The 498,190-nt window shown below is 39.9% G+C and overlaps 5 protein-coding genes and 1 non-coding gene across 43 annotated transcripts; 2 read left to right on the top strand and 4 right to left on the bottom strand.

The window, feature by feature from the left end:
* Positions 1-3,818: 3,818 nt before the first annotated feature.
* On the bottom strand, positions 3,819-7,984 carry DLX1 (distal-less homeobox 1). Of its 2 annotated transcripts, XM_009443764.3 has the most exons (3): positions 7,501-7,984; positions 6,638-6,837; positions 3,819-5,490 (listed from the first exon to the last, which is right to left on the bottom strand). In XM_009443764.3, the coding sequence occupies exons 1-3, from the start codon at positions 7,811-7,813 to the stop codon at positions 5,236-5,238; spliced, it is 768 nt and encodes a 255-aa protein (XP_009442039.1). In that variant the 5' UTR covers positions 7,814-7,984; the 3' UTR covers positions 3,819-5,235. The 2 variants fall into 2 exon arrangements, with proteins under 2 accessions (XP_009442039.1, XP_063646659.1); XM_063790589.1 differs by lacking the exon at positions 6,638-6,837 and having other exon boundaries at positions 5,304-5,490; positions 7,501-7,904.
* A 3,074-nt stretch (positions 7,985-11,058) lies between these two features.
* Positions 11,059-93,729, bottom strand: METAP1D (methionyl aminopeptidase type 1D, mitochondrial). Of its 12 annotated transcripts, none has more exons than XM_063790581.1 (11): positions 93,275-93,341; positions 73,309-73,415; positions 31,844-32,001; positions 29,640-29,789; positions 27,757-27,905; positions 27,202-27,244; positions 22,393-22,556; positions 15,597-15,694; positions 14,231-14,278; positions 13,287-13,365; positions 11,059-13,165 (listed from the first exon to the last, which is right to left on the bottom strand). In XM_063790581.1, the coding sequence occupies exons 5-11, from the start codon at positions 27,897-27,899 to the stop codon at positions 13,087-13,089; spliced, it is 654 nt and encodes a 217-aa protein (XP_063646651.1). In that variant the 5' UTR covers positions 27,900-27,905; positions 29,640-29,789; positions 31,844-32,001; positions 73,309-73,415; positions 93,275-93,341; the 3' UTR covers positions 11,059-13,086. The 12 variants fall into 12 exon arrangements, with proteins under 12 accessions (XP_063646651.1, XP_024210719.1, XP_063646654.1 ...); XM_024354951.3 differs by lacking the exon at positions 73,309-73,415 and adding an exon at positions 41,097-41,209 and having other exon boundaries at positions 93,275-93,335; XM_063790584.1 differs by having other exon boundaries at positions 29,554-29,789; positions 93,275-93,329.
* Positions 93,479-316,660, top strand: SLC25A12 (solute carrier family 25 member 12). Of its 5 annotated transcripts, none has more exons than XM_009443763.4 (18): positions 93,479-93,605; positions 208,515-208,568; positions 233,023-233,165; positions 243,946-244,061; positions 255,355-255,494; positions 262,618-262,764; positions 265,006-265,144; positions 265,815-265,908; positions 274,423-274,507; positions 285,931-286,012; positions 287,631-287,789; positions 290,861-290,913; positions 291,454-291,534; positions 307,258-307,398; positions 309,433-309,571; positions 313,091-313,249; positions 313,377-313,467; positions 315,558-316,660. In XM_009443763.4, the coding sequence occupies exons 1-18, from the start codon at positions 93,588-93,590 to the stop codon at positions 315,757-315,759; spliced, it is 2,043 nt and encodes a 680-aa protein (XP_009442038.1). In that variant the 5' UTR covers positions 93,479-93,587; the 3' UTR covers positions 315,760-316,660. The 5 variants fall into 5 exon arrangements, with proteins under 5 accessions (XP_009442038.1, XP_009442036.3, XP_003949966.3 ...); XM_009443761.5 differs by lacking the exon at positions 93,479-93,605 and adding an exon at positions 206,994-207,570 and having other exon boundaries at positions 285,934-286,012; XM_003949917.6 differs by lacking the exon at positions 93,479-93,605 and adding an exon at positions 206,994-207,570.
* HAT1 (histone acetyltransferase 1) lies at positions 109,620-179,713 on the bottom strand. 4 transcript variants are annotated; one of them, XM_001146318.6, is made up of 11 exons: positions 179,052-179,713; positions 175,917-176,021; positions 154,755-154,830; positions 148,523-148,643; positions 136,023-136,202; positions 135,632-135,753; positions 135,027-135,131; positions 134,592-134,698; positions 116,921-117,072; positions 113,861-113,977; positions 109,620-110,060 (listed from the first exon to the last, which is right to left on the bottom strand). In XM_001146318.6, the coding sequence occupies exons 1-11, from the start codon at positions 179,140-179,142 to the stop codon at positions 109,893-109,895; spliced, it is 1,344 nt and encodes a 447-aa protein (XP_001146318.3). In that variant the 5' UTR covers positions 179,143-179,713; the 3' UTR covers positions 109,620-109,892. The 4 variants fall into 4 exon arrangements, with proteins under 4 accessions (XP_001146318.3, XP_063646658.1, XP_009442035.1 ...); XM_063790588.1 differs by lacking the exon at positions 179,052-179,713 and adding an exon at positions 176,632-178,911; XM_009443760.5 differs by lacking the exon at positions 179,052-179,713 and adding an exon at positions 178,442-178,638.
* LOC112208462 (U6 spliceosomal RNA) lies at positions 243,225-243,329 on the top strand. The gene has a single exon (XR_002942944.1). It is a non-coding gene; the product is annotated as a U6 spliceosomal RNA (small nuclear RNA).
* Positions 316,661-352,557: 35,897 nt separating the features above from the next.
* On the bottom strand, positions 352,558-413,517 carry DYNC1I2 (dynein cytoplasmic 1 intermediate chain 2). Of its 19 annotated transcripts, none has more exons than XM_001144709.7 (18): positions 413,266-413,483; positions 410,629-410,745; positions 407,997-408,114; positions 394,329-394,346; positions 393,516-393,606; positions 388,099-388,158; positions 385,511-385,626; positions 375,297-375,392; positions 374,925-375,087; positions 374,718-374,817; positions 374,095-374,220; positions 373,044-373,190; positions 372,590-372,703; positions 372,158-372,291; positions 371,155-371,299; positions 356,825-356,965; positions 355,084-355,209; positions 352,558-353,193 (listed from the first exon to the last, which is right to left on the bottom strand). In XM_001144709.7, the coding sequence occupies exons 2-18, from the start codon at positions 410,734-410,736 to the stop codon at positions 353,080-353,082; spliced, it is 1,917 nt and encodes a 638-aa protein (XP_001144709.1). In that variant the 5' UTR covers positions 410,737-410,745; positions 413,266-413,483; the 3' UTR covers positions 352,558-353,079. The 19 variants fall into 19 exon arrangements, with proteins under 19 accessions (XP_001144709.1, XP_001144854.1, XP_009442022.1 ...); XM_001144854.6 differs by lacking the exon at positions 413,266-413,483 and adding an exon at positions 413,020-413,167; XM_009443747.4 differs by lacking the exon at positions 413,266-413,483 and adding an exon at positions 413,020-413,167 and having other exon boundaries at positions 352,558-353,190.
* Positions 413,518-498,190: the final 84,673 nt, after the last annotated feature.

Raw genomic sequence — 498,190 nt, 5'->3', positions numbered from 1 at the left:
GTTTTGTATTTTTCTATTTTTCCTTTTTTTCCCGTTTTTCTTTTTTGATTTTTCTTTCCCGTTATTCTCCCAGCCAAAAGCTACCTTCGACCCTTTTGATTTGATGTAGCAAAGAGTGTGTGTCCAGATTATCTGAAATTGACACTGAAGAAGGTAAGGGTGGAAACCGGTTTCATTTTTCAGAGGGTTGGAAGGCTGCGCTGCGCCCGCCGCCGTGGCTCCCGCTCCGGGAGTAGGAGGGTGGGGGAGTGATTATGTATGCACCAGCTAATTCTTCCATCAAAACTTCTTGTCAGCGATGTCAGGATTATTTTTTTCCTTTTTATAAAAACACTTGATGTTTCAGGAAGTGTTAATCCTCGAAGATTGGGGGATGAGGGAGGGGGTAGGAAAGCGGTGGGTGGGGGTGACATGTTTCTTGAGCCTGGGGAAGGCACTTTTTACAGCCGTTTGTCTGTCTACGCTGGAGCTAGGGGTTTGTTGTGGAGCTGGGGACCGGAGGAGGATTTCTTTGAGGCATGGGAGGGAAGGACCCTCGCCCTCTGTACTGCATTTGATGGAGGTTCCTATGGCCATGTGGGATGAAGAGCAGAAAAGTTTGCTTTAGCCTATAATTTCAAGGGTGTTTAATCCAGGCGGTGGGATGACAAAAACCAGGTAATTCTGAAATCAGTTTATAAAAGATACAGAAAGGAAGAGATGGATACCAGGATAAAGATTTAAAGCCAGGAAGCCTGGGTTGCTTCTTTGCTCCCAATTTTTCTTGATCTAGTATCTCGGTTTCCACATCCAGCGCACAGACCTACCTTTCCTGGGGTGACAGAAATTGACAATTTCTTCAAGGTGAAAGATTCAGTTAGTTTCTACATCAGATGACTCTCTATGAATAAATTCACACTTCTGTGCATATAGGTGGGGGGAATCTTAAAACTTCTTGTGGCTCTAAAAACTCGTACAGAATCAAGAAGGCTGAAGAGCTATTATATCTAACCCAGCCCAGGTGCAGATTTCCAGAAGAAAGAAATAAAAATAAAACATAATGATCAGAGAGGAAAAGCTGTGAACTATAAACGTTTCCAGTTTTATATTTTTAAATAGTGCCTCGATTTAAGATCTGAGTTCTCCCACAATTAGATTACCACTCACAAGGCTACCCAGCCCCTCCAGGCTCCTGAAAGCCAAGACCAGTGAGGAGGGGGCTGGGGACTTTGCTTCTGTCCCTACCCCTACCCCTTTTTAGAGCTAGTGTGGATGAGAGAAGATATTAAAGGGATATCTGTTGTTTGGCAATTTTGCTAAGTCTGTCTTCATTACTTTGCTGCTGTGCATTTGCTAATTTGGAGGCCTGGCCATTGACAAGCTTGCTCCATACACCTGCAAGCAATTTGCCGGCTCCGGTACCAGAGAATTGCAGAGATGGCAGCTCGCACCTATTTGATTTTTTTTTTTTCCTTTTCTCAATGCACAGCAAATTTGGCTTTCAGTGCGTTATCTCTTTTGTTAATGCAAAAAGATTCCCTGGGCGAAAAAATTGCTCATAATTACCAGAGAGATGGGGAAACTGCATTAGAATAAATAAACCTGAAATTACTGTAATTATGTTGTGTTTGATGGGCCCGGCTTGTAATCAAGAAGAGAATACAGTGAAATGATGCTGACCCTCTTGGGTTTGCAGCTGTACGCGCACTTTGGGGTCTTTTTTTGCAGAAAAGAGTCATTTTGATAATCATTAAGCTGTGTGTAACCTATTTCAGAAGTGTTTTAAAATGAGGTTCACATTTTTTGAACAAGGGGAAAAAATCCCAAAATTGCATTTTGCCATTACAGACTCATACATAAGGAAAGGTTGTGTTTTCTAAGTGACAATTGTTAAGACATAATATTCGAAATCAGTATTTAATCATTATAATGAGGTATTGTTTAAATATAACCACCTTTAGATTATTCATAGTTTAATTAATATACTCATTATGAAAATCTTTGAATCAGATATTTGATGAACTACTTGTCAGTAACAAGGCAGCATTAATTAGGCCTATATTGAGATTAACATTTTTTAAAAGTACAACCGCTTATAATTATAATAAAGCCTAACTAAAGACCGTTTTCGTTGAGCTAAAACTAATAATTTCTCTATTTGAACTGTTAGCAAGAGATTATTAAATTAGTATAAGCTAATATCTCAAAGTATTACAATCCGCTTGACCAAACAGATTTTGCCTGTAGCTTGAGGCATTGGGCCCTAGCTGCCGTCTGGGGGACCTGAGTCAGATGCCGGACAGAAATCTTCACACTAGCAAAGTCACATCTCCTAGGGGAAATTGAACCTAGGAAGACCCCCCACCCCGCGCAGGAGCTGGGAAATTCATTCTTTCCTCAGCTTTGAGGCCCATCTGACTGCCTACATCCTGGTTTCTGAGGTCTGATCTCTCCCATCAGCGCTGGTTCTTCTAGGTGCTGCGGAGAAGTCCCAATCTCAGGCCTGGAAGGGGCTTGGAGGTCCCCGGCATCATTCCCCCACCCCCGACTACTTTCCCTGCTTCCATCACACCGCCTCCCCCCACCCCCAGCAGCCCCACCACTTCCTCCTCCCCTTCCCAAAGGGCGTCGGAAGAGCCTGGCGCATCTGATCTTTCACCAGCACCAATTGAAAAATGGGTGCTTGTCACAACACAGATCACTGCCTTCCGGGCTCTGCTCCCCACCGCGCGCCTGAAAAGACCCCCCAAAGGTGGAGGGCCAGCTCCCGCAGGCAGCAGCGCTGGAAGGCGAGTGCGGGAGAAGTAGGAATAGCGCTTGGCAGCCTGTCTGGGCCCGCAGCTCTCCGGGACTGCCTCGGCTCGGCTGCGGGATCTGGGGTTGGGGTTGGGGCTGGGCTGGGACGCAGGGCCACGAGAAGGGAACCAATCTGGTTCTAGTCCCTTGAAGCCCGTGTTCCTCTGGAGGGAACTAATCTGAGCAAGCGCTTCACTAGAGGTGCTCCCATAAGGGCCTGGCCTTGGGACTTTCGGACTAGGATGAGGGGGGAGTGGAGTGCTTGACTTTGGTCAGATTTTGGGGTTCCAAAGAGTCAGCCACCCTTTCCTTAGCACCTCTATTTCTGTGAGGTGCAGAGAAAGGCCCCGGATCATTAGGCAGGAACCTGCCTTTCTCACTGTGGAGCTCCCAGGGTGGCTGCCTGGGACTGTGCCCTGTCCCCTGGAGCGCACTGATTGATAGAGGGGCAGTCTGACAGACGTGTCTTTCCGGGCCCCTGCTTGGCGTCTGGCTGCGTCTTTTCCGCGACGGAATCCAGCGCCTCCGGGCATGCAAAAGCAGGGAAGCCTTATCCGGAGGAAGGCTAGAGGCAAAGCAGTGTCTCTGCTTTCAGGCCTCTCAGCCTCCCAACCTCCCGGCCTCCCAAGAGCTGGCTGGGTGTGGGAAAAACTGAAATCGTCCTGGCCGGCTGACTTTGAACTCTGACTTCATCTCCTCTCAGCCGGTCTTCAACATCCTTTTGGTTCCTGAGCGTCAGCCCTGCCCTGATGCACCTGTTCCTGAGCCCCCTTCCTGGGGAACCCTCGCCAGGCATTCTCTCCTTACCCTTCCAATTCAGGTAGGAATCAGACACCTTGGGGGTCAATGGAGCAAGGCAGGAAGAAAAAGCCCAGTGGGGCACCTCACAGGCCTCTGACGATACCCTGGTGTTTCTGGGGTACAGGGTCTCCATTCTATCACCGATAAGTTGATAAGTCGCTGACCCTGTATGAACTGTCTCCAGAGGCGGGAACCTGGCCTGGCCCCCTGGCACAGCCTCACACAGCACAAGAGAGCAGTTCTTTCAAGAAATCATAATTTTACTGTCTCAAAGAAACTTTATAACTTATTTACAAAGTTTTTTTCCCAAGATACAAAGCAATAAGTTAACATTCTCAATATAAAACTAAACTTTGACATAGAGAACACAAAACACAGTTGATTTCAATTGATCACATTTTCCAAATTTCACAAGAAAAATGTCAAGATTCTCATTTCACAAAGCATGGGGTTTTACAGCCACACACAACAGAACGCAAAAAGGCTAAGCTTGTGCAACATGTTTACAGAACAACAATAATAACAATAATAATAATAACAATAATATGTACAGTCATTAGATCCTGCACTGGAGATTGTGCGTTCAGGGTGGTGACTGGCATTATTCTGTGGTCGAGCCTCTAGGGATTGTTGTAAAGCTGATTTTGTCTTATTTTAAAGCCCACTGGAATTAGAGTGCTTGTTCTCGCCTGTTTTCTCTCTACTCCCCATTTGCCCTCGCTCCCTCTTTCTACCCAAGGAGGAAATCAGCATTTTCCTTCTTGTCCAGGCGAAGCAACAGAGTTCCTCCCGAAATGAGAAAATCATGTTGGCTTCATTTATCGTTCTTTTCTTTTAAAAATTATTTATTAAATAATGTCGGACATGTAAAAAATGCAAATCATTCGGCTCCAAACTCTCCATACCAGAGAAGTACAAAAGTTACTGTATAAATTAAAAATCACCACGTCCTCCTTATTCGTTTCTCCCCGTGCGCTTAAAGTAAACAGTGCGTTTGAACAGTGCGTTCCTTGCGCCCAGCAGAACCTTGAATTGGCAAACAGCCTCAGGCGAAGTCCATTTCTCAATAAATAAAACCCCCTCCCTCCAATGCCCCCAGATTCCCACACCAGCTACACAGATGGTCAGGCAGAGTGTCCCAGGATCCGGAGATGGTCAGCCGGGCAGGACCCGGGCCGCTCAGACCTTGTGGCTTTTTGCTGAGGCCGCAGAATGAGGACAGCGGACGGATGAGGACCTGGACTTTACCAGCGCACAGACAGAGCAAAAGGAGACAGGAGACTGACAGGACAGAAAAGAGCTTTTGCTTTTTCTACATTTTGTTTTTGTTTTGTTTTTTCCTGATAGTCCCACAAAGCTGAAGGTCGGCGGGTCGGGTGGAGCGGGTTTATCTTGCTGCTTGGGCTGTCTCAGGTGGCAGTGGCTTCCCTCCGAGGCCACTCTCTGCTGCCACTGCTCGGCCCAGGCCAGGGTTCAGGCTAGAGCGCGGATGCCGGGAAGTTGCTGGGCCGGACCTCGCGGGGCTCCGAGGAGATGGAGGGCGTCCCGCCTCCACTGTTCCTTCTTCCCTCTGGGTCCTTCTTTTCCGGACGGGATGGATGGACCTGGAGGCGAGAGGGACCTGGGCCGGGGAGACAAGAAGGAGACGGGCGGGCAACCTCACATAAGTTGGGGTTGCTGCATAGCTTCTTGGTGCGCTGAAGGGTACCACGATGTGTAGCTGGGGATATAGGAGCCCGCGTTTCCGCCTGAGCCCTTCCCGGATGAAGAGTTAGGGTTCCAGCCGGGCGGCACGGGTGGGGAGCCAGCAGACAGGGCCCGACCGTTGGCCAACGCACTACCCTCCAGAGCCGCCCCACCCTGCTTCATCAGCTTCTTGAACTTGGATCGCTTGTTTTGGAACCAGATCTTGACCTGCAAGAGCGGACAACAACGTGACTCAGGCTGGGACCACTGAGCCTACCTAGGTCACAGGGAGGAAAAAAGGGACCGCAGAACAGCAGAGATAGGACCTGCCAACCCTGCGCCAGCTGGCAGCTCCCTGCCAGAGAAGCAGAGACATGCCTCCTTCCTCCCTTCCCCCATAAGAGCCAAAGGCTCGAAGGCCGAACCGCCCGCCGCCGTCAGCCCACGGGGGCAGCTCTCAGAGAGCCAGGGAAGAGTTGTGATGAGGGGAGAACCGGGATCCAGGCCTTAGCCTGCCAGGGGCTCAGTCCGACCGTGGCTACCGCCTGCGGAAGATACAGCGCCTGCATAACACCGAGCCAGCAATTCCAATATCAACATCAATAAAAAGAATCGAAAACCTAGGAAGGAGTGGAGGAAATTTATTTGCAACGCGACCCAACTTCTATGCGCCATCTTTTCTGCCCTTGAGTTGGGACGGACTAAGGAGGCCTCAAGGTTTTGCTGAACTTTTCTTTGGATTCAAAACCATTCTTGCCCTAGGGTCTGTTTGCTTTCTCCAGCTCTGCTCCAAATCCCGGACCGGACGTCGGAAACCCGCGCCCGCCGCCGTCAGGAACGCTCACGGGCTCCCCGGAGTCTTACAGAAAGCCGGGAAGGAAGGTCCCGTTTCTTCTCTAAGGTCTAGGACTTGAGAGGTGAGAGGGCGGAGGAAAGGCTCTCCCCCCACCCCCAACCGGTGAGAAGGAGGAGGAGGAGGGAGGCTGAGGCGCGGACCCAGGCCCCGAGTGATTAGTCACACAATTTAAAGGCAAAGGAGGGATTAAGCCCGGAGTCTATTGTTCCAGTTGTTTAGGCACGTGTGACCTCAGAGTTCCCAAACAAAACGTCTGGGGAAATCCTTCCTGCGCCCTAATCAGATTGTCCAGGGACAGAGGGCCGGGCGGCAGGCAGCTCGGGATACCGAGAGCAGTGACAGAGCTAGGGCAGAGGGAATGAGGGAGGAAGGAGACACGCTGAGAGCCAGGGGTGGACACAAACACATACACACAGTGACACCCCGACCCTGAGTCCCAGCGAGCAACAAATGAAGACCCGGGCGCAGGCCGGCCGCGGAAAGCCTGCGTGGCGGAACGGAGCGGCAGCGGCGAGGTACCTGAGTCTGTGTGAGTCCCAAAGAGGCCGCGAGCTCCGCCCTCTCCGGCAGAGCTAGGTACTGAGTTTGCTGGAACCTCCGGTTCAAAGCCTGCAACTGCAAACTGGAATAAATCGTCCTGGGTTTACGGATCTTTTTTCCCTTGCCATTGAAGCGCACTTCACCGCCTTCCACCACCGTGCTCTTCTCCGAGTCCGCCCCTGGAGGGACAGCAGAAGTAGGGCCCGTTGTTAATACGAGGGGCCGCCTTTAGTGCGAGCAGCCGAGAGCGAGTGGCTACCGAAGGGTGGCGGAGGCAGCACCAGGGAGAGAACGTTCAAGAAACTCTGAAAGCCAGGGAAGGGTCCCCCAAAATCCGAGGGCCTGTCCCGGGCCGCTGCAGGAGGGATAGAGCCGTTCCCAGGAGCGCAGCTCCTGCCTTTGCAGGAAAAGTTTGCTATTTTTGCAGGCGGTAGTTGAGGTTTAATTACCCTTAATTGCATACATTGTTTATAGCGCTACGCAATAAATAATTACCGAGACTAATACGTGCACATGTGGGTTTCTGTTTTCCAGCGGGGCATTGTGTGCTCTGCACACCGAGCCGCCCAGAGGCCCAGCCAGTGCCAGGAGACGCTCTGGGATTTATCCTTTGCTGGATAGTTGCAAATTGAGGGAATTTTTTAAAAAATTTATTTGCTGTGACAAGGATCTATAGATTGGTATTCGAAACCTCCACTGCTCCCGCGCCCTCCCCACCCCCACCCCACCTCGCTCTCCTCTCTTCTCTTTCTCTCTCTCTCCCTCTCCTCTTCTCCCCCGCTCCTTCTTTCCCTCTCTCCCTTGTACCTCCTCCTCTCCCTCTCCCTGGCAAGCGCACGTACCTGGGTCCTCCAGGCGGCTCTGGGCGAGGCTGGCGCTGCCCGGGTAGGACTGCACCGAACTGATGTAGGGGCTGGATGCGTGGCTGCTGACCGAGTTGACGTAGGGGTAGCCCAGCGGTCGGGAGAAGGACGAGGCTGAGCTGTAGGCGCCGTCGGGCTGCGAATGGCCCGCCGAGTGTAAACAGTGCATGGAGTAGTGCCCGTGGGACATGGGAGAAGGAGACATTTGCTGGTTGGGCGGCCCAAACTCCATAAACACCGCCTTGCCCGACACGGGGCTGTTGAGACTTTCTGGCATGGTGGTCATGGTCATCTCTTCTCGCGGGGTCTGGGTATGGGACTTTCTCTCCTCTGCTTCCCTTTTGGGGGTCTCTATGTTTCTCAGGACAGGAAGGAACCCAATTTAAGCGGAACAGGGGTTTTCACTTTCCATTCATAAGAAAATGGAGTTTGTCTCTTTGAAAAGTCTAAGCATGATGCTGCTGAGCTCCCCAAACTCGGTTCAAAGCTTTGACTCAGCCAAGGTCATAAATATTCATGAGCTGGCGGAGCTGATTGGTCCGCTGTCTTGCATAATCACTGGGGATTGGTCCGAGGCGCTCGGGCTCCGCTGGACTAGAGCGGGCGAGGCGGCCCGGCCTCGGGAGAGACGCATCCACACTTCCCGGCCGGGGCTCCTCTGCAACAGAGCGCGCCGGGCAGGAAGCACAATGGGCTGCGGCGTCTGCGCCGGGGCCCCTGCGGCCCGCGGTTCATCGGCCTCCCGCCTCCCTCGCGCGCTTTCCTCCCCAGGAACCAACCAGCGGCTCCGCGCCGCCGCCCCCTTACCACTGTCCCCACCCTTCAGCGGTCCCTAACACCAGACACCGGGGACCGCTTCTCGTCGCTGCCACTCAGTTCGGCGCAGAGCTAGGGCGGCTCAGGAGGAGCCTGACCTCTGCCTCTGGAGCGCGGAGTCGCGCACTGGGGGCGCCCGAGGCGGCCAACAGACAGAGGTTCTCCTAAGAGCCTTGTGCCTAGCGCAGCGCCCATCCGGCCGCGCCTCCCCGGTACGCTCTGCCACATCCCTGGAGTCGGGGCTTAGGGGCCCTCCCCGCGAACTCACTCACTCGGCCGCTGCGCCAACGCCGCTGTCGCTCCCTGGGGCCCGCTCGCATTGCTCCAGGCCCAGCTGGCCACTCCAGCTCGAGGCTGCACGGGTCTGATTAAAGCAGTGCGCGTGGAGAGCCAGGAACCCGCGCTTCTCCTCCCAGGAAAGGCGGCTGCACCGCCCCCTCCCCCAACACACACATCCTCTTTCCCTCCCAGCCTTCCTCCTCCTCCCCCTCCCTTCTCCACTCCCCATGCGCGGAGAGCCCCGGGCTCACTCGCCCCGAGAGCGCGGCTCAGCGTGGAGCCCAGGAGGCCTAGGGGCTCAGATCTGCTGGAGCCACCGACGCCAGGTGGTCATTTTCCGGCCTCCTGAGGTCTAGCGAGACTTCCAGAGTTTAGGAGTCCCTGGGGGACACCGAAACCCGCAGCAACCCCAGGCCTGTGGTAGGCTCCCTTATCTATGTGTAGACGTCTCTCGTTGCCACCCAGGATCTTCCTCACCTCCAGTGGCCAAAGCGCGCGCCACCAGGCCTAGGGGGCAGGGCTAGTGGAGGCAAGATCTGCCGCTGCTCCTTCTGTCTTCTGGGGTGCTAGGTACAAAAAAGTGCACAAGAGCCCCCACCCCATCGCCACTACTACCAATACAGCCAGCCCCTCGCGGTGTGGCGTACACCACCCTGGCTGTAAGTGGATGTTGGTTCCCCATCCCGCCAGCCCCACGGTGAATCCCAAATTACTTTGTTAGGTAATTAGAAAGTGTTGATAATTATTTCTTTCATCATTTAGCGGTGTGACGGGAACGGGGAAATGATCTTGTGAAAGTTCACACGTGCAGATGTATTAGTTACTGATTCATTTGATTAAATGGTAGTCTCAAGTGCTCAGATCCGCAGCTGAAGGCGCCCCATTAGCATAACACTGATGTTTAATTTTCATACGCATAATTAGCCATATATTTAACACTAATAGCAACATGCAGCCTTTCAGCGTTAAACAGCCCGGGATTTGATCTGGCCTGAGCTGAACCTTCATCGCTGCACCTTCCCCTGTCTGGAGTGTGCAATGATCACAGGACAAACCTCTGTAATCAAGCACATTTTGGCAGAGGGAACACCAATAAAAATGAACATTCAAAACAAATTACATCGGTGCTGTCGTTACAGATATTAGTAGAGGGGGTTTCTCTTTTTTTTAACTTCTGTACCAGCTGCTGCTGCCCGCAGAATTCCTCTCCTTTGGTTTAAGGGCACAATGCTGGGGGCAGAAATATTTCAGGCAGCGTGGCTGGAGCAAAAAGAAAAGCAAAAGAAAAAAAAACCCAATACGCCAAACCAATAACGGGTTTGCCAACGTTTAAAAGATTTTTTTTTCTTAATCACCGAACCACACGGTGAGGCTTTGTAGCAACAGCCAGCTAATGATTCCGCCACCAGGCAACTCCGGGAGCCGCTCGGCTCGTCCTGATTTCTGTGTCGCACTTGTGGTTTTAATTGCTCCTTCCTAGTGCCTGTTTTAGGGTATGGAGTGCCATGCCGTGTGCCCAGCACAGTCGCTCGGATACTGCCGGGCCCCAGGTCTCTCGCGCGTGCCCTGAGGGCCTTGCCCAAGTAAGTGATCGCCGCGGCGGGCGCGGGGTCGGGGTTGGGACCGGGGAAAGCGGAATTGGTAATTCCCGGAGCTCAGGGCAAGGCGTGAGGAAACCCGACGGCCGGGCCGCCTAGGGACAGTGTATTCCAGAGACTTGCAAGGTGGGGGAAGGGGAGAGACGGCCGCACATCGCGACAGTCTCTTGGGTGCTCTGTGTCCACAGCTGGAAAAGGATCAAAGACTTTTGCGGCAGCACAGGGAACCTGGTTGCCTTCTTGGAACAAAAGTCCGGCATGAGCCCCTCGGGATACTGTTTCAGAGCCTTGTTTAATTTAGAAGCGGGTTGTGTGTGAGCAAGAGATGGCTACACTCCGGAATTATTTCTTAGCTCAGAAAGGTCTAGGGAGGAGCACTGAGCGCGGGCCCTCTGATGCCGAGCCGCTGGCGGTAGCTGGTTTCTCAATGTGGGATCTTAGCTGCACTCAGTGAACTTGGAGTGGATCCCTCCCACCCCCTACTGCTAAGGTGACACCTGTTCTGAATGCCGGTTTGCTTAAATTGTTGCCTGCCCTCACTCTGAGAGAAAACAAAACTCTCCCATTTGTCCTGAGGGTCCGGGATTCCTCATGGAACCTACTGGAGTCACCTCAGGACCAGGAGGTCCTGGTGGTGTTAGCCACAGCCACTCTTGGCTGGAATCCCAGTGGCTCTGGGTGAGGTTTTCGGCCAGTTCAGCTGGAAGAGGGACAGGAAGGCGTGGACGAGGTATTTTTAAATCTACTTCCTAATCTCAACTTCAAAGCATGTTAAAGGGAGTTCTTTAGGGAGCTGCTGAGTGTTGGTACACACATACACACACATATATATACACCCACACACTTTAGGTTAGTCCCTTTAATAAATGGAATTATAAACTTGTCCCATAAATACCTCCACCTCAAAATAATTGCTGCACAAGCAGCGTGTTACCTCAGTGGTTAGTAAAGTCCTGTGGTCCTAATAAAACTATCCTTGGGGAACCTCGGAGTGAACTGATTTGCGGATAAGATACAATGCTAATGGTTGCAATCTGATTGCCTTAGGAGAAAACTGAAGTCATTCTCCAGCAAACATCTCCCAAGGCCAGCTGAACCCTCTTGATCTTTAGGGAATTCAGATCTTTGGGGGGGTGGGGGGCAGTAGCATCAGGCTGTGGGCCTCTGCTTGGCCAACTTCCGACCACACAAAAAGTTTTTCTATGGACCTTGTAAATCATCAACCCCTCCTTGGTCTTTTCCAGTTCTCAGACTCACTAGAATCAGAAACACCTCTATCCAAAAATCTACAACCCTGGACACAAAGAAGCCGAGCTGGAGGGGTTGGGGGACGACGAGAGAACCCTGTGTTAGGTAAAAGCTGGAACTCATCACTTTTCTGAGCCGCCTGGTCCTCAGTTTCCCGTATTATGAATGTTACAAAGATGAGCTGGCTCTTAGTCCTGGCCGAGGACACCACCTGTCCTGGCAACTACAGGTGCCATTTCCTTGCCGCTTCCGAAAGCCCAAGTTATCTTTAAGGGATGTCAGCTTTGCAAAACCCGCTTCAGTAGAAACAAGAGTTAGCACAACCATTAACTGCTTGAACACCCTCGTTGGACTTGTTCCTAAAATCATAACCGAAGGCAGACGGCTTCCTTCGTGGACTGCCAGAGGCCCGGCCTCTCCCTGCCCTTGAGCTCAGGTGCGGAACAGGTACCGGAGAGCAAGCGCAAGGGAAAGGAGGGTGCTCCGGGCAGGAATGGCCCTTGGCAGACAGAGCGTGGGCCCTTGGATTCCTGCTCCTGAAGCGGGATGGAACTGCCGGCCGAACTGGAGCTCAACTCGCAAGCTTCAGTCCCGGCCAAGTAGGCCCTTGCCCTCAAATGCGCCCGTATCTCCTCTCTCTGGGACCCTCTCGGTTTCCAGAACAGCTGACCTTTGCGGCTCCTGCAGCGTGCAAGCGCGGGTCCGGATGCGAGGAGGGCCAGTCTGGGGAGGGGTCATTTTAGAGACTAGACCGCCCACTAATCAGCCACTGTTCACACCTGGGCGAGTGGGGCCCAAGCTCGAATTCCTAGTGCAGCAAACGGTCTAGCGTGCGTGCGTGCGTGCGTGTGGGGTGGGTGGGGGCAGGGCCTCAAACTTCACCTCTGGACTGGCCTTGGAGGGCTGGATGTGGGCGGGGGAGGAAGAGCCGCAGGGGTCCAGGAAAGTCGCGTTTCTGGATTGACAGAAACCTGAAGAATGGCCAGGCCCAGAGTCCACTGCCAAGGACATGTTTGTAATCAATGCCTCTGTTCGCGGGCTAATCTTTCATCGCAAAGCCGCGATGGAGGGGAAAGATACGGAAGGGCTGGGGTTGGGGGCTGGCTTCTGCGAGCATCCTTGGGGCCGGCCAATATGGAATACACAAAAGGGAGAAACGGATTTAAAAAAATCCCAGTCAACAGGTTCGGGTTTTTCGGCAGACGTGCAAAGCTCAGATACAAAGATCACTGTAACTGTCAGAGAGGTAAGGACCTCTGACACAATGGATTTAAGAGGTTTTTTACTCCAACAGTCAGGGCAAGGGAAAGAGAAAACCGTGCTTCTCTTGGAATCTCTTCCAACCAGGGGGTTTCCTCCAGTCCCCTCCAGATGCGTTGACCGCGCTGGGAAACCGAGTCCAGGGCCAGGATTTGTTTTTCCAAAGCCGCGCGACCCCAGCAGGGCTTCAGATCCGAGTTCCCAGTTGCTCTTCAGTCTCCCCCGCGTTCTTCCAAACGCTATCAGGAGCCACGCAGGTTACCGCACGACTGGTCATTTCCCTGTTTCTTCTAAAAGTTCTCCAGCCAAATTTCAGCAATTTATTTAAAAAGGCACCTGGTCACCGCGACCTTCGGGCGGCTCCTCAGGCCTCATGGGGTAGTTTGGTCAGGATCTGCGCGCCCCTCGACGTGATGAGAACCGTGTGCTCGAACTGGGCCGACCTGTAACACAGCACCCAGCCGTCAGAACGCGCACGCAAGCTCCGGCCGGGCCACAAGCGCGCCGTCGGACCAATCTTCCTTTCCCATACAATTTAAAAGCAACAGAGCAGAAAGCAAACACCTTTGATTGTCTAGGGAGACCACAGTCCATGCATCCTCCAGGACTTTAAATTCAGGGGATCCCTCCGTGATGATTGGCTCTGTAAGAGGAAAAATATTTACTGCAGTGACCTCATCAGATTCTTGTTAAACATTGTTTCCGGCTGATTATTAAAAAAGAGAAGTTTCTCCTCCCTCCCCTCAAGTGCTTCCCCCACAGGCTCATGTTGTCATCTTGCAAGGGTTGATAATTGATGTTGCTTACATAGTATACTACAAACTAAACAGTAGGAAGAGGAAACACTACGCCATTCAAAATGTATGAAGTTGCCTAGTTCGTAATTTTTTAGAGAAAGAAGGGTATTTTAATCAAGCTTTAATTAGGACCCCGTGGATAATAACCACCCAAACACCAGTCCCTCTTATAAATACCAATTTTTTAAAAAATATTTAAATTTTAAAAACATGCTCGAGATGTTCATTCATCAGCAAATAACAATTTTCTTATTTCACTCTAATTGCTTCTCCATTAAGTCCCACAGTCAGAAACAGGATGCCTTTACGGCCCTAGGTGACTGGAATTTGGTGGTGATACCAATCACAGGATCAGCCAGGAACGGGCCACCAGAGAGCACATGCCACTTGCTGACAGGGAGCAAGGGACATAATCGTGTCTAGTTACTGGGTGTTAATGAAAAAACAAAACAAAACAAAAAACCCAACACCACATTATGCTGGTAACAGAATTAGAGGTTGGATGGCTGCCTTCTCCTAAATGTGTCGGTAAGTATCTGATTTAGGAAGATGGGGCTTGAGGATATTATTTAATCAGATTTCCAGTGCATCCGAATTATTTCATTACACTGATTGGCTTTATTGGTCCTTCACCGGACTGCCGGGCCTAGGCCAGTGGCAAAAGCTTCCACCAGGAGCTACGCAATCACTTGGAAGAGGAGCTCAATTTACCTATAGTGAATGCCATGCCCTCCTCCATGGGTAGATCATTGTCATTTGCTGCAAAACAAAAAACATGGGGGGTGAGAATAGGAAATGGGGAGGACAGAAAAAAAATAGATTACAGGGGTCAGGCCCCTTTAAAAAACTTGGTTGTTTTATTTCTCTTCTTTTAGAGAAGGAAGGTGGAGATTTCTGGAGTCCTGGATAGTGACCAGGAGTTAAACACGGGGCTACTGGGCCGGAGTCTTTGCATTATCTGTGCTCTGGGTCAAGACTCCCCCGGAAGAGTTTTCCAAGGCCTGGCAGGGGCAGCCTGGTTGTTTCAGACACGTCAGGCTTCCTCTCCCCCTCTCCCTGTCCCCCAGGCTACTAGGGCTCCCAGCCTACTACTGGGTCCTGGGCCTTGCCCACACCCCTCACTCAAAGAAGTCCTGGGGAAGGATGCAAAGGAGGGCAGCCTCCTTTGGTGCAGGTTGTGGGGAGCAGGGGCCTGACTTCAAATAGCTTCATTTCAGACACTGGCACCAGGTAGGGCACAAGGCTGACAAGCCGTTTCTGCACTCTCACCTGAACCTCTTGAGCTGCCTAGGTGGGGGCTCTTTGGTCCAAAGAGGGTTTGGACCTGCTGGGTGTCCAGCGATCCTCGAGGGCATGGGTCCGAAAGAGTAGTCCTTCTATGGACCAATCAAGTCCATAGGGGCACAGGTCAAGGCCCCAGGACCAACTTTCCTTTGGTCCCTGTCCAGGTGTGGACCTGCCTTGAGGGTGCTCCACTGAGCTGCCTCCTACCTCAACCCAAATCCTCCCACCCCTCTGGGCCCACCCCTGTCTTCTCACTATAGGGTGCACACCCAGGCAGTGAAAAACAAGAGATTCTGGGGAAGGAAGACAAGGGTGGGCATAATCTAGAAATCACTAAAGAGTACATGCTGCTAAATACATCAGCTGTCAACGCTGGGTAAGATGTAATGAAGTTTAACCACAACAGTCAGCAGCTAGAAAAGGGGGTAGAAAAAGCAAAACAGAAAACAGTCATATGTGCATGCTGCTGGGACACTGATGCAGTGGCGTTTTGTTTTCAGTAACTTTTTCTACACAAATATCCCTTGTGCCTTCCAGCCATGCACCCTTCAGGAGAAGACAGAGAGCAAAATAAACCTTATTTTGGGATTGAAACAGCTGGGCTCTAATCCAGTAACACAGTAATGTCCCGGTTAAAATTAAGCAGACCCCCCTCCCCTGCCCCCTGCACATAAACACACACACAAACACAAGGTTGATAATGCAGATTCAAAGTCAGAGGAAGAGCTTCAGGGTCAAAGCTGCCACATCTTGATCTCTGATCAAGAAACAGCCTCCAAATGAACTTTCTTACCATGATGCCAAATTTCTGGATGTCCATGAAAGTAAGATCCTATTCCATGTCCCACAAAATGTGGACAGACTTGAAAACCATTCTGATGAGTTATGTGGCTTTAAAAGTGACCAAAAAATATTTAATTAAATTAGATAAGTTTTTTGGGCATACTAAGATAAAACAAAGTCACTTTAAAATATTCTCTGAAAAAGAAAAAGTCAGTAATATTTAGAGTCAGATAATAACATTCATGTGTTTTCATTACGCTGTAATAATTTTAATTTTTGCTGTTGCCTGCAACCACTGTCTTTGGATATATGAAGAAAGAAGGTACATATCTATCTAACACAGTCGTTTGAGTCATTTACCTTTGTACAGCATTCAGACAAAGCCACTTTAAGACAACAAATAAGTGTGTATACACACATAGTGATTGCCATACATAACCGGGATATATGTGCATATAATGCAGGTCATAAAAACCTGCCTGGCTTTTTTGAGGTTTCACAAAAAGACTATAAATTACTCCTGATTGGGGAACCAAATATAAAACAAATTACAATATAGAAGTATGACTTTCTACTTCTATGGTTCCCTTTTTCTGCTCTATTTCAAAGTGTTATACATTTTAACAACAGGCACACTCACACGAAAAGCTCAATCTACTTTGTCAATATTCTTGAAATACTCCAAAACCGTGAGATCATTTGAGAGTTCCATTCAAGACCTGCACCATTGACAAAATTCATAAAGAATGCTTTTTAATCACTAGGATGCTTAAATAAGCTAGTATTGTGATTCCCAATTCTTAGTGCTTCATTAGTTACTTCATTACACGTATGTGGAGAAGTACATTGCATGCGCAAATGTTTTACATTCCATCTGAAACCAAGCACACAGACTCCAATTCTAAAATCTTCATCTACAAGATTGAAAAGTAGTCCTTGAAATCAGCTAACATGTTTATTTTGGGGAGCATCAGACAAACAAGAACACATATACTATTAAGAATTTATATTTTCATGTGGACAAAGGGCAAAATGCCCCTAACCCTAACACTAGATTGGGATTTACAGGACTACTATTTCAATTATTAACAGAACTAAGTTTCTAGATCTCAAACTAGAGTCTCTAACAGACTCTAAGTTTAGTTTAACATGAACCCACAGGCTTTCAGCCAGCATCTTTATGGCCATTCATGTTTATATGTTTTTCTAAATAATTTTAACCATCCCCAGACTTGTAAGACAGCTTCACTTAGACCTGGATGTCACTATAACCAGCAGATGGGCAGCCTCTTATTCAGATTTAATTTTGATGTAACTGTTAGTGCAGAAATAGGTAAGCTATACATATGTTGAGGACAGGAACGGTAAGTCAAGGTTTTTATCTCTTACGTTGTACTTTATGGTTATTTCTGTGGATCTTTGGTGGGCAAGTATTTCTATTTGGTGTTTCCCAAGGTGTTTTTGTTTGTGCCACACAGTTTCTGAATAAACACTGAGGATGAAGAGTGAAAACAGGGTGGAAGAAAGATAATTAAATAGGACATAATAATCTAGATTTTTTTTTTACAGGAACAGTTTCTCCCTAAACCTATAAATTATGTTAGTTCAATCCCAACAAACCTCAATGATTCTAAGAACACTCAATATAAACTATTCTATTTTCTCTTCTAAAAAAAAAATCTAGGTTTTTTTTTTTTTTTAAAGGATCCGGCTGATTGGCAGGCATCACGGCTACATCTTAAATGTGTGTTACAATGGCAATCTTCATTTTAATTTCCGATGAGAGGAGAGGAAGAAAGCCCACTCTGAAAAAACACTTAGGGTCCCTCCCCCCATCATACCTCTCGTTCCTCTGCATAAAAGAAGCTGTGCAATTACTAGGTGGCTAAAGATATCTAAGAGCATTCTCCTACAACAATTTACTCCGTGGGTCCTGCTGCAACTTCTGGCTCCAGGAGTATCATAGAATCTGTGTGTCATGGATGCAAAGGTTAGAGGATTTCACAGCCAGGTGGAAAGAGGAAAAGAACAGGCCAAATTTCCCCCAGTTCCCTGCTTGAGCACATCTTAATGCCTGACTCTCAGGAGCTGAGTATACACTCCTGTTTGCTTTGCAGAGTATTTTCCTTCTGGATTGGTAGGTGGTTTTTAGCACTTACTGGAACTAAGTCAGATAGAATCTCATTAATATTCCTAATTACTGTTTAAAAGCATTCCCTTTCTATTATTTTGGAATAAATGGGGAGCACAAGATTATTTACCTGATTGTAGGGTTTAAATCCAAATTCACAGAGACAATCCAAGTGACCAGTAGTAGCAAATTTCACTCCTCTAATATGAAAGAAAGTACTGGTAACCCTAACTGTGGCATGGGGAGTTGGAGTGTGTCTGCACCTCTTGACTGGCATGCTGGGGAAAATGGAAACAGCAGGGCAGGCAGAAGTACCCAAGTACTCCCAAACACCAGTCACCACAGGCCATAACCCTTTTCTGTGCACAAGAGTTTTCTTGCCCTGGACATTTCACGGATATAATCTGTCTTTGCTCTGCTGAAACCTACTGAAAAGAATTCTCCTGGTAGTAGATCTTCTGATTTTCTCTAACTAAAAATCCTTTAAGACAGTGTGACATCTGCCCATGAACCCAAGCACACTTGTGATTTGAGGCCTTTTATATGGAATATTTGGAGAGGGAGAGGAGGATACATAAAGGTTGTTTATGAACTTACTTTCCTATTATACCGTCTTATTACAATTCATGTTGTAGTTACAGTTTATACATGAAAAAGATACCTCTTTTAAGGAATTTCATCTTGTGACCATTTTCTTCAGTTTAATTCCTTTTCATGAGGCAGTTATACTCAATTTAAATGTCATCTAGGTAAATTAAATTTCTTAATACTTTTCAACTAGTTTTTTGACTAAAAATACATTCCCCAAGAGGGCAGAGGAGTACTGTGTTTACGTACATGCTGTTATAAAGAAATAAAAATGCACATAAAAATAGATTTATTGCCAATTTTACATTAATCCTATAAACAGCACTAATCTCCAAATAGTCACATCTCTAATAAATGATCTCAAATGGCACGTTATTTCATAAGTTATGAAATTTTTCTTTACTCTTTCTAGATATTTATTTTAGGCAGTAGTTATGAATGAAGGAATGCACAAATCCAGGGATTCCTTCTAATGAAAAGGAATGTTTAAGTACAATTAGTAATATTTTTGAAAGCCAACAACTGTTTTCCAAAAAAGTAGTAGATTTTTTTTGTTTCAAACCAGATCACAAATTACTGTATTTTTCTTACAATAGTGCTGAACTTTTATTTGAGGTTTTCTGTTTCTGGAAAGCAGACATGATGGATTGAAATAAAAGATAATTTATTGCAATGCTTACTTTCATGTGCAGAGAGAAGCAGTATAATTGTAATTTACAGTAGCTGTCAAGAAAAATCCATCACAGATGACATTAAAATGACTTATTTTGCCTGAGCCACTTATTGTTTAAATGTGCATAATCTAATAGAAAGAGATTATTTTTTAAAAATCTGCTTTATATTGTTCCAAATTAATATCAAAACATATAGTTATGAATTAAACATTAAAAACCATTTATTGATACTTTCATCATGACATTTACAAGTTTAAATTATTTTTGATTGAACTGTCACATATTCATGATGCATGAATCTACACATTCACAATATACTCATATGTACAGATTGTATAATCTAGAGATAATTATAAAAACACAGATTTAGAAATATTTTAAAGCAAATGGAGGTACAGTGAGTCTAGTAACACTATGACCTAAAGATTACTAGACATTCCTCACAAAAGCAAAAGGGCCCAGAGAGAACTCTTTCCATTAAAACATTTTAGCTGATACTTCCTCAAAGACATTATCTTCTTTAGGTTTCAGAGGAGAATTCCAAAATTTCCTGTAGAGATCTCAAGGTTTTTGATAACATAATACTAATACAAGTTGCTTGTTCTTTTCCTAGTGTATCAGTAGAGAGAGGCTATGCAAAAGATGGTGAATATCTTAAAATAAACAAGACCGAGTTGAAAGATGTTTGTAAACCTTTGGTCTGTAATGATTTCAAGTACTTTGGCTTAAAGGTAAATATGGTTTGTTTACTTATTCCCCTAAGATTTTGCCAGAATAAGAAAAGGCAAGATAATAGGTGTCCAGAAACACTGCTTTAACACATCAGAACAAATATTTGTTAGAATCGGGGCCAGTTTCCTTTCTAGTGGCAGACATAAACCATCTAAATAATGAAATATATTAGGGTACAAGCAAAAAGTTCATTGTCTGTTATTTTCCACATAGTTTTTTTAAGTGCAGTTGTTGGGACTGACTGATCTGGTTTTCAAAAAAGCTTGTACATGCAAATTCATACTCTGTGAAAACTGACCTTTGTATCCAGATAGCTAAAATCCAATGTCACTTTCAATTCTACTCTTCTTCTTCTTCTTTTTTTTTTTAATGTAGCTAGAATTAATGTAGTGAATATGTAATGAAATGCATTATCCTGCATGGAGATTTATCAGATTTTCCAACTGAATGCTATGCTTTGCTAGTACTAGCTGGAGTTCACCTGCATGTTGGTGTGGCGTGTGGCTCTTTTTTGTAAAGAGTTAAGTCGTACACAAAAAAAGGGAACAAAGGTCAGCACCCAGCCGCCACTTGAATGTGAGATTTTTCTTTTTATTCCCCTTGATGTATACTAGGCTCTGTGTTATTAGTCTTAATGATGGAAAATTGTAGTGTTGATACAAATCTTTTTTTCAAAGTAGTAGGCGGGAGCTCCATTTGTTAGTAAGTTTTTTTTGTGACTAAAAGCCATGGACAGTACATTTATGTAGCAGTAAAAGGCCTAGATGCTCTTTCCATAGCAGAGCTAATTATTCCTACTGTGACCTTACTGATCTAGCCTGTTCCTAGTACATCTCATCTGCACGCCTGTTCCTCTGTGTAGATGGTGTCAGAGAATATGAAAAACCCTATAATGAAACCATTTTCATGATGGAGAAAGGCTACTGGAGTTGCACTTGCTACAAAGAGGCTCAATTATATGAGTAATTGTGATAATTTTCTACATTCATAGCCTTCAATGGGGGAAAAAGAATGAGAGCCACAAAGGAAAATTACTTTAACAAGAAAGTACAGAGAGTAAAAATGGAAGAAGAGACAAAAAGGGGAAAAAATAACCAGAAAAAAAGTTTAAAAAATAGATCTGGAGGGAGGAATAGCGAGACAGGGAGAACAACAGAAATGCTCAAAAGCCCATGTGCAGCTGTGTTGCACAATTAAATTGAATTTTTTTTTCTGCAGTTGATGAATGTGACTACTGCAAATGTGCCTCTGTAGTTAGCTATCATTTGTTGTTCCGTGACAGGAAAAGGATAATTACCTCTCAGAGAGAATCAAAGGCTGACATGCCCTTTAGACACAGCCATGAATGCAGAGCTCGATAGAATGCTTGAATAAGAATCTAGTGTTCTCTGCCCCCTTCTACTGAAGAATAAATTTTGTTAAAATGCAAGAGCACCACCAGTAAATTTGTTGAACCCTAGGTGTTCAAAAATATGAGGTGCATCTATCGACTCATCCCATTTGCAAAAATAAAACTGCATTTTGAATTCATTTCTATTATATTCATGGACAGTAAGATAGTGAGATATGCATTAAATTTCTTTTCCCAGTAGGGGTCTGATTCAACATTTCCTATGAAAGAACAGAGAGACACTATCCTTTTTTCCCAGGCTAGTTAGCCTATAATTTAAAACTGTCAAAAACACAATTTTGTTCAAAGTCTTCAATAAAAGCTTCTCAGATATAACCCAAAGAGATTTTACTAAAGTTTGATTCAGACACTGTTACAATATTTTTAAAGCCATAAATACATTTAACTGATATTTTACTGGCTTTTTTCTTAAAGTATTTGAAGGCTTACGAAGAAAAAAAGGCAGCATCTTTTCAAGGTGACTAAGCCTTCCATCCTTTAGACAAATGGGAAGTATTCAATGGTTCATATTAATGAGAACAGTACTTTAAAGGGTACTGATGTGATCATCTTTAACAGAATGCATTACTTTAAAATGAAAACATATATTCGGCATGTCTACTTCAAAACAGTTATGGGGGAAAAAAGACCTAAAAGTAGGTAACAGATTATAAAGAAAAGTCTTAAATTCAGAAAACACACATACACATACATTCAAAAAGTAAGGATAGATACTCTGTGAAAAATAAACAACGGTTTACAGAAAAAATGAACCAGACAAAAAAAGAACAGAAGATCACCGTTTCAGGCTATTTGTTAATCTACCAATTTGAAAGGTAAGGCTTGCTTGAACTAACACTTTATTATCTTCATATCACAGAAATACATTTCACTTCATTCCTTTATAAAATTTAGTTTTTCTCCTGTCTTATTAAAAACCCCAGGGTTGAGATGCTCATCGCCTTCTTAGGTACTCCCTTCCATATTTGGTGTGATTTTGAATAAAGGGAAACTATAGACCAGTATGTCAAGCTAAAACAAAAGCAGCCATGTAAATATTGCTTGCTCCTTCTATAAGTTTCTTTGCTGACCCTGGTATAATTCATTTTTATAAAATCTTTTTTTTTTTTTCAACTCAGGAAACAATATTGCAGCCTGGCAGTTCACATACTGATATCAGACTGAAATGATGGTTCTGAATCATAAAACATGTCATCAACTTTATACCAAGCCACCAATAACCTTTGTACCATTTGCCAACCCTCCCTTTACTTGTCAATGTAAGGCTTACCTGATTGTGTTTCCAATTACAGAGAAGGGAGCCCCTGCTCTGCAAGCTGCAATTGCTTCATCTCTACACCTCCTGGCAACCTCCACTAACTTTTTACCACATTCGTCCACATTGCCCACCAAAAATGTTTCAGAGGTGTCTCCATGGTAGCCATTGTAATAGACCTAAACATAAGCAGAAATTTAAAAATATGTCCTTGTTTAAAAATCTACTTTCCTAAAGTATACATTGTATTCATTTATGTATTTAGTAGACTCATGTGTTTTACCCTTCCAGAATTATTCATTTGCCTATCAAAAAAAGAAGAAATAGATATATTGAAACCTTGCAGAAATTTAAAAGATGAAGCCATGCAATGATATTGCAAAATTTAAAAACAACTATGTTAACTAGTATGGTTATTTCAGCATTATGATGAACAATACTACTGTAATATTTTGATTCCTCACTTTATTTCTGAGAAGACAAAATTATATAAGCAAAAATTAGTAGCCAAAGACCTTGATCTACAATTACCACAATAGGTTTAGAGAACCAAGAAGTATTTAACATAGTGAAAAGTTTCTTCAATGTCATGAAGACTTACTTGATTTTGTATTTACCAGTTCTACATTTGAAGTGATATATAATGACAAGAAGAAGTAAGATAGACATGTCTGTATTCTAACAAACAAATAGGAGAATTCAGTTCTAAGAATTGAAGTGGTTCCATATAGGAATGAAATGTGTTACAGAAAAATCCTATGTCTAGAAGTGAAATCTTAATCAAATGTTCCAGACAGCCGAACGTTAATAGAAAGCACTATATATGGATATCTAAAGAATTAGAATATAATAAAACAAGCTTAAAAGCACAATTACAGAAAGTATAATTTTATCAGTCTTCAGTGATTCAGAAGCCAAGTAGGATCTTGAAAGATACCAGATTCATTATAAATCAATGATAACCAAGCACTATAGTAAATATAAAAGGCAGAGGCAACTGTTTGGATACTGATCCTTTGATGTAGCATGGAATTTGCTACTTTGCATAAATTTGTCCTATCTAATTATTTTTCACATTTCTCTTGCTCATAAGGTAGAATGTAGAAACTGTTATAAAAAAGATGTTTATATGAGCTTTCAGTCTGTTGTGATACTGAATTAATGTCTTAAATCTGTATAGTACTCTGCATTTCTTAAAAAATGCTCTCATATTCTGTGAAGAAAGCAAGAAAGGTCTTTATTAGATCTTCAGTTCATAATTCAGGAAACTGAGGCACAGATAAGTAACTTGTTTAAGGTTGGTGGCAGAATATAGAGGTAGATTCAGGTTAATATGATGGATTATTGGCTTCTAATCGAGTGTTTTCTCTACTATATCAAATTATCTTAATTACCTTGCAACAGAATAGTGTTTTATACATTTACTCCCACTTACAGTCCTTTGCAATCCAGGAAAGTATGAGTTTTTATTTTATACACTTGGCAGTATTTCATTTTGCTTCATAGGTTTTACAATTTTGAAATAGTTTGAATGTTAATAATGAAACTATTAAAAGTCTTCAGGAAACTTAGAAAAGGAATAGAGTATTCTCTTTGGACACATTGGAAACAGTAGGGAAGACTATGCTGATTTCGTTCAAAAATTCAAATTTTTATATTCTTATATTTCATTCAAAATACAAGAATACTATTTCAAAATACAAAATACCATTTCATTCAAAATACAAGAATATAAAATTTGCTAATATAGGTGTAGTCAAGAAAATGTATAAATGAATGTTTATATAACTGCTTTTTAAGTAAAAATGTACTATTTTAAAAAATCTTTATTCATCTTTTCATATTACTTTTTCCTAGCTTTGAAAATGATTACTTGAGGCTGGGTGCAGTAGCTCACGCCTGCAATCCTTTGGGAGGCTGGGATGAGAGGATTGCGTGAGACCAGGAGTTTAAAACCAGCTTGGGAAACATAGTGAAACCCCATCTCTACAAAATTAAAAAATTAACCAGGTGTGGTGGCACACGCCTGTAGTTCTAGCTACTTGGGAGGCTAAGGTAGAAGGATCGCTTGAGCCCAGGAGTTCAAGGTTACAGTAAGCCATGATGGCACCACTGCACTGCATCCTGAGTGACAGAGCAAGACCCTATCTCTGAAAAAGAAAAAAAAGAAAAGGAAACAAACAAAAAGAAAAAGAAAGGAAGGGAGGAAGGGAGGGAGGGAGGGAGGAATGAAGGAAGGAAGGAAGGAAGGAAGGAAGGAAGGAAGGAGGGAGGGAAGGAATATCAAAATGACTATTTGAGACTGGTGCAGTGGCTCACACCCATAATTCCAGCACTTTGGGAGGTGGAGGTGGGCGGATCACTTGAGGTCAGGAGTTCAAGACCAGCCTGGCCAACATGGTAAACCCAGCCTCTACTTAAAATACAAAAATTAGCTGGGCGTGGTGGCGTGTGCCTGTAGTCTCAGTTACTGGGGAGGCTGAGGCAGGAGAATCACTTGAACCCTTAAGGCGGAGTTTGCAGTGAGCTGAGATCCTGCCATTGTGCTCCAGCCTGGGCAACAGAGGGAAACTCTGTCTAAAAAAAAAAAAGACTACTTAAAAGATTCACTATATACAGAAATACAATACTTTTGAAAGTCTGTGGCAGTCATCTACAATTTCTATTTATACCCATAAACTAGTCTTGTCTTGTACTTCATTTATTTATTTATTTATTTATTTATTTATTTTTTGAGACAGAGTCTCGCTCTGTCACCCAGGCTGGAGTGCAGGGGCGCGATCTCAGCTCACTGCAACCTCTGCCTCCCAGGTTCAAGCAATTCTCCCTGCCTCAGCCTCCTAAGTAGCTGGGATTAGAGGCTCCTGCCCCCACACAGGGCTAATTTTTATATTTTTAGTATTTTTAGTAGAGATGGGGTTTCACCATGTTGGCCAGGCTGGTCTTGAACTCCTGACCTCAGGTGATCCGCCCGCCTTGGCCTCCCATAGTGCTGGGATTTCAGGCATGAGCCACTGCGCCTGGCCCTTGTACTTCATTTAACAAATATTTATTGAGCAACTACTATGGACATCGCATTGTCTTTAAGAAAAACATTTTTCAGTTTTAAAGGGGGGAAGGAAATCTAATTTCTTGTGATGTATACTAGATGTCAATAATTCTAAGATGCAATGAGTATTTTCTGATAGAAACATAGGATCTGATAATGGAGTCCTTCACTTAATAAAATATTTTATAAGAAATATAATTTGTTAAGATATGGACCTATATGTTTCCTAGATTCCTTCACATTTCTAGACACTTGGAAATATTTCACTTTGCTTTATAAGTTTTACAATTGTGAAGTAATTCGAATGTTAAATACAAAACTGTTTATTAAGTATTCAGGAAACTTAGAAAAGGAATAGAGTATTTTCTTTGGACACACTGGAAACAGTAGGGAAGAGTAGTTGATTTCATTCGAAACATTAAAATGGTAACATTTCATGATAGGGTGACTAGATGAGATAATAGATGTAAAACCGTAAAATCAGGTACAATCCAAAATAAAAGTGTCTCATGAAAAGAACTCTATTTTAGGTATACTTCATAAAATACCTCCTTCCACATGATTCTGAGTTGGAAAGATACCAACAGGATGTATGTGGTGCAAGTGTTCAAGCATTTTAAGTAGGACAAAATGATACAGGAAATAGCATCAGCAATAAAAGAATTGTTGGCTATCTCCTCATATGATTGATATGAAGAAGAAAGGTTTAGTTAACTTAAACAACTAAAAATCAGACTGAATTCCACCATTGGATTCCTATTTTTATCTCATTCCCACTCCTACTTAAGTTTCATGGTCTAGATACTATTCTTAAAAACACTTCCTTATTAATAGAAATTGTATTCCCTGAATATTGTCATTTCAACTAGTTCTCCTAAGATGTTTAAATTTTGTTTATTTATTTAAAATGTATTTGTTAATCATTAGATGTACAGAATTTATTTATAATCTATGTAATCCAAAGGTATCATTACAAAATTCTTTAATAAACAGAAATGTAAAAGCACATATAATCCAAGTCTGAGAATGGTAAAAGGCTAAGAAAATGAGAAAAAGCTACATCTTGTACAATTTGAAGTCCCTATGATAAATTACTTAGGCTTGTTACTTAAAAGAAAGGCTATTAACCATTTGGTGAAAACTTAAGTTCAGACATAAAAACCACTCTGCTTACTTTGAGCACAAGGCTCTCTATACCAGAAATGGAACTCAACGTTACCTTCAGGGATTTTAATAAATCTAGGGAACACTGCTAGCAAAAGAGTTGCTGTCCAAATAGACTGACATACACAGGCCAATGTAGCCCCTAATGACAGAGTAAGATAATGACAGGCCCCACTCAAAATCAGCAGGAAGAGGAAGATCAATCTTGGCAGAGTGAAGGAAAAATGCTGGCTTTCTTCATGTTAGCTCATCTCATACATATCTAGCTTCAGCAGCTGCCCAGTGCTGTGGTGCTCTGCGTTAACTACACAGTGGATCAATAACAATTACACCTTCTCAAAAACATGACACATAGCAGGATTGGGTTGACATTTCACTTAGGCCAACATTGATCTCAGTGCATCTGATTGCAGCCCTAAATTCAAGTCAGGCCTGGGTTTACTTGGAATAAACACAGAGTTAAAGACAAAAAAGGAAACCAGCTGCTTGCGTCTGGGTCTAGAAGTAAACAGCACTTCCACTGGTGCAGTTCACATTTTCAATCCACTCTTCCTGTTGCTACCAGCAATCCTGAAGTTGATCAAAGACAATTTTTTATATGATTTACTCACTGTGACATCAATGTTGATAATATCTCCATCCTGAAGAGGTCGACTAAAACGTAAACAGAAAAAAAAAATGGTGATGGACAGATCTCAATAAAAGGAAAATAAAAATAAATACTTAATGACGACTGTCACAAACCCAATGGGATGCAGTGATAATTTGGAGTGAAGGAGGACTACACAGGATAACTAAATCTAATCTTTATTTCAAAAGATGCACTTAATTTGTTACCTTAATTTTGCCAAGAACCAAAACAAGAGTTGATAAGAAAAATTTGCCACATTTGAATTTTACCACTTATATGATTAAAATCTAAGAAGTAAAAGACATACGTAATGCACAACCCCCATTTAGATTATGCACTGCTTTAACAAACATTAAATGGTGGTGTTGTATCCATTTAGAAGTAAAATACTTCAAAATTTCTGTTTTATCATAATCAATTTCAGAAGTTTACTGGTGGGTTTCAATTGAATGATAGTGTCTTTCAACATATGTTACAGATCTTAGCTTCATGTTTTAGTTTCCAAAGGAACAATATGTTATTAAGAACTGAATACCTGTCAGGAATACCATGACAGAGCACGTTGTTTACAGAGGTACAAACAGATTTTGGAAAACCTCCATAGCCTAGAGGTGAGGGATAGGCATTATGACTGATGATTTCCCGATGAACAAGAGCATCTATCTCTTCAGTTGTCATGTCAACCTAAAATGTTAAATAAAGAAATTGTGCAGCAACAATTGAAGACATTTCTTGTATTTATCAACTATGCTATAGCAACAGTACTTCCATGTGAGACTGTATAAATTTACTATGATAAACTTATGGTACAACATTTGAATTAATTATGATTAGTGTTAGAATCCTCAACTGTGCCTTGTGGACAATCATTTGGGCATATGATGGTGTTATGGACCATTAGGAAATAGAAATGTTAAACCCTACGATCCTCTAAATCATTTGTGAGTCATTAAATGACATAACTCCCTTCTGGCCTGAGGATTTCAAAATTATGTTCTTCGGCAATTCCTTACTCTTTCTCAATGATTGGTGCCCTGGGCTACCCAGCGCATGTGAATAAATGCTCAAAAGGTTCATCAGTTGAACCTTGAAAAGCTTGAAAAGTAGGTCAACTCGCATCTTTTTATCTCAGTAAAACATTACAGGGGTTTTGCAGCAATGGCATAGAGATTATGGTTGATATTTAAAAGACTGAGTCTAATATAGTTTGTAGAGATTTGATTTTAAGTAATCTTCATTTCTTTCATGTCTAAATAAATGTATTTTTAAAAATATTTTTTCCTTACTAAAGGTATTCCAAACTAAATTGCTCCCAAACTAAAAGAAAACTGAAATTGAGTTTTATAAGTATATGAAGACTATTTCCATAAACTCCATAAACATAAATAAAATTCTAAAACAAAAATAAAATCTTTTATTAAAAATTAACCATTTCTTCAATAATTTTCTTCATTTTGTATATATACATTATGTTTAGCCGTGTTGTAAGTTTATTACACAGAAGATACTGTGAGTGATTTTATCTTTGAGTCTCACTTCCTAAATTCTGCCCACCTTTTGGCAGAAAATAGGCTCATATTTTTCTTTTATAATCCTTATACAGAAGGGTGCTTCAGATTATTATGAAAGAACTAAATGAAAGAACTAAATCTTTTTTTTTTTTTGAGATGGAGTCTCACTCTGTTGCCCAGACTGGAGTACAGTAGCATGATCTTGGCTCACTGCAACCTCCACCTCCTGGGTTCAAGTGATTCTCCTGCCTCAGCCTCCCAAGTAGCTGGGACTACAGGTGCCCGCCACCACGCCCGGCTAATTTTTATATTTTTAGTAGAGGTGGGGTTTCACCATGTTGGCCAGGCTGGTCTCGAACTCCTGACCTCAAATGATCCACAGCCGTGAGTCACTGCGCCTGGCCTAAAAGAACTAAATCTTGTAGTAGGAAGTTGTATGTAATTACACTGCTATATTACCTACAGCTTTGTGTATGTGATCTGATCTTTCTTTGCAGGGCAAATACAAGAAAATAGGAGACAAAGGACAAGGTAGAGCAAATCTTCAAGCACACAGAAATAATGTGGGGAGTAAAAGCTGAAACTACAGGCAGGAGTAGGGGGGCAAAAATCAAAGCTGTCTGCCATTGATCAACTTGGATAGGTTGACTGAGACCAAAGTATCTCTAGAATTCTGCTAGTTAAAATTGAATTTGGATTTTAAATTACTTCTTGAATAAACACATAAAATAATAAAATTCCTTTTCCCCATCCCAAGGCTTTACTTAATTTTTAAAAACAATTTAAAAAAAATAAATTTTTAAAACAAATTAGATGTCAACCTAAAAGAAGAGTTAAGGAGAAGGAAAAAAAGAGGAGTGTTTGTTGCCCCTTATGTAAGTCGTTCTGAGGCTTGGTGAGACGCCACCTTTAAACTCTTCCCAGCCAAGAGGAGGACGTGGCGGGCCAGCTGACAAGCCTGATGAAGCCCTTGAATCTGATCTTCATTCTTAACTTCTATGCTGTCTCCCCAGTCTGGTACAATGCCTGTCGTCACATAGTCTGGCTTCTTTATGTGCTTGAGGAAAAAGGATTGAAAACGAAGATCAGAACCCAGCGCACGACAATGGGATCATTTTTTCAGACACAGCCTCCTGCTTCATGGAGCTCTGCCCTTCCTGCCGGAGCACCGACCTCCGAAGCCAGCACAACAGACCCTCCAGGCTGCCCCCAGTTCCTTCCCCTGCCCTTTTGAACTTAACATTGCCTGTTAGTGCTGCCTCTGGATGGTCTGTTAACCTTACCATGCTTTGAGTCAAACTGGACTGAAGTAGACTTCTGGTCAAAACAAACAGTAGTTTTCTCTTTTTCCTCCTCCCAACCCAGTTAGAAGCATATTCACCATTGATGAAAAATAGCACCAAGCTTCCAATTCACCAAATGGTTAATTAAGAGCACTTTCATCTTCTTAACACAAAAATATAATTTATGCAAAAGATAGCTCCCAACACCCTCTCAAAATGAATATATGTAAAAAGGCTGACTGTCAAGTTCCCTAAAGCCTATTACATATACACTTTTCTTACATTTTGCAACCATACTTACACTGAGACACTAGAATAAAATGAAACAAGTTTTATTCTTCAAGCACATAAAAATTACCTAGAACATTTCCATTATTTGTCAAGAGTAAACAAAAAGCCACCCCAAAACTCAAGACGTGCAACCCTGATCACTTTTGCAGACCATTCTCCACCATGGGCAGTATTCAGGAAATAAATACCATCTTACACACAAAGCTTCTTTCAGTCCCAAGGTTTTGCACAGCTCTTTACAAACTATTTATAGTTTATAATGCATTACAAACTATAAGCATTATTGGACAGTCCACAGTTAGGCTCCACAGCAGTTTGGGACAGGAAGCTGAGGGAGATAACACTCTTCAATTGAAACATTGCAGCAGCTCTGGAAGGGCTGAGGTTAGGGCTCTCTTCTTTGTGAAGCCTGTCCTGCAGGAGTTACGGGTCTTCACTTGCTCCCCTGTTCAGATGGGTTTTCTGATACAGGTAACACTACTGCCTGGTTTGCCACAGCTGAGCTCCAGAGGAACATCTACTCTCCCACAGCTACACCACAAATGCCCACAAATGCTCACCAGGTCTCCCCCAAAGAGCCTGTGTTCTTGTCTCCACTCTGCTCTGTGATCTGGCAAGGTTATAACTTGCAGGCAGAAGGGCTGTTGGGCTGTCATGCTGAAATTGACTGAAATGGCTAAAACAATACAATTCACCTCACCAGAGATTTCTTTTTCTTTTCTTCTAAGGAAAAAAGTGTCAATTTTGTGACTAATACCAAATTCTCACTCTCACTGTGATGGCCAGGCCAGGGGATACATCCTGGCGGCCCTTCTGTGTCACTGGCCTTTGCCATAAAAGTGGGCCACTCACCTTCAGAAGTATAACATACTAAACATGGGCTCGCTGTAAATAAAGTTCATAGAAGGGAGAAAGCAGATGATTTTTGTGACCAATCTATATTTCTTTAGCTACTCTCCTTCTTCCTAAAGGGCTCACTCGCACACTCCCTTTATATTGCATTTTGAAAAATGGATAGATTGCCTTTCCACAGAATTGCAATCTCTGAAAAAAAAAAGCCAAGACTGCTCTGAGACATATTTTATTTAATTTAGTCTAAAAGACAATTCAAAGACACCAGCATCAATAACAAGGAAAATGTAAGAACAGGCTTAAAAAAATCTAGTATGTTAGTTTTAAGTAATCTCTTTTGAATCATCACAATTTTATAGTCAATTTTTTTCTCTAAAACAGTTAGAAAACTACATACGTATAGTTTTATCTTCATGTTAGAAATTTAATATAGAAAATTTCATGTTAAAAATTTTAATTCTAAATACTCTAAGCAATTGAAAGCTTAGAGCTTTGTTTTAAAAAATTAATGCTATAGAACTGCAGGATATTAAAACTTCTCAAATCACAGTTTTAGATCACAAACCTAGTTTGAAAATTAAAACCCAAATGGCTCAGAAATCAAAGGTGCAAAAATATTTGATCACTTCTGCAGTCAACTTTTATCTTGGCTGGAAAAAGCAGGAGATAATAGGCAATACAGTACCTTAGGAACCGGATGAGCTGAAGAAACTGCAGCCGGCAAAACTATACTGTGTGAAATATCTCTTTGTCTCCGAAAAAAGAAATTTCTTCTTTGTTGACTGCTTGACTGCTTGTGTAAGTAGATATGATTGAGTGGTGAAGAGAAAATTCTATGAGAACCTATGAGCAGAAACAGACATATTTTAAGTAAAAAACCAACCTAACACAGTCCTCCACTTTAAGATGTTGTGGTGTTGTCTATTAAATCATTATTCTAATACCTTATTGACTGAAAAAGGAAAAGCCCCAAATAGAAATGAAAACAGTGGTATTCTGAGTTCTAGTACAATAGTAACACAGCGTATTTATTAGCTAATACTATGTTTACATAAATGCGTGACAATGGAAAACTCTACTCTAACGGGAAACAAACATATAGAAACATCTGCTAAGCACCAGGTCTGTAAAAAGAACAATTTCTGCTGTAATACCTTATGTGGCAATGTCCAAGACGACCCTAGATTCAGGGCACTGTTTTGATGGCTTTATACTCTGTAAAGCCGTTTTCCTTTCAAGAATCACGGACAAATTGCCAGCTGCACTTTTTGCCCTCCATAGGATTACTACTCTGTGTTAAGTTCACGTGCAGTGAGGCATTATACTGAAATTCATTGTGATGAATGTTCAAGTCAGATAAAGACTAAATAGCAAAAATGTAAGTATAACACTGAAAGAAAATGAATATAGGGTTCGAAGTACTCACAACAGGAATTTAGAAATGTCTATCAAAATTTTAAATGCACATATCCTTTGACTCAGCAGTTCATCTCCTAGGACTTTATCCTGCAGACACTATGCACTGATGGATGAATGAAGATGTACCCTCATGGCAGCATTATTTGTGATAGAAAAAAAGTGGGAAACAACTCAAATGTTTCCAAATAGGAAATACCAGTAGGGGACTGATTAAATATATTATGGTATACTTACAGAAAATTCTGGAGCTATTAAAAAGGATAGGCTAAATCATCATCTCTATGTGTTGATATGGAAAGAGGTCACAATACACTGTTAGGAAAAAAGTGAATGCTTAACAAATACATATAAAAAGCCCATTAATGTAAAAGGAGCTTATACATTTATATAAGCTTGCACGTGCTCATAAAATTTCTGGAAATTGATATTTGTAAACAGTGGCTCTTTCTGTGGCATGTGGTTGGGGCTAGAGGTAGAGAGGAAGACTTTTTCTTTTTTTTTTTTTGAGACAGGGTCTTGCTCTGTCGCCCAGGCTAAGGCACAGTGGTGCGATCATGGTTCACTGCAGCCTTGGATTCCCAGGCTCAAGGAATCCTCCCACTTCAGCCTCTTGAGTAGCTGGAACCACAGGCACGTGCTACCATGCCTGGCTAATTTTTGTATTTTTTGTAGAGATGGGGTCCTGCTGTGTGGCCCAGGCTGGTTTTAAGCTCCTGGGCTCAAGCGATCCTCCCACCTCAGCCTCCCAAAGTGTTGAGGTTACAGGCATGAGCTACTGCATCCAGCCAGGAAGACATTTTGATTCATTTTATTTTATTACTTTCATATTTAGAACAATCTTTTTTTTGTTTTTTGTTTTTTTGTTTTTTTGTTTTTTTGTTTTTTGAGACGGAGTCTCACTCTGTCGCCCAGGCTGGAGTACAGTGGCGCGATCTTGGCTCACTGCAACCTCCGCCTCCCAGGTCCAAGCAATTCTCCTGCCTCAGCCTCCAGAGTAGCTGGGACTGCAGGCGCGCACCACCAGGCCCGGCTAATTTTTTTGTATTTTTAGTAGAGACGGGGTTTCACCATGTTGGCCATGCTGGTCTTAATCTCCTGACCTCGTGATCTGCCCGCCTCGGCCTCCCAAAGTGCTGGGATTACGGGCGTAGCCACCGCACCTGGCCAGAACAATAGTTTTAGAAGTCCCCAACAGGTCACAACTACATGGCAGGGGTCAGAAAACTACAGCTCAAGGGCCAAATCTGGACTGCTGACTGTTTTTATACAGCACAAAACCTAAAAATGGTTTTTACATTTATAAATGGTTGAAAAAAACTTTTTAACCCAATATTTTGTAATACATGAAATTCAAATCTTGGTGCCCATACATAAAAGGTTCACTGGACCATAGCTACCCTCATTTGCTTACAAATGTCTATGGAGGATTTTGAGCTACAGTGGTAGCTGAGTAGTTGTGAACACATGTTCCACAGAGCCTAAAAAACATACTCTTTGGCCCTCTACAGGAGACATTTGCTGAATCCTGGTCTAGAGCAGTAGTCCTTAAAATGAGGTTCACAGACCAGCAGTATAATGTCACATAGAAAAAAGATGCAAGGCTGAGTGCGGTGGCTCACGTCTGTAATCCCACACCTTGTCTCTACTAAAAATACAAAAATTAGCCGGGCATGGTGGCGCGCGCCTGTAATCCCAGCTACTCGGGAGGCTAAGGCAGGAGAACTACTCGAACCCGGGAGGCAGAGGGTGCAGTGAGCCAAGATCGCGCCACTGCACTCCAGCCTGGGTGACAGAGCAAGACTCCCTCTCAGAAAAAAAAAAAAAAAGAAAGAAAGAAAGAAAGAAAAAGAAAAAAGATGCAAATTCTTGGGCCCCGTATCGATCTACAAACATAGAAACTGGTGATGGAGGCGGGCAATCTGTGCCTTAACCAGCCCTCAGGTAATCCTGACGCACACGAAGCTTGAGAACTGGCCTAGAGTAACATTTCAGCTGTGAAACATAATGAAAACGTGAATTGCAGGTAAGTACTGGCTTCAAAACTCTGGATCTCTAATTGACTTGGGGAAAGGCACTGATGCAAACAAACCGCAATGATCAGTGATTCAGGGTGATAGGTTTCACTCAATTATGTCCCTCCTTAAAGTGGACTGCAATATTGTTGAATCTAACTTATAGAGGTGTTTTTGGTACTATTTTAAACAATTTCAAGCACTAGACAAAATGTCAGTAATATCATTTCTTTAAAAAGAAGTTACAAAACTCGGGTACAGTGGCACATACATGTAGTTCCAGCTACTTTGGAGGGCAGCTGATGTGGGATTGCTTAAACCCAGGAGTCTGAGACCAGCTTGGGCAACAAAGCAAGACTCCTGTCTCTCTAAAAAAAAAAAAGTTGCTTGATAGAGGCAGGTATGTATTCTGTAAAGCTTTTAAAGTATAATATTTCCCTAATGACAATATCACCAACCCTAGTATTGTCAACTGATATATGAGGGACAGGGTAGTGTCCTAGGAAAAGCAGACAGTTGGAAGGCAGAAGCCTGGACTTTTGTTTCAGCTCTACCACTTATTAGCTGTGTGGCCCTGCACAAGTTTCTTCATTTCAGTCTCAGGTGAGAATTGAAATAAGAAATGTGAAAGCATCTTGCATTTAGAAGAGACCCAATAAATAATAGTTCTTTCAAGAATACATAAAAACCTGTAATCCCAGCGCTTTGGGAGGTCGAGGTGGGAGGATCGTGAGATCCCACCTCTACAAAAAATAAAAGAATTAGCCAGAAGTGGTGGCTTGGGCCATCAGCTACTGTAGTCCAGCTACTCAGGAGTTCAGCTACTCAGGAGTCAGTCCAGCTTCTCAGGAGTCCAGCTACTCAGGAGGCTGAGGCAGGAGAATCACTTGAGCCCTGGAGCTATGATCACTGAGTTATGCACTGAGCTATGATCACACCACTGCACTCCAGCCTGGGCAACAGAGTAAGATCCTGTCTCAAAAAAAAAAAAGACTGCACAAAAAATAAAATGGGAAAGAAAACATGACTTCCAGTATAGTTTCTAATACTGAACACTTATTATGTCTCAATTACTGTACTAGGCACTTTACATATGTTAGCTCATTAATCTTCACAGAAACTGTATGAATTGTGAATTGTTATTACTCCATGTCACAGTTGAAGATACTGAGGCACACAAAGGAACATGCAGTAAGTGCCAAAGCTGAGAGGGAAAGCAGGCTAAGTTGCCTCTACAAAATGTATTACTTTTCTCAGAGGCATGAGAAAAAACAGGAGCTAAAACAGAGGGAAATACCCAGAAAATTGAAAAGGCATCACAAAACTATTGTTACTACTACTATTATTTTTCCAAAAGTGGTGATGGGTTGGCCTAATCCACCCACTACCTTAAGCCAAGCTGCCTTCGCTGACCAAACACATGCTTTGGGGAGGTGGCTGCCAGAACTATTAATTGGACAGTCTGTGGCTATGAAATGGAAAATTTGGAAAGACACAGGTGGACTCAATCTATGATTCCACCTCCCTAATTGCATTGCTAGGCAGGACCACATACAAGACACAAACTCACAAGTGTTTCTCTTCTGAGGAAAGTATTATAATTACTATTAATAATGCTAATGCTAATATAAATAGTAATAATAACAGTGGTTAAAATTTAATGGACACTTAGATTAAGCTCAGTGCTAGGTGCTCTACATACATTACCTCTTACCAGCTCTGTCATTAGGCAGGTAGCTGTTAACATCACTGCTTTATAGATGAGGAACTAAGGCTCACAAGTCTGGTAACCAATGACCAGGCCCCAAGCTTAATCCTGTAAGTCCAAATCCAGGGCTGTGTCTGCCATTCCAGTTGCCTCTCAGCAGTGTGCAGGGGCTCTATGAGTTCTATTCGCTAGTGTGTTTTGTTACATAATGTATTCTTTCAGGGACTAGATTTCAAGGTCAGTTTTTTTTATCATGAAAAATGTAAATATCATGTAACTAGTTAGCATTTAGAATGAAGACACTTTTCATGAAAATTCTTAGAAATGATCCAGTTGGGAGGCACTATGGTAGTGACAACAGCATGAGCTTGGAGGTCAAACAGGTGTGAGTTACCAAAACTTCTGAGACTCATTTTCTTCACTATTAAATGGGAGTAGTAGTGCTCTCCCTACCACGAGCTGATGTGAGCATTTGCCGAGATAACATAAATAGGTAAACCATCTTTTAAAAAATAGGTGCTCCATAAATGCTCCCTTCTTTTCCTTTTCCTTCTCCATTCTTCAACATGTTTACCTGTGGGGTCTCTAAATGCCTTCATTCATTCAACAACTACTTAATGAACTCATTGCATGTGCCATGCTCTGGATTAGAGAATTCAGTGGTGAATGAGGTGACAAGGTCCCTACTCCCAGGGAGCTTACATCCTTGTAGTGGGAGGCAGACATAGGCAAATCAACAAATGCATTTGATTACATCAGACAGTGCTATGCATGATGAAAAAAGAACCAAAGTGGCACAGCATTGGACAGAAAGTTCTACCCCTGGTCCTGCTAAGAGCTATGTGATCTTGAGCAATAACAATAACAGTGGATGCTGACTGACCAAGAGCTTACTGGTGCCAAGCTCGGTGCTGAGTACTTCAAAGACATTACCCTGTGAGATGCAGAAGCTCAGTAAAATGAGAGTTGGGCTTCACAATCTCTGAGGTCCCTTCAGCTCTGAAATGTGTGCCTTCATTCAGCACCATCTGATTGTCATGCTACATCCCAGGAAATGGGAAGATGTAGCCTCTGATCAATTTTAGGACTCATGAAGATTTTTTTCAATGTGGTTGATTACACAAAAGATCATCTTTATCAGTGTTATCAAGTTCAAGTACACAGTCATTATAGGGGGAATCTTTTCTATGTACTTAAACTTGAATAATGAAGTCATCAGGCCTCCACTAGATATCTGGATGAGGCTTTTGAGACATTCACTTTTAGGATGAACAGTGTTGCCAAGGTACCTGTCCTGCCAAATGACAGCCTCACTGCCGAAAAGATGCAGACACACCCACACATGACTGGATGGTAAAATTCGAAACGTCAGGAACACAGCCTGAACATATCCAATCTGTTGACAATTATGGTTCTACACTGTATTCAGCAATTTCACTTTCATAAGACACTTTTGTATTTGAAACGAATTCTTTTCTTTCAATCTGATAAAAGACACCCTTACAAATGTTGTCACAAGGCAACAGGATAATAAGGTGCCATACTGTGTTTATTCCACTAACTACTCATTACAAATGATTCCATCTTTTTATTAGAAATAAAATCTGGTGTTTTCACAGGTGAAATGAAGAAATGGGCATAAGTCATGGTACCTTTAGAAGATAATGGTCCTCCAACTAGCCTGGCAAAGAAAGAGGGGCGGGCCCTCAATTTTGTTTATCACAATATAAATAAGTAGTAAATTTTCTAAATGCAGAGTGAGCAAAATTAAAATCCCCAGTCTCCATTATATTCAGGGTCACAGAAAGGATACCCGAACTACAGTAACTAATGTAGATCAATGTAGAAATGGTCTCTTGAATTTCCTATATAATTCATTTCTTGACAAAAGCACTGCTGATACCTTATAACTACATCTAATTTCCAAATTGCTACCACCAATGTTACAACAAATTTGATGCATGATGACCATCTTCAGAGACAGAAATGGTCCCTCCGTCTCCCACACACTATCATTCATTCAGGATTCACTGCACACCGTGTTTTGGTAAAGCTATTTGGGGAAACAAGACTCAGGTGTGTACTAATTACTACAAGGGGCAAGTGGACTAATCTGATGTTTTTAGAGACACCAGTGGGAAATCACCAGAAACCTCAGGGGAGTAGGAGAGCCCAGAACAGTGAGGAGTTGCTTTGTACTAATTTGATCTTGCAAGAGATGATCGTAGTATTGTTACTGTTGATGACCTAACAGCAACTCTATATAGGGTTTTCTTAGGGAGTAAATCTACATGTTATTTGTTATGAATACTAGAATAGTTACTGTTATCAAAGGTAATGATAAGAATTATTTTTAGTGTTACAAAAATTCTATCAGCACCTAGTCTGAGTTGAACGCTGAAAATTATAGGCAACTGCTTCCTGCACTCCATGGAAGAGCACACTGTGCAGTCTGAACATCTCTTGAAATTGCTCTATGTCCTCTGGATCCTGCAGCACATTTTTTCATATTTAAAATTTGTATTTGGAATGTAAATCTAGGTTATGGTTTTAAATATTTTCATATTCAGTAATAACATCCATTTCTAAAAGCTGTATTTTTTTTTCCTTTATAGGTTAAATCTGAAGGTAGGATTATAGAATTCAAGTATGATGGAGGGAGGAATGCATTTTTTAAATTTATTTATTTATTTATTTTGAGACAGAGTCTTCTTGCTCTGTCACCAGGCTAGAGTGCAGTGGCACGATCTCGGCTCACTGCAACCTCTGCCTCCCGGGTTCAAGTCATTTTCCTGCCTCAGCCTCCCGAGTAGCTGGGATTACAGGCGCCCACCACCACGTCCAGCTAATTTTTGTATTTTTAATAGAGACGGGTTTCACCATGTTGGCCAGGATGGTCTCGATCTCCTGACCTCGTGATCCGCCCACCTCGGCCTCCCAAAGTGCTGGGATTACAGGTATGAGCCACCATGCCTGGCCAGAAGGAATGCATTTTAAATAACGAATGTTGCTGCACGCAACATGCCCTATATTTATTGGCCTCTTACTCGGGGTCCATTTTAATTGTTATCTGCTCATGCATTCTATACCACATAATGAAATGCTTCCATTTCACCCACGGAGCCCTGGGTTTTCATGTGCACCTTTACTAATGACCCTTAATTAAGCTGATTTTATCCCTGAAAATGTGAGTTTTCTTTTGGTCAATAAGTATTTTTAAGGGAGAGGTCTGAATGAACTTTCAAAGAGACATTTAAAATGCTTATTATTTTAAGCAGTTGTAAAACTGAACAAAGTACATTTGTACTCAAGTTTGGACTACCAACACATGTATTTTTCATTGTATGTTTCCAGGGAAGCACTTTCACCCTGCAGTGTGCCATCAATCCTCAGTTACGTTACACTGCAGAGGTATCAAATATCTGGGTAGAAAACAACACAATAATGTAGCTTGGCACTACTTTACATTAGCTAACAATGTCAACCAGAGATAATATGTGATTTAAAAGACACCCTGTAAAATGTCTTACTGAATATATTTTTTCATAATGATCAGTAAATGCCAAAGTCTAGTAACAAAACTATTATTTATAGCATGTTAACATCTAATTGATTTTACAAATGGAGGCAATTATTTTGGATGAAGAGAGGAATGCCTGCCAGATTTAAATGATTTATGATTACCAAGAGAGAAAAACAACAATGTTTTGCTAATTCATTTTCAAATATGGTTCTTACATTCATTGATGATTTTAATTTTAAACCAAATGATTTGCTTAATAATATATTAACTTTAACAAGAAAAAAAACCCAACTTACTTTGTGACAGCAATCTGATACATTTTTAACTGTTTAAAAATGTTGCCTCCTACAGTAAGCTCAGAAGGGACTATAGCATAGGAATATATTTTCGGGGTGCTGATTTAGACCCACAGAAAGATCACACTTCATGAACTCCAACCAATTACTCAGAGTAGGAGCACAGGCTCTTACAGCGCTGTGTGCTTCAAGTCCATGAGAACACTGCAAATGCATCCATGCCTTATATTTCTTGACCTAAAACACTGATTGCTTGACATGTTTCATAACTTGTACAAATGTTGCTAAAAAAAATTAAATAGTCTGCATCACTTGATATAACTCTTTTATTGATTTTTATAATCTAGTACTAAGGTGTACGTTTCAAAATAAATGAGAAAGATTGAAGGTTTCTTCCCATCTCAAGGCAACTATAAAGCAGAAGAGAAGCTCACATTTCACAAGAAATAACCTATGCATTTGCTGAGGGAAAAAAAACCACATGCACTACTAGGGAATGCCCCAGGCTGAAGCAGATACTGATTGGGCAAAGCTAAAGGACAAGAGCCCTTGAAACTAAACAAAAGCAAATTCATCTGTTGACAGATGTTGATTACATCAAAGCAACAAGGAACTCCCCCAATTCCCAATTTTTTAAAACAATTAATACAGCTCTATAATCTACACAATAAGGACAAAGTTAAGTTTTTTAACCGATCATAATAAACATTAGTAAACTTGTTTTAAAAGAGTTTCAGTTCAGTTACAGACTATTCTAGTGTGTTTTTAGCTATGGGCTTCTCCAAACAGTGGTTTATTCATTCCCATGGACATGCCTGGGAAGCCAAGCTGGCCATACCATCAGCCCCTTCCTTCCAGGGGTTAACTGCTCTGGCTGCCAAATAAAATACAGAGCGAGCCATGTAATTATGGAGACAGTCAAAGGGCAGGCTCTATTTTGAAATCTATTTGCACAGACAAGGTCTTCCAATTGAACTTACAGGAAACAAGCTGGTAAAGAGCCTCCTTTTCCCCAGATGCTTTCCACACTTTTTCTCCAATGCAGGAAATCATGGATATGGACACCATACACCACTGCTTCCTGGATTTCAAGCTAAGATGCCATTACAGAGAGAAAAGTGGATCTGTTTCACCAACCTTTAAAAAACATTTTTTTGGCCTAATTAACAGCATTTGGCAACAGCCTCTGGATGATAACGCCACAGTGTTTATTAAACAACATTTCTAAAGAGGATGCAGGCCCAGTTGGTATACAGGTGTTGGAAAACAGCTCATTTTCTTTAATGCTGAAAATAAAGCACATAGTTGAATCTAAAATATGTGGGCATAATACTTGTCTGAAACAAATATTCTACTTCACATCCAACCGTGTTGTCCTTGAAGTTATTTTTACTTAAGACCACTAAAACAGTAACAAAGATCCCACAGAAATAAAAAGGAAATGTGTGCAATATTTTAAATGACAAAAAAGTCATAACTCACTTTTATGCTGAAACATAAAAGTTTATCCTAGTTGTTTACTGCTCTAAGTTTGCAATTTTTATGAGGATGCATCATTCTCATATTAAGGTAGGACTGGGTCACTACTACTAATAAAATTCACCTCAAATGAAGTTGAGATGGATACTGGTCTGTAGATGTCAGAATTCATCTACAGCCTGGGAGTCTTGGTTCTAGAAAAGATGAACTGGAAAGTCAGTCACAGAGCGCTTCTGGGGAGAGGAAGGGCAGCAGCCTGAGGGTACCCTCTTCCAATAATAACAACATTTAAGAGTGGTGCCCAGGTCACTGCAAAACATGACCTTCCCCAAGGCCTAATCAGGAAGTTGGCGCTATACTATATACCTCCTCCTTTAAATAAAATTATCAATAGCAACTGATAGAGTATAACATCAATGACAAGTTCAGAAATGGTTTACGAAAACACTTCATTTTGCTTCTTTACAAAAGCTAAATCTGTTAATATGTGATTATTCACTAATGTACACCACCAGCACACAGGCATCTGTATTTAAAACAAGAAGCATTCCCCTCTTTTTGGGAAACTAAAACACCTCAACCTACTCTAGAAACACAGATCTATAAACATTCCTACTTAATAATATAGGCTCCTGCTTGTGAGTCTAGGAAAAAAAATTCCTTTAGGCTAGCCGAATTATAGCTGGGGGAAGGGTGCCAAAGATTATAGTCAGAACTCAAGTATAAAACTAAAAGCTGATCATTTGGTGGATAAGTAGAAGTTACATAGAAATGTTTAATTTGTACAATAGGGCTATTGCATGGAATTTCTCCATTTGAGACAAAAAAAGTTTACTTCAAAATTTAAATTAAATTCATCTTTATAAAGTATTGAGTCACAATGAAATGGTATATACTTGGCAAATCCCATTGTCTCTCAGCTAAAGTTTAGAGAAAAGCAGCTTTTTAGCACTTCAACAATACATATACTCAGGCAACTTCTTGGACAAAGAAATATTGTATCCTTACAGAGGAAATAAAGAAGCTGTTTATTAGGGCCGTGGTTAAAATGTAATAATTCATTCTAGTTGAGCCCTGTGAAAAATGTCATCAAAATATCATTTTCTTTGTCAGATTTTCTGGATGCCGTAATATCATTTAAACACAGAATAAAAGACAAGCTCTGATCAGAGTAGAAGCACAACACTAAAATGAACCAAAACCAAATGCTCTGTCAAAGTTATAGGAAAGATTTTCACACAGTCCTGCTACCCAGGGAATGCACACTTGTAGGTTAGCACAGAACATCTGGCAAATTTCAACCTTCCAAAGTCTCTCAAAAGAAACATTCCTGTTACCTCACACACTTTGGTTAAAGAAGAGGAAAATAGAATGATTTTATATTAAAGCACACAAATCAGAACCAGAAAGAGCAATTTCATAGGAATCACACATGGAACTGAATTTTAGAGAAAGTCTATATAAAAACATCATGAGTTTTTTAAAAAAAAAACTGATATAGTAACAAAATCCTTCTTTAATTCTTAAAAAAACCTCCAGACTATTCATAAATACTACTGTCATATACTACTTAAAATATTAGTTATTTTGTATTAAAATACCCAATAACAGAAGATATGAGGGCTTATAATCTATGATCAAAAGCACAGCTTTAATATATTTTTAAATTATATTAAAGCATTTGAAAAGAGCATGATTTTAGTCTTCATATTACAATAGTGTCAACTGAATTCTAGATACAGCATGCCCTAGGTATATTGTTGGATGTCTTTCTTTCCTTTTTTCTTTTCAATGGGCCATTGAAAGTTATTGCCACACAAGCAAACCATTGGGATGAAATAGCTCAGAGCTTTGACCAAAATTGTAGTATCAATATCAAAAACAAATAAGACAAAAAACAAAAAGCCCTACATCTTAAACTTCCTGAGAAGATTTTCACTGTACATCTCTAAGTGAAAGGCATGGGATAGAAAGAAAACATTTGAATATCAATCTTATCGTGGTATTTTGACAACTGTAGGAGTTTTGTCTCTGCCCTGTAACCAGTCAATAGGAGTGGTAAATCGGTAGGTAGATAGGTCAATAATTACTACCTAAAATGAGAAAGCTAATGCTTCAGGAAAACAATATATTTCCAAGCTTCTGCAGTTGAGTACACAGATTCAAGACAACAGAAGCCAAGATCACTCATCAAGGAGTTATTTTCAACCAGAAAAATAAAGAGAAAATATACAGTAACCTCTTTAGTAAAAGCAAAAGCTCCAAATTTTCTGAAGGCAGCTTTTTGGACTGGTATAGTTATGTTGCCCAAATAATTTTACACTCAATTCTCCTAGGTATACCTGGTTGGCCATATGAATACTCACTTGACAGTTTTTGGTATTAATTCAAAAAGTACAAAGTGTTAAAATGGCACAGGCTTAAAAGGGGAGCTCCATAGATGCCTGCTTACAATTTGGCCCATATATATGTGTGTGTGTATGTATATGTATATAAGTAAACATAAATATAAATATGTATATAAGTAAATATATGTATATAAGTAAACATAAATATAAATAAACATTTATTTAAATATATATACTTATATATTTAAGGATATGAATGTTCAACTATCTGTTACTTTTTGTACTAAAGATTAAAAATTAAGCCAGGCTGACGCCTATAAACCCAGCACTTTGGGAGACTGAGGCCTGTGAATCGCTTGAGTCCAGGAATTTGAGACCAGCCTGGGAAACATGGTGAAACCTTGTTTCTACAAAAAATACAAACATTAGCCGGGCATGGTGGCACACACCTGTAGTCCCAGCTACTTGGGAGGTTGGGGTGGGAAGACTGTTTGAGCCCAGGAGGCAGAGGTTGCAGTGAGCCGAGATTGTGCTGCTGCACTTCAGCCTAGGCAACAGAGCGAAACCCTGCCTTAAAAAAGTTAAAATAAAATAAAAATTTAAAAACGTTAAAAATTAAAACCACCCCAACCACCAAAAAAACATGTACTCTTTATCTGTATATAGCAGGCTGCTTGCTTCTCATATCTGAAAACACATTACTTGAAAACCTTAGCCAACACCAAGATTATTCACACAGTAAAATGACAAATTCATCATCTCATATTTAAAGTTTTTAATATTGCCACAATACCAAAATATTTGATGTGTAAAACATTTGAAACATATTTATTGTCTGAGGGGATGGGACACTTTTTGAAGTATGCTTCTACTGGAGTGTTACAAAGAAACCTCAACTCTTCAATGCCTAATAAGGTATAGTCAATTTGGGGGTAAAAAAGAAGGAAACAGTGTGAAATTTAAAATTTTATATTTTGCTTGTGAATGCACCATGAGAATTTCCTCCAAAAGATATGCCTTCCTATTTATATTCACTTGAGCTCTTGTTTAAATTGGTTTTCCTTCTCTGAGTACTATTGGTTTACTTAAACAAGTTAGTTAAATTCTTTAAGCCTTAGTTTCTTCATTTGTTAATGTGGATAATAATACCTTCCTCACAGGGTTGCTATGATAATTGTATGACATGATATATCGAAAGTGGCATAAGGTAAGCACTCAATAAATGGTAATTACTATCATTGGTTACCTGACTGTGGGAGGAGGTCACTCTAAAATGGACTAATCAGTAGGTAGAAACCAGCCTGAATTTTAAAATGTGCCTTGGATAATCCACAAAGCAAGTAATTCACAAAGTAATCATGAGATCCTAGGTTGGGTCCCAGAGCTGCTACTTAAAAGTGACACTATCCAAAGCACTGGGCCTCTCCTCACTCCATCACAGGGCCAACCTGAACCCCAAATGAGACTGCAGATGTAGAAACACTTTACAAACTGGACAGCATTTCATGATTGTAGTGTATGAGAGAAGGCTCACACTCAGTAGGATGAATTACGGACAGCCTAATTTTGATGTTTTCCTGAGAGTTCCTGCTGGGCCCTTGCTAGTATGCTGATGGTTAATGGTGAGGTCTAAGGAAAATTCCTTCCTACATCCATAAAAGGCCCTGGCTTTTTTCAAGAATCATATCTTTCTAAACATATAAGAATACTTCTTAAATTTGTGCAAAGGGTGGGATGGGAGAAATTATGTTATAGGAAGATTCTACTTTGCATTGAAGACATTCCCTGTAAAGTGTACTATCACAAACAATTTTAAGAGTTAGATCAGAATGCTGCTATTTTGGCTGAGCGCAGTGGCTCACGCCTATAATCTGAGCACTTTGGGAGGCCAAAGTGTGTGGATCCCTTGAGCTCAGGAGTTCAAGGCCAGCCGGGGGCAACATGGTGATACCGCATCTCTATGAAAAACACAAAAATTAGCCAGGCCTGGTGGCATGCTCCTGTAGTCCCAGCTACTCAGAAGACTGAGGTGGGAGGATGACTTGAGCCCAGGAGGCTGAGGCTGTAGTGAGCGGAGACTGCACCACTGCATTCCAGCCTGGGCAACAAAGTGAGACCCTGTCTCAAAAAAAAAAAAGAATTCAGCCTTTTTTATTCTGTTACTAAATACCATTCAGTCAATGCTGTGCTTAGCCATAAACTTTAATGTTGCCCTTGGTAACCTCAGTTTGTAAGAATTTAAACCTATTTGTCTTGGTGCACAATCTGTTTAGCAGAAATATTTCAGAGCTCAACAAACCTTATTGTTTAAATGTATCAAGAAGTCTTCTTTGCATAAAAATTCCTGTTTATTAAACAGTGATACAGGAAGAACTTATTTACATTTCAAGCACTACCAACATACATCACTTATGACAAAAAAGGCAAGCACTCCATAAGAAACGCTCAATCACTGTCAATCACAAACACTAAAATATACATAAACCAAAGCATGCCGTGTGAACTGTATTAAATTCAGTTAAACACAGAATTACCAACAGAACAAACAAAAAAACAAATAATTACCAGTGACTCACAGACCTATTTACACAATACACAAAATAACTTGGAAAGGTGTAACCATGGAAACCTGATAGCCTAAATTCAGTACCTTTAAATTTTGCATTTATTTAATCACTGTGCAAATGATGTCCTTACAAAATTTAAATATTTTTAAAGCTGTCAAAGCTTATCTTTGTTATTAGATCATTGATTGAAATAGTTTCAGCTATAAATTAGTTATCTTTAAAATTATTCGGAGACCGTTTAATGAAACTATGATAAAAATGTCAAACAATTTTTTCTAATTTTGTCAGAAAACTATTATTTCACAACCACTGATTAACTGAAAAACTCAACTATTTACAGTAAGTCCCATAATAGTCAAGTAATATTAACAGACACTTTCACATAAAGACTTTTCTTAAATTAATACTGTTGCATGCAACCACCTCCACTTCCTCTAATTAACTACTAAAGCAGAAATGCTACTAGTTGTTTTGGTTTAAAAGTTGTTTTTACTGACAATTACCATTTGAAGAGTTTAATATTTAATGCTATAGTTAGTCCTAATATCTTATATTTTATTTCATAATCTAAATGACTAAAACATTATTTTGTAGTTCACTGCCTCCCACAGTTAAGCTGTAATGTTCAGTGTGTATTTCATTATGTAGATGAGCAATGGATGTTGTCTGACATGATTTAAATGGGTCAACAGTATTTTCCTAGTCACATTAATCATCCAGACAGCTAAAATGAAAAAAAAAGTCCTTGAAAACTAAAACTAGAGAATCTATTCACACAAATGACACTTTCCATCAGTGGATTATCTAGGATGTGGTTAAGGAGAAGGAAGAGTTACAGACTTTGAACATATGTTTCATCATTTATTCAGAAACCACTTCAAGACCCTAGCTCTATTTTCAGAATCAAAGTAAACACCCACAGAAAGAGATTTCTGAGATACCAAAGTGTAATTTAAAAAAAAAAAAAAAGCATTACATGGCAATCTTTGAAACTTTTTTGATTCCAGAAAAAAAAAATAAAATTTGGGAAGCCCAGATCTAAATGAGGCTGAGCCCCAAGAGTAGGGTCAGGCTTATCGTATGTATAAAAATACACAGCAGCATAGGTGCACCAAAATCACACAAATCACCACTAAAGAATTCCGTCATATATATATATATATACACACACACACACACACACATATATAATATACATACACATATATACATATATACACACATATACATATATACACATATATATACATATATACACATATATATACATATATATACATATATATGTATATATATGTGTATATATATATGAATGATCCTTTTTTTTTTTTTTTTCCTGAGACGGAGTTTCACTCTTGTTGCCCAGGCTGGAGTGCAATGGCACAATCTCGGCTCACCGCAACCTCCACCTCCCAGGCTCAAGTGATTCTCCTGCCTCAGCCTACCGAGTAGCTGGGATTAGAGGCATGCGCCACCATGCCCGGCTAATTTTATATTTTTTAGTAGAGACGGGGTTTCTCCATGTTGGTCAGGCTGGTCTCGAACTCCCAACCTCAAGTGATCTGCCCGCCTCGGCCTCTCAAAGTGCTGGGATTACAGGGGTAAGCCACCGCGCCCGGCTTATATAGGATCCTTTTTAGTGGTTTTGGAGCATTCCCTTATACGAAGGGATCACATAGTACCTTATTTAAACAATGATGAGCATTTTGGTAGGTCCTTTTTGTTTTGGTTTGATTTTTTTGCTTTATATAATGTGCTTTTTACAAGTACAGTTGCACAAGTGATGACTTCTTTTTAGTTTAAATGTGTAAAAGTAGTATTTGTGGGTTAAGAAATATGCAAACTTTAACATTTGCAAAACTGTTCACAAACACTGCAACTTGTCTTCCTAATGATGCCTATTTCCAATACCTTTACCAACAGTTTAATGTTAAAATCTGTTAGTCTGATAAATGAAAAACGGTATCTCACTTTTACTTATTTTTCTTCAGATACTCCTGAGGTTAAAGATATTTTCCTTTGTTTATTTCTGTATCCTCTTTTGTGAAGTCTCCTATTAGGTCTCTTGGGTTGTTTTTCACCTGATTTTTTTTTTTTTTTTGAGATAAAGTCTCGTTCTGTCACCCAGGCTGGAGTGCAGTGGCACGACCTCCACCATCCAGGTTCAAGAATTCTCCTGCCTCAGCTTCCCAAGTAACTGGGATTACAGGCATGTGCCACCACGACCAGCTAATTTTGTATTTTAAGTAGAAATGGGGTTTCGCCATGTTGGCCAGGCTGGTCTCGAACTCCTGACTTCAAGTGATCCACCCTCCTTGGCTTCCCAAATTGCTGGGATTATAGGCGTGAGCCACCACGCCCAGCCTCTTCACCTGACTTATTTTATTTTTATTTTTTAGACAGAGTCTCGCTCTATCACCAAGCTGGAGTGCAGTGGCACGATCTCGGCTCACTGCCTCCTCTGCCTCCCAGGTTCAAGCGATTTTCCTGCCTCAGCCTCCTAAGTAGCTGGGATTACAGGTGCATGCCACCACGCCCAGCTAGGTTTTTTGTTTGTTTTGGTTTTTTTTTTTTTTTTTTTTTTTTTGTATTTTTAAGAGAGACAGGGTTTCACCATGTTTGCCAGGATGGTCTTGATCTCATGACCTCGTGATCCACCTGCCTCGGCCTCCCAAAGTGCTGAGATTACAGGCATGAGCCACCGTGCCCAGCCCACCTGACTTATTTTTAAGAGTATTCTGTGAATTACAAATATTAAATGTGTGTACTACATTGTTTCAACTATCTTTTCAGCTTGCTTTTTGTATTTCCACCATATTTAAAGTGTTTTTGGCCACAAAATTGGGTTTACATTGAATTTATGGATTAATCTAAGGACAATATGACTATAATTTTTTGGGGGGACAGGGTCTTGCTCTGTCACCCAGACGAAGTGCAGTGGTGCAATCATAGCCCACTGCAGTTTTAACTTCCTGGGCTCAAGCAATCCTCCTGCCTCAGCCTCCCAAGTAGCTGGGACTACAGGCACATGCCACCATGCCCAATATTTTTTTTTATTTTGTAGAGACAGGGTCTCACTATGTTGCCCAGGCTAGTCTCAAACTCCTGGATTCAAGTGATCCTCCTGCCTTGGTCTCCCACAGTGCTGGAATTACAGGCGTGAGCCACCATGTCCAGTTGACTCTAAAATATTTAACGTCTTCTTTAAGATAAGAAATGCCTTCACATTTCCTACAGTGTTCTTAAATGTCCATCACTGGAGATCTAATGTTTTCTCCATACAGGCCTTGTACATTTCTTGTTATTTGTCTATCCTTGGGTTTTTTTAACTCCTTGGTTGCTACAATAAATGAAATTTTTATAATGGAATATAATGCTATTAAATATAAATACAATAATTTTTGTAAAACATTAAACGTACTTTTCTTTAAAAAACTTAAGTTTTAAAAATTGAAGTATAATAGTCGAATGTCATATTTTTATGTTCTTTCATGTATCAAAAATCAAACATACATGCAGACTCACACACTTTCTCCATTGGAGGTTAGTGAGTCGTGACCAAGTGGGGTTGACTTTGCTTTCCATCACTGCCAACTCACCCCTCTCTTACCTTTCCTCTCCCCAAATATTATCCTCCTTCCTTCCAAATATGGAGTGCCTGACTGGATAAACTAACAGGTGTTGGAAGTGCAAACCAAGTGAAGTTCCAATAAAAGAATACTATTTTTTTGGTAAGGATCTGATATTTAAAATATTTCTCATAGCTGGGTGCCTATAATCCCAGCTACTTGGGAGGCTGAGATGGGAAGATTGCTTGAGCTCAGGAGTTTGAGACCAGCCTGGGGAACAAAGTGAGATCCTGTCTCTTAAAAAATATATATATATATGTAAATATATGTACATACACACGTATATATGTACACATATACACATATATGTATACACATGTACACATATACACATATATGTATACACATGTACACACATACATATATATGCATACACATGTACACACATACACATATATGTATACGTATGTACACATATACACGTACACATATGTATACACATATACACATATATGTATACACATGTACGCATATATGTATACACATGTACGCATATATGTATACACATGTACGCATATGTGTATACACATGCACGCATATATGTATACACATGCACGCATATATGTATACACATGCACGCATATATGTATACACATGCACGCATATATGTATACATATGCACGCATATATGTATACATATGTACACACACATATGTATATATGTACACACACGTATATATGTACATACACACATACACACATAGATGTATATATGTACATATACACATACACATATATGTATATATGTACATATATACACATACACACATATATGTATATATGTACATATAAACACATACACACATATATGTATATATGTACATATATACACATACACACATATATGTATATATGTACATATATACACATACACACATATATGTATATATGTACATATATACACATACACACATATATGTCTATATGTACATATATACACATACACACATATATGTATATGTCTATATGTACATATATACACATACACATATATGTATATATGTACATATATACACATACACATATGTATATATGTACATATATACACATATATGTATATATACATATATTTTTTAAAATGAAAAAATATATATTTCTGGCCAGGCACAGTGGCTTATGCCTGTAATCCCAGCACTTTGGAAGGCCGAGGCAGGTAGATCACTTGTGGGCAGGAGTTCAAGAGAAGCCTGGCTAACATGGTGAAACCCTATCTCTACTAAAAATACAAAAATTAGCTCGGCATAGTGGTGGGCACCTGTAATCCCAGCTACTGGGGAGGCTGAGGCAGGAGAATTGCTTGAATGTGAGAGGCGGAGGTTGCAGTGAGTTGACATGGCATCACTGCACTCCAGCCTGGGAAACAGAGTAAGACTCCATCTTAAAAAAAAAAAAAACTATATATATATATATTAGGTCATTTCTTTTGGGGGATGAAATATATATACATATATAAAATAATTAGAGTTAGGAAATTAAAACGTTTTTATATTCTTATTCTGTATTTACTTATTTAAAGCTTAGTTTTGTTTGGTTTTGAATTATGTATCTGGCTTGAGTTGGGGGCAACCAGTCTTCAGTGTTAGGGGTCCTGTCTCTAACAAAACAATATAGATCTACATGATCTTTTTTAGTTGTTTCATGAATTCCTTTATGGACAGGTCACACAACACCTTATTTAACCAATGATGAGCATTTAAGTGGATTCTTTCTTTTTTTTTTTTTTGATACAGAGTCTTGCTCTGTCACCCAGGCTGGAGTGCAGTGGCACGATATCGGCTCACTGAAACCTCCGCCTCCTGGATTCAAGCGATTCTTATGCCTCAGCCTCCCACGTAGCTGGGACTACAGGTGCACACCACCACGCCCAGCTAATTTTTGTATTTTTAGTAGAGACAGGGATTCACCACATTGGCCAGGCTGGTCTTGAACTCCTGACCTCATGGTCCACCCACCTCGGCCTCCCCAAGTGCTGCGATTACAGGAATGAGCCACCGCATCCAGCCTTAAGTGGGTTTTTTGTTTGTTTGTTTTTGCTTTATATAATATGCTTTTGGGGGGCCTCAGACTCCTTCAGTTCTTGTATACTGTGGCTATCAGGTACAAGAGGGCCTGAATGGGCCAGGTGTGGTGGCTCACGCCTGTAATCTCAGCACTTTGGGAGGCCGAGGCGGGCGGATCACAAGGTCAAGAGATTGAGATCATCCTGGCCATCATGGTGAAACTAAAAATACACAAGTTAGCCGGGCGTCTCTACTAAAAATACACAAGTTAGCCGGGCGTGGTGGTGTGCGCCTGTAATCCCAGCTACTCAGGAGGCTGAGGCAGGAAAATTGCTTGAACCCGGGAGGCAGAGGCTGCAGTGAGCCGAGGTTGTGCCACTGCACTCTAACCTGGGAGAGAGAGCGAGACTCCATCTCAAAAAAAAAAAAAAAAAGAGGGCCTGAATGTATCAAAGCAAATAGCACAATCAATTACGATATTTCCCCTAGTCTTGTAACCGTAAAAGAGATCAAAAACTTTGAACAAAAATAAACTTAAAACAAATCTGCCACTCTGCTGAACAAGGACTCTGTATATCTCTAGTTCCTAAAACGCTGTGTATTTAGTTTGATCTCCCCCTGGGAGTAGCAGTATGTCTTAAAATTTTCGAAGAGAGTGTGGGGATCCTCTCATTATTGCTCCCTTGGGGCAAATGCTCTCCTGATGTAGTTTCCTCCACATGTTTCAGAATACTACTTCCGACTCCACCTACTAGTCTGGAAGAAAATCACTATGCCATATAGTTGACAGAAAAAAACAGACTTTTTAATATTTTTAAATATAGGTAAAAGTAGAGAAAGGGGTAAAATGAAATCCTTAAAGTTAAGCTATAATCCTGGTTTAACTGAAATCCTTAAAACTTTTCTCACTAATAAAAAGTTTTCGGCCGGGCGCAGTGGCTCACACCTGTAATCCCAGCACTTTGGGAGGCTGAGGTGGGTGGATCACGAGGTCAGGAGTTCGAGACCAGCCTGGCCAACATGGTGAAACCCCGTCTCTACTGAAAATACAAAAATTAGCCGGGCGTGATGGCGGGCGCCTGTAATCCCAGCTACTCAGGAGGCTGAGGCAGAAGAATCGCTTGAACCCGGCAGGCAGTTGCACTCCAGCCTGGGCGACAGGGCGAGACTCCGTCTCAAAACAAAATAAAACAAAAAAAAGTTTTGGCTGGGTGCAGTGGCTCACGCCTGTAATCCCAGCACTCTGAGAGGCCAAGGTGGGCAGATCACGAGGTCAGGAGTTCGAGACCAGCCTGGCCAACATGGCGAAATCCCGCCTCTACTAAAAATACAAAAATTAGCTGGGACTAATTACTGGTGGTGGGTGCCTGTAATCCCAGCTACTCAGGAGGCTGAGGCAGGAGAATTGCTTTAGAACCCGGGAGGCGGAGGTTGCAGTGAGCTGAGATGGAGCCCCTGCACTCCAGCCTGGGCGATAGAGCGAGAGTTCATCTCAAAAAAAAAAAAAAAAATAGTTTTAAAGGTATTTGCTCCATCACCCCCACCCCACAAAAAACTCACCATCAACAATAATACCAAAACGCATCTTTCCTGACGACTTCTAAGAAGTGATGTGTAGGAAATGAAAGGGTTATTTTAATTCTGGGACTGTTCTTTTGTGAAAATACAAAGAAAGCCGTTATGAACAGCCCCAGGGACTAGTGCTTCTTGATGTTGGAAACTGTACAATTGTACACACATTTTTAATTTGGAGTTCACAGCCACAGTGTTTCCTGGGAGTAACCCTGAGGCCTGGAGTTGTAGCTGCTCATTACCCTATACAAGTCAAACTCCTGAAGTGCACTAGAGCACAAGAGTATGGGTCTGGACACTTAATTATTTCTGAGCACAGTATGACATAAGGTGCTAGCTGGGATCTAAAAGTTTTTGAGACTTGGCCATTGTGATGATGTACAGAGAGGCAGGAGGTCTTCTCAGGAGTTAAACATGAAGAGGGTTGGAGAAACAATGCAGAGCAAAGAAAGTCCCATTCCCACTTTTGTGTTATGAAACCTTAGGTGGCAAGTAGATTTTTGCAGAATGGTATGGGAACCCTCCTTAGGTAGGCATCTCAGGGATAATATATAAAATAGGAAGGCTATAAATCCTGTAAAGGAGGTAGTAGTGGACTAAAATGGACAGAATTTATACTTATAACTAATGTTTCATCACTGCCAAATCCACCCTGCTCCCAACTCCATTGGCGTGACTAGATGATGCTGACTTTAATGAGTAATCTGAAACACTGGCAATATTTGGCTTTGGTGATGGCTAACTTCAGACCTCATAAATATTATGTAACCCTAGTCTTTTTGCCTCTGGCCAACCAGACTGACTGCATAAATGGCAAACTGACATTGAGAATTTATGAGCTCTGCTGCATTAGTAATGCACATTTCCTTTTGAATTATTCTAGCCTGTAGCCTGAAGCAGATTATAATTATCATTCCTTTTGCCGCACAAGTCTGAAGATCTACAAGTGGTTCAGGTAGCTACATGAATATATTTCAATGTTTTAGGGGGGTGGGTAAATAAAAACCCATATGTAACAAATGAAAAACAGATGCATTTATATAATGCTACAATTTAAAAAATATCCTAGCTAATTAAAATTTGGTCTCGGTCACAGTAAATCCATAGAAAATGTTTCTCTATCTTACTGAGATGTTTTTCTCTTTACCGTCAAAAAATTGGTGATGGTATTGTTCAGTTTACTTGGAGCAGAGTGTTCAGGTAGTCAATGATCTAAGCTATGGATAGTTAGCTCTACACTAAGATAAATACGTGGTCTTAGCTGTTTGGAATGCATTTTCCGACATAAACAATGTGGCTAAGTTCTCAGCTAGCCCAGTAGCTCATAAGACAAATAAAATGCTACACAATTGCAATGAAAACAAAAAACTAGGAAACAATACAGCTGTAAGCATATATTTTGGCCACATTATAGGTTTTTTGCACTGGCCTGGGAATGTTGCTGCAATTTACAACATGGTTTCTAAAGGATAACATATTCCACATTTTTGGACAATTAAGGAAATTGAAATGTCCACTTTACTGCTTCCTACCACATATTCTCGGCCATTTCCACTCAAACCCTAAGTGGCAGAAGATGAAGGCTGAGTACCCCCAGGAAAATCTAGAGAGGAGAAGAGAGGGCCAAGTCCTGTCCCTTCCTGTAATAGCTGTACCAGCCCCAGAGCCAGGATTCTCATGCTGCTTCAGCTTCTTTCAACTTCTACAGCAAGTGAAAGGAAGTAAGTCTCTGTCTTGAAGTTCAAGCAACCCTGCTTTCCTAACTGTTAGCACCAGAAACAACATGTCAAGCTCAAATACAGCCACCCGGAGACAAAACATGGTGGCTCTGGAGGACTAATGTCACTAACCAGAACTCACCAACGGGGTAGGAGGTCTAGATATTAAGTGTTCAGAACCCAGATGGAACCAGTGAAGCTCAACTGTTGAGCTTCAGCTCTGGCTCTATGATTTACTAGCTTACAATCTTCAGCAAGTTACTTAACCATCTAATGCCTCAGTTTCTTCATCTGTTAAAAAATGGGGAAATAAACTGTTGTAAAGATTAAATGAGTTTACATGTCTTAAGAGTTCATTAGCACAGCGCCTGGCATGTAGCAATTGATAAATTGAGCTATCACTCATAGGTTTAATATCACAACAAGTGAAAAAGGTACAAAAATGCTCTCTCCTTTTTTAAAGCTCTACTATTTTTCCTTCTGGTCTCTAGCGTAGCAGTTGTTAGGTAGGAAGACGTAATTTAGCAAGTAGATATCGATGACCAGAAAGAGTCTCTGTACCTCTGAAATATTCACACACACACACACACACCCCCCAAGTAAAACCTAGACTTTTTTTTTTTTCTTGAGATGGAGTTTCCCTCTTGTTGCCCAGGCTGGAGTGCAACGGCGCGATTTTGGCTTACAGCAACCTCCGCCTCCCGGGTTCAAGCGATTCTCCTGTCTCAGCCTCCCAAGCAGCTGGGATTACAGGTATGCACCACCATGCCCAGCTAATGTTTTTGTATTTTTAGTAGAGACAGGGTTTCTCCATGTTGGTCAGGCTGGTCTTGAACTCCCGACCTCAAGTGATCCGCCCACCTTGGCCTCCCAAAGTGCTGGAATTACAGGCGTGAGCCACCGCCCCCAGCCATAAAACCTAGACTTTAACATTACAAGTACATGTAAGTAAGAGACAACAGTAAACTTATCTATGTTGTTTTACTAATAATATTTTAAAATAAAGCATTTAAAAGTCTGACAATGCCAAGTACAGGTTGAAGATGTGGGAAAACAAGATCTCTCGAATACTGCTGGAGAGTCAACTGGTACAACCACCTTGGAAAACTGCCTGTCAATTATGAAGTCACTAATTCAATCCTAGGTATACACATAAAAGAAATGCATACAGAAGTGCATCCAAAAGACATACTCAGACTGTTTGTAATAGAAAAAGGTGGAAACAAGCCGGGTGCGGTGGCTCACGCCTGTAATCTCGGCACTTTGGGAGGCCGAGACAGGCGGATCACGAGGTCAGCAGATCGAGACCATCCTGGCTAACACTGTGAAACCCCGTCTCTACTAAAAATACAAAAAATTAGCCGGGCGTGGTGGCAGGCGCCTGTAGTCCCTGCTACTTGGGAGGTTGAGGCAGGAGAATGGCGTGAACCCGGAAGGCGGAGCTTGCATTGAGCCAAGATCACGCCACTGCACTTCAGCCTGGGCGACAAAAAAGAAAAGAAAAAGGTGGAAACAACCCAGATGTCCATCAACTACAGAATAAATTACAGTAAATTCTTTTTTTTTTTTTTTTTTTTCTTGAGACAGAGTCTCGCTCTGTCGCCCAGGCTGGAGTGCAATGGCGCGATCTCGGCTCTCTGCAAGCTCTGCCTCCCGGGTTCACGCCATTCTCCTACCTCAGCCTCCCAAGTAGCTGGGACTACAGGCGCCCGCCACCACGCCCAGCTAACTTTTTGTATTTTTAGTAGAGATGGGGTTTCACCGTGTTCGCCAGGATGGTCTTGATCTCCTGACCTAGTGATCCGCCCACCTCGGCCTCCCAAAGTGCTCGCATTACAGGCATGAACCATCGTGCCCAGCCATAAATTCTTAAAACAGAAGACTATACAGCAACAAAAATGAATTCACTACAGATACAATATAAATGGATCCTTAAAATATAAAAATCAGTCCCAGTGTGGTCTCTCACACCTGTAATCTTAGCACTTTGGGAGACAGAGGTGGGAGGATTGCTTGAGCCCAAGCATTCGAGATCAGCCTGGGCAACATAGGAAGACTCTGTCTCTAAAAAAAATTAAAAATTAGCCAGGCATGATGGCATGCATCTGTGGTCCCAGCTACTTGGGAGGTGGAGGTGGGAGGATCACTTGAGCCTGGGAGGTTGAGGCTGCAGTGAGCTGTGATCATGCCACTGCATTCCAGCCTGGGTGACAAAGAAGACCCTGTCTCAAAACAAACAAACAAACAAACAAAATCACACTGTTTAGGAATCTATACACAAGTGGTAAAACTATAAAGGTAAGCAAGAAAGTGAATACTACTAAAGTCAGGATAGTGGCTACCCAGGGGATGAAAGAGATTTGGACTGGGAAGAAGCATGCAGAGGTTTTCTGAGGTGCTGGTGATATTCTGATTTTTCTTAAAACACAGTACAGTAGGCCGGGGGCGGTGGCTCACACCTGTAATCCCAGCACTTTGGGAGGCGGAGGCGGTAGGATCACGAGGTCAGGAGATGGAGACCATCCTGGCTAATACGGTGAAACCCCATCTCTACTAAAAATACAAAAAGTTAGCCGGGCGTGGTGGCCGGCGCCTGCAGTCCCAGCTACTCGGGAGGCTGAGGCAGGAGAATGGCGTGAACCCGGGAGGCGGAGCTTGCAGTGAGCTGAGATAGGGCCACTGCATTCCAGCCTGGGTGACAGGGCGAGACTCCGTCTCAAAACAAACAAACTAACAAACAAACAAAAAAAACACAGTACAGTAGTTACATAGGTATTTGCTTTATAATCATTCATTAAATTGTATATTTCTTTTACACGTTTCTCTGTACATATTTCACAATAAAATGCTGGGAGGTAGGAAGGAAGAAATGAAGCCAGAATTAGAAAATAAAACAAAAAAAAAAAAAAAGAAAAAAATTCTAACAATCAGGGTTTCTCTATATTTTGAAGGAATAAATTTAAAATCTTTATTGATGTGTTAAATTCAAGCAATTTCTTCCAATCAAGAAAAATAAGAAATCAGAAATAATTCACAATTCTTACTATACAGGGAAAACATTAATAGCACAGTTGTCTACACGACATTTAATTTACTAGGCCATGAGAAATTTATATTTGCAAATTTTTTAAAATGAAGTCTTATAATTACTCTATTACTACAAACTAATTGATAAAACCCTTGTTGGATACATAATTATATTCTTATTCCAGAGCTTTTTAATTGATATAATCTATGTAGACAGCCATACTGCTTGTTGAAGCAGAAAAAGCTACTAAATTTTCTAAGCAGAAAACCTGGATCCTTTCAGGAACTTCATAATAATAGAACAGTTGATATATTTGTGGCAATTTACAAAGTAACATCATACATATTATTAAGTTTGGCACAACAACCTGGACCAGGTGGTAAACTGGGAAAATACCCTTGTACCTATTTTATAGGCAACCCCCTAACCAGAAATAACACACACACACACACAAACTGAGACTTATGGAGGTTAATGAATTTGTCCACGATCACAAATTTACAAGTGGTAAATCTGGGATTTACCTAAGCCTATTTTAAAAACTTTTTATTATAGAAAATTTCAAAAACACAAAAGTAGATTAGTGTAACAAATCCCCATGTATCTATCATTCAGCTTCAACAATGGCCAATAGATGGCCAATCTTGTTTCATCTATAACCATCATCCCTTCCCACTGGATAATTTTGAAGCCTATTCAGATATCATATAATTTCATCTGTAAATATTTCCATGTGTATATCCAAAAGATGAGGACTTTTTTTTTTTTTTTTTTTTTTTGAGATGAAGTCTTGCTCTGTTGCCCAGACTGGAGTACAATGGCACGATCTCCGCTCGCCGCAACCTCCGCCTCCTGGGTTCAAGTGATTTTCCCACCTCAGCCTCCCGAGTAGCCGGGATTACAGGCACGCACCACCACTGCCAGCTAATGTTTTGTATTTTTAGTAGAGACAGGGTTTCACCATGTTGGCCAGGCTGGTCCCAAATCCCTGACCTCGTGATCCCCCCACCTCGGCCTCCCAAAGTGCTGGAGGCCGTGAGCCACCATACCCGGCCTGTGATGAGAACTCTTTTTAATGGTTTAATAATATAATATTATACCTTTAGAAATTAACAATAGTTCCTTAGTACCATCAAATATTTCATCAGCCTTTAGATATTCTCCTTTTGTCATATATTCTTTTTTAAATTAAACAAATGGGCTGGGCTCGGTGGCTCACACCTGTAATCCCTGCACTTTGGGAGGCCGAGGCAGGCACATCACTTGAGGTCAGGAATTCGAAACCAGCCTGGCCAACATAGTGAAACCTTGCCTCTCTAAAAATGCAAAAAAATTAGCCCGGGCGTGGTGGCAGGCACCTGTAATCCGAGTTACTTGGGAAGCTGAGGCAGGAGAATTGCTTGAACTCGGGAGGCGGAGGTTGCAGTGAGCCAAGATCGCACCACTGCACTCTGGCCTGGATGACAGAGTGAGATTCCGTCTCAAAAAAAAAAAAAAAAAAAAAAAAAAATTAAACAAATGTATTATTAAAATAGGAGCCAAATAAGGTCTATTGTACTTGATTGCTATGTCTATTATGCCAGTTTTAATGAATTCCTCTCTTTTTTCTTTCTCGTAAATTATTTGTTAAGGAGATGAATTTGTCCCTAGCACTTCTCACATTCTGTAATTTACCAGTTGTATCTTGGTGGTGTCAATTAATATGTTTCTCTGTCCTTTGTATTTCCTGTAGACATATTAAATCTAGGGATTTGTTCTGATTCGTTTGATTTTTTTATTTTTATTTATTTATTTATTTATTTAGAGATGGAGTCTTGCTCTGTCGCCCAGGCTGGAGTGCAGTGGTGTGATCTCAGCTCGCTGCAAGCTCCACCTCCCGGGTTCACGCCATTCTCCTGCCTCAGCCTCCCGAGTAGCTGGGACTACAGACGCCCGCCATCAGGCTCGGCTAATTTTTATTTTTAGTAGAGATGGGGTTTCACCGTGTTATCCAGGATGGTCTCGATCGCCTGACCTCGTGATCCACCTGCCTCGGCCTCCCAACGTGTTGGGATTACAGGCGTGAGCCACCACGCCCGGCCTCAAGTTCGATTTTTTTGGCAAGAATATTTAATGGACAGTGGTGTGCTCTGATAGCTGTGGCTCTTTTTGTGATGTTAGCAACCATTGATGACCAGTAGATAGATTCATTATTTCACGAGGAGTTTGCCAAATGGTGATATTCTCTCAGTCCTTCTTAATTTGTTGGCAGAAATACTCCTAAAAAGAGAAACTTTCTTTCATCAAATATTTGGTCATCCTGAGGTTCAGTTCCATACAGGATATCAAGTTAAGGGCTTGATTCTTTCCTTCTACTTAACCAGTTTTCAAGAGTGAGTTAAAAAATCTAGGGCTTTCAACAACAAATTCAGTGTTCCTAATCAGAGATTACATAAAGTATCTATCTAGAAGATGATCTATTTCTATCTAAATGATTTCTACAGGGAAGGTTGAGTCAAGTGAAACATAATTTCACTTTGAAATAAGAATACTAATCAGAATCCAGTAAAACAGAAACATTTTACTGATTTTATCATAAAGTAAAACTATTAATCTCTCAGACTTAATAAATCACGTATCTTTTCTATTCTTTTCTTCTCACACTTTTATTTCGGGAGTGGGATGAGGCTGGGAGATTAGAGGTAACAAGATAAGACTGCAATTTAAAGGGGGAAAAACTCAACTCCAAATGGGTTTTTCTTTAAGAAAGAAACCCAAAACCGAAAGAAAACAGGTAAAATTAGCTATTGAAATTATGGCTATGTGAATCAACCCTTGCTCCCTACATCTGGCAGCATTTAGCTCCCCGAGGGCATGCTTGGTGCCCTAGGGCACCGTTACACATGTCTGACCAGCCGGGCAACAACAAAGGACGCAGAAACTATGAATAGAGGCAGCAGGTAACCATCAGGCCGACCAAATGGCTGAGGCACTTTGACAAAACACACAATGAAGCAACTGGTTATTCCCATGGCTGAAAAGTCAACGACGTAGGGCTTTATTTTGGGATTCGAATTCCACAACACTCCTCTTTAAGTCACTGGGTTACTTCCTTGTTTAAATCAGGTCCTCAAATCCTCCCTTTTCTTTCAGACACTCAGTGAAAAGCATCAGAGATGAGCTGTATAAAGCTACTTTGTATTCTTGCCAAAAACCCATCTGAGAATTCAACTAGACTGTTTTCTGGACTCTACTCCAAGTCTGTGCAGGAAGTGAAGGTGCCAAATTATTCTGGAAACACTTTGGTATTATGCTCAAAAAGAGAGAGAAAGCATATGTGAATGACTTCCTCCATCTTATTATATAATATCCATTTTACAACTGAGATAAGTCTAGTGCTATAGTTTTAAATATGGCTCCCCTCTAACTAAACATTTTATTATTATAAAGGACAGGCTTTGCCCACCTTTCCTACAACCTAAAGCCCTCTTTTGGAGCCCCTGGTAGGGGAGTGTCTCCCTTCTCTCCCACCAAGATCCCTACCCTCTGCTCTTCCTCTGGGGTCTTCACCAAGACTACTGAAAACATACCCAACTCATTCCTTCTAAAGCAATCTTGGCAAAACACAGAGTGATAACTCCTATTAAACTAAGCCTTTATGAGGATACTCCATTAACCCAAAGAAAATTCTAATACGTAGTTGGACATTTTATGTTCCAAGAAGGCTGTAGGGGACATATTTTAGGGCCAGTGGACCTTTCCAATTATTTCAAATTATATCATTTGTTAATAATAACCTGTTTTATAAAAATATGACACTCTGGGGGAAAATACTATAAATGTCTTTAGTCTCCCAATAAAATATTTCTGAATTATGAATTTTTAAAAATGATGAGTACTTGAGAAAATTTTCCTAAATTATCATTTCCTAAATTATCATTATCATACCTAAAGTCTTTACTTCTGAAAAGTAATTTCTTAAAACTACACAGCAGGATGACATTTTTAATGTATGAGACATACATACATGTGAGTGAGCTTAACTGTAGAATTAAGACATTCTTTAACAACTTGTTCACATACAACTAAATATTTAGAGAAGCTAAATATATTTCCAATTTTAAGTACAGAAGAAAGTTAAATGAAAGACTTTCTTAAGAAACAGTATATTTCCTGCTAATTGATGTCGCTCCATGGTCTCCAATTTAAGACAAAAGCAGAAAGGTAATTGCTGGCTGCATTCCTATTGCTCATGACTTTATTACAAAACCAGAAGCAAATCAAGGATTTGAATTTAGAAAGATGCTTTCCAGTCGTAAAGGCTGAAGATAGGGTTCATGGGGTAAGAATGCAGAGATTTTGTTTAGAATATCCCTCTATAACATGGTAGCAATGTTGTGTTACACACCCTTGGACCTCGACCCTTACTTCATGCCTACTTTAGTTCATTTCCACCTCTGCAATACATTTTTTAAAAAATGTAGGCTTAGGCCAGGTGCGGTGGCTCACGCCTGTAATCCCAGTATTTTGGGAGGCCGAGGTGGGCAGATCACCTGAGATCGGGAGTTCGAGACCAGCCTGACCAACATAAAGAAACCCCGTCTCTAATAAAAATACAAAAAAATTAGCCAGGCATGGTGGCACATGCCTGTAATCCCAGCTACTCAGGAGTCTGAGGCAGGAGAATTGCTTGAAGCCGGGAGGTGGAGGTTGTGGTGAGCCGAGATCACACCATTGCACTCCAGCCTGGGCAACAAGAGTGAAACTCTGCCTCAAAAAAAAAAATAAATAAATAAATAAATAAAATAAAATAAAATGTAGGCTTAAAGGCCGGGTGCAGCGGCTCATGTCTGTAATCCCAGCACCTTGGGAGGCCCAGGCGGGTGGATCACTTGAAGTCAGGAGTTTGAGACCAGCCTGGCCAACATAGTGAAACCCCATCTCTACTAAAAATACAAAAATTAGCTGGATATGGTGGCGCATGCCTGTAAATCCCAGCTACTAGGGAAGCTGAGGCATTAGAATCGCTTGAACCTGGGAGATGGAGGTTGCAGTGAGCTGAGATGGTGCCACTGCACTCTAGCCTGGGCAACAGAGTGAGACTTTGTCTCAAAAAATAAAGAAGTAAGTAAGTAGAAATAAAAATAAAATGTAGACTTAAAAATGAGCCTACATTAGGGATCATGAGTTTGAGGCGGTTATTTTTGTGGGCTATAGTTTTTTCATTCACCTGCTTTTCTGGAAAATATTGGCTCACCACAGATGCTCATGTTATGGTAACTCTAAGACCAGAAAACAATCCCTATCTCTGTTTCGTTGTAATATTGACAGTTTGTCTTAGTCAGGCTTTTGTCTATATACTATTTTGTAAATGGGCAAGAACTAAAATGTGCTGGGGATTTTAGTTATATCTTTTCACAAAAGTATATTTTAAAAGCAAATAAATAAGTACTTCTTCTTTGAGACAAGGTTTGGCTCTATCCCTTATGCTGGAGTGCAGTGGTGTGATCTCAGCTTACTGCAAACTCAGCCTCCTGGGTTCAAGCAATTCTCCCACCTCAGCCTTCAAAGTAGCTGGGACCACAGGCGTGCACTACCACAGGCACATGCCACTAGGCCTGGCTAATTTTTCTATTTTTAGTAGAGACAGGTTTTCACCTAGTTGCTCAGGCTGGTCTCAAACTCCAGAGATAAGCAATCCTCCTGCCTCAGCCTCCCAAAGCGCTGGGATTACAGGCGTAAACCACCATGCCCAGCTAATAAGTACATTTATAACTACTGGCAATAGTAAGCCATACTTTGAAAGGTGACACATTCTCTCTAGAGTCTCAGTATCTTTGGGTTTGTTATGGTTTGACCATGCATGTCTACTGAATTCTTATTCTTCTATTTTCCTACTTTGTTCAGTCTGTGCTATATTTTAGAAGACTAAAAATGGTGTGTAAAGATGCTTTAACAATAAATACATAATTAAAGTAACATACTAATCATGGCAAGTTTATGAGAAAATCAAGAATCAAGTTAGAATACATTTTTAATGTCCTTATATTACAGGGAATTCATAGGTATAACAGACATTAAAAACAAGCACTCTCCTTCCTTTTTTATTCCTAAGAAACTAATTTTCCATCACAGCTTCACATTTTTGCATGTCTAAATTTGTTATATAGTTCGTGGCAAACCTTATTTTTCTTTATAAGTCTTCCTTTCAGAGATGACCAAGATATTATTGGTAAATGAAAAACAAGTTGCAGATTATATACACAGCATGTTACCACTAAGAAAACACACACACACACACACACACACACACACACACACAGAAGTCTGCTCATGTGTAGGAAAAAAAGTCTAGGTGAGAATAATTACTAAGTTTTCCTGCTTCAAACTCTTCAATGTTTATCCACTGCTTTTTGAACATAGTTTCAACTTCCCATTATGGCCTTGAGGGCCTGCATGGTCTGACCCCACCTCCCTCTGGCCTCCTGGCACTCCACCCTCCTGTCACTCACTGCCGCCAGCCACAGGGGCCCCCTTTCTGCTCCTCAGAGACACTAAGCCCTTTCTGGGCTCTGCATTTGCTCTTTCACCAAGTTCTCACATCACTGGCCCATTCATGGCCTTTGAGCCTCAGCTCAAATGTCACTTCATCAGCAGGCCTTCTGGGACCTCTCTCTCTAAAGTGGTCCCCCCTAGTTACTGGCACCCTCTTAGCTTTGTTTATTTCCCTAAACGCACGTTTCTCATTTTGAAGTTATCATGTTTGTTTGTCTAATTGCGTCTATTGTTTCCCCATCAGAATGACAACTCCGTGAGGTCTGAAACCCCAGCCCCCACTAGTCCCAGGGGACCTGGCACATTTAATCCCTCACCAAATCAAGAGACTTGCAGCTGAGGGATCTGGCCCTCCCTTTCTTTAGGTCTCTTCAGTCTGGTGAAATCCTTGTCACTTTGCACCTGAATTTTCTTCTTTCAGAGTTTAACTTTTATAGTTTAGACTTTACTTTCTTACCAAAAGAACTTGTCACATGAGCAGACACAACAGAAGGTAGAGAGTAAATTCCACTGCTACCTGGAAAGTGGCGGATAAGAAAACTTCATGCAAACTTTAGCACAAACGACAACTGAAGACGAATTAAAAATGAAGAAAAAGATTTTCAGAAATTATAATGTTAAGTCAGAAGGGAATATGACATACACACGTGTACACGTACAAAATCATAAATACATATACACACTCATATCCTTACACACACAAATACAGTCATGCATCACTTAACAACAGGGATACATTCTGAGAAATGCATCATTAGGTGATCTGTGATTGTGAGAACATCCTAGAGGGTACTTACACAAACCTAGATGGTATAACCTACTACATCCCTATGCTATATGGGATAGCCTATTGCTCCTAGCCTACAAACCTGTATAGCATGTCAGTGTACTGAATATGGTCAGCAACTGGAACACAATGGTAAGTATTTGTGTATCTAAACATGGAAAAGGTACTGTAAAAACAGCATTATATTCTTATGGGACCTGCCATCATATATGCAGTCCATTGTTGACCAAAATGTCATTGTAGGGCATGTAACTGTGGGTATGTGATTTACCTATAAGCACAAGATGACACCTGATGCCTAACTCTAGACACAGAGGCATATGGTTTTGTGTGTTAGGTTGGGAGTTTTCTAGTATTTATCATCTACCCTAGTGTCTGGCATACAGCCGACAATCAGTGGGTTTGCTGAATAAAGGAATGATTCCATTCATTCTCAGTTCCTGGAGTAATCTTGGCATATCCAACCTCATTCTTCCAGGCCCTCTTCTTCTAGACCCCTTTATGTTGCCCTGAAGGAGGGTACTGGGGTATGGGGAATTGACTTAGTTAATGCTCTAAGTCATAATTGTCTGCTCCTGACCCAGAAACCTTATGTTTGCTGTCAGGACAAAATAAGTAAATATAGATAATAAAAATTTATCCCCTTCCCTCTGGATAGGATGTTGGTACAGAATTGGTGACTGTGTCTTATTTGTACTTGCACCTGGTCAACTTACCTGCAACTGTGATTTCACTCTAGAGCCCTCAACTTTCTGTTCTGTCATCCATTCATCTTAACATGTCTCAGAAATAGAAATAAATTTGGGGGACACTAGGACAAATTTTAAAGATTACTATATTGTGTAAATTAAACTAAGATATGAGAGCAAGAAAGCCTTTCTGGTTTCTACAGCAAACAGAATGTCTAGGTAGGCGCTATGGGCTCACTGTGAAATCTGTGAAAGCTCTAGAAGTCTAACTTAGAAAAGAAAAAAACTCCATGATGAAGGGGAGAGATTCATGAGCTACTCACTAAGTTAAAATATGGGGCTCTCCCTAAGGAAATAAAGGATCTCAGCCATGACCATCAATGGTGCTAACATGACAAAAAGTGAGACAACCAAACTTGTGCCTCCTGAAAGATGTACAAGACGCTATCTGTGATGTATTCCTGCCGGAAAACTGAACTTGAATCTGATCATACTTCAGGAGGGAAGTGATGGAACCACCAATTTGCAGGAAACAGGAGGGGAAAAAAAGGTAAATGACATCATGGGGACCCAAAAAGCGAAATCTAGACTGAGAAAATCTATAGAACAAATGACCTGGTTTCATCAACAAATAAATCACAAGGGGAAAAACAGAGAGAGAAGGAACCTATAGAATAAACGATTAGAGACATATCAGCCAAATGCAACATGGGAGTATGTTTGGTTCCTAATTCTAACAAAACAACTGAAACAAACAAACAAAAAGATAATCAAGGAAATCTAGACACTGACATATTTGATACTAAGAAATCACTCTCAAATTTGGTAAGGTTTAACCATCATATATCTTTAAAAGAGTACTTATATTTTAATATTTTAGAGATGCCTACTAAAATATTTACTAGATGTAATGATATATCTAACAATTGCTTCTACATATCACCTTGGAGGAGGGATGCAGGAAAGGGTGAATGTCAAAGTGAATCAAGATTATTGAAGTTGTGAAGACAGGCACGCTGAGTCCAGGAGTTTGAGGATGCACTGAGCTGACTGTGTCACTGCACTCCAGCCTGGGCAACAAAGCGACCCAGACTCTTAAAAAAAAATCTGATGGATGTTGGGTGATGCTTCTATCTCTTACATGGAGACTCATACCATTATTCTCTCTAATGCATATTTAAAATTTTCCATAACATGGTGCATACCTGTAATCCCAGCACTTTGGAAGCCCTGGGAGGCTGAGGTGGGCAGAACGCTTGAACCTAGGAGTTCAAAACCAGCCTGGGCAACATGGCGATACCCCATCTCTACAAAAAAATACAAAAATTATCCAGGTATGGTGGCACTTGCCTGTAGTCCCCACTACTCGGGAGGCTGAGGTGGGTGGATTGATTGAGCCCTGGAGGTTAAGGCTGCAGTGAGCCTTGATCGTGCCACTGCACTAAAGCCTGGGCCACAGAGTGAGATCTTGTCTCAAAATAATAATAATAATAATAATTTTTTTCCATAACAAAAAGCTAAAAAAATTCTCAGTTAATATAATACCCATCAAAACACATCTACACCATATCTCCTGTGGTCCAATAATTGCATCAGTATCACACTAGGTGCTTATTAAAATGTAGATTTCTGGGCTCTGCCCTAGAACAATTGATTGAGAAAACCCAGTTTGAAACCCAGGAATCTCTGTTTTAATAAACTAAATTATGTTTACACACACCAAGGTTTCTTAACCAATGATTCCTACATACACAAAAGTTTGAGAACCACGGGCTAGCCATTTTGTGTCAGGCTTTATTCTCACTTTCCAAATGAGAAAATCAAAGTTTGGAGATAAATTAACCGGCCAGAGTTCACTATGAGACCCTGAAGGAATTGAGATCACTGAGCCTCTCAAATCTTGATTTTCTAGTTTACTGCTCAAGCATCAACTGAGCAATATGGCCTAATTAAAAAATATATTATCATTAGCTTTTAAAAGTTTGGCTCAAATTCTACCAGAACCAACTTATCCTTTTGACCCTTCAAGATTAAAACACAAACACACACACACACACACACACACACACACACACACACAATCTATATGTCTTTAAAAAGGAGGCTTTATCAGGATGTAAGAAATAGCTTGGCATTCTGATAAAGTGGAGGTGTTCATGGCCAAATCCTGGGGATTTGGCTGAAAACCAAAAGCCCATTTTCATTCCATAGGGTCTTAGTATAAGGTATATAGCAGGGGGTTACCTGCTTGCCATTGGTGAAGATTACATGTAGGAAGTCATGTCTTTTTTCATGATTAGGGTTCTGGAGGCCAATTTTTATCTGCCTGGAGAGGTCATTGGTTGGGCTTTGTGGTTTGGGTTTCTCAGAATTATTCTTGTTTGTAAAGACCCCCTGGGCCTCCATGCTTGGTAATGGTCTTTCAGCAGGTAACTAGAGAAAGTATGAGGTGGGTACATTTTTCTGTTTATCTAAATGGCTGCTTTCACACCCTTCCCCTTTTTGGTATTAATCCAAGTGGTCTGATTTTGAATTAAGGAGGGGATTTAAAATGGAGGTACACAGATCCTTAAATGAGCAAAAACCAGTACCTTCATTTTTTCCCAACATTTTATGGAACACAACATTTTATGTCAAACACACAAAAAAGCTGAAAGAATTTTACAATGAGGCCAGGCACAGTGGCTCATGCCTGTAATCCCAGCACTTTGGGAGGCCAAGGTGAGCGGATCACGCGGTCAGGAGATCGAGACTATCCTGGCTAACACAGTGAAACCCCATCTCTACTAAAAATACAAAATCAAAAATTAGCCGGGCATGGTGGCGGGCGCCTGTAGTCCCAGCTACTTGGGAGGCTTAGGTGGGGGAATGGCGTGAACCCAGGAGGCAGAGCTTGCAGTGAGCCGAGATCACACCACTGCACTCCAGCCTGGGTGACAGAGCAAGACTCTGTCTCAAAAAAAAAAAAAAAAAAGAATTTTACAGTGAACACTCACACTACCTAGATTCGACAATTAACATTTTACTATACTTACTCTTTACCACATTTCTAAACGTTTCACTATCCATTCACCCATCTTTTTTGGGGGGTGCATTTCAAAGTAAGTTTTAAAGATCAAGATCAGTATTCACTCTCCTATCATACTTCAACATGCTAGATTTTAATATATGTTTATAAGTTCCTTTGTTGGTGTCTTGAGGTAAAATTTACATACCATGATATGCACGAATCTTAAGGTACCATTCGATGAGTCCTGACGAATGCATGTACTGGTGTAACCAACATCTATCAAGATACAAACTATTATCAACCTTCCAGGAGGTTCTCTCCTCCCTTCCAAGCAAATCTTTGCCCTCACCCAGTACTTATAAAAATATGTGGCCTGATGCTTCCACATCATCTGGTGAGGTCAGGGATTGAAATCACTGTAACAATCCTCAAGTGGGGTAACTTAGGCCAGGAAGAAATTATTTTTTTTAGATCACATTAACATGATATGAAAACGAAAGTTCAGTCACTGAACAGTTTAAATGCTTTTCCCACTTGACTGTGTCCCAATTTTTCATTTTAAAATTTCCAAATTAAACTGAAATCAAATTTGTGACTTTAGACTGTTTCCAAGCAAACAAACAATTTTTTTTTGAGATGGAGTTTTGCTTTTGTTGCCCAGGCAGGAGTACAGTGGCATGATCTCGGCTCACTGCAACCTCCGCCTCCTGGGTTCAAGCGATTCTCCTGCCTCAGCCTCCTGAGTAGCTGGAATTACAGGCATGTGCCACCACGCCCAGCTAATTTTTTGTATTTTTAGTAGAGACGAGGTTTCTCCATGTTGGTCAGGCTGATCTCGAACTCCCGACCTCAGGTGATCAGCCCGCCTCGGCCTCCCAAAGTGCTGGGATTACAGACATTAAGCCACCGCACCCGGCCGCAAACAAACAATTGTTTGTAACTTTTTGTCAAGACAAACCTATAGGAATAGCTAGTATGGAGAAAAAGAACCATAAATACATTTAAAAAGAGACAAAAACAATTCATATAGAAAATGCAATTAAGTTTAATTGCATTGACTGCTAATACTCACCTTACCATCTTAAAAACAAGTATTTGAAATAAATTCTAATAAAAGGAAAAGCCACGAGTATGTTACATAGCTAAACAGCACATATTTGCTTAATATTTACATTTTTATTATGATTCCAAATCTAATACAACCCAGATTGCAAAAATTAACAATTCCACTTTTTTTACTTATGCAAGCAAAGGCAGTAAGATTACTAAAAATATTCTTAGGATATCTGAAAACTATCAATAAACAGCATCTTTTTTCTTATTTGTTTAATAACTGCTGTCATTCTTTTTGTACGCAGCAATCACAAGATGTCAAACAAATTCTGCCTTGTCTGTGAGTACTGATAGATGTCTCTGCTTGTTTTTATTAAAAACAAAAAAATTTCCCTCCATTAGTTACCAACACTGGAGAAGTCAGGGCACTGCTGGGATGTTCACCAGCCTCTGGGCAAGCAGAGATGCAGCTCAAGAAAACCACAGAGCAAATGTGAATGCCGGAAGACATTTTTCTTTAACTCCCTTGGGGATCCGGCGACTCAACGTCTTAGATTCCCTTAAAGGGAAAAGCAGGAGTCTGCATGGGGGCAGGGTGGGATCATGTTTATCAGTCACAACAGTTCATCTGGGCCTGGATCCAGGTAGTCTGCATGTCTAAATTTGATGAAATATAGGCGCCACCAGGTAACAGTAGTGGTCAGGGAGCTTGCCAGAAACCTGTAACTCAAAACTAAAAAATGAAATTAAAAGACTACTTTAGCTAGGCAATTTCTTTCTTCAGGATGCAAACTGCAAACTACAAAGTTGAAAGAACAGACAATTCTTTGTTTTAAAGTTTCTTCTTCCTAATGTTAACACAACATCTGGGCCAGAAAAATATACACAAACATTTTCATACTTGCAGTTCAATACTGAACCAGCAGAACTTGCTCTCCTCTTCCTCCTTTCCCCTCTCCTCATTCTGCATGGGAGTTTGGCCTATGGCAGGGAGCCAAGGCCAGGGAGGTCTTGGGTGTATCCGGAGGGCGGGTACTCGGGGCAGTGGTGGCTAAGCAGACGCCTGACCCTGTCCTGTCAATAAACCTTAACCCCGACCTGCCAAGCCCCTGAGCCGCTCTTCTCTGTCTAGCCTTTTCTCTAATTGCTCTAAAAATGACTCTTCATTTAAAAGTACCTTTGTGTAAACACCCCACAGGAACTGACAGTCTTCAGAATCACCACACAGTTCTAGTTTTTCAGAAATGCAAGAAAAGTCTTTTACTGTTTGGTAGGACTTTGAAAATCAGTTTCAACTGCTGTGCAAAACAAAGCTCATCACTCGTTTCGCTTACTCTGCAGGTGACATTAATTTTGACTTTTAAGACTCTTTACAATGAAACATTAGACCTTTTGATTAAGTAAGTTATTTGAGAGTAAAGATGGAGAAGTGATTTTCCCTGCAGAAACAGACTGCTTCTCTTACTTAGTTCTAAGCACCCCAGAGAGGTTAAGCTCAAATCTCCAGCTTCCTCATTCCATACCAGGAGTCCTGTGCTTCCTCATATAATTCTATCCCCATATATCCTAAAAGGACCAATATCTTTTTACCTAAACATGAAAATGCAAACAAAAAATTAAAACGAAGAAGTGAGGAGATAATAGAAGAGGTTTTAGAGTATAGGATTTTTTTAAACAATAAAATTAACTCTGCCTTGTAGACAAGTACAAAACAATTTTTTTCTGGTTTGTGGCTTTTTTAAATAGTAGTAAAAAAAATTATATAAACACAATTTACTTTTGACTCCTTGGAAGCAATTCCCTGAGCCACTAAATTATTTCATTCCTATTGACATAATGGGAAAGCCATTTACTGTCAACTTTATAACAGGAAACCAGACCTGAATTTTGCAAATCCCAAGTTCTCTTCTGATTCGATGTAGGTTAAATCCTGCCTTTTAAAGTATGGCTTATTTAAATAGCTCAAATTTTTAAAAATTACTCTCTCTAGTAATTTATTACTAAACACTGACAAATAAAAGAAAGCTCCCCTAAATGTTCTATTTTCTCCATAATACTTATCACCTTCTAAAATACTTTGCTTTACTTATTTTATTTGCTTATTGCCTACCAATGCAAACTCCTGTAGGGTAGGGGGTTTTGTCTGTGTTGATGTACTCCCAATGACTAGAACAGTGTCTGGCATATAGTAAGCCCTCAATAGTTTTAGAACTAGTGAATAAAAATTGGACACATTGTGCAAACACTCTTAAATGAAATAAAGGTATTTATCTTATTTCTACTTATCTACCTTACTCTACATTTCATTATAAGCTCTTATTGTGGGCACGAAAGAAGACGGCCCCTGCTTTTTTTGTTGTTGTTTTTAATCAACTACCCGAAAGCTTTACCTGCCCTCCCCAATACCAGTTAAATTGCAGGGAGGAAAAGCCTTGATATTTCAGAGTTGAAGTAGATTTTAAAAACCACTTAAAACTGAGGTTAGGCCGGGCGCGGTGGCTCACGCCTGTAATCCCAGCACTTTGGGAGGCTGAGGCAGGTGGATCACGAGGTCAGTAAATCAAGACCATCCTGGCCAACATGGTGACACCCCATCTCTACTAAAAATATAAAAATTAGCCGGGCATGGTGGCGTGCGCCTGTAGTCCCAGCTACCTGGGAGGCTGAGGCAGGCAAATTGCTTGAACCCGGGAGGTTGCGACGAGCCAAGATTGCGCCACTGCACTCCAGCCTGGAGACAGAGCAAGACTCTTGTCTAAAAAAAAGAAACAAACATACCTGAGATTGGAGCCCTAGAATGCCGGGAGGAATTTGTTGAACATGCAGATTCCCATGTCTCACCTATACCTACTGACTCAAATCCATATGTTCAAGTAACTTATAGTCTAGAAGAGAAAAAATGATGAACTAATTAAGTGATGGTTACAATATAGCACTAGAGGTATGATCAGGAAGCCACTGGAACCAAGAGGTGGCTCGTCTAAATCAAATGGTACTTGAGATGAATTTTAAAGAATGAGCAGAAATGTATTGCTAGATGAAGATTAGTGGCATGCACAATTCACAGAGAGTAGGTTTTATAAAGTTTATAGGTGCTAAGGTTTGACGGAAGAGGCCACTGCACCTGGCTTCTTGGAGATTATATACATATATATATAGTCTCTAGGCCCCTTCCTCCTTGGAAATATATAATATGTATATATTTTATATATATACAATAGACAGAGGGGTCTCTCTATGTTGCCCAGGCTGGTTTTGAACTCCTGAGTTCAAACAATCCTCCCGCCTTCACCTCCCAAAGTACTGGAATTACAGGCATGAGCCACCATGCCCAGCCCCATGAAAGTTTTTAAAAATAGTATTCTATTCTTGTTTTGCGGTTGGAAAATTTTTCTTGAGTATATTATTAATAGTTTTCTAGAAAATTTCTTCTCTGTGTAGTCTCTGAATTCTTTTTCTTTCTTTCTAACCTAGGCTGGAGTACAATGCAGTGGCACCTCAAGTGATCCTCCTATCTCACACTCTTTCATAGATAGGACTACAGACATCCATCACCACACCCAGCTAATTTTTAAATATTCTGTAGAGATGGGTTCTCACTGTGTTGCCCAAGCCGGTCTTGAACTCCTCGTCTCAAGTGATCCTCCCACCTCAGCCTCCCAGAGTGCTGGGATTACAGGTATGAGCCACTGCGCCTGGCTTCTTTCTTTTGTTTGTTTGGTATTTGTCTTTTATATTAGAGGCGTTCTCAGATATCTGGAAATCCATGGTTGTCTGCTTCTATGTAAGAGTGGGGTATTTAAAACCCTCAGTGGACTCATGAAAGACAAGGAAAGACTGAGGAACTGTCAGAAGATTATAGAAGACTAAGAAGACTTTACAACTAAATTACATTGTGGAATACCGAATTGGATCCTGGAAAACAAAAAGAATTTTAGTGGAGAAATTGGTGAAATTTACCTACATTCTGGAAGATAAATAGGAGGGCAGAAAGGTAATAGCCCGCAGCAGGTGGCGGTGGGGTGAGCAGGGGATGGGGGGTGTCCTAGCATCCAAGTATGCAGTTGTTCACTTAATCTCCCTCATCACTCATCATAGTACCCCACCCTTAACCGGGATACTATGTTGCTAGCCTTCTCCAGTCAGAGACCTCTCTGTTTTATTCTCTCTTGAGAGTGTTTTACTCTCTCCTAAGAATAATTCTGCCAAAATGGTAGAGGGGTAGTCATTACATTTTGTAAAGTATGAGATCTGGAGGTTAGCAGTTCTTCGTTTTAGTTCCACTTCACTCTTGTATCAAGAGATACCTGGTGCCACCAGTTGACTCCTGGGAATTCTTGCTTTCTCTACCACCTGAACAGGATTATGTTTTCTTGGTTCTGCTGCCATTTACTTCCTATTATCTGCTTTTCAGCTTGAAGTCTTTTTTTGCTTGTTTCCTGTTGTCTCCTCTCCTGTTCTCTAATCTTATAGGGTCATGCCCTAATCTACAAGAGAGGCAGCAAGGGTAGATGTGTATTTGAACTTTGGACTTCTGAAATGAATTTTGTTGCATCTTAGCCAGAAATATTGCCCTTATATGTGTCATATTTTGTTTCATTTTACTTCAGTTTTGCAATTTCCTTTTTTTTTTTTTTTTTTTGAGACGGAGTCTCACTCTGTCGCCCAGGCTGGAGTGCAGTGGTGCGATCTCAGCTCACTACAACCTCCTCCTCCCAGGTTCAAGCGATTCTGCTGCCTCAGCCTCCCGAGTAGCTGGGATTACAGGTGCCTGCCACCACACTCGGCTAATTTTTGTATTTTTAGTAGAGACGGGGTTTCACCATGTTGGTCAGGTTGGTCTCAAACTCCTGATATTGTGATTCACCCACCTCAGCCTCCCAAAGCGTTGGGATTACAGGTGTGAGCCACCGCGCCCAGCCCAGTTTTAAAATTTCTTTGTGGGACTAACCCTTATCTAATTTTCAATCCTTTTCCTTTACCTAGTGACAATTACCCAATTTCTCAAACAGTTCACTGGGTCTTATCACCTCTGATATGATGACAGCTTGAAGGGCCTCAAGTTTTTCTGCAAGTCCATTTTTTTTTCTCTATTAAATTCTGGGCAAGACAACACTGTTAATCTTTGAAGACTATCCATGAATCACATTTTTGTCCATATTCCTAATTTTTCCTTTAACTTTTTTTTGCCCTCATACTTCATGTCTGGTAATTTTGTGAGTCAGAAATCCACCACTTACCACTCATGGGATGAAAAAAGCACAGTCCTTACCCTGAGGGAACTTACAGTTTAATACAGGTGAACGTGAGCCACCTTTTATATATATGTATGTATGAAAGGTTTTATATATATACACATATATACATATATACACATATACACATATATACATATATACCTATATATACACACATATATACATATATACACATATATATACACAAATATATGTCTGTCTTGTTCCATGAAAGGTTTTATATATGTGTATATATATAAAATGTGTGTGTGTGTGTGTGTGTGTATATAAAACCTTTCATGGAACAAGACAGACTCTTGGAGATTTAAAATATGGCAACAGAAATGAAAACCTCAATTGAAGGGATAGAGAAGAAACTTGAGGAACTCCTCTAGAAAAGAAAGGAAACAGACCAAGTCCAGAGGGGATCTGGGAATTAAAGAACCACACAAATGAACGTGATTTTAAAATGTGATATACGTTACAAAGAAGAAGCATAGACCACAATGACAGAATATATCTGAGGCCCCTCCTTTGGGTAGAGAGGTCAGGAAATCCCTCTCTTAAAGTGACAATGAGATGAAGACCTCAAGAACAAGCAGGAATTAGCCAGATGAAGAGCTGGGGGAAGATGGTTCAAGCATGAGGAATAGCATATGCAAAGATCCCAAGGAGGAAAGGGCCTAGAGAATTACAGCACCTGAGGGGCAGGCCAGTGGACAGGAGTGGAAGGACTGGAGACCAGAGTGAAGGGATGAGGCCAGAGAGCCTTGGAGGTCAGGAACTTACAGTGACTACAATGAGAAGCCAAGAAAAGATTTTAAGGGGGAGTGAAATGATCCAATCTACTTTTAAAATTTATTTTATTTTCATATTTTTCTTTCTTTCTTTCTTTTTTGGGGGGGTGGGGGCAAGGTCTGGCTCTATCGCCCAGGCTGCAGTACAGTGGCGCCATCCTGGCTCACTGCAACCTCCACCTCCCTAGCTCAAGCAATCCTCCCACCTCAGCCTCCCAAGTAGCTGGGATTACAGGTGCACACCACCACGTCCAGCTAATTTTTGTATTTTTTTTTTGTAGAGACAGGGTTTTGCCATGTTGCCCAGGCTGGTCTCGAACTTCTAGGCTGAAGCCATCCACCTGCCTTGGCCTTCCAAAGTAGTGGGATTACAAGCATTAGTCATCATGCCTGGACTATTTATATATATATACACACATATATATATATATATTTTTTTTTTTTGAGACAGGGTCTCACTCTGTCACCCAGGCTGGAGTGCAGTGGCATGATCTCAGCTCACTGCAACCTTGGACTCCTGGGTTCAAGCAATTCTCCTGCCTCAGCCTCTTAAGTAGCTGGGATTACAGGCACATGTGACCGTGCCCAGCTAATTTTTTTTTTCTTTCTTTTTTTTTTTTTTTTTGATAGAGACGGAGTTTCACTATATTAGCCAGGCCGATCTCGAACTCCTGACCTCAAGTGATCTGCCCGCCTCAGCCTCCCAAAGTGTTAAGATTACAGGCATAAGCCACCATGCCCGGCTCTCTATTTTTATAGTTTTAAGACACAGAGTCCCACTCTGTTGCCCAGGCTGGAGTGCAGTGGCACAATCATAGCTCACTGCAGCCTTAAACTCCTGGGCTAAAGCAATCCTCTGCCTCAGCCTCCTGAGTAGCTACATGCACATGCCACCATACCCAGCTAATTTTTAAATGTTTTATAAAGATGGGGGTCTCACTATGTTGCCCAGGCTGGTCTTGAACTCCTGGCCTTAAGCAATCCTCCCACCTTGGCTTTCCAAAGTGCTGGGATTACAAGTGTGAGCCACCATGTCTGGCCACAATGTACTTTTTCAAAGGTCACTTGACTGCAGTGTGGAGAATAAACTGGAGGAAGTATAATAGTTTAATAGGCAGTATTTTAATGACCATACAACAGCCCATCTCAACTTATGAATAAATCATAATTTACTTAATCATTTCTCTATTTTATTGGACATTTAGACTATTTCCAGTTCTTTGCTAATATTAATATAAGCGACACTGTAATAAACATTCTTGAACCTAAATCTTTGGCAGCATCTCTAATTATTTTCTTTCTTTTTTTTGAGACAGAGTCTCACTGTTGCCCAGGCTCGAGTGCAGTGGTGCAATCCCAGCTCACTGCAACCTCCACCTCCTGGGTTCAAGTGATTCTCCTGCTTCAGCCTCCCAAGTAGCTGGGATTACAGGTGGGCGCCACCATGCCTGGCTAATTTTTGTACTTTTAGCAGAGACGAGGTTTTGCCATTTTTGGCCAGGCTGGTCTCAAATTCCTGACCTCTGGGATTACAGGCGTGAGCCACCACGCCCGACTTAATTATTTTCTAAATATAGATTTCTAGAAGTGGAATTAAGTAAATAAGTTAAAGGGTATGAAATTTTGTGGCTATTTTATAAAAATTGTTTTTAAAAGATAAAGATTTTGATCATTAAATATAAAAAATCGACTTTGCAAAATGGATATCTTTTCACCTATCCAGTCAAATTATATCAGCGGAAATGTGCTTTAAAAAGATGAAAAACTAGGCCAGCGCAGTGGCTCACGCCTGTAATCCCAGCACTTAGGGAGGCTGAGGTGGGCGGATTACAAGGTCAGGAGTTCGAGACCATCCTGGCTAACATGGTTAAACCACATCTCTACTAAAACTAAAAAAAAATAGCCGGGTGTGGTGGCGGGCGCCTGTAGTCCCAGCTACTCGGGAGGCTGAGGCAGGAGAATTTCTTGAACCCGGGAGATGGAGGTTGCAGTGAGCCGAGATTGCACCACTGCACTCCAGCCTGGGCAACAGGGCCAGACTCTGTTTCAAAAAAAGAAAAAAAGATGAAAAACTATCTGGATGTAAAAATTACCACATTGTAAAAAATAAGTGGCAAGATAGTCATCAAAACCAATACTGTCCAACTTCTTGGTCAGAACAGGCCACATTTTAAACAACCAACATGTCAGAAGCAGGCTATGCCTCTGAATCAAATGACTACACCTTTGGGACAACCTAAAATAATCCCAATGTAATGTAATATGCTAAGTATATATCTCTTTGTGTTTTTATAATAATAAATTTCTGACCAGGCACGGTGGCTCATGCCTGTAATCCCAGCACTTTGGGAGGCTGAAGCAGGCAAATCACCTGAGGTCAAGAGTTCAAGACCAGCCTGGCCAACATAGTGAAACCCTGTCTCTATTAAAAATACAAAAATTAGCCAGGCATGGTGGCAGGTGCCTGTAATCCCAGCTACTTGGGAAGGCTGAGGCAGGAGAATCGCTTGCACCCAGGAGGTGGAGGTTGCAGTGATCCTGCTACTGCACTCCAGCCTGGGTGACAGAGTGAGATTCCCTCTCAAAAAAAAAAGTAGTCCAGATGCAGTGGCTTACGCCTGTAATCCCAGCACTTTCAGAGGCCAAGGCAGGCAGATCACTTGAGGTCAGGAGTTCCAGATCAGCCTGGCCAATATGGTGAAACCCCGTCTCTCCTAAAAAATACAAAAAATTAGCTGGGCATGGTGGTGCGCACCTGCAGTCCCAGCTACTCGGGAAGCTGAGCCAGGAGAATCGCTTGAACCCAGGAGGCGGAGGTTGCCCTGAGCCGAGATCACGCCACTGCACTCCAGCCTGGGTGACAGACCAAGACTCTGTCTCAAAAAAAAAAAAAAAGAAAAAAAAAGTAATAATGTTTCTTTGTTATAAATATATTTACAAATTGGAAAAAATGCTTCATCAGACTGTGTCTCCCAATGCTGTGCATGGTCACGTTCTGCCAGGCAAAGCTGTCATTTTGCTCTCTCTATTCTCTCACATGTGGCCTCTTTCACACGCAAATTTCCCTCCTTTGTTCCTCATTTCAGTGACCAGCATCTGCATACCCAAGCCCCTTTATGTCCTTGCCTACTTCTTCTCCCTGCCATCCTGTCTTTGTATACAGGCCTCACCACCCTAATATTCTGACATATTTATTTTCTCTCCCACGGATGTGATCCCCCTCTCTCCCACACTACTTCGCTCTCACTTTCATCTTCCCTCAGACTCCTGAGACCTGTCACCTTTCCTCTCCCTTCTCTAATAACTCCTGCCCCTGGTCCTAGTTCAGGGAAGAACTGTTAAGTCAAGAAATCTGCCAAAGTGGCTGAGGGGACAACTGGGGCAGATGCGTAGATGCTGGGCATGAGGACACCAGGTGGCCAGGCTGGGTTTCCCAGGCCTCTGAGGCAGGAGGGGGTGGACCTGAACTAAAAGATGGGGCCAACGAAGCCGGGGACAGAGGCCAAGTCCTGCTGCTCGACAGCCGGAGCGCGCACACAAGCCACCCGGAAATGCTCTGTGGCCTGGATGGGCTCTGAGAGTTGCCAGTTGGACATACTGACCTAGACAAGCAATTAGCTGTGTTCAAGGTCTGCTGCACAGATCATATACTCTTGTAAACTAGGCTAAATTCCCTGTTAAGAGTTACTGATTTTTCTTCCCCTAAATTCTCCAGATTTACAGTCACAATAAGAATTGGAAAACAAATCAGACAAGGGTACTGAACATTTGACACATACCGAACATGAGACTTAATGTTCTTTTATGTACTTTTGGAAACAAACCAGGTATTCAGTGAACACTGGGAGATCTAGTAGGTATGTTTAATGAGAATTTGTACCGGGAAGGAATTTGAGATCAAGGTCAGGAATGATTAATATGCATGCAGGAAGTCATCAACATTTAAGCATAAGCAGTATGAATCTCATTAAATCTTCAATAGCTTCCTATTGCCTGAAGGAACTGGTGGCATTCTAATGATTAAAGCAGTAACATTAAGGTAGAAAAAAACATTAGAAAATTAATCTGACCCTCATGAAACAAGCTACCCCAAAATACTAAGCCACAAAAACTGGCTTTGCAAGACTCTCTTCTGCAGCTGTGATTTTTCTTTAAAGTGCAGCATCTCCTTCCGTTAAGTTAGAAGGCTTTGGTAAAAGTGACCAGTGACAGAGGTGTTCAAGGGCTCTCTTTTTAAAATCTAGGTAATTGATAATCTCCCCCACGCTTCACCCCATGGTGAAGCCATCACGCTGCTATCTAGCTGTTTGTCCCGTCTCCCACTCACTGGCCCCAGAACAGCCTTCTCCTGCTGTGTCCCTCACTCGCTTTTCTGATTGCAATGCCCCTGCGCTCGGGCGATGTCCTGAACAGCTGCTATGCACAGAGCATAAAGTAGGGGAGAGAGGACAGAAGACGACAGAGAGGAGTTGTCCTTTGAAATATCAATTCTTAAAGAGGTTGGTATTCAGGAGCATCAGCTAGTTTGAGGAGAATAAGGCCAGGGAGCTCTTTTCTCTCCTGACCTATTTCTATTTGATCTTAATCATAATCTTACTGACAGAGACAGGGTGTGTGGGACCCCACGTCCAGAATGATCACAATGCTGACTCAAAGGAAAAACAAGGTTGTGATAATATAGACTCTAAATGTGAAAGATAAAAGGGATGGCAAAAGTTAACTTTCATAAAGGAATATTTCAGTACTTAATAAACATTGTCTTGTGGATGTGGTAATTTTACCACGTCCTTACCAGTTTCTTTGCTTCCCTCTGCATCTAAACATAGCCTATTTCAAAATCAAAACAAAATATATGTCCGCAGAAAAACACATACACAAATATTCATAGTAGCATTATTCATAAGAACTAAAAAGTAGAAATGACCCAAATGTCCACAAACTGGTGAATGGATAAACAAAATGTGATATATCCATACATTGGCATATTATACAGCAATAAACTGACACATGCCACAATAGGGATGAACCATGAAAACATCATGCTAAATGAAAGAAGCCAGTGACAAAAGACTGCATGTTGTATGATTCCATTATATGAAATGTCCAGGAGAGGCAAATCTATAGAAACAGAAAGATTAGGCTGGGCGCGATGGCTCACGCCTGTAATCCCAGCACTTTGGGAGGCCAAGGCTGGAGGATCACGAGGTCAGGAGATCGAGACCAGCCTGGCTAACACAGTGAAACCCCGTCTCTACTAAAAATACAAAAAATTAGCTGGGCGTGGTGGCGGGCGCCTGTAGTCCCAGCTACTCTGGAGGCTGAGGCAGGAGAATGGCATGAACCTGGGATGCGGAGCTTGCAGTGAGCCGAGATCGCGCCACTGCACTCCAGCCTGGGCGACAGAGTGAGACTCCATCGCCAAAAAAAAAAAAAGAAACAGAAAGATTAGTGGTTGCTTAAGGATGAGGGGATGGGCAGATTGGGGAGTGACTGCTAATGGGTAAGAGGTTTCTCTTTGGGGTGATAAAAATGTAAAACTGATTGTGGTGATGCTTGCACAACTCTTTGAATATACTAAAAAATCACTGAATTATACACCTTAAATAGGTGAACTGTATGGACTGTGAATTATATCTCAAAAAAGCTGTTAAGATTGAACAGACAGGCTGGGCGCGGTGGCTCACGCCTGTAATCCCAGCACTATGGGAGACTGAGGCAGGCAGATCACTTGAGGTCAGGAGTTTAAGAGACCAGCCTGGCCAACATGGTGAAACCCCACCTCTACTAAAAATACAAGTTAGCCAGGTGTGGTGGCATGTACCTGTAATCCCAGCCACTCGTGAGGCTGAGGCAGGACAATCGCTTGAACCTGGGAGGCGGAGGTTGCAGTGAGCGGAGATCGAGATCATGTCACTGCACTCCAGCCTGGGTGAAAGATCAGAAACTTCATCTCAAAAAAAAAAAAAAAACATTGGGCAGGTGAATCACTTGAGGCCAGGAGTTCAAGACCAGCCTGGCCAACATGGCGAAACCCTGTCTCTTACTAAAAATACAAAAACTAGCCAGGCGAGGTGACACACGCCTACAATCTCAGCCACTCAGGGGGCTGAGGCAGGAGAATCACTTGAACCCGGAGGCACAGGTTGTAGTGAGCTGAGATTGCACCACTGTCCTCTAGCTTGCGTGACAGAGTGAGATTCTGTTAAAAAAAAAAAAAGAGGAAAGAAGGAAAGAATGAAAAAAGTTGTTAAAAAAAAAAAAAGGGCTGGGTGCAGTGGCTCACATCTATAGTCCTAGTACTCTGGGAGGCCAAGGTGGGCTGATCGATCACTTGAGCTCAAGAGTTCAAAGCCAGCCTGGGCAACATGGTGAAACCCCATCTCTACAAAAAAATGCAAAAAATTAGCCAGGTGTGGTGGTGTGCACCTGTAGTCCCAGCTACTTGGGGGGCTGAGGTGGAAGGATCGCTTGGGCCTGGGAGGTCAAGGCTGCAGTGAGTTGAGATTGCGCCACTGCACTCTAGCCTGGGTGACAAAGTGAGACCCTGTCTCAAAAAAAAAAAAAAAAAAAAAAAAGAAGGGACAAAAAACCCCTCCACAATTCTCTACAACCACCACCAACTGTCACTTTTCACAAGCTCCTTCTACTGCTAAATTTTGCTCCAAGCCGCCATCATCCCTAGTGGCCAAATTCACTGATACTTAGTCATCCTGCAATTTCATCTTAGAGACTCTTTTCCCTACTAAGTTCTCTGTTCCTGCCAACTCCTCCTTTTCTGCTTTGATGCCCCTTCCCTTCCTCGGGTCTCCTTTCCAGCAAACCACCAGGTCATGATGATTTCTCCTCTGTACCATTTCCTTGGCATCCATCTCTCCCTTTCCATCCCGCAGTCATTACCCTAGTTCAGGTCCTTCTGTTTCTGCCATTATCTTCTAACTGACTGCAATGGCTTTCCCTCTCCAATACATTCAGAACACACAAGCAGCAGATTAAAATGGAGACACCATCTCACTTTCTTGTTAATCCTCTCTTACCCTACAGTCTTCCACTCTAACATTAAGGTATAGTAAGAGTTTCTTAAATTCCATATATTAGAAATGCTACTTCTGTCAATAGCTCTTCTATCTTGAATCTTGCAATCCTGCCTCACAATTTCAATGCTCCATGACGTTTCATATACTTTCAGAAAATTAAAGAAGTAGATACACAATTAAAAATAAACCCATATAAAAAAATTAACCCATATAATGACCCGAAACAAAAATTCATTGGTCACTTTTGGAGGATAAACCTGTTACGGTAGTCTCCTCTTAGATAAGAGTTTCAGTTATCCAAGGTCAATCAAGGTCTAAAAATATTAAATAGAAAATTCCAGGCCGGGCGCGGTGGCTCACGCCTGTAATCCCAGCACTTTGGGAGGCCGAGGTGGGCGGACCACGAGGTCAGGAAATCGAAGACCATCCTGGCTAACACGGTGAAACCCCGTCGCTACTAAAAAATACAAAAAACATTAGCCTGGTGCGGTGGTGGGCGCCTGTAGTCCCAGCTACTCGGGAGGCTGAGGCAGGAGAATGGCGGGAACCCGGGAGGTGGAGTTTGCAGTGAGCAGAGATCGCGCCACTGCACTCCAGCCTGAGAGACACGGCGAGACTCTGTCTCAAAAAAAAAAAAGAAAGAAAATTCCAGAAGTAAACAACTCACAAACACACTGTTCTGCACAGCGTGATGAAATCTCACACTGGCCCACTCCATTCTGCTCAGGACATGAATCCTCCCTTTTGTCAGCAGGTCCACACCCTGCACACTAGCAACCCATTAGTCATCCACATCCTCTGCTTCTGACATCATGTCATGGCTTAGTGATCCAGGATCACCTGAAGCAGATGATTCTCCTTCAGACATGTAGTCTAAAACTACATCACAATGCTTTCTCATTCACCTCACTTCATCACGTAAGCATTTTATCATCTCACATCATCATAAAAAAAAGGGGGTGAGCCCAGTGCAAAAAGATATTTTGAGAGAAAGGCCACATTCACCTAACTTTTATTACAGTATATTGTTAAAATTGTTCTATTTTTAGTGATTGTTGTTAATTTCATACTCTGCCTAATTTATAAATTAAACCTTACCACAGAAATGTGTGTATAGGAAAAAGCATAGTACAGCACCGTGCAGGGTTCAGTACCATCTGTGGCTTCAGACATCCACTGGGGGTCTGGGAACATACCCCCATTGGATAAGCAGGGGACTATGGTATTTTAAAAACTGATAAATAAAGAGAACAAACCATTTAACTTTCCTTGCTGGGACAGGGCCTGTCAGGGTAATGAAATACTTGATGAGAAAGTTTCTCTTTGTAGATGTTTTCTAGCTGATAAATAAAGAAGGAGTAATTAAAATATTGTCATTTGTAAACTCCTAATGAGCCAGGTCATGATTGCCAATGGCCACTAATGTCTCCAATGTCTCCAGGCCACAATGTCTCCAGCAACACCACTATGAAGTACTTGTACCAAAAAATGTCTAACTTAAGTCAGGCCTTGGATCTAACTACCATTTTATAGAGGAACATCTTCAAGAAGCCCTGTGGAATATAATACAATCAGCAAAATCCACAAAATGCAAAGCTCCACAGAACCAATAGGCTAACCAGTTGCTTCAACAAATAATTTTCAAAAAAAAAAAAAAGGGAAAGTAAACTTGTAGATTAAAAAAAATAATAATATCCGGCTAGGCGCGGTGGCTCATGCCTGTAATCCCAGCACTTTGGGAGGCCGAGGTGGATCACTTGAGATCAGGAGTTGGAGACCAGCCTGGCCAACATGGTGAAACCCCGTCTCTACTAAAAATACAAAAATTAGCCGGGTGTCGTGGCATGCGCCTGTAATCTCAGCTACACAGGAGGCTGAGGCAGGAGAACTGCTTGAACCCAGGAGAAGAAGGTTGCAGTGAGCTGAGAATGCGCCACTGCACTCCATCCTGGGCAACAGAGACTCTGTCTCAAAAAAAAAACAAAATTAATATCCTTTTCCATCCATTCCAGCATAACTGGTACTAGAATTCCCACCTGTCTTAACCAATTAGACAAAATATGTGAAGCAACTATATCTTGGCACTGGATATTAGGCAATGCAGGACCATGAACCTTAAAAGAAAACAATACAACACATGAGCCCACACTGGCCTCAGCCACCCCCTAGAACTAACAGCAAAACACAAATAGATCCATCCTAACAGAGAATAAAAACCAAGCCTGAAAGAATCAAACAGATTTAACATATTGCCTGGCAGTTGTTTAAAACATATGTTAAAGAAAAACAACATAATCTCCACCAAGATATTATCTGTCATGCCACTTATAAAATTAAATATTACATGATTAGCCAGACATGGTGGTGTGCGCCTGTAGTCCCAGCTACTTGGAAGGCTGAGGCAGGAGGATTGCTTGAGCCCAGGAGTTTGAGGTTGCAGTGAGCTATGATTGTACCACTGCACTCCAGCCTGGGTGACAGAACAAGGCCCTTCTCTTAAAAAAAAAAAAAAAAAAAAAAAAAAAAATTACATAATATGGGAAGCAGCAGGAAAATGTAATGTACAATAAAAAAAAAAAAAGCAGTCAACGAAACAGAAACAGACTCTGAGGAGACCCAATAATAAAATTAACAGACTTTTAAAAAGCTGTTATAAATATGTATGTTCAAGTACTTAAAGGAAAAGATGAACATAATGAGTGAACAGGTGGGAAATCTCAACAAGAAATGGAAATTATAATGCAAATTCTAGAACTGATATGTACAACGTAAGAAGAAAAAAATGGCTCCCTATCTTTTAGAGATACACGGTACAAAATCTACAGATGAAATAATATATCTGGAATGTGCTTCAAAATAATCCACCTGTGGGGAGGCAAAGTAACTGGGAGTATAGATGTAACAATAGTGGCCATAGGTTGATGACTATTGTAACTAGATGATGGCTACGTGGGAGTTCATTGTACTATTCTCTCTACTTTTGCATTATGTTTAACTGTCTCCATGTTCAAAAGCTAAAAAAGAAAATTCAGTCTCCTTAAGAACAAGCTATTTCAGCTTAAAACTAGATGTTGTTCAAATGAAGTTCTGCATACACATAATACTTCTCCCATCTTTGCCAAGTTCCCTAAGACATATAGCATCCACACTGATTTTTATGGATTTCTAATGCTTGAGGAAAGCGGGTATTTCATAGAAACTATAAATATTGGCCAGGCGCAGTGGCTCACACCTGTAATCCCAGCACTTTGGGAGGCCAAGGCAGGCAGATCACGAGGTCAGGAGATCGAGACCAGCCTGGCTAACACGGTGAAACCCCATCTCTACTAAAAATACAAAAAATTAGCTGGGCGTGGTGGCAGGTGCCTGTAGTCCCAGCTACTTGGGAGGCTGAGGCAGGAGAATGGCATGAACCTGGGAGGCAGAGCTTACAGTGAGCCGAGATCCCGCCACTGCACTCCAGCCTGGGTGACAGAGCGAGACTTCGTCTCAAAAAAAAAAAAAACAAACACTATGAATATCTGCTTTTATGTCATACTCTCTCTGTGTGTATACATGTTATACACACTTAGACACATGTATACACATATACAGAAATATTGATATTTTATTTACAAAATGTGAGTAGCTTATATTGTTTTATAACTTGCTTTTCCATAATAATGTATTTTGTGGACATCATTCCATACCAACAAATGCAGGTCAATATATTTTTTTTTAATGACTGCAAAGCATTCAGCACTGAGGGTCTATATGCCCTGTAGTATACATTGAAATTTCATAATTTCAATGGGAGACAGAACTATTTGTAGTACAGAAAGCTGTTTCACATCAACCAATGAGTAGATAAATAAAATGTGTTATACATGGTAGCTTATGCCTGTAATCCCAGCACTTTGGGAGGCCGAGGTGGGTGGATCATTTGAGGTCAGGAGTTTGAGATCAGCCTGGCCAACATGGTGAAATCCCGCCTCTAAAAAAAAATACAAAAATTAGCCGGGCATGGTGGCGGGTGCCTGTAGTCCCAGCTATTCAGGAGGCTAAGGCAGAAGAATTGCTTGAACCCGGGAGGCGGAGGTTGCAGTGAGCCGAGACTGCACCACTGCACTCCAGCCTGGGTGACAGAGAGACTCTCAAAAAAAAAAAAAAAAGATATATATATATATATATTACAGACACCATGGAATACTACTCAGACATAAAAAGGAACAAAATAATGTCTTTTGTAGCAACTTGGATGGAACTGGAGGCCATTATTCTAAGTGAAGTAACTCAGGAAAAGAAAACCAAATACTGTATGTTCTCACTTATAAGTGGGAGCTAAGCTATGAGGACGCAAAAACATACAGAGCAATATAATGAACTCTAGGGATGCGGGGGTGAAGGATAAAAGAAAACATACTGGGTACAATGTACACTGCTTGGGTGATGGGTGCACTAAAATCTCAGAATTCACTTCTAAAGTATTCATCCATGTAACGAAAAACTACCTGTACCCCAAAAACTACTGAAATAAAACATAAAATAAATAAATAAGAAAGAAAACTGTTTCACAGCCTGGGCAGCATGATGATAACCTGTCTTTATGAAAAAAACAAAAAATTAGCTGGGTGTGGTGGTGTGCGCCTAGCCACTCAGGAGGTTGAGGTGGGAGGACTAATCGAGCCCAGGAAGTTGAGGCTGTAGTGAGCTGTGATTGTGCCACTGCACTCCAGCCTTCGTGACAGAGACCCTGAAAAAAGAAAAAAAAAAGGAAGGAAGAAAGGAAGCAAGCTAGCTGTTTCAAATAGAGGAAAACACATACAAGTATGTATGGATTTAGGAGCACTTAGGACTTTAGAGCCATGGTTTCATAAGTATTTCTTAATCTGTGTAGTAACATGCCATATTATAATAGAATTGGAATGTATTTGTTAAAAGATGTCATACGGCAAAACTCCATTTCCATTCTCTGGATGTCAACAGGAATGTAGTCTAAGTAATAGGAAGCTAAACTTAGGAATGTTAGCATTTTCCAAATCACCCATGAATTGCATCCCAAAAGTTTAATTATAAGTTGGTTTGGCGGCTGGGCGTGGTGGCTCATGCTTATAATCCCAGCACTTTGGGAGGCCGAGGCAGGTGCGTCACCAGAGGTCAGGAGTTCGAGACCAGCCTGGCCAACATGGCGAAACCCCCGTCTCTACTAAAAATACAAAAATTAGCCGGGCATGGCGGCGGATGCTTGTAATTCCCACTACTCAAGAGGCTGAGGCAGGAGAATCACTTGAATTTGGGTGGCAGAGGTTGCAGTGGGCCAAGATCACACCACTGCATTCCAGCCTGGGCAACAGAGCAAGACTCCGTCTCGATTTAAAAAAAAAGAAAAGTTGGTTTGGCAAAACTGAGCAGACATTTTCCTGCAGAAGCTATACAAGATAGCAAGGATCTCAGGGCAGTTGGCAAAAGTTTAAAGTACTTAACTCATGATGTATAACAGCCCCTCCCCTGCCTGGCTATTACATTTTTGAAAAACCGCTAAGGTAACAAAATTCTCAGTGGAGGAGTCTAGGGCCTTACAGTCACAAGTGAACAAAAGTACTTCTAAGTTTTTTTTATATTTGTTAAAAATAAGTAAATGGCCAGGTGCAGTGGTTCACGCCTGTAATCCCAGCACTGTGGGAGGCTGAGGCAGGCGGATCACTTGAAGTCAGAAGTTCAAGAGAGACCAGCCTGGCCAACATGGCAAAACCCCGTGTCTACTTAAAAATACAAAAATTAGCCAGGCGTGGTGGTGGGCACCTGTGGTCCCAGCTACTCGGGAGGCTGAGGCAGGAGAATCACTTCAACCCGGGAGGCAGAGGTTGCAGTGAGCCAAGATCGCACCACTGCACTTCACCCTGTGCTACAGGGCGAGACTCTGTCTCAAAAAAAAAAGAAAGAAAATATGCCCTCTTACTTGCTGTATTAGTCTGTTCTCACACTGCTATGAAGAAATTCCTGAGACTGGGTAATTTATAAAGAAAAGGGGTTTAATTGACTCACAGTTCCGCATGGCTCGGGAGGCCTCAGGAAATGTATAATCATGGCAGAAGGCACCTCTTCACAGGGTGGCAGGAGAGAGAATGAGTGCAAGCAGGAGAAAATGCCAGACGCTTATAAAACTATCAGATCTCCTGAGACTCACTCATTATCACAAGAACAGAATGGGGGAAACTATCCCCATGATCCAATTACCTCTACCTGGTCCTGCCCTTGACACATGTGGATTATTACAATTCAAGCTGAGATTTCCTTGTTCCTCTTCATATTCACTGGGATCTTGCTTCGTGGCCCAAGCTAGACCTGGGATTCCAGTGAAGCGAGGGCTGGGAGTGAGACTGAGATAGGAGAGAGTTCCTGGGGCCCCAGGGTACGGATTCTGTACTCTGAGGAAGGGATTTCCTGCCAGCACTAATACTTGGGAGTATTTTAGTCCCTTAAAGGCCCTTGTTACCTTCTCTCTTGGTTCCAAGAGGCTGATCTGTCTTTTCCTCTTTCCAATGTCACTACTCATAGTTTCTACCCAACCCTCCTTAGACCATGATGGAAGAGAACAAATCTTAACAGCCTCTCAATTCAGTATACTTTTAATGAGCTTAACTTTGAGCCAGATACTGTGCTTATAAAGACAGAAAGATACATAAGACAAAGCTTCTGTTCAACAAGAATTAATAATCTAGTAAGGAGCAGAAATGGTGAGAGGAGCTAGGTAACTACTGTATACAGGGTATACTGTGACCAAAGCCACAATGAGTTGAGGCGTCACAAGAGAAACCTCATGCCTTTTTTAAAAGGTTAAAAAAAAGTCTTCCTATATTTCAAGAAGAAATGATGCTCATAAATGCTGATAATAAATCCTGGTACACGAAGACTTGTAATGGATTGCTTTACATAAATCTAGATGGGTGAAAGGGAGGAAGAGGGTGGAGAGAGGAGTCTTCGTGAATTTACCCTTCATTTTCAATACTTGGGGGTGGGGAGCAGGAAAACCTCTCTGCAATTTAAAACTAGCTATGGATAGTCCAAAAAGGGGCCCTTTCTCCATCATTAAAATAGCTTCCTGATGACACATTTTTCTTCTCTCCTCTAATCAGAGGATCCACTTCTTGGTTGTTGCAACACTTTGGGATACAGTGGGATGGATTATAGGAACCAATAACTTGGCCTGACTTCCATATAATATATTTTCTCCAGACTGTCTAAACCACCATTTGTCAAAATAATAAGTGATCAAAAAGAAAGAAAAGATTAATGCTATTTCTGTTATCTGCAAAGAGATGTTATATATACAGTTGGTGCAAATTAATCACTGTTTTTGTCATTGATTCTAAAACTGCAATTACTTTTGTACCAACCTAATACATATATACACACATATAAAAATACGTTTATACATGCATAGGTGTATATATATATATACATACATACACCTATGTATGTTTTCAGGTTGGTTTTTTTTGGCTCCTCCTCTACATTGACTATCTCCTCAGCTCCTTCTCACCATTACCTGAACCACACAAAAATGAAGTCTAAAAGCCATGATTTCTTGTGAAAAGAGGAAACAGAAAAGTAATTAGTAAAGAAAGTTTGGACTGGAACCCAGATCTTTTTTTTTTTTTTTCAGCTCACTACAACCTCCGCCTCCTGGGTTCAAGCGATCCTCCCACCTCCACCTCCCAAGTAGCTGGGATTACCAGCATGTGCCACCACACCTGGCTAATTTTTGTATTTTTAGTAGAGACAGGTTTCACCATGTTGGCCAGGCTGGTCTTGAACTCCTGGCCTCAAGTGATCTGCCCGCCTTGGCCTCCCAAAGTGCTGGGTAATATTACAGGCATTAGCCACCTTGCCAGGCCTGGCACCCAGATCTTGAGAGATGTAAATTGGCTGTCTTTTCACAAGGCTACACTCTCATGCTGATGTCCATTCCTTCATGCAACCAGTCCAAAATGCTCGCTACATCACCTTCCCCATACACATCTCTCCCCTCAAATCTTCCTGTGGCTCCTTTCTCATCTCCACTAACACTGAAATACTGAAGTCTATTCGATTACCAATCTTCTTCCTCTCTAAAAATATCTTCCTCTTCACTTCTTATTTTTTATTATTTTTATTTATTTATTTTTTCTGAGACGGAGTCTCGCTCTGTCGCCCAGGCTAGAGTGTAGTGGTATGATCTCAGCTCACTGCAACCTCCACCTCCTGGGTTAAAGCGATTTTCCTACCTCAGTCTCCCGAGTAGCTGGGATTACAGGCATGCGCCACCACGCCCAGCTAATTGTGTATATTAGTAGAGACGGGGTTTCACCATGTTGGCCAGGCTGGTCTTGAACTTCTGACCTCAAGTGAGCCACCCGCCTCGGCCTCCCAAAGTGCTGGGTTTACAGGTGTGAGCCACCATGCCCAGGCTCTCTTCACTTTTTGCACACACTCATCCTGCACTGTCTCTGCTGAACTTTACACACTGACTTCTATGGAGTGACCACGTCATGCAGTACAGAGAAATGAGTCTTAAAAAAAAAATAGAGTCATGTTCAAATGAGCAATCTGCCTCTTACCATTTATGCGACCTTAGTCATGTTACTTAACCTCTCTAGCCTTACTTTTCCCTTCTGCAAAGAGAAAATAATTCCTAACTCACTGGGTTTTTGTTTTTGTTTTTGAGGCAGGGTCTGGCTCTATTGCCAAGTCTGGAGTTCAGTGGTACGATCACGGCTCACTGCAGCCTCTTGACCTCCCAGGCTCAAGCGATCCTACCACCTCAACCTCCAGAATAGCTGAGACTACAGGCATGTGCCACCACGCCCGACTAATTTTTAAAATTTTTTGTAGAGACGGGGTCTCATTCATTGAGTTTTAAAAGGAAGCAAGCATATGTAAGGCGCTTAACACAGTATCGTGTACTTAAAAGGCACTTAATAAACAGTAGCTGTTACTATGAAAATAATATTTACCTCACAAAACTGTTCCTACATGCCTGACGCTTAAGTAGCTCCTCAAAATATGATAGTTTTCCTCTTCCCCCGTCCTTGGAAAAACTTTCTAGTTCTTTCCAACAAAGATTCAGCACCTAGTTCAAATCCAACAAAGATTTCCCCAATTCTGCTGCAAAGGCATTTGTATATTTACTAAAATCTCAACACTCACGCAGGATAAAACCTACTTAGAACTACCCAGACATCCTTTCTTATCTTCTTAACTTTAAGTCACTGGAAGAAAACCATCACATTTTGCAAGTCCCCAAAAAGCACGCCTGCATAAAAGCTCTAGGGAAGGGAACCGGGTGTCCAGATGCATTTCAGAATTACCATAGGTTTCCTCGCTCGGCATACAGAATAAATGTTGGTTACACTAATGATACAACCGAAGTTGGGGAAAAAAACTTCAGACAATGGCCCGCAAATCTCAAGGAGTAATTGCGAAAAGATGCCACGTGGTGACGTGTTCTAGGCGGGTGATCAGTGAACAAATTTGTACGTGTGATCCTGTGGTGTGTGAATGTGTCATCGTGTGTGCCTGCGTGTGTTCGTAAACACTGAAAGTACAGTCGTGTGCGCCGAGAAGTCTGAGCGCGGGTGTGCATCCCTTGGGACCCGGGTGCGTACCTAGTGAGCAACCGTGTGAACCCTCACGGGGCTCTCCTCCACGGGCTTACCTCTGCGGACGAGCAGGTGGACCCCACTGGGCGCCGCCATGTTGGCGTCGGTCACGTGGCCGCGAGCACTCGCTCGCCGCCCCGCCCGCTGGAGCCGGCCAGTCGCAGCCCTGCCGAAGCCCTGAGGCGTCGAGGCCGCCCGAGGGGAGCGCGCGTGCGCGCGCGGGGCTGACTGCGGGAGCCCTGGCTGGGAAGCGGCTAGGGCACCCGGGCAAGCAGCAGAACCCGCGGCCGGCTGAGTCCTCTCCAGCCGCGAGAGGCGGGCTCCAGCCGCGGCTCGCGCGCTCGCTCTGAGCCCCCGCGCCCAGGTGGGATGGAAGAAGCCTGTCAGGTAAGCGTGGCATCCAATATTTATAGCATCAACATTTTGGTGCATGGAAACGTGAAGTTGGGCGGAAAAAATAAAGCACAATCTAGTGTTCAACATAGCACTTTGTATCGTCTGCCACTCTGTTGCAAATTATTCCCCTGGATTCAGTTGAAAGGTAAAATTTGGTTCAAAGTCACCAGCTTCCCTTTTGCTGTCCCAGAATCTACATTACTCAGCAGAGACTCCAGACAACACAGGATCTCTGTGTCGCTGCAAAATCTATTCTAGGTACCCCAGTGGGTATGTTCAGGAGACTTCTCTTTCTCCAAGGACGCCTTCTGCTTGGCAGTATTAACTGGAGTCTTAATCCTAAATTTGGAGTTTAAGTATAAAAGGATGACGCCTGCCAATTGCATTGCCAAGAGAAGAAGCCTACAGAAGGCCAATTGTGAATCAGATGAGGGAGCTGATGTATGCCTACTGATGACGGTGCCCATTTTTACCAAATTCACTGTCTCTCTTACCTGTGTTCTGGGGTAGATGCCATCCTGTCATGGACCAGGTGTTATTCATCTTAGTAGCCTCCGTGCCCGGCACAGAACCCGATACCCGAGGAATGTCAGGTGAAGCAATTGAACACTGCATGAAACCAGTCAAACTGAGAATGTAACCGTTTCCAGACTTTAAATGCAGTGAAGATTGATTAGGATTCTCAGTGAATGTGTGTGATGTCTTCTAATTAATTTTTAAGCACTACACACTCAGTGAATAATCTAGACAATTCAGAACAATTCAGAAATAAGGAACAAGTGCAAGCCCCTTCCTCGCCCTCTGTACATACCATAGTCCCACTCCCCAGTTAACCACCGTGTGCTCAATTGAGATCTTTGCCTTTTACACACAGGCAAATGTAAGTATTTTAAATAGAATCATATGACTTGCTTTTTCCATTCCAGTCATCATAGGCATCAAATCTTAGAACACTTAGTTCAGACTTATTCTTTTTAATGACTATATAATCTTGATATTTTTACTTTTAAAGAGAGTGAATGTTGGCATTTCATTAGAGGACACATGCTATAATTCTGGAAAACCTGGTTTTGGATGCTTTTGGGTCACCTTGAAAGATAGAGAGAAGTAATGCTTTCCATCAGGGTAAATAAGATGCACAAGAGTGAGAATAAAATGTACTCCTACCTTTTGCAAACTCATTTCAATTCCAGGGAGAGCATTTTTGAATGTGGCAAATCTGTCCTCTGTGTAACTGAGGCCAGCAAGCTGAGTGCAGCAAAGGAGCCTGAGAGTTAGCTGGCCACAGAGTCTTAAGAAGTGTACAGAAAAAAGAAATCTAGACGTCCCTATTCCTTAAGGCATCAAGCCTAGTTTCAAACCCATCTGAAATAGAACACATGTTCATGTGACTTAACTCAGCCAACCCTTGGAAAATAAATGAATGCTTTATTCCCCTACAACTAAAAGGAAAAGGAAACACTATGAGGACCCAGGTGGCACCAGCAGTAGTGGAATCCAGTGAGGAAATCCTCAATAAGTTCGGCATGGAATGTAGATATCTGGGATGAGCTAGAAATGAAGCAAATATGAACTTGCACAGGTGATAGCTCATCCACTGACCCTGGATCTGGCTTCTCTCATACACATCCTTCTCACCGCAGAAGGGTTAAAAGCTGCCAGCACATGTCCGCCAAAACCATCAATTTATGGGATATAGGCTGGGTGTGGTGGCTCATGCCTGTAATCCCAGCACTTTGGGAGGCGAACGCAGGCAGATCACTTGAGGTCAGGAATTCGAGACCAGCTTGGGCAACATGGTGAAACCTGTCTCTACTAAAAATACAAAAATTAGCCAGGCATGGTGGCGCACGCCTGCAATCCCAGCTACTCAGAGGCTAAGGCAGGAGAATCACTTGAACCTGGGAGGCAAGAGTTTACAGTGAGCCGAGATCCTGCCACTGCACTCCAGCCTGTGCCACAGAGGAAGATTCTCTCAAAAAAAAAAAAAAAAAAGGGATATATACATAGTGACCAACAAGATAAAGGGCTAGATGACTGATATCTAGGATCCCTTGCAATTTTAACATTCTGTGATCTTGAGCATTAGAGTGCTTTTATTTAGATGAGTAACCGCTACTGAGTCACTTCTCTACTCCATTTCTGTCCGTGCTCCTATCTGTGAAATGAAGGTTAATTATATTATGGCACTTCACTGATTTGAATTCTTACCATTAGTCAGATTTTGTACTTAGGATTCTTGAATAAAAAATTGAATAATTCGGCCGGGTGCAGTGGCTCACACCTGTAATTCCAACACTTTGGGAAGCCAAGGCAGGAGGATTGCTTGAGCCCAGGAGTTGGAGACCCGGCTGGGCAACACAGTGAGACCCCGTGTCTACAAAAAATTTACAAACTAGCTAGATGTGGTGGCACATGCATATAGTCCCAGCTACTTGGGAGGCTGAGGCAGGAGGAGCGCTTGAGCCCAGGAGTTTGAGGCTGCAGTGAGCTGTGATTGTGCCACTGCACTGTAGCCTGGGCAACAGAGCAAGACTCTGTCTCAAAAAAAAAAAGTTGAATAACTTTTCAAAACCAGGGTTCAAGAAATAAAGGATAACTTAATACCTTCAGTTTATGTCCAAAAATTCATTCTTGAATGTTAAAATATTTTGATTGTGATTATTATTTTATAGGTCTTTACCTTGATTTTCAAAAGATCATGTCTTATTCACATCTTTTAAAATCTTTTTATTTATAAAAGATATAAATCAAATAAATTCCGATATGCATATTTTTGAAAAACCCAGTTTTCCTTCCTCCTTCTTGAACTTAATATTATAGACTTATACCATGAGTGTGTCTAAATTTGTATATAGTTTGTAATAAAAGTTAAATTATGCAGGTTCTGTAATGTATGTATTGAATTTTTAATTGAATATTTGCATTTTTAAATGCTCTAAGGGATTATGTGACATGAAGTAAATAATTTTTTAAAAATGTTTCTCTTATAGTAAATAACATCATCTTGTAATTTGTCTCACAAGTTTAGATTTTTATATGTATATATTAGGATTACTATAAGATATTTGAAAACACAGGCTGGGTGTGGTGGCTTATGCCTGTAATCCCAGCATTTTGAGAGGCCGAGGTGGGCAGATCACCTGAGGTCAGGAGTTCAAGATCAGCCTGGCCAACATGGCAAAACCCCATCTCTACTAAAAGATGCAAAAATTAGCCGGGTATGGGGCGGGCATTTGTAATCCTAGCTATTCGGGAGACTGAGGCAAGGAGAATAGCTTAAACCCTGGAGGCGGAGGTTGCAGTGGGCCGGGATGGTGTCACTGCAGTCCATCCTGGGCGACAGAGTGAGACTCTGTCAAAAGAAAGAAAGAGAGAGAGAGAGAGAGAGGGAGGGAGGGAGGAAGGAAGGAAGGAAGGAAGCAAGGAAGGAAGGAAAGAAAGAAGGAAGGAAGGGAAGGAAAGAAGGAAGGAAAGAAAGAAGGAAGGAAGGAAGGAAAGAAAAGAAAGAGCACAAACCATGAAATAGGGGCCAAGGTGCTTACATATCTCTAATAAAAAGCTGTTTTATATGAATACGTTGTAAGATTAACTGATATAATGTGGCTGCTGGGGGAAACTGGTACCCTGGGACCACACAGCTTCAGCGCAGTTGTCATCTAGACCCAGGGGCCTCATTCTCCCTTCCTGACCCTGCCTCTTTGTTTTGCCATCTGAATCCGTAAAGTTAGCCTTTTGATGTGATTTCACGATCATTTCTTAGCAACTCTGTGGTTGGAGAAGAATCTCCGATCTTGGCCTCTAGTTTCTCTAATTTTAATATGTTGGTATGCTACTTGTTTACATATTTTAAGTCAAATGAACATTCTTTTCAGGAACTAGGAGTCCTGCATAAACATAAGCTGCATGTACAACAAAGATCTGTCTTAGTAGCTGATTGGGCCCCTCTAAAGTTAGGGTCTATGTTTGAATGATTATAGGTTCAGGCAGACAGTTTCTAGGGCACTCTCAACTAACTTGCTGGCAGAATGTCATGTTTCCTATACCAATCATTTGAGACAATCATGAATATGTTACTGAGTAATCTAAGGGTACTGTTAGAGAAAATGTGTAAATATTCCATGTTTTGCGAGGAAAAGTAATGCCATATGTGAGACAGTTGTGGAAAATCAAGTGGATTTCTCTTTGCTGTTTGTGCCCTGTTCCTTGATCTTTAGCAGTGCCAAGAGGGAGCCAGGACAAGAGGAGGAGGATGTTAGTTGCATGTGATCCTCCTGCCACTCTCATTTTTTATTAGTCTAATGACATTTTCCCAGTCATATAATTCCTATGCAAATAATACTTTAAGCCCCACCCCTTCCTAATGGGATTGCCCTACCTGAGCCTCTCCCATACTGAAATTCTGAGGATTTCAGGGATCTAGAGCCATTTATAGGCATAATCCAAATGGGCTCAGCAAATAGCATGCTGCAACCTCCTGAGCAGTCTGTCAAGGGAAGGGGAGTAGAATGGGACCAGACAGGGCTAACTTAACTGTAGGGTAAGACCAAAACATTGCCCCAAGGAAGTTGTTGATATCAGGCCCAGTCTGGCTAGCATTCGTTTCAAGTTTGTCCAACGCTTTGGCTTAAAAGATGTTATAGGAGATGTAAAAACAGCAGTAACATTCCAACATAGTAACATATCCATTGTTGGAGCAGTAGCCCATCTAGAATCGTGGCAGGAGCTGAGGGAGCGAGGGAAGGGAAGGGACGGCTATAGGGAAGAGCATGGAGATGGTCCCAGACCCTTCTCACTGGTGCATTAAAGCTTTCTGATAATACTGCCTGCTTCGGTCAGAGTTGGCTTGGGAACTGTGCAGGCTTGAGGGACAAGGCTTCCCTGACCTTGGGACTGACTTGAGTCAGTCTTGGGACTGACTCTGAGTGTTGGGTTAAAGCAGAAGTGTGCAATTGCCTCATGGAATCTAAATCAAAGTGTGAACCATTAGAGGCTGCCATCCATTCCCAAACTGCCAATGCCTGGAAAGGTAGTTCCTGCTTATACACTTCTAGAGAATGAAGATTCCATTCAGAATAGGGGGAAAAGGCAACAAATTCCCAAGCGAATCTAGCAATCAACCAATCAATAAATATGTAAGTGCTACTCTAAGCTCCAAGGAGATATGATACTGTCTTTATTCTCAAGAAACAAATTGGAAACGAACTGTGCAGGCTTGAGGGACAAGGCTTCCCTGACCTTGAATTAGTCTCAGCTTTCCAATTTGTTCTTAAGAAACAAATTGGAAGAGACTAACATGCTCACAAGATTGTCCATAAAACAAGACCAAATTGTACCCTCTTGACTATAAGCCCCATGGAGCAATGCCAGGGGTCACAGATTGTAGCCATCCCTGGCTGCCAGGAACTGAGGAAAATGGTGAACTCTAATTATCTAAGTTCCCAGGAAATTATACCTATTTAATCTCCTTCCTTCAAATATGTGCTCTTTGAAAAACATTCCAAAAAAAAAAAAAAGAGAGAGAGAGAAACGTGTAATATAGAAAATAGAAGTCCCTCACATTCAGGTAATTACTGTTAACAAATTGATGTATATTCATTCATCTGGACTTTTTTTCTATGCCTATACTCATTTGCTGGCCTTTTTTTTTATTTTTTGAGACAGGGTCTCATCTGTCACCCACACTGGAGTGTGGTGGCACGATCATGGCTTACTGCAGTCTCAACCTCCTGGGGTCAAGTGATCCTCCTGCCTCAGCCTTCTGAGTAGCTGGAACTACAGGCACACACCACCACACATGGCTAATTTTTCTATATTTTGTAGAGACTGGGTCTCACTATGTTGCCTAGGCTAGTCTCAAACTCCTGGGCTCAAGTGATGCTGCCACCTTAGCCTTCCAAAGTGCTGGGATTACAGGCGTGAGCCACTGTGCCCGGCACTATTTGCTGGACTTTCAAAGGGAAGATACCCATTTTTATCACGACCAGTCACACAGGTATATAGAATAAAAGACAGCAGACTAGGCAAGTCACACGCAAAAGCATAGGAACGCACAATATTATTCATGTCTTTATTGCAGTCTACTGTGCATTCTCTCTCTTCCTTTTGCCTTCACTCTGCATCTGTTTCTCTTCTTTCTTTTATTTTTCTCTCTCTTGTAAAATTACTTATTTTCTTGTGGCTTTTTTCCCTTTCCCTCATGAAGTGATGATATTGGTTATCTTCCCATATTTTTCCATCTTTGTTTACTCTTTTGCTATATTTATGGTTCTATGTTTGCTGTTACGTTCTTAGTGGTTTTGGTTTAAAATATTTGGTCCTGTAGGACTGTGTGAGGCCAGTGCCTATGGAAAGCAGTTTGATCATTAATATCAGGGGTTGAAAATGTTTGTAATTTTGCCACTTCCTGCATATAAGTATGAAATAGTGTTCCTTAGTCAGTTAGCAGTTACACAAAAGAGACTGCAATAAGAATCTCTGAAGTGGAGATCATGAAATAAGAAGGGATTTAATAATAGAAAGAGAAAACTAGCTGTATGTCCCTTTCTCCCCTCCCACTCTCCACCTCCACTCCCCAAACTGGCTGAGAAACTAAGCAGTAGTGCATTTTTTAACTTCTTCTGCTTGCCTCTCACTGAACACATTCTATATTCAAGACTGAAACTGTTGAAACAAACAAGAGGGCAGATGCTGCCACGACCTCTCTTCCCATTGAACTGAGCTCCTCTGTGCTCACCCCATCCACTTTAACCCAGAGAATAACCTGTGTGGAGTGCATTCTCCTCATCTGAAGCACACACAAACATCACTGCATTTTCTTTTGCTTGATAAAGGATAAAGGAAGAAAGCAGCAGCTGCTCTAGGAGCAGACAGCAAACAGGCCTCTCTGTGGTAGCACCACGGCCTTCACAAAAGGGGATTCAGAGAGCCGGGCAAACACACACATCCAGCCCAAGACTTCCGCACAGATTCACCTGCCAAAATTATTAATTAAACATGTAACGAGCTGTCCAGGTGAACTGAGAGTCTAAAGCACATTTTCCAACTAGTCTTTTATTAAGATGGAGGAGCGAGAATATGGTTGAAGAACTAGAAATGGCTTCAAGATCACCTAATACAACTCTAACCCTACCCCTTCTAATTTTAAGATAAAGACAGTGAGACCCAGGGAGGTTATAGAAGATTTATTCCATTTCAAGCCTGTATATATTTTAACACTGGAGGTTTTTAAAAACTTTTTTTTTACATTAGTACAGCACTCCTTGCAGCGTCTTACACACAAGAGCTCAGCAGATATTCATAAATGATGATATTATACTTTTATTGCATTATATTTCTCCACTGGGTTAATGGGAAGCCCAAAAAATTATGAAGTATGTTTTTCAGAGCTTTGGTTGTACATCCAGTGTCTACTGACTCGTAAAACCAGTGTATCAAAGATGGAGACAATTTGCTTTGATAACAAATTTTTTCCAGATTGGTCTTTTACCAGGTAAGTACATGGTATATTATGATTCCTTTGATAATCAGTTTCCTAAGAAAAGAATTGAGTATTGCTTTTTTTTTTTTTCCCAAAGAAAGCTCTTCAGTATCTTTTGGTGAATTCTGCCTGGTCGAAGTCAGGCAGAGCACGATTTCATTGTTTAAGGGTGCCACTTGGTTGCTTTAGGTAAACATTTATTTAAAAAATTTCCTGGATTTACAGTTTTATTTTATTTGACAGTAATATGGAGCTTCAGTGGCAGAACAATATACCTGTAGTAATATTAAACAGATTTTTATATCAAAGACATATATAGTGAAAAAATAACCATACAATTATAAAAAGGTTTACAATGAAAAGCAATAGGTCGGGTGCAGTGGCTTATGCCTGTAATCCCAGCACTTTGGGAGGCTGAGGCGGGCAGATCACCTGAGGTCAGGAGTTCAAGACCAGCCTGGCCAACATGGCAAAATCCTATCTCTACTGAAAATACAAAAATTAGCCAGGCATGGTGGCATGCGCTTGTAGTCCCAGCTACTCAGGAGGCTGAGGCAGGAGAACCGCTTGTACCCAAGAAGGCGGAGGTTGTAGTGAGCTGAGATTGTGCCACTGTACTCCAGCCTGGGTGACAGAGCAAGACTCCGTGTCAAAAACAAACAAACAAACAAAACAATTCAGCATCAGAGCTTTGAAGATATTGTTCCATTATCTTTCAACATGCAGTATGGCTGATAAACTCTAATGCGGAATCCCCCTTCCTCTCCCAGGTTGTCTGTGTTTTCCCCTGTGAAAGCATTCAGGATCTTAATTTTATGCTGTGGATTCTGAACTTAATAATTTGGCCTGTGAGTCGATCTTTTTAGGTAAGTGGTAGCGGTACAGTGGTTGAGAATCTAAGTGAGTCATATTGCATGGGCCAAATTTCCAGCTCTGCCTCTTACTAGCTGTGTGACCTTGGTGAAGATAACCTTCCTAGGCCTCACTTGAGGATACCAAGTACCTCAGAGGGTTGTTAATGAGAATTGAGATAACTCATGCAAGTGCTTAGCCAACAATAGAAAGTGCTCAGTAAATGTTAGTAACGCTGCTCAAACTTCAGGGAGCTCTTATAGTCTGAAGATTCATTTCTTCAACTTTGAGGCATTATCCTCTTCCTTTGGTTATGTTCTGTTTGCTCTTCCTCTCCGAAACGAAAATTATTGGTTATTGAATTTCCCACACTGATCCTCTGTTTTATCTTCTTTTCTCATATTTTCTGTCTCTCTTTTTGATGTTCTCGGAAATTCCCTCAACTTTATAGCTCAGTCTTTCTGCCGCTTGAGTTAGAGCAATCATTTTTAATTTCTCAGAGCTCTTTCCTACTCGCTGATTTTTTCCTTTTTCATACTGTTCTTTCATATATGATATGTCTTTTCTTACCCAGTTTTTATTTTAAACACTTAAAAAGATAGAGCAGGTCGGGCAGAATGGCTGACACCTGTAATTCCAGTACTTTGGGAGGCCGAGGCAGGCTGATCGCTTGAGCCCAGGAGTTCGAGACTAGCCTAGGCAACATGGCGAAACTCCATTTATACCTCTGCCACCCCCAAAAATATATGTATATATAAAATTAGCTGGGCATTGTAGTGTGCACCTATGGTCCCAGGTATTTGGGAGGCTGAGGTGGGAGGATTGTTTGAGCCCAGGAGGTGGAGGTTGCAGTGAGCCAAGATTGCACCTCTGCAATCCAGCCTGGGTGACAGACCAGGACCTTGCCAGTCAATCAATCAATGAGTCATACAGGCTGAAAGAACCATACTGAGAACACCTGTATTTAATTCCACTTATATTCAACACTTTTACAAACTTTGTCACATTTGCTTTATACACACACACACACACACACACACACGCCCCAATACACAAACATATTTTTCTGGACCATTTGAATGTAAGCTACAAATGTCATGACTCTTTGCTCCTAAATGCTAAGGCATGTGACTCTCAGGAATAAAGACATTGTCCTACATAATGACAGTACCATTATCACGACTATGAAAATTAACAAAATTCCTTACCAATTGTGTCCATATTCAAATTTTCCTTCGTTGGCCAGGCACTGTGGCTCACGCCTGTAATCCCAGCACTTTGGGAGGCCAAGGCAGGTGGATCACGAAGTCAGGAGATCGAGACCATCCTGGCTAACATGGTGAAACCCCGTCTCTACTAAAAATACAAAAAATTAGCCGGGCATGGTGGCGGGCACCTGTAGTCCCAGCTACTCGGGAGGCTGAGGCAGGAGAATGGCGTGAACCTAGGAGGCGGAGCTTGCAGTGAGCCGAGATCGTGCAACTGTACTCCAGCCTGGGCGACAGAGCAAGACTCCGTCTCAAAAAAAAAAAAAAAAAAATTTCCTTCTGTCTCAAATATTTGCAAAATCTACCAAAATGTACAATGTCCATACCTTTTCACTCAGCGATTCAATCACTACTTATCCTACATACACACTCCCAAATATACAAAATGGTGTATACAAAAGGCTATTTGCTGCAGCATTGCTTGTAGTAGAAGATAGGAAACAACCTAAATGTCCTTTAATACAGTATTGGGTCAAACATTGACATCGAGCTATGGAATATTATACAGTTGTTTAGAATTAAGGTGTTGAGAACTGAAATAACATGTACTGGTAGAGATATGCATTAACTGGAAAAGATACTCAGAGTACTGCATGTAGTATATCAATATTTGTGTTTGTAATAGAAATGGACATTTGTAGACTGATAAATCTGGGGGATAAAAGAGAAACTGGTAAAAGTAATTGTAAAGAAGTGAATTGGGTGGCGGTGTGGGAGGGCAGTTTATTCCTCATCAAATACTTTCATAGATTTTAAATTTTTAATTTTTACTTAGAAAGCCCATGACTGCATTGATTTTTTTTTTACTAAGTATATGTTACATAATTTTAAAAAAATAGTGCTTAAAGTAGATGGATATTCAATCCCATAGAACAATGATTCTCAATGAAGGATGATTTTGCTCCCCACAGGACATATCTAGAGACATATTTGGTTGTCACAACTAGTGGTGGGGGTGGCACTACTGGCATCTTAGTGGGTAGAAGCCAGGGATGCTGTTAAACATCCCACAATACATAGGTCGGCCCCACACAAGAAAAAATTATCTGGCCCAAAATGTCAGTAGGACTGAAGCTGAGACACCCGGAAATACAGTGATTCTTAAGGATGCAAAGGTTTGAGAAGAGCTAAGCAAGACTAAAGGAATAAACAGAAAGGTGCATATGCCTAACCATTCAAATCATTGTGCATTTAAGATAAGGCCAGGCACAGTGGCTCACGCCTGTAATCCCATTTTGGGAGGCCGAGGTGGGTGGATCGCTTGAGCTCAGGAGTTTGAGACCAGCCTGGGCAACATGGTGAAACCCTGTCTCTACCAACAACAACAAAAATATATAAAAATTAGCCAGGTCTGGTGGCACTTGCCTGTGGTCCCAGCTACTTGGAGGGGCTGAGGATGCAATGAGCCGAGATCATGCCACTGCACTCCAGCCTGGATGACAGCGTGAGACCCTGTCTCTAACAACAAAAAAAAAGGTAATTCAAATTTCTAGCCATGAAAGAGATGGTTGGATAAGTCCAATATGCTCCTGTTTGCATAGAGTTTATTCAAATTGGGACATTATAAAGTTCCCACAACCTTAGTTTATGGTGATAATTTTAACTGTTGTAAAGGTAGTAGAGTCACTGTAAGAGTGAGGTTAGACTAATGTCCATGACTTCTAGGACTTTCATCTATTGGTATACTTGTATATGTATGCATAGCACATATACAATAGGCATTGCAGCATTGTTTGTAAAGGAAAATATTGGAAACAACATAAATATGTTACTGGTAATGTATGATGTATCCACACAATGGAATACCATGCTGCCATTAAACAAGATAGCTCAAATAATCCCCAAAAGTAAAAAAGCAGTTAGAAAACGTGGTAGGTCATCACATATACATATGGTATATAAAAAATATATATACATACATGCTCCCTTTTGCATGTTATCTCTGAAAGATACATAAGATATTGATAACTGGTTGTTTCTGGAGGAATGCAGTGAGGAAATTTTCACTGCATGCCCTGTTGCTTTTTATTTCCATGTGCATACTTCCTATTGAAATATCACATATACGTAAACACAGCTCTGCCCAACTCAGTGAGTAAACTAAATGCACTGTATAATTCCACACCTCACAAAACAAGAATGAAATATTTATAATAGAAATGTAAAGGCATATGGGAACACAGAAAAGTTGAAGATTAAATGTTGAGAGGAAGAGTAACTTCAGGCTATATTTCAAGAGGCATTGATAATTTCAGTCATTGCTATCAAACAGACTCTTAAGGTTTTTTGTGTTTTTTTACTTTTTTCTTATTTTTAGAGATGGGGGTCTCTCTACGTTGCTTAGGCTAGTCTTGAACTCCTGGGCTCAAGCTATCCTCCTGCCTCAGCCTCATAAGTAGCTGGGACTACAGGCATGTGACACCAAGTCCAGCTTTTTTTTTTTCTTTTTTTTTTTTAGAGGACAGGGTCTGGCTTTGTCACCCAGGCTGGAGTACGGTGGTGTGAACATAGCTAACTGCAACCTTGAACTCCTAAACTCAAGCGATCCTCCCGCCTCAGCCTCCCAAGTAGCCTGGCTTGCACCACCACAGGTGTGCACTACCAAGCCTAATTTTTCTTTTCGTTTTGTTTTGAGATGGAGTCTCACACTGTTCCCTGGGCTGGAGTGCACTGGTGCAATCTCGGCTCACTGCAACCTCTGCCTCCCAGGTTCAAGCGATTCTCCTCCCTCAGCTTCCCAAGTAGTTGGGATTATAGGCGCCTGCCACCATGCCCAGCTAATTGTTTTTATTTTTAGTAGAGACGGGGTTTTGCTATGTTGGCCACCAAGCCTAATTTTTAAATTTTTTGTAGACGGGGGCTTGCCATGTTGCCCAGGCTGGTCTTGAACTACTGGCCTCAAGCAGTCCCCCACCTTGGCCTCCTAAAGTGTTGGGATTACAGGCATTAGCCACCGTGCATGGCCAAACATACTTTTCCTAATACTTGCTCCTCTAAAAGTCCCTCTTAGAACAGCCTAGTGGGCTGGCATGCTTACTTGGCTGGCCTACTTGATGGAAGATGAGATGGAGTAGAAGTCAGGAGCCTAGTGTATATTCCTGGCTTTGCCAGTTACTTGTAGTGTGGCCTCTGGATTTACTGTCCATTTATAAATTGACAGTGTAGACTGCAAAACATACATTTTTTTAAAAAACAGGTAATTCATATCAAGGAAAAGATTTTACACACGCACACACAATTCAACCTTCCCAGTAAAATAAATGTAAATAAGATATTTTATCTACGGAAACAACATCCCACGTCATTGAAATTCTGTTAAAATTGGTATATACATTCACATCGGGTAGTATTTTAACGATTCTGCAAAATATGGCATGTTTATGTAATAGAGCCATAGACATATTCTTATCCTTTAACTCAGTTAACTACATTTCCCAGGAAATGATTTCACAGATACAAATATATACATGCACAAAGATATACTACTATGTTCCAAGTATATACACAGAGATATACAAATGCAAAAATAATTTTATTTGGAAGTATTATGAGTACTTTATTAAATCAGTATTTAATAGTTAAACTGGCTTTTAAATTCTAAGAAAAAGAACTTAAGAATTTAAGGAATTAAATCAGTTGACCTCTCAGGTGTATGATTCTAATCTTGTTATCAAATATGGCCTTAGTAGCTTTGCTGCCAGCTCTTCTCTAGTAGGTAAAGATGGCAGTCAATCGGAAGGTCTGATAGATTTTCAGCCTAGACAAGGCTCTGGTACAACAAACTGGGCCCCAGTAATTTGGAGACAATCAGGGACACAGTCCTTTTTCCCTCCCTTCTCACACAAACTATGTCACGTATAAACTATGAATATCCTTGTGTGACTTAGAAAAGTGTTTTATTTTAGACATATACCACATCTACACCCACAACTGAGTATAAAAGTATAAGGGTAAGGAGAAAGGATATGAAAATGACAAACACAGAACCTAGAACAGGGAGGGAGTGAGCCTAGAGATCATTCTAGTACAACCTCAGTTTTACAGATGAAAAACCTGATGCTCAGAAGGAAATATATGTAGAGAAAACGCAATTTATAGAGGACAGGGAAAAAGTAAGAGGCCGGGCACAGTGGCTCAACGCCTGTAATCCCAGCACTTTGGGAGGCCGAGGGCAGATCATTTGAGGTCAGAAGTTCAAGACCAGCCTGGCCAACATGGTGAAACTCTGTCTCTACTAAAAATACAAAAATTAGCTGGGCATGGTGGCTCAGGGCTGTAATCCCAGCTACTTGGGAGGCTGAGGCAGGAGAATTACTTGAACTCGGGAGGCAGAGGTTGCAGTGAGCTGCATTCCAACCTAGGCAGCAGAGACTTCGTCTCAAAACAAACAAACAATAGGAAAATCAGCATCACATTTTCTTTCTGGTTTTTATTAAAAAAAAAAATCTTGAAAGATAATTGGTTTAGATGGTATTGATGCTTTCTTCAGAGCTCATCTTTAAGTATCAGCTGTGAACTGTCAATAAAAAAATTAAAAATTAGCCGATTTAGATGAAAGACAAATTGCTTTCATATCATTTCAGAAAGGATTTTAACTGAACTAGTTCATTTTATCTGTAGCAAATTATGTACACAGATACAATCTCTCAGAAGTCAACAAGTTTTATCTATATACAGGCTTCTAAGATGAGATGGTTTGAAACTTTTATAGCTCCCTCATTTTAAGGGAACAGTAGTGCTGTTGGTATGCTGCTGGCCACAGCTATTTTGTGTCCAGAGGCTACCAGTTACTTTACTTCTCTGACAGATTTTACGGATGGAAATTGATCAAAGGACAAGATAATGCCTGTCCAACTTGGGATTCTGCCCCAAGCATCCATCAAATCAGATTTTTAAAAGTAAATTTCAACTTACATCCTGTTTTTGTTATATAATACCTTGTTTACTAGCATACATTATAAACATCTCAAACTTTGAATGATTCTGTTTCCAGCAATCTATTTATACTCTACTTCATTAAAAACAAGACTATATTAAGCAGTTTGTCATTATTTTTTCTTGCTGTATTTCAATACCTTGGTAACCTTACAGCAAATCCGAACAGATGGGCGTCTCACTTTACACAAGATATATTTTAATAATGGTGTGTAAATTGTATTTTATACACTGATTTCTATCTTCTATTTTTATTTATAGAATGTTTATGCTAACTTCTAAGTTATCTTCAAATAATATTTGATGCCAAAATTTTGGCTTTTAGGCTGTATCTAGTTTGATTTCCCTCTTACCTGCCTTCCCAAACAGTTAATAGAGTTAATAGGATTTTATTTAAAACAAAATAAAACCTATACTAAGAACATTTCCTATTATGAAAAATCAATAAGAACTTAAACTACAAGGAAAAAAACAAACAACCCCATTAAAAAGAGACGTGAACAGACACTTTTCAAAGAAGACATACGTGTAGCCAATAAGCATATGAGTAAAAGCCCAATACCACTGATCATTAGAGAAATGTAAATCAAAACCACAATGAGGTACCATCTTACACCAGTCAGAATGGCTGTTATTAAAGTCAAAAAATAACAGATGCCGGCAAGGTAGTGGAGAAAAGGGAACACTTATAAACCGTTGGTGGAAGTATAAATTAGTCCAACCACTGTGGAAAGCAGTGTGGCAATTCCTCAAAGAGCTAAAAACAGAACTACCATTTGACCCAGCAATTCCATTACTAGGTATATACTCAGAGGAATATCATCATTCTACCATAAAGACACACGCATGCGAACATTCACTGCAGCACTATTCACAACAGCAAAGACATGGAATCAACCTAAATGTCCATCAGTGACAGATTGGATAAAGAAAATGTGGTATATACACACCACAGAATACTATGCAGTCATAAAAAAGAACAAGATCATGTATTTTGCCAGGACATGGATGGAGCTGGAAGCCATTGTCCTTAGCAAACTAACACAGGCACAGAAAACCAAATACTGTATGTTCTTACTTAACAAGTGGGAGTAAATGATGAGAACACATGGACACAAAGAAGGGAACAACAGGTACTGGGGCCTACTTGAAGGTGGAGGTTGGGAGAATAGCAGAAAAATTAACTATTGGATACTAGGCCTAGTACCTGGGTGTTGAAATAATCTGTACAAGAAACCCCCAAGACACTAGTTTACCTATGTAACAAACCTCCACATGTACCCCTGAATCTAAAAGTTAAAAAAGAAAGAAAAATCATATTGAAAAAATAAAATTACCAGGATAACCTTAAAGAAATGTTTTAAAGGTGTCAGATGTAAGATCTTAGAAGCAAAGTGTGGAAGGAATGATAAGTATTTAAGAATGAGGTTTATCGTAAGTATTTAAGAATCATATCATCACACATTAACATATCACAACTAAGCATTTATTATACTGTTTAAGAAGGGAAGCAATTGCAGTAGTATTTCAGAAGCTATATCTTTCTTTAAATGCAATATATGCTCATAAACTCTAAACAGTATTTTAAAATATACAATCTCTCCAAAAGAAAATATTCAACTAAAGATAGATAACTTTTAGTATAAGCAAAATGTCACAAGATTTTAAAATTAAAGTCATCAGATTTTTCACAGCACATTGTACAGAAAATTTGCAAGCTTCCTGTACAGAGCAGTATAATCTTTACTCTTGAGCAAGTCGTTCAATAACACGCCGGTAATCTTCCACTAGTTCTTGAAAACTCTCTTCCAGCTGTTCATGTTGCATGCTTATTTCTATTTGGTTCATCTGGTTTGTCAGTTCTTCTGGTCTGAGACATTTTCTCATCTTAGCAAGATCTCTCTGCTTTTTCTAAGTGATAAACAATTATTTGTTAGACGAAGAAAGCAAATATATTTCCTTATAGTCTTACAATTTTAAGTCTCCAATGTTAAAAATAAGAATAGTATGAATACGCCCAAACTTGTCCCACAATGTTTTTTTTTTTGTTTTGTTTTGTTTTTTAAGGAAGCTTAAACATAATGTTAACCATGAATTGCAAACCCTCTAAAAAGAGTTAACAAGAAGACCTGGTATTTGTGTCAAATGATGGTAAATATAGACATGTGACTAGCAGCCCCCTCCAAAACTTTAAAGAACTCTGGGCAGTATAGACACTCAAATATTTGCTTAATAGATAGAAGACATCAGCTGAAGAAAGACAACTGAGATTAAGTGCTATTATTCTTCATTTTACTATTCAGTCATTAATTAATTACATTTTAAATTCCACCCAGTGAAGTACTTACGGGCCACACGCTAATTTTAACATAAACTGTTAGAAATGTTTCAGAAAGACAAATGGAAAACTGCTATACTTTAAAAATATATTAACTAGCATTTGAGTCTTTATTAAGTTCCAGACATACATTATCATACTAAACCCTCCTGGTTTGACTTAGGATACCGCTATGCTGAGGAGTTTGCAACAGGTAGCTGATAACAACTTTTATGCAGGACACTGTGTCAGAGATGTTTAGGATGGGACTGGAGGACTGGGCAGCTACTGCAGTAGTTCAAGCCAGAGTTGATGAAAGCCTAGATCAAGTCAGCAGCAGCAAAGATGGAGAGGACAGGGCAGATTTAGGGGAGAAAATACTGGGTGATATGATGAAGAATAACTCCAAGATTCCTGGTTGGGTGGCATTATTGCAAATATGAAGCTTTCATGTTTCGGATATACTGTTCTAGAACTCCTGGGCCCAAGTGATCCACCCACCTTGGCCTCCCAAACTGCTGGGATTACAGCCATGAGCCACCACACCCGGCCCAGTTCTGGCCTTTTAGACTGGTGAACTGGCTGGACAGGTAAAGGTACTTAATAATAATATAAAAAAGAATTATCATTCTTTAAGAGTAGAAAATACTTGCATTTATGAACTACAGAGGTTCCCATTATTTGGCATTAGCTGTGTGACTACTATTTGTACTCAGAATTTCTATCTTTCATTTGTTATATTTTATATAAAAGTCACATTAATATCTAAAATATATAATTCAATAAATTATTTTACTTTAGTAAAATCTTAATACTCTTAAATGTTGCCATCTATACTGCTCTGTGCCCAAATTTCATCATTAAGACATTTTCTAGCTAACAAATATTACTTAAAGATCAAAACCTTTGGAAAGTACCATTTTTACCCATTTTCTGATGTTTCTGAATTGATAACATCAAATAATAAAACGCAACTTTGGATAACTTTTGAGGAGACCATTATAATTTATTAAAAACCTGCTATATGCAGATGATGGTCTGTAAAATAGAAAAACTATTAAACTGCAATGAAATGACACTATGAGGAACTATTCATACATCTGTTAAAATGATTTAGTCATAGGCAAATAATCATTTTATATTCAGAATGTGAACAGAATTACAATGACAAATTAGGAAATACAGTTGCACTGCAAAGTAAAAAGATGCTATGAAGGAAAAGTTGGGATTCAGCAAGTAGTGTCAGCCAATGAACCATCAGCATTCAAGACTGGCTCTATAAAGCAGAATCCATGGCAAATAAAACTTAAATTTTCTTTAAATTTACAAAGGAAAACCAAAACTACGTGTACCTGATACAGTTAGTTAATTTACTTTCTCAAATTGTAATGCAGAATCAACTTGGTCATTTATGTTCCCAGCTATTGTGATGTATAACCCTATAGGTATAGTATATATAAATGTAGCAACAACATTTCATCATTGAGCAACTGTACTCAATAATTATATGTTGGATAAATTAAATATTCTGCCAATCATCCCACTACTCAGCTGCAACTAGATGACAAATTTTCTTCTTTTTTGAGATGGAATTTTGCTCTTGTCACCCAGGCTGGAGTACAATGGCGCAATCTTGGCTCACTGCAACCTCTGCCTCCCAGGTTCAAGCAATTCTCCTGCCTCAGCCTCCGGAGAAGCTGGGATTACAGGCACCTCCCACCATGCCTGGCTAATTTGTGTATTTTTAGTAGACACAGGGTTTCACCATGTTGGCCAGGCTGGTCTCGAACTCCTGACCTCAGATGATCTGCCCGCCTCAGCCTCCCAAATTGCTGGGATTATAGACGTGAACCACCGCACCTGGCCTTTTTTTTTTTTATTTTTATTTTTTTTTTGAGATGGAGTCTTGCTCCATTGCCCAGCCTGGATTGCAGTGGTATGATCTCAGCTCACTGCAACCTCTGCCTCCCGAGTTCAAGTGATGCCCTTGCCTCAGCCTCCCAAGTAGCTGGGATTACAGGTACCCACCACCACACCCAACTAATTTTTTATTTTTAGTAGAGGCGAGGTTTTGCCATGTTGGCCAGGCTGGTCTTGAACTCCTGAGCTCTGGTGACCTGCCCACCTCGGCCTCCCAAAGTGCTGGGATTACAGGCATGAGCCACCACGCCTTGCCTAGATAGCAAATTTTCATTCACATAAGGTGACATAAACAATATCCATCCTGACAATGTCCAAATGATAAGGCCAATTTGATCTAGGAGGGAAAATACGGAAGATGACGATGAAGTGGGAAAAAAGGGCAAGAAGAATGTTTAAAAATATAATAGTACTAACATGGTTTCGGCTATGGTAAAGTACAAAGATTATATTAATAAATAGCAATAAAGGCTATTTTTAGGAAGAAGAAAGCAAAAGCAAAGAGAATATATATGTCTAACTTTGCTTTTATCTGGGAAGAGAGAAAAAAGAGAATATATATATAACAACTGAGAAGACAAGAAACTTGGGAAAAACAACATAATTTGTTAGGGAAGAGACTAGGCATTCAGACTTTTTAAAGATGCATACAAATGAAAGAAAAGCTAACCATGGTAGACTATCCTTGGGATAAGTTTGTTTGTTTGTTTGTTCTGAGACACAGTTTCATTCTGTCACCCAGGCTGAAGTGCAGTGGCACAATCTCAGCTCACTGCAACCTCCACCTCTTGGGTTCAAGTGATTCTCGTGCCTCAGCCTCTCAAACAGCTGGGATTACAGGCACGTGTTATCATGCCCAGCTAATTTTTGTATTTTTAGTAGAGATGGGGTTTCGCCATGTTGGCCAGGGTGGTCTTGAACTCCTGACCTCAAGTGATCCACCTACCTCGGCCTCCCACAGTGCTGGGATTACAGGCGTGAGCCACTGCACCCAGGTTTTTGTTCTTTTCTTTTCTCTTCTTTTCTTTTCAGATGGAGTTTTGCTCTTGTCACCCAGGCTGGAGTGCAATGGTGCAATCTTGGCTCACAGCAACCTCCACCTCCTGGATTCAAGCGATTCTCCTGCTTCAGCCTCCCAAGTCACTGGGATTACAGGCGCCCACCACCAAGCCTAGCTAATGTTTGTATTTTTAGTAGAGACAGGGTTTCACCACGTTGGCCAGGCTGGTCTTGAACTTCTGACCTGAGGTGATCCACCCGCCTTGGCCTCCCTGAGTGCTGGGATTACAGGTGTGGGCCACCATGCCCGGCCATGAGTGAGAATTTTTATAAATTACTGGAAGAATATTTCTACTTTTGTAAAAGTTAATTTTACAAAATGACTTGGACTCTCTCATATACTGATATTTGGTAGCTTTTCTTCTGTTTTAAACAGTGAAAAGAATACAGTGTTTAAGATTCTTGAAAGTCCTACCTTATATGGGCTAATTAGTCTTCTTTTAATATCCAGTCTATAGCTTCTGTATTGTTCGGCATCACTCATGTCAGTTACCAGTAGTCGAAGAATTTCATAAACCCTTCTAGCGTGTTGCTAGAATGAAACAAAAGAAAATGCGAACATTTTCAAAGTAAAAATAATGACACTTTCCCAAAAGAACACAGGATATATTTAATATCTGCCATGAGCAAGGAATTGTGCTAGAAACCAAAGGAAAGGCAATAAAAGTAGTTGCCCTCAAGCAGTCTAGTGGGTAATACAAATGATTATGGTATGGATAATTTAATGTGGCACGATCACAGTTCACTGCAGCCTCAACCTCCTAGACTCAAGCCATCCTCCCACCTCAGCCTCCTGAGCAGCTGGGACCATAGGCATATGCACCACACCCGGCTATTTTTTTTTTTTTTTTTGTAGAAATGGGGTCTCACTTTGTTGCCCAGGCTGGTCTTCAACTCCCAGCTTCAAGCAATCCTCCTGCCTCAACCTCCCAAAGTATTAGAATTACTGGCGTAAGCCACTGCCCCAGCCTTCATGACAGATTTTAAATAGGAATGTAAGCAATATGCACAAATTTTGAGTTTTAAATAAGTCACTCTTTCAGCTACAAAGAAATGGTAGCAAAAAGAAGTGCAGAGAGACCAATCAAGAAGCTGAGTTATTACATCAGATAAAAAACAATGAGGGCATGAACTGAAACAGCACAAGTAAGAAGACCAAGGGGACAAGGACTCTAGAAACATATGAGAGGAAAAACTGACTTAAAGAAGGATGTGAAAATGTGAGTTTTCACAGCCTAGGAGAGATTTAGGAGGCAGCAGAAAATAGAAAATCTGAAGAAAATTCTAGTCTAAGGGCAAGGATTTAAGCAATGTCAGTATATAGGTAAGAGTTAAAACCATAAGGCTGGTTAAGGTCACCTGAGGAAAGCATATACAGTGATAAAAGGAGAAAGGTCAGAAACCTGCTAGTACAGTGACAGTTAAAAAGCAGACAGGGCTGGACATGGTGGCTCATGCCTGTAGTTCCAGCACTTTGGGAGGCCAAGGTGGGCAGATCGCTTGAGCCTAGCAGTTTGAGAACAGCCTGTAGGAACCCTGTCTCTACAAAAATTAGCCAGGTGTGGTGGCGTACCCCTGCAGTCCCAGCTACTTGGGAGGCTGAGGTGGGAGAGTCATTTGAGCCCAGGAGGTTGAGGCTGCAGTGAGCCGTGATTACACCACTGTACTCCACCTCAGGTGACAGAGCAAGAGACCCTGTCTCAAAAAAAAAAAAAAGGAAAAGGAAAAAAAAAGACAAATGGTATCAAGGAAATATCAGAAGAATCAGGAAGTTTTTGGTAGCACTGAAGCCAAAGGAGAACCACAGTTTTTCTGTTGATGTTGTTTCACTTATGTATTTATTTGGGCAGGGAGTTGGGGTATGGATAGGTTGGGAAGGTAATATTTTCTGACTTCCTGGAAGGGAACCTGAGTTGAACCTGAAAAAATGAGTACTATCTGGCCAGGCAATTAGGAAAAGGGAGTATTTCAGGTAAAGAGAACAGAATATGTAAAGGAATACAGAAGGAAGAAGGATGTGGCAGAGTTGGGAAATGGCTAGAAGATGAGTAAAGCCAGAGCATGTGGCAAAGTAGCCAGAGCATGTGGCAAAGTACTAACAGGCTGAAGCTAGCAAGGTAGGCAGGGTCCAGATTATCATGGGCTCTTTGTGCTCTAGGTAGGGAGTTTGAATTCCTTTTTTAAGAAAGCACCATTAAAAAAAAAAAAAATATATATATATATATATATATATTCATATATTCATATGCCTGTTCTTTTAAAAGCTGAGCTATTAAACAAATTTCTTTTCTTTCTTTTTTTTTTTTTTTAAGATGCAGTCTCTCTCTGTTGCCCAGGCTGGAGTGTAGTGGCATGATCTCGGCTCACTGCAACCTCCGCCTCCCAGGTTTAAGCGATTCTTCTGCCTCAGCCTCCTGAGTAGCTGGGATTACAGGCACGCGCCACCACGCCCAGCTAATTTTTGTATTTGTAGTAGAGACATGGTTTCACCATATTGGACAGGCTGGTCTCGAACTCCTGACCTCGTGATCCACCCACCTCGGCCTCCCAAAGTGCTGGGATTACAGGCGTGAGCCACCTCGCCCGGCCTACACAAATTTCTTTTTTTTTTGAGATGGAGTCTCGCTCGGTCGCCCAGGCTGGAGTGCAGTGGCACCATCTCAGCTCACTGCAACCTCCGCCTCCCCAGGTTCAAGCAATTCTCCTGCCTCAGCCTACCGAGTAGCTAGAACTACAGGCGCATGCCACCATGACCAGCTTTTTTGTATTTTTAGTAGAGGTGGGGTTTCACCATGTTAGCCAGGATGGTGTCAATGTCCTGACCTCATGATCTGTCCGCCTCGGCCTCCCAAAGTGCTGGGATTACAGGCGTGAGCCACCACTCCCAGCCCATCTCACATACTTTCATAATCCAAATCCTACTCATTCTTCAAGGTTTACATCAAATGCCATCCTTTCTATGAAATAACCACTGATTTCCTTGCTTACATAAATGTAATAAACTTTCTTCTCTGAACTTCCATATTTATTTTTTCTGTACCTATCTTAAGACATTTACCACTTTAAAATTTAAATAGATATATAAAAGTATATAAAATGAAATACGTGTTTTACTTCAACCGTTCTTCCCACCAATAATGTCTCCAGGGGTACAACTACTTTAAAGAGTAAAAATAAGATCCTATTATCCATCTTTCCTCTGCTTGTTATGCTTAATATAGCAATAACACCTATTATCTTCCCATTTTATTAATGAGGAAACTGAGGCACGAGGTAAATTAAATTGCCATAAATCACAGAGCAAGTGTTGGAGCTAGATTTGAACTCAGGCAATTTGGCTTCAAAGCTGTACTGTTAACCATTGCTGGTTCCCACACATGTATTCTTAATGTCTTTATAATATTTTAGTTAAGGTATACACTTCAAAAATTTGTTTGTAATTTAAATCTGTTTTCCTCCTACAGAATAAAAATACCTTATTTATTTTGAACTTCTGTTGTGCCTCTATCGCCATATCTTCATTGAATCCTTGCATTAATTTTTCCCGGGAAAAACAGGGCAAATCTTGACAAAGCTTCACAAGCACAAAGTCTCGTAATTTCACATAGCTTTTGGATGGATCTTCCGCTAAATAAATAAAGCAGAATAATATTAACATTTCCCTGATACTCAATATAATTTCTTCATCATTTGCAATCTCAACATATATGCTAGGCTAGGAAGGCAAATTTAAAAAAATTACACATACAAAATTAATTACACATAAAAAAATACAAAATTAATTTTTAATGTGTAATTTAAAAAATTACACATACAAAAGTTACAACATGAAAGGATTATTCCTTATAAATAAAACTATTATCTTTGTCAAAATAATAAATCCAATCCTTTTGCAAAGACATTTGTATTAATATTTGTGAATCAAAAGCTACCCATTTCAAATTTAAACTTCTTTTTTTGTTTGAGACAGAGTCTCACTCTGTCACTCAAGCTGGAGTGTAGTGGCATGATCATGGCTCACCACAGCCTCAACCTCCCAGGATCAGGTGATCCTCCTATTTCAGCCTCCCTAGTAGCTAGGACTACAGGCTCCCGCCACCATACTCGGCTAATTTTTGTATTTTTTGTAGAGACAGGGTTTCACCATGTTGCCCAGGCTGGTCTCGAATTCCTGGGCTCAAGTGATCAACTCGCCTCAGCCTCCCTAAGTGCTAGGATTACAAGCATAAGTGACTGCGCCCAGCCTCAGATTTAAACTTTTTAACTGGCAGGGTATCACATGCATCTTAGTTTTGATTCCAATTACAGTAGCTGTGTAAATGAGAGATTCAAATTTGGATGAACAGGTCAGGCACAGTGGCACACGCCTGTAATCTCAGCACTTTGGGAGACCTGAGGCAGGCAGATCACTTGAGGCCAGGAGTTAGAGACCAGCCTGGCCAACATGACAAAGTCATATCTCTACTAAAAATACAAAAATTAGGTTGGGCGCAGTGGCTAATGTCCGTAATCTCAGCACTTTGGGAGGCCAAGGCAGGCAGGTCACCTGAGGTCAGGAGTTCGAGAACAGCCTGATCAACATGGTGAAACCCTGTGTCTACTAAAAATACAAAAATTAGCCGAGCATGGTGGTGCATGCCTGTAATCTCAGCTACTTAGGAAATTGAGGCAGGAGAATTGCTTGAACCTGGGAGGCGGAGGCTGCAGTGAGCTGAGATCGCACCACTGTACTCCAGCCTGGGCGACAGAGCGAGACTCCTTCTCTAAACAAACAAACAACAAATTAGCCAGGTGTGGTCATGCACATTCCTCCCAGCTACTCAGGAGGCTGAAGCATGAGAATCACTTGACACTTGGAGGCTGAGGTTGTAGTGAGTGAGCCAAGATTGCGCTATTACACTCCAGCCTGGGTGACAGAGACTGTCTCAAAAACAAAAAAAGAAAAAATTCATAAAGAAAGACAAAGGACCCAGAATAGCCAAAACAATATTGAAAAAGAGCAGGCCAGGCACAGTGGCTCACATCTGTAATCCCAGCACTTTGGGAGGCCAAGGCAGGTGGATCACGAGGTCAGGAGTTCGAGACAAGCCTGGCCAACATGGTGAAACCCCGTCTCTACTAAAAATACAAAAATCAGCTGGGCATGGTGGTGGGTGCCTGTAATCCCAGCTACTTGGGAGGCTGAGGCAGAAGAATCACTTGAACCCAGGTGGCAGAGGCTGCAGTGAGCCAAGACTGTGTCACTGCACTCCAGCCTAGGCAACAGAGCAACTCCATCTGGGAAAAAATAAAAAAAGAACAAAACTTGAAGGACTCAACACGTTCTGATTTCAAAACTTACTTCAAACCTATGATAATCAACACCATGTGACACTAGCATAAGGACAGACATACACATGAATGGAACTGAACTGACAGTCCAGAAATAAAACCATAGATTTAGGTCAGTTAATCTTGGAGAAGGTTGCAAAGACAATTCAATGAGGGAAAGAAGAGTCTTTTCAACAAATGGTGATGGGACAACTGGATCTCTATCATCAAAAGAATAAAGTGGGATCCCCTTTCCTCACACCATACATAAAAATTAACCAAAATTGATCACAGTCCCAAATTTAAGAGGTAAAACTATAAAACTCTTAGAAGAAACCACAGGAGTAAATCTTCATGACCTTTGGTTAGACAATGGTTTCTTAGATAATGAGACCAAAGCATAAGCAACAAAAGAAAAAACAAATAAACTAGGTGACAAAAATTTTAAAACTCTTGTGTTTCAAATGATACCAGTAAAAAAATGAAAAAAATAACATACAGAATGGGAGACTATTTGCAAATCATGTATCTAATAAAGCACCTGTATCCAGATTCATATACATTGGTGTACAAACTCTTATAATTTGGTAAAAAAAAAAAAAAAAAAGACCCAACTAAAAAATGGGCAAAGGATCTAAATTGACATTTATCAATAAGATATATACAAGTGGATAATAAACACATGAAAAGATGCACAGTCTCCCTAGCCACAGGAAATGTGAACCAAAACCACAATGATATACCACTTCATACCTACAAGGATGGCTAGAATTAAAAACACAGTAACAAGTATTGATGAAGACGTGGAGAAACTGAAACCCTGATACACTGGTAATGGAAATGTAAAATGGTGTAGCCATTTTGGAAAATAGTCTGGTGATTCCTCAAAAAGTTAAACATAGTTACCAGATTTCCCATAATTTCCAGTCTTAGGTATATGCCCAAGAGATATGAAAACACAGGTCCACATAAAAATTTGTACATGACTGTTCCTAGTAGCATTATTTATTCATAAGAGCCAAAATGTGGGAATAATCTAAAATGTTCAACTGACCAATGAATAAAATGATATAACCACACAATGGAATATTATTTGGCAATAGGAAGAAATGAAGTACTGTTACATGCTATAAGAATGCACCTTGAAAACATGCTATGTGAAAGAAACTAGTCATATATTGCATGATTCCAATGTCCAGAATAGGCAAATTTATAAAGACAGAAAGTAGATTAGTGGTTGCCTAGGGATAGGAGTTGAGGGGAGGAAAGGAGTGCTAACAGGGACTTCTTTTGGGGGTTTCTTTTATGGGGGAACAGAATATTCCAAAATTAGATTATTCACTAGGGCCGCTAGCACTTTGGGAGGCAGAGGTGGACAGATCTCTTGAGACTAGAAGTTCGAGGCCAGCCTGGCCAACATGGCAAAACACCGTCTCTACTAAAAATACAAAAATTAGCCAGGTGTGGTGGCACATTCCTGTGATCCCAGCTACTCAGGAGTCTGAGGCATGAGAGTTACTTGAACTCAGGAGGCAGAGGTTGCAGTGAGCTGCAATCACACACTGCACTCCAGCCTGGGTGACAGACTGAGACTGTCTCAGACCAACAAAAAGATTATGGTGATGGTTGTGCTGTAAATATCATCTTAAAACTGTCTACTTTAAGTGAATGAATTATATGATGTGTTAATTATATACCAATAAAGCTATTTTTTTAAAAAGCCTGAGACAGGGTAATGTCTCATGATTCCAAGAAACACATTCATTCATTCAACTGATTTGTACTAAATACCTTTTTTATGCTTCTATGCCACAGTTAATTATACACATCATATGCATGTAGTTATTAAGTGCTATTTGACTATGACTTTAAAATAGGAAGAATTGAAATCAAGTCACTGCATCAATTTGGGATGAAATTATGATCTATTAAGAATGGTGAAATCAACAGTAAAACAAAATAAGTAAAATACAGACCTACACAGAAAATAAACCTAAGACTGTTATGTAATTTGTCACCCTATCCCATTCTTCAGTCTTTTCTCACTTTAATTTACCTGCATCATCCAGTTATACAAGCCACCCAGAAACCTGGAGGACATTTATTTCTTCTATCTGCTTCCGCCAGTATTTTTGTCAACTAATAACCTTTTTTTAACTCATTCTCCTTACCTATTCTCCCCTGTGTTATAAAATATAAACTGAACTCTGACACCACCCTATATTAAAATTGTTCAAGCATATAAGAGAGGAAAGGAAGGAACAGAAAAAATACTTGAAAAAATAATGGTCAAAAACATCCCAAATTTGATGAAAAACACTGGTCAACACATCTAGGAAGCTCAAACTTCAACTAGGAAAAACATAAAGAGACCTACACCCAAACATGTCATAATCAAACTGTCAAAAGTGAAAGAAACAGAAAATCTTTAAAGCAGCAAGAGAAAAATGACTCATTAGAAACCAAGGAGGTCAGAAGTCAGTGGGATGACATATTCAAAGTACCAACAGGAGAACAAAACACCTATCAACCAAGAATTCTGTATCCAGCAAAACTATCCTTCAAAATAAAGGTGAAATAAAGATATTCGCAGAAAACCAAAGACTGAGGAAATCTGGTGCTAGCTGACCTGCCCAAAAGAAGTATTAAAGAACTCCTTCAGGCTAAAAGAACATAGTACCACTTAAATCTACATGAAGAAATTAAGAATACTCATAAAAATATATATAATAGTTAGTATATATAAAAGTTAGATTATTTTTTCTCTTTTCTTCTTTCAACTAATTTAAAAGACAATTACAGGCCGGGCGCGGTGGCTCACGCCTGTAATCCCAGCACTTTGGGAGGCAGAGGCGGGCGGATCATGAGGTCAGGAGATCGAGACCATCCTGGCTAACACAGTGAAACCTCGCCTCTACTAAAAATACAAAAAATTAGCCGGGCGTGGTGGCGGGCGCCTGTAGTCCCAGCTACTCAGGAGGCTGAGGCAGGAGAATGGCGTGAACCCGGAAGGCAGAGCTTGCAGTGAGCCAAGGTCGCGCCACTGCACTCCAGCCTGGGCAACAGAGTGAAACTCCGTCTCAAAAAAAAAAGGACAATTACATAAAGCAATAATTATAAACCAGTGTTTGGCTTATAGTAATACATAAGGATGTGGCCAGGAACAGTGGGTCATGCCTGTAATCCCAGCATTTTCAGAGGCCAAAGCAGGCAGACTGCTTGAGCTCAGGAGTATGGGACCAAAATGTACAAAAATTTAGCCAGGTGCGGTGGCATGCACCTTTAGTCCCAGCTACTTGGGAGGCTAAGGCAGGAGAATCGCTTGAACTTGGGAGGCGGAGGTTGCAGTAAGCCCAGGTCACACCTTTGCACTCCAGCCTGGGCAACAGGAGTAAAACCCTGCCTCCAAAAAAAAAAAAGAAAGAAAAAAAATGTAATCCTATTGAGTAGCTAGGACTACAGGTGTGTGCCACCACACTCTGCTAATTCTTTTTTTTTTTTTGGTAAAGAGATAGGGTCTTGCTATGTTGCGTAGACTGGTCTGAAACTCCTGGCCTCAAGTGATCCTCCCTCCTTGGCCTCCCAAAGTACTGGGATTATAGGCATTAGTCACTGAGCCCAGCCTAAGAAAATAACTTAAAAAAAAATTTAAAAACCACAAAGGAATTGAAATGGTTCAATAGAAAATATTATTTAACACAAAAGAAGGCAGTAAAAAAGAAACAAAATAACAAAAAGGGTTAGGTGTGGTGGCTCACACCTGTAATCCCAGCACCTTGAGAGGCCAAGGCGGGAGGATCACTTGAGCTCAAGAGTTCAAGACCAGCCTAGGCAACATAGCAGGACCTCGTCTCCACTAAAAATAAAACAAATCAGCCAAAGTGTGGTGGCATACGACTGTAGTCCTAGCTACTTGGCAGGCTGAGAGGGGAGGACAGCTTGGGCCCAGGAGTTTGAGGCTGCAGTGAGCCATGATCATGCCACTGGACTTCAGACTCTGACAGAGCGAGACCCTGTCCCCCCTCCCCACCAAAAGAAATGAGACATACAGAAAACAAACAGCAAAATGGCGGGCGTAATTCCAAGCATAGTAATAATTACATTAAATGCATGTATATTAAAATATTCTAATCAAAAGACAAAGAGTGTCAGACCGAATTTTAAAAGATCCAACTATATGCTGTCCACAAGAGAAACATTTTAGATTCAAGATGGATAGGTTCAAAGTCAAATGATGAAAAAAGAAGGCTGGGTACTGTGGCTCATGCCTTTAATCACAGCACTTTGGGAGGCCAAGGCAGGCACATCACCTGAGGTCAGGAGTTTGAGACCAGCCTGACCAACATGGTGAAAACCCATCTCTACTAAAAATACAAAAATTAACCAGGTGTGGTGGTAGGCACCTGTAATTCCAGCTACCTGGGAGGCCAAGGGAGGAGAACTGGTTGAACCCGGGAGGCAGAAGTTGCAGTGAGCCAAGATTGTGCCACTGCACTCCAGTCTGAGTGACAGAGTGAGACTTCGTCTCAAAAAAAAAAAAGAAAAAGAAAAAAGATATACCAAGCAAACAGTATGCAAGCTAGAGTGGCTATATTAATATCAGGCAAAATAGAGTGTAAGGCCAGGTGCAGTGGCTCATGCCTGTAATTCCAACACTTTGGGAGGCCAAGGCAGGTAGATCGCTTGAGCTCCGGAGTTTGAGACCAGCCTGGGCAATATGGCAAAACCCTGTCTCTATTTTTTTTTTTTTTTTTAAAGAGTTTAAGACAAAAAAGTTTATTCATCAGGAAGATATTACAATTATAAACAAATGCACAACTAACAACTGAGTCCCAAAATACATGAAGAAAATACTGACAGAATTAAAGGGAGAAATAGACAATACAATAAAAAGTCTGAAATTTCAATACTACACTCTCAATAATCGATAGAACAATTAGACAGAAAATTGGCAAAGATATAGAAGGCCTGAACGGCACTATCAATCAACTTGGCCCAACTGATATTTACAGAACATTGTACTCAATAACAGCAAAATACATGTTCTTTACAAGTGTACAAGGAACAGTCATCCAGGAAAGACTTAATGTTAAGCCAGGGATCAATAAACTATGATGGCCCATGGGCCAATCTTGCCTGTGGCCTGTTTTTGTATGGTATGTGAACTAAGAATGGTTTCTAAAGGGTTGTTTAAAACAACCAAAACAACAACAAAAACCAAGTATGCAACAGAGACTGTGTGTAGCTTGCAAAGCATAAAATACAACCTATTCTTAAAAAAAAAAAAAAAAAAAAGTTTGCTGACCTCTAAGCTTGAACAGGAAACAAAACTCAATAAATGAAAAAGGGCTGGGCATGATGGCTCACACCTGTGATCTTAGCACTTTGGGAGGCCAAGATGGGGGCATTGCTTGAGCCCAGGAGTTCCAGACCAGCCTGGGCAACATGGCAAAACCTCGTTTCTACAAAAAAAGTAAAAATTAGCTGGGTGTGGTGGCATGCACCTGTAGGCCCAACGACTTGGGAGGCTGACGCAGGAGGATCACTTGAGGCCAGGAGGTTGAGGCTGCAGTGAGCCATGATTGTGGTACTGCACTCCAGTGTGGGCGACAGAGCAAGACTCTGTCTCAAAAGATAGCTACGTAGGTAGATAAATAGACAAACAGAATAAATGAAAAAGGTTCACTGGAAGGTCATGCAAAAATTAAATATAAAATCACATAAATAAATGAAAAAGGACCAAAGTCATACAAAATATGTTTGTTTGTTTGTTTGTTTTTTGAGACGGAGTCTTGCTCTGTCGCCTAGGCTGGAGTGCAGTGGCGCAATCTTGGTTCACCGCAAACTCTGCCTCCCAGGTTCATGCCATCCTCTTGCCTCAGCCTCCCAAGTAGCTAGGACTACAGGCACTCACCACCACGCCTGGCTAATTTTTTGTACTTTTAGTAGAGATGGGGTTTCACCATGTTAGCCAGGATGGTCTCGATCTCCTGACCTCATGATCCGCCTGCCTCAGCCTCCCAAAGTGCTGGAATTACAGGCGTGAGCCACCGCTCCCGGCTTTTTTTTTTTTTTTTGAGATGGAGTTCCGCAGTTGTTGCCCAGGCTGGAGCGCAATAGTGCCATCTCGGCTCACCGCAACCTCTGCCTCCCAGGTTCAAGCGATTCTCCTGCCTCAGCCTCTCAAGTAGCTGGGATTACAGGCACGTGCCACCACACCCGGCTAATTTTGTATTTTTTGTAGAGATGGGGTTTCTCCAAGTTGATCAGGCTGGTCTCGAACTCCTGACCTCAGATGATCTGCCAGCCTCCGCCTCTCAAAGTGTTGGGATTACAGGTGTGAGCCACCACGCCGGCCCTAAAATATGTTCTTTAACAACAGTGGAATTAAATTCAAACTTTACAAAAGGAAACATGGGAATCCACATTATTTAGAAATTGAACAACAAGCTTTTAAATAATCCATGGATCAAAAAAGAAATCACAAGGAAAATTAAAACATATTTTGAACTGAATGAAAATGAAAGCACAATTTCTAAAAGCTTATGTGATGCAGCTATATCAATGCTTATATTTATATATAAATGTATATTATGTGTAAATATTTAGGTATTTAAATGTCTATATTAGAAAAGAAAGGCCAGGCATGGTGGCTCACACCTGTCATCTCACCACTTTGGGAGGTCAAAGTGGTCCAATCATTTGAGGCCAGGAGTTCAAGACGAGCCTGGCCAACAAAGCGAAGCCCTGTCTCTACCAAAAATACAAAAATGAGCTGGGTGCAGTGGCCCCTGCCTACAGTCCCAGCTGCTCAGGAGGCTGAGGCCTGAGAATTGCTTGAGCCTGGGAGGTGGAGGTTCTACCACTGCACTCCAGCCTGGGTGACAGAGCGAGACTCTGTCTAAAAGAAGAAAAGAAAAAAGACATCAAATCAATATAACCTAAGATTCAATCTTAACTAGATAAGGAAGGGCAAATTAAACCCAAAGTAATACGAAGCAATAATAATAATAGAGTAGAAATCAATGAAAAAGAAAACAAAAATAGACAAGTTCACATAAACACAAAGTTGGTTCTTTGAAATGATCGATGAATTGACAAACTTTTAGTTAGAATGACTGAAAAAAAAGAGAGAAAACAACATTTACCAAAATCAGGCATGAAAGAAGGGATATTCCTACCAACTTTACAAAAATTAGAAGAATTAAAAGGGAATATGCCATGAACTTTATGCCAACAAATGAGACAACTTAGATGAAACAGACAGCTTCTAGAAAAAAATTACCAAAATGACTCAAAAAGTAAATGACTATGTGAACTGACTATAACAGAGACATTTAATTACCAACTAAAAATCTTCCCACAAAGACAAGTCTACAACCAGATGGCTTTACTGGTAAATTCCATGAAACAACCTGAAGAAGACATAATGACGATCCTTCACAAACTATTCTAGAAAATAGAGGAAACAGGCCAGGCACAGTGGCTCACACCTGTAATCCCAGCACTTTGGAAGGCTGAGGCGGGCGGATCACCTGAGGTCAGGAGTTCGAGACCAGCCTGGCCAACATGGTGAAACCCCATCTCTACTAAAAATATAAAAATTAGCCATGAGTGGTGGCGCAGGCCTGTAGTCCCAGCTACTTGGGTGGCTGAGGCAGGAGAATCGCTTGAACCTGGGAGGCAGAGGTTGCAGTGAGCCAAGGTGGTACCACTGCACTCCTGCCTGGGCAACAGAGTGAGACTCCATCTCCATTAAAAAAAAAGAAAAGAAAAGAAAATAGAGGAAACACTTTCCAACTCATTCTATGAGGCCAGAGTTACACTGACACTAAGGATCTAAGACAAAAACTACAAATCAATATCCCTCATGAATGTAGATACAAATGTCCTCAACAAATATTAGCAAACCAAATCTGGCAATATATAAAATGAATTACATACCAGAACTAAATGGGATTTATATCAGAAATGCAAAGTTGGTTTAACATCCCAAAAAAATCAATTAATGTAATATACCATGTTAACAAAATAAATGAGAAAAATTCAATACATGCAGAACAAAGCGTTTGACAAAATCCAACATCAATTCATGATAAAAACGCTCAATAATCAACTATCTAGAAATAGAAGGGAACTGCCTCAATTTCATAATTAACACATATGAAAGCTATAGCTAACATCATCCACAATGGTGAAAGACCAAATGCTTTCCCTCTAAAACTGGGAGCAAGGCACAGATGTCTGCTTTCACCATTTCCAGTCACCATTATATTGGAGTTCTCAGCTAAGCAATTGGGTAAGAAAAAGAAAGAAAATGCATCTGACTGCAAAGGAAGAAGTAAAAATGTCTTTATTTACAGACAATGTGATCCTGTATGTGGAAAATTCTAACCAAAAAACTACTGCAACTAATAAACAAGTTCAGCAAGGGTACAGGATAGAAGATCAATATATAAAACCCAACTGTATTTCTACATACTAAAACAATCAATGATCCAAAAACAAAATTAAGAAATTAAGAAAATAATCCCATTTCCAACAGCATCAAAAATATTTACAAATGAAGTTAACAAAAGTAGTGCAAAACTTGTACACTGAAAATAACATTGTTGAGAAAAGTTTTAAAAGATCTAACTAAATGGAGATATTTCTTTTTTTTTTTTTCTTTTTCTTTTTTTTTGAGACAGGGTCTCACTCACCCAGGCTGCAGTGCAGTGTACGATCTTGGCTCACTGCAGCCTCAACCTCCTGGGCTCCAGTGATCCTCCCACCTCAGCCTCCTGAGTAGCTGGGCCCACAGGTGCTTGCCACCATACCTGGCTAAATTTTGTATTTTTGTAGAGATGGGGTTTCATCACATTGCCTAGGCTGCTCTCGAACTCCTGGGCTCAAGCGATCCACCTGCTGCGGCCTCCCAAAGTGCTGGGATTACAGGTGCAAGCCACCAAGCCTGGCCCAAGACATTTCATATTAATGGATTAGAGCAGTGATCCCCAACCTTTTTGGTACCAGAAGTGCCAAAAATCTCTAGCACCAGGGATTTTGTGGGAGGCAATTTTTCCCTGGGGATGAGGGGAACAGACAAGGGATGGTTTCCAGATGAAACTGTTCTACCTCAGATCAGTCATCAGGCGTTAGTTAGATTCGACCTATATCCTTCACATGTGCAGTTCACAATAGGGTTTGTGCTCCTATGAGAATCTAATGCCACCACTGATCCGACAGGAGGTAGAGCTCAGGCAGTAATGCTTGTTCACCCATCATTTACCTCCTGCTGTGTGACCCAGTCCTAATAGGCTCTGGACCAGTACCAGTCCGTAGCCCGGGATTTTGAGACCCCTGGATTAGAGGATTCTGAATTGTTAAGATGGGAATTTTCTTCAAATTAATGACAGATTCAATGTAATCCCTCAATCCCTATCAAGACCCAAGAGACTTTTTTTTTTTTTGCAGAAATTGGTGAGCTTATGCTAAAATTTTTATGGAAATACAAGGGACATTATAAACAAAATAATTTTGAAAAAGAACAAAATTGGAGGACTTTCACTTCTGATTTCAAGACTCATATGTGGTTGAGGTGCTGCTTTGCCAGAGCCTCTGTGCCTAAAGGAAGGAGAAAGGGAGGCCACAAAGGCTAAGCAAGGCAGTACAATATTCCCCAAGCAGATCAATGCACAGCTCCAAGTTGAAAAGCAGAAGGCCAGAGAAGACACAAGAAGAGAGTGGAGAATGGAGGCTGCAAGTGACCCCAAAAAAGAAGAAATCTCTAGCATCAGGCAAGAGATTGCCTGAGAATGAAGATGACTGACTGCCAACAAAAGTACAAAGGCACAGAACAGCTCATTGACATGAAGAACCCCAATTGGATGCCATAGATAACCAGAAAGGTCACACAACTGAATCTGGGCAGGCCAAAGGAGATTTCAAGAAAAGAAGACATTGAGAAGAGAAAGCAAAAGAGCATTACATGAAATTGCATTTAGCTGGGGAGACAGAGCAGGTGATTATCTGGAAATAGCAGGAGAAAGCCAAGAGGAAGAAAGAGAGGAAAGCAAAAGATGATTCATGTTTGTCAGGAAAGTGAATGCAGTCACTCTCCCTGAAGAAGCAAGCATGGACTATATAGGAGCAGATACCAGGAACTGGGCCATGCTGCCAAAACCTCTGCTGTGCCTTGCCCACTCTGTGCTGTCGCCACTGCAGCAGCCCTTTACAGCTAGGAGACCCCACAGCTTGCTGCCTGTGGGGGTTGGGGAAGGGCACCTGCTATAACTTTGTGTGTGCCAGGCCAGGTGCAGCTGCTCACACCTGTGATCCCTTGCTTTGGGAGGCCAAGGCAGGAGGACAGCTGGAGCCCTGGAGTTCAAGACCAGCCTGGGCAACATAGTGAGACCCCATCTCTACAGAAAATACTTTAAAAATTAGCCAAGTATGGTGGCATGTGCCTGTAGTTCCAGCTACTTGGGAGGCTGAGGCAGGAGTTTTGCTTAACCCCAGGAGTTCAAGGCACAATAAGCTATCACTCCACTGCACTCCAGCCTGGGTGACAGAGCAACACCCTGTCTCAAACACTACCCCTACCTCACCAAAAAAACAAAAAAAAAACAAAAGAAAAACCCTGGAAAGATGCAGATAGCATTTCATATGTAACCGTTTAAATGTTTTCTTAAAAACTATCTTTAAGAGTTCAGGATCCTGGTCGGGGGCCTGGGAGGAGTGCCTTAGAAAGTAGGGTTTTGTCAGGTACATTACACAGTAGGGGGTGGTTGTGCCAGGGGTTGAGCACTGATGAGTTTGCAACATGCAGCCCCTATGTGTGTTGCTTGGGTGCTCACTCAGAAAGGGGCTGCCCTTTGGGACCCTGTACTCCTGTGTCCTTGAGGGTCATGGCCCAAGCCCAGCCAGTCCACTCTGAAGCCTCCATCTCTACCCTTCTTTGTCCCATTCCCACCTGCCTGGCCAGGGCTAGGACCCATTTTTAACCCTACACCATCGAGCGTTTCAAGAAACTTCTGTTTACCTTGCAGCACACAGGCAAAATATGTTCCACAAATTCAACTCGTATATTTGACAGGCTAAACTTGACATTATCGTTTTAAAAATAAATAAATAAATAAAAAATATAAAGCTATATCAACCTAATCATGACGGCTTGGTAGTGGCATAAGGGTAGAAGTATAGATCATTAGAGAGCCCGGTAATAAACCTTCACATTTATGGTCAACTGATTTTCAAGAAAAGTACCAAGGCAATTCAATGAGTAAAGACACTCCGTTCAACAAATGGTGCCAGGACAGCTGGATATCCACATCTAAGAAGATGAACGAGATACTTACCTCACATCATACACAACAATTTATTCAAAATGGACCAAGGACCTCAATGGACGTCGGGTGTAGGGATGGAAACTGACTACAAATGGACATGAAGGATCTTTTCAGTGATGGAAATGTTCTAAAACAGGCAGGTTTACTAAAAACCACTGAAATGTCCACTTAAAATGGGTGAATTTTATGGTCTGGAAATTATACCTCAATAAAGTTGTTTTAATTAAAAACTCTACTAGAGACAAACGCTTAAGCAAGTATCTCTTGTAAAACATTTTTTTGTTTGTTTGTTTTTGAGACGGAGTCTCGCTCTGTCGCCCGGGCTGGAGTACAGTGGCGCGATCTTGGCTCACTCAAGCTCCACCTCTGGGTTTATGCCATTCTCCTGCCTCAGCGTCCCAAGTAGCTGGGACTACAGGGCGCCCACCATCACGCCTGGCTAATTTTTTTATTTTTAGTAGAGACAGGGTTTCACCATGTTAGCCAAGACGGTCTCGATCTTCTGACCTTGTGATCTGCCCGCCTCGGCCTCCCAAAGTGCTGGGATTACAGGCGTGAGCCATGGCACCCGGCCACATTTTTTAAAGTACTAATAGATGAGGTACAAGCTTATCCAATGTCAGTTTTTCCAAGTCTATTTCTTTCTAAATTGGTTGAGAAAAACAACTGCATTGCAGCCAGGGGTGGTGGCTCACGCCTGTAATCCCAGCACTTGGGGAGGCCGAGGCCGGAGGGTCACAAGGTTAGGAGTTCGAGACCAGCCTGGCCAATATGGTGAAACCCCGTCTCTACTAAAAATACAAAAATTAGCCGGGCATGGTGGCAGGCACCTGTAGTCCCAGCTACTTGGGAGGCTGAGGCAGGAGAATTGCTTGAACCCGGGAGGCGGAGGTTGCAGTGAACCAAGATCGCGCCACTGCACTCCAGCCTGGGGTACAGAGGGAGACTCCGTCTCAAAAAAAAAAGAAACTGCATTGCTAATACTGATTTAAACTAACATTTAGTGTATGTGTGTATGGCTGTGTGTGTGTATGTGTGTGTGAATCTGTGTGTTTTTTTGAGACAGAGTCTCACTCTGTCACCAGGGTGGGGTGCAGTGGCAGGATCTCGGCTCACAGGTTCAAGTGATTCTCCTGCCTCAGCCTCCCGAGTAGCTGGGACTACAAGTGCATGCCACCACGCCTGGCTAATTTTTTGTATTTTTAGTAGAGACAGGGTTTCACCATGCTAGCCAGGATGGTCTCGATCTCTTGACCTCGTGATCCGCCTGCCTCGACCTCCCAAAGTGTGTGTGTATTTTTTAAGACAGGGTCTCGCTCTGTCCTCCTAGCTGGAGTGCAATAGCGCAATCACAGCTCACTGCAGCCTTGACCTCCTGGGCTCTAACGATCCTCTCATCTCAGTCCCCCAAGTAGCTGGCTGGGACCATAGGTGTGTGCCACCATATCCAGCTAATTAAAAAAAAATTTTTTATAGAGACGGGAATCTCCCTATGTTGCCCAGGCTGGTCTTGAACCCCTGAGCTCAAGCAACCCTCCAGCTCAGCCTCCCAAACTTCTGGGATTACAGGCATGAGCCACTGTAACCAGCTGAGTGAAATTTTAAGTAACTTCTATACCCTCAGAAAAGTTTAGGAAATAGGTATCATAGGAAAATGAGTTACAGTTGAGAAAAACTACTCAGGCCACATTTTTACCTGAAATTTTCACATAAGTCAAAAAACATGCAAAAAATTTCCAGTTTTAAATAAGCCATTACGACTGATAATACTTTGTTTGCAGCTTAATATAAGGAACCAAGTCACCACTCAATCTTTAAGCCCTTTGAAAGTGTCAGTCTGAAATGAACTTAAAATGACACCCAATAATGTATGACATCCTTCAATTCCTTTGTTTCTATGCTACAAAGATAAGCAACATATTTAAGCAACATATTTTCTTGAATTTAAATCTACAATGATATGCAGGATCAAAAACTGAGTTTTTTCTAAATGTAATACATCATCTAGCAATTGTTTTTTTAAAGCTTCTCATATTAACATACATATTAGTGATAAAAAAATCATATTCTAAAGAAGGGAAATGAGATAACAGCACAATCACCTAAGTATAAACAATTCACATAATATTCTAAAAAGCTATATGGCACATCCCAGAACAATAAAGTACATTTAAAGGACAAATATAATTAGCTCTTAATGTACTACTGATAGATAATAATACTGATATGTATTCCAGCCCAGAATCGATTTCTATTGCCAAATGCAACTCCTTTCAGAAGTCCAGAGGAAACAGATCATTGATTCTATTTATAAAGTTATACAACTGAGATGTATTCAAATGCTGTACATCTTAAGAGAATAGTATCTTCAAAAGGCAGATGGTATACAAGGAATTGTCTGCCAGTATTTTACCTTAAAATTGAGTGCAAAAAAATGAAAATGGGTGGCAATTATACCACAAACACCCATCCATTGGAAGTAAGATATAACTTAGGCCATCTACAGGAAGTTTCAATTATTATTAGATCTGGCTATCTGTCAAGTAAGCAAAAGGCCATCTCAATATAAAGAATATTCTGGATTGCAAATGGAGATCCAGAGCCTGCAAAAGAACCACAAAGCTAAAAAAGCACACACAATAATGGAGAAACAGGCAACAAATGACAGGAGAGTAGAAAAATCTGCAGTTTTGTTTTTTAAGGACTGGGTATGGAAATCTAGGAGAAATAAATACCTTAATGAGAACAGCTGATAAGGCATTTTTAGTATTTTTAAATGCTGAGAAATGTTAATGCTGAAAATAAAGGCCAATACCCAGTTGTCAAATTCAGAAGTCCTTTAGCATGTTTAGTCTTTTCTTTTTAGAGACTTCAGTTTCTAATGAATAACACCAATGAATAAAGGCTACCATTATTGATGACTCTTCACTGAGATTTAAGAAATAAAATTCTTTATCTGCTAATTGGTGCTAAGTATCAAGGACTTTATTGGTTGGAGTAGACAGAAGAAAGTGGTTAAGAGGCTTCAGAGAAACAACCCCTGCTGGCACATTACCCACTAGAGTAGACAAAGACTACTTATGTGAACTCCACATTAAAATCACCAAAAATGTCCCTTCATGTAGCAGCAAGTCTAAGCTCTATAAGTTAATAGAAGCTAAACAATTTTCTGCTTAACTAAAAGAAGTGACATAGTCTGTATTATGTTTCTACAATTTTATAAGTCACTAAGCTAGTGAAGTTGTCGCTTAAACAATTTATAACTTTTGTTATAAATGAAGTTTAGTAACTACTACTTTATCTCCTGAGTTTCCAACCCATTTAACAGTAGCAGGAAAGTCAGATGAAAAGATAATTCACCTCTATAAATGTGGAACTCCCTTTTAAAGACAACATGCTTTCCCTCCAGTTTATTATTCTACAGATCAATTCACTGTTCTGAAGCAACTTCAATTTTATTTACCTTGGATTACTAGTCTATATAAAGAAGGATGAAACAATCTGCTTACTAGCCTATTTATGTGGTTGCCAGTCTTACAACCATTTTTTTTTTTGGTGGGGGTGGGTGGGTGGGAGGTGGTGTCTTTAAACAAAATTCCCAAATAGCATTTTTTAACATGTTAATATTTTAGTGCATGTTAAATAGTATAGTTTGTAACAAAGATGTATCCAAATTCAAACTTGTAAGATTAATAAATTTTAATACCAATTTGCATGTAACTATCTGGTAAAGTATTTTTCAATAAAAGAAAAAGGTAACTTTCAGTTTCATCAGCAATTTTATTAACAACAAATTTGAAAGTTAGAAAATAACATAAATATTCCTTGGGCCACTTTGTTTTTTGGTGGATCACACTTTAACATATTATCATCTGAAACTCCATCTAATAATGCCTTCTCCTTTTGAAGAGTCAAGTCAAGTAAGTCGTCTTTCCTTCTCCTAAGCATTCTATTCATACTACTACTTCTATGGCTAATCCATACTGAAAGACATTTCCAAAACAAATAGGCCTACATTTCACCTTATCTACTACTGTTGTGAAGGCATGCATTTTAGGAATACAAAACACACACTTTAGGAAATGTGTATTCTATTCAAGAAGTATTTACCCTTGACTTTTTTTTCTCAGTAAAGTTTATAATATTCTGCCCCTACATGTAAATTAAAGCGCAGGCTGCCTCTAAATAATGCAACTGTTTGCCAAATAAAGTGAACAAATAAGTTATACCATACTTTCAACGTATTTACGCCTGACCAAGACTTCCCCATATATATTCAGCTCATTATCTTCAATTTGTTCCATTATGCACTTCACAGTTAGGGATGTAATCCAATCCCCACAAAGGCTTATGCTCTAAAACATAAACTTAAGCCATCTTTAGATGGCTTAAACACCCTAGGAAAATGTTGCTGTTTAAAATAGTTATTTCTGACAAAAATAAAATCAATCAGTAAGAAGACATTTTTAGAAAGGCTCTTTCAGTAACAAATCAAATTTTACATACCTGTAATATCAAGAACTGTAGGAAATTCAGTGTAGTATCTATGAACTGTTTCAAGAAGTTGAGCACCATGGCCTTGACCTTGAAATGGAGTCAAAATCAGCATCTGACTACAGTAAAGAAATTATTTTAAAATTAAAATATCATAACATGACCAGTTTAAAACCTGCAGATCACTATAGTATTACAAACACTTTAAAGTTTGTGTGATCTTTTTTTCAATCCACCTTTGAGATACCCAAAAATTATCAAGATACTCAAAATTAGTTTAATCTTCTACACTGTTTCAAAGGAACAATGAAATAAATCAGTACATAGCCCATGAATAATAGTGATTTTTTTTTTAAACAAATCAACACTATTATAACAAGTATTGGAAACTTCAGCAGTTCCTTCTTCTGAAATAAAAGACAAGGCACGTGTTATACTGCCAATTACCTTACACGTGGCCGGGTTTTGTCTGGGTACACATAGTAATTATAGACTGTCATGTAGCCTACGGTCGCAAAGAGCGTAGCTCCATCCTTATTATACTTCTCAAATCTGCAGATAAAACAGAAAGCCAAGCAGGTCAATTACAGTCGCGCTCCCATGCAGTGTCCATTTTCTTTTCCATTCTCTGACTGAATTTTCAGTGTCAGCAAGCTACTCTGTGAGGGCCCAATGGGTACACCTGCTATGTTCTGAATGTACAATTCACTTAATTGGTGTGCAGCAACTTGGATAAATCAGACCTCTTTACATCACTTCAGTGCACTTGCCTATTATAAAGATGAATAGGTGGCAAGTAAAAGAAAACACAGGCAAAGCTCATTTTACTGTTTAAGCCTACATTCAGGGCCCTAACGGACAACAGCATTTAATTCAGCTCTATTCTCAAGGTCTCCCAAAGCATAATGAAGGAAAACTCAAGCCTCATAAACAATAGTTTTTCTTTCCTGGGAAAAATATCATTATACTGTCCCAATAATTGGGCTGCCACAATTAAAATGCTGGCTTTGTGGAGGTAATAAGGTCTACTGTTGCTTTAGAACTGTACTTACACTAGAAAGTAGTGCCATCTTTCATCATCCACGTCAATAAAGCTAGCAGTTTCAATAAACCACATCAAAAAGGTCTGAAGCCTTTCATGATATTCTCGAAAGCCTCTACATGTCATGTCAGCCTAGGGAAAAAGCCAGGAAAAGTCAGGTGAAACTCATCACAAAGGTAAGTGAAAGTCCGCAGAACACAAAATTATCCTGTGGGAAAATGTTTAGAAGTCTCAGATTAAGATGTGAACACAGATACAGACATACACACAAAATAGATCTTTGTTTATAATGCTGATTAAAACTTGTTTACTGCAGTTAGAATAAATCACTGACAACAAAACTACATACAGGTTTCAGGCAAATAGAACTTTACTCAATAAATATTTAGATTTATCTTTACCTTATATATCTGAAAGGTAAAGTTTTCTCCTCCTGTTGGACTGAGAACTGAGTAGGTATGAAGTAAGGTTCCGAATGGCTTGAAATCAACTTCCTTTTCCAGTAAAGAAAGGAAATCATTCGTGTTTGTGCAAAATCCAGGTGGAATGATTTGTCTAATTTTGCCCTCAACATCATCTGCCTAAAGAATAAAGGATATAAAAATTAATAACAAATTCAACTTTAAGTTGAATATGGTTTATTTCTTTAAAACTGACAAAACCAACACAAATTACAAAACTTTGGTTGAAAACTAAAGAAGTAAACACACAGTGAATTGGAAAAGGATGAGCTTCCTGTGCACAAACTGCATCACACAAAACTGAGATGAGCATAATATAAAAGTAAATAAGAGAAGGCAGGTAACCTGATACCAAGTACAATAATAAGAGCAATGCTATGGACATTTCCATTATGCAGAAACAGCTGACTATACCCCTTCATGACAGTCTGAACTGGCCAAGGCAAAAGGTTGCTTATTATTTTATATGTGTCAAAGAAATCATATTATCCAAGACATGAAAAGATCACCAGCAGTGGTGAGATGAGACTAGAGTCTGACCAAATGAATAGCAATCTCACAACTAGATGGGTCACAATTCCCTCATATGCCAAACTCAAACTAAGATGGTAACTTAAAAATATACCTATTTAGGAAATAACATAAATTATATGAATGGATATATCGTTCTTTTATCCTTAGAATGTGACACAATTCTTACAGACCTGGATTTGTGACAGTAAAAAAGAGACAAGACTGGACAACAAAACTAAACTCGGAGATTAAAATTACCCTTGTTAAACAACCTCTATCAATGTTATCAGCTGAGCAGACTTCATAATCCTTTTCAAAATCCCAAAAGACCACTTGATTGAATACATTTACTACTTCTCTTTAACCATGAATATCTGATGAAGTCTTACAATAAAGTATTGCTGCTTCTCACCAGGCAATAAAACTTAATGAATTGGTCTCAACTTAACAAAACCTTATCCCTCAATACAGTCCCTAAAAGCCTGACATTACATTCAACAAAATGAGCTTGTATTCTATTCAAACTTTTTCCTGAACAATGAGGCCAGGTTTTTACTTAATGGAGTTTGCCGTGAGTTCAGCTGTAATGTTTGTATTGTATCTATTTCCACAAGGACTGACACAAGAACACTTTGTGTTAACTTACTAAGCAGCTCTTTCATACCGTTTACATGCATGATGGGTATTAGTTCTAAACCAAGACCCTTGCTACTTAGCATTCAAAACAGGGAAATTAAGATGCTTAGGACAAAATACACTACAAAAGGCTAATACAACATGCTACTAATTCCTATCCTTTCAACCATCTTTTAACTAAGTAGAAGCAATGCACCTGCAGATGAATAGCACTTTATTATGATTCAGTTACATTTCAGGATAGAGAACCAGTGATGACGTTTATCACAAACAAGTTTTATTTTCAATGCTCTGGTACCACCAACATTTATATATAATTTGTTTATAGGTATAAAAAAGACCTATTATTGAAAATATAGCTCTTCAGCATTTTGCCCAACAGTTTATTTCTAATATGTACATCAGTCCTTGCAACTCATTCACACTCTAGATCAAATAAACTGCATTTCATAGGACAGTTTTTGCTTATTTTTAAAGTACTATTTGATAAATATTTTTCCTTGAAATTGCTAACGTGAAGAGGCCATCGTAAGCATATTTTATAGAATCAGTACAATTTCAACAGCTATCAAGGAAACTGTCATAATGAGGGATAGCTGTAATAGATGTGTTGTGTAGCAATTAAAATCCAAAGTAGTGATGAGTAAAACAGTATAGTATGTTAGTTAAGGTTTTTAAAAAGTCAAGAAAAACTACTTTTAAAAAGGGATTTATAATCTATCAGTTTAAAAATCACTTTAAGACTTTCATAGCATGTATAATTTTAACTTTTAAAAACTTTCCTTATGTCCTGTCTTCTCAAGAAGGCATTGCAAATCACTTTACATATCTTGTATCAAATCTACTTCAAAGACTTCTCAGAAACTCTAAGTTTCAAGTAGCACTTTTGGTGGCGGGCAGAGCAACCGGAAGGTTTGAGCCCAACAAAGTTGAAAAAAGGCTTTCAGCCTTCAAATGATGTCTATTTCCTGTAATAAATATCTTCAAATAAAATATTTTGCTTTGTGTAAGTTTACACATTAAGAATTTTTACAGGGGCAAAGGGCAATTTTAAAGCAAGGAATCTTTATATAATTATATAAATATATATTTATAAATAGTTATGTATATAAATATGTATCTGATATACTTACATAAAATATACAACTTAAAACCAAATAGTTCTTCAACCTAGAATTTACAACTTGGCTTCACTAAAGGGAAAATGTCTGCATTTCTCTATTAAATGGATTCTGCTTTAAGAAAAAAAAAAATTCTGACTACCATGTCTTAGAGATCTGTACTCTTTTCTCAAATATATAATTTAGTTCAATTTAAAATATTCATCTTTCAGATTGGATTACTGATCAGATAATAAAAATCAGCACAAGAGCAAACCTCATTTAATCATTGTTAATTGAATAGAGTTAAAAATGAACAGAAACTTCTTAATTCCAATGTTTGTGGCTAAAAGTTTAGAATCTATTTCTGAAGATCACTGAAAAATTCCCTGTATTCCAGAGCATTATTCTAAACTTCAACTAAAATTATACAGAAATATAGAAAGGGTAAGAAATTCAGCTGACTAGACACACCAGGGAACTAGAATTTCAAAAAAATTTTTTAAAAAGACACCAGGCTGGGCATGGTGGCTCACGCCTATAATCCCAGCACTTTGGGAGGCCAAAATACGCACATCACCTGAAGTCAGGAGTTTGAGACCAGCCTGGCCAACATGGTGAAACCCTGTCTCTAATAAAAATACAAAAGTAGCTGGGCGTGGTGGCGTGCACCTGTAATCCCAGCTACTTGGGAGGCTGAGGCAGGAGAATCACTTGAACTTGGGAGGCGGAGGTTGCAGTGAGCCAAGACTGCGCCACTGCACTCCAGCCTGGGTGACAGGGTGAGACTCTGTCTCAAAAAAACAAACCAGAATACAACCTGATATATTTAATTAACAAAGACATCTCTTACAAATGGTTTCCTAACGCTTGGTAATTTATTTTTAAAAAGGAAAGTGCAAAAGTATTCTAGTTAGATATTCTGGTAGGTGGGTCATTATGAAATATTTTTAGATTGTATACTATTTAACTATGGTCATTTCAAGTTCCAGTGTTCTGTACTTTATTACACATGAACATGTTCATATGGAGCAATTTTTGCATTTCCTCATTATTGAATAAAGCGATATGCCTGATAATTAATCTTTTAATGTTTATATTTGTATTTATACACATTTGAAAACCCAATAACCTCTCTAACGTCTTATCTTAAGCAGCACCATTTGTCTAAATTTGTCTAGTTATTTTTGAGATTGCAATTAAAGGCACGTTAAGTAGGTGGTAACATGTTGTTCTTTACTTGGCTAAAGTGGTACATAGACTTAACTATAATTCTAAGACTACCTAAAATATGCTAAAAAAAAAAAAACAAGCAAAAGAAATTCTGTATCTACTTAATGTTCTCAATCTCATGTTCTCTGATAATATTTAAGCTTTAACTACAGAATGTATTGTTGAGAAATTAAAAATGTGAACTTTTTCACTAATGGAAAAACAAAGGTCATATTATGTTTATTTACACTGCATTAGTATTTTGCTACTTGAACTAAACAAGATAAACTTGTCAATATATACTTTTAAAGCTCTTTATGATATTTCATAAAAAGTATTACTTATCAAGAACACCATCACAATTTGAAATTTTACTAGTCTACCAAAGATTTTTTCGAAATTTCTGGATGTAGGATTTTCCTAGAAAGAGGCTAAACACTCCATAAAATTTTTAAAATCTGCTCTCATATCCTCTCAAATTCAATCCAATTAGTGGGACACTAGGATAAAATAACTGAAATTCACAGTTAATACAAACTTTATCCATCTATTTCAACTTCCTGTACCAAACTTTTCCCAGAAATGCTAGCAATTAGCAAGACAACAATCTTAGTTACGCACTACTTCACTAAAAGGCAATGAAATTACCCCCAAGAAAAGGCAGGAGGTTTTTGTTTTTAAGACAAGAGTCTTGCTCTGTCACCTAGGCTGGAATGCAGTAGTGTAACCATAGCTTACTGCAGCCTTGACCTCCTGGGCTCAAGAGATCCTTCTGTCTCGGCCTTCCAAGTAGCTGGGACTACAGGAGAATGCCATCATGCCTAGCTTTTGTTTTCGTTTTTTGAGACGGAGTCTTGCTCTGTCACCCAAGCTGGAGTACAGTGGCGCGAACTCGGCTCCCTGCAACCTCCAATTCCCGAGTTCAAGTGATTCTCCTGCCTCGCCCTCCTGAGTAGCTAGGACCACAAGCATGCACCACAACACCTGGCTAATTTTTGCACTTTTGGTAGAGATGAGGTTTCACCATGTTGGCCAGGCTAGTCTCAAACTCCTGACCTCAAGTGACCTGTCCACCTCGGCCTCCCAAAGCGCTGGGATTACAGGTTTGAGCCACCATGTTCAGCATTTTTTTTTTTTAAATAGGCAGGGTCTTATTATGTTACCAAGGCTGGTCTCAAATTCCTGGCCTCAAATGATCCTCCTGAGTCAGCCTACAGAGTAGCTGGCATTACAAGCACAGAGCAGGAGGTGTTAATAAAAGCAAAGGTCAAGGACAACCAGATGAAAAAATCATCAGTGTCTGAATAATCAAGTTTATTGTATTGTAAAATTCAGAATTATGTTTCCTTTAAAGATGATGGCTAGTAGAGATTTTATAGGCATCTTAATTGTGACTGAAGAATTTTAGGTGCAACTAGAGCATTCAGCTTGGAAAAGTAAAAGAATGGATGATTAAAAATTAATGTAATGACATAATCCTAATAAGAAATAACTTCTAAGCAGATGTTATGGCTGCTGACCATCTATGCAGTATGATCTGCAAAGCCCTAATATATAGACTCAAACCTAACATCCAAAATAAAATTTTTTTATTTTTTCCACTTAAACCTATTTCTTCTATAGTTTTCCCAGTTAACAGTACCATAATTGAACTTGGGCAATGGGGTTCTCCTTGTTTTTTTTCTTCATCTGTCACATCTAATTCAACAGCAGACCTCCAAAATGTTCCTTACTCTGACAACTAAGTCCAGTGTCACCTCTAACGCTGCAATGTTCCGGTCTCCTTTCACTTTTGCCCTATACAGTGTGTTCTCTGCACAGCAGCCAGAATCATATTTTAAAAATATAAATCACATTGTTTATGACCTCCACCTACTTAAGAATGCCTCTAAAGAATGCCAACTACTCTTATTTCTTGCAAACACCTATCACAGAACAGAAGATCCTATATGATGATCTAGCTTTGCATCCCCTTCAACCATCTCCTACCCCTCTCTCCATCACCACAATGATTTAACCCTGGTAATCTTTCTGGACTACAAAAATGCCAAAAATGCTGTATTTTTAGAGCCTTTGTATCTTAGTAAGCTTTACCCTCAGATTATAACATGGCTGGTTCCTCCTTTATTATTCAGAAATGAGCAAAATGTATCTTCATAATACTGCCTGAATTTAATTTGTGTATTTACTATTTTGTTTACTGACTGTTCCTCTTGGCTAGAATGTAAGCTCCATGACTTTGTCTGCCACTGTATCGCTGGCATCAAGAACACAGAAGGCACTATGGAATGAACACTCACTGCAAACTGAGATAGAAGAAGCAAGCCCATGACCCATGTATCCCCTACCCAATCGTTTTTATAAGGGGAAAAAAGTCTTTGTATGAATACGCAATATAAATGATCTTTGACCACAAAGCAAATAAGTAACTCTACAAAAAGACATTATAAAAGATTGATTCCTTATTCCTAACACAGTATTTCTAAATGGAAAAACCTAATTTTCAAGAATGGAACAATTAGATGTCAATGCAAATACACAGCTATTTTCACTGCATGAAGTATTTAAAAGATTTATCTATAACTAAATCAATAGTTCCTTTGGAAGAAATCAATTCAGTGCTATCAGCTGCAACTGTAAAAAACAAAAACCCTCCAACAGTGGGTTTACACACAAGGAAAAACATCACCTGCATTTTTAACAAGAATATCTAGCTGGGCTTGGGTCTGGAGAATTTAGCAATCTACATATTTGATTATGAAAAAACTCTATTTTAATAAATGTGTTAAATGCTAGTTCATCTAAGATTACATCTTTTCAAACATCAAACCACTACAGTATTACTCAGAATCACTTTTGTATCTGCACAATTTCAAAAGTTATCCTGGGACACAAACTATATAAAATAAAACAAATATTAAATGTAGTTACATATTATTTATCTGGCAAGCTCAGTCATCTCAAACATGGCTGGGAAGTGGGGAAAAACACACACAAAAAAACAAATAGTACTCAAAATATTTCTAATACTAAAGTTGAATAATGAATATGAAACTCCTTCAGATCTTTTTCATGCTATGCACAATTCATATTATATGAAACTATTTCAGATCTTTTTCATGCTACGCACAATTAGTTTTATAGATGGGGCACAGGGTTGGCAAAAGAGGTAAAGTCAGAAGTTAATGTCAGTTTAAAGTCCTGAAAAAGTTGGTTGCATTGTTAATGTTTTAGGAACTGCTACTTCTGCAAAAGAAAGTTATGACATACAGTATGAAGTAATCAGATTCCATCAAGCTTACCAATATGGTATTTTTAACCATAAGGGGTTTGCTAGTGTGAAGCTCCTTACAATGATAGCAGTAAACTGGGAGCACATGGCATAAAACACAGGAGAAGGCTGGGTACGGTGGCTTGTGCCTGTAATCCCAGCATTTTGGAAGGCCAAGGTGGGAAGATTGCTTGAGGCCAGGAGTTTGAGGCCAGTCTGGGCACTATAGCAAGACCCCGTCTCTACAAAAAAATTAAAAATTAAAAAAAAATTTTTTTTTAATGAGGGGGAAGAACACATGGTCAAAAGGAGAAAGATACCTATGTAACAAACGTGCAAGTTCTGCACATGTATCCCAGAACTTAAAATTTAAAAAAAAAATAACGGGAGAGAGAGAAAAAAAGCAGTAAGCCCAAGAGCCTGGATCCTCTTAGAACAGGTCATAAATATTCCTAACATCTTTTAATCAGGATATTATTATATATTATGCATAATAACACTAAATAATCATCTCCTAGTACAATACTGATTATTTACTAGTTGTATGACTTTAGGCAAAACCTTTAAATATAACAAATCCCTCAAAATTTAAATAATAAAAAAGGGCCAAGTAAGTCAGTTCCAGTAATGAGAGGAGGTTTTAACCAAAAATATAGATGGGGCATAGGGGTGGCAAAAGAGGTAAAGTCAACAGTTAAAATCAGTTTAAAGCCCTGAAAAAATTGGTTTCATTGTTAATTCTTTAGGAACTGCTACTTCTGCAGAGGAAAGTTATGACATACAGTATGAAGTAATATATTTCATTTTCCATACTTGTGTCTAGCACAGTATTACCAATAGTATATCAGATATAATTTACTAAAACTTGCTGGATTAATAAGTGCAAAGAAAAGAGATTGTGCTATAAGAATTAACTTTTAATTTTATAAATATGATTTAGTGACACAATGGGATTTAATCTTTAAAAAAATCAGTAATGCTTGGTGAAGTTTCAATGCCCTTAAATGAGGAATGCTCAGAAACAGAACAAGCCTAAAATATAATTTTCTTAAGGCCCTCAAAGATTCATGTCCATCCCACATGCAAAATACATTCATTCTATCCAAACATTTCTAAAAGTCTCAACCATTACCATATCAACTCAAGCCCAAAATCTCATCTAGATATAGTCAGTTCAAAAGTCACACATCTCATCATCTAAATCAGCTATAGGTAAGACTGTGGGTATGATACATCCTAGGGCAAAATTCCTCTCCATCTATGAACCTGTGAAATTAGAAAACACAGTATCACTTCCAAAAGACAATGGTAGGACAGGCATAGGACAACAGTTATAGAATCTCTCATTCCAGAAAAGAAAATGGAAGGAAGAAAGGAGCCACTGCCACCAAGCAATTTCAAAATTCAGCATGGCAAACTCCATTAGGTTTCAAGGCCTAAGAATAACTGTGGCCTGCAGCTCCACCCTCTGGACCCAAAGCTTTGCCCTCAGAGTCATTCTTCCATTTTCTTTAAAGGTAGCACATGTTGGCAGCTGAGCAGTTTTATTAGCCTGTTTCCTGCCTGTGAAATTTGGAGAGTTCATACGGCCTTCCTTCATTCTGTCCTGTCAATCCAAGCTGCACTATAAAGTTTTAATTCTCAAAACCCTTGAGTCACCTGTGTACGTCATGAGGGTTCATACCATTAGACAAGAGCGTCCTCCACAAATGTTCCCCAGATCTACATTCCTAGCTTTTTGCTGAGACAACTGAGGAGATCCATGAGTCACGTGCCTAATCCCTTCAGCACTAGCAAAAGGTTATCCTGTCACACTCACGGCTTTCTCTCCAGAACACACTTTCCACCTTCCTGACAATGAATATCCTAACTAGTGTCTTCTACAATCTGGATAGGTTAAGAATTTCCCAAATCATCAAGTCCTGTATCGTTTTGTTTTTGTTTAACAGTTCTTCCCTCAATTTATCTCTTTCATCACTTTACTATAAGCAGCCAGAAATCAGGCCACACCTCCAATACTTTGCATAAAAACCTCCTCAGCTAAACATCCAAGTTCATTGCTTACAGTAAGTTCTCCTTTCCACAGAACTGCAGGACATAACTCAGCTAGGCTTTCTGCCACTATAGAACAAGGATATCCTTTTCTCCAGTTGCCAAATACATGTTCCTCATTTTGTTCTAAGCTCTCACCAACCAGAGGCACTTCTTTTGTTTGTTTGTTTGTTTTTTGGAGACAAGGTCTGGCTCTGTCACTCAGGCTGGAGTGCAGTGGCACAATCTTGGCTCACTGCAACCTTCACCTCCCGTGCTTAAGCCAGTCTCCCACCTCAGGCTCCAGAGTAGCTGGAACTACAGGCACACACCACCACACCCAGCGTGTGTGTGTCAGCGTGTGTGTGTGTGTGCATGCGTGCGTGTAGAGATGGGTTTTCGCCATACTGCCCAGGCTGGCTTGAACTCCTGAGCCCAAGTGATCTACCTACCTTGGCCTCCCAAAGTGCTAGGATTACAAATGTGAGCCACTAAGCCTGGCCTTTTTTTTTTTTTAAAGACAGGGTCTCGCTGTCACCCAGGCTGGAGTGCAGTGGCATGATCATACTTACCTTACTGTAGCCTCAACCTCCTGGCCTCAAATGATCCTCCTGCCTCATTCTCCTCAGTAGCAGAGGCACTTTTTTTTTTTTTTTTTTTGAGACAGAGTCTCGCTCTGTTGCCCAGGCTGGAGTGCAGTGGCGTGATAACGGCTCACCGCAACCTCCGCCTACCGGGTTCAGGTGATTCTCCTGCCTCAGCCTCCCGAGTAGCTGGGATTACAGGCATGTGCCACCATGCCCGGCTAATTTTTGTATTTTTAGTAGAGACGGGGTTTCACTATGTTGGCCAGGCTGGTCTCAAACTCCTGACCTCGTGATCCACCCGCCTTGGCCTCCCAAAGTGCTGGGATTATAGGCATGAGCCAACGCATCCAGCTCATGTTCGTGTTTCTACCAAAACTAAGTGTGTGTGTGTGTGTGTGTGTGTGTGTGTGTATATATATATATATATTCTCTAAGATGATACAGGTGTTCTCTCCTACACTCCTAGCTTCATTCTGAGCCCTAACCAACAGTCCATTATTTCCTTTATTTATTTATTTATTTTTGAGATGGAGTTTTGCTCTTGTTGCCCCGGCTGGAGTGCAATGAATGGCGCGATCTTGGCTCACTGCAACCTCTGCCTCCCAGGTTCAAGTGATTCTCCTGCCTCATCCCCCCAAGTTGCTGGGATTACATGTGCCTGCCACCACGCCCGGCTAATTTTTGTATTTTTAGTAGAGATGGGTTTCACCATGTTGGCCAGGCTAGTCTCAAACTCCTGACCTCAGGTGATCCTCCCGCCTCGGCCTTCTAAATTGCTGGGATTACAGGCATGAGCCACTGCGCCCAGCCCATATTTCCTTTAACATCCATATTTCTACCAACAGTCCATTCAAGGTAATCTATGCTTTTTCTATCATGCACCTTCAAAACTCTTCCAGCCTCTACCTATTTCCAAAGACACTTCTACATTTTTAGTTATTGGTTATAGCAGCATCCCACTTCCTGGTATGAAAACCTGTATTCGTTTCCTGTGGCTGCTATAATAAATTACCACAAACTTGGTGGCTTAAAACAATATTTATTCTCTTACGGTCTGGAGGTGTTCTGAAATCAGTATCACTGGGCTGTAACCAAGGTAATACACTCCCTCTGGAAGCTCTAGGAGGGAATCTGTTCCTTTCTTCTTCCAGCTTCTAGTGAGTAAGCATTCTTTGGCTTGTGGCCATATCACATCTGCCTCTGTGGTCACACTGCCTTCTCCTTTTCTGTCATCAAGTTTCCTTCTGTCTCCCTCTCATTAGGATACATGTCATTACATTTAGGTCCACCCAAATATTCCAGGATAATATCAAGATATTTAATTATATCAGCAAAGTGCTTTTTGCAATATGAGGCACCATTCACAGGTTCCAGATATTAGGACATGGATATCTTTTGGGGGGAACCATTATTCAGTCTACCACAGATGCATACTCATCTCTCTCTCTTTTTTTGAGATGGAGTCTTGCTTTGTCACCCAGGCTGGAGTGCAATGGCGCAATCTTGGCTCACTGCAACCTCCACCTCCTGGGTTCAAGCAATTCTCCTGCCTTAGCCTCCCGAGTAGCTGGGATTACAGGCATGCACCACTGCGCCCAGCTAATTTTTGTATTTTTAGTAGAGACGGGGTTTCGCCATGTTGGTGATCCGCCCACCTCAGCCTCCCAAAGTGATAGGATTACAGGCATGAGCCACCGTGCCCGGCCTCATCTCTCTCTTTACCTTTATCCCCTTTTGATACACTCACTTTAAATAGTTTTATAATGTGATCGGCTTGATCATCCATGTATTCCATCCATAAAGGAATATATTAGCAAAATTTGTGGGATTAGAAATGCAGCAAGAGAAACTTCAATAGATTCTACACTAGGTAAAAGTGGAAAATTTAGCTATTTCCCTCCATCTTCTTTGACTTATAGGACATAACCACAATAAAAAACAAAAGTTGGCAAAAAAATAAAACTCTGATCACAAAGGCAAAAGATTTTTATGAAGAAGGTCCATGCAGGAAACAGAACAGGATCATGATCACAGGATTAACTGTAATGACAGGGAGGCAAATGCCTCCATAACTAAAGACTGAGTATATGATTTTATTTAATTAATTAATTTTTTTTTGAGACACAGTTTCACTCTGTCACCCAGGCTGCAGTGCAGTGGCACGATCTCAACTCACTGCAACCTCTGCCTCCCGGGTTCAAGCAATTCTCATGCCTCAGCCTCCCAAGTAGCTGGGATTACAGGTGCGTACCACCACGCCCAGCTAATTTTTGTATTTTTAGTAGAGACGGGGTTTCACCATGTTGGCCAGACTGGTCTTGAACTCCTGACCTCAGGTGATCCGCCCACCTTGGCCTCCCAAAGTGCTGGGACTATAGGCGTTAGCCACCACACCCAGCCTGAGAATGTGATTTTAAAACTACCATATAACAGATTCTCTCTTCCCTCAAACCTTAATTTTTTTTTTTTTTTTTTTTTTTTTAGAGACAGGGTCTTGTTCTGTTGCCTGGGCTGGAGTGCAGTGGTGCCATCATGGCTCACTGGCAGCCTCAAGCTCCTGGGCTCAGGTAATCCTCCCACCTCAGCCTCCCAAGTAGCTGAGGGTCTCACTATGTTGTCCAGGCTGGTTTCCAACTCCTGGGCTTGAGATCCTCCCACTTCAGCCTCCAAAAGCACTGTGATTATAGGCACAAGCCACTGCACCCAGCCCAAACCTTTAATTTTTATTTGTTTATTGTTTGTTTGTTTTGTTTTTGAGACAGGGTCTAGCTCTGTCATCCAGGCTGTAGTACAGTGGCATGATCTCAGCTGACTGTAGCCTCTGCCTCCTGGGCTCAAGCCATCCTCCGACCTCAGCCTCCTGAGTAGCTGGACATGCCACCACGCCCCACTAATTTTTGTGGTTTTTTTGAGAAATGGGCTCTCACTATGTTGGCCAGGCTGGTCTCGAACTCCTGAGATCAAAAGATCTGCCCCCCCTTGGTCCCCCAAACTGCTGGGGTTACAGGTGTGAGCCACCGCACCTGGCCTAAAACCTATTTTAAAATAAATTAAATTGGAAAACAGTTTAAAAAGTATTTCTGTTCTTACCTCTACACAGTCAAAGTTCTCATCAACTTTAGATGCATATTCAACACGGAACATTGTTGACAGGCTACCAGCAATATAGTATAACAGGATCTTTAGACCCTTGTAACCAAAAGCAGTTTCACTGAAATGGAAAAAATAGCAATAATGGAATGAATTTTTGCAGTCATTAAAAAGTATTAACCCTACATATAAACAAGTTTAACTTCATGGGTAGTTTCAAGATTTTAAACTATACTTAAAAAAAAAAATCTACAATAAAATGTGCTTCAGTTTTCATCTATAAAATAGAATAACTCAGGAATGTTGCCTAAGTCAGGAATGTTGTTTGGGTTAAATAAGTTAATACTTGTAAACTACTTATAAAACTGGCACATTGTATAAGTACTCACTAAATGTCAGACATTTAATACTATTGCTACTGTTGCTGCTGCTGCTACCATTACCAGTATTAGAAGGCATTTCAAATGAGAGAAATAGTGTTAAATTAGGACCTGGCTAGGCAAGCAGCTACCAAGCCTTGGACCAGTCCCTCCAACTTACTGCTTACTGAATCACCAAAATCCAGAGCTGCAGCGATAGCACCTGCCTTACTACATGTAAACTGCTCTATGAACTCAAAAGGCAGATATGGAACTGCTGCTAATTCTTCCACCCCTGCTCCCTGCTATCACATTTATGCCTTAATATTCCTTTTTCCAGCTTAAAAGAGTCTTCTAAAAAGTGAACTCTAAATTATCCAAAATAGGTAAATCTATAGAGACAGAAAGTAAATTAGTGACTGCCTAAGACTAGGGGTCAGGGTAAAGGAAAGTGACAATGCATTTTAGGGTTTTTGATGGAAGTAATGACAATGTTCCAAAATTGACTGTGTTTGCACAACTCTGAATACATTAAAAACCACTGAATTGTACACTTTAAATAAATGAATTGCACAGTATATATCTCAATAAAGCTGTATTCTGATTTTTTTAGAAAGTGAATTGTGAAAGAAAAGTGTTTGAAAGAAGCAGTGTCATTTCCAAATTTCTGTCTAGGCTACGAAAATATGGAGCACTGTCCATTCCAGCAACTCTGAAAGTTATGTGAAGAAGAAAGGAGTGGCAATGATACTAGGATCAAGACCAATTATCATGCTTGGGTCATACAGTTCAGGGATATCACTATTATGTTACTGTCCCCTACCCACCTTAGAAGAGTGGTATACAAGCACCCCACTTTCAGTGATATTATGCAAAACAGTGTGCAAAATGCCATTAAGAAGCACTAACTGGTCTGGGCACGGTGGCTCCAACCAGTAATCCCAGCACTTTGGGAGGCTGAGGCGGGGGGGATCACTGGAGGTCAGGAGTTCAAGACCTGCCTGCCAACATAGTGAAACCACGTTTCTACTAAAACTACAAAAAAAAAAAAAAAAATAGGCGGGTGTGGTGGTGGGTGCCTGTAATCCCAGCTACTCAAGAGGCTGAGGCAGGAGAATAGATTGAACCCAGGAGGTGGAGACTGCAGTGAGCTGAGATTGCGCCACTGCACTTCAGCCTGGGCAACAGAGCAAGACTCCGTCTCAAAAAATTAAAAAGAAGCACTATCTGTAAAACTAGATCTTATCTACTAAGATATTACACAGATTTTTTAAAGTAGTAAAAAGTAGAGAATAAAACAATGTCTCTTTAGAGATAGAACTCCAAAGAGAAAATATTCTTATTTTTATAATAAAGTAAAACCTATCTAAAATATGAAAGGCTGAAATTTTGGCATTAATCTATGTATAATAAGATACAATTATTAATATGTGGAAGCACATAAAATGCCTAATCTGATACATCAATAATGAAAAATTCACAGGAAATTCGTTGCAGGAAGAGACATTTGTTGACTTAAAAACACAATAAGGGCCTGGTGCAGTGGCTCACGCCTGTAATCCCAGCACTTCGGGATGCCGAGGTGGGTGGATCATCTGAGGTTAGGAGTTCGACACCAGCCTGGCCAACACGGCAAAACCCCCATCTCTACTAAAAATAACAAAAATTAGCTGGGCATGGTGGCAGGCGCCTGTAACCCCAGCGACTCGGGAGGCTGAGGCAGGAGCATCACTTGAACCCAGGAGGCGCAGCTTGCAGTGAGCCGAGATCGCACCATTCATTGCACTCCAGCCTGGGCAACGAGAGCGAAACTACGTCTCAAAACAAAACAAAACAAAACACACATTAAGGCCGGGCACAGTGGCTAACGCCTGTAATGCCAGCACTTTGGGAGGCTGAGGCAGGTGGATCACCTGAGGTCAGGAGTTCAAGACCAGCCTGGCCAACAGGGTGAAACCCCGTCTCTACTAAAAATACAAAAATTAGCTGGGTGGGATAGCAAGTGTCTATAGTCCCACCTACTCGAGAAGCTGAGGCAGGAGAATCGCTTGAACCTGAGAGGCGGAGGCTGCAGTGAGCCAAGATTGTACCACTGCATTCCAGCCTGGGGAACAGAGTGAGACTCCATCTCAAAAAACAAGCAAACAACAAAAAAAGCCACACATTAAATATTGCTGGGTGCAGTGGCTCACGCCTGTAATTCTAGGACTTTGGGAGGCTGAGGCAGGCAGACTGTCTAAGCTCCAGAGTTCGGGACCAGCCTGGCCAACATGCCAAAACCCCACCTCTACTAAAATTACAAAAAAAAAAAATTAGCTGGGTGTGGTGGCACACACCTGTAGTCCCAGCTACTCGGGAGGCTGAGGCATGAGAATCGCTTGTACTGGGAGGCGGCAGAGGATGCAATGAGCCAAGAAGATCATGCCACTGCATTCCAGCCTGGGCAACAGAGCAAGACTCCGTCTCAAAAAACAAACAAACAAAAAAACCCAAAACCCCCACACATTAAAGAAATATGTCAATGATGTTAAAATAATGCATGGGGGGAAAAGACATGAAGGGAAATATTTAAATGTCCACTATGTCTAAATATCCTTTCCTACTACAACAAACCAGGGGTTTCATGGGAGACTGACTGACTCCAGAACTAACAGGGAAAGTACCAGATGAATCTGGAAACATCTTATTGTGTGAGAAAGTAAAGTATCACCAAAATTATAAGGACATATCAGAAAGACTCAAAAGTGTCTGAAAGGGTGGCCACTTGCCAAATCTGGGATAATTTGAGCATCAAAATTAGTAGCAGTAACAGATTGTACATAACCCACTGAATTGTAAAAGACTCCTTAGCCAGGTGCGGTGGTTCACGCCTGTAATCCCAGCACTTGGAGGATCACTTGAGCCCAGGAGTTCAAGACCAGCCTGGTCAACATAGGAAGACCCCCATCTCTTAAAAAAAAAATTTTTTTTTTTTTTGAGACAGAGTCTCACTCTGTTGCCCAGGCTGGAGTGCAGTGGCACAATCTCAGCTCACTGCAACCTCTGCCTCCCAGGTTCAGGCAATTCTCCTGCCTCAGCTTCCCAAGTAGCTGGGACTACAGGCGCACGCCACCAAGCCTGGCTAATTTTGTATTTTAGTAGAGACGTGGTTTCACCATGTTGCCCAGGCTGGTCGCAAACTCCTGGCTCAGGCAAACCTCTCGCCTCGGCCTCCCAAAGTTTTGGGATTACAGGTCTAAACCACTGCACCCGGCCAAAAAATTTTTTAAAATTAGCTGGGTACGGTGGTACACGCCTATAGTCCCAGCTCCTCAGGAGGCTGAGGTGGGAAGATCTGCTTGAGCCTGGGAATTCAAGGCTGCAGTGAGCTGTGATCGCACCACTGCACTTCAGCCTGGGTGACAGAGCAAGACCCTGTCTCAAAAAACAAAAACAAAAAAAAGCATCCCTGAGTTTGATATAAATAAAGAAATAAATAAGAAGAAGAAGAAGAGCTCTTTCTTATAGTAGCATGCCCAACTAATAAATGAAAAAGGTACGAAAGAGTTACAAAATCACCATTTTACAATCATCATAGTAAAATACTGATTCAAGCAAGAATCATTAATGGATGCTTCTGGGTGAAAGCTTGAGGAAAACAGGATATTTTCGGTCTCACAGTATCTCCCTACAAACTACTTATAAATTACAAAGGAAAAAACACTAACTTTATAGTGGAAAAACCTAGCAGCCACCTCTAAACCAAGTGACCCAAGTTAACTTAACCAACAAGGGACAAACTGACATCACGGACTTCCTGATGTGATACACTGAGGACACAATACCATTTCTGTAATGGCACAGCAAAAATATGCATTATCTGAGTTTAATCACAAATAAACCAATCAAATTAATCCAATATAACAGTTCTACAAAATTAGCCTATACCCTACAAAAATGTCTGTTAGGAAAAAACAAATGCTGAGGATCTGTTTCAGATTAAAGAAGAATGAAGAGATATGACAACGAAATACAATATGATTCTGTATTGGATCCAGGATTGGAGAAAATTGCTATAAAGGAATTACTAGAAATCAACTGACAAAATCTGAAACATGAGCTGTATATCAGAAGATAGTACTGTATCAGGCCAGGCATGGTAGCTCACGCCTGCAATCCCAGCACTTCGGGAGGCCAAGGTGGGTGATCACTTGAGGTCAGGAGATTGAGACCAACCTGACCAAGATGGTGAAACCCCGTCTCTACTAAAAATACAAAAATTAGCTGGGTGTGGTGGCGGGCACCTGTAATCTCAGCTAGTTGGGAGGCTGAGGCAGAAGAATCATCTGAACCCAGGAAGTGGAGGTTGCAGTGAGTTGAGACAGCACCACTGCATTCCAGCCTGGGCAACAACGCGAGACTCTGTATCAATGTTAAATTTCCTGAATTTTTACAACTCTTCCATGGTTATTAATCTTATTTTTAGGAAATACATAGTGAAGAGAAATGAGGTGTAAAGGATCAGGATAGATCTGCAACCTACTCTCAAATGGTTCAACAACAACAAGGAGAGAGAATGATTAAAGCAAATGTAGCTAAATGGCAACTGGTGAATCCAAGTAAAAAAATATACAGAGATCACTGTACTATTCTTGCAACTTTCTGCAAATGTGCAATGTTTTCAAAATCAAAAGTTTTTTTAAAAAAAGTAACTATTTCAATGATGTAATCAAAGTATAGGAAATTAAAGAACAGTGCTAAATATACTGGGACATATCTTTATTTTGTTTTTGTTTTTTTGAGACAGTCTCGCTCTGTCGCACAGGCTGGAGTGCAGTGGCATGATCTCGGCTCACTGCAACCTCTGCCTCCCAGGTTGAAGTGATTCTCCTGCCTCAGCCTCCCGAGTAGCCAGGACTACAGGCGTGTGCCACTACACCTGGCTAATTTTAGTATTTTTAATAGAGACGGGGTTTCACCATATTAGCCAGGCCGGTCTGGAACTCCTGACCTCAGGCAATCTGCCTGCCTCAGCCTCCCAAAGTGTTGGGATTACAGGCATGAGCCACTGCGCCTGGCCTGGGACATATATTTAAAGTTCCTTCTAAAAAATAAACTTCAGGGCAGGTACAGTGGTTCATGCCTGTAGTCCCAGCTCTTTGGGAGGCGCAGGTGGGAGGATCACTTGAGGCCAGGAGTTCAAGACCAGCCTGGGCAACATAGGGAGACCCAATCTCTACAAAAAATTAAAAAAAAAAGCCAGGCATGATGGTGTGTGCCTGTAGTCCCAGCTACTCAGAGGCTCAGGTGGGAGGACTGCTTATGCCCAGGAGGTTCAGGCTGCAGTGAGCTTTGATCACACTACTGCACTCCAGCCTGGGTGACACAGCAAGACCCTATCTCAAAAATAAATAAATAAATAATAAATAAATAAACTTCTCTCAACTGCTTATTTAATCATAGAATAACAACTTAAGCTTTCTATTAAGCTTTAGGGGAATACATGCTACTAGAAGTAATTTAGCAAAATGGTAGCAGAAAAAAGTAGTAGTTATGATTATGGGCTCTGGAGTCAGATTGCCTAAAATCTACACTCCAGCCATTTGTATGTTCATGAACAATTATCCAATTCTATCAATGCACAAAGCAGCAAATAATAATACCATCATTAATACTGTTGTGACAATTAAATAATGCATTTACAGCACTAAATGGTAGGTATTAAAATGACTGGTGTCTCAATGTAAAAAAACACCATTATAACATATATTTTAAGATAAACCACATTAAAAATAAGAACAAAGAAAATAAAATTTGATTTCTAAATCTAAAAGAAAAAGAATGAAAATTTTTTTTCCATACTAATTTGACAAACATTTTACTAAGTTACTTACTCATCCCCAAAGAGTTGATGGGTATACTCAGGAAAGAAAGTTCTAATGTCATTTTCAAGATCTTCAGGAAAACGAACTGTTTCAAGGGACAAAAAAATAGAGATATTAAAGATAACTAAAGATATTGAAGGTGACAGGTAGTCCTATTTCATGAGTTTCAGTATAACTAGGACACAGCCAACATTTTTCTTACTGAAAGTGTCATTTCACCATTATATGATTTATTTACACTGTAATCTCAAGAGACTAGTGAACAAAGAAAATTAAAATATTACTTTGAGTGCTTCAGCGTCAAAACCCTACTTATTCTAAGAATCAGAAGGCTAAGTATGACAGACACACCTCATTTAGTTTTTATTTTTCCATGTTTATGCACAATGCAATGAGTAAAGGAAAAACAAAAAGACACTTTGAGGTAAGAAGTTACAGCAAATGAAAACAGAATGCTGTAAGAAACATTCTGATAATAACAATAACCTGAGTTTGATGAAGTCATTCTTTTTGACTGCTAGATGACATTTATGTTGTTCTCATGTTTGTTTTTTGCTATTAAAAATAACACTGCAATGACATCCTTATATACATCCTGCTGTACTTTTATAAGTATACACAGGGGAAATTCCTGGCAGCAGAAAACTAGGGGGAGAGTACTGAAATATTTGTATAAATATTGCTAAAGTGGCCAGGTGCAGTGGCTCATGCCTGTAATCCCAGCACTTTCGGAGGCCAAGGCAGGGGGATCATCTGAGGTCAGGAGTTCGCGCCCAGCCTGGCTGACATGGTGAAACCATCTCTACTAAAAATTCAAAAATTAGTCTGGGCACAGTGGCTCATGCCTGTAATCCCAACACTTTGGGAGGCTGAGGTGGGCAGATTACCTGAGGTCAGGAGTTCAAGACCAGCCTGGCCAACATGGTGAAACCCCATCTCTACTAAAAATACAAAAATTAGCTGGGCATGGTGGCACACAACCTGTAATCCCAGCTACTTGAGAGGCTGAGGCAGGAGAACTGCTTGAGCCCAGGAGGCGGAGGTTGCAGTGAGCCGAGATCGTGCCACTGCACTGCAGCCTGGCCAAGAGAGCGAGACTCTCTCTCAAAAAAATAAATAAATAAATAAATAATTGGCTAGCCATGGTGGCGCATGCCTGTAGTCCCAGCTACTTAGAGGGCTGAGGCAGGAGAATCGCTTAAATCCAGGAGGTAGAGGTTGCAGTGAGCCAAGATCATGCCACTGCACTCCAGCCTGGGCAACAAAGACTGTCTCAAAAAAAAAAAAAATTATAGCTAGCTAGCTAGCTAGCTAAAGTGCCCTATAAAAATACTGTAACAGTTTATACACCCACAAGCAGTTTATATACCCATAGCTTGTAAACTCCTTTGCTCCCTACATCCTTGAGAACACTCTGCTGTACTCAAGGATACTCTGTACCCTCGACTTCAATTTCTATCAATCTAAGATGGAATGGGTATCCTTTTATTATTTTTATTTGTATTTGTTGTGAGTACTGAAATACTAGATAGTTCCCAGATAAAATTTATCTTAGGAAGAAAATTTTATTCATTAAAAAATTCTTAAGCAATTGAAGAATGAAAAGAAAAATTGGAGGGCTGGGTGCGGTGGCTCACACCTGTAATCCCAGCACTTTGGGAGGCTGAGGCAGGCAGATCACTTGAAGTCAGGAGTTCAAGACCAGCCTAACCAATATGGTGAAATGCCGTCTCTACTAAAATAGAAAAATTAGCCAGGCATGGTGGTAGGTCCCTATAATCCCAACTACTCTGGAGGCTGAGGCATGAGAATCGCTTGAACCTGGGAGGAGGAGGTTGCATTGAGCTGAGTTTGTGCCACTGCACTCCAGCCTGGGTGACCGAGCGAGACTCCGTCTCAGGGGGAAAAAAGAAGATAAACTGTAGATGAAAAATTTCTAACACTGTCCTCACAGACCAGGTCATTCCCTGCATGCCAAAGTATCACCAGCAGATTACTAATTTACAGAAGAAAAGGTATATTTTCACTGTAGAGATCTGGTAGTCACCTCCTTTCCAAATGATCTAACTTAGCATCATTCATTGTAGGACAGAACAACATTATGTGCCTCCTGATTCAATGCAATATGAAGTACAGTCATCCCTCAGTATACTCAAGAGACTGGCTCTAGGACCCCTGACTGTACCAAAATCCATGATACTCAAGTCCTGTAGTTCTGTCTGGTGTCCCAAACACTGTACTTTCTATCTGCATTTGGTAGCAAAAAAAGTCCATGTGTAAGTGGACCCACACAGTGTAAGTCGTGTTGTTCAAGGACCAACTGTATGCTGCATCACCCATGAAGTTTTCTCACCAAAAATTTTTATCTTAAATCTAATCAAGCTTTTTACCTTCCAATTCACAGGAAATATAGAGGATAGAGGAGGAAGTTAAACTAATATCAAAAGGAAATACACAAATCCAGAATGTACATTTATCTGTGCAATGACTTTACTCTCCCAAATAAATCAATGTCATGTAGGGGAAAAGTTGCATGTGGATGGAAAGGGACTGCTCTGTATTAAAAGAGATTATTTAAGAAACATTACAACCAAATGCAGTACACAATCCCTTACTGGATCCTTGTTTAAGTATTTTTTTTTTTTTTTTTTTTGAGACAGGGTTTCATTGTCACCCAGGCTGGAATACAGTGGCACAATCACAGCTCACAGCAACCTTGAAATCCTGGGCTCAAAAGATCTTCCCGCCTCAGCCTTTAAAGTAGCTGAGACTACAAGCGCAAATCACCATGAACAACTAATTTTTTAAATTTTTTGTACAGATGGGGGTCTTACTTTGTTGCCCAGGCTCGTATCCAATTTCTGGGCTCAAGCCATCCTCCACTTCAGCCTCCCAAAGTGCTGGAATTACAGGCATGAGCCACCATGCCTGGACTAATTTTTTTTAAAGCTATTAAAGTGTTTTGATGGCAACTAGGGAAACCAGAAATTACACAGTATTGAAAAAATTACCATTAATTTTCTTAAGTGTGCTAACACTATTATGGATATATACATATATATATATATATATGAATGTCCATATATTAGGAGATATACTATAGGGAAGTGTCATGATGTTTAGATACCTACTGTCAAATAATTCAGCAAAAATACACACATACTAAAGCAAATATGGCAAAATGTTAACTGTTGAATCTAGGTGTTAAATATACATGAGTATTGTTTTATTCTCTCAATTGTTCTGTGTTTAAAATTTTTCATAACAAAAATTTAAAGAAAAAAAAGAGGCTTAGGCAAATGCAGCCAAATGTTAAGATTTGACAAAGCAGAGTGATGGGATCAGAGATATTGCTTAGTTTCTTTTTTTTTTTTTTTTTTTTGAGACAGAGTCTCTCTCTGTCGCCCAGGCTGGAGTGCAATTGCATGATCTCAGCTCACTGCAACCTCTGCCTCCCGGGTTCAAGTGATTCTCCTGCCTCAGCCTCCCAAGTAGCTGGGATTACAGGCACCCGCCACCCAAAAATTAGCGCCCAGCTAATTTTTGTATTTTTAGTAGAGATGGGCTTTCACCATGTTGGCCAGGCTGGTTTCAAACTCCTGACCTCAGGTGATCCGCCCGCCTCAGCCTCCCAAAGTGTTGGGATTATAGGCAAAGCCACCGTGCCCAGCCAGCACTGTATTTTTTGTATGCCTGCAATAGTTAAAAGAAAAAAAAAAAAAGTCAAATATGTCCAGACTCACTAACCTAAAAATTCACAACTACTACATCTCTCATGTTTGAAAATGTTTGGAAAATCAAGAAATTGTGAAAAATTAATTTTCGAACTAATATGTATATTATATGACATTTTGGTAGTGATGGGTAAAAAGACATAGAGAAAAGAACAAGTAATGAGTAAGAAAAGTTGTCTTAAGCCTAGTTATGATAATAATTTCTAAAATTCAGATTGGCCTTCTGATGCCCCTGTCATCCAAATTAGTGAGGTTTTAATATTTTCCCATAAAATTTGGTCCACAGAAAATAGGAACTAAAAGTTGGTATTTAGCGGATCTAAGGTTCAACTAGTGTGACATATATATGTCACATATATATATGTTACTTGAGAACATGTACAAAATGTGAACTTTCTCCAGGATATCAGAAACATTAAATATTTTCAAGTCTTTATAAGGCAGGTATGGCAGTACAGCAAACAAGCAACCCAAATGTCACAGGTGAATGATTAAATAAATTACAGTAAATACATGAAATGGCTTACATAATTATTAAACATGTTATCATGACAAACATAGGAAAATGTTCACAATGCAGAGTTAAGTGAACAGAACATGATACGGTAACCTCGATTTTATAAAAGGGAAACAATAGAAATGAATACATAATAAAAAAATACTAGAAGAAAACACTCCAAATTATAATACAGAGGTAGGTATTTTGAGTGATGAATTATGGATAATTTTTATTTCATATACTTTTATCTACTTTCCAAATTTTCTGCAAAATATGTATTACCGCAATACTCAGAAAAAATATACAGTATAAAAAACTGAAACAATTCAAAATAAGCACTAAAAACCTATGTTGCAGCTGGGCACAGTGGCTCATGCCTGTAATCCCAGCACTTTGGGAGGCCAAGGCAGGTGGATCACCTGAGGTCAGGAGTTCGAGACCAGCCTGGCCAACATGGTGAAGCCCCGTCTCTATTAAAATTACAAAACTTAGCTGGGTGTGGTGGTGTGCACCTGTAATCCCAGCTACTCCAAAGGCTGAACTAGGAGAATTGCTTGAACCCAGGAGGCAGAGGTTGCAGTGAGCCAAGATCGAGCCACTGCACTCCAGCCTGGGTGACAGAGCAAGACTCCATCTCAAAAAACAAAAACAAAAAAAATCTATGTCACTCACACTTTTGTAGAAAAATGGAAGCTCAGGGCCTGGAATACTAAATGGCACCCTATTGCTCTATAGGAGGGGCCCCCAAACACCATGTATCGGTTTGTGGCCTGTTAGGAACCAGGCTGCACAGCAGGAGATGAGTAGTGGGTAAGCTAGAAAAGCTTCATCTGTATTTACAGTTGTCCCCCACTGCTTGCACTACTGCCTGAGTGCCGCCTCCTGTCAGATCAGTGGTGGCATTAGACTCTCATAGGAGCAAAAACCCTACTGAGAACTGCTCGTGCAAGGGATCTAGGTTGACCACTCCTTATGAGAATCTAATGCCTGATGATCTGAGGTGGAGCTGAGGCAGTGATACTAGCACTGGGGAGCGGATGCAAATACAGATTAACATTAGCAGAGAGGTTTGACTGCAAAGAGACCATAATAAATCAATTGCTTGCAGACTCATATCAAAACCCTATCAGCCCAGCCTGGCCAACAAAGAGAAACCCCGTCACTACTAAAAATACAAAACTTAGCCAGCTGTGGTGGCGCACACCTGTAATCACAGCTACTCCAGAGGCTGAGGCAGGAGAATCACTTGAACCCAGGAGGTGGAGGTTGCAGTGAGCCGAGATCCCGCCACTGCACTCCAGCCTGGACAACAGAGCAAGACTCTGTCTCAAAAAAAACAAAACAACAACAAAAAAAACACCAACCCTATCAGTGAGTAGTGAGTGGCAAGTGACAACTAAGCTGCATCTGGTGGCAGGCTTTATAATGGCAAGTAAGTTCATGTAGTTCCACTGTACAGCTACATCTAGTGGCAGGCTTTAAGTCAGAATCCAACATTTATTTTAGTCCCCATGTTGCCAACCCATTATTTTATTTGCGACTTCCATCTGTGCCTCTTTCTCACACTGTACACTTGTCTCAGTCACAGTTTTGGTAAGTCTTTTTGCTAACCCTAGTCAAAATGAGTGAAAAACAAATATCACTGAAGAGCTTCTTTGAAAAAGGGGAAAGACCCAATGATGAGACAGCAGAAGACTCTAAGACTGCCCACAAAAAGAAAGCTGCATTTAAAATACCAAGAGTCCTACTTAAATTATGGGTTCGCTGCAACAGGTGATTCATATTCTCCAAGCCCTCTTTGTATAGTACATGGTGACCAGCTATCCAACAAAGCCACAAAACCTTCAAAACTGCTTAGTTACATCGAGACCAAGCACCCTGCATTAAAAGACAAGCCTTTGGAGTTTTCAAAAGAAAAAAACATGAACATGAAGAACAGAAGCAATTTATTGAAGGCCACCACTTCATCAAATGTGTCTGCACTGAGAGCTCCATTCTTAATGGCTAACCACATTGCTAAAACTAAGAAGCCCTTTACTACTGGTGAAGAGTTAATCCTGCCTGCTGCTAAGGACATTTGTCGTGAACTTTTAGGAGAGGCTCGAATTCAAAAGGTGGTGCATATTCCTCCTTAGGCTCATACCATAACTAGAAGAACTAATGAAAAAGCAGGAGATATTGAGGCACAATTGTTAGAGAGGGTTGAGTCACCATGGTGCACAATCCAGGTTGACGAGTCTACCAAGGTTGACAACAAGGCAACAACGCTTGTTTTTGTGCAATATATTTTTCAGGAGGATGTGCATGAGGATACGTTATGTGTACTTTTCTTGCCAACCAATACCACACTGCAGAACTATTCAAGTCTTTGAATGATTACATATCAGGGAAACTGAATTGGTCATTTTGTGTTGGTATATGCATGGACGAAGTGGCTGCCATGACTGGACAGCTTTCTGGTTTCATTATTCAGGTCAAAGAGGTCACCTTAGCCAGACGCAGTGGTTCATGCCTGTGATCCCAGCACTTTTGGAGGCTGAGGTGGGAGGATCGCTGAGTCCAGGAGTTTGAGACTAGCCTGAGCAATACAGTGATACCCTTTCTCTACAAATAATAAAAAATTAGCTGGGTGTGGTGGCATGTGCCTGTAGTCCCAGGCAGAACTGCTTGAGCTCAGGAAGTTGAGGCTACAATGAGCCATGACTGCGCCACAGCAGTCAGCTTGTGCAATAAAGTGAGACCCCGTCTTAAAAAAAAAAAAAAAAGAAAAGAAAAAGAAGTTGCTTCCAAATGTGAGTCTACGCACTATTTCATCCATTGAGTAATGCTGGCTAGCTAAAAAATGTCACCTGAACTTGACATTTTGCAGGACGTAATTAAAATTATCAACCACATTAAAGTATATGCCCTTACCTCACACCTGTTCACATTGCTCCGTGAGGAGATGGACACAGAGCACACATATCTTCTCTTATACACAGAAGTGAGACAGCTTTCTAAAAGTAGATCACTGGCTAAAGTTTTTGAGTTACAACAGCTGCTCCAGAGATTTCTTTTAGAAAAACAGTCACCACGGGCAGCACATTTCAGTGACACAGAATGGGTCACAAAACTTGCTTATTTTTGTGACATATTCAACCTGTTTAACAAACTTGATCTATCACTTCAAGGGAGAACAACAATTGTGTTCAAGTTGGCAGATAAAGTGGCTGCATTCAAAGCCAAAGCAGAAGTATTAGGGTGACGAGCGAACACTGGGTTTGTTGACATGTTTCAAACATTAGCAGAGATTTTGAAAGGCCCTGGCTCACAGGGTCCTCTTACTTCCAGCTGGTGCACGATCACCTATCTCAGCTTTCAAAAGAGTTTGAGCATTAATTCCCAACCACAAAAGAACCCTGAACTGGGAAGGAATGGATCCGTGACCCATTTTTGAATAAGTCAGGTGAATCGACTTTGTCCGTGCTGGAATAGGGTCAACTGCTTAAGACAGCAAATGAAGGTGGCCTTAAAAGTGTGTTTGAAGCCGGGCCTGGTGGCTCACATCTATAATCCCAGCACTTTGGGAGGCCAAGGCAGGCGAATTGCTTGAGTCCAGGGGTTCAAGACCAGCCTGAGCAACATGGCGAAACCCTGTCTCTACTAAAATTACAAAAATTAGTGGGGTTTGGTGGTATGCACCCATAGTCCCAGCTACTTGGGAGGCTGAGGCACGAGAATCACTTGAATCCAGGAAGTGGAGGTTGCAGTGAGCTGAGACTGCACCACTGCACTGTAGTGTGGACAATAGAGCAAGACCCTGTCTCAAAAAAAAAAAATATGCTTCAGACAACTTCAAATCTCCTTATGTTCTGGATTAAAATCAAGGCAGAACATCCTGAGATTGCCAGAAAAGTACTGAAAAGCCTGCTTCCATTCTCAACATCTTATCCTTGTGAGGCAGGGTTTTCTGCAATGACAGCAACCAAAACGAGATTACAGAGTAGACTGGACATAAGCAATACACTTCAGGTGTCACTGTATCCATCACCCCCAGATGGAACTGTCTAGTTGCAGGAAAACAAGCTCAGGGTTTCCACTGATTCCACAGTGAGGTGTATAATAATTTCATTATAATTACAATGTAAATAGAAAAAGTGTACAATGAATGTAATGCGCTTGAATCATCCCAAAACCATTCCCCGCAAACCTCCCTCCCTGGTCTGAAGAAGAATTGTCTTCCACTAAACTGGTCCCTGGTGCCAAAAAAGTTGGGGACTGCTGCTACATAGAACATAGGGCCTGCAATGATTCTTCCTTTTGAATATATTTACTGTTGCTTCTTTCTTTCTTTTGTAGAGACAGAGTCTTGCTATGTTGCCCAGACTGGTTTTGAACTCCTCTAGCCTTAAGCAATCCTCCTACCTTGGCCTCCCAAAGTGCTGGGATTATAAGTGTGAGCCACCATGTCTGCCCTGCCCTATTGTTTCTACTCTTACAGTTCCTTTAGAGAGAGAGAGAGAGAGAGAGAGAGAGAGAGAGAGAGAGAATCAGTAGACAGACAGATAGATAGATGGGGTCTTGCTCTGTTGCCCAGGCTGCAGTGCAGTGTACAATCCCAGCTAACTGCAGCCTTGATCTCCTGTGCTCAAGCCTCCCAAGTAGCTAAGACTATAAGTGTGTGCCACACACTTGGCTAATTGTTTAATTTTTTTTAAGAGACAAGGTCTCGCTATGTTGCTTAGGCTGGCCTCAAACTCCTGGCTTCAAGTGATCCTCCTCCCTCAGCCACCCTTTTTCCTACAGCTCAGTTACTATAATTAACCATCATGCTACTTCTATTTCAGAGTTACTAATGACTTTATTGTACAATTAGTGCTGTTCTGCTTTTCTTCACTCTCCTTGAACTCCATGACAGTAGATGTTATTAAACTCTTTTTCTACCCAAAATATTATTCTTCCTTTCTCACTTATATATTATACCTCCTTGTTTTTCTGACTTAACCTGGTTCCTTTTGCTGCCACTCCCTTAGATATAGGCATTTTCCAAGACTTGGTCCTTGGTCTGCCCTTCTTTCACAGTGTGTTCCTTTAAGAGCTCATCTTTTTTCCTGGCTTCAACTATCACCAGCAACAGTACCACCAGAGCCAGCTCTCCCCTCCAATCTTTGTGTCCCTGTCAGTGGCACCACCTTTTATAGGCACGAACCACCATGTATGGCAATAAGTTCATATACTTCCTAGTTCTTAGAATCACTTCAGTAGTTTTGGAGAGGCAAGATGCATGAAAGAAGATATAGTCTACATGTCTTATTAACCAAAAGTAAAATTAAGAAATCACCAAGGCACATTATTTTAATCAATTTTTAAAGCTTGTTTAATAAATACATAAGAGTTCAAGACCAGCTTGGGCAACACGGCAAAACCCCATCTCTACAAAAAATACAAAAATTCACTGGACGTGGTGGCACACATCTGTAGTCCTAGCTACTCGGGAGGCTGAGGTGGAAGGATCACTTGAGCCTGGGAGGCAGAGGTTGCAATGAGCCGAGATCACACGACTGCACTCCAGCCTGGGCAACAGAGCCAGACCCTATCTCAAATAAATAAATAAATACTTAAGTATTTAACACATTTAATATATATAATCTATCAACAGGTGCTCATAATGCAGACATAAATGGATTCTGGCCCCCACGGGGTATAGTATCTAATTGTATTCTGGACTACATCTAAGTTTATTCATAATCCTGTGTTCTTTAAATAACTGAAATCTTAGCATACTGCCTGATACATCTTTTCCTACCCATGCTAAATTGAAAAACAAGCTTAATTATATAATTTTAAAACACAAGAGTGGCCCCAGTGTGCTGGCAACATTCCCATCAGCACAAACAATCTGCAAAATGAGGTATCTCAACATTAAATATTCCCTAGAGATGCCATAATTAATCCCATCACACTCTTTATTCCCATTAACAGCAGTCCAATTCTTAAAAATTCCCTTATCACTGGGATTCTCATCCCTATACAGTAGTATAAAAATACTCATCTAATTTCCCACTCCTTCCCAACTCATTGTGACCACTGTGAAACTTAGAGGTCAGTTACCACCAAAATTCTCCATATCCCCAACCTCTTTATCAAATGCTCTCCTATCTTGCGCTAACAGTTCTTTGGCACACATGGCTCTCCCCTAAGGATGCTCCTGTCTTACAGACCTCTCAGGTAGTGGTTGTTTTCTCTATCTTCATACTGCTAGAACAAGGTATCCTCCTTGCTCCTCATTGCTGGTTTCAGACTAATGTCTCTCTCCCCACACACTAAGAATAAACCACTTTAAAGCTCATGCTCCACCTCTCTCCCTCATTCTTTGAATAATTTAGCTCCAGGCTCACTGTTGCACTTTCCAACACTACATCTGACTTAAATCTTGGTAACTTCAAAATTAATGAAAATGAATCTTCCAATCCAGCCTTGGAGTTCCTTGATTCCTCCCCAAGAATTTTGTCTTTACTGTACCTTAGCCACTTATTCCCATGATGTGCCCTAGCCTTTATTTATCATTATTGACAATTATACCTCCTTAATCTCTATTTCAAACATTGTACCATCTTACCATCACCACTTATCTTCCTACCTCACTCCCTATACCCCCAATTCTTTTTTGTTTTGTTTTGTTTTGTTTTTTGTTTTTTGTTTTTTGAGACAGGGTCTGGCTCTGTCACCCAGGCTGGAGTGTTGTGGCACAACCAATCACAGCTCACTGCAACCTCAACCTCCCAGGCTCAGGTGATCCTCCTGCCTCAGCCTCCTGAGTAGCTGGGACCACAAGCACGCACCTCCACACCCAGCTAATATTTTATTTTTTGTAGAAATGGGGTCTCCCTATGTTGCCCAAGCTGGTCTCAAACTCCTGGGTTAAAGTGATCATCCTGCCTGGGCCTCCCAAAGTGCTGGGATTACAAGCATGAACCACCACACCCAACCATACCCCAATTCTAACAATTCTTCAGCCTCCACCAAGACTTAAAATGAATTTTGTCTTTCTTTTTTTTTTTTTTTTTTTTGAGATGGAGTTTTGCTCTTGTTGCCCAGGCTGGAGTGCAATGGCACAATCTCAGCTCACAGCAACCTTGGCCTCCAAGGTTCAAACGATTCTCTTGCCTCAGTCTCCCAAGTAGCTGAGATTATAGGCATGTGCCACCATGCCCAGCTAATTTTTGTATTTTTAGTAGAGACGGGGTTTCACCATGTTGGCCAGGCTGGTCTCGAACTCCTGACCTCGGATGATCCACCCGCCTCTGCCTCCCAAAGTGCTGGGATTACAGGTATGAGCCACCGTGCTTGGCCACAATGAATTGATTTGAACATAATTTCACTGTCCCTCTTCTACTTCATATCCTCGTTTTCCTCCCTTTCCAGTGCAGAATTCCATGGTCCATCAATGTTATTACTCCATCCTAAACATCCTCAACCCCTTGGCCTTAATTTTTTTCATAGCAGCCTCGTAAAAAGAAAACCACTCTAGGCCGGGCGCGGTGGCTCACGCCTGTAATCCCAGCACTTTGGGAGGCCGAGGCGGATGGATCACTTGAGGTCAGGAGTTTGAGACCAGCCTGGCCAACATGGCGAAACCCCGCCTCTACTAAAAATACAAAAATTAACCGGGCGTGGTGGTGGGCGCCTGTAATCCCAACTACTTGGGAGGCTGAGGCAGGAGAATCACTTGAACTCCAGAGGCGGAGGTTGCAGTGAGCTGAGATCGCGCCATTGCACTCCAGCCCGGATGACAAGACCAAAATTCTGCCTCAAAAAAAAAAAAAAAAAAAAAAACCCACTCTAGTTAAATTTAACTATATGTCTATTCTTTGTGGCACACTTTCATCTGGACGTGGCTGACCTCACTTTACATTCATGAGAACTAACTTGAAGTGGGCCCTTAGTGCTACCTGACAATCGTAACAGTTCTCAAGTCTACTCACTCCTCCCACTCACCTAGATGACTATTTCCTCAAATCTCCAATGCCTTCTTCTATAAGCACATTCTCCACAGATGACCTTGCTTCCTATCTCACTTAGGAAACAGAAGCATTCAGAAAAGAAACTGCACAAAATGCTTCCTCTACACCTTCTAACTTACTGCAGCAATTCCTGTATACCCTCCTTCATCTTGTTATGGTAGAAATTCTCCATGCTCCTATCTAAGGCTAATCCTTCCACTGATTAATAAAATACTTACCCCTCTTACATTGTCAAGGATATTACTCAACAAATACTCCCCTTCTCTGATACTTCCAGAAATACTCCTGTATTATTTCCCCCTTCTCTGATAGATGATTAGCATCAGCATATAAACATGCTGTTATTTCTTACAGGTTTAAAACATTCTCATTTCTATATTAATATCTAACAAAGTAGACTTAAATATGAGGCAAGATGGGTTAAAGAGGGGACAGAGATAAAGATGGAACATTTTATAATGAGTAAGGTCAATTCACCAAGAAGACATAGGAAGTCTAAATCTGTATGTACCCAATATCAGAGCTGCAAATACATCAAGCAAAAATTAATGACTGAAGACACAGACAATCCACAATTCCAGCTGGAGATTTTGACAGTTCTCTCAATTGTCCTAATTGCTAGAAAGTCAGTAAAAATATAAAAGACTTTAATACTATTAAGTCAATTTACACTTACAGAACACTACATAAAACTGCAGACTATAAATTATTTTTCAGTGCACCTAGGACACTGACCAAACAGATCCTACATGATAAGCTATAAAACAAGGCTCAATGAATTTAAAAGGACTGAAATAAGACTATATTGTCTGACCTTGACAGAACTAATTCAGAGATCAGTGACAATAAGACAGCTAGAAAAGTCCCAAATATTTGGAAATTAAGTAACACTCTTCTATATAACTCATGGGTCAAAAAAGAAGTCGCAAGGGAAATTTAAAAATATTTTGAATTGAGCAATAAAAATAGAACATAACAGAATTGGTAGGATGCAACTATGTCAATATTTAGAGGTAAATTTTTTTTTCTTTTTATTTTTTGAGACGGAGTCTTGCTCCATCACCCAGGCTGGAGTGCAGTGATGCGATCTTGGCTCACTGCAACTAGAGGTAAATTTATAACATTAATGCTAGTATTAGAAAAGGAAAGTTTAAAGTTAATTCTATACACATCTACTTTAAAAAGAAAGATCTTAAAAAAAGCAAATTAGACCAGGTAAGGTGGCTCATGCCTGCAATCCTAACACTTTGGGAGGCCAAGGCAGGAGGATCACTTGAGCCCAGGAGTTCGAGACCACCCTGAGCAACATAGTGAGACTCCATCTCTACAAAAAAAATACAAAAGTTAGCTAAGTGTGGTGGTGTACACCTGTAGTCCCAGCTACTCAGGAGGCTGAGGTGAGAGGGTCACTTGAGCCAAGAGGTTGAGGCTACAGTGAGCCATGATCACACCACTGCACTCCAGCCTGGGCAACAGAGCAAGACCCTGTCTCAAAAGAAGGAAAAAAAAATTAACCCAAAGTAAGAAGAATGAAAGAATTTATAAATATTAAGAAAACAGATAAATAACAGACAAAGGCAATGCTGAAAAGATCAGTAAGATTGGTAAACGTGTAGGGAGACATTAAAAGACAAAGAGAAAAAGAATTACCAATACCCCCAAGAACGGATTATAGATTCTAGAGTCACTTATTTTATTTTTTGAGACAGCGTCTGGCTCTGTCACCCAGACTGGAGTGCAGTGAGATGATCCCAGCTCACTGTAACCTCCACCTCTCCGGCTCAAGTGATCCTCCCACCTCAGCCTCCCAAGTAGCTAGGACTATGGGTGCATGCCACCATGCTTGGCTAATTTTTAAATTTTATTTTATTGTCGAGATCTCATTATATTGCCCAGGCTGGCCTTGAACTCTTGGGCTCAAGCGATCCTTCTGCCTTAGCCTCCCAAAGATCTGGGATTACATGTCTGAGCCACTGCACCTGGCTCTACAGTCATTTAAATGGTAACAGGGGAATACTTAAGCAACTTTCTGCCAAGAAAGTTAGATAAAATAGAGAAATACTTTAAAAGACAAAAATCACCAAAACTGACACAAGAAGAAACAGAAGATCAGAACAGTATTAAATCTATTTATTAGATGTATAGTTAAAAACCTTCCAACAAAGACAACTCAAGGCACATAAAACTTCACTGGTGAATGCTACTGAACATTTAAAGGAATAATGCAGTCTTATACAAATTCTTCCAGAAGATAGAGAAGAAACAGTTCCCAACTCATTTTATGAGGCCAGGAAACCTTGATACCAAAATCAAGCAAAGACGTATGAAAAAAGAAACCATTACCTGTCATGAACAAAGAGTCTTAACAAAACATTGCCAAGTCAAATCTAGCAAAGCAGAAAAAGGATAATATACTGGCATGCAAGGCTAATTTAACACTTAAAACCTCATCAATGTAATTCACCACATTATCAGAATTAAAGGAGAAAAATCTTATGATTATCTTGATAAAGAAAAAGCGTTAGAATGTAACACTTTCATAATAAAAACTCTCACCAAACTAGGAATAGAAGGAAACTTCCTCAACCTGATAAAGGGCACATATGAAAAACCTACAGCTAACATCATAGTGAATGGTGAAAGGCTCAAAATTTTCCTTCTTCAATTGGGAATAAGGCAAGGATGTCTACTCTATCACTTCCATTTGACATTGTAATAGAGGTTCTGGCCAGTGCAGTAAGGCAAGAAAATGAAACACAAGTGGCTCTCCATATATGCAGGTTCCACATCCACTGATTCAACCAATTACAGATCAACATGAGATTGGCTGAATCCTCAAATACAGAATCTGCAGATACAAAGAGCTGACTGTACTATATGGCTATTTTTCCCCCCCGAGACACAGTCTTGCTTTGTCGCCCAGGCTGGAGTGCAGTGGCACAATCTCGGCTCACTGCAACCTCCACCTCCTGGGCTCAAGCAATTCTCCTGCCTCAGCCTCCCAAGTAGTTGGGATTACAGGTGTGTGCCATCACACCCAGCTAATTTTTGTATTTTTAGTAGAGACGGAATTTCACCATGTTAACCAGGCTTGTCTTCTCGAACTCTTGCCTCAGCCTCCCAAAGTGCTGGTATTACAGGCGTGAGCCACCGTGCCGGGCTATATGGCTATCTATCTATCAAGACAGGGTCTCACTCTGTCACTCACACTGGAGTGCAGTGGCATAATCACAGCTCACTGCAGCCTAGAACTCTCGGGCTCAGGCAGATTCTCCCACCTCAGCCTCCTGAGTAGCTGGAACTACAGATGCACACCATCATGCCTGGCTAATTCTTGTATTTTTTGTAGAGATGGGGTTCTGCCATGTTGCTCAGGCTGTTCTCAAACTCCTGGGCTCAAGCAATCTGCCTGCCTCAACCTCCCAAAGTGCTAGATTACAGATGTGAGCCACCATGCCCAGCCACACTATGGCATTTTGTATAATGGACCGGATCATCGGCAGATTTTGGTATTCACGGGGGATCGTGGAACCAAATCCCTGAAGATACCAATGGACAACTGTATAAGGCAAAGAAAAACTGTGACTTTCTTCATTAACAGGTAATGTTTGTGTGCAGGAAATCTGAAATAATCTACATCTAAAAAAAAAAATCCTATAGCTGGGTGTGGTGGCTTATGCCTGCAACCCTAGCACTTTGGGAAGCTGAGGCCAAGAGGATTGCTTGAGCCCAGGAGTTCAAGACCAGCATGGGCAATATAGTGAGACCCTGTCCCTAGAAAAAAAAAAAAATTTTGCCAAGCATGGTGGCACGCACCTATAGTCCCAGCTACTCAGGAGGCTGAGGTGGGAGGTTCGCTTGAGCCTGGGAAGTCAAGGCTATAGTGAGCCACAATCACGCCACTGTACTCCAGCCTTGGCAATGGAGTGAGACACTCTCTCGGAAAAAGCCCAGAATACAAAAAACTACAATAATAAGTGAATTTAGCAAGGTTGCAGAATACAAAACAATTACACAAACTGTGCCATTGTGTGTCCATGCATATGCACATGCACACACATAAAACAAGCAATTGGAAGAGAAAATGTTTAAAGTATATCATTTTTAGGTCAGGCACAGTGGCTCACATCTGTAATAGCACTTTGGGAGGCCTAGGTGGGCAGATCACTCGAACCCAGAAGTTCAAGACCAGTCTGGGTAACATGGCGAAACCCTGTCTCTACAAAAAATACAAAAATTAGCCAGGCATGGTGGTGTATGCGGAGTCCCAGCTACTCGGGAAGCTGTGGTAAGAGGATCACTTGAGCTCGGAGGCAGAGGTTGCAGTGAGTGGAGATCACGCTACTGCACTCCATCCTCGGTGACAAAGTGAAAACATGTCACACATACAAAAATAAATAAATAAAAAAGTATACCATTTTTAAGAGCATCAAAAATCAAAAGATGTAGATTTACTCAGATAAATTTAACAAAATACATGCAAGACTGAAAACCTGAAACATTTCTAGAATACAGAAATACATCATGTTCATATACTGGAAGGCTCAATGTTATTAAGATAGCAATTCTCCCCACATTCAATTTTAGATTCAATGTAATCTTAAGATTAGTCAGAACTTTTTAAATAGAAATTAACCACCTGATTCCAAAATGTATACAGAAATAAGGTCAAGAATAATCGAAACAATCTTTAAAAAATAAAGATGTGGGACTCACACTACCAGGAATCACTAGAAAGTTACACTAATCCAGACAGTACGATATTGACAGAAAAACAGACAATGAATGAGAAAAGTCCAGATGTAGATCCACACGTGTAAGTTCAATATATTTTTGTTAAAAACGCACCAAGGCATTCACACAAATTATACTGAAACAAGTGGATATCCACATGGAACAACAAACCTTAATCCCTTTCCTCATATTGGACATGAAAAATAACATGAGATGGATCATGGACATAATTTTAATAAGCTAAAACTAAAAACCTTCCAGAAGAAAACATTAGGAGAGCTTCATGATCTCCTTGGGGTAGACAAAGATATTAGGCATGAACCAGAAAACACTAATAGAAATTTTTAAAATTAATAAACTGGACATGATTAAAACTAAAAACTTCTAGTTATACAAAAAAAGTTTAGAATATGAACAGGCAAGCCACAAACTGAGAGAAAAATGTGCACAAAACATGTAATCTGCATAAAGGACTCATCCAGAATATGTAGGTAAATAACACCTACAACTAATAACAAAAAGACAAATAACCTAATTTTAAAATGGGCAAAAGATGTGAATACATGAGTCCAAAAGGAGATAGTCAATAACGACATTAAAAAAACAATCCTTAATAGCATTAGTTATCAGGGAAAGGAAAATTAAAACCTATTTAATCTTTACAACCACTATAAAATACTATTAACAAAGAAATACTACTATAAACCCAGTAGAATGCCTAAAACTTTAAAAACTGACAACATAAAATGTTGGTGAGGATATGGAATAACGAAAATTCTAATACACTGTTGATGTGAGTATAAAAGTACTTTGGAAGTCTGGCAAGTATCCCATAAAGTTAAACATACAAATACCCTATTGACCCAGCAAATCCACAGCTAGGAATTTATCCAAAATAAAATCATATGTCCACAAAAAAACTCATACAATAACAGCCAAAAACTAGAAACAACTCAAATATCTATTAACTGGCGAATAATGATGTATCCAACAACAGAACAGTATTCAGCAATAAAAAGGAATGAACTGCCGGGCACGGTGGCTCACGCCTGTAATCCCAGCACTTTGGGAGGCCAAGGCAGGCGATCATGAAGCCAGGAGTTTGAGACCAGCCTGGCCAACATAGTGAAACCCCGTCTCTCCTAAAAATAAAAAAAGAATTAGCCAGGCGTGGTGGCAGGCGCCTGTAATCCCAGCTACTCCAGAGGCTGAGGCAGGAGAATCACTTGAACCCAGAAGGTGGAGATCGCATTGAGCCGCAATCATGCCACTGCACTCCAGCCCAAGCAACAGCGTGAGACTCTGTCTCAAACAACAACAACAAAAAAAATGGGGAATGAACTACTGGTACAGACAACATATGATGTACCTCATAAAAATTATGCTTAATGAAACAAGCCAGTCACAAAGCCAGTATATATGGTATAATTCCATTTATATAAAGTGCTAGAACACAGAAAGCTAATTTTGGTCAAAGAAATGAGACTGTAGTCACCTTGCAGGTGGCAGGGACTGAACAGTAAGGAACAAAGTTCTATCTACTAAGCCTGCTCTCATTAATGCTAGAGCAATACTAACAGCAATGTGTTCACCTAGCACCTAGATCTTGGCGTTAGCACCCGAATCTTGGCTTTAAAATATCATTTCCTGTGGCTGGGGGTGGTGGCTCATGCCTGTAATCCTAGCACTTTGGGAGGCCAAGGTGGGCAGATCACCTGAGGTCAGGAGTTCGAGACCAGTCTGGCCAACATGATGAAACCGTCTCTACTAAAAATACAAAAATCAGCTGGGTGTAGTGACAGGTGCCTGTAATCCCAGCTACTTGGGAGGCTGAGGCACCAGAATCACTTAAACCCAGGAGGCAGAGGTTTCAGTGAGCCAAGACCGCGTCATTGCACCCCAGCCTGGGTGACAAGAGTGAGACTCCATCTCAAAATAAAAAACCATTTCCTGGCTGGGTGCAGTGGCTCATGCCTGTAATTCCAGCACTTTGGGAGACCGAGGCAGGTGGATCACTTGGTCAGTTTGAGACAGACTGACCAACATGGCGAAACCCCATCTCTACTAAAAACACAAAAAAATTACCCAGGGCTGGTGGCACATGCCTGTAATCCCAGCTACTACGGAGGCTGAGGCACAAGAATTACTTGAATCTGGGAGGCAGAGGTTGCAGTGAACCAAGATCGCACCACTGCACTCTAACCTGGGCGACTGAGTGAGACTCTGTCTCTAAAATAAAATAAAATAACATTTCCTACTAAAAGAAACCAGGGATCCTTGGAGAAATGGCTGATTCCAAGGCTGGGGCAGAGACAACAGATGACAGGATGTTCCAAGGTAATCAAACTATCAAAGAATGAAGTAATTGAAAAATGAGGGGACATGTAAAAAAAATACACAGATCTCAGCAACCACATCCAGTCACTCCACTCAGCCCTTACCAAGTATTTTCTGCATGTCAAGGATTTAAACACTTTACTGATATTTAACTCCATATTTAATCTTTGTAACCACTGTGAAGTACTATTAACAATGAGGAAACTCAGGCATGGAAAGTAATGCAACCAGGAATCATGAGCATGTATTATTTTTCACTTGTTCTAAGTGTAAAATTTTAGCAAATTCAGAGCTGTGCCACAATCTAACTTTCAAACATTTCCATAATTCCCAAAAGAAATGTCAGGCCCATTTGTAGTTACTCTGTGCTCCACTGTGCAACCACTACTTTCTGTCTCTATGGATGTGTCTTTTCTGAACATTTCATACAAATGGAATTACACAATATATGGTGTTTTTGTTTAGTTTCTTTCACTTAGCACAATCTTTTTAAGGTTTACTGCAATAGGTATCAGAATTTCATTCCTTCTTATTGTCAAATAGTATTCCGCAGTATAGCTATACTATACTTTATTCATTTACCAGCTGATATATATCTGGGTTTCTTACATTTTTTTGGCTATTGTGAATAACGCAGCTATGAACATTCATGTACAAGTTTTTGCGTGAACATACATTTTCATTTCTCTTGAGTAGACAGATACCTGGCAGTATAACTCCTGGGTCATATAATTCATTTATGTTTAACTTCTTAAGAAACTGTCAAACCAGGAGGGGCGCTGTGGCTCACAGTTATAATCCCAACACTTTGGGAGGCCAAGCCAGGGGACTGCTTGAAGACAAGAGTTCAAGATGAGCCTGGACACATAGACACGTAGGGTCCATCTCTATGAAAAAATTTTTATAAGCCAGGCGTAGTGGCTCATGCCTGTAATCCCAGCACTTTGGGAGGCCAAGGTGGGCAGATCACCAGAGGTTGGGAGTTCAAGACCAGCCTGACCAACAGGGAAAAATCGTCTCTACTAAAAATACAAAAAATTAGCCGGGCGTGGTGGCGCATGCCTGTAATCCCAGCTACACGGGAGGCTGAGGCAGGAGAATCACTAGAACCCAGGAGGCGGAGGTTGCAGTGAGCCAGGATCACGCCATTGCACTCCAGCCTGGGCAACAAGAGTGAAACTCCGTCTCAAAAAAAAAATTTTTTTTATAAAAATTAGCCAGGCTTGGGTGGTGCACACCTGTGGTCTCCTAGCTACCTGGCAGGCTGAGGCAGAAGGACTGCCTGAGCCCAGGGGTTGGAGGCAGCAGTGAGCTATGACCATGCCGTGGCACTACAGCCTGGGTGATAGAGTGAGACCTTCCTTGTCTCTTTAAAAAAGAGAGAAAGAAAAAAAAGGGGTGAGGGGAGGAAATGAAAGAAGAGAAGGAAGGAAAGAAAATAAAAAAGACAGAAAAGAAAAGAAAATTGCCAAACTGTTTTCCAAAATAGTTATATCCCTTTACATTCCCACCAGCAATATACAAGTGTTTTTTTCCACATCCTCACCAATATTTGCTATTGTTTATTATTCTTACAGGCAAAAAAGTAAAAAATATTTTTAAGAGGCTGAAACTATATATACTTATTACTTTTTGCCCCACCATCTTTCCTTTTTATATAAAATACTGTCACCTTTCAAACATCTACACCTTGCATGACATAAATCAAAACTGAATAAAATCTGAATATGTTCAATAAATGCAGAAAACCATACATTTGCATAAATAACTGCTCTTACATAAAATTTTACTTCAAATTTAAAATGAAAGATTATATATACACACACAGTATGTACATAACATCACTTAGAAATGGCATACATACCTAATTTTAGTTCAATTGCTGTGTTGGTGTTACATTTGTACTCTGCCAGTTTCTTCTCCACTGCACTCTTATATTCTACCAAAAATTTCTCCATAGCACCAAATCCTAAGAGAAAAGGTTTTTAAAAGGTTTAGTTTGGAAGTGACTTAAATTGTCAAACCTGCAATAGGGTTATTATAAGTGGAATAGGGGTATGATTTAAAACATGCTGATAGATCATAAAAGCACAAGTCATTCTCCGCATACTCTTAAATAAATGTATTAAGAATGCCAGCTGGGCACGGTGGCTCACGCCTGTAATCCCAGCACTCTGGGAGGCTGAGGTGGGTGGATCACGAGGTCAGGAGTTCGAGGTCAGCCTCGCCAAGATGGTGAAACCCGTCTCTACTAAAAATACAAAAATTAGCTGGGCACGGTGGCGGGCGCCTGTAATCCCAGCTACTTGGGAGGCTGAGGCAGGAGAATCTCTTGAACCCAGGAGGCAGAGGGTGCAGTGAGCCGAGATCACGCCACTGCCCTCTAGCCTGGGCGACAGAGCAAGACTCCATCTCAAAAAAAAAAACAAAAAAAAACGAATGCCTCATTACAAAACAGAAAAAGAAATCACTTTTGAGATACAGGCTTATAAACTAGGCATACTTAATATAAATGAATAAACCTGAAAATTAACATGATAGATTACTAACATTTCTGAACATGTACTAATACAAATTACCTGCTAGGATTTATACCTAAGTCGTCTTTTTCATTATAAGATGTAAAAAGCAAAATGAGAATGTCCTCTGACAATTATGACAGAATTTCATTTTAAGTATTGGAAAAAGTCTACCAGAGTGCTTCAGATAAGGAAATGATAATGCATGGAACGTCTCAAGAAGAATACACAAATATCTGGTAACCATAGTTACCATGGGTAAGAAAGAAGGAAGAGGAACAGGGGCACAAAGAGAACATCTTTCCACTGTATTAAATATTTAAAAATCATGTATGCCTAAAGTCATAAACTGTGAGCTACTGGCACAATAGTTTTACTACATAGTGGCTACTCAATAATATATATAATAAATAACATTGGAAGATATCACTATCAAGAGAAACTTTCAAGATAACAAATCTCCTGACAAAATGGACATATGATTAGTAAAAATGGGCTGGGCGCGGTGGCTCACGCCTGTAATTTCAGCACTTTGGGAGGCCGAGGCAGGGGGATCGCGAGGTCGAGACGGATATCATCCTGGCCAAATTGGTGAAACCCCATCTCCACTAAAAATACAAAAATTAGCTGGACGTGGTGGCGCGTGACTGTAGTCCTAGCTACTCCGGAGGCCGAGGCAGAATTGCTTGAATCCAGAAGGCAAAGGTTGCCGAGATCGCGCCACTGCACTCCAGCCTGGTGACAGAGCGAGACTCAGTCTCCAAAAAATAAAAAAAATCAGTAAAAATTCAGACAGAAAAAAGCCGTAAGCAAAAAATAAAAAGGGGTACAATGATGTGCTATGAACTTCAAAAAGGGGTTAAAACACACACACAGAAAATGGGAAAGACTTGAAGCAGTACAGATTAATAGTCTGGAGTGAGAATTCCTGGATTCTGACAATTTCACACACTTACTGAGCTAGTAAGCTCAGGGAACTAGAGCACATTACTTAACCCCTCTGACCCTAATCTACAGAACTGAGATTACAGAATTTACTTCGAGGAATGTAAGCAACAAAATTTAACCTGTGAAATCATATATTAGCTCAATCTGCACAATTCTATAAGTAGGTATTACATCACCCCCATTTTATATTCAAAAGTTCAGGCTTAGAAAGAGGTTTAGTTGAAGGGCATCCAACTACTAAATGATGGGCCCAAAATTCGAATTTAGATGTAATTCTTAGAGTGCGTCCTCCCTCTTCTGTGGTACTTCAAGATCCTACAATCTCCATCTGGTAGAAAAGTCCTTCTTTAAACATCTGTAGAGCTCACACAACAGCTTGTCTATCCCACATATTCATAAAAATTGAATGGTTAATGTAGAGAGACTATGAGGAATGCCCTGTAAAGAGATGATAAAAGCAACAGAGGCCAGCGAAGTGGCTCAATCCTGTCATTCCAACACTTTGGGAAGCTGAGGAGAGAGGATGGCTTGAGGCCAAGAGTTCCAGACCAGCCTGAGGCAATACAGCCAGACTCTGTCTCTCAAAGGTTTAAAAAAATTGTTTTTTTTTAGCCGAATGTTGTGGCGCATGCCTGTAGTCCTAGCTACTCGGGAGGCTGAGGCAAGAGGATCGCTTGAGCCTAGGAGGAGTTGGAGGCTGCCCGGAACTATGATCGCTGCACTCCAGCCTGGGCGACAGAGAGACCCTGTCTAAGGAAAAAGAAACTGTCCATAACTTCAAAAGACAAGTAATCGAAAAAAATAATCACACCAAAACAGCCTTAATACACGTACAAAGTAATAGCAATTATACATTATTAAATGTTGTAACTTGAAGGGTCTCTAGAATGTACACAAGAGAATTGTATTATAGTAGTCCAACCCTAAAAGAGAAGGGAGGAGTTCAGGAACAAAGTCTTTCTCAAAGGGCATCTAAATACGATCCTCGGAATACTAAAGTGTGACAGATTAACGAGACGACTACGAAGTCAGTCGAGATCCAAGTGGGAGCGCCAGAGCAGGGCAAGGCAGCAATGCGCTAGCTCAGAAGTTGACTGTAGTGGAAGGTAGACGGAGACCTGGAAGAGGAGGAGGATCTGAGCATTAAAATCAGCTGGCGGGAACAGGACCAGATGTACAAGAGCTGAAGCAAGCAGCAGTGGACAAAAGGAATGGGAAGAGAAACAGGCCCCAAGGCATGTGGCATTTTACAAGCCCAAATCATGACGCTTTTCCCTGGCGTCTTCGGCCCTCGGTAGGGGCCGGGTTGCTGGCAGAAGGCGCAGAACCCCAAGCAGTTGGGGGCGGGGGCGCGGACCGCCGCCAACAAGGAGCTGCTGAGCTGAGAGTTCCGCACTTCCGGTCCCAAGCAGGCCTTCTGGAACCCAGGCTACAGCCCGAAAGTTCTAGGCGGGCATTGTCACCACCGTCTCGGTGTTCTATCCCCGATCTGGCCGCCTCCTCCCCTTGGTAAACTTTTCCCGGTAACTTACCCGCCATTTCCGAGCTACGAGCACCCGCGGCTGAGGAAGGACGAATCAACCCGCGCGCTCCCGGGCCGGAAGTGACCGCACAGTCTGACATATTTTCCCCGCCCACTCCCAGCGTGACGTTAGCCAATTAAAGGAGGCGTGTCCAGGCGCCCGGCGGCGGAAGCGCCTCAAGAGGCGGGGCTAACGCCGAGAAGTCTGCGCGGGCCGTTGCCTAGCCACTGCGAATGCCGTCAGCCGCTTTGCAGGCCTGAAGTGGAGGGGGCCGCAAACGGACCTTCGCGGTTGAGATGCTCTCTGGCCCTAGGAAAGTTTCTCTGGGGTTGATTTGATCGATACAGACACTTTACGCCTGTTTTCCATACCCGTCCCTGAGATGTTTTGGAGACTGGCTGAAAATCTTTCCTCTTGGCCTGGACAGTGCATCCAAACACCTGAGCCCTGTGGGCAATTTTACCATTTTACCTAGGTAAAATGTAGAGGTTGAGTTTCAGTTGCGGGAGAAGTTTTCACTTGTTTTCCTCATTTGTTTCTCATTTTGCTGTAAAGTTTAACATCTTTTTTCCTTTCTCCCCTGTTTTTAACGTATACAGTATGATATTTAGGTACTCTGCTTTCACTCTTCAGGTTACTAAGAACCATTTAGCGCGCAAAAATCGTTACCTAGGCCGGGCGCGGTGGCTCACGCCTATAATCCCAGCACTTCGGGAGGCCGAGGCGGGTAGATTGCCTGAGCTCAGGAGTTCGAGACCAGCGTAGCCAACATAGTGAAACCCCGTCTCTACTAAAAATACAAAAATTAGCCAGGCATGGTGGCAGGCGCCTGTAATCCCAGCTACTCGGGAGGCTGAGGCAGGAGAATCGCTTGAACCCTGGAGGCGAAAGTTGCAGTGAGCCGAGATTGCGCCACTACACTCCAGCCTGGGCAACAGAGTGAGACTCCGTCTCAAAAAAAAAAAAAAAAATTGTTACCTAATAAATACCTCAAGTAGCCTGATGTAGTCTTGCATGCCACATGTCCTAGTGGTTTGAATTACATCACAAGGTGCTACCTGATTTTAGCCATAGGCCTTGTTAGTATTTAGTAGCTGTAGGAACTGCTTTCCCCAGAGGATAAACCACTATTTAGGTATCCACAAATATTCCCACAATGTTGGCTATACACCAGAATTCCTTATCTCAACAAATATTTGTTAACAAGTTTTACAGTGATGCACGCTAAAGCTTAAATGGACCCTTGGGATGATGGTCTAGAACTAACACACCCTCTCATTTTAGAGATGAGGAAACCAAAGCCCAGAAAAGATAAACTGCCCAAGTTCATTCTCAGTATGCAACCTATGCAGAGTGCAGTTCATCAGATACTCAGCCCAGTATTTATTTGCTCAACTATATAGAGATGGCTTTCCTGAAGATAAAGATCAGAAAAGGTACTGAGAATGCCCAGATCCTTTTTCTTTCTTTCTTTCTTTTTTTTTTTTAGACGGAGTTTCACTCTTGTTGCCCAGGCTGGAGTGCAATGGCACAATCTCAGCTCACCACAACCTCCGCCTCCCGGGTTCAAGCGATTCTCCTGCCTCAGCCTCCTGAGTCGCTGGGATTACAGGCATGCGCCACCACACCCAGCAATTTTGTATTTTTGTAGAGACGGGGTTTCTCCATGTTGGTTAGGCTGATCTCGAACTCCCGACCTCAGATGATCTGCCCATCTCGGCCTACAAAAGTGCTGGGATTACAGGCGTGATCCCAAGAAAAAGGTTTCAAGATCCTTTTTCTGGAAACCTAATGATACACAAGAAATTACAGTCATAGGCCGGGCGTGGTGGCTCACGCCTGTAATCCCAGCACTTTGGGATGCCGAGGCGGGCGGATCACGAGATCAGGAGATCCAGACCATCCTGGCTAACATGGTGAAACCCCGTCTCTACTAAAAATACAAAAAAAGTAGCCGGGCGTGGTAGCGGGTGCCTGCAGTCCCAGCTACTCAGGAGGCTGAGGCAGGAGAATGGCGTGAACCTGGGAGGCGGAGCTTGCAGTGAGCCGAGATCCCGCCACTGCACTCCAGCCTGGGCAAGAGCGAGACCCCGTCTCAAAAAAAAAAAAAAAGAAATTACAGTCATAATGTTAAGACAGAAAACTGAAATCAATGGGACTAATGACATTATGGATCAAAAAAGGAAAACAATCTTTTTCTTTAATAATCATTTTTGGCCAGGCACGGTGGCTCACACCTGTAATCCCAGCACTTTGGGAGGCCAAGGCAGGCAGATCACCTGAGGTCAGGAGTTTGAGACCAGCCTGGCCAACATGGTAAAACCCTGTCTCTACTAAAAAGTACAATAAATTAACCAGGCGTGGTGACATGAGCCTGTAATCTCAACTACTTGGGAGGCTGAGGCAGTAGAATCGCTTGAACCCAGGAGGCGGAGGTTGCAGTGAGCTGAGATAGTGCCACTGCACTCCTGCCTGCTCAAGAGAGCTAGACTCCATCTCAAAAAAAAAAAAACTTTTCTTTTCAAAATGGCAAGACTTATCATTTCTTTCCAAAATCACCTTATCTATGGATCAATTGCTGACCAGCAATTATGATCTTTATAAGTAAGAAATCAAAAAGAATTACGTTTTAACTGTGGTATATCACAGATTATTAGTCCTGTGATATTATGGTTAGTTGTAGGAAAAAAATATGATGAAACTTACTGATATATTGTATGACTAGCATTTAATGTGATCTGCTTGCAGAATTGAGGTTTTATATTGTCCTCGTCTTAGATGTTCACTTTTTTTTTTTTTTTTTTTTTTGAGACAGGGTCTCACTCTCACCCAGGCTGGATTGCAATGATGCAATCATAGCTCACTACAGCCTCCAGCCTCCAACTGCTGGGCTCAAAAGATCCTCCTGCCTCTCAGCCTCCCAAATAGCCAGGACTACAAATGTGTGCCATTGTGCACAGCTAATTTTTTTGTTTTTTGTAGAAATGGAGTCTCAGTATGTTGCCCAGGCTGGTCCCAAACTCCTGGCCTCAAGCAATCCTCTCAGCTTGGCCTCCCAGAATGCTGGGATAATAGGCGTGAGCCACCATGTCCATCCTCACATTTTTTTTTTAATGTTACAGAATAGATGTTTTGGTACAGTTTACCTAAAAGATAAAAGAATGACTTATTTTGGAAAGGTAATGTTAAAATTACCCAAAAGGAAAAAAATTCTCTTTTTTTTTGTAGGGATTTCTTTCCTTTTTTAACGTATATTTTACTTTGTTCCAAAGAGAATTTAAGAAAGCAACTATTACAATCATGGAATAAAATTTCTATGAAAGGAATATGCTATCCTCATATATATATGGAAGAGACAACATATCTTGTGGGAAGTTTACTGCCCTACTAGTCCCAGTTCTACTACTTCATGCTTGTTCAACCTTGTTGCATCTATTAAGTGGAGATAATAGTACTGCCCAGTCCACACTGGGTTGTTGTAAAAACTAAACGGAATAATATTTGTGAACGAGCTTTGTAAACTCTAAAACTCTATGCAGGTATGAAGTGGTATTACTATGATAACATTTATTCTAGTAAGGGAGATTTGGAAAAGGCATTTTCTTCAGAGAAAAGGGCCATATTACACTATTAGGTATGAACTGGCAACCATGTGTTGGTACAGGCTCAAGTTCATATGGACTGATAAACTTCACTATCTTGCTTTGAAACCTCCAGAATGGATTAAAATTTGGCACAAAAAAATATGGTCATCGGGCCGGGCGCAGTGGCTCACGCCTGTAATCCCAGCACTTTGGGAGGCTGAGGCAGGCAGATCACGAGGTTAGGAGATCGAGAGCATCCTGGCTAACACGGTGAAACCCCGTCTCTACTAAAAACACAAAAAATTAGCCGGGCATGGTGGCAGGCGCCTGTAGTCCCAGCTACTCGGGAGGCTGAGGCAGGAGAATGGCATGCACCCAGGAGGCGGAGCTTGCAGTGAGCCGAGATCATGCCACTGTACTCCAGCCTGGGAGACAGACTCCGTCTCAAAAAATATATATATATATATGGTCATCAGAAAATTGATGCAGGAAATCTAAGACCTAAAAGAAAAATGCATATATGTTATGTGTCTTCATTTCAAAATGCATACCTTTACACAGACAAATAACAGTAGTTAGTTAGCTCATTTTTTTAGCTCATAGTGCTAATGAGCATAAAGTTATGAGTCTCAGTTCCCAGAGCAATTATCCAGAAACCATTATCCAGCTAGATGACTTCCAAATGGGATACAAGAAAGAAAATAGGCTGGGCGCGGTGGCTCACATCTGTGATCCCAGCACTTTGGGAGGCCGAGGCAGGCGAATCACATGAAGTCAGGAGTTCGAGACCAGCCTGGCCAACATGGTGAAACTCCATCTCTACTGAAAATACAAAAATTAACCAGGTGTGGTAGCATACACCTGTAATTCCAGCTACTCAGGAGGCTGAGGCAGGAGAATTGCTTGAACCTGGGAGACGGAGGTTGCAGTGAGCCGAGATCCCGCCATTGCACTCCAGCCTGGGCGACAGAGCGAGTCTGTCTCAAGAAAAAAAAAAAGGAAAGAAAGAAAATAAAAATGGACCAGCTCATGTTGAAAACTACTGTAAGAGGACCCCTATCCTAAATACACAAAAATTACCAACAGTCTTTATTTTCTAACTCTAATGTACTACCCATACGTGTATAAATTAGTAACTTTTGAGGGGCAATTTAGAAATTTTAACACATTTTTACAAATGTAACAAAATTTTCAATTTGTGTATCCTTTGAGGCAACAACAGTTCCACTTTTAAGCATTTGTACTGCAAAACTATTTCACAGAAATGCAAAGATACACTAAAACAAAGATGTTCAATGCTGTATTATTTTCACTGGCAAGTTGAAAATAGCCTAAACTTCTAGCACAAGGGGCTGGCTAATATGTTCTATCTCCTATACAATAGGCTAAAAAATAAATTACAAAAAATATAATGTTATTTCGTTTATATAAAAATATATTTTGATATAAACAGAAAACATCTGAAAGCATACCTCACAAACTTAACTATAGTTGCCTTTAGGGGGAATTTAGAGATGGGGATTAACGAGGTTTTTTGTTTTTGTTTTTGTTTTGGAGACAGAGTCTGCCCAGGCTGGAGTGTAGTGGCATGATCTCGGCTCACTGCAATCTCCACCTCCTAGGTTCAAGCAATTCTCCTGCCTTAGCCTCCCGAGTAGCTGGGGCTACAGTGAGCATCCGCCACCACACCCAGCTAATTTTTGTAATTTTAGTAGAGAATGAGGTTTCACCATGTTGGCCAGGCTGTTCTCGAACTTCTGACCTCAAGTGATCTGCCTCCTTGGCCTCCCAAAGTGCTGGGATTATAGGCGTGAGCCACCGCGCCCAGCCTAATGAGTTTTTTTTTATTCTTTAATACCATTTGTCTCTTTCAATGATGATGTATTGGTTTCTTTCACAGTTAGAAACTTATCCATCTGGCTGCGCGTGGTGGCTCACACCTGTAATCCCAGCACTTTGGGAGGCCAAGGTGGGCAGATCACCTGAGGTCCGGAGTTGGAGACCAGCTTGACCAACATGGAGAAATCCCATCTCAAAGAAAAATACAGAATTAGCTGGGGGTGGTGGTGCATGCCTGTAATCCCAGCTACTCGGGAGGCTGAGGCAGGAGAATCACTTGAACCCGGGAGGCAGAGGCAGGAGAATCACTTGAACCCGGGAGGCAGAGGTTGCGGTGAGCCAAGATCGTGCCATTGCACTCCAGCCTGGGTAACTAGAGCAAAATTCCGTCTCAAAAAAAAAAAAAAAAAAAGAGAAACTTATCCATCTTTTTGGAGGTTTTTAGACATGGTTGCTAACTCCCTATCCTCTTCTCTACATTCGACGTATTATGGTACACAGACTCTAAGGGAAGCAATTTAATCAAAACTAGGAACAATTAGTTGAAAACTAATATTTTCCATTTTGCATTTTGTCATTATTTACAAGCAAAGATTGGCCAAAATAACAAGCACTATAATTATTTATACCTGTTTTCAAAATGACTGTCCAGTGATGCCTGCTTTACTTTTGGAAACTAATTTATTAGAATGGCATTAATTATGTATTTGTCTACTTTGGGTAGGTAATACAATAATAACTGTGATATTATACATTCTATCATTAAAATGCTATTTTAAGTATTATTTCTTTTTTTTTTTTTTTTTTGAGACGCAGTCTCACTCTGTCGCCTCTGTCCCAAAGTGCTGGGATTACAGGTGTGAGCCACCGCACCAGGCCATTGTCTTTCTTTTAATGTAAAAAAACACATAACATATAACTTACCATGTTAACTATTTTTAAGTTTATAGTTCAGTAATATTAAGAATATATTCACCTTGTTGTGAAATCTGTCATTTTAATAGGTTGGTTTTCAGTCAACTCCTTTGTAACCTATTTACCTATATCACTATGTACAGCAGGAGTTTTAACTTCCCATGATGTGGACACACAAAGTAACAAGGTTTATACCAACTATATAATGATGCTAGTTCAGTGTTAGTTCATAAACCTTAAAAGAATAAAAATAAAGTTTAGTTTTATGGTAGTGTTTTCTCTAATTCTTTTTACAAACTGGAGTTTTGAGGGACTATATGAAGTCAACAAGCTAAATCAACCACTGTGCAAGTTAGTGAAAATTAAAGAGATTTTTTTCAAAAATTTTCTAGGGGGATCCAGACTTTAAGGTTAACTTCATTAATCGCATAAACACAGGGCCAGTCCCTTTGCCAGTCAGTTGAATGAATTAAGAGGAAGAAAGAGTCATACTGACTGGCATCACATGACACAAAGAGAACCTGCTTTATCAGGTAAGAAGGGTGAGTCAGTAGGGGTAGGATGCATTTAAAGAATAAAATATTTGCTTTTTAAAATCTTTTCAAAATTAAATTTTGTTTTATATGAGGAAGTCAGTGTTAGTATAGATGGGATTTTATTTTTTAATATAGTTTAAGAGAAACTAAGGCAGTTGAATAATACAGAATCAGGAATTTTAGAGCCAAGTGGCTTTAGAAATCAGATAATCTCGTCATTATGATACATTTTTATTTGGCACACATATGTGTAACAACTTTTGGTCATATCTCCTTAAAAATGTATGCTTTTTACTACTGTTAATTCACATATTAAATATTACTATTAATGTTTTATTTTTTAGACAAAAAAGATCATAAATACTCACTTTTAATACTTTTTTTTTTTTTTTTTGAGATGGAGTCTCACTTTGTTGCCCAGGCTGGAGTGTAGAGGCATGATCTTAGCACACTGCAACCTCTGCCTCCCAGGTCCAAGGGATGGGCCCACCTCAGCCTCCCGCCTCCTGAGTAGCTGGGATTATAGGCGCATACTACCACGCCCGGCTTTTTTTCAGGTGTGTGAGACAGAGTCTTGATCTGTTGCCCAGGCTGGAGTGCACTGGCACGATCTTGGCTCACTGCAACCTCCACTCCTGGGCTCAAGCAATTCTCCTGCCTCCCGAGTAGCTGGGACTATAGGCACGTACCTATAGGCCCGGCACCATGCCCAGATAATTGTTTGTACTTTTAGTAGAGATGGGGTTTCACTATGTTGGCCAGGCTGGTCTTGAACTCCTGATCTCAAGTGATCAGCCCAGCTCAGCCTCCCAAAATGCTAGGATTACAAGCATGAACCACCGTGCCCGGCCCCAGCTAATTTTTTTATTTTTAGTAGAGATGGGATTTCACCATGTTGGCCAGGCTGGTCTCAGACTTCTGACCGCAAGTGATCCGCCTGCCTCGGCCTCCCAAAGTGCTGGGATTACAGGCATAAGCCACTGTGCTCAGCTGCATTTTTAATACTTTCTGTCCCAGTAGATCACTTGTGCACCCGTGAAGGTCCCTGACTTAATTTCACACTCTTGCTTATCAGTAAGAAACTGATAAGCTGATATTATGGCCCAAGTCTCTCAAATGGTTCTGTTTTTCTACTTTTTTTCTTCCCCTTTCATGTTGTAGAAAGGGCCAATATGCTGCCTTTACTTTGCAGAGAAAGTCACTGTGTCTGACATATGGTTGATACCTATTAAATGTTTGTTAAATGACTGCGTAGTAATACCAAGAACATAATTTTCCTCCCAAATAACTAAGCTTTCACTGTTGTTTAAGTATTTCACGGCTCTTGGGATTGAAAACTGCTAAGTTTCTTTGCTTTAAAAAACATCCTTAAGCATGTGATTAGAATCAGGGACTAAAAAGTGTCTCATCCACGTTTAACCCATTACTACCAACACATGTGTAACACAGGCCTTGCCCTCTGAATGTCACCAGGGAATAGCTGTGGCGGAGGGTGAGTAAGGAACACAATTTCCAAGAGGTGATCTTTTGCCACAGTAAATTGTATCCCTGGTACAATAGCTCTAAAGAGACAATTTTCTGGGACATGGGAGTATTCTTGGAGACAAGCCCACCAGTAGCTCTGGATTTCCCTAGACAATTTTAACTCAGATTAGGTTCCAGCTTTCTTACTAAGCTCTGAGAAAGCCTGGCTATTCCCCATCAGGAGCTTACCCTCCTTCTCTCTACCCTTCAATCAATTAAGCACCCGAACATTCAAACACTAAATGTAAACTGTCATCTTCCCAGATCCAGAGACCTGTTCGGAATACATTTATGGAATCAAGGAGAGGTATTGGGCAATTGATACAGTGAATATAATATCCTTCCTCCTCTTCTCCTTGGGTTTCCCACAACAAACAGGAACATGCTGCTGTACCATGCAGCAGTCCCACATTTCACCCTGAGTAAGACTTTTTTTTTTTTTTTTTTTTTTTGAGACGGAGTCTTGCCCTCTCACTTCTCTCCAGCAGGCTTCATTGAGGCTTGCTGTTTTGAGGGCCTGCTATGTTCATTCACCAAGGTAGGCCTGCTTATCACAGAAGGACTGCCTCAACTTTCTGATCTGTCCTTCTGGGGATAATGGTGAATCATTACCTTCTCTACTTTTAAGCTTATTTGCTCCTTATTGATAACTTCTCTGTTAGGCTCAGGGTCAGGTTCCAGCCCATGCTGAGGTCCGGAGGGAGCAGGTGGATTGAAACCACCTTTGCAAAATTATGACTGGGACAGTGAAAGAGGTTTAACTTAACTGACTCCATTTTGCTTTTAACCTCCAAGCTGTCCTTGTTCATTCCTGGGCGTAGGCTGAACTAACTTTGGGAGAAACTTTATAGTTTAATCAAAGACAGTAACAGCCCTTTCCCAAAGCAGACCTCCTCCTTGCCTGGGGACTAGATTGCCTTAGTAGGACTAACATTAGCCACAAGATTAGAAATTATGGTTTAGGAGTCATGCAGCTGGAGGCTACAAGATTCTGACCCTCCGTAAACTGCTTTTAAGATCAGTGCTTGAGATATTTTGCAAACCCTGCACTTGATGGATCAGCTGGCCCCACCCAGATCAATAAACTGGCCCATCTGATTTTGTGGCCCCCACCCAGTAACTGACTGAGCGCAACAAGACAGCTCTGACTCCCTATGATTTCATCTCTGATCAATTAGCACTCCTGGCTCACTGGCTTCCCCCCACCCACCAAGGTATCCTTAAAAACTCTGCTCCCGGAATGCTCAGGGAGACTGATTTGAGTAATAATAAAACTCCTGGCCGGGCGCGGTGGCTCACGCCTGTAATCCCAGTACTTTGGAAGGACGAGGCGGGCGGATCACGAGGTGAGGAGATTGAGACCATCCTGGTTAACACGGTGAAACCCCATCTCTACTAAAAACACAAAAAATTAGCTGGGCATGGTGGCGGGTGCCTGTAGTCCCAGCTACTCAGGAGGCTGAGGCAGGAGAATGGTGTGAACCCGAGAGGTGGAGCTTGCAGTGAGCTGAGATTGCGCCACTGCACTCCAGCCTAGGCGACAGAGCGAGACTCCATCTCAAAATAATAACAATAATAATAGTAATAATAATAAAACTCCTGTCTTCCACACAACCGGCCCTGCGTGAATTACTCTTTCTCAATTGCAATTCCCCTGTCTTGATGAATTGGCTCTGTCTAGGCAGCGGGCAAGGTGAACCCCTTGGTCGGTTACAGGATGAGTGGCAAATAGGTGGAAGAACACTCGGGGGGCTGTAGGCAGGTGAAATACGGCTTTATTCAGCAGCTCTCTTACACTGTCTGCTCTGTCTGGGCTGCTTGAGCCTGTGGCTCCCATGCACAGTGGCGCCAGCCGCCTCTCCCTTGCTTTCAGGGTCAGCAGCTTAACTTTTTCTCTCTCTGAGCACAAGCAAGTCTAGCTGTGTCCTGGATCCCTCCTGTCCATCTGTAAGATGGACAGCTTTGGCTCGCTCTCTTTCTCTGGGTGCGAGCATGCCTGAACGGTGTCAGTAGGGCATTTATACCTTTTACAGACAATGTGGTGTAGAACCAAGTGATGGCCTTCCTATGTTATGGCTACATGGCTGTGATAACAGGTGGAGTTATACGCCTGCGCTCTAAACTCTCTGAGTCACTCTGGATGGTTACCTTGGCCCCTCCTTGACCAAAGCACAGCCATTTCCTTATACTCTACAAGGCTGGATCTATGTTATCTTCATCCCTGAGTTCTCACTTGAAGTGAGAGCAATTCTTTTAACTAACATTTACTAAAGACTTTTATTCAGATTAATTGTTGTATTGAATACATTATTTAAGTTTGCCCATATCTTCTCTTCTTAGGCCCCCTCTCAGGTTTCTTTATCCCCTTCCTTCCCTGCCTGATCCTTAAGGACAATCCCTATATAAATGGAATGATCTATTTACCCCGAGATACTGGGTTATATTCTCATTAACTGAATCTTATCTAAAAATCTGAATGTAACTTTTTAAAAAACATGTAATATTCTGAATACTTGGAGAAATGAAAATTTTCATTTAAAAAAGTAATAAAATTTCAAAAGGTTTCTAAAATCTTTTAAAATATTAACAGATAATTATAACTTTTTTTTTTTTTGAGACTGAGTCTCGCTCTATTGCCCAGGCTGGAGTGTGATGGCATGATCTTGGCTCACTGCAACCTCTGCCTCCCAGGTTCAAGTGATTCTTGTGCCTCAGCCTCCTGAGTAGCTGGGATTACAGGTGCCCGCCAACATACCCAGCTAATTTTTGTGTTTTTAGTAGAGACGGGGTTTCACCGTGTTGGCCAGGCTGGTCTCGAACTCCTGACCTCAAATGATCTGCCCGCCTCAGCCTCCCAAAGTGCTGGGATTACAAGGGTGAGCCACTGCGCCCAGCCTATAACATTTTGTTTTATGCCAGCTTTGTTAAGAAAGGATCGCAAGAAAGATCAGAAATAATTTTTTTTCTTTTTTTTTTTGAGACAGAGTCTTGCTCTGTCGCCCAGGCTGGAGTGCAGTGGTGCCATCTCAGCTCACTGCAACCTCCACCTCCCGGGTTCAAGCAATTCTCCTTCCTCAGCCTTCCGAGTAGCGAGGATTACAGGCGCCTGCCACCACGCCCAGCTAATTTTTGTATTTTTAGTAGAGATGGGGTTTCACCATCTTGGCCAGGCTGGTCTCGAACTCCTGACCTCGTGATCCACCTGCCTCAACCTCCCAAAGTGCTGGGATTACAGGTGTGAGCCACTGTGCCCGGCCAAGAAATTTTCTTTTTCAAAAATGTGTGGCTGCAAACCTACATTGTCCTTGGATGTGTAGAAGTCCTGCTGAGCTAAATTGTATGTTTCTTTCATTTGGTAAAGATTTTTGCTATTTTTTCCTTTGCATGTGGACTTTGAAGTTATTTTATTCTCATATTTTGAAGTTCATATTGTACTTTTGAGTAAATATAGGACTGCAGCAGGGAGATGACAAATGTCCAATTCATTCAAATAGTATCAGTATGACTTAATTTCCTTAGGTTTTGCTTTGCTTTTTGTTAAATGAAATAGATTATATGTTTAAATACCAAATTACAATTTTATTTACTACTATAAGGTTTAATTATATATGAGTACATATCTAACCACAAATGAAAATTGTGTTGTATATTTAGTATATTACAACACATCCATTTACTCAAGGTAGAAAGATAATTATCTAAATCATGTGACAGATAAGAACAATAGCTGTGATTTGAAAGGGTCATTCTTTGATAAACCTCATTGTTTTTATGCTGTTTAGTTCATATGTATTTTTCATTGGGGTCATACAAGGTTGAGATTTTTTTAAAAAATGATAACCATGAACACTTAATCTTTTTTTGTGCCAGTCTTGAGGTTAAGGCACTCCTACATATGAGATCAGTGTACCACAAGTAGTTCCAGGAGATTCTTACCTTGCTCCAGTGCCCTAAAATGTTTCAGTGTGGGAGGAAGACTTCATAAATTAGAGTCCTCATACAAATATTACCAATGATGTTATAGAAATTGGAGTGAGATAGAATGGGTTAGGATAGATGATTTCACATCAGGTGGGCCAAAGGAATCTTCACTGGAAGGCTCAAAGACATGTTCTCTGAAATATCTGCAATATTAACAATTATATGTATGGACTCCCTGCAAACCGGAATGATTGCAGATAATGGGAAAAGTCAAGCAAAATACTCAATTTTTAATGGAAAAGGGAGGAACTGAGGGATCATGCTCTGTTTAGTCTGCTTCTTTGCAAGACTATAGTGTTAATCTTTGAAAAACAATAACCAGCCCCCACAAGAAAACCCCTGCAATTTATAGATCCACAGAAGGTAGCCAAGTATCCATCATCTAACATAGGTTTGTGAAAAGCAATCATGCTAAATAAACCTATTTTACATCTTAAAGAAATAAATAACACAAAGAAGTATTATAGTACGTTTGATTAGATATGTGATCATTGCTGACCCTATGCAAAATTGTGATTTAGGGAAAATTCAAGTATCTGCTCCAGACTTTAATATATTCAGATTATTTATACAATTGTGCTTATCACATACATACAATTTCAAGTTCTGATTCATTCACTTAACTTATGTAATAAACTATTTTCTACTCATACTTTTATGCGACCAGATTACTAAGGAATCTGAACTTGCTGGAGATTCAAAAATAAAATGTTTTCTTTTTCTCAAGTCACTGCTTCCTCAGTACTGTGTTGAATATCCTTTCCCCCCAGGCAGATTCCATAGTTTTCTGGTCTTCTTCTTTTTTTTTTTTTTTTTTGAGATGGAGTCTCACTCTGTCACCCAGGCTGAAATGCAGTGGCACGATCTCAGCTCACTGTAACCTCCACCTCCCACATTCAAGTGATTCTCCTGCCTCGGCCTTCGGAATAGCTGGGACTACAGGCACGCACCACTACACCTGGCTGACTTTTGTATTTTTAGTAGAGGTGGGGGTTTCACCATGTTGGCCAGGCTGGTCTCGAACTCCTGACCTCAGATTATCCACTGGCCTCGGCCTCCCAAAGTGCTGGGATTACAGGTATGAGCCACCGTGCCCGACCAGCCTTCTGGTCTTTTAAGTTATTCAAAGTCTAGCATGGACTACTTTAAAACTTCAGAATTTTAAACTTGGACTAGTTTTAAAACTTCCCCATTGCTGGCCAGATTTGTAGCCATAGGGACCTGAAATGTGTAATAGATCCTGGTCAATTTTTTATGCATTCTCCCTCTCTAAGCTCCTTAAGATTGGGTTGGGGGCAGGTCGGGGGTGGTGTCTGGTTCTAGGATATTTCTTCGTTTTTGTTTTGTTTTTTTTTTCAAGGCTAACTCCTCCAGGTTAGGGGTTAGAAGTAGGAATAGAGAAGAAATGAATCTTGCTACTTAACTATATTCACTTTTGGTCATCTCTACTTCTCCAGCTGACATTGATCATCGATGTTCTTACTGCCTCTTAGATAGCATGCATTCTTAATTACTTCAATGAGCCTACAGGGGCCTCCACATTATACCAATTTCCTGACAAGGAAACTCTGGCTCCTTGCTGCTGTGGTCTCCTGTCAGTAGGCCTTGTTTTTGGGTGGAATACTGTAAAGGCAATTCAAGCCCCAGTGTCTTACAGGTGTCACTTGCCTGTAAGAAATTCACATACCATCTCTTGTGTGGCAATCAGTGTTGCTAACACAGTGACCACACATAGTCCCACACCTATCATATCATCAGAGGATGAAGAAATTTGAAATGTTAGCCAATGCCAATGCGCTTCGTATGAGGCACAGGTGGAATAAGGATCAAGAATAATGTAAAATGAAGCTGCTATTGAACTCTACTTCTGTGGGTGATTATGAGGCCTAAGTTGATAATCATAACTTCCTTTTTCCACCCCTCATTCTGTGTCCCCTCATTTCTGTAAGCACCTTGACTATGTTTTATTCTTTAGTACAGTGTCCCAAACCCTAATTTCCAAATGGTCTGAGTGCACTATGGTCTTACTTCTGTTGGATTGGCTGTCTCTACTGAGTTGCCTCAGTTGGGATTCAGACGTAGTCATCCTTGCCTCATTGTATAGTAACAACCCAGTTTCTCCTTGATATTGGGGATTAATGACCACTTGGCTGTGGTGACCCTTTTCTGCCTCTAGTTTTGCAGCTGAAGAAGCCCAAAATCTCCAGGAGGCAGTTTCAGTTTCCAATTCATCTGACCCATGATGGTGTTTCTTGGTGGAAGCATTTCTTCCTTGGACACTAGGGCCTCAAAATCTGTGAGCCCAAGGTTGTGGGGAAAAGAGGCAAAAATTTCTCCAGTGGAGGCCAGGCGTGGTGGCTCATGCCTGTAATCCCAGCACTTTCAGAGGCTGAGGCTGGTGGATCATGAGGTCAGGAGTTGAAGACCAGCCTGACCAATATGGTGAAATGCCGTTTCTACTAAAAATACAAAAATTAGCTGGGCATGGTGGCATGCACTTGTACTCCCAGCTACTCGGGAGGCTGAGGAAGGAAAATCTCTTGAACCCGGGAGGCGGAGGTTGCAGTGAGCCAAGATCACACCACTACATTCCAGCCTGGGAGACAGAGCAAGACTCCATCTCAAAAAAAAATTTCTCCAGTGGATTATTTCCTGAGATAATGAGAGGGGCTGTTTTCATCTCCTCCTGTTTTTTTTTTTTTGTTGTTGTTGTTATTGTGTTTTTTTGTTTTTTTGGTTTTTTTTTTCTCTTTTTATCTCCAATGTTCTGATATTTCAAAATGTGCCTTGGTATGGAGCCTTTCTTATTCATTGTTTTGGGTACACAGAGAACACTTTGAATACTCATCTTTTGGATATGAAAAGTTCTCTTGCGTTGTTTATTTGATAATTTCTTTTCTATCATGCTAAATTTCTATTTCCCCCAGACTTCTTAGAATTCAATTATTGGGCCCCCTGGGTTAGTTCTTTGTATTTAAATCCTTTCCCTCTCTTTCTTGGTGTATTGCTCTACTTTCTGAGTGATTTTTCACAATGTTTTCATTATTATTCTTTTTATAACTTTATTACCATTTATTAGTTTTATAACCTTGGGAAAGCTGCTTAATCTCCCAGTCTCAGTTTCCTGACCTTTGAAATGGAGATAATGACATGAAATTACCCTACTTCAGAGTTGTTTGAGGATAGATTCATAGAAAGTGATTATAATAGTGCCTGAAACAAAGTAAGTACTCAGTAAATATTAGCTTATATTGGTTATTCATCAGTATCTTGTTAATTTGGTTAGCTTAAGTGATATTTGGGCCATTTACAAGATGATTTATGACATACAGAACTGATGACCATATCCTGGACATTGGTGACTTTACCACTTCAAGCCTTTTTTGGAAGAAGACCTAACAGCTGGCTTTCAGAATCGTGCCTCTCTATCTCACCATCCCCTTCAAATACAACAATTTTTATTCCTTCTCCAGTTTTGCCTGTCTCTGTATATGTTTTTACATGTCCATGTTTTCATCTTAATATCTTGTAATAAATCTTTATTTATTTATTTATTTATTTTGAGGTGGAGTTTTGCTCTTGTTGCCCAGGTTGGAGTGCAATGGCATGATCTCAGCTCACTGCAACCTCCGCCTCCTGGGTTCAAGCGATTCTCCTGCCTCAGCCTCCCAAGTAGCTGGGATTACAGGCATGCACCACCACACCGAGCTAATTATTTTTGTTATTTTTAGTAGAGACAGGTTTTCGCCATGTTGGCCAGGCTGGTCTCGAACTCCTGACCTCAGGTGATTCACCCACCTTGGCATCCAAAAGTGCTGGGATTACAGGAGTGAGCCACCGCGCTCGGCCAAGAAATCTTTATTCTTTTTTTTTTTTTTTTTGAGACAGAGTCTCACTCTGTTGCCCAGGCTGGAGTGCAGTGGCGTGATAGATCTCGGCTCACTGCAAGCTCCGCCTCCTGGGTTCACGCCATTCTCCTGCCTCAGCCTCCCGCGTAGCTGGGACTACGGGCGCCCGCCACCACGCCCAGCTAATTTTTTGTATTTTTTAGTAGAGATGGGGTTTCACTGTGTTAGCCAGGATGGTCTCGATCTCCTGACCTCGTGATCCACCCGCCTCGGCCTCCCAAAGTGCTGGGATTACAGGCGTGAGCCACCGCGCCCGGCGAAATCTTTATTCTTAAAAAGGGAAGTGATGGGGGGAATATGATTCATGAAGATGATCTATCCCAGAATTTTGTGTTTATTTTGTTCTCAAACATTTTTATTAACCACTGCTTTGTACCTTACCCTGCACTAATTGCTAGGGATACACAGATTTTTGTTTTATCTTTTTCTTCAATTCCTACATTGAGCATCTACCATGCTCTAGAATCTACGTGAGTTCACATTGTATTGCAATATTTTTAAACTGTAAGTTTGGCCCACTAAAGGGTCATGCATGATATCAATTTAGTGTGTTGAAACCAAAATTAGAATAAAGAAATAGAATACAGTGTGGAATAGTAAATACCAGAGTGTGTTGCATGTAGTAAGGTTCAGTACTGCTCTGTGAAATTTTTATTTTGGTATGTACTGGAGTTGTAAAAAAAAAATGTGTTTTTTTAATATATAGGTGTGGGTTAGTAAAGTAGTTTGAAAGCCACCAGTGGAAATGATAATAAGCAAAGAGGTAATTATAACAGTGTAATTAGGCCGGGTGCGGTGGCTCACGCCTGTAATCCCAGCACTTTGGGAGGCTGAGGCGGGTGGATCACCTGAGGTCAGGAGTGTAAGACCAGCCTGACCAACATGGAGAAACCCTCTCTCTGCTAAAAATACAAAATTACCTGGGTGTGGTGGCGCATGCCTGTAATCTCAGCTACTTGGGAGGCTGAGGCAGGAGAATCACTTGAACCTGGGAGGCAGAGGTTGCGGTGAGCCAAGATGGTGCCATTGCACTCCAGCCTAGGCGACAAAAGTGAAACTCTGTCTCAAACAACAACAACAACAGAAGTGTGATAAATACTATGCATAGGATAGAGTTAGTGCCCAAAGGGAGGCTACCCTAAATGGGAAAACGGGCTAGGGATTGTTTTCTGGAGGAGGAGCTTCTTTTTTTTTTTTTTTTTTTTTTTGAGACGGAGTCTTGCTCTTTCGCCCAGGCTAATTTTTGTATATTTTTTTAGAGACGGGGTTTCACCGTGTTAGCCAGGATGGTCTCAATCTCCTGACCTCATGATCCGCCTGCCTCGGCCTCCCAAAGTGCTGGGATTACAGGAGTGAGCCACTGTGCCCGGCCAAGTTTGGATTTTATATTGAAGTCAGTAGAGAGCCAGTGAAGGATGGGCAAGTAACAAAATTCAATTTCTGTTTTAGATCAAACACTTGGTAGCACTGTGGAGAATGGATTTGAGGGTAGTGACAGGAGGCAGAAAGTAGAGAAGTGGAAACTGAGAGAGGAATTAGAAGGCACAATAAAGGCTATTATAATCAAAAGAAGAGCTTTTTTGGTTTGTTTATTTTTTTGAGAGAGTCTTGCTCTGTCACCCAGGTTGGAGTACAGTGGCATGATCTTGGCTCACTGAAACCTCCGCCTCCCGGGTTCAAGTGATTCTCCTGCCTCAGCCTCCCAAGTAGCTGGGATTACAGGCGCCTGCCACCATACCCAGCTAATTTTTTGTATTTTTAGTAGAGACGGGCTTTCACCATGTTGCCCAGGCTGGTTTCGAATCCTGAGCTCAGGCAATCCACCTGCCTTGGCCTCCCAAAGTGCTAGGATTACATGTGTGAGCCACCATGCCCGGCCAAGAGAAGAGATTTAAAAAGCACTGAAGGGAATGGAAAATGCAGGACTGGGTGGCTATTTGAATGTGAGGAACAAGGGAGAGTCTGGTACCTAGCTTTCTGACTCAAGCAACAGGGGCAACAGTAATGGCCTTCACTTAGGAAAGATAAGGGGACTAATTGGCTATCGGTAGAGAAACTGGCTAGGAATGATCAATAAACCATTTAATTAATACCCACATGACTAACAGCAGGCATTGAGATAAGTGTTAGGACTGAGGGTATGGATGAAGAAAGAAGGATACAATAATAAGACCTATTCTGGAAGGAATGCAGAAAAATGCTGAATTAAAGCAGAGGTGAGTTATTGTTTCCATGAAACCTTTTGTTTACCATCCAGCTTAAATTGATTTTTTCTTTGTCTAAACCTCTCTTGCATAAATTTACCACACAATTAAGAATCCTCATATGTGCATTGTTACTTAATCGTTTTAGATGATTATGTTCCCTTCATATTTCCTGCTTACAGATATCAATAATAAGAAGGCACATATAGTATCTTGGAGATAGAGTAGAACTTCATAGCCATATAGAATTCCATATGATGAAGCATCCCACTCTCCCTGCAATGTTCTCTAGCATGTTTAAGTAAAGAAGGATTTGTCTCATCTACTGGGCAGTTGCTTCTCTGTGATCCATGCTCCTCATTACCATTCTGTTAAGTCTTGGCTTATACTCACTTAGCTGCTGTTATCCATGTAGAACCCTGAGCCTACTGTCTTTGATGAGATGATGTTGCTGCTATTGCCACATGGATCTCAGTGAGGGGGTTAGCACTTCACCGAGGAAGGTTATACTTCCTATTACTGTGATTTTTCTTCCATGCCATCAACACAACACTTGTTCGCAGATAGTGTTTTATTGAAGGGTTGGGGATGATTAGAGGAATTATAACTGTTGACTCCCTATTTTATTTCCTATCCTCACCCCAAACCATCCAGGCAAGTCCATCCACTCAGGGTGACAGAAGAGCAGAGTCAGGAGAGTGAGCAACAGCAACTGTTTCTTCTTCTTTTCAAGCAGTGATAGCGAGGCATAGTACAGGCAAGACTTTGTAGATCAGTTACTCCATGATTTATTGTCTATACTGGCTTGACTAGAGTCAAGAATTCCACAATTCTACCCACTTTCTCTCCTCAACTTGTCTCTTTTCACAAGATCTGTCTCTCCTTAAGGTCCAGCTATTTCATACTGTTTCTCCAAAACTTTCTAACTTAAACTTCCCAGTTATCCTTCTGACTCGTACAATTTGATACTGATCAATATTACATTACTTCTCTAATGTAATTATTCAGGAGAAGTTTCTTCCTGGGCATATCCCAATTCCTAGCTTACTTGTCTGGTCGTCTGTAGACTTCTCTTCCTAAGTGAGTACAAACCTGTCCTCCCCTTTTTGGAAATCTCCTACTCAAAAGAGTTGGTGTCATCCTATGATTAATTCTCCTTCCCCCAACAGGGCAATCCAAGGACACAATGACCAATTGCAGGATCTTCCTCACCTAAGTCTGAGTTTCTCAGTCTAGAATTACATCCTGGGTGCACTTCAGCAGAGGAGTTCCAAGTTAGGCTTTAGATTCCAAGTCTGGTTCTTTCCAAGGTAACTGTCAGTATGTTATGCAAATATACTTTCACATTCTTTTTCTAGTTTTCCTGTGGGTAACTATTAGACCGAACACACACCTATACCCAAACATGCATGACCCCAAGGACATATAATTAGTGTCTGAACTGATGTTGAGGAAAACATTTTTCTTTCTTGATGTAATATATATATAAACTATATGTATATATATAAACTGTATATATAAACTATATATATAAACTATATATAAATTATATATATATAAACTATATATATAAACTATATATAAATTATATATATATAAACTATATATAAATTATATATATATAAACTATATATATATATTTTTTTGAGACAGAGTCTCATTCTGTCACACAGGCTGGAGTGCAGTAGTGCAATCTCGGCTCACTGCAACGTTTGCCTTCTGGGTTCAAGCAGTTCTCCTTTCTCAGCCTCCCGAGTAGCTGGGATTATAGGTGGGCACCACCATGCCTGGCTAATTTTTGTATTTTTAGTAGAGATGGGGTTTCACCATGTTGGCCGGGCTGGTCTCGAACTCCTGGATTCAAGTGATCTGCCCGCCTTGGCCTCCCAAAGTGCTGGGATTACAGGCATGAGCCACCACACCCAGCCTTCTCAATGCAATATAATTTTCACAGATTCCCCTCCCCATAAAAGAGGTATATTATTTGTCAAGCAGTTTCAGTTCTTTCTCCTCCTCTCCAACAATGCAGAGGCCTATTAGTGGTTAGGAAATAAGTCCCAGTACAATTTCTGACCAAACAACAGAAATACATACATGGATAGCCATTTTTAGAAACACAAAGACCAACACAAATTTTCCCTGACCTTTTATTATGAAAATTTTAGAATATTTAGAAAAGTTGCAACAATAATTTTTTTCAGTGAACTCCTGTATACACTCCCACAGTTAGAAATTACATACCTATTCATCCATTTCTCTATCCATCTGTAAATCTTTCTTATTTCTTTAATGCATTTCAAAGTAAATTTAAAATACTAGTATTCTCTCCCCTAAATATATCATTGGCTAGAGTTCAATATTTGCTCAGGTTGTTCTTCCTTTTGAAGGAAATTTACACACATTTGTAATTAAGTGTACAAAACTTATGTTTACATTCACTAAGTTCTGAAAAATGCATACACCTGTTATCTAAGCCCCTAGACAAGGCATATACTACTATTATCACTTCACATAGTTCCCTTACTCCTCTTTCTGGTCAAGTCCTCTCTGGCAATCATGGCTCAAATTTTTTTTCACCAGTGATTTATTTTGCTGGTTCTAGAACTTTGTATAAATGGAATCATATGATATATGCTCTTTTGTACTATATGATTTATGCAAGGCTTCTTTCACTTAGCATCATGCTTTTGACACTTGTCCATGTTGTGTGTATCATTAGTTTATTTTATTTCTCAATAGTATTCCATTCTCCAAATATACCATAGTTTATCTATTCTTCTATTGATGGACACCTGGGTTATTTCCAGTTTTGGGCTTATTTCCAGTTTTGGGCTATTATGAATAAAGTGGCTGTGAACATTCTTGTACAGCTCTTTTAATAGACATATATTTTCATTTCTCTTGGTTAAATATTGGGAGATAGAATTGCTTGGTCATAGGTAGGTGTATCTTTACTTTTACAAGAACCTGCTAGACTTTTTCTCAAAGTAATTATACCAGTTTACACGCCTACTGTAGTGAATAAGAACTCTGGTTGCTCCATATCCTTGCCAGCATCTGGTGTTTTCAGTCCTTAATTTTAGCTATTCTAGTAGATGTGTAGTGGTACCTTCTCACTGTGATTTAATTTGCATTTCCCTGATGACTAATGATGTCGTACACTTTTTCATGTGTTATTGACCATTTGTATACCTTATTTTGTGAAGTTCTGTTCCAGTCTTTTGCCAATTTTTAGGACTAGGTTGTTTATCATTGATGTCATTGAGATTTAGGATATATCCTGGATATTAGTCCTTTGTTGTGTATATGTTTTGCTAATATTCTCTCCCAGTTAATACCTTGCCTATTCATTTTCTTAATGCTATATTTTGAGGAAAAGACATTTTTATCTTTAGTGAAATCTAATTTATCAATTTCTTTTTTTTTTTTTTAATTGATCCTTCTTGGGTGTTTCTCGCAGAGGGGGATTTGGCAGGGTCATAAGACAATAGTGGAGGGAAGGTCAGCAGATAAACAAGTGAACAAAGGTCTCTGGTTTTCCTAGGCAGAGGACCCTGCGGCCTTCCACAGTGTTTATGTCCCTGGGTACTTGAGATTAGGGAGTGGTGATGACTCTTATGCTGCCTTCAAGCATCTGTTTAACAAAGCACATCTTGCACGGCCCTTAATCCATTTAACCCTGAGTGGACACAGCACATGTTTCAGAGAGCACAGGGTTGGGGGTAAGGTCATAGAGCAACAGGATCCCAAGGCAGAAGAATTTTTCTTAGTACAGAACAAAATGAAAAGTCTCCCATGTCTACTTCTTTCTACACATACACGGCAACCATCCGATTTCTCAATCTTTTCCCCACCTTTCCCCCCTTTCTATTCCACAAAACCGCCATTGTCATCATGGCCCGTTCTCAATGAGCTGTTGGGTACACCTCCCAGACGGGGTGGTGGCCGGGCAGAGGGGCTCCTCACTTCCCAGTAGGGGCGGCCGGGCAGAGGCGCCCCTCACCTCCCGGACGGGGCGGCTGGCCGGGCAGGGGGCTGACCCCCCCACCTCCCTCCCGGACGGGGCGGCTGGCCAGGCAGAGGGGCTCCTCACTTCCCAGTAGGGGCAGCCGGGCAGAGGCGCCCCTCACCTCCTGGATGGGGCAGCTGGCCGGGCGGGGGGCTGACCCCCCCACCTCCCTCCCAGACGGGGCAGCTGGCCAGGCGGAGACGCTCCTCACTTCCCAGATGGGGCGGCTGCCGGGCGGAGGGGCTCCTCACTTCTCAGACGGGGCGGTTGCCAGGCAGAGGGTCTCCTCACTTCTCAGACGGGGCGGCCGGGCAGAGACGCTCCTCACCTCCCAGACGGGGTCGCGGCCGGGCAGTGGCGCTCCTCACATCCCAGACGGGGTGGCGGGGCAGAGGCACTCCCCACATCTCAGACGACGGGCGGCCGGGCAGAGACGCTCCCCACCTCCCAGATGGGACGGCGGCCGGGAAGAGGCGTTCCCCACCTCCCAGACGGGATGGCGGCCGGGCAGAGACGCCCCTCACCCTCCAGACTGGGCAGCCAGGCAGAGGGGCTCCCCACATCCCAGACGATGGGTGGCCAGGCAGAGATGCTCCCCACCTCCCAGACAGGGCGGCGGCCAAGCAGAGGCTGCAATCTCGGCACTCTGGGAGGCCAAGGCAGGCGGCTGGGAGGTGGAGGTTGTAGCCAGCCAAGATCACGCCACTGCACTCCAGCCTGGGCACCATTGAGCACTGAGTGAACGAGACTCCGTCTGCAATCCCGGCACCTCGGGAGGCCGAGGCCGGCGGATCACTCGCGGCTAGGAGCTGGAGACCAGCCTGGCCAACACAGCAAAACCCCGTCTCCACCAAAAAAATACGAAAACCAGTCAGGCGTGGTGGCGCGCACCTGCAATTGCAGGCACTCGGCAGGCTGAGGCAGGAGAATCAGGCAGGGAGGTTGCAGTGAGCCGAGATGGCAGCAGTACAGTCCAGCTTCCGCTTGGCATCAGAGGGAGACTGTGGAAAGAAAGGGAGAGGGAGACTGTGGGGAGAGGGAGAGGGAGAGGGAGAGGGAGAGGGAGAGCAATTTATCAATTTCTTAATGTATTGTTATTGCTTTTTAGGTTTTGATTAAGAAAACTTTACCTACCTCCAAGTTACAAAGATAGATCTATCTATTCTATATATATACATATATGTGTGTATATATATATATGTGTGTGTGTGTGTGTATATATATATATATATATATATATATTAGAGACACAGGGTCTTACTGTGTTGCCCAGGCTAGGGTGCAGTGGCTGTTCACAGCCATGATCATCACTACAGCCTTGAACTCCTGGCCTCAAGTGATCCTCCTGCCTCAGCCTCTTGAGTAGCTAGGACTCCAAGCACATGTCATGGCACCTAGCCACAAAGATACTCTTTTATGTTTTCTACTAAAACCTTTGTTTATAAAGCTGTTGGGGGCAGCTTTATAACTTCAGCTTTTGCATTTAGGTCTATGATTCATCTCAAATCAAATTTAGTATATGGTGTGAGGTAGGGATTTAGGTTCATTAATTTTCCCACACTGATATCTAGTTATTCTAGCATCAATTGTTGAAAAGTTTCCTTGCCCCCACTGAATTGCTTTGGCAACTTTGTTAGAAATCAAATGACTTTGGCCAGGCAAGATAACTCACACCTGTAATCCCAGCACTTTGGGAGGCCAAGGCAGGAGGACTGCTTGAACCCAGGAGTTCAAGAACAGCCTGGTAACATAGAGAGACCCTTTCTCTACAAAAATTAAAAGTTTAGCTGGGTATGGTGGTGCATGCCTATGATCCTAGCTACTCAGGAGGCTTAAGTCTGAGGACTGCTTGAACCCAGGAGGTCAGGGCTGCAGTGAGCCATGATCATGCCACTGCACTCCAGCCTGGGTGACAGAGTGAGATCCTGTCTTGAAGAAAAAAAAAAGGGAAAAGAAAGAAAAGAAAAAAACAAAGAAAGAGAGAGAGAAAGAAAGAAGAAAGAAAAAAAGAGAAAGAAAAAAGGAAGGAAGAAAGAAAAAAGAAAGAAAGAAAGAAAGAGGGAAAGAGCCAATGACTTTATAATTTTGGATCTATTTCTGGGCTCTCTATTCTGTTCCATTGTTCTGTTTATCAATTCGTATGCCGGCCAGCAGCACTATGCTGTAGCAATTTCTTAAGCTTTATAGTAAGTCTTGGAGCCAGGTAGTCTAAGTCCTCCAACTTTGTTCCTTCTCAAATTTGCTTTGGTTATTTTGGGACCTTTGCTTTTCTCCCACACAATTTTTAAAGTGACACTTTCTTCTTTACTTTGGATCAGGTCCAAAGTATTCTTCCTCATTGACCTCTAAGTAGAAGAGAAACAAAAAGCATCCAAATAAATCGACAGGGGTAGGGTAGGGGTGGGTAGCTGAGGGACCTGGCAGGATGTTTATTCTCCCAGTTATATATTTCTGACTGGAGTGAGAATATGTGGCAAGCCACACAGTCTTTACCCCATCATTACCTAAAGCTGCCTTGGGCACTGGCACAGGACAACAGGTTTCAATATCATTCTTTTCACATTATTCATTAAAAAACGAATAGTAAGCTGGGCGCTGTGGCTCACGCCTGTAATCCCAGCACTTTGGGAGGCCAAGGCAGGCAGATCACCTGAGGTCGAGAGTTTGAGACCAGCCTGACCAACATGGAGAAACCCCATCTCTACTAAAAATACAAAATTAGCCGGGCATTGTGGCAGCATATGCCTGTAATCCCAGCTACTTGGGAGGCTGAGGCAGGAGAATTGCTTGAACCCAGGAGGTGGAGGTTGCGGTGAACCAAGATCATGCCATTGCACTCCAGCCTAGGCAACAAGAGTTAAACTACGTCTCAAAAAAAAAAAAAAAAAAAAGAAAAAACAAAGAATGGTAGCACTTGCCTCGGTAAAATATTCTCTATACTTTGGGAACGATGCTATTTCTCTTATGTTTCCTGTAGCTGCAACACAAGTTTGTTTTTTGTTTTGTTTTTTTTTTTTTTTTGAGACAGAGTCTTGCTCTGTCGCTCAGGCTGGAGTGCAGTGGTGTGATCTTGGCTCACTGCAACCTCTGCCTTTTGGGTTCAAGGGATTCTTCTTCTTCTTTTTTTTTTGAGACGGAGTTTTGCGCTTATTGCTCAGGATGGAGTGCAATGGCATGATCTCGGCTCACCACAACCACCACCTCCCAGGTTCAAGCAATTCTCCTGCCTCAGCCTCCCGAGTAGCTGGGATTACAGGCATGAGCCACACGCCTGGCTAATTTTTTTTTTTTTTTTTTTTTTTTTTTAGTAGAGATGGAGTTTCTTCCTTGTTAGTCAGGCTGGTCTCGAACTCCCGACCTCAGGTGATCCACCCACCTCTGCCTCCCAAAGTGCTGGGATTACAGGCATAAGCCACTGCGCCCGGGCTTTTTTTTTTTTTTTTTTTTTTTCGAGAGACAGAGTCTCGCTCTGTTGCCCAGGCTGGAGTGCAGTGGCACAATCTCAGCTCACTTCAACCTCCACCTTCCGGGTTCTAGCAATTCTCCTGTCTCAGCCTCCCGAGTGGCTGGGACTACAGATGCACACCACCACACCTGGCTAATTTTTTTGTATTTTAGTAGAGACAGGGTTCACTGTGTTGCCCAGGCTGGTCTTGAACTCCTGAGCTCAGGCAATCCACCCGCCTTGGCCTCCCAAAGCACTAGGATTACAAGTGTGAGCCACCGTGCCTGGCCTCAAGAGATTCTTCTGTCTCAGCCTCCTGAGTAGCTGGGACTACAGGTTCACGCCACCACACTCGGCTAATTTTTGTATTTTTGTAGAGAGGGGGTTTCACCACATTGGACAGGCTGGTCTTGAACTCCTGACCTTGTGATCCGCCCGCCTTGGCCTCCCAAAGTGCTGGGATTACAGGCGTGAGCCACTGCACCCGGCCGCAACACATGTTTTACACAAACGCAAGGCACTCAATGAATGTTTATTAACTAAAATTTGGCTCCTTTTAAATCATGAAATTAGAGTGTTTGAAGAAGCATTAAAGCTCATCTAGTTCAATCCTCCATCTGATTATATAGTGTCCTACTAAATACCAGGTTATACATAATTAGTATAGTGATAGAGTACTCACAGCCGTATATGTCTAGAGCAGCTCATTCCATGAATTCCTTCCAAAATTCACTGAAAAGAAAACTGTTTGTTATTGCTTCACCAAGGGAATAAAGAAGGCTGTGGTCCAAAAATAAGATCACCATCATCTCCACTGCATAATTTATAGGATTTAGAGTCAGGCTGTGAGGAAGACAGTTCAGGAAAAGACATAACTGCAGGAGTACAACTATTTCTTCTGATTTTTGATACCCCTCTCTTCCATTTCCACCAAAACGAGAACTTATTTCAATGACAGCAAATGTTCATATAGGGAGAATAGTTGTACAGTATAGAGAAGACCTAAAGTGTGTCATTTATCTAGTGTCTAATTATAAGTGGCTTGGGCGAAACCCCATAGCTACTAAAAATACAAAATTAGCCGGGCATGGTGGCGTGCACCTGTAATCCCAGCTACTTGGGAGGCTGAGGCAGGAGAATTGCTTGAACCCAGGAGGCAGAGGTTGCAGTGAGCCAAGATGGCGCCACTGCACTCCAGCCTGGGCGATAGAGCGAGACTCCGTCTCAAAAAATTAAAAATGAAAACACACACAGGGTCGGGCGCGGTGGCTCACGCCTGTAATCCCAGCACTTTGGGAAGCCGAGGTGGGCGGATCACCAGAGGTCAGAAGTTTGAGACAAACCTGGCCAACACAGTGAAACCCTGTCTCTACTAAAAATACAAAAAATTAACTGGGCGTCGTGGCGGGTGCCTGTAATCCCAGCTACTCGGGAGGCCAAGGCAAGAGAATCTCTTAACCTGGGAAGTGGACGTTGCAGTGAGTCAAGATGGTGCCACTGCACTCCAGCCTGGGCGACAGAGCGAGACTCAGTCTCAACACACACACACAGACACACATACACACAATACACATGTGATTGGGGTTGTGGAGAAGCATTGACCATCTGTAAGCCCCTAGAGGGTGGGGGCTATAGGTTATTTGCGTTTTTTTACAAGCAGGACCATGTCAGGCATATAATGGATGCCCATACATGTTTGAATCAATATGTAGCCTAATACAGTGATATTGGCAAGACGGGTTTAGAAACATTGTTTTGGTTCAAGATAGAGTTACTGCTTCTTCTACTTCTTAGGTAGGGCTAGAAATCGAACGGAGAATTACTTTCTGTTCATGTATGGGCAAGCGATTCATTGCCAGCCCTGTCAAAGGCAAATAGAGTTTTTTTCTCATTGCACACAGGATTTGGGTGATTAGGAAAGTGGAGCGAGTCTGCTAATAAACCGTTGTAATAGCACGCAAAGCAAAAATAAATTCAGCGTATTCGTCCCATGCCAATTTAGGAGCATATTTCTCAAATTATGTTTACTTAGGTTTTCCCTAGAATGAGTGGTTCCCAATCTTTTTTTGTCAGTATTTGCCATCAGTTGTCATTAATTCATTGTTATTAATGGGAAGTGCTCTTTGATCCGTCGGAACCTTGCTCAGTATAGGCCCCAAATGTTCCTTTAAGCCTCGGGGAAAACGACTTTGGCTGGTCGGTGCCCAAAGCCACACCCACTAAGAGGCCTTAGGAAACCTGGGGCTTTCCTGGCGGCGACCTAGCTGTGGCAACCACGCGGCGCGTCAGGATCCCATGGGTCGCGCTTGTTTTCCCCGTGGGAGGCGCGTCCCCCTCCTCCGCCCGGCCGGCCGGCCCTGGACCAACTGCCTTTCTGGCCGGGACGCCGGGCCGCTTTCCGCACGCGGCGCGCCCCGAGTTCATTTGCATAGGGACGCGCGCGGCGCCGGCGAGAGGGAGGGCGGGCGCCGGCGAGAGGGAGGGCGGGCGCGGCCGGGGAGACGGCGCGCGCGCGCCCTGACAGCTCGGCCCTGCTCGCTCACTCGCTCGTCCCCGGCTTCCGAGCACAGCATGGCGGTCAAGGTGACTCCAACTCTCTGCTGCTGCTTTTATTGCATAAGAGACATTCCGAGCGCCCTGCCTGCAGCCCCCCACTGCTTCCCATTTCATTCATTGTCTAGGTCTTAGATAGCTTGTCCTGGGGCTCCGGCTCGCTGCGGGGAGAGCTGTGCGGGGCTTGGACCGGAGGAGGGGATGCCCGGCTGGGGGAGGGGAAGGAGGAGGGATTGTGAGTTGAAGTGGCTTGTACGGTAACACGGGTCAGTGAAGGAAGAGTAATGTCCTGTCCTAGGTGCATGGGATTGTGAGTCCGGAGTTGGAGGGCATCAGGAAGGGTGTGGGAGGAAGTGGCAAGTAAAGCTGGGGATACCTAGGGTATCAGTGAATTGCGGTGGGGGAGGGAGTAAGTATTGAGTAATTTGGGGCCTCAATAAGGCCGAGGGCAGTGGTTGGCTTTTGCGTTGCAGATTGCAGGGTATCGAAAGTATTTGTGTTTGTGGCAGCTCTCATATTTTAGGTTGGATGGGGAGAGGGACGCGGAGATAATTACATGTTGGGTTTGCTTTTTATGGAGAAAGGCTGCTAGGCCAAGTGATTAATTTGGGTGATTTAACTTTCCTGTTGATCTACTCTTGTTAGCTTCTTGATTTGAAGGTGGGTGGTTACTACTGTGTTGCTAGTAGATGTGGAATAAAGTAAAAGATCCTCATTGCCTTCCCTTTCCAGTCCAGAGGAAGCACTGTCCGGTAGCTTTGCTGTATCTTAGGCTATTCGCACCTGTTTTTCTGCCCTCTAGTCACAGTTATCCAGTTTGACAGTTCTTATCAGCAATTAGGGCTTTTAGTTTGTTTAAAACTAAATGATAAAAGATAGGAGCATTGATTGTTAGCCATGTGAACTCTAATCTGAAGAGATTGTGTGGTCTCTAGTGAAGCATTAACTGGCTTTTTTTTCTTTTTTGCTTACAGGTGCAGACAACTAAGCGAGGGGATCCTCATGAGTTAAGAAACATATTTCTACAGGTAAATTGGCTTGCATAGTGTGCCTTTCATTGCAAAAACAAAAAACGTACATGTCCTTAGTCCTATTCATGCCTTAACTTTGAGGGATGTTCAGTTTTCATGTATTCTTTCAAACATGACCGGACAATATAGCTTATACTTCTCTTAATAAGGTTTGATTTAAGGCCTTCTTTTAATTAAGGGTCGATAAAAGGTTTTCCTCAAGTTACTGCTTTTTTTTTTTTACATGACTTAAGATATATATTTTGAAAAAAAATTTCCGGCTTAAGCACAGAACCAAGATAAAATTTCAAAATGTATTCGCATTCTTGTATAGTTAATAGGTATGATGACTAAAATTCTCTTCCTTGAAAGTTGCATGTTTACAAAGTTTTCCTACTTATGAGCTATCCTCCATGTAATTTGTTACAGAGATAAGAATATTATAGCTATTCTTAATTTGTGTGTCTTACTTACATTGTATCCTTAAGCCTTTGGGGATTTTACCCCAAAATGTTACCTCTTAAGATTCTTGCAATGGTCTACCTTAACTTCTAAGCTTTTAGAATCAGTGACTTGGCTGTAGACTTAAAAAGAAAAGAAAAGAAAAAAAAAAAAGGTTGGCTTAGTTTTTTGTTTTGCTTTCTTTTCTTAAATTTCAAAAGTTTCCTATGCAGGAAATTGTACTTAAGAAGTAGATGTAGGCCGGGCGCGGTGGCTCACGCCTGTAATCCCAGTATTTTGGGAGGCCGAGGCGGGTGGACCATGAGGTCAGGAGATCGAGACCATCCTGGCTAACACGGTGAAACCCCGTCTCTACTAAAAGTACAAAAAATTAGCCGGGCGTGGTGGTGGGCGCCTGTAGTCCCAGCTACTTGGGAGGCTGAGGCAGGAGAATGGCGTTAACCCGGGAAGCGGAGCTTGCAGTGAGTCGAGATCGTGCCACTGCACTCCAGCCTGGGGACAGAGAGAGACTGTCTCAAAAAAAAAAAAAAAAAAAAAAAAGTAGATGTAAAGGGAGGCAAGCTAAGGTGTTTCACCAAATATTGCATTTCTCTCTGAAATCTTTTGACAACTTTCTATTCTGGACCTGGGTTCTTATGAAGACACTTTGACCTTGGGCAGGTCCCTGCTGTGTATTATTTTCCTCTGTGAAATGAGAGGTGATCTCCAAGGTTCCTTCCCATTCCAAAAGTCTATGAGTCTATTTTAGGAACAGATTCTAACATATGCTGATGAGCCTGGAATAGATGACATTTTTATCTGAGATATGTGGTTTGCTTAAGCTATTGTTGGGTAAGACGCTGCATAGTTGAGCATACATATGTGTAGTTTATGAAAAATAATTTGTGAAAATGGGAATCTTAAAGGTCATAATATCTGATAAGGGAAGTATTTTTTTCCAGAACAGAAGTAATTATAATAACAGAAATGGTCCATTTATGACTTGAAACCTTTATTCCTTGCAGGCATTCTTGAAAATAGCCAAAAATATATCGGTATTCACCATACCATGTGATTATAGTCAATTGTTTTGTGAAGAGTTCATGTGATATAGTTAATTTTATGTTCTAGACTAAGTAGATGCGGAAGAAATGAGTTGAAATGCTGCATGATGTAGTGAAAAGAATACTGCCTAGGTATCTGAGTACTGCCTAGGAATACGGAGTTAATTCCCAGCCCTGCATTTATCTGGTTCTTGTACCCTTAGGCTAATAATCTGGCCTTCCTGAGTTTCAACTTCTCATGTGGGACTCAGTGGGACATAAAGGAATGGGAATTGAGGTCTTTCTAGCTTTAAAAATTCTATGGGAAAAAAATATACTGTGATTCTGTATGGATTTGTTTTTTGTTTTTGAGTGGGGGTAGAGGTGGGTTGGAGGTATGAGGAGAATGGCCAGGACTGTCCCTAGCTCTTTGACAACTTTTTTTTTTTTTTGAGATGGATTCTCGCTCTGTCGCCCAGGCTGGAATGCACTGGCGTGATCTTGGCTCACTGCAACTTCTGCCTCCGGGGTTCAAGCAATTCTCTTGCCTCCGAGTAGCTGGGATTACAGGCATGTACCACCACACCCGGCTAATTTTTTGTATTTTTAGTAGAGACAGGGTTTCACCGTGTTAGCCAGGATGGTCTTGATCTCCTGACCTCGTGATCTGTGCGCCTCAGCCTCCCAAAGTGCTGGGATTACAGGCGTGAGCCACCATGCCTGGCCGCTTCTTTGACAACTTTTAAATCTTAGCTTTTCATTTACTGTTTTGCATATCGTCATTATCTTTTTACACATTATTTTGATGATGCCTTTATTTTTATATTGAAAATTTGTGGAATTCATAACTGCTTATTTAGCACTAAGTATGAAACATTGACACAAGCATTATTGATAGATAAGAGAGTGATAGAATGTAAATACTCACCTTCAGAAAGGCCTAACGCAGCAAGAAAGATAACAATATAGGCTGAGTGCAGTAGCTCACACCTGTAATCTCAGCACTTTGGGAGGCTGAGGCTAGAGGATCACTTGAGCCCAGGAATTCAAGACCAACCTGAGCAATATAGTGAGACCTCGTCTCTGCAAAAAATTTTAAAAATTAGCCACACCTGGTGGCATCCATCTGTGGTCCCAGCTACTCAGGTAGCTGAGGTAGGAGGATTGCTTGATCCTAGGAGGCAGAGGTTGCAGTAAGCCAAGATCATACCACTGCACTCCAGCCTGGCAACAGAGCAAGACCTTGTTTCACACACACACACACACACACACACACACACACACACACACACACACACAATACAGTATTGCTAGTTGGATCAATTTGAGGATAGTTACCAAGTAAAAGATTTTTATTCCTGGCTTGAATACTTCAAACTATAGTTATTTGAAGCTTTGCAGTACTGTTTAGAAACAGTTTTATGAAACAGTTTTATAGATGCATATAGTTGATTAATATTTTAGCTATAATAGAAGACAAAAATACATGCTAACCGTGTATTTCTTTAGCACTTAACATATTTACCCAACAAATATTTACAAAGGATTATTTGCTGTGTACCATGCACTTTTATTCAATACAGTACTGTTCAGTAGCAGACACCAAGTCGAATATCAAGAGAGACAACAGAGCCAAGACCTAAATGCTGATGGACATGTGATTGGACTAGCTGCTCTCTCAGGCCCATTCCATCTCTCATGGTTTGTGGAATCAAGAATAGTGAAGGCAAATGCATAGCCTGTGGTAGAGCAATCAGATTGGCTTCTTACATCATAGTGGCTGTGTAATAATATTGACAATGGCTAACATTTATTGATCATTTAGAGTGTGCTTGAGATTGGCCTAGTGCTTTAAGGATATTAATGTTAGTTTTCATAACAACTTTATGAAGCAGGTTTAATATCCTTGTTACATAGATGAGGTTAAATTAATGTCAATTAATTCAGACTATGTGGTAGAGCCAGATTCAAATCAAATTCCAGAGCCCATACCCTTAACCCTTACATTATACTACTGGTAGGATATTGAAATGGGGTGACTTTTGAAAGACAGAGGTATGTCAGGGGATAATGGCAGAGTGTTAAGAAGTTAAAAAAAAATCTGGTTACTTAGGTGATGAAATTTAAAAAGTTTCTTTACACTGTAACTGTCTAGAATAGTTAGCCAAGGAATTTGGATTTGAAACAGTAGGGAGCCACTGTGGGTTTCTGAGTAGGCAAATTGAAGTGGTGAATTCTGGCAGCTTTTTGTGTATGTTGGATAAAGTATGAAGAGATTGGAAGTAGCTTAGGTGATAAGCTGAGAGGCTACTGAAGTAATACTTTTGAGAATTAATGACCTAGAGTGGTTGATGGCTGGGGAAATGAAAAGCAAGGACAATACCAGCGATGTAAGGGAAGAATCTATCGAATTTGGTATTTAATATGGAAGTAAGGGAAGAAGTAGTGAACCTGTCAGTTTAAGGATAGGTGTTAATTGATAAGGCATCTATTTGGATAATATTTTTTGGGGGGATGGGGTTAGTTTGGTTGCTAAACAAATGTATCTCACTAAGTTAAAGTTGGATTTGGACAGATACAAATTTGTGCAGGTGGTAGATGAATTCCTTGTAGTTAAAAGTATTAAATATAAAGCAAGGCAGAGGATCAGGGGCTGATTTATAAGTGATATCTCCAATTGAAGTAGGAAGGAGGAGGAGGGGAAATAGGGAGAATGGTCCCATGAAAGTTTAAAGTAGGAGTTTCACAAGAAGGATATAATTAAAGGTTAAAATGTAGATTATTCTGTTATTAGTATGATTTAGTTTGGGGAGGATTTTGGGGTCACTTGAGTTTAGAATTATCTGAGCTACTTAAAGACTATAAAGAGATGTAATTTTAAATTTTAGAGTACAGTTGAAAACTCTTTGTAAAATGTAGATCTGTGGCATTAACTGTTTAAGTTCACAAATAGTCAATAAAAATTCCTACTTTGAAGTAAGAATATTTTGTTAAACTTTTGAGCCATGGGTCAAAAGTCATTTGTAAAACAATAAAATGGCTGGGTGTGGTGGCTCACACCTGTAATCCCAGCAATTTGGGAGGCTGAGGTGGGTGGATCACTTGAGGTCAGGCGTTTGAGACCAGCCTGGGCAACATGGTGAAACCCTGTCTCTATAAAAAATATAAAAAATTAGCCAGGTGTGGTGGCGCACGCCTGTAATCTCAGCTACTAGGGAAGCTGAGGCAGGAGAATCGCTTGAACCCGGGAAGCGGGGGTTGCAGTGAGCCGAGATTGTGCCACTGCACCTCAGCCTGGGCGACAGAGCAAGACTCACTGTCTCAAAAAAAATAATAATTAAAAAAATATATATATATTCTTATTTGAAAGTACTGGTATATCAGCTGGGTGCGGCAGCTCATACCTGTAATCCCAGTGCTTTGCGAGGCTGAGGTGGGAGGATCACTTGAGGCCAGGAGTTCAAGACCAGCCTGGGCAACAAAGCGAGATTCCATGGCTACAAATATATGTATATAGATTTAGCTGGGTGTGGTGGTACATGCCTGTGGTCCTAGCTGCTCTGGAAGCTGAGATGGGAGGATCACTTGAGCCCAGAAGTTCGAGGTTACAATGAGTTATCATTATACCACTGCACTCCAGCATGGGTGACAGAACAAGACTTTGTCTCCAAAAAAAAAAAAAAAAAAGGAAAAAAGAAAAGAAAGTGGCAACTGACTTATTTATATATCTATGTTTAGTGAAATTGTATGAGAATTGGTGTGGGAGTTCATAAGAAGGGCTTTATAAGAGTAAAGCATTATTATTTTGAATATAGGGAAATAGGTTCATTTTTCCTGTGGTGTTCATTGCTTCTCAAGTTTTGATGAGCTATGTTTCTATTAGTTAAAAAACATCAACAACAACAGTATGCACTAAGATTCTGCCTTTTTCTGCCCACCTCCACTCTGCCAAGTTCATGAAATTGGAGTACAACAAATGAATTCTTATGTGTTAGGCTGTGCTGTAATTTTACAACTGGTTTAAGCTAAGATTTTACCATTACCACCCTTACAACTGTCATTTCTTGATTTATCCCTTTTTTCTTTTAACCTCTCTCACCCACACACTGTCATTGATTCAATTTAGCTACATCAGCAGTGTACAGTAGCAAAAGGAGACAATAGAAGCAGTGAAGAAGAAGGTGAGGTGGGACAGCAGGAACATCACAGGCCATTTGTTATAAGTCTGACAAATTTCTAAATGAAGAGTTAATTTTGTCTGTCCCTTGTGGCAAAGTAGATTTATCAAAAACATTTAAATGAATTATTTTTTAATCTCTCTCTCTTTTTAGTTAATAGGCTTCTTTTGTTTGCTGGTGTGTTGTATAATAAAGGCAATATATGTTAAGACTGCAACTATATTTGCCAGATCAAAAATTTACTGAAATGTAGACCTCAAATATTATTTTAATTTTGTTCTTTTTTCATTATCACCAATGTAACAATGAAGATCGTATCCCATACAAAATTATGAAAATGTGCTTTTTTCCTGTCTTATTTTAGGTTAGAGAATAAAGAGGAGAAGATACTGTTAATGTAAAGCAAAGGGCGATTCCTTCTTAGGGTTTTTACAATAATATTTATTTTTAATAGAAAGATATGTTCTTTTATTCAAATAGTTTATGTATTTTATTTACTTATTTTTGACAGTAGCCTGGAGCTGAGAAGGGAATAAAGCAGGGCTTTTAGCAGGAGACCCTTACTCTTTGTTGAAATATACATTAGGGCTGTGTTTCCAAAAGTGTGGAAAGTGTACCACAATATTAGAGTAACAATAAGATCATCAAGTATTAAAGGGTGATACAGTATTTGTGGAAACAAAGACTCTGAAAAGCAAGCTGGCAATGGTTTAAAATAAAAAGAAAATATCATTTGAACAAACAATGGTATTTTCTTTTGGATTATTTATCCCAGAGAAATAAAAATATTTGTAAAAATATAAGAATATAGGGCAAGATGTGGTGGCTCATGCCTGTAATCCCAGCACTTTGGGAGGCCGAGGTGGGCGGATCACAAGGTCAGGAGATTGAGACCATCCTGGCTAACATGCTGAAACCCTGTCTCTACAAAAAATACAAAAAAATTAGCCGGGCATGGTGGCGGGCGCCTGTAGTCCCAGCTACTCGGGAGGCTGAGGCAGGAGAATGGCGTGAACCTGGGAGGCTGAGGTTGCAGTGAGCCGAGATCGCGCCACTGCACTCCAGCCTGGGCGACAGAGCGAAACTCTGTCTCAAAACAAAAAAAAAGAATATATATGTACAAGGTTAACTGCAGCACTGAATTTTTCCTCAAAAAAGAAAAAAAAAAACAGCCTGGGCAACGTGGCAAAACCCCATCTCTACAAAAAATACAAAAACCTAGCTGGGTGTGGTGGTGGCATGAGCCTATAGTCCCAGTTACTTGGGAGGCTGAGGTGGGAGGATCACCTAAGCCTAGGAGGTTGAGGCTGCAGTGAGCCATGTGCACCACTGCACTCCAGCCTGGGTGACAGAGTGAGACTCTGTCTCAAAAAAAAAAAAAAAAAAAAAAGCTATTATATTAAAGAGGAGTGGTAGAAGACTTATGGAATAACTATACTATGAAAGTTATGCAGATACTAAAAAGAATGAGTTAGGCCTAGACCACCAATTTAGAGAAATTTTGCAATGTACTATTAAGTGAGAAAGATGCAAATAAGTATATATAGCATGATTCTGATTTGTAAAACAAAGTCATTTCATGTATGTTTACATATAATATGTTTGTGTATGATTTAATGAGCACTGAGAAAGTTATGAAAGGATAAATACTAGGTTGTTAACTTGAGGGAAGAATAAAGAGGAAAATAAAAATAGTCTCAATGTGTATGTATTAAGCTTTGAGCAAGTGAGTAATTTAAAAAGTAAGAATTTAGCAATTCAGAGCCTGAAGCTACAAGAGGATTTCCCAGCATAATTTGGATTGAATAAACCCAGTATGAGACACACAGAAAAGGATCTATAGTTTTATTAACCATGCTATTATAATTGAGGGTTTTCACCAGTTCCTCAGAAATATGGAAATTGAAGATGATAACCTATGTATGTATGTATGTATGTATGTATGTATTTATTTATTTATTGAGACAGAGTTTTACTGTGTTACCCAGACTGGAGTGCAGTGGCATGATCTTGGCTCACTGCAGCCTCCGCCTCCCGGGTTCAAGCAATTCTCATGCCTCAGCTTCCAGAGTAGCTGGGATTACAGGCACATGCCTAGCTAATTTTTGTGTTTTTAGTAGAGACAGGGTTTCACCATCTTGGTCAGGCTGGTCTCGAACTCCTGACCTCAGGTGATCCACCTGCCTCACCCTCCCAAAGTGTTGGGATTACAGGCATGAGCCACCATGCCCAGCCTTTTCTAAATACTTTAGAAAGTATTTAACATAAACTATATAGAGTTCTCATTAAAAAAAAAAGAACAGTATTAGGCATTAAAGGCAGACTAGCAGGATAGTGAGACTTTGTCCTTGAATCAAGCAGAAGGATTGAAAAATAATAAAAAGATAAGAAAATTAGTGTTATTAAATGCCATGTGATGTTCTACTACCAATCAATACACTTTTTTTTTTTTTTTTTTTGAGACGGAGTCTCTGGGCTCACTGCAAGCTCCTCCTCCCAGGTTCACGCCATTCTCCTGCCTCAGCCTCCCGAGTAGCTGGGACTACAGGCGCCCGCCACCACGCCCAGCTAATTTTTTGTATTTTTAGTAGAGACAGGGTTTCACTGTGTTAGCCAGAATGGTCTCAGTCTCCTGACTTTGTGATCCACCCTCCTCGGCCTCCCAAAGTGCTGGGATTATAGGCGTGAGCCACCGCACCTGGCGGATCAATACACTTTTAATTGCCTACTATGTACCAGGCTAAGCACTGTACTAGGTTCTACCTTTATAGAGATAAGATAGAGCTGTTTAGTGAGGGTAGGGACAATACAAAGGACCTCAGTGAAGGTAGAACCTCACATTCTTTTTTTTTTTTTTGGTGGGGGACAGAGTTTTGCTCTTGTTGCCCAGGCTGGAGTGCAATGGCGTAGTCTCAGCTCACTGCAACCACTGCATCCCAGGTTCAAGCAATTCTCCTGCCTCAGCCTCCTGAGTAGCTGGGATTACAGATGTGCACCACCACACCTGGCTAAATTTTTTTTGTATTTTTAGTAGAGATGGGGGTATCATCATGTTGGCCAGGCTGGTCTCGAACTCCTGACCTCAGGTGATGTACCTGCCTCGGCCTCCCAAAGTGCTGGGATTACAGATGAGAGCCACCATCCATGCCCAGCCTAGAACCTAACATTCTAGGGGCGAGGTAGACAATTAAAAAAGCCCACAGAGCAGACCACGAGGTCAGGAGTTCGAGACCAGCCTGGACAACAAGGTGAAACCCCATCTCTACTAAAAATACAAAAATTAGCCGGGCGTGGTGGCGAGCGCCTGTAATCCCAGCTACTTGGGAGGCTGAGGTGGGAGAATTGCTTGAACCCAGGAGGCAGAGGTTGCAGTGAGCCGAGATCGTGTCATTGCACTCCAGCCTGGGCGACAGAGGAAGACTCAGTCTCGGGGGAAAAAAAAAAAAAGCCCACAGATTGGCTGGGCACACTGGCTCATTCCTGTAATCCCACCTCTTTGGGAGGCTGAAGCAGGAGGATCACTTGAGGCCACTAGTTTGAGACCAGCCTGGCCAAAAAAGTGAGATTCTGTCTCTACAAAAAAAAAAAAAAAAAAAGATAATAAAGAAAAGAAATTAGCCAGGCATGGTGGCCTGTGCTTGTAGTCCTAGCTACTAGGAAGGCTGAGGAAGGAAGATCATGTGAGCCCAGGAGTCTGAGGTTACAGTGAGCTAGGGTCATGCTACTGCACTCCAGCCTGGGTGATAGAGTAAGACCCTGTCTCTTAAAACAAAACAAAAAACAAAACAAACAAAAAAAAGCTTACTACAGATTGTGACACGTCCAAGGAAGTAAACAGAATAATGAGAAGGGCCATCATTTTTTAAATCATTTTTCAAGAGAGTGGTCAGTGAAGGGCCCTTAGGAGGCAATATTAAGAGCTGAGAACTAAAAAGGAATGAGGGTGAAGTGGTGGAGGGAATTCCAAAGGGCTCACACGTACAAAGCTTAGATATAGAAAAGGGTTTGATGTGTTCAACAAACAGAAAGGCCAGTGTGCCTGAAGCATTGGTAATTAAATATGGGGGTAAATGGCCTCCCAAAGTACTGGGATTACAGGCGTGAGACACTGTAATTACGCCCGGCCGATTCTTTCAATTTAATGTCCTCCTGTCTATAGAGTTCCTAGAACATCTTGAGCTGGATGAAACTCCTTTTCATCCAGAAGGCAGCAGAGTGTACCTGGAGCCTACATGGGATTTGTAGTCTAACCTGGGTTTGAATCCTCATTTGAAACCTTTTGATCTCAGGTGTTTACTTTTGGAGCCTGTTTTCTCATCTGTCTAAGAAGGGATAATGACACCTAGCACATAGGGATGTTCTAAAGATTAAATAAAATAACATGTAAACTATGCAGAACCAAATAAAGCTTAGTTCCTTGTCTCTTTCCTTCTCTTCTAAGTTGAGATTAGGATGTTTTGTTTGTTTCTTGAATAAGATCTGAGTCCCTTGTCTTCTCCAGATGACTATGCTGGACCTAGTCAAGAGACTAAGATGTTAATATGTATTTATGATTATGTACATATAATCAGTTAATTACTTACATTCTTGAGACATCCATCTGAAGTTATTGACAAATACCGATTTCTCTCAAGTCTATGAGGTTCTAAGATGTTGTATAGTCACAGTCTAAGGCTGGGAGACCCGAGAGACCATGGAAGATGTTTGCAGAGTTTTCTTCTGAAACTTCATTCGCTCAGTCTGGACGTGAAAAAGAATAACGGTCCAACCATAGGCTCTGAAATCCCAAGACACAGACTTGAAAAAATACGTATTTTTTTTTGTGTGCGTAACTTTCTTTTTAAAAATCACCACCTCCCTGTTCTGTGCAGATTTCTCTTACTTAGTACTGTGGAAATTTCTGAAAGCATCTTCCACTGAAACCATTGCTATGGCCAGCGTTGGGTTTCTAGAACTGGAAGAAACACACATTTTGAAAATATCTTAGTCAGTACTATTTCAGTCTTCAGTGACAGGAATTTTGGTTAAACATGCGTAGGCTTAGAATGTACTAGCTCTAGCCATGAGTGGATCAGGAGCTTAACTGCTGTCACCAGGGATCATGCACCTTTCATCTCTTAGTTTTGGTTTCTGTTGTGCTAGCTTCATTCTCAAACAGGCTTTGCCATGTGGAGCATCCCCAGATTAAAATCCTACCCATTCAGCAGAGAAAAGGTACTGTTTCTCCAATTTCTAGGTTAAGTCTAGGAATTATTGTCCTCCCTAATACCCCAAGAAAACCCATGTACTAGAAGGAGGCAGTGTTCTCATTGGCCAGATCTGGTTCACATGCTCACCTCTGGAACTGTTCAGTTGAGTCAGCCCCATTTGAATGACCTGTGTAAATTGAGGGTGAGGGAGGTGCGTATGTTCAAGAAAAATTAGCATGCAGTTACCAGAAGGGGGGAAGCAAAGCTAGGCACATTAAAACCAAGAACTGTTTATGTATAGCATATAAGGGATTGGAAAACCTGGAAGCCTAGGGGTGACTCAGGGAGGCTGGGAGACAGAGATGGCAAGAGATTCTGTGCCTCCAAGTCAACACTGCTGTATTTGGTAGCTTTCTAGAACATTCCAGTGCAGCTGTCATACTATCTGCAAAAATACCTTAAGTGAAATGACAAAAAATAACCAAAATTAGGACCCCTGAAGAAGAAATGTATACTCACCTCATTTTTTCTTCAGAAAAATTTTTTCTCTCAGTCTTCTTTCTAGTCTTTTTCTTATGGTGGTCTTCCTCTCCCCATCTTCTTTTCTGTCCTTACCCTACCCCTCCCATCCCATGGCTCATTATTTTCAGCAGATCTGTTCAACACAGATTGCTATTGATTGTCCTACAAAGAGCCAGGTACTGTGCAAGGTGCTAGAGGTATGAGGATGAATAAGGTATCCCTGTTTTTAAAGGACTCATAGCCTAGAGCTGCTTAAATTACACATCCCTACATTAATACTTTTTTAAAAAATAGAACATTCTGTATAAAGCTGAAGGCTTGAAGTCCTTCCTGAGCTCTACCCCAAAAGCCAATACTTCTGAAGGCTTGAAGTCCTTCCTGAGCTCTACCCCAAAAGCCAATAATTCCCTGCCACCTAAGAGGTAACCACTGTTCTTGGTCGTGTTTCTTTCTGATCTTTCCCCATACATTTACACAGAAAATATGGGGTTTTGGCCGGGCGCGATGGCCTGTAATCCTAGCACTTTGGGAGGCCGAGGCGGCTGAATCACCTGAGGTTAGGAGTTCAAGACCAGCCTGGCCCACATGGTGAAACCCCATCTCTACTAAAATACAAAAATTAGCCAGGCATGATGGCGGATGCCTGTAATCTCAACTGCTCGGGAGGCTGAGACGGGAGAATTGCTTGAACCTGGGAGATGGTGGTTGCAGTGAGCTGAGATCACACCACTCCACTCCAGCCTGGGTGGCTGAGTGAGACTCCGTCTCAACAACAACAACAACAACAAAGAAAATATGGGGTTTTGTGGTTTTAAAAAACATAAATAATAATAGCTAATGCTTACTGTGTCACTGTTATGTATCAGGCACTATTTTAAGTGTTTTATATAAATCATCATATTTAATCCTCAGAACAACTCTATAAGGTAGGAACGATTAGTATTCCCATTTTACAGATGAGGAAACTAAGCCCCAGAAAGGTTAAGTAGCTTGTTCAAGGATATACAGTAAACGGAGGAGCCTTGCTTTATATATTTTAATACAATTTGCCTTTTTTACTTAATATTATTTGGAGATACAGGTATGTTAGTGTGTAAAGAATTGTTTCATTATTTTTCTGTAGCCCTTTAAATAACTTTGTTATGAAAAATTTCAAACATATACAAATCTAGAGAAAATAGAATAATGATGGATACCATGGATGACTAGAGGGAGAAAGGAAGGAGGGGAACAGGGTGGAAAAACTATTGGGAACTATGCAAACTCTCTGGCTGATGGGATCATTTGTACCCCAAACCTCAGCATCACACAGTATTCCCTTGTAACAAACCCACACGTGTACCCTCTTAATCTAAAATATGAATTGAGGCTCATGCCTGTAATCCCAGCACTTTCGAAGGCTGAGGTGGGTGGCTCACTTGAGGTCAGGAGTTCGAGGCCAGCCTGGCCAACATGGTAAAACCCCGCCTCTACTAAAAATACAAAAATTAGCGTGGTGGCGCATGCCTGTAATCCCAGCTACTAGGGAGACTGAGGCAGGAGAATCACTTGAACCTGGGAGGTGGAGGTTGCAGTGAGCCAAGGTCACGCCACTGCACTCCAGCCTGGGTGACAGAGGGAGGCTCCATCTCAAAAAAATAAAATATGATTTGAAATTATTTTTTAAAAAGGTTTGTTGTAATTCTAACTGAATTAATAAACTTTAAAATTCATACAAAAAAAGAGAAAATGGTATAATGAATCACCATATATCTGTCATTCCAGTGTCACCAATTATCATGGCTAACCTTGCTTCATCTGTATTACAGCCACAGTGGCTTATTTTGAAGCAGTTCTCAGACATCATCTTGCAGTATCCATAAATAGTTCAGTATGTAGCTCCTAAAGATAAAGACTCTGAAAAACTAACCAAATCATAACACCATTATCACACCTAAAAAAAGTCTTATCATCAATTTCTTTTGAGTGTCGAAGTTCTCTGATTGTTTCATATATTTTTAAGTAGCTTTGTTAAAAAGCAGGATCCAAGCTAGATTCATACATTGCATTTGGTTGATCTGTTTCTTAGATCTTTTAATACTTTCTGCACCCTGCTATGTTAAAGGTCCTTATTTCTCTTTGGTAAAAATCTTGGTATTTAATCAAGGCTTATCAACATTAAGGCATTCCATCCCCCTAGGAGCAGCACCTTGATTGTCAAAGTGACATGATTTGCCCAAGCTTATACATATATATGCTTCTTGTATGTTCCCATGGTTACTTAGACTAAGAGACTAAAGTATTTATTTAAGGAATGATGCAAATTAATTATTCAACTTAATCTGCCTTGGGAAGCATTCTAGTTCCAGTTATTGGGTTCTTTGGGTCATTATTTTATTTCCAAGGTTTTTGGTTATTTTGAGTGGAAAATTGTTTTGGTAGATCTTCTTTATTATGGTAGCTTCAATTGATTTCATTGATTAATAAGGGTCTTTACCTCCTTGCTGTGTTAGAAATTGCATCATTCAGTAGCTGACAGTAGGGCTTACTATAGTGGACAGTGAAAATATATTAAAACAACAACAAAAATAAGCACATAGTATTCATGGAAGCAATCTGAGTTAGGAAGGCAGAGCACTGAATAATTTTTTTCAGCAAAATCAGTAAAAGGTTTTGTTTCTAGTATATCCAAAATATGCAACTGAAAGTGGTAATCAAAATTAGATTTATACAACTGCTTTTCCCTAATGCTCATGTAGTTGATTTGAGTAACATTGGAAAAATTTTACATTACTAATTAAAATCCCTGTTTTTAAAAATTAATATGGCTTAATAAAGTTGTTAAAAAATCAAACTGGCCATATGTATTTAAAATAATTTTTTTCTTATAAAGTATTATTTATGATAGAATGCTCTTTTATTCTAATTGAACTAACATAATAAGGCAAATTACACATTGTACTGTTTAACAGGGTTTGTGTGTCAGATCTGCTGTGGTCTTTGCTCCTTATGCAGAGTGCTTGTGTAGTGAAAGGGCATGCATTCCTGACTAAATTTGGCTTCTGTTGGAAGTAAGAGCCATAATAGTGAAGGACGGTAAGAGAACTAGCTTCATATACTCAGTACTTGCCTTGGTACATATTGTCCTCTTTTATTGTTCAAATAATTCATTTTTCTATGTGGGAAATGCTCTATGAGATATTTGTAGTTACTAAACTTCATGACATTGTCATTTGAATTACTGAAATTGAAAGGAAGTTAAGATCTGAAAATGTCAGTTCATCTCAGTTGGAACAAAGTCATGGAGGAACAGTTTGTTTTGACTCATATTACAGCCACATGTTGGTTAGACAGAGATAAAGCTGCCTAGACCAGTCAGGACCGATCTCGTGGTAAGCCCAGGAATACTGGAAGCCAACCCAGGGAAACTCTGGCTTGGAGAGAGATGAAAGGTTAGAACAATAATTTCTTCATGTTTGGGCAAAAGCAGAAGAATTCACTAAGCAAGGAGGGAAATAGGGATCCTATGCTTTTCTGTTTCTAAGCATTTTACAGTAACTATTTCAAGTTATATTTTACAATTTTGAAGTACTTTGGTGTTCAAGGTGTCATTTTTGCCTCACAATAGGACAGCAATTTTTCTGCAAACCCTTGTTAAAGAAGAGACTCCAAGAATCTGCATGTTTTGCCCAAAAATTCTTGAGTTAATGGCACAGGAGTTTAGAACCCAAGTTTTCTGACCCAGTTTTAGTGTCCGTCGTGCCATCATCTCTGAGCTACTTGACAGCAGGCACTGTGTCTTGTTGATCTCTGCATCCCCAGTACCAGGCACCAGGCATAGTGCCTGGCACACAGTTTCAAAATGAATGCAAAATAACCTGAAAGATTTGAGCTCAGCAGATTTTTGGCTTAAAAAGCAGTGTTTCTAGATATATTGCCTTAGTTTTGATGTGCATACTTCAAAAATCCTTAATCTTGATACACCATATAATTTTTTAAAAGTAACCAGTTTTCTAGTCACAACACATCAGAATTTTTCTTTATAGTCTCTGGAATATCTTTTAGAGATATAAAACATCAAAGGATCTGTTTATGAACTTAAACTATTTAAACAAGTAATTTGTATCATTTAGAGTGGGCTTTATGCTCATTCAAATCATTGAATTTTAAGTTAACCTTTTTTTCTTAGTGGAAATTTAGGGTTGTGTGTCAGTCTTTGTAATGTGTAGTTAATATAATAATATAGGTTGCATACATCCTTTTTTTTTTTTTTTTTTTCCTGGGATGGAGTCTTCTTCTGGTCGCCCAGGCTGGAGTGCAGTGAGTGGCACGATCTCGGCTTACTGCAACCTCCGCCTCCTGGGTTCAAGTGATTCTCCTGCCTCCGCCTCTCGAGTAGCTGGGATTGAAGGCACCCACCATCAGGCCTGGCTAATTTTTGTATTTTTAGTAGAGATGGGGTTTCGCTATGTTGGCCAGGCTGGTCTCAAACTCCTGAGCTCGTGATCCACCCGCCTCGGCCTCCCAAAGTGCTGGGATTACAGGTGTGAGCCACCGTGCCCAGCCGGTTGCATACATCCTAAAGGTCACTTAAGGTTAAATTTGGTAAATTGCAAAGGAGTTATTCCTATCCAGTTTATTCCAGTCAGTTGAAGCCTTGGTATGTTGATCTGTTGGCTTGGTAGGCAAAACATTTTTAAATGGCATGATCTTCTCATTTGGAGCTAGAGATAGTTCAGTGTAATTATGATACACATCTGTATGTGAAACCCTGCCATCTTTTATAGACAATAATTTTGATTAAATGTATGAGGATTCTAATCTCATGAGATCTATTTTATTTCTTAAGCTTTAGAATGTTAAGGCTTTCCTGAGCACATGCTAACTGTACTCAATGTAAATTTAAATATTTCTGGAAATGTCAAAGCTGTATGTTCTTTTACATTTCAAATACTTGAGTTGGGCTTGGAAAAAGTTTAATCAAGAAAATGGACCAGCTATTTCAGATACATTTCAGATACTGTCAGCTACTTTATGTCAATGTCTTCCATGTGTCCTTGACTTCTTGCCCCAGAGGGATATACAACTGCTTAAGAGATATCTTTGAAATGGCAAATGATAAACTCTAAAGTTACTTGGAGTATAGACATACTTGGGTAATTTCATCTAAAGTCATTTTAGTTCATCCTTTGAAAACACAGGAACAAAATGAAAATTATATTATGAAACTATTAAATTGCTTGCTATACTAAGTGTGTATGTGTGTGTGTGTGGGCAACCTAGTGGGACCCCCATCTTTACAAAAAAATAAAAACTGAAAAACTTAGCTGAGCATGGTGGCACGTACCTGTGGTCCCAGCTACTCAGGAGGCTGAGGTGGGAGGATCACTTGAGTTCCCCCCTCTCCCAAAAAAAAAAACCCAAACCCCTGATTTAAATATATCACCAAAAATTTTTGAGGTACCAGCTTTTCTTTGTTAGCATAATACCTGAAATATTTTAGCATTTTTGACTGACTGTGGGAGATAGATTCTAGTTTCAGATCTAAACTCCCTCTTTGGTTGTGTTGTTCAGGCAATAGGCTTACAGACATTGCCAAGTAATTGTCTCTAATTTAATGAGTTAATTAGTTAACTGTCTCCTGTAGAAGTCAAGTACTGACTTCTTATGGATGGGAGAAGACTTATGCTTTTTTCCTCTAAGCTACACACTCTATCTTTCAGTTAAAATTAAGTTAAAATAGAGTAGGAGAGCTGGAGAAAACACTGGCAAAATACCTCAGGGTAAGTGGTTCTTTGGCATCATTTATAACCCCAGATACTGGCAAAGCCTGTTTCAGTACATGTCAACTAAAGCATTTGTTTTCTTTGTTAGCCACTGTTCCTTTGTGGTTTGTGCTAAGGCTGCTCTATTTCCTGATAGTTTTAAAGTCAAGAATGTTGACATCTTGGCGATTCCATATATACAGTATACTTTAAAAATTTTTAAATGTTAGATTCAAAAGGCCCATGTGCAGGTTTCTTTTTTTTTTTTTTTTTTGAGACAGAGTCTTGCGCTCGCCCAGGCTGTGGTGCAGTGGCGCAATCTTGGCTCACTGCAAGCTCTGCCGCCCGGGTTAACACCATTCTCTTGCCTCAGCCTCCCGAGTAGCGGGGACTACAGGCGCCCGCCACCACACCCAGCTAATTTTTTGTATTTGTAGTAGAGACGGGGTTTCACCATGTTAGCCAGGATGGTCTCGATCTCCTGACCTCGTGATCCACCCGTCTCCGCCTCCCAAAGTGCTGAGATTACAGGCGTGAGCCACCGCGCCCGGCCCCCATGTGCAGGTTTCTTACAAAGGTATGTTGTGTGATGCTGAGGTTTGGACTTCTGTTGATCCTGTCATCCAGATAGTGAACATGGTACCAAACAGGAATTTTTTTCACCCCTTGCCCTTTCTCTCTCTCCCCGCTCTAATAGTCCCCAGTATCTATTGTTCCTGTCTTTATGCCCATGTGTACCTGTAACAGGTAGAGGGTCTTGACTGCAAGTTGTCCAGGTTCTTGGCATTTTGAACAGAGTTGGACAAAACGCCCAGCAAAGCAAGGAAAGAATGAAGCAATGAAAGAACGAAAGCAGGAATTTATTGAAAATGAAAGTACACTCCACAGTGTGGGAGCCAATGAGCAGCAGATTAAGGGCCTGGATACAGAAACTTCTCGGGTCCAAATACTTCCTAGAGCTTCCCCATTGGCCACTTGGTGCTTACCTCATGTAAATGAAGTGGTGGCCCGCAATTGGTCTGATTGGTTGCGGAAAGCAACCTATCAGAGGCTGAAGTGAAGTTATAAAGGTCACACTCCCGTACAAACATCTGATTGGTTGCAGAAAGCAACCAATCAGAGGCTAAGGGAAAGTTACAACGTTGTACTTCTATGCAAACGAAGAGTCTGCCTGCAGTCAATCTGATTGCGAACAGCCAATTTCCCATCTGCCGTGGAAAAAAGGGGGTTTGCAAAGGGAGTAGCCTCAGGTCCTTTTGTTACTTAGGTGTGGAAAGTTAGGGTTTTCCTTTCAATTTAGTTCTAGGAAGTTGGTGTGAAACGGCCTCCAGACCCTGTTCTCCTGCCTCATACCCAATATTTAATTCCCACTTTTAAAAGAGAACATGTGATATTTGATTTTCTGTTTCTGCATTAATTCTGCTTAGGATAATGGCCTCTAGCTGCATCCACATTGTTGCAAAGGACATGATTTCAGTCTTTTTTATGGCTGCATAGTATTCTATGAAGTAGATGCCATACAGAGCGCTTGTATTGTGTGTTTGTGTTTTTTATTTAGTGGTTGTAGTCCTGGAGGTCAAATTCAGATATTAGAGAATAGACACCTCTGTGGCAAAAAGAACAATTGTTGCCAAATTTTCTTAATACAAAATCTCTGAAATGTTTTCATGTGCTCCCCCCTCTTTTATCATCTGTTAATGAAACAAAGAAGCAACACAAGCAGTTGTGAAGAGCGAGAACAAAGATCACCATAATCCCATTTCTAGTATTTTCTTTTTTCTTTTTTTAAATTTGAGATGGAGTTCTGCTCTTGTCACCCAGGCTGGAGTGCATTGGTGCAATCTCGGCTCACTGCAACCTCTGCCTCCTGGGTTCAAGAGGTTCTCTTGTCTCAGCCTCCCGAGTAGCTGGGATTACAGGCACCTGCCACCACGCCCAACTAATTATTATTATTTTTTTGAGACAGAATTTTACTCTTGTTTCCCAGGCTGGAGTGTAATGGTGCGATCTCGGCTCACCGCAACCTCCGCCTCCCGGGTTCAAGCGACTGTCCTGCCTCAGCCTTCCGAGTAGCTGGGATTATAGGCATGCGCCACCACACCCGTCTAATTTTGTATTTTTAGTAGAGACGGGGTTTCTCCATGTTGGTCAGGCTGGTCTCGAACTCCCGGACCTCAGGTGATCCCCCTACCTCAGCCTCCCAAAGTGCTGGGATTACAGGCTTGAGCCACCGCGCCTGGCCAGGATTCGAGCATTTTTATGATTATATATAATGTATACTTGTGTGTATGTACCTATATATTGCTAAATTTCTTTTCAAAAGGACTGAATTCGACAAAAGCAAGATGTATAGGACGGTATAAATAGTATGCTATCATTTATATAAAAAAGAGAAATGGTAAGAATTTCATATATACACACATATATTTGGGTGTATATATATTAACATTATATATATAATTTACTTGTTTATGGATAAAACATCTCTAGAAGGATACATAAGAAATCGATTGCCTCTGGGGTGGGTAATTGAGTGACTGGGAACAGAAGTAGGAGGAAGACTTTTCACTGTATATTCTTTGGTACCTTCTGAATTTTGAATGGTATGAATGTAATACTATTAAAATAATAAAAAACCATTAGCAATAGGTAAAAGTACCCACTGTCTTCTTTTTCATGCCCACTGTGTTGGTTCAGGCCTCAAGCTGTTTCACCTGTATCTTTTATTTATTTATTTTTTTGAGATGGAGTCTTGCTCTGTCGCACAGGCTGGAGTGCAGTGGTGCTGTCTTGGGTCACTGCAACCTCCGCCTCCCAGGTTCAAGCAATTCTCTTGCCTCAGCCTCACCAGTACTTGGGTCTACAGGTGCGTGCCACCACACCTAGCTAATTTTTTGTATTTTTAGTAGAGATGGGGTTTCACCGTGTTAGCCAGGATGGCCTCGATCTCCTGACCTTGTGATCTGCCTGCCTCAGCCTCCCAAAGTGCTGGGATTACAGGTGTGAGCCACTGCATCCGGCCCTCCCCTGTATCTTTGTAATAGCCACTTACCAGTCTCCCTCTTCGAAGTTAGTTCCTCTCTCCTCCACTCACCTTTTATGTTGCCATCAAGGATAGCACAGATCAGGTATGTCTCTCCTTTCTTCTTAAACTTTTAGTAGTATCCCACAGCTCGCAGAATAAAGTTCAGACTCTTCTGTTTAGCATTCAAAGTCTTCTACCATTTGGTTTCAAATTGCCTTTTCTACTACATGTATTAGTATACGCTCTCTTTATTACCATTTCTCTCTCCAACTAAGCCTTCTCCCAGAAAAGAAAAAAAAAGGGGGGTATTTTTTGTTTCAACTTTGTTCACATTAGATTTTTGTGTTTTTGTTTTGTTTTGTTTTTGTTTTTAGCTTGAAATACCCATTCTCTCCACTTGCAATTGAAATTGGATTTAACTTTTAAGGTCCATTCCAAGTGTTGCCTTTCTCCCTCCGTTCCCTGGCCCCATCCCACCAGTCCTGAGAATGAATCACTCCTTTTTGGTTCCCATAGTATATTTCTCATACCATTGTTTGCAACCCATATTCTAGTTACTGGTGGACGGAACTGGTAACAGGAACTAGTAATTGACTAGTAACTAACTTGTCAGTCTCCTTACATTCTGTTTTTAGACTTCCTTGTATCCATCCTTCTTTCCAGTTGCAGCGGTCTTCCTCATATTGTGCCTTTCCTCACTCCTGCCTATTCTTAACTCTAGTGGTTTTGTGATCTTGGTGGAACATGTCCAATTATCTCGTACATATTAAGAATGAGGAAGAAAAGCAATTGACAGGAATTGATGGAATCTACTTACTATTAGTGTAAATACCTTACAGTTTGCTTTTTCTTTATCCTATGTTTATATACTTATTGTTTTGAAACTTATTGTTTTCTTTATCCTGTGTTTATATATTTATTGTTTTGAAATTTCAAAGATTATTTTGTCTTCATTGTGTAAGTGTGTGAAATATCTAGAGGCCTGGGAGGACAATAAACTTGTCTAGGGACTCACAAAGGGTTAGTGGTAGAGCCAAGGTTTAAACCCAAAACCCCTTCAAGAATGGCTTTTATAGTCATGACTTTATTTTGGGGTGATATTTCTTGAATGCTTTTGGTAGCACCAATTAGTTAAAAAAAAGTCCACATTGGGCTACGTCTTTTTATTTTTGTTCTATAGCACAAGTCATCAAGCAACCCCTGGGCTACTTTTTTTTTTTTTTTTTTTTTTTTTTGAGACAGGGTCTTGCTTTGTCTCCCAAGCTGGAGCGCAGTGGTGCAATCTTGGCTCACTGCAACCTCCGCCTCCCAGGTTCAAGTGATTCTCCCACCTCTCAAATGCTTTGAATGCTAAACAGAAGAGTCTGAACTTTATTCTGCAAGCCATGGAACAATATTAAAAGTTTTAGAAGAAAGGAGAGACATAATCTGATCTGTGCTATTCCTGATGGCAACATGGAAGGTGAGTGGAGGAGAGAGGAACTAACTTGGGACAGGGAAACTAGGAAGTGGCTATTACAAAGATACAGGTGAGGGCCCGGCACGGTGGCTCACACCTGTAATCCCGGCACTTTGGGAGGCCGAGGCAGGTGGATCACGAGGTCAGGAGATCGAGACTATCCTGGCCTAACACGGTGAAACCCGTCTCTACTAAAAATACAAATTCAAGTGATTCTCCCATTCCTCTCAGTCTCCCAAGTAGATGCGACTAAAGGCGCATGCCACCATGCTTGGATAATTTTTGTATTTTTAGTAGAGATGGCATTTTACCATGTTGTTCAGGCTGGTCTCGAACTCTTGACTTCAAGTGATCTGGCCGCCTTGGCATCCCAAAGTGTTGGGATTACAGGCGTGAGCCACTGCGCCTGGCCACTGGGTTACTTCTTATGCAGGCTGATATAGCACTTGTGGTGGTAGTCTCTGTGGCTTTTTTTGTTTGTTTTTTGTTCTTTTGGACAGGGTCTTGCTCTGTCACTCAGACTGGAGTGTGGTGGCACAATCATGGCTCACTGTAGTCTCGACCTCCCAAGTTCCAGTGATCCTCCCTCCTCAGCATCCTGCATAGCTGGGAGTACAGGTGTGCACCACCATGCCCAGCTACTTTTCTAATTTTTTGTAGAGACCTGGTCTCTCCATGTTGCCCAGGCTGGAACTCCTGAGCTCAAGGGATCCTCCTGCCTTGGCCTCCCAAATACTGGGATTACAGGTGTGAGCCACTGTGCCTGGCCTAACTCTTTTCTTATTGAAAGAATAGGTGGCTTTGTTTAGTCAGATCCACAAATGGAGATGTTTGCAATACTTGACCAGAAAGCAAACCAACAATCATTTGCCCTGATTCTTCTTCCCTGTCTTGTTTCCCAGAAGCAACCACTTGTAACTCTTTTAGCTATTTCATTTGGTATTTCCCTTCACATTTCTATATTGATATTTCTAGACATTTTTGACTTTCTGTTATAGTAGCTGAGGTCTTAGCTTCCTTGTACTACTTCCTCTCACATTCCTGTCAGTATATTTATAATTTTATTTTTTTTTTGAAACAGGGTCTTGCTGTGTTGCCCAGGCTGGAGTACAGTGGCATGATCACTGCTCACTGCAACCTCCACCTCCCAGGCTCAAGCAATCCTCCCAGCTCAGCCTCCTGAGTAGTTAGGACTATAGGCACGTGACATCATGCCCAGCTAATTTGTGTATTTTTGTAGAGACGGGGTTTTGCCATGTTGCCCAGGCTGGTCTTGAACTCCTGGGCTCAAGCAATTGCCCGCCTTGGCCTCCCCAAGTGCTGGAATTACAGGTGTGAGCCACTGCACCTGTCCTATTTATAATTTTTATTAAATTAACATTTGATGTCTATATTATTATGACTATAAATACTGTTTATTTTGAGCCAAGTCATGGATTATGATATTTTCTATTTTTGTACAACAAAAGTAATTTCTCATAGTTAAAAATTACCAAACTTTTGATTTGCCTAGTTATTTGTGTACCTATTACCAATTCATTCATTTGCCAAATATTTACTGAGTGCCTACTATAAGCCAGGCATCATTCTTGGTGTTTGGGATATATTAGTAAACAAATTAGACAAAGATTCTTTCCCTTGTGACACATTCTAATTGGGAGATAGACAATAAACATAAGAAGTAGAATATAAAGTATGTTAGAAAGAGGTGCTGAGGGAAAAAAAAGCAGGACTGTTGAGGAGCATGATGCCCTTAATTCATGATTCTTTATATGTGACCTGGTGTTTCTCTCTGAAAACTTGTAGAATTTTCACTTCATTTGGATGTTCTGCAATTTAACGATGATGGGCCAGGCCCTAGTGTAGATGTTCGCTTCAATTTTTCATGCTTGACATTTTGTGAGCCCTTGTATTCTTCAGTTCTGATCTTACTGCTTTGTTGGTTGACTGAAGTAACAATCAATCTGATGCAACTCAAGGAGAAGGGCTTTGGTTGTTCATGTTTGGTCATCCCATAGTATATAAAGCCCTTAAATTAATAAGTTTCTTTGATACAGGTATTATTATTATTTTATTTAAAAAAATTATTGATGTAAAAAATTACTGATGTCAAAGAATATTTTAATTTATTTCCTATTTCCGGCTACTGGAACTTGGAATGATGAAAGGTCTTGTTTGTTATTCTTTTCTCATTCATTTCACTTCTAAGGTTTGGCAGATTACGTGTCTCCCTGGTGCTCTTGTAGACAGGAAGCCTCTGGGAGTCACTTTAAGGTCCTGGCTGCCCTTTCACTTTTCTTAGTCTTTTCATATCTTTTATCTTACCAATATATGTATTTTTAATTGAGATAAAATTCACATAACGTAAAATTCACCATTTTAACGTATACAGTTCAGTGTTTTTTTAAAAAGTATATTTACCATGTTGTATGATGTTACCACTATCTAATTCCAGAACATTTTCATCATCCCCAAAGAGAAATCTGATACCCAGTAAGCAGTTAACTCCCATTCCCCCTCTCCTTTCAGCTCCTGGCAACCAATATTCTGCTTTCTGATTCTATGGTCTTGCCTATTGTGGACATGCCACTTAATAGTATCACATAATATATGGCCTTTAGTGTCTGTCTTCTTTCATTTATCATAATGTTTTCAAGGTTCCTACATGTTGTGCATGTATTAGTACTATAAAATGTTTTTAAATCAGGCTCTGAATATTTGATTTTTCGGTATCCAGAGAAAAATTCTGCATTTATTATCTTTATTTTGATTTTAATACTGGCCTTTAATTTACCTTTTCACAAAACATTTATTGGATATAAAATGATATTGGATAATTTTTCAGTATGCATTATTTATTTATTTTTTTAGTATGCCAGTACTGAGGTTGATGGAGAGCATTACATGACCCCAGAAGACTTTGTTCAGCGCTATCTTGGACTGTATAATGATCCAAATAGTAACCCAAAGATCGTGCAGCTCTTGGCAGGAGTAGCTGATCAAACCAAGGATGGGTAAGTATCTTCATGCATTTTCTGAAAACTAATATTCTGGAATATATTGTTAAAAATTTTAAAAACCAGCTGGGCACGGTGGCTCATGCCTGTAATCCCAGCGCTTTGGGAGGCTGAGGCGGGCGGATCACCTGAGGTCGGGAGTTTGAGACCAGCCTGACCAACATGGAGAAACCCTGTCTCTACTAAAAATACAAAATTAGCTGGGCATGGTGGCCCATGCCTGTAATCCCCAGCTACTCGGGAGGCTGAGGGAGGAGAATCGCTTGAATCCGGGAGGTGGAGGTTGCGGTGCGCCGAGATCGAGCTGCTGCACTTCAGCCTGGGCAACAAGAGCGAAACTCTGTCTCAAAAAAAAATAAAAATAAAAAAACCCACAAACTTACCTATGGGTATCTAGAATTTTAATATTAGTAAACGTGTAATTAGTAATTACCAAGTTGCTCATTAGTAATTAGAAAATATGTTTTTAAAATAAATATATTATTATTATATTTTTGGGATACATAAATCATTATGAAAAATGTATTCAGGCCGGGCGCGGTGGCTCACGCCTGTAATCCCAGCACTTTGGGAGGCCAAGTGGGTGGATCACGAGGTCAGGAGATCGAGACCATCCCGGCTAACATGGTGAAACCCCATCTCTACTAAAAAAATACAAAAATTAGCCAGACATGGTGACGGGCGCCTGTAGTCCAGGCTACATGGGAGCCTGAGATAGGAGAATGACATGAACCCAGGAGGCAGAGCTTGCAGTGAGCTGAGATCACGCCACTGCACTCTAGCCTGGGCAACAGAGTGAGACTCCATCTCAGAAAAATGTATTAAAAAAAAATTTTGTTTGGAAAAATAATTGAAGCTTTATGTTGAAAAATATGAGGATGCCAGGCAAGTATTCCACTTTATAGGTCAAATTCTGAGCCAATAATTTTTAAACCACACTAACTGGAGATCCATGTTTTGTTTTGTTTTGGTCTACATTAAAAAAATATTTTATATATATGTATATAATATATATATTTTTTGAGATGGAGCCTTGCTCTGTTGGCCAGGCTGGAGTACAGTGGCATGATCTCAGCTCACTGCAACCTCCACCTCCTGGGTTCAAGTGATTCTCCTGCCTCAGTCTCCCAAGTAGCTGGGATTACAGATATGTGCCACCACACCTGGCTGATTTTTGTATTTTTAGGAGAGAGAGGGTTTCACCATGTTGGCCAGGCTGATCTCGAACTCCTGACCTCAAGTGATCTGCCTGCCTCGGCCTCCCAAACTGCTGGGATTAGAGGTATGAGCTACCATGCCCAGCCTTTAAAAATTGGTATATACTAGTTGTATAATTAAACTATATATTTTATTCAAAGTTTATAAAAATGATGTTATTTACTGCGATTATCAAGGATACAGGCATTTCTTTTTTTCGAAAAAATATTTCACGGGAAAAGCCACATTTTATGTTGAATAATCTGAGCAGAACGAGTTCCAAATAACCAAGTATATTTCTTCCATTCATTCAATAGGTATTGAGTGCCTGCTATGCCTCAGGTACTGTTCTTGGTGCTGGAATTATTAATATATCAGTGAAAAAGCCACAAAAAGATAATAAAAAAGTGAATTATGGTATGTTAGAAAGCTGTAAGTACTATGATGAAAAATAAATTAGGGGAGAGTTTAGGGAGTGATATTTATTAATTTATTTCTCTATTTATTTGGCAAACATTAATTGAACAGCCATTGTTTGTCAGGCACTGTTGGGCCTTACAAATACAAACATAAATTAAATGAGGCTTTTGGCCTTCAAAAGAAGGTAATAGCTTAGTGAGAAAGAAAATGACTAAACAAAGGAAAAAAGTAACACTTCTGAAATGAGGTGCTGTCATAGCTATATGAGAGGAATAGAGGGAACCCAAGAAAGCATGGTTAACTGTTTTGGGTGGTCAGGACAGCATCACAGAAGAGGTAATGCTTGAGTGAAATCTGGCAGGATGAGTACAAGCTTGTTAGTAGTTGGATAAGTAGGGACGAGAATTCCAGGAAAGGGAACAGGAACGGCATGAAACATTAAGGGGCGTGTGTATGTGTGCGCATGTGCTCACATTAGTGAATGGCAATGGAGGAGGGTTGTGTTGCAAGTACTTTGATGTGGCTGTGGCATTGCTTTGTTGCTGGGGGAGATGTAGTTGGAGTGGCTGAAGGCTTTTGACTCTGTCTTGCAGGTATTTTTAGCCTGGTAGTGTATGGGTGTGTGAAAAGACAGAAATAACAAGGGGCATCTTGCTAGAGTGTCAGTTTACTCAACTCAGGGGAGAAAAGCAATCATTATTTGTATTAAAATCATATATGGCTGTATTATGGAGTGAATGTAATAGTTGCATGAATTAGATAAAGACAATTTTGGCTTGTTATGGCAGTTTCAGTCTACATCTCCAAGCCTCCAGGGCCTAGGCTCTTTCTCCTACCTGTTGAGGTGCTTGTGTGACAAACTTTGAGAAACTAGGCAGTAAGTAGTCTAAAAATTATTTCCATTACCACAGATGTAAACAGATTTTAGAAATGGTGGGTTGGAATGGGACAAGACTCGCATGCAATAGAATCAATTTAGGTAGCTATTGTAATAAAGTAGAAAGATTGGTGTCTAAGTTCTTTGAGTCCAGGATTAGTACTGTATTCAGTTTTATTGTCCCATAGAACCTTGCACAGTGTGTGAAATTTACTATGTGTTCAACAAATATTTGTTTTGGAAAGATTTTATATCATTTATAAATGGCAGGTATTGGGAAACTTGTATACATTTTAGGTCTACTCTCTCAAAATATATCAACTGATAAATCACTGTGGATCATTCAATCGTAGGCTCTTTCAATAATGATTAGACAATAAAGCAAATGAAAATTAATTATACCTATCATAAGTCCTTCATCAGAATTATTAAAGGTAACATATATATTTAGCTCTTTTAGAAATTATCAGAGTATTTATTGTTAGTAATTTGGTCTAAGACCTGATTTCAGAATATCCATATATTTTCAAATGTTTCCTTTTATGACCATCTGCTCTATTCTATCTCAGTAGTGTATCTTCTTTGAAGCTTCATGTGGTTCTCCTAGGCTGAGTTGCATTGTTAAAGTAGGACATTTTCTTTTCTTTTTTTTTTTTTTGTCGGAGACGGAGTCTCACTCTGACACCCAGGCTGGAGTGCAGTGGTGTGATCTCAGCTCACTGCAACCACTGCCTTCCGGGTTCAAGTGATTCTCCTGCCTCAGCCTCCCAAGTAGCTGGGATTATAGGTGCATGCCACCACGCTTGGCTAATTTTTGTGTTTTTAGTAGAGATGAGGTTTCACCATTTGGCCAGGCTTGTTGTCTCGAACTCCTGACCTTGTGATCTGCCCGCCTCGGCCTCCCAAAGAGCTGGGATTGCAGGCATAAGCCACCGCACCCGGCGCATTTTTCTTCTTATAATCATCTTTTTAAAAAGATATTCTCTACTGGGCACAGTGGCTCACACCTGTAATCTCAGCACTTTGGGAGGCTGAGGCGGGAGGATTGCGTGAGGCCAGGAGTTTGAGACCAGCTTGGACAACATGGTGAAACCCCATCTCTACACAATTAAAGAAAAAAATTAGCCAGTTGTGATGGTGTGTGCCTATAGCCTTAGCTACTTGGGAGAATGAGGCAGGAGGATTGTTTGAGCCCAAGTGTTTGTGGCTGCAGTGAGCTATAACTGAGCCACTGCACTCCAGCCTGAGGGGCAAAATGTGAGATTCTGTCTTAACGAAAAAGAAAAAAGATATTCTCTTTTCTCCCTCTTTCTGTTTTCTACCCTTAACCCAGGGCAGTGATGAAATATTAGAATAGCTTACTTGGTACATTGTTTCCTGCCCCAAAATGTGTTCCTTGGTTCTATCATAGTTTTCTGATGATGAGTCCTATAGATATGTTATGTGAAATAGCAACATATAATATTGCTTATAACCACTCAAGACCAAGTCTGAATGAGTGGAGCTAGTATAGACAAGTTCAAGTGATTTGGTTAAGTGTGTGAGAAAAATTGGTCTAGGAGTGGTTGAAACACGCTCTTTTGTGCTCTGCAATCCTTCCCCCATGTTTTCCAGGATGTTAACTGTTCCTCTCTCTTGTTCCCCATCTCCTTTCCCCCAATAGAGAGTAAAATAAGTAGGAGTGTTTGGATATGGGTGCTTGCTGTAGAAAGCCATGTAACATACAAAACAGCATTATATATTATAAATAGCACAATCAGTTGTCTAAAAGTAAAAGCCATTAGCCAAGTATTATTTGTGGGATTGTGGCTTAAACTTTGAAGTTCTGGTGTATAATGAAAAGCAAAATGATTTTATGCATTTAATGCAGATCTCAGAGACTATAATTGTGTGATCTAATCTAAAATATTTAGACTGTTGCTTACTTGAAATTGTAACTTCTAGAACCATAGTTTCTATATTTAGTCCTAGTCAGAATTTTATCTGGAGGTTCTGTTCTCCTGTGATGTAGAAAACTGGTGTTCTTTTCTTCTACTTTTTTCCCCAAGTGTTTTCCTTTATGTTACACAGGCATATAGAGGAACCTTTTATGCAGAAATCTTGATTGTTTTAAAAATTATAAAATTAACATATTAATATTTTGTCATTTTATTAGTTCCTATTTACTAAATTAAAAAGGGGCTTCGTAGAAAATTTTTAAAAAACACACCAAATTCAGAAAATATATTTTTCAAAGTTATAAAATGAATACATGTTCTTTCTAAAAAGTCAGACAATGGGGTAATACGGTAAAGAGTGAAAGTACCTCCTTATCCCCATTACAAGGAAAACTAATAGAGTGTGAACTAATCAGTAGTTTCTTCACTCAACAGTTAGTAGCTTGTGGTTTGCATATATTCTATTAAAGTCTTGATTGGGCCCTTCTAGCAATAAAGGAATCCATGGCAGGATAAAGGGAAAAGGAGCCTTAAAAATATTCTGGAGCCAGGCATGGTGGTTCACACCTATGATCCCAGCACTTTGGGAGGCCAAGGCAGGAGGATCTCCTGAGGCTAGGAGTTCAAAACCAACCGGGGTAACATAGCAAAACCCCGTCTATACAAAAACATTTAAAAATTAACCGAGCATCCTGGTGCTTGTCTGTAGTCCCAGCTACTCAGGAGGCTGAGACAGGAGGATCACTTGAACCCAGGAGTTCTAGGTTACAGTGAGCTCTGATTGCACCATTGCTCTCCAGGTGGGAGACAGATTGAGACCTTGTTTCTTAAAATAAATAAATAAATAAATAAATAAATAAATAAATAAATAAATAAAATTCTGGAACATGCTTGCTTTATGTTAGCATTGCAGACTATTTCTTGCTTTCAGAAAAATATTGTTGCATTATAATGCAGTAAGTATATAATGACTGTGGGCTTAAAATAGAGGAGAGTATCAGAGAGACTGTCAAGTGGCCTATTTTTCTCTCATTCCTCCCAACATTTTATTATGAAAATTTTCAAACATTCAAGAAAGTTGAAAGAATTTTATAGTGAACACCCATATATCTACCACCTAGACTACCACAGAGATTATATTTATTATTATTATTATTTTATTATTTATTTTTATTTTTATTATTATTATTTTTGAGACAGGGTCCCACTCTGTTGCCCAGGCTGGAATGCAGTGGTGTGATCATGGCTTACTGCAGCCTCGACTTCCTGAGCTCAAATGATCCTCCTACGTCAGCCTCCCAAATAGTTGGGACCACAGGCGCCTGCCTCATGCACAGCTAATTTTTATTTATTTTGGTATTTTTTGTAGAGATAGGGTCTTTCTATGTTGCTTAGGCTGGTCTTGAACTTTTGGGCTTAAGCAATCCTCCCCCTTTGGCCTTCCCAAGTGCTGGGATTACAGGCGTGAGCCACTGTACCTGGCCAGATTCTACTATTAACATCTGACTATTCTTGCTTTTTCATATATCCATCCATCCCTCTATCCTTCCATCAATCCATCTTTTTTTTTATACATTTCAGAGTAAAGTGCAGACATTGATATAGTTCTTAAATATTTTAGCATGCACATTATTTACTAGTGTTTTTTGTTTTGAGGGTTTTTTGTTGTTGTTGTTTGTTGTGAGACAGAATGTGTCTCTGTTACTCAGGCTGGAGTGCAGTGGCCCGATCTCGGCTCACTGCAACCTCCACCTCGCAGGTTCAAGCAATTCTCATACTTCAGCCACCCAAATAGCTGGGATTACAGGCATGTGCCACTATGCCAGGCTAATTTTTTTTGTATTTTTAGTAGAGATGGGGTTTCACCATGTTGGCCAGGCTGGTCTCAAACTCCTGACCTCAAGTGTTCAACTGACCAAGTGATCCACCCGCCTCAGCCTCCCGAAGTGCTGGGATTACAGGTGTGAGTCACCATGCCCAGCCTTTGAGTGTTTTTCTTTAAATGTAAGACTTGCACATAGTAAGAAAATGTAAATCTCAAAAGTGTATTTGCTGAGCTTTGACAAATGTATGCACCTAGGTAACCTCAAGTGACTTTTTTTATCGTGTTAAAATATACATAACATAACATTTACCATTTTAATCATTTTTAAGTGGACAGTTCAGTGGCTTTAAGTGCATTCACATTGTTAGGCAACTATTATCATATCCAAGGCCAGGCGCAGTGGCTCATGGCTGTAATCCCAGCACTTTGGGAGGCCTAGGTGGGCGGATCACCTGAGGTTAGGAGTTCAAAATCAGCCATGGCTAACATGGTGAAACCCCGTTTTTACTAAAAATACAAAAATTAGCCTGGTGTGGTGGCACGCACCTGTAATCCCAGCTACTCAGGAGGCTGAAGCAGGAGAATTGCTTGAATCCAGGAGGTGGAGGCGGAGGTTGCAGTGGGCCGAGATCGTGCCATTGCACTCCAGCTGGGGCAACAAGAGCAAAACTCCGTCTCAAAAAAAAAAAATTGTTGTATCCATTTGCAGAACGTTTTTATCATTCCATACTGAAACCCCATACCGATTACATAATGACTCCCCATTCTCTTTCCTTCCACTCCAACCAGCCCCTGATAACCAGTACTCCACTTATTGCTACTATTTTAGCTATCTCACATAGGTGGAACAATATAATATTTGTCCTTTTGTGTCTGCCTTATTTCATTTAGCATAATGTTTTCAAGGCACATCTATATTACAGCATATGTCAGAATTTCATTCCTTTTTAAGGCTGAATAATGTACTCAGTTGATTTATTTTTTATTTATTTATTTTTTAGAGATAGAGTCTCACTCTTTCACCCAGGCTGAAATGCAGTGGCACAATCACAGCTCATTGCAGCCTCGAACTTGTGGGCTCAAGCGATCTTCTTGCCCTGGCCTCCTGAGTAGCTAGGACTACAGGCATGTGTCACCATAACAGGCTGATTTTTGACTAATTTTTAAGTTGTTGGTGCTTTTGTGTATTTTCATGATACATCTGAATATATATCTCGTGATATATCTGAATATATCTGAAGGTAACTGAGTATTGAGGGATGGCTGAGTATTACCCCAATAGCTTCTTATAATAGTGGTCTACTTACTAATGCCAGATACTCTTTCTGGTTTTCAACTATAGCTTTAAAATTGGGAAAGGGTTAGGAGATATACAGTAATGGAAGAACACCAAATTGAAGGCAGGAGTTAGGAGTCTTTAAGTAGACTCACTGATTTGCTGAATGTCTTTGAGGAAGATCACTTAACGTTTGCCTTTCTAAGGGTCCTTCTGGCTCCAAAGTTGCATGAATATATGATTTGCCTTTTTGAATATGCTGACAGACAAAATGTAGATATTTAGTAAATTCCATAGACTTTCTATTTTAAACAAAGGGCTACTTAATTGGAAACCTATGTGACAAGAGTCTCAAATCCACAAGGACAGTGTGGTCTGTAGATAGATAACTGATGAGCCCTGTTTGGTTGCTTTTCTGAAGGAGAAAGACTGCTTGTCTTCAAGGGGCTGGTGCTACTTGGGACCAGAAACCTAGTGTTGTTCACACTTGCAGTTTATCAAAATAAACCAGAAAAACTGAGTATTTATGGGAAATCTTGTGATTTCTTAATGTCAACTAATGCAACTAAAAAACAGTACTTTGCATGCTAAAGAAAACACATCTTTGGACCAAATTCAGTCTGCCAGCTGATAGTTTGTGACCTTTGCTAGCTAAGGAAGAAGTTTTTGGCCTCTTCTCATAAATATAGAAGGTTTTACTACTGAGCATGAAATTTGTTTTAAAGCTACGTATTCTGTATTTCAGGGTAGGTGTATTTTTTATGTCTTGATGCTATTTTGTAGAAACCAATATGTTATGCCTTTTTAAAGAAAACCCATAATCAGCCTATTTTTTATTTTTAAAATTATTGGTCAGTCTGTTTTTTTCTTCCTCAAACAGAAATTGCATGAAAGATACACTATAGAAAATCCTTGTATCAATTAACACATTTTGAAATATATAGAGTAAATAACATTGGACAATCAAGGAAAGATTAGTTTCCTAGGAAAATACTTCATTGAAGACCAGTCTGCAGATCTGTATGCATATGAGACACATTTTTATAATGCTGTTACTTGGACACTCACTACTAATGAGCAGCAAGATGGTATGGAATCTTTGTAGCAAGCTTGCTATGAAAGATCTAGTATATGCTGGCTTTGTAAGGTCACTGAAGGCAATTTCTGTGTAGTTTTGACCACTGGTTAATTTTATAACCTTGAGTATAATAGGACTCATTAAGTTCTAGAAACCCAACATATGAGTTTCCCCCACTTTTTGTTAAGTTTTGTTTTGTTTTGTTTTGTTTTGTTTTGAAATGGGTCTCACTCTGTTACCCAGGCTGGAGTGCAGTGGCTATTCACAGGCACCAGCATTGCATACTACAGCCTTGAACTCCTGGGCTCAAGTGATCCTCATGCCTCATCCTTTTGAGTAGCTGGGACTACAGGTTCATGACATTGCACCTGGCTCCCACCTTTTTTGTTTTGATTTTTCCTTTTAACATTTTTATTAAAAAAAATTTTTTTTTTAAACAGGGTCTGGCTCTGTTACCCAGGCTGGAGTACAGTGGCACAATCTTGGCTCACTGCAACCTCTGCCTCCTGGGCTTAAACTGTCCTCCCACTTCAGCCTCCCAAGTAGTTGGTACTACAGGTGCATACCACCACACCTGGCTAATTTTTGTATTTTTTGTAGAGATGGGGTTTCACCATATTGCCTAAGCTGCTCTTGAACTCCTGAGCTCAAGTGATCTGCCTGCCTCAGCCTCCCAAAGTGCTGGCATTACAGGCGTGAGCTACTGTGCCCTGCCTCTAAAAGTTTTATTTTAATTTAATTATTTATTGAGACAGAGTCTGGTCTGTCGCCCAGGCTGGAGTGCGGTAGCATGATCATGGCTTATTACAGCCTCTACTTCCTGGGCTCAAGCAATCCTCCCACCTCAGCCTCCTGAGTTGTTGGGATTACAGGTGTGTGCCACCATGCCCAGCTAATTTTTTATTTTTACTTTTTGTAGAGGTGGAGTCTCCCTATGTTGCCCAGGTCGGTCTTAAACTCCTGGACTCAAGCAATCCTCCTGCCTCAGCCTCCCAAAGTGCTGGGATTACAGATGTGAGCCACTGTGCCTGGCCAAAATTTTTATTAGTGATATTTCAAACACGTATAACACAGAGAATAATGTAAATTCTATGAACTCATCACCTACTTTTAATCATTACCAAAATAATTATTTCGTTTATACCTCCATCTCTTCTCCATCCTCTGGATTATTTTGAAGCAAATTCTAGATGATGTATTTCATTTGTAAGTGTCTCACTGTGTATCTCTAAAAGATAATGCTTAACAACAACCAAAAAAACCTCCTAAAAACATTGATTTCTTAATATCATCAAGCATTTGTATTATATTGGTATTTCCATTTCCCGGATTATCTTGTAAATTAAAAAACTTTTTTTTTTACTTTGTTTAAATTGGAATCCAAATAAGGATGTATATTGTGATTCATTGTTATATCTCTTAGGTCTTTTAAGATTGAGAGTCCCTGTGCTTGCCTCAGCAGCACATATAATAAAATTGGAATGATACAGAAATTAGCATGGCCCCTTAAAAAAAAGAAGAATCCTCTTCATAGCTTCATTAAAAATTATTTTTCTGCAGCTATGGAATGTTTCTTCTGTCATTTCCTACAGTCTGCATTTATGTGGTGGTAGTGAACATGTTCCTTTGTTCGTTGTATTTTCTGTAAATTAGTGAATAGTTCTAGAGCAGTGGTTCTCAATAGGGGTGATTTTGCTCTCCAGGGTATATTTGGCAATGTCTGGAGACATTTTTGCTGGTCACAACTTGGGGATGCTATTGGCATCTAGTGGGTAGAGGCCAGGGATGCTGCTAAACATGCTGCAAAGCACAGGAAACCCCCACAACAAAGAATTATCCAACTTAAAATGTCACCAGTACTGAGGTTGAGAAACTGATCCAGAGACTTGATCAGATTCAGGTTTAATTATATTTTGCCTGGTTCTCTCTCTTCATGATGTTAGGAGCTATTGATTATTGCCCAGTTTCATTGATTTTCTAGGGGCTTACAAAAGGGTGATATTCTAATTCTCCTTTCCTTCCTTATCTGAAGTACCTCTATAAAAACAAACTACCCTTTATCAATTATTTGGTTACCCTGAGCTACAGTGTATATAGTAAAGGCAGATTAAATGCCTAATGCTTTCCCTTTCTTCACCAGCCAATGACGTTTTATATTTTATTCCAGGTTGATCTCCTATCAAGAGTTTTTGGCATTTGAATCTGTTTTATGTGCTCCAGATTCCATGTTCATAGTGGCTTTCCAGTTGTTTGACAAGAGTGGAAATGGAGAGGTGACATTTGGTAAGGGAAAAAGAAGATTATAAGTGATAAGTTAATGATGCTGGTCCAGTCTTCAATTGCTGAATCTAGTAACTAATATAGATTACTGCTTATTTCCTAAAAGGATTTATGCAGATAATGATGGCTTTATTTTTTCAAAGCATTAAACTGTTGCCAAAGATGAAGAAGTGTAGTAATGCTGTTGCTTTAGCTCATTGAGTCACTGACACTTTCACATTCCTAAAATAAATGGTGTAAGATTTTCTTGTTCTGGGCCAGCCTGGGCAAAATTCCTTACAAGGTAGATTTTGAACAACATGAAACAATTTTCTCATTCTTTAAGTGATTTTTAGATAGGGAGTTCAGAGCTTCTCTTGTAGCATCCTTGGAAAATTGCTACTATGTCATTGTAACACCAAGAATGGAACTGAAGGAGGATATCAAGGCAAAATTATTTAGTGTTCTCTGAACCTGAATTTTAGATTTCAGTTTTAGGAAAGAGGCTAGAATATTAAAATTGCCATCTGACATGAATGTAGAAATTTATTTAAATCCTCTAGTAGACACAAAATCTAACACACTGTTGATGTTTCACAGGTGTATACACTAGGATTTTTATTTGTAACCATATATTAAAGACACCTTTTTACAGAAATTAGTATATGTTTAGTAAAAGTATTGGCTAATTTTTCTTGCAACAATTTTTTCAATAAAAGCCATGTAGTAGTTCAAGGACCTTGAGCACTGCCCCCACCTTTTTAAAGATTGCCACTGTTTTTGTTGTGGCAAAAAACACAAGATAAAATGTACTACTATTTTAATGATTTTAAATGTACAGTTTAGTAGTATTAAGTATATCCACAACGTTGTGAAAGAGATCTCCAGAAATTTCTCATCTTGCAAAATTAAACTTAAGCCCCCTTTTATAGTGTGAATTGGCATGGATATTTGTAGAAACACCCTTGAAAATCAGGCTTTCCCTGAGCTATGGCATTAAACACTTATTCACTATTGTGTTTGAGTTATAAAATAGATGTCCTTTAGTTAAACTTGAAGGAAAAATTATCACTGCAATGGTCAAAGTGGTGAGAAAGTACAAGTCAGTCAATCAGAAGGATCAGTAGTGCCTTGGCTGTAATTTTGGTGGACACATTTTCTAGCTTGGCATTGATTGTTTTCTTCTTCCTTCTGCCCATTGACTCAACTATCTTCTGTATGAGAAGACTTTCCAAAAAAATGCTATGCAGAGTTTTTTGTTTTGTTTTTTTTGAGACGGAGTCTTGCTCTGTCGCCCAGGCTGGATTGTAATGGCGTGATCTTGGCTCACTGCAACCTCTGCCTCCCGGGTTCAAGTGATTCTCCTGCTTCAGCCTCCCGAGTAGCTGGGATTACAGGCATGCGCCACCATGCCCAGCTAATTTTTGTATTCTTAGTGGAGATGGGGTTTTACCATGTTGGCCAGGCTGGTCTCGAACAGTTGACCTCATGATCCGCCTGTCTCGGCCTCCCAAAGTGCTGGGATTACAGGCCTGAGCCACCACGCCTGGCCTGCTATGCAGAGTTATTTAGATTTTTGCATATAAATCTTGGCATCCTCCTCCTTTGGAGCAAGCTTCGGCCATCTTGCCTCCTGAAGAATGTTGACTTTCCTCAGAAACACCTAGATTCTGTAGTTTAAGGCACAAAACCTCCATCATCTCATTCAGCATTAACCATGCACTACTAGTAATGCTGCATTTTCTGTTTTCAGTAGGTATCACACATGCTCACATACCTCACAAATGTGATGCAGAAATGCTTGGAAAATAACTTGATTCAGATGTCTGAGTTAGTGACAGTGCCCTGTGCTTATATCCTGTGTGCATTAAGAATTAGATCTCACAATCAAATTCTAATTTTTGTCCCTCTACCTTGATATCATGGTTCTTTGTGTCTCCTCCATTTAATTACTTTTCCCAGTTTCTATTATTATAAAATTAGTAACTCAAGCCACTTCATCCAACAGACTGTCAAGACCAACTTAATAATAAGACACATGCCATTGTTGATAAATAGATTAAAATGAGTGTAGGAAGTAGCTAAGTTTATATATGCCTTATTTAATGTAAATGAAAGCTTGTAGTCATTAGATCTCAACTTTAGTTTTTTTTTTTTTGGAGGTGGAGCCTCACTCTGTCACCCAGGCTGGAGTGCAGTGGCGTGATCTTGGCTCACTGCAACCTCTGCCTCCTGGGTTCAAGCGATTCTCCTGCTTCAGCTTCCCGAGTACCTGGGATTACAGGCACCTGTCACCACGCCTTGCTAATTTTTGTATTTTTAGTAGAGACGGGGCTTCGCCCATGTTGGTCAGGCTGGCCAGTCTCAAACTCCTGACCTCAGGTGATCTGCCCACCTCGGCCTCCCAAAGTGCTGAGATTACAGGCGTGAGCCACTGCACCCAGCCAACTTTAGCTTTTTATAGGTCTTCTGTTTTCCTTTCAAACTATGATTTATGAATTAGAATTTTTAGAAATATAGTTAGGATTAAACACAAACCAGTTTTAGTTTTTACGGTACCAGGTATAAACTGAAGAACATATGAGCCCTCAAGAATCTTGCTTTCATTCTTTTCCTCCATAATCTAGAGACAGGAATATTATTATGGAATAAGAAAAAGATGAAGCCAGGTGCAATGGCACATACCTGTAGTCTCAACTCCCAAAGGAGTGATTTCAGCTCCTTGGGAGGCTGAAATGGGAGGATCTCTTGAGCCCAGAGTTTGAGGCCAGCTTGCACAACATAGTGATACCCAGTCTCTAAAAAATTTAAAACATTTTTTAAAAGCTGTACCCTGTTTCTGTTCTGGATTCCCTGGCTAGCTGGTTGGCTCTTTTGATGGTGCTCACCTATTTCCTAAGGACTTTGACCATTTCACCTTCTGTCCCTGCCTTCCTAGTTTTAAGGATCCACTTTGAGACAAATTTTCTTAAGTAGAATGACAGAAATAATAAAAGAAAGTTTCCTTTCATATTTTTAAGAGGGAAAATATTGAAACTGTTGTAGCAAATGCCATTTAACAAGATTTCTAGGCACTGCTTATTTCAAGCCATATTCAAGACTACAGAATTTATGCATAAGGAAGTAATTAACTTGGAGTTTATTTTTATAGGATTTTGGATCTGGGGTAAAGGTCAGTTTTCATGTTTGTACCCACTTAATAAAATGAATTGTGCTTATGTATTTATAGGCACATGTTTAGGTAAAAGGAAATTTTAGATCCATTCTAAATAGAGTTAAATCCTTTTCAAGAAATGGCCTTCTGTTTTCTAGTTTGGAGCTATTTATAGTTTTCTCTTGTGCACATGAGAGAAAGTTGGAAGACAATATTAGCTGCAATGTGTAAGGAAGTGGAGAAAACCTGTTATGCTATCAGCATCTCTTGTAGACTATGATGATAATGTTATCTGTGTACTTGTATATATTGTTCTCATTTATGCTTTTTTTAGATATGATTTTAAACACATCAAATTATATACTTAAACTGTGCATCTTTGCAAGTATTTATATAAGTAATATTGAACATTTACTTGAGTGTTTATATGAGGTTTTTTGTTGTTAAAGATACCTCTGCTCTGGGGAGAGGACTTAGATTGAGGCCTTGGAAATCCATTTCAGAACGTGAAAGCTCAGGAAAGGGTTCTGGAGTTTTTTTAAGAGTGAATAAAATATTAGTTAATTGTTTCCTCTTTGATGTTTCTTTAATAAAACTTCTAATGCATGCCGTGGATAATTACTTAATGGTTTGTATATCTGTTACTGTCAGGTGGCATGAGCCTTGTAGAGGCCATTGCATGACTGGTGTGTGCTAGCTACAGTGTAAGTTTGCCTTGGTCTCACCATTGTCCACAAGTGTACTTGAGATCCTGTTCAGTACTATTAGATTCAGGTAACCTAGATAAGCAGTTATACTACATTGTGTTGTCAGTAGCTGCCATGCATTTAAAATCCAAATTAAAAAAAAAGCCGGGCGCAGTGACTCATGTCTGTAATCCCAGCAGTTTGGGAGGCTGAGGTGGGCAGACTGCTTGAGCCCAGGAGTCCAAGACCAGCACAGGTGACATGGTGAAACCCCATCTCTACTAAAAACACAAAAATTAGCCGGGTGTGGTGGCACATGCCTGTAGTCCCAGCTACTCGGGAGGCTGAGGTAGGAGGATTACTTGAGCCTGGGAGGTGGAGGTTGCAATGAGTTGAGATTGTGCCATTACACTCTAGCCTGGGTGACCGGAGTGAAACCCTGTCTCAAATGAAAAAAAGGCCTATTGCCTTACTAAAGATTTAATCTTTTTTTTTTTTTTTTTTAAGGGGCCAGGTGCAGTGGCTCACGCCTGTAATCCCAGCACTTTGGGAGGCCAAGGCAGGAGGATCACAAGGTCAGGAGTTTGAGACCAGCCTGGCCAACAGGGTGAAACCCTGTCTCTACTAAAAATACAAAAATTAGCCAGGCATGGTGGTGGGCACCTGTAATCCCAGTTACTTGGGAGGCTGAGGCAGGAGAATAGCTTGAAACCAGAAGGTGGAGGTTGCAGTGAGCTGAGATTGCGCCACTGCACTCCAGCCTGGGTGAAAGAGTGCAACTCCGTCTCCAAAAAAAAACAAAAACAAAAAAAAACCCACAACAAACTGTTGTCTGTTAACTAACAAAATGAGTATGAAACATGTTATATGTTCTGAGTTCTCTATTAACATCAACATTGTGTTCCAAATTTGGTGTTTGCCTAGGAATGGACACTCTTCAAAGTAAACTTTTCCAAGGACACATCCTCACCCTCTGACTGAAGAAACCTCAAAAAGCAGAGATTCCTTTAAATGTAGTACTATGTTTGACCATTAATACATATAGCAAATAAAAATGTGTTCCATTTGTGCCTCTGAAATAGGCTGTTTTTCCCTGAAGGAGAGAATAAATTGGGATGGGTTAGGCACAACCACTGTTATTATTTTAAAGAGCCAGGAGATGGAAGTGTAGTTATGAAAAATGTACCCTTTCTCACTGGAAACAAAGCTATAGACATGCAATAATATGAAATTCTATGGTGGCCAGGTGCAGTGGCTCACGCCTGTAATCCCAGCACTTTGGGAGGCCGAGGCGGGAGGATCACCTGAGGTCAGGAGTTCAAGACCAGCCTGGCTGGGCCGGGTGCAGTGGCTCATGCCTGTAATCCCAGCACTTTGGGAGGCCGAGGCGGGTGGATCACAAGATCAGGAGTTTGAGACCAGCCTGGCCAATATGGTGAAACCCCATCTCTACTAAAAATACAAACAAATTAGCCGGGTGTGGTGGCGCATGCCTGTAATCCCAGCTACTTGGGAGGCTGAGGCAGAAGAATTGCTTGAACCCAGGAGGTGGAGGTTGCAGTGAGCCAAGATCAGGCCAGTGCACTGCAGCCTGGGCGACAGAGCAAGACTCCATCTCAAAAGAAAACAAAAAACAAAGACCAGCCTGGCCAACATGGTGAAACCCTGTCTCTAGCAAAAATACAAAAATTAGCCGGGCGTGGTGGCATGCGCCTGTAATCTCAGCTACTTGGGAGGCTGAGGCAGGAGAATTGCTTGAATCTGGGAGGCAGAGGCTGTAGTGAGCCAAGATCATGCCACCGCATTCCAGCCTGGGTGACACAGTAAGACTCCATCCCCCCATCCCCCAAAAAAGGGAATTCTGTGGCGGCCAGGCATGGTGGCTCTTGCCTATAATCCCAGTACTTTGGGAGGCCGAGGCAGGAGGATCACTTGAGGCCAAGAGTTCAAGACCAGCCTGGGCAACATGGTGAAACCCTGTCTTTACTAAAAATACAAAAAAATTAGCCAGTTATGGTGGTATGCACCTGTAATCCCAGCTACTTGGGAGGCTGAGGTGGGATAATCTCTTGAACCTGGGAGGCAGAGGTTGCAGTGAGCCAAGATCACACCACTGGGCTGGGCACGGTGGCTCACGCCTGTAATCTCAGCACTTTGGGAGGCCGAGGCGGGCGGATCACGAGGTCAGGAGATCGAGACCATCCTGGCTAATATGGTGAAACCCTGTCTCTACTAAAAATACAAAAAAATTAGCTGGGCATGGTGGCGGATGCCTGTAGTCCCAGCTACTTGGGAGGCTCACAAATGGCGTGAACCCGGGAGGCTGAGGTCAGTGAGCTGAGATTGTGCCACTGCACCACTCCAGCCTTGGCAACAGAGCAAAACTCCGTCTCAAAAAAAAAAAAAAAAAAAAGATCACACCACTGACTTCAGCCTGCATGACAGACAAAGACTTTCATAAAAAGAAATGAAAATTCTATGATAATAAATATATAGCTTAATTTGGTAAGAAGTAGAGCTTCACCTGAGTATTCAAATTAAATCAGGAAGATTTTTTGATTTTTTTTTTCTTGGTGTTGCTTTCGGATATTGCAGAGAAGTTTTTTGTTTTTTGCTTTTTTTTTTAGTACTCAAGGCTATAGAGTAGCTTAAGAGTTCAAGGTGAAAGAAAAGGTGGAGTGTTATTAGTTTTTATGCTATTTGATGATAGACTGTTGAAGTGTCTAGCTTCAATAATAATAGTATGTATGTACGTATGTATGTATGTATTTATTTATTAATTTTGAGACACGGTCTTGCTGTGTCACCCAGGGTGGAGTGCAGTGGTGTGATCTCGGCTCACTGCAACCTCCACCTCCTGGGTTCTAGTGATCCTTCTGCCTCAGCTTCCTTAGTAGCTGGACTACAGGCATGTGCCACCACGCTCAACTAATTTTTTCTATGTTTAGTAGAGACAGGGTTTTACCATGTTGGCCAGGCTGGTCTCAAACTTCTAACCTCAGGTGATCCACCTGCCTTGGCCTCCCAAAGTGCTGGGATTATAGGCGTGAGCCACCACGCCCAACCGATAGATAGTCTTTAAATATGAACTCATCTTTCCTGAGAAATGGACCTTTACATATATTTGACAGCAGGACTACTCTATTGACTGTGCAGTAGTCCCTTCTAGAGGTAGGTAAAGGGCTAATAGAAATACTTTCTCTCAGAGAAACAGGAGGTCATTCAGGAAACTAATGACCATCTGAGAGTAGAACCCAGAAGTCTGGGACTGAGTCTACATGCCATGTTGGTTGGGACTTCCTCTACAAGTTCCTGTTGTTGGTCTTTTTGTTGTTGTTGTTGTTTGTTTTCCTTTGTTTTCTTTTTTGGCTTCCCAGTTGTTCCTCCTCTTTCCTCCCAATTTTTCCTTCACTGAAAAACTCTTCACTTCTACAAGTCTCACCATTGTTTTTGTTCAGCTATGTAGAAGGATATTCACCATTCATGGTGGGAGTCCTAAAAACCTCTCTGACTTCACTTTAAGAACTGTGCAGGTGAAATTCAGCTACTGAGGAACTTTTCCCCCTGACAATAAGAATGTTTGGTCTCAAGCCTATAAGTTGGTTGTAGTGGCTCCTGCTGGGCTGGAATCCTTGGAATAAGGATGTCGTTGGGCTGATGGTAGGTGGGCTGTGTCACAGGGCTGATGGCTTGTATACCTACAGGAGGAGTTCTCTGGCCACACCGTTGGTACAGCAGCTCCTTCCAGGCTCATTCATGGAACAGGCATGGTGGCAGTCTTGGAGAAGAGTGCCAGCCCCGGTCAGAGGTAATTTTGTACTGCAGAAAGGTGAACAAGACCAGTAGGAAGTGCCCATAAGAACCAGGGGAGGGATGAGGGTGGATGAGATGGGGAGACACAGTATGGGTTTCTGGGGAAATTAAAACCTCTGTTAAGACATATTTACATAATATATATGATTTAATGTGTATTTCATCTAGTCCAATCATCATAAGTGACTGATACAGCTAAACTGACTAATGTTACACATCTGTGAACATTTTTACTTAATCACAGTTGTCACCATTACCTGCTCTCCTGACAAATCATTGTGCTCCTCTCCTTTGAGCAAAGAGAACATAATGACAGGCTACTTTTGTATTTAGCCCCAGTTCCCTTTTCAATGGAAGTATAAACCATCCCTTTCATAAGCCCATGCTCTGCAGGAAGTGAAAAAGTTGTCTTTTGTTTTCTATATGTCAGAAAACTAATGGATTCCTAGTTCTCTTAGCTATGCCAACCTAGTATAAAATACAGTATCGTGATTTTGCTGCCAATAAGATGTGACTGTCATTTCCCTTTCTTCCAGGCCAGAACTATGCTACAGAAATAGCATTCTTAAACATGGCAAAAAAAAAGATCCTTGTTTGCCACTGGAAAGATGGGATTCTCTCTGGGGGTGGGTGGAACTTGCTATGCAGTTTCAGTTAGATGTATTTGATATATTTGAGACTATTGGTGTTCCCTTTCATGTCACGCAGGACCTGATAAAGCTGGGTAACATAAAAACACCAGCTGTTTGAGTTATTACCTCATACAAGCATAAGCTCTCCAGTTCTGGAGCTTTTATATAATTTTATTTATCACATTCTGATAAAAGTAAAGTGGCAATTTATGAATTGGACTTGAAAACAATAGTTCTACTAATTATTTCTGTGTATCTGAATCAGTCTCAGGCACTTGGTAGTAGAAACAATGATAACAGAAGAGAAGTAGAATACATCTCCAGAAGTGCCAAAGTAGGTTTGTAATCTTATTAGTTCTAGTAATTATAGTAGTCCATGATGTGTCTTAAAAAAACCCTAAAAGTATCAGAGTAAATAAACCACAGCATATAATAATGATCATAACAAAACCATATATAAAGCTGTTAAGTGACCACTTTGGGAGAAGTAGAAAATGTCCAAATACTCATGGAAAATGACACTTCTGTATTTGGGGAGATCACTATGACTAATTTAGACCATCATTTTAATTGTTTCAGAGACATTCTAAGATCTTATTTAGAGATGGCTAAGAAGTTTATGAAATAGGATATCTAAAGTTTTTATTACAGAGATATTTTCCAGATGTAAATTATACATTATAAATTTAGTTCATAAATATCCTTTTTGTGATAATAGAAACTTTTTTTTCGAGACAGAGCCTTGCTCTGTCACCCAGGCTGGAGTGCAGTGGCACAATCTTGGCTCACTGCAACCTCCGCCTCCCGGGTTCAAGCAATTCTCCTGCCTCAGCCTCCTGAGTAGATGAGATTACAGGCATGTGCCACCATGCCTGGCTAATTTTTGTATTTTTAGTAGAGACGGAGTTTCACTATGGGGACCAGGTTGGTCTCTGACTCCTGACCTCGTGATCTGTCCGCCTTGGCCTCCCAAAGTGCTGGGATTACAGGTGTGAGCCACTGTGCCCAGCCAAAAAAATTTTTATAGATAATTGAATTTTCTTAGCTTGAACGCTTTTGCATTTTGGACTTTATTTTATATAGTTTCATATTTGAGATTCTGATATTTTCTTATATAAAAGGGATTCAATTTCATTCTACCATTATATAAGAATTATCTAGGTAGTAATATATACATTTATTATCAAATAATTATATTTTAACTCTTGAAATAACCTTTAAAAGGTTACCATGAAATAACTATTCCCTTTAATAATTGTAATGTTACTTAATTAAATATAGTAATTTGTTCTAATTTGCTTTCCATTTTTAATTTTTTTTAACTTGAAGATGAAACACTTCTTTTTGTTAGACCTTAAAAGTAAGAAATTAATTAATTTGGGGCTAGAAACAGCTAATTAATTAAGTTAGAAAGATCCTAAAAATCTTTAATAATCTGCTACAATATTTGTAGCCCTAAATATTTTCTGCTATCTTTATTATTTTAATTGTTTTGTAAATTTTAACGTATTTTACAACTTCGAAGTTTCACATAGATTTAAGGATCATCTTTTGTGTTGGTTAGAAACCAGGATCCCACAAATTGCTATTGGGTTAATTCTTCGCTTTTTAAATTTGTGTTTATGTAAGGTGAAAACGCTTGACCTATTGAAAACTTTGAAGTATTTGTCCCTACTTAGGGAAGAAATGAATCCTGCATTCCATTTGAAAGAAAAGATGAGAATCCCATCTCCCCAGTGACATCCAATGCCTTCTTCCAACTTTGCTGATTGCTGCAATCTATTCAGAGCTATTATATTGACTCTAGACTGGTAGAACGTCCAGTTCAGAATTCTTACATTCCCCTATCCCATTAGTAATGCTTTTATTAAGAAAAAGTGTATGTATATAAAACTAAAGGGAATCCATTAAACCATTTACAATATGAGATCAGTATCTTATTTAAAGAATTTGCAGAAATTAGAGAAAACAGCATAGTTGGAGATTATAAAACTTTAAATGTGTATTTACTAATTCTCTAGTATAACTGATAGCTATCGATGGCAAAACCCTTTCACTAATAAAATTGGCTGAAATTTGAAAATAATTTTGTTCTTAAGACATCAGTTAAACAGGCTTCCTGCTTTCTTAACTTTGTTCATGATTTTTTTTTTTTTTTGGCATGAGCTTCTAAATTAGTTTATCCAGTCTATGCTTGTTAAAGTACCAGTCATTTGTGAATTGACTTTTATAGTAAGTATAGAACTCTGTAAGAATGTAAATAACGTTGTTAGTGCATGAAGACAAGCTGCCAGAGGGTTTTGGTTGTATGTTACACAGTGTGACTAGTTCCTATCTAAAAATTAGTGTACCGTATTTAGCTCTTTATTTAAAAGTGAATCACTAATTTAACTTATCTTAAAATATTTTAATAGTTCAGACTAATAATCATGGATTTTATGGGGATTTTGAAGCTTTGTGTCAAGACCATATTTTTAACAATATCAGAAGCTTTTAATAAGGTGCTTGCTGCTGAGCTAATGATATGCTTTTGATAGTTTTTCTTATACCTATCTTCAATAGACATATTCAGGCTAGTGTGAATGTAATAATCAAGCCTCAATCAAACCATACTTAGTATGACAAATATTGCATTATACTGTAATTTAGGTATTCATGCTTCTGATAAAGGGTTTAATTCGACTCCTTGAGAAACTGGGAAAACACTATTGATTTTATACGGGATGTAAAATAGCAGCCATTTATAATGTAAGATAGAAATCACTTTCTAATTAAAATTAAATAAAGAGAAATTAAGAATCTCATGGCCTTATATGCAATGGTACATATTCTTAAGTGTAAAATTATATTTTTTGTATCAGTTGTGTTCCTGCGCATGGTTTCTGGGCACACAAAAAAATTGCAGTTATTTTAATAGAAGCAGATGATGTTGACTTTTAAAACTTCTCTTAATTTTTTTCTGTAGGAACATTGCAGTGGTTTAAACTACTTATTCCAGATATAATTGATTTATTTTTGTTTTCCCTTTTAAGAAAATGTCAAAGAAATTTTTGGACAGACTATTATTCATCATCATATCCCTTTTAACTGGGATTGTGAATTTATCCGACTGCATTTTGGGCATAACCGGAAGAAGCATCTTAACTACACAGAATTCACGCAGTTTCTCCAGGTGAGCTTAGTTTTCATAACAGGTATCAATATATACTATTCTTCTTCTGTGTCCTTTGCTTTGTATTTATTAAGTTTATTACAAAAATAGAAATTCTCCATGGTATTTCACTCCTATTTTTTAAATTTCCCCCTCGCCAGAGACAACTTCTTTAAACTCTTAATTGCTGTTTCTTTCAGTGTTTACTTCCATTTATTTAAATAGTAAAGCACTTCTACTTTTTAATTTTCTACTTTTAAGTACTTTTTAATTGTATCCTAACTATAGAAGATTAGAAGCTAGTTCTTTCACGACCGGGCGCAGTGGCTCACGCCTGTAATCCCAAGACTTTGGGAGGCCGAGGTGGGCAGATCACGAGGTCAGGAGATCCAGACCATCCTGGCTAACATGGTGAAACCCCGTCTCTACTAAAAATACAAAAAATTAGCCGGGCGTGGTGGCGGGCGCCTGTAGTCCCAGCTACTTGGGAGGCTGAGGCAGGAGAATGGTGTGAACCTGGGAGGCAGAGCTTGCAGTGAGCTGGGATCACACCACTGCACTCCAGCCTTGGCAACAGAGCGAGACTCCATCTCAAAAAAAAAAAAAAAAAGCTAGTTCTTTCACCTCTCTCCTCTCCCTCTTTATCACAGACTTGGACTTCTGTCCCCTTTCCCCCAATATAATTATGTCATGATTCTGCTTAGATCAGTAATCCTATGAGTTATTATAATTTTGTAAATACTATTGGTGGCTGAAGTTATTATATATTTTTTTGAGACAGAGTCTGGCTCTGTTGCTCAGGCTGGAGTGCAGTGGTGTGATCCTGGCTCACTGTAACCTCCACCTCTTGGTTCAAGCAATTCTCATGTCTCAGCCACTCAACTAGCTGGGATTACAGGAGTGTGCCACCACACCTGGCTAATTTTTGTATTCTTAGTAGAGGTGGGGTTTTGCCATGTTGGCCAGGCTGGTCTTGAACTCCTGGCCTCAAGTGATCTGCCTGCCTTGACCACTCAAAGTACTGGGATTACAGGAGTGAACCACTGCACCTGGCCTAAAGTTATTGTTCTTAGAGTTTCTAGTTTTCATTTGTTTAGTTTTCTGTGTACTAATACTAAGTCATTCTCAAACCTTGGTCCAATTATTAAGATCTCTTTTTAATGCGTTTAAAACACATTAGGTATTCTATTAATTTCATCTTCTTGGAGCTCTCCAGGAGCTTTCTTTCTTTTTTAAAAAAAATTGAGGTAAAATTTACATAAAATTAATCATTTAAAAGTGCACAATTTAGGCCAGGTGTGGTAGCTCACGCCTGTAATCCCAGCACTTTGGGAGGCTGAGGTGGGCAGATCACTTGAGATCAGGACTTTAAGACCAGCCTGGCCAACATGGCGAAACCTTGTCTCCATTAAAAATACAAAAATTAGCCAGGCGAGGTGGTGAGTGCCATAATCCCAGCTACTGGAGAGGCTGAGGCAGGAGAATCACTTGAACCCAGGAGATGGAGGTTGCAGTGAGCTGAGATTGCATCACTGCACTCCAGCCTGGGTGACAGAGCGAGACTCCATCTAAAAAAAATAAAAATAAATAAAAGTGCACAATTTAGTGGCATTTAGTACGTTCACAGTGTCTTATATCTAGTTCCAAAACATTTTTATCATCCCAAAAAGAAACCTTGTTCCATTAAGCAGTCACTTTCTATTTCTGCTTTCCCCTGAGCTCTGGCAACTTCCAGCCTACTTTCTGTCTCTATGGATTTACCTATTATGGATATTTAATATAAATGGAATTGTACAATATGAACTTTTCTTTTTTTGAGACAGAATTTCGCTCTTGTTATCCAGGCTGGTGTGCAATGGCGTGATCTCAGCTCACTGCAACCTCCGCCCCCTGGATTCAAGCGATTCTCCTGCCTCAGCCTCCTGAGTAGCTGGGATTACAGGTGTGCGCCACTATGCCTGGCTAATTTTTTGTATTTTTAGTAGAGACAGGGTTTCACCATGTTGGCCAGGCTAGTCTCGAACTCCTGACCTCAGGTGATCCACCCACCTCAGCATCCCAAAGTGCCGGCATTATAGGTGTGAGCCACCACGCCTGGCCAAACAATATGAACTTTTGCATCTGTTTTTTTTTTTTTTTTGCCACTTAGCATAATGTTTTTAAGAATTATCCATGTCATAGCATGTATCAGTGCTTTATTCCTTTTTTGTGGCTGAATACTATTCCATTGTATAATATAGTATAAATATGTTATATTTTGTCTATCCATTCATCAGCTGATGGACCTTTGAGTTGTTCCCACCTTATGGTTATTGTGAATAGTGCTGCTATGAACATATGTATGCAAATATTTGTTTGAATACCTGTTTTCAGTTCTTTTGGCTATATACATAGGAGTGTAATTTCTGGGTCATATGGTAATTCTGTTTAACTTTTTGAGAAACCACCTGACTGTTTTCCACAGCAGCTGCACCATTTTCCTGTTGTTTCCTCACCTGCTTCAGGGCCAGAAGCCAGACTGTGTAAGCTCGCTGCATAGGAGTCATTCTGTGATCACCCTTCACTTTTACCTTGGAGAATCCATTTGCTGTTCTGTTACGTTGAACCTCCTGTTTGCTGCATTTTATCTCTTCTTTTATTGCGGTTTACTTATTTTTGGTAGAATACTTCCTGCAATGGCTTCTTGAGGAAAGTGGAATAAAAATTTTTTGAGACTTTTCATATGTGAAAACCTCTTGTTCCGGCTGAGGGCAGTGGCTCACACCTGTAATCCTAGCACTTTGGGAGGCCAAGGTGGGGAGATCACTTGAGCCCAGGAGTTCGAGACCAGCCTGGGCAACATGGCAAAATGCCATCTTTACAAAAAATACAAAAACTAGCCAGGTGTGGTGGCACATGACTATAGTCCCAGCTACTCAGGAGGTGAGGTGGGAGAATCACTTGAGCCCAGGGAGGTAGAAGCTGCAGTAAACCATGATCCCACCACTGCACTCCAGCGTGGGTGACGGAGTGAGCCCTGTCTCAAAAAACAAACAGTCTGGGTGTTTTGGCTCACGCCTGTAATCCCAGCACTTTGGGGGGCCAAGGCGGGCTGATCACTTGAGGTCAGGAGTTCAAGATCAGCCTGGCCAACATGGTGAAACCCTGTCTCTACTAAAAGTGCAAAAATTAGCCAGGTGTGGTGGCAGGCGCCTGTAATCCCAGCTACTTGGGAGGCTGAGGCAGGAGAATCTCTTGAGCCTGGGAGGCAGAAGTTGCAGTAAGCCAAGGACAGGCCACTGCACTCCAGCCTGGGCGACAGAGCGAGACTCCATCTCAAAACAAACAAACAAACAAATCAATCCCTCTTGTTCCACCATTATGCTAAGATAGTTTGGCTGGTTATTGAATTCTAGTAGGAGGTTATTTTCCTTATAATTTTGAAAGCATTGCTCTTTTGTTTTCTAGTTTCCAGTGTTGCCACAGTGCCATTCTCATTCTTAATTTAATCTTGAAACTTTTTCCACTCTGACTCGGGAGTGTTTTAATATTTTTTCTTTTCTTTGGTGTTTATGAAATTTCACGATGGTATTCCTTGGTGTGAGTTTATTTTTATTCATTGGTCTGGGCTCTTCATTCATTGGGCTTTTCTAATCTGGAAACTTATGTCCTTCAATTCTTGAAAATTTTATTACTTTTCTTATTCTATTTTCTTAGTTTCTAGGACTATTAAATGTTACATTTATGACCTTTTAGTCTTCTTTTCTCTCCTATTTTCCTTCTGAGCCTTCTATTTTCTATTTCTGCTGTATTTCTAATTTTCAGGGACTCTTTTTGGTTTTCTGAATATTCCTTTTAAAAAATAGCATACTGTTCTTGTTTCATGGATGCACTCTTTTCTTTCACTTCTTCAAAGATATTAAAGACAGGTTTCTTTGTTGTTTTTTTAAAGTTTTCTTCTTGCATAGTGTCTGCTTTCTCCACATTTATGTATTTATTTTTACTCTTTGTTTGGGTCTCTGTTTTTCTTTTTCTCTTTTTTTTTTGAGTCAGGGTCTTACCTTGTCCCCCAGGCTGCAGTGCAGTGACAGGATCATGGCTCACTGTAGCCTTGACTTCCCCAGGTTCCAGCGATCCTTTCACCTCGGCCTCCTGAATAGCTGGGACTACAGGCGTGTGCCACCATGCCTGCCTAATTTTTTGTGTTTTTTGTAGAGATGGGGTTTTGCCATGTTGCCTAGGCTGGGTCTTTTATTTCGGATTAGGGAATCAGGGAAAAATTGTCTAGTCTCCAATCTGGAATATTAGATCTGGCTTTTGATGTTTTGGTTGCTGAGTAATAAGTAGTTGGAGGTCTCAGTGTTCAATTTTGCAGAAGGACTTTCAGTTTACTACCTTTTTTCACTGTAGTATTCTCCCTCTCAACTGTGTGTGGTCTATGCTGGTTCAGAGATCCTCTGTTAAACTCCTCAGACAGTAGACCTCTAGTCTTCTGCCAAGGTTGGGAAAGGGTGGAGGCCTTATTTGGAGTAAGGCAGGTAACTAACTGCTTCTTAAACAGACATCCAGCTAAGCCCCTTGTTTTCAGCTCCACCTTCACCATCACTTCCAGAGGTACCAATGCAGCTAATAATTGAATCTTTTGGGGGTCCTGTCATGTACATTGGCTTCCTTTTTGGCTTTTTCTGCTTAGTTTTTTTGAGTCCATTAAGTCAGTTGTCATTTGCTTTTCTGCTTTCTGATCTTAAAAATATAGTTGCCATCTTCTCCTTTTCTGTTGTCTTTGTCCTTGCGTTTCTGTTTTGTTTTGTTTTGTTCTTTTATTGTTATTTTAGTGGAGAGTGGCGTTTTGGAAGACGGTGGAGTTAAATGTACAAGTTCACTCTCATCCAGTCACACTGTTTCTGAAGCTCTGCTAATTTTCATCTCATAATTAGATGAAATGCATTTTCAAGGGCATAGGATCTTTCCCTTCAGTATAACTGCCTTTCTTTATCTTTCCTTTAGTTCTCCTATCCACCTACCTACCTACCTACCTTTTTAACCCAAGATTTATTTATTTTACCTTTTATAAGCCCACAGTATTGTTTTTCTTCATTAGGATGAGCACAGATTTGAAACTATGGGCTTTAGGTGTGGGTATTTGGAGGTGCCAGTGCTTGTTCTAACACTTTTCCCTGTTAGTGCTTATCTAACTCACCTTATAAAATTCTCAAACTTGAAAAGTTGAAAATATATGCATTTGAGAGCTGACTTTTTTAAAAAAGGAAATGTCTGCCTGATTAGTGTTTAAGATTCTTCCAAAGATTACTTTCTCTCTCTTTCTCTCACTGTTTTCCTTGCATTTACAGAGTCTATTTTACAATATCTATTGTACCCTGATGTTTTAATTATACTGTATAAACTGAGAGCCGCATATATGTAACTTCTTTTTTTCTGTGTTTAACTTCTCATTTTTAAGTCATTAATTTTATTTTTTAAAATCTTTTTTATTTTGGAAGACTTCAAATATACTCAAAAGTAGAGAGAATAGTGTAATGAACCTCCTGGACCTATAACCAGCTTCAATAATTACCACTTCTTCGCCAATCTTTTTTATCTATACCCTCCACCCTGCCTCCTGCAGGATCATTTGGAAGCCAGATGCACATACTCTATGATTTTTTCATCTGTGATCCTTCAAATACATATCTTTAAAAGACAAATAAGAGTCCTTTAACTGTTGACCTTATAGAAAACAGACAATCTATTCTACTAACACTACTCCTTCAGTGAGCATTCTGCTTCATCTTGAAGGTAAAGGTCCACATCTTCTTTAGTACTGAGTGTTATTAATAAGGCTAAATTGTACCCATGGCTACCATTTGCTATTTCTGGGTGATTAAGACATATAGGGAAGACAAAGACATAAGAAAGAGATAGAAAAGAGGTAGAAGGAAAGAAAAAGGTATATAAGACAGGGAGTGAACCTGTGTCTACTTTTGATGCTATTTAGGAATATCTTTGCCATGGGGACCAATTTCAATCCATGTAATGATGTAGATGGATTGAAAATTCCCACTTCATTTGAAGGGTGAAGTGGTTGGAGCTGAGGTCATGGGAAAATGGAGTGAGTTATCACAAGTCCATAGGAAAATATAATTAAATAAAAATGATGAGACTTCTATAAAAACTACTTTTAATGTCATGAAAAGTTAAAGCAACATTAATTTGTAGTCTTTGACAAGTAAATGTGAATGAAAATTATGTAATCTTTAAATAATATGTATATACTTAGATATGACTATTATTTACAGAGTTGCAAAGAGTGTGACGGTGGCATCCAATAGCAGCACCATTGTTATGTTTGCTAACAAGTTTTTTGCATTTAGTCATGGATCCCCACAACAGAAATGCTCTGATTTTGACTTTTGTATAGTACACAGGGGATTGCTGGAACATTTTGTTGTTTTTGTGGATATCACTTATTACAAAGTTTGGTTGCCCAATAGTTCAAAAGTTCAGAGATATTCTGGACTGTCTTACAGTTTATGAGTAACGGTGCCCAGAGCCAGTGATAGCTGAACACTACTTTTGCAGTTTGTTATTCCTGACTTTCATTTTAGAATGACTGAATATTGCACTTACCAGTTGGTAGAGTTTCTCACTGAGTTTATTTGAAAAATTTGTTTGAAAAAATGGTCTCTAATTCATTTATAGAATGACAAAGAGAGAGACTTTGATTGCAACGTTTAAAATTGAAAAACTGAAAATGAATCTAAACTCTTAATTCATGAAGTACTCTTTGATGACAGGTAAGCCTTCAAGCAGGAGAGATAAATTACTGTATATTTTAAAGGCTGAAATGAAGCACCAAAAACATTATTCCCTGTTTTCAGTAATGAAAACTTGTCAAGTAAAATCTAAGGGTTATTTTTTCCTACCTTTCCTTTATTGATGTGCTCTCATTCATTCTTTTTCCTGAGGAGTAATATGTAGTACATTTTTAAGAAAGCTCATGCTTTTTGAAAGAAATTAAAAGTTTTGTTGCAAATTCAGATCTGTGCATTGTTTGTTTTGTAGTAAGTACATGTGTGGGAAGGATATCTGTCCTTCCTTCCTTTCCAAACCATGTACTTGGAATGTGTTTAACCAGCTTAATTCCCTATTTCTAATTTCCTCACAGGAGCTGCAATTGGAACATGCAAGACAAGCCTTTGCACTCAAAGACAAAAGCAAAAGTGGCATGATTTCTGGTCTGGATTTCAGTGACATCATGGTTACCATTAGATCTCACATGCTTACTCCTTTTGTGGAGGAGAACTTAGTTTCAGTAAGTAAAAAGCAAGTTCTTTAACTTTCTATTTCCTCAAACCTTTTGATCCATTGAGTCCTGGATTGCCTCCAGGGACTCATATGACTCTCAACTATTCAAATTTCATGCTTGGTTGGTAGAAAGTAAACAGGTTTGTGTGTGTGTGTGTGTGCATGTGTGTGTGTGTACGTGAATGTATGTATGTGTGTGTGTAATGGAGGTAGAGGTGATGGTGAGTTATCTTTTCCCAGATCATAGTTTTATTCAGAGCCACCATCTTGCTGTCATCTATTTCCAAATTGTTTATTTCCATTTACAGAGTCCAGTTCAAGGGAAACAAGAGTTTATAGACAAGGGTGAGCAATTACTTTTTCCAGTGGGCAGTAACTCTCCCAGACACTACTGCCTTCATCTTGGCCTCTTTCCACACCACCGGGCTCCCAAGGTCTTGCTATAAAGATGGCTCCTTCCTTTGTTGCCTTCAGGGTGCTGTCTGCCGGAGGGATCATCACTGGCTTCTGCAGTGTTTTAATAACCATGCCCATGGCAGAAGGTATGGAGGAAATATGTGGCCATCAGCCTCTGTGGCTCACTCCTCTCTCTGCCCCTTCACCTGTACATTCAGTCTGTATGCACCAGACATAGTTTTTTGTTCTGTCAAACTGCTAATCTCTATAAAGTAATCATCTGGACCAATAGCAAACTCATGTCATCCACTTCCTCACATAGAGTGGTGAAACTTTCCTCACTTACCCGTTTCCTTGTCTATGCGTTGTACTTATGTATAAGTTTTTGATTACTGCTTGTTTTGAATGGAGGGAAGCCAATGAGTGCCTTTGTTGTTTCAGCTGAAGATCATTATCCCTGATTTAGACTGGGGTAGAAAGATCAACTTCTGTTCTTTTTCTTCAGTGAATCTGAACATGGACCATGTCACTTTCTCCTACACGTTTCACCTCCTTGACACCATCCCCCACTCCCCTGCCCTCACCTCATACCCCAACCAAAAAAATGAAACAAGGAAGGAAAGAAAGGGATAAAGGGAGAGAGAAAGGGAGGGAAGGAGGGAGAAGGGAAGAGAACCCTAGAGGGAGGGGCTCAGTACCTTAGTGGGAAGGGACTCATTTAATCTTTTCCAACTAGGTTAGATAGACCTACTATAATAGCCTCAATTTTTTGAGGCTCAATTTTTTATAGTTTACCAAAAGTCAATTCTAATCCTCAGAGGAGTATATGAAAATTTGAGTCCAGCTTTTTGGGTTGCTGGTATCCAAATTCAGGCTAACACAAATATAAACTGTATTTAGGTTAAGGCATGTGTGTGAGGGGTGGTGGGGTGGGATATATTTGCTCGTTGCTACCTATACTATTTGTAATAGACTTTTATGATTAAAATTGTTACATTGATATTTACATAAGCATTTCTTCGCATTTTTAAAGGAGAATGTTTTCAATCATATGGGTTCCTCTGACTTCTGGCTTGGAAATGAGGCTTTTGCAAACTATGCAAAATATTCTCTTTTGAGTTTATGTCCAAGTGGTGAGCAGAGAACAAATTACGTCTTCATCCTGCAGAGGTAATGAAGGCCACGTTGCCCGCCATCTCAGGCATGAGAGAGCCTCTTTTGCACTATTCCAATGAAGACATAACTCAATAGTGAATAAATTCTCTCCAGATTTTCTACATTTTTTGGAGTTTTTGATAATTGTACCCTTCATGATCCAAATTTAGAGTTTAGCACAGACTGTTAAGTATTTTAATTATAACAGTGGCCTTAAAAATTAGGAAAAGTTGATGTAATAAAATTGTCTTAAAATTTAAAGTCATCAGTTGGTTTTTGTTTATGTGTGTGAAGGAAAAAAACAAGGTTAAAAAGTGTTCCATAGATTGTACAGTGATTTTGTTTATCCAGGACTAGCAAGAGTTTCACAGTTGAGGGTCTTGAAGATCCTGTTTAAATAACTATTGTTTTGATCTGTGATAATTATATTTGTTGTTTTTGACCTTATAGGTAGATGAACCATGAAGTCCAACTTCCAGATGTTACTTTCTTCCTTAAAACCTAAATTACATAGACTTCCCTGAGGGCATGCAGTGCACTGTTTCAGTGTGATACTTTCCTTGTATTTATGTACTGGTTGTTAACATCATTTTAATAGTGAAGACTCCTTTGGATCCTCTTTGAGAAAAGTACAGTGTCCATAAACGTGTTTTTGTTTTTGTTTGTTTTTTAAACTTTTTGTGTTGTCATTTTCTAGGCAGCTGGAGGAAGTATCTCACACCAGGTTAGCTTCTCCTACTTCAATGCATTTAACTCCTTACTGAATAACATGGAGCTTGTTCGTAAGATATATAGCACTCTAGCTGGCACAAGGAAAGATGTTGAAGTCACAAAGGGTAAGATTTTAAAATATACATACATAAGAATCTCAGCATTTTCACTTTTCTTCACTGAGGCATGATGTTGATCTAAGCTTACCACTCTAAAGCCAGATCTAGAAAGTATGTTACCATGTGTATGTATGCTTTACTTGGGCTCCAAAAATCCAGGTGGATTTAATGTGATACTGAGGTCAGGAATAGAAAAGTGGCTTTGACAGTTTTGAAAAGAACCTTGGCCCAATCTGTCAAACAGGTCAGTGGCACTGTGGCAGCAGCTTGTTTGTACTAGGAAGGAGTTGCCACAGAAAGATGGGCAAGCCTACTCCTTTTGGTGAGTGGTATTAGGATGTTTTGAATGACTGGAGAACACCCACTTTTTTTGTATTATAACTCTGGAGAACAAAGTGAATAAGCAAGATAAGAGGAGATTCTAAAGAGATTGTTTTATTCTTGAAGTTAATTCATCTGTTTTGCTGTTTTATCATCTTAACATTTTATCTTTTACCAGCCTTCCGAAATGCGTATTCTTGTATAGTTGAACTTAAATATTTAAATTCAATTTTAGATTTTAAAAATGATACTAAAATGCCTATAGCTTTCAGGTTATATTATAGTTGGTGAAGGTAGAACTTTGTTATATATTAAGAATCATTCAAGATTTTAACTTTTTTTTTCTCTATTCCAGAGGAATTTGCCCAGAGTGCCATACGCTATGGACAAGTCACACCACTAGAAATTGATATTCTATATCAGCTTGCAGACTTATATAATGCTTCAGGGTAAGTATTTCAATAATTCTTCATGATATTTATTATAGAGTAGTTCTAAAATGTGAAGCAGTGGTGTCCTTTTAGTTCATTCTAACATGAGTTTTTTCCATGTATTTGAATAGTTTATATTCAGAATATAAATTCCAAGAAAGACAAGCAGATGTAACAAAGGAGAGGAAAGAAACACAGGAAGACAGATAGAGGGAGAAGAAGATGGAGGGAGGGGAAAGGAGAGAACAAGGGAGAGAAGAAAGGAAGGGAAGGAAAGGGGAGGGAAGAGAAGGCAGGAGTGAGGTGAGATAGGAATAAGGGGTTGAGGTGCATAAGAGAGTGAAATGGGAGAAGAAAGCAATCTGACAGAGAAGAGAAGGGAAGTGAGAAGAAGAAAGGGAGGGAAAAAGATTGATTTGATCTGGGCTCTCTGGAGGTGTTATGAATTTCAAGAGATTTGTGGAAATTTGCCCAAATTTTTAACTTTATAAAATAGACTAAGATACATGGAAGAATCTTGTAATCTTTTTGGTTCACTGTAAATGGTCCTTCACTAAACAGTATATGCCATTTTGTGTTGGAGAGTATCATTTTCTTTCTTTCTTTTTTTTTTTGAGATGGAGTCTCTCTCTGTCACCCAGGCTGGAGTGCAGTGGCACGATCTCGGCTCACTGCAGCCTCCGCTTCCCAGGTTCAAGTGATTCTCCTGCCTCAGCCTCCTGAGTAGCTGGGATTACAGGCGCATGCCACCACAGCCAGCTAATTTTTGTATTTTTAGTAGAGACAGGGTTTCACCATGTTGGTCAGGCTGGTCTCGAACTCCTGACCTCCTGATTCGCCCACCTTGGCCTCCCAAAGTGCTGAGATTACAGGCGTGAGCCACTGCGCCCAGCCGAGAGTATCATTTTCTTGAGATATGCCTGTGACATTGTCATCAGAGTTACCATCATAGACAAGCTCAGATGTTTTATGCCTTTACTTTATAAATGTAAAAGAACAAAGCACACGCAAATCCAAAAGAAAAACCCTTGTCTTTGGGCATCCAGAAGGATCTGTGGGAAATGGGACTTATGGCTGTTTTTGTTTTGTTTTGTTTTGTTTTGTTTTTGAGACAGAGTCTTGCTCTGTTGCCCAGGCTGGAGTGCAGTGTGCGATCTTGGCTTACCACAACCTCTGCCTCCCAGGATCAAGCAATTTTCCTGCCTTAGCCTCCCGAGTAGCTGGAAGTACAGGCGCATGCCACCATGCCCGGCTAATTTTTGTATTTTTAGTAGAGACGGGGTTTCACCATGTTGGCCAGGCTGGTCTCGAACTCCTGACCTCAGATGATCCACCTGCCTTGGTCTCCCAAAATGTTGGGATTAGAGGTGTGAGCCACTGTGCCCGGCTTGTAATTCACATTTTTAAACAAAGGTTTTGATCTTCCTTCATGATGATACATTTCAAAAAGTAGTTCTCAAAACTGGGTGTAAAGTGACCTTATAGCTAGTTCATGGAATTTAAGGTTCTAGGAAACAGTAGTGCATTCACATTGTTACCAGTAGAGGGTCTTGACTATGAGTTGTTCACATTCTTGGCATGTTGAACAAAGAAATAGACAAAACACACAAAGCAACAGAAGACAAAAGCATAGATTTATTGAAATGAAAGTACACTCCACAGAGTGGGAGCGAGCTCGAGCAAGCAGCTCAAGAGCCCTGGTTGCAAATCTTCTGGGGTTTAAGTACCCTTTAGAGGTTTCCTGTTGGTTACACCCTATGTAAATGAAGACTTGGCCCGTGACCAGGGGCTGAAGTAAAGTTACCTATGCAAATGAAGACTTGGCCCATGACCAGTTGGAGGCTGAACTGAAGTCTCGGTCTGCAACCAATCAGAGGCTGAAGTGAAGTTACACCCTATGCAAATGAAGACTTGGCCTGTGACCAGTCAGAGACTGAAGTGAAGGCTCCCTGTGTCCAGACCCTGTGTTTCTTTCTTCTCCTCTGTTACATCTGCTTGTCTTTTTCTCTTGGAATTTATATTCTAAACTATTCAAATAAACTGTTCTTCTGCCTCATTTCCCCCTGAGAGACGTGATCTTCATAAATCTTTATGGGAGGCAGAGGGACCAATAGTCTTTCTTCTGTAACTACTTCATGCTGATTGGGGCACAGTCCCTACCTATTGGGGACCATGGAACTCTGGCACTGCTCTGTCTAGTGGAGATAGGGTGACTTCTTGATGGCCAGGGCGGGCATCATCATCTGGAACTGGAAGCCCTGCTGCATGATCATTTGAAGCTTAATCGTCTCTAGGTGAGAAGAAATAATCTGGTAAAAAGATGAACAAACATGGTCCAAAAAGTCAATGCAAGTATAATTATTAACAATGGGCTGGCCAAGGGAAGGAGCCATGAAGCCCAGCTTAGTGCCCTTGACCAGGAGCCCTGTGATGTGGACAGCTGTTGTTATATTTTAGAAGTTCTGTCAGCTAATTTTCGAGTGGCATCCCTTACTAATCCTGATTGGTTGATATAAAAACAACATTCTTATAGGAAAAGACATAAGCCATCTTTTTGAGCAGTTAGGAGATCCAGTCTCCTTCTATTTTGTACAGTGACTGCTGCCAAGGAGTCTATTTGATTTTGTAAGGTGACAATACTTTGGGCAGTGTCTTCCAAGCTGTCTGGAAGATCCTTGGATGAGCATTGGTAATAGGATAGGGAAGTTGGAAGCCTGCTAACTCCTATTGCTATTCCTGCAGTTATTCCTAGCCCTGCCAAAAGGGGTATGGGTTGGATGGCTCATTTGTGCTTGGTAGTTGCAGTTAAAGGTATAATGAGAGACTGGTTATTGGGAGCTATGTTGATTTTAAGGGGGTAAATATACAAGTGTACAGGTTCCAATCCAGTTGGCTGACAAACATAAGTACAACTAGTTCCACACAGGAGAAAGGATCTTTGTTTTTTAAGACAAAAATTGTTGTCTATGGTGAACATATGGGTTAGTTTGTTGTTTTCATTTTCCCAAGTGATTAAGGTCCCTGCTAAGGTGGCCCTGGTTAAAGGCTGGAAAGGACCTTGGGAAGTATCCTGAGTTGCCCCAGCAGCATTTTTCCAATGGAGGTAGTTGCACTTAGTGTCCACCAGCAACCACCTAGAGGTATTTTCGTACTGGGGAACCAAAAGACAACTAGATGTCTCAGGATTAGTATGGTTTTTCCCAAGGGAAAATATGAACACAGCTACTGGGCCTATCTTGGCAGTACTTAGACTGTGTATCCTTTAAAGTGCCCTCAACTAGGAATGGTTTCCATGAAACCATACAGGTTTACCAAATGATGCAGTCTGGGTAACTGCATAGCTTACATGATCATGTGAAGGGTTAATCTCTAGGGTGTAGATCTTAAGCCAATTAATTAGAGCTCCTTTATATAAACATCACACACACAACACTTGTAGACGGGGGAAGATCTAGCTGTTGTTAGTTTTTCTTTCCCTTTAATTTTTTTTTTTTTTTTGAGACAGAGTCTTGCTCTGTTGCCCAGGCTGGAGTACAGTGGCATGATCTCAGCCCACTGCAACCTCCGCCTCCTGGGTTCAAGCGATTCTTGTGCCTCAGCCTCCCGAGTAGCTGGGACGACAGGTGCGTACCACTATGCCTGCCTAATTTTTGTATTTTTAGTAGTGACGGCCATGTTGGACAGGCTGGTCTCAAACTTTTGACCTCAGATGATCTACCCACCTTGGCCTCCCAAAGTGCTGGGATTACAGGCGTGAGCCACTGGGCCCAGCCTCTTTCCCACTTTATGGACCCTATCACAACTTCCACAGACCATCTATGACGTGCTTAGATTTTCTGACTTGTCCTGTATTTCCCTGTTTCCTAAGTAATTAAGCATTCTACTTTAGGACAAGAATTTGCCATACAAGATTCTTTCTCATATAAAATTTCTTTTCTTCATAACCTTCCTTATCATAAATACATCTTCATAGCTATAACTTTCTTTATATCTCTCTTTCCTACTAAAGTAATTTCTGATGCCCCCAAAAGTCAAAAAGGTCAGGTAATGTGATGCAAAACTGAGCAGAGCCTTAGATTTTGAGAGGGACCTGTCTGCCTACAGTTCTTGGGGTTCCATGAGGAAAACAGGGGTTTCTCCTAAAATGGGGTCTGTGGCACCTTCTGTTTTTCCCAAGGAGTCCCAGGCTCCCTTAGGTCCTTTCATGGGCATCAAGAGTGGCAAGAAGATAGACCAGGGAAATAGTCCAGTCAACTGAGAAGAAAAACAAAACTTTGTTGTAAAGATGGATAAACTGAGGCACAATGCAGTTTAAAAATTCCCGTTCACATAGAGCTAGGCTCTGCACCTCGCTGCTCAGTCACTGATGCACTTGTGTGGTAGCTCATGGTGTACTTCACCAACGGGTTTCCTGCCCCCTCAGAGCTTACAACCTGGGTTTCATTTCCTGCTCTACAGCTATATAATTTAACAGTTTTCCTCTCAATGTGTTGGATTCTAACCCTATATATCTCACATTTTATTAATATTACTGAATCTTAAAGGGAGCCATGATGTCTTTAATCCTCAGAAATATTAAACAACCTGGCTGGGTGTGGTGGCTCACACCTGTAATCCCAGCACTTTAGGAGGCCAAGGTGGGTGGATCTTGAGGTCAGGAGTTCGAGGCCAGTGTGGCCAACATAGTGAAACCCCGTCTCTACTAAAAATACAAAAAATTAGCCAGGTGTGGTGGTGTGCACCTGTAATCCCAGTTACTCTGGAGGCTGAGGCAGGAGAATCGCTTGAACCCGGGAGGTGGAGGTTGCAGTGAGCTGAGATTGTGCCATTGCACTCCAGCCTGGGCAACAGTATGAGATTCCATTTCAAGAAAAAAAAAAGAAAGAAAAAAAATATATAAAGCAACCTGTAAACAAAGGAGTACATGAGGTTAAACAGTATTCAAATTTCTTTATGCTTTAAAACATTGAGAGAGTATATTGAGAAACACACCTAAGAAACTGCAGTCAATCTACTGTGAACAAAAATTTAGAGAATATCTCTTCAAAATAAGCTATCTAGTGGTATTTATACATATTCTTACATATATCAGCAGTGTTTTACATGCTTGTAACGTTAAACATAATTGAAAAGTGTCAAGATTATAGGGCTTATACATTTCTGTGGGCTTGAAAATGATGCAATATAGATTATTTGTTTCTATAAAGTAGTCAGTAAAATGTACAAACTTCTAAACAGAGTAGTAACTAACAAGAGAGTTCATACTGAAGGTAGTAATACTAGGAACAAAAGAGGGCTCAACACTGCCTTCAGGAGAGGAAGGGTCCAGATTGGTATATTTTCTAAAGGCTTCCTCCAGCCTGCCATAAAACACGGCTAGATTTTCCTCCTTGCCTTGTGCAGCCTCCCTTACTTTATCATAATTTACTGCCTTAGTTATTCCCTTTTTCATTCCTCCAAGGAGAGCCTTAAGAAATTTGGCCCAGTTGTTCATTCCCATGGGGGTGTTGTAGTCCCAGTTAGGATCAGTAGCGGAGACTGTGTCTGGGCCTGGGCAATTACCCTGAGGGTTTTGGGCAAATAAATTGTCTGCTTCTCGGCAAGTGGCCTCAAAGATTCATTCCTTTTCCAAGGGGGTGCAACAAGTTGCTGGAATGAATTGAACGTCTCTCTATGAGAGATGAAAGGCTAAGGTCAAAGCTTGGAACCTATCTGCAAATTTTCTGGGGTTCTCTGAATAGCTTCCTAGCTTTTTCTTTACATTGTTATATGTTATTTATGGAGAAGGGGACCTACACTCAGACCAGCCCCTCGGCTCCTGCTGCTTCCCTAAGGGATAGCAGGGCTAGAGAGGTAGTTGAATAGGGTGTTCCCCTCTGAATGTGAGGGGGACTTAGCAGGGCCCTTGGTTTTAGCTCTTGGGTTTGCGCCTCAGAAACACTTGGCAAGGAGTTATATGGGGGTTGTTGCCATTGCCCCTGAGAGACAGGTGGCCCTTGCAAAAAGGAGGTCATCCACAATATCCGGTTCTGCCTTAGAACCTGCCTTTTTGGGGGCAGGTTCTGGGAGTTTTGCAGATGGTTGGGTTTTGATATAGGGCCATGAAGGCCCGCACATATGGGATTTCTGACCATTTACACTGCCTTTTGCAAAATAGGTCTAATTGCAGGATGGTGTTGTAATTAAGACTTCCATTGACTCCCCATTATTCCTGGCTGTCTAGCTAATTTTGGGGCCATACAGTATTATGGTTAAAAAAAATCAGATGTTTTCTCCTGAGATTGTCAGGGTCAAATTGATTCCAATGGTTGAGAATGCAGCCAAGTGGGGAATCAGGTGGAATGGATGGAGAGTTGCCCATAGAGGTCTGGAAGAAAGAAGAGAACCTAGCTTATTTGGTGACTCAAATTTTACCTGGGGCATCCCCCTGGAAAAACTCTGGGCCTTGATTGGGGTCCTCAGGGGTGTCCCCCTTTAGGGCCCCGTCTTAGTCTGTCAGATGTCTCTGACCTTAGATGGGTGCTGGTACCACTTTGGGAAGGTTCTCTCCACCACTGATGACCCACTGTGAGCTTTCCTTTTGTCCCTGGATGAAGGCCTTGACTTCTAGCATCCATATAATTTGATAAGGCCATGGTTTCCTGTTCCACTGGAGTGATAGCCATGAACTTTAATAATAGGAACTAGAGGTTGGATGGATTTCTTTTGTCATGTGGATTACAGGTAGTCTCAAGGGGGGAAAGGTAGATTTTGGGCATGAAAAATGAAATAATAGTGTTGGCTATTCCACTCAGGCCCTCGACAAGAGAGGGAATGTTTAAAAATCCACCACCATGACAGTGGACCGCGTGTAAGGGCAGGCCATTCTATAAACATAATCTGGTGATGACAAAAGAAACAAGATGTAGAATGTATTCTAAAGATTGTGGGCCCCAAAAGTCCTCAGCAAGTTGAATAGATTGAGTAGGATAAGGGAAGTCAAAACATCTAAGAGATATCCTTTGCCATTACAAGCTAACTCTTTAGGAGAATTTGGCATAAGAAAAGAGGGCTTAAGTTGACTGAAACATGTGTGAGTTTGTTCTGGAAGAGCTGCCACTGCCAATTTCGTCACATGTAGGGATTAGGGACTTTAACCAGGAAAGATAGAAAAGAGTACTTCCCCATTCTGGGCAGGGCAGCTATCCCCATTCACTTCTTGGCCTTCAGGTAGCACCAGAGAGTGGCTCTGGCTAGTTGCCCTCAATTATCAAGGATCTGCTAGGAAACAGCCTCTGAAAGACTGAAAAAAAGAAAAGGACTCAGGTCCCTCACCCAAACCAGGCAGTGGTGGTCAGGTGCTTCCACATGGATACCTTTTAGTCTCCCGGGAGAGTGGACCTGGCCAGAGACCTGCAGTTGCCTTCATGCTTAGATGTTGTCTGTGGAGGGTCCCGTGTTGGAAAAGGGAAAGAGAGCGGAAAGGGTTCCCCTCTGTGGAGTGTAGGGAGCTCTGCATGGAGATAGCTCCAGCCTGTGCCCGCAAATGAAGGCTCAATAGAGAGGAAAAGAAAAAGAGCAAAAGCAAAGCAAAGAAAAATAAATCCCCAAATTTGGGCTTACCTCCTGGCTAACTTGCCAAGATATGTTACCGGTGGAGGGTCTTGACTACAAGTTGTCCAGTTTCTTGGCATGTTGAACAAAGAATTGGACAAAACGCACAAACAAAGCAATAGAAGACAAAAGCATAGATGTATTGAAGCAAAAGTATACTCCACAGATCAGGAGCAGGCTTGAGCAAGCAGCTCAAGAGCCCTAGTTGCAAATCTTCTGGGGTTTAAGTACCCATTAGAGGTTTCCTATTGGTTACACCCTATATAAATGAAGACTTGGCCCACAACCAATCGGAGGCTGAAGTGAAGGCTCAGCCCGTGATCAATTGGAGGCTGAAGTGAAGGCTCAGCCTACAACCAATCAGAGGCTGAAGTTACATCCTACGCAAATGAAGACTTAGCCCATGACCAGTCAGAGGCTGAAGTGAAGGCTGCCTGTCTCCAGACCCTATTCTCCTGCCTAAAAATGGGTCAAAACTCAAAGGGTTGGAAAGAACATATCGTTGGGAAAAAAAAAAAAAGTCTCCCTCATACCCTTGTTCCTTTCCTTGGAGGCAACCAGTATTTATCAGATTTATATGTATCCTTCCCAGATACTTTGCGCCTGTCCTTTAAATAGGTATCCTTGGGGACACATTTAGTGGGTAGGGACAGTCAATCTCTATACTTTTGCTTCTGGCAATAATTATTTGATTTTAATATCTATCACTGGAGTCTTACCAAATTCATGCACTCCACATTATTTCTCTGGAGTCTTTTGCTTTTTGTTGATGAAAACAGAGTTAAAAGGTTTTTATGTCACTAAAATGATCTGTGTAAATAGGGAAGTAATGATTTTAAACTATAGTTCACTTTTTTTTTTTTTTTTTTTGAGAAAAGATGATTTTGGCGTGAGGAGTTTGTCAGTGTCTAACAATTCTTTCCTATATTTTTCCTGAAGGCGCTTGACTTTGGCAGATATTGAGAGAATAGCCCCATTGGCTGAGGGGGCCTTACCTTACAACCTGGCAGAACTTCAGAGACAGGTAGGAGTAATCTCATAAATATGATCACCTTAAAAAAAATGCTGAACTAGTAGACTAAATAGGAGCTGACAGCTTCTGAATGCTGTAAAAATTAAAAATTACTTTCCAGAGAAAGACTTTACTTAGCTTAAAGATTACCTTTATAGAACTACTGTTACCCCCACTTTTATAGAATATATATATATTTTTTGAGATGGAGTCTGGCTGTGTTGCCCAGGCTGGAGTGCAATGGCGTGATCTCGGCTTACTGCAACCTCTGCCTTCTGGGTTCAAGAGATTCTCCTGCCTCAGCCTCCCCGAGTAATTGGGATTACAGGCGTGCACCACCACAACTGGCTAATTTTTGTATTTTTAGTAGAGACAAGGTTTTGCCATGTTGGGCAGGCTGGTCTTGAACTCGTGACCTCAGGTGATCCGCCTGCCTCGGCCTCCCAAAGTGCTGGGATTACAGGCATGAGCCACCACACCCAGCCTATAGAATATTTTTATGAGATAACTAGATTTATATTTGTGTTTTGTTTTTTGTTTTGTTCAGATAAGGAAAATAAGAGTTCAAGCATACATGGGTTTGACCCCGTTCGCCTTAGAATTAGCATTCCTTTCATTTGCCTCTTCACATTTAAAGATTAGTGTTAGGTTTACTTTGTATCATTAAACTGATATTTATAGGGTTTCTAAAATTAAAAAACTTCCCTCAAATGAAATAAATCATTCACTGGGATTGTGCCTTACAGATTACAGCCAGGAAAAAAAAAAAGTAATTAGTGAAACCAGAAAGAAAACCTTGACTGTTAATTACATTTTTGATAAATATTACTTTTGGTTTTTATAAATGTTAAGAATGATTAAAACAGTAGCTTCTGAGTCCTATAAAATTAATACAATCCCATTTCTGATTTTACAAATACTATCTTGGTAAGAAAAAGAAAATCCATGAAATTACCTTGAAGAGTGGAATGGAACAGTTTTTAATAAATCTCGTTTTAAGTTGAAACTTCTACTTCTATAGCACTTAGGAAGTTTCAGTGGTAGCAGATGATCACATTGCTTTTGTGTGTGGGTAAGGGTTAGGAGGGCCAGTCATTGTCCTCCTGGTACTTTCCTGCTCTAATAGACATGGAACCTGTGTTCCTCATAATTCTCTAGGAGAGTGTGATGCCATACTAGGCAAGGCGACATGGGGAGGGCGTGGATAAAGAAGACAGGATACAGAGAGAGAGAGAGTGAGCTACTAAATGTGCATGCTATAGAAAGAGGCTATGTCTGTTCTTTCTTCATTGCTGCCACATTGGTGAGTAGCCAGGGTTGGCTTGCTGTTATTGTTCACCTTCACCAAATGTGTTAATGAAACATCAAGATATGTTTAAATGTAGTTCACTTGGGAAGACTTGGTTAGGAAACCTTTCTTCTACTTGAGCTCCATGGAATGATGATTCTGCCTGTGAAACTAATTAGAATTTACAGTTCTACTTTACATAAGGAACAAGAACATTTTGTAGTCAGGTTGAAGTAAATTGAAAATGGAAAAGAAACCATTATATCTGCGTTTTGTGTTAATACTTCAACTGTTTGCTTGATGTGTAATAAAGCTTCCTACAGATTAAAATGTGTTGTAACTCATTGCAATTTAGCTTCTTTTATATCAGAAAAACTCTTTTATCTGCTGCCATCAAAGTTTATTTCCAGGCTGGGTACAGTGGTTTATGCCTGTAATGCCAGCAATTTGGGAGCCTGAGGCAGGCAGATTGCTTGAGCCCAGAAGTTCCAGACCAGCCTGGGCAACATGGCAAAGCCCCATCTCTACAAAAAAAAAAATGCAAAAAATTAGCCAGGCGTGATGGCGTGTGCCTGTAGTCCTAGCTACTTGGGAGGCTGAGGAGGGAAAATCACCTGAGCCCAGGAAGTTGAGGTTGCAGTGAGCATGACTGTGCTACTACACTCCAGCTTGGGCAACAGAGTGAGACTCTGTCTTAAAAAAAAAAAAAGAAAAAAGTTTATTTCCATTAGGAGATCTCAGATCCTTTAAAAATAGATGGATTTATTTCAATTCAGTGATTTTTAAAAAATAAAATTTTATAAAATTATGTTTAATAAAAGGAAAGCATGTGAAAAATTTTTAATAAAATTAAGAGACATTGAAATATTTAAAGAACTCTTACTGAATTTAATTTTATTTTTTGTAGCATATACATCTGTGAAGATTTGCTCTTGAATTTTGAAAAATTGCATTTCAAAAGAAGATATTTTGCAGTGTTGCATGTGTCTATTGATATAGCTCTCCCTGGAGGTTTCCTTAATATTTGTAATTGGGGAATATTTCATTTAGCTTATTAAAAACATTGTAAACTGAATTTAAAAGTCTCAACTCATTTTCTCCTCCTCAGTTTTTCTGCTGCTTACTTTTCTATTCACCCACCTCTCTTGCCCCTAGCAATTTTCCTAAAGGCCGTATCTGAAGCTTGTTTTGCAATCTTTGGCACCCTGAGTCTGCATCCTTCACATTTCTTCATCCTTAGGAAAGTGATGTAATTTTGCTACTGCTGTGAATTCTTTTTAAGACAGATTCAAGATGATTTGCCTGTCTTCAGTGGCAGCGCTGATGCTTTTATGCTGGGATGGGTGGCCTCAAGGGTCTTGTCAGATATTTAGGAAATGGGCAGTGATAAAAACCACCATTTTCTTCTTCCCTGGGTCTCTGATTGGTATCCAGAGTGATGGGGAGTGCTTTCTCTGCCTTTCCTTAACCAGTGAGATAGTACAGGGATCTAGAATTTCTGGAGAGCTGGTAGAAGTCTTAGGTATTCTTACATTGTCCCCAAAGGAAGAACCTCAGAGTCTCAGGACAATTTTTTTTTTTTTTTTTTTTTTTTTTGTGGAGACAGGGTCTCACTCTGTCACCCAGGCACAATCACTGTTCACTGCAGTCCTGACCTCCCCGGCTCAGGTGATCCTCCCACCTCAGCCTCCTGAATAGCTGGGACTATAGGCATACACCACCATGCTCAGCTAATTTTTTTTCAGTAGAGACAGGGTTAAGCCATGTTTCCCAGGCTGGTCTCAAACTCCTAAGCTTACATTAATCCACTGATCTTGGCCTCCCAAAGTGCTGGGATTACAGTGTGTGTGAGCCACTGCACTCAGCTAAAATGTTTGATGTTTCCTCTCACATAGAAGATAGTCTTTCTACTGAGGATTAGGTACAGAGAAATAAAAATTAAGGTCTTAAGTGTATATTTTCCTGTACATTATTATAGGAACAAAATCTGAGAAAATAGAACTCAACAGAAATAATAAATAATTATTAGAATTTTATAGAAACAGATTTGTGAAGGTTAAGGATTCAGATTAATGTCCACTAATGGCCATTGTGAAATCTGATCTTTACTGTCCTTGAGATTTGATACAAGTTTATTTGGGCCTCAGTTTTCCCTTTAATAAAGTGAGTATCTTCATGTATTTCTGAGAAGCCTTCAAGCTCCTGCATTCTGTAGAATGGTATGTATCAATGGATTTTATTTTCAGAATTCTAAATTTATCCTCCTTTTTCCTTTGTAACATTTAAAATTTTGTAAGGAATACAGGCTGGACTCAAGTAGAATAATATGAAAATATGCTTAAGTTCTTATAGCAACCAAAGTACTGGAATAAACTTTCTTCAATTTTCAGCCTTGAAAAAACATTCCTCAGTTAACATATTTCAGGTTTATGAGGCATTGTAAGGCAGCCATATAGACTACAATCCTAGTGACTCAGTTTTTAACATTCTTTAGTTCACAGAATTGCAGTAATACTAACCTTAACTATTCCCATGTTACTTCCAGAAGATATCTTGATTTGATTCTCTTGTAATTTTTCCTATATTGCCAAATTAGGAGTACATAATTACTTACATTTATTATGCAGAGTATTCCCTTATATGAATCTATTAGAAACCTAAATATAAAATAGGAAGAAGGATATATGTCTTGTTATCTCACCTTATGAAAGTTGTTATGAAAACACTTGTTTATGATGGAGAATCTGTGAGTCCAGAACTAGAAGTTACGAGGGAGAGAATAGTTAAGAGCTTGGCCACTGATTATGTAACATCCTCTCATTCTGTTTCCTCAGTTATTAAATAGGGACAGTATGCCAGGCACAGTGGCTTGTGCCTGTAATTCCAGCACTTTGAGAGGCCAAGGCGGGCAGATTGTTTTGAGCCCAGGAGTTTGAGACCAGCCTGGGCAATATGATGAAACCCTGTCTCTACAAAAACATACAAAAAATTAGCCAGGCATGGTAGTATGCACCTGTAGTCTCAGCTATTTGGGAGACAGAGGTGGGAGGATTGCTTGAGCCCAGGAGTTTGAGGCTGCAGTCAGCTGTGATCACACTACTGCACTTCAGCCTGAGTGACAGAGTGAGACCCTGTCTCAAATAAATAAATAAATAGGGATAGCAGTATGCATCTTTATAGGATTATTATGAGAATTACATGAGTAATAATACACTTACATTAAGCCTGACACCTGCTAAGCATGCAATAAATGTTAACTGCTATTATTGTGCTTATTACTGTTATCAAATATGAGAAGCCCATATAAGCAAACTCCAAGATGGGTTGAAACGTATATGTGACACAACTGCTTAATCTACCCTCATCTACTTCCATTAGGTAGAAGGGGATGGGAAGTGAGGGAAAAGTATTAATATATCTTTGTATTTTTTTAAGTGCCTGAAATGTTTTATATTTTAATTTTTTGATGCTGGCTGAAATTTTACCAGGCCTGTTTTTAAAAATTTTTAATTAATGATGGATATTCAACAAGGAAAAAAGATCACTACCCCATACCATACACAAAAGTCTTTTCCTGTTCCTAAATGTGAAAGATTAAAGAGGATAACACAAGATATTCTATTTATGATCTGGAGATAGGCAGAGATTTTGTGAATAGTACAGAACACCAGTCATAAAGAAAAAGATTAATAAGTTAAACTTCATTAGATTTAAGAACTTTTATCAAAATATACCACTAAGAGTGTGAAAAGGCAAGTTACACAATAGGCAGAGATATTTGCAATAATTTAAATAATAGAGGATCTGTATCCAGAATATATAGTATAATAAACTTCTGCAAATTTATAAGCAAAAGGCAGGCAATGCAATAGAAAAATTGGCTAAATACCTGAACAGAAACCTCACAAAAGAGGATATCCAAATGGTAAGGAAAAATAATAGAAAAGTTTAATATCATTAGTACAAGAAAACACACATTAAAACTGCAATGGGATGCTATTTTATACTATCCAGATTGATCAAAATTATACTCTGACAATGGCAAGTGTTGTTCAAGAGGTGAAGGAATGGAAATTGCTAGCATCACAACTTTGGCAACTGTTTGTCAGTACCACTGCAGTTGAAGAAACACATACCCCGTGACCTGTTGGTTCCTCTCCTGGGTGTAGTCCCTAACAAAAATGTTTACACATGTGTGTTAAGAGATATGTACAAGAAAATTTAGGCCGGGCGTGGTGGCTCACACCTGTAATCCCAGCACTTTGGGAAGCTGAGGTGGGTGGATCACTTGAGGTCAGGAGTCTAACATGATGAATCCCCATCTCTACAAAAAATACAAAAAATTTAGCCAGGCATAGCGGTGCACACCTATAGTCCCAGCTGCTTGGGAGGCTGAGGCACGAGAATTGCTTGAACCCAGGAGGTAGAGGTTGCAGTGAGCCAGGAATGCGCCACTGCACTTTAGCCTGGGCAACAGAGGGAGACGCTGTCTCAAAAAAAAAAAAAAAAAAAAAAAGGAATGTTTATAGCTGCGTTATTTGCAGTTGCAAAAATATTGGAATCTAAATACTCACCAACAGTAGAACGGATAAATATGTTGTGCTATTAAGATGACCTACAGTGAGAGAAATGGAAATTTTGATTTGAGGGAAGTGAGATAAAAGAGGAGGTGGGTTGCAGAAAGAAGAGGATGTATATTTTTGAAGCATGTAACAGTTTGGATATTAAAACCAGGTTATAGACCAATTTTGGTCCTATGTGAAAATGGGAAAACAAACCTTCTCTTTTTCTTTACTGTATATTATATAATTACTTTTTCAACTGTATGGGATAAATGATCTGTGATAGACCTGCTTGGGTATATATGTACTTTCTTTAAAAAAGTTTTGTTTCTATGGGAAATTATATTAAAGCTATAGGCCACTCACTAAAAAAACTATGGAATATAAGCTGGATTGTGTTCTGTCAAAACATTATTAGAATTATTAAGAATTATTATTTTAACTTTTAAGTTTGGGGGTACATGTGAAGGTTTGTTACATAGGTAAACGTGTCATGGGGTTTTTTTGTACATATTATTTCATCACCCAGGTATTAAGCCCAGTACCCAATAGTTATCTTTTCTGCTCCTCTCCTTTCTCCTCCAGTCCTCCCTCAAGTAGACCCCAGTGTCCGTTGTTTCCTTCTTTGTGTTCATAATAAGCTCTTATCACTTAGCTCCCACTTATAAGTGAGAACATACGGTATTTGGTTTTCTATTCCTGTGTTAGTTTGCTAAGGATGGTGGCCTCCAGCTCCATCCATGTCCCTGCAAAAGTCAGGATCTCATTCTTTTTTATGGCTGCATATTAGAATTACTTTTATCTTTATTTTGTGTATAGCGTTCCTTAGACATAGGACTTTGTTTTCTTTGTGTAATTTGCATTTCTGTGGACCTTCTTTGAATTTTGGATTCATGAGCACATACAGGAAGACATTACTGTCCATTTAGGAATTCCTTTTTTTGGAACATTTTACCTCTTTCACCTGTGATATTTTACCACAAATGGAAGTCTGTTCTCAAAAAGAAAGTTAGGTTTATTTATTAGTCTATTATTAGCTATTATTTATTAGTCATTTAACTCATTTAAATTTAACTCATTTAAATTATTAGATTTGAAGACTTAACTATAGTCTTTAACACAACTTAACTCCCTTTTTGCTGAGAGAAAAGTATGTATTGTTTAGCATTCAGGGGAAAATTATATATATATTAATATATATAATATATAATAGGTATTATATATTATTATGTATATAACATAATTATATACTTATATATTATATATAATATATAATATAAATATATATAATATAAATACATATATATTATAATTATATATAATTATATATTATGTATTATATATAATTATATATTATGTATTATATATAATTATATATTATGTATTATATATAATTATAATTATATATTATGTATTATATATTATGTAAATATATAATGTATACATTATATATATTAGTATATATTATGTACATATATAATATGTCTTATATATTATATATTAATATATAATATGTATTATACATATATAATACACATTATATATTATATATTTTATATTTATATATAATACATATTATATATTATATATTTTATATTTATATATAATACGTATTATATATTATATATTTTATATTTATATATAATATGTATTATATATTATATATTATATATATATTTTATGTATATATATTTTTTTCCTTCATCTCCTTCTCCTATACTGTCATGGCTTTAGGTTTTAATCTTACTTTTTAAGACCAAGAATATTGAATTCAAATCCCAGACTATTGAAGTCATAGATGTAGTTTGCAGACAGAAAAATTTTGTTTTGTTTTCTCTAGCATTATTTTGCTATTCCAGTCATACATTTTTGTTTTTATAGAATCTAGCCTTTTTTCCCCCTTCCAATGCTTGATATAAAAACTTTAGCTATTTCTCCCTTTTATTCTACCCATTAATGGTGTGTCATTTGAAAGAGGTAGTTCTCCCTATTGAGTTGGCCGTGTGGTTTGGGCAGGTTTGACTTGTTAACTGACATAATCTTGCCTTATCTAATGCATCATCACTGCTCACTGCAGCCTCAACCTCCCAGGCTCAAGTGATCCTTCCACTTCAGCCTCTCAAGTAGCTGGGACCACAGGCATGTACTACCATGCCTGGCTAACTTTTGTATTTGTTGTAGAGATGGAGTTTTACCATGTTGCCCAGGCTGGTCTTGAACTCTTGGGCTCAAGTGATCTTGCCTGCCTCAGCCTCCCAAAGTGCTGGGATTACTGCTATGAGCCACCTCACTAGACCTAATTCTCACTTACAAAATGAGATACGTATAACAAAAAAATGAAGAGAACATCTCTTTAAATGAGGTCTCAACTTATTTCCTATCATACACATATGCTTAGGGAGTAGGTTAAAAATCATTTAAGATTCTCAACTCTTGTTTTGAAAAACACTTAATTAACCTTGTTAAATATCAAACTTTACGACCATAATCATAACCTTAAGGGAAAGAGCATCTTTTCCTTTGGCCCATTTGCTCACGGCAGGCAATCTTCTTAGTGCTGAGTGTTTTCCTTCAGCCTAAATGCTAAAAATTCAGGACACAGTCATTAATAGGGATGACAGCGGTAGCATTTCATTTATGAATATTCATGAAGTGAAATCCATAGCATTAATTACATTAATTTACATACCTGAATACAAGCGAGCCATAAGTGATAACGAAGCCTTAAAAAAATGTTGCTAACCGTATATTGTATGTTTTCTTTTAAATGTTATTTAATAAGGGTGAAGGTGACATTTCTGTCAAAAGGCATTTGGGTATTTATAGTTAGAAATGTTTTTAGCAAAGAATTAAAGCACAGTATAATCCTTCAGTTTTCATAGGATTTTGTAGGGCTTATAAACATTCTTTAAAGGAAGAAAGTATACAGAAAAATATATGCAGTTGAATACAGGAGAAACCTTTTATATGAATAAGGGTATTAGTGGTTACTTGATGCTTATTTAGGATCATAGGCTTTTTATTCTGTGAGTTTTAATTCAACATATTCTTTTGAAAGGATACATGATTGAAAATAATTCATAATCTATGAGAATGAAATTTATTTTCATCCATTTTTGTGATTGAGAAACTCTAACTGGGGGAAATAACATTCTACATACATTTTTTTTTTTTTTTTTTTTTTTTTTTTTTGGGGCAGAGTCTTGCTCTGTCACTCAGGCTGGAGTGCAGTGATGTGATCTCAGCTCACAGCAACCTCCACCTCCAGGTCCAAGTGATGCTCCCACTTCAGCCTCCCAAGTAGCTGGGATTATAGGCACCTGCCACTATACCTGACTAATTCTTATATTTTTAGTAGAGAGAGGGTTTCACCATGTTGGCCAAGCTGGTCTTGAACTCCTGAACTCAAGTGATCCGCCCACCTTGGCCTCCCAAAATGCTCAGATTACAGGTATGAGCCACTGTGCTGGCCCAGTGCATTTTTAAAGAAGTTAAAAACATATGCCAATGTGTTTAGTAGGTAGCATAATAGCTATATTGATTTTAAAATGTGAGCTAAAATGCCTGTCTTTGTTTGGACTCCTATTACAAATTACCATAGGTGGTTTAGATAGCAAACATTTATTTCTCATAGTTCTAGAGGCTAGAAAGTACAAGATCAAGGTGCTGGCTGATTCAGTTACTGGTGAGGGCCCTATTCCTAGTCTGTAGACAGCAGGCTGCTTGTTATATCCTTGTTATAAGAGGGAGAGATAGAGGGAGGTCGTCTTTCTTGTGTCTTTTCTTATAATGGCACTAATCCTATCATGAGGGCTCCATTTTCATGACCTAATTACCACCCAAAGTTGCCACCTTCACATACAATCACATTGGGCAGTAGGGTCTCAACACATGAATTTTGGGGAGTCACAAGCATTGAATCTGTAGCAATGCCATAACTTGAATTCCTTCAAAGTATATGAGATTAAATATCATCATTGCCTTGAAAGGACAGATTGTGTATATGTTTTCAACTGTTGTCTTTGAAACAAAGTATCAGAATTAACTGGTTAATCAACATTTTAGAAACTCATTAAAGCATATTCAGTTAATTATACTGAAGCATATTCAATATAGTGGGCCCTCCATCTGCTTGAGTTTCATGTCCTTGGATTCAACCAACTGTGGATGGAAAATATTTGGGAAAAAACAAACAATAAAAAATAACACTACAACAATAAAAAAATACAAAATTTAAAAATACAGTATAACAACTATTTACATCTTATTTACCTTATATTAGGTATTAGAAGTAATGTAGAGATGATTTAAAGAATACAAGAGGATGTGCATAGGTTATGTGAAAATACTACACTATTTTAGATCAGGGACATGAGCATCCATGGATTTTGGTATTTGAAAGTAGTATCAGGAATATTTTTGTGCCAGGTGAGGTGGCTTATGCCTGTAATCCCAGCACTTTAGGAGGTTGAGGTGGGAGAATCGCTTGAGCTCAAGAGTTTGAGACCAGCCTGGGCAACATAAACAGACCCCATCTCTACAAAAATTTAAAAATTAGCTGGGCATGGTGGCATGCACCTGTAGTCCTAGCTACTTCGGAGGCTGAGTCATTGGGATGGCCTGAACCTGGGAATTTGAGGCTGCGGTGAGCCATGTTTGTGCCACTGCATTCCAGCCTAGGCATCAGAGTGAAACCCTGTCTCCAAAAAAAAAAAAAAAAAAGAGGAATATTTTTGCATTAATTAATAAGTGAAATATAAAATTACTTTGAAATATTTATCTCATTCTATAATTTCTATTTTTGTATATACTTTAAAATACATCTTATGTGTAATTTTATAATGTATATTAAGTTTATGTATATATAATTAAGACGTTGGCAAATATGTGAACTTTTTATTTAGTTTATTCTGTCATTTCATACTGTTTACATAGTATAGAAGGTCTTTTCATAGTGAAAATATTAAAGAACAAGACTGACACACTAGTATAGACAAATTATCTTAGATCCTTTCTTTATGCTGTGGGATACCCGTGAAATAACATCTGGTGGAATTTTTCTGTTTTTTATTATTACAGATTTTTATGTTAGAACTATGGCAGTAGTCATTAGAGATGGTAGATTATGATCAATATTCTCTGATTTAAGAATCAAGTTAATTTTTATACACTTTAGAAAGCTTTTTAAATTTTAAGTTAGTTAAAGAAGGAAAAAAATTTTATAACTGAAATGCTTGTTTACCTGAAAGATTCACTTCTGTAAACTGATAGTGTATTCCCCCAACGGTAGCAGATAAATGAGGCATTAATAGGCTTGTAAAAATTGGGGTAAGGGGGAAGCTACTGTGTATTTGGCCTAACATGGTTTTTAAATGCTGACAATAGAGTTATCTATTTTTAAATACATTGCTTTCATTTTTGGCTGCATGAATATCCTATTTTCTTCTTTTAGAAAAGATATTACTGCATTAACAATATCACTTTTAGGTTTTGTTTTTTCTTGTCTTAAAATAGTCAAATTGTAGCTTTTTCACTTGCTGTGTGCTCTTTCAAGATTTTTTTTTTACCCGTTTTCTTCTCTGCAGCAGTCTCCTGGGTTAGGCAGGCCTATCTGGCTCCAGATTGCCGAGTCTGCTTACAGATTCACTCTGGGCTCAGTTGCTGGAGGTGAGTGACATGTCTGTGTGCTGTTTGAGGCTTGTGTTAATGTAATATTATCTCACCAGACTGAGGCAGATCAGCAAAGGTGCAGTTCATTGTTTCCATGGGTCACGACTTCAGGGCTTTCTGAAGTGTTCTTTATTTTTACCTATGATCAGGAGACTTGTCGTAGCAATGGCTATGACCATCTGGCTCCAGTCTGTCTTCAGGACAGAACCTCTGTAATGATGTGAAAGTCTGGGATGCAGTGCTGCACTCACCTTAATTATACTGGCTAAGGCCAGTATGAAAAAATGGAAAATGAGACTGTGTTTATGGGACAGGTTAAGAAATTGAGATTCGCTATTATCCTTAGCAAACTAACGTAGGAACAGAAAACCAAATACCACATGTTCTCATTTATAAGTGGGAACTAAATAGGAGCTTATGAACACAAAGAAGGAAACAACAGACACTGGGGTCTACTTGTGGGGGAGGGTGGCAGGAAGGAGGGGAGCAGAAAAAATGACTATTGGATGCTGGGATTAATACCTGGGCGATGAAATATGTACAACAAACGCCCGTGACACGTGTTTACCTATGTAACAAACCTTCATATATACCCCACACCTAAAATAAAACTAAAAAAAAAAAGAAAGAAATTGAGATTTGGGATATGAATCCCAGAACCTCGTGAAATAAAAGAGCCTCTCAAAGTGACTCAGTTTTGCTTTTCTGCTTGTATGTTTTCCTTTCCCTTATCGCTTGCTTAACAATATCTGGACTTGATGTTTATTTGCAAAAATGAACCTCCCGTCCCTCCCTGTTCACAGCCAAAATTTGAGAGACTGTTTTTGCTTAAATACTCTACTTAGAAAATGTGTACAATCTGAAGTTGCTTTGTTGAGAAGAAGCTAGCAGGTGTGATTAAAATGCTTACGATTTTTTAAGATAAGCCTGAACTCAAAAGACTTTTTTTTTTCTTTTCACTCTCAGTTTTAGAAGTTGCAAACCAGGTTTTGGCTTTCAGCAGTCAAAATGTGTAATACTCTCGTTCATGTAAATAAATTTTTCATTCCCTGAGAAATTCTAAAGCATAGCCATATTTTCTTTTAAACCAAATTCTATACATAGGGATAGGATAATGTTGAAGTGTGTTTATAATATTATGGTTGTAACTATGATTAATTTACCAAGATGCTTTATTAAACTAAATTTTAAAATCATAGCCACCTAGTGTACGGATATAGTCATTTTAAGAAGTAACTGGCATAATATTTAAGCATTTAATGGAAAATATAAATAAATGTTATACATAATAGTTTAATGTTGTTATAGAAAACTGAGTGTTGATTATCTAATTTGAGAAGTGACTCAATAATCCACTCTGTAGTTTATGAACCTACGATATCAAAGAGCATTCTTGACAGTTGTTTTCTGAAGCAGCTGTATTTATGGATTTCAGTGCTTGCTATAGCCTGCTATCCCTAAGGTGTGTGTGAGGGAAAGAAAAATAATAAACTCTCTTTTGTGAGAATACATGTTGTGTTTTATTTTCTCATCCTTTAAGATAAGATTTGTCATCCTTATGGACTCTCCATTTAATTGTATTCTTTTTTAAGCCTAAAAATTGTTCTGTTTGTAGCTGTGGGAGCCACTGCAGTGTATCCTATAGATCTGGTGAAGACCCGAATGCAAAACCAGCGTGGCTCTGGCTCTGTTGTTGGGGAGCTAATGTACAAAAACAGCTTTGACTGTTTTAAGAAAGTCTTGCGTTATGAGGGCTTCTTTGGACTCTACAGGGGTGAGTAAGCAAATCCCAGCTGCTGAAGTTAGTGATTTGATCTCACCAGCAGCAGATTTTAACTCACTAATTATGGAAGCCAATATGTAGTATGCCTAGCCAGACTAGGTCTGTTTCTCTCTTTTTATTTTCTCTTTGCTCATTTCCCTTTTTGCATTCTTTCTGGTGATTAGCAATATTAATCTGCAAATAAGGTCTTCATTTCTTCTTCTTGTGATTTATATTTCTTGGTGTCCAAATTATGTGTTTGTCCCAACATGGGTCTATGTCGCCATGCTCCTACAAACCAAGGCACATATCTGCAGGTGGAATACAAGGATGATAGTTAAGAAATATAGAGCTGCTTTTCTCAAAGAATTAAAGAGGAGAAATACATCTCTTTCCTGTGAAAAAGAATCCAGGTTACCACTCAAAGATGAGTTTACCCTCCATATATTTATTTCGACTGAAATAAATATCAAATGTTTTTGTCTCTTTCAGGGACCATTTATAAATTTTTTCCAGTGAGCCATCTGAAGGTTTAAAAAAAAAAAAAAAAAGGAAAACCCTTTGGTTCCAAGTCTAATTCTTGCTTCTTTCCCCCACTTAGCTCAGAGGTGTACAGTCAAAACAGAGAGATTTTCTTTCGCAGGGAATGTTAGCAGCCACTCTAGACTGAGCACAGTGCAGTTGGCATCAGAGGCAGCACTGCGCCCCATGCAGAATTCTCCCCACCCCCCATTGTCTTTGTAGGAACTTGTCTCTTTGGAGAGAGAATGACTTTCATGTATGTGTTTTCACATTAGAATATAGGGTTTCCTTTGGGAGGGAGATTAATTTTTTAATCTCTTTGGGCGCCACTTGGGATTCTTTGAAAATACTCTCTACATGCTCAAGTCCATGCCATTTATGTAATTTACTGTACTTGTTTGTTTGCACATACAAGCTCATTAATCCCTAGCCTATTCTGAGCTCTGTTGAACTATTTGGCTTAGAAATCTTCCTAAGAAAGACTGGGCCCGAACAAAGCTTTATGCTCATGGACAGGAGGAAAAAAACACCGCTGGTTAGCATTATATACAGGTATTCAAGCAAAAAATATAACTCCGATAAACTCATAATTGAAGTAGAGGGTCACAAGGATGTTCATTTTTAGCATTATATATAGAATAAGAGGAGAGAGTTATTCCGAAATCAAACTAGGCTCAAGTACCCTGCTCTTGAGAATGAATGTGATGAGTTTTCCTCAAATATTCAGAACTGTAGTCTCTTTGAATTCCACCTGTACAGCATGTACCCTGTGGAAAGGCGTACAATATCCAGAATGCAGACCTTTCCATGTGAATGCTTGTTTTAACTGATTAAACCCTGCATATCCAGATTTTATTTAATGGGGAATCAAGGTTGAGTGGCATTAAGGTTGTTTTTTTCCTTGATATCTCCAATATTTCTTTGTTGAATAATGACCTTTCTCCTCTTTGGTATACTTTTAAATTGCAAAGAAAATGTCCCCTATTAAAAGGAACCTAGATATTTACTGCATAGTTTAGCCTTCTCAATGGATAGATGCTTACAGAAGATTTCATTTGAGAGAGATGTCATGTTAATTAAATGGATGCAATATAGCAAGTAGGGGAGGGGATTGTTGGTTTTATTCAGGATGTAAGCTCATAAAAGCAGTTCTTTAAATGAGAGACTTTTGTATTAGGGAGAAGATTGTAGGAGTCCTGTATGTGAGCACTATGATTATTGAGATTGTCATATATTGCTTGCAACTGGTCCATTATTCTGTCAGATGATTGACAAAATTGTTGACAGATTAGCTAAATTTCTTTGCAGGCAACAATGATAAAATGACACAAATCAGTACTTTATTAAATTCCATGAGCCTTATTGAGGCGAGTTGTAAAACAAATATGCATGCTGACATGGTTGTATGGGAGTTAGATTAAAAGTAATAGAGCCTGATAATCACGAGGGTTAGAAAGTTAAGACTGCCATCTGCTGATTTGTTCTTTTAAATCAGTCTGCTACGCATGAAAGGTGTGTGTGGCTTTGTGTGTATCATTGATAATTCAGCCTGACAGTAGCCTATATGTATGATTACTTGTGGCTCTCAACTTATGGAACTCAGCAGTATCCTCAAAGCAGGCTTAAGATCAGCAGTCAGCAAGCAGGCAAACACATATATAACTCCCCTTTGGCTGGATGATTTAAAGGATATAAAATGTTTATTGTTAGCATCTTTAAAAAATGTATGCAAAAAAGTATGCTAACAATTTGGATAAGCTGTGTGCTTTAGAAAGCTGAGCCCAACAGATGTTGAATTGTTTATTTTTTTCTTTTCCAGTTTACAACCAGCCTGGGGAATTTAACTTTCTAAGGATTATGATTTCCTTTGTTTTGAGGGGATTCTTTTAAAATGTCTTAAGCTTGACATATATTAGACAATAAGAATACAACAGGCATATGTTTTTGCTTATAGGAGATACTCGTTAAACAATACTTAAAACTGCATTTTTCTTTGCAGTTTTGGCTTCCTTTTAAATAAATGAATATTGAATGCTGTGTTTCTCTGAAGAGAAGATTATGGGAGTTAGTATTCTATAATAACCAAGCCACTGTATGCCATTATGTAGGTAGCATAGTTTGTGGCAAAATCTGGGTATGCTTAACAGCATGCTTTTCAGAGCTTTTCCAAGTGTACAGTGTCTGTGTATGTTTATATGTTGTTGGTTGTAATAAGGGAGGGAATTTTGTTACATTGTTATTGGCAGTGTTCCCAGAATAGAGAAGACGCATGGCTCCGTTTCTTCTTCATGGACTTTTTGGGAGGTGTTGGATAACTAGGCTTTAAAGTAAGCATGCTTAAGAAGAGGATTTATAGCCTCAAGAAAACGTGACATTATACTGCATTTGTAAATAATTGTTACATATGTATACAGAGTTTTAAGGATAATCTTTTTTCCCATTTTAATGAAAACTCTGCAATGTTTGATGGGTAAATAATATGGGGGAAACTCTTTGTTGCTGGGCTTGTGTATTCATGTCTGGTACAGCTATATTGCTGATGATTCTGTCCCTTTACCTAGGTCTGATACCACAACTTATAGGGGTTGCTCCAGAAAAGGCCATTAAACTGACTGTAAGTTTCTCTCTAACTGAATTTATGTCATTTGTTTAGATTACCATTAAGCCAAAAAGCTAAAATCAAGGCTAGGCGTGGTAGCTCATGCCTATAATCTCAGCATTTTGGGTGGTGGGAGGATCACTTGAGACCAGGAGTTCTAAACCAGCATAAGCATAGTAAGAACTCAGCTCTACCAAAACAACAACAACAACAACAAAATTAAAAATTAGCCAAGTGTGGTGATTTATGCCAGGAGGCTGATGTGGGAGGATTGCTTGAGTCCAGGAATTTGAGGCTGTAGTGAGCTATGATCATGCCACTGCACTCCAGCCTGAGCAACAGAGTGAGACCCTGTCTCAAAAACAAAACTAAAATTGATGCTGCTGACACTGGCACACTATCGCAGAATTTGTACAACTTTAATTTTACATGTAAGCATTTGATAATTTTAAATTTTATCATAAGACAAATATTTTGCTGACTTGGAAAAGCAACAGTATGCCAGAAGAGAAATGGTTGGGAATTTTGGTTAACTGATGTTGTTTTTCTAATTAGGTTAATGATTTTGTTCGGGACAAATTTACCAGAAGAGATGGCTCTGTTCCACTTCCAGCAGAAGTTCTTGCTGGAGGCTGTGTAAGTATTACTGTTAGGCGCTTCCTGTGACAAATACATTCCGTTGACCTTTTTGCACAGATATAATAGATATCTTAGTGGCATTTCCCTTGAACTCAAGGGATTCTAAGCAGGTTTTCTCAATAATCATATGGAATAAGTTTTAAATTTTATTGTAAAAGCTAACGGGTTTTGAGTGTAGAAAAGAGGTAGCATTTTCCGCCAGTTAGAATGGTGATCATTAAAAAGTCAGGAAACAGCAGATGCTGGAGAGGATGTGGAGAAATAGGAACCATTTTACACTGTTGGTGGGAGTGTGAATTAGTTCAACCATTGTGGAAGACAGTGTGGCAATTCCTCAAGGATCTAGAACTAGAAATACCATTTGACCCAGCAATCCCATTACTGAGTATATACCCAAAGGATTATAAATCATTCTACTATAAAGACACATGCACACATATGTTTATTGTGGCACTATTCACAATAGCAAAGACTTGGAACCAACCCAAATGCCCATCAGTGACAGACTGGATTAAGAAAATGTGGCACATATACACCATGGAATAATATGCAGCCATAAAAAAGGATGAGTTCCTGTCCTTTGCAGGGACATGGATGAAGCTGCAAACCATCATTCTCAGCAAACTATCACAAGGACAGAAAACCAAACACCACATGTTCTCACTCATAGGTGGGAATTGAACAATGAGAACACCTGGACACAGGGCAGGGAGCATCGCACACTGGGGCCTGTCATGGGGTTGGGGGTTGGGGGAGAGATAGCAGTAGGAGAAATACCTAATGTAAATGATGAGTAGATGGGTGCAGCAAACCAACATGGCACATGTATACCTATGTATCAAACCTGCACATTGTGCACATGTACCCTAAAACTTAAAGTATAATAACAAAAAAAGAGGTGGCATTTTCATCAGCTCTATCTCTTTGATGCTCCTAAAGCATTACCTTCCAGACTTTTTTAAAAGTTCTAATTCCTATGCCTTTTAAGAAATAGAGTACAGAAAATATAGTAGTGGGTAGAGTTACCATTCATATATGTTAACTGGAACTTTAAAACAAGTGTGAGATGGCTGATTAATTGGGCCCTTATATCTTAGGTATAGGACTGAGTAAGCCATTGTTTAATAATAATTTTTCTTCTTTAGAGGCCAGAGGGTATGGCAAACAATAATAACGGTAACTACATTTCAGCTATTGACAGAAATTCTGAACCAAGAGACTCAGATATTTACTTAGCGCACAAAGGGTTCTGTCTTTAAAGTGTAAGCATGACATTGGCTTTGGACCAATTCTTAAATCTATTTGCAGCTCAACTAATTTCATTTGTGGTATTTGTTTCATATTTGATAACACATGGTTCGTTTAAGACTTGTTTAGTCCATTTTGTTCTTGGAAACATTAATAACTTCCAGTTGAATTGGCTGACAGTCTTGGCTAAAACTTCCTCAGTTGCTTGTGAAACCTGAAGTGATGAGGTCAGTGACCTTGGCAACATTTAATTCAGAGACACTGCCTCGGGGGTCAGAGAGAGAGAGAGGTTGCTCCAGGTTCTCTTTGATATGTGTCAGTGTGGCACATACCTGAGTCCTCTGCAGAGTTGCTTTGGAAGAGGTGGACTGCTGTGTGGGTGTGTGTGTGCCTGTATGCATGCCCCAGCACATTCTCAGGAAGGAAATCTCTTTGGCTACATTTCTTTTTTAATGAAGAGTTAACAGTGGACATAGAATAAAACTTTTGCTTAGGTGGATCACCAAAAATGAAGTTTCTCTTCTTCCTTTATTCCAATTAGATTCTGTAATTGGTTCTTATCTAGAGAGAGAACCTTTGCCAATCATAAATATTCTTTTTCTTGGTCGTTTTAAGTTTCTGTTTGGTTAAGAAGCTTTCTAACTCATTTTTATCACAGCACATGCATACCTTTGCCAGAAATATAAGTCATGCTCTTTCTGTTCCATGTAGCTAATTATTTGTTTCCATTTGCAATATCCAGGTTTTTGGTCATGAAGCTGACCTGTTTCCATGTCTGACATGTGACCTAAGTGGTTAAACCAAAATAAGATGTTTAGTTCCTTTGTTCTTCCTAGCTACCGACCCTGTTTATAGGTTTGAACTTTAGGAATTTCTATTGAAGTCTGGGTTGCCTTGAGGGTTGTGCTGACACTCTAAATCTCTTCCTTAATCATGACTCATTTCTGGAGGCTTTGATGGATTGTCTAGTGGGAAATTGACAGCATGAAAAATAGTCAGGTTGGACTCTAGGCAGAATGATAAGGTTGTCTGCAGTTCTTCACCACAAACATTTTCTGCTTCCCCCTTGCTCTAAATCTCTTCTTTCAGGGAAGAAGAAAAAAGTGCAATTATTGAGTTTCTACTGACAAATTCAGTTATGCTATGCTATAAATGATTGTTAAAACATAATTCACTGTTTCTCCCCAAAGTCTATAAATTTCAACAGAGAATAAAGTCTTAAAAATAATGAGTCTCTCTTTATAGAATATCAGGCTGTATGGGACATAGGATACTCCATTTCCTAAATGATACCTGGCAAACAGCCACCAGATTAACACTGTGAAGAGTGGCTGTCTGTGAGCCTGACCCTGAGTCTTCACCATCCTGAGTAGTGGTGGTGATACGATGTACGGTGTCCTTATGGCTTTTGGCTGAGTGCTGTCAGTGCCACTAGTGAGAAGAATGCTGCTGTTCTTCCAAAAATTACCCAATTTTAAAGATGCACCTAATGCATTAACCTATTGCAGGTTAATTAGGAAGAAATGGCTCAAATTGAGTTCTAGGCTTTTTTTTCCCAGAGGAAGGATTAACTAGGACCTAGGCCTTGAGTTCCCTGTAGATGAGAGGGAAATTTTATTACCATGGAAATGACAATATTCCCTTTTAGGAAAAATGGTGTGTGTTGACTAGATCATGAAGTGACCTAGAAGTGAAAATCTCTAGTCCTTGGGCATTATATATTTTGTTGTTGTTGTATGTTTTGTTTTATTATCTGGTTTGTTTTTGTTTTCGTTTTTGTTTTGAGATGGAGTTTTGCTCTTGTTATCCAGGCTGGAATGCAATGGCACGATCTCGGCCCACCGCAGCCTCCACCTCCCAGGTTAATGCGATTCTCCTGCCTCAGCCTCCCTAGTAGCTGAGATTACAGGCATGTGCCACTGCACCCGGCTAATTTTGTATTTTTAGTAGAGCTGGGGTTTCTCCATGTTAGTCAGGCTGGTCTCGAACTCCCGACCTCAGGTGATCCACCGGCCTCGGCCTCCCAAAGTGCTGGGATTACGGGCGTGAGCCACCACACCCGGTCTTTATGATCTGTTTTTAAAGGCATGTGATTTTTGTTTTTTTGTTTGTTTGTTTTTCTTCTTTTTTGAGACAGGATCTCAGTCTGTTGCCCAGGCTGGAGTGGCGTGGTGCGATCTCAGCTCACTGCAGCCTTGACCTCCTGGGCTCAAGGGCTCCTCCCATCTCTCAGCCTCCCCAGTAGCTGGGACTACAGGTGCATGCCACCATCCTCTGCTAATTTTTGTATTTTTTGTAGAGTTGGGGTTTCATCATGTTGCCCAGGCTGGTCTCGAATTCCTGGGCTCAAGCAACCCACCTGCCTTGGCCTCCTAGTTTTGGGATTACAGGTGTGAGTCACCAGGCTGGCCAAGGCCTGTGATTTTTGATACATGCAAAAGAATACAAACAATATAATTACAGAATAATAATAAAATGAGCATCCATGCTTCTAGCACCCAACTTAACTAAAACGTTACTACTATTGTTGATGTTGATTATTGCTTTTGATGTAGCTTGAATCAGCTAATGAGGAATAAATACCTTTTTTACTGGGCTGAACATTTTATAGGGATTATCTCATTATTGTTCCCAACTAGAGTTGAAAAAACTAAAACCTTAGTGAAATCCAAATTTTGACTTAGTAAATATCAAAATTGTGGTTCAAACCACTTCTATCTCCAAATCCATATTCTTTCACACTTGATATAGGTTTTCATTTGTTCTTTCATATATTCACTTACTCATTGAATACCTGATATGTTTCATGCAAATTTTAAAAATACCACCTTTAGGCCGGGGGTGGTGGCTCACGCCTGTAATCCCAGTACTTTGGGAGGCCGAAGCAAGTGGATCACCTGAGGTCAGGAGTTCGAGACCAGCCTGGCCAACATAGTGAAACCCCGTCTCTACTGAAAATACAAAAAAATTAGCCAGGTGAAGTGGCGCGTTCCTACAGTCCCAGCTACTTGGGAGGCTGAGGTAGGAGAATCGCTTGAACCCAGGAGGCGGAGGTTGTAGTGAGCTGTGATCGTGCCACTGCACTCCAGCTTGGGCAACAGAGTGAGACTCTGTCTCAAAAAAAAAAACAAAAAACAAAACAAAACAAAAAAACAGAAAAAATAACAGCTTTATTGAGATATACTTAACATACCATACAACTCCCCCATTTAATGTGTATAATTCAGTGTTTTGTTGTGAAACCATCACCACAATCAATTTTAGAACATTTTTATCAACACAGAAAGAAATGCAGTACCTTTTAGCTATCACTTCTCAATCTTCCCATCCCATCCGTAAGATCTAGGCAACTGTATTGCCCAGGCAGGAGTGCAGTGGTGCGATCAAGGCTCACAGCAACCTTGAACTGCCGGCTCAGGCAATCCTCCCACCTCAGCTTCATGAGTAGCTAGGACTGCAGGTGTGTGCCACCACCCTCAGCTAATTTTTAAGTTTTTCATAGAGACAGGGTCTTACTTGGCCAGGCTGGCCTTGAGCTCCTGGCCTCAAGCAATCCTTCTGCCTCCTCCTCCCAATGTACTAGAGTTACAGATACGAGCCACTGCACTTGGCCTCTAGGCAACTGTTAATATACTTTCTGTTTTTATAAATTCACCAATTCTGAATATTTTATATAAATGGAGGCTGGGCGTGGTGGCTCATGCTTATAATTCCAGCACTTTGGGAGGCTGAGGTGTGTGGATCACTTGAGGTCAGGAGTTTGAGACCAGCCTGGCCAACACGGTGAAACCCCATCTTTATAAAAAATGCAAAAATTAGCCAGGCGTGGTGGCAGGTGCTTTTAATCCTGGCTACTTGGGAGGCTGAGGCAGGAGAATCACTTGAGCCTGGGAGGCGGAGGTTGCAATGAGCAGAGATTGTGCCCACTGCACTCCAGCCTGGGCAACAGAGAGAGACTCTGTCTCAAAATAAATAAATAAATAAGGAATCATGATATGTGGCCTTTTGTAAGCATGACATTGTGCCTAACTTTTTTCACTTAGCATGTTTTCAAGGTTCATCTGTGTTGTAGCATGTATCAGTACTTAATTCATTTTTATTGCTGAATATATGGATATACTACAGTTTGTTCATTCATTAGTTGATAAACATTTGAGTTGTTTCTACCTTTTGACTTATGAATAATGCTGCTATGAATATTGCTATATAAGGTTTTGCATGGACATGTTTTCATTTCTCTTGGGTATATACATATGAGTGGAATTGGTGTGTCATATGACAACTGTAATTAGCATTTTCAGGACTGCCAGACTGTTTTTCAAAGTGGCTACATCCTTTTGCATCCCTACTAGTAGTGTGAAGCTTCTGATTTCTCTACATCTTTGCTAGTATGTGTGTGCGTGTGTGTGTGTGTGTGTATTTTTTTAAATAATGGTAGCATCTCACTATGTTGCCCAAGCTGAGAGTGCAGTGACTGTTCACGGGTGTGAACATCACATGCTACAGCCTCGAACTCCTGGCCTCAAGTGATCTTCCTGCCCCATCCTCCTGAGTAGCTGGGACTACAGGCATGTGCCATCATGCACAGCTACTTTCCACATCTTTGATAACACTTCTTATTGTCTGTCTTTTTACTATAGCCATCTTACTGAGTGAAAAGTGATACCTTATTGTGGCCTAATGACTGATAATGTTGAGCATCTTTTTGTGTGCATATTGACCACTTGTATATCTTCTTTGAAAAAATGTCTATTCAGAATTTTTGCCTATTTTTAAATTGGATTGTTTTTTGGTTACAGAGTTCTTTGTATATTCTAGATATGAGTCCCTTTTCAGATATTTTTTATTTTCTTGATGATGTCTTTTGAAGAATTGGGCTTTAATGAAGTTCGTTTAATCTATTTTTTCTTTTGTTGTTTGTGCTTTTGGTGTTATATCTAAGAAGTCATTAATCCAAGATCATGAAGATGTATGCCTTTTTTTTCTGGTATATAGAAATTGACTTTATATGTATGCCTCCTTTTTTCTTTTCAGAGTTTTATAGTTTTAGCTTTTACATCTAAGTCTTTTTCGATTTTTAAGCCTAAGTTTTTTAGGTTTTTTTTTTTTTTTGCCTTGAACAGAGAGAGATATTACTAAATGTCAGTTTTGTTTTATTTTTGATTGCTAATGTTTTGGTGTATTTCCTTCTAATGTTTTCATATACATGTGTACATGCTCTTATGCATAGACATATGTGTGCACATGTGTACACACACACACACACACTTTTTAAAACCAGATGGAAGTTTTGTTGACTCTGACTTCCTGATTGGAAATGCAAGCAACTCTCACTTACTACAGGAAAGAGGGAGTCACAGTGGAATGTCTTATTTTAGAAGTAGTATATAACCTTTGGGAATAGTAGTATAAACAGATTGTGCATTTTCAGATTTTTATTTTTATTTTTTCGAGACAGAGTCTCGCACTGTCGCCCAGGCTGGAGTGCAGTAGCGTGATCTTGGCTCGCTGCAAGCTCCGCTTCCTGGGTTCACGCCATTCTCCTGCCTCAGCCTCCCGAGTAGTTGGGACTACAGGCACCCGCCACCAGGCCTGGCTAATTTTTTGTATTTTTAGTAGAGACGGGGTTTCACCGTGTTAGCCAGGATGGTCTCGATCTCCTGACCTCGTGATCCACCCGCCTCGGCCTCCCAAAGTGCTGGGATTACAGGTGTGAGCCACAGCGCCCGGCCCATTTTCAGATTTTTAAATCTCATTGTGAACATTAACCAAACTTGTGTTTTATATCTATATCAAAATCTTCTCAAAAAAACTTACTCATTCAGAATTTATGATAACTTGGATGTGCTATCCCAACATGTTTTTTGTTTATTTGTTTGTAGTATCTATAAATTGAACTCTAGGTTAAATTGCCTGACCTTGGCTAGGTGTGGTGGCTCATGACTGTAACCTCCACACTTTGGAAGGCTGAGGTGGGAAGATGGCTTGAGCCCAGGAGTTCAAGGCCAGCTTGTGCAACATAGTGGGACCCCCCATCTCTACAAATAATAATAATTTTTTAAAATTGCTTGACCTTTTTTTAGGTGGAGATGGGGTAAGATTGTATGTGTGTGTATACAGTTGCTCAGTAAATATCTCTTATGAATGTTGAGTGTTGTATGAGTATTAAATATGTAACAGTAGGTTTTAAATAATTTTTCCTGTTATTCTCATAGGTAAACCATTCTTATCAGACCATATGTTTATTTTTCTATTAGAAAATTTCTGTCTTTCTGTACACACACACACACACACACACACAGATCCAGATATTCCTCGACTTACAATGAGGTTACATTGTAATAAACCTATCATGAGTTGGAAATTTTTAGGTCAACAGTGCACTTAATACACCTAACCTTCTGAATGTCATAGCTTAGCCTATCCTACCTAAAACATGCTCAGAACACTTATGTTAGCCTATAATTGGGCAAAATCATAAAACACAAAGCCTGTTTTATAATACAGTATTGGATATCTCATGTAATTTATTGAATACTGTACTGAAAGTGAAAAACAGAAAGGCTGTATGAGTACTTGAAATATTGTTTCTACTGAATGCATATTGCTTTTGCACCATTGTAAAGTCAAAAAACCATAAGTTGTATCATTGTTAAGTTGGGGACCACCTGTATATATGTGTTTATATATAATATTTATATGTACAAATGTATGTTTATTCGAAGACACAAATATAATTGAATGTTTGATTATGATATCTATTGTGGGCAAAAATAGTACCTTAATGTCAACCTAGAATTTTCAAAGTACTTTATTATGCATTATTGTCACCCTCTATAAAATAGGTAGATGAGAAACAGAAGTCCAAAAAGGCTAACTCTCTTACCCCAATTTACACAGCTAATATATGCTGGAGGTTTCATGTGAACCCAAGTATTCTGATTTTTTTAGACCAAGTCCTTTTATTCTATGATGTCCTTTTGGGGGAATCAAATCATTGATTGTGTCAAAATAAATCTAGATGACCCTATTCAACTTTATAGTGACTTTCTTGCCTCTTTCCTTCCTTCCTTTAATAAGTGTATGAATATGACATATTTACATATTTGGTTTTTTAGGTATAATTAACATTTTTAAAAGGAACAGATTTTAGATATTCAGCTCAATGAGTTTTGACAGTTGTATACACCCATGTAATCACCACCTAAGATAATGAACATTTCACCCCAGAAAGGTCGTTCATGCATCTTTCCATTCAGTCCCTTCTCCCTTACCCCATGCAACCACACTTCTGATTTCTGTCTCAAGTTTTGTTGTTCTTGGATTTCATGTAAATGGAGTGCACGAGATGCATTCTTTCATGGCTGGCTTCTTTTGTTTAACATGTTTTCAGAGAGTCATCCTTGTGTGGGTATCAGGTTTGTGTTTGTTTTAAATTTTGCTGAGTAGTATTTCATTGTACGAATTTACCACCGTTTGTTTATCCATTTTTCTCTTGATGGATGTTTGGGTTTTTGTCTGTTACAAATAAGGTTGCTGTAAACATTCTTGTACAAATCTTTTTGTCAACCAATATTTTCATTTTTCTTGGGTATCTAAGAATAGAATAGAGTCGATGTATATTCAATTTAAAATAAACTGCCAGTTAGTTCTTAGAAGTGGATGGATCATTTTATAGTCTCCTAAGCAGTGTACAAGTATTCCAGTTGTTCCACATCTTCACTAATGTTTGATATCTGTAGTGTTTTTGATAGTAATCATTGTAGGTATGTGAAATAGTATCTTATTGTGGTTTAAATTTGCATTCTTCTGATTCCTAAAGATGTTGATTATCTTTTCATGTGTTTATTGGCTATTCGTATATGTGTGTGTGTGTGTGTGAAGTATCTGTTCAAGTCTTTTGCGTACATTTTATTAGGTTTCATATTTTTTACTAATTGTAGAAGTTGTTTATACATCATGGATACAGCCCTTTGTCAAATAGATGTGTTCTGGATTTTTTTTGCCAGTTTGTGACTTGTTTATTACTTTTATTAATGATGTTTATAGTAGTTTTTAAAGAAAAAGTAATTATGTAGTTTTTTGGATAGATCCAGAAACTTAAGGGAGAATAAATTTAAATATCTTTCCAAATTAACAAAGCAGAATATTAAAAAATCTAAATGGACTAACCTTTAGGTACTTTCTAATGGTCTCTTTGGTAAGTACCTGTTCTTTTTTAATTGTTAAACTCGAATCAGAGATTAGTGATAAACTTACCTAGCTGACTGCATTACCTCTTTCAGAGAGTATATACTCCTGAGTGGATGGAAGTCATGAAACTCAAAACTTATTACTCAGCAAAGTGCTAATGTTGCAGGTGAATTTTCACAACCCTATGCGAACACACTTTCTGGAGAACACGTTCTTTCCCTTTGTGTCTTGCTTTCAGTCTGCATAGTGCTCTCACATGAGTTAGTAGTGCACAAGACCTCGGTAAGGCAGAGAGCATGGTTGTGGGAATGGAATGGTTATGCCGAATGCAAAATCTATGACGATCTAGGTCAGTAGTCTTCCAAACCTAGAATCTTTCAACTCTCCCATGCTTTTTCTCCGCTTAAGCATGTGTCTACACACACCACATACACACACCCTCCCTTCATATCGGTAAAGCAAAAAGCCCACATGTTAGGCGGAGCATTTACTAATCCTGGGGGCCAAGATCTGTAACTAGCCAGCTCCTTATGATGAAGAATTCTATGTCTTCCTCAGCAAGCCAAGCTTGTATATCTCTAAAGAGTAGTTTGGAAACAGCTCTTCCACCTCTCATCCCCAGGAATTAGTGTGGTCCAACTTTATGCCTACATACTTATGTGAACACATATAGATATGCATACAAGTTGAAAATCCTTATATATTTATGTCAAAAGTGGCTTATGATAGGTACACAGGGATTTTCATTCTTGCTGTCTTAGTTCGTTTTGGCTGCTATTAAAAAATACCTTCGATGGAGTAATTTATAAACAACAGAAATTTATTGCTCACAATTCTGGAGGCTGGAAGTTCAAGATCAAGGTACCAGCAGATTCAGTGTCTGGTGAGGGAGGGCTTGCTCTCTGCTTCCAAGATGGCACCTTGCTGCTGTGTGCTTGCATGTACCTTGCTGCTGTGTGCTTGCATGTACCTTGCTGCTGTGTGCTTGCATGTACCTTGCTGCTGTGTGCTTGCATGGTAGGAGAGACAAGGCAGCTCCCTTCAACCTCATTTATAAGGGCACTAATCCCATTCACTAGGGCAGAACCATCATGACTTAATCACCTCCCAAAATGCCCTACTTCTTAATACTATAATGTTGGATATTAGTTCCAACATATGCATTGTGGGGAAACACCAACATTCAGATCATAGCACTTCCCTTACCCTAGTTAGGAGTATATGTAGTGTTAATTTGTAACACCCTCGCATATATCATCACTCAGCAATGAGCACATTGCATTTATTTCTTTTAAACTATCACTATCCTATTTTAGAAAGAACCATAGCATTTCCTATTGCTTTACAAAAATATGAACGGTTGGTGGTGTGCAAGGCTGAGTCACTGTCTGTTCCTGTTCCTCTTGAGTCAGTCCTAGTGACAGCTAGTTCTGTGACTTTTACTGTTTATCTGGTTATTTTATACGCACATACTGTGTTCATCTGGAGTTGATGTGACCTTAAATAAATTGAAGTTAGATTTTCATCAGTCTCGATAAGGGAAGACTTTATAATGAGTTGCTTAGATTGGATATTTTGTGGTTGGAGGGAAATCATTTCAATCTATAGGAGACAACAGATCAAAGAAGGAAATAAACAAAGGACTTGGCACAAGCAGGGCCCAGTCTCCAACCTCTTTGTGAACCTTGCCCCAGGGGTAGGATTGAGAGGGCAGAAGGTTGAATAGGCCTAATCCTGTATACAGCCCCTCGGCCTTTGGCACTGTGGAGGCATGGTGACATCTCAAAATTACGTCCTTTTCCCCACTAACTTTTGCTGTCAGCTTTAGTTGATTTTCTCATTAAAAAATTCATATGATATAAGATTAAATGGAAGTTTTTTATTCTTTCCATTTCTGTTATATATGGGTAACCCTCATTCAAAATGAGATTTGTTCCCTTTTATGTATCTTTTAAACTCAGTTCTAGAACAAAGAAATGACAACAGAATACTGAAAAATAGAAAGCATCTAAGTCTGTTTTAGTATTAATGTTTGTATCTCTTTTAAAAAATAGGCGGGAAATTTAAGCAATTAGAGAATTAGAAGCTAATTTTGGTGATTTCATGAGTGAAAAAAATTCAGCAAAGGTATGATATAGAGTGGTATGTTATCTAATGTAAGCATTAGTAACAGAAGCAGCAAGATGTCAAATTTAGCAATGTCCATTTACATTTATATAGCTGTGTATCATTGTGATTTAATTTAAAATTTTATATATCTTAGTGTCGATTATTTCAGGTCACTAGCTATATTTGATTAGGTTTTTTGATGTTCATATATAATAAGCTTTTTAAAAAACCTTGGGTCCACAGTAACTAACGCCAACCAGTTTAAAAAATATATTTGCCAAATTACCAAATTTACCATGAAGAAGAATATGCGAGAGAAGACTTAGTCTATAAAGAAGCCATTGTTTCTAAGACCAGGTCTGTTTCTTGTTGTTGTTGCGTAGTTAATACATTCATATGTTTTGAAATTTAAAAGGTACAATAGAGTATGCTATGAAAATTATTTCTCCCAGCTATTCAGTTTCTCTTTCCAGGAGGCAATCAATGTTTTAATCTTTAAGCCACTTGGATTTTGAGAAACTTAGGTAAATTTTGACATATTTATGATCAAATGTGTGCCTAATATTTTATGTTCTGTTTTTGTCATTTGGCGTGATTTTATTATCAAATCATATTGCCCAATTAATAGCATAGAATTGTATCTACTTAGCTGTTTTATTGGGAATTTGAATTTCTTCCTGTTCAATTTTGCTGCTATTAAAAATAGCAAACGTTAGCATATTTGTAGAAATACAGGTACTATTTTTTATTGAAAAGTTACTGTATTTATGAAATTCTCTATATTAAAGATTATATTTACTGCAAGCAGTGCTTTTCCCCTTTGGAAAGCTGTTATTAAATTAATGATATCATTTATAATCAATAGAGTCTTAGAAGAAATATGGTATTTCTCTGTATTTGTTTCTCAGAGAGGAAACACCTAGTTCAAGAGTTTGATAACATCATAGTCCCTCATTCTGAGTTGCTTGATTTATTACCAATATAATTGAACTAATCTCAGATTTTACTCCCCCTTCCCTATCCCCAGTTTAATATGTAGGATAGAGAGAGTGGTCAACCTCAGAATCCGAAAAAGAACAGTGCATATTTGCCATGTGTGTTTCCCTTTAAGCATTATAAACATCCAGAGTTTTAGACAAATTATTACGTTGGTACAAAAGTAACTGCGGTTTTTGCAGTCTTTATCTTTGCTAAAATTATTCAGCGTTTCTGGAAAGTATTTGCCTTATGTTCCTAGGCCTATCATGAGGTTTTAAAAATGTATACTAATTACTAAAAAAAAAAAAAATTTTAAGAGATAGGGATCTTGCTCCATTGCCCAGGCTGGCCTTGAACTCCTGGGCTCAAGTAATCCTCCTGCCTCAGTCTTGTGAGCAGCTGGGACTACAGGCATGTGTCATTGCACTTGGCTTGTATGTTAATTTTTAAAACATATACAAATCATGTAATTGTCAGAAGTTTTCCTCCTTCAAACATAGGCATGAAACAAACTTACAGATGTGTGCCTTGCTATAGTGTCATTGTTTGCACTCTTACTTGCTAGATTATATGTGTTTATAAATGCACATCAATTGAGTTTTGTGGTTATGTCCTGTGCGTTGTTGGGATTTGGTATGTGTGCTAGGTAACTAATCTTCAAAGCATACAACAGTTAAGGTGTATGTATTTTTAAAATGTAGTCCCAGCTGGGTGCAGTGGCTCACGCCTGTAATCTTAGCATTTTGGAAGGCCAAGGCGAGTGGATCGCTTGAGCCTAGGAGTTCGAGGTCAGCCTGGGCAACATGGTAAGACCCCCATCTCTACAAAAAATACAAAAATTAGCTGGGCGTGGTGGTGCACGCTTGTAGTCCCAGCTACTCGGGAAGCTGAGGTGGGAGGATCACCTGAACCTGGGGAGGTTGAGGTTGCAGTGAGCTGATCCTGCCACTGCACTCCAGCCTGGGTGACAGAGTGAGGCCCTGTCTCAAACAAACAAACACAAACAAAATGTACTCAGTTATTTCTTTTTATTGTACCATTTTTGTAGAGTTTCAGTAGAAAGCCTATTACTTGTATACTTCAAAAAATTTGAAGCATTGTTAAAGGAGTATAAATCTCAATCAATTATTTCTAAAAGAGAGAAGGAAGAGGAGGAGGCAGCTGTGGGGTGGGGGTGGGGGACACGGATTGGAGTACTCCTGCCCAGCAGGATGTTATAATTTACTAATGATTACAAACATGAAAGACCTTTGTATTTATTTAAACATAATGTCCACATTTAACACTTGGCACCCAGGGACTGACACTGTCTGGTAGTGGCAAATTTGGGGGAATTAGAATAAAAATTTGTGGTTCTATTCATTTTTAAATCTGCTTTAGTTAAAACATAAAGCAGATATGCAACCATTATTTAAGATAGTCTTTGCAACCATTATTTAAACAAGAGATTTCAGGGAAGTAGTAAACTTTTTCAATTGATTTGGTCTTTAATACTAGCTACAGGAGCAATTACTTGGATTATCATTTTAACATAATTTTTCATGCAGCAATCCTTTTGAAAGTATTGTTTGCTTAGATTGAAACATTAAAGTGCTTCCTTCTGCCTGCAGTGCACCAGATTCAAAGAGAGAGAAACGCAGGCAAATCAACATGTAAAATTGGGTCAGTACATCGTTGGGGGACCTGTGTGCCAGTGGTCTGGATTGTGTCGAGTTGAGGAGTTAGAGGAAACCATGAGAGAGAGATAGCAAATTGCTGCACCTCCCTGCTCGAAGGACAAAGAGGGGATTAAGGCCCTGGGGAATCCAGGACAATAAGCTGTCCACGAAGAGGGAAGGAATTTAGTATCAGTGCTGGCAATTTTGAATATTGAAAGGAGTTAAGGAGTCAGGATTGGAATAGGGGTAGTTGGGGTATTTATAGTCCCAAGGCAATTAGGAAAATGGGCTGAGCCATGTTCCTGCCCCTTGGAAGCGGGTCTGGGAGGGCTTTGGGTTTTAGATAAGTGAGCAGGAATGTGGGCAAAGGTTGAGCACTGAAGTGCCATTGAAAGCTGCATGTGAATTTTTAGGTGTTCTTTGTAATCTTTCTATACCTGTGGAATTACAGTGCCCCAGATTTCATATTTCACATGTGATTATATACAATGATTATAATGATATGAATATCATTATGAATATTATATGATTATGGTTATGATTACATAATATAAACAGCTACAGTTGAAGATGTACAAATGGGATTTTTCATTTCATGAAAGGAGATATATATTTTATTTATTTTTATATATCCATAGTCACACACATTTTTTTCTTTCTTACAGAAACCAAAAAAAAGAAGTTGGTAGAAGTTTTGTTGAACGTTTTTTTTTTTTCTCTACTAGTTAACAGATTTCAGATGCAAATATACTCTCATTATCCAAATTCAAATCTCTGTCACTCACCACAGGAATATAGAATGTGGCTTTGATCTTGAGGGTGTTGTACTCATGGTAACTAGATGTTCCATTTCTCAGCTTTGCCTTGAAGAGTTTTTCTGGTTTTGTCTTGAAATGATACTGAAATTTATCTTTCTAAATTCTTCCCTTCTGTGTGGGTGTAGCCATGTACCTGTATCAGAGTTTTGCTTAGGATAATACATTTTAGAATTTGAACTGGAGGAGACTTTTCCCCTTCTGATTTAAGGCACCAAAGTAGTTTTAATTGCTCTACAATCCAAGGAAGCAGAAGCAAGTGGGTCTGCTGCCAAGAATGCTTACCACAAAGAGGAAAAAAATAATTGTAGCTCTGAATTTTAGCTCTGGCTTGTAAAATATGACAGTCTTTTACTATCTCTTTTTCTTTCATCGAGTACCTTGCTGCCACATCTGGCTCCACTTTTTTTTCCAAATGGGTTTATTTTGTTATTTTGAATACGGCTGGGGTGATCCTGGAAAGACTGGTCTGAGAAACAATCTTGACATTTCAGCTAGAAACAAACCCAGAGGTAGATTGATCTGAGACAGAGTTTGGGACCATCCCTCTGAACCTCTCCAGGGTCGGCCTAAGTGTCAAACTGTCATTCCCCCCTGAGGAAGGAAGTTTCACCTCCTTCTTTTCAAGATAGCAAGATGTGGAGGCTTTGCTGGATTTTCCTTTTTTACGCTGCCAGTCGGGCTCTGATGTCTGCCTGTCTCTTCTCCCTTGCCTACAGGCTGGAGGCTCTCAGGTCATTTTTACCAACCCATTGGAGATAGTGAAGATTCGTCTGCAAGTAGCTGGAGAGATCACCACGGGACCCAGAGTCAGCGCCCTGAATGTGCTCCGGGACTTGGGAATTTTTGGTCTGTATAAGGTGGGTAGGTTTAGGTTATAATGTACTCAATAAAATATGAAAGAATGTGGAAACCAGACTTCTTCCCTCCAAGTTGAAAAGCAATCTTGTCCAGCAGGGTAGTCTGTGGAGCAGAAAATCAAACAAAAAGAAAAGAATCAGGACACTTGTATGAGAGGCAGTGGGATACACATGCAGCCTCTCCTGTTGTCATCAGGCTTTTATGAAACTGCCGGCAAGGAGGCCAGCACCGCAGACCTGCTGGCCTCACGCTCACAGCCTTTCATTTGCTGGGGGGCTTGGGAAAACTTTCCCTGGTGCTCTCTTTGGGCTGGTTTAGGGCTTCAAAATAGTCTCATGTTTATTTTCGGTCTGATTATCTCTATTGTTATCTTCCCAGTGGGAGCTTTTCTTTGTCTTAATAATTTGACCACAGTAAAACAGTAGTAGAGTTTGGTAGGATTCAGGTCTTTAAGAAGTTAAGTGGTAGGATTTGTCAATAATGAATTCCATTTAAAAAAAAAAAAAACCAACAACAGAGTGTACTGTACTTTAACAAAATGCCAGTCAACAGATTCCTTCCCTGCGGGTATACTTACTCCCATCATTACAGATCAGATGTAATGGAGCAGAAGCTATTATTTTTCTTAAACAAGGAAGAATATTTCTTTCCATTCCTTTGCCTGGTATAAGGGGAATACGTAAATTTAGCCACCGTAGCCAACTGTGTTTCCACAGCATCTGATATAGATCCATCACTGCAGAAATGTGTAAATTTGTTTCGGTAACTGCAAATTAGAAATTAGAAATTCTCTAGATTGGAATCACACAGCTACAGGGTTCTCTGGAGACCAGCAAACAATGATGCCTGTCTCAAGAGAGTTTCATACACATTTTTGCTTCCTCCTCCCCACTCCCAATTTCCATCCTTTTTGAATTCCCTTTGAGAGATGAATTTATTAATATTGCTTCTCTCTGTATTATCCTTTAGCGAATCCTTGGATTTTTTTTTTTTCAATGTTTGAGTTTGTCTTTTTTAAAAAAAGCCAGGGCTGGGAGCACTGGCTCACACTTGCACTCTCAGCACTTTGGGAGGCCAAGGCAGGGGGATTGCTTGAGCCCAGGAGTTCAAGACCAGCCAGGGCAAAATAGCAAGACCTTGTGTCTACCTTAAAAAAAAAAAAAAGAAAATATTAGCCGGCACAGTGGTGCACACCTATCATCCCAGCTACTCAGGAGGCTGAGGTGGGAGGATCACTTGAGCTCAGAAAGTCAAGGCTACAGCAAGCTGTGATCGTGCCACTGTGCTCCAGCCTGGGCAACATAGTGAGACCCTGTCTCAGAAAAAAAAAAATTAAAAAGAATAAAACAAAGTCATTAAAAAAACAAGCGCCAAGGTGGAGTGTTTGCCTAGCTAGGTAGTGGAATGGTGTGGGCTTCTGACAAAGCTGAGGGAGGTGTTCTTTGAGACCTCAGTCATTGGGACAAGCTGCCCCTGGGTAATGATTTTCTACTCCTGTGGAAACCTGCTGCTAAAATATTTTGTCTGCTATTTAGGACATGGGGAATGAGGAGAGAAGATTTGGGTTTCTTTTCCCCCTGCTCTAGAGTAGTTACTTTTCCTTCACCACTGCCTATAGCTTTTTACCTGGCACTGCGGGGACTCTCAGCTGATGTAAAAACTTAAGAGGGTAGATCTTGTGTGTTTTTACCATAGTAAGAGATTAATTAATTTTAAAAACTCTGAATCTATATAAGAAATGCCAGAAAGTTCTTAGTTTTCAGAATACTATCATTACCCAGTTATTAACTCTAGGACTGCAGGATTCACCATGCTTTCACAAGCTTTGAGATATGCAGATTTCCCTATTCCCCACTTATCTCCCGCCTCCCCCATTTCCCTTGCACATCAGTTCTAATGCTGTTTAAGGGACACCTCAGGCTTGTCACTGAGGGACACCTCAGGCTTGTCACTGACAAATGTCACATGGATCCCATTTGGGCATTCACACTCAGTTTCACACTGTTTTGCACTATTTCCTCACTGTGTGACAGGGTGCCAAAGCGTGTTTCCTCCGAGACATTCCCTTCTCTGCAATCTATTTTCCTGTTTATGCTCACTGCAAACTACTTCTGGCTGATGAAAATGGACACGTGGGAGGTTTAAATCTTCTTGCAGCGGGAGCCATGGCAGGTAACTACAAATTTTTTTTTAACTGAAAGAATTCTCCCATTATTTAAAAAGTACAGAATCTCTATGTACTTTCCCCCTTTATTTCTGGAAGTATTATTGTTTGTACCTGACTTAGTTTAAATATCACTTTTTCTCCTTTGTGGGATGTGCTGTAATTCTGATGAGAGTTAATTACATTTGCATAATGTGGATAAACAGCTTAATGCAGCTTAGCAACTCAGAGCCAAATTAGATCTGCCCATCTAAATTGGGCTTTCATCATTAACATGTTTCTTAGTTTCCTGTGCCCCTGAAACCTTGAGTACAGCCAAGCTAAGCATTAAGGTGGGAAAGTTTTTCCTCAAATCAGTTGCTTAGCTGTGTCTCATGCTCATGCACAGATCTAGCATGCTCTTACTTTCTCTCTTCTGTATATTGGAATCTACATGATTTGGCCGAAAATTGAGCTTTTGTCGTGAAGCTGTCCCTCTTCTTCCTACCATTGCCCTCATTAGACCAAAGTAAGCAGTACCCCTCAGCAAACCACCTTGAACTCAATTTTTGTATTTTTTCTAATCGTTAACACTTTGTCATTAGCCAGGTGTAGTGGTGCGTGCCTGTAGTCCCAGCCAGCTACCCGGGAGGCTGAGGTGGGAGGATCACCTGAGCCTGGGAGGTCAAGGCTGCGGTGAGCCGAGATGACACCACTGTACTCCAGCCTGGGTGACAGAGTGAGAGCTTGTCTCAAAAAAAAAAAAAAAATTTGTCTTTTATTAATAGTTATTTGCATAATTGTTATCCTCTGTACTAGGCTAATAGCTTCTTGAGGGCAAGAGTTTCATTCTCTTCATCCTTGCCTTTCCTACGTGGCCAGTGTAATAGTAATAGGTGCTCAATAAATCTCAATAACATGAATGAAAACCTTCATGTCGTCTAAGATACCAAATTAGGCACAGAAGAGATTTCATTTGAAAGAGGAGCCTTGTAAGAGCAGGGAGGTACTAAGATGCTTCCTTCTGACCTCATAGGTACAGCCTGACTCTTGAGTTAGGAAGGAGCTGACTTGGAATAGAAGAAGAGAACCAGGTGTCCTTGGCTGCACCAACACTCTGAAAAGACAAAGGAAGGAAGGGGTGCATGTTTGCTCTCTATACAACCAGTAATGAACCATTACAGAGCTCAGTGTGGCTCTGACCAGCCAGGCTTATGTTCACTGTGTGGCTCTTCCTTGCTGGGCTCATTCTCCTCTGGAGGCTCTGGCTAAATATCAGGGCAACCTGAGCAGCGCCCAGAGTGTGCTGTGCTTGTTGTGTGGTAGGAGCCCTTGGGCCTGAGAGTGTTGTGATGGACCACGTTGTTCTTGCTCGTGAAGACAGGGGTGACTTGTGATCATTAAGAAACGGCCCCAGGGACCTTACCGCCCTTATTTGGGGCCCAGCAAGTCCTTTCTCCTCTAGCAATGGTAATTTTAGTCAGTTTTGTGTTTAAAAGCCAGTAAAGTTACCTGCTCAGTCTTGGCAGTGAGCTGTTTGTAGCAGCCCCTTTCTGGTACTTACCAGTCTCCCACTTTTTTTTTTTTTTTTTTTTTTTGGTGAGACAGAATCTTGCTCTGTCACCCAGGCTGGAGTGCAGTGGTACAATCTCTGCTCACTGCAACCTCTGCCTCCCGGGTTCAAGCGATTCTCCTGTGTCAGCCTCCCAAGTAGTTGGGACTACAGGCGTGTACCACCATGCCTGGCCAATTTTTGTATTTTTAGTAAAGACAGGGTTTCACCATGTTGGCCAGCACAGCTGGTCAGAGCCACACTGAGCTCTGTAATGGTTCATTACTGGTTGTATAGAGAGCAAACATGCACCCCTTCCTTCCTTTGTCTTTTCGGAGTGTTGGTGCAGCCAAGGACACCTGGTTCTCTCCTCCTTTTCCAAATCAGCTCCTTCCTAACTCAAGAGTCAGGCTGAGGCCGAGCTTGGTGGCTCATGCCTGTAATCCCAGCACTTTGGGAGGCCAAGGCGGGCAGATCACGAGGTCAGGAGATCGAGACCATCCTGGCTAACACAGTGAAACCCCGTCTCTACTAAAAATACAAAAAATTAGCCAGGCGTGGTGGCGGGCTCCTGTAGTCCCAGCTACTGGGGAGGCTGAGGCAGGAGAATGGCATGAACCTGGGAGGCGGAGCTTGCAGTGAGCCGAGATTGTGCCACTGCACTCCAGCCTGGGCGACAGAGTGAGACTGTCTCAAAAAAAAAAAGAGAGTCAGGCTGTAAATGTGAGGTCTCAAACTCCTGACCTCAGATGATCCACCCATCTTGGCCTTCCAAAGTGCTGGAATTACAAGCGTGAACCACCACACTTGGCCCAGTCTCCTACTTTTAAATGGGGGCAGCATTTGCCTTCCAGGCTTTTCCTTGTGCTTTCCAATCAACAACGAAAAACAGCCAGAGAAGAAGAGTCTAATTGTGGACAGACGTTTGCAAGTGGTTGAACCAAGTAAATATTTCCATGGAACTGTCAGCACCGACTTCTTCCCCATAGACATTTGATGTCAGTTTTCAGAATGAGATTATTTTTTCTAATTTTTACCAGTCAAGCTTTGCTAGCAGGAACTGAGAACATTCAGAAGTCTGCCTCCAAAGGCAGGAAGTTTACCTAGTTTCATCTGAATAGGGTGCAAGGCCATGCCAAGGGGAAGTATTTGCATTATTCCCTAGCAGAACCTCGTACAAGGCTGCCAACTCCATCCGCCTAGTGAGGATACAGTGATATTCAGGCCAAATTGAATTTCTTCCCCCGGGGAAGATTATTTTGCTCCTTTGCTCTCTGTTTTGTTTTATAAGTAAAAGGTGTGGTTGTGAAATCCATCTTTTGTGTCCTGCTGCTGATCAATCTCAACATGACCCCAGGGAGCTCGGGCACAGGGGCCTTTCCCTGACCAGCTCCCCTGTTGTTTCTTAACTGGCTGCCTGGCCACCTCTTGCTCCAGTTGTAATGACTTTTGTCATGTAAGCATGTCTGAAAGGAGTCACAGTCAACTCTCAAGGTAGCCCTTCAAACAAGCGAGTGATTATAAGTATTGATATTCACTTCCCACACTACGACAAGAATCAGCAAAAACAGTAGTTTGGTGTCAGATACATTTAGTGACTCACTAAGATGACATTATCATTTTTTTATACATAAAAATACTTGTATCTTATTTAAGAAAAAAAGGAGGTAAAATAATTGAAACTGAAAGGGAACGCTTGGGAATTGTCTTATTAATATTGCTACTTTTTTTTCTCTCTCTCACAGTTATTTGGGATCATGCAATGTAGAGTGATTTTTTTTTAATTCAGGAAAAAATAATAATAATTTTCCCCTGATCACACTGCAACAGCTAATAGGCTTCTATGCCCTTTTCCCATTAATGGCCAGACATCTATGTAAAGAGTTTTGAGGTCTGCTCAAGTGATTGAAGTTGCAGGCTCTATAGTAGATGTTAGCAGTATTCCTATCTTTTATAAGGTACTCTAGATAAATTAAATGTGGTTTTCTCCTGAAAGGTGTCCCAGCTGCATCTCTGGTGACCCCTGCTGATGTCATCAAGACAAGACTGCAGGTGGCTGCCCGCGCTGGCCAGACGACATACAGTGGTGTCATAGACTGTTTCAGGAAGATTCTCCGGGAAGAAGGGCCCTCAGCATTTTGGAAAGGGACTGCAGGTAGGCAGGGGCTGGAGCCATACAGAATGGCTGGCTGGCTCTAGCGTCCTCCCCTGTGACTCAGTGGCTATCTTTACCACATTTGTCCTGGTTTCAAGTCTCCCCTGCCCCTGCTTCTCTTTTTCAGCTCGAGTGTTTCGATCCTCTCCCCAGTTTGGTGTTACCTTGGTCACTTATGAACTTCTCCAGCGGTGGTTTTACATTGATTTTGGAGGCCTGTAAGTCAGCTGCTCAACTCCTTTACAAAGAAATCACTAAGTCCAAAACAAATGTTTGTTCTGTCTACAAAAGCATTGTTGCAACTCTTAGAAAACTGATAAGACAGAACCTTTAAGACCAATGCATTTAAAACAGTGAGCTTAAGAAGCATTTGTGTTAAGCAAGTAAAACTGTGACAGAGTGACATCGTACATAATATTAAGCAGCTATTTGGGGGATTTTAGGGAAGCAGCAAATTTTTTAAAAAAAGACAGGATATCCTCTGTTGCCCAGGCTGGAGTGCAGTGGCATGTTCTTGGCTCACCGTAGCCTCAACCTCCCGGGCTCAAGCGATCCTCCCACCTCAGCCTCCCGAGTAGCTGGGACCACAGAGGCATGCCACCACACCCAGCTAATTTTTGTACTTTTTTATAGAGATGGGATCTCGCTGTGTTGCCCAGGCTGGTCTCGAACTCCACCAGCCTTGGCCTCCCAAAGTGCTGGGATTACAGACATGAGCTACCGTGCCTAGCCAGGAGGCAGCAGATTAAAATGCTGTGTAAATAATTGTCTTTTTTCACATAAGCAAATACTGAACTTCATGGCGTTCTCATTATGTGGATTTTATTATATGGCCCTTTCACAGAAGTAATGTAAATGTATACCAGTAACACTTTTGTGCATTTTCTTTCAAAGTCCCAAGCCCTTTTGCATCTGATATTTCATTATTCACCACAATTTATTATTAGTTAGGTGCAGATGTTCTTGAAGCTAATTTACTGGAAAAACCAATAGGTTTGAAGAGAGATTTTGCCCATGGATATAATCACTAGTGAGCTGTAGGCCAGAAATTGGGCTTCTAAAAGCTTACCACTTGAAGCTTGCACTGAGAAGAAGAATTACAAGTTGAATTTTCTGGGTGGGGAAGTTGTACCCAAAGCAAGCAATTATTAGCTTTTCAGCAGAAGACCAAGTACCATTCCTGAGTCCTCACATCAGAAACCTGTGAACTCCTCTGTGCCCAAAGGCCATATAGGGAATCAGCTGCTGAACCAAGTGGAGGGACCTATGCAAAAAAAGTGAGAACAGCAGTCTTACAGTTGCATTGTGGAAATGTGAGGCTTCAGGCTTTTCCATGCTTCTTTCATCTTCTGTAAAAGAACTAAAGCTATTTCTCTCTCTTTTTTTTTTTTTTTTTTTTTTAAGACGGAGTCTCGCTCTGTCGCCCAGGCTGGAGTGCAGTGGTACGATCTCGGCTCACTGCAACCTCCACCTCCCAGGTTCAAGTGATTCTCCTGCCTCAGCCTCCTGAGAAGCTGGGACTAAGGGCGCCCACCACCGCGCCTGGCTAATTTTTTTTTTTTTAATATTTTTAGTAGAGACGGGGTTTCACCATGTTAGCCAGGATAGCCTTGATCTCCTGACCTCATGATCCGCCTGCCTCGGCCTCCCAAAGTTCTGGGATTACAGGCGTGAGCCACCACGCCCGGCCTATCTCTCTTTAAATAATTTAATTGATAATCTTTATGAGTCTACTACATAAAAAGTTAACTTCTAAAGTTATGTCAAAAGAAAAATATATACTTTAAAAATTACTTTCATATGTGCTAAGTGCAGAAAATTTGGAAAACCATAAAGCATAAAAGAAAAAAACCAGCCTGGGTGTGGTGGCTCACACCTCCCAGTGCTCTGGGAGGCCAAGGCAGAAGGATTCCTTAGACCAGAAGTTCGAAACCAGCTTTGGCAACATAGCAAGACCCCATCTTTACAAGAAGAAAAAAGAAAAAAATCATCCATAATCTTACTACCCAGAGAGTCTTCATATTTGAGTGTCTTTTCTTCTGACTTTTTTCCTATGGATTTGTTTATATATGTATACAAGCATTGGAAATAAGGCCATTTCTCTTGTAAATCAAATATGTAGATAAGTTGCTGTCAAAGCAGCTATAAATCATGACTGTGGTTTCTAGTCATGCAGCACAGATGCCATGGAAATGGTTGAGAGAAACATTCTTCTTTGTGGCACATGGGTCAGACCGAAAATGTACAGCTGTAAGCTGCGCTCATCCACCTTGAGCATGCTAACCATTGGCTTTTTTTCTGTCAACAGCAAACCCGCTGGTTCAGAACCAACACCTAAGTCACGCATTGCAGACCTTCCTCCTGCCAACCCTGATCACATCGGTGGATACAGACTCGCCACAGCCACGTTTGCAGGCATCGAAAACAAATTTGGCCTTTATCTCCCGAAATTTAAGTCTCCTAGTGTTGCTGTGGTTCAGCCAAAGGCAGCAGTGGCAGCCACTCAGTGATGAGACAACTGTTGAGTGTGGCAAAACGGCGCCTTGAAGAAAGAGGCCTAGGAGAGCAGCCCTGTAATGTATCCAGTCAGCTGCATGGTGCTGACTGAGCTGAGGAGTCAAACTCTTCTTTCTATATGACATATACTTGTTTATAAAATAATCATTTGCCCAGGGAAAAAAACCACAACGCTGTTTCAAGCTTTAGTCTTATGTGTTGAAATGTTTTTGTAAGCCTTGGCATGAATTAGTGTTCTAGACTCTGCTTTGCACAGCTTGCACTTACAGTGATTGTACATATTGTACATCTTTGTACAGAGACATCTTGGCACCTCATCCCAACAAATCACATTTGTAGAAATGTAATGCGGTTCTGAGTGGCTTGAAATGTACAGAATGTTTTGAAAGTGTTTTATTAAGAATCACACAAAAATAAATGTATTAAAATTAAATTCATTCTCTTATTGGTGACTTATGGAAATAAAGCATCAATATTGGATGTATTTAATTCCTAGTTTGTTTTCCATTCTGGAATAAAAAGGTATTTGCTGATAAAAGGCATAACGAGACATAGTGCTGCTACCACTGAATAAGTGATACTTTGGAAAGACGCATGCCAGTGGATGCCAGAGGACCAGGCTAATGACTTGTGTGTGCTGATGTGTTTCCATTTGTATTTAATGTGTGTGTAGACCCTCCTCTGTTCATCAATCAAAAAGCATTTCCTAGGCAGCTCCTCGCCTGTCAGTGTGCATATGGAAACAGGGACATCTCCATCATTATTGGCTTAGTTTTGCTTTCCTTTGACACAGTAAGGCAAAGGCCAGGCTTTCAAAAGAGTAAAGGATACTTTCACAATTTCCCTTCATATGGATATGATTCCAGTCAAAAATAAAATGCACACCAAAATGTATACATGTAGTTGGATTTTTCTTTGTAAATATACTGATAATACTTTTTGTTCTGATTGACTACTGATTCCAAATAACTCATGATCAGGTTCGCCCTTTCTTCCACCTTTATAGAAAATAGAAAAATTAGTTTTAGAAAGGGCTAGTGCAGAGTGAAGGGAGGGAAGAAGAAAGAGAAGGAAAGCTCTATATGGTGATTTAGTGGGGTCTAGGTTCTTACTTTGGAATCCAAATGCAAACTGTTCTAAAAGTCACTCACCAAGGGCGTGATTACTAATTTGGATCTAAACATACATCTTGACAGCCACATCTACACTTTGATATGGATGTGATTTGATGTGCAGTATCAGAATTTATTTACCTTACCAAAGTGCTCTGGGAAGACATTATTGCTACTGCCAGTAAGCTGGGATATGAGAATGTATGCAAATATTTTCAAGAGGCGAGCCTGGAGACAGACCAAGTTACTTAGTATCCTGCACAGTGCTCCTCGATTGATGGCTGACAGCCCTGTGACCGCAACTGTAGGCTCTCTGGAGGCCCTCCAGGAACAAAAGAATTAGCTTTGAAAGCAAGTTATTTTCAAATGTATTAGATTGGTCTCATGGGAGTGGAACAAATAATAATACAGTTGTTTTGCTACTACCACTTGTTAGAAATATATAAGTAGTCCATGGATATGTGATTACAAAAGAATCCTATGTATGTATCTAGAGTGAGATGGGAAAGTGTCCCGCTTACCCTCCTTCTACCTCTACCACTTCCTGGCCCAGAGGTAATCACTGCTAACAGGTTACAGCATGAATGTGTAGTCTGTTTTTCATAACTCTATAGAAATATATGTACATATTTATATTTTAAAAACAGGATTATGTTATGTGTGTGTTATTCTGTGTCTTGCTTTTGTTCACTTAATGTGTTTTGGATATCTTTCCATGTCAGTTTATAAAGTTTTATTTTTAATGGCTGCATAGTATTTCATTGTATGGGTTATAATACTTTTCATAAATCTTCCCTTATTGATATTTATTCATTTTTTTCACTACTGCAAACAATGCTGTAGTGAATGGCAGACATCTTTGTACACATATCTTTAGTGCATGTGAATTTCATTAGGATAGATATTTGGAATTGGAATTGAAAACTTTTAAGACAAGCTTTACGTTTTTATACATATTGCCACATTGTTCTTCAAAAAGGAATTATTAATTTCCTTTGACAGCATATGAGAATGCCTATTTCTTTGCAACCTCAGCAAAGAGGGATATTATCAGTCTTTTACATTTTCAGCAAATCATGATAGCCGATCATGGTTATTTTATTTTTCTAATTACTAGTGGATTGAATGTCTTTTCATATTTACTGGTCATTTGTATATTTTCTTATTGTGGAATATGGACAAAGTACATGAAACATATGTATGCATGTACACAACAGATATGTACACACATACATATATATTTTTTAACATATCATAATGTGCATACCATATGACCACCGGGTCAAGAAATAGAACATCTCCAGTACCTCAAAAGCTCCATATATGTCCCTCCCTAACACAACCCTCTGTCCACTTTAACATCATCCCTACTCTTTGCTTTGCTTTTCTTCATAGTTTTACCACCCATGTATATGTCTCTAAAGACCATATTTAGTTTCTGTTTTTGGAATTTATATGAATCAAATTATACTGTACACTTTTGAGACTGGTTTCTTTTGCTAAGCATTATGAGATTCATCCTTATCATTGTATGTAGCCATAGTGTTTATTCCATTGTATGAATGTATTACATTACATATACTTTTTTCATTTTACTCTTGATGGACAATTTGGATTTTTTCCACTTTGGGGATATTTCAAACAGTGCTTCTATGGATATTTTGAACATGTCTTCTGGAGTTTGCATCTTTAAAAGGACATATACATAAGAGTGGAACCTAGATCATGCCAACTGTTTCCCGAAGATTCTCATACTGATTTACATTCTTCCCAGGGTGTATTGGCTTTTCCCCAGCCCCCTAGTCTGGTAGATATATAATGGTATCATATTGTAGTTTAAATGACCATTTTCCTTATATGGAAAAAAATATGAAAGGTGTTCATGAGGCTGATCACATTTCATATATTTTTTGACCATTTGGATTTCATCTTTGGTGAATGAAGTGTGTTAAAGTTCTCCCATTTTTCTCATGAATTTGCAGGTGGTTCTTTATATATTCTGGCTACTACTCCTTTATGAGTTGTGTTGCAGAATCTTTTCCCACTTTGTGGTTTGTCTTTTCACAATGTTTATAAATATAGTAACATTTTAATTTTAATATCTTCAAATAATAGTTTTCCTTTATGGTTAGCTCGTTTTTTTTTATGGTTATGTTAAAAATACAGTTAATATTCTCTTGTTACATGCTTTGTAGTTTTGCCTCTCACATTTTGGTTTCATCCCACTTGGAACAATCTTCAACATATAGTATGAGGTAATTTTTTTGCTGCTATAGGGCTAGTCTGTTGTGCCAGCACTGTTTATTGAAAAAAAACAAAAACAAAAAACCTTCCTTTTCCTATTGCTTTGAAGTGCCTTTTCTGTTGTATATTGTCAATATATGCAAAGATCTTTTATGGGCTCTTTATTATATTGGTTTTTTTCCTGTGCTAATGTACGCTCTCTTCATTACTTCATGATCTTCAAAAAAATTTTTGATATATAATATCAAAGTCCTTTCACATCCTTGTTATTCTTCAACAGCTTGTGGCTCTTCTTGGTTCTCTGCTCTTCTTTATATATTTTAGAAATAGCTTATCACGTTTCACTAAAAAAAGCCGAACACATTGAAAATTTGATTGGAGTTGCGATGAATCTATAAGCTATTTTGGGAGAATTTATATCATAGTGGGCCTTTCAATCCATGAACATGATATATTGCTAAGTCCTTTTAATGCCTTAATAAAATTTTATTAATCACCAAGAAGGTCTTGTAAATCTTTTGTTACATATATTCCTAGGTACATCATATATTTGGATGCCATTATAAATATCTTTTTTGGAAATGTCATTTCTGGTATGTGGGAATATAATTCAGTTTTTTCATAACATTGGAAGCCAGTTGTCTTACAGAATGTCTCACATTATTTATCTGATTGCTTCCTCCTGGTATCGTCTGACGTGTTCCAGTACAATAAAGTGGAAGTTAGTCTAGCAGTACAGTTTTCTTTCTGACAGCTTTACTGATTTACAGAGCTACATAACCATCACCACAATAAAATTTTAGTGCATTGATATCATGCTCCAAAATGTAAAATGTATCACTTTATACTCCCACCAGTAATGGATGAGTGTTACAGTTTCTTCACATCCTTACCAATACTTAATTATTGACTATCTTATTATAGCTATTCAGTGGGTGTGAAGTGATACCACATTGTGGTTTTAATTGCATTTCCCTAATAACTAATGTCGAGCATTTTTTCATGTGCTTATAGACATCTATGTTTCTTCAAATCTTTTATCTATTTTTTAATTGGAGTTTGTCTTTTTATTATTGAGTTGAAGTAGTTATTTATATGTTCTGGATGTGAGTCCTATATCAGATTTGCAAATATTTTCTCCCAGTCTGTTTTCTTATTGGTGTCTTTTGAAGCACAAAAGCTTAACATTTTTATTAAGTTCTATTTCCTGTTTTTGGTGTCATCTAAAAACTGGTTAAACTAAGGTCATGAAGATTTTCTGTTTTCCTTGAAAAGTTTAATATTTTAGTTCTTACATTTAGGTCTATGATCTATTTTGAGTTAATTTTTGTATATGGTATGAAGTAAGGATTTAAATTCATATTCTGTATGTGAATATCCGATTGTCTAATTACTATTTTTATTTTATTTTTACTTTTTGTGGAGATGAGGTCTTACTATGTTGCCCAGGCTGGTCTCAAATTCCTGGCCTCAAGCAATCCTCCTGCCTTGGCCTCCCAAGGTGCTGGGATTACAGGTGTGAGCCACTATGTCCAACCTCAGCACCATTCTTGAAAGGCAATCCTTTCCTCAGTGAATTGCCTTGGTGTTCTTTAATCAACAATAAATTGACAATACCTGTAAGAGTTTATTTCTAGACCCTCATTTCTGTTCCATTAATCTATATCACTATACTTATGCCAGTATCACAATCTTGATTATTGTAGCTTCACATTAAGTTTTGAAATAGGGAAGTGTAAATCCTCTAACTTTGTTGTTTTTCAAAACTGTTGTGCTTATGTTGGATCTTTTGTATTTCCATATAAACTTTAGGATTAGCTTGTCAATTTCTTCAAAAAAAAACCAGCTGTTCTTTTTTTGATAGGGATTTTGCTGAATTTATAGATCAATTTGGGAAGAACTGCCATCTTAACAATCCTTAGTTTTCCAATCCACACACTTGGGATCTCTAATTAGATCTTTAAAATTTCAGCCATGTTTATATTTTTCAGTGTACAGGTCTAATACCTCTTAAATTTATTCCTAAATATTTTATTTATTTTTTTGAGACAGTCTCGCTGTGTCACCCAGGCTGGAGTGCAGTGGTGTGATCTCGGCTCACTGCAACCTCCGCCTCCCAGGTTCAAGCAATTCTCCTGCCTCAGCCTCCTGAGTAGCTGGGATTACAGACACACACCACCATGCCCGGCTAATTTTTGTATCTTTAGTAGAGACAGGGTTTCACCATGTTGGCCAGACTGGTCTCGAACTCCTGACCTTGTGATCTGCCTGCCTCGGCCTCCCAAAGTGCTGGGATTACAGACGTGAGCCACCGTGCCCGGCCCTTAAATATTTTATTTATGATGTTTTTATTAATGTAATTTTCTTCATTTTCAGATTATTCATTGATATATAGAGAAACAGCTGATTTTTGTATGTTGATTTTGTATCTTACAACCTTGCTGAACTCACTGGTTTTGATAATTGGGTTTTATTTTCTATGTCTCTTCTTTTTTTTCTTGTTCCTTTCTTTCTCCTTTACTGCTTTCTTTTGTGCTAAAAATACATATTTTATAGTGTTCTATTATAAGTTTTTTGTTTTAACTATTTTTTGGAGTTATTTTCTTAGTGATTTATCTAGGGGTTAAAATATATGTCTTAATTTATCACAATGTACTGATTCATATTAATTCTGGAAAATATATTCCAGTAAGTTCCAGTAAAATATAAAAACGTAGCTCTAATATAGTTCCATTTCTTTCCCTCCTTTTGCTATTGTCATATATATTACATTTGTATATATTGTAACCACACAGTAAAGTTTTATAGTTACTGTTCCTTGCAGTTGTATTTTAAATCAAGATAAAAAATATATGTGTAGTCTTATATTTACCTATATATTGCCTTTATAGGTGTTTTTCATTCATGTGAATTCGAGTTACCATCTGCTATGGTTTGAATGTATCCAACAAGGTTCATATGTTGAAAATTTAATCCCAAATGCAACCATGTTAAAAAGTGGGACCTCTAAGAGGTGATTAGGTCATGAGGGCTCTGCCCTCATGAATGGATTAACATATTTGTCTCAGTAGTTGGTTGGTTATCACAAAAGTGGGTTTGTTATAAAAGTGGGTTTGGCCCTTCTTGCTCTCACCCGTCTTGCCCTCCACCAAGGGATGATGGAGCACAAAGGTCCTTGCCAGATGCCAGCACCATGCTCTTGGACTTCCCTGCCTCCAGAACTGTGAGCCAAATATCTGTTAATTATAAATTACCCAATCTGTGGTATTCTGTTATGGCAGCATAAAATGGTCTAAAACACTACTGCTATTTCTTTTTAGATAATAGGACTTCCTTTAATAATTTCTTGCAAGGTAGGTTGTCTAGGAACAAATACCGTCAGTCATTTGTTTAATAATGTCATTATTTTAGCTTCATTTTTGAAGAATAATTTTGCTGGACATAGAATTCTTGACTGACAGGTTGTTTTTTTTTTCCTTTCAGCTTTGAATATGTCATCTTCCTGCCTTACGGCATCCATGGTTTCTGATGAGAAATCAACTGTTGATCATATTGTTGTTCCCTTATATATGGTAAGTCATCTTTCTTTTGCTGCTTTCAAAAATTCCTCTTTTTGAATATTATGTGCCTAAATGTTGATCTCTTTTTATTCCGTTTGCTCACTGTCTTTTTTTTGTTTGTTTGTTTCCTGAGACAGAGTCTTGCTCTGTCACCCAGGCTGGAGTGCAGTGGCATGATCTTGGCTCACTGCAACCTCCACTTCTTGGGTTCAAGTGATTCTCCCACCTCAATCTCCCAAGTAGCTGGGACTATGGGCGTGTGCCACCATGCCTGGCTAATTTTTGTATTTTTAGTAGAGACAGGGTTTTGCCATGTTAGCCAGGCTGGTCTCGAACTCCTGACCTCAGGTGATCCACCTACCTTGGCCTCTCAAAGTGCTGGGATTACAGATGTGAGCCACCGTGCTTGGCCACTCCCTGTTGTCTTCTGCAGTATAGAGTTCTGAAATTCCAATTATACATACATTGGTATGCTTGATGGTGCTACACAGGTCTCTGAGGCTTTCTTCATTTTGCTTCTTTTTTTCTTTTAGTTCTTCAGATTTTCAGGTTTTAAGAATTCCTTCTGGTCGGGCATGGTGGCTCACGCCTGTAATCCCAGCACTTTGGGAAGCCAAGATCACACCATTGCACTCCAACCTGGGCAACAAGAGCAAAACTCCATCTCAAAAAAAAAAAAAAAATCTTCTTGGTTCAGTTTTGTTAAATTTTAAGTTTTCTAGGAATTTTTCAGTTTCATTAAATTTTTTTTTTTTTTTTTTTTTGAGACGGAGTCTCGCTCTGTCGCCCAGGCTCAATCTCTGCTCACTACAAGCTCCGCCTCCTGGGTTCATGCCATTCTCCTGCCTCAGCCTCCCGAGTAGCTGGGACTACAGGCACCCGCCACCATGCCCGGCTAATTTTTTATATTTTTAGTAGAGACGAGGTTTCACCATGTTAGCCAGGATGGTCTCGATTTCCTGACCTCGTGATCCTCCCGCCTCGGCCTCCCAAAGTGCTGGGATTACAGGTGTGAGCCACTGTGCCCAGCCAGTTTTATTTAAATTTTAAAAGTATTTTATTTTTAATGTCTGTAGCATTTTAAATTATATGTAATAAATGAAATACATTTAATTAAATAATAAATAAATAAATAGAGACAAAGAGAAAGGGTCACTCTGCCAGCCATGCTGAAGTGCAGAGGCACCATTATAGCTCACTGCAGCCTTGACCACCTGGGCTCAAGTGATCCTCCCACCTTGGGCTCCCAAGTGTCTGGAGCTACAGGTGCCTGCCACCAAGCCTGGCTAATATTTTACTTTTTATTTTTTGTAGAGACAGGGTCTCACTATGTTGCCCAAGTTGGTCTTGAACTCAGGCTCAAGTGATCCTTGCCCCTCAGCTTCCTAATGTGCTAGGTTTATGGGCATGAGTCACCACACCTGGCCCTATAGCATTTAATATTTCTTCTTATTCATTTCTGATATTGTTTGTGACTTCTTTCTGTATTTTAATGATTCAGTCCAGAGATTGGTCAATTTTATTAGTTTTTACAGAGAACTGACTTCTGGCTGTGTTGATCCTTTTTTTTTTTTTGACAGAGTCTTGCTCTGTCACCCAGGTTGGAGTGCAGTGGCATGACTTTGGCTCATTGCAACCTCTGCCTCTTGGGTTCAAGTGATTCTCCTGCCTTGGCCTCCCAAGTGGCTGAGATTACAGGTGCATGCCACCATGCTTGGCTAATTTTTATATTTTTAGTAGAGACAGGGTTTCACCATGTTGGCCAGGCTGGTCTCAAACTCCTGGCCTCAAGTGATCCGCCTGCCTCAGCCTCCCAAATTGCTGGGATTACAGGTGTGAGCCATCAGGCCCAGCTATTTCGTTAATTTTTGCTCTTATCTGTTTTTCTTCTATTTTCTTAGGCTATTTTGCCATTCTTTCTTTTTTTTTTCTTTTTTTTTTGAAACAGAGTCTCATCTGTCATCCAGGCTGGAGTGCAGTGATGCAATCTCGGCTCACTGCAACCTCCGCCTCCTGGGATCAAGTGATTCTCCTGTCTCAGCCTTCTGAGCAGCTGGGATTACAGGCACCCCCACCATGCCTTGCTAATTTTTGTTTTTTGGTAGAGATGGGATTTCACCATGTTGGCCAGGCTGGTCTTGAACTCCTGACCCCAAGTGACCCACCCACCTCAGCCTCCCAAAGTGCTAGGATTACAGGTGTGAGCCACCATGCCCTGCCTACCATTCTCTAACTTCTTGAGATGTCTCTCTCTCTCTCTCCCTCACCCTCACTCACTCTCTCACTCTCTCTCAGATAGGGTTTTCACTCTCTTGCCCAGGCTGGAGTGCAGTGGCATAATCACAGCTCACTGCAGCCTTGACTTCCCGGGCTTAAGTAATCCCCCACCTCAGCCTCCCAAGTAGCTGGGACCACAGGTGTATGACACCAAAGCCAGCTAATTTGTAATTTTTTTTTTTTTTTTTTTTTTTGGTAGAGATAGGATTTCCCTATGTTACCCAGGCTGGTTTCAAACTCCTGGGCTGAAGGAATCCTTCCATCTCAGCCCCTTAAAGTGTTGGGATTACAGGTGTGAGCCATTATGCCCAGCCCCTCATTATTATTATTTAAAGAAAGCTAGGACATTTTCACTATTTTTTTTAAGAACTCTTTTCTAATCATCATATGCTAGAAACTGAGAAGGAACTCTTCATTGATTATTATTTCTTCTTGGACTCATGAGTTATTTAGAAGAATGTTTCTTAATTTCAAAATTTGGGAAAATATATATTAGTTTTTTTTGTTTTTGTTTTTGTTTTATTGATCATTCTTGGGTGTTTCTCGCAGATTTGGCAGGGTCATAGGACAATAGTGGAGGGAAGGTCAGCAGATAAACAAGTGAACAAAGGTCTCTGGTTTTCCTAGGCAGAGGACCCTGCGGCCTTCCGCAGTGTTTGTGTCATTGGGTACTTGAGATTAGGGAGTGGTGATGACTCTTAACGAGTATGCTGCCTTCAAGCATCTGTTTAACAAAGCACATCTTGCACCGCCCTTAATCCATTTAACCCTGAGTGGACACAGCACATGTTTCAGAGAGCACCGGGTTGGGGGTAAGGTCACAGATCAACAGCATCCCAAGGCAGAAGAATTTTTCTTAGTACAGAACAAAATGGGGTCTTCTATGTCTACTTCTTTCTACACAGACACAGCAACAATCTGATTTCTCTATCTTTTCCCCACATTTCCCCCTTTTGTATTCGACAAAACTGCCATCGTCATCATGGCCCGTTCTCAATGAGCTGTTGGGTACACCTCCCAGACGGGGTGGCAGCTGGGCAGAGGGGCTCCTCACTTCCTAGAAAGGGCGGCCAGGCAGGGGCTGCCCCCCACCTCCCTCCCGGATGGGGCAGCTGGCCGGGCGGGGGCTGCCCCCCACCTCCCGGACGGGGCGGCTGCCGGGTGGAGACGCTCCTCACTTCCCAGACGGGGCGGCTGCCGGGCAGAGGGGGTCCTCACTTCTCCGACGGGGCGGCTGCTGGGCGGAGGGGCTCCTCACTTCTCAGACAGGGCGGCTGCCGGGCGGAGGGGCTCCTCACTTCTCAGACGGGGCGGCTGCCGGGCGGAGGGGCTCCTCACTTCTCAGACGGGGCGGCGGGGCAGAGACGCTCCTCACCTCCCAGATGGGGTCGCGGCCGGGCAGAGGCGCTCCTCACATCCCAGACAGGGCGGCGGGGCAGAGGCGCTCCCCACATCTCAGATGATGGGCAGCCGGGCAGAGACGCTCCTCACTTCCTAGACGGGATGGCGGCCGGGAAGAGGCGCTCCTCACTTCCCAGACTGGGCAGCTGGGCAGAGGGGCTTCTCACATCCCAGATGATGGGCGGCCAGGCAGAGACGCTCCTCACTTCCCAGACGGGGTGGCAGCCGGGCAGAGGCTGCAATCTCAGCACTTTGGGAGGCCAAGGCAGGCGGCTGGGAGGTGGAGGTTGTAGCTAGCCGAGATCACATCATTGCACTCCAGCCTGGGCAACATTGAGCACTGAGTGAACGAGACTCCGTCTGCAATCTCGGCACCTCGGGAGGCCGAGGCTGGCAGATCACTCGCGATTAGGAGCCAGAGACCAGCCCGGCCAACAGCGAAACCCCGAAACCCCGTCTCCACCAAAAAAATATGAAAAGCAGTCAGGCATGGCGGCGCGCGCCTGCAATCGCAGGCACTCAGCAGGCTGAGGCAGGAGCATCAGGCAGGGAGGTTGCAGTGAGCCAAGATGGCAGCAGTACAGTCCAGCTTCGGCTCGGCATCAGAGGGAGACCGTGGAAAGAGAGGGAGAGGGAGACCATGGGGAGACGGAGAGGGAGGGAAGAGGGAGAGGGAGATATTAGTTTTTATTATTGATTCCTAACATAATTGCATTGTGGTCTAAGGACACGCTATCTATGATTACAATCCTTTTGAAATCCTCTTGGCTCCATAGATGGTCATTTTAAAATAAATATTGCATGAACACTTACAAGAATATGTATTCTGCTATTGATAGGTACTCTGTGTGAGGGCATGTGTGTACTCACTACTTTCACACATGGCATTATTTGGTCAAGTACAACAATTTATTTAAAATGTCTATATCCTACTTTTTGTTTGCTTGTTCTGTCAATTGGTAAAAAAACAAAAAGCATGTTAAACTTTCCTATTATAATTTTGTATTTTCTATTTCTCCTTGTAGTTCTGTCAATGTTTGCTTTTTACATTTTAAGTTTATGTCATTAGGTACATCAAGACAAAATTATTAAGAGCTTCCAGATGAATTGATTCTTTTGTCATTGTCTCTTTTTTTAATCTCTAGTAATGCTTTTTGTCTGAAAATTTATTTTTTGATATTACTGTAACTATATTTTTCTTTTTTAATATTTACAAGGAAAATTTTCTCTGTCCTTTTATTTTCACATTTTCTCTAATTTGAGGTATGTCACTTATAAGCAGCATATATTTGCATTTTTAAAAAAGTGTAGTCTGACTTCACTCTTTCAGTGGAAGCGTTTTAGTTCATTTAATGTAATTACAGATATACCTTATTTGTATTTAAGTATAACATTTCATTTTGTGATTCCTTTGACCCATCTCTACTTATTTTTAATATATTCTTGGGTGTTTTAGAGCAATTATTTTTATTTTTCTATCCTTTTCCCACTGTTTGGAGTTTATGTACTTTGTTTATTGTTTTAGTAAATCTATAATATGCATACTTAATTTTCTAAAATTGAAGTTGGATTGATTCACTCTGCTCTTTTTTATATAAGGATGTTAGTACACTTGAAGACTTGGTATTATCCTACAGCTTTTGCACTTAAATGCTCTTAAATGCTCACCTTACTTCTCTAGGTTCTGGCTTTTCCTTAGATTGCTGACTTATATTCTCAGCTTTTCAGTGCTTTGAAAATTTTAAACAATCTAGCATTTTTAGTTTTTAGTGCTGATACAAATAACATAGCCTGCCATCTTCCTAGGAATGAAGTTCCCTATTTGTGTGCTTTCTGTGAACTGCCTACTTTTAAATTTTAAATAGGGTTTACAATTTTTTTCTTTATTGACTTATAGACATTCTTTGTTATCTGGATATCAACTCTGCAATATTTCTACCCATCCTTTTCTGCACATATAATTTTTTTTTAAAAAAAATTGAACACAGGATGAGGCGGCAAATCTTTTTTTAAAAAATTAATAAACTTTATCTTTTAGAGCAGTTTTAGGTTCATAGCAAAATTGAGTGGAAAACAGAGTTCTTATATACCACTTTCCTTTCCCCACACTTGGACACCCTTCCCCAAATCAATATCCCACACCACAGTGGTGTATGTTTGATGAACCTACATTGACTCATCATTGTCACCCAAAGGCCATAGTTTACATTAGGGTTCACTTTTGGCGGTGTACATTCTATAGGGTTTTTTCTTTTTCTTTTTTTCTTTTTTTTTTTCCTGCTGTGATCACTTGGTTCTAATTGATAGGTTTTGACGAAGATATAAAGACATGTGTTTATCATTGTAAAAAATAATTTAATTGCCCTAAAAATACTCTGCTCTGCCTATTCATCGCTCCCTTCCCCCAATTCCTGACATCCCTCCCTTCCCCCAATTCCTGACAACCACTAATCTTTTTACTATCCCCATAGTTTTGCCTTTTCCAGAGTATCATATACTTTGAGTTACGCAGTATGTATCCTTTTCAGATTGGCTTCTTTCACTTGTTTTTTTGTTTTGTTTTGTTTTGGTAGAGATGAGATCTCACTATATTGCTTCGGCTGATCTTGAACTCCTAGGCTGAAGTGATCCTCCTGCCTCAGCAGGAATATCAATTTAAGTTTTTTGTATGCCTTTTTATGGCTTCATAGCTCATTTCTTTTTCATGGTGAATAATATTCCAAAGCCTGGATGTACCACAATTTATTTAGACACTCATCTACTAAAGGACATCTTGGTTGCTTCCAAGTTTTGGCAATTATGAATAAAGGTGCTATGGACTTCTCTATGCAGGTATTTGTGTAGACATGTTTTCAGCTCATTTGGTATTTACATACCAAGAAGTGCAATTGCTGGACTGTATGGATAGAGTATGTTTAGTTTTGTAAGAAACTGCCAAACTGTCTTCCAAAGTGACTGTACCATTTTGCATTCCCATCAGCAATGAATTAAGAGTTCTTGTTGCTCCATATACTTGTCAGCATTTGTTGTTGTCAGTATTTTGGATTTTGGCCATTCTAATTGGTGTGTAGTAGTATCTCATTGTTGTTTTAATCTGCAGCTTCCTAATGACATACAATGTGGAGGAGTATCTTTTCATATGCTTACTTGCCATCTGTATGTGTTCTTTGGTGAAGTGTCCCATTCAGGTCTTTTGCTCATTTTTAAATTAGGTTGTCTGTTTTTTTTTTATTGTTGAGTTTTTAAAGTTCCTTGTATTTTTTTGGATAACAGCCTTTTATCAGATGTCTTTTGCAAATATTTTCTCCCAGTCTATGGCTTATCTTTTCATTAACTTCACATTGTTTTCCCAGAGGCAGAAGTTTTAAATTTTAATGAAATTGGCTTATCAATTATTTCTTTCATGGATCATATATTTAGTGTTGTATCTAAAATATTATTGTCATACTCCAGGTTATCTCCTTATCAAAGGTTTTTCTCCTTTGTTATCTTCTAGGAGTTTTATAGTTTGTTTGTTTGTTTGTTTGTTTGTTTGAGACGGAATCTCGTTCTGTCGCCCAGGCTGGAATGCAGTGGCGTGATCTTGGCTCACTGCAACCTCCACCTCCTGGGTTCAAGCCATTCTCCTGCCTCAGCCTCCTGAGTAGCTGGGACTACAGGTACACGCCACCATGCCCAGCTAATTTTTGTATTTTTAGTAGAGGTGGGGTTTCACCATGTTGGCCAGGATGATCTCGATCTCCTGACCTCGTGATCCACCCACCTCTGTCTCCCAAAGTGCTGGGATCATAGACCTGAGCCACCGTGCCAGGCCAGTTTTGTGTTTCACATTTTGTGGGCATAGAGCTGTTCATAGTATTTCTTTGTTACCATTTTCATGCCCATGGGATCTATAGTGATGGCCCTTTTTCATTTCTGGTATCAGTAATTTGTATCTTCTTTTTTTCTTGGCCCTGGCTAGAGGCTTATCAATTTTATTGATCTTTTCAAAGAACTAGCTTTTGGCTTTGTTGGTTTTCTCTACTGATTTTCTGTTTTCAATGTCACTGATTTGTGTTCCATTTCTTTTTTTCTTTTTTTCCATTTCTTTTTTCTGCTGCTTATGTTGGATTTATTTATAAGGTGAGAGCTTAGATTACTGATTTTAGATTTTTCTTCTTTTCTTATATATACATTCAATGTAATAAATTTCTCTGCAAGCACTGCTTTCATTGCATCCCATAAATTTTTAATGAGTTGTATTTTCATTTTCATATATATATGTTTTGTTTTTTTGAGACAGAGTCTTGCTCTATCACCCAGGCTGGAGTGCAGTGGCGTAATCTCAGCTCACTGTAACCTCTGCCCCCTGGGCTCAAGCGATTCTCTTGCCTCAGCCCCCTGAGTAGCTGGGATTATAGGCCTGCACCACCAAGCCCATCTCATTTTTTAATTTTTAGTGGAGATGGGGTTTCACCATGTTGGCCAGGCTGGTCTCAAACTCCTGATCTCAAGTGATCTGCCTGCCTCAGCCTCCCAAAGTGTTGGGATTACAGGCGTGAGCCACTGCGCCTGCCCTCATTTTCATATATTTCAAAATATTTTAAATTTTCTGTTGAGATTTCTTCTTTGACTCGTGTTATTTAGAAGTGTGCTGTTCAATCTCCAAGTATTTTAAGGTTTCCAGCTATCTTTGTTATTGATTTCTAGTTTAATTCCTTTGAGGCCTGAGAATAGATATTATATGTTTATTCTTTTAAATGTTTTAAAGTGTGTTTTTATGGCCCAGAATGTGGTCTTTGTGAATGTTTCATGTAAGCTTGATAAGAATGTGCATTCTGCTGTTGTTTTAAGTAGTAGTAAATAGACATCCATTACATCCAGTTGATTGATGGTGTTGCTGAGTTCAACTATGTCCTTACTGATTGATCTTCTGCCTGCTGGATCTGTCCTTTTCTGATAGAGGGGTGTTGAAGCCTCTAACCATACTAGTGAACTCCTTGTAGTTCAATCAGTTTTTGCCTCACATATTTTGATGCTGTCTTGTTGGGAGCATACGTAAGAATTGTTCTGTCTTCCTGGAGTATTGACCCCTTTATCATTATATAATGCCCCTTTTTATCCCTGATAACTTTCCTTGCTCTGGAGTATTCTCTATTTGAAATCAGTATATCTACTCCTGATTTCCAGGATCCCTCACAGATACCAAATTCAAGGATGCTCAATTCCCCAAATAAAATGTTTTAGTATTTCCATATAACCTACGCTCATACTCCCATGTACTTTAAATCATCTCTAGATTACTTGTACCTAATACAATGTAAATGCACGTAAATAGCTATATTGGGTTTTTATTTGCATTATTTTTATTGGGTATTGTTATTTTTAATAGTTTTTTCCCAATATTTTCAAGTTGGTTAGTTGAATCCATGGATATAGAACCTGCAAATATGGAGGGAAGGCCAGTTGCAATATGAAGTAGCATTTGGGAGAGCAAGTTCGCCTTCTGTGTTCATTTTCAAAATTATGTTGCTTATTTTTCTATCATTTCTCTTCCATGAGTTATACAATCAACATTTTTTCAAGTTCTAGTTAAAAATTCTTTTGGAATTTTCCTTGGGAATTTATAATTTGCTTTAGGATATATACTGATATTTGATAATATGGGATCTTTCCATCTCAGGTCTGTCCATTTTTCAGATTTTTTAATATCCTTCAGCAAAATTTTATATTCTTAAGTATTAGGTTTTACAAACTCCTTTTATTGGTAGTATGCTTAGGTTTAAATATTTTCATTCCTATTATGAACAGAGTTATTGCCCATTACATTTTCTAACTAATGTAACAGGCAATTTGGATATGCTAATCTTATACTCAGTCATCTTAATGAACTCTTGCAATATTTTTCATTTGGCTGATTATCTTGTCCTCTCATGGTTAAAAATTTTATCTGCAAAGGTGGTTTTGTGTCTTTTCAATATTTACATTTTATTTTCTTATCTTAATGCAGATGCTTGGACGTCTACCACCATGTTAAACAGGAGGAGTGTGATAGCAAGCATCCTCGTGTTTCTCTAGCATTAGTGAGAATGATTCTAACATCTCACCCTTAAGTGTGATGCTCGCTGTAGGTTTCTGATAGATACGATTTTTTTTTTTTTTTTTTTTGAGACAGAGTTTCGCTCTTGTTGCCCAGGCTGGAGTGCAATGACACGATCTTGGCTCACCGCAACCTCTGCCTCCCAGGTTCAAGCGATTCTCCTGCCTCAGCCTCCTGAGTAGCTGGGATTACAGGCATGCACCACCACGCCCGGGTAATTTTGTACTTTTAGTAGAGATGGAGTTTCTCCATGTTGGTCAGGCTGGTCTTGAACTCCCGAGCTCAGGCGATCTGCCTATTTCAGCCTCCAAAGGTGCTGGGATTACAGGCATAAGCCACTACGCCGGGCTGATAGATACACTTTATTGACTTAAGAGTTTTCACTATTCCTAATTTATTCTGGTGTTTCTTTTTTCTTTTAAAATCAAGAATAGGTATTAAATTTTATCATATACTTTTTTGCCTCCACTGAGATTTTTCTCTTTAATTTTTACATATGATTAGCAATATTAATACATTTTCTCATAGTGAAACATTAAAAAATTTCTAGGATTAAGCCTACTTGGCTGTGATATCTTAATCCACACATGTTCAATTTTTGCATTTTTGTTCATTCCTGAGATTGGCTTATTCTTTTGTTTTGACTTTGTACTGTCCATGTCTGGTTTGGTGTCCACTGCATTTTCCATCGTTTTCTAGTTTCTAGAATAGCTGTTACTAAAGCTCTAGAAATTGTGCCTTTAAAGCTTATGTCTTTCAGCCAGGCGTGGTCGCTCGTGCCTGTATTCTCAGCACTTTGGGAGGCCAAGGCAGGCAGATCACTTGAGCCCACCAGTTCGAGACCAGCCTGGGCAACATGGCGAAATCCTGTCTCTACAGAAAAGCACAAGCATTAGCCAGGAGAGGTGGCATGTACCTGTGGTCCCAGCTACTGAGGCTGAGATGGGAGAATCAGTTGAGCCCTAGAGATAGAGGTTGCAGTGAGTTGAAATCGTGACACTGTATTCCAGCCTGGGTGACAGAATGAGACCCTGTCTCAAAAAAAAAGCTTACGTATTTCAAGGGAGTAATCTTTGGTAACCTTTTCAACTTCTTTTTGGTTTACTGGTCTATTTAAGTTTTTACTTCTTAGATCAACTTCACCAATTTATATTTTCCTTAGTTTTTCTTCTATATTGTCAAGGTTTTCAAATTTATTAACAAATGTATATGCTGTATTGACTTAACTTTTGGAAAAATTCAAACGTATACAAAGTAAACAGAATACTGTAATATTTACAATTTTTACTCTTTACGCAGCTTCAAAAATGATCAACTCATAGCTAATCCTGTTTCAATTATGCTTCATCCATGTCTCTTCCACCCTTACTGAATTATTCTGAAACAAACCCCAGATACCAGATCACCCAGAAATATTTCCTTATATACCTCTAAGTGTTAAAGACTTTTGAAAAAAATACATAACACCACCATTTCCCCAACTCTGTCAGTCTCTTTCCTTCTCTCTCTCTCACGCATGCATGCACACACACACACACACACACACACACACACACATACACATATACATGCACAGTTTGAATCAGTATCCAAGTAAAGTCCATACATGGAATATAGTTGATCTCTCTCTTAAATCTAACACTACCATTTCCCCAACTGTGTCTGTCAGTCTCTCTTTCCTTCTCTCACTCACACACACACACACACACACACACACACACACACACACACACACAGTTTGAATCAGTATCCAAGTGAAGTCCATACATGGAATATGATTGATTTCACTCCTAAATCTCTTTTTAGTCTTTGGTTTCCCTCTCCTCCTCTTTTTTACTTGCACATAAGACTTCAGCCTGTTTGTCCTGTAGTTTCCTACATTCTCAATTTTGGTGATTGCATCCTTGTGGTGGTGTTTAGCTGTTTCTATTTCCCTGAATTTTCTATAAATTGGTAGTTATGTTCTAGAGGCTTGACAGCATTTATGATCAATTTTTTTTTTTTTTTTTTTTTTGGTAAGAATACTTTGTGGAGGCCAGGTGCGGTGGCTCATGCCTGTAATCCCAGCAGTTTGGGAGGCCGAGGCGGGTGGGTCACGAGATCAGGAGATTGAGACCATCCTGGCTAACACGGTGAAACCCTGTCTCTACTAAAAAATACAAAAAATTAGCTGGGTGTGGTGGCGGGCACCTGTAGTCCTAATACAAAATTAGCCTACCACCTATTAGCCTACCACCATGCCAGGCTAATACAAAAATTAGCCTGGCATGGTGGTAGGTGCCTGTAATCCCAGCTACTGGGGAGGCTGAGGCAGGAGAATGGTGTGAACCTGGGAGGCGGAGCTTGCAGTGAGCCGAGATTGTGCCACTGCACTCCAGCCTGGGCGACAGAGCGAGACTCTGTCTCAAAAAAAAAAAAAGAATACTTTGTGGGTGTGTTACGTGTACATCCAAAAGAAGGCACAGAATAATGTCTCTTTTGGTAACTAGCAGCCTTTGATAATTACCTTCAACCATTATTTCATCAGGAGTTGCAAAATGGTGGTATTCTATTATATCTTACATATTAGCTGAGATACTTTTATAAAGAGAAACGTAACAATTATTTGGTTACACAGGGGGAAAAACAGGATAAATGCTTGATTTTTTTTGTTTTCAAAATATTTCCCCAGCATCTTCCAGAGATGACCAATGAGAATTTCTTTGAGAAGTGTCAAAGAATTAAACATATTTGATATGTTTTAAACCTTTGGATATATATATATTTTTTTTGAGATAGAGTCTTGCTCTCTCACCCAGGCTGGAGTGCAGTGGCATGAGCTCAGCTCGCTGCAGCCTCGACCTCCCAGGTTCAAGCGATTCTCGTGCCTCAGCCTCCCAAGTAGCTGGGATTACAGGCACCTATCACCATGCCAGGCTAATTTTTGTATTTTTAGTAGAGACAGGGTTTCACCATGTTGGCCAGGCTGGTCTCCAATTCCCGACCTCAGGTGATCTGCCCGCCTCAGCCTCCCAAAGTGCTGAGATTACAGGTATGAGCCACCATGGCCGCCTGGTCTTTTTTTTTTTTTAATACTCAAGTTGTCTCATCTTCGGCCAGTGGGAGCCTCTTGCAATTAACTTCTAAGTCCTACCGATATTACCTCAGGATTTTTTTTTTTTTTTTTAAGAGATGGGGTCTTGGTATGTTGCTTAGGCTGGTTTCAAACTCCTTGGCTCAAGTGATCCTCCTACCTCGGCCTCATGAGTAGCTAGGACTACAGATGCATGCTACTGCACCTGCTGGTTGTGTTGTTTTTGTTTTTTTGATTTTTTGTATAGACAGGGGTCTTGCTTTTAGGTTGCAGTTTCCACAATTACTTTTGCACCAACCTAATATATTGCTCAGGTTGGTTTCAAACTCCTGAGCTCAAGCAGTCCTCCTGCCTTGGCCTCCCAAAGCACAGGGATTAGACATGAGCCACTGTGTTTGGCCCTCAGGAATCTTTGATAGCTTCCTAGCTTTCCAGTGTGACAAGATGCTCCAAACTCTTGCTTTTATTTCTTGCCAAGACCAGATATTAGTCATTTCTCCACGGAGCCCTAATTCTGTATTAATTACTAAATTATTTAATTTTTTAATTTCCTTTTGCCCTGAGTTATTTAGAAGGGGATTTGAAAACTTTCTTTTCGGCAAGCCTTGCATTTAAAAATGTACATTTTAGTGCACTATGGTAAAAATACACCTACAATCACTCCTGTTGAGATATTCTGACACTTTTGGTCAATGATTCTTATTTAAAAGGGATAGATCGTTTTATAGTCATAAACTTGTGCCTTTTCAAACCAAAGAAAGCTATTCTAGTCTATATTTTTCTCCCTATGTCCCATCTTTTATCTCCTATTTAGATACTGGAATTTTGGGACATATCCCTGTATCATTGAGCTTTCCTTGATACTTTCTCTGTTACTACTTTTTGGTTCAATGAGAGACACCTTGTGATTATTCTGACAGCTTTACTCTTCAGCGGTATCCCTCTATTTAGCTTTTAAAACAACTTTAACAACCATAATTGCAATATCTAAGATTGGTTTGGTTCTTTTATAATAACCTATACTTATTTTATGGCTATGATACCATACTCTATACTCTTGGGATGTTAAATACACTTATTTGATGTCTTCTTTAATATGCTGTTATTTGGACTTTTTAAACGTTTGTTCAGGGCCTTTCGTGTTACTGACTTTCTTCAAATATTTTAGTGATTCACAGTTATAATTTTAAGTTATTTAGTTGCTAATTTTTGTATTTGAGAGCCTCTTTTTATGGATGCCGTATCTGTTTATCATAGCCTGTGATGAGAGTAGTGGGCTGTGCTATGTTGAGGATATGCCAGTATTTTGGCTCTGGGTACAGTAGTCCTCCTTATCTGCAGGGAGTATATTCCAAGACCCCCAGTGGATACCTGAAACCATGAATAGTACCAAACCCAGTGGCTGTCAGTTGGAACACGTTTCCATTCACGTCTGCCATCCACAAGTTTAATGCTCTTTACACCTTAACTAAGTGCCTACCTGCACTCTGGGGTAACTTCCAAAGTTTAAGGTGCACAGCAAAACTAACACGAATTTATCTTTCCTTCTTCACAATTTCACAGATGGAAGATTTGTTCATACCTTAGATACTGTGACAGTTGATCTGATTAACGAGGACAGCTACTGATTGATTGACTAACAGGTAGGCAGCGTAGACAGTGTGGATACACTGGACAAAGGGATGATTCACATCCTGGGAAGGACAGAGCAGATGGTACAAGATTTCATCCCAGTACTCAGAATCTACCTGCAATGTAAAACTCATCAATTATTTCTGGAACTTTCCATGTAATATATTAAGACTGTGTTGACCATGGGTAACAAACTGTGGAAAGCAAAACCATGGATAAGGGGGAACTAGGGTATGGGCTTCTGTTCTCCTCTTGCGGGTCAGCAAGTGTCTGGGGGCATTGCCCTGCTTTCCCAGCTTCGGTGGCATCACTCAGTTGTTATAGGCTGGCCAGAGACACTGCTTTTGTCCACCACTCGGCCTGTGGTTGGGGAAGGGAACTTGCGTAGCTATTCTGAATCAATCAGCTCCCTAATGAGTCACCCTGTCCAGTACCCCAGGGAACCCTCCTGCTTTTTGCATCTGTTGACTCTGGGTTCCAACCCATGCCTCCTTTTATAGTAGTCTTGCCTGTTTTGAATTATGATTCCCTATCATTTTGTTTGCCTATAACTGATCCTACCTGCTTTTGATGTTTCTGGCATTCTTCCAAATTTCTATTCCATTGCTAGCCCTCTCATCTTTCAGTGCTATAGCAGATTTCTTATTTTTCTTCTGTTTTATTAATTACAGCACTTTATGGAATTTAGAGTTGAGAGGGAGAGCAGATACTTCTGTTTGCCATCTTGATCCAATCTCACTAACAAACAGCACTTAAAGCAAACAGAACAAAAACTCTTTTCTTTCTCTTGTTGAGACTCCTGGGATGATCCTATAGTTACAAAATGTGCTGTGCAACTAGTAACTCACAGAACATATTTACAAGGTTTTATTAAAATATCAGCTCTTTTCCCTTCTTCCTAACACACAACATTTTGTGATGAATCTGTTAATACTAAACACCAGTTCCTAGCAGTGAATAGGAGTCATGAAATAGTATTCAGTGATAATTTTATTTGCATTGAAAAAATAACATATTAGGGACAACAGAATTAGCTTTTAAAAAGTGACCCAGTTGACTTTAGGAGAAAAGGCCCAGCACTGCCCTCGGGTGCCTCATTTTAGAGGCCCTCCTGTAGTTGTATTCTTTCCCAGGGGGCAAAAAGTCTGCTGGGCCAGTGGGTTATGCCTACCTGGAACTCACTTCATTCTCTTCTCGACCACGTTCAAGGTACCTGAAACCCTGATTTTCCTGCCTAAACTGCTCAGCTTCCAGGGCTTTCACAAGGCCTATCTTTTGCCCAAACTTACCCTGGTCGAAAAGGTGTCCAAGGGGCAGCTATTTGCAAGGCTGTGGAAAAACTTACTTAGGCATGTAGGCTGAAGAATACACAAGTGTTCCTGTGAAGCCCTTCAGAATACTGAAGGAGCGGGTGGAAGAGAAGGAAGGCAATGTGCTGCAGGCTGGTTCTCCCCTGGCTGCCATCTTTGGGCATGGAATTCTGAGAAGTGTGAAAATTCAAGGTGGACTTGCATGTTGTGCATAAAATTTAGTAGCTTTTAAGCTTGATTTATAACACCGAAATATCTTGACCTATCTATTGCTTCAGGGCCTGCAAATTTTACGGGAGGGCCTAGGAAGGAGAAAGAGTGATTCCTAAGTGGGTCCAGGCAGCATACCTGCAAACGGTGATGTCATAAAGTAGTCCTGCTGAGTTGTAGGTAAGCCACTTATAGCTACTACCATTTTTTTCAGCCAGTGGAAACATATTGCATATCTAACTAGTTTCTTCCAGTAGTTTGAGCTAACGAGAAGAGGAGTAAAAAGTTCTAGAATCAATTGCTGGCAAGATGGCCGAATAGGAACAGCTCCGGTCTACAGCTCCCAGAGAGATGGATGCAGAAGGTGGGTGATTTCTGCATTTCCAACTGAGGTACCTGGTTCATCTCACTGGGACTGGTTGGACAGTGGGTGCAGCCCACGAGGGCGAGCCGAAGCAGGGTGGGGCGTTGCCTTACCCAGGAAGCACAAGGGGTCGGGGAACTCCCTCTCCTAGCCAAGGAAAGCCATTAAGGACTGTACTGTGAGGAACAGTGCACTCTGGCCCAGGTACTGCAATTTTCCCATGGTCTTCACAACCTGCAGACCAGGAGATTCCTTCCAGTGCCTACACCACCAGGGCCCTGGGTTTCAAGCACAAAACTGGGCGGCTGTTTGGGCAGACACCAAGCTAGCTGCAAGAGTTTTTTTTCATACCCCAGTGGTTCCTGGAATGCCAGTGAGACAGAACCATTCACTCCCCTGGAAAGGGGGCTGAAGCCAGGGAGCCAAGTGGTCTGGCTCGGTGGGTCCCACCCCCACAGTGCCCAGCAACCTAAGATTCACCAGCTTGAAATTCTTGCTGCCAGCACAGCAGTCTGAACTCAGCCTGGGATGCTCGAGCTTGGTGGGGGAAGAGGTGTCTGCCATTCCTGAGGCTTGAGTAGGCAGTTTTACCCTCAAAGTGTAAACAAAGCCACCTGGAAGATCGAACTGGGCAGAGCATACTGCAGCTCAGCAAGGCCGCTGTGGCCAGACTGCCTCTCTATATTCCTCCTCTCTGGGCAGGGCATCTCTGAAAAAAAAAAAAAAAAAAAAAAAGGCAGCATCCCCAGTCAGGGGCTTAGAGATAAAACCACCATCTCCCTGGGACAGATGTCACCTTCCCCCAGGTGAAGGGGCAGCTGTGAGCGCAGCTTCAGCAGACTTAAACGTCCCTGCCTGATGGCTCTGAAAAGAGCAGTGGATCTCACAGCACAGCATTCGAGCTCTGCTAAGGGTCAAACTGCCTCCTCAAGTGAGTTCCTGACCCCAGTGTCTCCTGATTGGGAGACACCTCCCAGTAGGAGCTGACAGACACCTCATATGGGAGAGCTCTGGCTGGCATCTGGTGAGTGCCCCTCTGGGACGAAGCTTCCAGAAGAAGGAACAGGCAGGAATCTTTGCTGTCCTGCAGCCTGGGTAATACCCAGGCAAACAGGGTCTGGAGTGGACCTCTAGGAAACTCTAGCAGACCTGCAGCAGAGAGGTCTGTTAGAAGGAAAACTAGCAAATAGAAAGAACTAGCATCAACATCAACAAAAAGGATGTCCACTCAGAGATCCCATCCGGAGGTCACCGACATCAAAGACCAAAGGTAGATAAATCCACAAAGATGGGGAGAAACCAGCGCAAAACAAGTGAAAATTCCAAAAAACAGAATGTCTCTTCTCCTCCAAAGGATCACAACTCCTCGCCAGCAAGGGAACAAAACTGGATGCAGAATGAGTTTGACAAATTGACAGAAGTAGGCTTCAGAAGGTGGGTAATAACAAACTCCTCCAAGCTAAAGAAGCATGTTCTAACCTAATGCAAGGAAGCTAAGAACCTTGAAAAAAGGTTAGACGAATTGCTAACTGGAATAACCAGTATAAAGAAGAACATAAATGACCTGATGGAGCTGAAAAACACAGCACGAGAACTTTGTGAAGCATACACAAGTATCAACAGCTGAATCGATCAAGTGGAAGAAAGGATGTCAGCGACTGAAGATCAACTTAATGAAATAAAGCAAGCAGACAAGATTAGTGAAAAAGGAATGAAAAGGAACGAACAAAGCCTCCAAGAAATATGGGACTATGTGAAAAGACCAAATCTACGTTTGATTGATGTACCTGAAAGTGATGAGGAGAACAGAACCAAGTTGGAAAACACTCTTCAGGATATTTATCCAGGAGAACTTCCCAACCTGGCAAGACAGGCCAACATTCTAATTCAGGAAATAACAGAAAACACCACAAAGATACTCCTTGAGAAGAGCAACCCCAAGACACATAATTGTCAGATTCACCAAGGTTGAAATGAAGGAAAAAATGTTAAGGGCAGCCAGAGAGAAAGTTCGGGTTACCCACGAAGGGAAGCCCATCAGACTAACAGTGGATCTCTCTGCAGAAACCCTACAAGCCAGAAGAGAGAGGGGGCCAATATTCAACATTCTTAAAGAAAAGAATTTCCAACCCAGAATTTCATATCCAGCCAAACTAAGCTTCATAAGAGAAGGAGAAATAAAATCCTTTTGCAGACAAGCAAATGCTGAGAGATTTTGTCACCACCAGGCCTGCCTTACAAGAGCTCCTGAAGGAAGCACTAAACATGGAAAGGAACAACCAGTACCAGCCACTGCAAAAACATGCCAAATTGCAAAGACCATCAACACTATGAAGAAACTGCATCAACTAATGGGCAAAATAACCAGCTAGCATCATAATGACAGGATCAAATTCACACATAACAATATTAACCTTAAGTGTAAATGGGCTAAATGCCCCAATTAAAAGACACAGACTGGCCAGGCATGGTGGCTCACGCCCGTAATCCCAGCACTTTGAGAGGCTGAGGAGGGTGGATCACGAGGTCAGGAGTTTGAGACCAGCCTGACCAACATGGTGAAACCCCGTCTCTACTAAAAATACAGTAATTAGCCAGGCATGGTAGTGCAGGCCTGTAATCCCAGCTACTCAGGAGGCTGAGGCAGGAGAATCGCTTGAACCCGGGAGGCGGAGGTTGTGGTAAACCAAGATCGTGCCACTAGACTCACTCCATCCTGGGCAACAGAGCAAGACTCTGTCTCAAAAAAAAAAAAAAGACACAGACTGGCAAATTGGATAAAGAGTCAAGACCCATCAGTGTGCTGTATTCAGGAGACCCATCTCAAGTGCAAAGACACAGGCTCAAAATAAAGGGATGGAGAAATATTTACCAAGCAAATGGAAAGCAAAAAAAAGCAGGGGTTGCAATCCTAGTCTCTGATAAAACAGACTTTAAACCAACAAAGATCAAAAGAGACAAAGATGGGTATTACATAATGGTAAAGGGATCAATGCAACAAGAAGAGCTAACTATCCTAAATATATATGCACCCAATACAGGAGCACCCAGATTCATAAAGGAAGTTCTTAGAGACTTACAAAGTGACTTAGACTCCCACACAATAATAGTGGGAGACTTTAACACTCCACTGTCAATATTAGATCAACGAGACAAAAAATTAACAAGGATATTCAGGACTTGAACTCAGCTCTGGACCAAACGGACCTAATAACATCTACTGAACTCTCCACCCCAAATTAACAGAATACACATTCTTCTCAGCACATCACACTTATTCTAAAACTGACCACATAATTGGAAGTAAAACACTCCTCAGCAAATGCACAAGAATGGAAATCATAACAAACAGTCTCTCAGACCACCATGCAATCAAATTAGAAATCAGGATTAAGAAACTCACTCAAAACTGCATAACTACATGGAAACTGAACAACCTGCTCCTGAATGACTACTGGGTAACGAAATGAAGGCAGAAATAAGGTCTTTGAAACCAATGAGAACAAAGACACAACGTACCAAAATCTCTGGGACACATTGAAAGCAGTGTGTAGAGAAAAATTTATAGCACTAAATGCCCACAAGAGAAAGCAGGAAAGATCTAAAATCGACACTCTAACATCACAATTAAAAGAACCAGAGAAACAAGAGCAAACAAATTCAAAAGCTAGCAGAAGACAAGAAATAACTAAGATCAGAGCAGAACTGAAGGAGCTAGAGACACAAAAAGCCCTTCAAAAAAATCAAGGAATCCAGGAGCTATTTTTTTGGAAAAGATCAACAAAATACATAGACTGCTAGCTAGACTAATAAAGAAAAGAGAGAAGAATCAAATAGACGCAATGAGAAATGACAAAGGGGATATTGCCACTGATCCCACAGAAATACAAACTACCATCAGAGAATACTATAAATACCTCTATGCAAATAAACTAGAAAATCTAGAAGAAATGGCTGAATTCCTGGACACATACACCCTCCCAAGTCTAAACCAGGAAGAAGGTGAATCCCTGAATAGACCAATAACAAGTTCTGAAATGAAGGCAGTAATAGTCTACCGACCAAAAAACGTCCAGGATCAGACGGATTCACAGCCGAATTCTACCAGAGGTACAAAGAGGAGCTGATACCATTCCTTCTGAAACTATTCCAAACAATAGAAAAAGAGGGAATCCTCCTTAACTCATTTTATGAGGCCAGCATCATCCTGATACCAAAACCTGGCAGACACACAACAACAAAAAAAAGAAAATTTCAGGCCAATATCCCTGATGAACATCGATGTGAAAATCCTCAATAAAATACTGGCAAACTGAATCCAGCAGCACATCAAAAAGCTTATCCACCACAATCAAGTTGGCTTCATCCCTGGGATGCAAGGCTGGTTCAGCATAAGCAAATCAATAAACATAATCCATCACATAAACAGAACCAAAACAAAAACCACATGATTATCTCAATAGATGCAGAAAAGGCCTTTGACAAAATTCAATACCCTTCATGCTAAAAACTCTCAATAAACTAGGTATTGATGGAATGTATCTAAAAATAAGAGCTATTTATGACAAACCCACAGCCAATATCATACTGAATGGGCAAAAACTGGAAGCATTCCCTTTGAAAACCGGCACAAGACAAGGATGCCCTCTCTCGCCACTCCTATTCAACATAGTGTTGGAAGTTGTGGCCAGGGCAATCAGGCAAGAGAAAGAAATAAAGGGTATTCAGACAGGAAAAGAGGGAGAACTGTCTCTGTTTGCAGATGACATGATTGTATATTTAGAAAACCCCATCTCAGCCCAAAATCTCCTTAAGCTGATAAGCAACTCCAGCAAAGTCTCAGGATACAAAATCAATGTGCAAAAATCACAACCATTTGTATACACCAATAACAGAGAGCCAAATCATGAGTGAACTCCCATTCACAACTGCTACAAAGATAACTAAATACCTAGGAATACAACTTACAAGAGATGTGAATGACCTCTTCAAGGAGAACTACAAACCACTGCTCAAGGAAATAAGAAAAGACACAAACAAATGGAAAAACATTCCATGCTCATGGATAGGAAGAATCAGTATCATGAAAATGGCCATACTGCCCAAAGTAATTTATAGATTCAATGCTATCTCCATCAAGCTACCATTGACTTTCTTCACAGAATTAGAAAAAACGACTTTAAATTTTATATGGAACCAAAAAAGAGCCTGCATAGCCAAGACAATCCTAAGCAAAAAGAACAAAGTTGGCGGCATCACACTATCTGACTTCAAACTATACTACAAGGCTGCAGTAACCACACGGCATGGTACTGGTACCAAAAAAGATATATATATATATATATATATATATATATCAATGAACAGATCAGAGCCTTCAGAAATAACACCACACATCTACAATCATCTGATCTTTGACAAACCTGACAAAAACAAGCAACAGGGAAAGGATTCCCTGTTTCATAAATGGTGCTGGGAAAACTGGCTAACCATATGCAGAAAACTGAAACTGGACCCCTTCCTTACACCTTATACAAAAATTAACTCAAGATGGATGAAAGACTTAAACGTAAGACCTAAAACCATAAAAACCGTAGAAGAAAACCTAGGCAATACTATTCTAGACAGAGGCATGAGCAAAGACTTCATGACTGAAACACCAAAAGCAATGGCAACAAAAGCCAAAATTGACAAATGGGATCTAATTAAACTACAGAGCTTCTGCAAAGCAAAAGAAACTGTCATGCAAGTGAACAGGCAACCTACAAAATGGGAGAAAATTTTTGCAATCTATCCATCTGACAAGGGGCTAATATCCAGAATCTACGAAGAACTTACTTAAACAAAATTTACAAGAAAAAAACAAACCTCATCAAAAAGTGGGCAAATGTTATGAACAGACACTTCTCAAAAGAAGACACTGATGCAGCCAGCAAACATATGAAAAAAAGCTCATCACTGGTCATTAGAGAAATACAAATCAAAACCACAATGAGATACCATCTCACGCCAGTTAGAATGGCGATCATTAAAAAGTCAGTAAACAACAGATGCTGGAGAGGATGTGAAGAAATAGGAATGCTTTTACACTGTTGGTGGGAGTGTAAATTAGTTCAACCATTGTGGAAGACAGTGTGGCGATTCCTCAAGAATCTAGAACTAAAAATACCATTTGACCCAGCAATCCCATTACTGAGTATATACCCAAAGGATTATAAATCATTCTACTATAAAGACACACGCATGTGTATGTTTATTGCGGCACTATTCACAATAGCAAAGACTTGGAACCAACCCAAATGCCCATCAGTGATAGACTGCATAAAGGAAATGTGGTACATATACACCATGGAATACTATGCAGCCATAAAAAAGGATGAGTTCAGCCAGGTGTGGTTGCTCACGCCTGTAATCCCAGCACTTTGGGAAGCTGAGGCAGGCAGATCACAAGGTCAGGAGATCGAGACCATCCTGGCTACCATGGTGAAACCCCGTCTCTACTAAAAAATACAAAAAAATTAGCTGGGCATGGTGGCAGGTGCCTGTAGTCCCAGCTACTCAGGAGGCTGAGGCAGGAGAATGGTGTGAACCCGGAAGGCGGAGCTTGCAGTGAGCCAAGATTGTGCCACTGCACTCCAGCCTGGGCAACAGAGCAAGACTCCATCTCTAAATAAATAAATAAGTAAAAAGATGAGTTCATGTCCTTTGCAGGGACATGGGTGAAGTTGGAAACCATCATTCTCAGCAAACTAACACAAGAACAGAAAACCAAACACTGCATGTTCTCACTCCTAAGTGGGAACTGAACAGTGAGAACACATGGACACATCACACACTGGGGCCTGTCGGGGGTGGGGGGTTAGGGGAGGGATAGCATTAGGAGAAATACCTAGATGATGGGTTGATGGATACCACAAACCACCATGGCACGTGTATACCTATATAACAAACCTGCATGTTCTGCACATGTACCCCAGAACTTAAAAGTATTTTTTTTTAAGTTGTAGAATCACTTTCTAGAAGCCAGAAGAGTAATCCTAGTTCCTCTCTCTCACAAAGAGTTGCTCTGTGGTCTTTTAAATATGTAGTATTATATGTAGGCTTATTTGAGCTGAAAACTATCATAAAAGTAGTGCAGCAACTTGGTTAAGTACACAAGTCTAAAATCAAGACTTTCTGTGTTTAGTTCCTAAACTATGACTCACTTAATGTCCCTAGTCCCAGGGATATGCTGGACCTGGCTTGTACCAGCCCAATGACAGCCCACTATGTGTGTATCTTCCCAATTCCATTTTCATTGATACTACATTTGTTGTTTGCAATTGGCCATGGTGGGAACATTTACATCATGCAAATTGGCTACAAACCAGTTTCCTCTTTTGTAAATTAGCAATATTTCCCACATCTGTGTGTGTATATATATATCATTTAGTAAATGCTCAGTAAATAGTAGCAGTTATTACTACTACATGGTCAGAATGTACACAGGCCAGTTCTTTGTAAGGCAGAGGAAATGGTAACTTTAGAAACAGCTGTACATTTCCACTAAGTATAAAGTAATGGTGAAAGACCTTTGAGTAGGTTCTCATATCACTCCCATGTCTATTTTTTTTTTTTTTTTGAAACTTATACTGATTTAGCGCTGTCTTTCAGAAGCAGAATAAAAAAGCTAAGATAAAGATTATAAGTGAATCCTAACTGGTCAGGAAGGCTTTGTGTGGTAAAGCAGCTGTGTCAGCAGAGATATCTGAATTTCTAGGAGCCTCTTTTTAACCTCTAACAGCCAGGAGATAGAGCCTGAAAAGCTTACAGGAGCTACTGAAGATCAGATACTGAACCTGTTGAAGGTTATTTACTTATCACCTTCCATAATACCAATGCTTCATACCTGTATGGTGCTTCATAGATTAGCATGCATTTTCACATATATTCTGGGTTTAATTCTCAAACTTCTCTGAGAAGTGGTAGATGAAGGAATAGGCTTAGAGAGGTGAAAACATTTGCCCAAAGACATGGTTAACTGAGTATCAACACAAGTTGACTCTTAACATTCAAGGCTCTTGGAACTGGAAATATAAATTTCAGGACTACCATGTTTGAAAGGGCTAATCTACCAACTAAATATTAACATTTGGAGTCGATTATTTCCTCTCAGTTGATATAATTCCAATTAAAGCACATCTTCTTGACATTCATTTAGCATTTTGGGGCATGTGATCTACATGAATGTATTATTCCAGTTATTCCCTGGTAACACTGATACTGCAGCACTCATTTTACAGCAAAGAGGGGGAAGGTCTAGAGAGGTGAAGAATTTGTCTAAGATGAGGAGCAGGCAACTCAGGGGCAGTCTTTTTTGTATTACACTGTATTATTCCTTATTGGACTTTTAGCACAAAATAAAAATTTTTTCTTGATACAAATACTACTTAAGTTACTCCTGAGTTTGAGGAAGAGTAAGGCTCATCATTTCTTTTACCTCTAGAAAATGAAGTTTCCTTCAAATCCATCTTAAGAACCCTTAGTGTACTGACAAATCATGACTATATCAAACATTATTAGAAATGAGGCCCATTAATAAGGGCCTAGTCATTTTACCAAGTTTCTTCCTCAGTGGGTATTTATTATATCAGGTTTTGACTTATTTCTGGAAATCATATTTTGGATATAGTAAGAGAGCAGGGCTCTGCCAATCCAGATATGAAGCAGATAAGAGCTATTTCTGCAGGACTGATCTCAAGGTGTCCTGTAAGCCTGACAGCCAATACACAGTTCCTTAAGGAACAAAGGTCTTCCTTTTAGTGATCATCTTCTCACATGAGCACACATTATTTCCAAGAGGACTAACCCTAGGGAAGGGAGAAGTACTATGTAAAGAGCGTAACAGCTGAATAGCTGTTGTTCCTAGATTTGTATAGAAGTGACTGATTCCGGTTCTGCCACTATGTAACTGTATAGTCTTGAACCAAGTTTGTTCTCTCATTGATTCAAAAAAGGAGTTCCACTTGCACTTTTCAAAGGCTCCAGATACCACAGTCGATGTTCTGTATATAACAGAAGAGGAACAGCTGAGTCTAGGATGGAAATTCAGAGTGGGTCATTTTTTTTTCTACTAAACATAATCTGTAACTTTATCATAGAATGTAATAAAACGTTCCTAGAAAAAGTATCACTGATTAAAAGCAATTGGTATTTTTCTCAGTTCACTGCTACTCCTGAACACTTGAGGATTCTGCTGAGGGTTTAAGTTATGTGATTTCCTAGAATTAAAAAATAATAATTTCTTGAACACCAACCCCCTTTATCCTGAGCTCATTACATTGCACAGAGGCGTACACAGATGGTCTCTCTCCCTTCTTGTATTCTTAAAAAGAAAATGAAAAATAAAATCCCTTATTTGTATAGTACTTTGTAATATAATTTACAAAGGTCTTCACATATACATTTTCTCACATAATTGTCACAGAAAGCAAATTTTTCCTCATTTAAAAGATGATAATACTTACCCTTGTCCTAGGTTACACTACTAGAAATGGGGGAAATCAGGAATAGAACTTGGGTCTTTTGTACCCAGTGTTCTTTCCCTCATATACCAAGCCACTCTTAAATATAAGAAATTTTGTTTCAATGCATTTCCATTACCTTGTTCAGGAAAAAAAAAAAATCTAGTAAAAAAATTCACAAAAGATAAAATTACTTGCTATCAAAGTCTTACCACTGGTATACCTGATTTCAGGAGTCACAGTGTCAGATCTCTGCATGTTCGGCCCAACGCAGGTGTGTTCTACATCCATACAATCACTGCCCCACAGCTTTCTGACCAAATCAAGTACATTATAAGAGAGGCAAGATAATACATTACCAGAGACCTGAATGAGCGACCTCACAAAGTGAAACAGACCTTTCAGAAAGCTTACCTGAGTGCAAGCTGTTCCATCCTCTGACTGGGAACTGGTAATGGAATATTAAGAAGCCAAAACTGGGATTCCTGCTATGAAACTAACAACACAAAATACCATAATTTTATAAAAGTTTGTAAAAGACTGCTGATTGGCTATGTGGAAACTATCAGTGGCTAAAAGCTACATACTGAAAACTTACTTAAATTCCTGCCATCCATTTGAACTTTTAGAAGTTTGGGAATTGTGAACATGGCAGGCAGAAAGACAATCTAAATACCTAAAGTCCAACAAAAGGAATGAGAGAACTGGCCTATTGTGAAAAGCATTCCAGTGTGATGGATTCCAAGTTATATAGTTGGTATTCTGGTTATCAGTGTAGGATTTTTCTCTAAGATGGACTCCATAACATGTTTCCTATTTATGAAAAAGGATTTACAAAATATAATACAATACAAGCAAATTACTACCATTTGGGGGCTGTAAAACTTTTGAAAAAACTGGTTAAAAGAATGTTCCTAATTGTAATCTTCCCCTTCAAAAGAAATACTGAAAATGGCTGTTCTCTTAATACTGCCTTTGGGGCAATTTCTAATTCTCTGACAGCATTAGGAACCCCTAGATTTGTAAGCCAGATCTCTAAGTAAATAATTTCACAGCATCAATAATTTTTAATTAGTAAATGATAAGTTCCTAGTTGGGAGTGACTTTTCCTCAAACCTGTAAGGTCTCTAAGTTGCCTAGCACAGGGGGCCCCAACCCCTGGGCCGCAAACCAGAACCAGTAGTGGTCCATGGCAGGCTGTATAACAGAAGGTGAGCGGCAGGCAGGCGGGCGAATGAGCAATACCACCTGAGCTCCCCGTCCTGTCAGATCAGCAGTGACGGTATTAGATTCTCAGAGAAGCGCAAACCCTAATAATGTGAACTGCACATGTGAGGGATCTAGGTTGTGTGTGCTCCTTCCTTATGAGAATCTAATAATGCCTGATGATGATCTGAGGTGGAACAGTTTGATCCTGAAACCATCTCCCCAACCTCCCTGGTCCGTGGAAAAATTGTCTGCCATGAAACAGATGGCTGGTGCCAAAAAGGCTGGGGACTGCTGGGCTAGCAATCAGCAAGATGGTAGCCTAAGGAAAGCAAGATCTCCTTTCTTGTTGCTGTGTAGCTTGGATTAAAAACAAAACTCAATGGGAACCCCATTACTAAGTCATCAAGAAGTAAAGCTGTTGGCTTTTTAACTTTGGCTTATCCTGAAGACTGAGACATGACACCAGCATCCTAGATGATAAGCAGCATCTGGAGCTGCACTTGGAGCTCCACTCTCTTTAGCATACATTTAATTATACAGCTTTCTCATTTAGAAAACTATTAGAATGTCAATGTTGAAATACTGGGGTTGTGGAAAAGACATTTAAAAATACACCACCCAGTGAGTGGCAGGTGACCACTGAAATTTATGGCAGCGCTTTAGGGAAAAACAAACAAACAAAAAAACCTACTGGCTTTCTGACTTAAAAGTAATGCACTACTCAATATAAAGCAAAGATAGTATGATATGCTTCACAGCAGATTTTCACTCATCCATTCAAGTCTTTCTGTATGGTTCAAGGGGTGGATATTAGTCTATCCACACTAGTACAGAACAGACTAAAACATTTTAACAACACTGAAAGACTAGGACCAATCATTCCTAAAACGACTTTCCTATAGTTCCTCCCACTAAATTTTAAGTCATCCATTCCTTTGAGATGCAGTATTTCAGCATTATTGTAACAACATTTTATACAAAGAGATTTTCTAAACTTTATAGGGAGCTGGATCTGTAAACAGGAAGAAAGCTTCTACCAATGCATATTTGGTTTAAATAATACCAAAAAATGATTATTTCAGAGATTTATTGCAAGTTAATTGTCTGTGAAGCTGGATATTCCTTAACATGAAGGTAATAAACTTTAACGTTCCATTCAAAAAGACAAAAACCAAACAACGAAAAATAAGAAATTAACCAGAAAGCTATAGCTTGTTTTCTTACTCAGAAAAAAAGTATAACTGATAAGGTACAATTTCTGTAACTGGATATTTTTCAAAATTATAAGGCTTTTAGTTCTAAAAGTATAAAGAACTGTGATGCACTTCTAGTCAACCTAATCTTGCTAGAAGCTTTATCAACACTGACAGTCTCAATACTTTCTCTTTTGCTATTATACAGTCAACTTTAAAGGTAATTCCTTAAAGTAAATTTGTGTGTTCCTAAAAATATAGACTAAAGTTGAATGGGCAAAGGTATACATCGCATTTTCTGGGGGAGTAGGGGAGAAGTCATTCCCAAAAAGTGAAACATTTAAACAATTTTATTCTTTCTTTCACAACTAAACACACCTTGAGGCTGAGGAACATGTGATTTGCCATATGATTTCCAACCTTTTCTTATCCATTATGTTTTAACACTTGTTTTCCCTACTTTTAGTCATTTTTACAAACTGAAGGTAAAGATACAGTAACTACATGAGTAGTGAGTACATGAATTTTTCTATATAAAGAAAGTGTGACTCTACTAAAATTGAAGTTTTGACTCACAGACACTGCTACAATGAGATAACTTGAGATATTGTCTTTGGTATATAATGGGCAATTATGGGGTATTAATTTATGAAACTGAATATAGAAAAGTAAAGAATTGCCTACTTTTCTATATTCCATTTCACATACTGATACCCCTTAATTGAGTAGAGCTGAAAGAAAATTCAGAAATCATTAAATCAAAACTTAATTCCTACATATAAAGAATGAGGCACAGACTTGGCTTAAATCACACTTCTCATAGATGCTTCAGCAAGAATGAGAGTTTGGGGCCAATAATTCCAGGTCAATTATTCCTTACACTATACACTACTCATTATTTGGAAATTTCTCTCCCAACAAATCTTTGTTACAATTATTAAAAGAAAAATGTTCACATTCTGTTTTCTAATCTCTCTTCCTAGTTCATGTTCTGTTGAATAAAAGACAGTTACACTTCAGAAGTACAAAAGGTTGGGATCAAATAAATAGACAATTTAAAGTAGATAAAATCAAGATCTGATCTTAGTCCTTTCCTCTATTCCTGAAATTCACTGATTTCAATACTGATTCTTAGATATTTGTCACCTACCTTTCGGACTTGTAGACAATGCTGTGGCAACAGATCTCAAGATGTAGATTTTAATGCCAAAGTATGGGTCCATTTGAGCACTTTGCCTTTATGGCTACTGAAATCATGAAATCAATTTCTCTCAAAGATTTTACTCTCAGTGAGGTCACATACATAGTTCTTAATCAGTGAAAATTATAGGCAGCTTTCTATTTATCCTTTAAAGGAAATATGTCTTAGATGGAAAGAATATAAAGTAGTAAAGCAAAAGTTAACCTAGGGGAAATTTTTTCACCAACAGATTATCTAGACCTCAATTCATAATGCACTGGGAGATCTATAGTATATACCACATGGTATATTTAGGGTACACAGCTCTATAGGATTTGAGATGGCTGCTCACAGCAGGAGCTTAAAGAAAGATATGGAAAAAATATGTTTTATAAAAGATGGAAAAATTCAAGTTGTAAGGAGTAAAAATGAAAATTTGAAAAGTTAACGCATATTTGTTTTTATTTATAGGTAACTACCACATGAATTATAAAGACAACAAAGGATGTCAGAATGAACATGGATAGGTGTATGCATACTACGGCTAAGGAGAAACAATGTTCCTACATATTATGGGCAGTGAGAACATTATCTGTATAACAGGGAACTGTGATTATTTAAAAATATGCAGAACTTATTTCATCTGTGCTTTAGAAATAACTGTATACAGTGTTATAAGTTGAAAAGAACTCAAAATAACTAATACCAAATATACACCTATGTATTAGAATTCAAAAAAGCTGCTTTCTGTGAAGTCAATCAGCTATATTAAAAAATGACACAAATCCAAAACAAGATGCATGTTATATATAAAGGGACATTGTAAGTTTCCTTGCTGCATTAAACCCATGGTTTAATCCATGAAATTTCCTTTTAATTATCATTTAGACAGAAGCATGCAAATAGTCTCAGGATCTACTTAAGAACCTTTCCCAAATCCACTAGTTACACTCCCCTTTTCAGGAACTAAGCAGGTATTCGGGTAGCTGCTTCCTCCTCTGCATCAGCTCGGTTTGCATTAATCTCTGCAAGTGTTCGGCCAAACCGTGCCCATTCATCATTGCGGGGAACAGCAATCTGCTGTTAAAAGAAAGACAATGTTTTATATACAATGAAATAAAAGATCATTTTACCCACTATTATTCAGTTTGTTTTCAAATAGTTTTTCTGTTAAAAAGTAATAATTGACCTGAATGGCCTTTCCATAATTACGGGGACTATAACAATGATTTACAACATTTCAAAACAAAAGACGGTGTTTGTGAAGTGTGTTGTGACAGCCTCAGAAACGACTTGGCTATTATCACCACCAATGCAAGAGAGAATAACAATGATGCTTTTTGTAAATATAACTCCTATGCACCATCTCATGGATTTTGCTGGAGAGGAATTCCTTAAAATTTTTTTTTTACTGTATTCTTGCACAATTCCTAGTAAGAAACAGTGTTTGAAGCATGGTTCATAAGGGGGCTCGTTTCTTGTAAGTATTTTTCTTTGGAACATAAGGTAATCTTTCTTGATACCTTAACTCCTTCATCAAAAGCTGTGCTACTATTTACCACTTTAGTGCTGCACTGGTGGCAAAAGAGCCTTGTGATGCTTTACTTCAGAGGCAGCCCAATAACATACATACATATATATATATATATATATATATATATATATAATTTTTTTTTTTTTTTGAGACAGTCCCACTCTGTTGCCCAGGCTGGAGTGCCGTGGCACTATCTTGGCTCACTGTAACCTCTGCCTCCCAGGTTCAAGTGATTGATTCTCCTGCCTCAGCCTCCCCAGTAGCTGGGAATACAGGTATGTGCCACCATGCCTGGCTAATTTTTGTATTTTCAGTAGAGATGGGGTTTTGCCATGTTGGCCAGGCTGGTCTCGAACTCCTGACCTCAGGTGATCCACCCGCCTCATCCTCCCAAAGTGCTGGGATTACAGGTGTGAGCCACTGCGCCCGGCCCCAATAACAAATATTTTTGATAACTGCCATTATAATATCATAGGAGTCTGACACTGTCATGTTAGGGCACAAACCACTCACTGTGGCAAATGGCTGTGCCTGTTTATAAATCTACACTATCCAGTAGGGTAGCTACTGGCCACATGTGACTGTGTATATTAAAATTAATTAAAATTAAAAATTCAGTTACGCAGTTGTAGTAGCAACACTTAGAGTGTTCAATAGCCGTATGTGGCTAGAAGCTACCATATTAGTGCAGGTACAGAACATTTCCATTTGTGCAGATAGTTTAACTGGCTGCTGTAAATGATTAAATCTACCTCCCACCAGATCCAATTGCTAGAGGCCATGGGATATCCAGAGAGGAGAGAAATCATGAGGCATAGCAAAGGAAAGTGACTAAGGTCACTTTTTTAACCCCTAGCCAGGGTTAAAAAAGAGGAAATCCATCCTGGGCTTTGTGTTCAGCCAATCAGAGCAACAAAGATGAGAGAGCTGCAGCTCATCCTATTGGATTCCATTACTGTGGCTTTGCATCAAGGCTTAAGAGTCAAGACGCACATTTCATAAAGTCACAGATGGTTCTCAAAAGATACTACTTTTGGTTTCTACTACCTGGCCCAAATTAATGAATACAGAAAAATAAATCTTATTTCAATATCAATAAAACCCCAAAGTCCACCTATAACTCCAAACTTCTCCCCAAAGAATTTCTAATTTCCAGCAATGTATGCTTCAAGAAACAAGGTATTTTCAATGTATTTATTGTATTACCCTCAAAATCTGTTGCATGGGACACAGAACATTCGGTTTAGAAAGAAAATGTTTCAAGAGTTGCTTCTGTGGTAGAAAGTAAGTTTTATCTTTACAACCATATAGTTTATACAACTCATAAACCTCAAAGCCTAGGGTTAGCCACAAAGATGCCTTTACTACAATGCAACTATTGTAGTATTGCATTGACAATTTCGATGTGTCAAAATTATAGGCAGGGAGTCCCATACCTCTCCCACATCGTATATAACAATCTGTCCTTCAGAATCACCCACAGCAATCTCTCTGCCAGAATGGGTCCATCTCACACGATTAAGAGCAGGATTACCCTCCACAGAAATGCTGGCAGTTGGTACCTAAAGTCATTTAAAATAAAGGACAGTGTTAAAAGTTTCATCAAGATTTCTATAAACATGTAAAACAGTAATTCTTCTCTCAAGCTGGCTACATTTTTAAAAACAAAGATGAAAACAGGTAAGAATTTCCCCAACTTTCTTCTTCTTCAGTGATATATTATGAATGACATTATAGTCGATCCTTGAAAATGGTTTGGGAAAATAAGTCTTTGTATAAAAAATTCTCAGAAGACTAGACACATTATTTTGAAAGGTCTTCTCTTGAATAAAGAATCCTTTTTTGTTGTTTTAATGTCTTTAAGAAGTCAAGCTGTTTGAAAACACATGGCCAAAACCCATTTAAAAAGAAAACACTTCAAAAGCCCTCATAAGCAGATTATGGTTCAGTTGTAAAGGACAAGAATCACTTGTGCAGCATGTATCTCTATCAGCTGAAACCTGTATTTGACTCAGTGTTCCTAGAAACGGTTCATACTGAAGGTGCAGTATGAGTCTGTCTAAAGCCTCTTGTTCCATGAGCTAGCTGGAGACAGCCAGGATGATGGCACCAACACAATGGCACCAGCTCCCTGGAATCTGACTGTGCCTCTTCTTTGCTAAGGAAGAAGAGTTTTATTTGCTACACATGGAGCAAACATTCAGTGTTTGGATTCAGACTAAAAGTATGATAAAATTTTTTAAAAATTTTGAAATTTGACAAAAAAATCCTTCTAATTTGTATTAGTCATCCCCAAATAATTTAACCCCATACACAGAATACCAAAATTGTTATAAAGAAATATTAAATTTCAATCCACATTTAATTGTAACTTCAAATCTCTAAGACTAAAATCCAAATTAAGAAAACAGAATTGGTACCATTCTAGCTAACTAGGAAGAGATGTGGGAGATCTGAGTTGACTCTCTCTCAACAATTGTTATTGATAGAAATGCTAATATTAATTATATTACTAATAGCAATATAGAATAGAATTCTAAGAACATTTTTAAGCTTCTCTAAGCTGGTAAAAATACATGTGACTAAAAATAAATAAGAGTTGCAATTAAATTTAATTGCTAATAAGTGATTTTAGTACAGCAATTAGGAAATCTGATAGTTTCTATATTCATTTTATAGTAACACTCTGTTTTCAATCCTTCATAGAAAAAAACTCATCAAAAATCAAAAAATATTTTTCCTTCCTTCAAACAAATCAGGCTAAGATTAATGTTTATGGATGATATACAATGCTATCAAGGCTAAGAGATAATTTAGAAATTCAGAATTAAGGTTAACATACTTCAACAGTCTGAAACTATCTGCTTTCTAGCTTATGAATGAAAAACATCCCAGTTATCTTATGAATGAGACTTTGCCAGGACATTAGAGACATGATAGTGCTTTTCAGAAGTAAAAGGAAATGCCCCAGTGCTCCTGGCAACATTATTTCTCCCTTTAGTTCTTCGCAGCATGCTGTTTATTATTTAGGGTACAAAGCTTATTTGAGTTCTTTGTGATGAATCTACAATCACAGAACCCTTTTACATTCTTTGGAATAGAAGGAATTTCACAAATTATTCAATAAATATCCAATTTTCTACTTTTCAATGCAATTTTTGTTATTTTCCCGCTCACCTCTGTGTCATTATTGAGATTCCACAAATCCAATCTCCCCATGCCATCCACACAGGCAAACAGGGCTGGGTGGGTAGGTGACCACATAACATCATAAACATAGTCTGCATTATCTTCAAATGAATACAAAGGCTTGTTATTCTGAAAGAGAAAAGTTGATTCTTAGCACAGTCCATATATGACATACAAATCATTAAACTACTTATCACTGGAAAAAAAATGACATACATTCAACAGGTATGATAACATTTTATGATATTTAACTAAGCCTAGAAAAAGTTCATACAATTTGTTTCACTACAGAATTACCTAGTATTGTAAACTAAGAATCAACTATTGATTGCATTTTCTTTTTAACTTGTAGATGCCATACTGTTTAAAAAAAGAAATAGAACATGCTTCAAGAACATCTGTCAATGAGAAGATTCTGGGAAGATAACAGCAATAGCAGTGTACTTTTTAAATCTCCTCTAGTTCTCCCCATAAACTCAGATAAAGCAATGAGGGCAGGAAGAGCAAAGATTCACAGACAGCATCTACAGCAGAATCAGGAGACAAACTTCCAAATAAAATCAGGTGGAAACAAACCTCTCACAACTACAAGACTTGCATGGTATCAGTATCTGTGTGGGAAGAAGATGAAGGAAGGCACGAGAACTTCTGACAGGTGGAGAACAGAACCTCACAGTCATAGCAGATGCTCACTGGACAGTGTGGTGGGCTAATCTGAGAACAGCAGCAAAAACTAGGGGGCAGTTTGGCACAATTCCATTTATAAATACATTTGACCCTTGAACAATATAGGTTTGAACTGCAGAGATCCACTTATACTCATATTTTCTTCTGCCTCTGCCACCCCTGGGACAGCACAACCAACCCTTCCTCTTTCTTTTCCTCCTCAGCCTACTCAACTGTGAAGATGATAAGGATGAAGACCTTTATGATGATCCACATCCACTTAATGCATAGTAAATATATTTTCTCTTCTTTATGATTTTCTTAACATCTTCATTTCTTTAGCTTGCCCTTAAGATGACAGTATATAATACATATAAAAAATATGTGTTAATCAACAATTTATGTTGTCAGAAAGGTTTCTGGTCAGTAGTAGGCTATTAGTAGTTAAGTTTTTTGGAAGTCAGAAGTTATACGTGGATTTTGAACTGCTGGGATAGGCGTTGGCACCCCTAACCCCTGCATTATTCAAGGGTCAACTGTAAATGCAAGCAGACTACAGTGCAGTATAAGTAAGTTCTCATGGTACAGTCTGGGTGCTATAAACTCTCAAAATTAACAAATCAAAGTTCCTTTCCAAGACAAAGTCTCACAGAAGAGAAACTGCTGGGAGTAGAATCCAAGTTGTAGAATGCCAGACAAAAGAGACAAAGCAGTAAGTTCAGATAGAAGTGGTGGAGAGAAGCAGAAAAGGCACATCTCAGAAAGCACAAGGTACATGTATTCGCACTTTGCAAAAGCCAGAGAAGAGACAGCTTTAACCTAGAAAGAACTAGGAAAGTTATCCTTGCCCATTCCCTCCCTCCTAAAAGTACACAAAAATTCATTTCACTAGTAGACAATAGCAAAGAAAAGGATCTCAGTCAGATTCCATAAAAGTTATTGTGGTGTCAAGAAAATTAGATAGGAAAGGAATAGTCTTTTCAAGAAATGGTGCTGGGAAAACTAGATATACATATGCAAAAGAATAAAGCTGGCCCAGGTGCCATGGCTCATGCCTGTAATCCCAGCACTTTGAGAAGCCAAGGTGGGTGGATCACATGAGCTCAGGAGCTTGAGACCAGCTTGGCAACATGGCAAAACCCCGTCTCCACAAAAAATACAAAAATTAGCTGAGCATGGTGGCATGCACCTATAGTCTCAGCCACCCTGGGGGCTGAGATGGGTGGATGGTTTGAGCCCAGGATGTCGAGGCTGCAGTGAGCGGAGATCACACCACTGCACTCCAGCCTAGGCGATGGGAGTGAGACCTTGTCTCAAAAAAAATAAAAATAAAAAAAATAAAGTTGGATCCCTCCTTCCTTACGTCATATAGAAAAATTAAATGTATCACGATCTAAATGGAAAGTAAAACTATGAAACTTTTTTTTTTTCTGAGACCGCGTCTCGCTCTGTCGCCCAGGCTGGAGTGCAGTGGCATGATCTCAGCTCACTGGGTTCATGCGATTCTCCTGCCTCAGCCTCCCAAGTAGCTGGGATTACAGGCGTGCACCACCATGCTCAGCTAATTTTTGTATTTTTAGTAGAGAAGGGGTTTCACCATGTTGGCCAGGCTGATCTTGAACTCCTGACCTCAGGTGATCCACCCACCTCGGCCTCCCAAAGTGCTAGGACTACAAGCGTGAGCCACCGTGCCTGGCCAAAACTATGAAACTCTTAAAGGAAGCATACAAGTAAATCTTTGTGACCTTGAACTCAGCAATGATTTCTCAGTTGAGAAGCCAAAAGCACAATGATAAAAGAAAAAGTAGGTAAACTGAGCTACATCAAAATTAAATACTTTTGGGCTTCAAATGATATCAAGAAAGTGAAAAGAGAACCTACACAATGGGAGAAAATATTTGCAAACCATGTATCTGATACATCACTGTGTCCACAGTGCTTACAATAGCCTATAAGTACATGAAAAGATGTTCAACATCATTAGTCGTGAGAGGAATGCAAATCAAAACCACAATGAGGTATCACTTCATACCACTAGGATAGCTAGTATAAAAAAGTAACAAATGTTGGTGAAGATACAGGAAATCAGAACCTTCATACCTTGCTGGGGAATGTAAAATGGTGCTGCCACTTGAAAAACAGTTTGGCAGCTCCTCAAAATGCTAATTAGTTACCATGTGACCCAACAATCCCACTCCTAGGTATATACCCGAGAGAAATAAAAACTTGCACATTCACAGCAGCATTATTCATAATAGCCAAAAAGCAGAAGCAACTGAAGTGTTCATCTGATGAATGTATAAACAAAAAGTGGTATATCTATACAATGGGGTATCATTCAGCTATAAAAGGAACAATATATTGATACAAGAAGTATCAATATGAAGGATGACCCTTGAAAACATTATGCAAAGTGAGAGAAGCCAGTACACAATTGCATGATTCCATGAAATGTCCATGAACTGTCCATAACAGGCAGACCCAAAGAGATAGAAAGTAGATTGATTAGTGGTTTCCAGGAGCTGTGGGGGTAGGGGAGAATGTGGAGTGACTGCTAATGGGCATAATTTTTCTTTCTAAAATTTGAAAATGTTCTAAAATTAGATACTGGCAATTAGGCGTGACTCTGTGAATATACTAAGAACCATTGAATTGTATACTTTAAAAGGGTGAATTTCATGGTATAAGGATTTTGCTCAATAAAACTGTTACTTAAAAAGAAACTTATTTTAAAAGAAGAGATAAGGTGATTAAAAAAAAAAAGTGATAAAGAAGATCAGCAAAAGTACATCTACAATGGCAGGTCCTGAAGAAGAAAACCAAAGCAGTAATACAGAATACCAAAAACAACTCAAAAGAACTCTCCTAAAATAAAAGACAGCTTGAAACTACATATTGAAAGGATATCCTGTGTATCTAGGAACATTGACCCTCTAAAGAAAAGGGAAAAAATCATTTGATCACCCACATTTTTAAAAAAGACCAAATCGCAAGTAGGAAAAAGAAAATCAGATTGTGATCAGATTTTGTGACAGCAATGCTTTTTTCCAGAAGTCCACAGAGTAACTAAGGTATGCAAAGAAAGAAAATGTAAGTCATGGATTTTATAAACAATCAAACTAATCTTCAAAATCATGTACTTTTGTGGAATATGGGAATAATGCACCTGTGGGCACCTTCTGCATCATGTACTATAGAATGAGCTTCAGATGACCAAAAAGACTGAAGAGACGTTAACGTAAGGTCTGGTGGATAACCAAGTCATTTATGAGGGTAAACGTCTCATTACAGAAACATAAACTATCTGCAACCACACACATTAATATGAATGACACCACAGGAATGCAAAATCGAGACTGAGAAACCCTACAGGACCAACTTGACAGACACCAACCTGGTTTCTTCCTCAAGAATAAAACAGCAAGAAAAAAAAGAGGGATGCAAGCCCTACCTTAAAGAGGAACTTAAAAGGTATGTCAATTGTGGCTGGGCTCGGTGGCTCAAAATCCCAGGACTTTGGAAAGCCGAGGAGGGCTGAGGCAGGCGGATCACTTGAGGCCAGGAGTTTGAGACCAGCCTGGCCAACATGGTGAAACCCTGTCTCTACAAAAAATATAAAAATTAGCCAGGCATGGTGGCGGGCGCCTGTGATCCCAGCTACTCGGGAGGCTGAGGCATAAGAATCACTTGAACCCGGGAGACAGAGGTTGCAGTGAGCCAAGATCGTGCCACTGCACTCCAGCCTGGGCAACAGAGTGAGATTCTGTCTCAAAAAAAAAAAAAAAAAAAAAAAAAAGAGAGATATGTCAATCGCAAATGGATGGCCCTCCTTTGGATCCTGCTTCAAATAAATAGTAAAAAGAAAAAAAAAATTGAACACTGATAGGCCGTTTGACGAAAATAAGGAGCCAATGTTCGTTTTGGGGGATTTAATAATGATATGGTAGTATTTTTTAAAGAGGTTTTATTTTTTAGAAATACATAATGAATATTTATAGTTGAAATGGTATGTATAGGCTTGATTTTAAATATTGCAGAGGTTACGTATAGACAAGATTGGTCATGTGTTAACTATGGAAGCTGGGAACAATAATGGCTTCATTATATTATTCCCTCTGCTTTTGTATCTGAGATTTTCCATAATAAAATGTTTTAAAATTGTGAATTAAAAATTTTCAGATATGATAGTAAATGTCAACAGCATGATCATTTTAACAGCCAAAATGTTTGTTTTTAATTTAAAAACCAAAATTTTAATAAAACTTAAAACTAAGGTAAACACAAAAATTAAAGCCTTTTTCTTTTACAATCACTATCTGTCACTCTCCCTGATAACACTACCAAACGAAGTCTCACTCTGAGAAGGTGGTTTTCTTTTTTTTTTTTTTTTTCACTCTTGTTGCCCAGGCTAGAGTGCAATGGTGTGATCTTGGCTCACTACAACCTCTGCCTCCCGAGGAGCTGGGATTACAGGCATGCACCACCACACATGGCTAATTTTGTATTTTTAGTAGAGATGGGGTTTCACCATGTTGGCCAGGCTGGCCTCGAACTCCTGACCTCCGGTGATCCACCTGCTTTGGCCTCCCAAAGTGCTGGGATTACAGGCGTGAGCCACCGTGCCTGGCCGAGAAGGTGGTTTTCAACCTAGGATGTGCACAATCATCTGCAGAGCTTTTGAAAAATACAAATGCAGGGCTCAACTCCAGATGCACTTCATCGGTATCTCTGCTGTTGCTCCACTAGTGATTCTGATGCACACCAATGATTAAGAACCACTGTGCTAAGGCCTCTGACTCCTGAGGTGATAGTGTACTTCTTCAAAAACAGCTTATTTTTAGGCAATGTTATGTCTTCCATCAAAGACCAAGTAATTCCACTCTAGGTATATACCCAAAAGAAATGAGTGCTTATGGCCATCAAAAGACATCTACAATTATGTTCACAACACTATTTGTAACGGCCCTCAACTGGAATTAATGCAAATACCATCAGCAGTAGAATGGATAAATTATGGTATATTTACATAATGGAATAGTATACAGCAGAGAGAATGAATAATCTACAACTACACTAACAAATATGAATGAATCTCACAAACATAATGTTGAGCAAAAGAAGCCAGACACAAATGAGTATCTTTTTTTCTTTTTTTTTCTTTTGAGCTGGAGTTTCATTCTTGTCTCCCAGGCTGGAGTGCAATGGTGCGATCTCAGCTCACTGCAACCTCCACCTCTCGGGTTCTGGCGATTCTCCTGCCTCAGCCTCCCGAGTAGCTGGGATTACAGGTGTGTGCCACCATGCCCAGCTAATTTTTGTATTTCTAGTAGAGATGGGGTTTCACCACGTTGGCCAGGCTGGTCTCGAACTCCTGACCTCAGATGATCTGCCTGCCTCGGCCTCCCAAAGTGCTGGAATTACAGTCGTTAGCTACTGCGCCTGGCTGAGTATTTTCTACTCTATGATTCCATTTTTATATGATACAAAATATGAAAAAAGCTACATGCAAACTAGATTAAAACTTACTTGTATTTATAATATAAAAGATTGCTAAATGTATCAGGAAATGGTTACTAGGCTGAGTACCTGGGTGATGGAATAATCTGTACAACAAACCCCCGTGACATGATTTTACCTATATAACAAACCTGCAAACGTACCCCTGAACCTAAAAGTTAAAAAAAAAAATCATCTACTCAGTGGACGAATATGCAGCCAGAGACAAAAACAGGATGCATTGTAACTGGGTAAAAGATTACAATAAAAAGAAAAACAAGGCCGGGTGTGGTGGCTCACACTATAACCCAACCACTTTGGGAGCCCGAGGCAGGCAGATCACTTGAGGCAAGGAGTTTGAGACCAGCCTGGCCAAGCATGGTGAAACCCTGTCTCTACTAAAAATGCAAAAATTATTTGGGCATGGTGGCACATGCCTATAATCCCAGCTGTTTGGGAGGCTGGGGCATGATAATCGCTTGAACCTGGGAGGTGGAGGTTGCAATGAACCGAGATCACCCCACTGCGCTCCAGCCTGGGCAAAAGAGTATGGTCACGAGTCAAGCCATATTTTTCCTAAGCTCATTAAGGTTGTAAGCTGAGTTGAATAGTGTCTTCCCAAAATTCGTGTCTACCTGGTATCTGTAAATGTGACCTTATTTGGAAATAGGGCCTTTGCAGATGTAATCAAGTTAAGATGAGGTCATATTGAATTAGGGTAGGTCCTAAATCTAGCATGATTGGTATCCTTAAAAAAAGAGAAAAATTCGGACACAAACAGGTAGAATGCCATCTGATGACAGAGGCAGAGGCTGGAATGATGGTAGCTGCAAGCCAATGAAACAGCAAGGATTGCTGGCAACCATCAGAAGCCAGGAGAGAGACAAGAAACAGATTCTCCTTCAGAACCTCCAAAAGTAACTAGCCTGTCAACACCTTGATTTTGGACTTCTGGCCTCCAGAAATGTGGAAGAATAAATTTCTGTCGTTTTAAGCCACCCAGTTTGTGGTAATTTGTTATGGCAGCTTTGGGAAAAGAATATAGATTATTTTTCAAAGCTGGGGTAAGCGGGGAGTTCTAGATTAATAACAAAGACAGTCCCTACATTAAACACGTGAAGATAATAGTGAGATGCTTCCTAGAGAACTGGGAAATAAATATGTCATCAATTTGGATCAGAAGAGAAATAAATGAATTCTCTTCCAAAGAAATGGATTCCAAGGTCAGAAATATCTTTCTACATAACTTGACTGAATATATTAACTTTTTGAGACCAAATGTGTCTATTAAAATAGAAATACAAAGAAACAGTCTTACAAGGAAAATGAAGACAGTACCCATTCAAGCATCGTCCAGGAGAAAGGGAGTCTCAACCAATGGATTTTGAGAATTACTACCCCATGGCAAGGCTAGAATGAATCAGGCTATCTTAGCTTGGTGCCATTAAACATGCAAATTATAAAACTTCTTTTGTTCCAACTCCTTACTCACCAAGCAATCTTCTGATTATAATTTGGCTTCCCATGTGGATTGTCTACAGGGAAACAATGAGCTGGTCAGGCTCACAGGAGTATCTGGGCCTTCTGGCAGTTATGTTTTTCATTGTAAATTAATAAATTGACATTCTCCAATGTACCAGTGTCTTAGGAGCCTGTTAGTTCCGGTTAGCACTCCCTGTCTAATCAACTCTAGTATACTGATTAAACTGAGTTTCTGAATATGCAAAGGAGAGGCTGGACATTGGCCAGTAGCAAGTTACTGAGGCAAATGCTGCTGCGCAGGCCTCGGTCCAGATGAATAGGCAGCCTTCCCTAAGAACACCCAACTTCAAAGCATTTTTTCATCTTAAATTGTCTAAATATGCATAGTTGTTATTCTAAGGACTAGTATGAACTTTTAACCCTGTTTTAATGCTGGTGCCCTCTGAGAGTTAACTAAGTAAGCTATTAATATAAGGAGGGGTTCTAAGACTTATCAGAAAGTGTGAATAATTTCAAGATGTGTATGGACTACAAAAGTGTGAAAACTCCCCCTTCCAAGAAATTACCACATTAACAATCTTAACTTCGTCATTTTATGGTAAATATGGTTCTGATAAGAATTTGTGCACACATCTCAAAATCCATCTTGTCCCAAGTAAATAATTCTTATGTTTTAACAGTAATCTGTAACAAGTATGGTTAAACGTGGTAGAACATTTGGTGAATCTACGAGGTCTACGCATAATCAAACTCTTCTAGAATCCTTGTTACCCTGCAGAAGCTTTCACTCATTCTCCCAGCCATTTTTCAGACCTGCCAAAGTGCTTCGGTTGTGAATTTAAAATTTGGTATTTTGAGATGGCAACAGAGTCTTTTAAATATATTAGAAGCCCTGTCTTTACTGGTTTAAACTTCCATACACGGAAAATAATCTGTTTGTCTTCTATACAGGTTGAATATCCCTTATCAGAAATGCTTGGAACCAGAAGTGTTTCAGATTTCAAATATTTTTGGATTTTTGAATACCTGCATTATACTTATGGTTGAGCGTTCCTAATCTGAAATGTGAAATGCTTCAATGAACATTTCCTTTGAGTGTCACATTAGTGGTCAAAAAGTTTTGAATTCTGGAGCATTTCAGACTTTGAATTTTCAGATTAGGGTGCTCAGCCTGTATTAAAAATAGTTGAATTCAAATAAAGTAATGAAAACAAGTCAATGAACCAGAACTCTGTGACTGAATTACAAATCTCTGGCTAGGCAAAGATTAGTGGCTAGCTGTAGAAGTAGATTACTTTAAACTAAATTTGAGGCTGTGCCAAATTGAGATTCCCAGGGATTTTTATCATAGAAAGAGAGAAAAGGAAGAAATCTTGTTTTGCTATCAGGGCAGAGCCAGATCTTAAGGACACAAAAGTACAGCAATATCTCACGATTCAGTCTTCCAATTTATGAGGACTCAATTCCTAGAGTCAAAGAGCACTTAAAAAGTAGAGGAAGAGAAGCAAAACATTTAAAGTCTGTTAAATTCATGAGTGTGAAGACTCTGGTTTAAAAGTTTAAAATGAAATTGGAACAAGGTGTTTAAAGAGAGATTATTTAAAAACACTGCCTATTATTCTTTACCATTCATTATTAATTAACATTGCCCATCAGTCATTATTACAGCATAGAGGCTCTATCAGTTTTTCAGTAGGGCAGAAATAAATACCAGCAACACAATTAACCAGGAAGTGTAAATTGACATTGGAGCCACAGTATGGCCAAATATAAAAGTATTCACTTAACAGACTGTTTCTTCTCTACCCTTCACAGAGTAGAACTACTTGTGTGCAGAAAAGTTAGAATAAAGGGTAATTCTTCTGATAAAGTTTCAGAGGGTCCTTAGGCATTTATAAAAACACCATGTTCTATGGTGGCCCATCCTTTGTACAGTAACACTGGAGGGATGTTGGGGGCAGGGTGAGAGGCATGTATCCCAATTGAATGAATAAATGAGTCTTCTATATAAGGCTCAAGGAAGGAAGCAATGCCTAGCCTAATTAGCAAAGAAAGAGATATGCCCACTTGTCATTCTTATTCAGAAGGCACTTCTATGTTGAAACACATTAAAATACAAGAATAAAAATATCAACCGCCCCTCAACTAGCTGTGTAGTACCACAAAAGCAAGTATCAATCAGTCTGCTATCACAAGGTAAGTTCTGTCCTTGATTAGTCAAGATGAACTCTTTATTTTCAAATCCTATTATTAACGTATATAAGGATGGAAGCCTCAAATTTAAAGCCAAAGGATGCTGGCAAACTGACACCCTGAGAGAGTAAAAAACAAACTAGAAATAGATAAAAGATTCTTTCACACACAGACTGGGAACAGAATAGGGAACCCAGAAATAAGACCGCACACCTACAATCATCATCTTTGACAAACCTGACAAAAAAACAAGCAATGGGGAATAGATTCCCTGTTTAACAATGGTGCTGGGAGAACTGGCTAGCCATATGTAGAAAACTGAAACTAGACCCCTTCCTTACATCTTATACAAAAATTAACTCAAGATGGATTAAAGACTTAAATGTAAAACCCCAAACTACAAAAAACCTAGAAGAAAACCTAGACAATACCATTCAGTACATAGCCATGGGCAAAAATTTCATGATGAAGAGGCCCAAAGCAATTGCAACAAAAGCAAAATTTGACGAATGGGATCCAATTAAAGAGCTTCTACACAGCAAAAAACAAAAACAAAAAAACCCCTAAAAAACAAAAAAAACTATTGAGTAAACAGACAACTTACAGAAAGGGAGAAAAATTCTACAATCTATGAATCTGACGAAGATCTAATATCCGGCATCTATAAGGAACTTAAATTTACAAGAAAACAACCCCATTAGAAAGAGGGCAAAGGACATGAACAAACATTTCTCAAAAGAAGACATATATCACTGATCATTAGAGAAATGCAAATCAAAACCACAATGAGATACCATCTCACACCAGTCAGAATGACTATTATTAAAAAGCAAAAAAAAAAAAAAAAAAAAAAAAAAAAAAGATGCTAGCAAGGTTGTGGAGAAAAAGGAACGTTTTTACACTGTTGGTGGGAGTATCAACCATTATGGAAGACAGTGTGGTGATTCCTCCAAGACCCAGAGACAGACATACCTTTTGACCAGGCAATCCCATTACTGGGTATATACCCAAAGGAGTATCAATCACTCTATTATAAAGACACTAGCAAAGACATGGAATCAGCCTAAATGCCAATTAATGGTAGATGGGATAAAGAAAATGTGGTACATATACACCACAGAATACTACGCAGCCATAAGAAGGAATGAGATCATGTCCTATGTGGGGACACTGATGAAGCTGGAGGCCATTATCCTTAGCAAACCAATGCAGGAACAGAAAACCAAATACCACATGTTCTCACTTATAAATGGGAGCTAAACAATGAACATACATGTAGACACATAGAGGAGAACAACTCATACTGGGGCCTATCGAAGGGTGAGAGTGGGAGGAGGGAGAGGCTCAGGAAAAATAACTAATGGATAGTAGGCTTAATACCTGGGTGATACAATAATCTGCATAACAAACCCACACATCCTTTACCTGTACCTTCGAATGTAAAATAAAAGTTTTAAAAAAAAGATTACTTTCAATTACCGAAAAGGAAGTTGGCCAACAATCTAACAAAAATGTGTCTCCTGTGACTATACATGGGATTACTAAGATGAAAGCACATCTAAAAATCTAGCAACTTACATGGCTGTATGAAGCCTTTGGAGAAATAGTTGGCTTCATCTCACCAATTCTGCATCTTGCTTTGGTTTTATAGGTTTATCTGAAATACTTGGAACCAGAAGCATTTGAGATTTTGGACTTTTTCAGATTTTAGAATACAGTAAGTCCTCACTTAACATCATTTATAGGTTCTTGGAAACTGTGACGTTAAGCAAAACAACATAAAACAAAACCAGTTTTACCACAGGCTAATTGATACAAACAAGAGTTAAATCCCTATGGCATTTATCTGGTCATAAAAACATCATCAAATTTCTAAATAATGACCCTAAACACTTCAAATATTAAGCACTGAAATAAAATGTGAGCTATACATACAATTTAGAAAGATTATCATTACTTTTTCAGGTGGAGTTTTGCTCGTCACCCAGGCTGTAGTGCAATGGCACAATCTTGGCTTGCTGCAACCTCCTCCTGCTGGGTTCAAGTGATTCTCCTGCCTCAGCCTCCCGAGTAGCTAGGAATACAGGTGCCCGCTACCATGCCCAGCTCATTTTTGTATTTTCAGTGAGACGGGGTTTCACCATGTTGGCTGGGCTGGTCTCAAACTCCTGACCTCAGGTGATCCACCCGCCTTGGACTCCCAAAGCGCTGAGATTACAGGCGTAAGCCACCCTGCCCGGTCACATTTGAGAAAGAATCATAAAAACAAGATAATTATTAACCCAATTTTTGGTGAAGAGGTGGTGGGTTAAATCAAGGAATAAATGTTTTGCAAAGTGAAAATTGTAAGGAGCACACCCTATCACCAGGCAGTTCTAAAACAATGACAAAGACGGAAGGCTCACTGAGCGGTTTCATACTGCATCCTTTTAACTGTCGTGCCTTTGTATGATTACTATGTATCTTACAAATTTTTATTTTACGACAATTTGTATTCATTCATTCATTTTCCAACTTGCTTTTCCCAGTTCAAGGTCACAGCTGGTCAGAGCACAAGACAAGAACCCACCATGGACAGGATGCTATTCTATCGCAGGGCACACTCAGACACACCCACACTCATTCAGACTGGGACAATTTAGACATGCCAGTTGAGCAATCCTCCCACCTCAGCCTCCCAAGTAGCTAGGACCACAGGTGCGCACCACCATGCATGGCTAATTTTTAAATTTTTTGTAAACATGGGGTCTCCTTGTGTTACCCAAACTGGTCTTGAACTCCTGGGCTCAAGTAATCCTTCTGCCTCGGCCTCCTAAAGCGCTGGGATTACAGGAGTGAGCCACTGAGCCCGGCCAATGTTTTTTCTTGTCAATTTTATGACAAAACACACTATTTGATGACCTGCTGTATTTGTGTTATACTTATGGTTATACATCTCTAATCCAAAAATCCAAAATCCAAAATGCTCCAATGAATGTTTCCTTTGAGTGTCATGCCTGCGCTCAAAGAGTTTTGAATTCTGGAGCATTACAGATTAGGGATGCTCAGCCTGTGCTAGCTAGATTACGCATTTCTTTGCTTGTGAGCTTTGAGAATCTTCTTCTACCTTTTCCCACTGTATAAATTTCACTAGAAGAATAAAAATTCAAGAACAATCCAAGAAAGGAAAGAGATGACTTATTAAATGTATTCAGGCTCTGTCTGATCCCCATTAAGAGGTAAAAGAGAAACTAAACATTGGTAAGTGCCTATTATTTGCTGGACACTGTGTTAAGCATCTGTTTCCTTTATTAGAGTTCAGGTAAACACTATTTTTATATCTGCTAATGACAAACCTGAAAATGCTCAATTTTAAAAGGCAAGCTTTTAGAGGCAAAGTTTTCTAACCTGTTTCATTATCAGACAGAAAGGAGGCATCAAGAAAGGACAAGAATGAATAATGAGTTCATCCCAGACTTCTAAGGCCAACACTTGATAAATAACTGGGAGTTCACTAAAATAGTGAAGAACATCTCTTACATTAGGTTTTCTTACAGAAACTGAAGAACCAAAGATCTCTAAACTTTGTCTCATGATGAATTATTTAAAAAGTCAATATTTAGGATAAGGCAGATAGAAACAGAAAAAAAAAACACCTTAGAATTTAATTTAAATAGAATCAGATGCTGGGTATGCATTTTCTCAGCAATAATGTAATACCGCAGAAAAACGAGACAGCAAAGTTAAGGCACTTTAATTATAAAATGAGATTAAATGAAATTACAAGTCTATCACAGGAGGTAATGTTGCCTATTTGGATTTGTCTTGAGACTTTCAACAGGTCAAGACAATGTCACATTTATCTGGAATTGCTGGAGGATCAAGAATCATTTTATCACATGAATGGGTTTTTAAAATACTGAAGTTTATTAAAACCAAAATAAATGATTTAAACTGCTTATCATAGAATAACAAAAAATATATGCATCCATGCTTTTACACAATGCTTTCCTAAGGATTCCAGTTTACTACATATAGCCATATTATACAGGACTTACTGTAAATCAGTTTCTCTCTCTCTTTTCCCTATTTCCCATCAACTCTGTGAGCCACTGTAGTTATGAATAACCTGTTAAAAACTCTCCAAAGAGCAAATGCATAGCTTTTGTGCTGAGCTGAATGACAACTGTATGAGGTGCTATGCGAGATACTCAAGGCTTTTTCCCCAGTGCAGTTCAGGGTAAACAGTTACATGCTCGAAAAGACTGAAGTGGTGGGAAGACTGGTCTTTGATTCTGTGTAGGGTTACCATACTTGTTAGCATATTTTTATAAAAACTACAACATCTAGTAGTTCACTCATGCTCTGTGTAACTTCCTAGCAGGCTTCATCTATTAGCAAACAATTATGATTTAAAAGGTTTTCATCATTCCTATGTAGTATTAGATCACCACCTTGTGTCAGAAACCTGAGCAAATAGCAGACATCTATATTTTAGATACCTTAGTTGTCCAAAGCTTTACTGTCCAGTCAAACGATGAAGTGACAAAAAGATGTGAGAAGTCTACTGCTCCAACAGCTGCATGACAATGGATGCCAGTGATTGGTCCTTGATGCCCCTCAAACATCTCACTGATTCCAGCTTTGCTAATTTCATAAAAGTGAAAATGTTAGAGAAGTCTCCTATAAGTAGACCAATTACACACACATTTTATTATAGGTTTATATATCAGGCCTTGACTTCATTTTGACAGACTTAACTCTGTGCTCATAACCTATCAGAATTAACTTTGTTGAGTGTTATTCCATCCACATTTGGTAACTCTACTAAAGCAATAAGTACCTTTGGAACTGTAAACATCATGCTGTTGACAACAGACCTCAAAAGTCCAATATCTGAAATGGTATAATAGAAACAAAGATACCCTACATTTAAGAGAGACAATCTGGGCTACTTTTAAAACAAAAGCTTTGAAGTGAAGGTGATCTATATTTGAGATGAAATCTGGACACTCAATTTTTTTTTAAGGAAGCAATAAGGTACAGCTAGACAATTTCAAAACAGACAGAATGGAAGGACAAATATTACTCAGTTTAAAATATGTATGTGACATTACTGTACAATTATCAGGAGACTGAACTAATGCTGAAAGTCCAAATAAATCAAAAGGGGAAACAGCTGAAAATCTCATTTATAAGTCTATAGGTCAATATTGGCATGTGCATATTGTATTTGTAACTACTGAATGTTCCTGCCTATCACTAATTTACGTGAGTACATGCACACACACAAAACCACAACCCACAAAATCTAAACACATCATGAATCCAAAATTATCTTTTATACAAAAAGGTATTAAGTTTTAATTTTATGTGCCTGAACACAAAAAATCTGTCACAAATAACAGGTAGATCTACGACAGATTTCTACTTAAATAAGACAATTTGTTTCAATGGGATTAAAGGAGGAATTTTAAATTATTGCAAATTCCAGTTTAGGTTTACCTGCCATGGCGGCATGCTGTGTACACAGAACCTTCTTCACTCCCAACAACAAAGTTGTTGACATCTCCAACAGGGAAGGACATAGATGTCACAGCTACTGCTTTTGACTGTTTATGAACCAACTCCATGCTATCCTACATAGAAAAACCTGAGAAAATTAGTTTGTAAACTTGCAATTTTAAATTTCTGTAGAAAAACTTCTAGTCTTTGATTGTAAACAATTCTTTTATTATTTACATAAATCTAAATTAAATGAAGCAGGTTTCAAAGTAAAATATATATATATGAAACAAACTTATATTAAACACGTTTCAGCTTATAAGCTGTTGTAACACTACTATAAAACAGTTCATGAGAAACATAAGTTGAGGTACACATACACTTAAAACATAACATTTGCCTCAAAATTTCAGTTTCCCAAGTTTAACCCACCTGTGGATGGGAAAGCATGTCCAGACTCCATGAACAAATTTTTCCATCAGTAGAGATGCTAATCAGATTGTGAGCATTTTGTGTTCCAACAACATTTACACAATATACAGGGTGCTAGAGATATTAAAAAAAGTTTTCAGGGATTATTGTACCAAAAAGCAAAACAACATTTTTAGTCTAATTATAAGCATTCTGTTTATTATCGAGTCTCATAACTTGTGGGTATTCTTAATGTGAAGTTTGCTATTAACAAAATGTTGTCGCAGAAGAGAGATGAGTTTCTAATAAATCTCCAAAAAAAAAAAAAATAGCCTTCATTCTTGGTTGCTAAATGGTGAGGAATTCATACACCAAAGGAAGCACATTCTGAGATGACTCTGATGGCCACTACTAAGTATTATAGCTAAGGATGAGGGAGCACAGAAGCCTAATGGAAATAACCTTATTTACTTACTGTGTGTGCAGCTGCTGACAGTGGAGTTCTTTGCACTGGAGTTCTTTTATTGCTACGGTTATCCCAAAGCACAATTTGGCCTGAATATGTACCACCAACAACAAGATTTGGATGAAATTTTGCAAATGTGGCAGACATCACAGCTGACTGCAAATAAGTAAGATTTTTATACTTGAGATTCAAATGGAAAATGCCTGACAAGTTCTAAAAATCAATCTATTATCCGAAACATTTCTTTCTTCATTGTATGGTATTAGAGGTTATAAAAACAACTAAGTAAATTAATTAAAAGTTTTCACTGTTTCAGAAATATAAAAATACATCTTTAAGATATTTTTTGCTTAAAAGTCCAATGCAATGGCTGTTTACTATTATGTAGGTTTAACTAATTTATCAAAGAAAGCAAAAAGTTATTTCAGTTAACTACAGTATTAAAAAGATAACTTGCCCTGCATTAGACTCTGACAGTAATCTAACAGTAGAGTACACGCTAGTTTAATTCAAGTTAAGTGTTTACTCAAGATTAAGACACTATTAAAAGATTTTAAATTATGCAATCAGAAAAGGCTTGCAAATTCTAACCTTCTACTAAATCTGCTTTAAAAATCTGCATCTGTTTTCTACTTCAACCATATGTTTCTACTTAAAACCATCTAGTTCCAATTCCTCAGGCCATGTATAAGTAATTCAGTGGGCCAACCATCTAATTGTATATTCACAAATAAGTTCCTGGGAAACTCCCTGTAGGAAAGACATTTTATAAAAGATTCCTTTTATACAGTCAATCACCATAACAGAAAATCACAACTGCAAAGGACTTTAGGTGTGATTAAACATTATAAGAGATGTCAGAAAAGCTACAAAAGGCAGATCATGTTGAACTGAGAAGTCTTCAGTTTTCTGTTAACATCTGCTTGCAAATATGGAGTGGTTTAGTAAAATGCCAATCCAATGAAATCATTATGTTGACAAGAAAAGAAAAAAGGCACTTGTCTTAATTCATCAATGAATTCTTAAACTTGAGGCGAAGACTGTTAAAAGACCACCATACCTGGCAGTGAAACACATACTCTGGGGTAGTTTTTTTGTATTTCATATTCCATACAAGGGCCACACCATCAGGCTCATGAGGGGCATCTTCATTGTTGTTATAGGAAGCCACGAGTAACTCCGGATACTGCTCAGAAGAATCAAGAAGAAAAGAAATGTTATGCATAATAAGAACTGTTTTATAATCCTAGTTATTTGTCTTTATCAGATTATTATTCTGCAAATACAAATACCTAACATTTCATCAAGAGAGACATCTCTAGCATTATGCCTACTGGGACATTAGTACAATTTTAAATTAGAACAGTTAATTATTTTAAATGTTTTAATGTTAAAACATTTAATTAAAATATGTGTCCAAATTTTACACAAAGGATTTGGTGAGCAACTGAAATTAGTAAAACTGGCCTGTATCATAAAGTCCTGAATTTTAAATATAAATAATGCTTCTAATCTTTCTTCCAAAGTACGTAAGATGAGTATGTTAACATTAGAACCATCATCCATTAATTTTAAATAACACATATTGATTTATTATACAAAATTCCCATAATTAAAATAAAATGACCTGCTAATTATAATTTTAAAAATGAGTTAAGAGCAGCCTATTTTGTTATATTTTACCTGAGATGACCAATCCAAACAACTAACCACCCGATGCTTTGACCAACGTTCGTCAAAAAATTGTCGATTTAATGACAGTTTAGCACCTGCTTGAATCTCTCTACAAAAAAAGACCAAACCCCCCAAAAAGATGGTGTTATAACTTTTATCACTCTTATTCTTAATTTAACATTATTGAAGCTAAAAATCTTAGCAACTAAACATTACCCTTCTTTGTCTTCCAAATCTCTCCCACTATAGTCAAAGAAGATGTTAATCTGCTCAGAAAGAGCTCTTTCTACAATTCTTGTAGAATGGTCAAAGAAACTTAAAAATTCCTCAGAGTGCAAGATTTGTTGCTTTTCTTCTTCAGTCAGCTCATGAGGGGGAGCTGGAAAATAAATAATTTTTTGAAGTATGATTTATGTCAGGCAAATCACGTCAACTCACTATCACAGTATGGATCAATGTATGTTATTATTTTTCAATCAGATTCACTTATTTGATTTACAGCATTTCATCCTACTTTAATACATAAGTAATAAAAGGAATCTTAACAGAAATCAACAAAATGTTTTAAAGTTTAATTCCTTAAGATACCTTTACTATCATTTTCCTCATCTTTCTTTAAAGTTTTCTCTTCTTCAGGTTCAATAGGTGGTTTAGGAGCCACTACATCATCATCTTCCTCTTCATCTGAAAAACAAACAAACAAACAAACAATAAAACAGAATGATATAATAAATTATTTTAATGAAAATAGCTGGTAACTTTTGAGACAGTATTTCAGAAGGTATCACAACTCCCAAGATATAAGCAAAAGTAAACCACTGACCGGACAGAACAAGTACAAATAATAGGGATTTTTATCAACATAATCAAATAGTTAAGTGGAACCTCTTGGTTTTTATACATACCTATGTGGTACCTCAGCAACAGCCACCCTAAATTCTGTAGCTACATAAACTGAAATAAGATATATAAGCAACTAGGATGAATTCCTCATGAAGTCTCTAAAAGCTTGCAAGCATTTATCATTCTAGACAGAACAACATGCAACTTCTGCATAGTTTTATATAGCATGCTGACACATTAATGCTGTAGAATGAGGAAAATCAAATGTCTAAAATAGCCTACAGAGCTGGCTGCTTACTTGTGATCTGAAACCATCAGTGTCTAATGGGCCTTCATAAGGCATAAAGATGGCTTACATTAACTCTAGGCAGATTTTGAAGATAATAGCTATAAGACCACATTTTCTATTCTGTCATTTTAAATGCAAGTCTCATTATCTATTGTTACATGATGTGGCAATAAGCACTTAAAATAATGTTTTCTTAATTTGAATAAAAGTATACATTGGGATAATAGACAACGTTTATAAGACTTCTAAAAAATTACTAAATCTCTTACATCCCAAACCAGGAAGTAATTTAAAATCATTTATTTAAAAATGTTATAGAACACATAACCCTGCCCACCTTTTCTTTTGCTACACACTGAGATGGGTTTTTATGAAGAAAATGTTTATTTTTATTGCCTAAACACATGCGTTATTTGTCTATAAGGGAAAGGCAGCAGGCATCTGCACCAGAGTGCAGTTCAAGTAATGACAACCTATTCAATAAGGGGACTTTACTTGCTGTAGTCATTTCCCTGACTCATGTTCAAAATTATCTGAAACACACATACATACGACGTACACAAAAGAATGGTCAAGAATGGGAACCAGCTGCCAAGTCATGGTCCCAGCAGCCAGGCCAGCTGACTAGACAGCAACAACCAGATGGCACTGCTGGGATTGTGTCTTTCTGCTACAAGGTGGCAATGGGATGGCATAACATTCTTCCGCTTCACTGCTTCCAATCCTGTGTCTCTCCCCAATGGCAGGCCTGTGCAATTACCAGCACTCCAGGAGGCCTAAAGACAAGCCTTTACCCAGCAAACAAAATGCAGCTTGTAGGCCACACCAGCTGCCAAACCACACACATACTGTTAGGTTTAGAGAGCTATGAAAATCTTTCTAACTCTATAGTATAGGCAATAAAATATAACTGTACCTGTGGAAAGAAAGCTTTAAATGACACTGTATAATGCACACAATGATACAACCTCCAACTTAATCAAAATGATAATGACGTATGCCAATCCTACATTACTTGAAATTGAGCGATTTTTGCGTTCTGACAAGTTTACAGAACTAGGATAAATGGCACGAGTGATTTCAATATATGCTCATACTTTTGAACCAAATGGTGAAGGTTAAAATTTTTCCTTTCAACGGCCTCAATCAGCCACAAAGGAAAACAGTAATCACTGTCTTTTCAGCCAGCCCAACCACATTTGTCAGCCCTTTCTCCGTCAATGCAGCCAGAGCAATCAACCTGCCAAACATTCAGAATGGAAAAACAATCTGAAAATACAGGGTATAATGCACCTGCCAGTGAAAATGGCCATTTCAAGAAAAGCTAGTGATCTCAGTGACCCTGCTGAGGAGGCGGTGGTGCAAAGGGGAAAGAACACGTAAAAGAATTCTTAGTGATCGCCACTCTCTTGCACATTGACACTTCCTTACAACGCATGCCAATTATAGCTTTTGTGCTACTTAAAAAAATGAAAGCTTTTTGGGGCAAAATAATCACATAGAGAAACAGAAAGACACTACTCCTTTTTAGATGAATTCTCATATACAACGAATTATTAATCTGAAAATAGTATAATTGGCAGCAATTCTATACTATATTACTCAAGCATTAGAATGAAATTCTTCCATAAAGTCACCTGCAGGTGTAATGTAACAAAATAGTTTAATTACATTTAACTTACAAGTTGTCTTTTAGAATAATAGGACATCTACTTCAACTAAAAATTCACTGTAAGAATATACATATATTTTCCACTTTCTGCTAATGCTACCAGTTATCCTAATCAAGTGTTTACTAGTAGGTTTCACTGTATGTAAATCCTAAAATCAAAGATAGGAATTTTGAATCACCCAGGACAGGTCATTCTTGAGCACTATGAATTATAAATTACAGCCTCCTACCCACATCTTATTCTCCTCCTTCAACTTTGTTGTATTATACGGCCTCTAAGTACCATTTCCAATGACAGGTGTCAAATTCCTGTCATAAGGCATATGGTCAGTACTTTAGCGCTAAGTGACCTCATAATTTACATATTTAACAGAAAAGATCTTGTTTATAGACACTCTTTTCCTTTTAAAATTTAAAATGTAGATGAAATATGTCAGACAGTGATCTATATCTGTGTACTATACAGCATTTGCCATGCCTATTCGTCCATATAAATTATTTCAGTTGTAGCTGAATCATGAGTATCAACTATTTAAATACATGCTCTCAGGGTTTTATTTTAGAATTAAAGTACATACCCTCCCTTTCTACATGGATTAAAACCAGACTTTAAAACTATCATTGGTACTTAAGCTTCATTAAAATGATTAAATAAATTTCAAGGAACATAAAAACAAATGATAATGCTGTTCTTAAAAACTGTAAAATGCAATCTTTTTGCTATAAGGTTGATCTTAAATAATTATCAAATTTACCAAATATTTGGCAAAAATGCCTAACATCAATAACATCAGATTAAAAAATGTTCTTCTGAAACAAATATGCTTTTCTTGTTATAAGCTAATATGATAGCTACCAAAGGACTATTAACGTGGCCAAAAATATAAAATTACAGTTCTGAAGATTTTCTAAGCTAGTCCTTATTACATGATAAGCTATATTTAAAACTGGAAAAGACTGTAACAGAGCAGGAAGACTGAAAAATGGGGCTGCCATGTCACATCAATTTACTGATGAATATTCATTACAATATGCTAAAGTGGTTAACTCCACGCCTTCTCTGACAAGGAATCTAAGGTTATAAACTGAGCAGTAAGGAGTGCATAAAAGTAGCAGTTACTTTTAAAATGACAAATCTCTTGTCAATGAATGCTAAAACTAGGTTTAATGAACCACTGAATTTTTACTTTGAGTTAACATCAAAATTGTGATGTATTTTGGTGAGACAGAAAGAAAAGCTGTTTTGTAAATTAAGCTGCACCTACAAATAACACGAAAGAATGAAATTCCAGTTGTTGGAATAATCTCTTACAATGGAGTAAGTTAATCAAAGTTAAATCATCTGTGAAATGGGTGGCTTTTGTTAAACTGAAGGAAGGAGCCTTCAGAGCAAGTTTTCTCATCTGTACCTCACAGTACATTTAAGATACATTTTACATTTAAGATACATTTAAGATAAGCTAAGAGTATGCCACAAAGCATACTCTGAATTATTTTAAAATATTACAAGACATTTAAAAGGTAATATACAGTATCTTAGAAAATCCTTACTGAACAAACATTGCTACTTATGAATCTATCACTTTTAATGATTAAATCTCAATATGAAGTGAAAAACAAATCCCATCATTAGTGGACTGTTGTTTAGGAAATATGTTTGTTGTCTATCAATTTACTATGTAGTTTTATTGTACGGGTGCATCCCATTTTAAGATAACTTAATATCCTATGAAAAATCCCTAACTTACAAGGTAGTCTGGTTATTCCTGGTATAAAGGAAGCTGACACTGAGTTCTAAAAGTCAGGACATTTGCTGCATATAAAAATATGATTTGACTTATAAAAATTCAACTTATGAATAACTTCACAAACAGCTATGAAAATATTAGAGGAAAATGCTTTAATCATTAGTTTAAAAATACAGATTACATAGGAATGATTTTCCTTTAATATTTTCAAAAAATCCCTTCTTTTCTGGGTCAGCTTCATTTTGAATCACTCTATTTCAATCCATTTGTCCATCATTTCATCTTCTTATACCTTACTCTTTAAAATCAAATGCATATTAAAGAGAATCTTCATTGGGACAAAGTTTCATGAATCTATCAATGGAATCCATTCCTTTCCTTTTTTTACACCATCTAGAATAAGATGCAAGGTCACTTGGGTTTCTTTGGCTCTTCAACAAGGGAAAAATACACAGCTGACTTTTTAATTAATGATTTCAATACAGATGTAATGCTAACTTGGGGGGAAAATAAGAAAAGACTAATAGTTTAATTATACCACTTCCTTTAACACAAAACTTGTCTCTCTGTAGTTCTTTTTTTTTTTTTTTTTTTTAAGAGATGGGGTCTTGCTATGTGCCTAGGCTGGCCTCAAACTCCTGGGCTCTAGTGATCCTCCTGTCTCAGCCTCCTGAGTACCTGGGACTACAGGTGCACACCACCTTGACCAGTCACAGTCCTTTTTATATAAAATTTGGGTTTTATTTTGGCAGTATTCGCACCCTTACATAGGTCTTGTTATCTGTGATTTCATCAAATATTATATTTTTCTGAGGCCAGGGTTTCAGATATGCTGATTAGTCTTTCAATCAAGATTAAGAACAAATGCTTCAATTTTCAATTTTGTTTATATTCTTATAGGTCCTCTGAGGGTTAAAACTAATTTATTAAATGTGTTATTCATTCCAAAATCTTTTAAAAATCCATTTTATTTAATTAATTTATTTGAGACATAGTCTCACTCTGTCGCCCTGGCTTGAGTGCAATGGCACAATCGTGGCTCAATGCAACCTCTGCCTCCTGGGTTCAAGCAATTCTGCCTCAGCCTCCCAAGTAGTTGGGATTACAAGTGTGTGACAACACACCTGGCTAATTTTTGTATTTTCAGTACAGATGGGGTTTCACCATGTTGGCCAAGCTGGTCTCAAACTTCTGACCTCTGGTGATGTGCCCCACCTCGGCCTCCCAAAGTGCTAGGATTACAGAAAAATCCATTTTAGATAAGGTAGATGTATTAACCAGAAGGCATACAAATTTGGTCTTCTGGGAGTGAATTCCAAATGTTAAGATCATGCAATAAGTGATTACAAGATAATAACATATATTAATATTCTACACACAATAAAGCTAATCAACAGGTATTGAAGAAAACATATCTGGCTACTAAGCCAATACCAACAGTAATTATAAACTCCTTCACAGATAAGAAAGTGGAATGGAATAAGAAAAATGGTACTTCACTAGAAATCAAGTGCCAGTTTCTGGATGTATGCCCGATATTCTCTCAGACGGTGGACTTAGACTCACCAAGTAATCTCCTTGAACCTCAGTTTCCTCAGAGTAAACAAGCTGATTAGATTAGGTAACCTTCAGGATTTCTTTTTCCTTTAATAATCTTTCAAAAAATAGCCAAAAAAAAAAAAAAAATCCATACAGAAGAAGTGAATAAGAAAAAATAATGCCATTTTTTCAAAAGAGTTAAAACTTTTAAAAGGTAAAGAAAGTAACTTTTCCAGGAGTGTATCTGTGGGCACCACATTCCTGCCAAGAGAAGCTTTTCACCTGCTGAGAAGAAAATCGACTGAAGTCACGTGGTGCTAGTCAATTTCATTCACAGTAGGCGCTTTAAGACAGCAAAGCACCGCAGTTCAGAAACAGTACTACCAACTTACAGAGTAAACTGGAAAGCAAGAAGGTGGCCAGAAGAGTGAAAAAGAAAAAACAAGGCAGAATAAAAACTGCTTTTTTAAAGGAATAGGCTTGGCCATTTTTATTTAAAAAAAGAATACAAAAGAAAGGTAAGAGTTAAGTCTACAACCAATTTTTACCTTCAATTTGGTAAGTCACATTACTTCTGCATGGATTTTACTGCCTACAGAAGTTTAATTTGCTGTCTGTTACACTCCAACTGTGATTTCACCAATTTTGTTTCATGGTGAGTTCTGGAATTCATTACATAATTCTTAAATGGGAACCAACCAGGCAAAGTTTGAGAACCACTGTATTAACATGATGGGTAAGCACAAGAACAGTTAAGCACAGTGTTTCCATTATAAAACCTTAATTTCAAGGTTTTTCTCTTTCCTTCTTTCTAAAACTTATACACTTTGGGAAAAGAAACTTAATGTAAGAGCTCCAGACATGAAAATAACTGTAATGATATAGAAAACAAATTATCTCATTTTTCCCCCAAAGGATACTGCCCAAATATCTCATTTTTATAAATATTTCCAAAGGGTAAGGATAGCTCCATGGTATCAGGATGCTTTTTTTTTCCTTCTCCTTCACTTATATACCTCAACCTGTAACTAAAAGGACAACAAATCCAAAGAAAGGATAATCTAGTGCCTTTACATAGAGCAAAACTCAATAAGCTTGTAGAATCAGTGCTAGACAATATTAACTAAACTACTTACTATACGTTACTATCATAAAAACATGAGTTGCTACTTCAGTGGCAAGAGAAAGCACACCGTAGAATCAGTCATATTTGGTTTACAATCATAGCTACTAGCTCTGTGATGCTCGATAAACTACCTCTTTCAGTTTCAGCTTCTTTGTGTGTAAACAAAACCAATACCTAACTTTCAGGGTTTTGGTGACAGCATTACAGATGATGTAAAGTGTCTCACACTATGCCTGATAAGTGGTAGGCACTTCTTGGTGTTATAATTTTTAGTCATCAATTTAAATAAGAAGTTTGGAGACGGCCGGGGCAGTGGCTCAAGCCTGTAATCCCAGCACTTCGGGAGGCCTAGGCGGGCGGATAACGAGGTCAGGAGATCGAGACCATCCTGGCTAACATGGTGAAATCCCGTCTCTACTAAAAATACAAAAAATTAGCCGGGCGTGGTGGCGGGTGCCTGTAGTCCCAGCTACTCGGGAGGCTGAGGCAGGAGAATGGTGTGAACCCGGGAGATGGAGTTTGCAGTGAGCCGAGATCGTGCCACTGCACTCCAGCCTGGGCCACAGAGCGAGACTCTGTCTCAAAGAAAAAAAAAAGAAGTTTGGAGACATATTCATTGGAACCAAAATATTAACAATGGGTTGTACACAGCAGTATCAAAAACATTTCCTCTCTATATCCTTTCTGTACTTCTAAATTCTCTATGATATACCACTATAGTAATTAGAAAAAACTATTTTTAAAAAATGAAAATAGTTGAAAAAAATGAAAATCTTGGCTGGATGTGGTGGCTCATGCCTGTAATCCCAGCACTATGGGAGGCCAAGGCGGGCAGATCACTTAAGGCTAGGAGTTTGAGACCAGCGTGGCCAACATGGTGAGACCCCCAAGTCTACCAAAAATACAAAGATTAGCTGGCAGTGGTGGCACATGCCTGTAGTCACTGCTACTCAGGAGGCTGAGGCAGGAGAATCACTTGAACCTGGGAGGTGGAGGTTGCAGTGAGCTACGATGGCACCACTGCACTCCAGCCTGGGCGACAAAGAGAGACTCTGTCAAAAAAAAAAAAAAAGAAAGTCTTCACTTAAACTGGATATAACTATAGATATAATAGGCATTACTCAAAATAGTTTCAGAATACTTTATATTTGAAAAAATCCAAGATGCATTGTACCATTAAGTATGGTAGTGTAACTAAAAATACAATCTCCAAATTATCAGATGAAGAAAAAGGCCTAATTTATTTTTTTAAATGAGTCACTGAGCCTTCGTTTTGGCTATTCTGCTCACTTTCTGAGTTAACATATCTACTAATGTAGCTCCTAAAAGGCAGACATAATACTACTCACCAAATTAATATACTAGTTAATAAAATAATATTTTCTAGAAATTACAGAATCCTGCAGTATTAGTATTCTCATACTGAAAGCTCCATACTTTCTTTCTTTTTAAAAAAAGTTGCTTGTGTCTCAAGCAAGTTTACCATCAGTGTGTTTCTTCTGTTAGGATGAGGATCTTGCATCTACAAAAGATATCTTACCAACCAATGGAACAGCAGGAATGAAAAAAATGAACACACAGAACATCTACATGGTCAAGTAAAAAGTACTTGGACATGGCCGGGCACAGTAGGTCACACCTGTAATCCCAGCACTTTGGGAGGCCGAGGTGGGTGGATCACCTGAGGTCAAGAGTTCGAGACCAGCCTGGCCAACATGGTAAAACCCCATCTCTACTAAAAATACAAAAAATTAGCCGGGCGTGGTGGCAGGCGCCTGTAATCCCAGCTACTCAGGAAGCTGAGGTGGGAGAACTGAGCCAAGATGGCACCACTGCACTCCAGCCTGGGTGTCAGAGCAAGACTCCATCCCCAAAAAAAAAAAAAAAGAAAATACTTGAACAAAAATGTTATACCAATTTCCTCAAAATTTTGTAAGTGTAATTATATGTGTATCATAATGTTGCCTCCTTTTGAGAAGACTGAAAGGAAAAGTTTAATGTATTTATTTCATTTCCATCCTCAGAGGGCAGCAAAAGGAGAGTAGTTAAAAGTGTCTGTGATGACCTACTATTAAGTCAAAAGGTTGTAAATAGTTACAATCCTAATTTTCTTTTTTTTTTTTAAACGGAGTCTTGCTCTGTCGCTCAGGCTGGAGTGCAGTGGCGCAATTTTGGCTCACTGTAACCTCTGCCTCCCGTGTTCAAGCAATTCTTCTGCCTCAGCCTCCAGAGTAGTTGGGATTACAGGCACCCACCACCACGCCCAGCTAATTTTTGTAGTTTTAGTAGAGACAAGGTTTCACCATGTTGGTCAGGCTGGTCTTGAACTCCTAATCTTAAGCAATCCACCTGCCTTGGTCTCCCAAAGTGCTAGTACGGGTGTGAGCCACCACGTCCGGTCACAATCCTAACTTTTTTTTAGGTTTAGGCAAATATGAAAATTTAAAGATTTTCTTTGGTAGTAGACAGGGATTTCAAGGATTTCTCCTCACTTTTGCTTACCTGTATTTCCTGGCTTTCTGCAATGAATATAACTTTTGTTTTTCCTTAATGGAGAAACATGGTAATTTAATTAAACATTTAAAAATACATTAATTTAAACATCTGATAAAATTTCTATTCCAAAATTGTTAACAGCTCTAAAATGCATAACTCATTTGGTGGTAAACTCTGACATGGTAAAGTCAGAGGTAAAGCTATTTATAATCATTACTTATCTCACTTAGTATGTTCATATGTTTTGCTGCCAAAATATTAATGCCCAAAATACTACTAGAGTGTTAACATATGATACATATATTTTATTACTTTTACATAATCTGAAAAACTTGGAATTCTAATATATACGTGGCCCCAAAAGCTTCAGATAAGACACTGTGAAGTGTATTAGGGATCTCACATAAATCTTTTTTTTTTTGTATGATATAAATTCATTAGCCTCACTGGGAAAATGAGATCATAGTACTTTATGCTTGAATCGTTAGCTATTTGTAATGCTTTCTGGTTTAAGAACCAAAGGGTCTCCACATTCAATAGGTCTGTGCATACGTCCCCATACTATACACAAATTACAGGCTACTAACTAATCAACAAAATAGAGCCCCTATATCATAAAAGAGAAAATTTAAGAATTAAGTCTAGATTTGTTCATTAGTATGAGTAACATCAGGGTGCAGTATGCTTTTCAGAAATAATTTACATGACTTTGTTTACTATGGGACCCACTCTCTTTTGGGGAAGAATTATGCTCAATGACAGAAACAGAAAATTCTTAAGCTTTTCGGCTTCTAAAAGCAGTATACATTAATGACAAAATAAGGTCTGAAAGACTTAAATTTATGTCAACAAAATTAAGAAACCACACATACAGCTTACAACGTTAACTTCTAATAAGTTTTAAAACTCGAAAAAATGAAGACATAAATACAGAAACTGTAAAGCATTAGTTTTCTCATGTTTTCCTAAGAAAACATGCCAAAACACAAAAGCAAAAAAGAAACAAAACAAAAATCAAAGGAAGAAAAAAAGAATCTATGTATTTAACATAGGTGCTCAATGACAATTATACTAAGGATAGATATTCACCTTCTTTGGGTTGAGCCATAACTGGAGTCTGAGTTTCCTTTGTATACGTGACAATTTCTCGAGGAGGAAAGTCGACTTGCGTGATTTTAGCCATTCCAAGTTTAATAGGTCCTCGTCTAAATTAAGTAAATACAAACAATACAATTTTAACTACATCAAACCATGTTATTTTCAAAAATTAAGAATTAAACAGTCATTTGCACCCAACATTGTAATTTCAATCCATTTTATTCAAGAAATTTTAGATTAACAATAAATTGGCTTTATTTTAGCAAAAGAATGAGAAGGTAGCAAAAGCAAAAGATATTTCTGAATCATTCAGTGTTTTTATTTTCATTTTTTTAGAACAAATGTGCGGGCAATAATGAAGTAAGAGAATAGGAACTTCAGAGTGGACCACTGAATAAGGTTGTCGTAAGAACTGGTTTCAGCTGGGATATGGTTCTTTCTGGACTTTTTTTAAGAATCAGACTGGATATCACTCAGACCACATTTAGCTGATTGTGCCACTAGGAGAATTCAGCTTTACGACTGAAAAACAGGTTTCTGTTGAAAGCTTTTTTTCTACTTATATTTCGCAGAAATTGAGAATTACACTATCAATTTGGACTTTAAAATGAAATATTTAAAACTTTTAAATCTCTAATCTCTGCATGATCAATACTGTCCTTGATTCACATTATAGACAAACTAAGGTCCAGATATTCTACACTTAGACTAAAGTGACAGATCTTTTGAATACCATAAATCTACTAAAGTCACTTCTGTTTAAAAATACAGGGTATACATTCTTTTTTGACAATGGAAGAGAGCTGTGGCTGAGGAAAATGAACCAAAAGAAAAATATATTTTATTAGCTATCTGGGAGATCTTTTATTGGTTTTATTAGATGTTTAAATTCTAAACCAAATAAAGTACGCTTCCAGACTCCCAAAAAAGTTCTCAGTGATGAAGCTGCCTTAAAAGGATATACAATAAAGACACTGCTGCAACTTTCAGAATATAAAGCAGGCTATCGCTGGTAATATAACTTTTTTCTTATATAAATATTCTTTTCAGTTCTATTTAGTAACTAAATCCAAGTCCTATACAATCTAATAAAGCATAACAAAGTACTATAAAGTATAATAAAAATTAGTACATTTTAAAAATTAATGTTCCAAAATGTGGGCCATAACAATTTTTTAATGTCTTTTCTAGTTTAGAAATAAAAAAGAAAGGGAAAAAAAAAGTATAGTCAAAGAATTAAGTGGACAATTTAAGTAATCTGAAGTAATCTAGAAGTCTAAGAATAAAATTTGAAATAAGAAACTTTACATTCTGATTTTTAAGATGCAAATTATATAAAAAGTAAATCACTCACATAGCTGGAAAAAAATCGTCAAGCCAACAATATTAGGAATCAACTACCAACTTGAATGCATACAGAGTCTAACAGAAAAAACCATAATACTAAACAAACGAAATATTCCAAGATTTTATAGGAGGAGGTGGGTAGGGAAGTAATACCTCACTTATCCAAAAGCCACTTTTACTGAAAATAAGGAAGCAATGGGAGGCAGGAGAGGGAAGCCTCAGTGTGGCCAATACAGAGGGCTTCCAGTTCAAGTACAAGAAACTCATATATTTTTCTTACATGCCTCAAATCAAGGCTTATTTACCTTACTTTAGACACAATTCCAAAAGGTATATTCATATGTTTTTGAAGCTGTAAATTATCAGGGGAAAAGGGCTGAGTCAGGCAAAATGGCAGCAGCAAACATTTATAATTTGCATTAGAATCTAGAATAAATAACTGAATGAATGAATGGATGAATAATCTTGTCTCTATGTCAACAAAATTAAAAAACCATACATACAGCTTACAACACTAACTTCTAAAAGAACAAGTTTTAAAACTCTAAAAAAGAGACATACAGAAACTATAAAGCATTAGTTTTCTAACGTTTCACTAAGAAAATATGCCCAAAAAAAAAGCAAAAAACAAAACAAAAATAAAAGGAAGAAAGAAAAGAATCTATTTATTTAACCTAGGAGCTCAATGACAATTATATTAAGAATATTCATCCATACATTCTATGAATAATCTATTAATCCATTCATTCACTCATTTATTTATTCTAGATTCATGAATAGTTTTATTCTACATTCATGAATAAATAGGAATGAATGAATGAACAGTGTAAGGACCAGCATCTCCATTATTCTCAAAATCTTAGAAATCATCAGTGAATTTTAATACAGAAAAATAAATTAATATTCATATCAAGTAACCCTGAAAAGGTTCAATTACATGTAGAATATTAGAAAAAGTCTGAGAAGTTTTTTAATACATCCTAGAAAACTTGTATTAAAAACATAGAAATAATTTTAAACATTTGGACACTTAAATGGACTCAGGGTACATAGAACATCACAGAATATTCTTTCACTAAAGATACTGGATAAATGAGGTGTCACAGTAAAATATAACTCTTGTCCTTACTACGTGATACAATATTATAAACTTAAGCAAAATAAAATTAGGACAGTTTCACAAAGAATCAAATTCATTATAAAACAGGGAAGGTAAAAAATCTATTCAATACCCCAAATCGGAATCTGAGTGAAGCTGAAGAACTGATGGATCTGTATCCCAATGCAGCGTCCTAAATGGTTGTAGGACAACCATGAAGCATTAGCAAAAAAGGCCATAAGTTAGTCAAGCAAATACATTCTATGAATAGCTAAAGCTAAAGTACTATTCACAATTAAAAAACACATGTTCTGGTTAGTATTAAAAAAAAAAAATCGAAAACAAAACAAGAAATCCACCAGGTCACTCAATCATCTAGTGCATGCAATAGGCTTCCTATGGTTAAAGATGCAAGCATACAACCCAGAATAGTTAAAAGACATTATTTGCAGATTATGGGAAACTAATATTGTATAATAATAGATGTGCTTTAGAACAACTAAAGTCAGACAACCCAAGTTAATTATTTATGGATAACAAGCTAGGCTATAAAATGGTTGAAATTTTAAGATTCCTAATGAAAACAAACACATTAAAACATCTTGGTTAACATATTCTAATCTTCCCCAAAGCATTACATGTGTGCAGGAAATTGTCATACTGGTAAAGGAAATGAGTCAACACGTAAGCCTTTTGGTAATAAAACCAAAGACTATCCCACTGGGATACAAAATAGCTAAAGTTTCCAAAATGTGACCCTTCTGTAATTTATGGGTTAAGCACTGCCTTGGGCTTACATATCATCTGCTTAAAGAAAACAACTAAAGATTTCTGTCTCTAGGAAAAAAATAGATTTTTCCCTGGAAAAATATTTTATGTTCAAATGTCAATCCTAAATATTGAGTGATAAGTTTTAGCATCGCCTGCTGGCTAAGTAACTTACAGAGGATCTTTTCCACTTAAGCCAAACTTAGTTACTAATAGAACAAAAGGTGCTTTATCATACTGGCATTTATATAGGCTAGCAATATATAAGATAATTATGTATGGTACTGTATAATGCTCATAGTCCCCACTAAATAAAGTTAAGCACAATACATTTAGTATTACCATTTTTGTCAAATATATTTTTCACTTATGTAAGACATTATAATTTATAACTAGTTTTAGTTGCTACAATGTTTTAACACAACAAATGGTTTCTCTACCTGCCTATATAATTTATCAAGAAAAATAGTAATGAATTAATCTAGAGAAATCCTTCATTTAAAAAATATAAAGAAAGATCTTGGAATTTAAACAAGGTTATGTGTATGCAATGTAAGAAGCAGCCACAGTGAAGATCTACTTTGTACTAAGCAATGAATAGCAACAAGCTTAGGCTTTGTTAAATCAAAAGTTCTATGAGATGGTCTCCAAGGAATGTTCTGTCATTTACATTATGTAAGAGCTCTGTTATCAATGACATAAAATTCCTTGTTGAGGATGTCATTTTAGTCTAAAATCAAGTAGGACTGTACCTCAAAATACAGCCAGTACTGAAAATGCACTGGACATACCTGTACATGATTACATTTATTAGGGGCATCTTCAGGCACATAGAGTACAATTCCAAGTACAAAGCTTGAGAAGTAAACTGATCAAAAATGGAAAAATGGGCCAGGCGCGGTGGCTCACACCGGTCATCCTGGCACTTTGGGAGGCCGAGGTGGGCAGATCACTTGAGGTCAGGAGTTCGAGACCAGCCTGGCCAACGCGATGAAACCCCGTCTCTACTAAAAATCAAAAAGTAGCTGGAAACCATCATTCTCAGCAAACTATCACAAGGACAAAAAACCAAACACCGCATGTTCTCACTCACAGGTGGGAATTGAACAATGAGAACACTTCGACATAGGAAGGAGAACATCACATACCGGGGCCTGTCGTGGGGTGGGGGGAGGGGGGAGGGATAGCATTAGGAGACATACCTAATATAAATGACGAGTTAATGAGTGCAGCACACCAACATGGCACAAGGATACATATGTAACAAACCTGCACATTGTGCACATGTACCCTAGAACTTAAAAGTATTAAAAAAAAAAAAAGTAGCTGGGTATGGTGACACACACCTGCAATCCCAGCTACTGGGGAGACTGAGGCAGGAGAGTTGCTTGAACCCAGGAGGCAGAGATTGAAGTGAGCTGAGATCACGCCATTGCACCCCAGCCCGGACAACAGAGCAAGACTCTGACTCAAAAAAGAAAAAAAAAAAAAGGAAAAAAGGAACAAGAGGCCTGGATTACCCCACTGAATAATTGTTCCTAAATTTTTGAGATAACAAATGTAATGCAGCTTCCTAATCTGCAAAGTTAGAGAGAGATTATTTCTCACGACCTTTTATATTTATTCATAAATTACCACCAGTCCCAACAGAAATTCTTGGCACTTAGAGTGATTCAAACATGTTTAGACCATCTTGGTCATGTACTAATCTTAGACCATCTTGGCCAACTGAAGTTGCACGTACAGGTGCATCCACACATCTCACATGTCTTCATGTATTTTCCTATTATATTTCTTCTAATTGTCTTTATTCTTACATTAACATCGTGTTTGCTCAATATGAGTTCATTAGGTTTCATTCTCAGACCTGGGCACTCTTTTTAAATGTCACATATTTAGAAATGCATTATTTCACTGCCAATATCACCATCACAATATTAATTACCTCTATGAAAGCTGGATATGATTTAGTAGAATTCATCATTTTCTATTACTCTGTGTGTGTGTGTGTGTGTGTGTGTGTGTGTGTATACATAAAAATGAATATACTCAGCCCTCTTGAAAATTAATTAATGTTTCCAAGTGAGTCTGTGCTCTCAAAGGGACAATGTACATATTAAGGTTAAAAAGATGTGGCTGGGTGCGGTGGCTCAAGCCTGCTACCCCAGCACTTTGGGAGGCTGAGGTGGGTGGATCACCTGAGGTCAGGAATTCGAGACCAGCCTGGCCAACATGGTGAAACCCTGTCTTTACTAAAAATACAAAATTAGCTGGGCGCGGTTGTGCATGCTTGTAATCCCAGTTACTTGGGAGGCTGAGGCAGGAGAATCGCTTGAACGTGGGAGGTGGAGGTTGCAGTGAGCCAAGATCGTGCCACTGCACTCCAGCCTGGGCAACAAGAAGGAAATGCCATCTCAAAGAAAAAAAGAAAGATGTAAGGTCACCTCACTCAAAAAGAGGATTTTTCTCTCCGTTAAACTCACAAGAAACCAATTTTGTATTCATTATCTAACAAGAACAAATACTTTAAAAAATATTAACTATTTGTTTTTGTGTTTTACAATTTATCATTAAAAAAAACTATGCTTCACACTAAACATAGGTTAGCACACTACCCTTAGGGCTTTCCAATAAAGTCAACAGTATCTTTAAATTAATGATGTAATCACTACAATGTAAATTCTATGAAAGCAAGGACCATGAATGTTTTATCTTCTGTGGTAAACCATAGTATTTTAATAAAGTTGGTAACTTAATGAATATTTGTTCTATACATGAATAAATATTTTTCTTACCATTATTACTCCCTGTATTAATTTACAATATTCTAAAAGGTCTCTAATAATCTCTGGGTTGTCCATAAAACTCATGGGGACATGTTTTAATTCACATTAATTTAAAAAACTTAAGTGTCAAAGTACTTTTGAAAGCAAACTTGCTGACACTGAATTATCTACTATTCAAAATCAGGAACGATGAGTCATAATGTACACAGTATAGTATCTACATAAAAATAATGTATAATATCAAATAAAGACATTTAATAAATATAGTAATTTTTAATCTTGGGAAATATTTTTACTATGGTAATGTTGTAGAAGGGAAAAAAAACGCTTTCACTTAAAAATGCCAGTTGATTATTAATTGTCTAAAGGAATAGTGGCTGGGTGCAGCGGCTCATGCCTATAATCCCAGCACGTTCGGAGGCCAAGGTGGGTGGATCACTTGAGTCTGGGAATTCGAGTCCAGCCTGGGCAATATGGCAAAACCCTGTCTCTACAAAAAATACAAAAATTAGCCAGGCATGGTGGTGCGTGCCTGCAGTCCCAGCTACTCGGGAGGCTGATGTGGGAGGATCGTTTGAGCCCAGGAGGCATAGGTTGCAGTGAGCCAAGATTGTGCCACTGCCCTCCAGTCTGGGTGACAGAGACCCTGTCTGCAAAAAAAATAAAAAATAAAGGAATAATGACATATTTGTATAAAAATATAGAAGCACAAAATATGAAAAAAATTTTTAACCCTATAAAAATGAATTTACACTAGACAAATTGTCTTTATTCTGTAATGCATACTATTTTATAAGGTAAGAACATTATTTCTAAAAAGAAAATTTTGATTTTTCTTAAATGAAAGAGTTATGTCATTTTCCTCCAAAGATAGTATAGCTTAGATTTGTGATTTTGGTTCTATTTGGAAAGCACTTCTCAAATTCAAGCTGGCAAGCTTTATGTGCCTTTTAATTGTTAATGATAACCTGATTATTCAAGAGCTGATTGAAGTATTGAGTTTACAGATTATCCAGCCACCTTGCTTTTTTTTTTTTGCCCTGTCTTTTAGATATTTATTACTGGTTTGTAACTTCAACTAGAGGGACTCAGGCATAAAAAGCTTAAAACTTCTAACAGCTTATGTCTTATTAAAAGGTGTGTTAAGAGATTTTCTTGGTGAGGACATGCAACTTCCTGGCCCAAAATAAGCATTCTTAATCAGCTGTGGATTTTGACTACCTATGTTTAATTTCATTTCAGAAGTCAAAAAGTACATTTAATACTATTTTGTGTGTGTGTGTGTGTGTGTGTGTGTGTGTGTGTGTGTGTGACAAAGAGGAATAAGTAGTAATACTTTTCCCAATATGATCTTTGAAAGAAAGCTGAAATCTTACTGAACTTTTGAAAAGCAAGTCCCAACATGTATGCAGGATCCTAAAACAAACACGAAATGTAATTTTACAAGGAAGATGCAAGTTCAGCAATGCTTGACAGTAAACATTCTCAATGTTGTCCTTAGCAGTTATTCCTTACTCTTGACATTTTATGCATTATTATTCTCTATCTTAATTAGCAGAACTAATGACTTAATAGAACAGAATTGAACTGTTTAACAGAATTGTTTACATTTTCAATTACTGAATGGGGAATCAAGCACAAGAGAGAGGTTTTACACTATTTACACCCAAAACATTCACGTAATAACCAACAAAAAGTTTAAACAGAAAAATCTAAAAGCATTAATATCTCTATTTTTAATATAAAATAATTAGCATAAAACCGGTTGACTATTTAGTACTAAGTTAATTAAATGTGACAGTTAAAATATTATTAAAAAAAAACAAAAAAACCTTTTTTTTCTCCCAGTGTCCAACAGAGAATTTCTATGCCATTTTAGATTTTAAAATGTTAGGACTAACTCGACACAACTATTTAGAGTCCCTTTAAAGTATCAACAGTATTTGGGCACTGAATGCATTCTATCATTAAAACATTAAAAGGAAAATTACTGTACCTAGATCCCACGGCGCCATCTCCAGAGTCTTGGCTTCCAGCTTCACTTGGAGTGCTCACAGATTTGGAGGATGGAGACATAGGAGGAGGGACTAAATAGTGAAATAGACAGGTATCCGCTGTTACTACACGGAGAGGTTGCTCAGCTTATGACGTTTCAAAAATAATTTAATGAAGTAATTAACAAAAAAGAAAAAAACAATGGCAAACCAAAAATCAAAAATATATGAATGAAAATGAACAGCAGAAAGAAAGGGGAAAAGACAAAAAGTTAACAATGCATGCTGAAGATTCATGCAATTTTTCTGGCAAAATGCATTTGAGCTTTATAATTTTTTTAAAAAGGCAAGATTATGGAAGGATGCATCTTCATCTCATCCATCACCAAATGTGGCCACTAATTTTCAAAGGAGAACATTCCTTCTCCCCCTTGTAACTTTTCACTTTTAATATCACCAGATTATAAATATTATTTACAATTGCTGCCAAAATTCAACTCTGAAATATGTTTCATTAAGTTATTTAATCTCTAGTTTCTCAAGATTTATTTTAAAATATTAACTTTTGTCTAATAATTTTTTCTTTCAAAAAGTAATGTTTAAAATGATTTCACTGCCTCCCCCCCAAAAAAAGATATCAATTTAGAGAAATGACTGCAGCTAAAGGAATGGCTCCTTTAAAATGTTCATTAGTTTCCAGCAATTTGGGTGAAAAATGCAAACAGGCAATAAAACAGCATGCCTTCTAGACATTATGCATAACATAAAGTGATGCATGCAAATAAACAAGGCAAGACTTATGGGAACTTCCTTACCCCAGTATTCAGAAAAAACTGAAGTGTACAGACAAAGATACAGACACCCAAAATATTCTTAATCCCTTCTTATAGAAAAATACACATTTTTCATAGTATATAAAATAAATAGCAAGTGCTTTCCCCTAGATCCTCAACTTTTAACATTATATAACAACAGCTGAACGTGCACATTTCATGCTATGACATTTGTAAAACTTTTTGATTACCGTTGCAGGGAGTATAGGAGGATCATCACTGCCATCTTCTGGTTAAATTTTATCATAAATGTCCCCAATCCCAAGTATCTTTTCAAAATAATTTTTCAGTGTATGATATTAAGTGACTAATACAGTTTATGTTGAGCTGAAAGCCCTTCTTTTAACAGTCTACTGAAAAGAAGGCAAGTTCCTAGTTATACAGGAACTAAAGAAATAAGTATTTAATTAAAAGTCTGTGTTTTTTAGGATAGTCACATTCATTGAACCTTAAAATTATGTCTAAATGTTTATACACGCTGCAGTAAAAACAGTGGGCTTGGTAATCTATCAAAATGTATAATATATTATGATGGCTCACATCTTAAACATAAGTATAAAACTGATCATCCTTATTTTTTCAATGGTAAATTCTAATTGACACCAATAAGATTATAAGAAAAAAAAAATCACAACTAGAATATTTCTTTCCTAAGATACAGTGGCTAACTGCTTAAATTTCAAAGGACTATAAAAACTTCATCAATGTTTCTAATATTGTGATTAAATGTGTCAGAAACAACTATAAGACCAGATAGCTTCCTATAGTTTACATGTAGGTGGCACTGTGCTAGGTGCTGTATGTATAATTCAAAGTACCTAAAAATGATTTTCATCTAAAGTAGAAGAATATTAATGTCCCTTAATTTATCTTAGGTTACATTTCTTCATTTTTTGTCCATCTTTCACTGTGAGGCTTCCCCTAGTCTAAGTCCCAACTGATATAGGAATAGAGTAATACTTAACAGTTGTTTGCCTACTGTGCTGTAAACACAAATAAATGTTTATTAAATTATAGTGAGGCACCGCAATGTTTTCAAGATTTTTAAAGAAGAAATTTTGTATGCTTTAAATTACATACCTAATTTCATACTCAGAAAAACAATTTTTCCAAGTGTACATATCAGAGGTTGGAGGAAAATTAGTAAAATTCCCATCAATCTATTTGTGATGAACTACAGAATTCTTTTTCAGTTTAACATGCTTTTCCCCCTTTCTGATGATTTCAAGTATCAATGACTCCACTGAACAAGTTCAACAGTATTTTACTTGGTTAAAGACTACATTTTTAAAAAATGTTAATCAAAATTCTTTACAGAAACAGGCTAAATACTAATTATACAGATAAACAGATACATTAACAGCCAGTTCTGAAATAAAAGTTTCAGAAATAAAAAGTAAATCAAAAGGGTGATGCTACCATATTATCAGTTTCTTAGCCAAAGCCAAAATAAATCACAGTGACTTCACATTTGTAATTATATAAATACCTCCATCCCAGAACTATCTTCTTTCTCCCAAATATAGTTTCAAGCCAAATGATGGAAAAGACTCTATAAAGGACTCTTAGCTATTATCTGAGCCACAGCTACATTTTGCAATAATAAATAATGTATACCACAGAAGGGACAATCCTAGAAAAAAAATTACTATCATTACAAAAGGAGGAATATTAATTTTTAAAAAGGGGAATGATAGTGTTATTTGGTGACTGCTACATTGTAATCCAATTAATCTAGAAAAATCAAAGAATGCTAGAATTATGCAAGAAGGCAAATACCACTATATTCCCAGACTTCAATAAACCCCTGAGAACAAATGAATGCATGATTCAGGAGGCCAAAACAAAACAGAAACACTAATCAACTCACAGGTTCTCAAATGTAAGAAAAGACTCACTTCTGGAATTCATTTTTAAAGACAGTTTGTAAGTCTAATCAGCCTTGAAAATAACATAAACCATTACTAATTAATTTTTGCCAAGTATCTGAGATATGATCTGCTTAGTAAGAACAGTGATTCAATCAGATTACCTTTACTCCACAGTTCTGCACATAAACAGCCTAAAACAGGTTTTAAATGGTATAAAATAAAGGAATTAATATAAACATAGGTGAATATGTTAATGAATTTCAGCTTCTTAGAAGTTTAGAGCACAGATACCTATTCTCTTCTTTGACAACTGTCACAGAAGAAAAAAAAAAGAAAAAAAAAAAAAGCTAAACCATGGCAGTCACTGATCATGTAGGTAATGTGAGAAAGACTGTACCTCTTTAACTATCCAGGACAAAAAGGCAATCAAGAAAGTCTTTCCTACCAGCTTAGACCTTGGCCTTCCAAGGATATAAAATTAACACTGCTGGCTTCTGGCCTGTGAAGAAACAACTAGAATATTTTTAGACCACAAAGGACCTGGGAATGCACCTAGATTTAGAATTAGCATTAAGTCTGGGTCAACCACTCAGAACTACACAGAAGTCTCAAGGGCAAAGGATGGCACATAGCTGAATTATTTTTCAAGTAGAAGAAAGCCTCTGGCAAGAGGGGGTTTTTATCAGGAAGAAAGACCTGGAAAAGGTAGAAAGCTAAGGAAGGTGAATGTAGGGAATGGGAGTGTTGGTAGAAGACTGTGAAATGGAAGGAGTGAGCTTTTGGGATGCGTGGAACCCAAAGTTGTGAAGTCTCTTCTAAGGTCATCAATGATACTCAGTACTCAAACACAGTCCACGTTACAATAATGCCCCCTTCTGGACACAAGTGTTCTTAGCCCGGAATATTAAAATTTAAATAACTACCTATTTTTCATACCTTACTTTTTTTTGACCTTCTGAAAGATGTTACTTTAAACCTTAACTCTCTGAAATATTAATTTCTCCCTTCCCCTTGCTCCTTCTCTTCATAATAAGGTTTAAATATCCTCTACTAATCTCTCGTAAGAGTTTCATTTCCTTTATTCTCCTTGTCAATGTGATTTAGAGCATTACATTAAAAAAAAGAAATTAATAAGTGAAAATAACATTTTAGCTCCGGTGTGATGTGTCATGCCTATAATCTCAGCACTTTGGGGGACTGAGGCAAAAGGATTCCTTGATCCTAGAAATTTGAGACAAGCCTGGCCAGCATAACAAGACTCTGTCTCTATAAAAAATCAGCTGGGCATGGTGGCACATGGCTGTAGTCCCAGCTACTCAGGAGGCTGAGGCGGGAGGATTGTTTGAGCCCAAGAGGTCAAGGCTGCAGTGAGCCATGGTTGCACCACTGTATTCCAGCCTGGGTAACAAGAGTGAGGCCCTGTCTCAAAAAATAATTAAATTAAACAATACGATTTAGTTGTTGTCCTAAAGCAGAATGGCTTTAATTCGCCCTTACCAGGCGGTAAGACACATGACCTAGTAATAATGGAACAAAAATTTAGGTGTCTAGCCTGTGATGGCACCAGAGGTAAAAATGTAAGTAATATATTCTCCTTGCTCTCAAGAATCTCTAACAAAAAGTCATCAAGTTACCAAATAATTAAGAATCCACCAGTAGGCAGGGACAGTGACTCATGCCTGTAATCCCAGCATCTTGGAAGGTCAAGGCAGGAGGATCGCTTAAAGCCAGGAGTTTGATACCAGCCTGCACAGTCAGCCTGTAGAGATGGGTGAGTCCCCATCTCTACAAAAACAAAAAAATTAGATGGCTATGGTAGTGTGAACCTGTAGTCCAAGCTACTTGGGAGGCTGAGGTGAAAGTACTGCTTGAGCCTGGAGGTAGAAGCTGCAGTTTGTGCCACTGTACTCCAACCTGAACAACAGAGTGAGACTGTTAAAAAAAAAAAAAAAAAAACTACCAGCAAAGAAAAGTTATGAGAGGTTTGATTAGCTGTATCTCTTTTTTCTTTAAACAAATTGTTTTTAGTAGGAAAAAAAAAATCCACTTTAGGAAAACAATAGATTTTTTAAAATAAACCCAGTGTTTTTATACTTCTATGCTTTAAAAATATTTAATAAATGAGTACATTCTATATTGAAAAGAAAAACAAGTATCCATCCTAAGTTATGATACAAAATAGATTTTTTACTGTGGTTTACTGTCAAAAAAGGTTTGAAAGCCATGGCCTTCATCCGTATCCTGTATTTTTCAGGCCAAATTACAAATAAATACTGGACTTGTAGGCATATGTTTTAAGGATTATGAAATGCACTTAGCCTAATTTTCTAACGGTAATGAGATCTTCAGAAAGTCTTTAACCCTTCACAGGTTCCATTATAATGGTAAATCTGCCAACAAGAAAGGGAAACATCATTTAGAAATAAGAACCTCAAAGAAAGGAAAAGATGTAGATCTAACTTGGAAACTTAAATTCTTAAATCTAAATACAGTGTTAACCTTTTCTGGGAAGGAACAGCCAACCCTTTGTTCATAGCTATTTGGAGAAACTGGTAATTCAACTGTTAATCAGCTCATGCTGCTTTGATAAACACAATCTCACATGCCTACACATCACTGAAAATTTCAAATAGATATCATAAGCTAAATAAATTAAAGCAATCACATTTGGCTTGTTTTTCAAAGCATATTTATTTACTGCTCTCTACAATGTTCTATCTTGACCAGAATTGAGTCTCCACTCTTAATTACTGACAGCTAAAAACTCTGAAGTCAAATAGTTCACAATAGATAAGCTAATATTTAATCAAGAGGAAGATACTATTCCGCCCCACTGAGAAAAACCTTTGTTGAAAATTATGCCAGATAGTATACTCTGTAAAAAATTTTTTATTAATAATCTATTTATAAAATGACTGGAGATAAAATATGCTACCTTCCCCACTGTCTTATAACTAATCCAAATATTCAACAAAGTTTAAATCATATATAAAATGTTCTTCAAAACCTTTCTATAGCCAATCATGTTCACTAGGGACATTTTTATTTTAAAAAGTAGCTACTTAACTAAATTATCTCTCCATGGCTTAATTCAGTAATAACATTAAACTAACAGTATGAAGTTTAATGGTATCTTTCTTCCTTCTCCCTTTCTCTCTCATATCTACACTCATAAACAAACAAAAAAAAAGTTGGCATAAAGAAAAACAGCAAGGGGCTGGGCACAGTGGCTCACGCCTATAATCCCAGCACTTTGGGAGGACCAGGTGGGTGGATCACTTGAGGTCAGGAGTTCGAGACTAGCCCGGCCAACATGGTGAAACCCCGTCTCTACCAAAAATACAAAAATTAGCTGGGCTTGGTGGCAGATGTCTGTAATCCCAGCTATTCAGGTGGCTGAGGCAGGGGAATTGCTTGAACCTGGGAGGTGGAGATCGTGCCACTGCACTCCAGCCCGGGAGAGACAGCAAGACTCCGTCTCCAAAAAAAAGAAAAATAGCAGGGGAATGATCTCTTTTAAAGTTTATAGTCTAAACGTGCCCATTCAAGATGAATATAAAAATACAATTCTAATACTACAATATTTACCCCAGCAAAAAGCTTGTTTTTGAGTTCAAATCCATTAAGATAAAAATCAGTTTGTTATTGGCTACAAATGGTTTATCAAGACATATTTTTTATTTTAACCAACTTTTCTCAGAGTCAACTCTCAAAAATCAGAGTCACCTAAGACAGGCTATAAAACTAGGTTAATTGGCCAGGCACAGTGGCTCACACCTGTAATCCCAGCACTTTGGGAGGCTGAGTAGGGTGGATCACGAGGTCAGGAGATTGAGACCATCCTGGCTAACACGGTGAAACCCCATCTCCACTAAAAATACAAAAAATTAGCCGGGCGTGGTGGCGGGCGCCTGTAGTCCCAGCTACTTTGGATGCTGAGGCAGGAGAATGGCGGGAACCCAGGGGGTGAAGCTTGCAGTGAGCCAAGATCACGCCACTGTACTCCAGCCTGGGCGACACAGCAAGACTCTGTCTCAAAAAAACAAAAAACAAAAAACAAAAAAACTAGGGTAATTGAAAGCTGGTTATAGTTACGATTAAACAAGCCAGTCTTTAGTCTCTACAGTAGTTTGGTTTAGTGACCCATCTAAGACACTATCCTGCTTAAAACTCTATTAAAATGCCTTTCATCACTTATAAGGCTATCATTTTTTTAAATGTTGAAATCTCTCAGAAAATCCCTCAAAAATTTGTGACTTTGATTTATGGGTAAATTCTCTGTGAATGTGGGCTGGACTTAGTGTTTCTCTTCCAATGGACAGAATGTGGCAGAGGTGATGCTTTGTGACTTCCAAATCTAAGTCATAAAAAGGACAGTTTTCTTCTGACTCTCTTTTTCTCTTCGATTGCTCACTCTGGGAGAACCCAGCTAACATGCTACAAGGATACTCAAGTAGATCCGTGGAGTGGCCCACGAGGATGGGAACTCAGCTGTCCCACTAGCAACCAACGCCAACTTGCCAGCCATGTGAACGAACCACCATGAAAGCAAGTCCTCGAGCCTCAGTCAAGACTTCAGATCACTAAAGCTCTAACTGAAATCTTGACTTTGACCCAATGAGAGAAGCTGAGCCAGAACCACCTAGCTAAGCTGCTACCAAATTCTTGACCAGCAGAAACTATAAGAGATAATAAATGTTTATTGTTTTGGGGAGAAAAAAACAGACATAAGAAGAAATAGAAAATCTGAAGAGACTATAACCATTAAAAAAACTTGAGCAGTTAGGGAGGCCAAGGCAGGAGGATGACTTGAGGCCAGGAGCTTGAAACCAGCCTGGGTAACATAGCGAGACCCCATCTATACAAAAAAAATTTTTTTTAACTAGCCAGGCATAGTGATACCTGCCTGTAGTCCCAGCTACTTAGGAGGCTGAGGCAGGAGGACTTGAGCCCAGGAGATTGAAGCTACAGTGAGCTGAGATCACACCACTGCACTCCAGTCTCGGCCACAGACTGAGACCCTGTCTCTAAACTGCACCCCCGCCCGCCGCCACACACACACACACACACACACACACACACACACACACAGACACACACACACTCCAAATGATGAATAACCCCTGCTCTCTACTCTCTGTAGAAAAAAGTCATAATCAAGGCAGTTTTAAAATGGAAATCTAATGAGCTTTTAAGAAACAGGCATCTTTTATAAATTATTCTACAAAATAGCAAAAGCAAAAACTGACCAATTTATTTTAAAACCATAACCATGATGACCAATGAACATGGACAGTATAAGAAAATCAAAGGCAAATTTCATTCATTAGTACATATACAAAAAACCCTCAATAAAATATTAGCTAATCTTTTCTTTTTCTTTTTTTTTGAGACGGAGTCTCACCCTGTTGCCCAGGCTGGAGTGCAACGGCGCGATCTCGGCTCACTGCAACCTCTGCCTCCCGAGTTCAAGCGATTCTCCTGCCTCACCCTCCAGAGTAGCTGGGATTACAGGCGCCTGCCACCATGCCCAGCTAATTTTTGTATTTTTAGTAGAGACGGGGTTTCACCATTTTGGCCAGGCTGGTCTCGAACTCCCGACCTCATGATCCGCCTGCCTCGGCCTCCCAAAGTGCTGGGATTACAGGCGTGAGCCATCATGCCCAGCCTAGCTAATCTATTTTTAAAATACATGCAGGCCAGGAGTGGTGGCTCACACCAGTAATCCTAACACTATGGGAGGCTGAGGTGGGTGGATTGCTTGAGCTCAGGAGTTCAAGACCAGCCTAGGCAACACGGCGAGACCCTGTTTCTTTTCTTTTCTTTTGAGACAGAGTCTCGCTCTGTCACTCAGGCTGGAGTGCAGTGGCGCCATCTCGGCTCACTGCAAGCTCCGCCTCCCCGGTTGACGCCATTCTCCTGTCTCAGCCTCCCAAGTAGCTAGGACCACAGGCGCCCACCACCACGCTCGGCTAATTTTTTGTATTTTTAGTAGAGATGGGGTTTCACCATGTTAGCCAGGATGGTCTCGATCTCCTGACCTCGTGATCCGCCCACCTCAGCCTCCCAAAGTGCTGGGATTACAGGTGTGAGCCACCGTGCCTGGCCTGTGAGACCCTGTTTCTACTAAAAATTTAAAAATTAGCTGGGTGTGGTGGCAGCACATGCCTGTAGTCCCAGCTACCCGGGTGGTTGAAGTGGGAGAATTGCTTAAGCCTGGGAGGCGGAGGTTGCAGGGAGCCAAAATCGCACCACTGCATTCCAAAATGGGTGACAAAGTGAAACCCTGTCTCAAAAAATAAAAAAAAGAGATAAAATACATGCAAAAACTCATCTGCCATGCCTAGAGGTGACTATGAGTAATTAAAGCAAAAAAGTAAACATGTCTCCTGCTTTTCTAACATTTAGGGTAACCAAAACCCCTAGTTATTGAGAGAAAGCTCCCCTTTACAGAAGAGCTTTAGCCAATAAATGCAGAAAGAATGGCAGAATTACAAAAACAATGCTGCAACTCCTAATTAAATAACTTAGATGAGGATCATCGATGAGTATTAACACCATCAGATAAAAGGCTGATAAAGAAATTAATAGTCACATAGTGCCCAAGTATCACCCTCAGATATTACCTATTAGTCACAAGGGGCTAATTATGATGGAGAGATCAGGTTATCACAATTGTAACCCAATAATCAAGCTTAGCATTGCTCAATAGCCAGAGATGTGCTACTAATATGATACAATATGAAGGACACAACATCACTTATGAGATTTTCTTGCCAAAAAAGTTCAGCCTAAAGTGAATCAAGCTTCTTTTCTTTTCTTTTCTTTTCTTGAGATAGGATCTTGCTGTGTCGCTCAGGCTAGAGTTCAGTAGTGCGATCATGGCCAGCACCTCGACCTTGCAAACTCAATTGATCCTCCCACCTCAACCTCCACAGTAGCTAGGACTATAGGTGCCTGCTATCATGCCTGGCTAATTTTGTTTTCCTTTTTTTTTTGTAGAGACAGGGTCTTGCCATGTTGCCCACGCTGGTCTTGAACTCCTGGGCTCAAGTGATCCACCTACCTCAGCCTCCCAAATATCTTTCTTCCTTCTTCCTTTCTCTCTCATATCCCAAAGTAATGGGATGACAGGTGTGAACCACCACGCACAGTTCGAATTAGATCAAAATTGAGCTTTTAAATCTAACTTCCAGTTTAAAGGAAATATAAGGGATAAAAGCTAAATGTGAGAATGCCATCAGACAAACCCAGGAGGGGAGACAGTCTACAAACCAACTGGCCCACCCTCTTCAACAAGTAGATATCATGAGGCAAAAAGTAGTATGTGTGTGGAGAATATTCAAGATTTTTAAAAATTAGGAAGGGTGTAGTGGCTCATGCCTGTAATCCCAGCACCTTGGGAGGCCAAGGCAGGAGGATCGCTTTGAGCCCAGGAGTTCAAAGCCAGCCCTGGCAACATAGTGAGACCCCATCTCTACAAAAAAAAACAAAAAACAAAAACAAAACAAAAAAATTAGTTGGGCATGGTGGTGTGCACCTATGTTCCCAGCTACTTGGGAGGCTGAGGTGAGAGGATCGCTTGAGCCTGGGAGGTTGAGGCTATAACAAGCCATGGTTGCACCACTGCATTCCAGCCTAGGTGACAGAGCAAGACCTTGTCTCAAAAATAATAATAATTATTAAAAAAAATAAAAACATATAGCAATGCAATGTATGTATGGTACAGCAACACTTTGGAGGGAAACAAACTAAATTTCTTGAGGAAAGAAAAATGTTTGTAAACCTAGGACTATTTTGTAAAAGGAACAAAGGGGGTGATTTTCTGTATCAGAAATTAGAATATAATACAAAGGTGCAGTAATTAAAACTGGGTTGTGTAGAACCAAACAAATAGATTCATAGTGAAAATAGAGAGCCCAGAAATGCCCATAAATAAATGGGAATTTACTGTATGACAAAGTTGGCATCGGACTTCAGTGGGGGAAAAGATAGACTAACAAACGGCACTGAGAAAATTAGCTAACTATATAGAGAAAAATTAGGTTGGATCCCTACCTCATACTATTTTTAAAAATATAACCCAAATATCTACATGTGAAGGGTAAAACTATAAAATTAATAGGAAAAACATAGAAGAATATATTTGCATCCACAATGTAGGAAACAATTTCTTTTTTAAAAAGACCAAAAGCACACAAAAAAGGGTTATACAGGTTGAGTATCCCTTACCCAAAATGTTTGGGACCAAAGGTGACAGATTATTTTGGATTTCTGACTATTTGCATTATACCTAGCAGTTCAGTATCCTAACTTAAAAATCTGAAATCTGAAATTCTCTAATCAGTATTTCTTTTGAGTGTCATGTTGGTGCTTAAAGTGTTTCAGATTTTGGGGCATTTTGAATGCTGAATTTTTGGATTAGGAATACTTAGCCTGTAATTGCTAGATTTGATCATATCAAAATGAAGGATTTGATCATATCAAAATAGAGGATTCTGTTCAATGAAGAATATTATAAGCAGTTAACAGATTAGAAGGGTTTTTAAAAAGACTAAAACAGACAAAAGTCCTCCCTAAAATATACAAAATACACAAAGAATGCCTATACATCAGAAGATAAAGAACCTCAATCGTAGTAAATGGGGAGAAGGATATGAATATGCAATTCGCAGAAGGGAAAACTTGAATGGTTAAAAGATATATAGAGAGGTGGTCAACCTCACTGTAATCAGATAAATGTATATTAAAACATTTTGGTGTACCACTTTATACTCATCAAGTTAGCAAAAACTAGAAAGCTGGATAATATCCAGTCATCATGTGAATATGGTAAAGCAGTTACTTTTTCATGCACTGGTAGTGGGCGGGTAAACTTTGTAGCCATTCTGGAGAGTGACACGCAGAACCTAATTAAGCTAAGTCTTATATACAATAACATAGCAAGTAAATTCTTGGGCATACACCCCAGAGAAAGTATTCCACAGTCCTCAAGGGAAAAAACACATATTTTTTGCAGTGTTGCTTATGATAGTAAAGCAAAGAGACAAAAGGAAACTGAGTGCATAGCACTGGGGGAATGGATAAGTAAAATGTGGTACATAATAGGATATTATATATTAGAAATAAATGACTAAATACGTATATAGCAACATGGAATAAACAAAAGACATACAGCACTATGCCATTTATATATATAAAGTATATATACACAGAGATATGTGAAACCTTGAAAAACAGAGGATAATCTGAAGGATGTATGTTAAAAATTCAAAAGTGGGCCGGGCATGGTGGCAAACACCTGTAATCCAAGCACTTTGGGAGGCCGAAGAAGGCGGATCATGAGGTCAGGAGTTCGAGACCAGCCTGGCCAACATGGTGAAAGCCCGTCTCTACTAAAGATACAAAAAATTAGTCAGGTGTGGTGGCACGTGCCTGTAATCCCAGCTACTTGGGAGGCTGAGGCAGGAGAATCACTTAAACTCGGGAGGTGGAGGTTGCAGTGAGCTGAGATCACATGATTGCACTACAGCCTGGGCGACAGGGCAAGACTCCGTCTCAAAAAAAAAACCAAAAACCAAACAAATAAACAAACAAAAACTGCAAAAGTGGTCACTTAATGCATTAGTGGGAATGAGAATGGAATTAGAGATGAGAAATGAGGGACACATACACAAACCCTAAAGAATGGTCTTTCAAGAATTAATGATGGAGATGGGCCATTGATACAGTTTGGACATCCCCTCCAAAGCTCTTGTTGAGATGTAATCCCCAGTGTTGGAAGTGGGGCCTAGTGGGAGATGTTTGGGTCATGGAGGCGGATCCCTCACGGTTTTGTTTAAAACTGTGTGGCACCTCCCCCCACCTCTTGCTCACTGCATGAGACATGCTGACGCCCCTTTGCCTTCTGCCATGATTAGAAGCTTCCTGAGGCCTTGCCAAAAGAAGCCAGTGACATACTTCCTGTAAAGCTTGCAGAGCCATGAGCCAATTAAACCTCTTTTCTTTTTTTTTTGAGACGGAGTTTCACTCCTGTTGCCCAGGCTGGAGTGCAATAGCCAGATCTCAGCTCACCACAACCTCTGCCTCCCAGGTTCAAGCAATTCTCCTGCCTCAGCCTCCTGAGTAGCTGGGATTACAGGCATGCGCCACCACACCCACCTAATTTTGTATTTTTAGTAGAGACGGGGTTTCTCCGTGTTGGTCAGGCTAGTCTTGAACTTCCGACCTCAGGTGATCCGCCCACCTCGGCCTCCCAAAGTGCTGGGATTACAGGCGTGAGCCACCCCACCCAGCCACCTCTTTTCAAGTTACCCAGCCTCAGCATTTCTTTATAGCAACACAAAGAACTAACCCAGCCATAAATTAAGAAATATGAACACTTCAGGGGTGGGTGGATCATGAGGTCAGGAGTTCGAGACCAGCCTGGCCAATATGGTGAAACCCTGTCTCTACTAAAAGTACAAAAATTAGCTGGCGTGGTGGCACAAGCCTGTAGTCCCAGCTACTCAGGAAGCTGAGGCAGAAGAATCGCTTGAACCCGGGAGGTGGAGGTTGCAGTGAGCCGAGATTGTGCCACTGCACTCCAGCCTGGGAGAGTGAGTGAGACTCAGCCTCAAAAAAAAAAAAAAGAAGAAAGAAATATGAACAAGTGAGTTCAGTGAAACTAAAGTCTTAAGAAGAACATAAAAGAAAAAAAATCCTATAGGAGAAAAACAAAAGCCAAAGCACAGAAAAAAAAGGTAACTCAAACAAAGGCTAACAAGCAACTTGGTTTAGTTACAAGAAATTAAATGTTCTGATTCATTTACTTTTAAAATTGCATGTTCAACATAAGCTTATTGAATAAATACATAAAATTAATATACTTCAGTCTTTAAATTCTACAAGAAAAGGAAAATGAGCTGAAAGAAATAACAATGAAGCTGACCATGAGAGTAGCCAGCCTTTTCATCTTGAAACCTTTTAGAAATATCAGCTCTAAGGACAGTTATGTTGCAGTTTCACAACAAGCATAGAGCATTTACAATCTCCAGTATTTGTCCCCTGGACTAGATAAAATTAGCCCACCAACTAGCCCTAAAATGTTAGGTCTCTAAAGGATAAAGGCCATGTTAAACTAAAATACTATGTAATAGCACCCAGCACAGAACTATTTTAAGTAAGCATTTGTTCCTGATATGTAACTAGATTGTCCCGTGTACCTCTACTATTTCAGCTTTTTTGGTCTAGTACAGTTATCAAAATGAATAACCCAGAAAAATAATAAGATTAAGTCAAATCACTGCGAAAATAAGCCACAAAATTATCTCCCTTATTAGCATTAACAGCAGAAGGCTATAAGCTTATCCTTCCACTCCTGTACCTTTGAATACTAATATATTTTGCATTCTAACAATATAAGTCTGATTGTATCTCTCTCTAATCTCCAGAAAGGAATATAGAGTTCAGATCAGGAATCCTAGTTAACTTTGAGCTTAACACAGTATGGCACATAAAACTTGCTTAACCAATGTTTGTTGAAATAAATTACTGATTTAATAAGAGAAGTCAATTGGTAGTTCAGTATATGTTAATAATTACTCTTGCAGCTCTTTTGAACAAATAAAATAACCATGTACTAGCATATCTGAAAAAAAGACAATTCCAAGTAAAAGATTAATAATTTTAGAGACACAAGGAAAATATGTAAAATATATCAAGTCAATCCACTCAGCTATGTCTGAGCTGAACAGAATCTATGCCTATCTCTTATAAATGGATATATTCTTAACCTTACCAATGGGGGATTCTGGAGTTAGCCCCATGCTTTGAAGCAATGCTTCAGCTTCTCTCCTTTTTTTTTCAAGATCTGATTCTTCTTGCACAGGAGCAACAGCTTCCTTCTTCTGATCTGTCTAAAATGTTTAGGTTAAAAACTTATGTTTACATATAGTATGAAAAATTTGTTTGCAAAAATGTTTTAAATAATATGCTAACACTGTATACTTTTAAGGCATGAACTTAGTTTTGAGTACAGGTTAAGTTCTTTTTATAGTCATTAAATGAAAATCATTCTCAATAGAGTTCTAGTAAATAACCTTCAAATGATACGTACTAAACTGCTCTATCTTCATATGTAATCAAGGAGTTTCCACAAAAATTTTCCTAACAGACAAATTCAAGAAGTACAGTCAACTTCAAATTATCTACAGTATGAAATTGCTGTCTATGGTCAGGAATAACAGACAACTTCCCCCAAGTGGCACAAAAGGTTAGATACAATATCACATACAATGAAAATATTAAAGTGTAATTATTTAAGAGGTAACAAATTTTAAGTGAATGACAATATGATTTGTTGAAAAAGAGTATCACAAACTTCTGTATAAAGTCTTCATTTTATTTGGGATTGTGTTTTGTAAAATTAAACTCACTTTTGCATAGCACAAAACATTTTGTTATGAAAATTTTTGTCAGCTTTTATCTCGGCTATTTATCGTTTTAGCACAATCTGCTGGTTAAACTAGATAAACCTCAATACTCTCAGATCATCCAAGACTTCTCAAGTAAAATGTAAGCTTTCCAAGGAAAAGTTTTTTTTATGTAAATCTCAAATCCCTATGCCACCTAGACAACTATTACTCAGACACTGTCTGGAGTGAATTTTGTTAGCCATAATATTCTATGCCATTTTGACTTAAAAGTCATCAGAAAAATTAATCAAAATAACAAAACAGGTTGTAATATCAAGCTGATGCTTCACTGTTGATAAAAAATATATTAATAGACTCACAGTTTAATACCATTGTATTATCTCTTGTAACATTTTTATAAACTTTGTTTTTTCCCATTGGTCTGTGTGACTCAATAGTTTTACAAGCTTTAAATTAGGTATAAATCATGCAATAGATATCCCTTAGAACCCATTTTTGCCAGTTATGGCCATCATTAGAAAACAAAAATGAAATTTGCTCTCAGCACGGAAATGTTTAGGGATATAAATATTATTTTGGAATAGCTCTGCCAACCTGAATCATGCTTCTACCAGTCAGCTTTTAATCTAATAGCTAATGTAAAGCTCCAGTCCTCTTATAATGTCTCACAGAAAGGTTCAGAATAAACTAGCAAATTCTTCAATTACAGGCCTTTACAGCATCATAGTAATGCTGCACATAAATTGTACCTTCAACTTTTCTACTACTTATTTTTCTCTTAGTCCCCAAGAGATTTCTGGCAGTCTTGGCCATTATTTAGGCTACCACATATAAAAACTTGGTCCTAAAGACACACAAGAAAAACTACCTTACACTAGGTATTTAAAACATATCTGTAGTAAAAGTACACAGATATGTCTAAAGAGTTTCCACAGGGATAAAAGTATATTTCAATGCATGAACAAGTAAAATGTCTCCAGCTCAGGGCCAATGTACATTTGCTGTATATAATGTGATGCATATTTTTGATACAAAAAATCAAAAGAAGTACCTGGTCCACCTTTATGGTACCATCAAACCTACTACTCAGTAAAAATATTTCAATGACTAACTCATAAGAGATAAGAACAAATCCCTTAGTCAATTAAATCATCTATTACATATATTTTATTTGCTATTAATATTATCCATTCTGACAAATTAGCAGTTCAGACTAGCAAAATATTCAGATAAATTCAAAGTCCAAACTAAGTTATGATATATATACACCATATTTATGAGTTATTATAATATAGACGTCTTGACTGAGTGTGGTGGCTCGTGCCTGTAATCCCAACACTTTGGGAAGCCTAGGCAGGAGGACTGTTTGAGTTCAGGAGTTCGAGACCAGCCTGGGTAACATGGCAAAACCTCGTCTCTACAAAAAAATACAAAAATTAGCCTAGCATAGTGACATGTGCCTGTAGTCCCAGCTACTCCAGAGGCTGAAGTGGAAGGATCACCTGAGTCAGGGGAGGTTGAGGCTGCAGTGAGTTGTGCTCAAACCACTGCACTCCAGTCCGAGTGACACAGTGAGACCCAGTCTCAAAAAAAAAAAAAAAAAAAAAACCCAAAACAAAAAAAAATACAGATGAGCCTTACTTTATAATAAATATATTCCTAGGAGACTAAATTGTAAATTGAACTTTAATAAATCAAATTTTAGAAATGCATCAATCTACACGAAATTGTTTTTAAAAATCATATTTTATCAGTTTTGTCATTTTCACATATCTTGCTTCTTTAAAGTAAGATTCACTTACAGTGCTATGTCTGCAGTCAGAACTGCTAGATTTTTAACTATCCTGAAATTATTAGGTTTGTGCAAAAGCAATCACAGTTTTTGCCATTACTTTTAACCACGATTACTTTTGCACCAACCTATATGTAAATATATAAATATGTGAAATAAAACCCAATTACTTTATGTTTATTTAAGAAAAAAATCAAACATACTTCTTTTTTTTTCCTTTCTTCTTCTTTTCTCTTCTTTTCCTCTCTGATTTGGGCCAGTCGCTGCTTCTTACGTTCCAACTCAGCCTTTAATTCACTTTTGTCTGACATGTTTGTGACCTTAGAAACATATAATCATTATGTTAGTAAAAGCAGCACAGTTGAAAAAACTAGTGTTCCAAGAAGAGAACTGTCCCGAAAGGCCATATAGTTCAATGCTATCTCAAAAAAGCACAAAAACCTTACTTTTAAAATAATGGGGCTGGGCAGTAGCTTACTTTGGGAGGCTAAAGTGGGAGAACTGCTTCAGGCCATGAGTTTGAGACCAGCCTGGGCAACAAAGCAAGACCCCATCTCTACAAAAAAAAAAAAAAAAAAAAAAAAAGGCAAGAAAAATAAAAAATTAGGCGGCATGGTGGCATGTGCCTGTAGTCCCAACTACTTGGAAGGATTGCTGGAGCCCAGGAAGTCAAGGCTGCAGTGAGCCGTGATCATGCCACTGCACTCCAGCTTGGGCAACAGAGCGTCTCTAAAAAATAAACTTTTAAAAGATAAAATAAAGGAAGCATATATATTATTACTAAGATTTAAAAAATGTATAAACAAATATATATAATAAATATTACCTAGAGCTGAGCATAGTAGCTAGCCCATAGTAAGCACTTTAATGTTCGCATACACAAACTGAACACAATGTCTCAAAGTTTTTGATGACAATATATTAGGTACCCAAGATAAAGGTCAAAACTGGCTCTTAAAACAGAGGACATGGTTTGGCATTTAGAGCTCTTAAGCTATATGACACAGATCAAAACTATTACCAATTCTATTGCATTCATAGAAACTTGATAAAAAACAATAGGTCAAACTGAACTTTCCTGTAAGTTCTAAAAGTGCTGTAGTAATACTAAAGCAAAACGCAGGAGTTACCATCATTAGCTATCAAATCATATGACTGTATTTCTCCACAATAACACCTTACGTATACCTCTGATGGCACTTTTAGTACAATTATTTGTGGACATACCTGAAATGTTCCCTATTAGATTGTAATGTACTTGAAATCAGGGACTGTTTTTTAGTTATTTTTGTTGCCTTCACAACATCCAGCAGAATGACCTTAACATTACAATTGACACTGGCTAATGAATAATGGATACGGTGGACACAATTACAATCTGAGCTTCAAAAACCAATTGCATAAACACTACTTCAGCTTGAGTTTTAGGAAGAAATAATGAATTAGGATTTTTTTTCTTTTAAGTAGCCTAGCAGCTGAGCATAAGGCAGGAGCCAGGAACTCCTTACCTTCTCCACATGATTGACTTATTGCCTAATGATCAATCTCTTTCAATGTCTCTGTACAAGTGAAGTATTAAATGCTTTAGATCAAGAAAACTAGGAGAATAACCTCTGGAAAACTGTATTTCCAGAGGTTAGGGGAAATCTCTTAAAAAGCACAATTGTTAAATCTGAACAAAGGTAAGTCAGTCAAGAGGAGAAATTCACCTACTAAGAAGTGGATAAAGGAAATTTCAGCTACTAAACTCCATTAAGACTGGCAAGCGAATTGATAATTTTCAAGCATACGAAAAGGATGAAAAGTTGACATGGCAGACCTGAAATATATACACAATATCTTCCAAGATTTGTTTGAACAAACTAAAAGCAAGAGACCGTGTTTCTTATTCCACCCTTTCTACACCTCTAAACAGCTCCATACAAACGGCTGGTGAAGAGAACTTCCATACGTAACTGTATGCTACGCTAGGCACATTATATTTTGTTCAACGTCAACTGTAAAACAGATATACCAACACTAATTGATATTAAAATAAGCGCATTTTTAAAGCCCAACAACAAAGTCTTGACCAGCTGAACTACAGCTGACCAATCCTCTCATCCTCACAGAAGCCAGAGCCTTCCTCCATGACCGACATGTTCACGTTCTTAAAACTCAAGAGAAGAGAGTCTCTAGAGTTTTGTGCTAGAACCTCCGTGTTCGGGGGCTTTCCATCACACATAAGGTGTGGGGAGACACTATCAAGGCAAGTAGAGATGGCCTTAATTTGTAAAATGGGGCAAGGAGAAAACGAATCACTTTCTCCCCTGGGGTCACGGCCAAGAGGGCGCGGTCCACGGCAGGGCGTCCGGAAGAAGCCAGTGGGCGCCGGACAAGCCTCAAGGCTCCCCAGGCCGCCTCTGGAGGGTCGAGAAGGGAAAGGAGTGGACTCCTCTCGCCGGGCCGCAATGAGTCACCGCACCCAGGTCTCCCCGCCTTTCCTCCCCAAAGCCGGGCCGGGCGGGGATGTCAGCAGGAACTGCCAAGCCGCCCTTCGAGTTGCGACGTGGAACACAGGCAGGGAGGCCTTGAGGGAAGAACAGTCAACCCACCTGTCAGGTGACTGGATGGGGAAGAGTCCTCCCGCCTGCAACTTCCCGGTAACGTCCCTCGCCTAAGCCCCCAACACCAACTGTAGCCACCACCAGCTCCGCGGCTTTCCAAAGCACACAAAGAGGGATGGGCGGCGGCTGCTACGGCGAGAGCTTAGGGACAAATAGCCTCACCAGAACGAGGTCGCTCCCAGAAATAAAAGGTGGGGCCCTGCTGCGAGGAATTGTAGCCCCTCCGTGACTTACCTGTCGTAAAGCAGAAGCCGGTAGATAAAACAAAGAACCCAGTCAACCCAGGGGCCTTAAGTATTTCCGCTTTGCCAAAAACTGGAAAACTACGCCTAATATTCTCAGGCCAGGAATCCAACTTCCGCCCTCGCCTTACAAACTGACACGATCGAGAAGAACTACAAACCCCGGCAACAAGGAAAACCTGCGTGCGACGAGCAGTGCGTTCTGGGAATTGTGGTCGCTGGGCGTCGCAAGGTGTGCTGGGACATGTAGTGTGTCCCCTCCTTTAGGTTTCCCACTCCAAGGCCTTCTTCCGTCGAGAAGCTTCTGTATAAAGTATTCTCGTCTGTTGATCCGTGCCCACAGTGTAGTATGTGTTATAGTGTAAGATCTTTGACCCAATATTGGCGGAATTTTAAGGTCTATTTTCCAGTGGTGAACCTGTGAATCACGCTGCTGCACATTTGGTGAAGACGTGAAGTAGACTGTTTAGGATGTAAAACATTATATATATATATGTACATACATATGTAAGTTTTAGGGAAAAAATGTCTTATATAGGCTTCATGTGGCATCTTAGGCAAAATCTAAATAAAAATATGTCAACTGACATAGCAAATAATTCTTTGGTATTTTGTTGCAGTGTGGTAGCATTTTGGTTTTCTCTCAAACAATTTTAGGAAATAAAGCATTTTGTATTATTGGACTCTCAAACCAAGCTAGAATGTTTTCCACAGTTAGATTTTTAACACACAAAGAAAACAAAAGTTACTGGAACATGAATTTACCTGCAATGTATACATTGACACACCTTTTTAAAGTTTAAATAATTTAAAGCATTATTTGGCAGGAGTTAAAGCTAACACCAAGGTAATATCTTTCCTATGTTCTAGAAAACTGATTGTTCTAGAAGTTCTAGATATTGCCCAAGTCTAGAATGAACCTTTATGATTCAAATTCCAAGTCCTTGGGCTTGTGGTCTTTTTCTTATCTTTCTCTGCCTTATCTGTGGTCTTTTGTGTAGAAAAAAATATTCTAAAAATAAATTTGAGAAAGAAAAATCCTTGGCTTTCCACAGCTTTTCCCAATAACCTAACATTCAAAGAGCTTTATAGCTATGTTATTTTTTTACTTCTTTCCTAATAGTTTTCATTTATTAATTTGAACAAAAATTATTATTGATTGCCTACCATGTGCCAGCAATGGTGATGGGTGTTGTGTTAACAGCTAAAATGGACCAGGCACAGTGGCTCACACCTGTAATCCCAGCACTTTGGGAGGCCGAGGCGGGCAGATCACCTGAGCTCAGGACTTAGAGACCAGCCTGGGCAACGTGGTGAAACCCCGTCTCTACAAAAAATAGAAAAATTAGCAGGGTGTGTGGCATGCGCCTGTAGTCCCAGCTACTCACGAGGCTGAGGCAGGAGGATGGCTTGCGCCCAGGAGGCGGAGGTTATAGTGAGCTGAGATTGCACAGTTGCATTCCAGCCTGGGAGACAGAGCAAGACCCTGCCTCAAAAAAAAAAAAAAAAAGAAAAAGAAACAAAAAAACCAAAAAACATAAAAATGCACAAAAATGCACATCCTTCTTCTCAAGGGAGAAAGGACACTCGCTCAACTAAGTATGGATGGTTCCTGACTGATGGTTTAACTTATGATTTTTTTCTCATTACAATGGGCTTATTAGAGTAAAATGCATTTTCAACATATATTTTTGACTTAAAATGGGTTTATCAGGACATAACTCAAGGAGCATCTGTATAATGATGGAATTATATAAGGAAGTCATAGAAACACCTGGAAAAACTTTTCAGGAAACTTTTGGAAGGAGGTGATTCTAGAGCTAAGTCTTTGATTCTCAAAGGTTGAGTAGAAGAAGTTAGCCAAGCAGAGAAGATGCAGAAAGGTGCCTTGGGAAGAGAAAAGAATATGGACAAAGGACAGAGGTGTGAGAGCATAGAATGCTGGTGAATTTGGAAATAATTCACAATGGCTGTAGGCTAAGACAGGAACTGGGGAATGAAGCCATAAGCAGGGGCAAAGTCGCACATCCCAGTTTAGATTTAGTCCTACAGATGATGTGAATCCACTGGTAGATTTTAAGAGGGTGCAAGGTATGAGAAGGTTTGCATTTTAGATGACTGGCCTTTCAAAGTAGTCCGGAGAAAGACTAATGTGCTGGTTATTTTCTTTGCCCCCCAGATTCATTTCCTGCCCTTCTTTGCTAAGCTCTATGCCTCTGAGGGTTGACCTCAGTTTCTTTAAGGACTGCTTTGTGGTTGGACATAAAGAAGGCCAAGGCAAGGATATCAGAAGGTGGGTAGAAAGGGAAATTGGGGCATCTCTTCCTTGCTCCTTCCTTCTTTGAGTGTCAGATGTCCAGCAATAGCTTCATTCCTTCATGACTACAGTACCTGCCAGATGGCTCTTTCACCATGGCTCTAGTTTTGCCCGGGCTGTCTGGTGATTTTATGTTCTCCTTTTATCTCTTGAACACCTCCTCTGTAGCTAGTCTCTGAGTGCCTCATCATCTCGTTTGTTCCCTTACTACCCGCTCACCCCTCTGTAACTCGTCCTTTCATTAAAGTATTTTCATGTGAACTATCTTGTGAATTCTGTTTCTTGTTGAGACCCTTGCTGATACAGCTTGCCTAGAGGGATGAGAGGTGGAGAAAGAGGTAAGGTAGAGACTGGAAGCAGGGAATGCAACTGGAAGAATTTGGGTAGAGCCAGCAATTATAAATGCATGAACTGATGCATCATCAGTGAGAATTAAGAAAAGTAGATGGATTGGAGAAATGTTAACATTATGTGAGACTTCTACAGCAATAAAGCAGACTAGATACCTCTTCCCACTGAAAACCACTCAATATACTGGCTGGATAATGTAGCTTTTGAGTGGGTACAGTGGCTCATGCCTGTAATCCCAGCACTTTGGGAGGCCAAGGTGGGAGGATCACTTGAGCCCAGGAGTTCGAGACCAGCCTGGGCAAGATGGCAAAACCCCATTTCTGTAAAAAATTTTAAAATTAGCTAAATATGATGGTACTCACCTGTAGGCCCAGCGACTTGGGAGGCTAAGGGCGGGAGGTTTGCTTGAATCCAGGAATTTGAGGCTGCAGTGAACTATAATCACACCATTGCACTCCAGCCTGGGTGACAGAGTGACATCCTATTGCTTAAATAAATAAATAAAATTTAAAAAAATGTTTTAAGATATGAAATACGTAACTAAAAAACCCCCCACTTTTTTGTTGTTTTATTCTTAACACTTTTTTGAAGAAATCCATTAGCAGCACTGATTAGAAAGACTGTACCCTGGACATTACATAGTTCAAACCACTATGTCTTCCTACTTTTTAAGTTGGAAGGGCTGGGGAGGAGTCCTAATAAGCATTAGTGCTGCAGGGTGTTTTCGAAGGGGAGAATTTGCATTTTAAAACTTCTTATAATGGTTTGTAGGAGAGGGTAGAAATATAATATATACAGATGAACTTGTTGAACAAACTCATATCTGGATTTACACTTGAATTCAATATGCCAATGTTTGCAAAATTTTAATACAATTAATATATTGACATAATGCAGGATTTCATTTATATAGAATGCAAAAGAAGGTAAAACTAATCTAATGAAATGTCAGAATAGTGGCTATTGAGGTATAGGGATATTGATGGCAAGGGATATGGGGAGGTTTCTGCGGTGCTGGGAATGTTTCATTTCTTCATCTGGTGGGGGTTACACACATTTACATATCTGTAAAACATTCATTGACCTCTACTCTTAACATGGGTCCTTTTTATTGTATGTATGTTATATTCAAAAAATAGTTAAGAAAAAAGTAGCTATTAAACCATGGGACTTAAACAAATGTATAAAACATCAAAAAGATGTAGCAGACACCAAATTGGAAGAGGAAGGAATTTGAAGGGGTTAAAAATGTATTCTGCTACCCAGCAGTTCAGGCATCTCAAAATATTCCAGGAACTCTAGTAAGTCCCAAGTAATCAGCTAGAACATTTATAGCCATTTGTTGACAACCTTGTTATATACATCCTCATCATACAAGTTTTTAATGAAATTATGTTGTGAAAAGAAAGTTGTGGCCCCATAGCAATGCATGAAGCTTTCTAGTAATTATATTTTTAGTGCTCTTGCGTAAATGTCACTTGATTGGTTTATAACTTTGCTAAAATGACATGTATAAAATCTAATACATACATTTGTGTGACCTTCTTACCATGCAAAGAACATTTTCCAGGACCTTTTCATAAATATTGGATTGTTATTATTTTTTCCACATTTTAATCAGAGGTCCTCTAAGATTTCACTTTGGTTAAGTTCATGAGGTTTCTACCAGATTGCCTGTGGAATCTTGAGATTGTTCATTCTTCACATGTTAACAGCTCTTCCTGAGTCACTTGTGTTTTTAATTTTTTTCTAAATATTTCCACTTCACCTTCAGTAAATGTATTTGACTCTTAGAAACATTGGCATGAGAAAATATTTTCTTCCAACTTTGGAAACTCTCTTAACTTTCCCATTTGCTCTCATGTCTAAGAGAAGCTCTTTAAGAAACTATCTTCACTCAGGGGAGTGTTCATGAGCTGACCAGCAGGTCTCTGATAATTTAACAGCATTACTTTTCTATTATCCTTATTATTGTTCTAGTCTGTATTTTTCCCTTTGGAGTGTTTGCTGCATTGTTAACTTAATATAGGTTTTTTTTTTTCATTATTTCCTCTACTTGTCTTGATGCACATATTTTCTCTCTTAGTGTCAAAATAAGGTGATGGTGAATTATGAGTCCCTTCTGAGCCTAGAATACTTTTGTAATCTGGTAACCTTTGGCATGAAGCACATATCCTAGTGAATGATGGAGCACTTAAGAGTGATTCGCCACTGAGCATTACAGAAAATAGGCTGAGGGGCTCAAAAATTCAAGGCAAGTTCCTTCTACTCAGCATGGTGTATATACTGCACTCTCACTTTCCTACCCCCTATTATGTGGTTAAGAGACAGGAGATAATGATGGCTTCTTAAACTTACTGATAATGCACTCAAAAAAACTCTGTTAGGTGTAATGGTTTTAAAAGGTAGAATGAAAACACAGCTAGGAGATCAACACAAAAGGAATCATTTTCTGTTAGAGACAGTGAGCCTGTGCTCTTGATAACACACACACGCAGCTCCCATTAACTATAACAGGAATTATGAGTGCCCCGTTAAAGGAGCATATACCCCCAAAATGTGGTAGGGGCATACACTTTCTTCACCAGAGTTTCTTGTATTGATTTAGTTTCTTATGGTAGAATAAAATATTGTATTATATTTTTAATTCCTCTTGACTATTAAATATATCATCTTTTGAATGTGGGAGTGTAAAATAAAAATTGCTAATTGGCAGGTAGAATATATTTAAACAACCACAAACCCTATGTAAAGCCCAAACCAGACCCAGATTGATTAATTTTCAGGCTAGAAGCATTGACCTGTAATACTCCTCATTGAATATTTATTCAACATTTGACCTTACTGACTTTAGACAAATTTAAGGGTGGTTAAGACTTTCCACATTAATGTTGAAATGAGCTTCTAATTCTGAAGAACTGTTGATTAACAACATGCACAGATTTACGTAATGAGAAAAGAACTGTGGTTTGCTCAGTGGTCTTTCCAGCTGTATGTAAGTATAGAAATATAGAAATCTTGATCACTGGCAGAATTTTAGGTTTTCATTTTGTTTTGTTTTGTTTTTGAGATGGAGTCTCGCTCTGTCACCCAGGCTGGAGTGCAGTGGTGCCATCTCAGCTCAATGCAAGCTCCGCCTCCCGGGTTTACGCCATTCTCCTGCCTCAGCCTCCCGAGTAGCTGGGACTACAGGCACCTGCCATCACGCCTGGCTAATTTTTTTTTGTATTTTTAGTAGAGATGGGGTTTCACCATGTTAGCCAGGATGGTCTCGATCTCCTGACCTCATGATCTGCCCACCTCGGACTCCCAAAGCGCTGGGATTACAGGCGTGAGCCACCGCACCTGGCCAGAATTTTAGTTTTTAAAATGTTGTTTGTGGATGTGCCTGAATATGTGTGTGTGTGTGTGTGCGCACAGAAATATTTGTGCAAATGTAACACCATTTCCTGAGTTCCCAAGCCGTGCATCCAACTCTCCACTGGATATCTCCTGGAGATCCTGCAGGCACCTCACATTCTACATGTCTAAAACTGAACGGTCACCTTTCCTAGCAAGCCTGCTCCTCCTCCCCTGTTTCCAACCTCACTGATGAAACCATCATTCCTTCACTCAACCAAGCCACAATCTTCAAAATCATCCTATTTCAGATTTCATATCCCCCACATTTGTTGATTCCATCTCCTACATATTTTCTGGAGGCAACAGGAAGACATTGTGGTGTGAGTGGGCAGGCTGTAGCAAGCATGAATCTAGCATCAGATCTAGGCAGATGGTCTTCCTGAGAGAAGTGTGAGCGCGGGAAGGGAGAATCCAGCCACAGGACTGGCAGTGCGGAAATTCAGGCAAGATAGTCCCAAGCTCAGATAACTAACAGATTAGTGGGAAAACGAAGCAGTAACGAGTGAATGCCAGGGGTGGAGACGTAAGATGGGGGATATATTCCTGGAACTGGGATGGCAAGCAGGACTTGGTGACATATGGCCTAAATGGTCACTTGCTACAAGATAAAAGGTCACAACTGGGCCAACAGTAAACACTTTTATTAATGCAGAGCCACAAAGCTCTGAATCCCATAGTCCTTACATTTCCCTGGCCTGGGAGCCAAATTAAGCCCAGAGGCTGGAGTAGGAATGCAGGAGCAGATGGGAGTTGGGTGGTCCCAGCTTCCAGCTTCTGGGACTTTGCAGCCAGAGAGGTCGTCACATAGCTATCTCTGGATGCTATCTGTAAGTGTGTCATTAACAGCTCCCTTATCATTTTAATTTATTGCTTAAGATGTTTTTCTCTGAATAATTTCACAGTTTCAAAAGAACAATGTTTGTGCCATGTATTAATATTTGGCTATTCTCGGGTATATACTAGATTACCAAGGTACCTGGATTAGGACAGTAAATTGCAAGAGGGCAAATGTGTCATCTTGCTTGGCCTACACTGTTTCCTCAGCCTTGAGAATAGTATCTAGCCCATGGGGGGTATACGAGAAACAGTCATTAATTTTGGTTGAATAACGAAGTAATTATAATCGTATTTGTTACTTTGGACCTTGCAGATTTAGATTCTAATAGTTAAGACATCACAAACTGTAATCTTGCTTTTCTCATTGTAACAAAGTAAACAAGGAAAACTAGGAGTGATGTTCAATATATTGTTTTCAAGCAGCTCTATAGCAAAACATTTGAATTAATAAAGATGCTACTTATAAATTATTTTTGAGGGGCCGGGTGTGGTGGCTCATGCCTGTAATCCTAGCACTTTGGGAGGCCGAGGCGAGAGGATCACTTGAGCTCATGAGTTCAATACCAGCCTGGGCAACATAGTGAGACCTCATCTCAAATAAATAAATAAATAAATAAATAAATAAATAAATGTTGACATTCCCAAAACTCATTGAAATCATAGAAAAATACTAGTACTCTCAGGTATGAGAGGGTGTGAGAGAACCACAAGTGATACTGCGGGAACGAGCTCAGAGCCCATAGCTGCAGGGGCATCAACACCCACAAGGCCTGAAGAAAGGGAGAGAGAGTAACAGAAACCTGACTCAAGAACATTTTACAGGGTGAGGTGTCTTGAGCCCAGGCAGCTCAAGGTGACCTCATAGGGAGGAAACCAAGGAAATAAGTGACCCTGATGTCACTCTGATCTCCTCCTGGGGCTTCCCATTGGCCAAACCCTACTGGAAGCCAGTAGGCACAGGAGACCATTCACCCAGGTCAGCCTCCTGAGGCCGAAATCAGGGTGGAGAAGGGTGAAAGTGCATCTGGAGGGGCAAAGGGAAGGTATCAGATGACATGTTACAGGTGGTTTAATTCTGAGAAGTAAGCACTTGTTCCTGGTAGGCAACCATACATTGTTAAGTTTTCAGTTTCAGCTGACTGGAGCTACTGGCTTCAGGTAAATAATAGCTCATCTCAAGGTAGCTACATGTCACAAAACACTCAATGGGGATTGGAACAATGCCTGTAAGGAGTGTGTGTGTGCGTTTTGTTTGTTACTATTCAAGGACAATATTTTCCAGGAATGAGACCAATGTACATTTTGCCACTCATAAGAAGTTGCATGGGAAACCCTGAGTTAATTGGCACCATGTTTCTAATTAATTCTAATAATAGTTAGAATCCTTTAATTGGGCCCCCTGAGCAATGACCCAGCACTGCCCTTTATTGTGAACTGATTAGACATAAGGAAGTAGAGGGAGATGAAGGACTTTAGAATTCTTTAAAGGCATTGTATTTGATGGGGTACATATGTAACACTGCATTTTCTCTAGCCAAATTTAGAACTATTTGAGAGAGAGAAAGAGACAGAGACAGAGAGACAGAGGCAGGGACAAGTAACTCAGGCAGTTCTCCTTGGAGGGCCTGCTTGTATGAAACCCATAGCAGAGAACAGACAGCAATGCATGGGCACTTTCTTTAGGTGCACAGATGCCAAAGGAAATAATAAAGTAGAGAGAAAGTAGGAAGCTGCATGTACCAAGGTTTTTTCTCCCAAATTCACTAATGAGATAATTCTCTCCTCCTCCTGCAGGGAGGAGTAAGGGAGGGGATGGAGAGAGGCCAAGGGTGGTACTCTGGAGAGATCCCACTACAAAAAAACCTAAGATGAGGAAAGAGGAAGTGCTTCTCCAATAAAAGACAATATCTTGGCTTACTGGATGCCATTAGAGAATATACAAGGAAAGGAAAAATAGTGACTTGGTTTGAGAAATGTTTGACTTTAGTTGCTAGTGGACATTAAGTTGTGGATATACAGTAGGAAGGTGCATATATGGATCTGGAGTTCAAGAGAGATGCTGGGCTGGAAATGTAGATTTGAGAGTCATATACATATGGATAAATAATAGTTGGAGATGGATATGAATAACAATGATTTGGGATTATGTACATAAAAAGAGGAGAAGATAACTCTTTGGAATCCTGGAGAACACCAGCATTCAAGGAATAGGTGAGAAGAAGTGAATATTAAAAAAGTAATGGAGAAAAGTAGGTAGAAGAAAAGCCAAGAGTGGCTGGGTGCAGTGGTTCATGCCTGTAATCCCAGCACTTTGGGAGGCTGAGTTGGGCGGATCACTTGAGGTCAGGAGTTTGAGGCCAACCTGGCCAACATGGCAAAACCCTGTCTCTACTAAAAAGTACAATAAATTAGCTGGATGTGGTGGCGTGTGCCTGTAGTCTCAGCTACTCGGGAGACTGAGGCAGGAGAATCATTTGAACCCGGGAGGTGGAGGTTGCAGTGGGCCGAGATTGTACCACTGCACTCTAGCCTGGGCCACAGAGCGAAACCCTGTCTCCCAAACAAAACAAAACAAAAAAGCCAAGAGAAAGTGGTATTTTTAAAAATTTGATTCCTTTGGATTTATTTCTTTGTCCTGTTGACAGGTTATAGGGCATCCCAAGTATAATACTTATTATACTATAACAACAAATATTAACAGTCGAACTATTGTATTCAACTACAGTGTTGAGCACTAATGATCAATGACACAATTTGGGCATAAAGATCAAAATTTAATTATTTTATTTTAAATTTCTAGTGTATATGTGCAGGATGTGCAGGTTTGTTTCTTGTAGATTGTGGATATTAGAATCTCACGGATTGTTTTTCCATCTGTTTGTGTTCTCTCTGATTTCCTTGAGCAGTGGTTTGTAGTTCTCCTTGAAGAGGTCCTTCATTTCCCTTGTTAGCTGTATTCCTAGGTATTTTATTCTCTTTGTGGCAATTGTGAATGGGATTTCATTCATGATTTGGCTCTCTGCTTGTCTGTTGTTCGTGTATAGGAATGTTTGTGATATCTGTTCTCTCACGTTTACTGTAGCGCTATTCACAAAAGCTAAGATTTGGAATCAACCAACAGATGAATGGATAAAAATGTGGTACTTATACTCGATGAAGTACAATTCAGCCATAAAAAAGAATGAGATCCTGTCATTTGCAACAACATGGATGGAACTGGAGGTCATTATGTTAAGTGAAATAACCCAGGCATAGAAAGACAAACATCGCATGTTCTCGCTTATTTGTGGGATCTAAAAATCAAAACAATTGAACTCATGGAGATAGAGAATAGGATTATTACCGGAGGCTAGGAAGGGTGGTAGGAGGGTAGGGGAGAGGTGGGAATGGTTAATGGGTATTAAAAAAATGGTTAAAAAGAATGAAAAGAACTAGCATTTGATAGCACAACGGGGTGACTGTAGTAAAAAATAATTTAATTGTACATTTAAAAATGACTAAAAGAGTATAAATTGGATTGTTTTATAACACAAAGGATAAATGGTTGAGGTTACCATTTACCCTGATGTAATAATTATACATTGCATGACTGTATCAAAATATCTTGTGTACCCCATAAATAAATATACCTACTATGTACCTACAAAATTAAAAAGTAAAAGTAAAAAATTGAAAAAATATATTTTTGGTAGTTGTATAGAAGATGGATGAGTGGGGAATCTAGACCAGAGGTAGGGAGACCAATTAATAATTTAAGTGAGAAACAATGAGATAAAAGAAGACAATGAGAGAATTGGGAATAGATTTGAGGAATATTTACAAGGAGAAGCAGTAGGATTCCATGCCTAATTTAGGGTATGGGACACATAAGAGTTCTGAGTAGCATAATAATTTGTTTCACCATTTATTTATTTATTTATTTATTTATTTATTTAGAGACAGAGTCTCGCTCTTGCCCAGGCTGGAGTGCAGTGACGCGATCTTGGCTCACTGCAAGCTCCGCCTCCCAGGTTCACGCCATTCTCCTGCCTCAGCCTCCCGAGTAGCTGGGACTACAGGCGCCCGCTACCATGCCCGGCTAATTTTTTTGTATTTTTAGTAGAGACGGGGTTTCACCATGTTAGCCAGGATGGTCTCGATCTCCTGACCTCGTGATCCGCCTGCCTCGGTTCACCATTTATTAAATGGATTTAGAAACAAAGAAATTTTCTATGAATACAATTTGAAGATAGAAACAATTGAACATAGAAATTCATATACTAGTTTACTTTCACTGACTAAAGCAGAGCCAGTAGGCTGAAATAGATAATACACGCAAATTAGGATAATCCAAGGAGGGTTAATTTGCCCTGGGGACTGTAATTATCGACTATGATAAGTGCTGTGAAGGAACAAACCAGGTGCAGATAATAACAGACTGAAGATCTTTTAAGATAAGGTGGTCAAGGGAAGGCCTCTTTGAGGTGTTAGTTCAACAAAGACCCAGATTGTAAAGAGGTCAGTCTTGAAAAGGCAAGCAAGGAAAGAATAGAGGAGTGAAATTTTTTGGCTGCCTAGCATCTGAATTCTTTTCTTGTGTGTGAGGACTTTCCACTATGTGAGTCTTGGTAGGAGGCGGGCTTCTCCAAAGCCCATTTACTCACTTTCCTAGCCTTCCTAGCAGTTAGGGTATGAGCACGTGAGCCAGGCTTGGATCAGAGTCACCTGCCCAAGTCAGTGAATCAAGAACTAGTGCTACGCAGAAGCAGAGCAGAGAAATTGTTTTGGTGGTAGTGACTGTGGTAGCAACATCCAGTTTCTGGAGCAGCGACTCCAGGTTCCTTTGTGTATGACAGCTTTACCTACAGAGGCAAAGGCAACGGGGCCCTCTTAGACTGGGTCCAGGTGTGATCTTGCCCGAAGCTCTGTTTGTCCAGGCTTGCTTTGTTTCTTCCTGTTCTCCAAACCTGGTATTCGGGCCCTCCTGGAAATTCTGTGAGCCACTCAATGCACTCCAATACATTTCTTTTAGGCTTAAATTAGCCCGAGTCAGTTTCTGGTGATTCCATCTAAGAATCCTGATGAATATGGGGGCTGGGAGAGGAATTGGAGTACATTGCAGTATTGGAGGACACTGGGATTACAGGAACGTGCAGAAGCCCTGAAGTGGGAGTGGAGGTGGAGAGAGAGCTTGGATTATTTCAGGAACTGAGAAAGAAACCAAAGTGGTTGGGGTTAGTGAAAAGGTGGCAAGTGGATAAGATGGGTGCAAGTGGACGAGCTAGGCAAGAGTCCAAGCTAGCAGGTACCCATAATAGAAGCAGGAAATGTGCTGGGCCTATTCTTTTCTCAGCCAGACTCAACTGTCTCATGTGTCCTGATCAGATGGGTCTCCATTGGTCAGCAGGACTCCAGGGCCATTCTGGTGTGGTGGTATCCACTCTGCTGTGCCAAGAAATTCCAAACCATGTCCCACACAGAAGGCTAAGCCTTGGGCTTTCCATTTCCAACCCAATGAGATCTCTCTCCTTTGAAGACCAAGATACTGTTTATGTATCCCTAAAGACATTTATAACATTCAGCTTTTGTTATATGTTTTTGAGAATTTGTCATATCCCTTACTAGACAGTTAACTCCCTGAGAACAGAGTGGGGAGGTGGAATGATTACATGCTTTGGCAAAAATACATCTGGAATTAAAAATTTTTTTGGTCCTTTCAATTACACGTTATATGATCGCAGACAAATTGTTTCACCTCTCTAACTTCAGTTTTCTTATCTGAAAAATAAGCATACTAGTATCTACTTGTCAGGAATATATCGAGGGTTATTTTTACTGCAAATCACCACACAATGCCCACAACATAGGAGGCACTCTAAATCACACAAAAGGCACTCTGTAAATGTTAGTTCCTTTGTGTCTTTTGTAGTATTTCATTGAACAGAATAAAATCTGCTGGATTTAGGAAAACAAAATAAAATCCTTGCTTTTTGTGCTTACCTCATTGTGAAGTGCTAATTTAAAATAATGTAGATTACACTGCTTTCTCAGTTCAGAATTTGGTCAGGAAAATTTTCTTTTTCTTAAAAACTATTTTAAGGCATTATTGGCTGGGTGTGGTGGCTCAAGCCTGTAATCCCAGCGCTTTGGGAGGCCGAGGCAGGCAGATCACCAGAGTTCAGGAGTTCGAGACCAGCCTGGCCAACATGGTGAAACCCGTCTCTACTAAAAATACAAAAATTACCTGGGCGTGGTGGTGGGCGCCTGTAGTCCCAGCTACTCAAGAGGCCGAGGCAGGAAAATCTCTTGAACCCAGGAGGAAGAGGTTGCGGTGAGCTGGGATCACATCACTGCATTCCAGCCTGGGCAATAGAGTGAGACCCTGTCTCAAAAAAAAAAAAAAAAAGTTATTGCCATTCACTCAGTTCACTTCAGAAAGTGTAGTGATTTTTAAAAATCAACAATTTATTTTCTTCAAACATCTCTGGAGATATGATCTAGGGTATAAACAAAACATTGGGTCTAAAACCAGAAGGCAGATTTTATTATCTTGAGAATGCATGAGGGTATTGCTCAAGTCCTGATTATCTTAACCAAAACATTCCCTTATGCAATATTCCCTCTTTTCCATTTTAAGAACTTGAAATCATATATGCTGTATATGATTGTCATTAACTGATCAAATATGTAACTCAGCTGTTAACTTAAAAATTTTAAAACATTATAAGACAAAAATATTAGAGTCTCTCAAGCCCCTTGCTTCCTGACTTGTTTAAGCAACTTATCTAATGGAATGAATAGAGGTCTTTCAGAACCCTTTTCTTTCCTCCTTGCCCTGATCCTTAAACATACATTTCCTGATCTCCATCTTTTAATTTCTTTCTTCTGTTTCCTAAGATTTTGGTGCAGTTTCTTTTTTCACATCTGGGGATAGGTAAAGAATGAAAGTTTTGCATTATAAATGCATGATGTTTCACTTCAAATTGTAAATGAGACAAGGCAGATTGGACAGAAGATTCATCTATCTTTTTATCTCTAGTTACTTTCTACAAACCACAAGAACTTATAACCATTGAGGGACCAGTCAAAGAAAAGCTTGATTACATAAGGTTGTTGTTTAATGACATTTTAAAAAACATATAGCCCTCTCTTTAAAAATTCCCATATTCTCAGGCTGGGCACAGTGGCTCATACTTATAATCCTAGCACTTTGGGAGGCAGAGGTGGGTGGATTGCTTGAGCTCAGGAGTTCCAGACCAGCCTGGGATGGTGAAATTCCATCTCTACCAAAATAAATTTAAAAATTATCTGGGCATGGTGGTGCATGCCTGTAGTCCCACCTACTCAGGAGGCTGAGGTGGAGGATGGCTTGAGCCCAGGAAGTTGAGGTTACCATGAGCTGTGATCATGCCACTGCACTCCATCCTGGATGACAGAGACGCTGTCTCAAAAATAAATAAACAAGTAAATAAATAAATAAATATTCTAATACTAGTGTCGTTCCCAGCACTGAGAATACCCACATAGCCCTGGCGATTGGAGCCTCAGGTGAAAACATTATTACAACTTCCCACAGAGGGAAGGGAAGAAACTTTTGTTGTTTCTAAACACAAATGTGACAGATAATTAACCACTGAAAAATAAATAATCAGGCCCTTGTCATCAATTCTTGGCATGTTTGCCTTGGAATTCTAAATCACTAAAAATAACAGTTCAGATTCTCAGAGAAAAAACTTGCAAAGACTGCAGGCCAGACAAATGGAAACACTTATTGCCAAGAAAAGCACACATATAGCAAGATATACTTGTTGCATGTGAAAAGGATATGCAGGTGAGCATTGGTGTTCTTTTTGTATTGGCCCTGAGGTTTATGTTTTAGGAGGATTTAACCAAGTTGACTTTGAAAGCATCTGTTTCTCGTAGGAAGGATTCATTTTGTCAAGTCGGGAGGAATCAAAGAACAATCCTGCTCTTTTGTTGTAGCTTTTGTGCCCAAATAGATCACTGACTTCCAGATTTCCAAGACCAAACTCCAGTTGATGAGAGGAAATAAAACTGTTTGTTAACTCAACAAACAGATTAATTTAGGATGCTTGAACAATTATTCTGTTCTTGTTTAACTATAGGTTTTAGGTAGCATGTATCAGTGGCTTTAAAGGACAAGCCAGTATCAAGAGATTTGAACATATATTTTTTCACACACTTAAAACTCAACCAGGTTAATATGGCTTGTGCCAGATTCTCTCAAAACATAAACTTCTCCCTAGCGCTTCAGTAGTTTGGCTAATTCAGTGCAGGTGTGTGTGTCTATGCATCTCTGTGTGTTTGATGGTTAATAGAAATGGGTAGAGTTAAATCATTTGTGTTCAACTCAAAATTTGGAAGTCCATTGCTTAAGAAAAAATACATAGGCTGGTTGGGCATGGTGGCTCACTCCCAGCACTTTGGGAGGCCAAGGCAGGCGGATTGCTTCAGCCCAGAAGTTCAAGATCAGCCTGGGCAACATGGCTCTACAAAAAAATACAAAAATTAGCTGGGTAAGGAGGCGCACGCATGTAGTCCCAGCCACTCTGGAGGTCGAGGTGGGAGGATCAGCCTGGGAGATTAAGGCTGCAGTCTGTCTAAGAAAGGAAGGAAGGAAGGAAGGAAGGAAGGAAGGAAGGAAGGAAATACTTCAGTTGTACTCTTTAAAATGATTGAGATTTTAAATGGAATATTTGACAAACCAATAGAAACATAGAGCATCACAACCCAAATTCCATTTAAAATCATACCTGATGAGTATGTAAGCCTCTTATACAAAGGCAAATATCTTTCTCTATTTTCCATTTTTCCTATTCAATTACTGGAGCACTGAAATTGACCCAATGAAATGTCAAATCTAAGGCATCTTGTAGTGCCTGGTATGTTGTACATGTTCAATGAATGTTAGCTACTACCTTTTCCTTTCTCTGGATTTCTTCCTATTGCCTTTTCAATTTTTGATCCAAACAACACAGTTTAAGCATATAATAATTACATAATCTGATTCGATGAAACTGCTAATATTGTATATGTATTAATCTTATCTCCTTGTATTCGTTTCTTATTGTTGCTGTAACACATTGCCACACACTTGGTTGCTTTAAACAATACAAACATTATCTTACAATTTTGTAGTTCAGATGTCTAAAATGAGTCTCAGTAGGCCAAAATCAAGGTGTTGACAGGGCTGTGTTTCTTCCTGAGGCTGCCAGAGAAAGTCTGTTTTCTTACCTTTCCCAGATTTTACAGACTGTCCATGTTCCTTCTATCTTCAAAGTCAGCAATGGCCAGCGTCTTTTTCACATTGCATCGCTCTGACGCTCTGACTTCCGCCTCCCACTCCCATATTTAGGGACCCTTGTGATTTCATTGACTGCACTAGTCATCATCATCATCAGCAGCAGCAGCATCTTACATGCTCTAAGCTTCATACATGTCTCATATTTTTCTCTGTATTTCTCATAGCAACAAGAACAGTTCTAACTATGTGTTTTTGGTTGTTTCTTAAGCTAATCGAATAAGAGTTCTTAAAGGGCAGTCTGAAAAGCTCTGGTGATCTTTGACTTTCAGGTAGTAGGCAAGTTGCATTAAAATTCCAAACAGAAAAATATGTAGCTTAAAAAACCCAAAAGAACATTTTTTAATATTACTACAAATTTGTAATATGTAAAAAAAGGAAATTTTAATGACATTGCTCAACAAAATAAGGGAGTACGCCAAGGAAGAAGACATGGGACCTGGAAAGAATTGTCTAGGCCAGGGCAGAAGGGAGTTCTTAGCATACAGCAGGTCTGGACACAAGCCAGATATGAGCCTGAGAATGCAGTGGAGACATGGCTAAAATGATTATAATGAAACTGCTAGACTACTTGGTATGTTCAAATGTACTGGAGGGATATTTATATGTCTTTCAGAGAGTTTAATGATGACTCATAGCAAATTAATCAAATAAAAATACGAGGAAATTATTATACCATAAAGAAAATGTATTTATAGTATACTATGTAGCTTAGCTCTGAATAATATTAACAAAATGATAATAATGTAAACATTGAATATTGGTTGAATGAAAATTATGCCAAAACTACATAAGAGGATGAAAAGAGAAAGAAGATGTACCAGGGGGTGAGGGATGTGGGGGCTGTATCTGGGTAAGAATCAAATTCTCATCTACCATAGTAGGAAGTCAGAAAAAAAAAATCAAAATACTAGAAGAAACAGCTAAAAGTACAGATATTATTAGTGGGGAGGTTCAGGACAGGACCTTTCTATTGCTATTTGACTGTGTAAATGGTATATGTGTGTTATTTTGGCAAAAATTACAATTAAGACAAAAATTTACCCGTATTTATTTTGAAAATAAAAAAGCAGGGATTATTTACAAAGGCAAAATCCCTGCAAGTGTTGTTTCTTTTCTTTCTTTCTTTTTTCTGCTTCTGGCAAGTAGTAGTTTCCAGAAACTTTTATTCTAACCCAAAGTGATTTTATTGTTGTTGTTCTTTGGTTCCAGAAGTTGAAAGACTTCAGTATGACTTAGCCAATTAATAAACACGACTAGCTGCAATGAGACAGGCCAGGTAAGGTCCTCGGACAGTGTCTGTACAAAATGATCAGGAAAAACTGTACTAGAAGTGGCCAGGTGTTTAGGAAGAATATTACCAGAGATAAAGATAATATTGAAAAGGAAACATTCTTGCTTATATTTCTGTCAAACTGAACTATTCCAAGTTTCCAAAATGTGTTGTATTTTCTTAGCTACCGATTCTTCATACATACTTTATGAGGCAACTGTAATTAGTCCTGCCGCTCCTGGTATTACCTTTTTACCATACCTGTAGGAGGCTTTCCATACTTGATGGAGTTTTTAATAATTAACAGAATGACATATCTAGAGGAGATAATTTAGTTCAAATTAAGCTTGGGTAGAGCCTCTTACCTCCTTCCTGCTATCTTAGTTTTTCCCTCTCCCTACCTTCCAGTCTAACTGTGATGAGCACATGGTCAGCCAATGACTTAAGGGACAGGGAGACAAGACACTTAAAATCAAAACTGTTTCAGGAATTCCAGCAAATATGGCTCTCAATTGTGTAGATTTCTTTTAACGTACCAAGGTTTGGGGCAAGATGATAAATTCACAGGTTATTTTTCTTCTATTTGTTTTCCCGGTTAAGAGGCCCCATTACTCATTATACATTTTCCCATGAAGTTGCACAGTTGGATTAGCTGATTCCAGAACAAGGTGTCTGGATGCAGAAGGAGCTGCAGCAACCAGCCCCAAAAAGCCAGTCAAAGAATGGCTGGCTATTGATACAACCTGAGGCAAAGCAACTGTTTCTTTCCATGACTAAACAATGAGGATGACTCTGTTCTATTGCAGTTTATTCATTCAGACAATATTTATTGAGTATCCTAGTGCCTGGCACTGTTCTAGATACTGGGGACACAGCTGTGAATACAGTGACACAATTCTGCCTAATTGTATCCTTTTCAGATTCAACCATGAAAATGAAGAAGAGTACAGTTGAATTTTTCACCCCCTAATCAAAGTCCAATCCAGATTCTGCCAATTCTTACTTGGCAGTATTTAACCAAAAGTTTCATAGGAATGAGGCTTTCTTATGAATTTGCAGTGTTCCCAGATTCTGATCCTTCAGGAAAAACAAACTTTATTTCTGCAGTACTTTGTCCTCTTCTGTGTGTTCTACTACCATGCCACCTCTCAGATAAAGAACTAAATTCCATGAAAAGCCACAACTACCTTGTAGTAGAAATCAGTCCCTAATGATATTACACTTGCACAAATTGAAATGGGGTTAAAAGCTCACATTGTGGAATCTTAGATTTCTTGCTAAGCTGGAAGCTTTTATGGGGCTCACTTTAAATTGAGAGGCAGAGTTTAGACCCTTTTGTTACTTAAGAGATTGAGCAAATAAGCAAGTCCAAGGCAAATCTTTTTAGATTACTGAACTATTACAAATGTCTCCTGGCCAAAGAATAACCTCTCTCCACAGAGAAATGTTCAGCAGGACCTTTTGCTTAAATTCATAAAATCTGTTAAAGCAAATCTCTCACATTTCCATTAAGTCAGTAAATTACTTCTAGGGGAAAAAGATAAAATGCTGATGATAAAATGGCTGGACTATATTAATGATGGGAGGTGGGGCTGCAGAGGCGGAAGAATTGATGCCACATTTATGGTGCAGAGAATTTCAGCCTTTTTCACGTGTTGGGCTAAATGTAAATGATGTCACCTTCTCCTCCCTGAGTGAGAGGCAAAGTTATCAGGCCGCAGAGGCTTCACAGAACGCATTCTGTGGCTGACATTAAAATGACTACAAGGTTATTTCTTTCCATATCAATTCTCTTGAAATTTTTTCAAGATTTTATTGTAGATGGGAAAAATGCATAATGCTTACAGAAACAAAGCCCTAGCTACATTCTTGCTACTGGATTATTGTCATTCTATCTCGATGCTGATTGAAATCCAAGACTTTGTATCGAAGCCTTAATGAGATGCTGGCAAATATCTTTCTGCCCCACTGGAAATGTAATCTTTCTATTGAACATTTTGTACCAGTGAATTTCATCTGCAATAGCATTTTGCATTTGAATCAGAGAGGTCACTGCTTGAGAGCAGACCATGTGGTACTAGCTTAGTTCACTTTTGGGTGAAATTGATCCCTAAAGGTGTTGAAAGTATAGTAGTGAGTCATTATAGATAATTAGCTCATTGTTTCATTTAGATGATTAGAGACATAATACCAGTGTGCAATCTGTTATATTTCTAAATATCAGATTTTCCTATAAAAATGACCGGCCAAATCTTATGTTCACAATGCATCAAGTAGATTGAATTAGTATATTATCTTTTAATGCATCTTATTTATTTATGTTAGATTTACTTAGGGAGACTCATGCATGTCATAACAGTTGTCCCTAAAATGGTAAGATTTTTCTAGCTTTTTCTCAGTTTTGTGTGAATGAAGTAGTTTATGCTGTGAACATAAGCTAAAATATAAAGTAGAAATACTCTCTCCCTTGCCTAACCATCAACATTTTCTTGGCCTTTGGACAGTTAATCATCAAGGAAAAGTGCTAAATTGTACTCTTGTTTGCTAAGGTTGAGATAGCAGAAAAGGAAGCAACTACGGTCTTTTATACAGATAAGAAGCAATAACAAAACACATTTTAAAATATTTGGCTTGGTAGTTAAACTATTTATTTCATGCCTATAAGCAATAAAGCATACATGGTAGGAAATGCATATATATATGTATGCATGTTTTTAAAGTAAATGTATGCCACCAAAATATTAAAACTGTTGCTTTTCATGCTGTGCTAATATCAAAAGACTGAGCATTTAACTGCTATGGGGACATGGCTTTTCAAGTAAATTTGCAAATCAAAAAGGCCTACCATTGCCTTCATTGAATTCACTTAAATAGTGGCAGCTTACTGTTCTATGCAATATGATCAAGTTAATCAAAAGATGAATAGAACCACAAAAGAGATTTACCTATATTAAGAGACCAAAAGATTGGGCTGTAAAACCCAATTATTGGTATTCCAAGTGTGGAAGAAATTCAAGAAAGTGTGAAGCTAGTAAATAATGGAAGAATTTTAACTTTGAGAAAAAATAAAACCTATTACAATTTCAGAATAGTAAGTTCATTACCATCACAATGTAATAACCTTGTTATGATACTCTTAGGTATAGAGAAATAAACTGAACATTTTGGTAGAATTATTTAAAAGGCTAATATAATTTTCTGTAAGTAGAAACATTATTTATAAAAATATTTAAATGTACCTATTGAAATTTGCAATATATATTTAAAACAACATTGTACAAATACTTTGTTTTTTAAGTATTTATTTATTTTTTAAATTATATATATATTTTTTATTTCAGTAGCTTTGGGGGTACAAGTAATTTTTGGTTACATGAATGAATTGTATAATGGTGAAGGCTGAGATTTTAGTGTACCATCACCTGAGTAGTGTACATTGTATCTAATATGTAGTTTTTTTATCCCTCACCCACCTCCCATGCACCTCCCTTCTGAGTCTCCAGTGTCCATTATACCACTCTGTATGCCTTTTGTACAAATGCTTTTAACCAGCAAGTCCACGTTTCAGAAATTACACTAAGGAATTTAAGAGTTTAATAAGAAGGTTTAAAAGGAATTTAGCTACAATTATCATAGTACTTTTAATTATAACAACAAAAACTTAGAAAAGCCTCAGGATCTCACACTAATGATTTGGTTGTGCATATTACTTATAATATAGAACATACAGATTCTATATAATAGAGTACTATGTAGAGATTATAAATGATGTTGCAAAAATATAATTGCACAAATGTATTTGTTGATATGGAAATGTACTTGCAATGTTATGCTATGTAAGAAAAAAAACCCCAGTTTACATAAGTGTTCATAGAAAATGATCCTACATATATGAATATATGTGTGTGTGTGTGTGTATGTGTGTGTATGTGTGTGTGTGTGTGTTCAGGAAAAGTAGTCACCAAAATACTGAGTGTTTATCTCTGAGGGGTGGATTATATGTGATTTTTATTTTCATTTTGCTTCTGTATTTTTGATTTGCATATTTTTTTAAAAATTACAAATACAACAGGAATAAATTGTTCCATAGTGCCAGAAATGTTATACAGTATATTATTCTAAGTAGAATTAAATACAGTATATTATTCTTTTTTTTTTTTTTTTTTGAGACGGAGTCTCGCTTTGTCACCCAGGTTGGAGTGCAGTAGCCTGATCTTGGCTCACTGCAACCTCTGCCTCCCGCCAAGCAATTCTCCTGCCTCAGCCTCCTGAGTAGCTGGGACTACAGGCACTCACCACCACGCCCGGCTAATTTTTGTATTTTTAGTAAAGACAGGGTTTCACCATATTGGCCAGGCTGGTATTGAACTCCTGACCTCAGGTGATCCGCCTTCCTCGGCCTCCCAAAGTGCTGGAATTACAGGCATGAGCCACCGCGCCCAGTGTAATGGCTTATTTTACAGCAAGAAGTGATCAGTTGTCTTCCATGATCACTAAAGACAGGTTAAGAGCCGGAATTACAGCCTCAGAAAGCTCCATTGCCATTTCAAAGAGCCAGACAATTGTGTATTGATTATCTGTCTTTCTCCTCGGTGTTAAAATCGTCTCTTTATCAAGCACTTGCTATGCATCAGGTTCTCTAAACACTTTACATGCTTTTTTCTCCATTACATGTTTATATCCACCCTGTATAGTAGCCATTATCTACCCTGATTTATGGACGAAAGGACTCATGTTTAAAGATTTCAATTCTTTCTCAAGTTTACATAGTACAAGTTAGATGGCAGAACCAGGTCTATTTCAAACCCTTGTTCTTAAATGCTACTTTTATATCATTTTGGATGCATTTGGCTGCAAGTAACAGAAAATCTCAACACAAATTGTCTTAAAGAAAATGTCATAACTCGCAAAACCAGAGATGCGGAGGTCATGTGGCTCCAGGGCACCTTGTCAGGGCATCAATTTCTCTTGGCAGGGATTCTATTGGCTCTTCCTTCCTCTATGTCTTGGCTTCATTCTCAGGCTGATAGCAAGACACTCGTCAGTTCCAAGCATGATATCCAAACACAACACCATCCAGAGAAAGAAAGGAACCAAACCTTTCTTGTCTTTCATTTAAGAATCAGGAGACCAAAAAAAAAAATGAGGAGACTTCCTGGAAATCTCTCCTCCCCCACAGACTTTCTCCTGTGTCTGCTTTATCAGAATTCAGTCATGTACAGATTCTTAAAACACTTACTAACAAGAGGTAAGATTATTGTGATTGACTTAGATTTATTATCTCGGATGAAGTAGACTCTGATGACTAGGAACTTGGACCACTCTATTGCCTTCTAGAAAAGCAGTTATTATTAATTAATTGGAATGCTCAGAGCCAAGTTTCAGGCCTCCCACTAGCAATTTATGAACTTTGGATATTAACATTACCCTGTACTTTATCTTATTTTCTACTTCAGTTTCCTCACATCATGTTTATTTTTTAAAGTACTGAAATGTGTGTCTAATTGTAAGTGACCTTGGATCCTTTATGGAATGAGGTGGAGTAAAAATAATGGTTAAGTAGCTATTTAAACATTTCAAATTTTAAAAAGTACTGATTTTATTTCCAACATGCTTTATTATCTGCGAACTACTTACAAAGAAAAGGGCTAGTACAAATTATGTGCATACTTATGACATTTTGGGGCTATTCTGTAAAGCTGGGTTATTTTTTAGGAGGAACTCCTTGACAGTGATTATTGTTAAGCCTAGGATTCAAGTGATGAGGGACATTATTAGATTTCCTCTGGAGGTCTGCATATAAAAAATTAAGACCCTTAACTACCTACATGATTGAAGCAGTTTTGCTAGATGAAGAGGGCCCAATCAATCAATTATTTATTCAAAATCTTACTTCTTATTTTTCTACACACTGAGCAGGGCAGAAAAATATGAGATTCAGATCTTGCCCAAAAGGAGTTTACAAATGAAATGGAGAAACACCCCCAGCCCCATATATACAACAATCAGATAAAAGTCCCATACTCTACCTGATGAAGGCAGCTATGGGATGAACTCCCAGTTTTCCCGTTTGTAGTACAGCGAATTTGGGCTGGCTGGATAATTCCTTGGTTCTGGCAGTGCTTTAACCTTCTGAAATCCTGTGGTGCGTACTTCTAACACTGAAAGTCTGTCATTATTTCTTCTCCACTTATCCATTTTAATAAGGTTAAAATACAGACCTTAAATAACACAGAAAATCCAGAACCTAGGCAAGTCCTGATAGATCAGACTACTCAAGTGATGTATTTTGTAGGTACCTTTATTGGGGGAAAACTGCACATCACTGCAGAAAAAAGCTTATGTTAGGTTGGGATTTATCAAAACAAAAGATAACTTCTAGGATAAATTGTGAGTTCCTCTCTTAAACCTTTAAGATCTACAACTAACAAATGAGGCTCAGGATGGTTAGTTTGAGGCACGAGAAGATCCTGATTTACAAAAGATTCAAATATGATCACTGTGCCATACTTGTGAAAGAAAGCACATGGCACACAGTAGGTGCTCAATAAATGTTTATTGAATGAAATAAAATGAATGAGTGAATGAATAAAGGAGTGAATGAATGAATGAATTATTTTCATCTAAGTGTTTCGGGCTGGGTTCCCTGCAAAGCTGAGTCAGAAGACACTGACGAGGAGGACCAGGGAGAGGAGGAAGAGGAGGATGAAGGCCAAGGAGAAGTTGAGCCTGGTGCAGTCCTAATGAAGGCCTCAGCTCACCATAGTGAGAGTTCTGGAACTGGAGTAGTTCTGAAGTATAGCTCCAAGCTGGTATAGCTCCAAGTTGGTATAGCTCCAAGCTGGCCTTTGTACCCATTTTGATCAGTGTTAGCTATGAGCTCCCCATAGAAGGAACCCTGCCATGGACAAGGCAGCTTCTTTCAGCTGAGGCAATCCCCAGAGAAGGCTAACAGCTAAGACTTCCTTCTGGCAGCTCTCCCAGGAGTCCAGGGAATAAGTCTGCAATGGATTGAATGGTGGCCCCCCAAAAGATATGTCCCCATTGTAACCCCCAAAACCTGTGAATGTGACCTCATTTGGAAAAAGGATCTTTGTAGATGTAAATAAGGACCCCGAGAAGAGATCATCCTGGATTACCTGGGGGTTCCCTAAATCCAATGACAAGTGTCCCTATAAGAGATAGAAGAGGAGACTACCCAGAGACACAGAGGAAAAGGCCATGTGAAGACAGAGGCAGAGACTGGAGTTATGCAGCCACAAGCCAAGAAATGCCTGGAGCCATGAGAAGCTAGAAGAAACATAGAGGATTCTCCTCTAAAGCCTTCAGAGAAAGCACAGCCCTGCCTACACATTGATTTCACACTTTTGGCCTTCATGGCTATGAAAAAATAAGCCCATGTTGTTTCAGGCCATTCAGTTTGTGGTAATTTTTGTGGCAGCCCTAGGAAACTAACACAAAGTCCTTCTTCCTGACGGGCATCTGGGTAACTTATCACAGTGTCCACGAAAGATTCAGTTTAATGGGATTTCTGGTTAAAGCTATGAAAACTCAGAAATCTTTCTTTTGGAATATTTCAATCGATTAAGTTTGTGTGTGTGTGTGTGTGAGGGGGTACTGCTCAAAAGAAGTGATAAAAAAATGGACACTAGTAATCTTAACAATCATTATTCGTACCCATAGAATTAATCCAGACTCCGAGGTCGGTATCTGTTCTCACTGTAAAATGACCTAATTAACTGACAGGACCCCCACAGAATTCCTGAAGAGGAAGGCTTAATTGGTATTCTTTGAGAAAGACCTACCCTACTTACTTTACATCTTACCTAAAAATGGTATTTTTGCTGTAGTATATCATATTTCCAAAAAGAACTATTTCTTGGTTTGAAGGTAGCAGCCATACATTTATAGATTTTTACCCAAAGTAATCCAAATTACACACATTATGTGACTGTAATTGCTTATAAACTATGTATGCTATAATTTAATTGTATTTTGAATAAGTGATTTGCATTTTGTAAAGAGCATTTGGTATTTAGCCACTAAGTCACTGGGAGAAAAGAAATCATAATGATATGGAAGGTTTTAAAATATTTACATTTCAACTAAGGAAAGATGGGAAGATCCCAGGTTTTTCTTACAGAGAATTAAAGTAATCTTTACCATCCAGAAATAATGCCCCATCAAGAAAATTGCATTTGTGCTATTTGAAAGGAGAGGGAGGATATCTATGAAACATAAAGGACAGAATTGAAGGTTTATAGAAAAACCTGGAAAATCAGCATAGCTTATTTGTGAAAAGGCTCTCGTTCCCGTGAAATTTTGATGTATTCTTTACATCCTCAAATTGTTTCCCTTCATTGTTGAGTGTCACAAGGCAGAGAAATCTGGAAGTACCACGTCGTGAATGGGACTGAATTCGTTTCAAAAATATTTCAAAATAGGTAATTACGAACAGATAATGGAAATTCTTATTTAGCAATCAGTATTATTTCAAACGACTGCAAGATTCCTTTTTTCACATCTAGGCAGTACTAACTGGTTACATCAAACACACACAAAAATGTTATATCTGGGAATGTTAAAAACATTGATTAAAATAAAAATCCTGATACCTGGGCTTCAGGCCAATTTTGTAATGCTTTTAAATCAAAGGTGGTCTTACTGATGGTATAGGAAAGGAAAAAGAAAGTGAATATAGCAGGAAGGAACAAAGAGAGAATGACAGGGAGAGGAAGAGATGGGAGAAAGGAAAACTGGGGAGAGGGGAGGAGTGGAATCGAATGAAAACCACAGACAGACAAACATTCAAGTAGCAGAGATTTTCAGTCTTAAACTCTTCTAGAGAATAAACAGATTAAGAGCATGACTTAACTCATTTTTGAAGCTAGTATAGCCTTAATACCAAAAGCAAGCAAGGGCAGTATAAGAAGGAAAATTTACAGGGCAGTTTTTCTCATGAATATAGGTGTACAAATCACAGAAAAAGTATAGGCAACCCAACCCGGGTGTAGTGGTGCAGCCTGTAGTGGGAGACCGAGGCGGAAGGATCTCTTGAGCCCAGGAGTTCGAGGCTGCAGTGAGCTATAATGATGCCACTGCACTACAGCCTGGGCAACAGAGTGAGACTCCATCCAAACAAACAAACAAACAAAAATTTGGCAGCCTGAATCCAGCAATGTATAAAAAAGATAATAAGCCATGATGAGGTTAGTTTTATTTCAGGAAGTCAGTTAGTTTAACATCAGAAAATCTTTTTATGGTTATTACATTAACAAAATAAAGGAGAAAATGCATGTGGCTATTTTGATCAATGTAGAAAAAGGGTTTGGTATCCATCAAGGTTTCATGATTTTAAACAATCCTTAGCAAACCAGGAACAGATAGGAACTTTTTAACCTTATAAAAGATACCTACCAATTATATAAACATTAAATGTAAAATGCTAAAATAATTCTCTTTAAGACAAGCGTCACATGTTCTGACTTTTATGTAGAAGCTAAAATATTTGAACACATGGAGGCAGAGAGTGGATAAATAGAAAACAGACTAGGAAGAGTGAGTGGGGTAGGTGAGGAGGATGAATAGAAGTAGGTTAAAGGGTACAAACATACAGTAAAATAGAAGGCATAAATGCATGCAATGTTTGATAGCAGAGTAGGTTGACTATACTTACAAAAAAGTATTGTACTCAGGTGATGGACATCCTAATATTCCAACTTGATCACTACGCATTATATACATAAAAAATTTCTTATGTACCCCATAAATTGGCGCAAATTTTAAAAATGACTTAAATAGATGGAGAAATACATTATGTTCATAGGTCGGAATATTCAAATTTATAAAATGTTTACAAAAATTGGATTAACAAAGTAAAGGAAAAATCATATCATATTGAAAGATGGGAAAAATATTCTCTAAAATTCAGCATATTTGTTTATAATTTAAACAAATAAGCCTCTTAGCAAACTAAGAATAGAAGGAAACTTCCTTAATACATAGCAAACAATATATTCAATATTGGAATAATAGCATTTTCTGCAAACTAAGGACAAATAAATGGTGTCATTTCTGTTCAACATTTTACTGGAGGATCTAGGTTGTGCAATAAGATTAGGAAAAGTAGTAAGTTACAGTCAAATTATCAGAATTAATAAGAGTTTATCAAGGTTGTTTTATATAAGATGTATATAAATACTAAATTTTATTTCTAAATACCAGTAGCAAAGAGTTTAAAAATATAATTTAGGGCCGGGAGTGGTGGCTTATGCCTATAATCCCAGGACTTTGGGAGGCCGAGACAGGCGGATCACGAGGTCAGGATATAGAGACCAGCCTGGCCAACATGGTGAAACCCCGTCTCTGCTAAAAATACAAAAATTAGCTGGGTGTGGTGGCATGCATCTGTAATCCCAGCTACTGGGGAGGCTGAGGCAGGAGAATCACTCCAACCCGGGAGGCAGAGGTTGCAGTGATCCAAGATTGCACCATTGCACTCCAGCCTGGGCGACAAGGCAAAAAAAAAAAAAAAAAAAAGTAACTTAAGAAGAACAAAAAACATATTGTACCTAAGAATTAACCTAACAATATGAATTTAAGCTCATTATAGACAAAATTATAAAACTCAATAGAAAGATATAAAGAAGACCTAAATAAAAGAAGTATGATATTCATAGGAAGAGAGAATCAGTATGATAAGAGTGTGAATATTCTCCAAATTGATCTAAAGAGTCCATGTAACTTCAATTAAAATCTCAACAGAGCTTGTCACAGAACTGGCAAGCTGACTCTAAAATTACATATACAACAGCAAAGGTCAAGAATAGCCAAGACACTCTTGAAGAATAGGAGACTTGCTCTACCCAGATATCAAAACTTAATAGAAAGCCACAGTAATTAAGCCATTATGATACTGACATAGAGGCAGACAGAATGGAGAGCCCAGAAACAGACTCACACATATGTGAAAACTTGCTCTGTCACACATCTGGTATTGCAGATCATTTAGGAAAGAAGGGTCTAAACAAGCAATAGTACTGGAAAATTGGATATCCATATAGGAAAAAAAAAGTGAAATTGGACTCCTACCTCACACCATACCCCAAATTTCTTTTTTTTTAAACTTTTATTTTAGGTTTGGGGGCACATGTGAAGGTTTGTTTTATGGGGAAACTCGTGTCATGGGGGTTTGTTGTACAGATTATTTCATCACCCAGGAATTAAGCCCAGTAACCAATAGTTATTTTTTTCTGCTCCTCTCCCTTCTCCCACCCTCCACCCTCAAGCAGGCCCCCGTGTCTATTGTTGCCTTCTTTGTGCTCATGAGTTCTCATCATTTAACTCCCACTTATAAATGGAAACATGCGGTATTTGGTTTTCTGTTCCTGCATTAGTTTGCTAAGGATAATGGCCTCCAGCTCCATCCATGTTCCTGCAAAAGACATGATCTCATTCTTTTTTACTATACACCAAATTTCAATTCCAGTTTAAATTAAAGATACAAATGTGAAAAGCTAAATTTTTAGAATAAGTTATGAGAAAATATTTTTATGACCTTAGGTTTCTTAAATAAGATACACAAAGTTCTAACTGAGGAAGTGTGATGAATTTTACTTCATTAAAATTAAGAACTCCTGATCATCAAAAGACCACCATTAAGAAAATGAAAAGACAAGTCATAATCTGGAAGAAGATATTTGCAACACACATAACCAACAAATCACTGGCATCTAGAATTTATGAAAATTTTACAAATCAATATAAAAAGAAAAAACAACGTGATAGAAAAATGAACAAAAAGCATGAACAAACATTTCACAGACAAGAAACAGGAATGACCAATAAACATGAAAAGATGCTTAACCTTATTAGTAATCAGGGAAATACAAATTAAGATAATGAGGGGATACCATTTACATCCACCATATTGGCATATACTTAAAAGTTGGAAAATATCAAATACTAGCAAGACAGTGAAGCAACTGGAATTTTCATATACCACTGATGGGAATATAAATGGATATACCTACTTTGGAAAACAGTTTGCCATTATGTAATAAAGGTAAATACAGGCATACTCTGTGATTCTACTCCCTGTATGTATAACCAATAGAAATCCATTTATATGTTCACAAAAACATATATATTCATAACATATATAATGAATGTATTGAGTTTCCAACTCAAATGTCCCCCAACAAAAGGATGGATACGAAATGGTGTTTATGCTGTAGATTCCCATGGAACAGTATAAACGAACTACAGCTACTAAGATAGAGATGATTTGTTTTTGAAATGGAGTCTTTCTTTTTTTAATTTTTAATTATTGTGGGCACATAGTAGGTGTATATATTTATAGGGTACATGAGATGTTTTGATACAGGCATGCAATGTGAAATAAGCACATTATGGAGAATGTGGTATCCATCTCCTCAAGCATTAAGGACAAACAATCCAATTATGCCCTTTACAGTTATTTTAAAATCTGCTATTAAGTTAATGTGCTATCAAATAGCAGGTCTTATTCTTTTTTATTTATTTATTTTTCCTTCCTCCCTCCCTCCCTTCCTTCCTTCCTCCTTTCCTTCCTTCCTTCCCTCCTTCCTTCTTTCTCTCTCTCTCTCCCCTTCTCTCTCTTTCTTTCTCTCTTTCCTGTCTTGCTCTGTCACCCAGGTTGGAGTGCAGGGACACAATCTCAGCTCGCTGCAATCTCTACTTCCCAGGTTCAAGCAATTCTCCTGCTTCAGCCACCTGAGTAGCTGGGACTACAGGCATCCACCACCATGCCTGGCTAATTTTTATATTTTTAGTAGAGATGTGATTCCACCACGCTGGCCAGGCTGGTCTCAAACTCCTGACCTCAAGTGATCTGTCTGCCTCGGCCTCCCAAAGTGCTGGGATTACAGGCATGAGCCACTGTGCCCAGCCTTATTAATTCTTTCTAATTATTTTTGTAGCCATTCTTCTACTATCTATGTCCATGAGTTCAATTGTTTTGATTTTTAGATCCCACAAGTAAGTAAGAACATGTGAAGTTTGTCTTTCTGTGCCTGGCTTATTCCACTCAACATAATGATCTCCAATTCCATCCATATTGTTGCAAATGACAGGATCTCATTGTTTTTTATGACTGACTACTACTCCCTTGTGTATATGTACCACATTTTCTTTATCCATTCATCTGTTGATGGACACTTAGGTTGATTCCAAATCTTAGCTATTGTAAACAGTGCTGCAACAAACATTGGAGTGCAGATGTCTGTGTGATATACTGATTTCCTTTCTTTTGGGTATATACCCAGCAATGGGACTGCTGGATCATATGGTAGTTCAATTTTTAGTTTTTTGAGGAACCCTCAAAGTGTTCTCCATAATAGTTGTACTAATTTACATTCCGAGCAACAGTGTACAAGAGTTTTCTTTTCTCCACATCCTTGACAGCATTGGTTATTGCCTGTCTTTTTGATATAAGCCATTTTGACTGGGGTTTGAAATAGAGGCTTGCTCTGTTGCCCAGGCTGCAGTGCAGTGGTGCAATCATGGCTTACTGCAGCTTTGACCTCCCAGGCTCAAGCAATCCTCCCACCTCAGCCTCCAGAGTAGCTAGAACTACAGGCATGAACCGCTATGCCTGGCTAATATTTAAAAATTATTTTTTTGTAGAGATAGGGTCTCATTATATTGCCCAGGATGGTCTCGAACTTTTGGCCTCAAGTGATCCTCATGCCTAGGCCTCCCAAAATGCTAGGATTATGTGCCTGGCCAAGAGCTGAATCTTATAAACATAATATTGAGAGGAAAAGCCAGTTGCCAAAGTATTCACAAAGTATATTATATAAAGTCTAAAACCAAAGTATATCATATAAAGTCTAAAAACATGCACAAATGAACCATTTATTGTTTAGGGTTATAATGATATATGGTAAAAACAACATAAAAACAAGAGAATCATAAGCAATTTCCGAATAATGGTTATCCAAGAGTAAGGTTGGGACTAGGGAGAGGCAAACAAGGGGCAAACATGGGTACATGGAATCCATTTTATTTTTTAAATTTAATTCACTAATACATACATGTTATAGTATATGTAGTTTATAAAATATTTCAGATGGAGGAAACTAACACTATCTTAGCTATACTCTTAGAACTAAAATAATTCTGATTTTATAAATGGGGCAACTGAGGCTTTTGATTGTATTTATCAGATTAATCTAAATCTGGGAAGTATTGATGTTAAATCTTAATAACCCGAGAAAAAAGGAACAAAATGCCAGGAGAAAGAGGAAGTTAGAAAAGAGGAAGTAGAATGATGGTCAGAGAGACAGAGAAGAGAAAGAAGAGATGTCTGGACAGAGCTAATTTAGGAATACATTTTGGTGTTTTTAAAATCCGGTTACCACCTGCTTAACCTCTCTGCTAAAAAATAATGCACTTAGTAACATCACCAGTCTATATTCTCTAATGCAGAGAGTAAACACTTGCCTGGTATCTTGCCTCTAAATGTCTCTAGATTCAGAACACTGGTTACCTGGGAGAACCCATAGTCTTCCACCATCACACTGTAACACTGATTAGTTAACCATATTAGTTAGTTGAAGCCTTAGATCTGGAGACGATGAAAGTTAGAGCCAGCTAAACTGGAAGAGTGGTGTGGCAGGGAAAGAAGGAAGCCCAGGAGGTTGGACACAGTAATCCCAGGCTGGAGAAGACACAGAGAGGATGAGAAAACAGAAATTTGGGTGCCTAGAAATCTGGCCCTAGAAAAGGGAAGGAATAGTTTTGTCCAAGATCAGTCCTAGCCTGAAAAAAGAAGAAAAGGGAGAAGTAAAGAAAAGGGAGAACAGACCATCATCAAGTCAACTCCATTAACTTTGTGTGTGTTTCCATTCATGAAGTTTTGTTATAAACTAGTGATAGGAAACTTTAAAAATCTAATATTACCTAAGGTGGGATTACATGATTCCCTTATAGGAGGCTGATATGTGGTAGGATTTGGGGATGTTGGAGATGGTCCCAAATCTTAGCTAAAAGTATGTCTACAGTCCCCATTAGGTGTCTGAAATTCTGTTAGGGAAGGTCTTCATGACTTGTCTTCCCTCTGCCAAGGAAAATGGCAAATGTTTCTTTCTAGAAGTGCTTTTTCTTTGAAGGCAGAAAGTTTTATGGGCTGACCTGCTGAATGTAGCCTAGAAGCTGAGCCTGACATAAAATTTTAAGAGATAACTTAAAGTGCCATCAAGCTTAAGTGAAAAGGATGCAGGGCAACTTTTCAATCTGCAGACCCTGTTGTCCAAGGAAAAGCCAGCACAAATGGAAACCCTCAGGTGGATACCAGCTGACTCCTTGCCACCTCACCCTACCGCTCTCTCTGATCTGTTCTGCCTCAGGTCTCTTGGCAGACAAAACCCATTAGATATTTAGTTTGTCAGTTTATGAGGCTTTGCCTCATCCAGCAAACCTTTTTTTTTTTTTTTTTTGAAATGGAGTTTCACTCTTGTTGCCCAGGCTGGAGTGCAATGGCGCGATCTCGGCTCACCACAACCTCTGCCTCCCAGTTTCAAGTGATTCTCCTGCCTCAGCCTCCTGAGTAGCTGGGATTACAGGCATGCACCACCATGCCCAGCTAATTTTGTATTTTTAGTAGAGATGGGGTTTCTCCGTGTTGGTCAGGCTGGTCTCAAACTCCCGACCTCAGATGATCCGTCCTCTTTGGCCTCCCAAAGTGCTGGGATTACAGGCATGAGCCACCGCACCCGGCCCAGCAAACCTCTTTCTAAGTGACATCTGTTGAAGGATTAACATGTTAAGAGAAAATATACTATTGACATTTTGGTGAGAATGAGTTGGTTATATTCTTTCCTTCTTGAAACCCAGAGATGAGCAGGGCAGAGAGGGAATAGAAATGTAGTTGGGGTCATGGAAAAGAAAGGAATCAATTTTGAAGTGCAGAGTAAGGTCCAGGAGGAGTGGTCTATGTGATGCCAGAATGCAAGCAAGGTCTTAGCATCAGGGAGGTAGGTAATGGCAAAGAAAGCCTGGGAGGAGACCACCCAAAGGACTTGTTGAGAGTACCCAAAGACAAAGCCATGTGCCATAGTGTGTTACTACATGAGTTCCACAGACATATGTGTCTGGCTCAATGATCCAGAAGGTTTCTTCAATCTTGCTAAACAACTTTACCTATGTCAATATTGTATATAGTAAAGAATTATGGTGGGATGTGCACAAAGTATTAACAGTGCTATACATTGGTTGTGTCTGAGGAATTTTAAGGCTGTCTCCCTCTTCCTTTATTATTTATTTTTCAGGTTCTCATGGTTGAATTTCTACAATGAATTTCTACACTTCCTAAGTAGTCACTTCTTAGGAAGTTGCTTGACTCCTCCAAATTCCTTCTTTTCTAAGAATATTCTCAATGTGTAAAAGTAGGCCCCAAGGGACTTTGTCTGCAACATATGACCCTGTCTCCCTTCCACCGATGATGAACCCAAGATTGGGTTAAATTAATTAATTAATTAATTAACCCAAGCTGAGGCAATGAAATTCTCTCTCCTTGAGTATCAATTAGGATTCTCTGGGCCACAAGTAACAGAAAACCACAAGTCCACTGTTTTAAACACTAAGGGCAATTACTATCTCATGTAACAAGATACTCAGGGGCAGAGTAGTTACATAATGACACCAAGGAAGCAGGGATATTCTACGACGAGATAAAAAAACACAGCTTCCTTCCCACTTTCAGTGTGGACTTGATCATGTTAGCTTTGATCTTGGCTAGCAATCCTTGTTGCTGCAAAATGGCACTCTCTAGGCTCACTGCAACCTCCGCCTCCTGAGTTCAAGCGATTTTCCTGCCTCAGCCTCCTGAGTAGCTGTGATACAGGTGTGCACCACCACGCCTGGCTAATTTTGTATTTTTAGTACAGTCTGGGTTTTACTATGTTGGCCAAGCTAGTCTCGAACTCCTGACAGGTAATCTGCATACCTTGGCATCCCAACGTGCTGGGATTACAGCAAGCCTCACCACTGTGGGCCAAAGAGCTCTGGGGTTCTAAATAAACTTGAAAGGCAGTCTAGGCATGAGGACTGCAATTCCTGGGCAAGTCCTGGGTTCAGAGCCAGTGGACTTGGGATGCATGTGACCTGGTGAGACACCGCTGGGGCAGCCAAGGGAATGCTTGTGCCACCCCTCCACCAACCCCAGATAGGAAAGCTCTCAGCTCCAGGAGACACTCTTTTGTTCTTCTTGAGGGGAGAAGGGGGAGAGTAAAGAGGACTTTGTCTTGCAACATGGATACCAGCTCAGCCACAGTAGGACAGGGCATCAGAAAGAGTCCTAAGGTCCCTATTCCAGGCCCTAGTTTCCAGACAACATTTCTACATACCATGGGCTAGTAGGGAACCTCCTGCCTTTAAGGGAAGGATCCCATCCTGGCAAGATTCATTACATGCTGACTAAAGAGCCTGAATAATCAGCAGTGGTAGTCAGGCAGTAGTCTCTGAGGACCTTGGGTGAGACTCAGGGCTGTGCTGGCTTCAGGTCTGACTCAGCACAGTCCCAGTGGTGGTGGCCCCAGGGGTGCTTATGTCATCCCTGCCCTGGCTCCAGACAGCTCAGCACACAGAGAGAGACTCTGTTTGGGGGAAAGTAAGAGAAGAGAACAAGAGTCTCTACATGGGATTTTAAAGAATTCTTCTGGATCTTATCCATGACCACCAAGGTAGTACCTCCATGAGTCTGCAAGAGCCACAATATTACTAGGCTTGGGGTGCTCCCTAATGGAGATATGGCTACAGTGACCAAAGAGTTAGATCACAATACACAGGACCCTTTGAATACTTGGAAAGTCTTCCCAAGAAGGACAGGTACAAACAAGCCCAGACTGCAAAGACTACAACAAATACCTAACTTTTTAATGCTCAGACACTGACAAACATATACAAGCATCAAGACCATACAGGAAAACATGACCTCACCAAGCAAACTAAATAAGGCACCAGTGACCAATCCCAGAGAAACAGAAATTTGTAACCTTTCAGACAGAGAATTCAAAATAGCTATTTTGAGGAAGCTCAACAAAATTCAAGATAACACAGAGAAGAAATTCAGAATCCTATCAGATAAATTTTACAAAGAGATCTAAATAATTTAAAAGAATTGGGCAGAAGTTCTGGAGCTGAAAAATATGACTGACATTTTAAAGAATGCATCAGAATCTCTTAACAGCAGAACTGATCATGCAGAAGAAAGAATTAGTGAACTTGAAGACAGGCTGTTGGAAAATACAGAGTCAGAGGAGAAAAAAGAAAAAGGAATAAAAAAAAGAATGAAGCACACCTACAAGATAGAGAAAATAGCCTCAAAAGGGCAAACCTAAGAGTTATTTGGCCTTAAAGAGGAGGCAGTGAGAGAAAGAGAGAGAGAGAGAGAGAGAACTGGGTAGAAAGCTTATTCAAAGGGACCATAACAGAGATCTTCCCAAACTTAGAGAAAGATATCAATATTCAAGTACAAGAAAGTTATAGAACATCAAGCAGATTTAACCCAAATAAGGCTACCTCAAGACATTTAATAATGAAACTCCCAAAGGTCAAGGATAAAGAAAGGATCCTGAAATTAGCAATAGAAAAGAAACAAACAAATAACATACAAAGGTGGCTGGGCATGGTGTCTCAGGCCTGTAATCCCAGCACTTTGGGAGGCTGTAGCAGGCAGATCATTCAAGGTCAGGAGTTTGAGATCAGCCTGGCCAACATGATGAAACCCTGTCTCTACTAAAAATAACAAAAATTAGCTAGTCATGGTGGCACATGCCTGTAATTCCAGCTACTTGAGAGGTGGAGGCAGGAAAATCATTTGAACCCAGGAGGTGGAGGTTGCAATGAGTCGAGATTGCACTACTGCACTCCAGCCTGGGTGATAGAGCGAGACCCTGTCTCAAAAACAACAACAAAACAAAACAAAACCCATACAAAGAAGCTGTAATACATTTGGCAGCAGACTTCACAGTGGAAACTTTACAGGCCAGGAGAGGGTGGCATGACATATTTAAAGTGCTGAATGAAAAAGTTTTGTCCTAGAATAGTATATCCAGCAAAAATATCCTTCAAAATCATGTTTGAAAGATATACTATTCTTTATATAATCAACAATAAAGACATTCTCAGACAAACAAAAGCTGAGGGATTTCATCAACACCAGACCTATCCTACAAAAAATGCTAAAGGGAGTTCTTTAATCTGAAAGAAAAGGATGTTAATGAGCAATAAGAAATCATCTGAAGACACAAAACTCACTGATAATAGTAAGCACACAGAAAAACACAGACTATTATAACACTGTAATTGTCGGTGTAAACTACTCATATTTTGAATAGAAAGACTAAAAAATGGAACTATCAGATATAATAATTACAATAACTTTTCTAGACATAGAATAATAATATGTAAATAGAAACAACCAAAACTTAAAAAGCAGAAGGATGAAATTAAAGTGTAGAGTTTTAATTAGTTTTCTCTTTACTTGTTTGTTAATTTGTTTATGCAATCAGTGTCATCAGTTTAAATAATAGGTTATAAGACATTATTTGCAAGCTTCATGGTACCCTCAAATAAAAAAAAATACAACAGACACACAAAAAATAAAAACCAAGAAGTTAAAACATATAACCAGAGAAAATTACCTTCACTTAAAGGAAGATAGGGAAGAAGGAAGAGAAATCCACAAAACAACCAGAAAACAAATAACAAAATGGCAGGAGTAAGTTCTTACCTACCAATAACGTTGGATGTAAGTTTGTGACCAGCCTGGGCAACATAGTGAAACCCCATCTCCACTAAAAATACAAAAATTAGCTGGGCATGTGGTGCGTGCCTATAGTTCCAGTTATTCAGGAGGCTGAGGTGGGAGGATTGCTTGAACCCAGGAGGTGGAGGCTGCAGTGAGCTGAGATCATGACACTGTACTCTAGCTTGGGCAGAGTGAGACCCTGTCTCAAAAATAAACAAACAAACAAACAAACAAACAAAAGCCAGGCATAGACTGAAAATAAAGGAATGGAAAAGATTTTCCATGCCAATGGAAACCAAAAAAGAGCAGGGGTAGCTGTATTTATATCAGACAAAATAGACTTCAAGACAGAAACTATAAAAAGAGGCAAAGAAAGCCTTTATATAATGATAAAGGGATTGATTCTGCAAGAGGATATAACAACTGTGAGTATATATGCACCCAACACTGGAACACCCAGATATAGAAAACAAATATTATTAGAGCAAAAGAGAAAGAGATAGACCCCAAACAGTAAGAGCTGGAGACCACCACATCCTACTTTCAGCATTAGACAAATCTGCCAGACAGAAAATCAACAAAGAAACATTGGACTTAATCTGCACTATAGAGCAAATGGACCTAACAGATATTACAGAACATTTCATCCAATGGCTGCAGAATATACACTCCTTTCCTCAGCACGTGGATCATTCTCAAGAATAGATCATATCTTAGACTACAAAACAAGTCTTAAAACATTCAAAGAATTGAAATAATATCAAGCATCTTCTCTGACCACAATAGAATAAAACTGGAAATCAATAACAAGAGAAATTTTGGAAAGTATTCAAACACATGAAAAATAAACTCTATACTCCTGAACGACCAGTGAGTTAATGAAGAAAATTAAGAAAATTTAAAATTTTCTTGAAGCAAATGATAATGGAAACACAACATAACAAAACCTATGAGATACAGCAAAAGCAGCACTAAGAGCCAAGCTTATAGCAGCAAGTGGCTACATCAAAACAGTACAAAAACTTCAAATAAACAACCTATCGATGCATCTTAAAGAACTCAAAATGCAAGAGCAAACAAAACTCGAAATAAGTAGAAGGAAAGAAATAATAAAGATCAGAGCAGAAATAAATGAAATTGAAACAATAAATAATACAGAAGATCAGTGAAATGAAAAGTTTTTTTTGAAAAGATAAACAAAATTGGCAAACCTTTAGCCAGATTAATTAAGAAAAAAAGAGAGAAGACACAATAAATAAAATCAGAAATGAAAAAGAAGACATTACAACTGATACTGCAGAAATTCAAAGGATCAATGGAGGCTACTTTGAGTAACTGTATGCCAATAAATTAGAAAACCTAGAAGAACTGGATAAACTCATAGATACATACAACCTACAAAGATTGAACCATGAAGAAATTCAACACCTGAACAGACCAGTAATGAGTAATGATATTGAAGCCATAATAAAAGATCTCTAAGCAAAGTCCAGGATCCCATGTTTTCACTGCTGATTATTGTGAGAAATTTAGAGAAGAACCAATACCAGTCCTACTCAAACTATTCCAAAAAATAGAGGAGGAGGAGAAAACATTTCCAGACTCATTCTATGAGGCCAGCATTACTCTGACACCAAAACCAGATAAAGACAGGTTAAAAAAAAGAACAACTACAGGCCAATATCCCTTATGAATATTGATTCAAAAATCCTCAACAAAATACTAGGAAACCAAATTCAACAGCATATTAAAAACATCATTCATCATGACCAAGTGGGATTTATCCCAGCAATGCAAGGATGGTTAACATATATAATCAATCAACCTGATAAATCATATCTCCAGAATGAAGGACAAAAACCATATAATCATTTCAATTGATGCTGAAAAAGCATTTGATCAAATTCAATATCCCTTCATGATAAAAACCCTCAAAAACTTGAGTATAGAAGGAACACACCACAACACAAAAAGGCCATATATGGTAGATCCACAGCTAGTATCATACTGAATGGGCAAAAGCTGAAAGTCTTTCCTGTAAGATCTGGGACACAACAAAGATGCCCACTGTCACCACTGTTATTCAGCACAGTAATGGAAGTCCTCGCTACAGCAATCAGACAAGAGAAAGAAATAAAGAACATCCAAACTGAAAAGGAAGAAGTCAAATTATCCTTGTTTGCAGATGATATAAGCTTATATTTGGAAAAACCTAAAGGTTCTACCAAAAAAACTATTAGAACTGATAAACAAATTCAGTAAAGTTGCAGTACACAAAATCAACATACAAAAATCAGTAGCATTTTCCATATGCCATTAGCAAACAATATGAAAAAGAAATCAAGAAAATAATCTAATTTACAATATATACAAATAAAATAAAATACCTGTAAATGAACTTCACCAAAGAAGTGAAAGATTTGTACCATGAAAACCATAACACATTAATGCAATAAATTGAAGAGAACAAAAAAAAATGAAAACGGTTTGGAAGGATCAATATTGCTAAAATGTTCCTACTCCTCGAAGCAATCTACAGATTCAATGCAATCCCTATCAAAATAACATGACATTCTTCACAGAAATAGAAAAATAGGCCGGGCCCGGTGGCTCACGCCTGTAATCTCAGCACTTTGGGAGGCTGAGGCGGGCGGATCACGAGGTCAGGAGATCGAGACCATCCTGGCTATCATGGTGAAACCCTGTCTTTACAAAAAAATACAAAATATAAGCCAGGTGTGGTGGTGGGCACCTGTAGTCCCAGCTACTTGGGAGGCTGAGGCAGGAGAATGGCATGAATCCAGGAGGCGGGGCTTGCAGTGAGCCGAGATGGTGCCACTGCATTCCAGCCTGGGTGACAGAGTGAGACTCTGTCTCAAAAAAAAAAAAAAAAAAAAAGAAACAGAAAAATAAAAAAATCTAGGGGTGGAGCCAAAATGGCCGAATAGGAACAACTCCAGTCTACACCTCCCAGTGTGAGCGATGCAGAAGACGAAGGATTTCTGCATTTCCAACTGAGGTACCAGGTTCATCTCACTGGGGACTGTCAGACAGTGGGTGCAGGACAGTGGGTGCAGTACACCAAGTGTGAGCTGAAGCAGGGCGAGGCCTTGCCTCACCCGGGAAGTGCAAGTGGTCAGGGAGCTCCCTTTCCTTGCCAAGGAAAGGGGTGACAGACGGCACCTGCAAAATTGGGCCACTCCCACCCTAATACTGCGCTTTTCCAATAGTCTTAGCAAATGGCACACCATGAGATTGTATCCTGCGCCTGGCTCGGAGGGTCCTATACCCATGGAGCCTCACTCATTGCTAGCACAGCAGTCTGAGATCAAACTGCAAGGCGGCAGTGAGGCTGGGGGAGGGGCACCCACCATTGCCGAGGCTTGAGTAGGTAAACAAAGCAGCCAGGAAGCTTGAACTGGGTGGAGCCCACTGCAGCTCAAGGAAGCCTGCCTGCCTCTATAGACTCCACCTCTGGGGTCAGGTCATAGCCAAACAAAAGGTAGCAGAAACCTCTGCAGACTTAAATGTCCTTGTCTGACAGCTTTGAAGAGAGTAGTGGTTCTCCCACCATGCAGCTTGAGATCTGAGAATGGACAGACTGCCTCCTCAAATGGGTCCCTGACCCCTGAGTAGCCTAACTGGGAGGCACACCCAGTAGGGGCAGAATGACAGCTCACATGGCCAGGTACCCCTCTGAGATGAAGCTTTCAGAGGAACGATCAGGCAGCAACATTTGCTGTTCACCAATATCCACTGTTCTGCAGCCTCTGCTGCTGATACCCAGACAAACAGGGTCTGGAGTGGACCTCCAGCAAACTCCAACAGACCTGTAACTGAGGGTCCTGACTGTTAGAAGGAAAACTAACAGAAAGGACATCCACACAAAAACCCCATCTGTACGTCACCATCATCAAGGACCAAAGGTAGATAAAACCACAAAGATGGGGGAAAAACAGAGCAGAAAAACTGAAAATTCTAAAAAGCAGAGCGCCTCTCTTCCTCCAAAGGAATGCAGCTCCTCACCAGCAACAGAACAAAGCTGGACAGAGAATGACTTTGACGAGTTGAGAGAAGAAGGCTTCAGACGATCAAACTATTCCAAGCTAAAGGAGGAAGTTCGAACCCATGGCAAAGAAGTTAAAAACCTTGAAAAAAGATTAGACGAATGGCTAACTAGAATAACCAATGCAGAGAAGTCCTTAAAGGACCTGATGGAGCTGAAAACCATGGCACGAGAACTACATGATGAATGCACAAGCCTCAGTAGCCAATTCCATCAACTGGAAGAAAGGGTATCAGTGATGGAAGATCAAATGAATGAAATGAAGCGAGAAGAGAAGTTTAGAGAAAAAAGAATAAAAAGAAACGAACAAAGCCCCCAAGAAATATGGGACTATGTGAAACGACCAAATCTTTGTCTAATTGGTGTACCTGAAAGTGACGGGGAGAATGGAACCAAGTTGGAAAACACTCTGCAGGATATTATCCAGGAGAACTTCCCCAATCTAGCAAGGCAGGCCAACATTCAGATACAGGAAATACAGAGAACGCCACAAAGATACTCCTGGAGAAGAGCAACTCCAAGACACATAATTGTCAGATTCACCAAAGTTTAAATGAAGGAAAAAATGTTAAGGGCAGCCAGAGAGAAAGGTCGGGTTACCCACAAAGGGAAGCCCATCAGATTAACAGCTGATCTCTTGGCAGAAACTCTATAAGCCAGAAGAGAGTGGGGGCCAATATTCAACATTCTTTTTTTTTTTTTTTTTTTTTTTTTATACTTTAAGTTTTAGGGTACATGTGCATATTGTGCAGGTTAGTTACATATGTATACATGTGCCATGCTGGTGCGCTGCACCCACTAACTCGTCATCTAGCATTAGGTATATCTCCCAATGCTATCCCTCCCCCCTCCCCCCTCGCCACCACAGTCCCCAGAGTGTGATATTCCCCTTCCTGTGTCCATGTGATCTCATTGTTCAATTCCCACCTATGAGTGAGAATATGCGGTGTTTGGTTTTTTGTTCTTGCGATAGTTTACTGAGAATGATGGTTTCCAGTTTCATCCATGTCCCTACAAAGGACATGAACTCATCATTTTTTATGGCTGCATAGTATTCCATGGTGTATATGTCCCACATTTTCTTAATCCAGTCTATCATTGTTGGACATTTGGGTTGGCTCCAAGTCTTTGCTATTGTGAATAATGCCGCAATAAAGATACGTGTGCATGTGTCTTTATAGCAGCATGATTTATAGTCATTTGGGTATATACCCAGTAATGGGATGGCTGGGTCAAATGGTATTTCTAGCTCTAGATCCCTGAGGAATCGCCACACTGACTTCCACAATGGTTGAACTAGTTTACAGTCCCACCAACAGTGTAAAAGTGTTCCTATTTCTCCACATCCTCTCCAGCACCTGTTGTTTCCTGACTTTTTAATGATTGCCATTCTAACTGGTGTGAGATGATATCTCATAGTGGTTTTGATTTGCATTTCTCTGATGGCCAGTGATGATGAGCATTTTTTCATGTGTTTTTTGGCTGCATAAATGTCTTCTTTTGAGAAGTGTCTGTTCATGTCCTTCGCCCACTTTTTGATGGGGTTGTTTGTTTTTTTCTTGTATATTTGTTTGAGTTCATTGTAGATTCTGGATATTAGCCCTTTGTCAGATGAGTAGGTTGCGAAAATTTTCTCCCATTTTGTAGGTTGCCTGTTCACTCTGATGGTAGTTTCTTTTGCTGTGCAGAAGCTCTTTAGTTTAATGAGATCCCATTTGTCAATTTTGGCTTCTGCTGCCATTGCTTTTGGTGTTTTGGACATGAAGTCCTTGCCCACGCCTATGTCCTGAATGGTAATGCCTAGGTTTTCTTCTAGGGTTTTTATGGTTTTAGGTCTAACGTTTAAATCTTTAATCCATCTTGAATTGATTTTTGTATAAGGTGTAAGGAAGGGATCCAGTTTCAGCTTTCTACATATGGCTAGCCAGTTTTCCCAGCACCATTTATTAAATAGGGAATCCTTTCCCCATTGCTTGTTTTTCTCAGGTTTGTCAAAGATCAGATAGTTGTAGGTAAGTGGCGTTATTTCTGAGGGCTCTGTTCTGTTCCATTGATCTATATCTCTGTTTTGGTACCAGTACCATGCTGTTTTGGTTACTGTAGCCTTGTAGTATAGTTTGAAGTCAGGTAGTGTGATGCCTCCAGCTTTGTTCTTTTGGCTTAGGATTGACTTGGCGATGCGGGCTCTTTTTTGGTTCCACATGAACTTTAAAGTAGTTTTTTCCAATTCTGTGAAGAAAGTCATTGGTAGCTTGATGGGGATGGCATTGAATCTGTAAATTACCTTGGGCAGTATGGCCATTTTCACGATATTGATTCTTCCTACCCATGAGCATGGAATGTTCTTCCATTTGTTTGTATCCTCTTTTATTTCCTTGAGCAGTGGTTTGTAGTTCTCCTTGAAGATCAACATTCTTAAAGAAAAGAATTTTCAACCCAGAATTTCATATCCAGCCAAACTAAGCTTCATAAGTGAAGGAGAAATAAAATGCTTTACAGACAAGCAAATGCTGAGAGATTTTGTCACCACCAGGCCTGCCCTACAAGAGCTCCTGAAGGAAGCACTAAACATGGGAAGGAACAACCAGTACCAGCCACTGCAAAAACATGCCAAATTGTAAAGACCATCGAGGCTAGGAAGAAACTGCATCAACTAATGAGCAAAATAACCAGCTAACGTCATAATGACAGGATCAAATTCACACATAACAATATTAACCTTAAATGTAAATGGGCTAAATGCTCCAATTAAAAGACACAGACTGGCAAATTGGATACAGAGTCAAGACCCATCAATGTGCTGTATCAGGAAACTGATCTCAGGTGCAGAGACACACCTAGGCTCAAAATAAAGGGATGGAGGAAGATCTACCAAGCAAATGGAAAACAAAAAAAGGCAGGGGTTGCAATCCTAGTCTCTGATAAAACAGACTTTAAACCAACAAAGATCAAAAGAGACAAAGAAGGCCATTACATAATGGTAAAGGGATCAATTCAACAAGAAGAGCTAACTATCCTAAATATATATGCACCCAATACAGGAGCACCCAGATTTATAAAGAAGTCCTTAGAGACCTACAAAGAGACTTAGACTCCCACACAATAATAATCGGAGACTTTAACACCCAACTGTCAACATTAGACAGATCAACGAGACAGAAAGTTAACAACGATATCCAGGAATTGAACTCAGCTCTGCACCAAGTGGACCTAATAGACATCTACAGAACTCTCCACCCCAAATCAAAAAAATATACATTCTTTTCAGCACCACACTACACCTATTCACAAAATTGACCACATAGTTGGAAGTAAAGCACTCCTCAGCAAATGTAAAAGAACAGAAATTATAACAAACTGTCTCTCAGACCACAGTGCAATCAAACTAGAACTCAGGATTAAGAAACTCACTCAAAACCACTCAACTGCATGGAAACTGAACAACCTGCTCCTGAATGACTACTGGGTACGTAACGAAATGAAGGCAGAAATAAAGATGCTCTTTGAAACCAACGAGAACAAAAACACAACATACCAGAATCTCTGGGACACATTCAAAGCAGTGTGTAGAGGGAAATTTAAAGCACTAAATGCCCACAAGATAAAGCAGGAAAGATCTAAAATTGACACCCTAACATCACAATTAAAAGAACTAGAGAAGCAAGAGCAAACACATTCAAAAGCTAGCAGAAGGCAAGAAATAACTAAGATCAGAGCAGAACTGAAGGAGATAGAGACACAAAAAACCCTTCAAAAAAATCAATGAATCCAAGAGCTGGCTTTTTGAAAAGATCAACAAAATTGATAGACTGCTAGCAAGACTAATAAAGAAGAAAAGAGAGAAGAATCAAATAGATGCAATAAAAAATGGTAAAGGGGATATCACCATCAATCCCACAGAAATACAAACTACCATCAGAGAATACTATAAACACCTCTATGCAAATAAACTAGAAAATCTAGAAGAAATGGATAAATTCCTTGATGCATACACCCTCCCAAGACTAAACCAGGAAGAAGTTGAATCTCTGAATAGAACAATAACAGGCTCGGAAATTGAGGCAATAATTAATAGCTTACCAACCAAAAAAAGTCCTTGACCAGGTGGATTCACAACCGAATTCTACCAGAGGTACAAGGAGGAGCCGGTACCATTCCTTCTGAAACTATCCCAATCAACAGAAAAAGAAGGAATCCTCCCTGATTCATTTTATGAGGCCAGCATCATCCTGATAACAAAGCCTGGCAGAGACACAACCAAAAAAGAGAATTTAGACCAATATCTCTGGTGAACATTGACACAAAAATACTCAATAAAATACTGGCAAACCGAATCCAGCAGCACATCAAAAAGCTTATCCACCACGGCCAAGTTGGCTTCATCCCTGGGATGCAAGGCTGGTTCAACATATGCAAATAAATAAATGTAATCCAGCATATAAACAGAACCAAAGACAAAAACCACATATTATCTCAATAGATGCAGAAAAGGCCTTTGACAAAATTCAACAACGCTTCGTGCTAAAAACTCTCAATAAATTAGGTATTGATGGGACGTATCTCAAAATAATAAGAGCTGTCTACGACAAACCCACAGCCAATATCATACTGAATGGGCAAAAACTGGAAGCATTCCCTTTGAAAACTGGCACAAGACAGGGATGCCCTCTCTCACCACTCTATTCAACATAGTATTGGAAGTTCTGGCCAGGGCAATTAGGCAGGAGAAGGAAATAAAGGGTATTCAATTAGGAAAAGAGGAAGTCAAATTGTCCCTGTTTGCAGACGACATGATTGTATATCTAGAAAACCCATTGTCTCAGCCCAAAATCTCCTTAAGCTGATAAGCAACTTCAGCAAAGTCTCAAGACACAAAATCAATGTACAAAAATCACAAGCATTCTTATACACCAATGACAGACAAACAGACAGCCAAATCATGAGTGAACTCCCATTCACAATTGCTTCAAAGAGAATAAAATACTTAGGAATCTAACTTACACGGGATGTGAAGGACCTCTTCAAGGAGAACTACAAACCACTGCTCAATGAGATAAAAGAGGACACAAACTAATGGAAGAACATTCCATGCTCATGGGTAGGAAGAATCAATGTCGTGAAAATGGCCATACTGCCCAAGGTAATTTATAGATTCAATGCCATCCCCATCAAGCTACCAATGACTTTCTTCACAGAATTGGAAAAAACTACTTTAAAGTTCATGTGGAACCAAAAAAGAGCCTGCATTGCCAAGTCAATCCTAAGCAAAAAGAACAAAGCTGGAGGCATCACGCTACCTGACTTCAAACTATACTATAAGGCTACAGTAACCAAAACAGCATGGTACTGGTACCAAAACAGAGATATAGACCAATGGAACAGAACAGAGCCCTCAGAAATAATGCCACATATCTACAACTATCTGATCTTTGACAAACCTGAGAAGAACAAGCAATGGGGAAAGGATTCCCTATTTAATAAATGGTGCTGGGAAAACTGGCTAGCCATATGTAGAAAGCTGAAACTGGATCCTTTCCTTACACCTTATATAAAAATTAATTCAAGATGGATTAAAGACTTACATGTTAGATCTAAAACCATAAAAACCCTAGAAGAAAACCTAGGCAATACCATTCAGGACATAGGCATGGGCAAGGACTTCATGTCTAAAACACCAAAAGCAATGGCAACAAAAGCCAAAATTGACAAATGGGATCTAATTAAACTAAAGAGCTTCTGCACAGCAAAAGAAACTACCATCAGAGTGAACAGGCAACCTACAGAATTGGAGAAAATTTTTTCAATCTACTCATCTGACAAAGGGCTAATATCCAGAATCTACAATGAACTCAAACAAATTTACAAGAAAAAAACAACCCCATCAACAAGTGGGCGAAGGATATGAACAGACACTTTTCAAAAGAAGACATTTATGCAGCCAAAAGACACATGAAAAAGTGCTCATCATCACTGGCCATCAGAGAAATGCAAATCAAAACCACAATGAGACACCATCTCACACCAGTTAGAATGGCGATCATTAAAATGTCAGGAAACAACAGGTGCTGGGAGGATGTGAAGAAATAGGAACACTTTTACACTGTTGGTGGGACTGTAAACTAGTTCAACCATTGTGGAAGTCAGTGTGGTGATTTCTCAGGGATCTAGAACTAGAAATACCATTTGACCCAGCCATCCCATTACTGGGTATATACCCAAAGGATTATAAATCATGCTGCTATAAAGACACATGCACACGTATGTTTATAGCAGCACTATTCACAATAGCAAAGACTTGGAACCAACCCAAATCTCTAACAATGATAGACTGGATTAAGAAAATGTAGCACATATATACCATGGAATACTATGCAGCCATAAAAAATGATGAGTTCATGTCCTTTGTAGGGACATGGATGAAGCTGGAAACCATCATTCTCAGCAAACTATCACAAGGACAAAAAACCAAACACCGCATGTTCTCACTCACAGGTGGGAATTGAACAATGAGAACACATGGACACAGGAAGGGGAACATCACACACCGGGCCTGTTGTGGGGTGGGGGGAGTAGGGGATGGCATTAGGAGATACACCTAATGTTAAATGACAAGTTAATGGGTGCAGCACACCAACATGGAGCGTGTATACATATGTAACAAACCTGCACATTGTGCACATGTACCCTAAAACTTAAAGTATAATTAAAAAAAGAAAAATAAAAAAAATCCTAAAATTTATAAGGAACCACAAAAAAACCAAATAGCCAAAGCTATTCTGAGCAAAGGGAATAAAACTGGAGGAATCACATTACCTGACTTTGAATTATACTACAGAGCTATAGTAACCAATACAGCAGCACTATCTACAATAGCCAAGATTTGGAAGCAACCTAAGTGTCCATCAACAGAGGAATGGATAAAGAAAATGTGCTACATATACACTAACATGAAAACAGACACATAGACCAAGAGAACAGAATAGAGAACCAAGAAAGGAATTCATGCATCTACAGTAATTCATTTTCAACAAAGGTGCCAAGAACATACACTGGGGAAAGGACAGTCTCATCAATAAATGGTGCTGGGGAAACTGGATATCTATGTGCAGAAGAATGAAACTAGATCCCTATCTCAACATATACAGCAATCACATCAGAATGGATTGGCCAGGTGCGGTGGCTCATGTCTGTAATCCCAGCACTTTGGGAGGCCGAGGCAGGCGGATCACTTGAAGTCAGGAGTTCAAGACCAGCCTGGCCAACATGGCGAAGCCCCATCTCTACTAAAAATACAAAAAAATTAGCCTGACATGGTGGCAGGTGCCTGTAATCCCAGCTATGTGGGAGGCTGAGGCAGGAGAATCGCTTGAACCTGGGAGGCGGAGGTTGCAATGAGCCGAGATGATGCCACTGCACTCCAGCCTGGATGACAGACCCAGACTTCATCTAAAAAAAAAAATCAGAATGGATTAAAGACTTAAGTCTAAGACCTCAAACTATGAAACTACTAAAAGAAAACTTCGGGGAAACTCTCCAGGACATTGGTCTGGGCAAAGATTTCTTAAGTAATGCCCCACAAGCATAGGCAACCAAAGTGAAAATGGAGAAATGGAATCACATAAAGTTAAAAAGCTTCTGCACAGCAAAGGAAACAATCAACAATGTGAGAAGATAACCCATACAATGGAAAGAATATTTGCAAATTATCCATCTGACAAGGGGTTAATAACCAGAATATATAACGAGCTCAAACAACTCTATAGGAAAGAAATCTGAGAATCTGATTTTAAAATACGTGAATAACATTTCTCAGAAGAAGACATACAAATGGCAAAGAGGCATATGAAAAGGTGCTCAACATCATTGGTCATCAGAGAAATGCAAACCAAAACTATAATGATATATAATCTCACCTCAGTTTAAAAAGTGGCTTTTTCAACAGGCAATAATGAATACTGGTGAGGATGTGGAGTAAAGGGAACCCTCCTACACTATTGGTGGGGATGTTGATTAGTACAAGCACTACGGAGAACAGTTTGGAGGTTCCTCAAAAAACTAAAGATAGAACTACCATATGATCCAGCAATCTCACTTCTAGGTATATACCCAAAAGAAAGGAAATCAATATATCAAAGAGATATCTGTATGCCCATTTTTATTGCAGCACTATTCTCAATAGCTAAGATTTGGAAGCATGCTAAGTGTCCATCAACAGAGGAATGGATAAAGAAAATGTGCTACATATACACAATGGAGTACTATTCCGCCATAAAATGAATGAGATTCTATCATTTGCAACAACATAGCTTGAATTGGAGGTCATTATGTTAAAGAAAATAAGCCAGGCACGAAAAGACAAACTTCACATATTCCCACTTATTTGTGGGAGCTTAAAATTAAAACAATTGAACTCAAGGAGATAGAGAGTAGAAGGATGGTTACCAGAGGCTGGGGAGAGTAGTGTAAGTGGGGTGGGTTAGGTGGAATGGGGATGGTTAATGGGGACAAAAATATAGTTAAGCAGAATGAATAAGATCTAGTATTTGAGCCGGGCAGGGTGGCTTGTGCCTGTAATCCCAGCCACTCGGGAGGCTGAGGCAAGAGAATGGCTTGAACCTGGGAGGCGGAGGTTGCAGTGAGCTGAGATCGCACCACTGCACTCCAGCCTGGGCAACAGAGTGAGACTCCATCTCAAAAAAAAAAAAAAAAGTCTAGTATTTGATATCACAACAGGGTGACTATAGCCAACAATAATTTATTGTGCATTTTAAAATAACTGAAAGTTATTTGATTGTAACACAAAGGATGAACGCTTGAGGTGATAGATATCCCATTTACCCTGATGTAATTACTACACATTGTATGTCTGTTTCAAAATGTCTCATGTGCCCCGTAAATATATACACATACTATGTACCCACAAATATTAAAAATAAATTTAAAAAAAGAAAAAAAGAAAAGCCTGGACTGCTTTTGAATAGTTGGTGTATAATCTCTGGAGTTATGCAGTAAGGATCGATGACATGGCAGCCAACATTCACTTCTCATGGCACACTGTGGCATGCTGCAGTGTGGTCTGATCTGACTGGATAATAGCTGGGTTGAACGAACACAAGGGGACCCCTACATCAGCCTTGAGAAAGGGCACAATTCAAACTTGGTAGCTGGGCAGCTTGGAGGCTCTCAAACACTAAAATCTACAATCTAGACTCTAGATTGTAGAATCTAGATTCTATTCTAGAGAATAACATGAAGGCCCTACAGATCCTGGTTCAAAAGGCCACTACCAACAGACACAATCCCACAAACAGAACCATAAAGAGTTAGGGACCACTGGGCCAGGGCACTGCTTTATGCGTCCAGTCTCAGCAGCTTTTCCATCACCAATTCAGACACCTCACTGAGCTGCTATTTTGGGTGAGATGGGAGGCTTCTCATTGAGTTCCCCAGTTCCTTCTTGGTATGCCTAAGTAGTACTCCCTTTTGGTCACATATCAACATTTTAAAACTTGACCTATATATCCAATCTGTGATTTCTTCTGAGTCAGTAACCATTCACTGTTATTTGCTTTATATTATAATCACATTTTCCTTTTACTTTACTAAAGGATGTGGCTATGCTTAAGGAAGCAACTACCATTAAAGTATTAATTAAAAAAAAACACCACCACATTAAGTTGGCATTAAAGAAACTAATGCAAGTCATGGTTCAGGTTAGATGTCAGAATTTATCAATGCCATTCATTGAAAGACCCACCCTACTCACCCATTCTCCCTTCTGCTCATCCCACCTCCCCACAAGAAAAAAGATTGTTATAAAAATACCTCTCAGATTGCTGGTGTTGGTTGTAGTGTTCTTGTGTATCTCTGCCTTGCAATGTCATTTTAAGTCTTTTGGAGGATATATATTTTTTATTCATGGTATTATATAATTAGTAAAGGCATTTTTAAACAGTAAAAGCAAATCCAAAATTTAAAAAGTGTACATGCAAGGTTAGACAAGCTTTGAAGAGCCATAAGCAGCACAGATTGGTCACCCCTGGGCTCATGAAGTTGGATTTTAAATTTAATGACACAAAATCAACAAATATTTGGCACCAAGGAAATAAATACATCCAAGGAGCAGATGAAAATATTACATTTGCCTTCAAAATCAATCTGAAGCCACCTTAAACATTATATTTTTATGGTTTTGAAACTAAATTGCCTTTATCTTCTTTGTTCAGATTTTAAAGAATTATAATTGCACATTTTGTGAGAAAATGAATTTGTTTGACAATAGCTAACTTTTCAAAAAGGTTAATTTAGTCAACTTAACTTTTTGTTTTAAAATAGGTGTTGAGAGAGAGTATTTAAGCATACCCTCAATTTAATTTCAGTTTTAGCACCCTGAAAACTCATGTTAAAAATGAGTTTTATACAATGAGAATTTGCCATCACACAGAAATTATTACTTCCCCTGTTCCTTTTGGAGTTTTATTTCATTGTTTTATAAGCCTATCTCAATCTAATTGCTTTTAATTTTTTCCCCCATAAGCTTACAGAGCAGTCTGAGACAAGGAAACTGCTACGATTTGCTGGAATTGGCAAACAGGTCATCCTAGTCCGTAAGAGCAACCCAAACCAGGTATTAAAAGAACATAATATTTTTTCTTCTTGCCAAGGGAGCCAGTAAATATTAGAAATAACATTTAAATTGAAATTCTCTGTGGACACCATTCTGATTCTTCATCCCATAATTTTTGAAAGAGTTAAGTCCCAGGTCATTTGAGCAGGATGGAGCTTGGCTCTTTCCTCTACTGCAGTCCTGAATAAAATGTTTTTACTGCTTTAACTGATGTTGGTTTTGCTTATCTTTGACACTAATCGGGGATTTTTTTCACTGAGTTCCTTGCATAGAGGAGATCTTTACCCTTCGAGTACTTTTAATATTAACTTTAGAAAATTTTTATACAGGTAACATATTTTCCTCGTAGAAAAATAAGAAAACACAAATGCTCGCAGAAGAGGAAGGAGGAGGAAGAGGAGGAGGAGGAGGAGCCACCACCCTTAATACTAATATTAACTAGTATTAACACATTGCTTTCAGCTTTTTTCCCCTTTGAATATATATTTTTTAAAAAATGGACCATAGATGGTTACTAGAGGTGGGGTGGGAGGGGAATGGAGAGATGCAGTTCAAGTGTACAAAGTTGCAGTTATATAGGATGAATAAAGAGACTTAAAGTACAGCATGAGACTAGTTATTTGCATTTGTAATAGTCATTCTCACACCGCTATAAAGAACTGCCAGAGACTGTGTCATTTATAAAGGAAAGAGGTTTAATTGACTTACAGTTCTGCATGGCTGGAGAGGCCTCAGGAAACTTACAATCATGGCAGAAGGGGAAGCAGGCATGTCTTAATTGGCGATGGAGGAGAGGAAGAGAGCGAAGGGAGAAGAGCCCCTTATAAAACCATCAGATCACGTGAGAACTCATTATCACAAGAACAGCATGGGGGAAACCGCCCCCATGACCCAATCACCTCCCACGAGGTCCCTCTCTTGACCTGTAGGGATTATGGCAATTACAATTGGAGATGAGATTTTGGTGGGAATACAGAGCCAAACCATATTGATATAGTATACTAACATTTTTCGAAGACAGTAGATTTAGGTAATCCTCCCCCAACCACAAAAGTAACTAAATGAGATGATGGATATGTTAAATTGCTTACTTGTAGTAATTATTTTACTATGTATGTGTATATCAAAATATCATATTATACACTTAAATTTATATAATAAAAAACAAACAACACTGGGAGGCTGAGGTGGGCAGATCACGAGGTCAGGAGATTGAGACTATCCTGGCCAACACGGTGAAACCCTGTCTCTACTAAAAATACAAAAATTAGCTGGGTGTGGTGGTGTGTGCCTGTAATCCCAGCTACTCGGGAGGCTGAGGCAGGAGAATCGCCTGAACCAGGGAGGCAGAGTTTGCAGTGAACGGAGATTGTGCCACTGCACTGTAGCTTGGCGACAAAGTGAGACTCTGTCTCAAAAAAAAAAAAAAAAAAAAAAGGACCACAGAATAATAATGATCTAAAATCCAGAGATTTTTAAAAACTAAATAACAGAACACATTATTGTGGTTTTTAAAATCCTTATAAAGGTCACACATAATCATGTAGATAATTCAAGCAACTAAGAAAAACGTGAATAAAAAAGTAAAAGTTATTTATTCACATTTCTTTTGGCCCAGAAGCAATAAGTGTGTTTTAGTAACAATGCTTTGAAGTCTTTCTCTACAAACACAAACACATTATTTTATTTAAATGGTATTTTATATGCATATTGCTTATAGCAAGCTCTTTTTAGTTAATAGTGTAGCTTAGAGATCACTCCATGATAACAATTATATATATATGGAATTTTTTTTTGAGACAGAGTTTTGCTCTTGTTGACCAGGCTGGAGTGCAATAGCGTGATCTCGGCTCACTGCAAGCTCCGCCCCCTAGGTTCAAGTGATTGTCCTGCTTCAAGTGATTGTCCTGCCTCAGACTCACAAGTAGCTGGGATTACAGGCATGCACCACCACGCCTAGCTAATTTTGTATTTTTAGTAGAGATGAGGTTTTACCATGGTGGTCAGGTTAGTCTCAAACTCCTGACCTCAGGTGATCCACCTGCCTCAGCTTCCCAAACTGCGGGAATTACAGGTATAGGCCACCATGCCTGGCCTATATAGAATATTTTTAAAATGCGAGTTTAATATTCCATTAGATGGGGCTAGACATGGTGGCTCATGCATGCAATCCTAGAACTTTGGGAGGCTGAGGCAGGCGGATCACTTGAAGCCAGGAGTTTGAGACCAGCCTGGCCAACATAGCGAAATGCCATCTCTACTAAAAATACAAAAAATTAGCTGGGCGGGGTGGTGTGTACCTGTAATTCCAGCTACTCCGGAGGCTGAGTCATGAGAATTGCTTAAACTTGGGAGGTGGAGGTTGCAGTGAGCTGAGATTGCACCACTGCACGCCAGCCTGAGTGACAGAGGAAGACTCTGTCTCCAAAAAAAAAAAAAAAAAATTCCATTAGATGGATGCAGCATAACTTACTTAGGGAATTTTTCTTAGATTTAACATATTTAATATTTTTCTATTATAGATAACACATGGCAAAAAAAACTTGTAGCTAAACCTTTGAACATTTTCTTATGTAAATCATAGGATAAATTGCTATACACTGTTTATGGAAATTTACAGTGCCTTTGAAAGTTTGTTGTTTCTGTTCAGGTATATCCATAGCATTGACATCTCCAAGAGAGAAATAATAAGTATAAAGTTTTTGGAACAAACTATTTTTTTTCTCCACCTCTGCTGCATTCTTTTTCTGCTAACTACTTATCCTCTGCTTTTTCATCTTGCTCTTGGTTCCAACTGCACCATGGTCTCAGTGCAATATCATAATTAATATCTGTGGATTGACTAGTTGACTGGCCTCTGTCAGATCAGGTTTCTGGCCCAATAAGCAGTGGTAAGAAAGAAGAGCACAATCCTATGCGTGACCTACTCACTGCCCATTCATTAGAAGTGAGGGGATTCTTTTTTTTTATTTTAGAGAAGATTTTGCTATCTTGCCTAGGCTGGAATACAGAAATGCAATGGCTATTCAAAGATATGATCATAGGAACTGTAGCCTCAAACTTTTGGCCTCAAGGGGTCCTCCTGCCTTAGCCTTCCAAGTAGCTGGGAGGGACTACAGGTGCACACCACTGTACTCAGCTGAGTGGTGGCTTCTTTTATGGGTAACTTAAAAAATTCAAAAGTATTTAGGAACCCAGGTTGTAAATCAGGAGGTGCTAAAATGATTTGAGGGATATTACAAACTGAACCAAGCCTTGGAAAAATGGTGATTAGCAAGAAACATGTGAGAGTGTTCCTGTATTAGTTAAGAAATGCAGGATTATAAGCGACAAGAACCAAATCAAAACCAGATCAAGTCAATGGTATTTATTGATTTTGACTGGAGTCAGGTTCCTAATTTGGGGAGACTAGGTTGTTGGAAATCCAGAAATTAGTACATGTTGGCAAGATTTCAGATTAAGGAAGCCAATGCCTGAAGTTCTCATGGAGACCTAGAATGCTAAAATCATTCCAAAAGGAGACAGGAGGGAAAGGACAAAGGGGACAGAGAGGGAGAGGGAAGGAGGAAGGGGGAAAGAAAGAGAAAGAGAGAGAGAGGAAGGAAGAGGAGGGAGAAGGGTGGAAGAGAGGAAAAGGCAAAGAAAAGGAAGGAAGGAAGGAATCACTTATAAACTTTACTTGCTCGTGGAGATTTCCTTGGGTCACACCATATGCAATTCCTTATTCTGAAATCTGAGGGGTCCTTAAAGGGGGTTGGGCCTGCAGGTGCAGACTATGGTGAACAGCTGGGGTGAGGCTGGGTAGTCAGGGAATAAGAATTGAATGGATGTGAAGTTTGTGTATCAGATAATATTCATGCAAATAATTTCAATTTGGAAAAATCTGAGGTCATGATGCAATTTGCCCTTTTCAGTCCCAGATTTCTTCTGGGTTCTATGTTTGTGGCCTAGGACTACTTTTCAAGTTTGAATGAGCCCTAAAGAAATTTGGAGACCATTCAGATTCCAAAAACAAACAAATGAATTTCTTGTCATTTAATGTAACTGTGACAGGATCTCACAGATGAAATGAATCTCAAGAATTTTATTTTTGAGGGCCCAAAGAGAGCTTGGTAAATGTACAATGAGATGTAAGGAAGAGGGAAAATCACTGAAGTTCTTCAGACATTATGGTTACCAATTACATTAAATTGGTCAGGGTGTTGGGTGTTTGCTGGAGTGAAAAGCATATTTGTTATTTTGTTATCATGATGTTAAGAAAATTCACTTTTTTTTTGAGACAATCTCACTCTGTCACCTGGGCTGTATGTAGTGCAGTGGTGCAATCACAGCTCATTGCAGCCTCAGTCTCCTAGGCTCAAGAGATCCTCCCACATCAGCCTCCTGAGTAGCTAGGACTACAGGTGTGCACCATCACATCCAGATAATATTTTTTATTTTTATTGGAGATGTGGTCTTGCTGTGTTGCCCAGGTTGGTCTTAAACCCCTGGCTTTAAGCAATCTTCCCACCTTGGCCTCCCAAAGTGCTGGGATTATAGGCATGAGCTACCGTGCCCAGCCAGAAAATTCACTTTTAATAATATTGAGATTCAAGGTTTGGATACAAAACAAGATAGAATCATCTAAAGAATTATAACATTTTATTCTAACACTTCTTCCAGCGTTAATTTTACTGGAAAACTTGCCTCAACACCCAAAACTAGATGTTAATGGGGAAAATATTTATAACTATTTATTGGTGGTATAAACCAAAAAGTATCTGAGACAGGTCTCAATCAGCTTAGAGGTTTATTTTGCTGAAGTTGAGGACACACCCAGGAAAAAGAGACACAAGCCACAGTAGGATCTGCAGCCCATACTTTTTCTGAAGACCAACTTCCTTCCTTCCTTTCTTCCTTCCTTCCTTCCTTCCTTCTGATTCTCATTCTGTCACCCAGGCTGGAGTGTAATGGCGCAACCTCAGCTCACTTCAACCTCCGCCTCTTGGGTTCAACATCTGCCTTGCCAGTTCAAGCAATTCTCCTGCCTCAGCCTCCCAAGTAGCTGGGATTACAGGTGTGCACCACCATGTTCAGCTAATTTTTGTATTTTTTAGTGGAGACGGTATTTTGCCATGTTGGCCACAGTGGTCTCCAACTTCTGACATCAGGTGAGCTGCCTGCCTTGGCCTCCCAAAATGCTGGGATTACAGATGTGAGGCACTGCGGCCGGCCCCAAAGAGGATTTTGAAGGCTTCAACATTTAAAGGGGAAAACTGGACATGAAGGGAAAGGGGAAAGAAAAAAAGAGGGAGGGTATGGTGACATTCTTGTGAATCCACATATTGCACATGAAAAGGAGAGGGTAGAGGAATCAGTCAATTATGTATTCATTTCACAATCAGTAAATCTGTACTTTACATAAGAAAAAATAGGCTGGGCATGGTGGCTCATGCCTGTAATCCCAGCACTTTGGGAGGCCGAGGCAGGTGGATCACCTGAGGTCATGAGTTTGAGACCAGCCTGGCCAACATGGCAAAATCTTGTTTCTACTAAAAATACAAAAATTAGCTGGGTGTGGTGGCATGTACCTGTAATTCCAGCTACTCAGGAGACTGTTGCAGGAGAATCACTTGAACCCGGGAGGTGGAGGTTGCAGTGAGCTGAGATTGAGCTGAGATTGTGCCACTGCACTCTGGCTTTGGCAACAGAGTGAGACTTTGTCTCAAAAAAAAAAGTAAACATAGAGTAGATGAAGCAGTCAAATATGCCTTTGTCTAAAGTAGGGGAGATGATTTCTAATCTCCTCTTGTTGCGGGAATGAAGGAACTGGAGAGACCAATAGGTGTGAGAGGAGGATTTTATTTAGGTGCACCAGCTCAGCGGATTTGCATCCAGAAGGCTGAGACCCAAACAAAGACAGGGCTTGACTTTTATACATGCATCTGTGGCTCGAAATGCAGTGGTGCAAAAGTGGGTTTATGGAAGCAGAACAAAGGCAGTTTATCAAACAGGGACAGGCTCATAACTCAGGCTTTCATGTGACTCTTGCTATGTGGGCCAGGTGGCTGTTATCTAGGCTTGCTCAAGATGCCTGCACAATCTTATCTCATGTCCTACACTATGGCGCCCAGATGGCTGCAATCTAAGATTGCTCAAGCATGTCTCATGACCTCCATGGTGCTACTCAGATGAAAAACAGACTTACAGACACTAGTTACAGAAAACAGGAACCTATAAACTCATAAAAACTTGCAGAGCAGGGTACAATCACACAAGGCGGGAGGGATTCAAGGGGGAAGCTGCTCATACCAAAGGAAAGGAAGAAAATTTGTTTTTTCTTCTGTATCGCCTGCTTCACTCTTGTCCTGCACCCATAGAGATAAGCTGTTAATTTTCATTTTCAGGGTCAGGGTGGGAGGTCCCCTGTGGAGGCATGTGGTCTTTTATCTGTACCTTTCAGTTTAGGAGCAAAAGGCAAGGCAGTTTTTTTGTGACTCAGTTTTCAAGCTTAACTTTTCTCTTTTGGCATAATGAATTGGGAGTTCCTACTTTTTATTTTTCTTTCACAATGAAATGATCTGAAATTCAATCTAAAGCAATGAGTTTACTGGATGTGGGGGTTGGTAGGTGACAATGTCACCTTTGAATGCCGGGTGGTTTAGAAGACTGTGTTTAAGTGTATATGTGGGTCCATTTCCAATGCAGAAATAGATACTGTAGAGGAGGAAAAAAACTCCTCTTTCACTCATCTTAAGTTCTCCAGCTGGTGCCATATAAATTAGGTTGGCTAAAGACAGATTAACAAGAAAAAAATAAACAGACGTTTATTAGCATATGCCTGGTGCTTACATATGGGCATATTCAGAATTGATTGACTCCATTAGGTGGTTAGAAGTTGGCTTTCTATCATCTTAGGCTTAAACAAGGAAAGAAGAGTTTTAGGCTTCTGCATGGGGGAGGAAAGTTAGGGGTAGGTGACCAGGAAAAGTATGGTAAACAAGGGTCGTTGGTTTGTTATGCAGATGGAAGTGCCTTCTCCATTGATAGGAGTTGTTAAGGATCCTCTTCCTCCTGGTACAGAGGGAAGCACCATTTCTATCTGTAAATTGACTTTCTAAATGTAATTTCCTGGTCTTCTGGTTCTCAGCGGGCTTTAGCGCAAAATAAGCCAAATGCCAAATAGGCATATTTTAGGTTGGCATATTCTGGTACTCCTCAATATTCATATGAAACTGAATATAAACTGTCTTGGAGATTGACTTTCAAATGTCCAAGAAGCTCAGCTCCAGAAGGGCTGCTACCAGAATGAGGCCTGCAGAATCTGCATTCAGAAATGTGACTGTCTTGGAGAATTAAGAGAAAGAGAAAGAGGAAAACACCAATCCAGCTATTCAAATGGCTTTTGATGTATAGGGGCTAAATTCTCACATCTGGGTGTAAATAAGTAAATATGCTAAAATAACACATCTGTAAAGTTGAGGGTTTTGTCCCAAGAATGAAACAATAAATTATAAAAAAGGGGATTTTAGTTTTAGAAATATATTATTTAGAAATATATTCATGCTAAAATACCTTTTTAATTTCTAAAGTTACTATGGATGTCTACATCCCTGTATTCCCCCCACAACTGCCTTTTTTTTTTAAAGACATGGTCTTGCTCTGTCACTAAGGCTGCCGTGCAGTGATGCAAACATAGCTCACTGCAGCCTGGAACTCCTGCGCTGAAGCCATTCTCCCACTTCAGCCTCATGCGCCACTACAACCAGCTAATTTTTAAATTTTTCTGTAGAGATGGGGTCTCACTGTGTTGCCCGGACTGCCCTTGAACTCATGGCCTCAAGTGATCCTCCTGCCTTGGTCCCCCAAAGTGCTGGGATTATAGGCATGAGCCACCACACCAGTCATTCTTCATTTCTTATTCTGACAGACTGAGACTAAATGGAGGAGAAGAAGAATGGATGTAGTCTGGAAGTATAGAATTATTCAATTTGGCTACTTCTATGTTTAAACTGAGAAAAGAAAAATAGGTCAGAACACTTTGAGCTATCTGTGGTATGCAACATTTAACAGGACCAGAGAGACACGAGGATAGAACTTCAGTAATAATCCTGCTGCCCAACATGCCCAGGGGCAATTCTTTGAATTTTATTCTTTTTTTCCTCTCTGTAGTTTCCTCGCTAGCTGACTCACTCATTATCTTTATGTTTCTAGAATTTGGGATACAAGGAACAATGTAATGCAAGGAACAAACCAATCAACAGCTTATATTATCTTAATGTAAATTCTTGGTAAACAGCTTAGAAACTGCCTCTTCTTTTTTTCCTTTAAAAACTGACTTGTGGCCAGGTGCAGTGGCTCATGTCTGTAATCCAAGGAATTTGGGAGGCCGAGGTGGGTGGGTCACTGGAGGTCAGGATTTCCAGACCAGCCTGGACAACATGGTGAAACTCCGTTTCTACTAAAAATACAAAAATTAGCCAGGCATGGTGGCATGCACCTCTAATCCCAGCTACTCGGGAGGCTGAGGCAGGAGAATAGTTTGAACTTGGGAAGCGGAGATTGCAGTAAGTTGAGATCATGCCACTGCACTCCAGCCTGGGTGACAGAGTTAGACTCTGTCTCAAACAAAAATAAATAAAGGCTGGGTGCAGTAACTCACACCTGTAATCCCAGCACTTTGGGAGGCCAAGGTAGGCAGATGACCTGAGGTCAGGAGTTTGAGACCAGCCTGGCCCACATGGTGAAACCCTGTCTCTGCAAAAATACAAAAATTAGCTGGGCATGATGGCAGCCAGCTGCTTGGGAGGCTGAGGCAGGAGAATCACTTGAACCCGGGAGGCAGAGGTTGCAGTAGGCTGAGATCACGCCATTGCACTCCAGCCCCAGTGACTGAGTGAGACTCTGTCTCAAAAAAACAAAAAATTAAATTTAATTTAAATAAATAAATAAATAAGATGTAACTTGTAACTGCTGCTAATCAGAGAATATATTCAGGGCAACTTGAATCAATGCTTCTGGGTTATAGTCCTTAAACTTGGCCCAAATACACTTCCTACTTACATTAATTTTGTATCAGTTTTTTCCTTCAGGTTGACATATCTGGTGTATGTCACCAGATTTAAAATGTCACCAGCAGGATTTAAAATGACAGCCTGCCGACTATCTGGCATTCCTTCTCTGATTCAGTGCTTGGTACCAGCACAAACCCACTGTGTTCTTCCAACTCCAGAGGTTTCAGTGGCCACAAAAGTTTCAGTCCTGAATCTGGATCTCCATTTCCTTTTCAGCTGAGGTCTAGATTTTATTTGGGCTGTGTTTTTCAAACCCTCTCTTTCATGGCTGGGCATGGTGCCTCACTTCTGTAATCCCAACACTTTGGGAGGCTGAGGCAGGAGGAGGGCTTGAGGCCAGGAGTTCAAGGCCAGCCTGGGCAACAGAGTAAGACCCCGTTCCTACAAAAAAATTAAAAATTAGCCTCACTACTCAGGAGGCCGAGGCCAGAGGATTGCTTGAGCCCAGGAATTTGAGGTTACAGTGAGCTATGATCACATCATTGCACTCTAACCTGGGCAAGTGAGTGAGATTCCTGTTGTCATGGAATCCTTGGGGTGTTGCTTCACCAGCCAGAAACCTCTGTGGCTGGCAGTACATTCTGCCTGAGTGTTGCTTGCACCTGCTGGGCTCATTCTGCCCACTCTGCCTGGCAGGCTGTGCTTGGCTTGCACTACTGGCCTGGATCTGACACCTGCCAAAGGCAAGCCAGGCAGGGAGTGGCAAGGGGTGTGTGGGTGAGCGAGTGCAAGGTGAGGCCACTGTGCACAGCCAGGGATGCTGGCTGCTGTGGCAGGGCAGGCAGCTCCCGGCTCTGGCACAGGTGCCGGCTCCATGTGAAGCTGTGGCTGGAAGAGATGCACCACACACAGCTTCTGCTGCAGGCACCCACGTCTGGATGAGGGGAATGTGGTGGTACCCAGAAGCTTGGAGATGCCAGGAACCACACAGCCCCAAAGAGGGTGTCACAGCTCTGGCTTGGGGATCCCCTAGGTCTGGGATCCCTGAAGGGCCACAGCTTTTTTCCCCTTCTCATTGCCCAGAGTGTGGCAAGCAGGGAGGTGGAGCACATGTTTCAGCCCTGTTTGTGTTACAGCTCTTTCAGCCCTGCCGTTCGGCAGTTCCTGAGTTCTTGTCCCACGTACAAGAAGAATGAGGTACACAGACCACTGCAGGGTGAGCAAAGTAGAGAGGAGCTTCACTGAGTGACAGAACAGCTCTCAGGAGACCCAAAATGGGTAGCTCCTTTCTGCAGGCAGGTTGTCCCAACGAGTGTCCAGCTGTCAGGAGAGAGGAGACCCAGAGTGGGTAGCTCCTATTCACAGGCAGGTCATCCTTACATCTGTCTGAGTCCAGGGTTTTTATGAGCTCAGAAGGGAGGAAATGCATGCTAATTGGCCCATGGGTGGTCATGGATGGGCTCGGAAAAAGCACCGTAAGTTCTCATTCCAGGTGTGGACTCCACCTGGAAGTGGCAGCCTGGCCCCCAGGCTTCAGGCCATCCCTGGCTTGAAGGTGGGTAGGGACCTGCTCTTTTCTGCCCAGGAACCTGTCTACCTCCTGCTAACAACATTCCATCCATGGCACCCAGGCTGTTCATGCTAAGGGGTACCTGCAGGCCCACACCGAGCTGCCCTCAGCACCCCCTGCCACCTCCCTCCTGCACTTGTCAGTACCCAAAGTCCAAAGGGGGCCAGGGCGGCATGTCAGCACTGCCCCAAGTGCACACACACCTGGCTGGGTCACGACAGCATCTGGCTTTGGCCACAACTTTGCTTCTGCAACAGAGTGGGCACTGAGTGCAGGGAGAGGCCAGGGAGTGAGAGCAGGCACTTCTGAGCCTGTGGGGTCAGGGGGCACTTCCTGGGCCCCCAAGAGCACAGGGATGCCTGTGTCTGGAGCTGTAGCTGGGCAGCTGCAGCTACACTCAGGGAGCACAGGTTTCCTGCCCTGCCAACTTGGAAGCGGGCAGGGCTCCTGCCTGTTCCCAGCTCCTGCTGGATCCATGGAGCATGCAGCCCTGGCAGTACTTCCCCTACTGCAGCCAGCATCTTCACAGCAGCTGCTCCAGACAGGCTGCCACTGCCATCACTGTATCTAAAAAATAAGAAAAAAGTCAAACCCTCTCTTTCCTCTAAGAGTGAGGGCTTTGGTCTCAGTGTCTGGATGGGAAATTTGGATAAAGAGGTCTGCAGAGAACTGCCTTTTCTGCCTCTACCTCAGGGCAAGAAGTTCAGGTTATGGTATGGGCAGTCTGGTACCAGTAGTTACACTTGTTTTGACCTAAAATTACATAGCATGCTTTAAAAATTGCAGCTATTGGCTGGGTGCAGTGGCATCTCTACAAAAAATTTAAAAATTAGCCAGATGCAGTGGCATGTACCTGCAGTCCCAGCTACTTGGGATGCTGAGGCAAGAGGACTGCCTAAGCCCAGGAGTTCGAGGCTACAGTGAGCTATGATGGTACTACTACACTCCAGCCTAGGGTCCAGAGTGGAAGCCCATCTCAATTAATAAATAAAGTAAAATAAAATAAAATTGCAGCTGCTATCTACTCCTTGTAATTTAGACTTGCATTTTCACTTGTGACCAATTCCTGTTAGTTTCAAACTGAAAAGTGCATAGTGTGAGTTTTCTCACCTCCAAGAGAAGAGGCAACTGCTCCCTCTGACCCATTCAGGCGTTCTATGTGACTAGAGACTTTATAGAGGTGTCAGGAATATTGTCTGGGATGGGAAGCAGCCTCATAGGGCATTTTTCACCAGAAGAACATTTTAGGGAATCTAACTCATCAGGAAAGGTAAAAATTAAGGAAAGGGTTACCCCAATACCTTGAGTACCCTACTGCCACCTGGCAGTTAGAGGCAGTCTGGGACACATAACAGAGAGAGTCTTGACTTTTGGATGACACCCTGAGGAGTGACACTCAGAAGAAGCACACTTCTCAAAGCAAAATGCATTTCTGGCCTTGGTCACTTTTGAAAAGTTCCTAAATTATGGGAATTCAAGTTTCAAAATCAGAGTGCTCTTTTAAAGGACAGCCTCCTTTAGAAACACCAGCTGGTTTTTATGTACAACACTTACAAGGCGTCCTCTTGTAATATCTAGGAAAATGAACCCACATGACCCAGGATGGTCATAAGCAGCAATGGCTGAAATGAGGGTCCTTTGAAATGCCTAAGATAACTCATGTGTGTACAATTGGAAAAAGCTGGTTTTAGAATCAGACAAATTGAAGGAGAACTATTCTCTGTTTGTGCTGACTGAAATCTGATAAGAGGTTTGAATTTTTTTTTTTTTCAGTTCTATGGTCAGAAGTCAACCTAATTAAAAGCTGATATTTAGGCTATAATTTTTTTTGGAAAAAAGGTCTCTCTGCTTTTTCTATTTTGGATCCTGTTTCTGAGAATTTTTTTCAGTCAACTGAAACCCTTTGTAAAATATGTTTGGTCCCTCTGTTTGCTTGCTTTCCTGTTGACACAATTCTACTGAGAAAAATGTAAAACTTCATTGGCCTTTCAGAAAGCTTAAAACCTCCCAAATTGGCTACTCTAGGCTTGCTCTTCTATTTCCTTCTACTTCTGATCCTCTTCACTTTTGCTAAAACCACATGAAAAAATCTAGGGGACCAGCCTGACCAAAATGGTGAAACCCTGTCTCCACTGAAAAAAAAAAATTAGCTGGGCATGGTGTCATGTGCCTGTAATTCCAGCTACTCAGGAGACTGAGGCAGAAGAATTGCTTGAACTTGGGAAGCGGAGGTTGCAGCGAGCCAAGATCATGCCACTGCACTCCAGCCTGGGCAACAGAGTGAGATTCTGTCTCAAAAAAAAAATCTAGGGGAGACTTCTAGCAGCCTGGATACCCCTTGAGGAACACAGAAAAACGTGCCCCCACCCCCACACACCTCCCCTTGGGGTCCTCTCTCTCCTTCGTGGAGTCTCAAGAGGGCATGGGCAGTTTCCTCTCAGATGTAAAGCTCTGCTGTTGTTTGTATTGAGTTTCCTAATCTCTTTGGCTTTTGGGGTATGAGGGATTACTTTTTACTGTGAGAGAGAACTTAACTTTGATGGGTGTGATGGCTGGCAAGTCACTGGTAGGGAACTCCTTGTTTCTTTGCACGATCAGATAACAAAGGTATAGTTTGAATATGTGGAGGCTGTGGAAACACTTGCCACCAAGGGATGAGAATCCCATGGAGAATGGGTGATCACAGAGTTGGCTGACTGGGGTTGGGTGACCACTGGCCTTGGGGGAATGTCTTTGTAATGAGAAGCACTGCGGAATGTTGTGCAGCCCTGTTGCAGGGTGTTTCCCTCTATTGGGCGACCCAGAATTTGGTATAAAAATAGGATCCTTGATTCTGAAAGATCTAGATGCTCTTCCTTCTGGTTATGCCTGCTTTTCACATACTTACATATTAGGCCCTGAAAACCGCAAATACTTTCTTTACCCTTTACACTAACGGGCTCCACCCTGAAGTCAGTAATCGAATGAAGAAAGATGCTAAATGAATAAGGCCACCATTCTAACTAAATCAGTCTCCAAAATATACGTTTCTGATATTTAGCTATTTTGAAACTCTTTGTAAAAGAAATTTATATCTATTAAGGAAATCTCCATTTGTAAGGGTATCTCTCTCTTTGCACCTAAACCACTGGACACTTTTATCACAGGGAATACATTGGTTTAAAGTTTATGTAACATACCTTACCTATTTAAGATACTTTTCCTAGCAATCTTAACTGGGTCTCTATCTATTCTCTTCTTTGTCTCAGCAAATAATGGTGTTTATATCTAAATTCTGTGTCTTTGAGATATAAATTTTCTACCTCGTTTCAGCCAAGTTGTGTCTTTGCCAATGCAAACTTAGGGTTGCCTAGCTGACAATTGTTTAGGGCAATGGAATGGGTAATCAAAAGACTGACAGTCCAAAGCAGGGAGAAAAACTTTTGAAAACTAGTGTGAACTATTAGAGTAGGCAGTTAGGCAGACATGAGCAGGGCAGAAGAGCTTCTCCCCAACCCCAGAAACATCAAGCAACCATCAGGTGATGGTCAGGGGGTTGTTAAACTGTTTCTCTAGCAATAATAATTGTTTGCAGCTGGCACCATGGAAGGACCGCCTCCCAATAGATAGAAAACACCTGAAGCTGGTGATTAGCGGCTTCCCAATAAGATCTCAGGAGTTGAGTGGGCTCAAGCATGGGCATTAAGCGGCAAATGGTGGAGTTTAACTGATATATGACCTTCCTCTAGAACACTTGACGGTTAAGGGAAAAATGTCTCAAATGAGCATGCACACAACATCAGCAAACACACTGCATAAGCAGCCCCTCCCAAGTGCTGGCCGGCCACCCTGCATGTGGACAGCCTGCTCCAAGGGAAGAATCGAGAGAGAAGAAATGCAAACCTTCCAACCATGCCAATGTATAAAACCCGAAGTCAAGGGCCAGACAGGGCACTTGGATCTCTAGTCTCCCACCTGGCCTTCTTCCAAGTGTACTTTACTTCCTTTCGTTCCTGCTATTAAATTTTTTTTTTTTTTTTGAGATGTAGTCACACTTTGTTGCCCAGGCTGAATGCAGTGGTGCAATCTCAGCTCAATGCAACCTCTAACTCCCAGGTTCAAGCGATTCTTGTGCCTCAGCCTCCTGAGTAGCTGGGATTACAGGCATGCGCCACCATGCCTGGCTAATTTTTGTATTTTTAGTAGAGACGGCGTTTCACCATGTGGGCCAGGCTGGTCTGGAACTCCTGACCTCAAATGATCTGCCCGTCTCAGCCTACCAAAGTGCTGCTGCTGATGATGATTATCTTGTATGGTCAAAGTTGATTGAGATTGGATCAATCATTATTTCCATTGTGCAAACCACCCTCGGTCTTCCAGAATGGTGGAATGCACAAATGGAGTAATAAAAAATCAGTTGGAAAGGTTTAAAGAAACGTTTACCCTTCCCTGGCCTAAGGCTCTTGCATTTTCTTTTCTTTTCTTCTTTTTTTTATTTTTTTGTTTTTGAGACAGGATCTCACTTTGTCACCCATCATCCAGGCTAGATTGCAGTGGTGCAATCTCAGCTCACTGCAGCCTCAACTTCCTGGGATCAAGTGATCCTCCCACCTCAGCCCTCCAAGTAGCCAGGACTACAGGCATGCATCATCACACCCAGCTAATTTTTTATAGAGACAGGATTTCACCACATTGCCCGGGCTGGTCTTGAACAGCGGAGCTCAAGTGATCCACCTGCCTAAGCCTCCCAAAGTGCTAGAATTGTAGGCATGAGCCATCATGCCCGGCCTCTTCCATTTTCTTAACTTACGTTCTACCCTATTTGGAAAACAGCACCTTTCTCCATTTGAAATAATAACTGCAAGGCCCGTGCACCTGGATGAAGGAGCCTACAAACCAGCTCTCCTCAAATGTGATGTTCCTCATTTTTGCCAAGGCCTTATAAGCTTCTGGTTAACATTTCTAAATTAGTTAAGGATTCTTTCAACATTGAGCTCCTGGGAGAGGAAGGCATCAAAGATCATGGCCTACAACCCGGAGATTTTGTTTACTGGAAATGACATCAAATAAAAGCTTCTCTCCAACCCCATTGGAAGGGACTATATCAGATATTGTTAACCAATCCTTGTACAGCCAAACTCAAGGCCATCTACTCATGAATTCACATTTCTCATTTTAAAAAGTTAGCCCTGCCTAAGCAGACATCTTCCATCACTGGAGAAGATCTCCAACTTGAGCTGACCTGCAGCTAGTCACCTTGTTCTACAGACCAGGATGAAAAGTAGAAATTCAGTTAGAAAGAATCACCCAAAAGACTAAATGGCTACAAGACATTAGAAAGACCAAACCCCTTACATGATTTACTTGATTGGTTACCTTAAGAAATAAAAACACCTTTCAGATCTAGATTTCAAATTGTTTGTTAATAATTGTCCTTATTTGCATCATATTGATACAGAACAGCTGGGCTCCCAGCTAAACACTACCCTCAAGCCTGAACCCTCAGCCCTAAGTAAAATCAGCTGGCCCTATTTTTCTGCCCAAGTGATTGCCTTTTTGGCCTGCCATTCCCCTATCCTGTGCCCATAAAAAGACTTCAGCTGGCAGAGCAACACAAGCAGCTGATACAAGTGGTTGGGGATGCAAGCTGCTGAACATTGGAGATATGTGCAGCTGAGCATCAGGGATCCATGCAGCTGAGTGTCAGAAACTACGAATAGACACTGCTAACTTCAGACAGTGCAGCTTCAGGGAAAGATCACCTTCTTTCCACGCCATCCCCTTTCAAATTCCCCATCCCACTGAGAGCCACTTTTATCGCCCAATAAATATTCCAAATACACTATCCTTCAAATAGTTTGTGTAACCTGATTTTTCCTGGACACTGAACAAGAACTCAGGTGTCAAAAAGGGCAGGTGTAGGAGGCTGTCACCCTGAGACTTCACTGAGCTGTTACACTTAGCCATCCATGGACTGCAGGCTGAGTGAAATGAGCCACTCTAGTTCCTGTCCACAAAGAGGGTCAAAGTCAGGGGAAAAATCCCATCTCAATATTTTTGGTTCTTAAGTTGATTATGCTTTGTATTTCTAGATGTCTAACATCAAGAAAGAAATGATCCAACATGCTGTGGCTCCTCTGTAAGTGGATGGCCTAGATCTTGTTGCTCTGTCCCTTCATGTTGCCAGTCAATTCAGCCTTGAGACCTCTCTAAATTCTTAAGTTTAAAATTTCAAATTTTTTTATTTTATATTTTTGTGTAGAGATGGGGGTCTTGCTATGTTGCCCAAGCTAGTCTTGAACTCCTGAGCTCAAGTGATCCTCCCACCTCGGCCTCCCAAAGTGCTGGGATTACAGGTGTGAGCCACAGTGCCTGGCCATCACTAAATTCTTAAGCCATAAGTACCTGTCCTCTTTCCCTCAGACATGGGATGAGATTACCTGGGAATGAGCCTTCCCAATGACATGAGACAAACATCTAAAATTTTGATCATCAATGCTTTCAGAAGAGAAAGATTTTGATCAAAAGGGGGAAATGAGAAAAGAAAGAACAGTGTTTAGCCAATCAATACCTTATGTTACTTTAGTGTCAATTCTTGATAAACGACTTACAAACTGCCTCTTCTCTTTTCCTTTAAAAACCCACTTGTAACTACTGCTAATTGGAGCATATATTCAGGCAACTTGAATCTGTGCTCCTTGGTTGCAGTCCTCAAACTTGGTCCAAATAAACCCTCTACTTATGTTAATTTGGCCTCAGTTTTTTTCCTTTAGGTCAACAAAGCTATTCTCCAGAAAGCAATACAGATATACAATTTGACCTCTGGTTTCATTATTCTACATGTTTATATTTCTTTTAATAATATATTTGTTTTTTGTGTGCCCAGGCAAAGAAATTCAGACTTTCTTTTTAAAAAGCAGCAACAAGCATGGGTGCAGGGGCTCATGCCTGTAATCCTAACACTAGTAGCCCACACCTGTAATCCTAGCACTTTGGGAGGCCAAGGCAGGAGGATTGCTTGAGGCCAGGAGTTTGAGACCAGATGGACAAAATGACGAGATGCCATCTCTACAAAAAATTTAAAAATTAACCAGGCATAGTGGCAAGCACCTGTAGTCCCAGCTTCTTTGGAGGCTCAAGTGGGAGCATTGCTTGAGCCCAGGTCATCGAGGCTGCAGTGAACCATGATCACACCACTACACTCCAGCCTGAGCAACAGAGTGAGACCCTATCACTAAGTGAAAAAAAAAAGAAAATGTGAAATGTGGAAGTCCTTGCAATATTAGTGTGGACTCTCAAGGTTAGTTTAAAAGGATAGAAATACCATTCAAACCAGCTCAAGTAATTAAGGACATTTACTGGCTCATGTTACTGAAAAGTTTGAGAATTGATTCGGGCACTGACGGATCCAGAGGCTCAATGTCCTACCTGTCTTTCTATCTCTAGACTGCCTTCCTCTGAAGGACTTAGATGAACTAGAAAAGAAACCCACAATTTAGAGACTCTAAGGCATTTCCAATCACCATTAAGGAAAATTTCCCTTGAGATTTATGTCTCTTGGTCCTATTTTGTCTTTAGAACTAAGTAATTGAACTGTGACTTGCAAGGTTCCTTCTGGCTTCAACATTTAGATTTAGCAAACAAAAATACAGGACACACAGTTAAGTCTGAATTTCAGGTAAACAATGAGTAATTTTTTAGTGTAAGTATGTACCAAATATTGTATGGTACATTTTTACACTAAAAAATTGTTTGAAACATGAATTTTATTGTTCCAATATTATTACCCATACAACAATAGTTACCACTAGTGGTTTTGGTGTGAAATAGCTGTCATTCAGTAAAATATTGTTCCTTGAAGTTATCCTGAAACTTGAATATGTATAAATGTGACATTAATAAGTGCTTTTACAGGTTTTTCATCTGTCGAACAAGAATAATCATATAGAATTTGCGACTCTCCCACCAATGTGGGGTTGACAGAGTTAATGTCCTTAGGGCTTCTTGAAAGTAGCTGAAAACAAATATAGATTTTGATTATTATTGCTACTTTTATAGCTGATATTTCTTTTTTAACACATTAACTTCCCTCCACTGAGCAAACTGCTCAGTTGTTGGAAGGACTCATGTCATCATCCCTCTTTTCTCAATGTGTCTTGCTGCTGTTGAGCTAAACAATTCTTTAGCTCCCAGGGTGCTTATTTAATAAATGATGCTGTGAAGTTCCCAAAGAAAGACTTTCAATTTCCCTCTTGTGTGATGGCTGTGATCAAGCTGCAGCACCCTGTGGTCTGCGTCAATGGAATATATGCTTGGAACTCATTCACTAACTTGCTTTCTGTATTTAATCTGTTAAGTTCCGTAAACTGTAGAAATACCTGATGCTTTTCTTCTTCTCTTGATAATTTTCTCCTCTACTTTTCCTCAAATTGGGAAATAAAGGTTAATTGCTGTATATTTTTGAGCTAATTTTCTCTTTCACAGGATGCTTGAAAGTAAAGTCATCAGTATTTTAAAATGCATACACACACCATCCTGTAGCTGATTCTACAATTTCAGCTCATCAACTATTTTTTTTAATTTTTTATTTATTATTATTATACTTTAAGTTTTAGGGTACATGTGCACAATGTGCAGGTTAGTTACATATGTATACATGTGCCATGCTGGTGCGCTGCACCCACTAACTCGTCATCTAGCATTAGGTATATCTCCCAATGCTATCCCTCCCCCCTCCCCCCAACCCACAACAGTCCCCGGAGTGTGATGTTCCCCTTCCTGTGTCCATGTGTTCTCATTGTTCAATTCCCACCTATGAGTGAGAATATGTGGTGTTTGGTTTTTTGTTCTTGCGATAGTTTACTGAGAATGATGATTTCCAATTTCATCCATGTCCCTACAAAGGACATGAACTCATCATTTTTTATGGCTGCATAGTATTCTATGGTGTATATGTGCCACATTTTCTTAATCCAGTCTATCATTGTTGGACATTTGGGTTGGCTCCAAGTCTTTGCTATTGTGAATAATGCCGCAATAAACATACGTGTGCATGTGTCTTTATAGCAGCATGATTTATAGTCCTTTGGGTATATACCCAGTAATGGGATGGCTGGGTCAAATATCAACTATTATTTACACTCAAGCTAGAGTGTAAATAGCTTACACTGAAGCTAGAGTGTAAATAGCTTATACTCAAGCTAGAAGTTGAGTATAAATAATAGTTGATGAGCTGAAATTGTAGAATCATGGAATTATTAGAGAATTTTGAGATTAAGTCAGATTTCTTCCTTTCACAGGTAAGGAAACTGAGGCTCAGAGAAATTACATGCTATAGCCAAGATCACACAACCCAGGTGACACTAAACTGGGGCCCTCCGTGAACCAAATCCAGCCCACCACTACCTGTTTGTGGAAATAAAGTTTTATTGCAACACAGTTGCTCCCATTTGTTGCATTGCCTATGACTGCATTTGTACTATAATTACAGAGTTGAGTAGTTGCGAGAGAGACTATCTGGCCCATAAAGCCTAAAATATTTACTATCCAGCTCTTTAAACAGGTTGCCCAACCCCTCTCTAGGCCTCCGGAGTCCTCTGCCTCCAGCTAGAAGAAGGGGAACAGGCATGGAGAAGTATACATGAAGCAGGGACTGGGGAGGTGGTAGGGACAGCCAGGCCTGGAGTGAGGCACATCATTTCTGCCCATGTTCCACTGACGAACATGAGTCACATGGTTTCACTTGGTTGCAAGGGCTGAGAGATATAGTCCTTTGAGACGCAGTCCAGAGTAGCTGATTCCCAGTGCAATTCTACCCCCTGGAAGTGGGAGCATGGCTTCTGATAGGTAGCTAGTTTTCTGGAGCACAGGTGGTCAGCACCCTGTTAGTCTCCTGTAGCATAATAGACACATTTGGTAGGCATCTGCTCAGCACATGGCCCCCATCTCCAAGAACTGCAGAGTCTCAGAGGATGGGGCCCTGTGGCTGTGTCTTTATTATCTGACCCCACCAGTTGTCACAGATCATTACTGAATTAAAGAGCGACACCTAGTTCAAAGTATCCCTCCAGAGATTCTGGTCAGATACTAAGAGATGCTTGTCAGTCTCTGGGTTTGAAAAAAAAATGTTCTTCATTTACTAAGCACTTTAACTAAAATGATATACATATACTCTCACTAGAGACAATGTTTTGTTTTTAATCTATTCCAAAATTTTATATATTACTGGGCCTTTTTTCCCAGAAATAGTTTTTTAAGCCTTAAAGACTTAAAACAGACTGATGTTTTACATTCTGACCTCTATGTTATGCCCTTCCTCCAACCCCTCTTCATTTAAAGAAAGCTACTACACCGATCCCTTGGGTTGTTTTGTGTGCGTGCATGTGTGTGTTTATCTTTAAATATTTAGGGAGTACAAGTGCAGATGTCTCACATGCATCTATCGTGTAATGGTGAAGTCTTGGCTTTTAGTGTATCCATTACTCAAATAGACAAGATTGCACCCAACAGGTGATTTTTCAACTCTTACCACCTCCCAATCTCCCACCTTTTGGAGTCTCCAAAGTCAGTTATTCCAGTCTGTATGTCCATGTGTACTCATTGTTCAGCTCCCATTTATAAGTGAGAACATGCAGCATTTGACTTTCTGTTTCTGAGTTATTTCACTTAGGATAATAGCCTCCAGTTCCTTCCATGCTGCTGCAAAAGACATGATTTCATTTCTTAAAAATTATTTTATATTTTGCCATCATTTTCTTTGTGATGGCCAACTTCATTCTTTTTTATGACTGGGTAGTATTCCATGGTGGGTGTAGGGGTGTGGGGGTGTGTGTGTGTCTGCATACAATACATTTTCTTGATCCAGTTCTCCACTGATGGACACTTAGGTCGATTCCATATTGTATTTCCATTCTTGCATTGTTATAAAGAAAAACCTGAGACTGGGTAATTTATAAGAAAAGAAACTTAATTGGCTCACAGTTCTGCAGGCTGTACAGGAAGCATAGTTTTGGCATCTGCTTCTAGGGAGGCCTCGGGAAGCTTTTACTCATGGCAGAAGGTGAAGCAGGAGCAGGCACATCATGTGGCAAGAACGGGAGCAGGAGCTAGTGCAGGGGGAGGTTCCACACACTTTTAAATGACCAGATCTCATGAGAACTCACTCATTATTGCAAAGACAGTGGCAAGCCATCAGAAATCCACCCCCATGACCCAAACACCTCCTACCAGGCCCCACCTCCAGTACTGGGGATTACAATTCAACGTGAGATTTGGGTGGGAACAAATATTCCAAATATATCACATATCTTTGCTATTGTGAATAGTGCTGTGATAAACATACAAGTGCAGGTATCTTTTTGATATTAATATAAAGATTTATTTCCCTTTGGGTAAATACCCAGTAGTGGGATTGCTGGATTGAATGGTAGTTCTATTTTTAATTCTTGGAGAAATCTCCACACTATTTTCCATAAAGGTTCTACTAATTTACATTCCCACCAACAGTGTAAAAGTGTTCCTTTTTTTCCACATTCTTGCCAACATCTGTTGTTTTTTTGACTTTTTAGTAACAGCTGTTGTGACTAGTATAAGATGGTATCTCATTGTGGTTTCAGTTTGCATTTTTCTGATGATTAGTGATGTTGAGCATTTTTTCATAAGATTTTTGGCTGCTTGTATGTCTTCTTTTGAAAAATGTCTGTTCATGTTCTTTGCCCACTTTTTTTTTTTGAGACAGGGTCTCGCTCTGTCACCCAGGCTGGAGTACAATAGTATGAACATGGCTCACTGTAGCCTCAACCTCTCTCACCTCAGCCTCCCAAGTAGCTGGAACCACAGGTGCATGCTCCCACACCTGGCTAATTTTTTACCATTTGTAGAGATGAGGTCTCACCATGTTGCTCAGGCTGTTTGCCCATGTTTCTTTTTTTTTTAATTTAATTTATTTATTTTTGAGATGGAGTCTTGCTCTGTCATCCAGGCTATAGTACGGTGGTGCAATCTCGACTCACTGCAACCTCCGCCCCTGGGTTCCAGTGATTCTCCTGCCTCAGCCTCCCGGGTAGCTGGGATTACAGGCACACACCACCACACGTAGCTAATTTTCGTATTTTTAGTAGAGGTGGGGTTTCACCATGTTGGCCAGGCTGGTCTCGAACTCCTGACCTCAGATGATCCATCGGCCTCAGCCTCCCAAAGTGCTAGGATTACAGGCATGAGTCACCGTGTCCAGTCTGCCCATGTTTCAGTGGGGTTTTTTCTTGTTGAGCTGTTTGACTTCCTTGTAGATTCTGGATATTAACCCTTTGTCAGATGCACAGTTTGCAAATATTTTTTTCCCATTTTGTAGGTTGTCTGTTTACTCTGTGGATTGTTTCTTCTGCTGTGCAGAAGCTGTTGAGTTTAATTAAGTCCCATTTGCCTATTTTTGTTTTTGTTGCATTTGCTTTTGAAAACTTGGTCATAAATTCTTGCCTAGGTCCAATGTCCAGTTTTTCCCAGGTTTTCTTCTAGGATTTTTATAGCTTCCAGTCTTATGTTTAGGACTTTAATCCATCTTGATTCAAATTTTTGTCTATGATGAGATGCATAGGTCCAGTTTCATTCTTCTACATACAGCTATCCAAATTTCCCAGCACCATTTATTGAATAGAGTTTCCCTTCCCTATTGTCTATTTTGTCATCTTTGTCAAAGATCAATTGGTTGTAGGCATGTGGCTTTATTTATGGGTTCTCTATTCTGTTCTATTGATCTATATGTCTGTTTTTATAACAGTGTCATGCTGTTTTGGTTACTATAGCCTCATAGTATAATTTTTTTTTTTTTTTTTTTTTGAGATGAAGTCTCACTCTGTTGCCAGGCTGGAGTGCAGTTCCACAATCTCAGCTCACTGCAACCTCTGCCTCCTGGGTTCAAGCTATTCTCCTTCCTCAGCCTCTGGAGTAGCTGGGACTACAGACGCGTGCCACCACGCCTAGCTAATTTTTGTATTTTTAGTAGAGATGGGGGTTTCACCATGTTGGCCAGGATTGCCTCGATCTCTTGACCTTGTGATCCGCCCGCCTCGGCCTCCCAAAGTGCTGGGATTATAGGCGTCAGCCACTGTGCCCGGCTGCCTTGTAGTATAATTTGTAGTCAGGTAATGTGAGGCCTCCAGCTTTATTCTTTTTGCTTAGGATTGCTTTGGCTATCTGGGCTCCTTTTTAGTTCCATATGTACTTTGGAATTGTTTTTTCTCATTCTGTGAAAAATGATATTGGTAATTTGATAGGGATTACATTAAATCTGTAGATTGCTTTGGGCAATATAGTCATTTTAACAGTATTGGTTCTTCCAATCCATGAGCATGAGATGTCTTTCCACTTCTTGGGTCTCATCTACTATTTCTTTCATCAGTGTTTTATAGTTCTCTCTATAGAGCTCTACCATCATTGATATCTGTCTATATTTTGTAGCAGTTGCTTGTTTCAATTTCTTGACATTGCTTTTGTAGGGAAACTTTTTCCTGAGTAGTATGTATGTTGTCGGCTGAGTAGGATACTTTGGCTTTTATTTTGGGTGCCTGAAATAGTGTAATCTTTGTACAACTTCTTCAGCAGTGCACAGGGCCACTGGTATATATGATTTCCTCAGTGGCTTAGGGAACACTTACCAGTTGAAGTTGTGATAGTTTTGCTGGGGACTTGGACACCAACTGAACCAGTCTCCAGGCCCTGGTGTTGGCAGCAACGGGGTGAATGTGGCTGTTTTTAGACTCTAGAGCAGCTTACACTGGCTCTGATGTTAGTTAGTCCTGGAGGGCTGAGTTTTGGGCCAACCTCCAGTGGCTTGCTTAGAAGCTAGTAATGGGAGTGGTGGGCTAGGTAGTGGGTGGATTCTCAGGCAGCTGGTGTGGTGTGGGTGATGGTGGTACTGTAACCCACAAGGTCCCAACTGGTCTGTGTTGGTGTTCCTGGTAGCTCAATGTGTTGAGCAGGCTAGTCTCCAGCCCTGCAGCCACCCATACCAGTGTGGTGGGTATTGTCCTAAGTGTGCTTGGGAGAGCATGTTCTCATCTGCCCCTCCCCTGGCTTAGTGGTGGCTACAGCTGTGTCACCTCAAACTTGGCCCGAGGATGGGACACAACCCAGTGGGGAAACTCTGAAAATGGTGCTAGCTGTGGGCTTGTGATCAGAGAGGGCAAGGCCCTTCTCAGGTGAGCAGCATGAGCAAGAAGCTGTGGGGAGTGTGGTCTGCTTGAATGTTAGTCTCACAGCAGCAGGGCAGTGGGTATCGTCCTAGGTGTATGTAGGAGAGCTTGGTTTCCTTGTCCTTCCTTGGCCAGGCAGCAACTGCAGCCACGTAAACTTGAATTTGGCCTGAGGGTGGGATGCAGCCCAGCATTAAACCCTCAAAATGGCACACTGGGCCTGTAACCAGAGGCGGAGTATCTCCCAGGCAGGCAGCGTGGGCAGGACACTGTAGGGAGTGCTGTCCACTAGCACTTCCGTTCCACAGCGGCCCATTGCGGGGTAGTAGGTGTTATCTTAGATGTACATAGGAGGGCTTGGATTCTCTGGCTTTCCTTGGCTGGGTGGTAGCTTGTATTAATCAATTTTGTGTTGCCATAAAGAAGTACCCGAGGCTGGGTAATGTATAAAGAAAAGAGGTTTGGCCAGGCACGGTGGTTCACGCCTGTAATCCCGGCACTTTGGGAGGCTGAGGCAGGTGGATCACTTGAGGCCAGGAGCTCGAGACCAGCCTGGCCAACATGGTGAAACCCTGTCTGTACTAAAAATACAAAAATTAGCCATGTGTGGTGGTGCGTGCGTGTAATCCCAGCTACTTGGGAGGCTGAGACGTGAGAATTGCTTGAACCTGGGAGGCAGAGGTTGCACTGAGCTGAGATCACACCACTGCACTCCAGTTTGAGCAACAGAGGGAGACTCTGTTTCAAAAAAAAGAGAAGAGAAGAGAAGAGAGAAGTGAAGTGGTTCATTTGGCCCATGGTTCTGCAGGCTATACACAAAGCATAGTGCCAGCATCTACATCTGGTGAGAGCCTCAGGAAGCTTACAATCGTACGGAAGGTGAAGGGGAGCCAGTGTGTCACACGGCGAGACAGGGAGCAAGGGAAGGAGGGGAAAGGTGCCAGGCTCTTTAAACAACCAGCTCTTGATTGAACTCACAGATCAAGAACTCACTCATCACCAAGGGGATGACACCAAGCCGTTTATGAGGGATCCACCCCCATGACTCTAAAACCTCCCACCAGGATCCACCTTCAACACTGGAAATCACATTTCAACGTAATAGTTAGAGGGGACAAATATCCAAAGCGTATCATGGCGGCAGCTGAGTCAGCTCAAACTGGGCCTGAGGGCAGGGTGCAACCCAGCATTAGACTCAAAATGGCACCTTGAGCCTGGGACCAGAGAGGGTGGGGTCCCTCCCAGGCAAGCGGCTTGGGCAGGCACTGTGGGAAGTGTGGTCCACTCATGTCTCAGTCTCAACAGCAGCCCATTGCAGGGTGGTAGGGACCCTCCCAGGGGTGTGTGTGAGTGCCCAGGCTCCTGTCTCTCTCCTTGGTGCAGTGCAGTGGCAACAGCCATGTCTGTAGATCCCCAGCATGTAGGCTCTCAATATGGTGCCTGGCTGAGGCTGCTCTAGGCTAGGGTGCCTGTGAGATTCTGTGTGGGTTCCCATTCTGGAGCAACATCTCTGTGCAATCTTCAGGCAGCTCCGTATGTCAGATCCAAGGCGCTAGCTAATGAGTTGAGGGTTTCTCTTATAGCCAAGGTTGTAAAAGCTGAGCCCTGGGGTTTCACTCTTAGTCTGTTTACCAACATATAGAAGATTCCTGGCTCACAGGCAGTCCCTGGCCAGGCAAGCTGCCTTGAACCCTCTCCTTACTTCTGGTGCTTCCTATCTCTTCTCTGGTGAATCCCAGCACTCTTTGCTGGGTGGTCTGTATGAAATCTATCTACTTACTATTCTGGTTCCTCTCTGAGGAGGAGGCACACACTACCTGCATCTAGGCAGCCATTTTGATCCCTCGTCTCTGGGCCTTTTAAAATAATACACATAGTTTATTAGGCTAGGAAAGGAGTATAGCATCATAAAGATAAAAATTCACAAAATTTTAATAGTAAGTCAAAAGATTACTATCTTAATATTCTCCAGTGCCATATAAAATGTGAGCATAATGATATTGTAAGCATTTTAGTAGGGAAAACATAAGCACAGAAGCTGTGGAGCAACCACCCCACAAAATTCAGCCCCCACAGAAAGGCATAGGAAGCTATACTGCAGCATGAGCAAAGAATGAAGCCGGTACAGAGAAGGGTAGAGTCAAAAGAGATGAAATGGCTCCATGAGGAAAGGAGCTCCTGCTAGTTTTTGAGCTCCTGGTTCTAGTTCTGCATGAAGCCCATCTGTGCTTCCTAACTTTGAGATTTTTAAGACACCCACTACTCTAGTGGACAGATATGGTTTTGTCTACACTGCAGCCCTTTTTTTTCTTTTTTCTTTTTTTTTTTTTTTTTGAGATGGAGTCCTTCTCTGTCACCCAGGCTGGAGTGCAGTGGCGCGATCTTGGCTCATTGCAACCTCTGCCTCCCGGGTTCAAGCAATTCTCCTGCCTCAGCCTCCCGAGTAGCTGGGATGACAGGTGCACGCCACTGTGACTAGCTAATTTTTGTATTTTTTTAGTAGAGATGGGGTTTCACCATGTTGGCCAGGCTGGTCTTGAACTCCTGACCTTGTGATCCACCTGCCTTGGCCCCCCAAAGTGCTGGGATTACAGGTGTGAGCCACCGTGTCCGGCCTCCTTTCTTTATTTGGGAGAACAACTCCTTCACCACCCTTGATGAGTTCTAATATGTAATGACATGGCCTTGCTTTTTTGTCTACAGTGACAGATACAAAGGAGAGGCACATGACCCAAGCCAGGACTATCAGAGTCTTCGGGGATGTTTTGAAATAGAAATGAGAGAACAAAGTTCTTTTCTCCAAAGAATGGGTCATCAAACTATGCCTTGGCCAAATTCAGCCCACTGCCTATTTTGCTTTTGTTTTTTGAAATATTAAAGTAGGGAGTTCCCCATCCCCACCACCTAGCTTCACCTAGTGATAGCATCTTATGTAACTGTATAGTAGTACATGATCAGCACCATGAAATTGACACTGGCACAACACAATTAACTTGACCACAGGCCTTACGCAGATTTCACCAGTTTTTCACTCTATGTCTTTGTATATAATTCTATGATATTTTATCATAGCTATAGAATTATGTAGCCCACATCACAATTAAGACAAAGAACTGTTCCGTCACTTCCTCTACCCTATTATACTCACACGCTCCCCTCCTCCTTCCCTAGTGTTTGACAACCACTGATCTGCTCTTCATCTCTATAATTTGGCCATTTCAAGAATGTTATATAAATGGGATCATAGAGCACGCAGCATTTTGAAACAGGCTTTTTTCTTTCTAAAAAAATTTTTTTTTGTGGTGGGTGTAGTGGCTCACGCCTGTAATCCTAGCACTTTGGGAGGCCGAGGCGGGCGGATCATGCAGTCAAGAGATCGAGACCATCCTGGCTAACACAGTGAAACCCTGTCTCTACTAAAAATACAAAAAATTAGCCGGGCATGGTGGCGGGCGCCTGTAGTGCCAGCTACCCAGGAGGCTGAGACAGGAGACTGGTGTGAACCTGGGAGGCGGAGCTTGCAGTGAGCTGAGATCGCACCACTGCACTCTAGCCTGGGTGACAGAGCAAGCCTCCATCTCAAAAAAAAATAAAAATTGAGACAGGGTCTTGTTTTGTTGCCCAGGCTGGTTTCAAACTCCTGGCCTCAGGTGATCTGATCCTCCCACCTTGGCCTCCCAAAGCACTGGGATTACAGGCATGAGCCACCACACCCAGCCAAAACTGGCTTTTTTCACTCGGCATAATGCCTTTGAGAGCCATTTAAGCTGTCGTATGTAATGACAGTTCATTCCTTTTTCTTTCTGAGTAGTATTCCATTGTATGGATGTACCACAGTTTAACCATTCACCTGTTGAAGGACATTTAGGTTGTTTCCAGTTTGAGGTTATTACAAATAAATATGTGTACGCAAGTTTTTGTGTGAATATAAGTTTTCATTTCTCTGGGATAAATGCTCAGGAATGTAATTGATGGATCACTTGGTAAATATATGTAGAACTTTTTAAGAAATTGCCACACATAGTTCCACAGTGGCTGTATCATTTAACATTCCCACCAGCAAAGTATGAGCAATCCAGTTTCTTTGCATCCTTGCTAGCATTCAGTACTGCTGTTTTTATTTTAGTCATTCTACTAGGTGTGTAATAGTATGTCATTATGGTTTTAATTTGAATTTCCCAAATGGCCAGCAATTTTTTATTTTGAAACAGGGTCTCACTCTGTTGCCCAGGCTGGAGTGCAGTGGCATGATCACAGCTCGCTGCAGCCTTGAGCTCCCAGGCTCAAGTGATCCTCCCACCTCAACTTCCCAGGTAACTGGGACTACAGACACATGCTACTATGTTCAGCATTTTTTTAAGAGATGGGGGGGGTCTCTCTATGTTGCCCAGGCTGGTCTTGAACTCCTGGACTCAAGCAATCCTCTTGCCTCAGCCTCTCAAAATGCTGTGATTATAGACATGAGCCACTATGCTTGGCACTGGCTAGCAATTTTGAATGTCCTTTCATGTGTTCAGTTACTATCTGTATGTCTTTAACTCACATTTGGGCCACTCTCACCATCGTTCTCAGGAAGCAGCTTTAGCTTACCCCCATCAAGGGCAAAAACTGGAGTAGCCTCTACAACAGGGAAGCTCTTAACCTCCCTCCCTAAAGAAGGGAGTGATGGATGGTTGGGGAGTGAGGGTTGGTGTGAGGGCTGGGCAAAAAATCCTGGACCCAAGAATTTAAGAGTTTGGCTCTTGCAGGAGGCTGGAAGAGAGGAGAATTAGCTTTTTATTCTTTAGAATCTCCTACAACTGTGGGAAAATACATAATACTTAAATAGCTCTATCAATTGCCCTGGACATGATTTTTATTCATTTCTTGAGAAGAGCAGACCCAAGTCAGATGGTGGAGAGGGGCCTTGGCAGAGTCATGCATCTGGGTCTTCATTGTAACATTGCTGTTATTTATAGATATTTGTTGAATAAATATACAAACTACTTCAGTGATGTGGGTTTATTATCACCTCTTACTACCTCTCTTGCTTCACTTGGAAAACAGAAATGGTAATTATACCATTGTTCTACCTCTCCTGGAGAATAATTACTGTAAATATTTTTTTTAAAGTGGAAAATGACAATTTTGAATGAGTGCAAAAATTGGTTACTATGGTAGATAGAATATGGCCTATGCCCCTATCCCCAGATTATAGAAAAAAGAAGTAAAATTGCAAATGGAATTAAGGTTGCTAATCAGCTGACCTTGAAATAGAGACAGTACCCTGGATTATCCAGGTGAGCCCAATGTAGTCATAGGGTATTTATATGTGGGAGAAGGAGGCAGAAGAGTCAGTGTCAGAGGAATGTGATATGAGAAAGACTCAAACAGCCATTTAAAGCCATCATTCTGGCTTTAAAGATGGAAGGAGACCCCAAGCCAAGGAATGCTGGTGGGCTCCAGAACCTGAAAAAGGCCAGAAAAGAGATTTTCCTTTACAGCCTCCAGAGGGAACACAGCCCTACGAGCACTTAGATTTTGGCCAAGAGAGACTCATTTTGGACTCCTTCCAAAACTGTAAGAAAATAAATTTGGATTGTTTCAAATCACTAAATTTTCAGTGATCTGGTACAGCAACAATGGGAAAACTAATACAATTACTTTCAAATGTTTTAGAACAGGAATGGGCCTTTCTAGATCATTAACCATAATCAGGTGTTTGTCATGAAGACTAAGGCCCCCATAGGTAAGGTCCTGGGTCCCAGTTAATTGAACATACCATAATATTGGCCAGGCATGGTGGCTCACACCTGTAATCCCAGCACTTTGGGAGGCCAAGGCAGGCAGATCACTTGAGGTCAGGAGTTTGAGACCAGCCTGGCCAACATGGTAAAACCCTGTCTTTACTGAAAATACAAAAAATTAGCCAGACATAGTGTGCACGCCTGTAATCCCACTGGGGAAGCTGAGGCAGGAGAATTGCTTGAACCTGGGAGGCAGAGGTTGCAGTAAACCAAGATTGCACCACTGCACTCCAGCCTGGATGACAGAGAGAGATTCTCTCAAAAAAAGAAAAAAAAAAGAAAAGAAAATACCATAGTATTGATACAGACAGGAGGCAGGGAAATACTGAGTAGAAGAGAGCAGGGTCCCTGGCAAGGGTTTCACCCTCAAACCTGGACCCACAGCCCTAAATGAAACCATGCATTCCTGTTTTCCTGCCCAAATGTTGCCTTTTCCAAAACCACTGTGGCCCACCACACCCCCTACCCTGTAGCCATAAAAACTCTGAGCTCCACTGGCAGAGAAGCAGAGCAGCATAGAAGGAGAGAAGAGAAGAAGCATCTGAATGTCAAGAGAAGAAGCAGTTGAACACCAGAGACTACGGTCAGAGGGGAGTTTGGCCAGGGACGGTTGGAGAGGGGTTCGGCTGGAGACGGCCAAACTTCAGGGGAAGATTATCTTCCCTCTCCATCCCCTTTCCAGCTCCCATCCAACTGAGATCCACTTCCATCACTCAATAAAATCCTCCGCATACACCACCCTTCAATCTGTGTGACCTGATTCTTCCTGGACACCAGACAAGAATTCGGGATGAACTGGGTGCAGGAACCCAAAAAGGCTGTCACACTGACTCTTCACTGAGCTCTTTAACACTTAAGCTGTCCACAGATGGCAAAAGTTAGAAGAGCAATGTTTGTAACACATGCCCTCTGGGGCTCCACAGGTCACGGGCAACCCCTAGACACTGCCACAGGCCGGTACAGGGTTTGTTCCTGCCGGTGCCCAAGGCACTTGCCCCAGCTCCTGCACCCTCTCACTTGTGTGCTCCCATTTCTGCAAGCGGTTTGAGCAGCCAAGGAAACAAGCCACACCCCTGTCACAAGTCCTATGAAAGGGAGACAGGAACTCTCCCATCTCAGTATCAACCATCAAAGCACATTCTATTGAAATACATTTTACATGTTTTTGCTATGGATAGCAGTGTTTCTGAAAGTGAGGACTGAGGGCGTATTAGTCCCCTAGGGCTGCCATAAAAACTAGCATAGTTTAAAATAACAGAAATTTGGCCAGGCGCGGTGGCTCATGCCTGTAATCCCAATACTTTGGGAGGCTGAGGCAGGTGGATCACCTGAGATCAGGAGTTCAAGACCGGCCTGGCCAGCATGGTGAAACCCCGTCTCTACTAAAAATATAAAAATTAGCTGGGCTTGGTGGCACATGCCTGTAATCCCAGCTACTTGGGAGGTTGAGGCAGGAGAATCGCTTGAACCCAGGAGGCAAAGGTTGCAGTGAGCTGAGATCATGCCACTGCACTCTAGCCTGGGCAACAGAGTAAGACTCCATCTCAAAAATAAATAAAATAAAATAATAAAATAACAGAAATTTATTCTCTCACAGTTCTAGAAGCTGGAAGTCTGAAATCAAGGTGTCAGGTGGGACAGGCTCCCTCTGAAGGTTCTACAGAAGAATCCCTCCTTGCCTCTGTTAGCACCTGGAGGTTGCTGGCAGTCTTTGGTGTCCCTTGGCTTGTGGCAGCATAACTCCAATCTATAAGTACATCTTCACATGGCCTTTTTATATGTGCCTTTGTCTTCAAATCTTTCTTTTTATATCTATACCAGTCATTTAATTTAGAGCCCACCCTAATCCAATATAACCTCATTTTAACTAGATTATATCTGCAAAGACCCTTTTTCCAAATAAGGTCTCATTCAGTGGTATCGGGGCTTAGGACTTCAGCATATCTTACTAGGGGACATAATTCAAGGCCACAAAAGATGGCCACTTCCTCAAAATTCCCTGGTGTGCTTGTTAAAGATGCAGATTCTGGGGCCCACCCCAGACTACTTGATTGGGTTTCTAGGATTCAGGTTTAAGAATGTGCTTATTGAGTAACCCCCTCTGGCTGGGTACAGTGGCTCATGACTGTAATCCCAGCACTTTGGGAGGCTGAGGCGGGCAGATCACCTGAGGTCAGGAGTTGGAGACCAGCCTGGACAACATAGTGAAACTCCATCTCTACTAAAAATACAAGAATTAGCCAGGCGTGGTGGCACAAACCTGTAGTCCTGGCTACTCAGGAGGCTGAGGCAGGAGAATCCCTTGAACCTGGGAGGTGGAGGTTGCAGTGAGTTGAGATCACGTCACTGCACTCCAGCCTGGGTGACAGAATGAGACTGTCTCAAAAAAAAAAAAAAAAAAAAAAACAAAGAAAAAATAAACCATCCTTTCATG

The sequence above is a fragment of the Pan troglodytes genome, chromosome 13 (assembly GCF_028858775.2).
Source record: "Pan troglodytes isolate AG18354 chromosome 13, NHGRI_mPanTro3-v2.0_pri, whole genome shotgun sequence".
Classification (NCBI taxonomy): domain Eukaryota; kingdom Metazoa; phylum Chordata; class Mammalia; order Primates; family Hominidae; genus Pan; species Pan troglodytes.
This window is presented reverse-complemented; position numbering and strand designations above follow the sequence as displayed.

Excerpts from the sequence above, each read along its gene's own strand:
- METAP1D (XM_003309414.6), bottom strand. The coding sequence starts at position 93,701 with ATGTTGAACACTAGATTGTGCTTTATTTTTTCCGCCCAACTTCACGTT. Across the intron at positions 14,279-15,596 it reads TCCAGAAATTTGGCATCATG|CAAATGACAATGATCTACCC; the intron begins GTAAGAAAGTTC and ends TTTGTTTTGCAG. Across the intron at positions 13,166-13,286 it reads GTCTCCCTAGACAATCAAAG|GTCGGCCCAGTTCGAGCACA; the intron begins GTGTTTGCTTTC and ends GCTGTGTTACAG.
- DYNC1I2 (XM_009443745.5), bottom strand. The coding sequence starts at position 410,736 with ATGTCAGACAAAAGTGAATTAAAGGCTGAGTTGGAACGTAAGAAGCAG. Across the intron at positions 408,115-410,628 it reads AAGAAAGGAAAAAAAAAGAA|ACAGATCAGAAGAAGGAAGC; the intron begins GTATGTTTGATT and ends TAAACATTTTAG. Across the intron at positions 374,818-374,924 it reads GATTTGGAAGACAAAGAAGG|AGAGATTCAAGCAGGTGCTA; the intron begins GTAATGTTTAGT and ends CTTTTTTTGTAG.
- HAT1 (XM_001146318.6), bottom strand. The coding sequence starts at position 179,142 with ATGTCAGACTGTGCGGTCACTTCCGGCCCGGGAGCGCGCGGGTTGATT. Across the intron at positions 154,831-175,916 it reads AGCAATTGAACTAAAATTAG|TTCGTTTTCCTGAAGATCTT; the intron begins GTATGTATGCCA and ends CCCTTGAAACAG. Across the intron at positions 148,644-154,754 it reads CATCAACTCTTTGGGGATGA|TGAAACTGCTTTTGGTTACA; the intron begins GTAAGTAACTTA and ends TTTCCATTTCAG.
- DLX1 (XM_009443764.3), bottom strand. The coding sequence starts at position 7,813 with ATGACCATGACCACCATGCCAGAAAGTCTCAACAGCCCCGTGTCGGGC. Across the intron at positions 6,838-7,500 it reads GAGCCGCCTGGAGGACCCAG|GGGCGGACTCGGAGAAGAGC; the intron begins GTACGTGCGCTT and ends CTGTCCCTCCAG. Across the intron at positions 5,491-6,637 it reads TGGGACTCACACAGACTCAG|GTCAAGATCTGGTTCCAAAA; the intron begins GTACCTCGCCGC and ends CCGCTCTTGCAG.
- SLC25A12 (XM_003949917.6), top strand. The coding sequence starts at position 207,283 with ATGGGTCGCGCTTGTTTTCCCCGTGGGAGGCGCGTCCCCCTCCTCCGC. Across the intron at positions 208,569-233,022 it reads TAAGAAACATATTTCTACAG|TATGCCAGTACTGAGGTTGA; the intron begins GTAAATTGGCTT and ends TTATTTTTTTAG. Across the intron at positions 313,468-315,557 it reads TACATTGATTTTGGAGGCCT|CAAACCCGCTGGTTCAGAAC; the intron begins GTAAGTCAGCTG and ends TTCTGTCAACAG.